At 43.6% G+C, this 576,716-nt stretch overlaps 1 long non-coding RNA gene across 2 annotated transcripts; it reads right to left on the bottom strand.

Moving 5' to 3' along the window:
* Positions 1–101,194: 101,194 nt before the first annotated feature.
* On the bottom strand, positions 101,195–477,059 carry LOC146812127 (uncharacterized). Of its 2 annotated transcripts, XR_014965869.1 has the most exons (5): positions 476,943–477,059; positions 353,469–353,536; positions 111,575–111,712; positions 101,909–102,001; positions 101,195–101,435 (listed from the first exon to the last, which is right to left on the bottom strand). It is a non-coding gene; the product is annotated as an uncharacterized LOC146812127 (long non-coding RNA). The 2 variants fall into 2 exon arrangements; XR_014965870.1 differs by lacking the exons at positions 353,469–353,536; positions 476,943–477,059 and adding an exon at positions 124,931–125,065.
* Between the last annotated feature and the right edge of the window lie 99,657 nt (positions 477,060–576,716).

Below are 576,716 nucleotides of genomic sequence, written 5' to 3'. Positions count from 1 at the left end.
CACTCATTAACATTCAGCCCTGGGCACTTTAGGGCTTTAAAATGAAGCACCCAGGTCTGAGGCAATCAGTGATGTCCCCCTCGTCACGAGGGGGGAGGGACTCAAGTCACTTTTTCCAGATTGAGGAGGTCACGCCCACAGAGATGTGAAATCCTCAGCCTAGCAAAGATCAGATCAGCAGCCAGGAACCTGCTCATTTAGTGCATGTCTAGGCCCTGGCTGCCTGAACATGAACAAGAAGTGTGCCTGTCATGCTGACTATTGTTCAGCCTGATAGACACTCTTCTTGTCTGGGAGGGGGTGGAGGTTGTGATCCCTCTGCCTGTACGGATGGGCTACGGCGGCAGGGAAGATGACAGTGTTATTTAAATCACACTCACAAGATCTAGCCTGCAGAACTTAGCTATATGTATTTCCCGGAAGCCCTTTTCTTTTTTGTAAACTAGTGGCTTCACATTGCCATTTCACAAGTCTTTAACAATTCCTTGGGCTTCTTAAGTCAATTGAGATTCCTGCTACAGATTTATCTGCAAAATGTTGAATCTCAGCCTATTTGTTGTGCCTTGTTTATTTTTAAGCACCAAAACAATAGAAGTTGTCCATGTATTTCTTTGGAACTATGACAAAAGATACATAAAAGGAGAAACAGCCCTGCCAAGAGAATATTTGTTGTTGGATTCTAGGCAGGGAACTGGATTTTAAACTGCCCTCCAATGGCCTTAATTCCATTCCATCCTTAAAGATTTATTATGAATAATTTTACTATACCATTTGTACCAATATTCAAACAACAAGTCAGGCTTCATTTTAAATAGCAGAGTAAAGGGCTATATTTTGCCTTTACATTATGAATGTGCAAAGCCAGCATTTCCTATATTTGTCTTTTGACCTTAATGCACCCCCCCCCCCCCAGCCTTCATATGGCAGGGGTTTTCTCTTAGGAGCAACCACTGACATCAGCCAACATCCATAGCTCAGAAAGTTCCATCATTAATTCAGAATATTTTTAAAGAGCGTCCTCTTGTTCCCATGATAGAATGATCTACACCTGATGATGCACATGTTGGCACATTTCGACAAGTAGTCCATAAAATGCCTTCTTCAAGACCAAAAAAGAGGGGCCCTATAACAATAAATGCTAGCTACCCTTCATTTGTTTAATTAGAGAAATGTACCCTATGTGATTACAAGTGAACCTGTCACCAGAAATAGACTAAAACGTTACCTCTAAAAAGTTGGAGTACTTGACTTTCTTTTCAATACATAAATATATAAATAAGCAAATTGTTTCCAGAAACTTAAGACAACCCAATTATGGCCAACGCGTGTAAGCAACTACATCAGTTATTTACCAGATTGAATTGAACTTTGCTGTCAGGGCCTATCACCACTCAATGTAAATCAAAAACGAGTACAGCATTTTAATAATAAATGCCTATTCTACACCTATCTGATAGACCTCGATACCTCTGAAGTTTATATAAGGCCAGACTGCCTCCACTTAGTTGTGGCGAATTTCAATTTCACCAGGACATGTCTTTTTTAACTCGTAAGATTTAGAGCCAACTCATGTGCAAACTCATCCTGGATTTTCTATCTTCTAAATCAAATGCAAAGCTGAAATTCAGTTGGATATCTTATTAGTATTCTTTTATTTGCCTACCCCAAGTCAAAAACTGCGTGTCAAATTTTTCACATATGTGGAAAACATTCAGAACATGATGGCCCGTTAATACAGGTAGACTCTGCAATCAGGCAGGAGATTTCTGCATGGTAAAGCGTATGAGGCGAGATGTACAATGGCCTTTTGCATTTCTTAAAGCACCAAATTGCAGTTCCGGCCCATGAAGAAATACAAAACAGCCTTTCCCTGTGTACAAATGTCTTTAGGGAATCGCAAAATGCGATTTCTACCCAGTTGAAATCTCATTTTGCTATTTCCTAACTAGGAAATCGTAAATATGGACTTCATGTTTGCGATTTCTTAGCACATGTACAAAGCATTTCCTAAACGCAAAATGAGCATTTAGCAAATGCAATTACCATCGAATCAAAGTTGATGGTAACCATGTGCAATTTTAAAAAAGCAACCCTGATGCTTTTTAGGTCTCGCCTGAGCCAGCACTTTAGCGCTGCCCTCGCGAGAGCTTTTGTAAAAGGGGGATTTGGAAGTGCAAACCAGTGCTTTCAGGCCGCCAACTACAGTGCTTGTGCGCCGGGCGCGCGCACCATTTGGCAGCCTGCGTGATCATTTTGCGGCCGCTTTGATGTTTTCAGTGAGCCGCGCGGCCACTGAGAACATCAAAGCGGCCGCGAAAGTGCACACCATTTTCCACCCCCTCCCTTATCCCACTTCCAGCTTGTATGCGTGGGGTTGTTTGTCTTTTTTATTTTGTATGCATGGGGCCGTTTGTCTATAATGCTCGCCCGCTTTTATGTTTCTTCTTTATTTTCTCTCCGTTTAAACAAAGCAAAACTGTTTAATGTGTGAAAACCTTTTGTTATGCACCATGGCGTTGCACGGACAAGACCATTTTTTGTACGACTAATATCTTACGCATCTTACGCAGAACTACCTTAGTAATAGGAGGACACATGAGGTCACGCTCTTAACACTACTGGCCGGTGCCTTGCAGTTATGTCCACATTATGTACTGCCCGTCAGTGCCAGATTCTGTCGTTGTCAATTAACTCACCGCCCTCAGTGACTGCTCGTCACACTATCTACCAGTGTAGGTTTCCCACACAACTGCACATCTCAAACTAGACACGTGAGCTTTTCACTCAAAGTGCCAGCATTTTCACACTGCCCTTCAGTGACACTTCTCACAATGTTCACCTTTGCCTGCACACTTTGCACTGCCCAAAGAGCTAGTTTCTCACACTTCCCTGCACTGTCTGTCAACACCTTCGACTCTCACACTGTCCACCTGGGCCAGCTGTAGAACCTCACCCAAGCTGACCAATGACGCGTGCTGTTACTTCTCTCTACTCAAATCACACTCCCTCCGACGGCACTCCCCACACGCTGCCCCCTTCCCTCCTCCCCAGCTTCATTTTAAAGTACAGTGTGTCTGCGTTCACTGCTGGCTCCGACAGGCGTCTGAAAGCAGAATGATGGCTTTCCCTGAGTGGATGGTGATTTATTGAGAAATTCGGTCTTGAATCACTCAGCATTAATCTGTGTGCGTCATGTGCCTTACCTGCCAGTCTGTGTGCGTACGGTGCCTGTTGTTGACTATATTTGCAGCGTGTGATGGGCATGCAGAGTTTGATGAAGGCATGGCTGATGGTGTTTGATGTTGTGATCAAGGGCAGTGTAAGCTTTTTACACCGACCACCTCTCTCAGCCTATAGATCTCTAAACTGGCACCAGCCATTTGCAGAGCAGGGTCAGTTTATCACGCTGACACTGTCCAGCAATGCCCACTTTTTATACTGCTCACTTGGCACAGATTGTAACACTGCAAGTAGTCTCCTCTTCCACTGATCACCAGTGCCAGGATGTCACACTGCTACCAGCCCGAGAGCGAATAATACTTGCTCCTTTAGTCTATGACCCTTTCCTGGAACTGCACCAGGAGTTTCGGGTTTGCTTTGATTAAAGATGGTGTAGTGCACTAAGATAGATGACTGAGGCCCAGTGTAAATGATAATGCCTTTTATTTATCTGTTTTAAAAACAACACATAAATAAAAGGCATTGCCATGTACAATGCCAATAGCTCAAACTCTAATAAATGCGAGACCTACTGCATTGCAAATGCTTGTTTAAAGTGCAATTGAGCGCACACATTCCCCTAGGACATATGTGTGCTCTACATGTGCACCACTATTTTTGGGGTTCATTCCAAGGGGCTTTATGCCCATAGCTATCCATGGTTAAGCATTTCTAAAATAGCGATTTCCTAAAAGAAAATCGCTATTTTGGAAATGCAAAACCGGTCTATTGGTACGAATGGCATGGGATTTCCTAATTGCTATTTCGTAATAGTAATTCCTACTTTGTAGGAATCGCTAATAGGAAATCAGTATTTTCATATCATACATATAGTTTTGCATTTCTAAATAGTGATTCCTATGGAGTCACTATTTACTAAATGCAAAATTGCATTTTCATACATCTGACTCTTGGAAACGTAAAAAAATGTAGTAAACAAAAAAATCAATATATTTTTAGGACAAATATTAATATCAAATAATTTTATATATTTATTTTAAATATAGAACTATGTAAAAAATGCTACTGCATAATTTTGAATTACATCTTTAATTAATGAAAATATAATAAATTAAAGTAAATAAATTTTATAAGCCGACAAGAGGAATTTACAATCTCCCCATTGACACCTACTTGTCTCGTTAATAAAAACACAGTCACCTCGAACCCGATCCTTTGGGCTACAGAGAAAATGGGGGCAAAATGAAAAAAGATCTAGTTATATGATGCAGAAAATATAGACAAGGCACGAACAGTTGTAGAAACTAATTTGCAATTTGACAACACAGTATACAAAGATTCATTTTTTCACTGCACAAGCAGAATTCGTCCTTTAGAGAATCAAATTAAAGCATATGAGCATGAAGAGAAGATAGACAGGCTTCTGTCACTACATCTCCATCAGAGAATTATCTTAATCTTAAAATAGGGAATTCTTATCTTAATCTTAAATTAATTCTTAAAAGATACCTACTTTTCTGGTGCATATGTCCTGAATTCAATATGACCCCATCATGTTACTTCCAAAACCTGGGATTAATTCCCACTTGGGCTGGAGTTAACAACCTGTCTCTTTGCTTAAGTTCTGGTCAATAGACTGGGGAAGCTGGCCCTACCGTAAGACACTTCTCCCAAGTCAGATTTATGCTGGAATACTTCTCTAATGACATTATGAGAACTCTCTCACATATACTGTAGCAGGTATGTAGTGACCAAGATGAGAAAATTGACCTCTCCTTGGATACAGAAAAAATATGATTATGAGTGGAGTTGCTTGTTCCACACCATGGAGAGGGCAAGTATAGGTTATGGCTTTAAATGGCTTCATACAAATCCTGCAGAAAGAATCAGCTTGATGGTTCCTATCCGAAGCATTCAAAATAGAACAAAGCATGAGAAGGCATTGCACCCTTTCACCTCCCTTATTTTTGCTTGTGCTTGTACTTCAAGTTGCAGCCATAAGACAATCTATAGTAGTGGAGGGTATTATGATGTAATTACACCAATGGGCATTCAGTCCCATCCTCTTACCTACCACATGAAAATGGACTTCTCATCAAGCACACAGACTCACACCCCTTGTAAACATGTTTAGCATGCTGGGTAATCCACCGGCATAGGCAGAGATAAAAAAAACTATTCTACCAGCACTGAGATAATCCAATGTGCTCTACAGAGTAGGTAGCAAGACCACAGGAGCTCTCAATCTTATTACAGTCCCTACACGACAAGCATGGAGAACAACACAAAATCCCACTACAATATGTCCACACTTGCATATGGAACCACCTGTCTGGAGGAATGTAGGGCTTCAGATTGGACTGGGTCTCCCTTCGATTAGGGTGATTGCTCTGCGATAGGTATTCAAAAGACTGAAGACTTGGTGACTTATGGGTGTTCCAAATTATTTTCTGAGCTACAAATTGAATTTGGGCTACAGTTCTTCTAACAAGCATTGTGCGAGAGCGATTGGCTTTGCCAATGTCTTTTAACCATGTTATAGAGCAGCGCGGCTGGTGTGCAGCATGGCTAAATGTTCATACAAAAAGCTATGACATGGCCAGCGTTTGCCACATCATGGCATTTTTTTTCCTTGTTGGGTTTGGGCATGGACAACGACAATGGATGGGAGGGTGGCAGGGAACGGGCAACATAGGAGAGAGGGTGGGAGGCAACTGGCAATGAGATGGTAAAAAAAAGCACTATGACGCAGCCAACACTGGATGTGTCATAGCTCTTTTTTCTTATGGTGGGAGGGAGGGCAACACAAACAGCAGTAGGGTGAGCCTGGGAGGGAAGAGTCAACATGCACAATGGGTGTGGGAGGGAAAAAAGCAATACAGACATGGTGTAGTGGGAGGGGAAGGAGCAACATGGATAGGGGTGGTTGGAAGGGTAAGAAGTAACATAGACAAGGGAGTGGAAAGAAGTAAGAAGCAACGTGGACAACTGGGTTTGGAAGGGGAGAAGCAACATGGGCAATGGCGGGTGTGGGAGAGGAAGAAGCAACACAGACAATGGGGATGGGAAGGGATAAAATCAACACAGACAAGGGGGATGGGAGGGGTAGGAGCAAACACAAACAATGGAGTAGCAGGAGAACATGGACAGCAGGTGGTGTGAGGGGGAAGAAGCAACAAGGACAATAATGGTGGGAGGCAAAGAAGCAACACAGACAACTGGTGATGTGAGGAAAAAGGTAAAAAAGACAATGAGGGTGGGAGGGAATAAGCAACAAAGACAAGGACGAAAGGGGAAAAGGAAGAAAAATAGCACCTCAATCAGAGCGCGAGCCAGTGCAAGGGCACTAATCAAGATGAAGCAATCAGTACTTGGTCCATGCTTCAGACACAGGAAAAGAGGTAAGCCAGCATACCCTGGCCAATTAGGTGGCAGCAAATGAAAGTGACGGTGAACTCTAGGAATGGCCCATGCCCCATGTAGTATACAATTTCTCTTGCTAGCTTTGGCAAACTGAAAATGGAATGCCTTACAGTATATACATTGTATCCAAGTGGTACTAGGACCCCCTCCTTATGTTACACTCTCCTCACCAATTTTGGCACAGTTAGGTAGAGGGGGAAAATATAGGGGAGTAGTATCAGTGCTTTATAGAACAATTGTGTCAACATTCTGTAACACCACAGTAATGGTTCTTAGAACAAGATGCAGGAAAAGAACCTACATGACTTTATTAATGAAAAATGGTCCACTAACCTTCTCTGTCAGGGAGGAAGTTTAAGGGAACCAAGATTTAAACCATGGCCACAGGAATAATGCAATCCTGCGGCCGCTGCATGTTTCGCATAATTATGGGTTTGGCACCTTTGCCATAGATTCCTTCCTCTTCTGTATAATCTGCACCTTTTAACACAAAAATTGTTTCTAGCTCAAAAGATCAGAAGCTATTAAAAACATGATGCCACATATTCCTGTACAGTGGAAGGTCTTTCGCAAAGATTGACTGGTCACCTTTCAGTTGCTTATTGGTTTATTTGGGTGTTAAACTGATACTGATACGGTGAAACCCTTTCCCAGAAAGTGTTATCACATGTAAGAATGACAAAATAATGAAGTAATGTTAACACAAAATGTGCCGTATAACTGCCATTTCGAGATACATAATGTAGTCAATCCTGCTGTATAATGTGATGCTAATACTAGTGGCGCTGATTAAAACTTTGCTTCTTTAAGATCATTAGCTGTGTGCTACCTCCGACTGTTGAGATATAGACTGATATACTGCACTATAGTTCACATCTTATGGACATGCCCTCTCCTCTAACAATTTAGTTGCAAGTACATAAAGCAATCAAACAACCTATGGTCGAGATTTCCAGCTGTCAGGACATTTGTTTATGCTACATTATTTCTCCATAATAGTTGGGATGACTACACATTGGACATGGTGTTTTCAGTGGTATACCTAGACCTTTTGATGCCCGTAGCGGTCCCTGCGTTTGCCACCCCGCGACGGATGCAGATAAGAGCAGGGAGGGGGTCCGTTGCTGCCAAAACTCGTGCTGACCGGGGCGGACTGCCCCCACCTGCTACTCCACTGGGTATTTTGCAACATCTCTGGCTTTTGCAGAGATGTGAATACTGAGGAGGTAGAGGACTGCATACATATTTTCTGACGAGGAATGGGTTGGGGAGATTATAGTCGTGGCAGGGCATAAAAGACAGATTAGGAGGATAAATGATCAATCTGATGTATTTGTCAACATGTCATGTGACTTCTCTCTGACTGATGAGTTGGCCTAATCACTGGGATAAATGCAGACCAATGAGTATCTGACAGTGACATTTTGTGTAGACAACCAGTCCAAAATAGGCCTCATTAAGAGACAATATGTGATGAGTGTATCTTACATAAGGTGATAGTATAGTGGACGAATGGTGTCTCCCTAGCATATTACATCTGTATATGCAAATATGACATGGTTCCTCTGTGAGGAAAAGTATGTTATGAAAAATAACTACGTTTAAAGTAATGAGTATTAAGGAAATCAGATGTACAACTGATGGATTGGCGTTCTTCAGGATGGACAAGGTATAATGCACGTTTGCTGACATTTGGGCTGCATTGTACCACTTTAGTTTTAGTGCTGTAAGTTCAAGCTACCACCCTTTTCTCACCCTGCCCCTTCTTACAACCCCCTTGATTGTACTTAAGCATAGCATTAGCATAATATTATGACCAATGGTACAATTTGTGACTTTAAGCTCGAACTGTGTCACTGTTTGAAGTCCCTTTTCACTTTCTTATATGTATTTAAAATTCAAATGAATCTGACCACGGTACTTATTCATGTGAACAAGACTTGCTATAGGTTGAAACACGTTATGAAATCACCATGGAATGTCCACTGAAATAAAGATATCTCTGTGCATGAGTTGGATGGTGTGGCCTGGTTTGCGCACTTTGAAGGATGGGTGCATTTTCTTTTGGGAAATATATGCGGCGACACCCACAGCACAGGTCGAACCCATTGGGAGGGCATTTTATTAGCGTTGCATTGCTGATGGGAAAAAACAATATATATATATATCTATATATTTGTGTTCACTGAAAAAAACAAAGGTTACAGGGACGTTATAGTTAGGCTTAGATCTCACACGTCATGAGTGATGTAATATGTGAAGTCATAGCAGTGCATTGTGGGGGTGTAAGTTAGAGTTAACTTAGGTAACTATAACTGCTTCATTTCACTGGTTTGGTATGAGTGAAATATGAGCCTAGCTATAATGTCCCGGTAACCTTTGTTTTTGTTCAGTGAATTTCTAAGGTTTTTCAATTTTATTTACTAACTATATCATTCCTGGAACGTTTGTTTTTTTCAGTGAATTTCTCTGTTTTTTTTTAACATTAAGTAAGATGCACATCGCAATGCACAATGGGTGGGGGGGGTTAAACGCAGGGCCTGGCCGGGCATTGTGCTGCCCCCATCCAAGCCTGCAGCTCCTGCCACCGCCATCTTTTGCTCAAGTCCATGACCCTGCTCTCTCATTACAGCAGTGTGTGGCGGTTGTTCTGCCACTGCCCTTCCTGCTTGCCCTAAACAGTTAGCTTGCTGCCCCATCCACCTCCTCCCTACCCTCTGTTGTCCAACTCCACACACCTGCCCCATTCCTCCTGCCCTCCATAGTCTGATGTGCTGCCACTGCCCTTCATTTAGCTTGATGTTCCTGCCCACTCCTCCTGCCCTATGTGCCCCAAATCTGTGCCCCATCATTGCCCTCCTGCATAGTCGCTCTGCTTTGCTTTCTGCCCCTTCTCTCCTTTGCCCTGCCCTCCAATGTCTGTGTGCGTGGCCCTGCTCCTTCCTTTCTGCCCACCATATTCCATGGACCTGCCACCCTCCTATCTACTCTGCCCTGCCCATCTGCCTAGCATACTCAGATGGCTGCCACCTGTCCCTGCCACCTCCACCTTGCCTGGTCAAGTTCCAGGCCCCTCCCCCCTCTCCTTCATGGTCTATTTTGCTGCCACTTCCTTCTGCCTTCATTGCTCTATTGTGCTGCAACTACTCCTCCTGTCTGCTCTGAATGGTCTGTTGTGATGCCCCTTCCACTGCCCTCTTTTATCTGTGTCCAGACCGACCCCTCTGCTGTCCTCCATGGTCCTTTGTGCATGCCCCGCCCTCTCCCTACTGCCCACCATGGTGGTTGTGCTGCCACTAACCCTCCTACTTGCCCTGCATGGTCTTCTGTGCTGCCACAGCCCCTCCTATCTGCCCTGTGTGGCCAGCTTGCTGCCCCTGACCACCCCACACCTTCCCTCAGTTGTCTGTGTCTATGACATTCTAGTCTCACTGCTGCCTTCCATGGTGTGTTGTGCCTCCAGTGCCTATCCCACCTACCCTCCATGGTCAGCTTGCTTCTCCTGCCCCCCTTGCCCTCTGCCCACCGTTTTCATGTGCAGACCCCTATCCCCTCCCTCCTGCCCTCTTCCCATTTGGTAGCACGGCTGGGCTCCGGAGTTGGGGTCTCTGGGTTGAAAACAGCCAGGGGAGGGGGGACACGCACCTCCCCTTCCCGTTGTTTTGCATGGCTAGGGCGGAGGGAGGCACTACTCAAATCCGAAATCAGCCAGGGAAGGGCCTCCCTCACCTTCATTGTTTTGGCTGTGTCCCCGGGGTGGTAGTCCACTAAATCAGCCCAGGAGGGGGCTACATGCCCCCACCCCTTCATTGTGTTGGCCGGGCCCCAGGGAATGGCATTCCTGTGACCAAAATCGACCCAGGAGATGGGTTACACCGCCCCCCCTTCAAAATATCGTCCAGACCCTGGCGTACTCGGAGCCAAAGGTGGCCCGGGATGAGAGTCACTTGGGCCCCCTCCCCAAATTTTGCTTGGATTCATAGATCCTCAGTAAATTCACAGATTTTTTAAAAACGTTTATGGCCCCCTATGCGATCCCACCACCAGCCTTTAGGGACAAGGTGTTCCTACCCTGCCCCCTTTTGAATTTTGTGTGTGATTTTTGGGGGACTCAGGCTGAGTCTCGATTCCCAAGAAGGCAACACTTCCTGGTTGAAGTGTTGGCAAGCAATCAGAAATCATGACATCTGTCAGATTTGCAGACCCTCCATGCCCCTAGACATCTATAAATCATTTTTCTTTAATAATTCCAAAACTACTGATATTCATGAAAGACCAATAAAAACTCCAATCATTGCTCATGTTAGCTGGGCTTTGCAGGGAACAGCATAAAAAAGCTCTCCATTTTACAGACAGAATGTGTTTTTAAATAACACAGAGGGTATTGGTATAAAAATCAGCATTCTTAACCATATGATTAAGTATCCTGCTCTTCTTTTTACTACAGACAACTAAATGGTATAGTCCAGTATTTCAATTACTGTTTTCCATAAACATTTCCATATTTGAATAAAACACATTTGTCAAGCTAACTGCTCCAAAATCAACATGTAATGTTTAATATGGTCCTTCCTATATTATTATCTAGTGATATTTCCAAACCACTTGGGCTTCATCACTGGCGTTAATGTTGTCACCACAACATCTTGATTGCAACAAAATTGCATATTTGGGGCCAGATTTACGACCGTGGAAATAGCGCCCTGCAAATTGAGAGTTTTTTGCGACTCGCAATATGCGAGGCGCTATTTCCAATGTACAACAGTGTATTTCACACTGTTAGCAATTCCTAATGGGGTCGCAAATTGAGAGGTTCATGAATATTAATGAGTCTCTTGAAATTTGCGACCCCATTGGGAATGGCAGGCCCTCCCAGGTATGGTGGCCTGCTGGGCTCAGCAGACCACCATGTTTAGGACTGCTTTTAAATAAAGCATTTTTTTTTAATGCATCCCATTTTGTTTAAAGGAAAACGGTATGCATTTAAAAAAATAAAAATTGAAACGTTTTTGTTTCATTTTTTAAGGGCAGGCAGTGGTCCCTGGGACCACTGCCTGCCCTTTAAAAATATTTTCCCCTGCATATGCAAAGGGGAAGGGGTCCCCTGGGGACTCCTTCCCTCTTGCGAGTGCATTACCACCCTCTTGAAGAGGGTGGTAATTTGCGAGTGTTTTGCTCCCGCAATTGCGTATGCAAAACATTCTTACATAGGGTTGTGCTCGCTATTAGGAAGGGAACGCCCCTTCCTAATAGCGAGTCGCAAAACCCTATTTTGTGAGTCGCAAAAAATAGCGATTCGCAAAATAGGATTTGTACATTCCCCATGCTGTTTTTGCATGCACAAACGGGTTCCCAGACCCGTTTGCGCATGCAAAAATGGTCGTACATCGGGCCTTTATAATCCTCGCTATATAAATAAATATTTAATACGTTGTATATTATCACATACACAAATAAATTAACTATTTGATTTCAAAGCTTCTTCGCTGTATCTCAATCCTTGGTCTACCAAACCACTGTTTTTTTTTAAGTGTGAGATTGCTGTTAAATGTGTATTTTCATCGTGCAGTGGATTCTTTCCTTTGTGCTAGTACATTATCCCCCGGGTCAAAGGGAATGTTTGACCTCGGCACACAAAGCTGACCGCTCCATTCATATCTAGTTAATGCGCATAAGTAAAGAAAAAAAACGCACTCCGGCAAGACCTTCGCATGAACTTTGCTGAGCTGAATGTGTTAAACTAGCAGAAACACACGCGTGGCTCCTAGAACTAACATATATTCAGTTACAGAAATATAACAAGATTAAATAACATCCGAATTTGGATTTAAAAGCCGATGCTGCCTATAGTTCCAAAGTTTTAAAAGACATTTCCGAGGGCACCAATCAGAAACGAAGAATGCTCGGTATGTGGGATTGGTAGATAAACAAACATGTGCATGGCTGTTTGTTAAAATGTCCGAACGTTTCATGCAGAGCCCTGAAAAGCCCATCAAAGACAGCCTTGGAGACCTCCCAGGGCAAGAGGGGGTTACAGGAAAACAACAGCTGCCCCTTCCTAATGTACACCGAAAATTAGAACAAAAAAGCGAAATTAAAACCCACTTGTTTCCGAAGACTTATTTGCTACAGACAGCTAGCGTTTAAGACCTTGCACTTTCGGCCATTCTCTATGCTGTGTGTTTTTTTTAAAGGTGAATTCTTACATTAATTAAGAGATATTGGATCTCTTTTGGTTATTATCTCTGCCTAAACAAACTTGTAAAAGTGAACTCACGTGACAAATGGACCCTTTCAACAGTAACTTAATTTTGATCCAAAGCAATAGAAGGAGAAAAAAGACTGCTATTCAATCGAAGCGTTGCTGCCATATGCAGAGTGGAGGTCAATTGTTTGCAATATTCCTAATGTGTGGAAAACGAGGCTTAATCTAGAACACCCAGTGTCAAAATGCTTGCAACAATGCAAAGCTGTCTGTAACCAACCTTGTTTGAACTGCATAATTCTGCTTTTCAAATTGTTGAAACCTTAGTGAGTCACAATGTGATAGTGATACATTGTGCTCCACAGTGGCTCGTGATTAATTGGGGTTCTAAACCACATTTCAATGAAATGCAATGGGGTGTGCTATGACCAATACCTTCCAGGAACTGGTGCAAACCACTTTCATAGAGACAGAGGCCCTGATTAACTACCTTTTTGTGTGGGCACTTGTGCGCCTCATTAGAGGTGTTTTGTGGCACATAGAGCAGTGCTGGTCAACATTCTCAAGCGGAAAGCTGTCAAAAGCACTGCACCAAAACCTCTTTTCACCACAGAACACCATTCCATCTGAAATCTGCAGAGAGCATAGTGGGAGACGAACAGTGCAGAATCCTTAAGTTTTCACTCAAACACATAGCCAATGAAATAGTACGACCTGGCCTTGCATAACACCCTGATAAGAAAAGGCACCAGGAGACAAAAAGGGGCAAGTGAAATATGTCATGATATCTCAGTTTGTAAGATTTGTAATTGTTGGAAAATTAAACATCTTACATGGGGTCTACTATCACTGGGGGACAGAACTAGTGCAAAGTACAAATTTCACACAGGGTACCGCTGGGTCGCAATTGCACTGTCGCACAACACTGACCATGACGTTAAACCTAATTGGCGTTCAATTCTGTAGATTTGAGCTGACCATTCCTCATCTGTTAGGTTATGAGTAGTCTACAGTCTGATTTTTCCTCTGTTCCCCCTCCCTTCTCTGCCGCAGGTCATTGATTTCCTACCCCGGGGAGCGCGTCCTGCTGTTCACACTGCCTATTGCCTTGTTTGTGTGTAATGTTTATTAGTTTTAAAATTGAAAACTGAAACCGTATTTAATATTGTCACTCAACTATTGCTTCTGCCTTCACTGGGAGTGCTGATGGACTGCCGGGATCCTCGGATTGACCAATCTGTATAACGGTGGAATGATACGTCTCATGCTAATTAGTGGCCGGCCCAAGGGGTTGTAGGCCCATGTCTGTAACTCTTTGAAGTCAAATAAAGGTTTCTTTTTAAAAAAAATATTTTAAAATTAAAAAATTCTGTAGATTTGGCACTGCACAATTGTACCTCATTCTACTGTGCAGCCCTGCAATTTTTCACGCCGTGCTCCATTAGGTGAGCAATAGTAAGTCTAGACAAGAAAGCCTACACTTTGAGAATACATTGGGAGAACAGGGAGATCAACAATCTCAACAATGTTATCAAGTAGCTAATGAATGCCATAAATAACTATATAAGGATTTAAAATCAAAATATCAGACAAGAAATCATGACAATATTCATGGTTTTGGGAATCGATGTTGGGGCAGCACTCTTGGGTAAAGTGAGGATCTTACGCTGAAACAGATCACCAGTATCAACATTTCACAAAACAAAACTTGACTAAATGAATGGAACAGTTTATGGTGCAGTAAAAGTAGTTTTAAATAAACAACAGTAAACTGGCTAAATAGTGGTAGCCAGTTTTATGAACAACTACAATTTAGAGAAAGAATGGAGAGACAGGCTCAGGAAAAAGTCACTGAGACAAATGAGCAATAACTAAGTTCATAATTGGAATATCATACGCTGGCCAGCCAATCATCTGGTTTCTGAGGGTTCTGCATACGATTGTTGCTGAAGATGCTAGACTAGCTTGCGGTGGTTGTGTGAACTTGAGTCATAATAGATGCTGATTTGTTCAAGCTTTTCTTGCTGCTCCATTTTTTAGGGTGGTTAAAGAAAATTTGCAAACAATAAGGACACATTTGAGTTATTTAAACCAACACTGGATATATCTCAAAGCAACTGGGAAAATAAAAGACAGGTAAGGTATATCCCACAGAACCAATGGGAGATCAAGTCACAATGAATATACGGAAGGGGTGAATACGGAAATACATTTTGACTAAGGAGACCCAGTTGGATGAAGCCTCGAGTTGCCAATTATCATTGGCCATCCCTGGGAAATATAACTTTCATAGCACAGATAAAGCCACTGTCAAAGCCATGATATTGTCTCCAACAATACCACCAAGCTTTTTCTTCAATTAAATCGAAGAAGTTGAGGACTTTCTGAAAATTGAAGTATGGGTGGAGGATGTTATTTATCTACCTCAAGTTGGAAAAAAAAGTGTGATCCAAGAAAAGGAAGGAACGAAATCTAAAAGGAAATCTGGCTAAACAGTATGGGTAAGCATAAGATGCTTGTCTTTTCTTCCATCTCAACTGTGTTTTATCTATCTCCCTAAATTCACAGGTACGACCAATTTACATATGTGAAGCTATTTTGCATTGTATAGCACCAACTAATGTTATTATGGCATTGCAATGTATTCTTTAGTTTGGCCCCTTTTAGTTTGGATCTTTGAAGGCTATCCATTGAAGTCGAGAAAATGTAGCTTGCAAATGTATGTTGTTTTTGTCAGTGTTAGGTTTCAAAATGGTGTGAATAGTCTTGAAACAGAAATCAGAATGCCACAGCAGCCTATTAAAATCATTCTATTCCAGAGAAACTGAGACAATTTGAACTGGAAAACTTTGAGCTTAGCGCGTGCTTCACCGTGAAGGCATTCTACGCTTTGCATAGGATTCTCAAAAGCCATTATGAACAAGAAGAGAAAGCTGGCCATCTTCTCACTGCACAAATTAGGCACTGGGAGGCACAGACTACTACCCCTAAGATTGTGAAAGATTCCGGTACCTTAATCTCTGTCACAGTACCCTCTCAAGACAAATGGTGCACGGAACTCTTGCTTCTGACAGAACATGAGCAAATCATATAGAGAATATGAGGACCTTTTGTGGAAAAATGTACTGAAGGTATAGTAGAATAATCAAGCCAATACATTTACAAGTCCTTGCATTTCCCGCCCCCCACACCCATCATGTATTACACACTCTTTTTATCTTTCAAATTTTTTTGATTCCATCCACTCTTCTTGCCTCCAATCACCCAGTTTTCTCTCAGGACACTCATTACAACTGATGTGAACTGCGAGTCCAGCCGCTCCTCCACACTTTTTATTTAGGGATTCAGGAGTTGACACACTTGAGGCCATTCGACTCAGAAGGTACAGGGAATGCTTTAGGTATCAACTGGTCTATGACTGGAGTACAAATTGGCCAGACACATGTCATGCAATTGCTGTTTATTATATTTTTAAATAGTATAAGATAACTTTATGTATAGTTTTACTGATTTTGCCCCGTTAATTAGAGCTGCATCCAGGATTTGTCCTTGGGAGAACATTCACATATATTAAGGCTAATTGCGTGGGATGTCACTCTACATACCACTAGTGTACCTAGGCTAAAACTAGGTTTATGTGATTTTGTAATAAAAACCAACATAAAATAAATGTTTGAAAAAATCCAAAATGGTTTGTTTGACTTAATGTTAAAGAAAGGTGAGCGTGATCCTGGAAGATCTTTGTGGTATTTTATCTGCATTATGGTTGTGCTGAAGGGCATTTCTATTTTTCTATTTTTTTCATTCACCGGGAGGTCGACCGTCCATTGCTTAGCTCAGACATTGTGTTTTCTATATGCACATCACAATCCACATCAATATCTTAGGATGCATTATTGCTTGCATGATGGTATAATACATTAATTTTATCGGAATGTTTCTAGGATGTATGTATGTGTGGTGCATGACAGCACTGTTAATTTGACCACACCATGCTAATTTTCTTGGCTTTGGAGCCTTGTGTGCATAATAGTGAGAGGGTTTGGTTTAGCATTGTGCTCTATGGCTGTGACCACTGGAGGTGAAATTGGAACAATGGTTTGAGGTATTTTCGGTTATAGCATGGTGTTTGATTTCTGATAAACAGCAAATGTGGTATACTGGAGTGGAGGGGTGTTGGATGCTTATGGAAATGACTGTCAATACTATACTGATTGACATGATGTGTGATGGGTCTTGGGTTGGGTGACAGGGAGAAATAGCTAAGATGTAAACCAGAGCTACTGTTTCTGCATATGTGAAATTATGCATAAACTCCTGAAGGAGCATCCAGATCAGCCTTGCTAAAGTACTGGTTCACTACCATCTTTACTAAGCACTTGATAATTAATTAATTGACATTGTTGCTTCATATACAACGGTTTCAGAGATGTAGGGTCTAGATCCCTCACCACTTACCACTGTGTAGGTAAATTCTGTGTCACCTGAGTGACTCATCAGCACTTAGGCTACTCTTGTACCGAGTATTGCTGTTGTAATTGAACACGCGGGATCCAGATACTACGACCTGACCTGATTGCCATACCCCTTCTTTTTTAGTCCTTGGCTTTCAGATGGAACTAGGGTCAAGCAGTCAAGTCTTACTCTACAAGGGTGGTGTAGGATAGATTGATTAGTTTGTACACCACATGTATCATCTGCAATAAACATATGGTCCACATGGTGTCAATATTTTTTTTAATGATTGGGTACTGTCATAAACTAAAGATGTTCAAAAACTAGAAAAAGTTTTCCTGCAAGTATGCTGAAACTGTCAAAATTATTTAAAGCTAATATACCCCTGCTTATATCAATGTGGATTTAGCACCCAGCTACATCCCGGGTGCTGATGTAATCATTTGGGTCAGTGGATTTGAATTGGTTTTTGACTACTCATAATTCTAAGTGATGCTCAATTGAGCAGATTATGGAGAGTGAGTAATGATGCTAAGCAAGACTTGATCGACAACAACAGAGACAAGTATGAATCTGTGAACAATGCTTTGGTCAGGAGATTTGATTTCAATACTAGTTTAGGAATGCTGCAAAATCGTTGAATATTAATTGAGAAAATGCCTGGCAATCTCTTGTTAGTTGACAAACATTTGAGCATTTGTCCAACAGAGATGCATATTTAATAGATTCCTCGGTTGCTGATCCTAATGAACTTGCAGCACATGCTGACAAGTGGAAAGTGAACCGAGTAGGTCCAAGTGTCTGGGCAGTCAGATGCTTTAAGGCCTTGGTGATAGGGGAATCTCGTACCATAATCCTTCTCTGCACCCTTAGTGTACACATACACAAATAGCAGACTCCACATACATGCTTAGACCAGTCACTCTGAGATGCACATATTCTTTTGCATTCTCAATTTCCTTTTGCATACACTCTCATAGATATAATAACTCAGGCTTCCTCTCACCCAATCACATTTGCTCATATTCTTTCCTTTGACATGCATTCACACTTCTTACAACAGCACTCCCCGCTACTCACATCCACATTCTTCCAACCACACTTCCATTCCTTACACTCAGTCTCCCCACACTGCTCTTCCTCAAATCCGCTCTCTTAACACCCACACTCCCATTCTTCACACTGTTTTCCAATAATTCTTACACATCTCCCGGTGTGTACCACAAGCGCCCCTAGAGAACCAAGCTATTGACTAGCCCCTATTCCTAACTGCAGTCCACAGGCTAATGTTGGTTCCCTGGTGCCAGTGAGTGAGCCATCTGTGCCTAGTAGCAGCTCTGGAGCAGGTCCATGTCCTACATCTATCATGCTGTAATTTCTCCACCCAGACCCTGTCCAAGCCTGTGTGTTATGTGCTGCATCCATTCTGTCGCTAGCTATCACCATTTACCACTAGGTCAAAAGTATGCAGATTCATAATGATGAAAATTAGCATGGATGACTGCATATTTGAATTGTAACTGAAATGTACTGGTTGCGCACATATATGAATTTGTACAATAGGAAGGATTTTACGATAGCTTTGTTGAAGAAAAAAATCATAAGATCAAAATTCCTCCTACAGTTTGACTGTTTGAAATCAATTGGAATAGCAAAGATTTACTTTGTATATAAAATGTATGGGGGAGATAAAGAATGAAATGTGTGCACTTTCAGATGTAAAATAGTCCCTTGTGTATTGTAATTGAGGAAAAAGGACACACAATTAGCTAATACAAAGAAAGTAAGACTAAAAGACTCCTATGAGCAGATCCAAGATGTGATTGACAATGTCTCAAACTAGTGACTGATGTTTCCTAAGCCGCAGGAGCCAGTGGATAAAGGAGGCTGGTTCAAATCAGCATGGAGTATGTAATAAACATAACTTATGGCCAGGAATGATGCAAGCGCCATTACAGGTCAAGCCCAAAAATGGAACAATTGAAGGCAATCAAGGACACAGCATTCATGACAAGAGATGGCGAAAAGGTAAATTGATATCCATTTTTACAGAGAACGAAATGTAGAGCTAACAGACTAATAGACTGACAAGTTTGATGGTAGATGTGAAGTAGCGGAATCAGTCAAGGTCATAGCAATGTGGCAACAGAGGAAGACAAGAGGATGCTTTTTTTTTGTTACAGAAATACAGATGAGTGGGCATGTCATACGTTGTATATCCTGCTAGAAAACAGCCAGCAGTGATCCGTGCAGGTAAGAGCGGTGGGGCCAGGTGGGGGGAATTTCGACAGACGATGACGAGGGAAAATGAATTATTTATTTCATTTTCCCTCGTGGTCGTCTGTCGAATTCCCCCCCAACCCGGCCCACCAGTCCAACACTCTTACCTGCATGGGCCGCTCCTGAAAATAGCATTGATCAATTTCATCTTCTGATATTCATCTTCTGTGTCATTGTTCCCCAGAAGGAAATGGTTAAAATAGGGTACTCTTATGCCCTGATTACGTGTTGAGCGGAGCAGAATTCCTGGGTGTAATTATACTCTGTTGAATTTTCAGTGGGCTGGAGTTCCTGCACCTGGATATTATGACTGTGGCAACGCTAGACTCAATTTTTATCAGCTGTCCTGCGTGACTCTCCATTATAGCACAAGGTAGAATGTAATGCTTCCCCAGCAGGGAACATCCTTCCCTGACACTCTCCTCATGCCCCTCCACTTCAGTGTCAACTCACACCACAAACCCCACACCTTCCCCCGCAAACAGATACCAGGTCAGAGCAGATATTAAATGTGTGTATTAAACCCCACAGAATGGAGAAACCAGTGCAGAATTATTCCCGGTATATCTGGGTCCACATAGTTATTCCCCATTCTGTGGGTTTAATTCATATTAGGTGGATATTTATTCGGGGATTCCGGCTGGAAACAGATATTCCCGCAACCTGAAATCCCTGCACGTATACCCACATGACTCATTATCTGCACCATACTAGGGTAATACCGCTCCCACTTCTCCAGTGCCTTAAGACAGTTTGCTCTCTAATTGTATTTTACAACAAGTGGTAAGCACACCCCAGTTAATATGAGCCTCTGTAAAGTACTTATTGCCCTTAATAAACATTACGCATGGCAATGATAGACTGATTAATGTTTAAAATATGGATTCCTCCTATACCCAGTCTTCCCTTTCCAAGCAAAGGGTTTCAATGTATTAATAATTAACAGTAGAAATAGCCAAAACAGAAATGCTTCTCCCCAATTAAATGGAGACGGTACTCATCCATGTGATAAAAAGGTGAGGCTGACATTTTCTTCTATGTGTATCTCTTTGCTTGGAAAGCCTGTGGAGTGCGTGGTGCAGTATCCATCATTCTTATCGTAGTTATTCTGAGGATGGGTCTTGGATTAAATCATTTTGAATAATGTTATGTTATGAGTTCTATATAGCGCACAGCTGCCCCAGCAAATGGGCGTCCCAGCGCTGACAGCAGGAATTAGGAGGCTAGTAGCAGAATGCTGGGCCTAGAGTGGAGGGAAAAGGTACATTTTAATTTTCCTTACGGAATGCCAGGTAGTTATTCATGGTGCGGATGTGCATAGCAAGAGAGTTCCAGAGTTTAGCTGCCAGGGTGCTGAAAGAGCCCCCACCAGCACGCACCCTCTTCACCCAAGGAACAACCGCCAGATGCTGACCCATAGAGCGAAGTTGGCGAGTGGGTGTATAAGGTAAGAACAGGTTGGCCAGGATACCTGGAGAGGAGAGATTCATAATTTTGAAGGCAATGCAGAGGGACTAGAACTTGACGCGCCTAGCCACCGGCAGCCATTGTAGTCGGCGGATGGCGTTAGTCGTAGAGCAGGTTCTAGGAAGGCCAAAGAGAGGTCTAGCAGACGCATTTTGAACCCTCTGCAGTTGCAGGATTTCTGCCTTGTTTGTCCCCAGGTAGAGAGCTGGCATAGTCCAATCTAGATATAATGGAGGCCTGGATGATAACTTGCCGGATTGAAGGATCAAAGAAACCCAGCAGAGGTCTGAGCCCCCACAGGAGTCCAAAGCAGGTCCCCACCACTTTTTTGGTTTGGACCTGAAAACTGAGGGCCATGTCAACCCAAACACCCAGATTTTTAACGACCTGTTTGGGGGCGGGTGCACAAACCAGGGTTGCAGGCCACTAGCGCTCGCTCCACAGCTCTGAGTCTCTCCCTACCAGCAGAACCTCAGATTTGCTTGCGTTGAGCTGGAGGCAGTTGGCAGTCATCCACTCCGCAACAGCTGCAAGATCGCTCTGAAACTTGCAAGTTTCCTGCGTGGAATCGTGAGAGAGTGCTACTACCAACTGAGTATCATCAGCACTTAATACTACTGTTAGACCTCTGCTCCTGGCCACAGTTAGGCATACAGGTTGAATAGCGTCGGGCTCAATGCTGAGCCCTGTGGCACCTCTTGTTTGATAGTATGAATCAGGGAGGCAAAAGGGGGGCCGTCACCTGGAAGGTTCTCTCTGAAAAAAAAGAGACAAACCAATCCAGGGCAGAGCCCTCGATGCCAGCCTCCTCCAACCATTGCACCAGGATCTGGTGGGAAACTGTGTCGAATGCGGCACTAAGATCTAATAAAATCAGCGCTGAAGTTCGTCCAGCATCTAATGCTACCCTCAGATATTCGGTCACAGCTAGGAGAGCAGACTTCGTGCTGTGGCCCGGGTGGAAGCCATTCTGAGAGGGGTCTGATGTGCTATTATTTTCCTGGAATCCTGTCAGAATGGAATTAATGTAGGCCTCAGAGATCATGGACACCCACGGCAAGAGAGATATGGGGAGAAAATTCTCCGGTTTGGCGGTGTCCAAAGTGTTTTGTTTTTAAAGAGGGACCACCCACGCTTGCTTCCAAGCCCTAGGGACGACCACCATGGACAGGGATATGTTGATCAACTGACACAGAGGTGTAAGGAGCACAGGCAGAGATTTCATAAATTGTTCAGGCTTAAGGAGGTCTGCAGGAGAGCCTGATTTAACCCTGCTACATAACATGTGCAGCTCATCCTGGGAGATCGATGGGAAGGCAGCGAGAGTGCAGGTAGAAAGGAGTCTATGAACAGTACCTGGACACGTCGAAGATGGAGGAAAGGTTCTATAAATGTTTTCTACCTTCTTAATAAAAAAGGTGGCGAGATCCTCACATTGCTGATCCGATGAAATCAAAGGCGCTATAGATGCCCCCGTCAATTTAAAATCTTTTAGTATAGAAAAAATACTTCTAGTGGGATTACTACTACTCCTGATTTTGTTAGCAAAATAGGCTGCCCATTCCATTTGGATAGCCCTGTGATAGTTCTTGATGGCTGCCTGATAGCACCCCTCCAAGTCCGGGTCGTAATCCCGTCTCCTTGCCTGCTCCAACCTTTTACATGCTTTATGCATAATAGCGAGCTTGTCATTAAATCAAGGACTGGATTTAGTATTACGGTTCTTAGACTACTTAGCATAGATAAGTGTGTCCAGAGGCCGAAGAATACAGTCAGATAGAGCTTTGTCGGCTGCATCGGGGTCATCAGGCATGCTGAAGGTATTCATAGAGAGGAGGGCATGAAATTAATCAATATTTAATTTATGCAGGTATGCTTAAAAGAGGATTTCTGAAACACCCTCCAAAAGGGCTCTACCCCCAAAAGTGTCATGGGTATCAGATTGCAATCGGACCAGCACACTGGGATAGGAGTGTTAACTGTGAAGATGGGGAGGTTCGGATGAACTGGGTCAAGCAAGTGACCAGTGGAATGGATGTGGCCTAGAATAAGCTTACTAATTATTATGTTGTCAGGTGGGATCACCATCAGTAAAGCTCACAATAAGAAGTAAGCTTTGGCAAAGCCAGTAGTTCTTACTTTTGGGACCTATTGGCATTACCAATACTTATTAACAATGCTGTACAGCATCCCAGATACTGTAATTTTGCAGGTGTGATGCTGTGCAGTTTTTCTAAATTTAAAAAGAAAAAAGCCTTTGATGCAGCTACGCGTGCCATGTTGTAGATGCATGCACCATACATTCACGCACCAACAAACTGATGTGGGTACTGTTTTTCTTTTTCTTTTAAGTGACCGATCCAAGATGGGTTGGTAATTAAAAAGTAATGAAGATGTGCAAAAGCATTTTTTTTTAAAAAAAAGAAGGTAGGGGAGTGGAGGCAAAACGAGGGAGGGTGGGAAAATGGTGAGGCAACATTGGGTGGGGGGCGTACTGCGAAGCAATAGGGGGAAGTGGGAAGGAGCAGAAGCACATGGGGAGGGTGCGGGAAAGATGAAGCAGCATGACAATCTGGGAGGGGAATATCGAAGCAATATGGGAGGGGGATGCAAAAGGGGGAGGTATAGAGCAAATGTTGAAGCAATAGTGGGGAGGGCAGGAGCGAAACAACACAGGGGTCAGTGGAAAGCAAAACATAAGGTGCAGATGCTAGGAAGCAATAGGGAAAGTACAAGGGCAAGTGCAAGAAGGAGGTGGGTATGGAGAATCAGTGGGGCAATGGAGATAAACTCAGAGTGCAGGGGAGAGACTTACACGTGGGAAATGACTTCAAAATACACAAACTCTAATCAGGGCTCAAGTCGGAGGTACACGCAGGTACACGGCGTCCCCACACTCTTTTCACAGGGTGGACACAGTCCCCCCTGTCAAGAAGCTGGGCCCCACAGAAATATGCTGAACGTGTCTCGGTGTAATTTTCAGACACCGGGACACGTTCAGCATGTGACATCATGAGATCGTTTGCATATTGTCTTACTTGGTCAGTCCCCCCACTTCTTTTTATAGGAGTTTTGCCCTGAATCTAATGGAGTGCTTCACACAAAAAGAACTCATACTGCTTGAAAAGCAAGCAGTGGAAACAACAATGCCAGCCAATCAAAGAGATTGTAAAGAGTCAATGTCCCATGTGAGGAACCAACACAAGATTGACTACAGTTATATTCTGTATTTTAGAGTAATGAAGAACCTGCTCAACCTTCTCCAAATAGTGCAGAATGCAGCGCCAAGGCTTCTACTTCATCCCCTTAAGTTCCATTCTACTGTTAGCCTGCTCCGTGAACTGCATTGGCTCCCAATTGAATGTTGTGTTCAGTTTAAGGCGCTGTGTTATGATCACAAATGTCTTGGAACTCTGGTCCCTCCTACCTAAGATCCTTGGTGTTACTATGCACTCCCAGGCAGTCCTTACGCTCAAGCAACTTGGATCTTGCAGTAGTCCCCAGAATTAAGAGATCGACGCAAGGAGGTAGAGCCTTCGCATTCTGAGGCCCAAAGCTATGGAACGCTCTCCCTGGTGAGTTGAAATCCTGTCGCTCACATTCAGTCTTTCGCAAGAAACTCAAAACCTGACTCTTTTAAACGCTGTTACTATATGCAGTCTCTTCTGTGTTTTGGGTACCTTTGTTGTAGCGTAGCACTGGGAAACCCTTGGTTGGGTAGCCATGCACTGTACAAATAATAATAATACTAATAATAATATCAATAATAATAATAATAATACAATAACCTGTCACACAAAATAAAATTAGGCAAATGAGAGTGACAAGGAAAGCCAACCAATGGAAAGCAAGGAACAGGCTCAAAGCCCCTCTATGTTCTTGGTAAGCCACAATATTCTTTGCAGCAGATGATGCATGTGCCGTCTAGTAGGCTTGACCCAAAAGAAGAGGATATTACAGAAGCGGTACACAATTAGAAAAAATTCAAGCAAGAACAGGACATAAAAGAAGCAATCAACTTATGGAACAATAAGTTAGAAAGAGACCCTACCTACCCTCCAGGGAGAGAGGACAACTAAATTACTATAAAGAGCTGCAGCCTTGGTGGAATTTGGAAAACGCAGAATTGTTATTCCAAGTAGACAGTATTAGAAATAAATATTGAAAAAACTAGTGTAATTCCATGTTCATCAGACCTTCCTCCTTCCCAACCCCCTTCTTCATCCATCCTTCCACTAAAGATTTCATCTACAAAGGCAGGTTATGCCTACAAATGTTTTCATTTGAAGAGGGCCTGATTTAGAGTTTGGGATAGTGCCACAATGCATAATGCTCTTGCGATAAGGCGGACAGGATATTTGTCACATTTGAGATGGAGTAACATCTGTCCAACTCTAAATCAGACCCTACATTGTTGGCATGCTCCTTGCATAATGGAGACTATAGGTTACTGTTGATATAGATTGTACTTTGAGAAGAATGTGTTTCTATTTTGGTGTTCTCTTAGGGTGGCAGACGCATAAGCAACTATGTCATTTGAATTCTTCCTGTGCAACGCGTTTCAAGACCATCTCACAACAATACAACAAGTCAGATAGGTAATATTTATGTCTACACTCTTATCTTACACTCCACCTGAAACACTAGCCTTATCATATCACTGCTTTAACCAAGTGTAAAGTTTCTCATTCTTGCCTTACACATTCCTGTAGAATGGCGCAGACATTTGCATTACAAGCCAAGAAATTAAGATCCCCTTCCAAGTTTTATTAAGCCCAGAGGGACCCAATCTATGGGTCATTTCATAAAAATGGGGAGGGGAGCCACACAGACCCCTCTTCTAGCCTTATTATGGCATTGGACCCATTCCCCTGTGGCCAAATTCCATAAAAAGGGGAGGGGGGCCATGCTGCACCTATACCTGAATCTTATTAGCCCCCAGAACCCCATCCCCTGGGGCTGTATCTCATTTAAAATTGAAGGAGACCTGTGGCCCTTCACCCAATGCCATCCTCGGCCCCAGGGACCCCTTCCTTGGGGCCAAATTCGTTAAGAAAGTGTTGGGATACCACACGGACCCCTCCTCTAGCCGTATTTGGCCAGGGGAAACCATCCCCTAGGGCACAATTCCATAAAAAGGGGGAAGGTCCATGCTGCTCCCGAGCCTCATTTGCCCCGAGTACCCAATCCCTCGGGGCTGTATCTTATTTAAGAGGGGAGAGGAGCCATGTGCCCCCTTCCCAATCTTTCATAGGCCCCAGGGACCCCCTCCCGAAGCCAAATTCCACAAAAAGAGGAGGCGGCATGTGGATCCCTTCCCTAGCCTCATGAGGCCCGGGGACCCCATCCCTGGAGTCAAATCTTATCAAAAATGAAGGGTCATGCTACCCCCTTCCTGAGACTTATTAGGTCCTGGGGACCCCTTCCCCCGAGTCCATATCTTATTTAAAAGGGGAGGGATCCATGGGCCACCCCTCCCCAAGTCTTCCTAGGCCATGGGACACCAACCTTCAGAGCCAAATACAATTTAAAAAGGGAAGAGAGCTGCACATCCTCCCTTCCTGAGCCTCATTAGTCCCCAGGGATTCATTCCCCTGAGGCCAAATTCAATTAAAAATTGAAGGGGGCCATGGGCCTCACTCTCTGAGCCTTCTTGGGCCTCAGTGACCCCACCCACCAGGACATCTCTTTTTTATACGTGGGTGGCCCAGTGCCCACCCGGGGCACTCTCCAAGCCACATATTGGGGTCCTCGGGGAGAGCCCAAGGGACCCTGTGGCCCCTGCCACCTCCCCATGTTGAGTGGGAGCCGGCATTGCCCCTGTCCAGATGGAGCACCTATCTATGTTTGCTCCCTCCAGGCAAGATCAATATGTCTCCTGTTTCCCTGCCCGCATGAGTGCAGGTAAGAAAACAGAATAGAAGTCTGCTATCAACTGGCAAGGACATGTTTAAATCTTCAGCCTGCTAGGAGCAGACTGGCCTTCTCTGTTCGAACTCCTGCAGGCATTGAAGGCATGTTTGCTCCCTTTTGGCGGGAGATTTAAAAATGCTCCCACCAGATGGGAGCAACACATGTTTTTCCGACTGCAATAGTGCGGGCAAGAAAACAACTATGTCCTGATGGGTGGGTTTCCCGAGATACAGTATGTGAGCCGGCACTGGTGGATGTGGTACCTAGGGCCTTGACAGGCACACAGAGGGGGACTGCACGACCCCCTCCCTATAAACTTATTTGCGGTTCCTGAGCTTGAGATTTATGGTACACAGCCTCCTCTGCTTTTTATTGAATTTGCCCTAGGGGATGGGGTCCTCGGGCCCTCTTTAGACTCGGGGATGGGGTCCCTGGGGCCTAACAAGGCTCAGAAATGTAGGCCGCACGCCACCTCCCCTTAATAAATGCATTGGGCCCTTGGGGAGGAGGGCCTCAGTCATGCCCCCTTCCCAAATATTTACATTTTAAAATGGCAGCCACCATTTTCTTCTTTTTTTGTTGCAGCCATTTATATTTTGGGCACGGGGTCCCTCTGGGTCCACCCTGCAGGGCCTAGGGTCAGGATATGCCTACCTTGACCCCTTATTATTATTATTTTTTAACTTGAGTCCCAACGTCCTGTAATGGCGTTCAGCAAAATTCTTCTCATGTTGCTGGCAGCCAATCAGAGTGCTCAATCCCACAGGAATCTGACTCCAGAGGGAACCAATTGGCTGAAGGGAAAAAAACTCCCTGGACCAATTACAACCCTTTATTTTTAAAAATAGAGTTAAATGGACTCAAATATTTTTAAACCTTAATTTCTCAAAAACTACTTAATGGATTTACAGCAAATCACAAAAAATACAATCTGCGAAACAAAATCTAGCTTCCTGCCAAATTAGGTGTAATTCTGTTGAGCAGTTTTCCGGGGCCCAAACTAGTTATTAACAGGAGGGGGCCATGCACTTTCCTCCCTAAGGCGAATTCGTCCCTGGGGACCACATCCCCCGGGTCCAAAGATATTTAATAATGGTGTCCCCCTTCTCCAGGCCGGCTCACTTGCTGTGTCCAGGAGAGCCCACCCCAGGAATACTGTGGTTTCCCTCTCTGCACCGGTGCAGGCATGGAAACATGCCTGCCGTCTGGCAGTAGCATTTTCAAATCTCTTGTCAAACGGAAGAAAACACAAAGTCTGATTCCAGCAGATCTATTTCCCTACCTGCACAGATGAGGTCAGGGAAACACAAAAACAGATTGCTCCCATCCAGAGGGAGCAGTGTAGACAGCTGCTCCCTCCTGGCGGGAGCAATTCCAGCTCCTGCAGCAGGCGGGGAGCCAGCGGGGGCTGCGGGGGCCCTGGGGCTGCCTCTGTGGCCCCCAACATTATGCTTGATGGGTGATCCAGGTGGGCACCAGAGTACCCACCTTTAAATTATGGAAGCTAAGGGGTATGGGTCCCCAGAGCCAAATTAGACTCAGGGAGGGGGGACGCATGCCCCTCCTCCTTGATTAATTACTCGCCCCCTCCCATTAAATAAGAAACAGCCCAGGTGGGTGGGGTACTTGAGACCTAATAAAGCTTGAGGAGGGTGGCTTAAGCCCCTAACCTTTTCTATTAAATTTGGAACCAGGGAATGGGGTCCCAAAAAGGCTCAGGCTGCACGCACCTCTCCCTTTTTTTTAATTGGCTTTGGCGATGGGAGATGGGATCCCCATGGCCTGTTACAGTTTGGGGAAAGGGCCCAGCCTCTTTTAAATGCAAACGGCACCCAGAGAGGTGGCCCGGGGCCTATGAAAGCTTGGGGAGAGGAGGCCACATGGCTCCTCCCCTTTTCCTAATATATTTGGGCAAGTGGAGACAGGGTCCAGGGGGCCTAATAAGGTTCGGGGAGGGGGGCTGCACATCATCCTCCACTGTTTCGTTTTATTTGGCCCTGGAAATATTACCCCAAACCCAAAAAGAATTAAAGAGCATACTTGTCACAATGTTTAGGTGCATTTGAAATAGAAAAAATGTGGATTGGATAGCCAGATTCTCTAATCAAAAAATATGGAGTGAATGGATGGCCACCTAAGGGAAACCTTTAAACCTTGTTTGCAAAGCTATGTACAGGTTTCGTCAGAATTGAGTTCCGAGAGAAAATTTTACTTAGACAGGATTTATTTGTTCCCCCACTTTGCAGAGAGGCCAGGCCTAACTGTATCTATAAAGTATCAATAAGCTCCAAATGGAGTGAAAATGTGAGATCAAGTCATGCATCGGCTAAATCAAATTGAGGATATGCTGACTTAAGATCAAATATAGAAAGATTCTTTGCACCATTGATAGCAACTAGTAAACCGTGTATCTTAGGTAATGGATGACAGTCCACAACAATATTTTTGTTCAAAGACCTTAAGTCAGTACAAAAATGTATGTCACCAGAGGTTTTCAAAGCAATGACCATGGCAGAAATCGATTCAGAGCTGTCTGTTGGCTCAATAATACCCTCATGACACAACGTATTGACATGTTTCTTTAACTGTTCATGAACACCAAGTGGTACCAATCTAACTTTATGTTGTACTTTAACGGCACATTTTTTCAATTTGATTTTGTGTTCGAAACCTTTTATCTCCCCAACTTTTGAAGAAAAAACGTGTTTATGTTTATCAATCACATCTTGAACATTAGCACAGTTATTATTAATTTAGTTAATAGGGATGTCTCTCAATGAAATAAGGCAATCAGTCCCATGATTCAACATATTTTCAAGCCTTCTCAAATCATGCCACCCCACAAGGTCCCTACCATTTATAGCCACATAAGTCTTAGTACGTATTACCTGTCCCTGATAATCAAGACTGGATTAAAGAACCGCAACATTTCATTATTAAAATTACCAAGCGCTTTGGGATTAATATCAGTTTCATTAAGAGCTCTTCCTTTTCATTTTTCCTTCAAAGTATTTTCTGAAAAAAATAGTGATTGTGAACTGGAATCAGCAATAAAATTTACAGAAACATGTCCAATATTAACCAGACCAAAAGGTGCTTTAAAACTAGAATGAATAGCATAAACATCAAAATTGGCATGCGGCTCAACAAGTGTAAGCACCATTTCGTCAAATCATTCTTCCACATTTTTCACAGAATTAACGTTTAGGGTACTATTCTGCTTAATAGTTTTACAGACATTCCACAAATGACCATCCTTGTTTCAACTGTAACATTTCCTATTTATTGCAGGGCAATTTAGATAATTACTTAGGTGTGTTTTGACACACATCTAAACCAACTAAATAGTTTTTTTTACCACTTTTAGCTGGAATCACCTTATTTTGAACTGCACATACAGATGCAGTTGACACCACATTGTCTTTTGCTAAAACTTTTACTGACGTAATTGATCTCTCTATTCCTTTAGCACTATCCAATACTTCTGCAAGTGTAGGGTTGCGACAAGCCAACAGTCACTTTCTTGCATTTTCTTCGACAATTTATGACAAACTGGTCTCTGATGTAGGTATCAACCAGTGATAGCCGGTGTAGGTAAGAGCGGTGGGGCGGGGTGGGAGGTAAGTTGACAGATGACGACGAGGGAAAATAAAATTAACAAAAAATAAAAACGCTTACCTTGCGCTTGCCGCATCACCGAGTTGCCCTCAAGGTGCAATCACTATGATTTGCAATGGGCAAAGAGGCCGGCGGACTATGTCAGCGGGAAATGTGACTTTTTCTAGGAACAAACATAGAAGAGATGACAAAGAAAGTGACTGACATTGCATGGGCCTGCATCTGATGGCAGAATGGTAATGAGTATTGGAGATTTTCAACCGTTGGTGCTTATCTTGGGGCTTAGTCACACAATTTCTATTCTCTGGATTGAACCTATTCAGTTCACCATTTTTCCTTTTCCATCACTAATGGCCAGTGGGCTCTTGGGCCAGTCTATGACCTTACCTTCCAAACGCCTTTTGGTAACCTCTTTCAAGTCAACACCAGTGAACTCATTCAAATAGTTGTAATGAGAGAGAAGAATGGTAGAAAATAGAAGAAGATTAAGTCACTAATCAAAGGTAGTCAGAACAGAAAATAGAAATCTCTACATTTCAGGAATCCAGTTGCAGAGTTGGGTCTGATCCTCCGACAGCAGAGGTCTTTATAACAAATGACCTATAATCTATGGCGCATAAAGTCTTGTTGAAGCAGCAGTTGCACTTGGCAGCTCATTTCCACATATTCTTGCCTACAATTGGAAGGACCTTGTATCTGTTTGAGAATTAAATTATTGACCCATCGAGGGGTGCATCCGTCATAAATTGACTTGTGTAATCAGATAGTAGGTTCTATTCTACACCTGTAATTTTGGTAGTTCCCAGGATTCAAAATGTATTGATCCACATCAAAGCATAGTGAGGTTTTTCTATTGTAAAATAATGTTACTTAAAGAATTTATTTAAAGGCCTTAAAGATAGTATCAGATTTATTGATTCATGAACAGTTGCAGGGTTATCTAAGCCTCTTTCTTTTATTTCAACTTATGTAACATGGTCTACCTCTCCCTGGTAAAAATTAAGCATAGTTTTGGAGATTTGCCCTATTATTTTACATGTAGAAATTTTGTGTAAGATATTTCTAGCCAACTAATATAAACACATATTACCAGAGTTCTTTAAATGATATTGCATAGCAGATTTCAATATCAACAGACATGACACAGATGTTTGTCTGGGTGATGATGCCTCAAGGAAGAGTTTTAATGGCATTGTGTTTTCCTTGACAATTCTCTGATAAATGACACTTTCATTTTGACTGCACCTTTCTATCCTACACTATTTGGCAAGTGAAAAAGTCGACATCTAAATCAAGAACATTCAAAATATCTAAAAAGCACCATTTTACTCATCAGTACAGTCACTCCAATCGGTTAACCTCCTTCTTGAACTGTGATTTTAGCTCCCTCACCTATTTTTTCAGGAAAAATTACTTTGGGAGGGATGAGGGTGTACAATTTCACAATCACTGAATGCAAGTAACCCGCTATACTTACTTTCAGAGCAGTTATAATCTTTAGCTCTTGTATACACCCCTTCATCTTCACAATGACCTCAAGCATACTCACCGGAACCACTATAAACATAACAGCTATCTTCTGAAATGTTAGATAAACTGGGCCTAACACTGAAGAATCCAGCGGATAAAGATTTCTCCCAGTCCCAAAATAAATACTGGATTACCAAATACTACAATGGAGCTTTTACAATATAATTTTAATTGAAGGGTCCATGACATGAATGGTGTCACAATAGGTCTCAAAATTGAAGGAAACATCATGAATGAAATATTCCAGAAAGTGTACATTGATTGTTAGTGAGTCAGTACTGGGCAATGAGAACTGTTCTTTTCTCTTCATTTTATGTCTCCTTTAAGGACCCACCTGTTATAGAAGTCCACTTACACCACCAAGGAAACCATGGCTTTTATAATCTGGACAGTTAACTATGTTACATTCAATGCCTCAAAAAACACAATTGAGCATTTGACTATTTTGGACAGTATGATGAATTTGAATTTATTCAGCAAATAACCTAAATGGATATTGGAACTCTCAGAAAATTGTGTTTACTTGGCATGACTCTACACATTGCCTGCTATAAAGATGTTTAAGAAATAAAGGAATACCCGGCAATCTTTCGAATTTGAATTAGTTCCAGCTTGATGGATGTAAAGAGGCTGCATGTTAAACTAGATCCTGAAAAAATAATTTTGACAAGGAACTGCACATCCGCTGCCGAGTCATTTTATCTGACTCAAAAAGAAAGTAATTCTGAGGCAATGGGTTACAGGATCAACGTTTTGGACATGGATTTGTGTGAAAAAAAAGATAATCAGTCTTGGAAATTATGACATTTTTTTAAAGGACTGGTTAGAGTTCACAAAAAGATATTCTTACTGATTGCATGTGGTACAAATTGTATTTTTTCTTCTATTTGATTTTTGTGTTTCAGAAGTGCTTGGTAGGCTTTGCTTGAGGTCATATTTCCAAAGTCCTGATCCTTAGACATTGGTCAAAATGGTGTAATGTGAGTTTGCTGTCCTGTGATTCCCAGGAGCTGGTTCATAGATGGAAAGGAAGAATCACAATAAACCTCTGAGCACAAAGGCAATATTCTTGTCTACCTATATAACAGAGCCATCATATTCTATCTCATCAGCCAGGAAAACATTACCCTTAATACCTCTGAAGTTGCTGGGTGCAAACATTTGGTAGTTTGGAGCTCACAGCATTCTCCTTGATACATACAATTTACCAGGAGGGAAAAATGGGAAGAAACAAGCCTCCAAAAGCAACACAGAATCAGAATGAACACTTAGCAGCTGGGGTCTTTCCCAGATTAACTTCTACACCATGAAAGATAACCACAATTTCCAGTAACAGGAAGGCGTCATGCATTAGTAGGGACTGGAGCTACCCCTCTGCCTTCCTAATGAACTATTTGGTGAGGTTCTTCTAAACGTTTCCTACATCCTATGCATTTTATTTCTTTTTTTGCTAAATTTCAAATAGAAAAAGGGCAAGCCATGAAATAAAACAGTATCAGCCAAAATTTAAATGAATAACAGTAACTTCAAATCCCTCTTTCAAGGCAATGGGCAAGCCCACGAAAGGCTTTACAACCAATATGTGTCTGCTTAAACCATAAAATGATGAGCTGCCTCTAACATCATGAACAAAGTAGCCTTGAGTGATTTGAATACCCAACAACAAGAAGTCTAGATGGAGAAGCCAGCCCACAGTTGAAATAGGCTGTTAGGCACAGAGCTTAGAACTTAATCCTTCGACAAGAAGCCATTACAGTGACTATCTAGATGCTAAGAAATTATTCTATTTGTCAAGTCTTCATGTTAACCTTACTGACATGCTCTGCCACATTGAAGCCTCTGAATGCCACACTCAGGAAGTCACCTCAGAGAACATTGCCATAATCCAAATGTACCAGAACATTCATGGTATACACACAGCTCAACATTTACCAAGACATATCCCTCAGTGCTGTCTGACATTCCAAGGCTAGGGTGACCACATCGGGTATTTTGGTCTCCACATGTTGGTCAAATATGGAATAGTGTACCTACTCAGCATCTCATTAGGGGCATTTGGCAATACCTAAATGCTACTACAGTACAATTAAGTACTTTTATCAGAACCTTACTACAAATGACCACGTCATTTAATTAGTGGGCTTGACAATATAGTTCTCAATAATGTATAAGTCTATTATCTGACCCTTCCAATATGGTGGTCATGCAGGCAATAGGAAGCATCTGACCAGGGCGCAGTGTGAGAAAAAGAGGCACTTGATCTGCAAACTTAAAGATGAATATAACTTTTCTGTGTTATTGACATCTATTTAAGCAATATAAATGACTTTTTCCGATCAAGCCTTACCATTTCACGATGTTTTAAAATTGTTTACCTCATGTGAACTCTATTTAGCGTACAAATCCTCAGTGGAAGATGAACAGTGGTTGTTTAAATATGACCAGTGACCAATCCCCCTTTTGAGGATATGATATCCAGTTATTAGAAGCTTTAAACCTGATTCTTGGAAAATGGCTCCCTAAGGGCCACCACTTTGGCCAATAGATTAATTGAAATCAATGGCTTTTAAAATTGTGAATCATGAATCTATTTTCACACATTTAACATCAAGGCAATTGTTATAAAGCAGGGATTTCAAATGAAGGACTGGTAGGGCCGCACCCATCCCTCATTTTGGGATAGCCACATAAATACATTTACATATAACCATATACATACTAAATTGAAACAATATATAAAGACACTAGGTATCCTGAAAATCTGGTATGGATTAAACCTTCCAGTATCCATATATTATGAATTACCACTTAAATCAACTCATTAAAAGAAGAGAGGTTCTGTATTTGCTGGCTTTTTAAATATGGTGTGTGCATGTACCACACTTAAAAGGTACTGGCAAGATGTATTTGACACGATAGCCGAGGTTCTGGAGTTTCCTACTAGACATCGCTCCCCAAATGGCCTAATTGAGGGACACTACGGACTTACCCACTGGACAACTACGGCTTGCCTCCATCCAGCTGATGCTAGCTAGAAGACAGATTGCTATGGTTTGGATGTAAAGGCATGTACCGACGTGTGAACAATGGCTTCATGATGGAAACTACTGCCAAGATATGTCTGAAGAACACGCTGACACTATACACCTTACTGCCCGCAACAAAGACATTTGGGCCCTCTTTCCGCGATATCTTAATGGTGATGAAGATATATCAACCCCACTGCAGCGTTCCCTTGATTCCTTTGTTGTTGCCCCCAGATCCGTGAGTGGCCATCTGCAATGTTTACATCTCCTAACTGGTATATTATTATTTATTGGTCTCCCTCCTATTACTTACCTGTCCTTGCTGTTTGATGGGCTGTATGTTGTATGTTTACTTTGCTGGCAGTTGTTTTAATGTGAAAATACAATAAATAATTGTTGGGGGAAAAAGGAAGAGAGGGTTGCAATGTAGAGGCCTAAAACCAGATGAAAAGAGCCTGTGGGTGATGGAGGACACATGATTCAAAACTGAATCATAGATGGAACTGAAGACTAAGAGTAGCACCTATGATGATAACAATTTTAGTGCCAGCATATCAGTCACTGTTTCAGCAACAGTTATGATGATATGTGACTTTGTGAATCAATTTGATTAGTCTACACAGCATTATAACACTATTGAGTTGTTCACTGTCTAAGAGTTGAACATCTCAGAGTTTTTACTGTTTATTTTTCTGTGTCACAGGAGTCTATGCGTACTGTTGTGCAGGATATTCTAGTACAATCCTATGCTGAAGTGGATATGATGTCATCATTCAAATGTTGCAACTGGTGCTGATGAAAACTGGTATGTATGATTGTGTTGGCAGAAGGAGTAGGAGTTGGATGTTGACTAGAGGGTTGTGGCAGCTAAAAGATCCTGTTGATGTTGGTAACCCCGAGTGGAACCTTCGGAAAAGTAGCCACAAGGGTAACTCATATTTTGAGTTAAACAGTGCCTCACTTAGTTTTATCCTGATATATGTCTTAGCTGCCTAAAGACACGTATGTTTTTCAGTAAATCAACCTCCCTTCCTTAGTAATAAGGCTGCTGGGTGAGAGGCAGACTTTCAGGTAAATAGTGTATGAGGTGAAGTGCCAATATTCAAAGTTTTTGCAGCATTAAGGCAGTAAAGTTTCTATCCTTTCGTGTCGAAAATTGTAGAGAAATATCAAGTGGTACTGCCAAAAAGTGATGTTTGGTTGTAGTAGTTACATTATAGATGAGATGTTTGTTTACAGGATCTAACTGTGTCTCAAATAAAGAAAGGTATAATGGAACTACAGCAAAGAATACTTGGTATTTGCATTTGAAACCAGAGTTACTACAGTTAGTGCAATAGGGTTCAGTTCAAATCAAGTAGTATGTTCTCACCTATTGTGGCAGAGTATGTGTTGCAGAGTTGGGGATCCGGGTTCGAGTCTCAGCATCAACACCACATCCAGTGATTCTGGGCAAATCAACATACTCCCAGTGCCCATGAACAGCACCTGAATACCCCACACAGGTGATAAGCTGTGCTATATAAATCTAAATACTAACTATTAAGTATTACAAAGTTATAATTTTGAGTTTTTATTCAACAAAAGTTATTTTCATATTGCCTAAGCCTTTTTAAAGTCACAGCCTAAACTGAGTCACATGTAAGGATATGTCAAGCAAGAAAAACATGTACATATTGTTTGGCCTAGCAGAGATTGTGACCTGTATAAGTTTTAGGTTCATGTTAAAAAAAACTGAATAACATCATAGGCTCTCTGCAGAGGATGTGGAGAGTTGTTTATTATATATATGGCAGTGTTCACCTTATGGTCAGCCTTTGCCTATCTTGAATGTTACCATTACAAAAATGGGGTAACACAAGGAAAAGGACCTGGGTGGATTAATGATACCAAAAACAGTGGTCCTTAACCAATGATTAATAAATCTGAGACATATATTTCGCTTAGTCAATTATTTAGCTAATCCTGAGCCTAAACGGAATTTTCTTTAAGAACAAAGGCTCGCAATATTCAATAAGTAATTCAATCCAACAGAGGACAACATCCAAAACACTGTTGGCTGGTATACATACGTTTATTTTTGGCAATTTTTTGCAATATTCATAGGACAGAACGAGGTTGCTCCAAGGAGAGACGTGCATCAAAGGAAAGTGATTGAAAAGTGCGTGAATAGGACAAGGAATGAAAGATACATAGTGGTAAGAGTATTTAATCAATTTCAGACAGTGTGGATCGGTTGTAATTCACCGTCCAGAGTCTAAGTAACCTGGTCACATTCATTGGATACAAAATTAGTATAATTCAAAAAATGACCCCATTGATGGTCTTGCACGAAAGACTGTAAATGTGTCCCAGGTAGTAAAGGGTGGGCGTCGACGTTTCGACCCGTCTTGATGGCCTTGGGGGATTTTAAGCCTTGGCCTTGCGGGTCTTCATCAGGACCAAATAGGGGGCAACCTGACTGGAAGGTGATCTTAACTGAAACACCTAGTGGATTAAATTCACTGGGAGAATACCCGGATTCAATAATTGGAGGGCTTGCTATGACAGGTCAGACAATTCGTGTCGCATCAAGAAATCAATAGAGACTGATAGCGATGTATCCGCTGTCTGTTCAGGGATAGCCGATGCGTGGAATTCAATCAAGGCATGCGAACACAATAGATGTGCAGGAAAAACCGGAGCGTCCGTCTCCGTTCAAGCCCCAGCGCCGTGTGAGCTCGTCCGCGGCTCCGGCATCTTGAATGTTAGTGAGTGAGAACATTCTATAGAAATTGAATTTGATAGGCAAATTGGTAACATGAGGTAAAGTCTGCAGAGAAAACCGAATTAACACAAAAGAAGTAATGCTTACGTAAGAGTAGGTTTCAAATAATTCAGATTGACTTAGCCTCAGACATAATTTTGAAAGCATGAGATCTCAAATCCTGATATACCACATTGTGGCAAAATATAAGATTGCAGTGAATCTTGTGTTTTAGCTAGTCTTCTCTATTTTTTCATGATTGAAAACTAAAGGTCTGATTTAGAATTTGGTAGATGGGTACTCTGTCACAAATGTGACAGATATCCTGTCTGCCTTATTAACAGTTCATAATATCCCAATGCACTTTTTAATTAAAATTTATTATCATGAATTTGGAACTTTAAAGAGATCCATGAGTACAAAACCATAAACACAAAATAGTCTACTCTTTTTTGCAATCGAAGTTTAGAAAACCTTTTTTTTTTAATTAAAAGGTCTGAAACATAATTTAATTTCAAGGTACATTAGAAATTGAGGAGCACTTGCCACAGCTTTAAGATTTGACAATGCAAAAGTGCAGTGCTGTACAAGTAATAACCACACGGTCAAAATCTTGAACCATATTATCATATAAATATCAGAGCCTATCGTTAGTAATTACTTTCTGCCAAACCCCTATGACAATTTTTTGTGGTAATATATTCATTCTAATTAATAAAAACAATGGACGTACTCTTTGTCTATATTCAACATCAATCATTGTTGTGGATTTTTGTTAACACGAGAATAGACAATAACTTCTTAATTTCCCCTTTTAACATGATATTCAGCATCAATGTTTTTGTTGATATTAGGTGCTAACATTTTTATATAGGCTTTTAGCGGTGGCATTCTCATAGCGTCCAGTTTCTTTTTTTGCTGAATATCAAATTGGGCCAGGGCAAAGAAAAAGTTTCTGTGGAAAGCGCTGTTTTCTAGCTCCTCAGCAAAGATCTCTTAATGCAGTAGTCCCCATAGTAAATTCTCCCTGCAGTGAATTAATCTATACCCCCACCACCTTAGGACTACGCATGGCCCAGCACAAAGATTCTAGACAGACTAAGCTCCAGGCATGTGGTTTGGGTCGTTGCTAAAATATTTAAATTGCATAGTTTACGCTGAATTTTTCCCTCAGTAGTATTCATAAATCACCATTTTTTATATTGATATTTTAAACTGCATACAAAGAGTTAGAGGTGATTTTCAGTCTGTATTACTGTAAATGATGCAAAAAATGTCTACACAAATGTGCAGTGAAGAAAGATCTCAGACCATTTGCATGTGATGAGGTATTACCAAACACATGTTCAATATCCTCTTTTTCATGTAGGTAAGAAACAAACTATTTCCCTAAGGATAAATAGGACTTCAGTGTTTCACAGAATCCTAATATATATATTTATTTGTTTCTGCTATTTTTCCCTCCCGTTCAAATCTGAGAAATATACTTTATGACACATTTATCTTTAAAAACTGCCCTTCAGAATATTGATGAAACAGTACACGTGCTTTTGGAGGACCCTTAGAAGTAGATCTAATGTTAATATGTCATCTGCAAAAACTAAACTCAACAACTTGGGGCATCTCCATCTGATCTAGAGACAAACTTAGGTGAATCATAAATATAGACTGAAAAAATAAAGGTGCCAATAGACACCTCTGTGTTAATCTGTTGTTAATACCAATTTTAGATTTTAAACAAAAGACCTTAGTTTCCTCCCAGTAAAATGTGATACTATGTAGAAGTGTGAAGAACTACATTTAATCTCAATAAATTGAGTGGAACTCCCAGGCTTTGCAACTTCTTCCAGAGTATAGATCTTGCTACTCGATCAAAGGCAGCAGTAAAATCTTTAAATACCATATACACAAATGTGACTCTAGTAAGTACATACTTTTCATTAATCAGTTTAAGTATGGCAATATTATCTAACGTAGGCTTATTAACTGTAAATCCTATGTGTTCAGCTGAACGTTTTGCTTTAACTATCACCGTCTATTGCAGATGTTTTATTATACTTTTATTAAAGATTTTCCCACTGAATCTAGTAAGGCTATTTGTTGACAACTATTTGGAAGACAGCTGATCACTTTTTGTATCTCCGTCTCTAGGATCTTGGAATTTCTCCAAGTTGGTAGCACTGTTTAAAAATTGCAGATAGAAAATTGAACCGAGTGGATGCTTCCTTTTTCTATCACAGTGATTAGATTTCTTCTTGGCTCATGGCACCAGAAGATCTTGCTTTATAGATGAACTCCTAATTTGTTCCACAGAAAAGTAAATATTAATTTTTAGTGTGAGGGCAGAGATGTTCAAAAGACATGTTAAAAGCATGATCAGCTGGTTTATGGGCTGATAAAACGTGGAGGATTATGTGTAGGTCTAGCTACCCACCATGTAAAAATATCCTAGTTACAGAAACGCCAACTAAAAGACCAAGGGCCTCATGTAGGTAGCCAAATACCGGTCGGTAACGGCCGATTTTCGGTAATTATACCGTTACCGACCGGTATTTTGGCTTTTGGTATGTAGGGGTTGAATTTCTGTATTCGGTAATTTACCGAATCGGTAAAATTACCGAATCGGTAGTTTTACCGATTCGGTAAATTCCGAATACAGAAATGAGATGTAGGGGGAGTGTGTGGGTGTTGTTTGGAGTCGGTATTTACCACCAACTAATAGTTGGTGGTAAATAAAGAATGGATGTGGAAAAGCATTACATAGCGCTTAGAAGTGTGCAATGTGGCAGACATACATGCCCTTAGGGCATGTATGTGTGCCACATGTGCACACATGGCCGAATCAGGGGTGCAACAGGGTGTCAATGTGACACCCTGCCACCCTTGCATGTGTTCCCCCCATTACCGAATCGGTATTTACCGATTCGGTAATGAGGCATACCTTCCCATCAATGGGAAGGTATGCCTCATTACCGAATCGGTAAATACCGATTCGGTAATTACCGAATTTTACCGAATCGGTAATAATTACCGACTCATTACCTACATAGCATTTACCACTTCATAAATACCAAATCGGTATGATTCGGTATTTATGAAGTGGTAAATGCAAGCCCACCTACATAAGGCCCCAAATGACATGCTGGTCTTCAGGGCCGGCTCTAGAGTGGTGCAACCGGTGCTACCGCACTGGGTGCTGACTCTTAGCGGGGGTGCAGTGTTTTTTAAAGTATTTTATGGTTTTAAAAGCACCTGCTGCTGCATTGCTGGCCTCCGGCAATTTTCAGACAACAATAAAAATGTCACGATAACTCCGGTGATTAAAGTTCTTCCTGGAGAGAGAAGGAGTTTTGTATAGTGGAAGTTTTAACTCATTTTTTATGGTAGCACAGAGGGTTAATATCCCAGCTGCAAAGAATGTGTACCATATAGATCACGAAGTACACATAGTTTAAATAGGTCAGTGTTTTTGTCAGAGAGATCCTTTTGTTACTAGCAGTGTAGATGGTAAGATCCTAACATGGAACAGTGAACTAATAACTGTCATCAAAGAGCTGCATGCAAACTACATAGATAGATTATATCCTGTATAGATTAGAGCATTATGATTTTTTCCTCCGTCTTTCATTATTCTAATGTTTCAAAAAGGGTTCATTTTGGTTAAAAGAAAATCCTTATTATTAAATGTAACCCCCCAACTATGGGGTTATGTTTTAAATCCTGAGTCTGTACTTCTCCAGACCAAGCACTCTTAAACTATACTGTCTACCAGTATGGATGACATATGACTCAGCTTCTAGTTCTGGCTTATATAACATTTCCTATTCACTCACTGATTTACACACATATGATTGACTGTCTCTGTGTAATGTGTGTGATGTAAAGTGCTTTGACACCCTAAACTGGTATAGGTGGAGCTATATAACTAATCAAATACATCTGAGAGAGAGTGGTTATGGAGACTTGAGGGGGCACCGTTAAAGGGTGGTTGTCAGGGAGTCCGTGGGGGCGCCAACAAACATTGTCACACAGGGCGCCACCAGCGCTCAAGCCAGCCCTGCCAGTCTTGGAGAGAGAGGAATCTCCTTCACGTAGAGCTATGACTCCTTGTGGTTAAAGTCAGAGATCCCGGAAGCCACAAAGCTGATCCACCTGCTTTTGACCAATGCCATCAACCTCTGGACATGAAACATGAGGACGATGTAGAAAACAGCCAAGACAGCCCAAGTGGCAGCAGATATTTATAAAATGCAACCTTGCCCTACTTGGCATCAGAGAGACCAAATGGGCACAGTCCGGACAGAAATGACTGGCTCCAGGAGAAATGCTGTTGTATTCTGGGCGCGAGTAAGAGAACACCCCACATACATACATAAGGTAGCAGCACCGATGCTTACACCAGCACCCAACAGAGCTCTGATTGGATGGGAAGCCCACGGTTCCAGAATCATCGCAGCGACCTTCTGCACAAAGAAAAAGCGGATCAACATGAATGTTATCCAGTGCTTTACCGACAAATGACAACAAAGAGGAAAAGAACCATTTTTTATAACAGACTCCAGTCTATCCTGTAGAAATGCCTTGAGAGAGACATTCCACCCCAAAACCTATACCCACCCCAAACGCTAAAAATCCCATAACACCCAAAAAACCATACCCGCCCTAAATCCTAAAAAACCCTTAGCATCCAAAAACCCATACCCACCCGAAACCTTCAAAAAACCATTAGTACCCAAAAGCCCATACCCACCCTAAACTCCCCCACCACCCTAAACCCTATACCCCTCCTAAATCCCAATAGTTCCCATACCACCCAAAAACCCATACCCACCATAAACCCAAAAAAACCTGACCATCAAAAAACCCATACCCACCCTAAACTCTAAAAAATAACCTTGCCACTCAAAAACCTTTACATAGCCTAAACTCTAAAAATACCCTTACCACCCAAAAATCCATACCCACTCTAATCCCTAAAAATGACCTTGCAACCCAAACCGCCATACCCACCCTAAACCGGAAAAACCCCATAGCACCTAAAAATCCATACACACCCTAAACCTTAAAAATACCCTTGCCACTGATAAAACCCATATCCACCCTAAACCATAAAATTACCCTTGTACCCCAAAACCCATACCCACCCTAAACCCTAAAAACCCTTTAGCACCCAAAAGCCCATCCCCACCCTAAACTCTAAAATTACCCATGCCACTCAAAATCCCAGTCCCATCCTCAACCCTAAAAAATTCACTTACCATCCAAAACTCCAAACCCACTCTAAACCCTCAAAATTCCTACAACCCAAAAGCCCATACACCATTACCCACCCTAAACCAAATACACACACACAATTAAAACCTTTAATACATACATATACTTACATTTAACACTTTTAATTTATACAACGAATATGTCTTTACCAATCATGCCTTTACAACGATATTCGTTGTGATGGCATGCGTGGTAACGTGATTATATTTTTTGTATTTGCAGTTTTTATACAGCGCTTTACGTGAGCACCAGTCATATTACACAAAGACACATTCATTTTTTTATTTTATATATATATATTTGGTTTTAGGCAGGAGATTAACTGATTTGGCCAAAATATATTTATTTTGTTTTTCTCATCAAAAGAACTCGGGAGAAAACTACATAGGATCTTTCCTTGCGTGAGGGATTCTGTCCGCCCATTAAAGCAGGTGGCGTTGTCTCCTTTCTGGGATTTATTTTACTGTGTTTATGGCCTCAGGACTCCTAGAGAGGTAAAGAAAACATGGACACAAATGTTTCCACTCAGACTAGAACACCCTCAAAACGTTGGGGATAAAAACTCCTATCTCCAGCCGTTCAACAACAATGGCCGAATCCTGGAATCGTCTTTAAGGTGTAGTTTGACCGGACAAGCCTCAAATAAATAAAAGTCCGCATTGTTCAGGCCCAGCTTAGGCCTGCTGGTAAGGCCCTCCGAGGGTGACTAATCAGCATTTTTTCTCATGTGTGGCTAAACTATGTCGCAGTTAAACCTATCAGTTCCAAAGTGATTTTGTTATCCGGCGAATTGTCTGGAAATCTCTTTTTTAATCCTCACAGGAGCCACGGAGGCATGTTTAACAGCTTTCTTTGTTTGTTGTTTATGACTTATAGTCCGGGATTTTTGCCCTCTCCGCATTTGAAAGGATTTCTCGATGGCTCCCGCCCCAAGAACAATAACTGCTGGTGTCACCGAGAGCCGCGAATTCCTGTGCAAGATGCCTCTGTTTTCGCCAATTTAAATGCAAAAACAGTCACCCAGTTAAGCAATTAGCATGTCAATGCCGAAGCATGTACGGAGCTTAACCCCGGATTTGTTCACGTGGAGAGAAAAGCCCACATTTTTCATACAGTATTCTGTCTCTGACCATTTGTGTCGGCAGGTGTGGGGTGACTCACTCCTCTGATAATCAGCCTGCAGCTACACTGGCGACGTTAAGTATGTGACACTTTAGCCGGCGCTCTCAGCTGTTTCCCCCTGGAAGGGACAGGCCTCAGTGTGGGGCAGAAATGGCCGGCTCATGTTTTTATAGCACTTAAAACCCCTTCGTAGTTCGCGTTCAACATATCTTTGTGGGCCTTGATAATTAACATTTGCCAAAAAGGATTTTTTGGACGTAAACTGCTGACGTATGTGATCGTTGTTAAATTACTTAGGATATCTGTTAGCAAATATGCGCCTTTTATTCCAAAGTGACCCATGATGCACTTTGAATGCACTATTGGAGCGCAGCCATCCCACTCTTTTCCAGAGATCCAGAGCTGTCAAGTTTCCAATGTCCGTGGTCAAGAGATCACAAAGTCCAGGTTTTGGCTTTGCATTCTGGGATTTGTAGTCCTATGTAACACATTATAAAATCAGGACTACAAGTACCAGAATGGTCATTAAAAACTGATAGCTACTGAAGCAGGGGGCTAGGAATCTCTAACTACCCCATATCCACAAATCCTCCAGGGGACCAAACCTCCTCCACTCTCTCTCTCTCTCTCTCTCTCTCTCTCTCTCTCTCTCTCTCTCTATATATATATATATATATATATATATATATATATATATATATATATATATTAAAATTGGTGAGCAAGCCTGCTGGGCAAAGGCATCCTCATCCTTGGTGTTCGAGGTATTTGAAATATATATATATATATATTTATGCTTAGCACTTGCTGTACGAATGTAGCTGAATAAGGATGCAATAAATCTGCACTGGAAACGCACGCTGTGGTCCGTACCTGTTTCTCTGCTGATAAGGAGCGAGTCAGGAACGCTTATCTTTATATATATATATATATATATATATATATATATATATATATATATAAAGATAAGCGTTCCTGACTCGCTCCTTATCAGCAGAGAAACAGGTACGGACCACAGCGTGCGTTTCCAGTGCAGATTTATTGCATCCTTATTCAGCTACATTCGTACAGCAAGTGCCCAGCATAAATATATATATATATATATATATATATATATATATATATATATATATATATATATATATATATATATATATAAGCAACCTCCAACTTGTGAAAGTCTCGAAGTAAACTGAAGCTTTCAAGCAGGAAACGGACACCCATTCATTAGTGATGTTGCTGTTTATTTAGTGCAAAATGCCGCCAGATATATATATATATTTTTAAATAGTTTAGAGATGTCAGGTTTCCCAGTTCCATGCGTGAGTAGGTAATCCATTCCAGGCTTTTTTATTTTTGCATTCTCAGATTTGTATTCTCGTTTATTCCATTATAAATTCAAGTGTCACAGAACATGGACTGGAACAGCTACTTGTGCACAGGTCTGAGGTACTTTAAGCTCTGGATGACCTACGAATGCTGGCGTGGGGTGACTTGAGAGCTCGATGGTAATATCTCTCTGCTTTGCTTTGTCCTTCAAAGACACCTGACACAGCTCGCGTTTTTTTTTTTTACTGTTTTAGATCATACACATCTACTTTTACAGATCCGGTTCGTGACGTAATCGGCCAAGATGAGGAGACTGAGCACTGGAGAGAGTGTAAGAAATATGCTCACGACGTTCAACCTTTTGTTTTTTTTATACATCTGCTACTGCAAACGTGGAACACAAATGAGATGCTTGATTCTGAATATAACAAGGGGGCTGACCGAGAGGAACAGCTGCGGAGTTCCACATATGGATGGGACTTTGCAATGCTAAAGTCCCGGCCTCAAACTCTACTTGTTGTGTGTTTTCTAAATAAAATCCCTCCAACATGTCATGACATAAATCGGATTCTTCCTGTCTTATGTTTTTTCCGACAATATACTAACAACAAAAAGAAGGCCAGTCAATTAGCACACCGGCGATGTTAATGTTTATCTGCTTGATTTGCATTTTCCTCAATTCCTCCTCTAGAAATAGCCGGCTCTGTTTACTCATAGTTGGTGTGCCTGGATGTTCTCACGGGGGAGGAGGTGTTAAAGCAGCTGTGAAAAGCTGATCTAATAAGGGAAATTGGTCTGTGGAGCATCCTGCGTTGCTGCAGACCAGGTTATAAAAGCAGGAATGTGAACAACCCCCTCTGATATAGTAGCGACAGCCCAGAAGGATAACACCAAAACTAAAATGGGCCCCTTAAGACAAAATGGCGTCCTGCTGTGGTAAAGCTCCTCTGACTCTGCTTATCCGTTATTCATTCTGCTCGGAGCTCCCTTCCTTAAGTAATGCATTTTTCCTTCACATTCGTAGCTTGCAGCCAACAAGGGACTATTTGTTTTGCTAACTAGCACCTGATTGGTTAAAGCGGATACACGTTCCTTTCGTCTCCATTTTGTCTAAAAGATGTTCACCTTGACATTAACACGGTCCTTTTTCCAAATCATGTGCCTGGGCCAGGTATCCAGGGGTTTAGCTCTAAGGGCCTTGTGCTTGGCCTTACAGATCGCAGTTGATTGGTTAATTGAGGAACTCGAAGCACTCTGATGAGGAGACTGGGAACCAAAAGCTGTCATGGCAAAAATGTTCAAACCAGCCCTGCTCCATTCCTTCTCTCTCTTTCTTCTTTCTTATTCCTCTCTTGAATTAACACATTATGTGGCAGTGTTATACATATTATTTGGCAAGAGGTGGCACATTAGTTAGCACAATTGTTCTCCTTCGTTTCAGCTAGAAACTGTTTTGGTGAAATTCTGCAAATAATGTGGCAAATGCAATAAATCCATAATTTTGTGATAAACGCTGCAGCCACAGAATTGCACAATTCTGATGGCTTAATCAATGCCTAATATCTAATTCTAATTAGTGCCATCCATTGTCAGCTGCACTTTGAAGAAAACACCCTTTTCAAGCTAATTGCCCCAAAATAAACATGTAATATATAAAAATACATATCGGGTGACTGACTCTGTAAAAAGGTAATATGGTCCTATACTGCCGCCTTGGGGTTCTTGTGACATTTTAAACTACTCGTGACATTCCAAACTACTCGTCCTTCGACATCATGGCTTATAATGTCACCAGAACCACTCTATGGCTATATTGGACCATATTGCACAGTTGTCTGTTATATTTTACATTATTTTCCTTGAGATGTTAGTGTTATAGCCTACCTCCATAGATTTGTAGCATACAAGTATACACAACATATTTGAGTAATACATCACTTGAAAAAAAAAAATGCCATATTACCCACTGGCGGTCGCCACTGGGTAGTTATAGTTAGGATCTTGTTTCTGTTCAAAACTCGTTTTTTCTTTTGCGAATATCTTTGGCACAGTCTGACAAATCTTTGCAAATTTTTCAAAACAAATGGCCTATTCACTTTACCTGCTGTCTTGAAAATGTGGGGTGATCCGTCAAGCAGGGGCCGAGAAAAAGGGGGTTCCCAAAACGCTTTTTCTCCTTGGTAATTTCCATAGGAAACTGTTGATGCAGCTGCAGCCTGAACTGCTGAACAGAATTAGACCAAATTTGGCAGAAAGGTAGCTCTTCATCCAGAGTGCACTCTTTTGTTAAATGGTGTTTAATTTAAAGATTTCCCAGATATACAAGTATGGCCGCGGAGGATCCGCGAACCCTCCCGATCTCATCCCTGAGATCTGATTGGCTGCCAACACTTCAAACCAGATGATGTAGTCAGACACCCAATCAATCACCATATAGCCATTCTTGTACCCACTATCACACTCATACACCCACATAGACATCATGATTACACTGTGAGGATGACTGCCCAGAGGCTCCTGCAAGGCAGTAGAGGAGGAGTGGGAGCCCTGGAGTTGTGGAACTGTGGGCCTGAGACCTGCCCCTGCATATGAGACCTACCGTGCACATGAGACCTACTTGTGGGAGAGTCACAGGCCTGAACCCTGTTGGCAACCAGCCTGAGGCCTCCCATGCGGATGAAAGGTAGAAGTGTGGCGTGACTGTAGACCTGAGACCATTGATGGCTGCTGTTTGGGGATAAGACGACCCGGACACCCTGGGCTGTGCATTTAAAACCTAGCAGCTCCTTAGAGGAAACAGAGACTTTTGCAGTGGAGAACTGGGGGTCCCTGGTGCCAGTGCGGTGGATGCACCAGGGAATCTGGGGACTCACTAGTGTTGTGGGCTGTTTGTTTACCCCAGAGGGGACAGACTGCTGAATTGATCTGGAGTCTTCTAGATGCCGCACCATGGGAAAACCTGATATAGCAATGGGGAAAGAGAAAAATGAACTACACACATGTGTTGCATCAGTTAGTGGCAGCAGCCTGACCTGAAGCCCAGAGGAATGCGGTGAACACCCCGTCCCCCACCATGGCAGATCTCCTGGCTGAAATCAAGGGCTCACTGGAAGAAGTAGTGATAAAGATCGACTCAGTGGCCATAGAGGTAAATCCACCAAGGGTGCACCTTTGAATAGTGGCAGAGAGTCACCCTTGTGGAAGAAATTGTGACAGCACTAAAGCAGATGATCTCTGCTCTGTGACAAGTGATGGACCGGAGGGCAGGTCCCGATGAAATAATCATCAGTTCTTTGTACTCCAAGAGAGAGCATAGGGGCAATTGACTAAACTCTTCCTGGAAGATTGAATTACTATTGTGTTGCGGCCAAAAAGCTGCTCCAGGTTTTTTACAGTTGAAAGAGCTCACTGCAGCCTGGCTCCGTGGTGGTTCCCTGTGTAGGAGAGTAGGATCTGCTTCTTATAGTTACCCCTACTTTATGCTGATGTTTCACTGTTTTTTTACTTTTGTCTGGCTGGGGCCCTGTTAACCAAGACCCCAGCCTAGCTGCTTCCTCTCTAAATTGATTACCAGTACTTTAGGTACACTCCAGATTGGATTCTGGGGTACCCTTATAAGTCCCTAGTATATGGTATACTATGTACCCAGGGCATAGGTACCCCAGAGGCCTACCAGGAGCTGCAGCATGTATTGTGCCACCCCTGGAAAGCCTTCCAAAATGACACCACAGGTCTGCTACTGCAGCCTGGGTAAGGTGGTGTATGCACTCCTTACTAAGATATAGGTTACTTATATCTCTCCATATCACTGCACATGTAAGCCTATCAGTCACCCCTATGGCAGGCCTAAACAATCCTGAAGGCAGGGTGCTGGGTTTCATGCGAGAGGGTTCCCATGCATGAGCAGAGCCCCTCTGCAGCTTTCGGAACCTTTATCCCATGGTTGTTTGTGATGCAGCCAAACCATATACTCTTAAGTGCATTATAACCTCGCGGTAAATGCGAACTTTGGGATGGCTGCATGGAAACATGTCATGTTTGATGTCAAACACCTTGGAATCATACCCCCACACCAGTAACTGGTGTGGGAGTATGATTCCACCCTTCTATAGAGAGAGACATGACAGCACTGGTATACCCGTTACCAGCTAGCAGAGCCCTGGCATCACAAAATAGATGCTGCCAGCCACAGACACGAGTCTGCCCTCCTGCTGCAGGACGAAACTCGAGCAGGGGAGGCCTAGACAATAGGTTTCCGGTCACAGGGAGGTGTCACCACATCCCAGACAGGCTTTAGTGTATTGGGGATGGGTGGGTGCAATCCAAGAGTGTTTTGAAGTCTGCACTGGGGACACATTTTGTGTCCCTGTGCATAGTCCAGCTCAAACCGGTTACAGGGGCTACCAGCCCCTACTCTGGCATGAAACTGGACATAGGTAGGTCCTTAGAGTTTGCCCCACCCCTTCCTTGGGTATAAGATAGGAACCCCTGGCTACAGGACTTTAGATTTACCTGGAAGAAACTCTGATACAGAATCCTGGAACTTCGACGATCTACATTGAACTAGATTACTGAAGAATCTCCCTTGGAGTAAAGGAGTTACTCCCCTGCAAGGCAGACACCAAAGATGCATATGACCGGTTTGCACCTCCGAAGCTCCTGAGGACTCCGAAGAACTTTGCATCACAGTAGGTGGGTTTCCACGGTCTTAGAGGTTAATCAGTGCCCAGAACAAGTCTGAGGCCTGTATCCCTCTTGGCGACCGTGCATCCCGAACCCCTGGACATCGCGTCACTTTGCAGAAGCATCAGGTTTCCAGTGACTCCTGCAGATGAGATTTGGGATACTTGTAGCCCTGCCCCAAGCAGCAATTCCACCGAAGATTGCCCGCCTACACTCCACAAGTGTTCTGTGAGCTGGCCCTTTGTGTTTTCTCTCAAGGTCCCTTCATGATCCCTGGTCAATCGACTGGTGGGTCGCTGTGAAGGCAACTTTAATATTGATTGGGCATCCCTGATTGCTCCAGATGTGCCCTGAGTCTCCATCAATTGGGGAGTCCCCAGGTCCTTGCTGGTCCGCACCGAAGCATCTTCTCTCTTCCTGCATGGGTTGTTGTTGCCAAGGCTTGTTGTGTTCAATCCGAGCACCGACACCGCAGCACTCAACAACCTTTGTGGGACAACTTGAATCCAGCTCCTGGTTGTTGTCGACACCTCCTGGTCCTCGTGGTTGCAGAGTCAAGCTTCACCTCTTCGCACCTGAAACACCCGACATCGGTGGGCATTCGTCTATCATGCCCCTGGTCACTGGCAAGTGACCCAGACTCTGTCCCCTCTGCTTTCAGGTTTTTCTGATCTTCTATCCAGGCTTGGATCACACCGGACACTTTTCTTCTTCCCGGCAGCAGCACTTTGCAGCAGATCGACATTGAAATCAGCGACGATTCCCGACACCATTTGACACATATGCACCCGGCTTCCCTGGGTGAGGTACCTTGAGTACTCCAGTGCTCCCATGGGTGGTGGCTCTAGAGCCCCCTAAGTCTAAAGGGATTTGCTCAAAGTCCTCCCCTAAGTGTCCTTAACTTCTAAAATTCAAACCGCGACTTTCCCATGAATAGTACAGGGCTCGTGGCTGTGTTCTCACACTGCACTCGTCCCCCATGGGTCTCCTGTGTCACTACCATGGGTGGTTCCTTGGAGTCCCAGTGATTCTATGTGCTCTAGGCACTGTGTCAAGTCAAGTCGTGGTTCTTATACCACTTTCTTAATATATGGTTTGGTCCGCCCCTAGGGCCTATTGTATATTGTGCTATTTACTGTCGTTTTAGAACTGTATTATTGTGCATCTTGTACTCTAATCTCATAAAGAGATTAGTAGTGAGTGTTTAGAAATAAATACATATATTTTATATATACCTTGTGTGGTTTTCCTTTCATTTAGTAATTCAAGAGGTTATAATCTGGTAAACCAAGCTGCTTTACACTCCTTCAAGACTTAGCCTAAAGGCTGCTCTCCATAGCTACCACTAGGATAGCTTTCAATAAAGGTTGTCTTTAAACCTATCATCAATAAGGGTTGTTTGGACTTGTACAAGGTGCCCAATATAACTAGTGGACAGCATATGCCAGGCCAACTTCTCACACCCAGGGGCACTTCCCAGGGCCATTATTGTACACCTGTTGAATTTCAGAGACCATGACGCAATCCTAAAGCATATCTGGGTGAGGGAACCACTCCAGTTCCATTTTCCCAGACTATACCAAAAAAGTGCAGGACCTCCACAAGAACTATCAGTGAAAAAATTATTGCGAGACCTGAACTTGAAATATAGATTCATGTACCCTGCTAAATTTCGAATCCTGCATGAGGGAAAGGCATTATTTTTCTTAACACCCGAAGAGACTGATGCCTGGGTGGACACAATGGAAATGGCCTCATAAGAATGCCATGAACAGGAAATGGTTGACACCGAGGAAGATGAGACAATCTACCTGCTTGGGCAGCAGTAACCTAAGATCAGCCAGCCTGGACGACCCGTGGGGGGCAAGAATAATTATGGTATTTTCTGATTGTACACTCATGGATCCAGACATTGTACCGGACTCACAGGAATCCTTCTTGCCGCAGATGAGTGCCCCACCCAATCTATCATAGCATGATACATCACTCAATTGGGAATAGAGTTCTTGGTCATAATGAGAGCGGCTCATGAACACGATATTGACCCTTTTCTCTACTTCCTCTGCTTCCCCCTATTATGAGGTTATCATTACATTGCAATAGTTTAAGGGTAGCACATTACCCAGGGCTGAGATTATATATTCCTCTGCCCTGTTTCAACAAAATTCTCTTATTCCATCTATCTAGATCCCCACACACCAATTCATGAAATAATTCTATATTGTTGACGCTTTTCAGTTGGGTGTCCAACATGACTTATTTTTAAGTCCGCTGTCGACAGTGGAGTCAGTCCTTACATCTAAATTCTCGAGAACCCTGGCAATTGTGACCAGGTCTTCTTCAAGGTCAGAGATTGATAACAATGCCACTGTGTCATGAAAATCTTGTACTGACAGTTCACTAGACACTGTACTTGTTTCATGAATATCAGATCCTTTATTTACCTGAGCATTTATTTTCAAAACTTTCGTGAGTTGTAATCGTCTTACATATTTGAACAAATCAATTTTAAAATTGTAGATGTCAATTGCATATATAAGCTCTCTGTTCTATTAGACAGATTAATAATTGATATATTTTGATTCAACCTCATATTGTTTGAGTATGGTGCCATCCCACCACTTTGACATTTCACACCTTTTCAATTTCTCTAGTCTAATAAATGTATCCCTTAGTCCTTCCTTTCTATGTAGGTTTCCACTACTCACTGCTTGCCCCACTGTTATGTCTGTACAAAGTTTCTGAACAGTTCCTCTGCCATATTATCTCTATCCATTGTAGTGCTTGTCATGATTTTAGGTATGTAATGTGTGTAAGGAGCCACCTTCCCAATTATATGGGTACAAAGGAGAGGGTGATTTAGGAGTCCTGGCGCTCACTTATACAGTACTCAAATATCTGTGGAGGTAACCACGTTAGTACTGTGCTTAAAACGGAGGATGTCAACCCAACATCTCCAAAGAGACCCTGAGGTTTCATAAACAATAACATGGCCTTAAGCACATGCACATTATATACACAGTTGTGAAATTAATTCTGTGATGTCAGATTTTCATTATTGATACGTGTTCAGTCTTTATTGGTCCTTCTCTCACTGCCAATATGTATTTCGTCGATCGAGCATCTTGCTCTATGACTTCATCAGGGCTAAAATGAAACAAAAGCCTCTATTTTACATAGGTCAAACATATGTTCTCAGCATGAAAAGATAATCACCCTGTGACATAATATACATCCTTAAGTCGGGTTTGGAATTGCAGCATAGTAGTGAATTAGCCGAATTCTATGTTCTAGATCTGCGCTGGAACCTCAGGTCGATGGTACTTTTTATCAGCATGAAAGTGTGGAGGGGAGAAAATCATTAGCAGATGAAACATTTCAGTTACAATTTACTAAGACGCCTAAGAATCACAGACTCCCAATTACATTTTAGTTAATTTATTACAAAGCCAAAAGAAATAACTGGACGTACAGGCAAATCAAATTGAGGGTGTAAAAATACATAGGTACCAATACAAAGCCAAATCTACGGATGAAGTTAAGGAGGTGCAATACGCACAGAATGATTAGTTTGAGAACCAGGACACAAAAGATGATCGCACAAATATCGAGATTCCCCTTCATTGGAAGTTCTTGGGTATAGAGCATTAGTTTGCCCCTTCACTAACACTAACGTGACATCCCTACATAGCATTCCCCAAAGGCAATAACCATTAAGGTGTCAGCGTGTGAAGACTTCCTAAGAAGTCTCTTCACATCAGTTGGGACAAGTAGTACAAAGCTACAGAGCTCGTTCTACGATGTTCTCTCTTGCAAGGCAAGGCAGAAGTCCCCCAGACACTTTCCCCAGTTACGATACATCAATACCATAGATAATATCCTAAGATGATCTGCAACATCACGCCATCCAGCCAGGCCACCTCATCCTAGGTAACTTTCCACCAGGCAGCGATGTGCCCAAGCTTTGGCGAGCTGACCTTGATACCCAGGCTTGTTCCGATGAGAAAGTACAACAGTTCTCCATGATCATTATCAACGCTGAATTATCATCTTCTCCAAAAAGTCTAACTTCTAAAAAAAGACATTATTCTAACTAATAAAAATGAATCTTCCACCTGCAACAGAAACGTGAGAAAGAGCAAATCCAACGTGCACATGAAAGTTAACTATTAAATCTATTTAGAGAGCTTCCAGTGAAAATGCAATTCAGGCCACAGAAACTGGCCAACATAACAAAATGGCACACAGGCCATACAAAATGACATATGAATCAATCCTATTTACTGAGCGCTTCTAAAATAACTCGTTATATAAGCACATCAAATACGTGAATAATTGTCAGCAGCATGTACAAATTCTACACGTTAGTGTTTTCAGCTAAACACGTGTATTCAACGTCAACCTTTATGCGTTTACATGAAAATACCCCTAAAACACCACAATTCATGTTATTAGAGTTCACATTCTAAAGTCACACGTTATTACAACAACGGAATATATACTGGTGCGTACTACTCATGATTATGATACGCCCCTACACCCGAAAAATGAATCTTGCGCCACATCGTTGGAAACTCATGCCCCAGTGAAATGCTGAGATTATGAAGCAGGAAATAGTCTAGACATCTGTGGGCCCTTAGTTCATAAATTATCTAGGGGAACATAAGAGACATACAATATTGATTCATACACTAATAGTGCAAGTGGTCATATAATGCATACATCTAATCAGACACTATTTGCATAGATGCACAATGATAGCCTCTTGTGTCGCATGTCCATTGCCCCTCCATCTCAAAAAAAACTTTAAGTGCTCATATCTAAAGCCCAATTCACACCAACACAGATACACCAATACCCTATATATTCAGGCACTTATCTAAAAATTAAAAGGCAAACAGTAATGTACACACCACTGTTGCAAGTACCTAATAATCACCAAGAATTCCAATACATGAGTATTGTGTGCACTACCCTTTGTCACAAATCCGATGAAATGCCCAGTCAGTTTGTCTAATTGTAAATATGTATCTATCTGTAATTTTTGAAAAAGATGTCAAATACACTTGTCCAATTGCCTTCCTTTTTTGCAGAACATGCTCCCCGTCTCTGAATCCCTGTATTAGTGACCTCTTTCCTTACCAAAAGTCAAACCACACTATAACTATGGGGGAGGAATTTCAGCGCATCCACTCAACCCTCAAACAATATTGATTCCAAGTTAAAAACACCTTAAGAAGGCTCGACATAAACACTTCAAATCACACCATAAAAATGTGTCAGGATTCCTGAAGGAAGGATGGTTTACCCCACTCGGCAAAGTCTCCATGCCCTTAGAGTCTCCCAATTAGGGGTCAAAAAGGGACTGGGCAAGCTTACAGTTTGTTGGTGAAATGAATGATCATTATACTAGCAGTGCTTATTTGCAATGTAGACTGGATGGCAAGGTAGACCAGCCTGTGGCTCCCGGTGGGAATTGCTGGAGTAGATACTATTTGGCCGTGTACGAATCACCTGTCTCTTCCCAGACACATCCCATAATTGTAGCAAGAACATGAGAGTGTCGAAAGCTTGAGGAAAGAAGCAACAGAAGTGCATTGTTCATCTATGAAAGTGGTTTTAAAGGACACCCAGGGCCCTCTCAGAAATCACATAAAAGGCTCCTCCTGTGATCGTGTCATCATCCTGAGTGGAAGCAAAACTCCATCCAGTCAACACTATGGCCTTGGAGAAACTCTCATGGAAATAGACCACTGGAGACTGCACAGGTACCTGATAATTCAACCCCCCCCCCCCAAAACAAAAACAGAACAGAAATCCTCACTTGTGGATCATGGTAAAATTCATATCCAGTCTTCTGATGCCAAAAGGACTGCCCTCAACCACCACAATGGAAGTGAAAAAGCACTATGGCTGATCCAAAACCTCAATCTCTCACTCCAAACCCAAGTTAACCAAAGGGTCTTTTTACTGGATGAGACCATTACAATGCACCTGTCATCATGTGGGCCTTTCCACCATGATGAAGGCTTTAGCAGTTCTAGTGCTGTTATTTTGTGATTATGCCAATGACTTCTACATTGGGCTAGCTAGAGATGTAATCTACAAACTGCAGCCATTCCAGAATGTTGCTGCCACACACGCCCTAAAACTGAACAGATGAGAGAATACTTGGGAACCCCCCCACTTTCCCCTTCCCTGCTTATCAGTATCAATAAGACGTCCCTTCAAATCCTTTTGCATTGCTCACCAGGTGAACTATGGAATGGGAACAATCTTTGTACAATTGAATCTCACACTGTACAATCAAAGAAGACGCCTTAAATCCAGAATGACCTCCCTTAGTGTCATTCTCCTATTCAAAAACGTGTATTTGTGGCCCCTTGTTCCGTGAACAGATTTGCACCACTCGAAAAGTGTCCCAAAGAGAAAACAGTTCATTAGAAGGTCATACTGCAAACAACACTCTTTCAACAATACATAACACATGGTCATCTACTTATTTGATCAACTAGACTGCTCCTTGGTTCCATGTAAAGGGGTATGTAGGCGTAATATAAATCAAAGCAAATCATTTAATGCTGCAATAAAGAGTCTATCATAGTCCAGGACTAGTTGCATTAGATGTTTGATTCTCGGCTGCCTTACTTTGACTGCCTCCTCTTTTTTAGTTCCTGAATTTCCTCCTTGCACCAGACATTCTCTGCATTATTGTAGTTATGGGATGGGGTTCTTCATGTGACGCCAGTGGTGCCACTAAGGTAAGACATAACAATTGGGTATTGTTATCAATTGTTTCCATGGCAAATATAATAGTGATAAAAGTTACCTAGTGAGGATAGAACAGAGACCCTCATATGTTGATGAAGTGATGTTTGATGTGCCTAAAATTGACTCACGTGGGATGTGGGGGGGAAGGGTTTCATAGATACTCTAGTGCTAAGTGGGTACTCTGTTACCAAGGTCTGGGAGCTATTGGTCAGAGACAATTAGAATATGTCGAGTATAATAGGATGTGTCTCTTCTCTGCTAGGTGCATTCTCCAGGGAGATTCAGCAGGTAAAGCTGATGTTACAGTTGGATTTTTAAGTAACGTCTGCAGATTACATTATTTGGCAGGACTGGCAATGTGGCAGTATTGAGTGCTCAAGAGTTAACCTACAGATATGATAACCAATGTTGCGATAAGCAACTTTCCATGTCTTTTCGAAGTTTGCAAATGAGTGTTGGCTCACACTTGTATTTCAAATGTTAAGCCTCTGGCATTAGTAGCTGTATATTTGAGGACAATAACTTCAAGCGTGCCCCCAAGTGCATCCTTCTAAAATTGAAAGTTGCCTCAACTAGCCCATGTCTATTTCCTGGTACATTCCAACAGCTCTCTAATGTCCTATGATCTGAACAGTTTTTTATTTATATTTTCCGCTAAACTGCAGTGTCCATTGTTTACTATCATAATTGGGACCAGACTCTTTGGATTTCTGATGAGTTTCACCATTCTCCATGCACCTCACCCGAAAAAACCTTTTTTATATACCACCCAAACTGCTCACATTCTTAGGTCCAGTGGTTCTGTAATTTTTTACAGAATTCTTGCTGAAATTTTCACTTATTGCTCATTAAATAAGTATATAAAAATGGTTGGTGGGTGGCTCCCCCCCGGCGTGACCAGAAACGATCTTGAGTACATATAACACCGAAAAAATACTATTAGCAAAAATGAGGGTAGGAGTCACTCTTTTAGGATTTTAAAAGCAATTCCTTAGATCATGGTCTTTGACAGTTGCATGACTGTCCCTTATACCTTCTGTAGATATGGTCTAGTACATTCTAATTGCATGTATGATTCATGTTGAAAGTACCCAACTTGCATTACTTCTTTTTCTTAACTGCATCCTCTACAGCCATGTTGACTCAATATGTCTGAGCATTACTAGGTTGCGATTCATCTTTCAGCCTTTCCTGTAATCAGTATATGATAACTTTATTGTTTTTTCTATTTTCTACACACAGGGGTCGTAGATAATTCTCCTTAAATTCATTATGTCTGTAACTATTTCAATTAGTGTTGATGTCAACATTGACTAAGAAGTGGACTGCCTGACAGCAGGGTCAACAGCTGAATGAAAAATTGCTGTCAATGACTTTAATGTCTGTAGACAATGGAAACTGCAGTAAATCTATTCAATGGGTAATTATGGTCAATAACTTCAGGACTTCAAAGGACCACTCTGCTGCACTTTGCATGAACTCCGTTTTCCATAAAACCCCTGAAGATGCCTAGGATTAAGACTGTTGTACCTACCTACCTAGAGGGTAACTGGTGTCTCAATTGGTTGATATTTCATGCACATTTGAGAGAAATTTCAGCAAATTGTGAGCTCTTCAAGCAGTAGGTAGATATACAAAATACATGAAATATATTGCTTTTCTGCTGTAGTAATTTGTGAAATATTCCTGCTGGCATCTCCCCAAGTATGATGACCACATTTTTAAAACAGAAAATCCACATAGTACCACCTGACCAGAAATGAGGTGGCTTCTGATATGCGAGGTGGCTGGAAGGGGCCGGGGCATGACTGGGGTGGGGGGGAGTTAAGGAAGTCCCCTTTTCTGCGGAGGATGGACAATCTTAAATGGAGAGTGGGAGGAACAAGTTGTTGTCCTCAAGAAGCTGATTGCTCATTGATCCCTTTCAAGGCTCAGAATGTCAATATTGGCTATACTTATACTGGCATTGATCAACAGCCTAATTGAACTGAACTTTTATATGGCACTCCTTTGATGGATGATGTATGCAATTTATGTGAAATTTTCAATAAACTGACAGAAAGACTAGATGAAACAACACACTTTTAGTTGTAGAGCATCACAATTTGTAGGAAACCTATGCCATTTCCCTTCAAAAAATAAATTCTACGTAGTGGTTGCCTGAATGTGGTAAAACCCATTTCTGATAAATAATGATGCTGATGTGTTTATCTTACCTATAAATGTAGACGTGAGATTCATGGGCCGATCTGTCCTCAGGGAAGTGCTCTGATAGCAGACGTCTATTGGAAAGTCTATGAGGCTGGTTTACTCTAATGTGGTATCACAATGGCATTACTCATGTCACAGAGATACACTAAAATAGTCAATGAAGCAAGCTTGTTGATGTTATGGCACAAACTGAGGATCCTTGATGTAGACGTCTTCTTTCACTAAACTCCATCACTAAAATTAAGCCAACAAATCATTCCAAAAATAACAAAGGCGTGGCTCTCCAGAATGCATTACTATTGTGCCCTATACAACACTCAAGAGCCAAACCCTTCAACTTTGGGGATAACTATATCAGACTTGAAATCCAGTGCCCAAAGTAAGCAACAACTGATCTAAGAAAAGGTCTGTTGCTTTGGTCATGACCAAGTATAGGAACATCAACTTTAAAGGAAGTCTTCACAAACTGCTAGGAGAATCCACAAATGCAGTAAATCAGCCCTTTTATTAGGAGCATTAAAGCTTACTAAGCATCACAACAGCATGCTTTAGTCACTTAAAAGAACAACATATTTTATTAAATGACTATGGAGATCAGCCATATGGAATTACAATATCTTGCAAACAACCCCTGTTTAGTAGGAACTTCTAGAAGCCACAGAGCCTATAGCTAAATGAGCTCCAGAAACAGATACAATAATGTTGCATAAGTCAAAAAATCAACCTGGCTAGGGTCTGCAAATATTCTGTCAACCCAGGCTTTTTTTAAATTGTTAACAGCTAATGACACACAATGTGTATATTGTTAGAAATGGCAAAAAATTAATTGAAAAATACAATGGCTTTATTTTTGAATATGTTAGAAAACAAAAGAGAGGGTGATTTAGGAGTCCTGGTGCTCACTTATACAGTACACACAATATCTATTAAAGTAACCACATTAGTTTGGTGCTTAAAAGGGAGGATATCCCCAGAGTGACCCCGGGGTTCTGTAAACAATAACATGGCCGTAAGCACTCACTGATTAAATACACAATTATGAAAATATTTCTCTGATGTCAGATTTTTGTTATTGATACATGTTCAGTCTTTATTGGTCCTTTGCCCACTGCCAACGTGTGTTTTGTCAATTGGGCATCTTGCCCGACGATTTCATCAGGGCTAAAATAAAATACCCAACAGCCATAGAGGACACCATCCACCCCTCCCAAGAACACTGTGACACCCTCCCCGACTACTTCCACAGCAAGATCACCAACATCTACAACAACTTCAACCTCTAACCTGCCACCCTCAACCCTAATGACCTCTACTAACTAACGATCATCAGACAAACCATTACCACCTGGTCTCCACTCAACGCCCGGACCACCTCATCCACCATGTCTTCCATCCGCTGACCCCCTGCCCCAACCACCTCTACAACCTCACAATAAACTCCAGCAGCACAGAACTCACCAGCATCCTCAATACCTATATCTCCACAGCAACCTTCCCGGACAGATGGAAACACAGGGCGTCAGACCCCTCCTAAAGAAAGCCTCTGCCAACCCCAGTGAGCTTAAATATTACCGGCTGATCTCCCTGCTCCTACCCGTCCAAAGTACTCAAGAAAGCCATCAACCAGCAGCTCACCCAATTCCTTGAACAAAAACACCTACTGGACAATCAGGATTCCGTGCCAACCACACCACTGAGACCGCACGATTGCTGCCACAGATGACATCAGAGCACTCCTCAAATGTGGAGAACTGTGGCACTAATCCTCCTCGACCTCTATGTGGTGTTCAATACAGTCTCCCACAAGCCCTCATCAAGAGGCACTACAACATACACATTTAAGCAAGACGCCCTCAAGGGTATCACCTCTTTCCTTACAGGATGCACACAGAGCATCCAACTGTCTCCCTTCACCTCCGCACCCAAAGACATCATATGCAGCGTACCACAAGGATCATCCCTCAGCCCCACCGTGTTTAACATCTACATGACCCCCTCGCAGACATTGTTAGATCCCATGGACTCAACATAATCTGCTACGCAGATGATCGTAAACTGATACTCTCGCTCACCGAAGACCCCTCTAATACATAAACCAACTTCTGCAATGCCATGACCAACATAGCCAAATGGATGACAGACAACTGCCTCCAACTGAACTCTGAAAAACTTGACGTTCTGAACTTTGGGAAAAACACCTATACTTGGGACCACAGCTGGTGGCCTGCAGAACTCGGACCTACACCCACACCGACCGACCATGCACGCAACCTCTGCATCATCCTCGCCAGCCAACTGGCCATGAAACGACAAGTCAATGCAGTCACCTCCTCCTGCTCCAGACCCTCGGAAGACTCCAGACCATACAGAGCACTGCAGTCAGACTCATTTTGGACCTCCCCAAATGTATCCACTTTGCCCCCCACCTGAGAGACCTCCACTGACTCCAAATCCAGAAGAGATGCCAGTTTAAGATCCTCATGCACACCTACAAAGTCCTCCATGAACTTGGACCTACCTGCATCAACCCCAGACTGAACTTCCACCATCTAGACACCCGCACTCCTCTTCACTCACCCTCACACACACCGCCAGCATCCATTGTTGCTGCAGCAGTGGCCGCTCCTTCTCCTACATTACTGCCAAGACCTAGAACAACCTTCCCTTCCAGCTACGTTCCGCCACCTCGCTGGCAGGCTTCAGAAAGAGACTCGAGACTTGGTTCTTCGACAGAGACACATCGCCCAGATACTCCTAAGGATGACAGTGTTGTGCTTTACAAATGCTGATTGATTGATTGACTGATTGATTAAGCCACCCACGATTGTTAAAGGGTTTGCAGACTTTCCTTTTCAATTGGCGGTGGTAGGTTTTCTGAGAGATTTACTAGAATGTGGGGTAATATTTGTTGATGCTACAAAAATAACACTTTTCTTTTTTAAGAGCACTGTGCTGAAAGGGCCAGTGTCTTCGAGGCCAAATACACAAAGAAATTAGAAAATTCGACAAAATGTGAAGTTACCACAGCGTGGTCGTGTTCAGGAGGGTATCACCTGCCTCTTTCACCCGAGTAACAGCATATTTGTCAAGTGGCTTTCCTGAAACTTTTTTTTTACTTAGAATTTTGCTCTAAACCTAATATGATGACTTCGTTGGATAGTATTTCTCAAGAAGAGAGTTTTGTTATTAATGTGATTGACTGACGCCACTTCTTGACCTCTGGTCAAGGGGAGCCCTTGCATACAGGGCTGCTTTAGATGTCCCTATAGCTCTGCTGTGCGGCCTCAGTGACTTTCATGGTACTGTATTTCGTTTGGATTTAATTTGGTCAATTCCTGCTTTGTACTACCCGTTTCTAAAGGTCACAGCTGAAGCCTAGAGGTCATTGAGTAACTTGGAAGTTTGATCCTCTGTGACGTCTCCTGTTTCCAAAGTCCCCTCTGCAATATTGAGAGGTTATTGGAATACCCCGGATTAACTGACTTAGATTGCAAAATTATCCTCCATTTTAATGTAAAAATGTTTCTGCAAGGTAAGACCTCCCACCATCTGCCCTTAATAAAAATGCCTGCCCAACCAACCAGAAAGTAGCAATAGGGATTCACGTGTTCTACTTGTTGTCAGAACACAATTCAGCTTTAAAGGCAAATTCTTTTTCATGTTATTTTATATTTTTTTAATTGACTTTTAAAATGAAAGCCTATTCGACTATCTTCTGAAAACAATGGGACTTTTGACAGAATGCCAAGTGAATTTATAGGTGTTTTGCAGTCTTAAAGATACGTCTGCAATATCCGAAGCTACCAGTTTCTAAACGTGTATGGTCGGTCCCTTTCATCTTTCCGAGGCAGATAAAATTAATTAGTGTTTGCTCAGTAATAGTGAAGGGCTCTGTTGTCTTCGGATCACAGTTATAAAGACATATAATTAAGCTGTGGGTTGGACGTGCTGTCGACAGCCAAAGCTGGGCTTCAGCGTCCATGGTTGCAAATAGGAAAACAATACAATGTGTATTCTCCGAGAGAGCATATTTTAGATCACACTGTTTGTAAACAGATGTTCGTCAAATATGCAGAACCAAATTAAAATCTCCCTAGCGGTATTTACACCTAGAGTATGTTAACGTATTTGTGACAACTAAGTGACATCAGAGGCTCAGCTGTTTTAGGTCGAGTCTACTAGACAGCCAGGGCACAAGTCCTAAAAAAACAGAAGTGGGGGGACGCTGACGTCACGACAGGAAGTGACGTCATGAAAGGTGGCTTGCACCATCAGACTCATTGCCTCCCCTCGCTCACCCCTTAGATGCGGTTGCATCAGAGAAGCCAGTGCGTGAGCAGCGTTCTGAATGAGCTCCGATCTCGCCCCAGAGAGGCCAAAGAGTGAATGTGTTGCTCCATTTGCTCCAGTTATCGAGCTCCCGGTAAAATAAGTGGGGGAACGCTGTCCACCCGCGTGGTACCCCGACTCGAGCCCTGTAGACAGCGGAGCGGAGCGGAATGCGAGAGGAGAGCCCACCAGACATACACTGCACTATCCTCCTTGGGTACCTTGCATTATTTTATTGACAGCGCTTTTTAACTAAAACGTGGATTCATTTTAAACCAGGCATATCTTGAATTTTAAACTTGTACTTGCAATTTTGCACAGTTGCTGATCGGTCGTCTCTCAGGAAAACTCACCACATATCCCTCGTACTGTTGGTCTCCGCTTCTGCGGTCCGACGCCGGCGTTTTGCCGTTCAATTGGAGGGAAGCGGACATACCCCCACATTGGGCCGACCTGTCTTCCGGACTGCTTAGACTTCCGGTTAAGAGGGCGGAGCTTAGCACATTCGCACGCCCGGCCAGCTATTTAATCCTATGCTGGGCCGGACGCGCAGCAGACGCGCGCAGCGGGCGCGCCGAAGGCGCGCCAAAGGGAAGCCCTTTTGCGCCCGTCTGTGCCAAGGCCGTGACAAGGGCAGGAAATGCTGCCCAAATCCACACATGAATTGCCTACACATCTGAGGCACTGAAGAACCTCAATAGTAGGGGATACTGCAAGTGCCGGTTTCCCCATGACAAAATAATGGGGGCCTGTTCCTGCTACTTTTGCAGAACTGATCTTCCCACGGGTCTTCCCATCCCAGTCAACAGACTTAGCCCAACAACTGCAACTCACAATATTCAACTTAAAGGGAGATTAATCAATGCCAGATCACTGAGTAAACATTGCCAAGACGTCAGGGATCTAATCATAGATCAACATTTTTACCTTCTATTTGTTACCCAGTGGCGTAACGAAAGTTTAATGTACACGGAGGGGCCCCTGCTCCGGATTTAATCCGGAGCGCCTAGTACCGAGTACTCTGCTGAGGGGGACCCCTGCAGCTGGGGCCCCCCTGCACCGCTGGGGATGCGGGGGCCTGTGTTACGCCCCTGTTGTCACTGAGGCATGGTTGAAGGATTGGTGTAACCCCAATGTTGCGGTCGCTCTCCCACCCGGCTATACAATCCACAGGAAAGATAGAAGGGATGGCAGAGGAGGAGGTTTGGATATTATTTTACGTGACACACTACACTGTACTAACTTTGATCTCGACACAATTAAGGGAGCGGAGAGCCTCGGCTTTTGCCTCTCCCTAAATGCCTCCTTGTCCTTCTCAGGAGCTCTAATTTACCGTCCTCCGGATCAGAGCTCCACCTTCATAGACTCACTTGGGGATGTCTTGAGTCATCTCCTGCTCAATTACCCCAATTTCACTTTGTTAGGAGATTTTAACCTCCATTTGGAAGGTAGAACCGAACCAGGAGTAGACAACTTTCTTCAAATCATTGAGCTATTCACATTGCTCCAACTAGTGGAGGGTGATGGAGCAGGGTTTTTTTCTTTAAAACCGAATACCTGTTTCATTTTCGCATGTTATAATTAAAAGTACTACTGATTAATTATTAACTACTAAAGATATGTTAAAGTTGTGACTAATCAACCTTATTAACAGAAGAATTACACGTGGGAACGCTATTGCATGGCTAAAATAATAAGTGAACTAAATTGGTGAGCCATTGACGAATTAGAAGTTGCTTATGTGCTGTTATTGTGTTTTGCGCTTATAATTAATATGCATTAATGGCTTTTGATGTCGCAAATGGCTAGATAAATACATACACATAAGGGTATTAGCAGGGGAATAACACTGTATAATCATTTCTGTGCAGTAATTCTATTTTATGCTCTATTTTTACTTAAGTTGACCAATGTGGCCTACCGGAAAAATGGCTACCATCCGCAGCCTGCATTCGAGTTGATGGAAATTTTTGCAAGGAAGCTTCGCGCTGCCTGTGACCTTGCCCTCTCGACAAAACTGAAAAGCCATGATCATGACGACAAATCCAGGACGGATGCCAAGAGCCCCTGAACATGAAATTTGTTACAAACCTGAATACTGAACTTATGAACTGATGATCCCACAACTGGGATACAAATTATCTAAAAGAGACATCCGTAGAAGTATCGAATTAGACATGGACATCTTATTTTTCTATTCATTATTTGGAACGATCTAAGAGTGAGAAAGTCTCGCACAGTATCTTAAATGTACCAAGATGACATTATTTCCGCCATTCATCCGTTTGGAATAAAGATTGTAACATTTCAGGAATGTAAATTTTAGTATAAATATTAGTAGACTAGAGAGGTCTAGTGCCACTTCTTCCCGAACTGATGATCAGAGGTCCCGACGCTGACGGAGAGGACGGTGACTCTACATGACGGCTAGATACTCTATCTATTTTGCTGAGGACCGGTTCTGACTTAGGATCTGACTTTTAGCCAGAATAGGTAAATATGAAAAAAATGAATTTGCATTTAATTGGCTTTTCATACAATTTTAGCTAAACGATTATTCTGTTTGAATCACTGAGTCAGGTGGTTATTTCTGTCTTGTTTATTGAATTTATTTGCATATAATTTGAAATGTTTTTCGTCAGATTTATAAGCAACTAGTAGATGCCATTGACCTCAGGGTACATGCAGATTGGTTAGGTATCGAAAGTGTTTCTCCTTATACAGGGCACGGATAGAGTGGTAGTATGAATGTTGGTGTAATGGGCCCCACCAGCGCGTGATGTGTGTGTGCGTGTGTGACTGTGAGACCACTCCGTCCGTGGAAGTAGACGGGATTCGGAAGCTCCGATCTGCACCAAGGGCCCAACACACCAAGCGGGCCATACTTTGGATGGGGTCTGTTCCAACTTTGCCACGTTATCAGTCGACACCCCCATACCTCAGATTTGGTCTGACCATCTCTTTGTCCCCCTTACACTTAAGGTCCCACATATGAGACACCCATATAAGTCACTTCCTGAACTCCGAAGTGGGCGCAAATGGGTACAATTAGCTGACAACCCTAGGCTAGAAACCGCTGCCCCAGCTCTAACTCCCATTCTAACAGGGAACACTGGGTTGGACTCACGCCTCTTCCACTCCTGGCTCACCACGGTATGCAATGAACTTACCCCATGAGAGACCTGATAAGTACAAGAAACCAAAAATTCAGAAAGTCCCCTGATTCACGCCCGCCCTGGCTCAAGCACATCTTCTATGTAAGCAGCACGAGCGTTAGTGGAGAAGATCGTACAACGCTGAAGAAAGAATAGCTTATAAAAATAGTAGAAAGCTCTACCACCACCAGATCAAATACGCCAAAAAAAGAGCACTTCTCAAAGAAAATTCAGGAGGCTAACCAAGACCAAAAAATCATCTTCTCGGTCGTAAAGTCCTTCACAAACCCTGAAATGCTACAGAAAGAATTACCCCCTCACAAAAACTCTGTGATAAAATTTCAGTGTTCTTTGAAGAAAAAAATCCCCCAAATCCAAAAGGACTTCTTAATAGCTACTCCCCAGGACCCGGAGGCCAGCCCCGAGCCATCCCCGTGGCCTCTGCTCACTCATTTCGAACTTTTGAACGAGTTTCACTAGAACAGACTCACAAGACCATAAGAGCATGCAAATCAGGCTCACCCTTGGACGCCTGTCCCCCCCATGATTCTCCACAAAATCATAGATACAGTCAATCCAATGATAAATCCGACAGTTAACTCTTCCCTAAGCTCAGGCATAGTTCCAGATGAATGGAAGCTTGCACTGGTAAAACCCCTGAAAAAGAAACAAAACATCAACCCCTCTGTGCTCTCAAACCTCCGCCCTAGTTCCCTACTCCCACTGCTAGGCAAAGTCACAGAAAAATTTGTTCATCAAGAACTAACCAAATTCATTGAAGACAATAATATCCTTCACCCCGAACAATCCAGCTTTCGCCCCAAGCATTCTACGGAATCGGCTCTCCTGGAAATAACTGACACACTAAAAACTATAGCCAACAACGGCAAGAAAGCGGTTCTGATCCTACTCGACTTGTCGGCCGCGTTCGATACCATCTCGCACAGTATCCTCCAGAAGTGACTCGAACGCGGCGGCATCTCTGGCACTGCCCTGGATAGGATAAAATAATTCCTCACCAACCGCAGACAAGCGGTTACCCTTGGTACTTTCCTCTCAGCAGAAAGCAACATAACAACAGGAGTTCCACAGGGCTCATCCTTGAGCCCACTGTTGTTTAACTTTTATATGACCCCACTCATTTCCCTAATAGGATCCTTTGGGATTGAAGTTACGTCCTACACAGACAATAACCAATTGATCCTTTCTCTGGATAACAATTCCATAGAGACCGAACTTAACTTTATACACTGCCTAGCCGCAGTCATCCAGTGGATGAGGGACAACCATCTTAGATGCAACACCGACAAAACTGAAATCCTCCCCATAGGGAAAGATGTCCTATTCCAGCCCTGTAAATGGTGACCTGAGGGAACATCACCCCTGCCTGACACAGTCAAGGTAGCCAAAAATTTAGGAGTACAATTTGACACTGCACTCTCCTTCCTTCCACACGCAACGGCCGTAGCAGGGACTTGCTTTAGCCTTATTAAATCACTAAAAAAATTCTTTGATCTAATTCCACTTGCTGCAAGGAAATCAGTGGCTGTAGCCTTGATTCTCTTGCGTCTAGACTATTGCAACAGCCTCTTGGCAGGAGCCAACAAATCATCATTAAAGAAACTACATGTTGTCCAACATGTTGCGGCTCATTTACTTCTTAAACTCCCACGATGATCTTTGGCATCAGCGGCATTAAAAGCCCTTCACTGGCTTCCGGTGCACAAAATAATTCTTTTTAAATACCTCCTAATCACCTACAGAGCCAGGCATAAATTGGGCCCCAAGTATCTCTCGGCATGGTTCACTCCCTACATCACAACCAGGACTCTCAGGTCCTCATCTGCCAACCTCCTCAAACCACCCACTTTTCAATGTAAAACTAAAGGAGGAAAAACAGTGGCTGTTTTGGGAACCAAAGCTTGGAACCTGCTACCACCTCATTTGAGACTGCTGAATACAGAAACGCAGTTCAGGAGGGCCCTGAAAACTTGGGTATTCAGCACCCCAGATGAATTGTGTCTTTCTCTTATTTAGGAGTCTCAGGGCCCCCTCTCGCCTTCGACCAACCTCTCGCCTTCGAGCAACCAGCGCCAGGATGCTCCTTTCGGAGTGGCAGGCTGCGCTCTATAAATACCACTTTACATTACATTACAGTTGTAACTGTCTGGTTGCTAAAGACGTAATGTGGGCTTACGAAGAACATAGAGTGGCTTGCAGCCCTCCCATTGCTTCAGTTTACTGTCACTCTCACTTGCTTTCAATGGCTTGTTGTTGGAAATGGCCCTTTCTTTAGGGTTATCCTCAGACCTTTAGCCTTCCTCTTCCTATTATTGCAAAATTAATTTTTGTTGGGTTTAGGACTCTGTGCACTACCACTGCTAGCCAGTGCTGACTTGCTTGTGCTCTATCCTTAAAACATGGTAGAATCGGCTCATATCCAATTGGCTTATTCAAATGTACTTATAAGTCTCTAGTACAGTGCACTACATGTGCTCAGGGCCTGTATATAAAATGCTACTGGTGGGCATGCAGAACTGCTTGTGCAACCCACTTAAGTAGCCCTCTAACCATGTCTCGGGCCTGTCACTGAAGAGCCTGTGTATGCAGTGTGCACTGCCATTTCGACCTGGCAAAATAAACCTGAAGCCATGTCCAAACCTTCCTTTTTAATGTACATAAGTCACCCTGGGTTAGGGCCTGGACAACCCAGAGGGCAGGACATGTCTTTTTTAAGTTTTACATGTCCTGGTAGTAAAAAACTCCTAAATTAATATTTCTCTTCTGCAAGGCCTAGATCTCCCATAAGATAACATTGGGATTACCTTATTACATTTTTTAAGTGGAATTACAAATGGGAAGGGCTATGTGTAGGAAGCTGGCTTTGTATATACTATACCAACATAAGGTATAGTGTGCACATAGTCCAGTGGATCCCCAAAGGCTTACAGAGGTAAAAGCAGATAATACCTTACTCTCTATTTGTGGTAGTGTGGGTGAGCAGTAAGGCTGCATCAGAGGGTAGTGTTAAGCATTTATTGTGCACACTCAGGCAAGAAATGATGTAAAACACACTCAAAGACTGAACTCAGACCAATTGTTGGTGTCAAAAATATTTCTTTGTTGTATTTTATTTATAGAGCAAAGCAGGACTTGGTACCGGTAAAATATTATTGTACTTTTCAAGACAGATTGTTAAAAAGAAAGCTGGATGAATAATTACTTTTTTTTTTTTACAGATTTGTAAAAATGTGCAAATCCAGTTGTAATTACTTTTCAATTACTCTTGATTAATTTTCAGGATTACTTTTTCAGGATTACTTTTTCTACTCAGTGTGATATACCTAGATATCACACTGAGACTTTTCCTGGATGAAAGATAAGTACGTCAGTTTTTCTTAAAACACAGTTTCTTAGGTTTTCATACAATTTTCAACTCCTCACTTAGAACTTTTTCCACAGAAAAACAGTCAATGCACTCCTATGGGAGAAAATCAGGTTATTAGTTTAAAGGTGAGTAATCTATCTAAGGTGTTAGGTTTTATGAGGTTAGAACCAGGGTCAAGGATGGACTCAAAATGCACCCTCAGCGGCACTATAGCGGCCGGGTGAAGAGTGCTGAGGCCTAATGTTATTCATTGGGGGATAGGGGGCCTCCAGTTGGTTGCTGCACACTGGCATGCCACTTGGATGTGGGAGCAAAGCTCCTATTGTTTAGCTCAGGGCAAAGGGGGATTTAAGTTAGCACACAAGGTACACCCACAGCGACACAGGGGTGGCTGGGTGCAGGGTGCTGTTTTGGCATCGGGTGCCCGGTTGTTTTCAATGGGAGTTGCCTGTTTTGGATTTTGGCTGCAGGCTCAGTCCAGGAAGTCTTCCGGGAGGAACCAACTGCTGGGCAGGTAAGTTGGAGGGCTCGGAGACGTAGGTGCACCTCAGATCTCCTTCTCAGGGCGGCTGGATGCAGTGGTGCCTTTTGAGGTTCTATTTCACCTTCCTGGACCACTTGTGTTTGGGGGGGTCTTCGTGCAGAGGCTGCAGGCAACCTGGAGGGGTCAACCCATGGTGGACGCAGACTCTGGATCACTATGGGACCTCCCTGGGATCGGTGGGTCACTCGGACTCGGGCCGTAGGTTATGGGTGCAGTGGTGGTTCCAGGCGTCGGGTTTCTTTGTCTTCAGCAGGCTTGGAGTCTTGCTTTGGAGATTCTTTTGAACAGAGCTGCTGTTCACAAGAGGTACGGTCTTTGTTGAAGGCAGTCAGTCCTTCCAGGGGTTCTGGAGGTCGCTGTCTGCAGGACAAGGAGACTTTTGCCACAGAATCTCTGAAATCTGCAGACGGGACGGTAGGTCTAGGGCCAAGTCAGTTCTTCTCTGCAGTCTCCTCTGCTGGGCATCTTCTTTCACCCTTCTTCTTCTTAGGTTGTGGGAATCTACCTTCTGGGTTCAGGGCTGTCCCCTAAATACTGTACTTAGGGGACGTTTTAGAGGTCTTGAGGTCAGTAGCCAATGGGCTACTGACCTTAGGGTGACTACACCCTTGGTGTGCTCACTCCATGTGAGGGAGTGGGCACAATCCCTAACACTGATTTGAGAAAGCTTGCCATCTACAAGATGGCGGGCACTGAAGGTTGGGCTTCACCTCGCCTTCCCCACCTGAGGTGTGGGGTTGGCAGAGGTGGGCACAACTTCTGGGCTGTTCTAATCTGTCCCACCTGTACTCCCGCCGAAAAAGTGGTGAGACAAGAAGGGGGCCTGCCCCTGATAGCAGGAGCACCTGGGGTTCATGTTACAAAGGCGGAAAAGGCCTTTAAAACTCCCCGCCACAGAAGGCTCTTCCTGCCCTGGGGGGAGGTGTGACCACATCTGCCCAGGAAAGGTTTTGTTTCTGGGCCCAGGACGTGAAGGCTCCCACCCCAGGGGTCCAGAAGCATGTCTTGTTGTGGTGGCAGGCTGGTGTTTTCCCAGTCAGAGAACCCACCAGAGAATCGTTGTTTTTCAGGGGGCATCTCTAAGATTCCTTCTGAGTGCATGGTATAATAAATCCCACACTGGCATCAGTGTGGGATTATTATGCTGAGAAGTTTGCTACCAAATATCCCAGAATTCAGTAAAGCCATTATGGTGATGTGGAGTTCATAATGACAAACTCCCAGACCATATACTCTTTATGGCTTTACTGCACTTACAATGTCTAAGAATGGACTTAGACACTGTAGGGGTACAGTACTCATGCAACTGTACCCTCACCAGTGGTTTAGTGCACCCACCTAGAGGGGTGTCTCATCTATACTGTAGGCAGTGGGTTGCAGTCATGGCACACAGATAGTGTGCCATGTCATCTCTTCACTTTTCTCTGCACCAAAACATGCATCTTGCAATATCAGTGTGTGTGTGTGTTAAGGTACAGCACCTCCAAGGGTGGCACAATATGTGCTGCAGCCCTTTCGAGACCTTCCCTGGTCACAGTGCCCTTGGTACCCATGGTACCTTTTACAAGGGACTTACATGTGGCCAGAGAGGTGCCAATTGGGGTACAAAGGTACAGTTTTGGGAAAGAACACAGAGCCTGGGAACCTGATTGGCGGGGACCCAGGGCACATCAAGTCACAGTGCATCAGAAATCTGGCAACATGTTGGGGGTTACTGTAACAGAAACCCACTTTCCTACAATATGTGATTCAGGTTTTGTGTCTCTGGAATCCTAATTTAAAATCCTAATTTATGGTGAAGTCATATTTTAAATTACAAAGCCGAAAATGCCACTTTTAGAAAGTTGGCATTTTCTTGCTATAGTCGTAACAACAAAAGAGTGTGCCTTTAAACAAGGAATGTAGAGCACGACAGAAGAAACCAAATTTGGTTCTTTATAAAGCCCTCACTCACCAACCTGGTTGGTGACATGCTTCATCATTGGGCCCCACCAGGAGAGGCCGAATGCCACCCTGGTGTGCTACGATGCCAGATTTACTGTGGAGCTGGTTATTCGTGTGTGGTGAATTGTGAAGAAGTGAAAGTTAAAAGTGTCACGGTTGTATCCAAAAATGGTTTTTTATTAAAGGCCAATCGGACACAGTAAAAACAAAGTGTGGGACGACTAGATGAGTAAATTGTTCAGCAGAGTCCGCTTAGAGGGTGGTCAACATGTTTCTGCCTATGTGTTGTAAATTTAACGGGCATTTAGCGGGCGGTATGGGCGCGCTAAGGCCCACCCTGACCTGAGGTTATAAGTGTTAAAAAGATAAAAACTTTTATACGTGTATCCCTCGTGCGTGGGAGGAACAGAGTTTATTCTGGTTGTTACAGGACATACACAGACAAACATACAAAGAAAAAGACAGTCATAATCATTAGCCGTAATTCATTCCATATAGTCTAGTTGCATATACAGATACTGATGCTCTACGCAGTGCACAAATAAGCAGTAACACTTAGCAGGACGTGCTGCTTATGGGTGATAGTGTGCACTGAACAGGACACACCAAAATCAAGTTGGTGGAGGGATCTCACAACAGATTCAAATAATCTATATGCCCATCGTGAATTGTATCAATAGACGAGAATTGGAGTGAAAAAAGGCTATGCGTAAAGCTTTAAAATATAGCGCAATTGGGCATAAAATATTTAGTAGGAGAAATCTCAATTAGGAAGCAGCCATTAACTGCATCATGGGTCTCGGGAGGGGGGTGATAGCAACAATGGCACACCCTAGAGTATTGGGAGGGAACAAGAAATAGAAAACAAACAGTTACAAGAAAGCAACCAGAATGTCGCGTTACTTATCTTAAATGGCGAAAAAAGGGACTCACGCCCGCAGTGCATCACACCCGCTTGGTGCCTGCAAAAGCCCTCTAGAAATGTCTCCCACAATCCTATCTCCAGTTGTGCCGACTGTGGAGACATTTAGCAGCAGGATCATTTTTCTGTCTTTAATGTGACCGTCATGGTTTCCAACCTAGGAAATGTCTTCCACAATCCTAATTTCAGTTGTGCCGACTGTGGAGACATTTAGCAGCAGGATCATTTTTCTGTCTTTAATGTGACCGTCATGGTTTCCAACCTAGGAAATGTCTTCCACAATCCTAATTTCAGTTGTGCCGACTGTGGAGACATTTAGCAGCAGGATCTTTTTTCTGTCTTTAATGTGACCGTCATGGTATAATAAAGTTCACGGTTTTGAAGCCCACACAAACTTACTTCCACCATACGCTTCTGAAGCGCTCTATTACTATGACTACCAAATGCACTATCACACTAACGTTGATTCGCTCAGTCGTGGATCTCCAGAGTCACACTATCTCTAATTCGCTCAGCCTTGGACCTCTAGAGTCTCCTGACTCTCGATTGGCAGATAACATATGATGCCTTTGGGCGGACACTTGATCACGCCTCTCAGGACGTGACTCCGCCCCCGGCTAGCCCCCTGGAAATTTGTCTTTATATACATGCCGGTCTTCCTTTCTCCCCGTCTTCGGGGTCCGGTACAAGAGGGCTTTTGCAGGCACCAAGTGGGTGTGATGCACTGCGGGCATGAGTCCCTTTTATCACCATTTAAGATAAGTAACGTGACATTCTGGTCGCTTTCTTGTAACTGTTTGTTTTCTATTTCTCGTTCCCTCCCAATACTCTAGGATGTGCCATTGTTGCTATCACCCCCCTCCCGAGACCCATGATGCAGTTAATGGCTGCTTCCTAAGTGAGATTTCTCCTCATTTCTTTTACTAAATATTTTATGCCCAATTGCGCTATGTTTTAAGCTTTAAGCATAGCCTTTTTTCACTCCAATTCTCGTCTATTGATACAATTCACGATGGGCATATAGATTATTTGAATCTGTTGTGAGATCCCTCCACCAACTTGATTTTGGTTTGTCCTGTTCAGTGCACACTATCACCCATAAGCAGCACGTCCTGCTAAGTGTTACTGCTTATTTGTGCACTGCGTAGAGCATCAGTATCTGTATATGCAACTAGACTATATGGAATGAAGTACGGCTAACGATTATGTCTGTCTTTTTCTTTGTATGTTTGTCTGTGTATGTCCTGTAACAACCAGAATAAACTCTGTTCCTCCCACGCACGAGGGATACACGTATAAAAGTTTTTATCTTTTTAACACTTATAACCTCAGGTCAGGGTGGGCCTTAGCGCGCCCATACCGCCGGGGTTCACACTTCTTGGTCCTGAAGAATGCCCGTTAAATTTACAACACATAGGCAGAAACATGTTGACCACCCTCTAAGCGGACTCCGCTGAACAATTCACTCAGCTAGTCGTCCCACACTTTGTTTTTACTGTGTCCGATTGACCTTTAACAAAAACCATTTTTGGATACAACCGTGACACTTTTAACTTTCACTTCTTCACTATTCACCACAAACGAATAACCAGCTCCGCAGTAAATCTGGCGTCGTAGCACACCAGGGTGGCATTCGGCCTCTCCTGGTGGGGCCCAAGGATGAAGCATGTCACCTACCAGGTTGGTGAGTGAGGGCTTTATAAAGAACCAAATTTGGTTTCTTCTGTCGTGCTCTACATTCCTTGTTTAAAGGCACACTCTTTTGTTGTTACGACTAGATTTACCCTGGGGGACTAAGAGTGTTTCCTGATCCTTTTTCCCTCCCTCTCTTGTTGTTTACCATATTTTCTTGCCATAGCCATTTGGTGCCATCATCCTGTCTCTGGTCACATAACTGGGTGTAGTTGACATTTGGGTTTTGTGTATTCCTCCTAGACAGCTACACACAGTGGATGCTCAGATGTGACTTGGTAGGCCATCCTGGCAGGATGGGAGGGAGGAGCTGGGCAAGGCCTCACTTACACCTAAATAGGCTATGCCCTGTCAACACCCAAACGGCTGCATACCCCCTGTAGTGAGTCTGGAGCAGGGCAGGAAGGGAGAACATTGGTGCACTTCAAAGGTATGTCTTTGAAGTCTCCCCCCCTCAAAGACACATCTGGGTATAAGTACTGGACCTCAGTCAGACACCACCACTGTAGTACACTTCTGGACCTGTGGATACTCTGCCATGAAGAATGACTGCTGTGCTGCTGAAAGGACTGCCACTATGCTGCTGTGGTACTCTGCTGGACTCCTATTTTGCTGTTGTGACCTGCTGCTCTCTTGCCTAGGTTAGAAGGACTGGACCTGCATCTCTTTAACACAGAACCCAGAGTGAAACCAAGGACTAGTTGACTGGCCTCCAGATTTGAAGCCACAGGACATAACAGGCTTCCAACAACCTTGCATATGCACCTGGACTCTGCCATCAGTGAGTCCATCCTGCCATGTGGTGTCATCCAAATCCTGGACCCTTGGGAGTTGGTCTAAGGTGCTTACCAGAGGACCTGATGCATCTTCTCTGCTCAGCGGAGCATCCCTGAATGGACGCATCTTCTCTGCTGAGCGGCGCATTCTAGAGCAGAAGGCACAGCATTGTCACTGCTATGTGAATTGGACCCGGTGCAGAAGTCTCACATCGTCCTTGCACCTCTTCAGAAATGATGCATCGCCAACTGCGCACCACATCGCTGACGCCAGCACTTCGCATCGCAAGCCCCGTCAATGGGATCCTCAATGACAGAGCCAAAGGACCGTGCACTGCAGCCTCATTAAATCTCTGCACCAACATCGCCTTGGCTGCATGGCGCTTCTTTGACCCAGATCCATGCGACGCTCCACAATCAAGATTTAAGGTACTTTGTTCAGCGGGCCTAACTGGGTCCTTGTAGCTACCCCACACTCTATTGTGGTCAGCTTGAACTTGTGGCTTTGTCCCAGTCCAGCACAACCAGATATCATTTGTTGGCGCTTTGTGCTTTTTGTCACAATCTCAACCTAAAACTTTATTATCTATGGTTTTACTGATTAGATTTTTGTCATCTTGGTCTTGTTTTATTTGTTAAAAATCCCTCTATTTGTGTGTGGCTTTTCACTGTTTTGCTGTTTGAAGTGTTGCACAAATACTTAACATATTGCCTTTAAGTTATGCTTGACTACTCTGTGACACTCTGCCAGGCACAGGTTAATTTGGGGTTTGCTTGTCCCTTACCCTGACTAGGGTTGTGGTTGCTGCTTGACCAGGGCTCACAACAGGTCAACCAGAAACCCAATTACTAACACTTGTATTGTCCATTTTGTTTCTGTTCCGCCCCTGTAGCATTTCCAATTTATTTGTATCCTTCCTCAGCTCACTTTTACGAACTACTTTTTCTTTTGTCTTAAGGACACCATAAGAGTGCATGGGTTTCCCAACTGTCTTTCAAGTGTGCTTCTGTTCCCCTTTTGCATTCCCTATGCTCTCTCTCGCATGTGTGCTTCTCCTCATTCTTCTTCGTTATTTGTTCTCCCTCGTGTGCTTCTCATGCATCATTGCTTTCCTGCCCATGTGTCTCTACCCTAGCTCATGTTGCTCACCCTAGCCCATTTACTTTTCTACCCCTAAGCTCCACATTGCTCTCCCAACCATTTGCTTTCCCTCCATGCTGCTTTCCCCATCCATGCCCCTGTGCTGCTTCCTCCAACCATGCCACTATGTTTCTTCTGCCACCCTAGCCCCTTGTGTTGCTTCCGCCCACTCATGCTGCTTCTCCACCCAGTTTGGGGAAAAAAAGCTTGCGCACATTTTTTTCTTTTTTTTAAACATTTTAACTCAGTTAAGTAAATGAAAAGAAAAAAAACATCCGAGTTATTTTATAGCACTGATCCGGACATTAATCAAGCACTTCCCCCCGGATACCTCATTAAAACCCTTAATAGACCGAAGGGTATTGGAGGGGGTATTGCAATCATCTATCGTGACAAATTCTTATGCCAGTTTAAAGATAGTCCCATTGCAGATAGTGAAAATGTTCTGTTCTCCCTTCACTTGCCGCCATCTACAACACTTTCTGGGGCCCTAATTTACCGACCTCCGGGACAGGTAGGGGGTTTCATAGACTCACTCATGGACGCCATCGCTTCTTATGCCTGTGTGACCCCAAACTTCACTATTCTCGGAGACTTAAATCTCCACTTCAATGATCAAAGCAACAAACTCGCCACTGACTTACAAGCCGATTTGGCTTCCTTTAATCTTCAACTACTTAACAATGAACCAACCCATATGAAAGGACGGCTACTGGACCCCATCTTTTCCAACCTTTCCAAACTCTCCGTACAAACCCCTCTTCCCCTGCCCTGGTCAGACCACTTTATGGTCCCTTTCAAACTTCAACTTCCAGGTAAACCGTCTGACACCCCCCTTCCTCGAGTCCCCTCTCGTCCCTGGAAAAAATTGGACACTATCCTATGGAATCACGCGCTGACTTCCACTTTGCCTATAGTAGACCCTAACCCCTCGTCAGCTGAAATCCAACTTCACAACTGGATAAATGACTCCCTCGACTCAGTCTTACCATTTAAAATACTTCCATCCAGCAGGAAATCGTCCAAATTACCTTGGTTCTCTGAAGAGTTACGCAAAATAAGAAGGAAGGGAAAAAGGCTTGAACGCCAATGGAGAAAGAACTGGAACACAGCCAACAAAAGCGACTATAGAACCCATATTAGGCTTTATAAAAACGCATTAAAAACCGCGCAGGCCTCCTACTTTGAGGAGCAAATAGCCTCAGCTGCTAATTCCGCGAAAGAGACCTACCGAATAGTGAAACTCCTCACCAAAATACAAGACCCTCCATCATCCTCAGACTTGGATGGGGTAAAAAGCAATCAAATGGCAGATTTCTTTTCGGCTAAAATTGCTAAAATCCTGAGTTCCCTTCCAGCTCCTTCTACCGTACAATCAGCCCTTGGTTCCTCTCCCACTCAAGACACCCTGAGATGAACCTTTTTCTCCCAAATCTCCATTGAAACGTTTCTCAACGTTCTTCAGAAAATCAAAAGTGGCTCCCCATCCGATCCAGCTCCCATTAGTAAACTGAAGCTAGTCGCTCCCACTATCGCCCCCCTTTTTACCAATCTGATTAACGCTTCCCTCAAAACTGGTATAGTCCCGGCGAACTGGAAAAAAGCCACAGTCAAGGCTCTCATTAAAAAACCGCACTTAGATCCCACAGATCCTTCTAATTTTAGACCGATCTCATTGCTACCGGCTATGAGTAAAATAGCCGAACGGGTAGCAAATCAACAACTCTCGGCATATTTAGAGACCAATCATCTTCTCCGCATGTCCCAGACGGGCTTTAGACCCGGACAAGGGACTGACACCGCTTTGTTAGCCGTGGTCGAAGAAGCAAGGGGCATAATGGACGCAGGAGGATCAGTGGCAGTGATCCTCCTCGACCTGAGTGCCGCCTTCGACACGGTCGACCATGCAACCCTTGTCCAGCGCCTTGGTCTGATGGGAGTGGCGGACTCCGCTTTGGCCTGGATCTCATCCTTTCTTGAAGACAGGTCCTTTCAAGTTGTTGACGGGCATTCCGTTTCTAATGCTCAGTCTCTCAAGTGTGGTGTGCCTCAGGGATCTTCCCTGAGCCCCACACTTTTTAATGTCTACATGGCTCCCCTTGAGGATGTTGTCAAGCCATTCGGCATTAAAACAATAATGTATGCGGACGACACTCAGCTCGTCGTTTCGCTTAACCAACTTGACAACGCCTTGTCTAATCTGAGCAGCTGCCTGGAGAAGGTGCATCAATGGATGTGCGAATCCAGGTTAAAACTGAATGGGGAGAAATCTGAAATTCTCCTCCTGGGAACCTCTAACAAAATCCCCATATCCCTCCCTTGGCCTCCATGTATGGGAACGCCACCTATACCCAAATCCGAAGTCAAGAGCTTAGGGATATGGCTTGACCAGGACCTAAGTTTTAAAACTCAGGCTAGGAAAACGGCGGGAACTTGTTTCGGCCTGATAAAGATGGCTCGAAAGATTTTACATCTACTCCCGCTCCAGTCTAGGAAACTCCTGATGCAGGGGCTTGTGAACTCCAGACTGGACTATGGAAATGTCCTGTATCTGGGGGCCCCAGTCTCGGTTGTCCAAAGACTTCAACGCGCACAGAATGCGGCGGCTAGAATCCTCACAGGAACCCCAGCGAGGAATTCGGCCAAACCAGCTCTCAAAAGCCTGCACTGGTTGCCAGTAAAGGAGAGGGTCAAATTTAAGACCCTGTGCATTACGCATAGAATGTTGCACAACGAAGGCCCTCCCATTCTGAGGACACTCGTGACCCAACAACATTCAAGCCGACAACTAAGATCTAACTCTCTTTCCCTCGCCAATGTCCCTAGAATTAGGAAGGCCAGAACAGGCGGTCGCCTGTTCTCCTATAATGCTCCTAGACTGTGGAACGTTCTTCCTCTCTCCCTGAGGCAAGAACACAACCACCTCAGGTTCAGGAAACGTCTAAAAACCCTACTCTTCCCTTGAGCTCATCTTCCTGACCTTTCTTTCCCTCAGTACCGTGGTCTTTTCTTGTTAGCGCCGGGATGCCCTAGGGTAGCTGTGCGCTCTATAAAACCTAAAATCAAATCAAATCAAATCAAATCAGGTGTGTGCGAGGTGTGCTGGCCTACAAAAGGGACCCAGGCAGCTGTGTCTCAGGCTTTTTTTTTTTTTATTTGAAGCCATGCTCCACAACTTTCCTGATGTTGTACAATATCACTGAAAAACATTGGCAAAAGTAATAGGTCCCAAAGATTAGACCTATTTGCTTTGCCAATGCCTGTTCAATTTTCTTGTACCAAGATCCATTTCAACACAATACATATAGACACACACAAAACAGAGGACCTCTGTATCCAGAATCAAGACATTCCTGAAACCAAGCACTGAAAAATGTAATATCAGAAAGGCATTTGAAAGCTGGATTGAGATCCAGATCATAGCTGCATACATTTAGAAGGCCTGTGTCCTTCTTTTGTCTTTCTTGCAATTATTGACTTTGAGCCTGGGGAGATCATGGCTTATCGTGTTCTGGTGGCCTCCTGAGATGGTATGTTTTCTGTAGTTATAGAGTATAAAAAGGATGTAGACAGTTTTAAATATAATGCACACATGGAGGGCTGGGCATGACCATTGTAGAGCAATTAGGACATGGATTATGAGATTAAGTTTATTTAGTATGCAGTGTGCAGAACAATTTGTAATGCAGCCATTATTGAGTCAGTAATCCAGAGAGTCCTTCATTGTCAGAGTTCAAATGCTTGAGTACCTGAGCTTGAACCTCTATTCTCAATTCTGCTTCAAGGATCTTTAGTTTAATTTTGCAGATAAGTGCTAGAAATTACTGTGCTATATATGCCTATTTAGTGGTATAAGTGTTGAAGTTAAAATTGCTTTGAAAGAGGATCTGAGGCGGTGGCACTTTTTGAGAGTTTGCTTATTACGACTATAAGAAATTAGATTATTATTTGGGGTTGGTGACTCCCCACACATACATCCCAACACTGCACACTATCCAGTGCAGGACAACGGTGTGTTAATCTCACAGCAGCAGAACTTTGTCAGTGGCCAGGAGGCACCACTCTCATGACACAGGTACAAAGGCCTGAGCACTCTATTGATCACTAAACCTTAAAATACAGTATAGTGTCACCATCATGCTCGTTCTACATAACTCGCGTGGAAGGCAGAAGTCTGCCTTCCCCTCCCAGTAAAAGCAGGCTGCAGTCCATGACACAGGCCAAAGTCATAGTGCATATGCATGATCTGTGCTCGCTCATGACCAAAAATTCATGCCAAGATGCAGATATCACCGCAGCTGAAGCATTTTATGTATTTGTGAGTTTTAGGCATCACACCCATGCCATGACCCTTCTCACTTTTGACTACTTCAGACTGCTTTAAGTCGATTGCAGCCCTCACACCCATTTAGGGCGGGCGACTATCATTTATTTTTGTTCTTATTGCTTAATTTGTGTTTTGCCCAGCACCCTCAGCTTTGGCTCACATTTCCCGCCCCCATTTAAAAAGATTGATGCATAAATGTGTATTTTAATTTGTTGTTGGTTTACTTTTGCTGACAAGGTGTTATTGTCATTTGCTCCTGAAAATGTTTCTTCTTGAGAAGGCAGAGAATAATCCCATACTAAGAAAACAGATCACTGCCCCTCTGACCGCATCATAGCACTTTTTTTTCTAACTAGCTACGCTGCTGTACAACATGGCTAAAAGACCTAGACAAAGCCAATAACTCTCGCATAAGCGAGTCCTAATGGCTTTGTCGCTGCTTATTAACTTCCCTGAATTTTTTCTGCTGAAGTGTTCCCTATATAAAACTTTCGTTGTGCTCACTGATTAGGCAAACTTGGATAAAGTTGCAGATTTATAGTCACCTCGTGTACTCTACACACGAACCAAAGAAAAAAATAGCAATTTCCTTTATTTGCTAATCTTGCTTCATTCTCTATTTGTGTGTGACTTGGCAATGATGTATTGATTTTGTGGACTTGTCTTTCCCCATCCCACTCCCCCGCACACACAGATCCAAGACAGACGAAAATTACTAAGAGAGATGAGCAACATTGGGTTTGTGTTAAGAAAATACAATCCGCTTTTGAAAGAAAGTAGTAGAGCATAAAACTAGACAGAAGGATCAATACAGCAAACGAAAAAGAAAAATAATTTGTTTTTTGGAGATAAACATGGCCGAAACACAAATGACGCGACTCTAAACGGTGTCATCATCCTGGTCACTGGGTACAATCGGGAGACAAGGAATACTGCCAAATGTTCAGCACAATTGGAAATGAAACAAACATGTGGATAAATAACATTTTTTCTACCATGCCATGCTCTAAGGCTCTTCAGAAGGTTGCACAGCCTCACAATAAAAAGTATGCTTTCCCTATGACCTAGATGTGATTTCTATGAAGATGCCATCATGCTTTGCTATAAGTGTCACTCTTCTGAAACAAACAATATGGAAAAACTGGCTTATGATTTTCACATTTTGCAACATCATATTTTACCTTATAGATATAATGTATCAGACTGGTGGGAATACAAATAACAAGGAATAACATGTATATGGAGACTTATATTGGTTGCATTTTTTCTAAAAAAGAAACAAAAACAGCTGATTCAGTAACAAAAAGATATGTTCTTCTGCTCTAATACATCCTGAGCTGCACTATTAAAATGTGCAGTGGTATTACCAATCAATCAATCAATCAAAGCTTTATTTCGACATGTGATGTCATAAAAGCACAGTAGTACATAAAACACAATTTCATAAAAAATACATTTTAAAAACATGTCATAAAAGGATCTAATTGCCTTATATACAATAAATATTTAAAAATGTATTAAACTTAGCAGCTTTGGAGATAAAAGTGGAAATTAACTGGAGCAGTGGTATTACAGCATGGGAGTCAGTATGTCATTGGGCTCAGATGTCACTCTGATAAGTGGCCAAAGTAGCACAAAGTTCGATTCGCTACTGATTGCAGATGTCTGAGTCAGAACACCAATGTGCTAGGACACAGTGTTGCTTTTTGTCCCATGAAATTTTCTGCGGTCTGTTTCCGTTCCGCACAGGAAGCCATGTCCTAAAAGATTTTTATAAGCTGTTTTTTCCCAGTTCTTCTATCATCTATCTTCTTGCTGTGCAACGACGGAGGGAGAGGGGGAGGGGGAGGAGGGATTTCCAAACAGGAAAGAAAATTCAATTACTAAATCAGCATAACTGCAAACAGATACAGGATGTCGTCCATTCAACTTTCTTCTGTAAAAGGCAAAATCCACATCCATTGTTTGTACAACACATGGCTCAGTGTGAGTTCTTTTTCCCTCACTTGATAGAGTGAGCAGGCGGTACTGTTTGACATACTGTTGGTGTAGTGCTTTGTGTGTGGCTTTCATTCTATGTATCTTTGCCTGCCAATCTGCACAAATGCTTCTGAAATGGGGTCAAATCAACCAACCCCAATAGCACTTGGGCCCTCGTTGCAAGTTGGAGGTGGAGTCCTAAGGTAAAATACAGTGGGAAAAGTGAAGAAAAACCTGGGAAATCAGGAATTGGAATGACAGATTCCCCTAGTGGTGCCTAATTTCTAAGGGGACCTTCGGGTTCCCACATGTATTATCCTTCAACTCCATTCCCCCAGAGGTGCTGATACCAGGGACAGTCATAACTCCTTGGAGGTTGAGGTGCCAGATATTTGAGATGAACCACTGGTGGGAAGGGAGGGGGCGACAAAGTTACCAGCCCAAACTCTAGGGAGCTTGGAAGGAAGCTATGATTGTGAGAGTTACTGGAGTATTGAAAAAGAGGAGCGTACACGAGAAGTACGTTACTAACAGCTGAGGAGACATAACAGGTGTAACGATGGAAGCATCTGGCCCAGTTGACGGCTTCCTAAAGCCAAACTCTGCTGCACAATCATGCTCAGTGGAACACCAATGAGCAGCAGTAGATAAGGATGTGTGGGGATCTGGGGGCTTATTAGAGAAGGGAGTATGTTCAGTGTTCAGATTCTAACCACTTGCAGAAGGGTTTAAAAGGCCCACAGGAGATTGCCAATAAATGTGGATACTGCTGCTCAGTTCTTTTGGAGGCCACGAGGCGTATGGTGCTAAATGGAGGTTGATCATAAGTAAGGTTCTTTATTTTTCTTGATTTAGAGTTTTATATAGTGCTGACTAGATAGATCCAATGGTTTTAGTGCAAAATAACAAAAGTAGTTATTTACAACATTGCATCAAATCAAATAATAGATGACCTAATAATGAAGAGGTGGGAAAGGATACATGTCAAAAGGGTAGTTGCAGTCTTATTACTGATCTATCAATTTCTTCTTGCCCATCCAGCAGTCTGTGAAGTATAAATGAGGTGCAAGCAAAAGAAATGACTTTCTCGATCCTTTCCGAAAGATGGAATGTTCGTCACAGTCCTCCACAGATATTTGGAAAGAGCATTCCACAGCTTGGGGCCATGCCTGAGAAAGAGTTGTTCTTGACTTAGCCGGTTTTGAATTTTGGTGATTAGATGTGAAAAGAGTCCATGCTTCTTAAATCTTCCAGAGAGAGTGCAACATTTCCATTGGTGTGGATATTTATCCAGGTAAATTGATTTGAACGTGAGGCACCATAGTTAAAATTTTAACCTTGGATCTTATGTTAGCCAATGAAGGTATTTTACTATAGGTGTTATGAGGTCATATTTTTTCTTTGAGGAGTTCAACCTAGCCATAGAGTTTAATATTTCTTTTAATGGATCAATGGATGTGTGGGCTAAACCTCGTAGTAGGGCATTGCCTTACTCCAGTTGCGAGATCTCTCATATGTGAGCTGCTGATGACGGTTATTGTGTGAGGTAGTGCTTTGTTTCTTTGAGGGAGTGGGATAAATAGTTTTCTGATTTGCTGATTGTGTTTACATCAGAAGAAGAGGGATGATCAGTTGCCCACATTGAAATGTAATGAGTTCATGTCAGGAAATAGAATTGTAGATAAACCTTACAGTGAATAACAATGTTGTTTTGGAGATATCAGGAGAAATTTGGTCTTGAGGACTTAACATCATTTAATTGTTCAACATCTATTGTTATATAATCATGAGACAAGACAATAGTAATTGGCCAACTTCCACAAATGATGAACTTAGATATAGCTAGTATCGTCAGCCCTGTTGCTGCATCTTTACTTTTGGTTTGTCAGTGATGAGGTAAGCAATTTCACAAAATAGTTTAAATAATGTTGGGGCTAGAATAAAGTCTTGTTGTGGGATACAACATACAGTTTGAGATGCTTCAGATGTGTAATGGCCCAGCATTACTATTTGCTTTCGATCAGAGATGAATGACGCAAACCTGATTTGTAAAACCCATTCTGCATTCAAAGACATTTTTAAGCTTGGTATGGTCATGGTGTCAAAGGGTGCTGGGAGGTCTAAATCAACCAGTAGACAAGTGTTTCCTTAATCAAATATGCTCTAGGTGTCATTAATGACTTTTAGTGATTGTTGATTCTTTGTTCAAATCAAGTTTTGATTGATAGTCAGCCAGTATATTATTTGCTTTGGTGTAGGTATGTAGTTGAACAGAGACATAGCAGTAATTGGCTTCCATAAACTTGGTCTGCAGTCATCCAGATCACTTGGGTCATGGGAGGATTTCTTCTAAAGAGGACTTATGTCTTTGATTTGTAAATAGTTTAGGACAAAACTCTGGGACTCATTTATGAGCCCCTGCGTCACTTTTGCGCCACCGGTGCGTCACTTTTTGTGATGCACCAGTGGCGTAAAGCATGCACCATGTTGCGCCATATTCACGAAGTGAAGCATCTAGGTAGATGCGTCACTTCGTAAACCCCTGCGCTACATTATACCTGCGCCAGGTATAATGTATGCAGGGTGGGCGTACCCCCGGAAGAAAGGGTCGTAGGAGTGGCGCAGCGAAATCTATGAGATTTCGCTGCGCCACTTCTAGGACGCTAATGCATCAAAACCTTACGCCTGCCTCATGGCAGGCGTAAGGGTGACGCAGGCCTTTTCACATGGGGCTTGCCCCATGTGAAAGGAACATTGCTGGAGTTACGTCAGGCTTCCGACACAACTCCAGCAAAGCGCCACTTTTTGTGCCGACAGATACGTCAGTTATACTGACATATCTGTCCTTCCTTGCGACATGATGCGTCATATTATAAATATGACGCATCATTGGTGTCGCAAGGAGGGCGCACTGAGAAGTGACGCATTGCTGCTTTCACGCAGCGATGCGTCACTTCTCATAAATGAGGCCCACAGTTTCTATGCATTTATCATTTGGCACCAGGATTTTTGAATAGCTGAACATTCTGTTTGAATATATTTGCTGGGAGAGCATCTTGAAAGCTGTTTGTTTGTTTTTGGAGTTTCATCACTTCTGCCAGACCCTCTGTGGAGCAAGGATTTCACTTTGTGAGAGGCAATACACAAGTCAGACTAAAATGTAAGAGTGACAGTGAATGCTGGTGCTCAGGAATCGCAGAGCTGTGCCTGGGTGTCTCATCATGCCCAAGCACTGAAACAGTCTGAGTAGTGCATCTAGGAGAACAGAGTCTCTCTGGGCTGTGAACAATGCTTGATTACATCTCCATCAGCAACATGCAGGATACTGACCCCAGGCATAGGTGTGATCCTGACTATGCCATGCAGGTGGTGGTCTTCTATAATGCATACCAGTAACATTGTGATTTAGAAAAAAACGTAATAACACTCAAGAGACCCATTTGGAATGTATCTCATGCAAAATGTATTTATGCTGGAACCTTCAATCACCATCAATCACCCATGCTCAATCAATCAATCAGGGGCTGGTAAAGCACAACTACTTGCCGCAAGGGTCTCAAGGTGCTGGGCGAGGGGGTGAGTCTGTTGAGTGCTGGGGTCTTTAGTTCTTACTGAACTGGAGCAGTGTGGGAGCTCGCTGGAGGTGGAGAGGGAGGTTGTTCCAGGCCTTGGCTGCAAGGTAGGAGAGGGACCTTCCTCCATTCTGGTCTTGTAGATGCATAGAATGGTGGCCAGAGAGTGGTCAGCTGATCGGAGGTGTCTTTTGGGTGTGTGGAAGGAGAGGTGGTTGATCAGGTACAGAACTCCAAAGTCCCCTGTACACGCTAGTGGTACATAGATTTAAGTTAGTACAGTAATGAGTGCAGGAAAGAAACACTGTCTGTCAGAGAAATGCCATCCCTCTCACATGCAGGAGACTTCACCAGCTGCTTCACCGGATCGGGTGACCAGCGGCAACACAATCACAGCTGGCTGACAGCCATAACCCTACGAATAGGATCTCACAAGAATTAGTAGTTGCATATTCTGAATACTCGTCTGCATCACAGAATATAGAATTTGCTTCATGAGGAAACTAGTTACCTTCGGGACAGAAGTACAACCGACAATAAGGACTGTAATCATAGGAATTTAGCCCTGAAGAAGTTGCTGTGTACTTCATGGTAGCAATGAAACACGTGTTGGCTAGGCTAAGACTCTGCCAAGGAACGCACAACAAGGACAATAAATCCTGGAACCACACAGAGTAGTGGATGAACAGTGTTTCTTTCTTTCCTGCACTCATTACTGTACTATCTTAAATCTATGTACCACTAGCCTGTGCAGGGGACCTTGGAGTTCTTTGTCTGTGGTTTACCACAATCTAGGGAGAGTGGTGGTTCTCACTACCCTTTTGCACCGCACCTATGCCTAAGTTCACCCTATGATATTTGCGTACTGCTTTAGAGCGTCATCACCCCACTAGACCAACCTCAGGTTGGTCAGGTATGTTGGTCCGGTTCTGTGGAGGGCCGTGTATGAATGAGTGAGGAGTTTGAGGGTTATTATTTTTTCATTTGGGAGCCAGTGGAGATCACAGCAGTGTTGGGTGATGTGGCTACAATGGGGGATGTCTAGGATCAGTCTGGTTGCGGCGTTCTGTATGGTCTGGAGTTTGAGAAGTAGTTTCCTGTTGATTCTGGCATTGAGAGCATTGCCATTGGCCAGTCTGCTACTGATATGAGCGTACACCACAGTTTTTCTGGATTCAGATGGGATACATCTGGATGTCTTTCGGGGGGGGGGGCGTACGTGGAGGGTGTTGAAGAAGGCCATGGATATGGCATTGTTCTGGCAGTTACAGACAGCTGTTCTTCATCCAGGTGGCGACGGCTTTCATTCCTTTTTGGAAGTTGTGTTTGGTGATATTGTGTTAGTTGATGAGGGAGAGGATAAGCTGGGTGTCGTTGGCTTAGGAGAATAATGATCGTGTGGGTGGCCATGTAGTTGTTGAAGAGGGTGGGGCTGAGGGAGGATCCCTGGCGCACTTCACAGTTGGTCTGTGTTGGTTCCGAGAGGCAGGGCTGGAGTCTGACTCACTGAGATATGCCAGTGAGAAATTAGCATATCCAGTTGAGGGCCTTTCCGTGGATGCTGGTGTCGTGGTGTCTGGTGGCTAGTGTGCAGTGGGAGACAGTGTTGAAGGCAGCCGAGAGGTCCAGGATAATTAGGGCTGCCATTTGGCCCTGGTCAAGGAGGAAGCGGATGTTGTGGTGGTGAGTAGGGCGGTCTCAGTGCTGTGGTTGCTGCGGAATCCAGATTGGGAAATGTCTAGGACGTTGTTAGCTTCAATAAAGTTTGCTAGCTGGGTGTTGACGGCTGGTCTAAGAGCACTCAGGACTACTATGCTGATCTATTTTGCCACCTTAGGTATTTGTACCTTTGTTACACAAACCTAAGCTTAAGAGCTCTGGATGTTCACCTACCTTTGCAGAATTCACATCCATCAATGTGATTCAGTATAACCAGGGTACCTATTAAAATCTTCAAGAGTCTCAACAAATGTGATCACCAAGAAATATAATCATCAAGAAATACCAATAACATGTGAATGGTTTACTCCTGTGCGGAATCCTAGACCAGAAGAAAAACTGTGTCATAATTTCTCTAGAGTTAATTGATTCTGAGCATTTTTTATCTGCTATGCACTGATTTTTAGATGCATTAAATAAATTATGCTTTACTTCAGCTAGCAAGGCAACAGTTTGATCAATTGAATATCCTTGGTAGCTGTACAATGATTATCCCCATCAGCCCACTGTGATCTTTTCCAATTGACTGAGCAGCTGCCTTGATAAATGAACTCAGCCTACAGGAATGCAGATATTAAGGAGATATTAAGAACTAATTTAGTACACTGTGCTCATAGGTGATCCATGTGCTCTGTGTTTAATTTTTCAGCTAGTCTGCGTACCAAAAGATATCTGTTCTGATAAAGACCATGGAAAATAACTTACATAGGAGAAACATAATTGACATGATGACAAACAGGCAGTGTCTCAGTTTGTTTGTTGAAAACATAGCTGTGTTATTTAAATAAACGGTATGTGCAGCAAAATCCCATTGACCTTAGGTATCTGTTATTGTATACACCCACACGCACACTCACTTCTATTTGGTTTTCTTGTGGTGTGATCAATGGGGAAGCTTTCCATTATTGGTATTGTGTCAGTGTTGCTTTTGATAAATTCATTTAAATACTCATGCTTGTAGTCTAGTCCTTTTCCTTTTGTTTTAATGCTTCATTGGATGTGATGAGTTATCTCTTTTTTTTCAAATGTATGGCATCAATTTTTGGGAAAGGAGTCACTGGTGAATCATTGTGCATGAAACAATATCATCTACAACAAGTATGTCCCATAAATAAACAACATTCTATGGGTACTTGCTTCTCATTTCAACCTCACTCTCCATTACAGGGTGAAAGTGCTAGCTCCAGGTACATCCCTCCGTCACCCTTCACAGAGGACTAATTTTATGTGACAGCATCCTCTTTCCTTTTCCCAAGTGAAACTCACAGAGTGTACCTTCCAAGCAGACTACAAAAATCCTCATTAACATAGTAGGTTTATTGAACCAAATGTGTTAGGTCACCAAACTATCCTCACCCTCAGTTTCAGCAAACATGCATCCACAATCCCAAGACTCTGCTCCCCTCATTTTTCTCCTTGCAGCGTTCTGTGCACCACACAGCCTCACCATCTCTCCTCTCATCCCATCACAACTATCTAATCCTAAATGCCTAGCCCATTCGCTCACATCCTATACTTCTCTAACACAGCTCATCCTCCCACCAGCTCATCTTTCTTTTCTCTTTCCTGTAGTTGTTCTGGACCACCCCTGTACCCAGATATGCTGCACTGTCATAACTCACCCTGCTTCTACCTCCTCCCTTTCACATATCTCCTCCCATAAACAGCTTCCTCACAGCTTTATACTACTTTACCCCTGTACCCTGTTCGTCCTCCAACATCAATCCCGCAGACACAAACTCTTTCATCCTCACCTCCAATTACCCCATTTCCAGAAAGACTAGACAAAAGTAAGCCTGTTTGAGCAGGACAATGAATGCCAGGTAAATCACATCAAGACACAGCTCATCAGCCCTACCAACATACTCACATACTCACTTTCCAATACTCAATAGGACGTTTTTTTGTTAGCAATAATGAAAGATCAATGAAGAATGCAAAGGATGACAATAACACCTTTGTACAGATAACATATTCCTTCCACAAACGTAAGCTACTCCCTCTTAATTGTGCCATGCTGAAGGAGTAAGCGCAAATGCAATATCTTTGAACAGTTATCAGACACAGAACTGGGCTTACAATTCCTTACAGAACAAGTTAGGAGAGGACGTGGTACCAATAATTCAGGAAATTACCCTATTTGAATGACAAAACATTAACCATGATCAACTAGGAGAGGAAGGAGAGGAATTGGCAACATCCTTTAAGGACACACATGCAGATGTTCACTTACAGTGAAGAAAGCAACAAAACTATTTTCCAGAAAAACACCTTGCCCCATGCATGGTAAACGATCAGTACAACTTGAAAGATAGTCTACTCCTTTAAATCTTCACTGAGATTGCATGGATATTACTTCAGCGGAATCTAATGAAAGAACGCAACACAACTCCATTGACAATCAGACCTAAAAAACCTCAAGCATGCAACGGTCATGCATCCTTTAAGACTGGACATTAAAAGGAGCATAATTTGGACCATCAAATATTCTCATGTCCCTCCCTGCCTCTACTCACCAGCTCTTCTCTTCTTACTCACTCTTGCTATATCACATGGCTTTCCCTTTCGGACCCATATGCATCACTCCTTAGATCTTAATCAAGGCTTTTCATCTCTAACCCATCTGCCAACTCTTCAAATAATCTGTATGAATACACTAATCTCTTATTAGCAATAGCACCCCAACTTCTCAAAATTAACTAATTAATTAATCTTTTAAGCATTGTATACCACTCATCTAATTTTTACCTAATTAATTAAAAATGTACGAGTCTATTTTATCCACCGAATCACGAACCCAACCAATAGAAAAATATATATTTTCAGTCAAAAAGAACCTCAAATGCAACGTATGACCTGGTTCATTCATCAAGAGTGCACAGGGCTAAAAATATTCATTTCAACCAAGAATCATATTCTAATGTTTGGTATGGTTTGTTCTCTGAAAGAATATAAACAGAAAAACTGATTAAATAAAGGACTAATTATTAAACTTATGCTCCTGGAGTAACTTGCTACTCACCTAAAAATGTGCTAAATAAATGCAATTACAATACAATACAATGTGATGTGTTCATTAGATATTTAAATGACTTTAAAAGAGCACTGTTAATTATTAATGGTTAATTGGTTAATTATTACATTCTGTAAAACTGTACATGACCAGTAGGCGGTTGCCTTAACTTTCCATGTCTACTATTTACTTCTCTGATTTTTCTTAAGCTTCTGAAAGAAGTGAGGGCCTGATATACTTATAGCCCTTAGACAAGCACTGGGTCTAAATTTTGTGATGCAACCTATACACATTATTTCATTTTGTAGAGGATCACATAACAGCCTGCCTATGGAATTTTAATTAGACAGATCTCAATTTGAGAACTCTTGTGATTGACTTGGAAGGCAGTGATGGAGGCCTGCAAGGGACTGCAGATCTCCATCCCTGCATTTACCTTCCCAAAGGAGTAACATTGTCATTAAAAGCATGCTCATTAAATAGAAGCGTCTGCATATCGTAATGGTCATATGCGGTCATAACCCTATGATTTTGATTATTAAAGGGATTAAGGCCGTGAAAGGGCTTTGTGCTTCCGGCCCTAAACTCCCACCCTCTATTGGTGTGATTTTGAAATCGTGTTAATTTTTGTGCCCAGTCACCTGACAATGTGAGCGCAGTAGTCAATGAATAAATTGAAGCAAATAAGGATACTTAATGGTTGGTTACTGATTGTCTGGCGATTAATTCTGTGTTAGAGGAAAGTTAGATAAATGTTTCGAATAGCACCGTGTAAAAAATCCTTCAAAGTTCGTGAACTCTGTCCCAAATGTGAAAAATAGAAGTGTTTCCTGTGGCCACCTACATAATAAATAAACAACTTGCATCTATGAAACAATTACTAATATTAGCAGCAAACACTACTTTTACTATGATGTCCTTTCTTGCATGTATTCAAACACAAATTCACAAAACAATCATATAGCCTTCTTCACAAAAGTGGTTTGAAAGCTGACACTTGATATGACTTTGTGTTCTCATTGTTGGCCCTAAGTGCAGACTCAAATAAATGTATGTGCTACATTAAAAGTGTTTCTTGTCGTAAACGTTAAGACCCTTTCAAATAATAAGTGCATGTGTAGGTGATCCAGAGACTTTCAATGACACAAAAGTGCTGATGGGTAGCTTTTTGAGCCCTTATTATTGTAATTTTTTACAACATTTAAGATCAAAGGATGTGAACATTCATGAGATTAGTCTCTAAGTATCGGTATGGAACTATCTTACTAATAAGACTTAAAACCATGCTATCACTACTTGTTTGAAATACTATGCACTTAGCATAAGCGAATGACTGCACTACCTATATATGAACATGGACAATATGTACCCATATTATACTTCACATGGGACAAGCCAACTGTTTCAAATGACTTCTCGAAGAAATAGTATCGGACTAAATGCTGTTGTGCTCCTTGAAGTGGTACATTCTAGCTGAGACTACAGATCCTCCTTCTCAAACAGATACACAAGCAATAAAATAATCAATACCCCTAGGATCATAAATTAAAACATATATTAAGAAGATGTCTTTATAGTCTCCTTAGCCTTCATGTCATATCTTCCTTTGGATCCTGTACCTCTTGCAAATATAACCTATTTTTTCTACAAACACTTCCAGTCAACCTCAACTTCTTCTTCACTAGAGACCTATTAAAGACAGTGTTGTTTCTTCCCCAGCCTGGGTACCAGCCAATGACTATGCCACATACAGAGCTTAGTAGTACATGTCTTTATTCTGCAACATGTAACTGTGAACCCAACATTCTAAAGCTCTACGGAGTCCGTTAGGAGCCAAAGCTGTTCTGTTATAAAATATCAGAAGATGCTACATCTCCCCACTGTTAAAAATAAATGTACATTTTTTTACAAATCAGCGTATATATAAATATATATATTCTGCTCCAAAGTTGTCCACCTGTAAGTAGCACTCGACCAGCAGCTTGATTTATGTGTAGGTAGGGACGGGGATCCGCTTGTAGGAGCCGCTCCGTAGTGGATTTGCCTGACGTGTTTCGAAGCTCCATATGCTTCTCTTCAGAGGCTTTAACGGAAACGGTGTGCACAACCGCTAACCAACTTCTCCATTTAACATATGACACACCCACCAATGGGAGGCTCAAATGAGGCTGTGCATTATGGGAAGTGTAGTGCGGAAAGCACATAATCAAGTCCTATATGGACCCTGCAAGTGGGCCCGTCCTCGATCCTATGTACGGCTGCTGTTCCACTTTCGTGGCCCCCAAGACTTCCGGGGTGCTGCATACTCCGCGGTTGGACGGCTGCGTGTTATATTCTGCTCCAAAGTTGTCCACCTGTAAGTAGCACTCGACCAGCAGCTTGATTTATGTGTAGGTAGGGATGGGGATCCGCTTGTAGGAGCCGCTCCATTGTGGATTTGCCTGACGCGTTTCGAAGCTCCATATGCTTCTCTTCAGAGGCTTTAACGGAAACGGTGTGCACAACCGCTAACCAACTTCGCCATTTAACATATGACACACCCACCAATGGGAGGCTCAAATGAGACTGTGCATTATGGGAAGTGTAGTGCGGAAAGCACATAATCAAGTCCTATATGGACCCTGCAAGTGGGCCCGTCCTCGATCCTATGTACGGCTGCTGTTCCACTTTCGTGGCCCCCAAGACTTTCGGGGTGGTGCATACTCCACGGCTGGACGGCCGCATGTTATATTCTGCTCCAAAGTTGTCCACCTGTAAGTAGCACTCGACCAGCAGCTTGATTTATGTGTAGGTAGGGACGGGGATCCGCTTGTAGGAGCCGCTCCGTAGTGGATTTGCCTGACGTGTTTCGAAGCTCCATATGCTTCTCTTCAGAGGCTTTAACGGAAACGGTGTGCACAACCGCTAACCAACTTCGTCATTTAACATATGACACACCCACCAATTGGAGGCTCAAATGAGACTGTGCATTATGGGAAGTGTAGTGCTGAAAGCACATAATCAAGTCCTATATGGACCCTGCAAGTGGGCCCGTCCTCGATCCTATGTACGGCTGCTGTTCCACTTTCATTTGAGCCTTCCATTGGTGGGTGTGTCATATGTTAAATGGCGAAGTTGGTTAGCGGTTGTGCACACCGTTTCCGTTAAAGCCTCTAAAGAGAAGCATATGGAGCTTCGAAACGCGTCAGGCAAATCCACTACGGAGCGGCTCCTACAAGCGGCTCCTACAAGCGGATCCCCGTCCCTACCTACACATAAATCAAGCTGCTGGTCGAGTGCTACTTACAGGTGGACAACTTTGGAGTAGAATATAACACGCGGCCGTCCAGCCGCGGAGTATGCACCACCCCGGAAGTCTTGGGGGCCACGAAAGTGGAACAGCAGCCGTACATAGGATCGAGGACGGGCCCACTTGCAGGGTCCATATAGGACTTGATTATGTGCTTTCCGCACTACACTTCCCATAATGCACAGTCTCATTTGAGCCTCCCATTGGTGGGTGTGTCATATGTTAAATGGCGAAGTTGGTTAGCGGTTGTGCACACCGTTTCCGTTAAAGCCTCTGAAGAGAAGCATATGGAGCTTCGAAACGCGTCAGGCAAATCCACTACGGAGCGGCTCCTATAAGCGGATCCCCGTCCCTACGTACAAATAAATCAAGCTGCTGGTCGAGTGATACTTACAGGTGGACAACTTTGGAGCAGAATAAATATATATATTTATACATATAAAATAACATCTCTTCAATCAGCCTTCTTGGTCCTTTTATCACTGGACTTGATATGGTTACTGGAGGCTGGGACCTGTCATATTCACTGTCAGAGATTTTCGAAGACGATGAGAAGTAACAATAGTCACTGAGTTTTCAGGTTCAGTATTTCCGTCACCATCTCGATCAGAAGACCGGTGACCCAAATGTCAAAAGTGAGAAGAGTTCCCGGTAACAGACTTTCCAGGGCGCTGAGCAGTCACTATATGCACCATGGTCGACACAATGAAGAAAGGTTCAGCATCATATGGAGCATCACATTTCCTCCTTCACATTTGTCGGGCGATCAATAGATCTCCTGTTTTAAATTCAATGTTCTTTGCATGTTGCCTCTTCTGAGCTTAGGCTTTCATTTTTTTCTTGTTAACCAAATCCTTTGTAAAAGTTTTACTCTCATTCACTGCTTTTTTGTTGATCCATTTAGGTAACTTGTTTGCCATTTCTCTACCGAACATTATCAGACTTCAAAGTTGTTGGAACTCCCTTTGTCACAAAGATGCCATCTAGTCTCTAATTGACTCACTCATGAGTTCTCTATTAATGGAAAACATGAGTACTCATCCACAATTACCATCAGAAGATTTCCGTTATTGAGTGGACCAAAGAAATCAATGTCTGTTCTCTCCTATGCACGCTTATGGAGTTCTGACATAGCAAGAGTATGTCGAGTAAGACAGTTCATCTTTAACGTTTTTCTACTTTTGGAATTCACCATCATTAGTGAGAGGGCGAGTGTGTCGATTCCATGACTGATGTGTAATTATATCTTTCAACTTCAGCATGCCATTTTCAGGGCTCGTGGCAGTGATGATCTACTCTAACGATATGGCAGCTGACATATTTGATTTTACAATGAAATTAATGTAGGCTTCAGCCTTCTCGGATGGAGCACCCTGACCCTGTATAGGCACTATTGCTCCTTCCCTAGAGAATGCCCAATGGTATAATCATACTCTTGTAATTGTAGTCCCCACCATTCAATGTGAGGAGGTATCTCGGCTTTTGGATTCCCAAAGATAAAAAAGCTTGATGATCAGTTACCAGCATGGAAGGCTTTCCATTCAGGAATACATGGGAATGTTCACAAGCCCATAACATGGTCAAACCATCTTTCTTGGGTTGTGAGTAAGCACTTGTACTGGCATAAGCCACAATATGCCCTTGAGCATGTGGGTGACCTTTTTGCTGTGCAAGGATTGCACAGAACCCGACTGGGCTAGCTTCAACAACAACCTCAGTATGAAGCTTTGGATTGAAGTAGGCCATTTCAGCAGCATTTCAAATAGCTTGTTTGATTTTCCAGAAGCTTCTCTCAAAATCTTGTAACCACTTGAATGAAACATTTTTCTTTCATAACTCTTGTAAGGGAGCACTTATAGCAGCAAAGTCTTGTAGGTATCTTGAACAGTAACTGGCCATGCCAAGAAATTAATGTTATCATAGAAACATCTCATGGAGATTAGCAGTTAACATGGCAGGACCAGGTGTCATACCCCCATCTAAATAGATATGGCCAAAGAACTTTAACATTGTTTTGATAAACTCACACATGTTGCATTTAAAGTCATGTCTGCATTAGTAAGTAAGCGACATACAAGTTGAGAGCTTATCATACCCCTTCTGTGTAGCTCTGAAAATCAATATGTCATCGCTATAATTGAATGCATTCACAATAGGCTGTATGGCTCGTGAAGAAATCTTGGAAAGTTCTGCAGCCGACGACAAACTAAAACGTAGACTCTTATATTGAAACAGACTATCATATTTTGAAAATGTTTTTAATTTAGTAGATTGTATAATAATCTGCATGTTTTTGTGGTAGTTTATGTATTTATTCTGTATGTTAAGCACTGACTTATTTTGTGCTTTTATGGTTAAATAAATTAATAAAGCTGATGATGATGCTGAGGAGGAAAGGTTGTAATATGCCTGCAATCTTCTTTGAGTTTCAACTGATGATAACCTTTATTTAAATCAAGACAAGAAAAGACTGTTACACTATATAATTGTGCTATCATGTCAGCAATGTGTGGATCTGTATGTGCGGCCGCTGGCGGCTGTCGCCAAGCAGTGGGGCCTGACTATGGTTTCCTATGCTGACGACACGCAACTGGCGGTCGCACTAAATGGGGTCTCCGACTCTGAGGCCTCTGGGTTCAGAGAGGGATTAACAGCAGTGGCAGGCTGGATGACGGCCAATTGCTTACAACTTAACGCTAAAAAGACCGAAGTCTTGATCATTGGGAAACAATGTGGTCTCTGGGGTGATCAGTGGTGGCCCCCTGAGTTGGGCCCAGCCCCTATCCCGGTCCCTGTGGTCAAAAACCTGGGTGTCTGGCTAGACTCTGCCCTTAGCTTCCGCGGCCACACTAAAAAAGTGGCGGCAGCCTGCTTTGGGGTTCTGCGGGGACTGAGGCCAACCCTGAAGTTCTTTGACTCCCCCCACTAGGCAGCTAATTATCCAGGCTACCATACTTTCTCGGCTCGATTACGCGAGTTCCCTTCTGGTGGGAGCCAATCAGGCCGAAGTCATCCGCATGCAGCGAGTTCAGAACGCGGCAGCCAGAGCCCTGGTGGGTCTACCTAGATTTTGCTCGGTGAAGGAAACCATCTTGAAACTTCACTGGCTGCCCATGGCCCAAAGGATTGAGTTTAAGACCTTATGTCTCTCCTTTAAGATTCTTAAGTCATCCACCCCCCCGATTCTGAAGCACCTTCTCACTTCCTACGTTCCTCCGCGTTGTCTGAGGTCGTTGGGCCAAAATCTTGCAGTAGTTCCACGCTTTAAACGCTGCAGAGCGGGAGGGCGGTCCTTCCGCGTCCTGGCGGCCAGGCTTTGGAACTCGCTTCCTGCCCATATCCGTGCCCTTGAAGACCTGCTCTCGTTTAGGAGGGCCATTAAAACATAGCTTTTCCCCTCTGGTTCTATGACCACGGCATAGGTCTCTTTTCCTTTCTTTTCTGCATCCTTCTTTCTCTGCTACTTTTCTGACTCTAGATTTCCTTCTCTCTGCTTGACGGAGCGCCGGGACGCCCCTTCGCTGGGGCAGCTGTTGCGCTATACAAGAACATATAACATAACATAACATAACATCTGGATGTCGTTCTTCCTCAATGGCCCTGTTTGCTTGACGCATATTAATGCATATGCGTACATCTCCTTCACTGTCCTTTTTGGACACTACCACTATGGGAGATACCATGGCGTCAGACGAGTTGAACGCTCAATAACGTCATGCTTATGTAATGATTCATGTTCTTTTTCAACAGCTTCTTGTAAATGAAAAGCAACTCATCTGTGTCTCTGAGCAAAAGGACGGACATCTTCATTAATATGCAACTTCACTTTCATTGTCTTAAACTTTCCCAAACCATGAAACAATGAAGGACATTTACTTAATAATTTGTGAAGAGCATTCATGTTGTAAGTCACAGAAATCAATCCCATGTCAGCAGCATTATTGAAACTGAGCAGACAAGCACTTGCGGCTGTATCTTGAAGCGCATGTATAGGTGCATTAACATTTGTTTTCTCGTGTTTCGTGGTCGCAACAAATGAACCTTGACTTTTCATGGGGGTAAATGTAACCCATGTGTACACGTTGGTTTTCGATTGCGCACATTGGAGCAATGGAGACAATTCATTGCATTTCTCTTCAGGCATTATGTGTATCGATGGACCACTGTCGATGATCAAAGGTATGAGCTATCATTTATTTTCAATGTAATTTTTGGACAGTGTTGGTATGAATTTTGTGCCTTGGCATGTCGACTTTTCTTTCACTGCCATTTTTCTCACATGCAGCTAGTCAAACATGCACACCTTTCTCTGAGGTAAACATCGACATGGCGCAACCATCTTCCTCACTTTCACTTTATATTGAGCCAGATGAACTCTTTGATGAGGATTTAGATGACGATCGACTGGGTTCGGTGTCGATCTGCCTCATTTGATGTTGCCTCTTGGCCTTATAGGTGTGTGTGTGTGTCGGACGTTTCTTCTAGAATGTTCTGGTGACCATTTTGTCTTCGCGTCATGATGCACTTACTTTTTCTTCACTTTATAAACTGTCACAAAATGGTTCTCTTTCCCATAGTTTTTATATATCTGCCCAATGGCGGGACATTTACCTTTGTGTGGAAACGAAAATCCACATCTAAAACATAACTTTTTTTTATGTGTAGACATCACTTTGTGCCCTTCAGTCTCTTGCTTTGGCTTACTTATTATACACATGACTGATTCAGTCTGGGCACCTGCAGCCTCCATGTCAGCATCGTGTCTTTCAGCATGCTCCTGAGCTCTGGTAGCCATCAACTCTCACTCCAGACTAAGAGTTTCTTTCAGCATTCGGTGTCTGAATGAATCTGACAAGCATCCATCAACCCCAATTAGTTGCATACCTTCCTCATCATTAAATTGATTGAACTTACAGTGTTTCATTAGCACATTGAATCTCTCTACTAATTCATCAATGGTTCCACATATTTTTTGGCATTCTTGATTGAAAATGTATCTTTAGTAATCAATGTTTGGTACTGGATTGACTTTGAGATTCAGTTTGTATTTAATCTAACAATATGTCATTTTTTTGTCAGTTTGCAGCATTTTCTTTATGACTTCTTTCACACCATCACCAGCAAGATTTTTGAGATGCTTGATAATCTTTTTATCAGTCTCTTCGAGTGCATCAATGAAATTATCAAATGTCTGTATCCAAGCAGTCCATCTATCGCCAATATTTTGCTTTTTGGCAGTATCAAATGGTGTTGGTGGATTCAGGAATGCAGCAGCATTGTAGACGAGTGTGGAACTTATTGATGCCACAGGTGGATTCATGTGACTTGGCCGGCACCTCATCTGTAAGAACCTGCAACGTGCTGGCCACTGACTCATCTTTAGTGATAGCTGGAAACATTACTTTCTTCGCAGCCATCTGAAAAATGTCACTATTCCAAGAGTTGCTCTCAGCTTCTTATTTTCTGAAGACCTGTGAAGATGTTCTGAGCCCCACTCTGCAACTTTGTGAACGCACCACTTCGGGTATGGACGGCTCCGTAAGCAAAAACCTGAACGCTTCTCCTTGAGCCAACTTCACAGAGTGTTATAGTATGATGACTCTCTTTAGTGTATTCAGTAAGTCATGTATTTCCTTTCTTCGAAATATCAATTTGAATTTTCTAACAGCTGGTTGATCTCCACCTTGCAGAATTTCTGTTAGCAGCGTTATTTTGCAAGTTAAGATTATCAGCAGCTGTGTTTTGAAAACCAGGTGGAATCTGCTTTCATTGTTAACTCTCTGTATAATGTACAACTTTATCTTGCATGACAGCACAGTACCTTTATTTCTGGCCTGGCCAACAGATTCTCGACCATCGATGTGCAGATTCTATGCAACTCTTCCATTGTCTTCACCTGCTTTACAGTGGCTGGAGTTGTGCTTTGACTCCACATGCATGAAGTATCGATTCCATTCTTTGACAGCGACACACATGGCAAGCACAAGCAATTTGCTTGGACCACAGTAAACTCTCCGGGAGAGCATGGCCATTCTTCTGGCTACTTTTCCCCTATCTGGTTGCCATTTGCAGCCTCTCCCACAGACTGGGTACTCACCAATGACTACGCGACACACAGGGCTTAGTATTACACGTCTTTATTCTGCTGCGTGTAACAGCACACCCAACATTCTAAAACAAGCTTTCATGGCAGTGCCGTCTGACACCTATGTCACAGTTCTACGGAGTCCGTTAGGAGCCAAAAGGGTTCAGTCATAAAATATCACACTACAGACAGGACATAGAGAAGGTCTGTTGGGTCTCCTTCTTGATTTCTTGAGGAACGTGCAGCTCCACACAGCAGTCCATGTGCCACTCCGCACTTAATAGTACATGTGAAAAATGTCAAACCTCTTCTAAGGAGGGTACCAACTGTGAAGGAAGTAAAACAAAGGGTGAAAAGCCTCCTTAGCCATCTAGTAGTTCTTGACTGACGATAAATATTCAAACAGAAGTTAACAGTAAGGCATCTGACATCAGGGAAGAGAAAGGAGCCAGGCAAGGATATTCAGAAGTGCATTCAGAAGACATTCTAGCTGTAAGAACCAAATGTCAGGGCAAAAAATGCTGCAAAAGGGGCAATGAACATTACAAACAAAGGGGAACAAACGCATTTTGATGCATCTGTCACTTTTGAATGCTTTCTTATATATGATTCAAACAGGAACTGACATCATAGATAAAGACTAGTTCTGAACAGGACACTATTATTAAAAGATTGTTCATAAGACTTGTCAATGCTCTTTTCCTGATTCTCATGGCGTTGGTTTGCCACAGGAAGAAGTCTAAGTTTAACATGCTTTGCCCAGTGCTGACCTCCACTGTCATGCTGCAGCCTTTCTTACCTGACACTCTGCACGACCCATCGAACATCTCTTCGGGTGACTGCGAGTGAGGAAACAATAGTTGTGTCTAGGCAGAGAGGATGCTTAAACAATCTGTGGGTGCAACAAACAATCTGTGAGTGCAGCATTTAGCAACATGTTACCTGACTCTGCAACAAGTGTACTGGCTTCAACTGTATGCATGTAATCTCTGATAGGTACAGATATAGCAATACCTGAACATTGCTCCCTTTTTCACCAAACACTAAATTATCTTGTAGCCACTCTACATTTGCTATCTGTCCACCTCCCACATCCTTAACACCCTCTGTCTTCTAATCCCCCTATCCTCCCTAAACCAGAGGCATAGCTAGACCCTATGCCGCCTGTGGTGGCCCCTACTTTTGCCGCCCAGCGGATGCAGGTTAAAAGCAGGGGCGGGGTGCGCTGGCAATTCCTGCAATTGTTTGCAACCTGAGTTGACTGCGGGTATGAGCGGGGGTCAGGGGTGCTGCCCCCAAAACTCATGTGCCCGGCGCGGACTGCTCCCCCTTGCTATGCCACTGCCCTAAACACCTCTTCAACACACCCTGTAACATTTTGTAATCTAAATCAACAAACACGCTCTTCCTTATTTTATCATTCATATTTATGTACAGAGCTTCCCTAATGAACATTTACGCTCTTCCAACAATTAGATCGATTGATTCACTTCCAGTTTCCACCATTTCAAAAGGATCAGAGAATTCAGAACCTTTTTCAACTTCCTTGATCCCCTACATCAATTTAACTCAACCTCCTACAATCACATTGCTCTCCTTAACTTTAATCTTAACATCATGATACCACCAGGACTTTGGACCTCATTTGCAATAGTTTGATGAACAGCAACGCAGCAAGCCTTCCTGCTACGCTGCCTTGTGTCAAAATAAAAGGGTAAGAATGTGCCGTATCTTCAAGATACAGTGCATTCCTGTCCTTCTCCCGGGCACCAGCACACAAACAGCACTGTGCACCAGCGGAGACACCCTTGCGTCATTTTGCAAAGGTGCCTGTGCTGAGGGGATGATTCTTTTTGTGCCGGAAGGGACATCTTCCTGCACAAAAACGACCATTAAAGGCATTTTCCTCTTTCTATGCATGTTCTGCAGCAATCATAGAAAGAGGAAAACACAAGGAGAAATAAAAGTATTTCTCCTTGTTGCGCCTCCTTACGCCTCCCCTGTGGAGGCATAGGATTCTGACATATTTCCATGTTTACAGAATGTTGTACATCTGGAAATGCGTCAAGTTCAATGGATGTTGGGTGGGAACACCCACAGCAACACTCATGAAAGCCCCTTTCACGCAGAGTTATGCATGAAAGGGAAACATATTTTACAAGGCCATGAAAAGTCAAGCAGGGTGACTTTACATGGCCTTGTAAATATTGGGAAGCCATTGCGTTGCCGGTGCGACAATAAAAGTGACGCTCCGGCAGTGCCATGAGCTTGTAAATAAGCCCCTTTGTTTGCACCACTGCACTTTCTACTTAATTGGTTTCAATACCAACTCCATGCTCTCAAATTCCTTTACCATTTAGAACTTCAAATTCATCATACCACTGCTCATTAATATGAACCACACTGATGTACAGCAAGCCCAAAGCATTTAATTGTTTAGTAATAGAGCACATATTAATTAAGCATGATCAAAACACTGAATAGAACCAACCATGTGAAAACAAGAAAAGATGAACAGAAGAGCAATAATGGAGAGAAGTCTAGCAGCAGAGAGAAAATAGGGGTGTTTTAATGGAATTTTTTTTAAAACAGGATTGTTGGGCAATTTTCACAAATTGAGGGGCAGGTTATTCCAGAGTTTTGGTCCCTGATGGTGGAGAGAGCAACTTCCTATGTATGAAAGTTCGAACTTCAGACTGAAGCACAGCAGTGGAGAATTTGATCGGATCAATGAAATGTGACATGTCTAAGGAATCTGTCTTGAAAACAAATGTTATCAAGGCCATAGAAAATCTTGTGTGTAATGCAAAGTGTATTAAACTCCACCCTCTGAAAGGATAGTGTTTCATAAGCTCCTCTTTCCATGTTAACTGATTTTTTATAGTAAATTGTAAAGAGCACTTTAACACTCAACCATTCCAAAAATGGTCTGAATTTAGGATCATTTCTTAAACTATGACGCAACTCTTTCATAGTTTCATATAAACCGAGCCCTATTTTCGTCCAGTGTTTTTCGAGACTTCTTTCCTCTAAAATACGATGCTCCTCTCATTGTTCACCTTCTCAACCACATGCTCCTCAGGCCTCTAACCTAGGTGACCCATAAGCACTAAAATCTACCTTTCTGAACCCACCTTATGCTTAAAATATCCCATTACATTTATAGCAATCTTATCCCAGGCAAGTTTCGAGAAGGATATTTCCCCTCAAAGGGACATTAATTTCTTTGTTGACTTGAATGTAGACTCTCACTCAAGTACAGGGCATATCGATGTATGTTTGTTTCTGCTTGGCCCACAGCTACTGCTAAAGACCTAATGTACACAATGTACATGCAAGTTTCAGTTGTGCCCTGAAATGCTTAACACAACATAACAATTTTCAAACATAGGTCATTCAAGATCTCCAGGACAAAACACAGATTCTAATTATCGCATTTGCACACATAAATCTTCAATTGTATTACAAAACATTTATTGTACTAACTGATGACAGTGCATATGAAAACAAGATTCACCTTGTGGCAGATTTAATCAAATAATAAGCAAAGTTACAGAGGTTCCAAAAGTATATTGTATGCTGTTGAATCGCATTTAATTTACAGGCTGATTTGTTGTCCTGCCAGTGCATTGTATGTGAGTTTTTGGCTGAGACAGTTTTGGCTACCTTGGGCCCCTGTTTTCAGCTCTATCTAGCAGGAGCTAAACTCCAGTTTGAGCTATAGCCGGAATGTAACATACCAATCCATATCTGTTGGACTTGTCATCTTTTGGCGTGTTTCCCCTGAGTTTTTGCTTTCTGACCTCCCGGTTTTGACTCTGTTTTTGCTGGCGTAGTGTTTCTGCGCACCTTTCTCACTGCTGATTAGTGGTAAAGTGGAAGTGCTCCTGTGGTAAATTGTGTTATGGAACGGTGTTTCCATGATTGGATATTTCATTTACTTGTTAGCCCCTAGTAAAGTGCACTGAGTGTGCCAAGGTCTGGGAATCAAATGCTACTAGTGGGCCTGCAGCACTGATTCTGCCAACCACGTGAGAAGCCCTGAAAAGGTAACTCAGACCCGCCATTGCGAAGTCTGCGCGCAGTTTGTAACTGCCATGCCGACTTGGCCAGTGCGCACACTTGCCAGTCCCTCACCTTCCCTTTTCTTACATGTCAGCCACCCCTAAGGTAGGCCAAAGGTACCCCTGTGGGCCGGGTGAAGTGTATGTGAAAGGTAGGACAGGCCCTGGTGTGTGTGGCATGATCAGATAGCGAATTACGGCCAATTTCGTTTTTCGCTATTACAAGGCTACCTGTTCCCCATAGAACAGAATGGAAAGTTTGTTTATAACATCTTATAAACATAACTGGCCCGGGGAATTAGGTAGGAAAATAAAGTTTAGTATGCCTGAACTCAGCATCTAAAGATGCATCTTTTAGTGAAGGTGATTTTTACATTCTGTGTTTGAAAATACCACTTTTAGAAAATAGGTATTTTCTTGCTCAGTCATCCCGTGTGCCTCTGTTGGAATGTGGATTCCCTGTCTGGGTTTTGGATGACAGAAGGCTGGGGAGCAGGAGTGGCTCCAGATAGTCTAGGTGGGCCGGGAAAGGGGTGACTAGACCTGGGCTGCAATTGGGGAAGGGAAAGGAGATTTCCTTGCACCTCAAAGGGCCTGGTCTGCCTCTGACCATGCTGTCTCCACCTCCTGCCAGGACGTCACACCAGAGAAGGCAGAACTAGTTCTGGCTGGGCACAGACACTCTCTGCCTAAGAGATCAAAGGATTTTGGGATATAAATATTGGGGCCCAGACCCCTGAACGTTAGATCTCTTTTGGACCAAGAAGACTGCCAAGAAGAAGAGCTGGAGAAGCTGTGAGGAGGAACTACCACATTGCTGTGTGCTTTGCTGTGTTGGCCTGCAGTGGCTGCTTCTGTCTTGGGCAGTGAAAGGACTGGACTGAACTTTCTGCAATCTACTTTGTGAGTTTCTCCAAGGGCTTGAGGTAGAGCTTGCCCCCTGTTCAAGAAGTTTCAGGAACAGCAAAGACTTCAAGCTCTTCTGCCCTCAGCACAGGGGACTGTGTGTTTTGTGCTGCAACAGAAGAAAAGCAACCCGACGATGTCGACGACACCACTGCTGACTCCGTGTCTTGAAGGCACCGCCACAATGCTGCACCGCGACACTGGTCTCACAGACGATGCCTGCTGACGCTGCTGCTCGCACTGCGACCTGTGGTCACCGCACTCAGCACTGCCAAGTTTCACGACGACGCCTTGGTATCCCCGACGACGATGCTCCATGCCGAAATCTACGCCCCTGTTCGCACCGTGGTTCGAGGGCACCACTCGTAAAGTTTCACGAAGCACCGCCCTCATCCCGCATTGCAGCCTTGGCCTACCAACACCGGCGCCAATGACTCCAGTTCGACAGCCGATGACAGTGCTTCAGTGCGAACACCGCCGCTGCTTGCTCCGTGATCTGCCAGCACCGCAACGAGCACCACATTCACCTTGCACCACGACCCTGGTCTTACCGACGACACCATCTGACGCCGCCACCGAGCCACTGCTCGCAGCACGACCTGAGGACACCGCACGCGGCACTGCTGCCCTTCGCACCACAGTACCCGACGCCTGCGGACGCCAGCGCTCCTGACTGCAACTGAGAGGAGTTCAATCTGCAATGCATGTGACTTCGAGGGCCCCGACGACTCCTACACCAACCTCCGGAACCGACGCCTGCGGACGCCGTGCTTTCGGAAGCTCAACGAGACGTCGCCGACGCCCTGCATTTCTAAAAGGTACTGTTTGCGGGTCTTCCCGACATTGCAGCTGGCCTGTGACACCACAGTCAGCCAGAACTGTTCTGATTTGTTTGCTCACGACGCCGTCATAGCCCCGGACGGAGCTATTGACATTAAGGAACTGTTTTTCAAGCATATTTTGATAACCTCAGATTTTTAGGTACTGTATTATATTTTTTTTTATTGTTTTTGGTCTTGTCTTAAGTATATAAAAATATTGGATATTTTTCTTTTTTTTTATGTTTGAAAGCTTTATTAAAAAGCTGATGACAAAAGAGAGATATCAGCATAAATTGCAATACAGAAACCATTGAGAAACTTAACATTGCTAATATCAGTATTAGAAACCACAAAGCATTTTTTAAGAGAATTTTTAACATTGAGGGAGGTAATGGGAGGGGAGGATAAGGGAGGAAGGGAGGGAGAGAGGGAGAGGAAAATATAAAGATAATAAAATAGACCATACCATATCTAAAAATTACGACACATATTCAAATTGTAAAAGTCGTAAAAAAGTCAGCGATGCAAGTTACCATCATAAAACAAGCAGTAATATTAAACAAAACTTATAGTGAATAGCAAAAGGAGAGAGTTCGAGACGTTCAAGGAGGTTTAAAATTTTCTGCACTGAGACATATAGGTTTCTTTAGGGCCAAGCAGTCCAAATACGTGGTGAGAGGCAACCAGAAAAAATCAACATTACGAGTAGGTTTACAAGTGGAGGCAAAGGAAACGTCCAATCTGTGAAAGTGGCATAATGAATTCCACCAGCCTTGTAAGGAGATGGAAGCTAGAGATTTCCAGTTGGAAGAAATATGTTGGAAGGCAAGCGCAAGCGTGAGGTCAAAGAGACCGTGTAGATGAGCAGGGAGATTCAAGGAGTCAGAAAGGCTACCCAAAAAGAGAAATGAGTGTATAAAAGAGGAAGGAAGAGGGAAGATACGGGAGAGGCATGACCACACTTTCCCCCAAAAAGTAGAGACAACAGGGCACAGAAAAAACATATGGAAAAGGTCAGCCTCAGAAGATGAACAAGTCCAGCATTTAGAATCGGAGGAGGCAGAAAAGCGGGATAAAGAAAGAGGAGAAAGGTAAAGCCTGTGGTACAGATAAAATAAGGATTGAGTAAGAGAAGCAGAGCGGGAAATTTTTAAAGATCTGGACCACAACTTATCCCACAGAGCAATCGGCCAGGTACAACAAAAATCCGATTCCCAAGAAAGCTCCACTTTAGATTTGACACGATTAGGATTAGGAGATACAAAAGATTTATAGATGAGAGATGCTTTAGGGAGTGTAGCAAGAATATTAAGAAGAGAAGGAGGAGGTGACGATGATGATGAGGAGGGAAGAGAATAATAACGATCAAGGATAATTGCCATGAGGGTTGTGAATTTCCGCAGAAAGGAACGAGGGCACCGAAATAAAAGTTGAAATTGGGGAAAAGAGCAAGGGGATACACCGTCAAAAAGTTGGTTGACCCACATTATGCCCTTTACCCTCCATGCTTTCCAAAAAATAGGTCTATTTCTAAAAAGGATAAGAGAGTTATACCAAATAGTAGAATTTAAGAAGGAAGTACGTGTGACCTCAGAGGGGAGAACCAAAGGACTTAAAAGAGAAGAGGTATGTTTAAATAGGGGGCAAAGAGAAAAAGGATTCCTGGAAGAGAATCGCATCACCTCGGCAAAGGAGAAGGGTAATAGTAAAGATTGCTCAATAAGATGCCAGAGGGGCGTGAAAGGAGAGAGAGTTGATGAGATCCATCTCGAGGCCTGACGTAGAGAAAAGGATCTATGATAAAGACGGAAATCAGGAAAGTTAACCCCACCATTGGATTTAGGCTTACGGAGGAAGGCAATGGAAATTCTGGATTTCTTACCTTTCCAGAGAAAACGAGAAAGAAGAGAATCAATTTTTTAAAAGTAAGATGCAGGGATGTGAACCGGTAGCATAGAGAGGGTGTAAATTAAAATAGGGGCGATCATCATTTTGATTGAATCCAAACGACCCCACCAGGAGAGATAGAGGGGATTCCAGGCTGAGAGCGACTGATCAATCCTGGAAATAACTGCCGACAAATTCAATTTAACCGAGGATGAGATGGAATTGGAAAACAGAATACCAAGGTACTTAATCTTGGAGCTACTCCAGGCAAAACCAGTAGCAGAGAAAAGATGGGGAAGACAGGATGAGGTGAGAGGAAGAATTTCGGTTTTGTCCGAATTGATCTTATAACCGGAAACCAAAGAAAAGGAATGAAACTCGGATAATAAAGGGGGGACGGAGGATTCAGGGTCAGAAATAAATAGTAAGATGTCATCCGCATAGGCAGAAAGTTTCAATTGATTAGAGCCATATGGGAAACCAGAAATGGAAGTGTTATTGCGAATGGAGGATAAGAAGGGTTCGAGAGATAAAACAAAAAGGAGTGGGGAAAGAGGGCAACCTTGGCGAACACCTCTCTGAAGATTAAAAGATGGAGAGAGTTGTCCATTCACAAGTACCGAGGCCTTGGGGGCAGAATATAGGAGAGAGACAAGGGATATAAATTTGGGACCAAAACCATGCCACCGCAATGAAGCGAACAAAAAAGACCAGTCAACCCTGTCAAAGGCCTTCTCTGCGTCAACAGAGATAGCAGCAAGAGGGGTTGAAAGTGAGGGAGCTTTATTTAGAACGTTAAGAAGAAGGCGAGAGTTGTCCGAAGTAAGCCTGCCCTTAACGAATCCGCATTGCTCTTTGCCAATGAGGTGAGGCATAAGGGGGTCTAGGCGCATTGCAAGTAATTTGGCAAAGATTTTGTAGTCTACATTGACTAACGAAATCGGTCGGTAATTTTGACAAAACTGGTGGTCGCGACCTTCTTTGGGGATCAAACAGATGGAGGCATCTTGAAAAGTGCCTTCAGCCTTGCCAGAAGAGGAAAATGATTGAAAGAGGGCTAAAAGTTTAGGTAGTAGGATGTCTGAAAAATGCAAATAGAATTCCACAGGAAAGCCGTCAGGGCCAGGGGTCTTCCCTTTAGTAAGGGCTGACAAGGCTGCAGAGAGTTCCTGAAGAGAGAGATCGAGATCAAGATCCGGAAAATTCAGGTGAGAGTTAGACGGTACAGGGAGCTTCTCAAAATAACTCTGAATAAGGGAAGGAGTGGGAGGACACTCTGGGGTATAGAGATTCTGATAGAACAATTAAAATTGCTCAAGGATTTCTTTGTCTTTGTGGAGAAGAGTGCCAGCAGAAGAATATATTGAGTCTATAAGAGTGCGCTCCTTACGGGACTTGAGATAATTGGCCAAGAGCTTACCAGATTTATTGCGACCTCCGTAATACCGTGCACTACTGCGAAGGAGAATCGAAGAAGCGTTGTCTGTAGTTAATTTGTTGAACTCTAACTTAGCTCGCAGGAGATCCGGTGACATAAATTTATCAGAAGAAGTGTAAAACTGGTGCTCTAGAGTTTTAATATGAGCCAGGGAGGATTTCCGCTTTTGAATAAACTGTTTCTTCCTCCGAGAGACAAAGTCAATAATGAAACCCCTCGCGGAGGCTTTAAAGGAGTCCCACAGAGTGTGAAGGGAAATACTAGGGTCTGAGTTGAGAGAGAAAAATTCCTCAACGAAAGAGCGAAAAGAAGAAGAAAAATTGGGATCAGTGAGGAGTGTACTGTTAAAGCGCCAACGGGAAGGTTTAGGCTGTGGTGGGAGTAGGTCAAAATCTGTCACGATGGGAGCGTGGTCCGAAATGACAATAGGTTCAATGGAAGAAGACAGAACATTCTGAGATAAAGAATTAGAGAGGAAAATATAGTCAAGACGAGAGAAGGATGAGTGAGGAGGAGAGAAAAAGGAATAGTCCAGCGTGTCAGGGTGTGAAAGGCGCCAAGAGTCAATAAGATGTGATTGTGAAATAGTATTAAGAAATTGTTTGTGGGGTTTATGTGGTGTGAAGCGGACTGTGGATTTGCGGTCGAGGAAAGGGTCAACAATCTGGTTGCAGTCACCACCAAAAACAAATGATACATCCTTATATTGAACACATTTCTCTGTAATCAAAGGCCAAAAAGAACAATCTGCTTGTACAGGCCCATAGACATTAAAGACAGTCAAAGGAATCGAATTTATCAATAATTTAGCTAGTACCCAACGACCTTCAGAGTCCGTCTCCTGGGACACAACCGTACATTTAAGCCTCTTGTGACAAAGGATAGCAACTCCATTCTTTTTGTTGTCAGAGGCCGAAAATAAGACTGTACCCACCCAACTTCTTTTTAACTTCAGGGATTCAACATCATTAAGGTGAGTTTCTTGCAAGAGAGCAATATCTGGGTTGTAGGAGGCCAAATGGGACAAAACTCTCTGCCGCTTAATGGGGTTAATAAAACCTTTTACATTCCATGTAATAACTTTGAATTAACAAATAACATAGAATCAAGTAGGACAGAAGAAGTAAAGAAGAAGAGGCATACGCAAAAGACAAGTCGTAAAGGAGAAAACTTTGAGAAATATCGATGAAAAAGGTTGAGAAGAGAGGAAAAGAGGTGAATGGAAACAAAGGAAAATCGGAATTGATCAACCCGTACAGGGAAGAGAAAAGGATAAAGGAAACGGGAAAGGAAAATAAGTACAAGGAGAGACAGCACATATCCCAAAGGGACGACTGAGGAGAACATACCTGAGGGGAATACGAAATAGGACAACGGGGAAATGGCGACACTCAACGAGACAGATCCCCCAAGACGGGAGACCAGGCCGGACCGCACCGGAACATAGAACATAACCGAAGAGCCAGGTTGAGGGGAAGTCGGTCCATCTAGATAAATGAATAAAGAAAAAGTAACATTTGAAAACATGAAAACAAACTATGACGAACCAAGGATGAAAATGCAAATGTTGAAGGACAAAAACTGGACACAATTCTTATATAAAGGTATGAGGGAGTTTGAAGTTAGAAACATGTGAGTAAGAAAAACATATTTATAATCTAATACGTAGAATTAATAAACAGAGACAGAGGCAGGGACAGAAATGGATGACCTGTAAGGGAAGCAAAAGTTAGACATTTCAAGTAATCAAAAAGTGTAAAACAATTAAACAATCAGCCACAAGAAGATGAGGAGGTCTCCATAGCAGAATTAGAACGGGTATGAATGAAATTTTTGAGTTCAGCAGGATCCTGAAAGGTCCAAGTCTGATTCTGTAACGTAACTTTGAAAGTGCACGGGTGAAATAAACCAAATCTAGCACCAAGGGACCTCAGCGGAGCTCGTAGGGACAAAAATTCCTTCCGACGAGAGGCAGTAGCATTTGAAACATCTTGGGAAAGATATACTCTCTGACCCAACCAGGAGATCTGACGCTTGGCTCTGGACGCTGAAAGGACAGAGAGAAGATCTGTGAATTTCAGAAAAAGGATAATGACTCCCCTTGGCCTGGTTGACGTGGATGAACGAGGACCAAGTCTATGCGCTCTCTGAATATTGAGGGAGGTGGTGGATGGCATGTCCAGAAGCTTCGGGAGAAAGGAGGAGAAAAAGAGCACAGGGTCGTCCCCTTCTAAAGCTTCCGGCAAACCATAAATACGGAGGTTGTTCCTCCTGTTCCTATTTTCCAACTCCTCCGTGTGTTGCTGAAGCGCCAGAACAGATTTTTCTAAGGAGGAAACTCTCAGGGAGGTAGAATGAAGGTCCGAAACCTGTTGCTCCACAACTGTAACTCTGTTGTCGATAGATGACCATTTCTCCTCAAGAAACTGCATCTTACTATTGGTCTCCTCAACAAAAGGCCGAAGGGCACGAATTTCCTCAAAGAGCATCTCCATGGAAATGGGGGATGGTGGCTTCTCTGATGAAGACGCATCTTGTTTAAGGCGCTTAGAAGATGAAGCTGATGGGGGAGAGGATTTGTTTGAAGGAGACTGTGTTGAGGAGGAGCGGGGGAGGGTTACTCCCGCCATTGGTGCTACCTTGATAGGAGAGTCCATCGGTATATGAGGTGAAGAGGTTACCACAGGAGAGTTCCTCGAAGGGGTAAAGACGAACTTTGGATTACGTAGCTTGCCCATAGAAGCCAGTCAGAAGTGACAAGCAGCAAACAAGAGGGCGACCGTGAGGAAAAGCCAAAAAAGTGAAGGGGTTCAGTCACTTAGAAGTGAAGCAGTAATCCTAGGAGATCTTGTGAAGTAAATAAAGAAATGTTCCAGAGTAAGCAGAGACAAGCCAGTGCCAAACTAAGCAAAAATGAAGAGTGCAGGGTCAGTAACCAACCAGGTCATGGACGTCCCCCGTCAGAAGCAGTGATGAGCGCAATCAAAAGGGTGACAGGAACATAGCAAAGAAAAAGTCATTTATCAGAAACTACCTCATTCCATCCACGTGAGGCAGCCCAGGTTAGAAGATATCCAAGTGGCATGGCAGCGCCCAGAAAGGATGACACAGCAATCAGGAGGCGTAGAACCCCACAAAAAGAGCAATGTGGGGCAAATGCAGCCAAGCCGGCAGAAAGACGAGCATCGCGCCACAGACAAAATGGCGGCCGCTCTCTGAGGAGAGAACGAATGTGGTGAGAAAAGGGGCACCCCGGCTCTAAAAATGTGTCAAAAAGCGCTTACCAGAAGCGCGCTGCATTCCGACATAAGAATCCAGTGTCTGTGGCGGAAAAAATGCTCTCCGGAGGGGAAACGGGATGACTGACAAGCTCCGGTGCGTCGGAGGTCCCGCGTCAGGCGGCCATCTTGGTCGGCGTCGTGGCCACGCCCCTATTGGATATTTTTCTAAACTGGTATGGTGTCCTTTTGTAGTGCTTACACTGTATCACTGTTGGTTAGGTACAAATGCTTTACACACTGCCTCTAAGATAAGCCTGACTGCTCGTGCCAAGCTACCAAGGGGGTGAGCAGGGGTCATTTTAGGAGTGTAACTCCCTTATCCTGATTAGAGTGGTGGTTTCTACCTGCACTAGCCTACCAAAAATCCCATTTCTAACAATATCTTTTGTGTCATTTGGTCCCGCCTATTCCATCAATGCAGGAATAATAGCAAAATAGTTGTGACATTGTGCTCCTCCGTAGTTGGCTGCAGGTAGAGATTTTAAAAGGTTTCAAACCTTTCAATATTTTCTGCCTTCCTGCCATGTAAGTCATTATTGCCACAGTCAGTGCTTCATATTTGAATTGGCTTAAGAAGAAGCTATGCGGTGCATGGTCAAAGGAGATGCACTAGGAACAGTATTCAAGTTGCTCTTCGACTGAAGCCTCGGAAGAGGCCTACATCCAGGGGAGTAGCTACAGGGGGGTTGTTTGGGGTGTTACACTCCACTAATAAATGCATTTTATGATAAATAGTTGGATGCTGGATCTTTCAGTCGTGTATGGTGAGGTATCTGTTGGATTTCACTTGAAATATTTACATACACACAGACAAAAATGCACACACTCTCTATTTTGAAAGTCTTCAAAAATTTTAATCTTACAAAATATTGGGGTTTCTCTTTCTTAGGACCACTACCATCCTCATTCCTCTCCCTTTCCACTGCTCCTTAAGCCCCTCCCATTCACCCTGCTTGTCTTAAAATGTATTTAACATTATATGATTGTTGGAAAATCTAAAGCCCCTCCCCCCAAGCTTACTGATCAACATCCCTGATCAACATCCCTGCGTACATCCAGTAAAGAAGGATGTGCTGCTGTCCCCTTGGTTAAAGAAGATGAGTTCTATGACACAGAGCTACAGGAGCCTCACCTCTTGCCCAGGACCAGACTATGGGCCAGGTGATGGACACCAACATGAGGACAACTGTAGGGCACAACCTGCCCAAGAGTCGTGAGAACATTTCATCCATCGGGATCAGGAATTTCTGGCACAGCAGCTCCAGGAGATGGGCAACGACAAGCAGGAAACTCCAAAGGACTGTGCTACCAGTGATCTTACACTGGCCATTAAACTGTCCCGTAAACATCCCAGTTTCCTGATTGATATTAAGCACCGTGGCCCATGGACCATTTGTTAATGGAAACATAGCCTCATGTAAGTTTCTGAAGCATCATTGACTTTGTTGGAACCTCGAAATCAGTGTTTCTTAACCTTTTGACTTCTGTGGACCCCACATAATCATTACTGCAACCCAGGCACCCTCACTGAATCGTTATTGGAGACTGGAAAGCCCAACTGAGCCATCACTGGAAGTCATAGGCCCCAGCCTAGAAAAAAATTTAAGATTTGAACCACAAAACAAAACACAAATATACAGAAACAAGCATTCATCAAACAAATACACACATGAAGAAATATTTGTTTCCATTAAAAAAAAATATAAAACATCAAATTGTAATTTGAATGGAAAATGTTGAGCTTTTATAAATGTAATTGATGCAGCCATTATCCATACTATATTCCGTTTGATGCCCTTGCAGTGCTCTCACAAATAAATCTGAGGATGCCAATTAAATTTTTAGCCTCCAATTTCAAATTACTTCTCATTTACAGAATGTTTAAAAATTGTATTTTACATTTTGCTTCTTTACCTATATACTCTTAATGAATTTGTTAATAGTATTTAATTTTCTAAGCAGTCACTAATCCTCTGAGTAGACAATGTGGGCCCCCAGGGGTCCCCGGGTCATGGGTTAATAACTGACTCTTAATATTTTTCTAAGCCCCCCTTCCCCACTAAAAAACAGTTATCTGCCCCCTCAAAGAGACATAACCTGCCTAACAGTCATATGGGAAATGCTCAATAATACCTCTTTTTTTTATTTGTTGAGTTTTTATAAAGAGTTACAAATTACAGTTTGGCATCTTCCGAGCACCTTCTGGTAGGGTTACATACAGAACAGTGTTATGATATCAATCAGTAGTCTGGTTAAAATGTTGATGTGTACTGTTAGACTACACAGGCTTTATTCACAAAGGTCAATATGGTCGTAAACATGGGTTTATGACCAAATGTACCATTTTATGTGTGCCAGGAATCAAAAAAAGGATTTCTGGTGGACCTAAAAGATTTTTATTTGTATCAATTTTCCTGTGATTAGTATGCAGAAATCTGCATTTGTAAACCCACAGAATGGGCGGAGAGTGAGTATTTCAAGGTTTTAATCGGAAAAGTTTTCCTCATGAGAAAAAACACAAACTTAATGCACAGGAGGCTCCTTTGCCCCTCTGTAGAGTTGAAAACAAAGGCGAGCAACGGTGGACCAGGTAACCGCACTTCCCTGCTATGTTCCCTTTGTAATTATATCCACAGGTAGTCCAAATCAGTGTTCACATGCAACTCCTGCACCTGCCATCGTTGGGTGCCAGTTCCAGGCAGAGAAAGAACTAAAACAAAGTTGAAGTGGTGCACTACTCAGGTGAAAGTTCTCAATAAGTCACGTAGACTTGTTTTGTTGTGTCAATAAATCCTTTATTCTCAATGTCATCCGACAGTAAAAAGTTCCAGCCAACGCGTTTCGTTCATTTGAAAATGAACTTCTTCAGGGCAATGGATGGTGTGTGATCGGTGGGGAGAGATGGTCCTTATATCCCCATATGTTATCTCAAGAGCGAAAAACGAGCTTGTTAAGGTGTGCTCGTGGTGTTAATTGCCAAACAATGTTTGTTGGAGACACGCAAATTGATGCAATATCGAAGGCCTCCCTGATAAGGGCCAGCAAATAGTGGTTCTGAGGTGCAGAACGCTTATGTCAGTCCTGCACGAATCCGAGCTTGTTTTTCGCTATTGAGATAACATATGGGGATCTAAGGAGCATCTCTCCTCATCAATGGGTCGTTGGGAGCGAAGCTTACTGTTTTGTTATAGGGCTAGCACCATAAAATATCTTTTGTGTTTTCCACTAGGTTTTAATGCTAATCTTGATTATTTGCCCTGCCCTTGTAACAGGAAGTGTGGACACTCAATGCTGCATTTTAAAAAGAAATGTGTTTATTATTCTATGTATTCAAGACATTTTTTGCTTCATCTTGTTAAAAGGCTTAATATTATCAACTTTAGGATAGTTCACAGTATTTTCTGTTAATTTATAGATGAGGAGATGATCGCCTGTGTTGGCTCTTTTTTGAGAGTAGCAGTACGAGCTCGTGGAACCATGAATACTGAATAAGCTCACAGAGAAGATTATTGTTTTGCACATTTTGTTATGTGATTTGAATTTTAGTTCACTGTTTCTATCGAATTGTGTTTTTATCAATCACCACATGTAATTTATTGTATGTTTTGTACTTTTATGGATACTTCTGGTATTCAAATAAAGTTATTGAACTAAATTGAACTGCACCAGTCGCAGTTTTCAAGGCATGGAAATGTTAGCAAACAGAACAAAAAATATATATATATATTTTAGCAGAGTTGTGAATTTCTGTCGTCCACACAGTTACATCTTTTTTCATGAATGGGGCCCCTATGTATTGCCGACCTATGTGAAAGCCTTTGCTGTGGAAGAACTGCTGAGTTCTATCAAGTAGCCTAGCAAATCGTTATTTATTCATCTGATCAGCAAGGTAAGTAATATCATTCAGGGGTCACCTGGCTGAAGACACAGATTTTAGTGGAGCAATCAAGCCACTGGCTTTGGTGAAAAGGTGTGCTTCTGAGCTCCTCTGGAATTTGGGATATTTATTTCCAAGATTATATAAAGCTTCAGGTGTGCCACAGTGAGAACCCTTGTGTATAGAGAGCTCTTCTGCTAAATTTGCATATGGTCAGTTGTATGGAGATTATGTTGAAGTATGCTGCTGTGTGACTAACAAGGAACACAGAACTTTTCAAGTCATCCCATTCAGGAACCAGGTAATCCCTTATGAACAAGAAAAACGTTGTCAGGACATCAATTTGTGTCCAGCGTTCAGAGAACGCCCGTCTCGTCACCTACCCTGCCGCCGGTTCCGGAGACGGGCGTTCACTAAACGCTGGACACAAATTGGTGTCCTGACAACTGCCGGATACTGTTGCAGGCTACTTTAGACAACAGTTGTGGTTATTTACCTAATTACGTGATATGTCGTTTTCCCTTATCACGTTGTGTAGATAGCGTCTTCCTGATCCTGAAGAAGTGCCTTGATCCTCCTGACATCCAGGGCACGAAACATGTGGACTGACTGAGAGTAGAGCGTACACAGCTAGATACATAGCCTCTAGTTCACCGCCACTCTCTCTGTTTTTAATCAGGCAGTTTACCTTCCTGAATAAATTACTGGTAGGGCTAACTGACCTGTTTTAATCCACTCCCTTCACATCTAAACATACTAGGCCTCTTACCCCCACTGCACCCAATGGCAGAAACAAAAGATACCCGCTAAAGCTCCCCGTACTGGGTGCCCGTCGGGTATTGTAGCGCCAACCTGACGAGGTGCAGGCTCATATGATGAAGCATGACACCTAGCTTGCTAGGTGTGTGTGAGCCCTAGTTCCGAAAGGGGAATTCCTCCCCCTTATTGTGAATATTGTGGGACCACCATCCCTGACCTTCATCCCACCAATTGTATCTCACTGTTCATTCACTTTGACTCAGAGGAACTTCATACCCCTTTTTGCTCACGGTGAATGATGGTACTCACTGCACACACTGAACAGAGTCACCACTGACTACCCCAGTACCCACTAAAAAGGACTCACAATGGGGCTTTTGCTTTTATTGCATTTTTGAATCCTCTTGCTGTACTGTGATCAGGCACCCTTTATGGTCTAGTTCAGTTTTTTAGAGGTTTTTGTCAGATATAGGAAACATATGTAATACACCATTCATCTCATACTGAAATATGTGACAGGCCTTCAATCAAACCTTAAATCTTTTTGATTATTAAACCCATAAAAGATAGATCCACACTTAAATAATATAAAAGTAAACATGCATAATGATAAAAACCCATTCGTGAAATGTTTTATGACAAATACAGTTTTGCTTCGTTCAATGGTATTGACACACTTTTCAGGGATTTTCGTTGTGTTTCACAGTTATAGTTCTCATCACAAAGCCACTGGAAATCTGGCATCTGAGGAGTTGCTAAAGTATTTTAGTGCCCAAACCTCTAGATGAAAAGAGAGCAAAGTTCGATATGTTAACTGTTGCCCTACTGTTAATTAATATTTTTTTAAACTACCAAAATACTCTCCCACCTAAAAGCTCCTTAAATTGTTACGGTATTGAAATAAACTCTCAGTTACATGATACTCTTTCTGCATTTCGCTGGGACGCAAACACTTAATAAAGTGCATTCTCGTGTCATACCGCATAGATAGCCGCATGTTTATTTACCTGTTTGTACCAAAGGGACAATGGATTTGGACATTATGTTTATTTTTTCTTCTCACATTGAAAATTGGATTTGCTTGATAAGTGGCAATGCATCACTTTCTCAGCCGACAGATGTCATTGCGGCCTGATCCAGAACGCTTCCCACAGATGCTGGCCAGACTCAGTCAACATTCTCATGGAGGTAATTAAAAGTCTTCCCAGGGGTGGAAGATAAAAAGAAGCTATTTTTTGAAGAACACATTTAATCCAACACCAAACCTACACGAACAACATAATAGTTAAAAACACTTCGGGAAATAAGTAAGTGTCAAAGGGACAAGTGGGATAAAGTACTTCACAATTCATATTTCACACTTGGGGGCCTATGTATCAACATCACCATTTGCGATTCTCAAATAGCGATTTTTAAAGAATCGCTATTTTAGAATTGCAAAACGGGATGTATTTAAAAAAGTGCAAACTTTTTGCGATTTCTTAAAATTCCTTAATTGCGATTAGCAAATTGCGAAATCGCAATTAAGGAATACCTGCCCATTCATTTCTATGGGCCAGGAGACCCATAGGAATGAATGGGAAGTAATTCTCAAATAGCGAATCGCAATTTGCTAATCGCAATTTGAGAATAATTTCAAAGGTGCAAGGGTGTCATGATGACACCCTGATGCACCCCTGAAATGAGCATGTGTGTGCATATGGCGCACATACATGCCCTAAGGGCATGTATGAGCGCCACGTGGCACTTTGTAAAATTCAAAAAAGTGCATTTTGAAAGGAAATCGCAAATTACCACCAACTGGAAGTTGGTGGTAATTTGCAATTTCTTAAGGATAATTCGCACAACTTGGGTGCTTTTTACATATCATTTAAGAAATCGCAATTTGCGATTTCTTAAATGCTTACGCAAAATTAAGAAATCGCTAAATTAGCAATTCCTTAATTTTGCGATGGGATTTGGCTCATACATCCCGATTACCGATTTTTTAATCGCAAACGCTGTTATTTTGCGAATCGCAGCGTTTGCGATTAAAAAATCGTTTGATACATATGCCCCTTGGATCCTATAGTTACAAGTGTGTGCTCTGGTATGGTAAAGGATTCGGAAAAATACTGTCCATGACAAATAGGACATGCTGTGCCTTGCACGCACTTTTATTCTATATGTTTGGGTTGCCAAATATGATGTTTACATCTTTAAAATTGTAATTTATGAGGGTGGTTGGAGTAAGCAAAACACTCCTCTTTGCTTGGGGAGATGTCTCTCACTTTTCCATGACTCGTTAACACTTACTATCAATAGTGAGAAATTCGTGGTCACCCAGCTAAGGGCATCACACGATATATCACAAAAAGTTTTGTTTGCCTAGGTCTTGTCACAGTTCATAAATCTAGATATTAAAGATATAGGCATGACAAAATCACCAAGGGTGTTAATAATAGTGAAATGTAGTGACAGTGAAGGGCTGAAATCCTGGAAGAAAAGCGTAAGTGCAAAAGAGAAGGGTGTATATGTTTCAACTGAAACAATATTTTTCATATATAGCACAATTGAAGCTTTGATCTTAGTTTTAATACGGATTAACAACGAGAAAAAGTGTAAATGAAATGTATTGGTTTTTTCGAATCCCTTATGAGCCAATTCGGGGCTCTTCATCAAGATAGTATGTAGACGACAATTAGGGATATCCTTATTTATTTTTTTATAGAATTTTATACAGCGTGAACTTGACCCGAATCAGGTATCAGAGCACTTTACATAGCATCAGTTGCGTTACATTAGGACATATTCCTTTTTGTTAGGCATGGGGAGATTAAGTGATTTGCCCAGAATCACAGGATGTTCAGTGTCATTGCCGAGATTTGAACCCAGTTCCCCAGATTCGAGGTCGACGGCCCTAGCTGTTAGGCCAACTCCTTATTAAGCAAGAATAAGTAAGCATGGTCGAATAATGTTCGGTTCTAATAAATCCGTATCATAAGCAAGTAGACCTGAATGATGCCCCACTTGGGGGCCAACTAATTGGGCCGGGGACCAATGCCAACATAGCAGGGCACCGTCCGTCTTTTGCATGCGTGCTCTGCCCATATAATATTAGCCATACTCTAAGTAGTGGTAATGCTGTGGGAATATTGCCTACTAGATGTGCACATTGAAATCATATTTTACACACTTTCATCGCTTCAGTAAATTTCATGGTAAATACTATGTCAACGTATGCCTCTTCAGTGGTGGAAGAAAAGAGGCCAGGTGAAGTATTGTTATTTTCATTGCAATTGTAAATTATATTGACATAGCACGCACTAACCCTGCTGAGGTATTGAAGCGCTTTGCGGATAATAGCACTCTTCTCCAGAAACCAAGATTAGTGGTAAAAAGGTAGTAGGATAGTAAAAGTGGTTTATTTATCTATTTTGTTAACTTGTGGATTAGTTGTGGTAAATGTATTAAGTTTCTGCTCTTGGGATCTCATACATTTACTGTATTATTTTGAAAGAGAAAGATTGATTGAAGTGGATGAGTAAGGGGAATATGTGGGGTGTTATTGGGAGTGGTGGGTGGGCACATGCGCCTTTTATTTGGATGTATTTGGTAAAGAAGGGAGGTAGTTAGAAGATTTGTGAATGAATGGCTTTCCTTAGTTCACCAGCGCCCTGAGACGGTGTAAGATGAATGTGGCTGCTCTTATGTGCAAGGGAACTTGTGGGCATCTCTGGAAAGGAAGGTCAGTCCATTCTCCCATATGCCTGCTGCTCTAGCCCTTCCCTTGTAAATTGGTTTAATTGTTCCACCTTATGGATCCAGTTGTGGAAAGCCATTGAGGCCCTCACTCTGAGTGTGTCCGTAACCACTTTGGTGCTGGTAACAGTAGATTGCTAGCTGTGTCACGATTCCGAGATGTGGTGATCCACCTGGTGACTTTGGCTGCTAAAACCAGCCAAGATATCCACGTGAAATTATGGGAAACTGCTGGGATAGGGGTTTGTGGACCTTAGCTGGAGTCTGTGAACCCATGTGGTCTGATCGGGGGGCAGTTTGATGATGAAAATGTGTCATTGCCAATCCTCAGTGGGAATCTTGGTTTCCTTGTTGGCAGAAAATTGAAAGGTTGAACAAATGAGGGCTGGGGAGACATCCCCTGGTCACAAGACAGTGTGTGTAGGGAGGCAAATGGATACGGAAGCCCCTCACCTCCAATAAAGGGACATTTTATAAATAGTGTCTGGGCCCCCGGCCATGCTCACAGACTCCAGGACTCAAAGAAGAGCAGTAGACTATGACACATCCAGTGGTCACAGTCCATAAAACGAGGTCATGGGCCCAAACAGATTCAAAACCTTTTAAATGTCATACAGTGTTGTTGCGGTACTCCTGCATAGACTGCACTATGCAACCAACCCACTCACACACAGCTGAAGGCCCTGCTCACCTGATATTAGTCACAAAGGCAGCTGGATACAAAGCTTGGCCATAGGACAGTCACCCCCCCCCCTGCTGTACAGAGCCAAAGGGCCTGTGCAGCATGGGCAGGCACACAACCTGATCGGCAGAGGGCTTGGAAGAAAGTCAAGACCTTACAGCCAACTCAAGCTGTGCTTACCTGAAGGATATGTAGGGCGGGTGTTGGATGGGGTGTGAATGGGCATTGGGCATGTCAGGCCAGTCTCAACCGGGAACTACGGGCCTCTGGCAGAGGTAAACATATATTATCCATGATCCTTCAGCTATTAGCTACTGATGTCATTGATATGCCGGCTTTTAGAAATGTAGGTTTTTGGGCAGCGACGGCCCGTATAGGGCGTGTTACCGGGGCGGTGACGTGGGGCAGAGGAGGGGCAGGATGGGGGGTTGCAAAATGCGGCATACGGCTGATTGCAGGTAAGCTACGAAAAAAATACATAAAACGAATTTTGTTGCGCGTGCAGCATCACCAAATGCAAAGCAACCTTTTATAACATAAAAAATAACTTTTTAAATTTTATAATGTATTTGAAAATTTGAAAGCCATATTCAGAATTAAATTTCCTGTGGTGGTCATACACCAAATGCATTTCAATTCTGTTTTATTTCAGCTTCAGTTATGCACAGTGAGGATTGTCCTGTGTGAAGGCAAAACTCACTGTGCATGGCTGTATGAGTTTGAGCCTCAATCATTCCCTGGCACTGTACCCCCATGAGGACACAACTGTCTGACTATGGCATTCAACTTTGCATAATGGACATAGTGCCCTTGTACAGCTATAACCCACTGCCGCTAACATTTGAAGAATGCGCCTTGAGTGAACAGAACCATGTGCAGTACAAATTGGACGTGGGGATTAATATAGCACACATAGAAAGAGGAAAATGCCTCAGGGGATTGTTTTCAGGGCCGGATTTAGGGCAGTGTGACTGGTGCGGCAGCACTGGGCGCTAACCTGTGTAGGGGGCACTGACCTTATAGGGGGCACTGTGTTTAGAAATAACTTATGACTGGAGAGATATGGGGCACTTTTGCCGGGTGGTAGTGAGAGAATCTCAGGAGACGGGCATAGGGTGTGGGCCCTGATTATTTTTATGCGGCAAGGTGTCCCTCCCTGCTCAAAAACAATCCTGCTTACAACGCAGGCACCCTTGCTTCACAGTGCAAGGGTGCCTGCATTGGCGCTAGGCAGCACATTATGTGCCAGCACTGTGAAATGACAAGAATGCACCTTATATTGTTAAGTATGGCGCATTCCTGCCCTTTCCTTATCACGCAGCGCAGCAAGGTGACTCGCTGCGCTGCGTGATCAGCTTGCTGCGCTGCATGATTATTTGTTAAATATGCCCATCAATTATGCCTTTTCTTACAAGTCTAATACACACATTCATCAGAATTATATTGGTCGCACTAATAGTTTATTCCCGTAACACATACCACTACCTTAAACATAATATGTGCATGCTGAATATTCAAATAATATTTTAAAGTAAATCAAATCTTGTCAGTTTCCTCATGTAAAACATAATCAAGACATGTGCAACATATATATATATAATTCTATGGTCTTTCAAATTAAACACAGAACCTGTATGTACATCAAACTATTTAAATTTGTTTCCAAACATAATTTAGGGCTAGATTACTAAACACTAGTTGCAAAATATTGGTCTCAATTTGTGACCAGTATTTTTGCGATCAGTGTGGTATTTTGCACACTGACCTATGTGCCCATAGTAATGAGTGAGTTTTCAAAGGCCATAAAAATATTTCATGCTTTTAGCCAGTCTTTTAAACTTTTTTATGTCAGCGATTACTCAGCAGCTTTTCCAACAATAACGTTTTACAGTAACCATAACAAAACAAAATAAGCATTGACAAAGCCAAAAAGCAGGCAGCTAGCACCAGACCTATTGATTTTGCCGATAATGGTTTCTAACTTATTTTAAGTTTCAGCTATTAAGGCATACAATTGTATTTATACTATATTTAGGATCAATCCCTTCTACCACAAATATTTTATGTGAACAAGACTGTGATTCACTCAAACTAAAAACATAACTTCCATTTCAAGCCCGAACGCAGAGGTTTGTGGCTCCAGGCACATCTTGTTATTTTTGTTTGGTTTTGTTTAAAAACATGAGGAAATTAGCGGGAAACACTTCATAGGACACTTAGGGGTTGTAATGTTTCTCAGGAAGGACTAGGCACGACGTTTTTTTTGTTTCTGAATAAATGAATGCCTATAAAAAAAATAGAATTAAAAATACAAAACCAGGTTTTTAGAATTTGTATGTAAGCCAGCCTAATTATATATATTTACCCGAAAATGTGTCCCATGCAAAGTCACTTTTAAATACAGGAACACAACAGGCTGTGGCATTCATTCTATTTTCTTCTTTAAAAAGCACAGTTGGTGATGTTGAGGCTGTTCTTTCTGTTCCTTGGTGACAACAGATAAGATATCTACCCTGGGGCGCTTCAATGCCACGGGTTAAAGTCAAATAAGGGAGGCAATTTAAATAGCAAATAACACTGGCGTCCAGTCGGCCATTTTGTGCTAGAATGTCTGAGTGACCCCGGTTTTAATACATTTGACGGTAACTGTTAAACGAAAATCGTCCCCATACGAGAAAACGGCTAAAACTATTCCCGAATATTCGCATGCTTTTAAAAATCAATCATTGTGGGTAAAAATCCCACAACGTATTGCACGCCACCGACTGTCTGTCCCCATCTATACATCCCAGATGCTCATTGTGAGCTGTAAAATGATACAGGCTTTTCCTATCTATACCACGCATATACAGTGGGCAGAAAGATAAACAGTAAAACAAAGGGGCCTGGGACAGGGGATTAGCAAAGCGGCCAATTTAATTTAACATACAATGGAAGACTTTGGAAGGCATGCAATTTTTACGCAACTCTGCCGAGCGTTCTGGTCTTTCAATGAGATGTTATCAGCAGTTCTTCGGTTACAAAGTTAGATATCAACTAAATATTTGAAATGCTGACAGGGACTCTGGTATCACGGAACTGGCTCGACGTGTATCCATTATTGAAAACGTGACAGGTTCCCTAAGACAGATAGGCCCACGCCCAGCTCTGCAGAGGCGGGTGGGTATGCCACGAGCTGATTACATGGTATTTTCTCTGTTTGCAGGAAAACTAAGATGTTTGCACCCCAGGGTATTTCTGCTCGCCGGAGATGCCTTGATTAATAAAACGTGAGCGTGCACTCTGTAATTCCAAGTATCTCCTGCCGCCCCTCCCCCAGCTACTGATTGCACAAGGCTGTTTATCCAATTAACTCGGTGTTTGTTTGATTTGAAGGCAGCAAATGAATGTCGAACTTCGACGCCATTTCAGGTCCGATAAAAAAAATTAAATAAATTGTGAAATGAGACTTGTGGTTATGGGGTGACTTTAAAGAAAAAGAAAATACCCAACTTGAAAAAGAATTCCGGTTGTAAAACTGCAATGTATAAAAAAAAAATAAGGTAAATAAAAGCTAATCATTTAAGGATTCTGACAGCAGCTTGTCAGTTTTACTGAATGCGATAAAGTAGGGGTGTGTGAAGTTGCTCTCAATTTGACGATTTTTTTTTTTAACTTTGCTTCCCACAGTGTGAACCATGCGAACCGCAGTTTTTGTGTCCGCTTTTGACAAAGAGAAATTGACAGCTGTTGCAAGAGACCTGGTCATAGGTGGACTGCCTCTGCTCGCCGGCTGTCCCCCATCCTGCCTTGCCCCTTGCTCCCACCAATGTGCAGGACTAAGCATGCCGCCTGCCCCCACCGCTCTGCACATATTCCTAGAGGCAATTCTTAAATGTGCCAATGGGCCAATTCTCTTGCACATACTCCAAGGACCAAACCGCAGAGTTGCACATGGGACAACACCCTTGACTTCCCCTGTGCTTGTTCCTCAGAAATTGCTCCATACCCACACTCTTCACCACCATGTATGGAAATCCAGTGCTTTTCTTCTCCATTTACAAAATGGCCGCACTTTCACGTGCAGAACATCCATCAAATGGAAAACAGTCCAGTTGAGCAGGCCTGTCTGTGGGGACATTTTGCTTTTTAGAAGTTTTTTTTAATTTTCCTGCAGATTTATATAACACGAACTCGACCCAAAGGTATTGGAGCACTTTAAATAAGCACCAGTTACGTTACACAAAACACATTCATTTTTTTGGTAGGCACGGGAGATTAAGTGATTTGCCCAGAATCACAGGATGTGGAGTCAACCCTGAGGCTCGGCCCTTGGTTTCCCAGCTCCAAAGTCGGCAGTCTAGCCGTGAGACCTCATCCTCTCCAGAAAGTTGGCCAATTTTGCCTGGCAGGTCAAGGCTATGTTCTCAAATTCACCCGATTTATGGATGAAAGTCCAACTCCAGTGATAAGCAGTGAAGACCAGACATACAAATGGTATACACAGAACCAAAAAAGCAAGCTAACAGGTTTATTTAGTCCCTATCATTATGATCATATGTGAAACCATCACAATTACATTTCCACAGGATGTTTAAACAACTTTACCATCCATCCCATGTTGAGGAAAGAACTGGTGTGGGAAAGGGTAAGTAGGCCATCCCAATGTAAAATGTTATTTTATTTCTGTTTATTCCTGTTTAGCATTTTAACAGAAACATATTTACAGAAACAATTGTTCAACCATCACCCAGGAACATTTAAGGAACTGAGTTGCATTAGACCTATATATAATTTATTTAATGCATTATTAATTAAAACCATTCAGCATTGAGATAAAGGGGTTAACAATGTAATACATTATAAATAGTAAGGAACAATAGAAATATATTCATCATCGTAACGATACTATCTAGGTCATAGTAAATACTAAATAGGTGAAACCCTACAATAATATAAAAAAAGATTATAATTTACAAAACAAGAATAAAACCTTTGCTGTTTTTTCCAAAACAGTGTGTGCTTGCCCAGAATATCAATCAAGTTTATATAGGCCGCATTGCATGTGTTGTGTGATGCATTCTTAATTTAGACTAATGCATAAAAAAAGATTATCTCTAGTACATCCAAAGAAAGGTACAAATATGATTTTGAGGTTGGCAAACGTGAAGTACAGAAAACATAGTCCATACATTTTTAAAAACACCCTTAAAGCTGCAGATGATCACTGTTCTGATAAGTGCAAACTAGTTCAGCACATCTCCGAATTCCCAACAGCACTAAACATGCAGACATATGGAGGCACCTACTAGAACAAGTAAAGTCTCAACATGCTATGAAGTAAATAGCAGGTGACCGAGAGATGTGATGTCAGCCGAGGCCTTCAAACTTCAGTAGGGAATTTTGAGGGGTATGTGTAAGACTTTCAGGAAGTGAAGATCCCTGAGTTCGAGCAATGGGACGCTTCAGTGAAGTGAAGTCAGAAAAAAACATTATCTGGACATGGTGATTTGGATGTAGTGAGCTAATTTGACCTTGCCGAAGCAGCTTGGGCCGGGGGAATAGTGGGAATCCACTTAGTGACATGGGGCGAGTCATGGGGGATGAATGTGTGGAATATTGAGAGATAGCATGATTAGTGTCTGTAAGGATCTTGAACGGGGGGGGGTCAAGAAAAGGTGGAGACAAATTGATGACTTTCTGTAGGATTAGAAACTCTCTAATGAGTGCATAAAATCAATCTAAATCTATAAGTTCAATGTAAAAGGACTTTTAAATTGAAATAAACTACTATTACAGGCAAACAATACCAGAGAGTGAAAAACAAGATGGTCAGTAAAATCAAAGGTGAACAACAAAAATATTCAATACACAATGATGTTGCTTAAACGTAACCATCATATACCCATGTTTCGACCCAGCAAGCAGAGGTGAAGGCAACAATAACATCTGCCAATAACTAACACAATATGATCATCCCTGACTTTTTACTAGCCAGAGAGACAACTCAGACAGTGGTCATAGAGGGTAAAGTGCACCTAGCAGAATCTTTTATTGGGTTGCTAGAAGAAACATTCTGCATCAGAACCCAGGTCATTATAAATATTCCAGTCTCTAAACCGAAAACCTAAATAGGCCAAAATATACCCACCATATTTTGTTTGCACCACTTAAATTTTTTCTCCCAATGACAGATCTGGCACGAGTTACCCTGTCGGGAGAACTGCTATACCCTGACCTCAATGAGGAGGAAGGTCAGAGAAGTTAGCATAAGGGACATCTGACAATTGTTTGTGGGTGCATTGTTACCGCTATCCTTTAGTCTTTGCAACATCTGATGAAGACTGCAGTTTACATCATGGAATGGATAATTTCCATGGAGCACTTACCATCGAAACAGACCTCCAGATGACATCACTGCTCCAATACTAGCATCAAATGTCATGCCCCAGTCATGCCTCATGTTACAGTTCCAACAGGGGGCATTGCCTTTAAACGTTATTGTATATACAAGTGATAAAAACGTGGGAGAAATACTAAAACACACAGATAATCTACCACTACAAATAACGTTTAAAGGCAATACCCCCTGTTGGAACTGTAACAATTGCAATAACCTAATGAGAGGACCATACAATCATGATGCGCTATTCGGCAAATGCTAATAAGTACACTTCCGGGTCACCGACGCGTGTCACTTGCAGCCCGCGAGAGGAATGAGAGTCAGACTAACCCGTTAATACACACGATTATGGTAAGAGCAACCCACGATTGGGATTGGGGAGATTTATGTGGGTATACAGTATGCGATAATGCGCAGAGAACCACAGTGAGACACGCAATATTTGTAGTGGTAGATTATCTGTGTGTTTTAGTATTTCTCCCACGTTTTTATTCCTTGTATATACAATAACGTTTAAAGGCAATACCCCCTGTTGGAACTGTAACAATTGCAATAACCTAATGAGAGGACCATACATCAACCATCCTATGAAAAGCCATAAAATCAAATTAAGAGTAAATGCCACATGTGATTCATCAAACGTAATTTACATGCTTTAATGTCCATGTGGAAAACCTTACATTGGACAAACAGAACGAAAAATCAAAATACGTGTGAATAAACATAAAAGCAACTTAAGAACAAAACAGATCAAGTCCACAGTGGTACAACACTTCATCGAAGTTGGCCACAATATTAGCCAACTAAAGTTTTGCGTCTTGGAGCTGGTAGTAAGGAAAGAAGGAAGAGACAATCATGATGCGCTATTACAACGTGAAAATCATTGGATTAGCTATTTGAACTTGCTGAAACCTAATGGGATGAACGAGCGCATGGAATTCCAATGTTAATTGTGAGACTGTAAAAAACGAACCTGAATTTTGCACCTTCATTATCAGTACGGTTTGTCTGTTTGACACTTGCAACATTAACACCATTCTTGTTGAACTCAAGAATTACACCTGAGCCCGAGATATCCCTTTTAAACACACACAGTAGCAGCACACTAGGGAAACCCGTTTTGGACTACATGGACAGATTAATGTGGTACTCATATGGTGTTTGAGATTGTTTAATCATATTCGCATCCTTACCAGGATTACATTATAAATGAAACACTGGGCAGCGTTACATAGTCATATTAGCTACGACGTTCATATGTTGAACTCATTGTATGTGTAACGATTATGCATTTCACTCTCCCCACTAGTGCTGTTAATGTTTTTACTTAGTCCCTTCTCATTTAGTCCGTTTTCTATGTACACTTCTTCGGCAAACGGTAATAAGCACACTTCCGGGTCACCGACGCGTGTCATTTGCAGCCCGCGAGAGGAATGAGAGTCAGACTAACCTGTTAATACACACGATTATGGTAAGAGCAACCCACGATTGGGATTGGGGAGATTTATGTGGGTATACAGTATGCGATAATGCGCAGAGAACCACAGTGAGACACGCGATTCTCTAAGCTCGCGTACGCGCGTCTTACCTTTTTGTAATTAGCCGGTCACCCAGCCGTCACTAAACATGCACGTTGTTTGCGTTTAAAAACACCAAACATTAACAAACCACCTGGGTTCTTTTTCACCTATGGGCGGTGTGGAGATTTGAAGCTATCACGGTTAACACTGTTCAGGCACTGGAATGACAAAAACCATTGGGCGTTTCACCTTGTACGCACGGTCTACATTGCTGACCATTCTAATATCATTAACTCACTAAAATCTCTCGGAGACTCAGAAGGTTTACTAATCACCACGAAGTTCTAATCAGTACGTGTGTACATCACGGGAGCACCCAATTAACATACAGTACTTTTCTTGTAAGGCATAGACCTAAAAACTATCATATGTATTCACAGCAAATCCCCTGACGAAGGCACAATGCCGAAAGGCATTGGGATTGAGCATGATCCAATGCTGGACATGAAGTAACAACCTTTGTGATCACTGAGCATTGTGGGATTTGAAGTTTCTTAGTAATATTGTGATGAGACAACAATATTAAACAGATCAACTACAACGGACTTGGAAATTTACAGTTACCAAGGTTTTTATCATTCCTTCCATTAAATGCCCAAAGCTCTAAGAACCATATCTGTCTTTTTAAAAGGAATGTATTGTTCTTCGGGCATACATGTCAAGATTAATCATAAAATATTAGCATGCAAACTATCTGGTTCTCAGTTGATTTAACTTTCACAAAACCAATGGTCCTTGTCACTAAAGACTCCATATAAGGAATACAAAAACCCCAAGTGCAAAAATTGAAAAAGCAATTCCTTTTTTTTTTTTATTATTCTTGAAAAATCCTCAAAATAGTCCCACCAACATTTGCAAATCTATGCAGCCATTTATGTTTTACTGTTAGCATCTTGCCTCAAAAATTCAACTATTGGTATTTATTTGGAATTTTAAAAACAAGTGCATGTCTGTTCAAACTTTATGGCATTCCATCTGCTTTTTCCAGAATGCAATAAAGAGAGAAAGAGATGTCTGTCTATCTATCTATCTATCTATCTATCTATCTATCTATCTATCTATCTATCTATCTATCTATCTATCTATCTATCTATCTATCTATCTATCTATCTATCTATCCATCCATCCATCCATCCATCCATCCATCCATCCATCCATCCATCCATCCATCCATCCATCCATCCATCCATCCATCCATCCATCCATCCATCCATCCATCTATCTATCTATCTATCTATCTATCTATCTATCTAGCTATCTATCTATCTATCTATCTATCTATCTATCTATCTATCTATCTATCTATCTATCTTTCATAGAGAGAGAGAGAGAGAGAGAGAGAGAGAGGGTAGATGTACATATATATAATCTACAAATACATTACCCAATGGCGGTCGCCACTGTGTAGTTATAGTTAGGACCATGTTTCCATAGGAAATTGACTTTTTGATTTTCTAATAACTTTGGCCTCATTTGACACATTTTTACAACATTTTTCAAAACAAAGTCTCGTCCACCTCTGTTTTTTCCTGGAAATTTCAGGTGATCCTTCAAGCAGGGGCAGAGAAAAAGGGAGGGGTGTCAAAACACATTTTACCCATGAAATATTGCATAGGAAAATTAGACACAGCTCCTCACACCAAATTTGGCAGACACTTTGATGTTGATACTGAAAACTTACTTTTTGTGATTTGGTGCAAAGCCATTGAGTAGTTTTTGAGAAATTAAGATTCAACGTTTATGCATGTTTCACTCCACTGGAGGCTCCATGTACCTGGCAGATCAAAATATAATAAGTGATTGGCTGCCACAATTTCAACATAGATGTTGTAGCAGCCATTTAAGTACTTAGGGACTCAGTCTCCTTTCCAGATAAAAGATCCCCAAGGGCCGAAAAACATATATTTTTTTTATCTGTACCACAGATCTGCGGAGGATCTGCAGCAAAAGAACTTTAAAGTGAACTCCTGGCCAGGGCTGGAGTTTATTTATATGTGGAGGGCGGCATACTGGCCCAACTCCTTGAGCCATTTGAAGACCCTGGGGATCCCATCAGTTGGGGTCAACTGTATGTGTTTTTTGGGGAGAGGAACATGGGACCTCCCTCCTCAAGTCATGGCATGGCCCGGGGAACCCGCTCCTTGGGGCCAGCTCAATTCTTAGAGTCCCAAGGAGCCAGAGCCCCAGGACACTGTTCCTTGCCGCCTGGAGCAAAAAGGCTGCAACCAGATAGGAGCTGACATTTTCAGGGAGCTGGTGGGGCTTCAAGGTCCCTGGTGGTACCCCGCAACTCCCAAGAAAAAAGCCAACTGTGGGTGTCCCGGGTGGGACCGGGATACCCACAAAAAAAAGAAAAGGTAGAGAATAATAAATGAGCAGCCAGAGCCGCTCATTTATGGTTCACTGGTCCTGGCAAGGAGTGCCCAATAAATGTAATTGTAATTGTATTCTTATCGTGCTTACCACCCCTGAAGTTACATCAAAGAGCTTTTCGGCAGGTATCACATCACGCTACTCTGGAACCCAAAAATGATTAGTGGTAGATTAGTATAGGGAAATATTTAAAAACGTGTTGCTGGTTGACAGAGTTATGCACCTTGTACAAACAGGAACCATAATCCTAGTCGTGATAACTCACAACACACCCTGAATTATCCTGTGCTCACTTGGTTCATACAAGGCCAATTGGTCCAGGTAAAGATAAATATTTTAAATATTTAAATATTTTCAAGGAGAGCTTTTTTAATCATTCAGTACTTCTTTGACACAAGTTAGTTTTGAAGAAACTATGTATAGGACGGGACGCAGGGGAACATTGTAAAGTGGTTCATTTATTAACAATATTCACTATATCATTACATGCGGATTGTAGATCTGTGCTCACAGTTTAGTGAAAAAGAATGTGATGTAGTGAGAGAAGAAAGATTTTAAAAACATACATCGCATGGCAAGAGGAAAGCAGGCAGCAGGCCAGCACAACAAAGCAGTTCAGCAGAGTGGCAGTCCCTCCAGCAGTCCTCCTTCCTGGTAGAATGTCCACAGTCCAGAAGATTTCTGAGTTGGTGGTGTAAGAGGTACAGTACTTATACCCAGTTGGGACTTTGAACTAGGGGAGACTTCAAAGAGATGTCTTTGAAGTGCACAAGTCCCTGCCTTTCCTGTCCTTGCTCCAGACTCACTACAGGGGGTTATGCCACCCTTTGTGTGGGGACAGGGCACATCCCTTTCAGGTGTACGGTCCAGCTCTTCCCTTCAATCCTGCCCAGGATGGCCCATCAGGAAGTGGAGCGCCCATCAGTCACACCTAAGCTCCCTTTGTGTTTGGCTGTCTAGAGCGAATGCACAAAGCCGGTTGTCACCCATCCCAGACGTGTATTAAGAGACAGGCAGAAGGCACAAAATAGTTACAGTGAGAAAATGTCAACTTTCTAGGAAGTGGCATATTCAGAATTACAATTTAAAATTCAACTTCATCATACGTTGTGTTTTTAAAGTGTGATCCCGGAGACACCAAATTTGGGGGTCCCATCTCTTCCCAATTGGAAATGACATTTATAAAAATGTAATAAGGAAATCCCTTTGTTGTCCTATTGGAGAGATAAGTTTTAAAGTAGTTAAAAATGAGTTTAAGAGTATTTCACTACCAGGACATGGAAACCTAAAAGGTACATGCCCTACTTTTTAAATACACTGCACCCTGCTCATGGGCTGTCCAGGGCTTACCTTAGGAGTGACCTATGTGTAATAAAAATAAAGGTTTGGACCCGACAAGTGGGTTAAATTGCTAGGTTGACATGGGAGTTCAAAACTGCATACTCAAACTCTGCAATGGCAAGCCTGAGACATGTTTAAAGGGCTACTTATGTGGGTGGCACAATCATTGCTGCAGGCCCACTAGTAGCATTTATTTTACAGGCCCTGGGTACATGTAGTGCACTTTACTATGGACTTGTAAGTTAACGAAATATGTCAACTGTGGATAAACCAATGTTACTATGTTTTTAAGTATAGAGCACATGCACTTAACTGTTGATTAGCAGTGGTAGAGTGCTCAAATTACTAAAGCCAATAGAACAAATGATGGACGGAATGCTGATCAATGTGAAACTTTCACCCCCAGTACCGAGATCTGGGCCTAAATCAATTGTTTTATTGCCCACTATGCTATTCCAGTTTAATGGAATAGAGGTTGACCTCTTTACAGAGCAGGAACAACCATCTCCCTTTACAACAATGGGAGTATCCTTATCCAATCATCAGACCTCAACCTTGACATTTTTGACAATATTTTCCCCATCATCAAAAACACAGTGACTCCTACTGAATACGCCCCCTCCCAAAGACGTTCTAGTTCCTCAGGCAACCTCCAGGAACTTCACATATTGTCCTCTCATAGCCTAGACATCTCAATTGACCCTTCCCTTTTTCTTCCTTGCTCCTCCATAGGGACCATCATACACAATACCAACTCTTTAACTCCACTTGGTTGGTCTGAGTCCCTCTCCAGTAATGACCAAACTAGTCAGCATGCTCACCACTCCTCGACAGCTGCTAGCTCAGAGTTACAAAGCTTCAGAAGTCACACCATCACCCGTCTATACCCTAGACCTTCAAGTACCCTATTGTGGTGGCTACTAGTGTGCCTAACACAGTCCCCATAGCCAAATCGATGTCACGTCCAAAATCTGAACTCCCAAACCTGGCTAGCAACATGACAGCTATGACCCCAGCACTTCATATCAGCCAGCTGTTGTACTTCTGAACTGCTCCCAGCAAGACTTACTCCTTTCATAACCCTAATTAGCATCTACAGGTTCTCCCAGGCCAGTATTTTTCTAACACACTATTCCTGAACACCCCCCCCCAAACTAGCCCCCAGCTCCAAGTCTCAGAAACCCACTTCTATACCTCACTCTGATCCAGACTTGACAAGATCTCACTAGTCCTCCAACAACTCAAGGCAGATCTTCAAAGCCTATTGCACCACACCTCCGAGTGGGCCGATAATCGGAGGTTAAGTAGTTCTCTGAAGACAAATAGTCATAACCACACCCATACCGCTAACTACTGCACCAGGCTTCCAGTAACCCCCACACACTGTCATCTAAACAATATCGGTCTCTCCTCAACCTAGATGGAAAACATCCTCCCACTCTAACTACCCCTCTCGACCCATTAGACTAAATGATCCTCTGTCTGACAATGATATTCAGTCCCTCATACTCTCATATGATTCAACGTACTCTGCTTACCTAGATAACATGTGTCAAATCGAGACAATCCATGCAGACCCGCACAGAGAACCTAGGGTCAACTCCAGATCCTTGAAAAAGAACAACATCACACGAGTCACCACTGTACAAACTACCATAGCTGACACAACCCTAAGCTTAAATGTATACCTCTTAACTGCAGATCAGCAGTAAGACACACAGCAGACATTGCTGTCTTTATCCTCACACATGATCCTGACCTGACTGAAACCTGGCTAAATGACTCATCTGCACCTATCCTTGACTTACTAGTCCCTCCTAACTACGGCATCATTAGATTAAACAGATCTAGTGGACAAGGTGGAGGTATCACTTCTATACACCATAACAATCTATCAGTCAAACAGTCACAATTCCTGCCCTATCATCATGTTAATACCTATGCATCGAGGCTGTATGTAACAGCAGGCAAGTAGTCATATTCCACGCGCTCTACGAGACAACCTTTCCTTCATAGAACAAATCATGTAAATCATCTCAACCAACTCTGATCTTCATGGCATTCAGCTCTTCCTCAGATATTTTAACCTCCACTGGAATTACATGAATGACCCTGCAGTCAATAGCTTTAAAACCTTCCTAGTGGACCTCAACCGAATCCAAATATGCAACAGTCCTACTGACATCAAGGGAGCAGCCTTAGATTGAGATATCGGTACTCCATTCAGCTTGAATCTATCATCCCTTGCAACTGGACAGACCACCACTGCATCACCTTCCTCATCACAGAATCTATGAGAACTAATAAAGTTCAGCTAAATAATCCCATACACTGGCAAAGAAGCCAGCGAAACTTTAACTTAAATGATCTGACATCACTCAGTAATTACATCCTGCCCCTTCCTGCTGACGTGTCCGATGCCCATGACCTTACAGACCACTACAATCACTCCATGACAAACAGTTTAGACTTGATTACGCCTTTACAGCTAAAAAGAATGTCCTCCAAAGTCTCCAAACCTTGGAACAATCGTACTTTGAATGCAGAAAGACGAAATCTCAGACTAGCAGAATGATTGTGGAGATCCTCTCCGTCCCTCAAACATCTCAAACATCTGAGATCATAGAGGAACAACTAAAACAAATGCATTAGAAGTTCTAAAGCTAATTACTTCAGAAACTAACTAGACCAAGTTACAAATCAAACAGACATACTGTTTGAACTCTTCATGCTTCAATAAAATAGCCAACCTAACCTTTCCCCAGTGGGATCCTATTTGCACACAATCTGCGAGGAATTTCCCATCTTCTTCCTTGAAAAGACAACAAAGATGGAATATATTTTGTGGTCTGCATTGGAGCACCTGCCAATCACACCACCTATCAGCTTCCATGCTCCTCAATTGTTGTGCCTCGTCTCGCTCTGGTTCTCACCCCCAAAAACAATGCTTCTTGAAGCTTATTCAAAACTTTGGATGAATTCTCAAAACTCTTGCAGCACTGAGACCCTCAAACCACTTCAGTGACCCTCTGCCATCGAATTTCTTCAGTTAGATCAAATCATCCAACTTTGGACCAAGATAGTCAATGCCTCACTACTTCAAGGCTCTATTCCTGACTGCCTAAAGACTGGTCAGGTTACCCCATTTCTAAAAAATGTACTGCAGATCACACTGACCTACACAACTTCCGTCCAATTTCGAACTTTCCAACTCTGGTGAAGCTCCTTGAGAAATGTATCCATGTCCAACTATGTAACCACAAAGATCAATTGTGACTATTAGACCAATTCCAATCCAGCTTCCGTCAGAGTCACAGCACCGAATCCGCTCCTACTCACACTGTGCGCTAAGTATGCTGGATCAGAACTAATCCTGCCGTTTGATCCTACTCGACCTATCGGCAGCATTTGATACGGTTAAACCCTAATCAACTTATTGAAGCACAGGATGGGGCTTTCAGGGCCTGTCCTAAATTGGTTTGTCTCATTTCTCCACAATAGGACTCAAAGATTCAAGGTGAAACAGTCCCTGTGCAATCCCTCACCAATCACTCTAGCGGTACCACAGAGGTCCATGCTCTCACCCACTCTCTTCAACTTGTTCATGGAGCCTTTAACTGACATTTTGAAACCATCCAGCATTCATTATCACATGTATGCAGATGACAACCAACTGTACCTGAAAGTCTCCTCCCCTGAGGACATCAGATCCCTCAACACAACTGTACAGAAAACACAAAATTGGCTTACTCTCAATCACCTTAAATTAAACGCTCTTAAAATGGAATTCTTCTGAATCATCCCGTATTAAAAGTCACCAGCCTTCAAAGAATGGATGAATCAACAAACAGCTCTTAATTGCATACGCACATCATTGACTCCACAAGCTCACTGGGTATGATGCTAGATATGAGTTTGAACATGCAGAACCACATCAGTGCTCTCAATGAAGGAGAAAACTTCCAAACGAGCATCATCCTCCCCAATGACTTCAAGTCTGCTTTGCAAGCCCTAATGATTCCAAGTTGCATTATGGAGGTGCAACCCTCTGCGGTTTTCCTAGATCTAAGATGGCTCCACTAAGGGCCTCTCTTAACTCTGCTGCAAGGCTCATCACAGGTTTTAAAAGAAACAACCATATCACACCTGAGCTGAAATCCCTAAACTGGCTCCCATATGAAGCAAGAATACAACTAAAATTGTCTGCAGGACCCATAAAGCCTTACACGTCAACACCCTGATATGCCTCACACAAAAACTTAAGCTCTTTGGTGGCTCCAGATCCTCTAGAAGTGCCTGCACCTTACTACTGAAGCCACAGAAACGCTATAACAAGAAAAGTTACAATTGAGCTTTCTTGGGTATCGCTCTGAGAATCTGGAATTCCCTGCCCCCTGAAATCAGACTGAACCCCTTCAACTGCATCTTTCAAAAAAGAAGTTAAAGTGCTACTGATTAACACATTTCTGCCTAGATCCCCGCTTTTCAGTCACTCTAGGACATGCTCTCCTCACCCTTGTTTACTATTTGACTGTTATGATTGTATTTTGAGCTGTTGATTTAGTGTTACTATCTCCTGTACATTTCGTGTTTACCTTGTCGCTGGCTCCTAAGGCTTACTCTTTCTTGTTCAATTGTAAAGCACTATGTTACCCCAGAGTCTGCTATCTTTAGGCCCGCTATGACACATTTCTCTCACCCTTGTGTATTATTTGACTGTTACAATTGTATTTTGTTCTGTTGGCAGAGAGTGACTCCTTCTTGCACCTTCTCATTTACCTTGTTGTCTGCTCTACATGCCTCCTCTTTCTTGCTCAATTATAAAGGACTCTGATACCCCAAGGGGTTATGTTCATGCTATATACATTTTTCTAAATAAAATAAAATAAACCCAGCCATATGCAAATCAGTCTTGACCCTGCTTGCCATGGGAACAGTCCAACCTGAACTGCCAGGCCAGGTCCTCCCTGGACCAAAAACAAGCATCCTGGGACCGGATTTGGGGCATCACCCCATATCACCAGGCTCGCTTAAATCTAGTGCCATGGTGAGCATGGGTCTCACATCTAGGCATACCCGTCCCACTTGGGGTGACAAATGCAAAAAGAAAATTGATGGACTCAATGTTATCATTCGCATCTGAATCATCGACAGGCCTTCTGGAAAGGCAATCTGCCCTGAAATTATTTCCACCAGGTATGTATTTTGCAGGAAAGTTGTACTCTTGAAGTTTAGACGACAACCTGACTAATCTTGATGATGCCTTCCCCGTACCCTTAACATTCAACATGTACATTAAGGGTTTGTGGTCTGTGATCAGATCAAAATGTGTGCCCAGTAGGAATTTTTCTGAATCGTTCTACTGCCCAGCAACAAGCCAGTGCTTCACGTTCAATAGTACTGTTACTACTTTCTGACTTCTTCAAAGTGTGGGAGGCGAAAGCAATCGTGTGTTCTTTAGTACCTGACATCTGAGATAGAACAGCTCCTAAGCCCACTTGGCTAGCATCGACCATCACAACACATTTCTTACCTTCTAAAAAAGGCAGTAAAGCAGGTTCTCATACTCTTTTCCGAAGGCGTCACCGGCAGCCATCCTTAGCCTGGTCCTACTTGAAGCCTCCTTTTATCAGATAAGTCCTTTACTGTGTATGCTTATTGAGCTACATATTTGGAACACTATCACATATCCAGTGCTTGTTCCAGTTTCTTCGTTAAATTTCTTCTATTGCAAGAGGCTTTCCAGAATATAATTTCACTGATTTTAACATTAAGTAGGACCAGACCGCTTTTCCAATATACCTATACGAAGCTTGTTTGACAACCAGACATCAGACCTTTTCGTGAAACTGTTGATTTTAAAATTAATAAGACATCGTTGCACATCCGGTGCATTGCATTTTAATCAGCCATTTATTAGAATTAAAGACATCCACCAACTATGGAGATGCAAGTTTTAATCCCTAGGAACTCATCACCTTGAAACGGGATCTATAATTGTGTGGCTTTCCTGAAGAAGGTGTTGAATACGCCGAAACGCGCGTCGAGTTAATAAAGATATTGCCACTTTTTAACTTTTTATTTATACATATTGATTAAATGTAATGTGTTAAATATTGTTTCAATTTTTAGATGTTTTGTATAAATATATATTTTTTAAATAATATGAGAAGAAATTATTAAAATAATAATAAATTTGAACATATTTTTTCTGTCTTCCTTGGTCATCTTATTGTCATAGATATTGTGTAATTTGTTTACTTTATTGATATTTCCTAGGAGTTTTTGTCATTACTAGTAAAACAGGTTCTGCCACTATGAGACATTTTATCATTTCAAATGCTTCATTGACATCATCAGACCAAATATTTATTTTGCCATTCTTGAGTAAATTACATAGGGGTTGGACAATAAATGAGTATCCCTGCACAAAGTGAGAGTAACATTCACTCAAGCCCAGGAAAGAGGGAAGAGTATCTTTATCTCTGGGTCATCTGCATTCCGAATGGCTTGAATTAATGCATACTTTGGACTGATACCTTCAGGACTGATAGTATGACACAAGTAGTTGATTTCCAGTGACATACATTTACACTTGTCACATCGCAGGGTGATACCATACTCTCTGAAAAACGTCAGCGCCATTCTCAAAATCAATTTGTGTTCCTGGATATTTCTAGCAAAAACCAAGACATCATCCTGAAATGCCTAAACCCCTGCAATGTCTGCCAGCATGGTATCCATTAGCTTCTAAAAGCACTAGTGGCAGATACTAGACCAAATGGAAATCTGCAATACTTGTAAGCCCCAAAAGGTGTAATGAATGTTTTTACATCTTGTAATTCTGGATTGAGGGGAAGCTGATGGTAAGCAGTTTGAAGGTTAGGTATGGAAATGCATTTTACTTGACCTATGTTTGCTAATAACTCTTGAATTTTGGGAAGGAGATGACAGTCTGCCTGTATGTTTATGTTAAGTGTGCGAAGAATGTCACCAGATCTTTTGCGTATAATAACTACTGGACTGACCCATTTGGAAGAGTCTGTGGGTACAATGATGACTTCTGTGACCTTGTGGAAAATTGGTATGGCATCTTTGTTGAGTTTGATTTTGTGAACACAAAAATGCTGGAAGCCTATCTGTAATGTGTGAAACTGTTTCAGAATTGACATCCTCAACTAAGGGAATTATAGACCCCTGCAGGAACAACAGGAAGATCTTCCCCAAGGGTCTAGCATAACGCCTAGTTTGGCAAAATCCCGCCATCCACTATATTTCTACCTTTCCTTGAGACGTGCATTTTAGTGGTGGCCTGCCTACCTAAAGACATCACAGTGTCTACAAAGTTCCCAAGCATATTGATATCCTGATCCCCATATGTTTCGGGATGTACATCAGGTTTATTGAGTGAATAGTCTTGACCTCACTGTTTATGGAATAAAGTATCAGAAATAATGGTGATAGGGACACTTGAGTCAGCCATTATGTTTAATGTGAGTACTGAACCCAAAGTAATCTTGTACACGGGATTGTTTGATTTTTGCAGTAGAATCAGTATACATCCAACATAAATACCAGATAAGACATATCTATATTACAGTCATACTGACCAAGATCAACACTACTAACTTTGATTGCTATTTTGCCACTTTTGCGGAAATGATGAAAAAGTCCTAGTTTCTTGCATTTGTTGCAGCGTTTCCCTTGTGCAGGCAATTGGGACTATTCCTGAGATCGGTTTTATACCTTCATCTGAAACAAAGTGTTATTTCTACATTGCCCATTTTTTAACCTTTTCTCCCTATCAGACATTGCATCAATAGTGTCCACATCATTCATAACCACATTAACAGAAGATGATGTAGACCCAATGATATGTTATTTTTGAGACATGAGCTGACTTTAAATGCCTTTGACAATATCTATAACCTCAGGTAGTGATGGCTCCCTGCAACTCAATAGCCTTTTTTGGATTTTCCAGGAATAACAACTGTAAACAAATTGATCACGAATATAGGTGTCAAAGGAAGCTCCAAAATTGCATGTAGGAGACCAACCCTTGCAAAGAAGAAATAAATTCCTCTACACTTTCATCTGAATTTTGTATTCTTTTAAAGAAATTGAAACTTTCCAAAAATACACTGGGTGCCTCCAAGAACTTCATGGTAAGTCTCGCAACTGCCTCAGCATATTGATCCAAGTCCCCAGATTGACCAGGTGGAGCACTGACATTAGGTAAATGGTCAAAGATTTGCTACCCTTCAATCCCAAGTTGTCCAACCAATAAAGTTGCCTTCCTTTTTGGTTCGAAATTTTCCGCATCTAATGCAACCAAGTAATTCAAAAAAATGTGAAAGCAGGACTTCCAAGGAATGTCTGGTTTCCCTGGATGTTACAAAACAGGCGTAATTTGGATCAAAGATTCGAGGCCCTAGTGAAAACAGGGAATTCATGATGGTACAGTACCTGTTTACAATTGAGATGCAGGAAACAATCAAAGTACCTTGCTGGTGTAGAACTGTCCTGGTTGTTGTAATTTGCTCCCAATACTTGGTTGTGGTAATTTGCTCCCAATAATGTTATGTGATTGCCGAGGAGTCCTTGACAAACTAATAAGCATAATCTAAGATGGCTGCCCTACGCACATCATGTATACATAGTGATGTCGCACGCCAGTAGCACCTCTGCTTTGATAATGCGCCAGCCTAGGGTGTAATTACAGGGTGAAAACTTTGGCTGAAGTGTCAGCACTCATGTCGACTGTGCAGGCAAAAACCAAAGGAAATGATGGACGGAGTGTTGAACATTGCAAGCACTCACCCCCAGTCAACTGATCTGGGTTTAATCCATCACCGTTCTTTAGCCCACTCTGCCACCCCAGTTCAGACATGGCCATATGCAAATCAGTCTGACCCTGTGCCTCATGGGAACAGTCCAGCCCGAACTGCCAAGCCATGTCTTCCATGGACCGGAAACAAGCTTCCTAGGACCGGTTTCTGGCATTTCAGCCGTCTTCAGCCAGGCTTGCTTGAATCCAGTGGCAAAGTGAGCAAGGGACTCACGTCTGAGCATACCCTGCCAACTTATGGCGAACAAAGCAAAAACCAAAGGAAATGATGGACGGAGTGTTGAACATTGCAAGCACTCACCCCCAGTCAACTGATCTGGGTTTAATCCATCACCGTTCTTTAGCCCACTCTGCCACCCCAGTTCAGACATGGCCATATGCAAATCAGTCTGACCCTGTGCCTCATGGGAACAGTCCAGCCCGAACTGCCAAGCCATGTCTTCCCTGGACCGGAAACAAGCTTCCTAGGACCGGTTTCAGGCAAGGCAGATAAACGCAGAGGATACCACACGGGAGGTGCTGGCAGGGCAGGCCGAAGGCAGGCCGCAAGTCGACACCAGTCAGGTCTGGACGCAGTGTTGATGAATGTGGGTTCCTGAATATAGGCTTCTTCACTTGTCCCCAATATGTAGAGAAAGACTCAGGCAGAGGTAAGGTAACATGCACAGATTTATTGAGACACAGCACAAGGAGTCCACAGCTGGTTCACTCTCTTCGCAAACACCTGTGTCACTGACATGTAAGTTGAACAGGCTTTCTCAAGTCGGCTTAGTCTACTCGCTCTGTGTAGCACCTCCCACTTCCGCCCTCACATCCGCCCTCACCTCGCCTGGAAGTTGCGAGCAACGCTGTCGCAGCAACGTCGCCTGAACGCTCCGGATTCCGAATTACCGGATAAACATTGAACGCGGGAGCCGCGAGTCGAGAGTCGCAAGCCCGGTCACGGGAGGCACGGGCCGTGAGCTTGTTGCTTAGACAAACGGAAACCCGCGAAATTAGGGTCACAAGCAGCACGAGTCGAGCTACGAGCCGTGAAGGCTCAATAAGTACCTTTATCCATCTTAAGGGGCATTTTTATTTCGGAAGCGAGAGAAGAGAGCCGCGAGTGTCGCGAGGGGCCAAGACTGTGTATTGATGACTCCACGCAGAAGCATAAGTACAACACTGAAATAAGGCTCAGGTGGAGAGGTGATTAATTTTTGGGAGTTAGCCCTAAGAACGGAATAGAGAAGCAGGGGCTGAGAAGTGTGGAGGTGAGAGCGTATGACCACTGAACAGAGGTAAGTGGAGCAATGTTATATAGTCCATGTAAAACATTTTTGTAAAAGAAGTAAGGGGAAGAATAGTAGGCATATGGGGAGTTGGGCTTAAGAGTACCCATAGCCCATCTGAAAATTTAAAGGAACCAAAGGAGAAGAATATATATATATATATTTTTTTTCCCTCTACATTTGAAGGAAGGAGCACAGGGATGAAGGGACCCAAAGAGGAGGAAAAGGAAAAGCGATGGCCTTAGGGAAATCTAAATCCCGGAAAGTCCCCAAAAACTCCAAGAAATCAGGAAATAAAAGCCCTGTGATGGAGGACTTGATTGGAATTCCGTAAGGAATGAGTGGGGAAAATGGTGGAATGGTAGCACCTACAGGAAGCAAAAAACTAGCGAAGGGAAATACTCAATCACTGAACTCAACCCCACAGTCAGCAAGGACGACTATAAAAACAGTAGGCGTAAAAAGCAGTTCAGTAGTATCAAAGTTGATCAAGGACTTCTTAGGGAAACATTTTAAAGGGAAGGAGACGCCTGATAAGGAGCAGAGTGCGTTAGAGACTCCACTAATCTCATAGGACCCGGTAGCCCTAAGCCTGGAATCTCTGAATCAAATAAATTTTAACATGGCCGAAAGCTCTATAGAACCACGCTTATCCTCCTCGCCAAGGTTATTTCAGTCACTGTTTGTTCATGAGATAGAGGCAGAGGTGGCGGAGGAAGAAGGAGCCGCTCTAAGTAAATCCTTGTGTGAGGACGTCTCTAACCAGAGGATATACAGTCTCAATGCGAAAGAAAGACTGGAAAATTCTTTTGTTGCTCGAACTGATTTATCATGTCCATCATTGCATAGCCTGGAGGTTACGGGATCCTCCAGTGTATCTATGCTAGAGGTTATGCTGATGCTCCAGAAAACCCTGCAGGGTATTTTAGAGATTTCAGTTTTAAATAATGAAATTTTAAAAACACAAAGCAAGCAGTTTAAGAATATGACCGTGGAGCTGACACAAATTAAAGGTCTGATGCCCTCGCTAGTAAGACCAGTAGAAGCCCACCAGGAAGCAAAGGTTGATGGGGAGGAAGAAGCTGTAGGGAATAGCCGATTACAGAAGGAAGAACCAACAGTATATATATCACGTTGCCCTATGATCATAAAAAGATGTGGGGAAAGGAGGTATAAAAAACAATACATCCCGCGGCCAAGTAAGGGGAGAAAAGGTCCACCCAAAGGCCAATCCTTAAGACAACAGGTTAACGGGAAAGGGGTAACGCCAGAACAAAGGTCAGCTGGCAGGGTAGTGACCCCAGAATCTAAAAAGATAAGCTTGGCAGGTACAGGAGTAACTACCCGATGTTCTGAATCACAACTTAGGTGGACAAAGGGAAAAAGAACCGTAAAAAGTGCCAATGGTTCCTTGAGGAAATACTCCGGGGAAAATAAAGAGGTAGTCGTAGAAAGACGGTTGGGTATGTCCCCAGGTGTAGGACCTAGCAACCCCAACCCCGGGAGAGGCCTCAAGAAGAGAGATATCGAAGAAGTACACAGGCAAAGAAGGGAAAATATGATAGATGGACACCCACCAGGATTACAGTCAGAAAGACCTGCGGACCTCTGGCTCTTTGTGGAGCCTATAGGACAGGGAAAATGTGGGAAAAGAGTTAAGAAACTAAACCCCCTAAATCGCTCCCAACGCCTCTCCTCATTTTCGAAATGTCCAAGCCTACGATACGTTAGCTCAGAAGACATAAAACAAGTAGGGTTTGTAGTAAACACCAAAGGAGAAGAAGTAACAAAGGTTCTACTTTATTCTGTATTAGTAAAAGTAGCATTGGAAAAAGCAGAAACCGAGATGTTAAAAGAAGGAATTAGAATAATAAAAAGGGAGGAAATGCTGATGGATAAACAGGGGGAACCTTTTCTCAGGAACCATGCTGGGCTGGGAGATTGACAAATAAGAATGATTAACTCCGAATGGGGTAAGAAGGAAGATCTTGAAATTACAATAACCCCCAAGGACCTAGGGTGGGTTGATAAAGACGTGTTGGTTGAGAACAGATATAGAGAGCTTGCATATATGGAATGTGAAGAAAATTGGTACTTGAGCGATATTGATTAGGAGCTAGGATCGTCGCACAGCCTGTCTATATTATCGTGGAACGTCAAAGGTTATAAAAGAATAGTGCGCCAGGAAATCTTTAAAAACATTCTTAAGAATACTGACATTATATGTTTACAGGAGACTTGGCTATGCCATGAAACCCTAGTCACAGAAGGATTTACCCATCATGTAAAGCCAGCAAGAAAGAATATATTAGGCAGACCATCAGGAGGACAACTAACGCTGGTTTCCACAAAGATTGCTAGGAATATAGAATCCCTTGAATTTAAATATAATTTGGTGCTAGGTAGTAGAGTGTTGACGTTGAATAACAACTTAGGCTATGAAGGTATATGTATTGCCAATGTGTATATTCAGAAAGTAAAAGGAAACGATTATAAGGTGGACCTGGAATGTTTTAAAAAGGATCTGGAGGGCTTATGTGATATCTACCCCAGAGATGTGCTTTTAATATTGGGTGATTTCAATCATAGATTAAACCATTTAAAAATGGATTTATGGTGTAGAGACTTGCTAAGGGCCTACAATATAGAGACTGCTAAGTTCCCCAGCGGTGACACCTCACCCCAAGATGTGGTGCTTGGACAATTGTTGGGTTCTATGGGCCTGGTCTGCATAAATGGAAGGAAGGATGCAGATCGGCCTGCAAAGCGCACATTTACAATAGGGCAGCAAATGTGTCCGATAGATTATGTGTTTATACAGGCTTGGAGTTTTGATCTAATCAAACATTTTGAAGTAGTAAGGGTTGAAGGTAGTGACCACTACCCATTGTTGATGAAACTTTATGTAAAAAGGGTTCCTCAGAGACAAAGAGCCTTACAAGTACAGGTAGATTATCTAAAGCGACTTACAACTCGTATTACAGAAGAATATGTAAAAAAACGAAGTGCATTCCAGCTGACATTCACATTAAAAAATGTATTACCAGAGGAGGGTATTATTAAGGCAATTGGTAGAATGCCTCAGGATAAAAACTAAATGTGGTAAACTTAAGTTAGCAAGTAAGGAAAAATTGCACAGTAATAATAAGCCATGGTTTGACGAGGATTGTCGCAAAGCAAAAGCCAGCATTAGGCAAAAGGAAAGAAGTCTTAGAGGGAGATACAATGATGAACTGTTACTTAACCTTCAGGAACTAAGGTCAAAATATAAAACAATCATTAGAGATAAAAAAAGAACCTATAAGGATAGATGCTGGGTGAAGTTACTAGAGGCAATTGAAGAAAAAAATGTGAAAGGCTTTTGGAAACGAATCCAAGAAAGCACTGGTAAAGTTGTAAGGTCCTTGCAGTGCTCCGTACCGGAGGACAAGTGGGTCGATTATCTAGAGGAAATATATGGGAAGTGGCCAAGGATGGTGGAAATAAACACCATCATATGGCCAGGCATAAGGGAAGAAGTAAAAGAGCACTTCTCCCCTAGTTACATTAGAAGTATAATAGCCAGGCTAAACCTAACTCGAGCCGCTGGCCCAGATAACTTGCCGGCTGTAATTATAAAAATGAATCCTGAGTGGTGGTCAGAGTTTTTTTCGAACATGTTCAAGGGGATACTTAACACAGGGGTCATGCCAGACAGTTGGAAAGGGGCAATTGTAAGACCAATACATAAAAAGGTGATGTAAATTCCCCTAAAAACTATCGGCTAATAAATCTCTTGGACATAGGTGAAAAAGTATTTGCTAAAGTAATTCTGGGATTACTCAAGGATTGGACAGATGGAAAACAGATAGTCCCCCCAGAACAGGGAGGGTTTAAAGAGGGACACTCGACGGTTGATCACTGTTTTGCTCTCTGGTCCATCGTGCGGAAGTCGATCGAGCAAAGGGGCAATTTGTTCTGCTGCTTTGTGGAATTCCATGCAGCATTCGATCTTGTGAACAGGGAGCAGCTGTGGTCAACTTTGGTAGGGTACAATATTCAAGGCAATTTATTGGCCTTGATCCAAGCCCTGCATACAGGAAACTGGGCCCAGATAATATTGGATGAGGATGGAGGATTGTCTGGGAGGATCCAGATTGGTAATGGGCTGAGACAAGGGTGCGTACTTGCCCCCTTACTTTTTTCCCTGTTTATAGCTGACCTGCCCTCAAAATTAAGAAAGTTTAGAGTAGGCCTGGGCAAAAATTTCGTTCCGTTCGCGGAAATTGCGATAATTTGACATTTTTGCGTTCCGCGGAGAGCGCGAAAATGTCAAAAATTCCGGTTTCCGCAGCTTGGCGATAATTTGTTTCTTGCTCGCGCTGTAAAATAATACATTCTCGCGCGCGCGCGATCGCCTTACCTGAATCCCTGCGTTCGCCGACAAGTTTTCTTGATCCGGTCGCGTTCTCCATGAGATGTTGTATTGTTTTTAGCCATTTGCGCTGTCTCGCGACAGTTCGCGCCCGCAGTGACGTCATGCGTCGCGCGATCACGTCTTTCTTCTCGCGATCATGCACCGCGAGAACAACTCAAAACAAGATGGCCGCGCCCGCAAGCAACCACATGGGTAAGTTGGCGACCCGCAACCATGCAGAAAATCTCGCGAACATGCCGGAAAAAAACTTCCGCATCTTCGCGATATTTCTGCTTGTTTGCGATAATTTTAAACATTCTCGCGATAATTTGCGAAGGTTAATTCCGCAAATTCCGCCCACCCCTAGTTTAGAGGGGCTAGCCCGAAACTAGAAGGAAACCATATCTCCTGTTTATTATATGCAGATGTTCTGGTAATTATGGACCAGACGGAAATTGGTCTACAAAGAATATTAAACATGTTTAATGAATATTGTCAAATTAAAAAATTAGTTGTGAACATGGAGAAGACCAAAATCCTATGCTTTGGAAGAAGAAAAACAAAGTTCTCCTGGTATCTGGGCACAGGGACGCTGGAAAAAATAACAGAATATAGATATCTGGGGATGTGGTTTGCAAGTAGCCTGCAATGGTATACCCACCTTGATACATTAAAAATAAGGGCATCGGCCTCCGTGAAGGGTCTAAAAAGATTTGTCCGACAGGCCGGTTTTAAAGGCCTATCTAGCAATGGTTCCTCCACAATTCCTGTCTGGCGCAGAGGTCCTCTATTTAAGTGGCAAAAATGGATGGGACAAAGAGGAGGGAAATATTCTTAAAAGTTTGTTCTCGCTGCCTAGATCATCTATGGTACAAGTGGCAAGACTAGAATTGGGAATCACCTCTTGGGCTATAACAGCTTGCATGGCTTTATTACGCTTCTGGCAGCATTTAGGATCAGGTGAGGACCACAAAATGTCACAGTGGTGTAAAAATGAAATATCCAACAGTGAGTTGACCTGGGCAAAAGAGACAAGAGCCTCAATAAACGAAGCGCATGGTGTGTTAAAGCAAAAATTGTGCCCTCAGTCCCCCCATTTAAAGATAGATAAGAAAGAACTTAGGTCACTGGGAATGGAAGTGTCTCGAACACATGATCAGGAGTATCTCTCATGGAAAAACTCAGTTTCCTATATGGCCTCGGCATGGGAAAATGATTTACACTACCCTTATATAGACAGATTACCTAGTTGTATGTTACGGCGTGAAGTGCTAAGATTGAGAATTGGGATAAACCCCTGTTACGCGACTAAAGGGGTTAAAAACGTAATGATAGATAGCAATGGAAAATGCACTTGTACTTTGGGTACTTCCTGTGATATTTTTCATATTTTATTATATTGCTTGAAAATTTTAGATATACGAAAAGAGATTTTAGGTCTGATTTAAAAAAAAATACGATATTAAAAACAGGAAGCAAGCTGTAAATCTCTTAGTGGGAATGATGAACTTGGATATAGCCTGTGCCATTGGGAAATATATAAAGAAAGTTAAAGTGTTCCTCAAATGTAAAAAGTACTGATGAAATCTAGATCTTTTAAGCTATCAGGAGAATGAGTTATTAAAGGATAGAAGTATTGGGCGACACATACCTGAAGGTTTATGTGCCTTAAAAATTGAATAGTTGGTTTTAACATATTTTAAGATGATATTTATTTCCTATTTTAAAGAAAATGTGTTTTATAGGCTTGCAGAAGATGTATTACATATGTTATGATATTGACTTGTTTATATTTAATTAAATGAGATGCTGCTTATTGTATACTTTTATGGTTCTAAAAAACTGAATAAAGTTTTATTGACTGACTGAGCTTGATCAGAACATGGGTCACATACAAGCAAAAACACAGCTCATGAATATATGCAACTGATAACATGGCTCGTTAGCATGGCTAGTGAACCTACACAAATAGAAATATTTGACTGCAGACACTTGGACCGCACTCCAATCTATGAAATTGACAGAGCAAGCCCTCTTCAATGGTTTCAGGAGCACCAATACTGATATCCCATATTCTCCCTAACATGGGATAAAATATCTGGCAACATATCCTTAGTGACGTGTTTTTCATTTTTTTCGCAGAGGAGCTACATCATTTCTATCACTGAAAATTGCTAAGTATTCCAAATGTTCATCTAGAGCCCTTTCACCTAAAGAGCCGTCCTTCTTATGAAAGGATACAAACATTTCCAGGATGAAGCTCATAATACCTTCTTCATTGTCACTCTCTCTGCCATACCTTGATGTTTGGGCGATGGAGATTCAAAAATACCAGAAGCAGGGGAGGCATATTTCCTAATAGCAGAATGCTTGCCCATCATGAAAGGAAAAATCAATATCCAGAATTATAATGCACAACATTGCAAACAAAGAGTTTTAATTCTGTCAAGGGGACTCACCATCATACAACCACTCCACCTGTTATTTGTCTCCCATAAAGAGTTTGCCTTGGAGAACTGTTTTCTCTCTGGGCTTGTGGGCCAAAAGTGAAACCCAGCGCAGGCATGGTGCAGGTTTCCTACAGCACATGACCTAATTGGAAACTTTGGGGCATATTATCGCCAATTCCAATTGAAGCCCATGTTAGATGTGAAGGACATCTAACCTGAGCTTCAATTGAAATTCCATAGAGCATATTATCAAGCCCATTATCGCCGTTTTAGCGGCAGTTTTCTGCCGCTAAACCGGCGATAATTTTATCGCCTGGCTTGATAATATGCCCCTCTGTTCCATCCAAGAGTAAGCATGCACCACACCATATGGGTAGCTTCTGCCAATGACACAGCAAGAGGTGCTATCGCTTCAAATTTTGTCCACTATGCCAGGCATCCTTTCCATACTGTTCCCCATGGCTGCAGCTCTCAAGTGGACTGCTGTCTCCTTCTAAACTTAGCAGGGAAGAAGTGTGCAATGGTCAGGCTGAGATCTGAGCTCAGTGTCCCATCATTCTTATTAGTGCCAAGATAGGAAAAATAGGAGCATTTATAGCACCCAGTCTAGAATGGACAGGGTTCCCTGTCTCTGAAGGCGGGATTGGACAAGGATGAGGGAGTACATCCCCTGCCACCACTTTAGTCCACCCGTCATGCAATTCCGCTATAGATCCAGCAAAAGCAATCTATGGCTGTGCTCTCTATGAGCAAACCCCAAACTCCAACCAAACTTTGGGCCAGATGTAGGTAAAGTCAATTTTGCGAGTCCTTAATAGGGATTTTCACCGGATCGCTATTAAGGACTCGCAAAACGGAATGTTTAAAGGAATCGCAAAAATAATTGTGATTCTTTAATATTCCTTAATTGCGAATCGCAAATTGAGATTCGCAATCAAGGAATACCTTCCCATTCATTCCTATTGGCCAAGAGGCCCATAGAAATGAATGGGATTTGCGCACGCAATTTGCGAGTAACCAAGAGGTACTCGCAAATTGCGTGCACAATTTCAAGGGTGCAAGGGTTCCAAAAGGACACCCTGTTGCACCCCTGAAATGTGCATGTGTGCACAAGTGGCGCACGTACATGCCCTAAGGGCATGTATGTGTGCCACATGGCACTTTGAAAAGAGCAAAAAAGTGCTTTTTTAAAGGAAATCGCAAAATACCACCAACTTGAAGTTGGTGGTAATTTGCGATTCCTTAAGGCAATACCGCAATATTCTGCGAATTTCATCATTTGCGATCGCAATTTGGCTTCCTACATCTGGCCCTAGGAGCCTGCACTACATACAGCATGCCTGTAGTGGCACTGAGAAGCAATCATTGTGGTTGCTACTTTCAGCATGTACAAAATGCATTTGAGTGATAGTGTTCCAAGTGCCAGACTGTGTACCAACCTTTGCCTCAGGGATCTGCTGCACCTCCGGGCTGAGACTCCTCGGTCTCCTTCTGTTTGGTTGCTTGATGAAGGCGACTGGGTGGAAGCTTAAGAACTCATATTTCGAAAGAATGCTTGTGGGCACCGAGGGTGATCAAGAGTTAGGGCTTATTGCTTGTGGGCAGATGACTTTTGGAGGTGAAGAAGCACCAGAATAATTTGCACATCTCTTGGTATTGGGAGTTTAGAGGTGTAGTATCTGAGATGTGAGGTAGATTTGAAAGTGAGAGCTGCTGGGACATAGACTCCATTCTTGCATTGATAATGGATTTCATGAAGCCTTGCTACTGAATGTAGCAAAAAGGTCAGTTTGCTTGAGAGCCTGATTTCTCCCAGAAATGCTAAAGGCATCTGTCAAACGATTGTAAACCATATGTTGAGCAAGGTTTTTTTTCGCTTTGGACCTTTCACGCCTGGTAGGAGTGAAGGGGTTGAATGTTCGGATAGTTTAGGGAAATGTATTTTTTTTTAAAAGCCAAGCATCTAGAAACTTGATTCACGTGTCAAAGGGCGCCAGTTTCCTGAGTGACACAGTTTGAGCTTAAACTTTTCCACTAAAACTCGGACTCTGCTTCTAAGCATAAACTGCCCCCCTCTTGAGTAAAAACTATGCCCACAACCAGTGAATTTAGATAGATTAATTCCCAGTACTAGAGGTAATTCCTCAAGCAGGGATCACTCACTTTGATAAATGTGCCACTCAAAGTGTGATGCATAAGCTGTAAAATGTCACACATGTACGCTATAACTTGAACATGTATACCAACACACATGCCAAGCAACTGCACTCACATGGGGAAGATGTGCCTAAAAAGATGGCCTACAATACATAATCTTTTGGTCTTCAAATAGTAACCCACTACAATCCAGAAATCATCCATGATATCGGTGTTGCTGAGATGTCCATCTGAGCGATATAGTTGCTTGCAATATCAGTGTAGTGTGGCACATGACACACTTGTTATGTTATGTTGTTATGTCATTTTAATTTATTCAGCGCACAGCAACTCGGAAGTGTCCCAGCGCTATAGACCGCTGGGGAACCCGTCCTGGCTATCCCTGTGAGATGGTCCCTTTCTGGGTATCTCCAAGGTGAAACCAGGCATCCCTGGCGTCTGTGGGGGGCCGTTGTAGAGATGAGGCAAGCTTAATGCCCAGAGTTGCCAAGTGTGTTCCTGGTTAGAGTAGGTACCGAGGCGAGAATTATCGAGTCCGTTTTTTGACCCTGGTCCACGACCCTGCCGCGTGGGGAATTGAACCCTGGTCCCTGGCCAATTCTCTGCTTACGGGTCTGCCGCCTCTAACCAGTGAGCCACACCTCTCCACACACTTGGGATGTAAGCAAGCATACATGCATGCCTGACATTCAGACACCGGGCTTGACGTCAAGAATTATTAAAGAGCTGAGAAATGCAGTGCACAGGTATCTTTCCCCCAATTTGCCTGTGTCAGTCTCATTTCAGGGCCACGGGCCAGCCTCGGGGCAATGATACCACATTAGCAACATGGATGACTACATAGCACCGCTTGCGAGAACCAAGCCAGAGCACCCGCTATCTTAACTAACAATGCATGCTTACCACCAAAGCTCGTGCAGGCACGTTCAATGCAGTTTGAGTGAGCCAAATTGCCCGACACAAGAACAGAAGGGCAGCAGCAATACTAAGTGTTCAGGAACACCGGACCGTCTACCTGCTGTCCTGACCATGAAGGTGTGCAGCAGAGTGCCGACAGTGTTCGGCAGAACCAGCCTGCTAATGCTCAGCAGTGTGGTAGAACCCTCACACCATAAGAGCGCAATGCACATCCGCAACTGTCTGCAACGACAACCCAAGTACCTAGCCTTCAGGGACCACCTACACCCCACAAAGGAGACCCACACTGCCATAGAGACACTTGCAGATGAACATTCCCAGTACAGAACCACGCCCAGGGGCACACACATATCAGTCACACACCCATGTTGGCTCTGCGTACGATGTCACAGTCCACTCCCCTTGCAAATTGAGTGGGTGACGACAAAGCTACATGTCCAAGTTCTAACCCGCTGCCTGCGGTGACATGTCTGCGTCCGCTGTACACAGCACAATGTAATGTCATAGGGCCCAGGGCCGCCATGCATACAAGACCACAGGGACACACGCATATATCATGTTGAACTGGCTACGAGCATGTGCGCCTGGTCCCCTTTATTGGCAGGGCCACATGTACAGTGACGCCTGTGCTGGATGTGTGTGGGGTGAGTATAAGCCAGCCCGCACGGTGTGCTTGGTGCTGGCAACAACTTGAACAGTGGACACCAGTGCAATGGAAACAGAAAACACCAACACAACAGAGTCAACTGCAGAGCAACATGGAGGAAGCCGGAGCAAGGACAGACGTCACCCAATATTCAGTCAGGAGGTTCTGTGAGTTGCAGTGCACTGAGGTAGGGGCACTAGAGATGAGCGCGCTCATGTGAAGAAATTGCTACGATTGAGTCCCAATGGGTAAGTCCTGATGCAGATGCAGTGGGGGGTGTTACACCTGCATCAACTTCCTCATTAACGTCCCAGGTCTCCCACACTGTCTGAGGTGACAGTTGCGTCCGCAGTCAACAGCGCTATACCCAGTAATAGATCCGGGTGTGTAGCTTGACTTCCACCTCCAGTCTGCATTCCTGCCTTGGGGTTGTTGCCTCCTGCCCTCCCATTGTCTGTGCCTTCTCCCGTCCGCACACTTGACACATCTTCCTCATCATAGTCCCAGGTCTTCCCCACTCCATGAAGTAACATTGTTGCGTGCGCTGTCCACAGCACAGTACTCAATCAGAACAGGTCCATGAGTTGTGGTTCACAGAGTTAGTGGCCCAGGATGCATTGTGGCCGGCACAGGCACACCGCCATGGGACAGTGACTTGCGGTGCAGTGTGATAGGGACACAAGAGCTGAGCGGGTCCCCGTCGTTGTCCAAGGTGAATGACGCAGAGTGTTTCAGGGGACAGTGGAAGGTGGAAGGTCTCAGGCTCTGGAAGGTGTTCTTCCAGGGGGCAGAGGGCAGAACCAAGCAGACACAGGCAATATGTATTAGATAATGCTACAGACACCTACTTGACAGCAAATCAGTATCAGCTACATGACGATGATGACAACACCCAGGCCATAGTCTCATACACCACCAAAGTTCAAACAGGGAGTGTACATGGATCATGGGGCACAGAGTCAGTGGCACCAGTGCTGAAAGGGGATGCAGTCTGCGATAATGCGTGTACAATGGCATAGAATGTGCCATAGATGAATCATGTCTCAGTCCCACATGTGTGACCTACTTATCCACAGTGCAGAGCAGAGCCATGGCTCAGCAGGGGCCCACAGCCACGTGTCGTTGGCTTGCGATGTACAGAGTTAGTGACACCAGGGCGGTTGTCGGTAGTGTTTGATCACCTCCGTAACGATGATCCTATTCCCTCCAGACTGCAACGCGTCATCCTCTAACGCCTCGCCTTGCATGCGATTACATGTATTCTGCCTTTGAATAATTGATGTCCAGTTCCAATTCTGTGACCTACTTGTGCGCAGCGTAGGCCGAGGGCAGTTGTCCGCGTAGGCCCACAGACACGTGTGGTTGTAATGCTATGCACAGACTTGGTGGCACTACATCGAAGGGAGTATAATGACATGAACTCTGCCTTAAATGATGTTCCCTGCCATGGTGTAATCAAGACTCAGTTCCAAATGTGTGACCTACTTATCCGTAGTGTAGGCCGGATGCAGCAGTAGAGTACGTAAACGAGAAAGGAGTAAAGCGGGCCTGTGTCGTGGAGGCCATGATGGTCTGAGGAGGCTGCCAAGGTCGTGGGCATCGGGCTTGGAGCTTGCGCCGGCACATGGTGGGCCCTCTTTGACACATGCCGGTGTCAGAAGGTGGGCAGTATGGCCTGGCTGCGCAGGGGCAGGCCTGACGGGTTAGGGTCCTGCGGGCCAGTGTACGGCAGGCGTACAGGATCGCAGGCAACTCCACTCACGAGGACGGCGTCTGCCTCGTGTCGGGGTGAGAGGCGCCACCCTGGCAGGGACGTTGGGCATTCCGGAAGAGCACCATGCCCAGGGCTATGTGCTTTTTATTCACACCCCTACGCTGGCCTGGCGGATGTCGGGCCATCCCACTCTGCTCAGCTTACGGGGGGGACGTAACAAGCAACATTTCCGCATACTCCCCACTGGCTGGGGTGACATGGTTGCGTCCACTGTCCACTACACTCCATAAACCAGTGGTGTATGTCGCCATGGATATGGGTGTGTTCTGCATACTGGGGTCTGTCCAGCACATCGCCGCCTCTCTTGGCATTGTGTACTTTCCCAATCGTTGTTCTCCTGCCTCCTTCACACATGCCTGGTTGCCACCTCTCCACACATTCACCTATTGTGTGGCTGAGGTGCGATGCCGTTTATGGCTCATGCTCACGGCTTGCCCAGGCTAACATTGTGAGTAGTTCTATCGTATATGGTGGGTGGGCATGTTGTTTTGAATGTTGTATGTGATTTTGTGACGTGTGCATTGCCAGGGTTGTGGAGTTGAGGTGTGTGGGGTGTTCATTTGGTACTTGACAACGGGCAGTGCATTCCCATTGGTGCCATCCTGTAAGCGCTGGTTGATGATGGACTGTCGGAGAATGAGGGAATCATGCACACTGGCTGGGTATTTGGAGGTGTGATTGGTGGAGGTTCCACGGTGTTCGGTTGTTGTCTGCACATTGCTGTGAGACGTGTGGTTTCTGTTGCGGTGATTGTGTGCTGTGTCGGCAGGGGGCACAGGTATGATATGTGTGCTGTGGATTGCCCCCGACACGTGCGTGCATCCAGCTATGGCGTATGGTCCTTGCTTGGTGTCCAGCGGATCCTGCGCATTGTGTTGGACGTATAGGGACTGGGGTGACAGGCTGATGGTGTTGTCCACATCAGGTGTGAGGGACTTGGATGTGGCTGGCTGTGTGACTCCTCCGACTGTGGCGGGTGTTGGTTGGTGGGTACCAGGGGCCAACAGGTGCAGCACAGCCAGCAGCTTTGTGTGGGGTGGAATGTTGGTTGTCCGCTGTGTTGGTGCCGTCGGCCTGTTGGGCGTTGTTGGTCAGGATGTGTACGATGGTTGTCCTTTTGGGCCTGTAGTGGGCAATGACATTGTCAGGTGTTGGGTCTGTGAGGCTGGTGCATTTCCTGGGGGTCCGCTGTCTTTGTCTGCGCTGCCTCTGAGGTAATCCGGGGGGGTGTTCCGGGTGGTGTTTGGGGTCCTGGGGTGGTGGCGGTGGATGTTGTGGCCCTCTTGGGTGTCCGGCCCGCATGCCCGGTGTCTCCATGGCATCTGTTGCCCTTCCGGTGTGGCTGTGGGCTGGTCTCCCTTTCGTGGTGCAGGCTGTAGTCCGACTTTGCACCAGGTCAGAGCAGGTGTTATTTTCCTGCTGCTAACGCACCTTATCGCCTGTTTTGTGTTCTTATCGCAGTTCTGGCTGTTCGTTGTGAATGTTGTGGAGTGGTGTTGTAGTGGCTTTTGGCATGGGGACGCCTACTCTGCATCTCATTAGCGATAGTTGCGGGGGTCATCCGTGGCGATGTTTTTTGGCGGCTGCTATCACGGGAAAACTGGTGCTGTGGGCTGTTAACACCAGCTTGTGATTGGGGCAATATGTTTATCACAACTTTGGCTGCAATAAAGTGGCGTTAAGTCGGCGATAGTTCCTTTTGAATATGCCCCTATGTTGGGGAAGAAATATTGAAATTCTTCAAGCCCCTGCCCCACATAGGTAATGATGATGACTATGATGGTGCAATCACAGCCCTAAATATGAATTTTGACCCCCTCCCCCAAGTAATCCAGACTTTCAGTGCTTCTAGCTTCTCTAACAATACCTACAAAAATGGGAGTCTATTGATGAGTTCCTTGTTACACCTTGTGTAATACCTAGCACCAGCACAGATGACGGTCCCCAAAATGAAATGCTTCACAAGTAATACAGGGTTGCAGATTGGTTGCTCTCAATCAACACATCCTCAGAAATGCTGGCATGACCCTAGGTGAAATTGTCACACAAGCTCACATGAACTGTCAAACAACCAAGTGAAGCAAATGGAGCTAGCCTTTATCAACCAAACCACAAAGCATGAAGTGGGTGACTCAAAGTCAACTGAGACAGACGTCGTCTCCACTGTTACAGGGGGACAGGTACCACGTGCACCACCCAGACTGATGACCACCGACACTCTTACAGGAAAGTCATGCTGGTACTGTGGGTTATCAACATACACCCCGTAGAAATGCTTCACACAGGACAATATGAGCTCCAATTGTCAGCATAGGTATCATTTTGCAAAGCACAGATAATGGGACCGCTTCTCGACTACACCAAGCGCAAGAGGTGCTACCCTGTGCCATGAAGTACATGTGCTCATGACTACCATCGGCACCAGCATGGGACCCTCACTAGACACCAACATAGGCAATGAAGAGAAGATATTTCTCATCTTCTGCATGGTAGAGAATCAAAAACAATTTAAGAAATCATGATCAACATGCTGAACCTAGATAGCCAGGACAACAACAACAGTAACATCGGGGAACAACCTTTACAACGCAACTTTTACAACGCACTACCTTTACAACGCATTTTTTACAACGCATAATCCATTACAACGCATGACATTACAACGCATGACACTACAACGCATTTTTAAAAACTACCTTTACAACGCATTCCATTACAACGCATACTACCATTACAACGCATACCATTACAACGCATAATATTACACTACACTATCCAACACTTACCCTACTGTTGCACCCCCTGGAGTTAGAATAGTAATTTTTACCCCTATACTATCCAACACTTACCCTACTGTTGCACCCCCTGGAGTTAGAATAGTAATTTTTACCCCTATACTATCCAACACTTACCCTACTGTTGCACCCCCTGGAGTTAGAATAGTAATTTTTACCCCTATACTATCCAACACTTACCCTACTGTTGCACCCCCTGGAGTTAGAATAGTAATTTTTACCCCTATACTATCCAACACTTACCCTACTGTTGCACCCCCTGGAGTTAGAATAGTAATTTTTACCCCTATACTATCCAACACTTACCCTACTGATGCACCCCCTGGAGTTAGAATAGTAATTTTTACCCCTATACTATCCAACACTTACCCTACTGATGCACCCCCTGGAGTTAGAATAGTAATTTTTACCCCTATACTATCCAACACTTACCCCACTGTTGCACCCCCTGGAGTTAGAATAGTAATTTTTACCCCTATACTATCCAACACTTACCCTACTGTTGCACCCCCTGGAGTTAGAATAGTAATTTTTACCCCTATACTATCCAACACTTACCCTACTGTTGCACCCCCTGGAGTTAGAAAAGTAACTTTTACCCCTATACTATCTAATACTTACCTTAAATGCAATTTAATATTATGCGTTGTAATGGTATGCGTTGTAAAGGTATTATGCGTTGTAATGGAAATGCGTTGTAAAGGTAGTTGTTAAAAATGCGTTGTAGTGTCATGCGTTGTAATGTCATGCGTTGTAATGGATTATGCGTTGTAAAAAATGCGTTGTAAGTGCATGCGTTGTAAAAGTGTGCGTTGTAACGTCATACATCCGTAACATCACTAGTTGTATCTGTTGCCTCACTCAACATACTCAGCAAGCAGTAGTTTGAGGCACTGCAGCCTCAGTGAGCACTACTACCCACTAAAATCAAAATGTTTGTGTATGGAGGGTTTGCACCCCTTTCCTTAGAAGACATCTTGAAATGCTTGAATCTCAGGCTGATACAATGTGCAATGCTATGTGAGGGAAAGAAACCTTACTCAGTTGGTCCACCGCAGAGAATCCCAAACTTGTTCACTCTGGCACTGCCACACACGAGAGAAGCGTAGATGAAGTAATAATGAAATTCCAACATCTCATTGAGGGTCTTGGCAGACTGTGAACACCTCCTGTGTCACTCCACTTTGAAAGGGCAATCCAACCTGCTGACCTTCGACATTGCAGGATCCCTTTACACCTTCATCCAGGAGTGGAAGCAGGAAAGCAAAGAATCGATATATTATCAAAAAAATCTCTGGCTTCTCCCCCTGGGTCTCCCACATGGTAGTCAGTAGAAAGTCCAAGCAACCTTCAACATCAGAATCTGCATTGATATGCATCTACCCAACAGAGCAATTATGGGGAGCAGCACATTTCTCTGACAGTAGACGATTTCACTGATCTCAACAGAGCTTGCTGGTTCTCCAAACTTGATCTACCACAAGCTAGAGGTCTGTGAAGACTGCCACTACCTAACCATCTTCTACAACCATGTTGGCCTGTGATCTTGCTGTGTCCATTTTTGCCATCTCATCAGCTGCAAAAGTATTTTAAAATGCAAGGCTAGAAGGTGTCATAAATGTCAGTGACAACATCCTGTTTTATTCGCCCACCATCTTGGCTTGTAGAAAAAGACTTAAAGCCATCCTCCAGAGAATTGGTGACATGGACCTCATCCTCACCAAGTCCAAATCACAATTTCTGCACCAGGAAGTAGAATTTGATGGCTAAATTTTCTCTGGAAAAGGGATTAGGGTGGATCCAACAAAAGGGGTGGAGATTAAAGATGCTAAAACCCCTCAATCCCCCACAGAAGTCAGAAACTTCTTTGACCTAGCCACAAACTATATTTATCCCCAACCTGGCGACACCAGGTGGCCCACTCTGAGACCTCACAAAAGCATTAACACTTTGGGCTTGGGGAAAGCAGGAAGAAGACCCCACTAAGGGTATAAAACATGTCCTCCAGCACTATACCATAATTACATACTTTATACCAGCCTAGGAGTTGGAACTTATCTTTGACACCAATCCTATTGGGCCTGGAGCCATCCTAATGCAATGCACAGGAACAGACAAGAGGCTACCGATTGCCTGCACAAGTATTGCCCTCATATATGCAGAAAATCAATTTGCCCACATAGAAACCACTAGCAGTTTTGTGGAGCTGACACCATGTTCATCTCTACCTGCACCGGCAGTCTTTTAAGGTCACGACAGATCACAAACTGCTAATTCCTCTGTTCTCAGGGACATCACCACATTCCCTAATACAAACTGAGAGGGGGTCCTTCAATTGCTAAAACATCAATTCACACTTGGTTACAAACAAGGTTGCACCAATCCCTTTATCTCTCCACACATCCTAAGATGCCGGTTTCTAGGGCGCTGGAGCTGACGAATACATGGAGTGGATTACCTTGATAAACTGCTCTAGAACAATCAGAGTAGCTGAAATTGCAGAGTCAATGAGGAAAAACATATGTCTTCAGTGGCCTTGAAGCGGTCATTGGTTCAGTGGGCTTCAACCAATGAAAAGACTTTCGGTGCAGTGCAGGCGAGTTTAACGAAGAAAGTAACTGAGAACAGAAGACACTATGGCTTGTGCTCAACAAACTCAGCTCCACAGACAATGGTGTTCTCCTGAGCGGACACCAGCTAGTCATCCCCACACTCTTTGACAATAAATAATAAGCCTAGCTCACATCAGGCCTCAAGGTGCGACCAAAACCAAAGCCTGCCACAGAGATTAAGTGTGGTTCCTGGCCATGGAAGTCTATGTGGACGAAGTAGTTGGAAGATGTCATTAGTGTCAAAGAAAAAGTGCATTTGATAGGTCTGCACTTGTCATCACTGAAGTTTCCTGAGGCAGTGCATGGCACGATTTCAGCTCGGACTTTGTGTTTACGTGACCGGTGCCACATGTTAATAGCATCAGCTCTATACTCCAAGTTCTCAGTCATATAAGATAATAGTCAGCACCAACCAAACTAATAGTCGGGGCTGGACAAGATCTTTGCCATATTCAGACTCCCAAGAACGCTGAAGATAGTCAATAACTCCCCATTTCAGGGAAGTGATTTCACAGAATACCTGGGTATCACACATCAGAGAATCACACTCAGGTGACCCCAGGCCAATGGGGAAGTTGAGAGACTCATGAGAACATTAATCAGCGCTACCAAGATTGGTGTTCAACAGCAGGAGGCCGTCGAGGAACTGCTTCATATATTTCTAGGAATTTGCAGGTGAACATCACACAGCACCCCCCATCGAGCACTTGCTGAAGTCATTTTTGAATGAGCAAACACCACAGGGTGTGCTTGCCAGCCAACAACAGGGCAAGGAACAATACCTGTGTGAACCAGGCCCATCTCGTGCGTGAATCTAACATTGCTGTTGGTGACTGGGTATTAGTTCTCAATGGACTCAGAGGTGGCATGTTTTGCATCCCTTTTGAGATACACCCACTCCTAATGATCAAAATACAGTGGACAATGATTAGTGTAAAAAGGGTAATATACATATCTGACATTCGGAAATGGTGAGACGACCACGGGGGAAGAAATGATGATCGAACTCCGACCATCATGGAGAACGAGTGGGCAAGCAACCTGGATCACACTTGGAACACTGATTCCCTGGCATGCCCAGAAATGGCCCACCTAAGGACCCACCGAGTCCAGATGTACCCAGAGAGAGCTCGGGTGCAAGTTGAACAAGCCTTCACATCCGGGGGCATCTATATCATCTGAGACCACAAATTTGGCAAACAAACATGTTGAAAGACTGTGTGTGCTAACTTTCACAAAGTTCTGAGGCTTGAACTATAGTGCTAGATGCTGACTATGTGTTTGTTAAAAAACATATGAGTTGAGAAATGTGTGGAGGAATGCATTGTATCACGATACACTGGTGATGTAAGCACCCACAAACTCGGCACCAGGGGATTATTAATGAGGTGAGTGACGCAGGGCATGGATGCCTCTAGCTCTAGTCCCCTATTTGCTTGAGTCCATCTTATTTCAGGGCCCCAGCTCAGCTTGAAGTGCCAATACCACATTGCGGACACAAGTAAGGATCCAGCTCCTCCCTGCTGTGACGACAACCTAGGCTCTGACCCACAAGACACCAAGGACCTGACTTCTGTGGGGCCCCAGGCATGGCAGCTGCTGTGGCCAGGGAGCAGAAGACCTGTGGTAAGATAAGCTACAGACTTCTTGTAAGGAAGAGTGAGAGGCAACTCCATGCCTGCCCCTGACACAGACTGCTGCCAGCAAGACAATGCCGACTGCCCTGTACCTGTCCCTTTACTTCTCCATGCCTGCCTTTGAGATGAGTACCTGATGGCCTGCCTCTTGGTACCAGCAATGGTTGGGCTCAGGAGAAGAGGCATGGCATAGAAGAACACTGGGGCTCTACAGTGAAGCGGCTGTGGGACCACCATGGGGCTGATGACTTAGGGGTGGAGGCACCGATTTACAGAAGATGTGAAGAACTGAGTGCTTTCTGAAGGTGAGGGAGCAGTGACTGAAGAGCTGATAGACTGAGTGGAGAGGCTCAATAGTTTTATGCACACGTAGACCTATCACCACACTGATATAGATCATTGACAGCTGGGAAGCAATAATTGCCTGGTGCTAAGACAACATCTGTTGCATCTGCATGCTAAGGGTAGGGAGGTGTGGGCACACCCAACTGAGTCTGACTGCACAGAGATAACCAAGCGCTACATCTACCATCACTAATCGAGGTGTTGTGAAGTGTAAGTTTTATAAAGACCAATCCATCAAACTGGAATGATCCACATTGGTCATACATGTTGCCTAAATTGGTGAGTGGGTTTGCAAAGCACAATGAGAAGACAGGTAGGCTCTCCCCACACTGGGGAGACATTGTCCTCCTATGCATGGATCACAGAAAGCTGTCACTTTGGCAATGGTAGTTAAAATGAGTGTGGTGGAGCCTGAAGTTACTGACCTCACCAGAGAACTGGAAGACCTATTAGAAAGGACCCACCACGTGGAATACAACACTAACAATGGGTAGAGCAACGTATGCCTCACTGGACTGCTGTAGTGAAGAGAAGATTCAAACATGTAATGCAAGATTCAAACATAGGCACACTGGCCTCCGGTCCCTCCGCTGCCTCCAGGTACCTCTCCAAAGACCATGATTACGAAACTGCTAAATTGTTGTTTCAAGGTGCAAGTATATCAATAATCCAGGATTACACAGCAGCAGTGCAACAAAAGAGGAGGACATTTACAGAATTAAATTGTAAGCTACACAATCACCACCTCAAAAACATGGTCTGCAAGTACTTAAGAATGGTAAATCCTACATCTTCATAGACCTATGGAAGTATTGGACTGGAACAAGACTATAAAACCTGCAGAAGATTAACTTTGTCGGGATTATCCTCCTGTACGGGGACATTGCCCTTACCAGTAGAAGGAACGGAGACACCAATAGTCCCTACAGAGAGCAAAGCATGGTGGAATGAATGGGAGTGGTGGCAGTAACTTCAGCAGCAAAGATCAAATACCTTATTTTATCTTTATTTATTTATTTTATGCAATTTATAAAGCGCGCAAATACCCATGGGTGTCTCGGCGCTGAGGACTGTAACCAGGGAGGTAAACACGACAGTTTATTGATTAAAGAGCCAAGTCTTTAGTTGCTTCCTGAAGGTAAGCAGGGAAGGGCTGGTCTTTATGTGGGGGGGAGCTTGTTCCAGAGTTTAGTGGTGGCGAACAGAAAGGATCTGTCGCCCCAAGATGCTTTTTTTTTGTGTGGGTGCGATGAGAAGATTAGCCGTGGAGGAACGTAATAGTCTAGGGGGGTTGTCTGGGCAAAGTGATTGCCTGAGGAAGTTGGGTCCGATGGAATGGATAGCCTTATAAGCGAGGCAAAGAGCCTTGAACTTGGTTCTGCTTCTGACAGGGAGACAGTGGAGTTGACGGACCACGTTAGAGATAGGTTTAAATTTGGGAGTGCAAGTCAGAAGCCTAGCCGCTGCGTTTTGTACCAGTTGGAGTTTATTAAGAACTGTTTCTTGGGCATTAATAAGTAGGCTATTGCAATAGTCTACTTTGGACATGATTAGTGTGCTGATTAGGGTCTTAGTGGTTGTGGTTGTAAGGTATGGGAGAAGTTTCTTTATGATTTTGATGGTGTAGAAGGCTGAGGAAACTACTGCATTTGTGTGGTGCATAAACTACAACTTGGTGTCGAAGATGACTCCAAAATTTCTCACTTTTGTGACTGGTAACGGAGGTGATCCTAAGTCTGCTGGCCACCAGAGAGGGGACCATGCGGGTGAAAGATTGCCAAAGATCATCACCTCCGTCTTGCTGGAATTCAGTTTGAGGCAGTTATTTGCCATCCAAGAGCTCATGGCAAGCATTCCCTGCTGGAAGTTGGCTGCCACTTTAGCTCCGTCATTGTGTACCGCCAGCACAAGTTGGGTATCGTCGGCGTAGGATGTTAGGCCCAGGTTATGGTATTTAATGACCCTCGCCAGGTCTGACACATAAATATTGACCAAGGTCGGGCTTAGCGAGGATCCCTGTGACACACCGCAAGGGAGGGTGAAAGGGGGGGGGAGGTGAAATTGCCAAGCGTGAATGATTGTGATCGGTCGGCTAGGAATGATGCGAGGAGGGCCCTGGCCATATGACAAATGCCCAAGGCAGCGACACGGTCGATCAAGGTGGCATGGTCGACCGTGTCGAATGCCGCAGAAAGATCAAGCAGGACGAGAACCGCAGCATCTCCTGCATCAAGAATCTTTTTAATTTCGTAGGATGCTTTAATGAGGGCGGTTTCCATCCCGTGTCCCTTTCTGAAGCCAAACTGGGTGTCATCTAGTAAGTGATTTTCATAGGTGAAGTGTGTTAATTGGGTGTTCATAACTTTCTCGGCGATTTTTGCCGGTAGAGGCAGACATGCGATAGGTCTATAGCTAGTTGTATCGGCTGGGTCGAGGTTGATCTTTTTAATCAGGGGTTTAACGACCGTCTTTTTCCAAATGGAGGGGTATACACCAGTTTTGAACATAGAGTTCAATATGTTGGCTAAATTGGAGCCTATGATGTCAGGGATTAGTTTAAGGGTGGCCGGGGGGCATGGATCGTCTGCTGATCCTGATTTAATTGAGGAGAGGAGATGTGAGATGTGATCAGGGGAGATTTGGTTAAATTCCTCAAAGGAGGGGGGGATGAGGTGTTTTAATGGGGATAGCTTCCCGAGGGACGGGGGGGCCTGTTAGTTGGCTGGTTTCTACTGTGTTTGTATTGGATGAGTTGTTTGATGTAAAATTGTCGTAAATGGTAGTGAGTTTTTCTTGGAAGTATAAAGCCAACGTGTTGCAGATTGTCTGGGAAGCGGTAATGGGAGGGGTTGCTCCTTGACCTGATAGCTTGGAGACTACCTGAAACAGTTGCTTGACAGAGTCTTGTGCGGATTCGATTTGATTACGGTAGAAATTGCTTTTTGCCGTGATCAGAAGGTGTTTGTAGTTGGCTAGTGTCTGTTTGTAAAGGGTTTTTTGGGTAGGATCATAATTTAAATGCAAGCGACGTTCTACATTTTTGTTTCTTGCGCCTGAGGGTTTCACTGAAGCAGGGGGCGGAGACAGTATTCCTGTTATTAGACCTTTGTTTGATGGGGACTGCTAAATTGACCGCATCATTAATCCAATGTGTATACTGAATGGCAGCTAGATCGGGGTCGTCGGGTGGGAGGTCAGGCTGAGAGGCGAGTAAAGATGAGTGAAACTCGAGGGGGTCAATGTTGCTCCAAGCTTTGAACTGTCTGGCTGGTGTGGGGTTGGAATGTGAGGGGGGGTGGTTTTAGTTTGAATATCAAACAGGACTGCATGATAGTCAGTCCATGGCACAGGGAGGATATTTCCTAGGACAAGGTGTTGATGGTTGGAAAATATTCCATCTAATGTATGTCCAGCGGAATGTGTGGGGGAGGTGGCAATTTGTGTGAGGCCTACCTCATCGAATTCGGCTAGAAGTGCTGAGGTGCCTTGGTCGTCGTGTGCTTCGAGATGAAAATTAAAATCTCCTAAAATGGAGAAGTTGTTTTCACCTGCTACTAATTCTAGTAAACAGCCCATGGAGGCCAGGAATTCTGATCGTGATCCAGGGGGACGGTATAATAAGATGCCTTTGAAAGGGGGGAAATGGGTGACTGTGATCGTGAAGCTACAGGCTTCGCAAATGTTGGTGGGGATTGAGGCCGTCCTAATAGAGTAGTTTTCCTGGTGGATGAGTGCAAGGCCTCCACCCTTTTTACAAGATCTATTGAATCTGCAGAAGGAATAGCCTTCTGGTGTGGCTGTGCAGAAATTGGGTCCACAGGCAGGGTCACCCCAGGTTTCGGTTATAAAGAGAAGGTCCAAGTTGTGATTTTCCAGCAGGTTCCGAATTTCGTATGTATGTTTTGGGAGGGACCGGGCATTGATCAGGGTGGAGTGAATGTTTGTATGTAATAAGGGGGAGAGAGTGGAGAGGGTCTAATGAGAAGAGGCAGTTGGGCCAGCAGGTGATGGGATGAGGGACTGAACTCTCAAGTTCGAGGGTGGGGCAGTTCTGCGGGTGATTACCAGTGGGGAGTATGGTTTTAAGCTGTTCAGATGTGTAGGTCAATAGCTTGTTGTGGGGACTTCTGTTAGGTGGCCCGGGGGGGGGTGGTCCTGGGCCCGGTCCAGGCACGGACGGGCGCAGACAGGCTTGCCTTTGGCGCGCCTTTGGTGCACCGGCGCACGCCCACTGCGCGTGTCCGCTGCGCGAAAGAAAAGACATGCTTTTATAGTCTGACGGGGGCAGAACAACTGGCCTGCTGACTGGTGCGCTGTTTGCAGGAGGAAGTAGTAATCACTTCCGGTGCGCGTTTAATTTCGATCTTCCCTCCACAACAATCTGAATAATTCAGTGGTGGACCGGGGAAGTGAGAGCTTTAAGGTGAGAGGAAGGATTTTAAAATACAGGTAAAAACAGTGAAATTGGCAGTGTTTCAGCAAATGTCGGTGGGGTGAGCATAGGCTAAGCAGTTTAGTGAGGTGATGATCGCGGGAGCCCTTTGCCAGGCGCTCCAAGGAGGATAGAGCTTAGCGTGATTACCGTTAGTCAGTGCGTCCGCTGCGCGAAAGAAAAGGCATGCTTTTTATAGTCTGATGGGGGCAGAACAACTGGCCTGCTGACCTGTGCACTGTTTGCAGAAGGAAGTAGTAATCAATTCTGGTGCGCGTTTAATTTCGAGCTTCCCTCCGCAACAATCTGAATAATTCTTTGGTGGACAGGGGAAGTGAGAGCCTTAAGGTGAGAGCAAGGATTTTAAAATACACGCAAAAACAGTGAAATTGGCAGTGTTTCAGCAAATTGCGGTGCGTTGAGCATATGCTAAGCAGTTTAGTGAGGTGATGATCGCGGGAGCCCTTTGCCAGGTGCTTCACGGACGATAGAGCTTAGCGTGATTACCTTTAGTCAGTGCGTCCACTGCGCGAAAGAAAAGGCATGCTTTTTATAGCCTGACGGGGGCAGAACAACTGGCCTGGTGACCTGTGCGCTGTTTGCAGGAGGAAGTAGTAATCAATTCTGGTGCGCATTTAATTTCGATCTTCCCTCCGCAACAATCTGAATAATTCAGTGGTGGACCGGGTAAGTGAGAGCCTTAAGGTGAGAGCAAGGATGTGTGAAGATGCCTAGGGCACACACTATGTGGCGTGGCTGGAAGCCACAAGTTCTGCTTGAGTGTACTCTGGAAACAGTTGTTGCTGTTTATGGATGGGAAGTTTCAACATGAGCATGAAATCAGAGTACATCAATGTGAGTTATAGTGTTTTCCTGGAGGTTGTTACAATTGAGTGTGAAAGAAGTTCTGTCTGATGTTTGAGCAGCTCACAGAGGATGCAGTGCTGGGTGCAGATTGTGGTGCTTTCTTCAATCTAGCATGTGGTCATGTTGGTTTGGCCAGCTGGAGTGACAATTGTGGCCATGGTGGAATGCTGACTGAACTTTTCTGTGAGCAAGAGAGATTGATGGAGTGTACTGTCCTTGTAAGCATGTGACTGTTGCTTGTATAAGGTGGAAGAGGGGTGTGAGTTTTTGTTACTGGCTCAGAATCCTTTTTGCATTGGTTTGACATTTGTCCTGTGTGTAAGCACAGAGGATTATGCAGTAACCTGCAATGCCTGCTTTGTCCTGTGAATAAGGAATTGGGAAATGTAGATATGTGATGTTTGTGTATGTGAGGGTAAGTAGGTATGCTGTATAATGTTAAGTGTGTATGCTGTGAGAATGTGATGATGCATGGAATCTTAAGGTCTGTGCTAGCTGAAGCCTGTGTGTAGGCGACAGCTGGAAAGAGAATAGAGCCCTAAGAGGACTTAGCAGGCTGTGGCTGTAACCTAAAGTCCTTTCAAGAAAAAACTTACCTTCTATCTGGAAGACTCCAGACTGTTGTATGAAAACCCTGCCCTCAAAATACATGACTCCCTTTTGTCTACAGTAATGACTTATTAGATCAAGAAAGTTTGTGTTAGAAGGTTTAAGAAATACTGGATTTAATAACACTTATGTTTCTACATGCTTCGAGCATTGTCCCTGCACTGTGGTCGCAGCTACCGTTAGAAGCAAATGCACCACTCCTGTGTGGAAGAGCCTTCAATTGTGTGATTAAACAGACCCAGACAGATCCTATAACCTACTCGCTGGAGAAGCCAGGTCTATTGAATATGCGGAGAGACGCTCTTCCTAGAAGATCAGGAAGAATTCCTACTACTACCCTCTGTACACATTCCACACCAGACTCAACATGGTCATTGTCTCTCAACTATTCACGGGGCTGACCTTGAACACAGAATATCTAACTAGGACACTATCATATCACTAACTGCAACTTTAAACATTCACTTGGGGGTGGTCACCTCCTGCCTTACCCACATAGCACCTGCAACTGCAAGCGCTTCTTGAGCCACTGTTTCGTACCTCCCTACAGGAAACGATAATACACTATTTTTTAAATAAATCTGTGCACTACAACAGTCGAGTACTCTAGGTGGCCTTAAAGGGGGTATTAAGGGGAATGTGCATAATGATAGAATGCTCTATGATGTCAGGGGCATAATTAAAATAGGGATTTGGGCGCACTGGAGACTACCCTAAGAAAAGAGGAAAATCAGATGCCACCTGTAATACAAATCTGTTTATAACTAAGGAAAACATGCACAGACATTAGGGGGACTGCAAAGTATTGACTTTTGTGAGCCCACACTTACAATACACTTGGAAGATGAAAGGTCACATTCTAGCGGTAATATGGAAAGTCAACCTGAATAAACACCACGTCGCCCCCCACCCCCTCCCACCATCAGCAATACTCAATGCATTGGAAGGAATATAATATAACAAATGGTCAATGGGATCTTTAGTGACTATTACTCACTGTTATACTCTTCCTAACTACTTAGAAGGGCTGAAGAAATAAAAAGATTAATTGAGAGTGTCCTGCTCCCGACCCTCACAGCAGCTGACAGAGTCACTGGAGAACCCTCTCTCAGTGGACAAAATCAAAAACATCATTGGATAGTTGACATGGGGTAAGACACCTGGCAAAGATGGTCTACTAAGTTTTATGTTGTATGCACAACCCTATTAGTGCCACAGATGCTACATCCACATAACACCTTCAAAGTAAAGAGTGTACTTTCCTCATGATCAAGGAGACACTTATAGTGTTCCTTCCCAAACCAGATACGGAGAAATTGGACATTATATCTCCCGCCGGCTTTCACTGTGGAACACAGATTATAGAATACTAGGAAAAATACTGATGGTCATTCTGGAACTGGTACACTTCGACTAGTCAGGATCTATCACCAACAGAAGCATTCCTCTTAACCGTGGTAGGCCTTTCCATATCTTTAGAGATATTCCTGACAATGTACGGGAACCCACAGAGATAGCTGTGGACACAGAAAAGAGCTTCAACACCATAAGTTGGGGCTTCATTTAGAACACATTGCAACACATAAAACTTGTGTTGTAGTTCTTGACATTGCTGAATTTACTTTGCACTCTCCAGATGGCAAAGGTAAAAATAAAAAAGCACTAGCTGGTCCATTCAGTGTGTCAAGCAACATGGATGCCTCTTGCCACCACTGACATTTGTGCTGGCTGTGGAGTCTATTGTATCTTAGGTCTTGTGGGTTGCACAAGACTGCTGCAACAGTGGCCGTGTCGAGCATTATTGTCTGTGAGCAGTCTGTAATGTTGGAATGTTTGGGTTTTGAATGGGGACGACAGTTTACTCATGAGCTGTTGACAGCTGTTACCGCTCTGTGGGTGTCGTGAAATACATTTCATTATCTAAAGTTCGTGTCTCTGGGAGTTTATTGTCTCAACATTCTGATTGCGAGTGCCCAGAGTCACTGACGCTACGATGACTGAAAATTATTTCAACATCTTTTTGACAGTACTCCGTGACCTGAACGTGCTGTTCATTCGCTGCTTTTGTCTGAGGGAGGACCAACATTTACTCTCCAAGTCATCCCTCAACCTCGTGTCATTCAGTCTCCTTCACGCCTACCATTCTGTTGAACCACCCTCCCGTCACCAATTTCATGCAGATCCTATTCTTCCTTTTCTTCTACTTCCGTGGGACAACTGTTTCAGCCCACTGCCTCTTCATTTAAAATATACCTCCTTCTACAAATGAACCAAATGCCCTTTATGGACTAATTTACATATATTTGACTGCATGGTGGTGCTCCAATCTGGGCCTGGCACCACCAGCAAGTTTTAAGTGTTGTAGGGGGAGACAGGGAGGACAGCAGCCCCCCAGAAATACTTAAAAAACAACCCTTTGTATTCTGCGGTCTATTGAACCTAATCCTCGGAAACGTTTATGATATTTTTAAGCATTCCCAGAGCTGGAGCTTTTGCTCATCAGCTTGGGAAAGCAGGAATTACTTGTGGTTTTTCTTCTGGGTGATTATGTGCTTTGAGAAGTGTAAAAGGAGAGCTCTAACACATACTCTAACGCATGTTTAATGTTGTTTTGACTATAAATGCCTTATTTAAATGTTTAGTGATAGACATTCCAATGGGTTTGCTTTATATATTGATACAGTCACTCCTTGACAAAACCAATAAGCCCGCCTTTCCTATATTTACAGTGACTTACATTTAAAAAAACATAGAAATTGACTGAAAAATCAAAGATTAAAATGACGTTATAGTTAGGTGAAAATGTCAGTTACAACATAAGATTTTAAACAAAAAGATACTGAAATTCACCAGTTGTAGGTAAGTGAAATAACTATAACTGTCACTCTGAAGAACTGTAACTCGCTCTCTCGCAATGCACTGCTTATACCCTCACATGCTACATCACTCATGAATTGTTCGATGACAGCATCGATAACATCACTGATGATGTATGAAATGACATAATTTCAGGCAACAACCTGCATGGTTTGGACACAAGTTATAGCTACTTCTGGGTGTGAGTGAAAGTTGCATATACAGAGAGAGAGAAAGAGAGAGAGAGAGAGAGAGAGAGCGAGAGAGAGAGAGAGAGAGAGAGAGAGGGACAAAGGGGTGTAGATCTATCTAAGGTCTACATCTACTATGTCATTGAATTTTCCACAAGTAACCAACCAGTTGGCACTCAGCAGAATATAGGAAATAGGTGTAAGCCTACTGTTGAGAGTTTAAATGCATATATGACTGTCAGGGGGGTTGTGTAACTGCGAGAGGAATAGACAGGAGTGTGGCTTCTCTCCACACTTTCAAGAGGCTGGGGCATTTTCAGACTGCATTTGTGAAATGGAGGTGCAGTGCTGTACTGCATGCTGGGCGTGTCCTGCACCTAACAAGTGTACTCATATGCTTAGGTTGCATATCAAATTATACAGGATAAAAATATTCAACCTACACATTTATTTACCCTAAAATATTGAGTGCCACTATATGATCAACATTAGCATGCATAGGCATGTATAGGTTTACTATTCTAACCCCACATCTACTTACCTTAATTGTATCGTGCAGATCAATATTTTGAAGTTGATGTGTAGTTCAAAAGCAAAAATTCAATAATTGAGTATTACACCATGTAGGAGGTTAAGGGGCACCTGGTCCAGAGGTTTGAGAGGCCCATTGAGTACCACATAAGCCCTTGTTTTGATACTCAGCCTAAATACAGCGGAGGCAGTTTCTTTTTCATTGTATTTTTTAGGCCCCATTGCACCCCTGCTACACCAACCTGTGAACTGCATGCTAAATGTTCGCTATACAGCTATAGGAAATTGTTTTTGTCAACCCTGTGCAATCTTTAAACCTTACATATATTTGACCAATGTTAATGGCCTAATGTGCTTAAAAATTCCCTTTTTGTAATTACATTTTTTGAAGATTTCCATTCGGAGAACACTGCCCTCGTCAAAATGTCCTTTAAATCCAACAACATTTGGACCAGTGTTACAAGTGCATAATTGTGTAATTTCCTCCTGTATAGCTTCTAGCTGACAAGGATCTCCACACTGATCTGTTAGATCAGTGGTTTTCAGTCTTTGAACTTCTGTGGGTCCCCACTGAATCATTACTGGAATCTGGGCACCCCTGCGGAGCCATTATTGGAAGCCGGGTACCCCCAGCCTAAGAAATTTCAATGATTTGACCTTTAAACAATTCACACAAATACAATAACAAATATATGCCAAACAAATGCTCAAATATTCAAAAACTTTGTTTAATTTGCTATCAAATGTCGAAAAAGTTTTCACATTATCAATGTTTTTTCTTTATTTGTCTAAACTTTATTAATTTTCATTTATTCATGTTAATATTATTTAATTTTGCTAAATACTTGTGGATCCCCTCAGTTGGCCTTGGGTACACCCAGAGTTCTCGTCCACAGTTTAAGAACCACTGTTTTGTATATTTACCTTGACCTATCTCCTCCCAACCCAAGCCATTTTGGGGCGCAATACCATTGGTCTAAGGTAGCAAATGCTTGCTGCTGTACGTGTATTTGTGTCGTGCCAACAGCCACGGAATTTGTGTCTCTTAACGTTTACTCGGTGCGACAATCACCTACATTCTTCTTTGAACATATTTTTCCATAGATTGACGCACTTGAGAAAAAAAAAACGTGCTGGCACCATGTGTGTTGTTTAACGTCTCCAATGGGTTAATTCTGACGTATTACAAAACTCCACGATTTGGCGGCCTGTAAAGTGGTTGCGTATTTGTCATTACCATGAATAACTGCGAGTCCCCAGATGAATCGGGATTTACAAAGGAATACCTCACATCAACAGTGATAGGGTTTACTGCCCAAATGACTCACTTATAAATCAAGCTCTCTGTAAGTGCAATAAAACTATTGTTTAGTCTGAACGTATCATACCACAAACCCCAGCCTTCCGTGTTTTTTTTTCTCTTATGGCGGCCATAAACTGTCTAGACACCAATTAGCAAACCCGTGTTCTACTTCACATGTTTGCTGTGCCATCCCAGCCCAATCTGCAGGAAGGGACACAGGGCCTCTCTTTACTACTGTGAGCAGGAGGGGTATGAACACTCTTTCATAATAAGTTAAGACACTCATGGTAAAAAATACGCGTGAATAACAAGTTTATTAAGAATGAGAGCTCAGTAAATGTATAAAAAGGAATTACCTATTCTTAGTCAACTATATGTTGGGGGTCACCAAATATAATAAAATGCCAAGGTCTGTATTCGAGATATATGCAAGTGTGTCAAGAAGTCTCGGTGTTTTTTCTTAGTAGAAAATGTATACTGTTTAATATCATTTGACTATCACATTGATGTCTGTGTACTGAGATAGCCCAGTGAAATAAGCAGTTGCTGCTGACACCTTGAGCAACAAAGTTAAAGTTTGTAGATATATGTCGCGCAGCGTATCAACCGTGAGGGTATTCAGGCGCTGTCCATGGGCACGGGGAGATTAGGTGATTTGCCCAGAATCACAGGATGTTTTACCGATGCCGACCGAGACTCAAATTCGTGTCTCCAGCTCCCGAATCGGCAGCTCTGACCGCTCCGCCACATCCTCTCTACCACAGGTCACACATCAGACCCCTGCACGGTCAGCTACATCTTTCATTCTTCCAAAGTCAATGCATTGAGAACTCATAAATTAGGTATATATTACACCTGCTATTTGTAACACTTAGAAGTGGCAAATGCCAGAGTAAGTGCTACATAAACAAGCAATGGCAAAGCCAATAGGTTTCACCTTTTGACAAATTGACTCTGCCAATGCTTTTTGGCAAAGCCATACATCATGGGGTAAAAAAAGGAGCAACGATGCAAACACATGCATATGCCTCATGATGAAAAAAATGTTTTTGTATTAAGGACCAAGCGTTGTGGGACAGCATTGGAGGAGTGTTTGGAGGAAAACAATGGACAATGAGGAGTGGATGAAGGCAGGGAGCAACGGACGAGCTTGAGACGGGAGGGGGGTGGTCGAGCTTGGGGGGGGGGGGGGTGAGTGAAGCAATGGCTGTGGTGGGGCAGGAGGGGACAACATGGAGTTTGTGGAGTAGAGGGCTGCAGTACTGGACATCAAAAGCAAATGATGAAAGCAAGGAAAACTGTGGGTGGAGGGTGGAGGGTGAAGGGAGGAGTGAGCAACACGGAGTGTGAGGGGCGAGTATCTTGGGGGAGCATCCCATGGGGAGAGAGCAAGAAAACAAATGTATTCTCAGGGGGTGCTTAACAAAAAAGAATAAAGTAGTTCCCTGAAAGTAAGCACTGGAAGTAGTCAAGTCATCCAATCACAAGGATGGCAAAGAAGCTATTCTACAGGGATGGACACGCACAAGAAGAACAAGCATTGGAAACGCAATAGGTCTCGCCTTTGTTAAAGTGAAAGCAATTTTATTGGGAATGGTATTGTTTTTTGTTTTGTATTTATAGTGTATGTTTTGTATCGGTTGAGATTTTATGTCACTAGAATGGTGTTTGTTAATTGTGTAGTAGTATGAAGCATAATTTATTATTAGAGTAGCAGTGTACCCAGGCGAGCCATCATGTTGTAAAATTCCGAACATGCATTTTCATACCCAGTCATGCTATATTGAATTTATTTGTATCTTTTCGATGGCAGTTTTTATATTATATTGTTTAGTTTTTCTTGTAAATTAGAGAAAATATGTCTTATTGGCACTTTTCAGTGTTTTCTTCTCTTTTCATCACACAATACCCGTACTGCAGTGATGCAATGATTATGTCCTATGTCTATTTATATGCGTTAAGACCATGAGTGCCAGGAACCGATAGACTGGTCCCAACCTGACGTGTTATAACAAGATGTAGGTGGCCTTGAATGCAGAATACGAATTGTGATGTAACACTGCGCATAAGGAATAGCACACAGTGATCCAAGAGCAAATATTCTTTAGAGAAGCATGTATATGTAACTGTAGTTAGTATCCTAACTATCGTACCACAATGTTGAACTCTATAATGCTATTCTATATTTGTATCTTACATGCCTGAATATTATACTCAATTCTCCTGTAATGTAATGTTATATAAGAAATGATAAAATCAGAAAACACCAATAAAGATATTTAAACAAAAAATTAGAGTAGCAGTGTTTAAGATTTTGGAAGGAGAGTGATTTGAAGAATTGCATTAGGGTGAATGGCGTATAGATCGTAGTATAATAGTATGATGCTGAAGAAAGTTTTTTGGAGTAGAGTTAATACAGTGAAGGTATAATGAAGTTGAGAAGTGCCAAATAGCACTGTAAGGGATATTGTTGTAGTGGGTGTAGTATAAGACTAGTGTTATGCAGAAGTATTGTTAGTGATGTGGTTTGGAGTAGTGAGTTTGTTGTTGTGTTGTTGTTGGTAGAGTAATATGTGCTGTAATTAGTACAGTGTAAATATACATATTGTAATACTTAAGCATGCATTTTTTAAATATGGTTAAATATTTGCATATGTTTTATTGCAGAAATAATTATATGTATATGTATTTGTATAGATATATATGTATGTATCAAAAGTAGTTGTGTTTAATATATATGCGTGCATCTATATGTATATATATATTTAGGCATATATGTATGTGTTTGCATACATATATATGTATATTAATTGTATACGTATGTAGACCTCTGAGAGGACACTTGTGGGACAGGGATAACAAGGTGCTACGGTGGCAGCAGAACAAAGGGACACTTACAACAGAGCAACAATGGGTGGTGGAAAAACACAGGGACGGTGCACCCACAAAAAACACAAATAGTAGAAAAGATAGAGGGAAGGGTTGGGTCCAATCAGGTCCAACTACAAGACCAGAGGAACACAAGATTCCTGGATGGCATGTTTTCACAAGTGTAAGCTGACCAGGCGAGCTGGATTTGCCGGGACTGTTGCTGTTTTTCCACCAGCTGTCCTGACTGATTTCGGGAAATGGAACTCAAATCCCGGTTTTTAGAGATGGCCGACTGAAAACTGTGTGAGGTGCGTTTTCATTATTTCCAGAGCAGGAATAGTTAGCAGCCGTCTTAACAAAGCAATTTAATTGACAGGTATGATACTGGCTTTAAAAGTTGCAGTTTATTTATTTTCTTAGTGACTCTTCTGCAGTTCTCTGCTGATAAGCGCCGGCTTTCTGTGCGCTCGATTGATGTACAATTGCAGTCCTCCTTCCATTTATTGCTAAATATCCTGGTTTTGGGTTTTAAAAATGTTGTCACTCCACACTAGGGCACTGGGCAACAACAGCACATCACAGATGAGAAACCCAAGATCCACCAACTGCTGCAAAAAAAAGATAATAACCGAGGTCGTTTGGAAGAGGTTACAGTCATTGGTGTATTTTAATTTTATTTATTTTATTTGTACACATCAATACTAAAGACATGACACGTTAGACAGACGGCCTCAAGATCCGGACTGCTATTGTAAAGCAGCATGAGACACATTCCACACACCTGACAATGACAGGGCAGGTTGGAAGGTTCTGCCCACTGCCTTTACAAAAGACATCTGTGAAGGAAATGCATTGTGCGAGAATCTTTGCTAAATGGATTACAACTGCAGGATGACGTCTGAAAAAATAGCCAAAAGGCGAAGTAATTGGTGAACGTTGTACTATACAGATACATCGTCACACAATTTAATAGTAGCTAGAAGCTGTTCAAGGACGAATAGAGTGAGTTTAACATTCAACAGTTACTATTTTCACTTCTGGTCGGATTACTTTTTTCAATTCGAAGGCAATGTTTGGATGCGATAACATTCGTCAGTTTATCCGTCCATCCCCGTGTGACACCCGATCCAGAGCGTTTTGGTTTCTTTCTGATCGCGAGTCAGAGCTTCTTAAAAGCTCTTCTGTGTACACACCTGAGCTCTTCGTAAACTTCAGTAAACAAGAAAAGGGCGGCGCGTGCACACAAAATATTACTACAAGCAAGGAAAGCAGCTGTGAATAGGGCTCGTCTTGCCCATATCTAAGCTGATAAGCCATCCCCTGCCGGACAGTGGAGGGCTTGAGAGAGAAGCACACGTCTGGGAGAAAACACGAGAAGTCTGGGCAGGGAGGGCACCGGGGAGCACAATTCATGGCCCTGGCTACGTCTCCCGGTGACGGCAGCCTCGCTTGGTGACCGGAAGAGAGGGTACTTCCGAGGGCATGCTGTTTTCGCAAACAGTGGCAATGCAGGTCTGGGGGCACCATGTGACGGTTGTTTTTGAGTCTGGAGCTCGGTCACGTGGCACCGTGAGAGCCCGCCGTCCGTCGTGCATCCCAAACCTCCCCACCCTTCCCTCCCACCACACAATACAACAATGACCTACTGAAGAAACAAATCAGTGGAGGCTGCGGCCATGGACCTGGCTCTGCACAACCAAGGGCTTTCATTCACAGCCATTCCTTCCTTCTCTCACTGCTCTTTTTACGTACCATTTCCAAAAGTATGGGTAGCACGAGCAGAACAAAAGGCATAACCTGTAGACCATTTCCAGAATAAGAAAAGTAAGTGCCAGGAAAAGGATCCAAGTTCCGCACAGCTCAAAGACTGAGCTCTGGCTTTAATGTACAACAGTCCACAAACAGCATGTGTACATGCCTGAGTTATTACATTATAGGCAGACCTATGGACCTTACAAATAGTGCTTGTTTCTTTGTTTTAAGTAGCCGACCAATGCATGCATGCCTGTGTAAACCTGCACGTGTATGTGTGATGCGCACCAAATTCCGGACATCGAAAAAGTCAGCTGCCTTTGGAAAACAAGCTCTGGCGCATTGCAGACGCTTGTTTACATTGCGCTTTCTCCGTACTGAAAAAATAAGTGCCTACATGGAGTAATGAAGGACAGAGTGTCACGCCGCCAGTAAAAGATCCAGCCCTGGTGGGCGGGGCTAAAAGCCGACAGAGCGGCAACAAGGAGGGATTCAAAAGCCTCCTTCACAATAGAAAGGCTGCGTTTAGCATAAGCCATGACGCAAGCTAATGGAAAGAAGGGGCGGGGCTTCAAGTCCCCTTCGGAAACCGTATTGATTCGAAGAGGCCCTCGCATGGCGAAGGCAGCGCATGCATGCTGCTAACGCCAGGCGAGACCAAAAAAGGAAAGCCTTTAAATAAGAAGTAAGCAAATGAGAGAGACAACAGAGCCAAGCAATTGTGGGCGAAGGGCTGACTGTAGGCCCATGGTAACTTTTTGCTGTGGTCCACAAGAGGCCTTTCAAAAACAGGCTGATAAAAGTTACCTGGAGGCAAGAGCTAAAACAAGTATTTGTAATGCAATAGGTGTCGCATTTGCGAGAGTTGGAACTTTTGGCATTGCAAATGACAATGCCTTTTATTTATGTGTTTTGAAAACTTGCAAGCGATGCATAAATACGCACTTTGTACTCATAGTCCTTGCTTACGATAAAGCAAGGTTGGCAGTAAAAGAGGCGCAGTTACTGCCAGCCTTACTTCCCGTAAGCAATGACTATAAGTACAAAGTGTGTGTTTACGCACCGCTTGCAGGTTTTCAAAACACCAAAAAAATGCATTGTGATTTACAATGCCAATCATCCGATAGAGGTGGTGGAGGTAACTGTTGAGTAATAGTACAATACAGAGACACTGTTAAATATTGATGCATTTAATAATTTTTGATTGCACAGTTAAGGGAATATGAAATTGATTACGGTTAATGAATTTTAGAAAATTGGAAAAATTCCAAGAGAGAGCTCCTTTTGATGACAGAAGTAATTGAAGAAGAAGTATACTAAAAAGGATGGATAGAATGCTTGAATTAATCTCTGCCTCTGGTAATTACTCAGGGTGGCATCCCAGTCCATCGTTATTTTGCACACCATGCCACCTCAGTTTGCACCCAATCATATACTAATCAGCTATTGACTTTGCTCCAATAGGACAGTCCAGACTGAAAAGCCAGGCAGGTCCGCCCTCCACCAGAAGACAAGCAACCCAAAACCAATTTTGGACTGACTGTGGCTCGATAGTCAGATGCAGCTTTGTCCCACTATTACAGTGAGCACGGGATCCATGTCTGGGCACCGTGCGCACTGCAGAATACAAAGCAAGTGGTGGAAGGAACGCTTGAATTAATCTTAGTCACTGGTAATTACTTGGGGCCACATTTCAATCAATCTTTATTTTGAGCACTGCTACCTCACTTTGGACCCAATCCATATGCAAATCAGTCTTGACCCTGGTCCAAATTGATGCAGTCCAGCTGGAACTGCCAGGCCACAAAATTTAAGAACTTTTTACATAATACAAAGACACCAAATTACATGAATTTAGATTGCATATATAGGTTTCAGGCGAGGGGGTGGGAGTGGGAGGGGGTGGATGTAGCATAATTTGCCCAGATTGACTAAAAGCCTCATTACTTTGAACCAAGTTCTCTAGGTGCCAAAATCAGCAGCTTAGTCGGTAAACACACCTCCTCCACAGTCCTGAGCTGTGGTTTAGCCTCATGCATTCTGGGAATTGTAGTCTTGGCCCACGTAAAACTAGACATTACATAAGTTTTCCCTTTCCAGGGTAGAATAGTTCCCTGATGCCCTCATTCCAAGTGTCTTAAGGTTATAAGATCCACAGAAACAATTTTCATTCAGTGTTTTCTGCCACACATTTCTCCTCCTGAAAGGAGATGAAGTGTCCAAGTGACACACATCGGAAAATGGCAAAAAAACATGTATGAATCGGTGTGATTCCAGGGTATTCTCCAACATCATGTAATCAGGAGTCGTTTTCCACCTGGAATGACTAATGTCTGCGGTACTGGTGATTAATTCCTAGGGGAGCATCTGCCTTTTTTATGGGCACTCTTGAGGGAACCTCAAGTTCTGTCTTCTTTGCATTCTGGGACTGGTAATTTTATGACGTCCATCAGAAATAAAAGTCTACCAGAACTTCAGATCTCTGTAATAGTAGTTCAGCTGCTAGATAAAACACACCACATTACGGTGAACAAAGCAAGTAAATCTTATTACAGAGATCCAATGTTTCTCAGATCCCATATATGAGTCATTGGTTCTTCTAGCCCAGGCTTTCTATTTCTTTGCATTCTGGTAATGTTGGGGGGCGATGACTCAGCGATATAACACTCACGTCACACATTTGAAGGGCAGAGCAGCAGAGTTTGAACCGTGGCAAGGCAAACCCCTTTTCTGAGGTTGGTAACGTGAGTACCATTAAACTATTATCTAGGTTCTAGAACTAGCAGACAGAGAGGTTTGGAATAAACACAAACATTAGTCAGGAGTTTTGAAAACATGCCCCCCCCTAAAGTGATACTCGAAAAAGAGAGAATTGTTGAAAACATGCTCCTCCCCTATAAAATGCCACTTAAGGAGAATGCTGAGTTACCTTATGTACGTAAATAGAGACTGTCATCTCAGGCAGAGGAGAGAATAAAAGTGTAATTGACTCTCTCACTTGCTAAATGGTATGATTAAAAAAAACAAGCATTGGCATAGCCAATAAGTCTCGCCTTTGGGACCTTATAAGTGTTTAGCCATGCAACAGTTGCATAACTAAATACTTATAAGGCCCCAACAGCGAGACCTATTGACTATGCCAAGCGGCCGTGCGGCCGCGAAAGTGATCGCGATCAAACATCAAAGCGGCCGTGCGGCCGCGAAACTGAAAGTAAACAACTTTACCCTGTAATAGTCCTATTATTCCACTGCCCAAAGGCAATAGAGGGCATACAAAATTTAAGCTACAAATAAAAAACATGTGGTTCCGTTGGGGCCTGTTATGCCTGACATCAATACTATATTCTCTTCTATACTTGTAGAGGCAGAGTATTTTTCTCTCCTCAGTGTTTTTCAGCATTAAAGTCCATCCAAAAGGTGAGGACCCATTTGCCTTCACCCTAAAAGATTTCTAGTACACTTCCCTCACCGCCTGCAACAGGAAGGTGGTAGTGTCGTCTTGTAGTACACTGATGACCTTCTTGTGGTATCTACATCACTTGAGACCTGTGAAAAAGACACAGTAGCTCTACTGAACAACCTACAGGGGAGAGAACACATAGCCTCTTTGTCAAAATTCAACTACTGCAAAAAAAATAAAGAGGTGACTTACCTGGGTTATGTGATTTCCCAAGGTACAACCCGCATATCACCTGACAGTAAAAAATGTATTCAGGCATGCAACCCACTCCATCAAGAATGGAATAATATCCTTCCTGGGGATTATGAACTACTATCGCCAGTGGACCCTGAGTACAGATCCTATGAGGCCATATTGATACTATGTATGCTAAAAGATGCCCAGAACAACATTGTATGGACTAATGAACTTGTAAACTGTTTCAAGAAACTGAGACATTGTGTACTGCCCCAGCTTGGAGGCTGCCTGACTACAAACTGTGCTTCTATCTCTATGTATCAGAGCAAAATGGCATTATAAATGGTGTGCTGAACAAAGCTGGAAAAAGATCTGTGACATATAAAAATGTGACTTCTGGGCGTCAGCAGATGTGATGGTAGAGAAGACTGCTTCCATTGTGTTGGACTATACTTGTATTGTTTATGTGTCACATTTGGTCCAGTTGTTGTCATCTGCAGCAACACACAACTTTGTGGCTGCCAGGCGCACAAGTTATGAGGCCAGCTTGTTGTCTAACACTAATATTACAATTAAACGAAGCCCACCTGTTAAATTGGCAACATTATTACCTGCAGTAGGTGATTCTGATGAGACCCTAAGCATGACTGTGATGACACTGTAGAAAATTGCACCACACCAAAACCAGATTTACTGCAGACACCATTAGAAAAGGCAGACTGTGAGTGGTACACTGATGTTTCCTCCAGCAGATTTATAGGCACTAATTACAGAGCAGGGTATGCTATTGCAGTAGCTGACACCATAGTTAAAAGTCTGCTCCAAATGTCAAACATTGTAAAGGTCACCACAGGGTACTTTTACTAACCTGTAGATAGATTTTGATTCCCAGTGAATGGTTTGAAATATTTTTGGGTGCGTGGATCAGTTTTCAAAATTAGTTGAGGTGTTTCCCACAAGGAAGAATGATGCAGAAACGGTTACCCAATGTTTGATGAAAGGCATCATACCCAGGTTTGGGGTCCCTCAGGGCATAAATAGCAATGGCGGGGTGATTTTGTGGCTGCAGTTATGCAAATGATGTGTGAGTGCTTGGGAATAGAGTGGAGACTGCATGGCCCCTAATACCCCAAAGTTTAGGCCAGGTGGAGAGGATGAACTCCACAATAAAAATAGGTTAGTAAATTCACCTGATGCAGCAGGCCTGAACTGGCCTGATGCTATGCCTTTAGTGCTGCATGCCATGAGGACAACACCATCTAAAACAACTCTTTTGCCCCCTCCCCTTCAGATATTGATGGGGCTGCCTGTGCCAGTTGGGTTTAGGTTGCCTCTCACAGTGTTCCAAACAGCACTAACATTTCTAAGTATGCTGTACAGTTGTCAGCAGTCTTGAGGTATCACCGTCTCCGGTGAAGGAAGATTTGCCCCATCCGTACTCAGAGCTCACATACCCTTTTAAAGCTAGAGACATGGTCATTGTGAGAAAAAAAAAATGTTTCTCTTAGTTTTAGGTGGACTGGACCCTACATCATGCTCCTGGTATCGCGGACACTCCTGAGTGGATTCATGGGGCAAGATGCAGAGCTACCCCACCTAAACCTCAGACAGAGGTACCAGAAGTTGGTGAACATCCATTACCAGAGGAGCAGCACAACACACCAAGCTGAGAAGCAGATGCCAGCACAGTGCGTGCCCTTACATTATTGACACTTAGAGAAAGTGCGCTGGAACTGAGTGACTGATGAACACTGTAGCAATATGCATTGAATAATGCAAACAATATTTATTTGACATTTTATTATGAGTGTAAAGTCTGTATCACGACCACAAGCTGATATCATAATACAATAGGAAGTAGAGGAAGCACATAAATAAATGTTTGAATTAATGGCTATTGACCTATAGCATATAAATGCACTGAATACTAAAATATCATTTTGTCTATGTTTCAATAATGATTATCGCACTGGTGTGTATGCATTTCATCTAAGCTCTGTGTAATGCTATACAAAGATATGTAACTATATATATATATATACTAGTGTAGGATACAAATATCCTAAAGAGAGGATTGTTGGGAAACAAATATATATATATCCATATGTCTGCACTACATTGATATCATAGTTAGTTATAGTTCTCACCCGCACTATCTCAAACTTACTGAACTACCTCACTTCTCCCTGTAGCAAGCTGTTTCAAACTGCAGAGTCTTCCAATCTCACCTTGCCTGGACAAGCTTCTTAAGCTGTTCAGAACCCACGGGGAGCAGCACTTTGCTTTTCCTGACTTCCACTTTTGTTTGCTCATCAGGTTGTTCATTTCTGGATTGCATCACTGTATTATATATATGGCTCAAAGACCAGTCACTCGGGGAAGAAGCAGACTGAGATCACCATTGTATGCACTGACTCCTTCCTTGCTGATCAGCAAACATTGATACCTACAAACACATTTAATTTTGTTCTTGAGCAACTGCTGTGTATTGTGTGTTTCTTTCTTTGCTCATGGGAGGGTGCAAACATTTTTCCCCGACACTAGTTCCACAACCTCTCAGTTAAACAGTGCTGTTGGACCAGCGGGTTATGTGCATGCTGCAGAGAGTTGTGTATCACTATGCTAATCTCCCAGCAATTCTAATGACGTAATGTATCCATGTGAAACTGATAATAGGAGCGCCATTAAATTGGGCAAAAAACACAGTTTGTGGTGTGTGCAAGGATATTAGAAATCGCCACACAACTGTTAAAACTTCAATCACAGTATGAAGGCTTACTCTCAGTTTGAGCACTATTTTATCAGTCTAAAATCTTCTCTTAAAATAATAAAGTGCACACGTTTGCGACAACACTTACATTAAAAACAAACCCCACTGTGCTGCTGTAACCCAGTGGAGAGGTGTGGTGCAGCGGCCAAGGCAGCTGACTTCGGAGCTCAGGGTGCACGGTTCAATCCCCGGCTCTTGGGGCAGCTCAGCTCAGCACCATGTGACTCTGGGCAATAGCTCACTTAATTTCCACAATGGCTCCAGCGCCTTGAGACCCGTAAGGGTGAGTAGTACGCGCTTTACAAGCACGGATTTACATTTTAACCCCAGACAGCAGACATACACATACCTGTGCAAATATACTCTGCATGGATACCTGTGCTTCTGGGCGCCAAGTGAAAAGGTGGGGCATTCGGAGGATGCCCATCTTGCTAGGCAAGGAAAGGAAGGGTACAAGCATAGGTTGGCATGTTGTATATGTCGGTGTTGAGAACAACACCATCCTATAGGATACTAATTTGTGCTAAGGGGCAGGAGTATATCAGAGACTTGCACAATATGGAAGAGGCTAACAGGCCTATTTACAGTCTTACTTGCTGCCATTGATGTCGCAGATAAGAAATGTACGTTTGTCTATTTACAGGATGACAAGAGCCTTGTTGAGGTCATAAACTTGAATGTATAAATCATCTCTGTTTACTTAAGTATAAGCTGCCTTTCAAAGAAACAAAAGTATAAGCCAGTCCTGCTTACACAATTACAGTCAGCCTTTGCGGCCATAGATAGGGAATGTATGAGTCCGGGCTGTTTACAGGATGGTAAGCACCCTGTGAAATCATAGACTCAAATGCATAAATCATCAGTTTTTACACTGTTATAAACTGCATGTGATGCCATAGAAATGGAGGTATAAACTTGAAGTGCAGGTCCTACTTAACACATTGACAAGAATCATACTCTGCACTATATGATGATTCCCTCCCTCCCGACATGTTTGTAATATTAGTAGGCATGTAGACAACTTACATGTGTGAGTAGTTAAGTGGCCAGTTATGGTGATGGTTTCTGAGGTTTAGTGGAATGAAGTTTCTAAAATAACCTCTTGTCAACCCTAGAAAGACATTTCAAAATCTTAACACTGGACAATGAATTTGTGTTGAAGAGTTTTGCTTACTTGAGCAAGAGAGGAATTCTGAGTTATTGGTTAATGGATCATGAGGTAAAACACAAACAAGAGGTGCTGACAGAGAGTTGTGGGATAGGATAGATTCTTCTCAATGTGTTGAGAAGGACCTTCACTTCAGGTCTTTATATGAAGATTCTAGTTCTAAATCCAATAGCCAGACTTAACCAGAACCCTTCTATTGCCTTACAGTGTGAACAAACCACCAACTAGTGTAACCCGTTGGATCCACTTGCTACTAAAAGCAGTGGACATGTGCAATAACACATTTAAGTGGCAAATGTCCATTCACTGAGTGGTAGACACTACACCGGGTGTTAATATTCTAGTCCGTAGCTTGGTTGTTTACAGCTTTTCCTCAATTTCAAAAAGAGTAAAGGAGATTTGGAGGAGATATAATAATCTGGTAATACACAGCAACTAAACTGCAGTACCAATAGGCAGGGCCCTGCCTATTGCTGAAGTTCTGAAGACACTTAAATGGCCACAGTTTAGATAGGGAAGAGCAGCCTTCTAGATTCATTGCATACATTAGTAACTATGCTCCATACGTAAACGCATCTCACTAAAATAAGAATCAGCACCTGAAATGATCATATCTGTTTTGATAGTTGAAAAGTTGCCCTTGAAGTACAATGAGCGGATTATGTGAAATGTGCTGCTTTTCTGTCAAAGTACTTGCTGCGCTTGAGTGAAGCTCATTTAGGTCATAATAAGACTATAAATTTGGACTGTTTGAACCATGGAAATCAAAAACTTCTCAATAAATTATGAAACTAATGAAATTCATTTTTCCCTAAGAGCAAGCTTAAACCATTCCAAACCAATTGCCATCTGATTCCAGTCTGAAAATTACATTCTGCAGACGACCAATCTGAAGACCTCCGCTATATACCTTGGGCTGGTTAATTTGTTTGCTTTATCTGGGTGTTTTCTTTTTTATATCATCCATATTTTATATATATTTGTAGGTCTCAGCTCGGCAGCGCTTGCTCTGTTTCTTCGAGATAAACTGTATTCACTCTGTGGGCTTACAATACACCCATAAGCTTCCCATTTGCTGGCTCCATCAGTCTTATCCCCCATTTGCCCATGGCATGCATTTGTCATGCCTCTTCTTGGGTTTAGCTGTCCCCGAGAGCAGGGACTAAGTACTAGTATCCATCCACACCTCCCATCTAATGACCATTTCAGGAACTTCTTTTTTCTTTCTGTGAGAGTCCTACTCAGAAGCACTTGCGTTTTCAGTGGCTCCTAGGCTGCAAGAGCTGTTTCAGAAAACAGGGATGTAAATAATTTTTTTATCTTGGCACATTGCTGAGTATTCAAAGACTGATATCAAATGTCAGATGCTGAGAGCCTGTTTACTTTTGTTTGTCTAACATCAAGGTGAGCCACGGAGAAGGGAATCTCGTGTCACAGGCCCACCAGTCCCAAACACAGGCCCCCACTTCTCCCCTGACCATGGCAGCCTATTACAACTAGCAACTGATCAATGGAACCCCGTTGATTCAATACAATTTAGCTGGCGGCATTCCTGCAGGCTGTCCGTGTTGAAGAAACGTGAAGCCATGCCCTGCAACTCTAATGCATTGCTTGTTTTTGGTATTTTTACTCCATCAGCTGGCTGCTTTTGCCAAAGATTAGATAACTGTGTCATAACTGGGCAGATTTCACAGCAGAATAATGGAGGGAATGTTCACAGCAGTTCCCTGGTGATGAAGGAGGCTCATTTTCTTTAGGCTTGGCCCGTTGTGCTGACAAGCTGAGGTTTTCAAGCTTCAGAGATGAGGGCATGGCGCACTCTGTGCATGTCTGCTCTTGGATCTCGAAAACCTATTCCCACATTCATAGTGTGAAATATACCCACATAGAATCATCAAAAAAGTGTATGCATTCCAAATGGTTGCACTTTAAGTAAAATGCAGTTCTTAGAACAAAATATGCTCTGACAAATATTAACACCTTTAATCTACTTTAATGCACAGTTCTTATACTTAATATTTAAATCCAATCCTAATAGAAGCCCTTTAAAAAGGCATCTGCTCTTTTTCTGCCGCTTAAGATACTGCATACCTACCCCAGGCTATGCCTCCCCATTTCAGCAATTTTAACTGGATTTTTGTTTTGAAAAGTCCCCATTGTGCCTACTGGCTCTGCACAATGATTTCTAGCCATACTGTACGGCATCCCTGATGCTGTGCAGCATGTCTGAAGAAATCGACTTTAAAAAAGATGCTATTATGGGGCGGTCGCATCATTTGTAGGTGTATGCACCATATGTACAAAATGATGCTAGATTGTATGAAATGTAATAACAAATGGCTTTCCACAATACAGATCAACATTGATCATACCTTGTGATGTCAAAATTGGGTGCATACCCTGGTGACTAGATATAACACAGTTCAGGTTGGTAGAGTTGTGTGGCAAATAATATCAAGAAACAGAAAAGGACAAATAGAAGCACTTTTGTTACATGTAAATTAAGCTGTGACAACACCCAGTAAATAGGGCTTTTTATGGGCATGTTACAGCAATGGCATATTTTCAGAGGACTAACAGATAGACAAACATGCACAGTTTAATAATAGTATTTTTGGCAAAGGCATATCATAAATTTGGGGATATCATTAATATTGGTGTCAGTCTGGTACGCCAAGCTCATAGCAGTTTGCTTTTCTGAAGTTGTGCCTCTGTAGACCTCCATGTGGTCTTTTTTGTTGATTATTTGGGTCAGAGTGGCTTAAGACTATATTGTCAGTGCTTCTTGTTCAACATAGTGAAGCCCATCAGGTGTGAGCTGAGATCTTTTTTCCCAAGTGGTTTGTAAAGGCTTTAGAACCATTGTCAAAAGTAAGCTCAAGAGGAGGCAGTCACTTTTTCAAAGTTGGCCAAGTTATGAAAGGAAAATGGTCTTAAACAGATTTATGTGGACTTGAGTATGATGCCAACTTGCATGACTTCTTCAGTGGCTTTGGATACCTTTGTACAAATGGTTGGAGCATTTTGTAGTTGAATATCAGGTCCAGTAAATTCTCATTTTTATCTTATTAATGGAAGCATGTATTAAAGGGGAAAGTTCTAACTTGTATAGCTTCCCGAGGGTTCCAAAAATCCTAGGAATCCCTTTTGTGCCATATTAGAAGAGGCCTTTTTTTGGGTTATTTATTTTAGACTGTATATTAAGTAAGATGTTCTTAAACGTCACAGATCAGGTGGCCCTGAAAAGCGGCTTTCTGGAGAATTCTAGTTATGTTGGTTTGGGAGATACACACAAGACAAGTTATTGAGGCTTTCCTTTTTAAGAGTTTGCAGAAGTCCACATTTTCTAAATTACATTTTAGAATCCTGCAGAGGTGAGAAGGGAGCTGCAGGTCCCCACTAGATTGCAGAAGTTTGTAATTTGTCCCATAATATATTGTTCCTCCCTATTGTAATCATTTCACTATTCAATAAGAACAATAAGGCAGAGAGCAACATTTAATTAATTTGTTAGTTAACCTTTTGTCTAGTTGCAGAAATGCACTTGCAATACCTAGAAAGTTACCTTTGAGGTCCACAATCTTAGCTTTGGTATTAGTTATGATGGATTCTATATAATCTTGTCAAAGGAGGAATCTTTGAATATTTAGCCACATTGGGATGGTTTCAGTTTTCTCGTAGAAAGAGTAATGCACCTTGTCTAATTAGGGAGACTTGAAGTAAGAAAATAGCTTACTAGGTCAGCCCCATTCATCCTGTTCATAAACCTCAGTTGCGGAGTGAGAAATTCGTTTTTATACTTATACAAATGAATTTGGAGATTTATCAGTGTTTTTAAAGAAACTATTAGGTAAGCAGATTGAGAGCATACTGAGGAGGCAATTGATGATTAAGGTAACAATTATCTTTATCTTTTTCATTCTTTGCCACAAAAATAGATATTTAAGTGTTCAAGAGTACATTGATTTTGGAAATAATTTATTTGAATGATTTGAGGCATATTCTTGCACATCATCATTAAACCAGATGCCAAGATATTTCAAGTAGGAAGGACAGACGTGTATGGTACCCAGCATGTTTGGGACGCGAATGGGATTTTTGGCAGGAATCTCAGATTTGTCTCTATTTAGAGTATGTCTGAAGACAATGAAATACTCCTTGATGTCTAGTAGCGCTGTGTTGGGAATATTCCGATTTAGCTTTAAATACCAAAGTGTCATCAACAAAGGCCATTGTCTTTTACGTCTCAATTCCAAATTCGATGCCTTTGAAAGACTGAGCATTTCTAATCGTGACTATTATGGGTTGATTTGAGGCTATTATATGTCAGCAGAAACAACATCCACTAACAACCACATGGAAATAAATATATTTTTACCTTTACAATAATCTGGGGTACCAGGCTAAGGTGCAATGTGGCTTCACTATCTCAATGGGGAGGAAGGGTGCAGCCTTTTTCTTCTTGCTGGGTTGGAGTATGCAACCTCATGCTGGAGGTGCATTAGCATCTCCCACTAAGGTAGGCAGCAACGCAGTTCCTTAGCGCTGGAGGGGACAATGGGAAATCTCTGGGCTGGAATGGGCAGCTCCTCTCAGTGCTGGAGTGGGAGGAGCATTAACACCTTTCAGCACTGGGGGTAAGTGGGGATTCTGTTGGTTCTTGAAGAGGCGGTGTGCTTTATCTTCGTGCTGGGCCTGAGGGGCAATGCAGTACTTCATTTGTAAAAGAATAAGTGCTGGAGCGCAAAGATTTCCTCAGAGGCCCCTGAATGGCGATATCGGATGTCAGTGGTGCTGAATACTATGGCTGCCTACTCTTGAACCCACCTCGTGCCTCTTTCATCCATCACCAGAAACTTCCTAGCTCTTTATCGCACACTTGCAGGTTCATTTTAGGACTCGCTTCATACACAGCAAGCACTGTCAGTTGTTAGGTGTCGCATGAGACAACATATGCGCTGAAACTTGCAAGACAGTTTGTTGACTGAAAGGGGACCTGGAGTCCGCCCATTACTTACCATTTATTTGGCTTCATTATCACTCTATTTTGCTGGCTTATGATTGGTCAGTGTGTGCCGGGTTCACTTTCTCTTCGTTTATTCGGTTTGTAGAGTTTGATTCATGTCCTACTGCTGCTCGCACTGGGATTGAGGTACTTTTCATGACCTTCTTCCCCCATCATCAATGTTGTTGCTTGTTTCCCGTTCCCCATCATTCTCTGACATTGTTGCTGCCCCTCCGGCATCATTGCTTTCTTATTCATTGCTTGCCTGTTGTGGGCTGCACCATTTTAGTTGCTTCCCCGTCTCACCCACCTCCCGTTGTTACTTACCCCATGACACCCACCTCCACTACCGCCACTCCCTTTCCATCCATTGTTGCTTGCCCTGTCCCAGCCACTCCCTTCCACCTCCCACCATTTCTTGTTTGCCCCATCCCATACATACCACTCTTGCAATACACAAAAAGTGACAAAGTCAAATAGCTCAAGCGTAGCTTTATCAATTTGTTTTTAGCTATGTTGTAAAGCAGCGCAAATGCTGTGTAGCATCACTGAGAGTAAAAAACAAAAAGCGCGTTGACCAAAACATAGTAGTTTTTTTTCCAAAGTTTAAGCCATGTTGCACAGCACCAATGCTGTAATTCACCTTCTTCCCTTCTTGGTATGTTTTTTTATTCTATGCAGGTAAGTGCGTATTCTGTTTTGGATGTCTACAATGTATTTAATTTTTGCTTTTTCTTAATCAGTATTTTCAGTGTCTTGGTCTGTGGTAAATTATTAGAAGTCTGTGTAAACTGCTCTCCCTCTCATTCCACTCAGGTCTGTACTTCCGTAGCTTTGCACTTAATGAGTGTTGAGTCCCTCATCTCGATGCACTTGACACATGCTTTTCCTGCTGCCCATGGAGTTTCTGCAGTGGAGACTCATCCCTTGTTATTTTGCAGATAAGCCACTAGAAAGGAGCTTTGTTGTTTTTTCTCTTGGGGTAACTCGTTGGTGGCCTAGTCAGTTCTACAGATAGTTGTAATCTGGTTAAGTTATGGTACGATACACTGTTCTGGAGTATCTGTCAATCTATCCAGATATTTGCTTGATATCAGGAAATAATTCAGCGTGATCTAGTGCTGTATAAAATGGTTATGAATGTGTACTCTTGTTCCGTCACATGTACTACTTCAGAGGTACCATCCTTGTGATTGTTGCCAATCACAAAGTGTGACCTGTGTAATCATATTAATTAGGCAGGCCATTCTGTGACCCCCTGCGAGTCCCTTTTATGTGAACCAACCCATTAGTACATAGGTCACTTTGCAAAATCTTACTTGAATCTCAAAAAGTCAAAGCATGCTTTGCAACCTCTATTGGAGAATCACATTTTATTTTTGTAATGCAATTCATTGTTGAACTCCATGTCTATAATTCCTGCATTTAAAAATCAATAAGTTACAAATAATACAGCCAGTAGATTGGAGGTAAGTGCATTCCCCATATTCCCTAATATTCAGGTTATATTATTAGTTTCTGAACCAATAATTATCCATTAACTCATCTCTCCCCATTTCTTATCCCTTTCTCTTTCCACCCCTCTCTCCCACAGCCACTATCCTCTTTCAGGCCCATCTTAAAGTCTCTTATAGCGAGTCACCCAATAAGAAGTGTCAGCATATTTTGTTTAATTTTATCATCTGCTCATTTAGCCTGTAAATTAGCTCTTCATCGCTTGCCATAGCATGTATATCTTTCAGCCAACATTATAAGGCAATAACTTTGAAGTTATCGATAGTCTTGGTATTCAAAGTTTAGCTGTGGCAAGTCATCTTTGTCTGTTACAACCAGGCCCACTGGAATTATGTGATTGTGTGGCTACAGCATTTTTCACATAATTATAGACCTGCCATATTTGCCACATAATCAACCATCTGCTTCATAATCTGCAGATTTCAACGAAACAAATGTTGCTTCTAGCTCCAAAGGTTAAAAAATTACTTAAAGTGCAGCAACACGTATTGCCGCCCAGTTAAAGGCTCTTTCCAAAGGTTGAATGTTCACCTTTCTGGTTGCTTATTGCTATATTTGAGTTTTAAACTGGAACACATAGGGGGCAACCAATGCCCAGATAGTGTTAACAAGTCTAAAAATGACAAAATAAGGACATGATAATATTGTAAAATGTGCTGGATTATGCCACATAATTAGGCTTTTCTTGCCACATAATTTGCTCAACCCTGTCACATGATTTGGCCTTCCCCTGCCATATAATTCCAGTGGCCCTGGTTATAATTGACTATGAGTAGAGAAGTGTTGTTTAATAGTGCAATCTGCACTATTAAGGCTTCTGCTTTTAATATGTCCCATATCTCTGATAAATAATTGCCATTCTATACCAAGCATCTCCAACAGTGTGATGGGTTGATCATTTTTGCAATGTATAGTTCATATGGAGACCAGTGCTACCTGTGCAAGATCTTAGAGTAACAATATTTTAGTTGTGCCTCCTTCAAACCCTTACCATGCATACACAACAATTTGTCTCAGTCTTCTTGTGTAGATTCTACTGATATGCTTTTCCATCAATTCCTAATGTCTCATGACAAGCGTATTCAGAATGCACAGTCTATTAATATTTTGCATAAGAATGATAGTGTTTGTATGTATGTTAGGATTGGTGATATTGTAAGTCTGATTGTGTGCTTCCCAATGAATGTGTTGTACAATGTAGAAGTTGTCAGTATCTCCACCATTGTTTTTGTGGTAAATGGAATTCATGACAGATCTGTAAGGTTTTTTGTATTCACCCCTTTGGTTAAATCGGTAAGGCTACATATTCCTTTACTCTTCTACATTTCCAATGTTATTACATCAATCAGTATGCACCATTTTCCCAAATCAGGGCTCCGCTACATAGCCTGCTGTTTACTCTTATGAGCCCTGTACCATGCCTGAATTTGTTCTTGTATAGTAGGGTTCCTATTACTTTTACCTTTTTTAGTTTGCACTTCTACCTGATTTAAGCTCTATGTTGATCGGGTCAATTCTTGCTCGATGCATGTCCAGAGTGGTATATTGGCTTGTTTAGCAATAAGTATTTTATTTGTGGTAGCTGATTTGCAATCCAGTATGTCTCTGTGTGATAGTCTCAGGCAATCGCCAGTGTCTCAGCATTCAGATTTATATAGAGTACTACATATTTTTTCAAATGTATTTGTAATGTCTCTTGAATTAGTGAGAAATCTGCCTCTATTGTCTTTAAGGGCTAGGATTGTGTTCAGTGTTTTAAATTGGATTAATTGTGGCATTAAAAGTTGGCCGGCCTTCTCCCCTTTTCGGTCAATTTTTTAGGTCTCAGCTAGACAGCGCAAGCGCTGTCTCGAAGAGACACATTGTATTCAATATGTGGGCTTCAGCCTGTCCATAGGTTTACCATTTGCTGCCTCCATCATCGCTCTTATATTCTTTCTCTCCATTTGTCTATGGCACGCATGCATCATGCCTCTTTCTGTGTTTAGCACTCACCAAGAGCATGGACCAATTAATGCTATCCAGCCACTGCTCCTGTTTTATGTAATATTGTTTTCTTTGTTTTCAAGCACTTCACAGGAGCGCTCAATATTTCACTCGCTCTGTTTCCGTAAATAAGCCTGTAAATCTTGTTCTTATCTCACCATATTTGCTGTGTATTCAAAGACCAAGATCAAATGTCAGACGCTGTTTTCCGAACTTTCTTTGCTTCATGCATACTTCCTAAAGTTTAACTTTCTAAAACCAAAAAGTTTCAAACACGTTTCTTTTGCTACCTTAGGCGAGGCATAATTTACATAAATAAACAGTGCACATACTTGTACTGTGTGTTATATTTTGTTTTGTACCTTCCATGCAACTGCTGAACTTAAAGTAAACAAGTACACATCTCAGATGGAACTTAATTGACTTCCCATTTTCCCGACCAGAGGTGCTTCAAGACTCAGTTTGAGACAAACATTTATGTGAGTCAAGCCTCCTTTTCAGACAGCTTATGAGCGTCAGACTTCGTTATGTTTCCATGCCTATTGGTGAACCATAAACAGATGTAGCAGTGGCGTTAAGGAATTTGAATGTTGCTAGTTATTTCATTACTTGCACATACACCCACCCTCTTCCCTTTTTTTTATTGTTGCTTCCCCAAACATCGGGTTCCCCTCCCCCTCTCGTTTTGCTACAGTGTTTTCTTCACCACTATACAGATTGACAGATACTTAATTCATGCAACACACAGAGTACTTTGAGGGCCCTGCAAAGAACAATGATGTTGTCTTGTTTCTGTTTCCACTCTCGAAGGAGTGTACTCCAAGTGGCACGTTGAGGTTAACAAACAGACCAGAACTCCTAGTCCCATGATGCTTCAGCGAAAGTCTATTCTGTGTACAGAGTATTCCAGGAATTGTTATGTTTTGTAATGTACCCCAATATAGGCCTGGGTAGTCACCGAACCTTTCACCATCATTTTCCCTGCCTGGCCATTGTACTACGTAATGTTTTTTTGATATTGACCTTTTACCTAGTTAAGGTGCTGCATAAATGTCGTGTGGTTTTCCCAGAAAACTAGCCTCATTTATTATGCATGAGGATTCTTGGAATCACAGCAGGACTACCATCTTCTTCATAAAATCTATGTATAAGGGTCATCCCTTTCGTCATCCTCGGCCGACATGACACAGCAAGGTAGAACCCCTGAGGGTACCTTTTGGGTGTATATATATATATATATATACCATATCTTTGCTGAGGCAGGCAGAGGAGAAAGACTTTCATGCTGACACACTGATGCGAGATGCTGAGGTTCCTGAATCAGACACTCCAGCACGCAGTGGTCTGACATCCCTCATGGGGTGTCCATCTCGAGACCAAGACGGGGTCCTTCTCACACCAGGTAATGGGGTTGGCTTCAGCCTAGGGGGATTCTTGGCTTTACACCTGCATACATGCTAGGTGCATTTGGTAGATCTAATTAGGGTTGCATCGTAGGAGTACGCATTATCATTGTCATGTGTTCATATACCTGCCTATATTAATTGTTTTAGCACTATGGTAGGAATCTACCATCCATTTACTCTATTGGTGCTTATAATCATTTATATCTGTTTCTGTCTTATGGTCGTTTAAGCACATCTATTTTACACTAGAATGACGCTGGCTCAATAAATGCTTATGGAAACCTTCCACACCATTTATTCTGTGTATCTCTCTGATACAAAGTGAGCATGAGTGACTGAGCGAAAAGTACTGTACTATTTCCATGACCTCTCATGGGACAGGGTTGTCATGTTCGATAGTTGCCAAGAACTATTTCTCTCCTTGGTAAGAGGAGTTTACAGTGGCACTGTGAGCTAGCTGGTACACAAGTGAACATACCCGGTGGGGGTGTTTGGGATCAGTCTGGACACCAATCCCACAGTCTATGCTGTCTAAACACGCATATCCTATATAGGTTTATAGGAACTACATGACAGAACCTGCAGGTAGTGGAATGCGGTGTGTGTGTATTTCTAATTTACCTCATAGAGCTCTTGTTTGCTTGTTATTTTCTGACATTTATTTTTATTAGTTTGTGGTTTGCCATAGCACGAACACGATCCGATGGTACTAAAGCGCTTTAAGGCTCATCAATTTAATTGTACAATGGCACATACATTTTTTGCACTACCCTGCTTCAACCAAGGTATTTGAAAAAAAAATTCCCCTTCATTGTTGCTTCCTCTTGCCCTATCCCATCGTTGCTTGCCCTTCTCCCCCATCTCCTCCTGCTTCTCTACTTGACCTGTCCCCCACTACCTCCCTCATCGCTGCTGCTTTTATTTTTATTTTGTTTTGTCTTTGCAGTTTTCCATATCACACACCCACCCCTCCTCACACACAAAAACGCATTATGACGTGGCCTGTGCTGGTCGCATCATTCTGCATTTTTCAGAGACTTTCATCCATTCTGAACAGCAGATGTGCTGCTAGACAACATGGCTAAAAGACATTTACATTCACAAGGCCAATAACTCGGGCATTGCCTACACCTATTCGCTTTGTCAAGGTTTGTCTCCCTGAACATTGCTTGTAATTACTTCAACCAAAAGCAATTTGTGATAATAAGATTGGGTTGGAAGCCACAGAACGTTGATTAGTAAAGAACTTGAAAACTGCTTTCGATGTAGTCACAAACCTTTATTTCTGCAGAGGTTTCAAAGAGGCCTGTAATTGGTTGCAGAACAAAACAAATCGAACAGTGCACCAGTCATATGTGCACAATTCTTAAGAGGTATTGATTTATTGATTGAGCAACAAAAAACACAAGTGGGTTCAACACACGTGACTGCTCTTTGTTTATCATTGCTTTGAATCCTTAGGGAGAACTAGTTTTAGACAAGACCTTTTGTTGTCAATAAAAATATATATATATGCTACAGATGCTTACAGGAGTTTTTAGTGATCGCTCTTCATCCATTGGCCAAGTATAGTGTCATTCACGTTTCCCCCCGCCCACCACAGCATACAGCTTGTTACAAATGGTCTGTCTACTTCAGCAATTCAGCTAGCGGACTGCGAGTGACGGCAATCTGCTTTTGCACAATGTGCACATCTGCACAATATGTAGCACTCTTGAGGGACAGGGTCTACTGGTGAAATGTGTGCTTCTACATACGATATATATGACAATATATTGGCAATTAAACAATTTTATTTTTATACCGTGGATGTCAAAATACAAAAACATTGGCAAAGCCAAAAGGTGAGCAGCCAAGGACATACCTATTGGCTTTGCCAGTGCTTGTTTTGTGTAATGAGGTTCTGTGGTGGAACACTATTACCATAGCTGGTAAAACACAGTGGGGCAGATTTATGTTGCACTTGCGCCACTTTTGCGCCGCCGTTGCGTCACTTTTGTGACGCAGCAGCGGCGCAAATCCTGCGCCATGGTGCGGGGTATTTACAACGTGACGCATCTGGGAGATGCGTCACGTTGTAAAGCCCTGCGCCACATGTAGGCGTTCCAGGGCAGGTGGGGGCGTTCCGGCGCAGGAACGCCTCCTAAAAGTGGCTGAGTGAAATCTACAAGATTTCACTCAGTCACTTTTAGGCCCATGCTGCGTCAAAACCCTGCGCCTGCTTGAAGCAGGCGTAAGGATTGACGCATCATTGTACAGATAGGGCCCCCCAGAACATTGCTGGAGCTGCGTCGCGCTTGCGACGCAACTCCAGCAATGCGCCACTTTTACGGCACAGATGCGTCACGCATCTGTGCCGTTTTTGCCCCATGGTGCGCCGCATTATAAATGCGGCGCATCCATGGTGGCGCAGCTGTGGCACATAATAATTGGCGCATCCCTGCTGATATGCAGGGATGCACCAGTTAACATAAATCTGCCCCAGTGTGTTTACCTGTGCTCTGGGGCAATGGTTTCAATCACTTATAAAAATAGCATGCTATCATAGCTTCATGATACCCACGTGTCATGGGAAACCCCTGTTTAACCAACCTCACTTCTCATGCTTGGTCATTTGAGTATATGCTTACAAGTTAAAAGAGAAACTACAAGCTCCAGAATGCAACATTCTAAAAAAATACAATGCTGGATGAAGGTTTCAAATGACATGGTGCCACTTGACAGCTTCATTAAGTACATGAACATTTTATTTATTTTGGTCGAGTCACAAGTTATGAGCATCAGAACAGGACGAAGTATTGAGATGCTGGAGGCAACATTTCCCTTTCAACTAACTGCTTCAGACAGACTGGAGGAGGCCTGCTTTTAATCACAATCCGTCTCTCTACATGAATCATAGGTAAAAGCTGGCCTCAGTGCTGAATTCTCTGCCAACAACACTAAAGATCTGAATGGAAATGGGTGACATGGAGGAGAGGAATTTATTGCACCCAATAAATATTGACACCCTGGATGCAGCGCTTACCAGGCATGGCAAATAGCTCCAAGATTGTCTGAGGAATGAAATGCAGAATTGGTAATTTCCATGTCTTGAAATTTACCTTGGAAAATTGCAAGGGTTGTGAATTGCCACACAATTTATAAATCTCAAACCTGCGCAAACAATGCATGCATATAACAAGCTGGAGGGTCAGTGCAGACATTTAAGGGCATATTTATGCGAGACTTCATCACGTTTGCACCACGCAAAGTGGTACATGCATGATGCAAGCCTCTAAATCAGATTTATGAAGCCACGCAAAGCCACATTGCTTTGATTTCAATGGCTTCATAAATCTGGAATAAGGCAACGCAGCGCAAATCGCTGCCTTGCCTTACTATGCTCAATGCTCTGCTCATTCCATAGGCATTACGGTGGGTTTTCCCATGCAAATCCCATGGTTTTTTACTCATTCCCATTCCCAGATTTACCAAACCTGGTAAACCTGGTAATTCGCCCAAAAATATGCCCCCTCAGGCGAGGGGTAACATGGAGCCAGATCTTTATTTTTCCTCATTTTCCCTCTTTCTATGTGTGCTGCAGCACACATAGAAAGAGACACATTCCTCTGTGGATTGTTTTTGTGCTGTAAGGTTCCCTTCCTGCACAAAAACAATCCTGCCTACAACACAGCAGCCTTTCACTATGGTGCAAGGGTGCCGGCATTGGCACTAGGCTGACAAAACTGTGCCAGTAAAGGTAGAAAGACAGGAATGTGTTATATTGCTTAAATATGGCCCTTTCCTGCCTTTTCCTTCTGACGTAGCGTAGCGCAGCAAGGTGACTTGGTGCGCAGCGCTGCGTCCCAATCCCGTAAATATGCCCCCCCTCTGTGCTTCCTCCTATATCATGAAAAAACGGCTATAGTGATTCTTTTTGCGAAACCCCAGAGGATTCAATAAGAACTTCAAATACATCATATCGAGCAGCAGCAAAAAACTTTAACCTTTTTCTCAATATTAAAAGGATTAAAACACAAGATTTACAGATAATGAGAACTCTAAAACCTGCCCTGTATGGAGCTGCAGGTGATTCACTCAGAGCCCTATTGCAGTTCTAATTGTTCCTGCCTAGCTTTCATGACTGAGAACAGACAATTTATTTCTAAAAGATATTGGCCTCCATTAGGAGTCCCCCATTAATTTCTTGGGGAGGATCCAGGCCTGTAATTAATTATTTCAGCTGGGATCTCCATGTGATATACAAAGAATCATGAGTTAAACTCCCAGCAATAGGAACTAACCTGTTGGACCTGTTAATATTGGGTTCTCTTGTACATTTTTTCTCTGATTCCAGGGAGTTTAATACAGATATTTAACACCTGACTTGAGGAGGTGGAAAATGTCTGTGGTGGTCCTGTGTGTGCTGTCAAGGATGGGGAGGCTGTGAACTCTCTGGGGCGAACATTATCTGCTGCCTTCCACATAGTCCTGGAGCAGATGGCTAGGGGCCAGGCTGAGCCTCTGCTGCGATCACTGCCCCATGCCCATACCTGTTTTGGAATTTAATAGGCAACCAGTATAACTGGTCTGATGTTTCTGGACTCTGGAATTATGGGTCTGGAACTACCGAACTACTCAGAGCTGCCTGACATGGTACCCTCTTCAGGAGTACCATTCCAAACAGCACATCATGGAGGCTATTGAGTCTGTTCTTGTTTTAGTATAAATGTCACTTATTGTTGGTGTCTAAGAATTAAGTATGAATGATCTTCAATACCTTGTTAATAGTCAATAAATATGAATTTAACTCTACTTTGGAGATATGTATATGTTAGTTTGTTCAGCATTCATTGTGCTCTTGTTCAAGGTTAAGGCATGCCCATAGAGTGCATAGTAGCCCAATAGACATCAGCATACTGCAACATGTCGGGGAATTTGCCAGTGCACATAGCAGAGAGGCAATTATACACCTTCCATGTACATTCTGTTATGTGGCTGACTTGTTTGCATGCACAAATGAATTCATGAGGTAGCCGCCTGTTGCGACATTTTGTCACAGCCCAGTCTGCACTTAATCCACACTGAATGAGGCATCTCATATAATATATTCAAATTGATGTCGGTGGACCCACTAAATTACTATAATGATATATCCGCTATCCTTCTGAATCCACATAACTGACTAACCTATCCACCACTCAAATTACTTTCTTATTTCACTATACTGATTCAACACTAATCCTTTATGGGTTCTGGAGTAGCGTGCTATTCACTTAAAAAGTGCTTTGAAGCCTCGCCACGGGTATGAAGCGCTATTTAAATGCAATTACAATACAATCATGAATATCCACCTTGATGGCACTAAACCGTTACATGCCCTATGATGTACTATGGGCCTTATTTATGAGACCCTTACGCCGCAGTTGCCTCACTTTTTGTGATGCTGCGACCGCGTGAAAAAGCGACACACTGTGTAATATGTATAAAGTGATGCATCCAGGCAGATGGGTCCCTTTGTAAACCTCTGTGCTACATTATACCTGCATTAGGTATAATGTATACAGGGTGGACATTCCGTCGCAGCAAAGCCACGTAGAAGTGATGCAGCAAAACCTATGAGATTTCACTGCCCCACCTCTAGGGTGTCACTATGTCAAATCCTTACGCCAGCTTGAAGCAGGCTTAAAGCGTGACGCAGGGCTTTTCAGACACATTGCTGGAGTTCCCTCTGTTTTCAGACACACTCCAGCAAAATGCCAATTTTATGCCTACAGATACGTCAGGAATACTGACGGATCTGTAAACCTTGCAACATGGAGTGCCATACAGTAAATATGGCGCATCCATGGAGTCGCAAGGAGAGCGCACTGAAAAGTGTTGCATCGCTGTTTTACCACAGCAATGTGACACTTTTCATAAATGAGGGCCCTATATCTTTATCATCACACAGTGCTGCTCATGGCTGCAAGCTTATGATGTGACACTGTGAAACATAATTTTGCTCCAACCACAATGTCTGTAGGTACACCTCATGATCTCCCACATGCCCTTCCAGGAGACACAGCTACATTAAGCACTTATACTTGAAATGTTCTTGCATTTTTATTAACCACTGCCTGTTGAGTGTTACTAAAGAGAGAGAGGGGGAGGAAGTGAACACAAGAGAGGGCAACAACTCTTAAATTCATCAGATCGTTCTTTGTCTACAAGCTAACGAGTTTTAAATGCATGTCTTTTCGCCACCATATGAAATGAAAGGAGAATGGGCAAAAGTCTCTTTTTCTGGAAATTAACTCTATCATTTAGAGATAATGTATAGTAAAGCCTATGTAGGCATTTTGAATTTATAGAAAAGGAGAATGTTTAATAGCATGCTGGATTTAGTCCTTGTCAATTGGCGGCACCTACTGTGCTTAGTTTTCAGTGGGGATATAGTGGCAGTTCCCAAGGGAGTGCTTTGTAGATTTATGCAGAGTGCTTTTGGAGTCATCCATGCCGTATTTACCATCCAACATAGATCAATTAAATAAGGTGTAAAGTCTGCTCTTTTGGCTCCAGTTATCATCCAGGCTGCTGTTCAAACATCATCTTTGAAGGGCCAGAGAAGATTCAGAAATTTCTACAAATAAGGAATTTCGTCCATCTAGATGGCAGAGAATTACTGCTTGGAAGATATGATGGAATTCTCAATACAGAATAAAACACTATGGCGAATTTAAATCTTGGTGGAAAGGGTATCCGGTCACAAATGGCAATGGAGTTCCCTCTTCACCAACATTATGGTTCACCCACCCAGTTTAGAATTGGGTGAAACAGAGGTTTGGCGAAGGGAACTTCTCCACCTGTGCTGCGGTCAAACCCTTCTGAGGTCCCGACAGAGTAAGGGCCGTTGGTGGTATGCCTGTATATCCTTCCACTAAATTTAGCAGGCTGGACATACTGTTGTTTTTAAAATCCCATCACCTCCAGGGAAAGACTGGCAGTAAGGGGCATTGAAAAGTGCATAATACCCCCTCGCCAGAGGAGGAAACTTCCATTTCGGGAGGGCCAATGTTTTGTGTTTTTATTCTGGGATTTTCTTTTTGAAAATAAAATAGGGACCTCCATGATTTTTTTTTTTTGTAATATATTTTCATTATTTCCAAACAAGCGCATCTAAACACATTTAGGATACAAAGGCTAACAGGAGCCCATTAGTCAATAACAGTCTCTGATTGCAACCAAATGCAAGTTACATATTCGCAGATAACAGGTTTGTGCGCCATTCCCAAGCTAATAGCACCAGGTGGCAACCAATTGAATGAGGAAAGATCATCACAACAACAATCAATGAGCAATGAAAGACATAAGAGCAATGCCGTAGCCACAAGGCAGGAAAACAAAAACAAACAAAACAATCCTAAACCCCCACCCTCTTATACCTCACCCCTACCGGCATGTCACACTAAGAAATCGTTGTAATAGCATCAGGATAGGGCACAAATGTTCGCTAAGCAGGTAATATGGGATGTATAGCAAGGAGCACTGCAACTAAAAAGGTAAGTACAAGTAAGGATATGAGAGGTACAGAAAGCCAGGTATTGAATACACATTAGTCAGGGCGAAATAGTCGGGTCACCAGCCGCAGAATCCACATCTATATCAACGTCCGGGGCTTTTAGTAAGATCACCAGTGCTTCCCAGGCCCTCGTGGCTTCTAAAGCTTTGTCACTTTTTGCTCGGCTAGCTAGCTGCAATCTAACTGCCCCCTCGCACTCTGCCCATTTAAGGAGGTCAGTTCTCCACCTCTGGATGCTGGGGCCCCGCCTAGACTTCCAGTGTGCTGTAATATCTTTTTGGGCCAAAAGAAGACCCAGATCCCAAAATGTACTAGAGATCTTGGTCTTGGATGTGTGGGGAAACCAGTGCAGCAAGTAAGGGCCTATAGCGGGTTCAATCTCCCTCTCAGTTTTGTCACAGAATAGCGAAACCACCTCCTCCCAATACGTTCCAAGCTGAGGGCAGTCCCACATCATATGACGGAAATCGCACCCTCCATGTTGCACCGTGGACACCGCGCTGTGTCCGTGTTGAAGTATGTGTTAATTTTGGCCGGGGTGACCTATGCCCTATGCAGTATGAAAAAGTGCACTAGCTGGAAACAAACATTTCTAGTACTTTTCCACGCCCTCTCAACCAATTCTGCCCACACCTTCTCAGGGATTTCCTTGCCCAAATCCTCCTCCCATTTCCATGGAGGTCCGCGATTCAGACAGCGCCTTCCTCCAGTGCCTTTGGATGGCCGAGACCAGAGCCAAGTGAAGCAGAAAATCTCCCAGAGGAAGGTCATACCTGCCCTAGAATGCATCGAAGGGAAGGAGGGTACCATCCTCATATAAATCCCCTACCATATACAAACCCCTCTCCTCCCAGTCAGACAGTGAGGCCCAGTTGCCCCGATGCAGGAGTGCAGTACACATGGCTAACGGAATATCCGGTGCATAGGGTCACACAATCTGCACCCTTCAGTGGCTCCTATTCCAGCAAAGCCGAAACGTTTGTAACTCGTTAGTTAACGCCTGGAGCCATAGTGGCAGATGTAAATGAATACAAGACAACGTCTAACCTGGAACCCGTCCATCATCCCGCTCAGGCGAACCCCGAAATTCCAGCACCACTGCTTGGGTAAGCCACTGCAACTGAGCCTCCGGATAGTATGTCTCAAAGTCGGGCACCGCTAAGCCACCATCAGCCTTTGGCCTTATTAGAGTGTTCTGCGCCACCCGCTGCCTGCCAGTCACCCAGAGAAAACCCGCAATCATAGATTGAAGCTGTTTAAAAAACGATGCGGGAATCCAGACTGGTAGGATTTGAAAATAATACAGTAACCGGGGGAGAGCCACCATTTAAGAAGGGCCACACGGCCCGCTACCGAGAGAGGTAGGGTCCCCCTAAAGTCCAGGTTGCCTTTAAGCCTCCGGAGGGCCCTTCCCACATTGCCGTCCAGTGAGTCGGCCTGCGAATGATAAATTCGGGTCCCAAGGTATGTCGAACAACTATACTCCCATTGCACACCGTCAGTAAATAAGAGAACCCCTACCGATGGAGCAGTGGGGAACAGGAACCACTTCGCCCAGTTCACCTTGAGTCTCTCCACAGCCTCGAGATCTTGGAGTAAGCTCTTTGCTCCTATGAGGGCGTCAGTCGTATTTGCTAGAAACATGAGCAAGTCATCGGCGTAAAGCGCAATGTAATGAGTACAGCCATGCATGTTGAGCTCCGGATAGAGCTGCCCGTTCCGGACCTGGGCCGCGAGCGTTTCTATGGCCAGGGCAAACAGCAGGGGGCAAAGCAGACATCCCTGCCACATCCTGCAGCTCACAGCGCAAGCACCTGAAATCAGACCACCCGTCTTAACCCATGCAGTGGAAGATTTGTATAACAATGCCGTCCAAGCCACAAAAGGATCGCCCAAGCCAAAACTGCGCATGACCTGAAATAAGTAGGGCCATTCTAGGCTGTCGAACGCTTTTTCTATGTCGACAGATGAAATGGCAGCGGTCGCAGTCGGTTAGGAATCAGCTTCCAATATACGCAATTGGCGCCTCACATTGGTGGCTGTGTTCCGCATCGATATAAAACCCATCTTATCCCTGTGCACTGATTGAACCATGTTAGGGAGCAAACGAGCCGCTAGGCTTCGACTCAGAATTTTGTAATCAGTAGTAAGCATAGCTAGCGGTCAGTAAGCGGTCCTGTCTGAAGGCGACTTCCCTGGTTTCAGTAGTAGGATAATAATAGCTTATCGAGTAGTGACAGGCAGTGCACCCGCCCCCTTTGCCTCATTATAAAGAGACACTAGTTTAGGAGCTAACAGATCGAAATAGGTCAGGTAAATCTCGATCTGCAGTCCATCAGCCCCAGGGATCTTCTTACGCACCATATGCTTTATCGCCCCTCTAACTTCTCCTAATGTTATATATTGGCCTGGGATTTTGGCCTGCTCCCTATCAAGGCGTAGAAGCTCAGTCGTGGCTAAAACCTCCCCAAGGACCTCGTCAGCCAGCATCACCTTACTCTGATAAAGATCTGTATAGTAGGCCAGGAACTGATCATTAATCCCCTGCTGGGTATAGCAAATTTCCCCCGTCGGGCTACACAATTCCAAGATGACCGTTTCTCGTCGGGCGGGGTAGGCTAAGCACGCCAACAACGCATCGGATTTATCCCGTTCTGGTTGTGCGCGCGCTATATATCTTTTATAGTCAAAACAGCGCAGCCTTTCAACCTGCACAGCAACTGCCTCCCTCGCCTCCAGTAAGTCCTGCTGCCCGCTAGGTCGCCCATGCCGGACACGCACTGCTGCACGCAAGTGCTGATTGGCGGCCTCTATATCTTGTAACAATGTCTTACACAGACATCCCCCCCATGTTAGCAATACAGTGACCCCTTAGCACAGCCTTAAAGGCATTCCACTAGATGGCAGTCTAAGACGCCGTGCCTGCGTTATCGTAGAAATATTGGGCAATACCAGCCCCCACCACCTCTAGACTTACTTGATCCCATTTTTTCTAATTTACCCGATATTCAATGCCCTCCGGCCCTCCCCCTGTGCTGGTCAGATCACTTTGCTGTCAAGTTCTATTTCTCAGTCCCTGGGAAGTTACTAACTTCAGTATCTGAATCACTACTCCAACCCAGGAACTGGGGAAAAATGAACATTGATACATTTAATCGAACCTTGTTCAACAGTGCCCCTACCATGGATTCTACATCTATGTCTTCTTTAGAGACCATTTATAGTTGGATCTCTAATGCAGTTGATGAATGTCTTCTTACCTCTGTTAGAAAATCTTATAATCATGGTCCCCCTGCCCCGTGGTTTACTGAACAACTAAAAACTGAAAAACGTAAGTGCAAAGCACTGGAAAGACTTTGGAGGAAAAATTACTTACCAGAATCTAAATCATTATATAGAACCGCTTAAAAAAAATACCAGGCTTTATGTAAACTGGCTAGAGCGTAAGATGTTTCCACACCATTTCCAATGCAAAAATTGTCCTCATACATTATTTGCTATGGTTAAAAAAGTTAGCTGGCTCAGATACACAGCCCATCCCGCCTACTTTAGATGAGTTACAATGCAACAGTCTTGCTAATTTTTTATAAATAAAGTGGAGCAAATATATTTAACATTAGCTAAAACTAGGCCTCTAGTACCTATCCAGTTAGCCCCCGAGTCTGAGTCCATTTTTTCGATTGAACTGACAACTAAACTCGAAACGTGGTCCCCTCTTAATATTGATTCTCTAAGAAAGATTTTAATCAGCCTTAAGTCAGGGTCTCCTTGCGATCTTCTTCCAGCTTTTGTACTTCAACAATTTGAGTTGCCATCTTTGGAAATCATTATGAGGCTACTTAATGCTTTGCTCCAAGAGATCATGGTTCCGTCTGACTGGAAACATGCTATGGTCCTACCACTCCTGAAAAAGGTCAATGCTGATCCTTCTCAGCTTTCTAATTTTAGGCCCATCTCTTTACTCCCTACCTTTTCCAAGATTCTAGAGAAACACGTTAATCTACAGCTTACTGAGTTTGTTGAATCTTCACATTTTTTGCATTCTTCCCAGTCTGGCTTTCGCGCAGGCTTTTCGACCGAAACGACTCTTCTTGGTGTTACTGGACTGTTGCGGCAACACTTGGATAAAGGTAACACAGCAGCCCTTGTTTTGTTGGACTAGAGTGCTGCATTTGACATGGTCTCCCATACCGTGTTAATTAAATCTTTGTAGTCTCTCGGTGTTTCCGGCATGGCACTTGGTTGGTTGTCCTCTTTTCTATCTAGACGGACTTTTCAAGTCTTTTCCTCTAGAGCCACCTCAAAAATCCATTCTTCACCTTATGGTGTGCCTCAGGGGTCCATCCTTAGTCCTCTTCTGTTCAATATTTATTTGCAACCTTTGGCAACAATTGCAGAAGAGGCTGGGTTGTCTCTCTTTTCGTACGCCGACGACACCCAAATAATTTGTTCCCTCTCAGCAGATAAGCAGTCAGGCCCTTCTACTCTTCAAACTGACTTGAGTAAAATTGCATCTTGGATGCAAAGTAATCTTCTCAAGCTCAACGGCGAAAAAAACGAGGTCCTTATCTTAGGGAAAAACAAAGATCTATGGGGCCCCAACATTGGCCCACCGAAATGGGTCCTCACCCTGTGCCCTCCTCTCAAATCCGCAACCTAGGATTTATCATGGACAGTAATCTTTCCATGAAACAACATGTGGTTAAAACAGTGGCCACCTGCTTCACAATACTGAAATGGTTAAAGAAAATCATTTGGATGCTCCCTATTACTACCCAAAAGACAGTTGTCCAGGCACTGGTAACATCTAGACTGGAATACGGAAATATTCTTTTTTTGGGCGCAAATAGGGATGTTCTACGTAAGCTTCAGGTGGTTCAGAATTCGGCCGCAAGACTGCTTTGCAAACTTCCTAGAATGACTTCCACCACTATTGTCTTAAATGATCTTCATTGGCTTAGAGTGGAAAACCCGACTAAATTTAAAGCTCTGAACTATATGTTCAAGATTAAGACAGGTACTGCTCCCCACTACCTGCAAAAGTTAGTCCGTCCCTATCAACCATCTCGCTTGTTACGATCCACCACTCAGGAACAATTTGCAGTACCCAGGGTCAAGCTTGCCTGAATGGGTGGTCGTTCCTTCTCCTATCTCGGCCCTCTTATGGAACTCTCTCCCCATAACGATCCGTAGAGAAACACTACATACGAATTTTCACAAATTACTAAAAACCTGGTTATTTAATCAATAAACCTTTGACTTTTCTCTTCCTCTGACCTTAATCCTGCGCTGGGAAACCCTCTTTGGGTAGCTGTGCGCATTATAAAATTATTTTAACATAACATAACATAACATAACAGATAGACCTGATCTTCTAGGAGCTCCGGGTCTAAGCGCCAAGTTGGGATTGCAGGGCGGGCCTGTGACCACTGAAACTGGAGGAGTAGCGGATTATGATCTGACAACGTTCTTGTGAGGTATTCACTATGTTTAACCACTGCATGTATGCCAGGGAAGCACAGTATCGCATCTAGCCTAACATGGAGCTGATGTAGCGCTGAAAAGAAAGAATAATCGCACTACCCCGGATGGAGTGCCCGCCAGGTGTCAACTAATCCCCACCGAAGTTGCCAATCCCGTCTGGCCCTAGAGACCTTATGAATAGGTGTATCTGGGAGAGGTGGATGCGACCTATCTAAGGAAATGTCAGGAATAGAATTGAAATCCCCACCCATAATCACTGAACCAGTCAGGTGAGATGCCAGTTTCCCGGAGAGTTGAGTGAAAAAGGCCGGTTGTTCCGTGTTGGACGCATAAATACTACACAGCACCACATCCCTGCCATTAAGGCGACCCGCAACCACCACATATTGCCCAGTGACAAATAGAGTCCAGCCACTCCACTCTTCAGATCTCTGAGTCGCAGGGCGAGGAGCACCGCAACCAGGGCCTCCAGCAACCGGTCAGGGTGCAGGCCTCAGGGCAAGCAATCCCCGGCGTAGGGCCCTCACCCTCAGCAGGCACAGTAGTACTCACTCGACTCAGGGCACCCCTCCAGACTGTGCTCGCCAGCGGGGTCCCCCTCGCAGCTCCACCGGGATGAGGCCAGACGATTCAGCAGTGCCCCATCAATGGACCGCCACCCGCTGCAGCAGCTGGAAAATGACAGCGGTCCCGATGCCAGCTGATCCAACTGGCAGTTAGTACCTTGCGGGCCGTGAGTCCATGCGAGGGCCCCCCACCAATTCTCCACAAAGCTTCAAGGGCCTGGCACCGGCGCGGGCAGCCACCACAATCCAGCCTCCAGGGAGACCGGGATGTGCCAGTGAGTCTCGCCGCAGCACTCAAATCCCTGCACCGGGACAGTCACAGCAGGCAGCGCCCCTCTCAGCTGTCCCTCGCAGACAACGGCCAGCCAGAGGAGCCCCTGCCAGCGCCTCCGAGGCCAGGCCAACAAGTACCAAACATGGCTGGGCTCTCTCTGCAATCGACGCGGTAGTCACTTCAAGGCAGCGACCGGCACCATTTTGAGGATGTTAGGCCGGTACACTCCCATCTGTCTCAAACGGTCTGCGTGGCACTCCAGGTATGTGGATCGGCCCAAAAACTGGCCTAGGCTAGGCCAATCCCGGCGGGGTCAGATATATGCCCTCAGATCCGAGGCAGCAGCATTTGAAACAGGATGTTGAGCTGGGCAGACACGGAGCTCCGAGCTCACGCGTCCGTCGCCATCAGCTCGGTAGCCACGCCCCGACAGGGACCTCCATGATGTTGGTTCCTGTTAATTCTTGAAATGTCCGCCGGGCCAGCGTACATTTCTAAATTTGGCGGGCAGCACCTCTGTCAGGGCAGGGGAGGAATTTACTCCATTGCCCTGGCACAGAAACTGACCACCCACAAATATTTAAATAAGTCCTTTTATTTTTTTGAATACATGAATCTGGTAAATGCCCTCACTGCTGATGTTGGTTATGTAGCCCTTCTGCTCCAATTTCTCATGAATACTGAAGTGATTTGGCTGGATTTATCAGCTTAAGTAAGGATCCAGGAAGCTTTGTAAAACTTTCCAGTTTTCGAACATTTCCATATTTACAGTAGCAAGAATTCAATCTTTCTAGGACTTGGTTTTAGTGAAAGACTGCCATCCAGTTTTTGACACACAAGCTGGATTTTATCTTTATATTGTTGATTGTGGTTGTATTGTCTCCTGGTAGTAGTTCTCCCAGCTGCTGCAAATAAGTAATTGAACAATGGAGCACTAAGACATGCCACATAAGAGATAATGGGCAGTGGAACTCTAAGATTTTTTCTACTAAAATTGAGATATGCTTGTGCGAAATGCAGCAGATTCCAATCAGTACCTGCCTCACCAGCAATTTGAATGTCGAAAAACCATTCAACAACATAATGGGAAAAGCAACGTTCACTCCTCTTGAATTTTCAGTCTGAATCATGACTGATAGTCGTACAGAAGTTTATTATTAAATATATGTTCTTAAAAATTAATTCACATAGCTAATTTGGTCATTTTTTCTAATCACTATGGACATTTGTCTTTTATGGAGTGTAGACACTCTGTATTCAGATTGATTGTCCCAAGTAGATCTTAAATATACCCTCTTTTCAGTTGGGAAAGTGCCTGCCATGGGTACATTAGGAATGTGCTTGAGGGTGTGCGGACATGAGGTGGACACCAACCCACCCAGGGTATGTTAAATGATATTATGGACCTGCAATGCCTTGTGAAGTAGCATCTGGTTTCTGTAATGGACGTAGAGCACAGTTCCTTCAGTTTAAAATTATATTTGAATCCATACAGAGGCTTCCCCCAGGTGTTTGGGGGCTAGCTAGGTCACTCCGTTTATTTGAAGTCAGACTGTATAGCTCAATGCGTCTTCTCTATGGGAAATGTTTGCCAGAAGGCAGATCTTGTTTTATTTGATGTGTGAGTTTGTCAACTATTTGCCAAACCTTTTTGAAACATTTTAGATACAGTTTGACACAGCATGATATGTTTCATTGTTTATTTCTTGCCACATTTACTCAGCATTTACTATTTAACTATCAGTTAGTAATAGGAAGTGATTGTTTGTATTTTTCCTTAAGGTATGGCCTGTTTATTTGCCTAGCCTGTAGAAGACACCACCATCATTTAAATGAGCCTGGACATCAACGGCTTCTCTTTTTTTAAGTTTGAAGAAGAAAGACCTATTGAAAAGATGTGCATATACATTGGGAAATAAAATACAAAAGATACTCATTATGCATTTAATTATAAACTGTTAAATACAAAAAAATGTAAAAAGGTAAATTGAAAAGAGAAGAGAGGGGGAGCAAGAGAGAGAAAAGAGAGAGAAACAATGTATATATACAGTTGTGAAAAAAACCTTGATAATTATATAACAACAATGCAAACATCCATAAATTGAGAATGGTATCAATATACAGAATTAATAATAATAATGAAATTAAAATAATGGAGGTTTAGGGACCTTTTCAATTTGAAGATTATTAAGATATGCCTTACAAGCAGAACAATTAAAACAACACTGTTATAGGCATCCATAAGGGATCTCTTTTAATAACAAGAGTAACTGGGTTAACATATGCTCTATCTAATCTATGATTATAACAGACTCCATACCATCATGCCTGAAACGATACTTTAGAAGCAGCCCTCCATGCATTGCAATTTGCTGGAACGCAACTGCAAGAAGTAAATCAATATTTTTAGCAGTTTTAGATTGAGTTGCCCAATTGTCTGTAACACTTCTAAGAAAAATATTGATAAAAGTACATGGAATGTGTGCACAAAAAGTTGTATTGATCTGTTGCAAAAATTGTGACCAAAATGTATACATATATGGACATTCAAATAACATATGCATAAGGTCTGCCGGGGTAGCGGAACATGACCAGCATGTAAATGGGGTAGTAGGACCAATCTTATGCAGTATAGTAGGAGTGATTAAAAGTCTATTATAAATAAAAAATAAAGTCTTTGTGACGTTAGCTGCTCTAGAAGATTTCCTTATCTTATTCCAGATCTTATTGCCAATTGAAATTTAAAATGTAGTCTTTAAGTCAGTTTCCCAAGAATGTTCCACCTCTGTTTTATCTCTAATATCTGACAGAGCTATCAAATGTTTATATCATTGCAATGCAGATGGGGATGTGTACAGAATTTTGATGATACTGAATATTGGGGAAGAAGGAGTGGAAATTTGAAGAAAATTATTATATGAAGATTGGATTACTTGAATTAAGGATATGTATTTCGATGTATATGAAAGAGGGAAAGAAAACGAGATTGAGCTACCGAAAAAGGAATGTTGACCTCATTCTGAAAAAGCTGATAAACCTATTTGAGACCCTTAACATATCAATCTTTCCCAAACAATTTTTATTATAGATCTTAATAAAAGTATTGTGTCAAATTGATGACTATAAAAAATTTCCATAGGATTCCTATAGGAGATAAATATCGGTTAAAAAACCTTACACATATTCTTAAAAATTGGAAGAGATAATGATGTAGGCCTAGACGTAAAACACAAAAATTCCATAAAAGAAAAAGGATGAAAAAAAGGCGTTTTCAAGATTAGCCAATAAGGTAGGGTGGAAAGACTTGTTGTCCTGTAACAAAAAGGAAGTTTTAAGGAAAAAAGCTAAATGATATGTATTGAAATCTGAAAAATTAACCCCTCCCATATGCTTAGGCCTTTTGAGCTTTTGAAGAGACATTCAAGGTTTTTTATTGCACCATAAGAATTTAGATAAAATGTGAGGGATATTCACTGGCATATCCGAAAGATAAAATAACAGTATAGGAACTAACAACATTTTTATAGTATCCACACGACCTTACTAAAATAAAAATAAATGACTCCAGTGGGATGTAAATAAATGTATTAGCGTATGCAATGTTTTAAAATGTAAAGATATACTATCTTAATGGAATCTGTGAACCATAATCCATGAAATTTAATTTTATCAGGATTCCAATGAAAGGAAGAAGAAGCAACATTTCTGGGAAAACAATCTATTTAGAGGAAGAATTTCACACTTGTCGGCATTCAAATTATAACCAGAGACAGATACTAAATTATCAACCTCTGATAAAAAAGCTAGTAAAGATGTCTGTGGTTGAGAAATAAAAAGTAAAATATCATCAGGGTAAACAGAAAGTTTTAACTGTTTATCACCATAAAGAAGACCCATAATGTCAGAGTTTGAACAAATATTTTTTTTAAAAGGTTCTAAAACAAGAATAAATAATAAAGGGGAAGAGGACGACCTTGCCATACACCTCTAGAAAAGGGGGGAACTTGAGACATAAGACCATTGGCTAATATAGAGGAATTAGGGGAAGAATACAGCAACGAGGCAAAATTAATAAATTTTGTGCCAAAACCAAGCCAGGAAAGTGTAGAAAAAATAAAGGCCAACTGACTCTATCAAATGCCTTTTTTGCATCCTAAGACAATCTGCTAAAGGAACTTTAAAAGGTCTAGACTTACTAAGAAAGCATAAGTAAATGGGGCATCATCTTGCCACAAACTTAGACTTACTAAGGACATAAAAAATATTCTAGTGTTTTATCAGAAGGATGCAGATGCTTAATAAAAACACATTGTTCTTTCCAAATTAGCTGAGGTAAGAAAGAATCTAAATGGAAAGAAAGAATTTTCGCAAGTATTTTATAATATAAATTAATTAGGGAAATCGAACGATAATTTTGACATACTGTATGATCCTTATAAAAGGAATGCTCTAATTTCTTAATACATGAGGTGAGTGATTTATAATTAATTAAGGATGATTTGCGTTTCTGGGTGACAAATAAAATATTGAAATCTCTATAAGCAGCTTTAAAAGTATCCCAAATAGTTTGAGGGGAAATTCCAGGAGTTTCTTTTTCTAGAAAGGAGGTATTGGAAACTGCTCAAAACCTTGTGCAAATGTGGGATCTATAAGAAGAGAGTAATTAAATCTCCATCTTCTAGTACCGGGAATAGGTGGAATGAGATCTATATCCATGGTGACTGGGGCATGATCCGAGATTAATATGGATCCTATATCTGAATGTGTGAGATGTTGAGCAAGTGCTTTAGAAATAAACAGATAATCTATGCGGGATTGGGAAAAATGAGCAGGAGAAAAAAAAGAATACTCTTAAAGAGTCGGATTACATAATCTCCAAGCATCAACAAGAGATCTTTGAAGTATAGTAGATTTAAACTGGGAATGCACATGTGAAGGACTAAATCGAGCTTTCGAATGTCTAATTATAATAGAATCAAAAATTGTGTTACAATCTCCACCTACTAATAAATGATCATCATTATATACCATCAATTTAGACACTTGAGGCCAAAAATATTTGTTTGGATTAGTAGGTACATATAGATTAACAATCATTAAGGGGATTTTATAAAAAAGTAGGGCAAATAAAACCCATCTACCCTCATCATCAGTGTCCTGAGTGATGAGTTGTATATCGAGGCGTTTATGACATAAGATAGCAGCCCCATTACGTTTCCCTGAACCAGGAGATGCAAATATATGACCCACCCATTGTCTTTTGAGTTTAGTCACTTCTTTGTCTGAGATATGAATTTCTTGTAACAAAACAATGTCACCCTTTAAGCTAGAAACATGTGATAAAACTATTTGATATTTTATTGGAGAGCCTAAACCTTTAACATTCCGTGAAATAAATCTTAAAGCCATCTACAACAGATTAAAATGTTTGAAAGATTAAAGCTTTCTCTAATAACTATTAACTTGCAAAAGAGGCAGAGGTATAATAAGATAGAACCATGAAAATGTAATAACATAGAAAAATAAATAGTATACGAAAAAGAAAATAATTTTGTAGAAAAAGAAGAAGAAAGAATAAAATGAATGGGAAAGAAGAATAGAAAAAAGGTAGAATAAAGGCATACAATAGGAAAGAGGCGTGATAAAATAAATAATGTTAATAAAAGATTCTTGAGAAAAAAGACAGGGGAAAAGAGAAAAGTGACTGAGAAGAAGAATAAGGAAGAAAAAGACAAAAAACATATACAAAATAGAAAGAGAAAAATTAAAAATACAAAAAATATACACAAAAGTTGAGAGTGGTGGGGCCACACAAGGGAATAATACAACCGACAGCGGAGACTGAGGGGGAAAGCACACCATACAGATGGACGAAGAATCACATTAAGTAGCTATAAAAACAGCACCTGACAAAAGAAAACATACGTTATGCAAAAATCAACAAAAAACAATATACATTACAAGCAGCAAGAAGTATATTTAAGATTAAATAACATAAAATCAAGCAGTAGATCTAGTAACTTCCATTTTTTTGCAACTATCCAGTAAATGTAGTAAAGTAGGATCTTCATAAGTCATGGTTTTATTTTTATAAGTAACTTTTGAAAAGGCAAGTCTAAATCTGACATTCATGCAACGAAGCGCTGGTCTCATGTCCAAAAACATCTTCCTTTTATCTGCCATCGCTTTAGCGTAGTCTTGAGAAAAGAAACAAATGGAACCTTGTCAAGAAATGTTTCCCTGCTTTTGACAGCTTGCAGCACTTTCAACAGATCTGTGTATTCTAAAAAAATACCGAATAACACCTCTTGGCTTGCTAGATGAGGCTGCAGTTTGTGGACTATGGCCTAATCGATAAGCTCTTTGAATATTTAGTACTGTTGTATCCAGGAACACCAATAATCTTTGGAAGAAAGGATTGAAAAAAAGTGAGAGGAGCTGAGGCTTCAAGTCCCTCTGTCAATCCATAAATATGCAAGTTATTGGGCCTGGTACAATTTTAAAGGTTGTCAACCTGTTTCTGAAGAGGAGAGATTTGTAGTTGCATAGAAGGATCTTGACCTGCAACAGATTGAAAAGAGTTCACTCTACTCTCTATTTGTATAATTTTACTCTCCATATTAGACCATTTATCGTCCAAATTCTGAGGACGTAGATTAGTTTCTTCCATGTATGGTCGAAGTGCTCGTATTTCCTCAAGAATTAATTCCATGGAGATAGTTGGTGCAGATATAGCTGGTGAAGGCGGGTCTTTTTTAACTGTTTTTTCCGAGGAAAGCGTCACAGTAATGTCCAATTTGGTTGTGGTTTTGGAAGTAGGAAGTGAGGTGTTTAAAGAGGCAGCGTTTGTTGAAAGAGGTACCACCCCTTGTTCTGACTCTGCCATAGTTTCTTGAAAAACACTGAAAGGATTCTAATCCATCACAGATGGAGGAATAGAAGAGATGCTAGCAGCACGGTGAACCTACTTTATCCTCCCTATGAACAGCAAGCATTTGACACTGAAGAGATATGCCTCAAAAATTGTATCTTAGAAAGAATTGTTGCGGCGCCTCTTTAATAAAATAATGATTAACGCAAATTAGCTGCAGACAGATGTGGTAAAAATGAAAAACATATGACCTACAGAACCCTCTCTGGAATAAGAATAGGAGAACAAATTCTTCTCTGACCATCAATTTGCGCTTTCTTCAGGATCCTGAATAAGAGCCTTAATCTTATCTCCCAGAACCAAGAATATAACAGTGGCCTACATCCTCATCCCATCGACAGCAACACATATACGCTGAGACTATAACCACTCTGCAAACCAGGATCGCTAACAGTGACACAAGGAGATGCTGGTGCTAGAACAGGAAGACACCAACATAGACCCTAAAAAACAAATGACACCATAACTGACTAACTGCCACAAGGATGAGACACACAGACTTTGGAAATGAAACCAGCACATGCTAATCATACTCTAGCCAGGATTGTGCTCTCCAGGTAGTTCACAGTGCTTCACTGTCATTTCAATGGTAGAAGTTTCCATATAAATGAAAACAACTCAACATAACAAAGGACATCCAGGGTATTCAAGCACACATCTTCTCGGAGGCATTTCTCTTGAAATGGTCTGGGACCTTTTCTTTTCTCCTCTATGCCAGCATTTCCTTTGAAGTCTTGGGCTAGTTTGCATTGAAAAGTTGTTTGAATTATGGAGCTCGTTTTGTATCCCAATTAAAAAAAAACCTTTTAAAAAGTACTTATAAAAGAACAGTCAGGAAAAGAATGCTACTTTTTTCTCTTTTCAAATTTGTAAGCAACAGTACAAGTTTAAACACGGAGCGGCATATATTCAAAGAGTTCATGAAACACAGTGCAGCAACTGAAGTTGCTTTGCTGCATTGCATAAATGGCAGAGGGCTGAACTGCACCATATTTTCAAAGAAGTGATGCACATATGGATGTTTAGCGCCAATAAAAGCACCCTTGTGCCACAGTGCAACTGAATCTGTGTTAAGCTCACAATAGTTTTTGTGTAGAAAGTGGCTAATTCCTGCACAAAATCTAATCCTTTGAGACTATTTTCTCTTTGTATGTATGCTGCAGAACGCAACACACAGGCAAAGAGATAATAATGAGAAGAAATAGAGGGTATTCCTCCTTGTTATGTCAGTCTGCGCCAGGCCTTTGTAGATATGGATTTGCGTCAAAATCACTGTTTTTTTTTTTTAAAGCAAGGCAAATAACCATTTCCGCTGCTATGTAAAACCCACAAAGAATTGTGAATCAGGTCTGTGTCAAAAAAGTGGCACAAATCCATCACAAAACCTTTGGAAATCTGGCCCTGAGCATTAAATCAGTTTCATTTCTTCCTTTGCCCAATATCACAGGGAATCTCCCCATCTGGATTTGTTTTCTGAAGTTCTTCATATGGGTCATAACCCCTTAATTCTCTGGCATATATTACCACAGTGAGTGAATTTACTGCACAGGTTTGAACTGTAATCTCAATTAAGCAACCACCCAGATGTTTGTTGGAGAAAGAGAAATAAAACATTTATTTGTATACTAACCCGGATTGTTCATTCCAGGTATGCCTTAGGCTAGCAGTTTGACAAGTTTTTGAATACAAAATAATATTTTATGTGTCTCCACAATGTAGGAGGACTGGCACCTTAACTGTCCTCATTAACTGCCCCCATCACTCTCCCTGGTGACCCCGTTCTCACTCGATCCGCCACCCTCCACATTCTACACTTGAGCGAGAACGTGATACACCACACGGTTTTAAATCTTTTTACTTCTGTGGACCCCCACTTAATGATTACTGGAACCCAGGGAATGCCACTGAGTCATTATTGGAAGGTGGGGACCCTATCTAAGCATTTTCAATTATTTAAACCGCAAAACAATGTACAAAAAATATAGAATTAATCAAACAAATGCACAAATGATTAAATATTTTATTCAATTCACAAATATAAAAAAGATAAAGTTTTTCTGACTTCAAATGAAGCCCCTCGTTTCCCATACTATATTCTGTTTGATTCATTTGCACTGCTCGCACATATCATTCTGATGACACTAGCTTAAGTTATAGCCTCCAATTTCAAATTTCTTTACATTTACAGAAAATGTTTCATTTTTAATTTGCTTCCTTATTTATGTAGACCTTATGAATTTGTTAATATTATTTAATATTCTTAGCAATCGTGGACCCTCTGAGAAGGCTTTGCGGACCCCTAGGGTCCCAGGACCACAGGTTAAGACCCACTGCCTGAGGCCTTATAATGGATACTACCCAAAACAGAAGATATTTGAATGTGGTCAGTACCTTCATTGCGCCCCAACATCATTGCTTTGATGTTCCTAGTATTATAATGTTGCCTATGTTACCATTTAGGGCATGATTACGAGTCTTGCGATCCACAGACCGACAGACTCATGGGGGCGCGGCGGTGGCGGTCTCCAGTTTGCCCAATTACAATATGGGTGTTTGGACCGCCATTGCCCCGCCGCAGCCACCAGAGAACTGCCGTTCCCTGGCGGTTTTGCCATCAATATATTTAGCGGGAAACCACGGTCCCTCAAAGCATATTAGGAGTTTCCTCTCCGCCAATGTTTTCATGGCAGTTCCTCCTCCATGAAAACCCTGGTGGAGAGGAAACAAAGAGGCCCTACAGGGCCCTATGGTGCCTCACACACTGTGGATGCACAAAGGGGGCCACCACATGTGTTCCCCTGTGTGCATACACAGCAGTTCCTGCATGGCATGGATGTTTCAATCCATTCTGTGCAGAAACTGTTTTTGGTGTTCCCATTGCGGAGCCCATTTTCAGAGCACCGCCGTGGGAACGTAAAAAAGAAGCCCGTCAGACAGCAGGAATCTCTGACAACCACTTTGGCGGTGCAGGGCGGACCCGGCGCTGCACCGCCATTGTCATATCCAGACCCTTAATGTCACACCACCGTTTAAAGGTTGCAATAATTTTCGGTGGTGTTACAATTTTTGTCTCCAGGAACACTTCTTCAGCAAATAGAAAACTGAATCTGTCTACTCCTAAAGGGCAGTATGCTCGACCCTGAAATATACAGTAGCTTATAAACCCCCATTCAGAACAAATGGAGTAGGTAGTTACTAGAACTATTGTGCAGTGATTGCTTTAGGGCCCTGTCAATGGGTAGGAAACTGCTATAGAAATGGTACAATGCAATACCTCATTATGTATGAAATAAATAAAGATAACTTTAGGCCTATTTTTATTTTATTGGTGGCAATGGAAGATCCTTAAATTTTGAAAGAACCTGTTAGGTCAGTATGAGAGTACACTTAAGTAATGGCAGATAATGCAGTGGAGATAAGTTCGCCAGTGGGCCTGTCGACAGTATGGAACATTTCCTCCAGAAATTAGTGAATTTTCGATGACTGCTCAACTTAAAATAAGAAGTGTGAGAAATTTGTGTAATTTACTTTTGCATAATTATGCAAAAATCCACAAAAAGTTTGGAAAATTCGTAAAATTAGGCAAAATGAAAAACCGATACTTAGCCTTACATTTTAGTGCAAAATGTGGATATATTTTGAGCTATAAAAAAGCACACAAAAACAAAAGTCGTCCAAACAACAGCCATTTGCGTTGTGGTCGTTTCTTTTGTTACTCTGCTCCCGCTCTAAAGCAAATTCTACAAACATGGTGAAATTGCACCACGTGGTATACTGGCATAATTTGGGGAATTTCACGTAGCAAGCTCAACATGAACTTCACTGGACTTCACAAAATCATGAAATATTACGCCAGGCTGTGTAATAGAAATTTCGCCCTAGTCTACTTTAGATAAGTCCTTTGTTTGCTTACCAATAAGTGCCCATAGGCTAACATAATTCGTCTAAAGGGCTTCCTTGTAGTGGGGGCAGTGTAGTTGAGGCTAGTGTGTGACATAAAGGGTTGGAAATCTTTGTTTCAGTGGATCTCGAAAAACATATTCAAATATAAGATATATATGGGTGGTGAAAAAAATATTTAAATATAGCTCCTTTTTTATTAGGTCTCGTCTGAGCCAGCGCTTTAGCGCTGCTCTGGCGAGAGCTTTAGTAAATGGGGGATTTGGAAGTGCAAACTAGTGCTTTTCAGGCCTCCAAATACAGTGCATGTGCGCCGGGCTCGCACACCATTTGTCAACCTGCCTGATCACTTTCGTGGCCTCTTTGATGTTCTCAGTGAGCCGCGCGGCCACTGAGAGCATCAAAGCGGCTGCGAAAGTGATCACCATTTGCCACCCCCTCCGTTGGCAGCTCGGATTTGTAGCTCAGCACGCTTGTAATAAAGCTGTAGTGTTTTTCGGCTCTTCATGGCCCAGCGTCACGGTGGCTTGTTTAGGACTGGTGCCCTGGTTGGCTCCATGACCCCCATTGCACTTCATGTTTTGTGCGTGCCAAAGGCAGAGTTGGCTAAGAATCCACACTTAGCTACAACTTCAGCATGTGCCACCGACATAGTTCTGCCCCGTGAGCGACGTCACTGAGCGCTGGCTTCCAAGGCTGCCGTGAATAATTGGTTCGGTATTCTGGAGAGTAGTTTTGTTTTGAAGGTTCGGATGTTGTCATCTAACTTCTAACATCTATCTACATCACTTATTCAGTCAGAGTGAGTAATGATTATTAGCCTATTGACATTTCTCCAGGAGGTATTACATATCCACGGAGTGTGGTTAGAATTGAGTGCATGGATATGCGCGTGCGCGAGCATGAGTGATCTGGACGGCCTACACCCATTCATACTTTGTACGTGCAAAGCGCCTGTCGCGTCACTGACCAGCTCTTCATGAAAAACAGCGTTGACATGATTGCTTGGGCAACCATTGGGTTCCATTTGTTCTGTGAGTCTCCGGGTGACGTAGTAGGCAGGCTTTTTGAAATTAAGCTTTTCAAATAGAGCTGTATTATTCTCCCATCCAGCAGATTTCCTGCGGCAGAACATTGACAGGTGGCAACCGGAACTCGATGAAACATTCAGAGGATGGGAAAGAGGGCTCGTGCCAACGAGCCAACGGGGCTTCCTGCCACCAGATCTATGTGGCAAGCCTTGTGGGGAGGCTGCACATCACCATTGGGAACCACTGAGAATGCGTTTACCGCAGTATTGGAACAGACACGATGCTGTTGATCAGTCTAAACCCCACAGACCATCTTTCCTCAGTTTTGGTCTATAAAGTTGCGGAGTCCTCTGCAGCCTAATTCTGTCATGATTAGGGTTACCACCTGGCCGTTTATTACCGACATGACTGGTATTTTAATGTCCCTGCCGGTGCAAAAATAAGAACAAGCATTGGCATAGCCAATAGGTCTCGCCTTTGGGTCCTTATAAGTGTTTAGCCATGCAGTCGATGTTGTTGCACCAAGGATATTGTACTGGATAACTAAACACTTATAAGGTCCCAAAAGCGAGACCTATTGGCTATGCCAATGCTTGTTAAATGAAAGTGGTCATACTAATAATTTCCCTATCTGTTGTATCAATGCACTGAATCAATTAAAATGGCCAAATCCTGATTAAGTGCAAAACCAATAAAGATGCCTCAGAGTTAATTAAAAAAAACAATATGACTGACTTTTAGTGTTCATTGCATATATTCTGAGGATGCCTACTCCAGCGGCAGGTAGTTGTTTTCCAGTGAAATATAAACATATACTTAGTGGCTGGTGTGCTCTATAGCGAAGATTCTGAATAATTAATGTTCAGTTCAACCGTAAATAACCTCTAGTGCACATAAAGTGCCCCGCGGTACACGTGATGTACATTTCATTCAATATAGGCCGTACTATACATTTTAAGAACGCAATAAAAGAGTCCTGCACTATGTCACCAAGACAACAGGGGAAGCCGGGATCGTACGCGCCCACGTCTTTGAAAGAGCAGCGACGTAGACACTGAAAGTGAAAAATGCTTCTCACTTGGAAACAAGCAGTAAACAAAACGGGGCATAGTGGACAGCATTTATATAGAATGAGGCGAGAAAACGCAAGAACGAAAATTACAATCCAAATGCGGATAAATGTGTTAAATGTAGCCGAAGTTTCTAGATTTCTGTATCATAATACCCTTCTGCTGCTGTGCGTCAAGGGATCTATTTTTGTTGTTGTTGCATTTTTATATAGGTGAACTTGCCCAAAGGCATCAGATCGCTTTACATGAACATCAGATTTCTTTACACAAGGTTAGAATTACACCTTAGTGCCACCCAGGTCAAACAGGATTACTTTAGAAGCCATTCCAGAGTCATTGGATGATCATCCAACTACTGTAGAAGTCATTTTCACGTCATCAGACATCATCAAGCTCTCAAAGTCATCAGCAGAGTTTAGAAACCTGAGCCTGATGATTTGAAGATGACTTGAAAATGAGATTCTGATGACTTCACAAGATGTAATTAACCACGACGATTTCAGGATGACTTGAAAATGATTATCTGATGACTCCACAAGGTGTGACTGCTCCTGATGATTTCAGGATGACTTGAAACTGGGTACCTGATTATTTCACAAGATGCATTGCTACTGATGGTTTAAGGATTATTTGAAAATGACTGTCGGATTACCTGACTAGCACTACAGCCTTCTAATTAAAAAGGCTGGTTTGTGATGATTTTAGGATAATTTGTTGATTGCTTCGGGAACATAGACAAAATTCAGTTTATTTATTTTTAGAGATGCTCAACCTTTTCGAAGATTTCAGAATCTCCTTTTTATTGCACAATGAACATCAATTACACATTACTGCATTTTCAACTCTGCAATTAAACCTTAGCATTAGTGGAGACTTCAAAGCTAGAAGGCCTGGGTGCTATACAGTTAATAAAATCCAAATTCAGTTTATTTTCAAATAGTTGATTTTTATATATGCTGGCTCAAATTGTATGGCCACCTGAAGACATAGCTATCATTATTTCTTGGAGACCGCTGCAGCTTTTGGGCAATGCGCTCTCTGGTGCTTGCCATTAAAGTCATTTTGTAAAGTATTTGCACAACTGGTTTATAAACTTAATACAAAGGTGCATATTGGGAGCTGATATTTGCATTATTCCTTCTTTACTCAGATGAGATTGACACTGGCAACGTTTTGTGTCGCATACATTGGTCTTTTAATTTGAGCGATCTGAAAGCACCAGGGTATTGTGAGGGGTAGGTATGGTGACCAGCAAAGTATTGCAAGCCCAAATAATAACTCAAGGTGAGGTGTTCCTATTCAACTAGTCTGTCATCAATTTCACTATAATTTAGCTCACATCTTAGTTGGTTACTTTTTCTAACTCTAAACTGTTCCAGCCATTCAGGTGCCATGCTATCCTGAGAGATCCTTTTGTGGCATTGCTTATGTTAAAATTCTGCACACTTACCATTGATGACATATAAGAGAAGACATTGATGTCTGAACTATTTTAATGTCCTTCCTGTGTAGAAGTGTTCATTTACAGGCATCACAGCAAATGTTTGATGTGAGGTAGAAGACATATGCATGTGTGTTCAACCTGTGCTTGGGAGCAAGGAGCCTTGTGTTGTGTTAGTTGTGCACTATGGAATATTCTCTACCACACACTGCCTGAGATGATGTGCCGCTCAGAAGTGGAGGCTCCTGGAGGTGCTATTTACAACTGGGGTGATTTAATACACTTTGCGTTCTAAGGTGTATCTATTACAGAGCCTTAGTTTTTATATTTCCCGCGGAGGGTCCCAATAGAATATTTGTATTTGTATGGTATGTTATTTTTGTTGTTCAGCCACCTTACAAATTCTGTTATTTTACTTCGCAGAGTGAGTCATGCAATCTACAAATTGATATGACATGACTTACAGGTAGGACCACGAGGAAATTTCATGCACAAAAGAAGTTCATATTTTCGGTCACCCTGTGATCTACACTAAGTTAAACAGATAGATTAAAAACAATTTGCACCCAGCTTTTAGTTTCTTCAACATTCAGACTGAGGGCCGGCCTTTGTAAGTTGCATAGCATATCACGGACACACAACATGCCAGTCACTTCCTTTTAAACAGCAAAGTGCGAGTGTATGCACTCCTCTCAAAGACCAACGATGCCCGTGATTGTTCACGAAATTCGAGTTAACTGTTTCCATATTTTGCCTAGAGCTAGTGCAGATGGTGCTCAAGCAGCCAGCTTCGTCACTGCCTCCGGTCCCTGCCCAAAATTGTGATCTTATCTCCTTCATCTGCAATTGTTCGCCTCGTCTAGAACTGCTCCAGACTTAGCTGCACCTCTTTCTGCTTCCCCCATACCTTTCTGCTTAACGCAGGCTACCTCAAATGCAAGTCTGCTTGCCTCATACATTTCTGCCTGTGCCACCTGAAACTGCCTGCATCGGCCATGACAACTGCCTATAAACCTCAGTTCTATCTGCCCCAGACTGTGGCATCCTCTCAGAGCCCATTATACCCTAAGGTTAATTAAACTCCTTCCCCTATACAACCAGTTCCTTTAGTGTCCCTTCGCCTGCATCCAGATTGTGCTACGGCCTATTTAACACTGTGACAATCACACACAAACATCTGACGTGAACATAAAGCTACTCATGCAGATCTGCGACCCACTTTGAAATTTGGCAGGTTGTCACTTCGTGAAAAAAATGTTTGCCAATCCAGTGTATTCAGAGTATCATTTACTGGTAAGATTAGTTTTCCCACTTGTCGTTTCCAATCTGCCTGGTTATGGCTGCTTCTTGCAGCTCACCCACACCCTCCAGCATTCTCGATCCATAATTCATGCATGTACTGCAAATATTCTCTTCTTTCTACAATACCTCCGAAATCTGTTTTCTTCTTCAGAACTTCTTTTTCAAAATGTACAACTTTGCAACAATGCTCCTTTTTATTCATTTATTGTGCTATGATAATTCCAGCTCTACCCCACGTCCCTATTCGGTCATCTTTTCCATCATCAAGGCCAGGGGTGGGTCATTTGCGACTACAACCAACCATCCACCTGCACTTCCTGTCATCGCGAAGACAGCCCAAAAGCAGCAAGAACAGACATCTATTTTTATGTGAACTGATTGAGTAACTTTTTTAAATGTCATACTTGTCCAGAGCCCTTGCGCACTGATTCTGATGTATGTGGACGTGGGCTGTTTAATTTCGGAGGTCAGTCGGGAGTTCCTGGCCCAGCCCCTCCAGCCTCGAAGTAGCACTAGGGCTACCGTTGGGCTAGTTTTGGTAGGGTCCAGGCTACCATGCCGCAGCCGTCCCTGGCTTGACCGGAAGCGGAAGCCTTAGCCGAGGTGTGCTGTGCTCTGGCCGAGAGAGAAGACTACGTTGCTGCACTGGAGTTTGTGCAGATGGATCAGGCTCAGAGGGAAACAGAAAACATTGCTCGTTTCGGTGGTATTTTTTTGGTGGGGTTAGGGGTGCGAGGGAGACGCGGGAAGTGAGGTGGATGTGATTTCCCGCTTCTCCTCCACTTTGGGGTACTCTGCAAGCGCGCGCTTTTGTTTGAAAGGCGGGATTCTGCCTTTCTTTAACATATGGCGCTGTAATGTGATGCTTTATGTGAGAGAGCTAGAGGTAGGATTCCGCTCCTCACTTATTTTACCGAGTGTGTGGACTTTTCAGAAAGGTGGGAATAGGATCCCATCATTTAGGGGCATTTGGGACGCTACAGGGTACGGAATGTGGCACTTCCAATCGATGCAGTGCGTCTGAGCTCACCTCACAACATGGGCGCTTCAAGCTCCGATTAATAACGTGCTCTATTGATACAGCATAGGTGGTGGAGATTAAATGTGGGATTTTGTATCGCCGTACCAGATCATTGGCATTGCCTTACGGTCACAACTGTAGACGTTGAAACTGGGGACCCGGGTTCGAGTCCCAGCTTCGGATACACATCCTGTGATTCTGGGCAAATCACTTAATAGATGGAAACGATGTAATGCTTGAGCTGTTTTAGTCTCCTGTTAAAACTAAGACTGCTTCAGAGGATTCCTTTCAATGGGGTTTTCCTAGCTTTTAGCAGAGAATTGCTCCTCACAAACTCTCGCAAAGCATGTAAAGAGTATTTCCTTCATTAACCTCCCCATTTCACAGCCATTGCGCTGTCATTTGATATATTTTACCTTATTAGGTAAGTAGCTCTAGGAAAAAAATAAGAAAACGTCACCTGGAAAGGAAAAATAGACAGAGAGAATCTTAATTCTCCCTGCCTATTTTTCCTTTTCTGGTGATGTTTTCATATTTTTTCCCTGAGCCAGTTAACTAATGAGGTAAAACATATTCATGTCAGAAAACTCTGTCACAGTGAATGAATCACTGTTGTGTGTCTAGGCAGCAGAGCTATGCATTAGGTGAAGTCCAGCAATGATACAGGCCTGTCCTCCCTGAACGTTATATATTTTATTTTTATACATGTATATTATAAAGCAGAGGCATACAACCTTTTTCCATCCCCCGCACTATTTTCTTCTCTTGCTTCCCATTTCACCATGCTCCTTTCCTATTATCCAGTCTTCCGTGCTCTGCCGTACACTTTCTCTCAACTCTCCCCTCCGAAACTACTTTTTATCTTTCTTGCTCACTTTCCTTTCTCTCCATTTTCACGCTGTCTTCAAAGGGTCTGCCTTTTCCCTTCCAATCCCTTTCCACTTTTAATTCTCAGCATCCTCCTTTCTAACACTCCAATTTCTCCTATTACCAGTTCTCTTTACTCTTCTCGTTCCTTCTGTACCTGTCTTAGGCTACCGCTCTGATATCTCCTCCTTCCTACCTTTCCCTTTTACCTGTTTTTAGGTCTCGCTTAGGCAGCCCTTGCACTGTCCCTGCAACACATTTTGTATTCTGAATATGGGCATTAAGCTCTGCCTATTTTTAAAGACTGTCCCTATTACATGTGTAGTTCTCAGACAGTTTGTGGCACTATTTGTTTCTTTAAGCTAGATCACTCAAGTCCAGTGCTTTACAGAGCTCTTTTGTAAACAGGGCTGTAAATCTTGCTCTTATTTTGTCCCATTTGCTGTGCATTCAAAGACCTCCAATGCCGTAGATGGTTCCCTTGTCCTTATGTTAAACTAATTAATCCTGTTAAGACTCGGTGCACGCTGTGGCCAATGTTTAAAATATCTCTTCATTCTCTCTCTCTCTCTCCTGTAGTCTCTTTCTCTCTCCTTCCAACCCACCCGCCCCATCCCAATCCAGCGAGAAGGCCCTCACATCTGAACACTCTATTTCTGTAAACAGGGAACCAATTACATTGCTTTGTTACTGCTAATACTGTCTATGCACATTTTCACAGTTTTGGTATTTCTCCTTCTGCAGTTGAAGTACAAATCTTTAATGTAGTTCTGAATCTGATATTTCCTTTCAATCCAGTTGTTTCACTAAAGCCTCTCCACGCAATTCAAAATCACTCTATGCAGGTGTACTCCTACAACCTCACTTCCTCTACCCAATCTACTCCACTCTATGCCACGCCACTCCAAGCAGTGAGACTCAAGGCAAGGCCACTCTGCCCCACGCAACGCCACTGCATTCCACACAACGGACTCTAAGGCGCACCTCTCTAATCTACGTAATGTCCCTCCATGCAACGCCATCCCACTCCATGCAACGCCACTCTGTTTTATTCCATGCAACGCCACCCTGCTTTGCTCTACTCTGCTTTACTCTACTCTTCTTGTCTCCTCTCTGCTTTACTCCACACTACTCCGCTTTACTCCACGCCATTCTGCTTTTCCCCACTCCACTCTGCTTTACTCCAGTCACTATGCTTCACGCCACTCTGCTTTACTCTACTCTACACAACTCCACGCAACTGCACTCTACACAATGCTGCCCCACTCTACACAACTGCACTCCACGCCACACTACCCAAGGCAGTGCCAAACACGCAAATGCGACTTTTTTCAATGTCACTGCACGCAACCCCACTCATTTCCACACTATGCCACTCTGCTCTATGCAACTCCACACCTGCACTCCACTTTACGTCACGCTACACTACTCTAAGCAACACCACTCAATACAATGCCAATCCATACAACCACACCACGCAATATTACAATCCACATAATACCACTCACCACCACATAATTCAACTCCATCTAATGACACGCTTCTCAATACCATATAAATACCTCACATAAATCCACAATATACCACTTAACAATCCAGATAAAAACACTCCACATCATCCTACATTATTCCACTCAACATAATTTCACTCTATACCACACTTTCCATGCCACACTGTTCAACTCCACACAAATCCATTCCACACCACATAAAATTACAAAAAACAAACATTCCACCACAATTCCACTACACATCACATATCCAATTTACAACACCTAATTCAACATCATACCATACAATTCAACAGCACACCATGTAATTAAACTCCACTACATAATCCCAAACCCTCTCCACATAATTCCAGTACACTCCAACACACATAATTACTATCTACATATTACAACTGCACACCATGCCACATAATTCCATTCCATGCTACACTTAACAGTCCAAGCAACATAATTCGACTATACACCACATACATCCACTTCAATCCCTAACACATAGGTAAGAGACATTTACAATGCCACTAGCACCAACTCTTTCTCTTTTTTAACACATCTGAAGCTTACGTCCTACCTATTTCCTCTTTTTCATCACCAAACAGGTATAGCTTTCCACACAGTTCCACACCACACAATTCAACTCCACACACTTGCAATTCACACCACATAATTCAACACCAAACCACATAATACAACTCAGCAACACAATTACACAACCCACCGCATAGATCTAATCCACACCACACAATTACAAATCCTGCCACACATTTCAACAGCACACCATATAATTAAACTCCACTACATACCACAACATAAAATTCCGTTCCACACAATTAAACTCCATAACACAATCCCACTGCACATAATTGTAGTACACTCAATACCACATTTACTGTCCATATAATTCCACAGCATACCATGCTACATAATTCCACTCCACAAATCCAATCCATGCCACATCACACAATTCCATGCCACACAATTACACAGCTAACTAATCCAATCAAACACACATAATTACACTACACACTACATACATGCATTCTATAACACATAGGTAAAATACATTGCCATTTGCAATGCCAATATCTCTAACTCAAACAAATGTGAGACCTATTGCATTTTCATTGCTTGTTCAATCTTGCAACTACCTTTCATGGTTTCCACCTCCGTCTCCGTTGTTGTTCCCTACACCTCCATTTCAGAAAGTGTTTGCACGTTATAATCACATTCAGACTTGCCATCACTGCCCGACTCCCCCTCAACTGTGTGGCATGCTGATGTTTCCAGTTGTACACTGATGCCCCCCTCATTTTGATCTTTAAATATTGACATCTATTTAGCTGTCTAAGTATGTTTTGAGATATTGTCTGGGTTTGAATGTTCTAGAATATCATGGCAACAATGGCAAAGCTAATAGACCTTTTGGCTTTGTTGTTGTTTTCTCATGGGTTTTGCAAAATTTTATTTATTGGGAACCTGTAGGCCACGTATCAATGTTAAAATGTTAAGTCATATGACTTTTTGACAAAGACCGTGCTGTCGAAGCGCGTCAAGTCAATAAATACTAAACTACTCCTGAATTGCAAATCCGGACTGCAACTATTCTTGCGTTCTGGCAGTGTAAGGCGAATTAAATATTACAGCGGGTCCAGCACTTGCCTGTCGCCACCAACCCCATCTGGTGGATGAAATCGGAAACAAGGTGGGACATTTTTTGTATATATATATATATATATATATATATATATATATATATATATATATATATATATATATATATATATATAATTTCAAAAGGTCTTAGTCAGGGTTCTCAAGTCAGTCCTGGAGGGCTGGATCAACGCTAGATTTTTAAGATAAATTCATGTATCTAGATGGTGATATGCTAAAAAATATATCATGGACCGACTTTGGTGACCCCTGGTCTTGGCTATTGCCAGACTTAAAATAGAGCTGTGAATCAGGTAGGCTCCTTGCCTTGTATTGAAAACACATTTGGTGGCAGGGAGTTCTGTTAGTGTCAATGATTCTGCAGTGAAGTTAGGGTACCATATGGTGATTACTTACATTAAATGTCTATCACCAAAGTATAAATCATTTTTATACTATACTTCCTTCTTTTAAGCTCTATATCTTACAGTTACTATTACTCTCATCTTTCTCCATTTACCAATCTCAGAAGTATAGTAGGCTGAGTTTTCTCTTCAACTCTATGCCACTCCACGTCACTCTACTCTCTGCCTGTCCACCCTCTCCCCTCCACAGCATTCTATGCTTCGCCACTGTTCAACAACACCACCCTACACTTCCACTCTGATGCTTCCACTCTGACACCACCATTGTGCTACCACTGTTCTCAGTGCCCCTCTACTCACCACTTTAGGCCACTGCACTTCATGCCAATGTATTCTACACCACTCTACTATTTACCACTGCACTCTAAGACGGTCTACTCTGCAACACTGCACTTTCTGCCACTGAACTCTGCAACACTGCACTTTAAGCTGCACCACTATTCTACTCTGCGCTGCTGCACTCCACACCACTGCACTCTGATGCTCTGCAAGATTGCACTCTCCACCACTAAACTCAATGCCACGCTACTCTGCACGACTGCACTCAGTCACTGCATGCTACGCCACACTATACCCCTGCGCTTTAAGCCACTGCACTCCACAGTCGTGCCATGAATAATTAGGTGTGGGTGTAGTTGAAAGAAACATAGGGTTTCCTTTCCTATTTGATTTGCTCAAGTGTGTTATCTCATCTGTTGTGTGTGGGTGTGTTTAATTTATTTCCTAACATGCAACACCGTGGGCAATCCTTTAATTTGAGAATTAGTGAAACTCAACCACACATTCTCTGTTTATGCTTAAGAGGTTTAATTCCCAATGTTATGTGCCTATTTACAAAATACTTTTTTACATAAGTAAATCATTTATAACTGCTTGTCAATTACTACTGGCAATTACAGCTATTCATCAGATTACCCTGCTACGGGACTTAATGAGGAGCTCGAACTAATACAAGCAAAAGTAAGAAAATCTCAAGCTAAGAATGATTTCTCAAAAGGTAAGTGAAACTCCTCTTTTGAAACCAAGTGAGTAGCAGCAACTTTATGGCCACATAACCTAAAACACCGAATTCTCCTGCACTTTATACTCCTCACCTGTATATCTCAGAAATAAGTTTCTGTTCACCAAATGCTGTGCCTTAAAATAGAAATAATAATAAAAACACCTACTGAATTGTAGGCCAGCTGAAGTACGTGTGGAATTCAGTAGGCTATTTATCATTTGCAGGCATCACTGTGTGCTTTGACAAACACTATGTCCTGTGCAAAAAGAAATTGGTTCTGGAGTACATTTTTGACATGACCAATGCGTATTTCTGGCACTAATGCATCAGTTTTTGATCACTGTTACACATGGTACTTATAAATGTCAATTAGCCAGCCAGAAACAAAAACTTTTACTTTTCAAAGCATGTATATATTATGGCATATATATTAATGGTTTCTGTTGTTATCTGCAGGATGATATGCAGCAGCTGGTGAAGGTTCTGTTGGACCCTATTCATTATGGAAATTATTGTGAGCTGAGGAGAGCATTGGCAAAGGATCAACTGGAAAGTGCTGATTCATTTGGTAAGATATTCCAAATAACCTAATTGCCCTTCTGGTAAGGAACATTCAGGTTAAAGCTGCAATTTTGTGTGTGTAAAAACAGTAACTAACATTAAACATTTTGTTTTGACTGATAAAACCTTTAGGCCTAAGTGGTCCCCTAGCAGCTCACATTATTGCTGCAGTGTTCCTTTTTTGCTGTTTTGTATTGCCTATTTACGCCTTCAGTCAGTTCTCTCCAAATAAGCAGGCAATCCAGGACTTAAACCAGAAATCTTTGTGATAGAACTGAGAGCACACAGTGCTTCCAGCCTTACTTTGTCCTTTCATCTGCATCCCTGGTCCAAACACTTGCTTGTCTGCATTCATGTACTGGCCGCAAGGGAATTTGAAACTTTTTTTTGCAGACGGGCATGCTGAAAGCTTAGTTCAGTGGACCTCCTGCCAATATCCTTCTTGAAGGCAACATACGTTGAACCCAAGGTAGTTTACTCCGTTTGCACAGGCTACATCTAGTGGCTTACAGATTCTGGTAACTGGGAAAACATTCTTGCTGCTTTTAACCTTTGGACATCTGTAATTTATCCTGAATGTTAGAGGGGCAGTGATTAAAGACACAATACTGTCAAACTATGTGGTCAATGTGTGGCAGAGATTAAAACGTAAAATTCCCCCCTCTCTTGAGGATAAAAAGCAGGTTTTACAATAATATTGAAACTCTGGGACTGTTCTGAATCTAATTTGCCCCTTCACTCTTACAGTTGAGAAAGGGATATTTTCTTTCTTCACCTTCCATCTGATCAATGGCCTAAGTTCAAATGTGAACCTGAAGCATCAGCAAAGCAGTGTTAAAACCTCTCATAAGGCACCCTTTATGGTGGAGGGGAATCCAGTGATTTATGAAGGCAGCTAATCTAAAAGAAAATCTAAAGTAACTTAATTGTAGAAAGTGTACTAATATAGTCTTTTGTTATCTTTTCAGAATGTTATGAAATCTTCGTGCAAGCTGGCTACCTCTCAACAACCAAACTACGCGAAGGGCTCTTGTCGTAAGGATCTGCAATTGCAAAAGAGGACAAAATACTCTGAATCTGGCAACACACAATAGAGCTGCTTCTTTTGTTGACTTTTTAAAATTCACTTTCCTTACTTTCAATGTTATCCTGAACAGTATACTATTTCTCTTTGAGGTCATGTACATGCTTTGGCGAAATAAAAGCACACAGTGAGAAGTAATTTCAGATCCATTTATTTGAACCAATTCTTTGTTCGGTGTATTGCCACAGGTCACCATATCAAAACTTAGAGTGACTTCGTTTAGCTCAAATGAAGATCTGTCACAATTAGTATGGGGAAAGGTCATACGTTGCAAGGCTGCTACTCAATGCAAATGGTATTCTTGCCAATACCAACGCTCCTCACAAATTCATTTTATATCATTGTCCTTGTTTAAAGAAGGATCATGTTTTAAACCCATACAGTTTTCTTTTTTAAAGGGACACCATGTTTCACCCAAGTATTTCATTTCAAATTTGTTTTTAAAATAGACTTGAGTAATCCAGGATGAAGGAAAGGACATTTGGAAAGTCTGTATTTAAACATTTAGGAGTGATCTACAAGCATCGAGAACATTTTATTAAACCATTCTGAAGTAATCCCCATTTGCAATAGCCAAGAGTGCCCATCCAGTGGATACTCTTGGATGTTACGAATTGGGGTTACTCTAAATAATTCCACTGAGTACTCTTGGTTGTTTGGCAATGATGAGGGGATGTACTGTAGTGTTTTCCCAATACCCTTGTGTACATTAACTCCAATTTGAAGTTGTCATAAAATCATACTACAGTAATGCATAATAATTCTGAAGATGTTAGCAAATAATCCAGTGGTTGTAAACTAACCATTAGGTTGTCCTGAAATCATCCGGTAGTATTTCAAACTCATCCTGCACTTGTCAGTTAGTATTCCTTGAGAAGTACAAGATCATCACGCATTTTTAATTGAAGTAATCAGGACACCATCCTGGAGTAATTCACGCTCATCCTGCAGTTGTCAATTAGTATTCTTGGAGTTGTAAAGGATCATCACGCATTTTTAATTGAAGTCATCAGGACACCATCCTGGAGTAGTTTTTGTGATTACAGTAAGAGTCATCTCATTTAAATATTCTGCCCTGTGGGCAGACTTCAGGATGGCTTGGGATGACTTCCCCAGATAATTACAGGAATAGCCTGGCTGAAGTCATCGGATGACGCTAGAATGAGTCCAGGATGATCTTCCTTTTTGACTTGGGCACTTAGGCACACAAACACCCCTCTAGTCTTGGGACTCTGGGAAGGAGTCCCACAGCCCGACGCGCAGGCTGTGTCATTTACGGTGTGCAGAGGTTTGGGGGAAAGTACTTATACCCCCCTGCCTTTTGGGCACCCTCTTTGTTGCCGGTCACGCCATCTCGGGAGGTCCTGCGGGTCCATTTCGCTGTCATGGGAGTTCGTTCTGGTTACGTCACCGGAGTGGAGGTTAATGCTTGTATATCACTGCCCAACCCGGAGGCCATTACCCGGGGAGTTGCTCAACCCCCCCATCGCCCACACCCACCCCGACGGCTTTGCTCTGGGTGGTGCCGCGGCCGGGGCCATGTTGGCTTTCGGGAAGAATAGACTCCACGGCCCGTGCCAGTCCTTACCGGATGGCAGTGAGGCCTTTTGTTCAATTGCTAAGTCCTTCCTGATGCTCCCATTAACTCCCCACCTCCCCCCACATGCGGTAGGGAAACGGTTTTTGTTGGCGCTGGTCGGTTGGTGGATGTCCCACTGTGGAATCCTCCCCCCCTCACCGACTCCTGGTAGCATAAGGGGGGGGGGGGACCAAAGGCTGCTGCAAGGTGCCCCCCCCCCTCGGATGGTGTTAGCCCAATTCAGCCTGGGGCGAGCCGCATGCTTAGTCCTGGGTGTATTGCTGTAGCGATTGTGGCTGAGCGCTCTAAGCCACAGGGATATGCCCCAGCAGGGGAGGCGGCGCAGGCTAGGCAACTGCAGAGGTAGGAAACTGTCGAAGTGGCGCCGCAAGTTGCCAGCCAGCCTAGAATCTTGCACTGGGGTTGGGGGAAGTGAGAGTTAGTGATACACCAGGTACCCAAGGGTTAAGGGCTGAGAGCTCCCCTCCCTCAGGTCCTGCTGGCAAAGTGTTGTTGCCTACATCTTTGTACTGTTTTTCTATTGAATGTAGTGCCTACTAGTACAGCTCGAAAACATACAGGTTTGGGGCAGACCCTTGTAGACACATGTTAGCGCGCTGAGGCCCCATGCCTCGGGTCTAGCCCACGCTATATAAAACAAAGAGTATAACGTAGAAGTCTCTAATGTGGGGTACACATTATCTTTTCAGGTACGCAAGCCTCCCAAGCGGGAGCCTTTGGCGTTGCCCACACTGGAGCAGGCACCAACACAAAGTACAAATAAGTCTCATAACCTCCACCATTTATGTTACAGCAAGGTAGTGAGTCCCCTCAGCTACACGCGCAGGTCCCTGCGTCAACAGCAACCCAGAGTGATGAGGGTACCCAGGGTAAGTTAGGTCATTTCAAGGGGAGGATTGGAAGGCCGGGGGAAGGATCCAGGTGCCCGGATTAGCGCATACGATCCTGGCATATATGATAACTGGTGCTTATCTTTCACACCTCAGAATCAGCAGAATTTGCTTCAGCAGGCATCGTTGGTCGTGAATCAAGGAAGAAATTGAGTATTGGCAAACGTTGGGGTGCAAGGGACTTTCGCTGGGGCTGCACTAGTTTCTGGATCTTCTCAGATCAGCGGCTTAGTGGCAGTGGGGACCATCCTTTTCACATTTCTCTATCCTTGCAGGACCTGCCAAGAGGTTTCTGCACAACAGGCCAAGGGCATGGATAAAGCAAAAACCAAAGGAAAGGACATGGATAACCAAGGATCAACCCCTCTATTTTCCCAAATCTCCAGTCGATGATTCCCAACCTATAGGGGTAGTATCGGACTTGCCAGGGGCATCCCAGACAGGACCAGCAGAGGCTGGACCAACAAAGCCTAAATGGGCTCGCCGACCCATGAACAAGGAGTCCCCTGCAGAGCCCCCACACCAAAAGTCAGTCACTCCCCCACATCAAAAAGCAGTGCCTGTGGCAGTGCTGGCATGCTCTGTGAACCGGACCGCAGCTAGCGGTGATTACATTGACAAAATGGGTAAGCTAATGGACTCAATGTTGAGCATTGTGGCGGACTTCAGAACACGTTTTGTTAACCCAGGGCCATGGCTCCCTCCCGTGGCCCCTGCTCCTGTGGGGGGAGGGGCACAAGCAATTTCAAAGGTATGGGGTGATTGGGTCAGCGACACGCACACACAAAGTCTAGCTGGCTCTTCCAACACCGAGGCAGCCCCAGCGACACAGCCAGAGAAGTAGTTGCAGGGTACACAAGCACATGCCACCTTCTCCGCTACAGCAAGCAGGAGCGCCCAAACACCAATCGGGCAACCCAACACAGCACCCACCCCCCGGTCCTTCCAGCAGGTAATCCAGGCCCCAGTGCGCTAGGCGAGTTACCGATTTCCGCCACCCTCCCATGATGATTGAGGCTGCCAAAGCAACCCCTACGGCAGCAGTGCTGCCACCTTTGGTCTCTGTCACGCCCTTAGTATCGGGCCAATGCTCCTTTGCATGGCAGGTGCCCTTAGCGGCTAAAGAGGGGATCTGGAGGCGAGAATTCATAGACATTTTCACATTATTGATGCACGGGTTGGATGGGCTGGATAAAAGGAAGATGGGTGGTAAAGACGATGAGAAAAAAGTGAAATACCAGGTTTGGCCGGAGAGACCGTTGAGAACTGGTTGGAGGCTTTCTCCATACTGTCAGAGGTGGTAATGGAGAAATATCCAGATCAGGGCCCATGTTTTTTCAGTACTCCCGTTCTATCCATAATGAAGCCCTAAAGACGGGTGGTACAATTATGACAGAGCATTCAGGAACACAATGGCCATGAGTCCAGAGCTGGGATGGGACCAGAAAGAGGTACAGCTCTGGATGGAACACATGGGTAGGTTTACCCCATATCAAAAAGACAACTTGACCAAAAATCAGAAAGGGCAGGCACCTTTCAGAGGACAAGGCCAGTCAGGGAGGTGCTTCTTCAAACATCCCTTTCCGGGGACACAGGGAGGTAATGGCCAGAGACGGGGTGGAAAACGGTTTAACATTGGCACATGCAGGTTGTTCGATGCAGGGAAGGCATGCAAGTTTGCCCACAACTGCAGCAGGTGCGGGGGCCCTCATCCAGCAGTGTCTTGCAGTGTCAAGCGTGAAGCTCCACCCACACTCAACAGTAGACAGGATAGTTAGCGAGCCCTCACGTAGTAGGGCTCCCATGCCCACCCCGCCCCTTCCTCCTTGCACACCCTCATCCAACAGCTTTGTCCCACAACCAGCCCTATTTCCGAACACTTCCTCAGCTAGGGACTCTGCAGAAAGAGGTCCCTCGCCAATTATCATTGACAACCTCCTCCCCATGCTCAGGGCCTAGCCCAATACTAAAAACAGCACGCTCTTGTCTGATGGCTTTATTGAGGTATTCAGGATTCCCATATTTAGGCCAGCTGGGATTTAGGGATGCAGATAACCTCAGGTCAGCAAGGGAACTCCATAAGGTGGTACAAGAGAAGGCTATGAAGGGGGCAGCCTTGAGTAGGGTGGCAGGGCCTTTCGCTCAGCCCCCCCTTGGTAACCTTTTGGTTTCTCCCTTGGGGGTGGTCCCTAAAAAAGACTCAGAGACTTTCAGATTGATCCACCACCTGTCTTACCCTGAGGGTAATTCTGTGAACTACTGGCTGGAGGATGGAACATGTTCCGTCTCTTACTGCTCATTTGACGTAGTGGTCAACATGGTGAGGAGAGCTGGTAAAGGGGCATGGTTGGCAAAAGCGCACAATGAGACCGCTTTTCGCCTGCTGCCGGTCCACCCTGAGAGTCATCACCTGCTGGGTTTCAAGTGTGCAGGGACAGTTTTTCTACAACAGGTGTATGCCGATAAGGTGAGAAGTGTCCTGCGCATACTTTGCGGAATTCAGTTTTGTTTTCTACAATGGCCACTGACTTGGTCACATGGCATAGATGGGGTAACTCACTACTTAAATGACTTCCTATTCATTGGAGGAGCAGGGACGCAGGACTGTAGCAGGGCACTACGGTGCTTCCTGGAGCTGACTGGGCACCTAAGGGTCGCCTTGGCGCCTGGAAAGACTGAAGTTTTGGCACAGGCTCTCATTTTCTGGGCATTGAGTTGAACACAGTTGAGGGCGTGTCCAGACTTCCAGCAGAAAAAGTGCAGATGTTGTGCTAGGATATACAGGCTATCTCGGGAAAGGACAAGGCCCCCCTGGATGTCATCCAGAGCCTCTTAGGTAAACTAAATTTCGCAGCCAGGGTGATCCCAGCGGGCAGAGTTTTCGCAAGGAGACTAGCCAGGGCTACAGCCAATGTGAAGAAGAAACATCACATGGTCAGATTGAGTAAAGGCTTGAAGAAGGAACTACTAATGTGGGCCGAGTTTTTGTTGAATTTCAGTAATACAGTGATATGAGATCCCTGTGGGCGGGTAGCCAGAACTTTGCCTATTCACGGATGCGTCAGGCAGGGAGGGCTTAGGGGCAAAAATGGGCAGTGAGTGGTGTGCCAAAAAGTGGCCGAATGCCTGGCGTAGGAAGAAGATCACAGCGAATGTCACAGTACTTGAGTTGTTTCCCATAGTGGCTGCCCTGCACCTCTGGCCTGAGGCTTTAGCATCCAAGAGAGTCCTGTTCTGGTCAGACAACATGACAGTGGTACAGGCCATCAATGGGCAAACAGCTAAGTGCCCCCTGGTTCTTTGTTTGCTGAGGGAGCTAGTTAGGGCTTGTCTGTGCAACAATGTTGAGGTCATGGCGAGACACATTGAGGGAGTCAAGAACGTGGTGGCTGACGTTCTCTCTCGTTTTCAGTGGCTCAGTTTCCCGGAGGCATGGCCACGAGAGAGAGCAGAGATGACCCCCTTCCCAGCACACCTCTGGCATATTCTACGGTGGAACAGCGCTTAAGGAATATGGCCGAACTTTCCATTTCACCTGGGACCAGGATGCGGTACAGGGCCTATGTCTCCACTTTTTGGAGAGTCTCAGGGGCGCAGGGGCAGCATTCGACTCCTATGGAGAACAGGGGAAGAGCCATTCGTGGGTCACAAGCCACTTAGCAGCAGTAAGTCACAATGAAAAACTCATAGGGTTACAGGATCCATCTAAGACCTTCCTCATTCGGGATGCTCTCAAGGGGTGGGCTAGAGAAGAGATCAAGATACCAGATTCTAGGGCACCTATCGATTTCAACACACTGCAAGGCATGTTAGAGGCATTTGGCAAGGCCACAAATGCCCACTTCGAGGCCAGTCTCTTTGCAGTGGCATTCTACCTGGCACACAAACACCCCTCTAGTCTTGGGACCCAGGGGAGGAGTTCCACAGCCCGACGTGTGGGCCGTGTCATTTCCAGCTTGCAGAGGGTTGGGGGAAGGTACTTATACCTCCCCCGCCTTTTGGGCACCCTCTTTGTTGCCGGACACGCCATCTCCCGCCCTACCGCATACCCGCCGTTTTGGAGTTACAGGGCGATCCGGAGGTGGAAGGGTAAAGAAGGGTATCTCTTCAGGAGCACAATAGGGGTGTCAGTGCCAAATCCCAGGAGTCCATATGGCAGGTCCCTGGAAGAAAATCGTCGGCACCCCGCTAGTCCTTAGGGCGGTAAGTCTGAACAACCAGGGGCTGGCCTTGCAGCACTCTGCCTGAAAGAGGGGCATGAGTAAGATGGTGGACCAATGGTCCACGGGATCCAAGGGAGGGGGATCCCATCATAACTGGTAGCACTGATTGGGTTGGCCACAGTGCAATTTGGATCATCAGGCGGGCAGGACAGAGTAGGTCAGTCACTGCTGCCTGCCCTTGGATCGCCCGTAAGCTAACCCACCATGTTGCATACTTTTGTATAGAATAAACCTGCAGCAATCTTTTCCCAACAAAAATTGTGTTGTGTATTTATTCCATTCTGCATGCTAACTTTGCACAGGGTGGGGAGTGTTGCCTATATAGGCACCATACCCTGAATCGCCCGGAGGCACAGGATGTTACGGTGACACTGGACTCGGTCAGTAGCTCCTTAGGGCACATCTCTTTCCTAATTGTTTTTATGCCTTTGTATGTAAATATATGCACCATTTCAACAACTTAGCCCTCTTACAACCAGTTTTCAGACAGGCCAACATCATACCTAATTTGAAGAACAATCTCACTGTGTGAGGAGGGGGTGGGGCCTTGAAGGGGCAGGGCCTCATGCCAAGAAGTACCTTCCAGGCACTTTTGAACCCCACCCAGCCCCCAGGCCCCCCCTCCAAAAACATTAAAAAAAGCTTGCTGGGTCAAATGCTGACGTACTGGCGTGTTTTAACACCCCTCAATGGACGCAGTTTAAAGCTTCTGAAAACGAGCAGGAAAACCACTATTTACTGTAGTTTTCAGCTCGCTTTCCCTTCAACCTTGTGATATCGGCTCCTCACAGGGAGACCGTGTGATAAAAGCCGATACCGTGTGTCATACAGTGGCACCGTGGGAGTTGGCAGGTATGCAACATTTTGTAACTGGAAAGTGGTTGATTTTGAAATGAAAATTGGGTGAATGTATTTTCCCCATTGACTTACATTGTGGCAGAGGCCATTTTAGGTGGAAGGCAGTAAAAATGAAGCCATTTGGGCTGAAAAATTGGGAGTCTCCCAATTGGGTGTGTTGGCATGTATGGATTTACTTTACAAGAGCATTATAATTTGATGGCAGTGGCATAATGAAACTTGAGGGGGCCCCCTGCAAAGTACATTGAGGTGGGCATCCTTTCCCCCGGACCAAATCAGAAACTCCCAGGTCAGGGATCCGCCACCCGTGCTCAGCTGCTGGGGGGAGAACTGGAGCTGGGGGCTGCTGGGGCGAATGTCACACCACTGGTCACCCTAACACCAGAAAATATACCTTAGTGAGCACTTCATTCAGGAACACCTCAAATACTATGATTTGACAAAGAGTAAAAATATCAAAATGCAGATCAGTGGCTTGGTATAGAGTAGAGCCATGCGTGCATAACCACTATGACATAGTGTTTTACAAAAAAACTGAACAATGAAATAAACACAAATGCATAAGTATATGTAAGGTTTCAAGAAAACAGTGCAAGACGACTAAGGTAAAAGGTGCATGCATAAATCTATTTAAGGAAGAAGACAAAGGACATGAAGCAGCAAAGAATAGTGTGGGGGTCCCACAGTGTCAAGGCAGAGGTATATTATGCATTAACCAGTACACTTCTGTGACCACCGACCTCAGAAACTACAGACCCATCTCCCTGCTCCTGTTCCCAGCAAAAGTCATTGAGAAAGCCATCAACAGCCAACTCGCCACATTCATCGAAGAGCACAACATCCTCGACTCCTCCCAATCCGGCTTCAGAAAAAAACACAGTACGGAAACCGCCCTCCTCGCTGCAACAGACGACATCCGCATCCTACTGGACAAAGGAGAAACAGCAGCCCTCATCCTCTCGACCTCTGAGCGGCGTTCAGCACAGTCTCTCACCGTACCCTAATATGCAGACTCACGACACAGGGATCCAAGAAAAGGCCCTCAACTGAATCTGCTCCTTCCTCTCTGGCAGAACGCAGCGGGCCAGACACCCCCCTTTCCTCTCCGACCCTACACCTACCACCTACGGAGTCCCCCAGGGGACCTCTCTCCGCACTACACTCTTCAACGTCTACATGGCTCCGCTCGCCCTCATCGTCAGAACCTACGGACTCAACATTGTGCCATACGCATGACACCCAACTCATCCTCTCCCTATCCAACGAACCCAATACCGCCAGACACAATTTTCGAGAAGGCATGGAAGCCGTCGCCAAATGGATGAAAAACAGGTGCCTACAACTAAATACCAACTAAACAGAAGTACTCATCAAGGTCCCAAATCCCGATGCATGTAACGACACCTGGTGGCCCCCCGCCCTCAGAAGCCCGCCCACCCCCACGGACCACGCATGCAACCTGGGAATCATCCTGGACCCGAGCTCAAAATGGACCACCAGATCAACTCCGTCTCGTCCTCCTGCTTCCAAACCCTCCGCCTCCTAGGTAAGACCTTCAAATGGATCCCCCTTGAACACAGAAAGACCATCACTCACACCCTGGTCACCAGCAGAATCGACTATGGCAACGCACTCTATGCCGGAAGAAACAAAAACCTCACCCTCAAGCTACAGAACATCCAGAACGCTGCCGTAAGACTGGTCCTCGACCTGCCAAGACACTGCCACATCTCCCAGCACCTGCGCACACTCCACTGGCTCCCCATCAAAGCAAGAGTCACCTTCAAGATGCTCACTCATGCCCACAAGGCCCTCCACGACACCGGACCAGCATACCTGACCAGCTGACTCAAATTCCACGCACCCCAGAGGACCCTACGATCTGCCCAGCTCTCCTACGCTGTGGTCCCCGCACCATAAAGACCAGATCATGAGGCCGCTTCTTCTCCTCCCTCGCAGCCCGAGCATGGAATGCCCTACAGCTGCACCTCAGACAGACAAGATCGCTCCCCATCTTCGCAAGAAACCTCAAAACCGGTCTCTTCGACAGACCCCCCCCCCTTGATGGACTGGAGCCTGCTAAACCCCCACCCCGGCACCTTGAGACCCTTACGGGTGAGTAGTCGCACTTAAAAAACACCTGATTGATTTATTGATTGATTGTGACAGCATGGGAATCACTGGCAAAATCAAGTGCATACTGGAGAATGCTCTTATTCAACACTGATGTGCTTATGGTCCTGTGTATCATGCAGGCTGTCTTTCTACAAGGAGACATCAGAGCCTCACAAAAATCAACAGCTGCTGTTAAATATGCCTGGAGTTCGGGTTCACCTATAACTTGGCTGCAGGGGGTGGGCAAGCTCATAATGCAGAGGCATTAAAAAGAACAGTGTGTGCGGTCTGCCAAACAAACACGCAGCAACAGGAGCCCTGCAATATACCTCTGCCTGCAGGTTGTATTTGTGGCAAGACTGAACATTACAAACAGCACCACTTAAATACAATAAGAGCCAAAGAGAGAATATACGTATGGCCTACACACTGCAACCTTTTAGACAAAGAACACCCAGTGTGCACAACACCACCAAGCTCCTGCTCCGAGACACTTTCCACAATGCAGTAGAAAGATACACAGAGTACCTCATACAGCACCATAAATAACGTAGACAAAGCACAATGCACTTTTTGAAAGGCCAGGATGGAAAACTCAAAATCCTTCACCACCACAAAAGCATTACAAACTTTCTCAAGTTGAGCCCGTCAACGCCATCCTGAGACAGGGCCCAAGTGATGGACACCATGTTCTGCCTTAACAAGACAGGCAAGACGAAGCACAATGTCTACAGTACAACCTATCAGCACTTATGCCCCTTAAAGTAATACTCACCTTCTCCCTGATGCACCTGCTGCACATTTCAGTGCTGTGGCAACTAACTGGACCCTGCACAGGAAAAGTAGCCTGTGCTGCTATGCTTTCATTGTGTTTGATGATGGGGGTGGGTGAGGGGTGTTAACGAGGCATCAAATACCACCAGCACATTAGCATAGAACCTGAATCAGTCATTGGGTGTAGCAGCCATTGCACACAGGGTAAAATATACTGCACCTTGGTGGGTGTAGTAGTACTCACCTAACCTAATAGCAGGCTGCTTCAGTACCATGGCAGCAGTGGCAGGCACAGACGCACATGCAGTTAACACAGTGCGCATGACCCACCCTGTGCCCCACCCTAAAGATCACTTTGAGGTCACCATGCAGCAGCAGCAGCATGCAGGTGGCCCAGCATACAGTGCACCAAATGTGAACATGCTGCCCTGCGGCTCTACAGGCCGAGCCGCCGTTTCAAAGGCTGAGAGGCAATTTTATAATGGCCTATCACACATGCACAGTTCAGGCAAGTACGGCGCAGGGTGCATGGATGATAGGCAATTATGAAAATGTGCAGAGACTGTGTGGTACGTTTTGTTACACTGACTGACTGCAAAACTGCATGCTAATTTTTTAACTAATTGGTTCCAGAGTCAAAGCCAGTCTGTATTGTACTGAGAGGACCCCCTGAACCTCGACTGCCCCCCACTGCGGGAGCTGCGGGGGCCAATGTTACACCACTGCTTGATGGGCTTCTTATTTAAGAACAGAGGGCTGTATGTGTCACTGCATTTTGAGGCTGCCAAGCTGTGATTCTCAAATTCACAGGATTTCTGACTGCAAAATGCAAAGTTGCAATGTATGAAAGGCATTTTGTGAGTCTGAAATGCACTTCCGACTCACAAAATGCGACCGCAGTTGCTCACATCTTGTGATAAGATACCAGCAACAAAACTGTATGTGACTCCACAAGGGAGGATGTGCCTGTAGGACAGGTTCCTTCTGGGAACCATTCTGGGCAGCCTGAGCAATACCATGCTTGCTTCTTCCTGCCCAGATGTTTTCCCAAACAGGTAACATGTTTTTTAAGGCAGCACCTGTCCCATTAAAGGAAACGTACAGCTGTCAAAATCCAGAGCTGGCAAAGTCAATAGGCCTCCCCTATCAGAGCTATTTGCTATGTCAATGTTTTGTAGTCATGCTGTATAGCAGTGCTGAAGGTTTGCAGCGTAGCTAAAATGAATTCAAAAAGTGTAATGATGCAGCCAGGGCTAATGCTCTTTTTTACATGCATTAGTGCTGGATGCCTCTGAGTCTTTGTGTTTGGTATTATTATTTTCAGTCATGCTGCACAGCAAAGCGGCAATGCCCATGCTGTACAGCATGAACAAAAGGCAATGACAGAAGCAATAGTCTCAAAGGCTAGACCTATTGGCTTTGCCAATGCTTGTTAGGTCTAAGCACAACACCCCTGTGATTCTGAGCAAATCCGTTAATCTCCCCGTACATGAAAAAGAAACATGACATTTGGCAAAATAAATCCTATCACATAAAGAAAACCATTGCGCCCATGTTCATGCCTTACCAAAAATACACTTAGAAACAAATAACTTCTGTTGTCATAATAAAAGGAGACAATACCAGTTGTCATAATAAACAACCTTTTCAGAGTCGAATAGGACTTTTTTGAATTGTGTGCATCATAGTAAAACCTAGTAACAAATGGCAAAAGGTTCAACAAGGACAGTAGAGAAGAAGAAAAATAAAAGTAATATCTCAATCATAGCTCGTTCTGTGGAATGACAGCAATCAAGTTGAAGGAATCAGTACTTGGTCCATGCTCTAGGCGAAAAAAGAAGAGGTGAAACCAGCACTCGCTGGCAAATTAGAAGACAGCAAATAAAAGTGACAATGAAGCCAATGAATGTCAAGTAGTCGGCGACCTGCAAGCCCCTGGTTATAAACGATATCTTTCACAGCTGAAAGCATATGCAGCGCATGCGTTGTTACAGTCAAGGCCTTAAAAATGGGTTCCGCTTGGGAATGCCAATAAAGGGATGGAGGTCTGCTGTCCCTTACCAGCCACCAACCCATCATGTCACCTGGACAGACCTTGTCATCATCCACTTCACCATCACAGGTCTCCCAGTCACCACAGCCAAACCACCCATCCCCTCCAAAGCTAGAGCAAAGTATCAGAGAGCCAATAGACCGATGCCCTCAACTCCTCATGTGCAGGCACCTCAACCAACCTAGAACAAGCTGTCAAGAACCTGTCCACCTTGATCAGTGACAAAGTCACCCCCATCAAGCCCGCATTACTGATGAGACCCTCCAAACAGGCCAGCTATTACACCACAGAACTGAGAACTACAAAACACAACTGCAAGCAATTTGAAAGAAGGTGGCACACCAGCAAGGACACTAAAAACCGTACCTCCTTTAAATCATCACTCAACCAATATCACCAACTCCTGAACAAGATGAAATGCCCTCACCAACCACCTCAAGGCTAGTTCCAACTGCAGTAAGGAACTATTCAACATCATCAGAGAGTTCCCCTCTGCCTCTAAAAACATCATCACCCCCTCCCAGAAACTCTGTGACACCCTGGTGGACTTCTTCATGACAAGATCTACGACATCTACATAAACTTCGAGCCCCAACCCACTGCCACTGACAGCCTCAGCCTCATCGTCACCACAGATGCAAAAGCTGACCACCTGCTTACCACCTGGGACAAGCTCACCAGCAAAACACACGGCCATCATGAACTCCATCCACTAAGGAGCACCTATGGAGCCCTGCCCCCACCACATTTTCAACATGGGAAACAAGTCAATCAGTAACAAACACACCACCATCTTCAACGCATACATCGCCACAGCCACTTTCTCAGAAATAGAAACACACTAAAATCAAACCCCTTCTCACGAATCTGTCCACCGACTGCAGTGAACTCAAGAACTTCCATTCCATCTCTCTGCTCCCCTTTCCCGCTAAGGTGCTTGAAAAAGCCAGCAACTGCCAACTTACAGAACACCTGGAGAACATCAATCTTCTGGACACCTCCCAATCTGGATTACACACCAACCACAGCACCGAAACTGCCATCATCACTGCCACAGATGACATCAGAGCCCTTCTTGACTCAGGAGAAATGGTAACCCTGATCCTCCTAGACCTATCAGCAGCAATGAACACTGTATCCCGTTTAAGGCCATTGATTTCTTGCTGTCTTAAAGAGGAAAATCGCAGATGCTGGCTCCTGATCAGGAGATTTATCTCCCTAAAACGTCCATATGACTTTCAATAAAGTTATAGGGTCATCCCAGAAGGTGACATTAGATCTAATACATACACTTTGAATTTTAAAGCTTAGCAACTAAATATTCTTTGCTGCCCAATAGGTGCACCCATTAGACCTATTAAAACCAACCTCACTAAGTGTGGGATTTCCGGGTGATAATTCCTGAAGGTTGAAGACCACTTCCATACCCACTACACTAAGATCACTCAAGTCAGTGGAAAACAGGGAATTTTGGGCAGGCTCCAAAGATTTCATACAAAAAAACTACAACAACTATAACAACTGCTAAGCAGACAAATCACTAGCAACTTTAAACTTTTGTATTACAAAAAACAATTTAACAACATTACAAAATTACAGCAACAACAACTACAATAACAAACTATACCAACAACTCTAAAACAAACCAAGTAACTAACTTTACTAATTTATAATGCCTTCATCACATAATGATGAACAGCCTGGTGTAGTTGCAACACCTCAGCCACCCCAGTCTGGCAAAAAGACTTTGGCATGGCAGTTTTTTGTTTTGAGTGCTACTAGTAACTAATTCTCAGCAAAGTATCTCATGCCTATTGTTCTTTAAAAGAAGTTCACAAAGGCTAGCTCAGGCAGAGTTAGTTCGCGCTGCTGAACTGCAGAGCTCTTTATGTGCTTCCACATCTTTTCAACCGGGGTACACCGTGCCTGCTCAGGTACTCACAACAGAACAAGACAATAATCCTGTGTGTCTTAACAAGGCTCTTTTTTGCTGTTTATAAAACAAATAATTATTTCCTCAGAGACAAGTAGACCTATTCAGCACCAGCGTGAGCAAGATCACAACTGTCCCTATATGCAATACAAATATTATAATTTCTCCAATTACTTGTTCTTTCTCACTTTCCACTGAGATATTATTTTCTATATTTTCAAAAGTGAACAAGACTTCTTTTTCTCCTCCATATAGTTTCTCACATGATAGCCTTCTTGTTCACAAATTCTTTTTTTCATTTTACTCCTATAAAAAGAGAAAATAGCCCAAAAATTTAAAAATTACACAGTAGTCAATAAATTATAACAGTCGTTCTTCACTATATTCTTTAAGCTTTTCCACTTCTTTTAATCACAGTCACATATTTATATCTAGTGTACCACTAACTTGTTATTTTTTCTCCAGAAAAATTCCACACTCTCACCCAGTGCATTTGTTTTTCACACATAAATTAGAACATGCCATCAAAACTGATTTCTTAAAAGTTTGTATAGAAACACATTCCTATTGAGACACATTTGCTGACACTGACCAAAATGTTCGACTCTAGAAGCAGCAATAGCACCACTCAATCACCTCATAGGGTTAAAGTATATATACAGCGAGGTTAATTAAAACAGTAGGGCTTGTATTAACACATTCCACATTCTTTGTTTTATAGTTTTAGAAACACTGCTTCCTTTACTTACAACTACATACAGTTGAACACATCATTTTTTAACTCAATCTGCAATACCTGCTGATATCTCTTGACATTCTAATGTCTACCCATCAAAAATTATATTAAGGAATTTAAACCTCTACAAACAGCTTTTCACTCGGTAAAGCTTGTGTAGAATAAGTTTACCAACATTTGTCCACTTAATGACACTTCTCAACAACCTTCATAAAGTATAGTCATCAATACCTGAACTTGAAGCTCTTTCTTAAATGCACTGGAAGACACCACCTATCTCTTTCAGTCCCAAATTAAGTCACATCTGCTGAGCACAAGTGATAGAGACTTCCTTCTCCACGAAAGCACCAAGGAAAATCGGAACTATCTCTGGTTCTGCACCCAATCAAATCACAGCATTTCTTCAACCATTTAATTAGAATGTTAACTATTGGGTGAACCTTGGCCATTGTTTTCTACTTCTCCCCATAAAATCATGTGACTCTTACAGTATCGTAAAACACCTTGTGGCAGGCCCATGAATTTTCCATGCGGGTCTTGCGAGATGCTCACAGATTTAAACGAGCCTTCTCAAGCACGGTTCACTCCCTGAAGCTTGCACTCTACTCTTGCGAGACTCTCACGGGATGATGACACACAATTCTAGGGAAATAGTAGTATATGGCAGGGACTAGTCTCTTGATTGAGAGCCCTCTCTTGGATAATGGGTGTCCACCATAGGTTGTAAGACGGGTGCTCTTTTCTTTCAGATCTCTCTCTCAAATGATGAATGTGCACAATAGATGTGAGGTGTAACAGGCCTCTCATTTCTGTCATCTCTCTCATATGATGTATGTGTGTAGTAGTGAGTGGAAAGGGACTGTCCTCTCCTATCTGATTTCTTTCTCAGATGATGGGTGTGTGTAGGAGTGTGTGGGGACTAACGGGCCTTTCCTTTCAAACCTCTCTCTCAGATGACGTGTGTGTAGTAGAGTGTGTGCATGGACTTGCCTCTTCTTTCAGACCTCTATCTCAGATGATGGGTGTGCATAGTAGAGTATGGGAAGCACTGGCCACTCCTTTCAGGCCTCTCTATCAGATGATGACTGTGCATTGTAGTGTGTGAAGATGGACTGCCCTCTCTTGTCAGACGTCTCTCTCAGAGGACGTGTGTGAATAGTAGATTTGTGAATGAACTGGCCTTTCCTTTCAGACTTCTTTCTCAATGATGGGTGTGCATAGTAGGGTGTGTGGATGGACTGGCCTCTCCTTTCAGATCCCTCTCTCAAATGACAGGTGTGCGGAGTAGGGTGTATGCGGAGCGACAGGCCTCTCCTGTCAGACATCTCTCTCAGATGATGGGTGTGCATAGTATGGTGGGTGTGAGAAGAGCTTTAACTCTACTCACAACTCTTCCCTAACCAATGAGCATAAATAGTTGACTCTCTGTCCGAAATAAAAAAAAGTAGGGGGAAAAGAAGGGGGCAGGGCAGGAATAGCTGGTCCCCTGACATCCTAGCGCTGAAGCGTGAGTCCCCAGAGTACCATGCTACTGCAAAAAGCATTTAAAAAAATGTTTTGCCACAAAACTGTGAGTATTCACAGCAAAATGTTTTTTTTTTTTTAAACAAGTGCGATCTCATGTGCTTGCTATTTTTTCATCTGCCGGGTGGTTCAGATCCCAGGGGGATGGCTAAATTATTAAGAAAAGGGGAAGGGGCACAGCGGCCCCCTCCCCACGGGTAGTTTTACCCCCAGGGGACCTGCACCTCCCTGGAGTTTAATTTTTATTATTGTTGAGGGTGCACGCCCCACTCCTGAGGACTTTAAAGGCCCCAGGGTCAAACTCCTATGCATTTAAAAAGAGGGGGGTAATGCAAACTCCCCTCCAACTTGCTAATTTCCCCATGGACCGACACCTCTCAGAGGCACAGAAGAAGTGGACTAAAGGGAGGGGCCTCTGTGCCCCCCTCCTGGGCCATATTTTGCCCAGGGGGACCACCACCTCTATGAGGCATAGCCAAATGAAAAGTAGGAGGGGGGCCAGCCATTCGACCCCCTCCCAGGCCGTTTACGGCCTGAGGACCACCACCTCCCCCAGGCCAACCCTGTGCATACATAAGGAGGAGGTCTGAGAGGCCCCCTCTTGGACCTATTAATTGCCCTGGAGACCACCACCATCCAGGGCCAGCTCCTGCTATCCCCTGAGGTGCCCACCCTTTGGAGATAGCAGTTTGCATTTGGTTGGTGGGAGCTGTGATAGCTCCCAATAAGCGAGAGCAAACAGTAACTCTTTTCCCAACGGGTGGGAGCAGGAAAACTTCTCCCACTCGCTGGAAGGTGAGTTTTCATCTGTTTCCCTGCCCGCTCAGGAAAACAGATGAAAGAATTGCACCCACAAGCAGAGAGCAGCAATTGTTGCTGCTCCCTACATGTGGGAGCAATGCTGGCTCCCCTTGGAAGCGAGGAGACGGCATGGACTGTGTAGCATTGAGACTCCCCACGGTCCCCAACGTAGTACACTGGGTGCCAGGAGCAAAAGGTCTGCCTGGGGAGGAGCGCAGTGCGACCCCCCTCCCCTATTGAATTTTCACTGGGTTCCATAGGATGGGGTCCCTGGGGCCAAAAGCTGTCCGAGTATGGGGACTGTGATGCCCCCATCCCCTGTTGAATTTTGACCTGGCCCTGGTACTGAAATGGGCACTGGGAGGGGACTGCATGGCCCCCATTAGGTTTTGGGTTGGGATGGGGCCCCCATGCCTGAAATTGGCCTGGGGAGAGGTGGTCGTAAGGCCCCCATTCAGTTTTTACTGGGCTGTTCTGGCCCTGATGCTCATTTTCTAGAAATTAAACCTCAACAGGAAAGCACTTACAAATATAAACATAGCAGGTGCCCCATTTGAAACTTCACTCCTTTAAAGGACAAAGTATCCTTATTTCATAGGCTTAGTGAAGGCATAGCAAGTGTGTTTTCTATGCAATTCCACATTGAAATATGAGCTGAAATCTTTGGTGAATGTGAATGCATCATTGATTTATCAGAGTGCAATTTGTTGTGACTGTGACAAGTGGGTTCTTTCTTGTCCTCTCCTGGTGACAGAAGAGTTTATGGTTCTCTCTTTAAATAACTACCAGTATTCAAATTTGCAAAATCATCTGAAGTTCTGCCCATTTGGCCACACCCCATCCACCTCAATAGTATGCAAAGGTCTTCCCGCCTTTTACCAGGATGATGGCTACCTTACCAAAAGGTCTTTAAGCCCGATTCCTACTGATTTGGGTGATGTCTTCTTGATGCCAAAGAAAAGAAGTCCATCTCCATTAAATAAAGAAGCACTCGCTTCATACAGTTAAGACGAAGTACCCTTGCTTGGTGGAGATTCACCTCTTTGTAGGCTCATTTTTTTCGGTATAGGAGGATTCATATTAGCACAGATTTCTGGATGAAGACACACGAGGAACGGTCACATTGCTGAAATGCACACAAGGTCACTGGAGACATTTCTTCATGTTCCATTACGCAGCTGTACTCTGGAATACACACTTGACATTTACTCAATGAGGTAGCACCTACTAATTAACCAGTAGAAATTACTCCAATTGGGTAGACATTTTGTGCAAAGCTGTGGCCTCTTATTGGATAAAGAGGCAGATGAGGTTCTGTCATGGTGCAGTCCCCCACATAGCTACTGATACACTCATACAAACAGCCAGATATCTACTCACACCTATTATGGCACTCTCACAAACTTCTCACAGACCCAGTCACTCACTCACACACCCACCGACTCATACAGCCACTCACACATCCACCGACCTATACAACCACTCTCACACCCACTCTTAAAGTGTTAAAGGCTAGTTAAAGTAAGGAAACATATATATTTTTTAAAAACCTTAGAAATCCAGTAACAAAAATCCAAAGTTTACAGGGCTCATTATAGTTAGGAAATAAAATTTTTAAAAATTTAGAAATCCACTGGAAAAAGCAAACGTTGCAGGGATGTTATAGTTAAGAAATTGAATTAAAAAACCTAGAAAATAACTGGAAAAAGCCAAAGGTTACAGGAATGTTGTAGCTGTGAAATAAAATTATAGTTAGGCTCAGATTTCACATGTACAAAGCCATAGAAATTCAGCAGTTATAGTTACCTGAGTTGACTATAACTTATGCCACCACAATGCACTGCTTATGACCTCACATATTACATCACTTATTACATCACTGATGATGTCACAAAGGACATCACTGATTACATCACTGGTGACATCATCCAGTTAATGTGAGTGTTTTCTGAAGTTTTATGTGTTAATCATATATACTGAGGTACTACACAAGTTAAATTAGTATACTTTGTGTACTACTAATGAGTTATGTACATTATATGAGTGGCTGTGTGACTATATGTATCCATGTGTGAGTAGGTATGTGAGTGGATGTATGGGTGAATACATTGGTGTGTGAGTATCTGTATGGGTGAATCAGTGAGTGTGGGTAAGTGAGTGGCTGGGTGAGTGGCTCTATGAGTATGTGAGTGGGTGAGTGAGTGTCTATATGTCTATGTGACATAGTGGTTGTATGGGTGAGTGAGTAGGTATATAAGAAGCTTTATGGAGTGAGTAGCTGTTTGAGTGGGTATTTGGTTAACTGAGTGGGTGTGTGAGTGGCTGTATTGGGGAGTGAGTGTCTGTGTGAGTAGCTGTATGTGTGAGTGAGTGGACACATGAGTGCTTGTATGGATGTGTGAATGAGTATGTAAGTGGTTGTGTGGGTGTGTGAGTGGTTGTATGGTTAGTTGAGTGACTCTAATGAGAGGCTTTATGGGTGAGTGAATGAGTGTGTGAGTAGCTGTATGGGTTAATAAGTGGGTTCGTGAGTATCTGTATGGATAAGTAAGTGGCTGTTTGAGTGCCTGTACAGGTGAGTGAGTGGCTGTGTGAGTAGGTGTATGGATGAGTGGCTGTGTGAGTAGCTGTTGGATGACTGAGTGGGCATATGAGTGACCCTATGGATGAGTGAGTTGGTGTGTGTGAGTGGTTGTATGGGTGTGTGAGTGGGTGTATGAGTGGTTGTGTGGGTGCATGAGTGGTTATGTGGATGATGTCATCAGTGATATCTTCAGTGATATCACTGACCATGTCATGAGTGATGTAATATGTGAGGTCATAAGCAGTGCATCTGAGCCTAATTAGAACATCCCTGTAACCTTTGGGTTTGTCAGTGAATTTCTAAGGTTTTTGAATTCTAGTTCCTAACTTTAAAGTCCCTCTAATCTTTGGGTTTTTTAAAGTGAATTTCTATGTGATTTAAATGTTATTGCCTAACTATAATGTCCCTGTGACCTTTGGTATTCTTTAGGGAATTTCTAAGTAAAAAAACAAAAAACTCTAACTGTAACCTGTGACCTTAGAGGATGGGTATCTGAGTGGCTGTATGTGTAAGTGAGTGGGTGTGAATGTCTATATAAGTGTGTGAGTGGGTGTGTGAGTGCCTGTGTGGTTCTGTGATTGGGTTTGTGAGCATCTGTGTGGGTCTGTGAGTGGGTGTGTGAGTGTTCGTGTGGGTCTAGGTGTAGGTGTATGAGTGTGGGAGTAAATCTCTCAGTAGGTGTGTGAGTGTCTTTGTGGGTCTGTGAGTGGGTGTGTGAGTCTCTGAGTGGGTCTATGAGTGGGTGTGTGATTCTCTGAGTGGGCCTGTGAGTCAGTGTGTAAGTCTCTGAATAGGTCAGTGAGTGGGTGTGAGAGAGTATGAGTGGCTCTGTAAGTGGGTGCATGAGTGTTTGAGTAGATCTGTGAGTGGGTGTATATGTCTAAGTGGGTCTGTGAGTGGGTGCATGAGTGTCTGAATGGGTCTGTGAGACTGTCTGTGTGGTTCTGTGAATAAATACATGAGTGCCTGATTGGGTCTGTGAGTGGCTGTGAGAGTGTCTGTGTGGTTCTGTGAGTGGATGCATGAGTGCCTGAGTGGGGTTGTGAGTGGGTGTGAGGGTGTCTGAGTAGGTCTGTGAGTGGGTCTATGAGTGGGTGTATGAGTGTCTGAGTGGGTCTGTGAGTGAGTGTATAAGTGTCTGAGTGGGTCTGTCAGTGGGTGTGTGAATGCCTGAGTGTGTGCGTGGGTGTCTAAGTATCCGTGTGGGTGTGTCAATAGCTGTGTCAATGACTGGGCCTTAAAAATGGTGCTGCCCTTTATCCAACAAGAGTCCACAGTTTTGTAGTAAATATCTACCCAAGTGGAGTACTTTCTACTGGTTAATTACTAAGTGCTGCCTCCTTAGGTAAATGTCCAGTACTTATTTTACCCTACAGCTGCGTAATGGAGCATGTCACCAGTGACCTTGTGTGCGTTTTGGCAATGTGATTGTTCCTTGTGCATCTTTATCCAGAAATTTGTGATTACATGAATTTTCCTATTGAGAAGATGTTGAGAGTACAAAGAGGTAAATCTAAACCAAACAATGGTCCTTCTTCTTAACAATATGAAACAAGCATTTGCAATGCAATAGGTCTCACATTTGCGAGAGTTTGAGCTAATGGCATTGTAAATGAAAAATGACTTTTTATTTATGTGTTGGTTTTTAAAAACCGATAAATAACAGGCATTGTCAATTACAATGCCAATACCTTAAACTCTCGCAAATGCGAGACCTATTGCATTACAAATGCTTGTTTCTATTTGGGACTACAAAGCTTTTTCTCACAGATCTGAGCAGGAAAGCAATTATGTCAGAATGCCTGCCTTAATTAGTTCAGAAGGTCTTAGGTGCTGAAATCTATGGTAAGAAGTCCGGGGGGGGCGGGTCTAAGGAGTATGCCGGTGGACCAATGGTGGCTCGGCTAGTGGAAGCATGATGGTCTGCTCGCGCACATAGAGTCGGCAGACTGACAATTTAGCGAACAGGGTAACCTGCTCAATTCTAAACCACCTTCAAAATCTCCACCCTAAGGCTGAAAGAGGCTCGTCTACAAAAGCCAGTAGTTGAAAGGGGGAGACGCAAAGCACATTAAGTATACCATAAGCAACAGGTCTATTACAGTCAAAAGTGGTACCTAAAAAACATGATAACTATAAAGAAGTAATTTGAAGATGAGAAATTGAATATTACAAAGCAGTAATCTGAAAAAAACGATGGGGGGATTATATGTAAAGGAGAGATAGAGTAGAAATTGACAAAGTTGGAATTTTGTGGAGTTAGAAAAGGGCGCTGTGGAGAAGCAGCAAGGGGTAGGGGCTTAACCAGCAAAGCCACGGGCAGAAAAGTGAAAATGACAAAGAATATTAATTTGAAAAGCTATTGTGGGAAAGACGGAGAAATCAAGGACTTTTGGGGGGAAAGAAGATGGTTGTAAACCATGTTAGGTGGAACATCCACAGGGGTGGGCGTTGGGGGCGGTAGCCTCTCCATCTCAGGTCTCTGAGTTTACAGCGACACCTTCAGATTTTCATACCCCAGACCAAGGAAAATAATAAAATAAACCGAGCGCGGTCTCCCTGAAGCGGGCGCCGTGCTCGGTATTAAATTAAAAAAATAATAATAAACTGAGCGCAGTTACCCAGAAGCGGGCGCCACGCTTGGTATTAAATAAAAAAAAAAAAAAAAACTGAGCTTGGTGTCGCGCTAAAATAAATGCATACATACAGAGGAGAAGAGGGTGCATCAGCACTATGTAAACATCAAACTCCAGGACCCTGACACTACATTTAATTACAACCTTGTCCTGCAAATGGGGGGAGAAAGACTGCATTTAAACCAAGTGCGCACATGCTGATTAAACCAGATGGCCCCTGGGCGCCGCTGCTGGCTCTCGAGAGTAAAATTCTCTGGGAGTGAACATTTCCCTAAAAGCTGGGACATCCACACACCTTTGGCCAATTGCGTGCTAAAGCCAGACGCAAAGGCCAATGGCGTGTGAGCACCACATGCACAAGCTTCTCCTGAAGCTGAAGTGATTCCAAGAGGTCAATTTCCTATGCAGTGCATGGTCGCTGCCATAGGCTCAACCTAAAAAGGGCTTCTTTCTTTGTTGAAGATGTCCTCTTATTCCTCGGCATCAAGACTGTGTCACTAAAATCAGCGGGAAACATGCTGGACAGCCTCTTGTTAAGCCGTCCATCCTTATGGCAAAAGGTGGGAAGACCTTTACATGCTACTAAGGAGGGTGGGGCCAAATGGGAAAAGCATACAAGTGATTTTGACATTTCAATACTCGTAGTAATTTCAAGGGAGAACCATGGACTCTGCTCTCGCCAGGTAAGAACAAGAAAGAACCCACTTGTCACAGTGACTAGAGATTGCTCTCCAACAGCTCAATGATGCATTTACCTCCGTGAGGCATTTCAGATCATCATTCAGTGTGGAATTGCAGAGAAAACACACTCGCTTTTCCTTCGCTAAGCCCAGAAAGTCCTTTATGGAGGGAAAGGGGGGCCGCATGTTCTCTCTCCCTTGGCCGATTTCGGCCCTTGGGACCCCCTTTACCAGAGCCTGGCCAAGAATTAATTGGGGAGGGGGGCTGAGCAGCCCCCTTCCTGGGCCAATTTTCACCCCAGGAACCCCATCACCCAGGGCCCAGCCAATAATTGGAAGGGGAGGGGGACCATGCAGCCTCCCTCTCTGGGCCAATTTCAGCCCCAGGGACCCCAATGCCAGGGCCCGACCTCTTGCTCCTGGGTCCCATGGAGCCCACCCATGGCACCAGGTGTGCTAAGTTGTGGACAGCAGGGGGAGCCTCAATGCCCCTGCAGTCCCTGCAAGCTTCACACCTCCAGTGGGAGCCAGCACTGCTCCTGCACATAGAGAATAGCCAAAAATGCTGCTCCCTGCATGTAGGAGCAATTCTTTCATCTGTTTTCCTGCCCGCTTGACAGTGGGTAGGAAAACAGATGAAAAGTCCACTCTCAGTGGGCATGAGCAGTTTTCTTGCTCCTACCTGCTGTGAGCAGACTTACTGTTTGCTCTCGCTTAGCAGAAGCTGTCAAAGTTAACACCAAGCGAGAGCAAATAGCTATGTTCCAGGGGCACCCCGGGACATAGTGAACCGGCCCTGTGAGTGACAACCCCCAGGGCCATTAATGGATCCAGGAGTGGGCCCAACCAGCACCCCTTCTTTGTTCTTGTAGAACCTGCCCCGGGGAGGTGGTGGTCCTTGGGGCCAAAAACAGCCTGGGAATTGGCTGCGTGGCCCCCTTCCCTGTTTAAATTTGGCTATGTCTTGGGGAGGTGGTGATCCCTGAGTCCAAACATGGCCTGGGGGGCTGTGTGGTACCCCTGTCTTCAATTTCTCTTGTTCCGGGGAGGTGGCGGTCCCCGGGGCAATTTATAACTAAAGAGGATGGTCTGCGAGGCCCTCTCTTATTTTTCAATCAAGCCCCAGTAGGTGGCGGTCACTGGGGCCATATTAGGCCTACGGAGGGGGACCAGGCAGCCCTTGTCCTCATATTTTATCAATCATCAGACCTCAGGGAGGAAGCAGTCCCCAGGGCACATAGTGGAAATTGGGAGGGGAGATGCATGCGCCCCCCTCCCCATTATATATATTAAAATAAGCCCCCAGGACCTGGCCCACCCAGGGCTCTAATAAAAACAAGCACGCAAGAACAAGATTGTTTTTTATTTTATTATTTCCTGCAAATTTGCGGATCCCCGTGATTTTGTGCCGCAACATTTTTAAAGAATGCTTTTTTGCCCTGGCAAGGTCCCTGGGGCACACTAGTCCCAGGACCAGGGGTGTCAGGGTAATCCTACACTGCCCCCTTTTGTTTATTTATATGTTTCCTTCGGGACTCGGCTTAAGCAATGTCCCAAAATGGCTGCCACACTTCCTGGTTGAAGTGCTGGCAGCAAATCAGATTTCGGCAAGGGGACTGTCGGATCCATATCCCTAGATGTAGAAATTTGTTTTTTAGTTACTATCTCTAAAACTGGTAAATGGATGTACACCAAATCACAAAAGCACGCTTTCTGGACCAAGAGCTAACTTTCTGCCAAATTTGGTGTAATTCCGTCCAGTGGTTCAGACTGTTGAACCACTGTTGTTTTCAAAACCCTTATGGAAAATTGCATGGGGGAAACGTGTCTTGGGACCCCCCTTTTTCTTGAACCCCCGCTTTATGGATCATCCCAAAACTTTTGAGACAGCAGCTGACATGAGTGGTAAACTAGTTTTGAACATATTGCGAGGATTCGCCAAATGGCACCAAAGTTATTGGCAAAACAAAAAATGTTTTAACTATGAAAACTAGGTCCAAAATATAACTACCTACTGGTGACCGGCAGTAGGTAGTTATAATTAGGACCATGTTTCCATAGTAAAAGCATTTTTTGACTTGCCTATATCTTTTACGCTTTTTAATGAATATATATATATATATATATATATACTCCAATCCCCAATTTTTCCGAAGAGCAAACGGGGCCGACACATGCTCGGAGTTGTCACATGCTTTTATTTCAAATTCAAGCGCTCCAAATAGATGAATGAAACGCAAGGCAGACGCGTTTCAGCCTGTCGGCTTTCCTCAGTGCCACGTTCCATCAAGTGAATGTAGTAACACTTGGGGGCCGGTTAAAGTAAAGGATAGTCCGCTCTGATTGGTGTAGTGCGTTGAGCCAGCCTCCCCATAGTGCTGCTTCCACCTAGTTCATGTCGGGTTTTGATGCATACCGTAGCGAGTGAAAAAATACAGTGACTCTTCACTCGAACAGCCAAATGGCTTCCCAGTCCTGCTGGCAAGGGCTTGCACTTAGTCCCGGCATTACAAAAGTGGGTTCGATAAATCCCATCTGGCAAACTCCTAACGCAGCACACGACTGCGTCCTCTCTCCCCGTAAGGTATTCCAACTCAGGTGAGTGTCCTTGCCATACGGGGGGCCCCGCGCTGTAGTTTAATACAACACCAAAAGTTTTAGCAAGTCTGCGCGTAGCTCCAAACCGGGAGGGCGTGCCGGTTAGCGGTGCTTGCTATACCGCTTAAACATACACTCCAATCCCCAATTTTTCCGAAAAGCAAACGGGGCCGACACATGCTCGGAGTTGTCACATGCTTTTATTTCAAATTCAAGCGCTCCAAATAGATGAATGAAACGCAAGGCAGACGCGTTTCAGCCTGTCGGCTTTCCTCAGTGCCACGTTCCATCAAGTGAATGTAGTAACACTTGGGGGCCGGTTAAAGTAAAGGATAGTCCGCTCTGATTGGTGTAGTGCGTTGAGCCAGCCTCCCCATAGCGCTGCTTCCACCTAGTTCATGTCGGGTTTTGATGCATACCGTAGCGAGTGAAAAAATACAGTGACTCTTCACTCGAACAGCCAAATGGCTTCCCAGTCCTGCTGGCAAGGACTTGCACTTAGTCCCGGCATTACAAAAGTGGGTTCGATAAATCCCATCTGGCAAACTCCTAACGCAACCCTTATGGAAAATTGCATTGGGAAACGTGTTTTGGGACCCCCCCTTTTTCTTGAACCCCCGCTTTATGGATCATCCCAAAACTTTTGAGACAGCAGCTGACATGAGTGGTAAACTAGTTTTGAACATATCGCGAGGATTCGTCAAATGGCACCAAAGTTATTGGCAAAACAAAAAATGTTTTAACTATGAAAACTAGGTCCAAAATATAACTACCTACTGGTGACCGGCAGTAGGTAGTTATATGAGGACCATGTTTCCATAGTAAAAACATTTTTTGACTTGCCTATATCTTTTACGCTTTTTAATGAATATATATATATATATATATATATATATATATATTTTATACACAAAGGTTGCCCTTGAGGATTCACCACACACGTAGAGGTTACCGCTCACGTTGCCGCAGGCAGGAAGAAAACAGCATGTCTCAAGCCTTTAGTCAAGCCATACGCGTTTCGAGCAATACACGCTCTTGTTCACTGGCAATGATCGAGGAAGCAGGTAAGTTTGGAACACCAGATTTATTCAATTGTAAGTCCCGCCTCCATGGGCGCGCAGGCATTCTGGATACAGTAGTTTCCCTGGTATGCCTGAAGACTCCATTGTTCCTTATAGCAAGTGCACTGCTGCCTCGGTCACAAAAGTGTTTCATCCCGGTTGGGAAAAAGGTCCCGAAAACACCACTGGTTACTCCCCAATGTGACCCTGTGACACAGGCCCCCTACGTTCCTGCGAGTGTCCAAAATCCGAACTCTCCGGATCCGCTGAGATGGCGGCGGGGCTCATCCGCGACCTGGCCGGCCGCAATTAATTTATACACAAAGGTTGCCCTTGAGGATTCACCACACACGTAGAGGTTACCGCTCACGTTGCCGCAGGCAGGAAGAAAACAGCATGTCTCAAGCCTTTAGTCAAGCCATACGCGTTTCGAGCAATACACGCTCTTGTTCACTGGCAATGATCGAGGAAGCAGGTAAGTTTGGAACACCAGATTTATTCAATTGTAAGTCCCGCCTCCATGGGCGCGCAGGCATTCTGGATACAGTAGTTTCCCTGGTATGCCTGAAGACTCCATTGTTCCTTATAGCAAGTGCACTGCTGCCTCGGTCACAAAAGTGTTTCATCCCGGTTGGGAAAAAGGTCCCGAAAACACCACTGGTTACTCCCCAATGTGACCCTGTGACACAGGCCCCCTACGTTCCTGCGAGTGTCCAAAATCCGAACTCTCCGGATCCGCTGAGATGGCGGCGGGGCTCATCCGCGACCTGGCCGGCCGCAATTAATTTATACACAAAGGTTGCCCTTGAGGATTCACCACACACGTAGAGGTTACCGCTCACGTTGCCGCAGGCAGGAAGAAAACAGCATGTCTCAAGCCTTTAGTCAAGCCATACGCGTTTCGAGCAATACACGCTCTTGTTCACTGGCAATGATCGAGGAAGCAGGTAAGTTTGGAACACCAGATTTATTCAATTGTAAGTCCCGCCTCCATGGGCGCGCAGGCATTCTGGATACAGTAGTTTCCCTGGTATGCCTGAAGACTCCATTGTTCCTTATAGCAAGTGCACTGCTGCCTCGGTCACAAAAGTGTTTCATCCCGGTTGGGAAAAAGGTCCCGAAAACACCACTGGTTACTCCCCAATGTGACCCTGTGACACAGGCCCCCTACGTTCCTGCGAGTGTCCAAAATCCGAACTCTCCGGATCCGCTGAGATGGCGGCGGGGCTCATCCGCGACCTGGCCGGCCGCAATTAATTTATACACAAAGGTTGCCCTTGAGGATTCACCACACACGTAGAGGTTACCGCTCACGTTGCCGCAGGCAGGAAGAAAACAGCATGTCTCAAGCCTTTAGTCAAGCCATACGCGTTTCGAGCAATACACGCTCTTGTTCACTGGCAATGATCGAGGAAGCAGGTAAGTTTGGAACACCAGATTTATTCAATTGTAAGTCCCGCCTCCATGGGCGCGCAGGCATTCTGGATACAGTAGTTTCCTTGGTATGCCTGAAGACTCCATTGTTCCTTATAGCAAGTGCACTGCTGCCTCGGTCACAAAAGTGTTTCATCCCGGTTGGGAAAAAGGTCCCGAAAACACCACTGGTTACTCCCCAATGTGACCCTGTGACCCGGAGTCTTCAGGCATACCAGGGAAACTACTGTATCCAGAATGCCTGCGCGCCCATGGAGGCGGGACTTACAATTGAATAAATCTGGTGTTCCAAACTTACCTGCTTCTTCGATCATTGCCAGTGAACAAGAGCGTGTATTGCTCGAAACGCGTATGGCTTGACTAAAGGCTTGAGACATGCTGTTTTCTTCCTGCCTGCGGCAACGTGAGCGGTAACCTCTACGTGTGTGGTGAATCCTCAAGGGCAACCTTTGTGTATAAATTAATTGCGGCCGGCCAGGTCGCGGATGAGCCCCGCCGCCATCTCAGCGGATCCGGAGAGTTCGGATTTTGGACACTCGCAGGAACGTAGGGGGCCTGTGTCACAGGGTCACATTGGGGAGTAACCAGTGGTGTTTTCGGGACCTTTTTCCCAACCGGGATGAAACACTTTTGTGACCGAGGCAGCAGTGCACTTGCTATAAGGAACAATGGAGTCTTCAGGCATACCAGGGAAACTACTGTATCCAGAATGCCTGCGCGCCCATGGAGGCGGGACTTACAATTGAATAAATCTGGTGTTCCAAACTTACCTGCTTCCTCGATCATTGCCAGTGAACAAGAGCGTGTATTGCTCGAAACGCGTATGGCTTGACTAAAGGCTTGAGACATGCTGTTTTCTTCCTGCCTGCGGCAACGTGAGCGGTAACCTCTACGTGTGTGGTGAATCCTCAAGGGCAACCTTTGTGTATAAATTAATTGCGGCCGGCCAGGTCGCGGATGAGCCCCGCCGCCATCTCAGCGGATCCGGAGAGTTCGGATTTTGGACACTCGCAGGAACGTAGGGGGCCTGTGTCACAGGGTCACATTGGGGAGTAACCAGTGGTGTTTTCGGGACCTTTTTCCCAACCGGGATGAAACACTTTTGTGACCGAGGCAGCAGTGCACTTGCTATAAGGAACAATGGAGTCTTCAGGCATACCAGGGAAACTACTGTATCCAGAATGCCTGCGCGCCCATGGAGGCGGGACTTACAATTGAATAAATCTGGTGTTCCAAACTTACCTGCTTCCTCGATCATTGCCAGTGAACAAGAGCGTGTATTGCTCGAAACGCGTATGGCTTGACTAAAGGCTTGAGACATGCTGTTTTCTTCCTGCCTGCGGCACGTGAGCGGTAACCTCTACGTGTGTGGTGAATCCTCAAGGGCAACCTTTGTGTATAAATTAATTGCGGCCGGCCAGGTCGCGGATGAGCCCCGCCGCCATCTCAGCGGATCCGGAGAGTTCGGATTTTGGACACTCGCAGGAACGTAGGGGGCCTGTGTCACAGGGTCACATTGGGGAGTAACCAGTGGTGTTTTCGGGACCTTTTTCCCAACCGGGATGAAACACTTTTGTGACCGAGGCAGCAGTGCACTTGCTATAAGGAACAATGGAGTCTTCAGGCATACCAGGGAAACTACTGTATCCAGAATGCCTGCGCGCCCATGGAGGCGGGACTTACAATTGAATAAATCTGGTGTTCCAAACTTACCTGCTTCCTCGATCATTGCCAGTGAACAAGAGCGTGTATTGCTCGAAACGCGTATGGCTTGACTAAAGGCTTGAGACATGCTGTTTTCTTCCTGCCTGCGGCAACGTGAGCGGTAACCTCTACGTGTGTGGTGAATCCTCAAGGGCAACCTTTGTGTATAAATTAATTGCGGCCGGCCAGGTCGCGGATGAGCCCCGCCGCCATCTCAGCGGATCCGGAGAGTTCGGATTTTGGACACTCGCAGGAACGTAGGGGGCCTGTGTCACAGGGTCACATTGGGGAGTAACCAGTGGTGTTTTCGGGACCTTTTTCCCAACCGGGATGAAACACTTTTGTGACCGAGGCAGCAGTGCACTTGCTATAAGGAACAATGGAGTCTTCAGGCATACCAGGGAAACTACTGTATCCAGAATGCCTGCGCGCCCATGGAGGCGGGACTTACAATTGAATAAATCTGGTGTTCCAAACTTACCTGCTTCCTCGATCATTGCCAGTGAACAAGAGCGTGTATTGCTCGAAACGCGTATGGCTTGACTAAAGGCTTGAGACATGCTGTTTTCTTCCTGCCTGCGGCAACGTGAGCGGTAACCTCTACGTGTGTGGTGAATCCTCAAGGGCAACCTTTGTGTATAAATTAATTGCGGCCGGCCAGGTCGCGGATGAGCCCCGCCGCCATCTCAGCGGATCCGGAGAGTTCGGATTTTGGACACTCGCAGGAACGTAGGGGGCCTGTGTCACAGGGTCACATTGGGGAGTAACCAGTGGTGTTTTCGGGACCTTTTTCCCAACCGGGATGAAACACTTTTGTGACCGAGGCAGCAGTGCACTTGCTATAAGGAACAATGGAGTCTTCAGGCATACCAGGGAAACTACTGTATCCAGAATGCCTGCGCGCCCATGGAGGCGGGACTTACAATTGAATAAATCTGGTGTTCCAAACTTACCTGCTTCCTCGATCATTGCCAGTGAACAAGAGCGTGTATTGCTCGAAACGCGTATGGCTTGACTAAAGGCTTGAGACATGCTGTTTTCTTCCTGCCTGCGGCAACGTGAGCGGTAACCTCTACGTGTGTGGTGAATCCTCAAGGGCAACCTTTGTGTATAAATTAATTGCGGCCGGCCAGGTCGCGGATGAGCCCCGCCGCCATCTCAGCGGATCCGGAGAGTTCGGATTTTGGACACTCGCAGGAACGTAGGGGGCCTGTGTCACAGGGTCACATTGGGGAGTAACCAGTGGTGTTTTCGGGACCTTTTTCCCAACCGGGATGAAACACTTTTGTGACCGAGGCAGCAGTGCACTTGCTATAAGGAACAATGGAGTCTTCAGGCATACCAGGGAAACTACTGTATCCAGAATGCCTGCGCGCCCATGGAGGCGGGACTTACAATTGAATAAATCTGGTGTTCCAAACTTACCTGCTTCCTCGATCATTGCCAGTGAACAAGAGCGTGTATTGCTCGAAACGCGTATGGCTTGACTAAAGGCTTGAGACATGCTGTTTTCTTCCTGCCTGCGGCAACGTGAGCGGTAACCTCTACGTGTGTGGTGAATCCTCAAGGGCAACCTTTGTGTATAAATTAATTGCGGCCGGCCAGGTCGCGGATGAGCCCCGCCGCCATCTCAGCGGATCCGGAGAGTTCGGATTTTGGACACTCGCAGGAACGTAGGGGGCCTGTGTCACAGGGTCACATTGGGGAGTAACCAGTGGTGTTTTCGGGACCTTTTTCCCAACCGGGATGAAACACTTTTGTGACCGAGGCAGCAGTGCACTTGCTATAAGGAACAATGGAGTCTTCAGGCATACCAGGGAAACTACTGTATCCAGAATGCCTGCGCGCCCATGGAGGCGGGACTTACAATTGAATAAATCTGGTGTTCCAAACTTACCTGCTTCCTCGATCATTGCCAGTGAACAAGAGCGTGTATTGCTCGAAACGCGTATGGCTTGACTAAAGGCTTGAGACATGCTGTTTTCTTCCTGCCTGCGGCAACGTGAGCGGTAACCTCTACGTGTGTGGTGAATCCTCAAGGGCAACCTTTGTGTATAAATTAATTGCGGCCGGCCAGGTCGCGGATGAGCCCCGCCGCCATCTCAGCGGATCCGGAGAGTTCGGATTTTGGACACTCGCAGGAACGTAGGGGGCCTGTGTCACAGGGTCACATTGGGGAGTAACCAGTGGTGTTTTCGGGACCTTTTTCCCAACCGGGATGAAACACTTTTGTGACCGAGGCAGCAGTGCACTTGCTATAAGGAACAATGGAGTCTTCAGGCATACCAGGGAAACTACTGTATCCAGAATGCCTGCGCGCCCATGGAGGCGGGACTTACAATTGAATAAATCTGGTGTTCCAAACTTACCTGCTTCCTCGATCATTGCCAGTGAACAAGAGCGTGTATTGCTCGAAACGCGTATGGCTTGACTAAAGGCTTGAGACATGCTGTTTTCTTCCTGCCTGCGGCAACGTGAGCGGTAACCTCTACGTGTGTGGTGAATCCTCAAGGGCAACCTTTGTGTATAAATTAATTGCGGCCGGCCAGGTCGCGGATGAGCCCCGCCGCCATCTCAGCGGATCCGGAGAGTTCGGATTTTGGACACTCGCAGGAACGTAGGGGGCCTGTGTCACAGGGTCACATTGGGGAGTAACCAGTGGTGTTTTCGGGACCTTTTTCCCAACCGGGATGAAACACTTTTGTGACCGAGGCAGCAGTGCACTTGCTATAAGGAACAATGGAGTCTTCAGGCATACCAGGGAAACTACTGTATCCAGAATGCCTGCGCGCCCATGGAGGCGGGACTTACAATTGAATAAATCTGGTGTTCCAAACTTACCTGCTTCCTCGATCATTGCCAGTGAACAAGAGCGTGTATTGCTCGAAACGCGTATGGCTTGACTAAAGGCTTGAGACATGCTGTTTTCTTCCTGCCTGCGGCAACGTGAGCGGTAACCTCTACGTGTGTGGTGAATCCTCAAGGGCAACCTTTGTGTATAAATTAATTGCGGCCGGCCAGGTCGCGGATGAGCCCCGCCGCCATCTCAGCGGATCCGGAGAGTTCGGATTTTGGACACTCGCAGGAACGTAGGGGGCCTGTGTCACAGGGTCACATTGGGGAGTAACCAGTGGTGTTTTCGGGACCTTTTTCCCAACCGGGATGAAACACTTTTGTGACCGAGGCAGCAGTGCACTTGCTATAAGGAACAATGGAGTCTTCAGGCATACCAGGGAAACTACTGTATCCAGAATGCCTGCGCGCCCATGGAGGCGGGACTTACAATTGAATAAATCTGGTGTTCCAAACTTACCTGCTTCCTCGATCATTGCCAGTGAACAAGAGCGTGTATTGCTCGAAACGCGTATGGCTTGACTAAAGGCTTGAGACATGCTGTTTTCTTCCTGCCTGCGGCAACGTGAGCGGTAACCTCTACGTGTGTGGTGAATCCTCAAGGGCAACCTTTGTGTATAAATTAATTGCGGCCGGCCAGGTCGCGGATGAGCCCCGCCGCCATCTCAGCGGATCCGGAGAGTTCGGATTTTGGACACTCGCAGGAACGTAGGGGGCCTGTGTCACAGGGTCACATTGGGGAGTAACCAGTGGTGTTTTCGGGACCTTTTTCCCAACCGGGATGAAACACTTTTGTGACCGAGGCAGCAGTGCACTTGCTATAAGGAACAATGGAGTCTTCAGGCATACCAGGGAAACTACTGTATCCAGAATGCCTGCGCGCCCATGGAGGCGGGACTTACAATTGAATAAATCTGGTGTTCCAAACTTACCTGCTTCCTCGATCATTGCCAGTGAACAAGAGCGTGTATTGCTCGAAACGCGTATGGCTTGACTAAAGGCTTGAGACATGCTGTTTTCTTCCTGCCTGCGGCAACGTGAGCGGTAACCTCTACGTGTGTGGTGAATCCTCAAGGGCAACCTTTGTGTATAAATATATATATATATATATATATATATATATATATATATATATATATATATATATATATATATATATATATATATATATATATATATATATATATATATATATATATATTACCTACTGGCGGTCGCCAGTAGGTAGTTATAGTTAGGACCCTGTTTCCATAGGAAATCCGCAACATTCTATTTTGAATAACTTTGGCGCCGGTCGACGAATCCTCGCGAATTTCTCAAAATAGGTGGAGCGCTACGCTCCGCTCCTACCCTGAAAGTCTCGGGGGGATTCGTCAAGCGGGGGCTGAGATAAAAGGGGGGTCCCAAAACGCGTTTTTCCCATGCATTTTTCCATAGGACCTTTAGACAGGGCTACAGCCCGAACGGCTGAACAGAATTACTAGAAATTTGGCAGAGAGGTAGTCCTCAGGTCAAGGAAGTGCCTTTTGTAGGTTTGGTGTAAATCTGTTCAGTAGATTCTGAGAAAATAGCCTTTAAATCAATATATATATCTGAGCCAGCTTACGGTACGCTTACCGTAAGCTTACCGTACGCGTACGGTGGCGTGCGCGAGCGCGATTCTGATTGGCTGTTACATCTAAGTAATCATTCGAATCGGTCGAAACCAGGAAGCGGCGACCGCCATTTTCTCTCTCGCACTCTGAGGGGGGGGCTGTAAACAAAGGCAAAAAACATATAAAGGGGCTGTTTAGACAGCGCCCATGCACATAGCCATGTTAGTTGAGTCCTCAAAGATCCCCCAAGGCCAAAAACGGTAAATTTTTATTTTTTGAAAATTTCGCCGATTACGCTTACCGTACGCGTACGGTGCGCTTACGCTAAAAATTTTAATAAAAAAAAAAAAACACTCTCTGTGCATGGCATATTATTGTCATCACTTACAAATTAAATTTAACAGATTACCTATCACAAGGAAGCGCATAATATGTCCTCCATGTGCGCACGGTGCGTGTACGGCACTAACTGCGTAAAGTGGGCGCGCGGTGCGCGAAGCGCACCGCGTGCTCACTGTGCGCGCACGGTGCGCGAAGCGCACCGTGCGCGCACGGAACAAACTGCGTTAAGTGGGCGTGCACGCCACGAATGGCGTAAAGTAACTTAGCATTTAAAAAAACGTACAAATTCACTGAAAAAACCATAGGTTTCACACACGTTATAGTTAGGAATTAGCATTTAAAAAACCTTGCTAATTCAATGAAAAAACCATAGGTTTCACACATGTTATAGTTAGCTGGAAATTTTACTGATAAAAAACCAATGAAATTCCCCCGTTATAGTTACTGTAGGCAACTATAACTCACGCGACCGCAATCCTCTGCTGATGACATATGTGTCTTTATGAAAAAAAAATATTTGTAATATATGTATAGCTAAAATTTAATGGAAGAAGACATGGGCAAATAAGTGTCTAAATACAGTATTAGCATCAGCAGAGGATTGCGGTCGCGTGAGTTATAGTTGCCTACAGTAACTATAACGGGGGAATTTCATTGGTTTTTTATCAGTAAAATTTCCAGCTAACTATAACATGTGTGAAACCTATGGTTTTTTCATTGAATTAGCAAGGTTTTTTAAATGCTAATTCCTAACTATAACGTGTGTGAAACCTATGGTTTTTTCAGTGAATTATTACCTACTGGCGGTCGCCAGTAGGTAGTTATAGTTAGGACCACGTTTCCATAGGAAAACCTCAACATTCTATTTTGAATAACTTTGGCGCCGGTCGACGAATCCTCGCGAATTTCTCAAAATAGGTGGGGCGCTACGCTCCGCTCCTACCCTGAAAGTCTCGGGGGGATTCGTCAAGCGGGGGCTGAGATAAAAGGGGGGTCCCAAAACGCGTTTTTCCCATGCATTTTTCCATAGGACCTTTAGAACGAGCTACAGCCCGAACGGCTGAACAGAATTACTAGAAATTTGGCAGAGAGGTAGTCCGTAGGTCAAGGAAGTGCCTTTTGTAGGTTTGGTGTAAATCAGTTCAGTTGATTTTGAGAAAATAGCCTTTAAATCAATATATATATCTGAGCCAGCTTACGGTACGCTTACCGTACGCTTACGGTAAGCGTACGGTGGCGTGCGCGAGCGCGATTCTGATTGGCTCTTAGATCTTAGTAAACATTCGAATCGGCCGAAACCAGGAAGCGGCGGCCGCCATTTTGTGTATTTCACTCTGAAAAAAAAGAGTGAAAACAAGGAAAGGGGGCAATGAGGAGAGTTACAGACCCCCTAACAATTGTAAGGGGGTCAAAGAAGGACAGAAAAGTACAAAGAAAACATTTATTGATTTTAAAAAAAATCACGGGGTACGCGTACGGTAAGCTCACGGTAAGCGTACGGTAAAAAAAATAAAAATAAATAAATGAAAATCAGATTTAAGAGTTTAGAAATTAGGGAGCTCTAAAAAGAGCTGTTGTGTTTATGGAGTCATTTTTTTAGTGGTACCTACAAGTAAGTACCGATGCAGAGTCTAAGGTTCAAGAGGAAGACTCTGTTCCCTTCATCATTGAAGTGCACACCATCTCCTCTATAAATGTCTTGCATGTCGTAACGCAAGTTGTTGTGGTAAATGGCACCCATACCATAGTCACGGAGGAAAGCAGAAACAGATTTGTTGACGTGCTTTCTTGCTTTGTCAATCTGTGGACAGAAATGATTGGACCAGTTCCATTTTTGCCTTTGGCATATGTTGGAAAACACAAAGGCAGTTTTAGGGAAAAGTGAAAACAGTTGTGCAAAGGTGTCCTTCATAAGCATTTCCAGACCTACCCCAGTCAAAGTGCCTAGGTCATTGCCACCACAGTGCACTATTATGAGGTCAGGGTGTTGGATTTGCATGAAGGATTTCACCAATGGCATCAATTGGTGCCACTTTAACCCTCTCTGACCAATCCATTTAATGTCTACATTTGGCAAAGCAAGGTCTCTCACCATATCTGTTTTCTCTGCAAACTTTTCACTCCAGAAGACATAGCTGTGCCCTACAATCCACACTGTGAACATCTTCAAAGGAGAACTGGATGCACTCAGGAGGTGTCTTTCAGTAGAATGGCAATATGAAAAGAAAGACAGTTTGGAAATGGAGGCATACATATTTTTTACAAAACAAAAAGAACTGATTGGCTGTTTCATACCATTCTAGAAAAAAAACTAGGCTGTATGTGAAAATTAATAGAAGCATGTTTTGTATTGGTACAAAAAAATGTGTAACCAAAGAACAGTACTATGGATTTGCAGTTAGGTTTGAAAAGTCAAGCACTCTTGCTCTGTGGAATTGAAACATTGTGTGTCGAACTTCTGACCTAACTGCACACAGCAGTGTTCCATGAGCTGTTGCTATGGTAGCAGGCAGAAGTCAAGTTGGGGGAAGGGTACTAGGCAGAAGTCAAGTTGGGGGCAGGGTACTTTTGGAAAAGGGTTGGTTTTCAACCAATAGAAATGTGTCATTACATTTGAAAAAAAGGGGGAAGCACTGAGATTTGAAACTTACATGTATATGTGTGGAAAAATAGAGGGAAAGTTTGCCATTATCTGGTTCTGCTGAGAGGAGAGAGGTGTACAGAACAGAGATCCTGGCTCTGATAATCTGCTGTTTGAGTGACACATTTCTTTCACAACTAACTAATTTTAAAGGTGAGTTTACAGTTTGAGAGGGGATGTATGTGGTAACTTAAGAAATGAATAATAGAAATGGGAATTGTTTTTGTTGTAGTTACACATGGTGGATTCATAATGTGTCAGTCTGTAAAAGAGATTTTCACTTGGCCCGAAAAAAAAAGAGCAGTAAGTGTGCTTTCAAATTGGCAAAGAAATTTCGTTTTGGCACTAATGTGAAAACATGACTCTGTGTGCATAGAAGAATTATAGGCAGAAATGTATTGCGTCTTGCTCTGGTGATTTCACAGTTGCAGTAGATGGAAAAGAGGAGCGAATATTTGGGGGAAGAAGCAGAGGTTTAGCACACACCCATGTGCTTGCCATGTATAGTCATGCACAGTAATTAGAAGCGAGTGGGGTTTTCAGGTTTAAGTCTGTAATGCAAATACATTCAGCATCACTAAGGCTGGTTGCCCCTGCTGGAGTGTAGGCAGTCACAGAGAATACACACGGTGGTGGTCTGAAAAAAAAACAGCTTGGACATGTGCATTTAAATAAATTTAAAAAAAAGGTTTCAGAATGTGTCAGTCTGTAAAAGTGATTTCAAAGTGTAAAAAGAGATTTTCACTTGCCCCCGAAAAAAAAAGAGCAGTAAGTGTGCTTTCAAATTGGCAAAGAAATTTCGTTTTGGGACTAATGTGAAAACATGACTCTGTGTGCATAGAAGAATTATAGGCAGAAATGTATTGCGTCTTGCTCTGGTGATTTCACAGTTGCAGTAGATGGAAAAGAGGAGCGAATTTTTGGGGGAAGAAGCAGAGGTTTAGCACACACCCATGTGCTTGCCATGTATAGTCATGCACAGTAATTAGAAGCGAGTGGGGTTTTCAGGTTTAAGTCTGTAATGCAAATACATTCAGCATCACTAAGGCTGGTTGCCCCTGCTGGAGTGTAGGCAGTCACAGAGAATACACACGGTGGTGGTCTGAAAAAAAAACAGCTTGGACATGTGCATTTAAATAAATTTAAAAAAAAGGTTTCAGAATGTGTCAGTCTGTAAAAGTGATTTCAAAGTGTAAAAAGAGATTTTCACTTGGCCCGAAAAAAAAAGAGCAGTAAGTGTGCTTTCAAATTGGCAAAGAAATTTCGTTTTGGCACTAATGTGAAAACATGACTCTGTGTGCATAGAAGAATTATAGGCAGAAATGTATTGCGTCTTGCTCTGGTGATTTCACAGTTGCAGTAGATGGAAAAGAGGAGCGAATTTTTGGGGGAAGAAGCAGAGGTTTAGCACACACCCATGTGCTTGCCATGTATAGTCATGCACAGTAATTAGAAGCGAGTGGGGTTTTCAGGTTTAAGTCTGTAATGCAAATACATTCAGCATCACTAAGGCTGGTTGCCCCTGCTGGAGTGTAGGCAGTCACAGAGAATGCACACGGTGGTGGTCTGAAAAAAAAACTGCTTGGACATGTGCATTTAAATAAATTTAAAAAAAAAGGTTTCAGAATGTGTCAGTCTGTAAAAGTGATTTCAAATTGAAAAAAGAGATATACACTTGCCCCCGAAAAAAAAAGAGCAGTAAGTGTGCTTTCAAATTGGCAAAGAAATTTCGTTTTGGCACTAATGTGAAAACATGACTCTGTGTGCATAGAAGAATTATAGGCAGAAATGTATTGCGTCTTGCTCTGGTGATTTCACAGTTGCAGTAGATGGAAAAGAGGAGCGAATTTTTGGGGGAAGAAGCAGAGGTTTAGCACACACCCATGTGCTTGCCATGTATAGTCATGCACAGTAATTAGAAGCGAGTGGGGTTTTCAGGTTTAAGTCTGTAATGCAAATACATTCAGCATCACTAAGGCTGGTTGCCCCTGCTGGAGTGTAGGCAGTCACAGAGAATGCACACGGTGGTGGTCTGAAAAAAAAACAGCTTGGACATGTGCATTTAAATAAATTTAAAAAAAAAGGTTTCAGAATGTGTCAGTCTGTAAAAGTGATTTCAAAGTGTAAAAAGAGATTTTCACTTGGCCCGAAAAAAAAAGAGCAGTAAGTGTGCTTTCAAATTGGCAAAGAAATTTCGTTTTGGCACTAATGTGAAAACATGACTCTGTGTGCATAGAAGAATTATAGGCAGAAATTTATTGCGTCTTGCTCTGGTGATTTCACAGTTGCAGTAGATGGAAAAGAGGAGCGAATTTTTGGGGGAAGAAGCAGAGGCTTAGCACACACCCATGTGCTTGCCATGTATAGTCATGCACAGTAATTAGAAGCGAGTGGGGTTTTCAGGTTTAAGTCTGTAATGCAAATACATTCAGCATCACTAAGGCTGGTTGCCCCTGCTGGAGTGTAGGCAGTCACAGAGAATACACACGGTGGTGGTCTGAAAAAAAAACAGCTTGGACATGTGCATTTAAATAAATTTAAAAAAAAGGTTTCAGAATGTGTCAGTCTGTAAAAGTGATTTCAAAGTGTAAAAAGAGATTTTCACTTGGCCCGAAAAAAAAAGAGCAGTAAGTGTGCTTTCAAATTGGCAAAGAAATTTCGTTTTGGCACTAATGTGAAAACATGACTCTGTGTGCATAGAAGAATTATAGGCAGAAATGTATTGCGTCTTGCTCTGGTGATTTCACAGTTGCAGTAGATGGAAAAGAGGAGCGAATTTTTGGGGGAAGAAGCAGAGGTTTAGCACACACCCATGTGCTTGCCATGTATAGTCATGCACAGTAATTAGAAGCGAGTGGGGTTTTCAGGTTTAAGTCTGTAATGCAAATACATTCAGCATCACTAAGGCTGGTTGCCCCTGCTGGAGTGTAGGCAGTCACCGAGAATACACACGGTGGTGGTCTGAAAAAAAAACAGCTTGGACATGTGCATTTAAATAAATTTAAAAAAAAAGGTTTCAGAATGTGTCAGTCTGTAAAAGTGATTTCAAAGTGTAAAAAGAGATTTTCACTTGGCCCGAAAAAAAAAGAGCAGTAAGTGTGCTTTCAAATTGGCAAAGAAATTTCGTTTTGGCACTAATGTGAAAACATGACTCTGTGTGCATAGAAGAATTATAGGCAGAAATGTATTGCGTCTTGCTCTGGTGATTTCACAGTTGCAGTAGATGGAAAAGAGGAGCGAATTTTTGGGGGAAGAAGCAGAGGTTTAGCACACACCCATGTGCTTGCCATGTATAGTCATGCACAGTAATTAGAAGCGAGTGGGGTTTTCAGGTTTAAGTCTGTAATGCAAATACATTCAGCATCACTAAGGCTGGTTGCCCCTGCTGGAGTGTAGGCAGTCGCAGAGAATACACACGGTGGTGGTCTGAAAAAAAAACAGCTTGGACATGTGCATTTAAATAAATTTAAAAAAAAAGGTTTCAGAATGTGTCAGTCTGTAAAAGTGATTTCAAAGTGTAAAAAGAGATTTTCACTTGGCCCGAAAAAAAAAGAGCAGTAAGTGTGCTTTCAAATTGGCAAAGAAATTTCGTTTTGGCACTAATGTGAAAACATGACTCTGTGTGCATAGAAGAATTATAGGCAGAAATGTATTGCGTCTTGCTCTGGTGATTTCACAGTTGCAGTAGATGGAAAAGAGGAGCGAATTTTTGGGGGAAGAAGCAGAGGTTTAGCACACACCCATGTGCTTGCCATGTATAGTCATGCACAGTAATTAGAAGCGAGTGGGGTTTTCAGGTTTAAGTCTGTAATGCAAATACATTCAGCATCACTAAGGCTGGTTGCCCCTGCTGGAGTGTAGGCAGTCACAGAGAATGCACACGGTGGTGGTCTGAAAAAAAAACTGCTTGGACATGTGCATTTAAATAAATTTAAAAAAAAAGGTTTCAGAATGTGTCAGTCTGTAAAAGTGATTTCAAATTGAAAAAAGAGATATACACTTGCCCCCGAAAAAAAAAGAGCAGTAAGTGTGCTTTCAAATTGGCAAAGAAATTTCGTTTTGGCACTAATGTGAAAACATGACTCTGTGTGCATAGAAGAATTATAGGCAGAAATGTATTGCGTCTTGCTCTGGTGATTTCACAGTTGCAGTAGATGGAAAAGAGGAGCGAATTTTTGGGGGAAGAAGCAGAGGCTTAGCACACACCCATGTGCTTGCCATGTATAGTCATGCACAGTAATTAGAAGCGAGTGGGGTTTTCAGGTTTAAGTCTGTAATGCAAATACATTCAGCATCACTAAGGCTGGTTGCCCCTGCTGGAGTGTAGGCAGTCACAGAGAATACACACGGTGGTGGTCTGAAAAAAAAACAGCTTGGACATGTGCATTTAAATAAATTTAAAAAAAAAGGTTTCAGAATGTGTCAGTCTGTAAAAGTGATTTCAAAGTGTAAAAAGAGATTTTCACTTGGCCCGAAAAAAAAAAGAGCAGTAAGTGTGCTTTCAAATTGGCAAAGAAATTTCGTTTTGGCACTAATGTGAAAACATGACTCTGTGTGCATAGAAGAATTATAGGCAGAAATGTATTGCGTCTTGCTCTGGTGATTTCACAGTTGCAGTAGATGGAAAAGAGGAGCGAATTTTTGGGGGAAGAAGCAGAGGTTTAGCACACACCCATGTGCTTGCCATGTATAGTCATGCACAGTAATTAGAAGCGAGTGGGGTTTTCAGGTTTAAGTCTGTAATGCAAATACATTCAGCATCACTAAGGCTGGTTGCCCCTGCTGGAGTGTAGGCAGTCACAGAGAATACACACGGTGGTGGTCTGAAAAAAAAACAGCTTGGACATGTGCATTTAAATAAATTTAAAAAAAAAGGTTTCAGAATGTGTCAGTCTGTAAAAGTGATTTCAAAGTGTAAAAAGAGATTTTCACTTGGCCCGAAAAAAAAAGAGCAGTAAGTGTGCTTTCAAATTGGCAAAGAAATTTCGTTTTGGCACTAATGTGAAAACATGACTCTGTGTGCATAGAAGAATTATAGGCAGAAATGTATTGCGTCTTGCTCTGGTGATTTCACAGTTGCAGTAGATGGAAAAGAGGAGCGAATTTTTGGGGGAAGAAGCAGAGGGTTAGCACACACCCATGTGCTTGCCATGTATAGTCATGCACAGTAATTAGAAGCGAGTGGGGTTTTCAGGTTTAAGTCTGTAATGCAAATACATTCAGCATCACTAAGGCTGGTTGCCCCTGCTGGAGTGTAGGCAGTCACAGAGAATACACACGGTGGTGGTCTGAAAAAAAAACAGCTTGGACATGTGCATTTAAATAAATTTAAAAAAAAGGTTTCAGAATGTGTCAGTCTGTAAAAGTGATTTCAAAGTGTAAAAAGAGATTTTTACTTGGCCCAAAAAAAAAAGAGCAGTAAGTGTGCTTTCAAATTGGCAAAGAAATTTCGTTTTGGCACTAATGTGAAAACATGACTCTGTGTCCATAGAAGAATTATAGGCAGAAATGTATTGCGTCTTGCTCTGGTGATTTCACAGTTGCAGTAGATGGAAAAGAGGAGCGAATTTTTGGGGGAAGAAGCAGAGGCTTAGCACACACCCATGTGCTTGCCATGTATAGTCATGCACAGTAATTAGAAGCGAGTGGGGTTTTCAGGTTTAAGTCTGTAATGCAAAAACATTCAGCATCACTAAGGCTGGTTGCCCCTGCTGGAGTGTAGGCAGTCACAGAGAATACACACGGTGGTGGTCTGAAAAAAAAACAGCTTGGACATGTGCATTTAAATAAATTTAAAAAAAAAGGTTTCAGAATGTGTCAGTCTGTAAAAGTGATTTCAAAGTGTAAAAAGAGATTTTCACTTGGCCCGAAAAAAAAAGAGCAGTAAGTGTGCTTTCAAATTGGCAAAGAAATTTCGTTTTGGCACTAATGTGAAAACATGACTGTGTGTGCATAGAAGAATTATAGGCAGAAATTTATTGCGTCTTGCTCTGGTGATTTCACAGTTGCAGTAGATGGAAAAGAGGAGCGAATTTTTGGGGGAAGAAGCAGAGGTTTAGCACACACCCATGTGCTTGCCATGTATAGTCATGCACAGTAATTAGAAGCGAGTGGGGTTTTCAGGTTTAAGTCTGTAATGCAAATACATTCAGCATCACTAAGGCTGGTTGCCCCTGCTGGAGTGTAGGCAGTCACAGAGAATACACACGGTGGTGGTCTGAAAAAAAAACAGCTTGGACATGTGCATTTAAATAAATTTAAAAAAAAGGTTTCAGAATGTGTCAGTCTGTAAAAGTGATTTCAAAGTGTAAAAAGAGATTTTCACTTGGCCCAAAAAAAAAAGAGCAGTAAGTGTGCTTTCAAATTGGCAAAGAAATTTCGTTTTGGCACTTATGTGAAAACATGACTCTGTGTGCATAGAAGAATTATAGGCAGAAATTTATTGCGTCTTGCTCTGGTGATTTCACAGTTGCAGTAGATGGAAAAGAGGAGCGAATTTTTGGGGGAAGAAGCAGAGGCTTAGCACACACCCATGTGCTTGCCATGTATAGTCATGCACAGTAATTAGAAGCGAGTGGGGTTTTCAGGTTTAAGTCTGTAATGCAAATACATTCAGCATCACTAAGGCTGGTTGCCCCTGCTGGAGTGTAGGCAGTCACAGAGAATACACACGGTGGTGGTCTGAAAAAAAAACAGCTTGGACATGTGCATTTAAATAAATTTAAAAAAAAGGTTTCAGAATGTGTCAGTCTGTAAAAGTGATTTCAAAGTGTAAAAAGAGATTTTCACTTGGCCCAAAAAAAAAAGAGCAGTAAGTGTGCTTTCAAATTGGCAAAGAAATTTGAGATATAATATTGTGATTATACTCCTGAAACAAAAATATCAGACGGTATTTTAAAGAAAAAAGTATTGTTTTTAGATGATATTTTTTTAGAATAATATGCATTTCTGTAATGATAAGTTTAAGTGAGAAGAGATTCTGGGCTTTTTTAATACAATCTTTGAGATTGTTATTTTTTTTTGCCCGCTGTAAAATGATGAATGCAATTGCTTTCACAATTTATAGTGAAATGCAATATATTCTGAAAACAGCAAAAATAAGGCAAAAATATTTTTTGGTAAAAAATGTAAATATGTGTACTGTATTATAAAATGGTTTAAAGATATTAATACTTTTTTCTTTTTTTTCAGATCGATATAGAAAATTTTCGTAAACTACAACCATTTTAAAAACTATTTTTTAAAAAAACAAATGAATAAATATTTTTTTCAGTGAGTATGGTAAGTCAATAGTAATAATTGTAGTCTCTCAAGGACCTTGTAATGTGAAAAATGATTTTTAGTGTTTTTTTTAAAAAATAAAAAAAAAGGTACGCTTACCGTACGCGTACGGTAAAAAAAAAAAAAAAAAGTTTTTTAAAAAAAATGTAAAAAAAAGATGAAAGATAAGGTTGGCTCTTAAAAGAACCGTTGTGTTCATGCAGGGACAGAGGAAAGGAACCATGGGAAAATCATTCAAAGCTACAAATGTGCTGATCTATTTTGTTATTCACTAGGGAAACACTGGTCTCCCTATAACAAATTAGAGCTTTACAAAATGTGCAATGAATATCAACCTTCCGAAATCGAGGGTTCATTTCCAGAGGGCCAGCAAAAGGAGATTCTCCCCCCACAGATGAAGGGCTCACCTGAGCTGCAGAAGAAGGAGTAAGCTCTGCAGGTGATGGTCCAGGCTGAGCTGCTGTGGATGTACTGGCTCGTCTTTCTGAAGAGTTACCTCCAAAAAGTAGAGCATGTGTCCTTTTGTGTACATCCTTGAGGTGCCTCATCATGGTGTGATTCCCAAAGGAATACTTCCTGTCAGGATTACCTCTAGAAAGTACACGCTGACACAGCTTGCAAGTAACTAAGGGTGCATTCACCTTTTGCTGGCCTTCTGGAAAAGTAAAATAATCCCAAACATAAGAAGGTTTTACTTTCCTCGCTCTCTGCCTCAAGACAGTGCTGCTGGTGCTAGCCTCACTCTCAGAAGAGCTCTGCTGTTCTGCCATCGTATCCCAAAGACAAACCAGCTCCTTCTCCCAAGGGATCACAAGCAGAAATGAGGGGAATGGGTGTGGTGTAGGAGAGTTCTAGAACTGAAAGTAGTTTCAACCAATCAAAAGTTGTGTTTCAAGATCACATGACCTACCGTACGCTTACGGTACGCTTACGGTACGCTTACGGCAAAAAGTACGCGTGCGCGTAAAAAAGACACGCGCTTGCGCGCATGCGCATAACAGTCATTTCCCGGCACTTCCGCGTAACGTGCGCGTGTTGCGTAAGCGCGCACGCGTCCCACGCGCAGTACGCGCGCTACGCAAAGTACGTAACTATACGCAAGCAGCGTAGATAGATTACGGACGTTGCGTAAACCGTACGCTTACCGTGAGCTTACGGTACGCGTACTATAAAAAAAAAAAAAAAAAAAAAAAATAAAATCTGGAAATAAATTTTACTTGTTTATTTTAAAAAATTTATATAAAATAAATATTTAATGATTTTAAAAAATTAAGCATAGTCTTTATAAAAGGTAAAAAATTAAATTAAAAATATGTTTGAAAAAAATGAAGAAAAAAAAAAAAATAGCATTTAAAAAACCTTGCAAATTCACTGAAAAAAACATGGGTTTCACACACGTTATAGTTAGGAATTAGCATTTAAAAAACCTTAGAAATTCACTGAAAAAACCATAGGTTTCACACACGTTATAGTTAGGAATTAGCATTTAAAAAACCTTAGAAATTCAGTGAAAAAACCATAGGTTTCACACACGTTATAGTTAGGAATTAGCATTTAAAAAACCTTAGAAATTCAGTGAAAAAACCATAGGTTTCACACATGTTATAGTTAGCTGGACATTTTACTCGTAAAAAACCAATGAAATTGCCCCGTTATAGTTAGTTCAGCTAACTATAACTCGCGCGCCCGCAATGCACTGCTGATGACGTCACATATTACATCACTCATGACATGGTCAGTGACATCACTCATGACATCACTGATGACATCTCAAATGACATCACTGATGACATCACTGATGACATCATCCTTGTGATAGAGTGGCAGACCTCCTCTCACCTTAATATAAGCTTTGATACACACATTCAAAAATAGAGACTAAAAATTTCAAAACAATGGACATACCAATACCAGTTACAACAACCTCTTCAGTAATTCTAAGATCCACATACACATCCACTCATTCACCAACAGTCCTATACAGTCACTCATACATGTACTCACTCATCATATGTACTCATACATCTATACATCCTGTTACACAATGCCACTCATCCATAGAGTTACTCACACACATAGTCACTCATGCTAATAAAGAATAAAACATACATTTACTTGCATATACAGTAATACACACACCACCATACTTACTTCTACGGAAACTTACACATACTTAGTCTTTTAAACAATCACTTATAGAAACACATACTTATTCATACAGGAACTCTTTCAATCTCTCCCTCTCATATATACTCACATATATACACCAATACTCACATATACTAGTTTAAAACATATGTAGTTACTCCTGAAGACACTATTGAGACAGTCATTCACTCACTAACACACCCATACACACACTCATCCACCCATACAGTCCTGCACACATGCTGTCTTCAACACATACAAACAGTGAGTCACTCATTCATGCATCTATGCACTACGTAATACCCCCCACCGTACCATACAGACACTCAGACTGATACTCAAAAAAACAACTAATAACCTATATAGACACCCATGTAGCTACTCACCAACCCATGCAGCCACTTATACACAAAGTGAGAGATACACTTAATCAGTCAGTTACACAATCAATTTTTCAAAAACAAATCATTCATTTAGACACTTATATACCCATTTATTCTTCCATCGACCTTGAGATATACATATATAAAACATATTTAATTTTCAGAATAACACACATTCACTGGATGATGTCATCAGTGATGTCATCAGTGATGTCATTTGAGATGTCATCAGTGATGTCATGAGTGATGTCACTGACCATGTCATGAGTGATGTAATATGTGACGTCATCAGCAGTGCATTGCGGGCGCGCGAGTTATAGTTAGCTGAACTAACTATAACGGGGCAATTTCATTGGTTTTTTACGAGTAAAATGTCCAGCTAACTATAACATGTGTGAAACCTATGGTTTTTTCACTGATATATATATATATATATATATATTCACTTAAAAAACCATAGGTTTCACACATGTTATAGTTAGCTGGACCTTTCACTCGTGAAAAACCATTGAAATTCCCCCGTTATAGTTAGTGCAGGCAACTATAACTCACGCGACCGCAATCCTCTGCTGATGACGTCAGATATTACATCACTGTATTTAGACACTTATTTACCCATGTCTTCTTCCATTAATTTTTAGCTATACATATATTACAAATATTTTTTTTTCAGAAAGACACATATGTCATCAGTGATGTAATATCTGATGTCATCAGCAGAGGATTGCGGTCGTGTGAGTTATAGTTGCCTGCACTAACTATAACGGGAATTTCAATGGTTTTTCACGAGTGAAATGTCCAGCTAACTATAACATGTGTGAAACCTATGGTTTTTTAAGTGAATATATATATATATATATATTACCTACTGGCGGTTGGCAGTAGGTAGTTATAGTTAGCACCATGTTTCCATAGGAAAAGTATTTTTGGACTTTGCTATATCTTTGGCGCTGTTTGACGAATCTTCACAAATTTTCCCATTGAATCGTCTTCAGCATGGAAAGTTTCGGGGAGATCTGTCAAGCGTGGGCCAAGAAAAAGATCGGGGTCAAAAAAAGTGCATTTTTCTCAATGTAATTCCCATAGAAACTTTGAACACAACTACAGCCGAACCGCTAATTTTTTACACCAAATTTGTCAGAGAGGTAGATTTTGGTTTGAAGATCATGCTTTCAGTTATCCAGTGTTAATCCATTCAGCAGTTGTTTAGAAAATGAAGGGAAAAAAATAAGGATATCTGGGATTGTGACGACTTTGTGCATAATACCATGCTTGTGCAGGGAAACGCAGATCTCTGATTGGCTGCCAACACTTCAAGCAGGAAGTCCCAAACATAAACAGTAAAGAAAGGAAAAGGGGACAGGGTAGGAATAACCTGACTCCCAAGCCTTGGTCTTTAGGTCTCCCTGGGACCCCGCCACGGCACAAAAGCAATTTTTTTAAATGTTGCCGCGGATTTGCGAATTCACAACAAAAAAAGAGACAAGTCTGAATCCTGGGCTTATTTTGGAAGTAGCCCCCAGGTAGGCCAGGTCCCAGGGGCATGTGCATATATGTAAACATTAAAGGTGGGGGTGCATGGGCCCCCCTCCTTGAGCATTTTAATACCATGGGGACAACTACCTGCTGGGGCTTATGTTTGTATTACGGGTGACCACGCAGACCCCTGGGATTTGAGGACTGGCACCTTGATCAAATTGATCATAATGGAGAGCCTCGCAGATCTCCCCAGTCCCCGGGGACCACCACCTCCCCATAGCCAAATTACCATTTTAAAGCAGGCAGAGGAGCCCCTGAGCCAGCCATTTATCTATAAAGGAGGGGGGCCATGCAGCTCCCCTCCTGGAGTCATACATGGCCATGGGGACTACCACCCCCTTGACCGGCTCCTGCTGTGACCTGGGGTGCCCACCCCTGGGACATATCTGTTTCCTTTTGCTTGGCATGAGCTGACAGCTCCCACCAAGCCAAAGCAAACACTCCGGTTCCAGCGGGTGGGAACTGTCAAAGTACTCCCGCCCACTGGAAGTGGAGGTTTCATCTCTTACCCTGCCCCTGGGAAAGAAAAGAGATGAAACTATTGCTCCTGCATGCAAGGAGCTACATTTCTAGCATCTCCCTGTGTGCAGCATCAATACCGGCTCCTACAGGAGTCAGAGAGCCTGCTAGGTCCACAGAGGCCTTGAGGCTCCCCTGTGGTCCCGGTAGAATGACAGGAGGGAGCAGAAAGAGGCAGAATTAAGGTCAGAAACAAGCAGAAAGAAGCAAGATAAAGGTGAGAAACAAGAAAAAAGAGGCAGAATAAATGACAACAACAAGCAGAAAGAGGCATGATAAAGGTGAGAAATGAGCAGAAAAAGGCAGAATAAAGGTCAGCAACAAGCAGAAGGAGGCAAGATAAAGGTCAGCAATAAGCAGAAAGAGGCACAGTAAAGGTGAGAAATGAGCAGAAAGAGCAAAATAAAGGTGAGAAATTAGCAGAAAGAGGCAAAATAAAGGTGTGAAACGAGCAGGCAGAGACAGAATAAAGGTCAGAAGCGAGCAGAAAGAGGCAAAATAAAGGTAAGAAATTAGCAGAAAGAGGCAAAATAGAGGTCAGAAATGAGCAGCAAGAGGCAGCATACAGGTCAGAAACAAGCAGAAAGAGGCAAAATAAAGGTGAGAAACGATCAGAAAGAAGCAAAACATAGGTGAGAAAATAGCAGAAAGAGACAGAATAGGGGTAAGAAACTATCAGAAAGAGGCAAAATAAAGGTCAGCAATGAGCAGAAAGAGGCAGAATAAATGTCAGAAACAAGCAGAAAAAGGCAAAATAAAGGTGAGAAACGAGCAGAAGGAGGCAAAATAATGGTCAGCATACAGTAGCAAGAGGCTACATAAAGGTCATCAATGAGCAGAAAGTGGCAGAATAAAAGTCAGAAGGGAGCAGCAAGAGGCAAGATAAAGCTGGTAAACGAGCATGAAGAGGCAATATAAAGGTCAGCAATGAGCAGAAAGAGGCAAAATGAAGGTCCGCAATGAGTAGGTAGAGGCAGAATGAAGGTCAGAAGGGGGCAGAAAGAGGCAGAAGAAAGGACAGAAATGAGGATGTTTGTTTCCAGTCCAGGGAGGACCTGGCCTGGCAGTTTGGGCTGGACTGTTCCCATTGGGCGCAGGGTGAAGACTGATTTGCAGATGGCTGGGTTCAAACTGGAAGGCATGTGAGCAAAAAAACTATGGATTTTGGCCCAGATCTCTGTACTGGGGTGAATGTATGACATTGTTCTGCATTCTGTCCATCAATTGTTCTTTTTGCAGTTGTCACTCTGAGTGGTATGGGTATACCCAGACGTGGGTCCCGTGCTCTCCATGCCACTGGAGTCAAGCTATCCTGGCTGATGAGGGGTGAAACCCTGAAACCGGTCCTAGGATGCTTGTTTCCAGTCCAGGGAGGACCTGGCTCAGCAGTTCGGGGTGAACTGTTCCCATTTGGCGCAGGGTCAATACTGATTTGCATATGGCTGGGTTCAAACTGTAATGGCATGGTGATCAAAAAAATGATGGATTTAGGCCCAGATCTCTGTACTGGGGTGAATGTATGACATTTTTCTGCATTCTGTCCATCAATTGTTCTTTTTGTATTTCTCAGCTTGAACAAAGTCCAACAACATCCTTCACCATCTCCCAACACAGACACAATTCCCAAAGTAAATATAAAATTCTTTGTTCTTGGTAAGTCCTGAAGGCTTTTGACCATGGGGCCCAAATCTTTAAGGTAGAAACCTGGTGGTACAGCTATAGACACATGTGGTTCTGAAGCTGGCTCTTAAAATAACCTTTTTTCATGTGGCGCTAGCTCAATGATCAATGCACATCCTTCCTTGCCTACATACAATGCATCTTCTAGCAACTCCATTGTCCAATAAAAGTTTTTATCTGCCATGTAGGCATACGACTCAGGCACTAGTCTTGTGAAAAATGCTGCAGTACGCTAGCCCTGGTACTAATGTCAACTTCCATAAATCTGTGTGTAAATCTATTTCAATGCCAGAACTGTATTTAAGCAGCTCTTGAAACATGTCATTATAGATATCTCCCTGTAACGGAGTCCATTGGTATCATGTTGGAGAGAGAGAGACAAGGCATGGGGTGCACATAACACAGAATCATCCTTTAATTTGCAAGCAGTTAGCACTTTATTACCCATTTCTAACCTGTCCTCAGGTGCTTGTACGCAAATCCCATTTTGTGAAAAATATTATATTGCAAGCGATTTGCAGAGGAGATCTCTCCCCAGCAAATTGATGGGCGCATCTGGTGACATAAGAGACTCATGGGTCATTTTATACTCATCAACAGATATTGGTAGCTGTTGGATTAACTCTTCATGCATCAGCATTCCATTCACAGCCACAGTGGTCACTTTTTGGCCACTGCTGGGACTTAATTTGTTTCTTACTGCTGATATTGTTGACCCAATATAAATGACAAAATCAATCTTTTTACCTCCTACCCTAATTGGAAACATAGGTTTCTCCTCAAGCGTGTCTGATACCTTCATCTTAAAACAGTGGGCTTGGTTTTCTGCAATTTGGGTCACTATCTCTCTCGCGTTGTCCTGAGCTGATCCTTGTTGTTCCCGGAAAGGATTCCTCCTGGGGTGCTGTGTCTCCTGAAAGTCTCTGGGCATGGGTGAATCTGATGGTTAGACCTCACCCCTGTCAAACCTGTCGCTCCTGTCATTTCTATCATTCCTGTCATTTCTCTAATTTCTGTAATTTCCGCATCTCTCTCTCCTAATATCTCTCCCTCTCTAACTTCTGCAATTCCAGCAAAATGTGTCCTGCAAGAAAAAGATGTTAGGCAGTGGACGGAGAAAGAGGGAAAGAGAAAAATCACCAACTATCGACAACTCAGATAACACATAAAACCAGTTAATTATTCAATACAGCAATACACCACTTCACTTATGATTCAAAGAATCATCGTTCTATGCGAGAATGTAAGGAAAACACATATGCATACCACCATGAGTCAACATGTAATTCAAATAAAGTTATTGACCAATAACCAATTCCCTCTGTGCACATTGCAAAATCATTTCCCTGTATTTCGCTGCAACCTAATAATCAGATGGTCATTTTGCTCCGCCCTGTGAGATTGCGCCCGTTGCACAGGCTCTTCTGCATGGAAATTACAATTTTACATAGGGGTTTGCCACTGCCAGCCAACTTACTGGCATGGAGCAACTCATAGTTAACTCCTCAGTCCCCTGTTTAACCATACGAGTGGAGGGGAGATACTGCTCTATTCAAAGCGTTAAAGAGCCACAGCCGCAAGGTACTGACCACTCACCGGTCGTGGCACTTTACGCATCCAAGTCACTGCACCATTTGTCGGGGAATAACTTTGCAACCTCCCTGGAGTGATGAAAGATAAACAACATGGCAATGGGACACAATGTGGGAATGGAGGAAAATGATGCAGGCAGGGGTGGATTGACAGCACAGATCAATCAAGATGAAGTTCACAATTACAGAGAGAGTGAACAATGTTGCAATGAGCCCTAGAGGGAGGTGGAAATGGCACCATCAAAACCCATTCGCATTTACCCCGTTTTTAAACAGCCCTTCACTATCACAGAGCAAGTATGATTCAGGTGTAAAGTCATTACTGAAACAAGTCGGGTTCAACACAACAAATGAGAAAATGTTTCCAGTACGCCAGTAAAGAACCTGCTTCCTTTAACTTAAATAAACACAGTTTGTCGTTCTTAAAGATCTGTACAACTAAACTAAAACTAGAATCATGAGCTAGATCACAAAGACAAAACTCTGGTGGAGAAGTGCTGAGCGTGCAAAGCCATAGATGCAGTACATGATCATGCAAGATGCCAAAGATAAGAGAAACAAGCATTGGCATAGCCAATAGGTCTCGCCTTTGGACCTTATAAGTGTTTAGCTATGCAACAGTTGCATAACTAAATACTTATAAGGTCCCAAAAGAGAGACCTATTGGCTATGCAAAGCGGCCGTGCGGCCGCGAAAGTGAATGTGATTACGATCGCGATCACGATCAAACATCAAAGCGGCCGTACGGCCGCGAAAGTGAAAGTAATCGCGGTAAAGCGCGGCGCGCGCGCCCGCGCACATGCACTGTATCTCTAGGCTGGCCTGGTAGCACTTTTTGGAGCCCTCTCAATAAGACTCGCCAGACCAGCGCATGCGCTGGGTCAGGCGAGACCTAAAAAACAAGGGTTCCCCCGCCATGGTGAGTGCGCCTGGGGCGAATCCAGAGCGCAAGGCCTTCAACCTTGCCTATGAGCGCGCAGTGTGCTCTGCATCCAGCAGCCGAGTATTGTTCTAGCAGCACGAGCTCTCCTCCGAGAACAGCGAGGCACATAAAAGAGAACAAGCACGGCCAAAGCGGACCGTGCTTGTTTATTAAAATAATTAATTTTAAAAAACGTGTGTCCAAAGTGGACTGCGCTTGCGTGTTACATAATTAATTAAATACACAAGCGCGGCCGAATCGGACCGCGCTGCTGCAATTAAATATTTAATTAAATACACAAACACGGCCGAAACGGACCGCGCTTGTGCGATTAAATAATATGAAACAATGAGGGGTGGGGGGCTGAAGCAGGAGATGCTGTCTGAGCAGCCATTATGCATGTGGAAGGCGCTGCAATTGAAAAGAAAAAAGTGCTTACTGTCCATTAAAGGAGAGCATGTAAATCCACCTGTAAAAGATCCAGTCCCGGTGGGCGGGGCCAAAAGTGGACAGGGTGGTGACCAGGAGGGACTAAAAAGCCTCCTGGACAATCAGTACATCCCGTTTAGTATAATTGGTGACATCAAATGACGCACACCAATGAAAATTACGACCAGAGCCGAAAGTCAACTTCACAAACCGTATTGATTCCAAGAAGCCTCGCAAGGCGAGGGCAGCGCATGCCATACACAATACACAAATAAAGGGAGCAGGGCCATGTGGCCCCCCTCCCAGAGCCCCTGGCAACCCCATCCCCAAGGGCCAGTCTAATGCTATTTACCGGGGTGCCTACAGCCAGGGCATAGCGGTTTCTTGCTTGGCTGGAGCAATTTAAATCTGCCGCCAAGCGAGAGCAAACAGCAAGTCCGCTTCCAGTGGGTGAGAGCATGAACAATGCTCTCGCTCGCTGGGAGTTTACTTTTCATCTGTTACCCTGCTCACTGTGCAGGGGACAGAGATGAAAACAATTGTTCCCAACCGCAGGGAGCAGTATTTTCAGCTGCTCCCTGTGAGTGGGAGCAACGCTAGGTCCTCTGGAGGTAGGGAGCCGGCAAGGGCTGTGGGAGCATTGAGGCTCCTCCCATCGCTTCCAACAAATAGATAGTGGATGTCCTTGGTGGGCTTCAAAGCACCCACAATTTACTGCACAGGCTCCAGAGGATGGGGTCCCCGGGGCCAATATTGGCCCAGAGACGGGGGCTTCATACCCTCTCCCCCTTTACATCCTGGCCAGACCCTGGGTGACGGGACCCCAGGGACAATATTGGCCCAGGGAGGGTGGCTGCATGCCCCCTCCCCCTTAAGAATAAGGCTGGGCCCTGAGAGATGGCATTCCCAGGGCCATAATCAGCCCGGGGAGGGCCAGTGTACCCTCCCTTTAAAATATGAAGTGGGTGCTTTGGGTGAGCTCCATGGCACCCAACATTTGTTGAGCGGGCCCTGGGGCAAAATTGACCTGGGGAGGGAGGCTGCGTACCCACCACTCATATAGCCAGACAGTGACTGTAGCACACAGTCACACACCAATAAAATCATTCACATACACATTTACTCACCTATATGCCCAAATGTCAGTATTAGTTCACCCTTAGAGCCCTGGAGGCTAACCACAGAATGCAATCTGCACCACAGGAAGAGTTGGAAGAAGACTACTTCAGCATTCCTGAGAATGGAGAACCCTGATTGTCGTTGAGCTCTGAATCAGGGACCCAAAAGGTAGTGGCTCTGAAAAGGAGGGCGAGGAGCAGAGAAAAGACTGGGCAAAGGCTCCAGAGGAGAGATGGGATATCCCAAAAAGAGAGTTCCCTATTGGATTTGATGCTGGAAGTACTGTCTCCTCCCAAACCCAGTTCCCTGAGGACCTCAAAGACAGACAGGTTGAGTGGGACCTAAGGCTGCAGCTGCTAAGCTGGCTTTGGAGGAAAGAAAAGCTGAGGCTAAGAGAGCCTTGGAGGTGGAAAGGGTCTTTCTGGCTCATGAATTAAGTGTCAAGGAGCTGGACTTGAAGGCCAAATAGATGTTAGAGTCTGGCAACAATGGTGGAAGAACCACTACTGTGGCCAATGCAAAAGAAAGTGTTCACATACCCAGAGACTTGGTGCTTGCCTTTAATAAGGAAAGTGATATAGACAGGTGGTTTCAGGCATATGAAGTAGCTCTAGAGGTACAGAGGATCCCTGAGGAGGATTGGAGAGCTGGCCGTAGGAGTCTTATTCCTGCTGATGGGAGGATGACCTACTGGCCCTAGAGAAGGAGAAGAGATTGATGTATCCCACCATAAAGAAGGCCCTTGTCAGTAAGTATGAGTTCACCTCAGAGGAGTGCAGGTTGAAACTGTGTCACCAGTCCTGGGAGGATTATGTGGGGTACTTTTGAAATGTTTGTAAAAAGTACTGTCATTTTTTAGGAGGGTTTTTCAAACAGTTTTATACTTTTCTTTTTTTTTCAAAAAGAACTGAGAAGAAGGAACTAAGTTCAGACTATGAAAAACATGAAGGTTCAATGGGGAGCTTAAAAATAAATAAATATTTTTGCTGACAGTACTTACCACATTTGTGTGATTGAAATTGCAGCACTTGCTTATTTAGGCTTTTTTCCTCAGTGTCTTTTAGAATGCTATATGTAATATACTGTTCTATTTATTTATTTAATCAATTTGTAGACCGCACAAATACCCTTGGGTGTCTCGGCGCTGCGGACTGTGTGGAAGACCAAGCCGGGAGCAGGTGGTTATTGATTAAAAAGCCAAGTTTTCACTAGTTTCCTGAAGGCAAGCAGGAGGGGCATGATTTAATGTGATGGGGAAGGGTCTTCCACAACTTGGCTGTGGCCACAGTGAATCTTCTGTCACCCCAGGAGACTTTTTTGTTCGAGGGACCTTCAGGAGGTTGGCTACTGATGATCGCAGGGGTCTGTTGGGCTTGTAGACACACAGAGCTCTCTTAAGAAACTCAGGTCCAGTGTTGTGGATAGCTTTGATTATGATGCAGAGTGCTTTAAATTTAGCTTCTTATCGGTAGCCAGTGGAGTTCTCGAGCCACGTTTGAGATTGGTTGATACTTAGGGGTGCTTGTTAGCATTTTGGCGGCTGAGTTCTGCACCATCTGTAGTCTATTTATGACCTTCTTCTGAGCATTGAGGAGGAGGCCATTACAATCGTCTATTTTTGACATTACTAGGGTACTAATAAGGGTTTTTCCGGCACTGGGTGGAACGAATGGTAGGAGTTTTTTAATCATCCTAAGGGTATAGAAAGATGAGGAGACAACTGCATTGGCATGGAATGAAAAAGATAACTTGTTGTCGAATAAGACACCTAGATTTTTGACTTTCGAGACAGGGGGTGGTGGAGGTCCCAGATTGGCTGGCCACCGAGTAGGGGACCATGCAGGGACAAGATTACCAAAAATCAATACCTCCGTTTTATCAGAGTTCAACTTTAGGCAGTTGTTGGCCATCCAAGTACTAATAGCCAACATTCCATCTTGGAAGCTGGCTGCAATTGCTCCTCCGTCATTATGGATTGCGAGCGCCAGTTGTGTGTCATCTGCATAAGATGTCACACCCATCCCGTGGGTTTTGATGACCCTAGCCAAGCCCAACACGTAGATATTAAATAAGGTCGGACTCAAAGATGATCCTTGTGGCACACCACACGTAAGGGCAAATGGGGAGGACTTAAAGTCACCCAGACTTACTAATTGTGTGCGGTTAGAGAGAAACTAGGCCAATAGATCTTTAGCCCTATGTTTGATGCCAATGGTTGAGACACGGTCGATCAGTGTAGCATGGTCGACCGTGTCGAAGGCTGCTGATAGGTCTAACAACACTAGAACAGCAGCACCACCTTGGCCTAGTACTGTCCTGATTTCGTCTGATGCTTTAATGAGGGCAGTTTCTGTACCATGGCCTTTTCTAAAGCCGAATTGCATGTCGTCCAGAAGGTTGTTAACCTCGATGTATTGGGCCAGTTGTGAGTTCATTAATTTCTCAAAGATTTTTGATGGAAATGGAAGGCTTGCGATAGGCTGATAGTTTTTTGTTTCTGCTGGATCAAGGTTCTGCTTCTTCAGCAGCGGCTTGATGATAGCCTTTTTCCAAATAGGAGGATAGATGCCTGTTTGAAACATGGCATTACAGATATCTGTAAGGTTGGGTGCTAGAAAACCCGGGATCTGTTTTAAGACTGAAGATGGGCAGGGGTCAGTGGGGGAGCCTGATTTGATGGTATCGATTAAGTCAGAGAACTGTTTTGGTGAGACTTGATTGAATTTCGGAAAAGAAGGGGAACTTTCTTCATTGCCGAGGACATCCGTCAAAGGGTCGGCTTTTGGTAGTGCGGCAACTTTGTCGTATATGTTGCTGACCTTCGCTTGAAAGAAACTGGCCAGTGAATTGGAGATATTGGGGAATTCGTCATCAACCCTGATTGGTTTGTGACTACCTGAAAGAGCTGTTTAGTGTAATCTTGGGTGGATTCTATCTGACTAAGGGAGTATTTGCTTTTCTCCCTGATAATAAGCTGTTTGTACTTGGATAGAGCTTCCTTGTAGAGGGGTTTTTCAGTGATATTATAATCTCTACGCCAGCATCTCTCGAGGTTCCTGCATTGTTGTTTTTCAAGTCTAAGTGACTCAGAGAACCAAGGGGCCGAAGGAGCTGCTCTATTTTTAGAGGCATTTTGAAATTGTACTGGCATTGTGAAGCCATTCGGAGTAATTTGATGACGCAAGTATAGGGACTAATGTGGAGTCATAGTAGATGACAGGTGTATTTTAAGGAGATGCTGGTCAATTCAACTCCAGGCTTTAAACTGTGAAGGTGGTATTGGGCTAATGTGCGCAATGTTGTTTTTTTTTGTCTGAATGTCAAACAGGATTGCCCAATGGTCAGTCCAGACTAGAGGCCTGGTGTTATGCAAAGAGATTTGCTTATTGCTGGTGAAGATCCCGTCCAGCGTGTGACTGGCTGAGTGTGTGGGGCTGGTCACCAACTGGAGAAGATCTACCGCCTCTAGTTCGGCAATGAGGGACGAGGTGTCATTGTCATCATGGCTCTCCAAGTGGACATTGAAGTCCCCTAGTATGGTGAAGTCAGATTCTACCGCGCACAGTTCTAGTAAGCTGCCTAAGGTAGAGAGAAATGCCGCTCTAGAGCCTGGTGGACGATAGAGGAGGATTCCTTTGAAGGTTTGTGAATGACTGAGCGTTATCGAGAAAGTCAAGGCTTCACAAACCATGGAGGGAATTATCTCCGTCCTGACTAAATATTTGTCACGATGTATGATTGTCAGTACTCCTCCTTTTTTAGTAGTTCTATCGTGTCTGATTATGTAGTACCCATAAGGGGTTGCGGTGCAGAAATCAGGTCCAGCAGATAGGTCACCCCAGGTTTCTGTAATAAATAGTATATCTAACTTTTGGTCCTTTAGAAAATCCCGTATTTCATATGTATGTTTGGGAAGAGAACGAGAGTTTATAAGGGCTTGGTGAGTATATTCATGATTTATTTGCAAAGGATACATCTGCGATAGTACTGGTTTATTATAAGTATCAAGATTAAAAGAACAATTGGGGCAGCTCAAAGAGAAGTGAGTATCTAAAGAGCAAGTGTGTAGATTAGGACAGGAATGAAATTAGGTCACTAGGCGAATCTCTTTCAGCTGGTTTCTAGAGTATTTTATCCTGATGTCAGGTACTGCTGATATAGGAGAGCCAGGGTTCCTGGCCCTGGGCCCAGTCCAGGTGCAGACGGACGCAGACTGGCTTGCCTTTGGCACGCCGGTGGCGCGCCCACTGCGTGCATCCGCTGCGCTTTGCAACAGTCATGGCAGGCATCAGCTGCTGGACTGCTGACCTGCGGAAGTGGTGGATGATTCCTCACTTCCGGTGAATGCAATGCCTTCCCTCCACACAATCTGAACTTTCAGTGGTGGACCGGGGAATACGCAAATGCACACCGTGAGAGGTGAGAAGGTTAAAACAAATTAATTTCGGAGTACAGTGCAGTGAGAATAAAAAAAGTGCTGTTTAAAAAGGCAGGCATGATTCTCAGGAGCCCTTTGCCAGGCGCTTCTGAAAGTTATACATGATGCTAAGGCTGTTGTCTTCGCGCGCGTCCGCTGCGCGTTGCGACAGTCATGTGATTTTTAAAGGGCAGGTATCAGCTGCTGGACTGCTGACCTGCGGAAGTGGCAGAAGATTCCTCACTTCCGGTGAATGCGATGCTGTTCTGCCTGGGTCTTCGGATCAGATAGACCAGCTCAGCAGAGCCTCTCTAACCCAAACCAGAACGTTACCCCCTCCCTAGGGCCTATTTACACCTAAATAACCACATATATGTACCACCTAAGGACAGGGAATTCCTACTATATATACCAAGACCTACAAGTCACAGCCTCGCGGTCCCAAACGGACCCAGGACTTCCTGCCCAGACGGCAGCCACAGACTTCCTGCCCAGACGGCAGTCACAGCCTCGCGGTCCCAAATGGACCCAGGACTTCCTGCCCAGACGGCAGCCACAGCCTCGCGGTCCCAAACGGACCCAGGACTTCCTGCCCAGACGGCAGCCACAGCCTCGCGGTCCCAAACGGACCCAGGACTTCCTGCCCAGACGGCAGCCACAGCCTCGCGGTCCCAAACGGACCCAGGACTTCCTGCCCAGACGGCAGCCACAGCCTCGCGGTCCCAAACGGACCCAGGACTTCCTGCCCAGACGGCAGCCTTAGCACAGCCTCGCGGTCCCAAACGGACCCAGGACTTCCTGCCCAGACGGCAGCCTTAGCACGAGTTCATCCTATAATTACCACGACATCAGTGTTACTATATATCAGATCACACAGAGACAGCTAGTTGAGCACAACTTGTTCCCTAGTTCGAAGGGCTCCTTTCTCCCTTACTCAGTTACCACCTACCTGATCAGGATTAACATCTGTTCATGTCAAGTCACAGCTGACTAGAAGAATAGGTTACCCTCTTACACAAGAACACGTAGCACATATTGCTTTACTACAAACTGAATACTTTATTTAGTTATTACATGCACACTCATGGAACATAATACATATCACATAACCTGCAAAGAAAAGTGAAAGATTAAGTTGTACACTCTAATAGTAAGGGGTTGACATCACCTTGGTCGTATGTAGCCTGCACTCAATGGTCATCTAGGTTCCCTTCTCGTCTGCGCCTCGGCTTCGCCTGGAAGTCACACCTCCGCAATCACGGGTTTACTCCCGTCTCCCTCTCCGAGTCACTGGGACCTCTTCCTCATCGGCTACTCTCTTCTCTTTGGAATATCTATTTCTCGGTTTTTCTCCACCTCCAAGTTTGTCATCTGTCTTCCCTGGAATAGGTAGCAGCTTTACTACTAACGGCCAGGTGCCGCCTATGGACTAGAAGCAGGTGCCAGTATCTGCCTCAAACTTTCATTAATATAGACGTGTATTTCCTCATGGAAAATTCCAGCCCGTAACCTGCCGCCCACCAAATTCTTGTACCTCCCCGTGCCAAGGACACGTTCCCAGCCGGCCGGCCTGATGTAGTGTCTTCGGCATGAAGAAAAATACAATCCTTCGATAAGGGCCGGCCTGAACCGGTTCTCTCCAAGCGAATAACACCTCATAACTAAAACATAACTCTTGACCTAGAAGAATCCCAAGCTGCCGGAGCAGAAAGAAAGATGGAGTCTCTCCCGTTTGAGGCCTACCAGGCCTGCATTCAGCACGGCTCCATGAAATACCCTCACTACAGGACAGGTTATCCCTAATACTAACGAATCTATCCCCTAGGCTATATGTGCAAGCCCTGATCTATGGGGAAGAGCACAGAATCATGTCGAAGTGCCTAGTAAATAGGCTCCATTCACTACTCTAACCCTTAGACTTGAATGGAAAGAGGCTGAAGTCACCTAAATCACCCTTCAACACGATAAGACCGGAAAAATCGAGCAGTACATTTCACCCTTGACTTCAGTCTATTATACATTCATTAAATGGAGCTAACATCTGTGGAAGAATAATATGAAACAAAGCTAACTGATCTATGTCTAGTACCAAGTGTGCAGAATTGAAATAATGAAGGAATACACTGAATAAAGCAACAGATAGAAATCAAAACAGCAATAGTAATCAAAATACCACCTAATATTTGGCGTAGCAAGTGTATATCAGGTAACCAATTAAAGAGCCAGTCAAACCAGCCCTGGTCAATGTGTTTTCTAACTTCTTCTGTTAAGTCACGCAACTTGTCGATGTGAGCACGAATGGATTGTGTGTGGTCAGACAAGTTAAAACAACAGAGACCTTCAAAGTCCGAGCAATCATGTCCATGTTTAAGCAAAAGATAATCAATGGCTGCTCTATTTTGCAAAATGGCCCTACGTTCACCCTGGGCGTCTAATAGCATGTCAGACAAAATTGTAGAAGTATGATTAATAGATTTCACAATCCAGCAGGCCATTTTCCCAATAGATTTGGCATTATAAACCGCCAAAGCAGGAACACCAATAATTGAAACAGCTAAGCTAAGGTATTCAGACTTGGAATATAAATGCAAAGATGGGTCACAATCCTCCTGTAACATTACAGTATCTCGAAGCACACGAGAGTTGGCATTCGGATGCGATGCGAACATCAACAAACTGAGTCTCGTAATGGCACAAGGGCCTCCGGAAATGTTTGCAGGGACAAATGGCCAGGAAGTATTACCACATGAGAAAAGCCATCCGGCAGGTAGTAACATCGTGCGATAGTGACTGGGGGTAACTACCAAACTATTACAAGTCATATTGTTCTGAACTGAAACACATGTGGTCGGTGTCCTTTGAAAGCACAAAGTCCGTTCGTGGGTTGTAAACGAAGTGGCGCCTTTTAGTTTTAGGCGCAGACATTCAGAGATCGCACTAGGATTACACGTAAGAAAGAAGCACAAATCACCTTGTGTGATATTATAAGTAAGTATTTGGGACTGGATGGGGGTTTGCTCGTTCGGCAATTCAATACATAGGGGGCAATATACATGGGTAGCAAAATCACCCAGGAGAATATTGGGACGGGCCTTCGAGACATTAAAAATATGAGTTAAAGTTTCCAATGAGGCGGGGACAGCAACCAGGCAGGTCGCCAGAATGTCATGAACAGATCTCATCGGTGTCAAACAGAAGTGAGGGGCGTCAGTCACCCTCTTAGCCAGTGCGGTCCAAAAGTTCGATGATGAATCCCATGCAGCGAAGGAACGCAACACTCGGGTTCCCAGTTCATCCCGGGTTGATAGGATCCCTCCTTTCTCGTCGTACCAGTCCGAAAACAGTCCGGCTCCGACACATCCTGCAGCAACAATCCAAAGAATGATCTGAAAGAAAACCAAATACAGGCATTAATCATTCTCGTAAATAACATTTATCAGCCGGGACCGCTTCCCAGCTATCTTTCCCTGGTTTCATAACCAAAATGGTATTATCCTGACCGGTGGCAATGACCTCTGCTTGTTCAGGGGGATTCTTAGGCGACTGCACCCAAACTCTGGCCCCAGGATTATCCGTGGAGCCAAACCTTTCTGGCCACGTACAGTTAGCAACGTTGGAGCAGTGCCTTTCATTAATACACCACTGAAAACAGGCATTATGAGTAATTGAGCCACTCGGTCAGTGCGATGTATCAGTAAGTCAACCTCACTGCTATTCAGCAGGAGCACCTTAATCTCTCCCTGATAATCACTGTCGATAATTCCTCCAAGCACCTGAATGCCTTTTACAGCCAGCCCCGATCTAGGGGCGATCAATCCGAAATTTCCAGGTGGTATCTGAACACCAACACCTGTCTCTATGATGACTCGATCTCTACTTTTTATAACAATGTCATCCATAGCATGCAAGTCTAAACCTGCCGACCCTGGGGTCGCTCTACATGGAGCCAAAGCTCCGGGAGTAATTTCCCAATACATCACAGTTTCTCTGATTTCATTAGGCATAGCCTCAGCATTCGGGGGAAACAAACGCATAAGTGGAGATTCAGCATTTAAAAAAGGACGATTATTCAAAATCAATAGTGCTTGGGGCAAAAAGTCTCGCCAATTTTTATACTTGTCATCCGTTAACTTACGCAGCTGGTCCTTTAGCAGGCCATTCAATCTCTCCACCAGGCCCGAGGCCTGTGGGTAGTAGGGGATATGGAATATCCATTCAATATTGTTTTCCGCACAGAATTCCTGTACCAATCTTCCACGAAAATGGGATGCATTGTCAGATTGAATTTGGAATGGCACACCATAGTACATCATAATTAATTCTAATGTTTTAATGGTATTCAATTGGGTAGCTTGCTTACAGGGAAGGGCTACCAGCAGGCCACTGTATGTATCAACAATAGTGCAAACATATTGACAATTCCTACTCATGGGAAGTGGACCAATGTAATCGATCTGCCAAATTTGAGCGGGCAGTTTGCCGCGATGTAAATGACCTTTAACAATTTGGGGCACCTTACGCCGTCTGATATGCTGACAAACGGGGCAGTGTAAAATAACATTTTTGATTAAATCTAAGGGAATATAAATTCCTCGATCAGCAGCCCACCTGCTAGTGGCCTTCTCTCCAAAATGTCCTGCCTTCTGGTGTGCCCATTTCGCCAATCCCGCAATATCAGAATCTTGCCTGTCCACCACTGCCTCAGCAATTTTAGACTTCTCATCTGCAATGTTATGAAAAAATTTGTCAAGAGAATCTATCGGGGTGTGAGCGTCCACATGGAAGATTGTAACAGTACTCTGTGGGAGCATCTCCCAAATTTCTTGCCATAACTCTTTTCCCCATAATTCTTTGGAATGTAACTTCCAATTATGGGAATGCCAAGTTGGCAACCAAACAGCCAGTCCATTGGCAGTAGACCAAGAATCAGTGAAAATATGACATGTACCAGGTAACTCTTGTTTCAAAACTTGGTAAACAGCGTAAAGCTCGGCAAATTGGCTGCTTTTACCTTCACCAGTTGTGCTCAACAATTTCTGTGTGATCGGATTATAGGACACCGCCTTCCAGTGCCGTGTCATCCCTATAAACCTCGCTGAACCATCAGTGAACCAAACATGGTTTCTTTCCGCTGCGGACAAATCATCAAAAGGCTTACCCCACTTGACAGGAGACTCCTGTGCTAAAGGTACGGAACATTCACTCTCAGTCTCAGTCGATGCCGCTCGCGCCACCTGCTCATGTAAAGAAGCAACTCCTTTCGGGCCCACACGTGCCCTGTCTTGTATGTACCATTTCCATTTAATCACACTCGCCTCTTGAGCGTGTCCAATTCGGTGAGTTTTCGGCGAACTCAGGACCCACTGCATGATAGGAATTTCCGGACGCAGAACTATATCATGTTTCAAAGTCAATTGCTCGGTATCCACCAGAGCCCAATAACAAGCAAGTAACTGTTTCTCAAAGGGTGTGTAACGCTCACCAGCATCAGGTAACTTTTTGGTCCAAAAACCTAACGGTACTTTACTCCTGCCTTGTTTCTGCCACAAACTCCAATTTGCATAAAGGCCCTGTACAGACACATTCAAATCCACGTCACCATCACGTACAGGCCATAAATCCAGAGCATGTTGAATTGCCTCTTTTGCCAGACTAAACGCATCTTGCTGTGGTTTATCCCATTCAAATGCATTCTTTTTACGCGTGACCCGGTACAAGGGGGCCAATATTTGACTCAAATGAGGAATATGCTGGCGCCAAAAGCCAAACAGACCAATGAAGCTCTGGGCTTCTTTCCTATTTCTAGGAACTGCAAAATCAAGAATCTTCTGTTTAACCTGAGGGATCACTTCACGGTGCCCTTCATGCCAATTAATACCCAAAAATTTTACAGCCTGGGACGGACCTTGCAATTTATCTGGGTTGATTTCCCAACCTTTCTCACGCAGGCACTCAATGATTCTGTCTAATTGGGTCTGAACTTCCTCTTGTGTTTCGCCTTGGATCAAAACATCATCAATATAATGACATATCTGAATTTGGGGATGAACCGGTACCTCAGCCAAATGCTCTGCCACCAGCCGGTGACATATCGTAGGACTATGCACATAGCCCTGGGGAAGACTTCTAAACGTCATCTGACGCCCGTTCCACGTAAAACTGAATTGTTCCTGACACTCTGGGGCAATCGGAATTGAAAAGAAAGCATTAGCAATATCAATGGACGCGTACCATGTACCTGGATGCTTTTGGATTCTCTCAATTAGTGTAATAACATCCGGTACTGCAACAGTCAAAGAGGGTGTGTGCTTGTTCAATTCTCGATAATCAACGGTCATGCGCCAAGAGTTATCACTCTTACGCACCGGCCAAACAGGATTATTCCAAGCAGAAGTAACTGGGGTTATGACTCCTGCATCCACTAACTCCTGAATAGTGGTACTAATCTCCTCATGACCACCTGGAATACGATACTGCTTCTGACAAACCACTTTTGTCGCATGGGGAACTTGTATGGGGGGCATTCTTAAACGACCAACCCGTATAGGTCTGGACGATATATAATGCGTCGTTCCAAATTGGTAACATCTGTCATCTAGATGCAAAGTCATTCCTCTCAGAATATCAATCCCAATTATGAATTCTAGAAGTGGCACTACTAGTACAGAATACTCTTTTCTAGGAATTCTACCTATTCTCATTTCAAGCAAAGTTTGAACTGCAGGGGTTTCTTTTCCACCTAATCCGGTAATAGTAAAAGGCTGACCTGTAAACTTCTTCGGTTTTCCATGAATAAGAGTGGCCTCCGCTCCTGTATCTACCAATGCTCAGGCCCTTTGGATATTACGATGTCTCCAATAAATGTCAATATCTACATAGGGTCTATTATCTCTGTGAGCCCATCTGTGTACCGGAGCTTGACCTCTTTCCTAATCATTCTTACTGCATTCTGTATACCAGGATAAATCAGGATAAAGACTCTCACGCTTCTTAGGTATCGGTACCTCCTGTTCATATCCATTCCCAGTACGGAACGGATTCGTATCTTCTGCATTGTACTGCGGGTTACGATCGACCAAACTGTGACGATCCTCTCTCCTCCTCAACTCAGGGGATTGATCCCTATCATCTCTACGTCTGCTGTAAACATAGTCAGTTCTCCCCCTTTCTCTTTCCCCCTCTCTCTCCCCGTCTCTCTCTCGACGGGGGGACACATCACGTGCAGAACGTCGATCATCACGACGAACAGAGCGCCCACGGCGGTCGTCATCACCGCTACCGTCAGAACCACCACGATCACACTCAGTGGTCCGAACACGCCGGGCACCCTCCTTTCGATCCAAGCCACGTTTGCGAAACAACTCCCACAAACGAGCGGTAGTCTCACCATCAATGTCCTCCCTCCGCACACCATCAGCCAGAAGACCAGAAAAAATATCACGTCTAGTAAGTTTATTTTCACCAGGAGTACGAGTGTCAGGCCGGGACTGACGTTCAGGTTTAAACCACTCACCCAACTCACCGAGTTGGCGCACCAATTCCAAAACCGTAGATAACACGTTACCAGTCTGATTAATCAATAAAGTCATCATGACCTGCTTATAGGCAACAGGGGAAGATCGAATGATACGGTTCCGCACAGAAGATGTCAACGAACCATCAAGCAACCTGTCAGCAGTACCCAGAAAAATTGCCGTTTTCATCACCTCCTCTTTGAGACGTTGAGCAGCATCACGCAAAGTATACCACGGCTTGTCATTCACAGGCCAGTCAGATTCAGTAGGATATTTTACATTACAACCCTCAGTCGCCAATTGGAGTAAAGAAATCTGACCAACACCATTATAGTTACGAAAATGATCCTGCACAGTAGAATCCAAACTCAAGGAACAGAACTTTAAACAATCGCCAGTATCCAACATAATACCAGCAGCGCCCAGTTCATAAAGGCGCACCATCCATGTGAGCAAGGACTCACCAGCTCGCTGCCGAAATCGCTGCAAAATGTCACTAATTTCCTGCTGAGTAAAGTCTTCTAAACAGTCCAAAGAAATACCCTGCGGAGCATTGGGAGACTGCTGCAACTTCCGACGGAAAACTGGATGCGCAGAAACCGCGGGACGAGCATCACAAGGAGCCCGATCAGTACTCGTAGAGGGACAATCAGTGTAAGAAGCATTGATCCCACTCGAAGAACGAGCGTAATCACGGGGTGCACCATCAAAGGTGCGAGAAGCAGACTTACAATCATGGCGGGAGCGAGAAGACTCGCGCTTGGCAGACTCCTCACCCGAGGAACAAGAATCAGTCGAGTTCCAGATATTACCATCCCATTCATCAGGATTCCAATCCAGCCCGGCTGTCGCCACGACCAGACGCACCTTTCGCATCGAAACCCGACCGCGCCTGTTCTTGGATTTATAACGAGCAATTCGCACAGCCGCCCGTTCGGCAATAGTTTGGTAAGTCTCAAGTTTATCAGCAAGCAACTTATTTTGACACCGCAACAAAGTATGAGAATTCTGAATCTCAACAAAGTGCGCTTCCACATCTTTAAGAGATATCTGTAACTTCAACAATCTCTCATGCAGAATCCTGTATGCAGACAAAAGAATCCAACCTCTGCGCCCCAAAATGGGAATCTCCTCACCCTTCGATACGGGTGCCTTCTGCAAACAAGCAATCACATTAGCCGGCTCTGCCAGCTCCAAAGAAGAATTCCAATTCTCACTCAAACCAGTAGAATCAGCCCACTCACGGGCCAAGGCTTCATAAGGCGTTGAATCCCATCCGGGAATATCAACGGGCAACTTAAAAGTAGACTTAGACCTTCTAGAAAACATCGTGAAAAAGAAAAAAAAGAAAAGAAGAAAAAGAAAAGAAGGAAGAAAAATAAAAACTATACACAGAAATATACAAAAATAAAATGCAAACAAAACCACGCACACGCCGAAAGCAAACACAAGACAACTACAACGCACATAGGTTTCATAAACGGTTCGTGACGCCAAATGTTCTGCTTGGGTCTTCGGATCAGATAGAACCCGCTCAGCAGAGCCTCTCTAACCCAAACCAGAACGTTACCCCCTCCCTAGGGCCTATTTACACCTAAATAACCACATATATGTACCACCTAAGGACAGGGAATTCCTACTATATATACCAAGACCTACAAGTCACAGCCTCGCGGTCCCAAACGGACCCAGGACTTCCTGCCCAGACGGCAGCCACAGACTTCCTGCCCAGACGGCAGTCACAGCCTCGCGGTCCCAAATGGACCCATGACTTCCTGCCCAGACGGCAGCCACAGCCTCGCGGTCCCAAACGGATCCAGGACTTCCTGCCCAGACGGCAGCCACAGCCTGGCGGTCCCAAACGGACCCAGGACTTCCTGCCCAGACGGCAGCCACAGCCTCGCGGTCCCAAACGGACCCAGGACTTCCTGCCCAGACGGCAGCCACAGCCTCGCGGTCCCAAACGGACCCAGGACTTCCTGCCCAGACGGCAGCCTTAGCACAGCCTCGCGGTCCCAAACGGACCCAGGACTTCCTGCCCAGACGGCAGCCACAGACTTCCTGCCCAGACGGCAGTCACAGCCTCGCGGTCCCAAACGGACCCAGGACTTCCTGCCCAGACGGCAGCCTTAGCACGAGTTCATCCTATAATTACCACGACATCAGTGTTACTATATATCAGATCACACAGAGACAGCTAGTTGAGCACAACTTGTTCCCTAGTTCGAAGGGCTCCTTTCTCCCTTACTCAGTTACCACCTACCTGATCAGGATTAACATCTGTTCATGTCAAGTCACAGCTGACTAGAAGAATAGGTTACCCTCTTACACAAGAACACGTAGCACATATTGCTTTACTACAAACTGAATACTTTATTTAGTTATTACATGCACACTCACGGAACATAATACATATCACATAACCTGCAAAGAAAAGTGAAAGATTAAGTTGTACACTCTAATAGTAAGGAGTTGACATCACCTTGGTCGTATGTAGCCTGCACTCAATGGTCATCTAGGTTCCCTTCTCGTCTGCGCCTCGGCTTCGCCTGGAAGTCACACCTCCGCAATCACGGGTTTACTCCCGTCTCCCTCTCCGAGTCACTGGGACCTCTTCCTCATCGGCTACTCTCTTCTCTTTGGAATATCTATTTCTCGGTTTTTCTCCACCTCCAAGTTTGTCATCTGTCTTCCCTGGAATAGGTAGCAGCTTTACTACTAACGGCCAGGTGCCGCCTATGGACTAGAAGCAAGTGCCAGTATCTGCCTCAAACTTTCACTAATATAGACGTGTATTTCCTCATGGAAAATTCCAGCCCGTAACCTGCCGCCCACCAAATTCTTGTACCTCCCCGTGCCAAGGACACGTTCCCAGCCGGCCGGCCTGATGTAGTGTCTTCGGCATGAAGAAAAATACAATCCTTCGATAAGGGCCGGCCTGAACCGGTTCTCTCCAAGCGAATAACACCTCATAACTAAAACATAACTCTTGACCTAGAAGAATCCCAAGCTGCCGGAGCAGAAAGAAAGATGGAGTCTCTCCCGTTTGAGGCCTACCAGGCCTGCATTCAGCACGGCTCCATGAAATACCCTCACTACAGGACAGGTTATCCCTAATACTAACGAATCTATCCCCTAGGCTATATGTGCAAGCCCTGATCTATGGGGAAGAGCACAGAATCATGTCGAAGTGCCTAGTAAATAGGCTCCATTCACTACTCTAACCCTTAGACTTGAATGGAAAGAGACTGAAGTCACCTAAATCACCCTTCAACACGATAAGACCGGAAAAATCGAGCAGTACAGATGCCTTCTCCCCACACAATATAAATAACTTACAAACTCATCTGTGTCTGTTCCAAATTTAGGTCAATCTTTTACCCACAGCAGCATATGAATATGAGGAGCACCTTTGCTTGGTACTCTTTTTGCAAAAATAATCAGTAATTTCTCCAAGAGGTGGATTTGTTTGTTGCAGATGAAGGACAGCATTATTTTAAAATTCTGCTTAAAGTACCTGCAAACATTATCCAGATCCAAGGTTCAATGGAGAGCTAAAAAATAATTAAGTTATGTTATGTTAATTGTTTGGCTTAAATTGTAATGTAATGTGTTAATAAAATGCATTTGTAAACTAATAAAAATGTATATTACTAATTTAACTTATGGGTCACAAACACACTCATACAGGTATTCATACATAAACTCACACACCTCTAGTGTCTTTCACACAGGTACTGGCACACCCACAGATACACTCATACACCTAGTGAACCACTCATACAGTTAGTCACACAACCATTTACACATGCAAACATCTACTTACAACCACTCACACACCAAGCCACAGACTAATACAGTGACTCATTCACCCAGTTATACACTGTTACATTCACTAACACACCCACACACATATACCAATACACCTACTCACACACCATGCCATACACTGATAAAACCATACAGAGACTGCCACATCCATGCACACACCAATGCAGACACTGACATACCCAGGCACTCACTGATACATCAACTGACAGACCCACGCTCACACTGATAAAACCTCTGACACCCCCAGGGACACACAAATACAACCACTGGCATATCCAGACACACACTGATACAGCCACTGATATACCCAGCCACACTCCAATACATAAACGGACATACCCAGGCACATACTTATACAGCCAATGACACTCAGTCACATATTGATACAGCCACATAAACGTGTAGCTAAACACTAATACAGAATCTCAAAAAACCTACAACATACTGACACAGCCAGTTAAACACCCAACCACACACTAATACAGACACTAACACAGCCATCCAAACAATAATGCATCCAATAATACACACAGGCACACGCTGATGTATACACTGACACAACCTGGGATACACAAATGCAGAAACTGACACAGTCAGGCATATACCAAAGTAGACACTGACACCCGGAGCCAAATACTTGGGTGTGTCAGTGTGTGCATCAGTGTGTGCCTGGGTGTGTTATTGAATGCATTAGTGTTTGGCTGAGTGTCAATGTCTGTATTGCGGTATGCCTAGGTGTGTTCACCCAGTATAAAACAATTGAAATTCAGCAGTATATATATATTACCTACTGGCAACCGCCAGTAGGTAGTTCTAGTTAGGACCAAAGTTTCCATAGGAAAAGCATTTTTTGTGTTGCCAATAACTTTGCGCCGCTTGAGGAAACTCAACAAAATGTTCACAGAACCTCCCCTCTGTGGCTCAGTTGCTGTGTTGAAAGTTGCGGGGTAATCAGTAAAATTGGGGCTGCTGAATAGAATGACACCAAATTTGGCAGAAAGCTAGATGTTGTTCCAGAAAGTGTGCTTTTTGTGATTTGGTGTAAATCTGTACAGTAGCTTTTTAGATATCTAACTTAAAGAAATATCTAGGGACGCAAGTTCTTGCAGTGGACTTATGGATCCTACTAAAATTTGATTTGCTGCCAACACTTCAACCAGGAAGTGTTGGCAGGCATCTTGGGACTCTGCTTGAAGCTGAGTCCCATAAAAAAGTGATGTTATGAGTGATGTCACTGACCATGTCATGAGTGATATTCACAGGTGGGGTGGTTTTGTGTGTAGGAACTGGCGCATCTCGAGTATGCGTAAATTGCTATTTTCAATCAGTGTGGTGCAAAAAGTTGAGGGAAATACACACCCTGAACCCTCCTTCTGGACCGTTAACACGACACACAATTTATCTATATCGCTAGTCCTATGCACACGCTAGTGTTCTCCAGATAAATATCTGTATATGTCTCTTATGTTTTCCTCATGATCATATCAAACACAAGAAAAAAAAAGTGTGATCAATTGTTATCAAAAAGCTTTTCCAATAATTAGTCGTTGGGTGTTCTGATGTTCCTTTATTTCATATGGAAATGCCCAGCCAACACATGTTTTGTTGTGGGAAATATCCCACACGACTTCTTCAGGGCTACAAGAAAAATAATTTTTTTTGGGTAAAGGATCAGCCGATCCCATACTTTCATCTATACAAAACATTATTGTCGTAGTGCACACCCAGTGACTTATTCAGGTGAGTACGTCATATGACAATGTGACCATTCTAAATGTAATGAAGTCACTCATACCTCAGAATGCATTATGAAGGACATTAGTAATGCCTTCTATTGTTTTTTGCACTAGTTGAACTCGCACAGACCAGATGCAAATTCATGTCAAAGACCCTAATGTTTATTTTAATGTTCTGTACTGATAACATGTGATATTTTTCTAAAAACGACATTTTAAGTGTCACAATTGTCTGACTAATAAGAGATGACCTACAAGTAAACAGTGCGGCACTCCCATCCGCTCATTCCGCTTAAGACCTGCCAACCTTTTGCTGCAATTGACTTTTTCTAAGAATTTGAACTCCCCGTTTACAAGAGACATTCATGCGTATAACGGCAATACAACCCATTATGTATTTGCCCACCATGTCACCTCAGTTTAATCCTAGCCATATGTAAATCATTGTTGATTGTGCTCCTATAGGAACAGTCCAGCCCGATGCCAGATGAGGTCCTTGCTGAACTGGAACTCAAGCAACCCAAGACTGGTTTTCACTTGATTGTAGCTCTTCAGTTATGTGTTGCTTGGTTCCAAGGGCACAATGAGTACAGCACCCATGCCTGGGCATAACCCTTGGTCCCTTATGGCTTGACATCAAACACACAGAAGGTGATGGGAGGAATACTTACAATAAGTCTAACAATTGCCAATCACTTGGGGTAGCAATCCAATCTATTGTTATTTTGCCCACCATACCTTAGACTAGAGAAAGATTCTCTGGCTGCCTATAGCTAGCTGCTCAGTGTTTAAAGCACTTTGCATCATCCAAAGAGCCTCCCAAAGAAATGGATCTCTATATCTAAACATGTAATTTAAACTATGCAAGGAAAATGTAACACTGCACTCCAGTTTATCACCACAAAGTTGTCATAGCACCTTTAAATAAGAAATTCATAGGAGGCTCGGCTTTCTTAGTACATCTCTGGAACTCATTGTCTGCTAAGATTCAAACCATCCATAAGCATTTACATTTCAGAAGAGGTGTGAAAACATGGTTGTTCCGAGGATAATTACATCAACTGCTAACTTTGGGAAAGAACCCAGAACCAATATAAGCTCAGTCTAGAGATTTCAAACAGTATGGCCCAGAACACCACAGCAAGAGCACTGACACCAGCACTCAACCCAAACTGGAGAGCTCCACTCAGCACAACCTCACAATGACCACGGAATATGGATGGAATATTATTACTACACCACTCCAATCAACACTAGAAGTACAAACTGCCTCTCTACACTGAATACCCGCAGCATGCTATCTACCCTACCCTCTATCTCTAACATCAAGATGGAAGACAAGTCTTTATGACTGTCCTCCTAGTATCAATTTGATATAATCAATGTCGCCATGTCTTTTTACATACCAGTTCATTACCTGATGTTTCATTGTTAACTGAACAGGCGTATAATGTATGAAATGACCTGTCGGACCTTGCTGACAAATTGATGGTACCACTCATTACCAACTAGACTGGACTGCTGAGGCCAAAGAGACCTGTCACAAATTACTGGTCCACAAATGACGCTAACATAGTCTAAAGCTCATGTCTCAAATAGTCACATACACTGAGCATTGACATCATATAATGACAAAAAAGATGTCCCTCATGTAGTCCATCTTAGCAATTGACATCTCACAATGACAAGCATATGAAGTAGGACTGTAACACAGTCTATCCAGGCAGATCTCTATTCCCCCTACATGCAGTGCTTAATTTGAGCCGTTAGTTGCAAGTGGGACCCACAAGCACTCACCTTTTAGGACTGGCACTTATGTTTCCTCAAGTAAAAGACACAAAAGGGGGAAAGAAGGAGGAAGAGGAAGAAGAAAGGCACAAAAGCACTGATAAAAAGAGAAAGCAGGGATGACAAAGAATATGTAAGAGTGAGATAAAGAGGATAGGAGCGTCTGGTGGCCAATTAAATAGACTTGAGTTGGACTCAAGGCTACTCTGCCTTAGTATTTGGCATCTCTGTCATTCAGTAGGCCCAGATGCGGGATTCTTAATAAAACTTTGGATCCGGACACTTATTTGTTTCCAAATGAACCACTGTCCGCCCTCCTTAAGCTCAGAGAGTGGATAAACTTGTGTCACAGCTAGCATAGGAAGTTTGATTGCGTAGATAAAAGGTAAACTATCAACAGAGTAAAGGGACATGAAGAGCTAAGCAGAGTTGCCGGCACAACACATATTATAAAAATGAGTGTGTACCTTCACGTTTCCTCATCCATCACATCATTATGTGCAACAACCCATTACAAGATAGCTGCACCACGGTAGTCATCACACATGACATGGGGACACTTCCCATTTAGGGTCACAACAAAGACAAAACTCTATCAACCACACTCCCACATGGTGTAGTGTGTTATCTATATGGACAGGCATTTTAGTGCCCCACATGGGGTAATAAGCGTGATCCAAATACCCTAGTACAGTGCAATACCATGGCTTATTATTAGGTCTCACCTACGGATAGCTTTGAGCTGTCTATTGTCAAAAAGACCTTTTGTGGATAGCACTAAAATTTACAGTTGTCTTTTGGCCAGCCATATGATTATCATTGGTTGGTTTTCTTGTCAAATTTATTTTGCTTTCTTCTTCTATGAAGGTTTTCTTTAGGGTTGTTCGCTCCCCTAAAGCATAGCTTCTTTGGAAACCTTTTGATTGGATGACTTGCATTCTTCTGTTTTTTTCTTTAAATTCACTTTTGTGGACATTCCAATTTATATCTTTTTATTTTTTGCTTCAAGATGAGCACTTGCCATTTTGGAACCTTAAATTAAAAAAAATCATAAACAAAATGGTGGTTATGTCATGCTGTATGTGTACACCTATGTGGTGCTGCATGCATGCGCATACAACATCACACTGGGTTGCTGTAGTGTTCTGACACATACACATACATGCGTTTTATGACACACGCACACATACAAAACAGCACGCTTTTTTCTTTTTTTGTTGATGTTGGACAGGATCTGCACAAGAAATTTCTATTTGATGATGCTGAACAAACTTGTCAAAAATCACAAGCAAAACACAAAACGAATATGTTGAAAAAGAGAGATATATTCACTTTACAAATGATCGTCTGCATTGGTGCTGTCTCCATGATACAGAAATTGTGTTCAACTTTTATAAGTGGTGCAAGAAGGTTCCCATGAGTCCTACTGCAAACAAAAATAATGTAACCCCAATCCCATGAAACAGATATAATTGGGTGTCCTGGGACCCTCAACTATGTGGGCCCCCGGTTCCATTCTGTCTGAGGCACTATAGATTTCTATACCACTGACCTTTGTATCAATAATGTAGCTAGTTACAGATTCAAAGATAAGCAGATTTTGCAGTAATTGGTGCATTGTATATATTTCGTTTGACTAAATTCAATTTCTTTCCTAAGCCACCCATTGTTGTTGTGGTCAAAGTGTTCCAGGCTTCTTGTAAGAAAGACTAGAGGGTGATTGCAGATAATAAGATCAGGCATCTTGAAAGAGCAATAAGTGTAGACTCAGTTTGTTGACTTCAGGTCTTTAATTATACAGGACGTGACCAAGATCACACAAAATACTAAGTGGAAAACAAAACGATTCTCAGACCTGGAAGGGTGACACAGAGTGATAACTTTTCTCTTCTGCCTGTGGCACTAATGTGATAAATGTTTTACTGACGTGTAAGTGGACATAGATCAAAACTGCTGTTCACCAGATGTTGGACAGTAAATACACATAAAAGATCAGGCGAAATTGGGTCCTGAAATCCCATGGTTCACAAGTATCTTGTTTGTAAAATTATGTTACAGCCAAAAGGGAGGACAATCTTTGTGAATGGCGTTTCATGACGCTTTCCACTGGAGAAGCTTGAAGTAAGTGCTCTGAAGGGTGTATGTCATCCCACAGTATATGTATATGCGATTAGTGTTTTTTCATTTGTAGTTCGTTGCACCAGCATGGGCTGGAATTTGGTCTAAAATCCTAGTGCAGGGTACCAGAGGTCAAGGAATATATTTTTAGGTTTTGCTTGAGACAGTGCACATGCACTATCAATCGTTTGTTAACAAACAAAAGTTTAACAAGCATTGGCATAGCCAATAGGTCTCACCTTTGGGACCTTAGAAGTGCTTAGCCATGCAACAGTTGATGTCGTTGCACCAAGGATATTGTGCTGCATATCTAGGCCGCCAAGCTTAGTTGCATGGTCCGTCAGTGATTGGCCATAACCTCCCTCTTGTTCAAGGGGGTATGCCAGACTTAGCGGGACCAATCAGATTCTCATGCTAGATTTCCACCTCTGCACAGACAATATACAACTAAACATTCAGTTTGAGGCGGGAAACAAGTCTAGGACCACTCTCAGCGCCTGTAAACAAAATGTATCACTGGATGCAAGAAGGCCTGCTTGCTGTCATTGGAGGCACAATAGAGATAGTGTATCTAATGGTGGCCAACACTTCTCCACTGACATTTTCCTGTCCGGAGGCCCCACGATAAACAGCTCTTACATACAAGTATGTGCATCAAGAATCTATTTCCCCAAAAGCAACTATGGTTGGAGTTTAAGACTATCTGCACAGCCACACGGAAGCCCTCAGCAGCCTAGAAAGATTTCCAGCAGTTACCAATGCATATGAATCCGCCTAATTCACTTAAATTCCCTTAAGTCTACTCATAAGCACTTCTCTGGCTTTCCAGGGTGTTCTGCTGTTGATTTCTCTGCTTCTTCCATCCAGGTTATTGAAAATCAACTTAGTTTTAGAAGACAGTGAAAACTTGGCTATTCGAGACTGCTCAAAGCTAGATACTCTGTTGTTGGAGGATCTTTGCTGCCATACCCCGTGTGGTAAAGTGCTCTTTCCACTGCATACGTTGCAGCTTGTAGGTGAGTAATTACACAACAGGGTGCACCTGTGGGAGTATTAGAACAGATTCTTGTCGAAGGGGTCTCGACCTCCTTGGGAAAGGCCTGAGAAAGAGCGCTTTGCAGCTCTCAGAGTGTTTTCATGATGCAGCATAGGTGTTCCAAGGTAAGGCCTTTGTGTATTCTTCACTTAGGTCCACTGTGTGCTTGGAGGAGTGATCCTCTAGAAAGGGGTCAGAGTATGCGGAGTTCCTCATTCTAGGGTAGTTGGGGGCACAAAACACTGCTTGGAAGAGGTGAAGCTAATCTGAAGATTGTGTGGTGCAAGTTTATATAGTAATCTAGGTATCCATTGTGGACGTGTTGTAGAATGTGGCGTGTGTGTGTTTTGGATGTGAAGGGCATCAGCAGAATGGCAGACTATGGCGGAGTGGATGGCGCTCCTGCAGTAACTGCACTTGCACAGGTAAGGGACCCTGATAGCCTCTTGGATATAAACTATCACAATGACAACACGGTTTCCTTTTGTCCATCAGAGGTAACCGCAGAACTGGCAGTACCACTGGTTGCACATGGTCTGTACGCACATTTTTCAGAGAGGTGACGAAGAGTGCTGGTAACCAGGACATGCCTTCCAGAACAGTGTCTTACACATGTACCACCAGTTTGGTGACCAGTCTATGCTGCACGTTAAAAGAGTCAATATTTGGTGGAACCACTGAATCAGGCCACTCTAGAATGTATTCGATTTTTCAGACAAAGCGGAAATGGTCAAAGTGTCTGATGCTGGCATGGTAGTCATCCAAGGCTATCATTTCGTTAAAAAAGTGAACACTTCAACAACAGTGGAATTCTGTGAGCTGATGTATCTTGTCAGAGCTTATATAGAGGCTGAATTATCGGTAGTCCTACTAGCATTCAAGTATGAAATATTCTGGACCTTGTTTCGGATATTGCCACTCCCTTACTCAAATGCATTTGCACCACCTAATTATTTTCACACATAGATGAGCAGGTACCAATATGCTGCGTCCCTACCATGCCCTGTTGTACGTTTGGCTATGTTTGTACTTTATACATGCCAGTTCACAATCCACACACTTGCCAGCAAGCTCAAATAACTGATGTATTACAGAGGGCAACAAACAGTCTAACACTGTAACAAACACATTTTAGATTTGCCCTCACCATGCAGTCTCAAAACCATCACAGTGCAAGGTACCCTAAAGATATCTAAGTGTGGCTTAGCAATTAAGCCTTAGACATAGTAGGTAAGTCCTCCAGCGCGACATATCTCACACAACTGTACACCATTAATCCGGTTTTGGTCTACCATCCACGAGCAAACCACCCAGAGTATTGCAAGGCCATAACCAAGCACTAAGACATACAGCCAATTGACATATTAATGGCTGATGTTCCCATGAGGAATCCAGACTCCTGAAAATTCAACGAAGATGGTGGGTTTTGGGGGATAGGTCTTCATAAAATCTGAGTATTTGTGCCAGCATCACAGAGTTTAATGTCTGGAGATTTCCAGTTTAGCTAACAGTTAGCTTCAGGCAGGGCAAGGAAAAAGATGCAAAAGAATGCACCTTAGAAATATTGTTTAAATTCACGGTGTTACAAATTTAAAAGAAAGTGACAAAAAATTGGGAGATTGAAGGATACAACTGCGGTGACAAAAAGAGGAACCATATAAAGAAAGAACTGTAGAGAAGTGTGCCTGATCAAAGAAGAAAATGAAAACACGATTAAAAGAAACCAATGTTGGTAAAAGGAAAGAGAAACCTAGCGAAAGTAGAAAGATGAAGAGAGTGAGGAAAGGAAGAGTAAGAAGGGAAAGAGATGAGGAACGAGAGAAAGAAAATAAAGAGAAGAATAAAGAGAAACATGAAAGATAGATAAAGAAACGAGACAGTAGTGAGACAGAGGAAAGAGAAAGATGTGGATGGACGAGAAAGGATAATAGGAAAAACACAAAGAGAGACAGAAAACAGTCAAGAGAACTGAGAGGCAGATGAAGGAAGAGAAAAAAAGAGGAAGGAGAGATGAAGGAAAAAGAAAGGCAGGAGAAAAAGGGGAGAAGGAGGAGAGAAGACGAAACAAAGAGGGAAATAAATACATGAAAGGGAGACAAATGAAAAAGACAGGAGATAAAAGAGGAAAGAGAATCGGAGAAGGAGATAGATAGCAAGAGGAGGGAGAACTAGAAAGTAAGAAAAGGAAAGAAAGAAAGTGATAAAAAAAGATAAAGACAAAAGGAATGTCACATGCAGAGGAGGAAGAGAAAAAGAGCGAAGAGAAAAGATAAAATGAGATAACAATAGAAAGGAGAAAAAAAGAGAAAGACAAAAAGGTGGCACGGAGGAAAAAGGAAGGAAGTAAAGAGGGGGTGTGTGAGGAAAGAAACGTGGAGGACGAGAGAAGAGAGAGTGACTAAAACAACGGTGGCGAGATCAGAGACTATATGTAGGGAGATAACGTTGTGGCTAATGGAGAAATATTGACTGCCGATTTTAAGAGACCTATAAAGTAAGAGATTGGAGAAAAATAGAAATATTGGAATAGGGAGACTATAATTGAGAGAAGGAGAGAGCGAAGTTTAAAAGAAGGAGAAAGAATGAAAAATTTAGAGTAAGAGCTTTGGGAAAGAGACACGCATTTAAAGGGACTGAGAATGTACAAGACAGCCATGTTAAATATAACGAGGACGCATTAGAGAAAGCTGGAGAGGAGAGGTCTATAGAGAGGGGGAGGGCACAAGACAGACAACGACCTGAAAAGAAAGTTTGGGAGGAAGAGGGATATAGAGTTTTAGTCAGAGAGGTATAAAGAAAAAGACGCTGCTATCGCGAGAGAACTTCAGAGAGACAATGCTACAACTTCAGAAAGGTTGGGTGAAAGAAGAACGTTGAGACTTTTAGAGAGAGCGAGAAAATGGGAGCGAGCGGGAAAGTACATATAATAAACGGAAAAAGGAGAACACACAATCCAGACGTTTAGTAGAATAGCTGTGTCAGAATTTGGCCTCTTGCCACCTCCGAGTTCTTCCCCCTCGAGCTGGATAATGTATCCCTGGCGAAAAGTCAAATAAATTAAACCCGAGCACCCCCTAATTTCCTCCCGACTATCTTTTATTTTACATGCATGTATATAATTTATTATCTGATCTGGGGAAAAAAACGCCGTTGGCTCCCGAACTGCGTGCACTCCACCTCATCAGGAGAAAAGCAAGCAATGGCCGTGAAAGTGAAAGTAATTAAGGCAGCGATGCGGAGGAAGAGATAAGAAAGGCAGAAGGCGGCATGCACGTGAGCGTGCACGCAAGCTTTATGCCAGGAAAAGCTTGTGAGTAGCACTTTGAAAAGCCCCTTACTAAAAGTCGAGCAGCAGCGCATGCGCTGCTCTAGGCTCGACCTAAAAATGGGCTTTGAACCCGCCCATTATCTACCATTAGTTATCATTGATAGGCTTCGATGTCACTCTTGTTTCAGTGTTTCCCATTGGTCACCGCCTCCTGCTCGCCTCGACTTCCTGATGGATCTTCAAGGGATCGTCCCTGCTGTGAGGCATGGCCAAGTACAGTTTCCTGTCTGAGGCCATTGTCCTTCCACTGGCCTCACGCTTCTGCAGGTACTTCTTAAAAAAATGTTTTACATGTATCTCCATTGCCTCCCTCCTCCCACCGTCTGTGCTCTTTCCCCGCCCCCTCTCCATTGTGTTGGTGTTCCCTCCCTTCTCCCCCACACCTCCCTCGATTTGCTTGACACATAGTTGTTATGTTGCTAACCCACCCCCTCATGGTTACCCCTGCCTCCTCCAACCCTCCTGTGCCCCACAAAAAACATTAGGCAAAACCAAATAGTTCTCTCAGATGCAAGTTTTATTTTCCTTTGTTTAATGATTTTAGACACAATGCACCGCAACCTGGGATTCTGTGCAACCTGGCTTAAAGAAAAAAAAAGTGCTATGATGTGTTCAGCGCTGACCAGTCATACCGATTGTTTCTTAACTTTAAGCTATGTTGTACAGCAGCCCACTCTTCTGTGCACCATGGCTACAAAAACATTGATAAAGCCAATAGATCAGGCATAGATGAAACCTATTAGCTGCTTTTATCAGCTGTTCCAATGGATCCAGGAAGATAAATGAGCCAAATTCAAAAAACGTATTGTAAGCGGTAGGACTAGGTGTACCATACTCCGGGAAACTTACAGCTGAGTCATTATTTTGTCAGGACTCAGTTAAGAGTAGCTCACACCAACTCACGGAAAAAAAAATGTGAATTGGGGTCTACTCATTTTCAGCTAATGAACAAAGAAAGGCATACTGAAAGTCACTTTCTACATTTGCTACAGCACATTTTGTACCTAGAGGTTTTCCCTATTTTTAAGACATCCTGCTATATTTTCCAAATTTACCACAGTGAATAATTGACAGGATAACCAAAACTATGCAGTTATATATAACTTTTGGGGAAAAATCGTAAACATTCAAGTGAAACAAGCATTGGCATAGCCAATAGGTCTCGCTTTTGGGACCTTATAAGTGTTTAACCATGCAACACTTGATGTTGTTTAATCAAGGATACTGTGCTGGATAACTAAGCACTTATAATGTCCCAAAGGTGAGACCTATGGGCTATGCATTGGGGGGGGGGCCTTATAAGTGTTTAGGTAGAGCTATTGACTTTGCCAATGTTTCTAAGCTGTGCAGTAGAGAAGTGTGGCTGCTGTGCAGCATGGTGAGAAGTTGTAATTAAAAAGTGTAAGAAGCACTGGGTGATGCTGTGGTGTCATTGAGTGATGTTGTGCTGGCCCTGAGTTATGCTGTGGTGGCGTTGAGTGATGCTGTACTGGCCCTGGGTGATGCTGTGGTGGTCCTGATTGATGCTGTGGTGGTGCTGACTGATGCTGTGGTGATGCTGATTGATGCTGTGGTGCTGCAGATAGATGCTGTGGTAGTATATAGTGATGCTGTGGTCGTACTGAGTGATGCTGTGGTGGTGCTGAGTGATGATGTGGTGGTGCTGACTGATGCTGTGGTGGTGCTGAGTGATGCTGTGGTGGCCCTGAGTGATACTGTGGTAGTGTTGAGTGACGCTGTGGTGGTGCTGACTGATGCTGTAGTGGCATTGAGAGATTCTGTGCTGGCCCTGAGTGATGCTGTGGTGGCCCTGAGTGATGCTGTGGTGGTGCTGACTGATGCTGTGTTGATGCTGATTGATGCTGTTGCTCTTTAGAGTGATGCTGTGGTGGTACTGAGTGATGTTGTGGTGTTCCTGAGTGATGCTGTGGTGGTGCTGAGTGTTGTTGTGGTGAAGGTGAGGGATGCTGTGGTGACCCTGAGTGATGCTGTGGTGGTGCTGAGTAATGATGTGGTGGTGCTGAGTGATGCTGTGGTGGTGCTGAGTGACGCTGCTGTGGTTCTGACTGATGCTGTGGTAGCGCTGAGTGATATTGTTGTGTCCCTGAGTGATGCTGTGGTGGTGCTGAGTGATGCTGTGGTGGTGCTGAGTGATCCTGTGGTGTTGTTGAGTGATGCAGTGTTGGCCCTGAGTGATAATGTGGTGTCGCTGAGTGATGCTGTGGTGGTCCTGAGTGATGCTGTGTTGGTGCTGAGTGTTGCTGTGGTTGCGTAGAGCGATGCTGTGGTGGCGCTGAGTGATGCTGTTGTGGCCCTGAGCGATATTGTTGTGGGCTTGAGTGATGCTGTGTAGGTGCTTAGTGTTGCTGTAGTTGCGCTGAGTGATGTTGTTGTGGAGCTGATTGATGTTGTGGTGCCCCTGAGTGATGCTGTGGTGATGCTGAGTGATGCCGTGGTGCTGCTGAGTGATCCTGTGGTGGTGCTGAGTGATGTTGTGGTGGTGCTGAGTGATGCTGTGGTGGCGCTGAGTGATGCTGTGGTAGCGCATAGTGATGCTGTGGTGTTCCTGAGTGATGTTGTGGTGGTGCTGAGTGATGCTGTGGTGTTCCTGAGTGATGTTGTGGTGGTGCTGACTGATGCTGTGGTGATGCTGATTGATGCTGTGGTGCTGCAGATAGATGCTGTGGTAGTATATAGTGATGCTGTGGTCGTACTGAGTGATGCTGTGGTGGTGCTGAGTGATGATGTGGTGGTGCTGACTGATGCTGTGGTGGTGCTGAGTGATGCTGTGGTGGCCCTGAGTGATACTGTGGTGGTGTTGAGTGACGCTGTGGTGGTGCTGACTGATGCTGTAGTGGCATTGAGAGATTCTGTGCTGGCCCTGAGTGATGCTGTGGTGGCCCTGAGTGATGCTGTGGTGGTGCTGACTGATGCTGTGTTGATGCTGATTGATGCTGTTGCTCTTTAGAGTGATGCTGTGGTGGTACTGAGTGATGTTGTGGTGTTCCTGAGTGATGCTGTGGTGGTGCTGAGTGTTGTTGTGGTGAAGGTGAGGGATGCTGTGGTGACCCTGAGTGATGCTGTGGTGGTGCTGAGTAATGATGTGGTGGTGCTGAGTGATGCTGTGGTGGTGCTGAGTGACGCTGCTGTGGTTCTGACTGATGCTGTGGTGGCGCTGAGTGATATTGTTGTGTCCCTGAGTGATGCTGTGGTGGTGCTGAGTGATGCTGTGGTGGTGCTGAGTGATCCTGTGGTTTTGTTGAGTGATGCAGTGTTGGCCCTGAGTGATAATGTGGTGTCGCTGAGTGATGCTGTGGTGGTCCTGAGTGATGCTGTGTTGGTGCTGAGTGTTGCTGTGGTTGCGTAGAGCGATGCTGTGGTGGCGCTGAGTGATGCTGTTGTGGCCCTGAGCGATATTGTTGTGGGCTTGAGTGATGCTGTGTAGGTGCTTAGTGTTGCTGTAGTTGCGCTGAGTGATGTTGTTGTGGAGCTGATTGATGTTGTGGTGCCCCTGAGTGATGCTGTGGTGATGCTGAGTGATGCCGTGGTGCTGCTGAGTGATCCTGTGGTGGTGCTGAGTGATGTTGTGGTGGTGCTGAGTGATGCTGTGGTGGCGCTGAGTGATGCTGTGGTAGCGCATAGTGATGCTGTGGTGTTCCTGAGTGATGTTGTGGTGGTGCTGAGTGATGCTGTGGTGTTCCTGAGTGATGTTGTGGTGGTGCTGAGTGATGCTGTGGTGTTCCTGAGTGTGATTTAATTGTTTCTGAGTGTTGAGTGGTATAGGTGAGGTGCAAAGCAGAAAGAGTTCGCTGGTAGGTTGGAGACCGTGTAGGGAGTTACTGGGTTACTGTTGTTGGGGAGCGGGGGGCGTACTTGGACCAGGACGACTGGCGAGTGGCATGCTAATTTAATACAATATGGAGTTTTTTGCAATGTGTGAATTTGAACTGACTTAGAGTTCATGCGCAAACAGCCTATGGCTCTGAGTTTTGACGCAGTGTTTTCACTCTTCCTCAGGAAAGTACCCCCACCCGCAAATAAATGATTTAAGATCAAAAATGTTGCTTAATATATGACTGCAAGGAAGACAGACACATTCTTTAAGACTGCACTTTCATAGCTAACGGTAGAGTAATTCATCACAGGGAGGAGGGGCTCTGACGAGATGAATAGGCCTCATCAGCTGTAAGCAACTGGAGGACACAAGCATATGGCACCTCAAAGTCAGAAAGCATGTTGTTTATGTACAAAAGGTCACCATGCGTTATGAGTACACCAATAACAACTCATGCAAAAAATCATATTTGTTTCTTGGTGTCTGGTTCCCGCGCACATTAGATAATGACATACCAGACAATGACAGAAATATTTTTCCGGCCTCAAGTTATAAAATATTTTGCATCTCAGACGAGCGAAAGTATGAATGGCATATTTATCAACATAAAAAGGTAAGAAAGTGCTAGATAAAGTTGACGGTGGACAGAATTTTTGATTAAGTACCCATGCCAATGAATTTTCATAGTGCTCTCCAAGTGCGCTTTACTCTGATGTCAAAAGTTGTGCTCAGCTTTGCGATTGCTAGAGGTATTTCCACTGCTGATATTTTTCATGTAAATCGCAGGACAAACCACTATTCAAATTATGCAGCAATCACACCTCCTAGGCGGGGCCATTAGATCTATCAAGCAGAGTGCAGCAGATTTACTGACATGTAAAGGTACTCTAGCGCCTCGATTTCTGAGGATGCTTGTCTGGGCGCTTGCAGGGAGTTGTATGCTCTCAAAAAAGGTACTGAACTGCTCAGATAAACAAACGTGGAAAGATGGGGGAAACAGGGTCCCCAACACGGAGAAATGCTGGGCGGGAGGGGATTCGAAAAGCAGCACGCTGGAAAAGGGGAGAGGGTGTGGCATAACGGCCAGAGCAGCCGCCTTTGGATCTGAGGAACTGCTTTCGAGTCTCGGTGTCAACTCAACGTGCTGTGACTCTGGGCAAATCACATTATCGTGCCTAAAAATCCAAAAATGAATGTCTTGTGTAATGTAATTGAATAGTGTCACTGGTGCTCATGTAAAGCGCGCTAATACCTTCGTGCCGAGTACTCGCTTTAAACAACTGCAAAAAAATAAAGTGTTGGTGTGAGTGGAAATAAGCAACAAAGTGAAAACATACACTGATGAAGGTTGGATAATAACAAGCTTAAATCAAAAGAAGCAAAACACCGAAAGAAAACAAACCTTGAGGCTTGAAGTCCGCGAGCGATGCGCTTGAATACTTCGCTCAATGAGGAAGAGATAGGAAAGGCAGATGGCGGCTGAGCGCGTGCCCGTGCGCATAACCGCAAGCCTTAGGCCACAAGCAAAAGTTTGTGGTTGGATTTCTAAAGCCCACTCACTAAATGTCTCACCAGGCCAGCGCATGAGCCGGCTCAGGCGAGACCTAAAAATGTCTTTGATGCACTTGTGAAAGAGAGAACACACTTGCAGCTATTATTTCTTCTCTGTAGCACAGCTTTGAGATTATTCATTTAAAAATACCTGTTGTAGCTATTTGATACTTTGGAACGAATTTGATGTTGTGTCACACCATAAACACTGTTGTCCCTTCCTCACTCAACAGTCTATGTTGTTCAGTGAGTGTCATTTTGTCTGGCTGCTCACGCTTGTCCAGTCCCATCTGCCCTATTCCTTTTGTCACAATTCATGTTCTTTGGCCTTCAAGTGATATATTTGCCCCATCAAGAAGTTCTTGCTTGGTTATTGCTTGGTCTGACCCCTGCCTAGGAATGTTTTATAATGTGTTCTTAATACTCCCGTCTGACTGCCAACTCACACATGTGGGTGTCCATGTACAAATACCATACACAGGGCCACTGGAATTATGCGATTGTGCGGCCACAGCGGTTTTCGTAAGATTGTAGATTTGCTGCTATCTGCTGCATAACTTGTAGATTTTAACAAAAAATGTTGTTTCTAGCTCAAACAGTTCAAATGTTAGTAAAAATGCAGCAACACATGTTGCTGTGCAGTTGAAGACCCTTTGCAAAGGTTGACTGCTCATCTTTCTGTGGCTTACTGCTATATTTGGGGGTTAAGCTGGTACTACTGAGTTACAACTAATACCCAGATAGTGTTAACAAGTTTAAAAATGACCAAATCATGAAGTAATACTATCACAAAATGTGCCACATAATGCTGCATAATTTCCCTTTTCGTGTCACATAATTTACTAAACCCTGCCACATTATTTGACCTTCCCCTGCAACATAATTCCAGTGGCCCTGACCATACCCTACAAGCCCAGGTAATAAAGCTCTTCATCCATCACTTCATTGTCTTAAAACTGAACCTTACTTTGGGGGTCGGTTTGCGCATTGATGTTCCTAATACAGGCACAATGATACATTTGTGCAAGTGTTTTCAGTGGTGGGCACTGGTAATCATTTTTGGGCTTATATTTTATCATCAAATTGACTTAAAGCAAGAAAAAGAAAGGCAAATCGTGGAGAAATGAGCAAGTTGAGATAAGAAAATAGTGAAAAGTGACGGCAAATAACTTGTAAAAGTGAGATCAAAGGTAGGGAGAATATGATGGTGGATGAAAATGGCATGAGGATGACTCAAGCCTACACAACCTTGATATTGGCAGTACCGGCATTATGCAACACCTGTGGTGGGGTCTAGGAATAAATTTGGTCACTTGCACTTATTTTCTTACGAATGAAGCACTACCTGAATGATTCACACATCTTTTTTATCACAACTGAACCTAAAGGGGTTTTCCAGATGACTTTGCGCTTTGACATTCCTACTACATACCAGAAACGAATGCTGTCTGAGTCCATGCACTCTCTCGCCCTATATAATGCATCCTTGAATTATTTGGTACCTGTGCACCAGTCACTTAGAGGAAACTGTTTAATCACCGACTCTTGTTCTATTTAGTTCAATGATTAGGTATCAGGCATAAGAGCTGATCCAGTAAACACATTAAAAGGGTTTGAATGCATAGAAGCGAGACAAAAAGCCTAAGATCCTGATTACGAGTGCGGCAGCCGGTGGTGCAGCAGTTGCGGTCCACCGTCTACCGGATTACGGCTTTCAAAGTTGTGCAGGTGGTGGACCACCGACTTTGCCAGGGAACAGTCATTCCGTGGCAGTGGCAGAACTGTGCAACAATGTAAAATGTTTAGCTGGACTGCACCAGTCCCGCTGAGCATATTATGAGTTCCTGCACCGCCAGGCATTTCATGGCGCCCTGCCATGAAAAGGCTGGTGGTGCAGGAAATGCCCCCCGCCATAGGGATACATTCAGAGGGGCACAACAGGTGCCCCCTGTCTGTATTTCCCCAAAGTTCCAGCACAGAATGGACGACACCGTCCATGCCGTGCTGAAACTTTTTTTGCCGTTCCCATTGCGATGCCTGTTTTCCACGCACCACCCTTAGAAAGGCAAAGGACCATCCGACTTACGCAAGCTCAACTCGTAATAAGGCAGGAGGTCCTTGCACGGCATTGCCGCAGCTGTGCTGGCGGAGGGACGGCGCAACTGCGCCAACATTGTAATCGGGCCCATAAACTACAAAAAGGTTGCAAGTTCAGCAAATTATAAGAAAACGATAAAAATTAAAACATGCAGCAATTAAAAATGCTGTAATCTAGGGAGTAACAGTATGACATGAATGTAGTATGCACAACGTTTCCTTTCCTACACGTTCTGTGTGGGTTTTTGTAAGAGCTCCATTAAAACGTTAGTGTTTGTACCCCCGCTTTAGAAAACCCAGCTTCATGGCAAAAATGACAAGCATTGGCATAGCCAATAGGTCTCGCCTTTGGGATCTTATAAGTGTTTAGCCATAACTATTGGCACTTGTGGAGGATGGTTGCACTTGAGGCAAAGGCGCACGTAAAGCATCAGGCATGGGAAGCTGGGTACTTGTGGAGGAGTGTTACACGTAACTCACATAAGACCAGCTTTATAGATCTCATAAAGGGTGTTATGCAGCTGCAGCAAGGAGTTCCAGAACCAGTGTGTTTTCATAAGATAATTGTAGGACAGAAAAGAGGTGTGTTCCTGAAGAGTTTCCCGAGAAAGGTCTGTGCAAGGTGTACTTTTTGAAAAGTGGGGTGCAGGGCTTTTTTTTATTTTTAGGATTACGTGTTTTGAGAACTTTCAGTCATGGATCACTACTGAGGACAGTACATGGGAGTGTTGACATGTATCCAGATTTCTCCTTAAACCACAATGTAAATTTGTGGGTACGTCGAGGTGCTGGGCTGCAAAGAGGTGGCGCTATATAAAACGTAAACATAACACGTTAGCCCTTTGCATTGAATGAGCATATTAGCGCACATTGTTATTAATCAGTTGTGCCAGCACTGTGAACACGCATCTAGGGCGGCTATGTAGCGCTACCCACTCTCATGGAAATATGCACTTTTAGGATCTTCAACATGAAGCCCGTTATGGTGCCCACATTTGGGTCTCGAGATGCAGGCCGTGTGAGGCTAAACATCAAAGCGCTTCGCTTCTATGAAAATGTCTGCACAGAGACTCTGAACCGATCCTGGGGAAGGCCAGTTAGAAAAAAAAAGATGACAACGAATTGCGGGCATCAAAGGCCAAAGGGTGGTTAAAAGTAGTGACGGGGGAGGGAATGATTTGTGGACAGTGCAGGCATAGACGGTAGGGAGGAGGTGGGTAAATCCTTTAAACGTGCACACAAGCTATCTTGCCCTTTTCCAACGTAAAGTATTTAAATATAAAGGAGAAGCACAATGTCTTTTAGCAGCCACAAAAGCATAAGGGGAAACACTCTGCTGTTCAAATGCCACAAAAGAACGAGGAGCAAAAAAAAAATACGAAGCTTGCACAAATACTAGCAGGAAACAAGAAATGCGAGTGGTGCGCACGGGCGCGCGAAAAGTGAAAGTAGGCTGCGCGCGCAAGTGAAAGTGATCGCGGCTGGCTGTACATATTGCAAAGGTGCCAGCTGCGCGCATGCACGCTCGCGTGAACGCAAGCGCTAGGCCAGCCAGCAGCACTTTGAAAACTCATCTACAAAAGTCTCTCCGAGCAGCACATGCGCGCTGACTCAGTGAGACCTAAAAAACAGAAGGAAGTTATTTCAAACTAAACAAGGGACACCTGCGATATGGTTCTGTGGCAATTTTCAAATAGAATGACATTTATAGGGTATTTTTTATCAGTGGTGTAGTCGAAGGCAACACCAACAAGCGCGTGTGTAAATTCCATTGTTTATGACAGCCTGTCTCTTTTTTCTTTCTTTTTTTTATAGCTTTTGTGCGGTTTTGAGGATTTTGTTCCCGTAACTACTATATGCACACTGTTCACGTTTTGTTATTGCGCCTGTTTTTAAGCATCCATGTTTCAGCCTTTGTAATGTTATCTCAGCCGAAACATTACTTAACAGCCACGTAGACCATGGGTCCCACGCTGCACCCTTTCACAGAGCGTCATCATCCCTGCATCTGTTGATGCCAAAAATACACGCAGTAGACAAACATTCCGCCCGCGTGCAATGAGAGGCTTGCACGATGGATTAAATGCTTCGGAATATGTAAATGCTTCTAAATATTTGTACTTGTTTTACTAAATGCTGCCCAGACGCGAAGGCCGCTGGACTTCCTTGAAATAAACATCCTCTGACTCCGGGGCTGTGTCTCAGGAAAGGATCGCTTTAGACACCATAAATTGTACTTGCTGCCCCCCCCCCATACATTTAGCAGGCCCCCACACGGCGGCTGCAACAATGGCAGGGGGGCGCCTCTCAACACATCATTAAGTCTGTTTTACCAAATGCAAATACAGCAGAGGCGCCTCAAAGACCGTCTCATCTCTATGTAGAATAGCTCAGTATGGCATAGAAATAGGTGCCATAAAATGCAAATGTCGCCAAAAGCCCCTTTTCGCCATCTTTGTTCAGCTTCTTATTACGAGCTGCCAAGTTCGAAAAACCCAAGATCGCAGAAGATGGATGGCAGAATTATTTTAACATATCTAAAGAAACCTTTGGCACTGGAAAGAGTTAAAATTTCAATTGCTGGGCTGCTTTCCGTTGATTTATGTGTGTATGTGTGTCACAAGCTGCTGCTCACACACACAAACAGAGAGGTAGATAGATAGATTGATCTCTTTCTCTCTTCAATTTTAAATTACACTGTTTACCTTTATCCATAGTGACGAGTTAGGACAAGGGCGGGTGATGACAGGATAGCGTGGAGGCCGGAAGAAGCGGGCAGGATGCCATAAACCTTGAGCAGACGTGCCATTTTTTTCAAAGCTAGACTTTAGTATTCCAAATAAGGCCAATAGTTTAATTAGCGATGCAGGATGCTAGCAGTAAACCAGAAACGGCTACTTAGATATGCAGATGTTGGAAAGAGTATCTCGAGAATGTTTTTTTTTTTAAAAACAAAGGATTTTCTTCTAGTTCAGTTTTGTTTTTTACATTCATTATATACAGTCAACTAACAACAATCAAATAAATAAACTGACAATTATCAGAAAGTTCATGTGTTAAGATGTTATGATTAAACTTGACATACATGCCAGAAGAATTAACATATGATTTGCTTTCATTTTCTTTATTATAGGATGTCCCCTTGTCATACAAAGTCATACAAAATTACAAATCATACACTATATGATGTAATTCCATATGATTTGCATATTTCCAGGTAGCATGCAAAATAATAAAGCGGACAGCCTATCCTAAATTCACCTAGACTCCCACCAGCAAACACACACACGCATAAGTATGTAAAGATATGCATAAAACAGAGTAGGTGAAGAGCAGCTTTGTACTTCCACTTGCGTTCTTTAGTCCACTGAAAACAATGTTTGTTTGCTAATAACGTTAGCCCTGTTTGAGGCATCTGCACAACACTTTATTTTATTTGAATTTTGTTTTTTGCAGTTTTATATAGCGATAACTCGACCCGAATGTATCAGAGGGCTTTACATAACAAAAAATTACCTGACAAGTAAGAATGGTCCTTTAAAATTTCCTGCACATAATTCAAGAGGGACAAAGTTATATAAAGGTGGTTATAAAAATACAAAAATATTTAATTTCCCAATCATATCGCATGAGAATTTTCACTCCCACTACAGCAAGAACTGCTGGAGATAATTACAAACATCTTGGTATGAAGATAAAGCTGGAAACAGACTAGGTCTGGGTTTATTTGGTGCAAATTAGTTCAGTATTTTTACTAAGAAAACTGAAAAATCAAAAATGTACAGGTCTATCGACAGTTGGTTTTTCCATACTGAATATTTAAATGAAAAATTAAATGTAATTGGCCAACAAGTTCTTTTTTCAGTAGGGGCTCTTCATGTTTTGTGAAGTGTTAGAAGTGGTTCTTGAATCGCCACACTCTCATTGGCAGAAGAAGTCTGGAAATATTTGCCCCATCTTTCAGTGTGGAAGGTTAGAGGTTCACCAAACCCAGGGCATTTTGTGCAGTGGAATTCCAAAAATAGATGCTTGGTAGTATGTGTGGGCAGGGGGATATCCTAAAAGGTAACCCATACCCAAAGTCCACAGAGTATCACTGACGGTGTAAGGGCATGCCCTGCTTCACAAGCACCTCACACATGCGACATGGCATTTCTGCATGCATCGTATGCCTGTCACAAGCTCTTTTACCACAGCTTCTCCTTTCCTTGTGTGATTCATTCATGGAAGTTGATATTGGCATACTACTCATGTTAATGCATGACCTGCCTGGCAGGATTTCCACCATCATACGATACATATGCTTTTCACTGGCACGGTATGGATGGCCTGAGTAAAGGGACCATATACAGCATGCCCGTATGCACACTTCCATATGTGTGCATGTTTCCAAGTATCTTGTTACACACCTCGCTAGAGAATTTTAAATGGAGCGTTAATCCCCCTTGACTGATTCCATGGGTTTTCCTTTATTCCCATAGAAAGAAATATTAGCGGGATTATCTTTGACTTGAAATTGTCCCTGATTTATCGACTAGGTAAAACAACTTCTCTTTTGTCCGCTTCTTGCCCTGTCACCAACTTCCCCATGTGCAGGGAGAGATGGGGGCAGGATTTTGCCAGAGCCAGTCCCTGTGGCCATAAACAGCAGGAAGTTGAACAGCTGCACACAACCAAAGGCAGCCCATGGTGTTTTTTGGTGCAGAATCCGGCCGGAAGCCAGGCCCTGTGGCTCACCTCTACTGCACATGGTCAGAGACTGTGCAAAGCGAGTGATTTGGCTGATTATGGTCAAAACAATCCAGAAATTATCTAAAAAAAGGATGGTTAAGAATACGTTATAGTTTGATATCCTAAAAAGATATTCCCTCACATAAAAAAAAAGAAATTCATAAAAAAAATTAAAGCCATATTCTAGATAGATATGGTGATAAGATCTTAGTGTATGTTAAAAAAAACTAGAAATTCACTGAATTATTCAGAAGTTTAAGTGATGTTATAGTTTGTTGTTGAAATGTGATACAAGCAAATGTTTTAAGTAAAAATAAAACAGAAATTCACAAGGTATACCATACTAAGCTAACTATAACACGCGCCCCACCATGCACTAGTTATGACTTCAAATATTGCATAACTCATGTGTGTTAAATGACAACATTGATGAAATCGCTAATGGCGTTTCAAATTAAATCATTGATGACACCACTGATAACATCATCCAGTGTTTCGACTCATGATCTACACCCATGATTATTTCTCGATTGTTGGACAACGTTTATTGTCTTGTCGACTTGTCCTATGGAGGTAACTTGCCTCCATTTTTGAACTTACACAGTGTGCACCTCTCTTGGTTATGTTGTTGTTTGCTTTCTTGTTTTTTATTTCCAATCATCTGAAAATCTCTCTGGTACCCTCATGGGTCATGTTCATACTATTTAAAACTTTATAAATAAAAAATAAAAAAGTCTGACAGTGTCCTACAGGGTTGGTGGACTTGAAGCAATTTAATAAAAGTACATTTATGGCCAATTTTTATATCACCAATCAAAACATAATCTACATAACCTTTGACAATATGCTAGACACATAATATATCTGTCAAGTCCACAGTTAGTGGATGTTATCTCATTTTTACTTGTATTCACTAAGCTAACAAACAAATCGTCTCTATAGACATGAATGTTTTAATTGTTGAACACTGCAGAAAGAGTTTGTACGTTGACAGTGATACCTTTGCCATTGAAAATATATCTTTTCCCAGGCCCTTTGGACAACTCTCCATGGCTTGGTAAAATGCACCATGTACATTTTTGAGTTGTCCACAATGTCCTATAACTTTAAAACCATGTTTAAAAACACAGTGCGAGATGAACCACCTGTAAGTGAGACCCCCTGATTTCTACTTTATTGAATAATGTGAACTGCATCACAATTTTCTTTGAGATTACTCTCAGATTTTTTGCCATAGGCTATGGCGTTAAGAATTTTCTACTTTGAAACACTGCTTTGTAACCCACATCACACGCACTCAGCCTTTACCTTGTTGAACATGGAGTGGTAATTTCACTCCAAATTATAGTGTTTTGCAAACTTTGTATGATATAACTTAGCTCAGTAAACTCTAACTGTCGAATTTTAGTTTTTTTTTGTTTGTTTTCTAAACATTAGTCTGTATCACATTTGAACACCTAATAATAATGTCTCTCCAACTATTCCTTATTTCTGTGAAATTCAGTTTTTTAAATCATATTCTAAACTGGCCCAGAACTGCGCAGCAGGTTCGGCCACTGTGGCTAGCCCTGTGCCCAACCATGTGAGTACTTAACTCTCCATATGTGGCTCACCTTGCAGCTGCACCAAAACCTATTTGGGCACCCAACCCCCAATGTGTACAGCCATCTGTCCACAAAAATTGCACAGTGAGAGTTACCTGCAGAGCCAGGCCCTTAGGCCAACCCTGTGTGGGCAGCAAAACTCTCGCTGTGCACAAAGTGGACAATGGTGATCGACTGCTGCCCTTCATTTTTAATAAATGTTGAGGAGCCCCAGTGTGACCAGAACATGTACAGAGGGTACAAGCATAGGTTCCATAGATCCACAGAGCATCAATCAATCCCAATAAGCATTGATATAGAGCAGCACTATCACCCCTAGGGGTATCTGGGTGTTGAATGTGTTGTGTCTCTGTCGAAGAACCAGGTCTTGAGATTCTTCCTAAAGTCCGCCAGGGAGGGTGCTGTGCGGAGGTGGAGTGGCAAGTTGTTCCATGTCTTGGTGGCAACGTAGGACAAAGAACAGCCCACGCCGCAGCTGCGACGGATGTGGGGTGTGTGTGGGAGGGTCAGAGAGGCGGGACGCAGGTGTCTTGTGAGCAGATGGCGGCTCAGTCACTGGATTATGTAGGAAGGTCCTTGATCATGTGGGGATTTGTAGGCAAAGGTGAGGATCTTGAAATGGCATCTTTTCTGGATGGGGAGCCAGTGGAGGTTTCTGAGGCAGGGGGTAGTGTGGGTCCTTATGGAGAGGTCCAGGATGAGTCTGGCTGTGGCATTTTGTGTGGTTTGGAGTCATCTGAGGAGCTGGGTGGAGATGCCAGCGTAGAGCGTGTTACCGTAGTCAAGACAGATGGTGATGCGGGATAGTGTGACAGTCTTTCAGGTGTCTACTGGGATCCATCTGAAGATTCTGCAGCGCATGCAGAGAATGTGGAAACAGGAGGAGGTGACGTGGTTGACTTGTCATTTCATGGTCAGTTCGCTGTTGAGGAAGATGTCTAGGTTGCGTGCATGGTCTGTTGGTGTGAGTCAGAGCTCTGCAGGCCACCAGCTGTGGTCCAAAATGGCAGTGTTCTTTCCGAAGATCAGTACTTCTGTCTTGTCAGAGTTGTGTTTGAGGCAGTTATCTCTCATCCAGTCGACTATGTCACGGTGTTGCAGAAGTTGGTTTTGGCATTGGAGGGGTCCTCCGAGAGCGAGAGGATTAGTTGAGTGTCATCTGCAAAGGAGATTATGTTGAGGCCGTTGGATCTGACTACATCTGTGAGGGGGCTCATGCAGTATCGGAACAGGGTGGGGCCTGGGGTACGCCACATATGATGTCCTTGGATTCAGAGGTTAAGGTGGGAACCGAATGCTCTGTGTGCATCCTGTGAGGAAAGAGGTGGTCCATTTGAGGGCATTTTGCAGAATGCCCATGTTGTGGAGTCTGTCGATCAGGCTGTGGTGGGAGACGGTATTAAATGCAGCAGGGAGGTTGAGAAGGATCAGGGCCACTGTTAAGGAGGATTCTGATGTCATCTGTGGCTGCGATCAGCACAGTCTCAGTGCTGTGGTTAGCATTGAATCCTGATTGTTAGGCATCGAGGAGGGGGTTCTGTTCCAGGAAATTGGTGAGTTGTAGGTTGATGGCTTTTTTGAGTACTTTGGCCTGGTAGAGGAGCAGGGAGATTGGTCGATAATTTTTCAGGTCAGTGGAGAGTTTCTTCAGGAGGGGTCTGACCTCTGCAGTTTACATTCGACCTGGAAGGTTGCTGTGGAGATGGTTGTGTTGATGATGCTGGTGAGTTTCATGCTGATATGGTTCTGAGGTAGGACAGAGGATGGGGGCAGGGGTAGGTGGGCACTCCAGAGTGTACTGAAGACATGATGGCCCTGGTGGTCTGCGTGGTGAGAGGAAACTAGGTGGTAGACATGCGGCTGATGTGTGCTGGGTGGTCAAGATTGTTGAGGTTGAGAGCGGTGGGTTGGGTGTTGAAATTGTTGTAGATGGTGGTGATCTTGCTGTGAAAGTAGCCTGAGAGGGTGTCGCAGAGTTTTTGGGAGGAGTGGAGGGTGTTCTCGGTGGCTCCTGGCTTGGGCATGGGGTCCTCGCTGGATCCCGCAACAGCCATAATGAACCTGTGGGTCAATGACATTTTCAGAACATTTTTTAAATGTTGTTTTTAATGGGAGGTCCTTTGGGACCTCTAAACATGCCCCATGGAGGGGCAGGGTGGGCTCACCATGTCCCTTTATACATTTTTTCTTACATTTCTGGGTCAGGGACCTCCTCCAGGACTCCTGTAAAGGCTGTCTCAGTTCAAAGGGGTCCAAGGTCTACTCCGCATAGACAGTGTGGGCTAGTACCCCAGTCTGCTGGCACAAAACAAATAACACTCCGTAAATCATTGTCCAGCCAGTGCTCTTGCTTATAAAAGAGGAAAGTACTTTATTATACACACACTACTAAATGCTTTGAATGAATTTACAAATATATACATTTAGGCAGGTGGAAATACCTATGGTGACACCAGCTAACCGATCATAACCCTATGCATAAACACAGTACATTTGGGGGAATATGTAAAAAGTCAGGTCTACTGGCTTGCCATGGTGTCACAGCATTCATATATATGAGGGCATGGCAATACGATCCAATGAAAGCAATGTTAAAACCTTTCATAATTGTACCTCCATACCGTCATCAATATGTAACATTTGATTACTCACATGATTACTGTTATTAAGAACTTCATTATTTAAATCCATACGAGCATATCTTTTTTCATTTTTAAACTGCTGCTAAAACAGTTCCAAAACATGCCAACTGGGGCCACACACCTGAAAACCAGAACATCCTGGAGTGCTATAATCTAATGAAGCAACCTCACCAGGTCAAGTCTGCAAAGGCATAGGAGACGTTGGGTGCCATTCTCAAAATGTTGGTAAGGGCTACTGTGGGGTCTGCCGCACTACTTGCAGTCTACAAAATGTATAGCTCATCATTAATGGTGACCTTGCCATTCCTGGGGCATCACAACCAGCAATATGAACAATTTAATAAACTTTCACAAAGGATAATGAGGCATTTTTGAATCCTAGGCCTTTCAGGGCTGCACGACCTATGGAGGATCATGATGATCCCACTCTTCGAAACCATTCAATACAGAATGCGATGTTCGACTATTCAGATCTTTGATATTAATAAATCATGGCATTATTAAAGATAAAGCTTACACACATTTTTTTCTATTTTTGCAATGCTGCTCAAACAGTTTCAAGACCCACCATCTAAAGATCTTGCACTGCAGTGCCCACTGAACAAAAGTCTAGGCTCCAGGAAACTTTGCACAAATTAAGTAGCCTCCCATAGCATGTCTGCAATGACCTCGGAGACATTCCAAAAGTGATGTTGGGGGTTCTTTTGAAGGCTGCTGCACTTATTGCAGCTCTCAAAATACATTTAACAATGATGGTGGCCCGTGCCCATTCTGATGGAACCAAAACTGGAATATTCAAATTTCTGAGCCCTCATTGGAGTTTTTGGCAAATTTCTTGCAGGGTCCGAAGCAATCTCTTTGTTGCAACAGTGGGCCACTGCAACTTTCAAATTTTAAACTCTTTGGTTTGGAGACGGCCTTGTGTGTTAACTTCATTTTAATTCCACAATATTTACACAGATAACTACTGACACATAAAAGCACCAGTTAATTAAATACCTACACATACTCAAATTATAAGGGTAATATGATGTGCATTCTCATCTGTAAGATTGTCTACATCATTTGTAATTACATTGGTTACATCAAGTGTGAGGTCATAAGCATTGCATTTGGTGTGTGAGTTATAGTTTACTTATTCCTGGCCCAACCTGTTGTAAGTGGCCAACCCCACTGTGCATGGTCTTTGACTGTGTGCACTTGGCCATGCTCTGTGGCAAGGCTTATGCCAAGCCACTGGGTGTCCAATCAGCGGCTGACCTCCTTTTTTAGGTCTCGCTGAGTCAGCGCGCATGCGCTGCTCGGAGAGACATTTAGAAGGTGAGTTTTCTAAGTGCTGCTGGTTGGCCTAGCGCTTGCGTTCACATGAGCGTGCACGCGCGCAGCCGGCAGCTTTGCTCTATGTACAGCTGCGATCATTTTCAATTTCGCGCGCGCAGCCTACTTTCACTTTTCCCATCGCGCGCGCACCACTCGCGTCCACTTTTTGCTCCCACTTCTTGAGGACCTGGGCAAAATCACTGTTATTAGTGTGCTTCATAACTTCATCCGAAAAGAACTGGTCTCTTTTAAACTGTGATAAGCCATATAAAACATTTTTAAAAATCCCCCTTGCCTTTGAGTTGCACTTGAGTAATATTATTAACTGCTTTTACAGCGTACAAAACAGCTCGGCCCACATTCTTAAATTTCCTCAGTGATGTATGAATTGTAGTGTTTTCCTAAATATAAAAAGGTGTACAGGCTAAACTGTGCAGTTTGAAAGTAATTAAAGTAACAATGACACAATTTGAGCTTCATAATCTGTACACTTGATGGTAACATTTTATTCCGTCCACTTGTGTCATATGACGCACCTACACAGGGGGTAGGCTTTCGGACCATCATCCATTTGCCTTTTTTTGCGCCCGAATCTTTGTACTGTAGAAAGTTTTCAATCTGTTAAGTAAATAGTCTACAGTTTTTTTTAAAATGCTCCAATAATGTAATTGATCTATTTTATCCAGCGTTCACATTACTTGGAAACTCACTTCAGTGTGCTTGATGTTGGAAAAAAGATTTTAGGATTAGTGTACTTCTTTGGCGATGCCCTAGGGAAGGGCCCAGATGTGGGCTTTTCCACCACGTGCATTACATGGCTTGGAAGGAAGGCTGTGGAGATGGCCGGCGACTTGGCCCCGACATTGCAGGTGCTGTGATGCGGCCAGAGCTAGCCGTGTCATTGCGCATTTGTACCGTCCCTTTGGTGTTACGTACCACCCTCCACTTGTCCTTGTCGCCCATTATGACCCACTCTCCCATTGTCGGTGTTGCCCGCCCCGGCCAGATATAACAAAAACCAAGCATTGGCATAGCCAATAGGTCTCGCCTTTGGGACCTTATAAATGTTTAGACATGCAACACTTGATGTTGTTGCACCAAGGATATTGTAATGCATAACTAAATGCTTATAAGGTTCCAAAGGCGAGACCTATTGGCTATGCCAATGCTTGTTTATTGTTGTGGCCCCAGTGTGGATTCACTGGAGTTGCAAGTCTGCAGACCCAAGCCAGGTCTGCGAATACTGCTCACAGTCCATCCTGGATGTTTTATCATTTTCCTCACCTCAAATCTGCAATTGCGAAACATTTGGGGCGTTTTTTCTCTACTGTATAGTCCAACTTAACATTTTCTGCCAGACATATTGTTACCAATTCTTTACGTAAAATACACCGACACTGAACTATGACTCCAGTCAGAGGAGTAATTCTCTCTCACAAAATTGGCTGTCTGGTGTGTCATTCCGCATCCTATGAATTCTTGACTTGTAATGAGTAAGAACCAAATACAAGCAAAGTGAAAAGGTCTGACTTTAATATGGCAACTCAGGCATGCACAAATGTTGTTTGCTTATTTTAACACGTGAAAAGCCAGAGCTATTGGTTTTGCCAATGTTTGTTCGCTAAACTGTGCCTGTTTACTTTTCCACCAATGATTTCTGACAATACAACCAAGGCTACGAGAAGACTAATCAACCCTGCTGCAAGTTAAGTATTTCAACATGAAAGCGGAGGGACACCCCCACCCTCTTCCGTTGCTTGTAAAAAATGAAATCCTCCCTCCAAGAGGCACAGGAATCAGATTCCAAGCACAGTCGGCTCTCCCCGCGGGGAAGAGGGAGGGATGCAAAATGGCACTTTGGAACTTCCAGTGTCATTGAAAATCCGCTCATCATGGGTGTTAATGCTTCGCTTTGCATTATGGGTAAAGCCAAGTAACGTGATGCAAATATGTTGATGGCGCACGCTGGGATTAATCGAAATGTTAATTCGGCCTAAGAAAACCGTCCATGCAACAGCGTCCACTGTCTGATCTCGCTGTCTCACGCCCTTCCACGGACAGCATTTTTAACTCGAGGTGGTATAGCAATATGAATTCATTAAATGCATTGCTCTCTATGGTGCCCTGCCCCAGAATTAAATTCAAGAAGGAAGATTTGAGGGTGGTGGGGGGAGTGAAAGCCGAAGCGCCCCTTAGTTTTGGGAAACCGCTGAGCCTCACCATATGGGATGCTACATGGCAAGAAATATGCTTTATGGCCCCCGCTTGAAGGTTTACAAGCAATCTTCTTGAAGTTTTAATGGTTGCTTCGGTGATTAATCCTGTCCCCGAGAGCCATTGCTGACGGAGGCACCGAGTTCGAGAGCTTTTCCTTTCTTTTATTGCCCCGGGCTTTAATCTTTCCTGCAATGCGCCCCCCACCTCCCATCTATGACCTCATTATGGCCAACACAAAGAAATTATAGCCGTTCTCTTGTCTCTACTATAAGAACGCAAACAATGTGTCAAACTTTGCATCTAGACAATAAGACGAGTTTGGAAAGGTTACAGGAAAATCAGAACCTATGCTTTCTTTGTGCCCCATTAACTATATGTGAGAAAAGTAGTTGCAATTTACCATCCACGCGGTATAATCACGTAACCGTGTTACATTTGGGTATGTTTGAAGTTATTTATTCCCTATGTAAATTACTGACGCATAATTCACCCTTTTGCTATTGACATCCGTTGTTTCCATTCAGGCTGGCCGCTGGTCTAAAATGTAAGGTGACGTTCTTTTTCAGAAATAAGTGTAGTAACAGTGTAAAAAAGTGGACACCTTTACCAGATTTTGTAGTTTATATATCTGAGCGTTTTAGAAGAATAAAAGTGCCGAGTTCAGTGCTTTTCGGATTCACGTACTTTTAATTTTGATTTGCAAACAATTACAGAATAAAAAAAATAGTGCCTCATTTACTTTTAGTGACGATCCGGCTGCGCACACTTCAGGGCCATATCTACAGTGCCAGGTAAAGTCACATTTCCTGGCTTTTCATGGCCTAGTAGATATGGACTGATGCAACACAGTGCATGTCGCTTTGCGACAGGGAGGCATGCCATGGGCATTACGGTAGGTGTCCCAGTAACGTGTAGTAAAGTACTTGTCAGCTATTCTCCACTGTACTGCTCAGTTAGAATGTTGCATGACATCATAGAATGCCTGGGTGCCTCTCTGGGTGAGATTGTCAGTTGGTCTACTCAGGCTGAGCTGAAAGGAGCTTGCTCCTGGTGGGGCTATCTTTGTACCATCTACCTTATCCTACTATCCTGACCACTTATGCTGGAACCAAGTTACCAATAAAGAAGTAACCTACATGTACAGATGGACTCTGTATCTTCCTTTACAACATAACACCCATGGCCTTTGACATATTTCCAGATTTAGAAGACTCGTAAACCTGGGAATGGGTCGTAGGTGGCGTAGGGCAGGCGCAAAGAGGGAAAATAACAACATTTCTCCTCGTTTTGTCCTCTTTCTACCTGTGTTGCATTCTGCAGCACACATAGAAAGTGGTCATCACCTTCGTCAATTGTTTTTGTGCAGGAAGGTGTGTCGTACTGCACCAAAACAATCATCCCTAAAAGGCAGACGCGCTTACACCGTGGCACAAGTGAGTTGGCGCCTGGCAGCCATTTGTGCGCCATTGCAAAGGGAATGGACAGGAATGGGCCACATCGATAGATGGGGTGCATTCCTGCCCTTTTCTTTTGACGCAGGGCAGTGCAGCAGGAAGGTTTGCTGTGCTGCCCTGCGTCAAAGATTGTAAATGAGGCCCTGAGTTTTTAAAGTGCCCAAATGTATTAAAACTGTGGATGTTGTAGGGCTCGGTTTGTCGTAGGATGACTGACTGGTGCCAAAGTTGTGGTCAGTTGATACAAATGCCCCAATTATTAAATGCTCATTTTATTTACTCTTACGTTACAACGTTGCATTACATTTGTACCAGTCAGCCAGCCAGAGCATAAAGGAAATTACTTCTTAGTCCAGTCTTTCCGATCACAGCCACTATAGCATGAGGGTGAAAACCCATGAGGCAGGCAATCCAATGCCCCTTAACAACATAGTGAATTCTTGTGGAAGTCTAGCCTTGAAAGGTCCAGTGCTTGGTCCCTCTTCTATAGCTGCTCCTCTCTCTATCCTGAACAGGCGGCCCCCACGACTAGGGGAGGGGCGCCCTTAGTTGCGCCGCAGAGCTGAGCCTCCTCTGTGGATGAGAGAAGGAGGTGGGGCTGGCTGGATAATGAAGGGCTGGCGGTGTGGAAAAATAAAACTTATCAGAAACTAAACTTAGCAGAGATATTTAAGATTGTGCTCCAGGGGTTTTATTCTCTTTGTCTCCCTGGACCACAGCCTGGCTCCAGGAGCGTCGTCCACCCACCCACCCGGGAGAAGGCCAAGGCATCATGTGGCGGTGCACTAACAGTATACAACAAAGGGGGATGCACAACAATGGAGATACAGCCATTCGATGGACCCCTGGAAGGGGTAGATTCCACGAGTGCAGTGGGTAGGCGGGGAGGACGGACTGGCCTGCCGGTAGTCCTGGGCTCTACTGCCCTAACCCTCCACGTATAGAATCTTGGGGAGGATGCCTGTGTTCAGGTGCCCCGGTGGGCTAGTGCGGTATGCGGTGCCCTGGATGTCAAGTAAGGTAACTGTTGGCTGTAGCGCATTGGGGCCTGCCGGCGCAATACGCGCAGCCGAGTTGGGGATTGTGGGGAAGATGCCTGTGTTCAGGTACCCCAGTGGACCGGTGCGGTATGCGGTGCCCTGGATGTCAAGTAATGTAACTGTTGGCTGTAGCGCGTTGGGGCCTGCCGGCGCAATGTGCGCAGCCGAGTGGGAGATTGGCGGCCTAGACGGCCATGTTAAAATGTATGGCCAAGATCTTGTGTACGGCCGAGGTAAAAGTTAAAGTATAAGTTAGAAATGTACGGCCAAGTTGTTGTAGTGTACGGCCGAGATAAATGTTAAAGTGTAATGTCGTACCTAAATTCCTTACTGCCGTTGACATGTTGATGCAGATAAAGTGTGATGCTGTGAATAGTTCTTATATATCCAAGAAGGATACTTTTATTTGGTAATGGTCTATGATGATTCACTTTGATTGATGTGAGTAAAAGGCTACACCGTAGACAACATGTCCTGATTCCGAGTGTTCTTGGGCGTAGCAGGCGGTAAGGGGAAGGAATTTGGGGAGGAGGAAATGTCCCGTTGTGTGCATACTATTAAAATTCCCAACCCATCTTGCAAAGTCTGGGAATATCCGCCTTGGAAACGACAGGAGACAAGGTAAATTGAAAGGGCAGGTCATTGGACTGGGGTAAAGAAGACCTGGACTTGGAGTAATGTTATCAGAAGTGATAAAAGCGGCTGGGATCTGAGGGGCACAATGTGCCCATACTTTTTTAATTTAAGAAAAACAGTTCCCCTGCTTTTTGTGGAAAGACAACCACCATGGGACGGTTCTGACAGTTTGAATGCTTTAGCTGAAGTGTAAGGCAGGGAGTTTTTTTTTTTTGCAGAACTTTATGCGCAAACTTGATCTGAAGGTATTGGAGCGCTTTACATGAGCACCAGTTACATTACACAACGACACATTCCTTTTTGGTAGGCACGGGGAGATGAAGTGAATTGCTCAGAAACACAGGATGCTGAGCTGACGCCAAGGCTGAAACCTGGTTCCCCAGCACCAGAGTCAACAGCTCTGACCGTTAGGCCACATCCTCTCCCTTCCCTGTGTTTCCTGTGCTGTGATTCTGAGGGAGGGGCAGACAGCTAAACAAGCCTTGCAAGGGTGCCTGCTTGCCTGAAAGAAATGTAAATGTGTGCAACTGGTCAATCTGCAAATATAAAGACTGTTTGGAAGCCAAATCACTTGAAGCTTCCTGATGACAAAGATGAATTCTTTTTGAGTGGTATTGCAAGGGAGTTACCATCTAAGCAGTGAAGTGTGTGCTGTTAAAAGACAGTCATACAAAAATTGTACTACATACAGTCTGAGTATTTTAATTATTTTTTATTTTGGAAGCACTTTATCTTAAACTTTTTACACATTTTGTAGCAGCTTATCTTATAATGTGTGTAAAACAAGTTTAAAATAATGACTTAAGTATTCACAGTGCTTTCTGTCACAGACTGGGATCTTGTAGCACTAAAAATACACAAGCTACTATTCTACAACCAGGTTTCATTTCTGTGACTCTCTGGTCACACACAGACCTCTGCAGTGCTTTCCCTAATAAAAGTTTCAAAATGTACAATATGATAGTTCATTACTTTATTTGTAGTTATGTGAAAATGTGAAAGAATTAAAAAAGTAGCAGAATATTTAGGTGTTTAGTCATGCCTTTGACCCCGCCCATTGTGCGAAGCATCACAGCTCCCTTACTATTGTTAATGCACTTGTACAAAAATTTCAAAAGGAAGGAGGATCAAGGCTAAAGATCCTGCACCAGTTAAAATACCCTATCTAGGCAAAGTCTATGACTTCATTGATTGGTGTAAAGGGGCCTGGAACATGATCTTCATATGTCCCAGAAAAATGGCACAGATGCCATTTGGACAGATTAAGCAAAGGGTGGCCCAGCACTAAAGCATGTAAATTATGTATGAATGCAGCGTACTTATTATCCACAAATGCAATAAAACAGATAAACAATATGTCAAGATCTTCCCCAAAAGACACTGATAGATTTTGATTGTAGGTGAGTAAATTCTTTATTCTTTTTTCAAAATCTTAAAACTCAAGATCGCCGACGCGTTTCATCCTTATGCGCACTTCTTCAGGGCTTTGCTGTACTCAAAACCTTTGCTTGACATGAAATTTCTTATGCACGATCAGATCAAATAGCATACCAAGACAGTATAAAACGAGTCACACAAATATGTGTGTCGAAGTCACTCCTCTTGATCCGAGGAGATTGTATTTTGCTTGAATTTCTATAGCAATGGTAATGTCCCTCAACAGGTGAAACTTGGTAGCCCCCGAGGCAGCGAGCCATGCCCGGATGAGGCCCCTCCCGCCCGGGTGGGAGAGTGTTTTCAAAAATACTCTCGGATCAAGAGGAGTGACATCGACACACATATTTGTGTGACTCATTTTATACTGTCTTGATTATATATATATATACACTGATGGGTTTAATTACAATACACACAAACAAAATACATTAGCCTGTTGGCTGCTACCCTTTCCCCACAGTGCTAAACCATTTTTTGGATGGGTGACGTCATTTGCTGTTAAACCGTCCTAATTTTTTTCTACAAAAGGTAATCATGCCAAATTAGCGTCTGTTTTTTCCAACATCATGGGTATTTTGAAGGTACCCAGTGTTTGAAGATTCTTCTGGAGGGAACCGAGAAAATATCCAAAATAAACCTACATTTTGTGTGTTTAGGGTTTTAGATTTGTTTATTGCACAGTTAATAAAAACTCACAACATTTAATAGCATAGTTTCATTGTTAAAAAGTTTAGATTTAAAACAACCGATTAAAAGGAGAATATCAGCGTATTTGAGGTCTTTAAAAGATTTTTTAAAAGTCTTAGTTTGAGTCTATTGGTGTCCGGTTTTTTCTTTGAGTCTGTCCGCAACTATTTCAAAAAATTTTGTTGTTCTGCAATTTAATTGAGTTTCCGTGGGGTTAAAACAGAGCAACACGGCCTGTCTGCAGCTGGTTATCCTCCTCTGGTTCCAAAGGGTCCGGAGCAGGGAACGCCTTATGTCCAAAAGGTTTTTACAAATACAGATAATGTGTATTAGGTCCTCCTTGCCAGAGAGGCATAGTCTGCAAAGAATTTTTGTTTTATCCCTCTTCCAGGGTGCTAAGTGTGGCATAATGGGTATGTTTCCTAGGCGGAGGTTAAGGAACTTGTTTTTTGTTTTGTGTGTGAGACCCGTTATTAGGTACTGTTGTGGTTTTAGAGTTGTGTAATCTTTCAAAACTCCCCATCCATGCTCTCTCTTGGCTAAAGTTGCCTTGTCCTCTTTCAGTGAGATCGCCTTGGTAACTTTGGTTACCACTCTTTTGAAGGTACCGGCATCGGTTGGAGATTCCCACAGTTCTGTTAGACCCAAGATGGCCAGTGATTCCGTTAAATAGGTCCTTGCTGGGGATTTGTCTCGTTTTATCAGTTCAATCCAGAGATGTGCATTTAGTGTTCCTTGTTCAGCTTTTCTAATTTTCCACCAGCTTTTTATGTATGCGCCTCTTCTCTCCACTGTTTGTTTTTGTAGGCCGAACTCTAGGCGAATTTGAGCTGGTGACGAGTAAGTTGTAAGGTGGAATATTACCCTATATGCACGGCTGATGATGTTATCCAATGTTGTTGCGTCTTTGCCTTGCATTGATTCGAAGCCATAGGTAAGCATTGGTTGTAAGCGAGCTTTTATTACCTGCAAGAGAGGGCCGAGGGACCGGTCTGGAAGGGCTTTCTGGAGTGGCTTTATCGACATGGAGAAGGTTGTGCCCTTCCGACGAATGGCTTCTAATTGCTGTTTAAAGGATCCATTGCAGTCTAATATGATGCCTAAATATTTGTAGGTTAGTACCTGCTCTAGTTTCTGACTATCCAAACGCCATAGGCATTTCCTTTTTTTATGATAATTTATTGACATTATTTTGGTTTTGTTTAGGTTGATTGTTAATGAATTGACTTTGGAGAATTCGTTTGTTTTGTCTAGAAGATGTTGAAGGCCAATAGGGGACCGGCTGATGAGGACCAAGTCATCGGCGTAAAGGAGGTTAGACAATAATATGTCGCCTAACCGTGGTGCATGAGATGTAATTGTTGTAAGCTCTCTTGGAAGATCTGCTAGAAAAAGATTAAATAACATTGGGGCCAAGACGCAGCCTTGTTTCAGCCCCTTGTTGGTCTGTATTTTTCTGGAAAGAAGCCTCCCAGAACCTAGTTTGATCCTGACCCAAGTATTGGTGTGGAGCTCTACCAACTGCTGTAAAAGCGGTCCTGGAAGTCCCCATTTATCCAGTTTCTGCCAAAGCTTGTGCCGGTCTACGTTATCGAAGGCGGCGGAGTAATCGATGAAGCTTAGAAATAGGGAGGTTTTGGTGGTTTTCGCCGCTTCTATCAAAAGGGTTAGCGCCATGATGTTTGTTGTAGTTCCATGGCCACTTCGGAACCCGGTTTGGGTTACTGTGATGATGTTTTTTCCAGTTGCCCAAGCTGTTAAGTCCTCCAGAATTAGGCCCGCGTAGTATTTCGCCTCGGTGTCGATAAGTGCTATCAGGCGATAGCTTCTAGGATCATTCCTGGCCCCCTTTTTGTAGATCGGGCTTATGATTGATCCTTTCCAAGATGGTGGAATTATAGTTGTTGTTCTAATTTCACAGAAGACTGGTGCTAGAATTTTGCTCCAAAATGCTGCATCGTTTTTGTACAATATTGGCGGTATCCCGTTTGGACCGGGGGCTCCCTCTGTTTTACCTTTAGATATTTGGGATATGATTCTGTCTGCTATTTCTGGATAATGGGTATCCTCCTTATACTCTATTAGATCAGATGGTGATGGTTGTTCTCTGAACTCCTTTTGTGCTGGTTGGTGAGTTGACTTATTCATGTAAAGTGAATTTTCTACTTTAGTGGATGTGCTAACCTTTTCTAGGTTCAGATACGTATCGTCAGGCCGATCATCGCCGATGGAAGTCTCCTCTTCCAGAGCAACTGTATTGAAGTGAGCTTCTAGAAAATTGGCCCAGTCAGATTCTGATATATTAGAGTCTATTCCTTTGTGGCCCGGGTGCTGAAGATTATGGATTATTTTCCAGAAATTAGAGCTGTTCTTTTGTTTAGAACTGTAGGCGATTTTTACCCAGAGGTCCTCGTTCAGTTGTCTTTTCCTTGCCCAAATTTTCTTTTTTAGTTGAGCTTTTTGAGTACGAAGCTCCTGTTGTAGGGTATCGGTGTTGGGGTCTTTCCGGAGTCGCTTGAGGATCTTTGTTATACCTCGTTTTATGTTTTTTATCTCTGGCGTTGTTATTTTTCCGAGGATTGACCGTGTGTTGTGTCCTTTGTGGGTTTTTAGTTCAGTCCCATGTTTAGCTCCCAATGTCTGTGTAAAATTTGCCCAGGTGTTGGTTAAATTAAAATGTGGGCTGGGTGTTAGGTGTATGATGGCTTTTGCGCTGGCCGCTAACTTCTCAATCTCTGACGTTTTACACCTTATTCGTCTGTAGTTTACTGTGTAATCTATGCCAGTTTGGCTTTTTTGCACCTCTGCTTTGTTTTCACAAGTCAAGCTCAGATTGGCTTCCAAAGGAAGGTGGTCGCTTTGAGAGCCTTCTCCTATTCTAAATTTACTTATTTTCTCGTAAAGTGGAAGAGTCACCAACATATAGTCTAGGTATGAGGTGATTGTTGAGGAGAAGAATGTTGGTGCCGGTGGAATGTCCTCTTCGTGGCGACCGTTGAGTACTCTCAAGTTTAATTGCTCTAGCTCTTTCAACAGTTGGGAAGCTGTTTTTGTAGGTTTGCTTCGGGTCGGGAAAGATTGACTTGGAATATCCCAAGCTTTGTCCATTTCCTTGGTCATATCGTCTGTTGTTTTGTCGCCAAAGAGATGAAGGTTAAAGTCGCCTGCTATAAACGTCTTTTCCATATCCCTGTCTTCCATTAATTTTGTTAGTACTTTGACGAATTCCGTTGAACCGGGGTGTCTGTGCTTTGGATGTATATATAGATTGACGATGTATAGCTCTTTGGTGGTTGAGTTGGATGTAAGTGTTAATGATAATACCTGTATCGCGTTTGGTGGAGTTAGGTTTACTGTAATTGTTTTTATTGTACCTATTGTTGTTATTGAAGCGAATATTGCCAATCCTCCTGACCTGTGTCCAAATGGGGAGCTACTGGTTGCCGGGTGTGATTGACTTGTATAGCCTTGTAGTGATATTTCGTTTGTCTCCCATGTTTCCTGTAGGAGTATCAAGTCGAAGGTGTTAAAATAATTTATTATTTCGGGGTCCTCTAGTTTGTCCATGAGACCGTTTATGTTCCAGCTACAAATTTTAAGATTTGATCTTGAGGTATCTCCTAAATTGGTAGTTGGTGCTGGTGCTATATGTCAATTTACGGTCCGTGTTATAGTTGTTCTGCATAGAGCTGGTTGATTAGAGCTTAGTCGTTGAAGATTAGTTTGGTGGTTTCCTGCTCCCGGCGATCGACTGAGAGCACCTTTCAAAATCGATTTGACATTTTGATGGCGTTCCCGGTGGCTTTCTTCGAGTAGCGGAGTAGGATATGCTAGCCTTTTTACTGCTTGGAGTTTGATTCCCCAATGGGAGAATCTGCTTGTTTCCTGCATTATTTGGTTAACAACATTGTTAGTTGTCCAGAAGGTCTTCGTTGTTTCATTTCCATTGGGCGATTGGGCTGGATGGAATTCGATGGCGAGCAAGTCGAGGGTGTTTATACTTTTTAATTTGTCGATTGAATTAATTAACTTCAGTATATTACCCCTATTTAGGGTATCTGCTCTTCCCCTAGATTTAAATTCGGGTATAAAAAGTATTATATCAGATTCAGATTCACTTGGGGGCCGCGATTCCTGGTGTGATTGTTGATTAGTTGTGTGGTTCTCTTGTAAACTCTGGGTTTTAGGTAATTTTGAGCTATGGATTGTTCTTGTGCTATGTTTTGATTCTTTGGTTGTGCTGCTATCTTCTACTATTGTGATGTCTGCTTGCAAGTTGCCTTTCAGTTCTTTGGTTTTTGACTGTGTAGTGAGATGTGTACTGTTTGTTGGGTGAGCGATTACTGTGGCCGATGTTCTAGAGATTTCAGATTCCTCTTGGGTATATTTGCCGGCTTCTGGGTCCGCTGGTGGTTCCTCTGCTTGGCGTGCGCTATAGCCCTTATTGGTCTTGTGGGATGGAGATCTTGGGTGGCACTGTAACTCCTGCCCTGCTTGTTCCCTGGTTTCGTTGTTTGTAATGGTCAAAATTCCTATTCTTGTTTTGGATGGAGACTCTTTAACTGATTGATTTATCTGTTGAGGTGAGGGATTTTTGTATTCCATAAGTTGGGATGTAGCTCCCGGCTGATCCTGCACCTTTGGTGGGGTTACCGGGTCGATCTCTTGTGTGGGCGGTTGGTTAGCTGGTTTATTATACCTACCCTTCCTTATTTGTTTTCTTCGGGTGCGCGCGTTTTTTAGATCCTGCACTAGGTCTACTTGACATTTTGCAGAGTTGTTGTCTGAGGTCGCTTCTGTTGTTTTTGCGAGGTTTGGCTGCTGGAGCCGTTGCTGTGTGGCGCCGACTAAGTCGTTTTCTTGTACAGTTAGAATTATGTCTAATGGGCTTTCCAACCTTGCATTGTTTGTTGATGGCTTTGTTGTTGTTGATTTTATATCCTCCAAGAGATTTCCTAGCATCGTTGGTAATGAAGATAGTTTGTCGATTATCGGTGAGCATACGCAATTAGTTCTTTCAATTTGAGTCAGTTTTGCTGACTCTTGTCCTCTTTTGATAAGGCCGTTAAGATCGGCGAGTTTTCTTTCGATCCCCGTTGTAGCCTCCGCCAGCTTGTGTAAAACTATCAGTTGTAAGTCTAATTTGTCTGATTGATACTGGAGGGCTGTGGATGATAGTTGTATTGTATTAAGTAAAGTTGTCCAGAAGATGTCAGTGGGATCTCTTGTCCCTTCTGGGGACTGGTGTAAGCTCTCAGTACTTGAACGGTTCGCGGGTTGTTTTGCGTTATAAGCGGCCACTAGATCGTTCCATTCTTGTGTTACCAGGAAGGTCATATCTTTTTCCGAGAAGAATGAGTCCCTTGTTGCTTTGATGGGGGAGGAATTTTTTGGGCGTGTTACTTTTTCCTCAGGAACTTGACCCTTGTTGTCAAAGGGGTAATTTAATTCTGACTCAAAACAAACTTCGTGGGCGCTGGAGGGATTGGTTTCTGAGTCTTTTTTTGCATACAGCTTGGCCGTTATCTCTGTAGGTGCGGAGCTGAGAGTTGGAAGTTGAGTTGGGGAGATCTCTCTATTTGGGGTTCGGTTGCCAGGAGGTCCTGGTGAGTCGTCCAGCTCTGAAACAAGTTTGCCTGGTGTGGCATCTTTTTGCGTTTTACGGGGTGCAATTGGTTCCTGGATTTGACCTTCCGTTAACGGGGCTGGATTGAAGTCACCTGGTATAGTTACGCCTTCGTTCGGCGATAGGTTAATGTCGTCTGGTTCCAGTTCTTCTCTCACCCCGGTTTTGTCAATAATTTGATCTTTATTCTCCCTTAGACTTGGAGGCTTATGTAGTTCGACTACAGTTTGATTATAGGCTTGGGGCAAAGGTTTACTTGCGTCAGCGGGTTGCAATGGGGTTTGCAAACCTGTTGCGGTATAGTTTGATGAGTAAATCTCATTTCCCGGGTTCTTTAGAAAGGTGAATTTGGTGTAAATTTTTGGTTGGAAATCATATTTAGTTGTTGAATGCTGACCTGCAAAGTTGATTAGATCCTGTCTCTTTCTCGTTTTTTTTGTTAGTGGTAGATCGGAAGTTAAGGTCTTGGTTTGGTCTGTCTCTATTGATTGTTTTTCATCTGTGAAGGAGTCAATTTTAGTGTTAAGACTCCCTTGTAAGTCTATGTCGTTGGAGCTATTGGATAGACGTTTGTTTTTTGTTAATGGTCCTACGCTTGAGGATGTGTTTTTCCTTTTGTTCTTTGCTGTTTGCTTAGTTGGGGGTTTTCTTTCTCTTCCTGACCTCATGTTGTCCTATTGTATGCGTTGTCCTGTTCAGTCAACTAATAATCTGCGCCGGTGCTTCTGTTGTCCTTTACCCTTGCTTTTGTGCCTTGTTGGGCTCCTTTTCGACTCTTGGCGCTCCTTCCCTGTGGCTTGTGTTACTTTTGATTGCTACTGGTGGACTGTCCACGTTTTTACTGCTCTGCTGACCTGCCTTCTGCGGTCGCCGCTTATGCTTTCCTGTGCTCTTATTATTTGGCGACTCAAAGCTATCCGTTCCCTGTGGGGGCCTCTGTGGGCTGAATTGCTCAACTGCTCAACCTCAGCCCGGGTCCTGGGTCCTGGTCCGGGGACTGGTCCTCTCTCCCCCGATGCCTCCCCTCACAGCTCTCAGTTCACGATTCGCGGCTTACCTGCTGTCCTGCTACCCCTTTCCGGGCTATCCCGGCTGTTCCTGCTAGCTCGCTGGATCGCTGCTGGTGGCTCTCTGTGGTTCTCTGCAGTTTTCCTAGATTGCCTGCCTGCCGTACATCGCGTCGCGTCTTCGGGGTCTCCAACCTGCTCTAGCTCCCCCCTAGGTTTCCTGGGGGGGACTAGGGTCAGGGGAGCGTTGGCTGGGTCAGAACCAGTGAATTAGTAGGTATCAGCTCTGCTCCTCTCCTCACCTCTTGCTGCTGCTGGGCGGGCTGGCTGTACTTACTGGAGGGCAGTGGGTGCAGTGGGTGCAATCCCGATGCGCGGATCACAAGTCGCCGGGTCCTAGCTCAGGACTCAGTGACTCAGTGACTCAGTGAGTCGGGCAGATACCTTGCGCTTGGCTCTTTTTTTATGAGACAATAGGCTTGTGCCTGATCCTGGCAATCCACCGAGACTCCCTTGATGCCGTCAGGGGTCAGGGTTCAGTGCGGGTGCTGGCGGGCAGGCAGGTAGCCAGGTAGCCGCAGAGATTCTTCCGATGATGCGGCTGATCCGGGGCCAGAGCTTCAGAGCAACAGAGCTCCCGTACACTGTCTCCGCCCCTACGTAGCTTCAGGTGCGAGCTCGGTGGAGGTTGAGCTTGCTCACGTCTAGAGCTGTTTTCGTTCGGATGCTGCGCCGCCTCGGGGGTTCGAGGTCCGGGGGGGTCAGGCACCCGGTCGGGATAGGTCTGCAGCTCGACCGGGCTCTGCTCTCTCACCGCTTCGACTTCCGCGGCTCTCAGGTGCTCTGGTGCTCTGACACTCGCTCGCTCACTCGCTCGCCGCTTCTGCGGTTCTCTGCTGCTCTCTGCTGGACAATTGTGTTTAGGGGGAAATGAGAAGAAGGTAATTTGCTAGAATTTAGTTTTTTCTTACTTTGCTAGGATTTTCACCTTGCTAGCTTTCATGAACAAGCAGAGTTGCATAAAGAAAAAGCTCACCATTTTTGCATTTTTCTAAGAGACAGTCAATTTTGTGGTAGAAACAGGTGTGAAGCTCATGGGTGAGCCCAAAAAGCTATGTATTTCTGAAAAGCAGAAATAATTCTGAATTGAGCTTGGGGTAATTTGTGTTGATCCCCCAAGGGTTTCCCAAATAAATTAATTGTTGAAATAAGAAAATGATGAAAATTAGTAAGAAGAAACAGACATTTGGGACCACGTACTCATATAGAATTTTTTGGTCACACTGGCTGATTCACAAAACCAATATACCGGTCACAGGGCTATATAGGGTTTGTAGGTTCTCCAAAAACATGCAATACCCAGAGCCAACAACTGAGCTGCATCTTGTATTGATTTTTCATTGTGCACTGATGCACCGAATATATGGCAGTTTATATGATAAAATAATTAATGAAAAATGGGTATGAAGGAAATCTATGTATTTCTGAAATATACACAAGATACCGAGAGTACAAACAATGGTTATTTGTACACTGCTGAATTTGTGGTTACCTAGGTAATCATGTGAATCAGAGGGCTTTTTTGATAAATGTTTTCTTTCTTGCACTCTGGCTTACATTTGGAAGCCACTAATGTAGAGAAGTCCAGGTTGTAGTTGAACAATGTTCTACTATTCGCTTAATAAAAACGGTACTCTACTTGTGTGGCTGGGCCTGACATCCGCAACAGGAAAGTGCCCAAAGTGCAACATGGACAGATCAAACCTTTCCACTCAAACCAACCATTTTTTGCAATGTGGGTAGGTGTGAATTGTGGGCATGGAACCGCCCATCACCCATGAAAACATATAAAACCCAACATTTCTGAAAACTACATACTCAGGTGAGTCCAGAGTGGTGTGACTTACATTGATTTTATGTGGGTTGTTTACCTAGAGGACCTAGCAAACATCAAACTTTAGTTAAAATACACATTTTCCTCTCATTTCCATGAGGGAGAGTTCTGAAAGTTGCAGGGATCCACAAATGTCCTGCCACCCATTGTTTCCACATGTCTTCCAATAGAAATAGTAGACCACTTGCGTGTGTAGACCTAGTGCCCTCAACAGGAAAGGGCCCAAAATTCAACATGACTGATCAATTTTTCCATTCAGAACCACCCCTTTTTTGTGGGTAGATAGCTGTTGATTTTGGGCCTTGGTTTGGCCTCCACTGAAGGATTCAGGAGCTGTCTTTCACAGAAATGGTGACAAAATTAGTACTTTTAGCAAAAGTTCAGGTTTGAATGGCTTTGTTGGTAAAAAAAAATGTCATGGGATCCATGCAAGCCACAGTACCCTGACCTCTCCAGGCTGTCCAGTTTTCAGAAATGTCTGATTTGGTCGGTTTTCTCAGAGGACATCCACTACTCAAGTACAGTCTCATACGGGTTGGTTTTAACACCTTCAGTACTGCTAGGGTAAAAGTGCAAATACTAATAACAGCATCAAAATATTAAAGCCCTGACCACTGGAGGTGAGCCATAGAGCCTTAAGGCACCAGGCATTTTACAGTCCATTTATATGCCTTTCTCATGCCATAAACAGTCCCATTTATACCACCAGGCATTGGTCACACACAACAATCATATCAACATATCACCACCATTCAAGGGCCGATCACATTCATAAGCCACATGACCAAAGCACCAACCACACTGACACTCTTCCAGTCACCATCAGCTTGTATAAACACACCCCCAGTAAACCTCTACACACAAAACTATATAGCTTTCAACAATTGTTCACAAGAAAATCATTCTTAAGAGAATTAAACTTGAGCAAGTATATGTTCTCGCAAGGCTTCAATCCTAAAACGAAGAGATAAGTATAGGATAACAAAATCTATTCTGAATTTTTAGTTGGCTCCCCATCAGGGAAAGGGTAACTTTCAAGGCCCTTTGTCTGGCCCACAAGGTACTTCACAACTCGGGCCCCCCAATCCTAAATAACTGGATCAAACCCTATAGACCCACGAGAGCTCTTCGTTCCGAACATGGAAACTTCATCACGATCCCCAAGGTAAAGAAAGCCCGTGTAGGTGGCCGCCGTTTCTCGGTCAACACGGGAAAAAAATGGAACGCACTCCCCCTGAGCATCAGAGCAGAACCAAATCTCCTGAGATTCAGAAAATCTCTCAAAACCCTACTCTTTCCCTGAGCTATTTTCTCTTTTCTCTCCCGACTCTCCCCCCTGTGAGTAAGAGGTTCAGCGCTGGGATACCTTTTGGGTGACTACGCGCTTTAGAAAACCTAAATAATAATAATAATAATAGTTTCATTCGATATTCACAAAATCAGAACAATAGTAGCCACAAGGTTTAAGTGGTTTCACTCACTTCAGCTGAAACGAGTAACATATTTATCCGTTTATTAACAGAAATGTTTGCAAAAAGGAGTTATTTTTAGTATATTTAAAAAAAAGAGAAGGTACACACACCATGTATATATACAGTAAATAATTTGGCATATATTTGTGACATATGTGACCAAAGTGAAGTGACCATAACCAAAATGTTATTTCATTTTTTTAACTTTATTTACAAAGGGTTATTGGAAGGAAAGGATGTATTTAGATACTGATTCAGTTTCCAGATTCGTTTTCTAGTGCTTAAAGACTATCCTTATTTATTGTCGCAGACGTTTCGACCCACTATAGGATAATAGGGTCTCTTCAGGACAAGGAATACCTGGGGATTCAAGACGATCAGTTAATGTGTCTGGCGTAGGATCAATGTTCAAAGTCTTACTAATTGGCAAGAGAAGGACCTGAATGTCGATTCATATCAGGGTGGGTGTCAAAGAAGGATCAGTATTCTTGTGGGAACCTGTAATCTATTATCTCCATGGTAGAAGTGGTACCTAATCAGCTGACTACAATAGTAATTCAATTCGCAGTTAATTAAACAGCAGCTTTCCTTTGTATGACAGCAAAGACACATCCACAGCTTTGTCTTTTTCCTGATGTTTAAATTTCTTTGAAACACCTATCAAATTGATCTAGCACAAGATTAACTTTGTATAGCCAATCAAAGTAAGGATGGTCTCTGGGAAGGCCCTGAGTTTTATCACTGAAATGTTGCATGTGCTGCAGAAGCAAAAAACAATCTCTAATTATGGCAGTTGAGAACAGTAGCGTGCACCACACAGGGTGTTGAGACTAGTAAGAGGACACTATTTGCTTGGTCATAATGCCCATCAGAAGAGTGAGACTCTCAAACTTCTTCAATTCTTTAACATTCATTGAAGTCTACTATTGTTCACGTGAATGGGGCTAAGGCCTGTCCTCCCTCAAATATTGTTCAGACTAGCATTTGAACAACCATCTTGTAGAGAAATCCATCATCTGTGAAGATATTAAAATAATCAGTTGAAGTGAAGCTATCTGTAGTTACAAAACAACCAGCAACTCCAGTAAAAGGAGGTAGAACAGGTTGAACCCCACCCAAAGCAAGCCACATCAGCTCCTCCTCCACCCTGGACCCAGCAGGTACCAGAGTTAAGGACTGTGGGTACACTTGAGGTACATTTTACCAGTGGAGCTTCCACATCTTGCTCAATAGTCAAATACCTTGACTCTGTGACAACAGATGTGTCACCATCATCTGAATAGTTAGATTCCTCTTACAATTCCTTTCTGACAGAGAAATCTCTGCCAGATCAACTTCACACTTAACATCCGATGCACATTGGTCCTGGCTTGTGCTATGTAAACTTCCATAATTAAATACATACATAAATAAACCATTTGCGTATTACTTGAATGATATACCAGTACAAAAATGCATTTAAACAGCATTACCTCTGTGCCTTATCCTCTTAATGCAGCCATGCCCCTGCTCTATAACGAGAGAGAGGTGTGTTGGTGCTTATAACTTATGGTATGTCAATCATTTTTCGTACTCCACTGCACACATATTGACCCCCAGTGCAGTGTCTGTTAAGAAGTTTAGTTATTATGTTGTTGCTGACCTCCTCCATTTGTAGGCATAGTTTTATCCTCTAGTCGGAGACTAGGGTTAATTGATCTCCACTGGCATGATTTCTAAATTTAAAGATTTTGAGAGGTAGAATTGATGATGTTTTCATTCTGTCTTCTCATTGGTTTACGAGTTCACTCAGGTATTACCGGAATAAGAGATAGTTAAAAAATGTAGAGGAAAAAGCTATTGTCAATGAGATAAACCGCCCAAGAGGTGTGTAATGTCATGTTTTGGGGTCCCAATTTCCGTACATAGAGTCACAGTAAAATAAGAGATTAAAAGCAATTCCAATGGAAGAACAAACCTAATGTGTCATTGTAATTTTGCGTTGTTCTTGTCATGTCTCACACTGCCTGCGGTGTATGTTCCCTGCCTTTTCATACACAACCCTATGCACATTGACACACACCATAGAGTTTTCTGCCGGGGCTCTGGGCTCTGCTATACGCATTGCTCCTGACTACTTTGTTGCATTTGATACACAACCCTTAGGCTCCCCCAGGGCTCTGGGCCCTGCTATATGCACTGCTCGTGATCACTATGTTGCACTTGATACACAACCCTAAGGGTACCTCGGGGCTCCTGGGATCCAAGTACATTAGATTTAGGCCTATGAGTTATGATTCCCCTAGGGCCCACTGTTAAGAACATTCATCACCTGTTTCCCATGGGGCCTGCTGCACAAGGGGTCCCTGGGAACACTGTTCCTGTATTCTCTACTATTTAGAAAGGCCGCCTTCAAGGAGAGACACGCCCTCCCGAACCTTCGCGAGAGTTCAGGAATGATGGCCATCTTGGGCACGGTCCTTTAAATTCTATGCTGAAGCCCCAAAGCCTTGCTTGGCTTTCACCCTTCAGAAAGAGAAGAGGTTACGCACCACTGACTCCAAGCACAAAACTTACCTGCATTCTTCCGGACATGCTTCACTTTTCCTGACGCTGGATCCAGGGACGTCTGTTTCTTCTGGCACCTGAAAAGACAAGAAAGGCATAAGTTACTTGATAAACCTTTCAGAACATAGGGGCACAGTGGCACAACCGCGCGTTGAACAATAAAGATAGTGAAAGACAACTAAAAGCTCATTGGAAAGTGGTGAGACAAGGGAGCGGCCATGCAACCCAGTGGTAGCAAAGGCCATAAAGGTTAGTGAAGGCAACTAGCAATGCACATGAGAGACTTGTGATGGACAGCGTGGTCCTTGAGATTTAAACACATAGTAGTGTGGTGGAGCTGTCCAGAATAGACAAGTTTGATTCAGGTACCCCTGCGAAAAGGACAAATATTGGGTTTAATGTGTGGTAGAGAAAGGAGATACCCCAGTAACATCTAACCATCATCCTACCCTCTGTTCTAGGCAATAGGCATCGGCTGTATCTGCCTTCTGCCCAAGAAACACCCACTAGACTCGGGCTCTTACCCACAGCTTACAGAATTAGAATGCTAGTAAGTTGTGCATGAGATACCAAACGAATGTAACATTGTATGTGAGAAACAAGTTGATCATATTCTCAAGTCTAATACTGTAACCCTTCTATTTCTTAGAGTGATCCCGGTAGCAGATCCATCCAGAGCTTGCACACCTAACCCCACACACAGAAAAGTCCAGGGCAGCCAAAAAGACATTTGCTAAGAATCCGAGACCAGGTCCAGGTCTGGAAGAAGCTGCGGGAGTTCTTTCTCTTCTCTCTTTCATCCCACTTACTGTTCAGGACAAGTCCTTGACTTGGGTGGACATGCAGACTTATTCGAGAACTTATCTCAGGGAGCATGGGCGGACTTCCTTCACTTTCACAGAGACCTTCAGTTCAAGCGAGTGGATTTTTGGCCTTGACAGAAAGTCAAGCCCACGAAATTTAGCTCTACCTAAGCGAAGATATATCCCAGTCAAGTGACAGGGCCCCAAACCATGACAGATGATGCCCCGACAGTAGGGATCTAGCTCGAGACTTAGCTAGTCTGCAATTTAAGGTGCTCACCTTATGGCAGGAAAAACAATCCCTACAGAGGGTAGTGCACGATATAAGCCATGAGAGGCCACTTGGGAAAGGACCCCAAAGACCACTAAACCCTTAATTCACCCCACCAGGTTTCCCACTATAGTTGGGTAAACACCAACTGGGGGAACAACTTCCTCACCTCTCCAAGGTTTTTGGGGAGTTCCAGTAAACATAACTGTGATGACTTCCACTCCGGTGCCTTTAGCGGTGCCCAAGCGCTTCTCAGGTGAGAGTTTGTGATAAGCAATATTTAGAAATCATTGCCAGCTTAAATTCTTGTGCCCGCCGGCAGTTTTCACTGATGATGCCTCGAGAGTTATCTCTTATTTGGTTTCCCAGTGGTCCGTTCTCCTTTTAGAAAGGAATGACCTGTTTTTGCACGACTTTAACACTTTCAAGGAATACATGAGAAGAATTTTCACTAAGCCTAGTTATATGCAGGGAAGTGAGGATGAGTTACTCAATCTAAGACAGGGGAATAAAGATCTCCTTACATACATCTCAAATTTCAATCGCTTAATTTCCGATACCAACCACCGGAGGATAAAAGGCCTTTCTCTTTTCTATAGGGGGCTCAGGAACTATTTAAAGGATGTTCTTACTCAGATAGTTGATCACCCCCAAAGATTGCTCTCAATTTATTGATTTGTTGGTCAAAATTGATCATCGACTAGGTAAATGTAAGCGGGTAAAGTCCCCAACTGACAGTAAAGTTATTATGGTTTGGGGAGACAAGACAGACTCGGACAATAGGGCGTCCGATGGGGTAGAACCGATGTAAATAAGGGTAGTTCTGGGCCTCTTGATGAAGGAAGAAAAAAGACAAAAGAAAGAAATTGAATCTATGTTTGTACTGTGGAAAAGAGGTTAACTTTGCTGAATACTGTCCCGCAAAACCAAAGACCTTGGAATTACGAAAAGTGGGTGCAGTCTGATCTGAGTCTCCTACATCTGATTCAGAAAACCACAAGGCTTGAAGAACCCTGATACCAACCTTTCGAGCTGTCCTGTTAATCAGGTCTCTCACACTCTTACCAATCAGGTCACACAATTGCCCACAAAATTACTATTGAAGTAAACTTGATTTGCCTAATCAGTTGAGTAAGACCCTACCTATCATATGAATCAAACACGCCAGTGTATGCAGTGCCGTGGGTTAAAGTTCACCTATGTTGACATAATTGACAGTGTTGAATGGAAGGAAAGAAGGAGGGAGGGAGAAAAAGAACGCGAGACAGAGGGAGGGAGAAGATTTGTATTCTTCGGGGTAAGACAAACTCATAAAGAGAGATATTCAAACAAGGAGAAAAGAAAAACATTTATCAAAGAAAATAAAATTGCCATTATTTTTGAATGGGAACTCACAAACAATAAAACATAAGGATATGAACATATAACCTTTGTAGTAAGAGTCTGCGACCTTAACCACTAGGCCTAAGCGACTCATGAGAAGTTTGCACAAAAACATATAACTGACATTTGAATTAAACACTTCAGTGTCTGCAGTGCCGTGGGTTAGAGTACACCAATTTTGACACCATTGACAATGTTGAATGGAAGGAGGGAGGGAAAGAGAGAGAAAAAGAAAGCGGGGCAGAGGTATGGAGAAGATTTGCATTCTTTGCGGTAAGACATACGTGTAAAGAGAGATATTCAAAGAAGGAGAAATGAAAAATATTTTCTTACATATATCATAGAAAGTACCATTGCCTACAATTTTAGTTCATAAACCACAACCATTGAAAAACAAGGATTTGAACACATAACCTTTAGAATAAGCGTCAGGGATCTTAATCACCAGGCCACAAGAACTCATGAGGAGGGTGAATGAAAAAGTATGTATGACATTGTAATGAAACACTCCACTGTATGCAGTGCCGGGGGTTAGAGTTCAGCTATGTTTACATCATTGACAGTGTTGAATGGAAGGATAGAGAGAGAGAGAGAGAGAGAGAGAGAGAAAGAAAGAAAGCGAGACAGAGGGAGAGAGAAGATTTGTATTCTTTGGGGTAAGACAAGCTCACATAGAGAGATTTTCATATAAGGTGAAAAGAAAAACATTTCTCAAAGAAAATTGAAGTCTCTTTAATTTTGACTGATAACTCACAACCAGTCAAACACCAGGAGTTGAACACATAACCTTTGATGTAAGAGCCTGTGACCTACAACACTAGGCTCAGTGACTCATGATTAGTCTGCTCAAAAACATTTATATGACATTTGAATCAAACACTCCACTGTATGCAATGCCATGAGTTAGAGTTCACCTATATTGACATCATTGACAGTCTTGAATGGAAAGAAAGAGGGAGAAAGAGAGAAAAAGAAAGTGAGACAGAGGGTGAGAGAAGATTTGTAGTCTTTGGGGTAAGACATACTTGTAAAGAGAGAAGAAGGTAAAACGAAAAATATTTACCTACATTTATCAGAGAAATTATCATTGCCTATCATTTTAACTCAGAAACTACAACCATTGAAACACAAGGATTTGAACACATAACCCTTGGAATAAGAGTCAGAGCCCTTACCCACTAGGCCACAGTGACTCATGGTTAGTTGGCACAAAAACGCTTACATGACATGTGAATCAAACACTCCAGTGTATACAGTGCTGTGGGTTAGAGTTCAAGGGGCTTATTTATGAGCACTTGCGTCACTTTTGCGCCGCCGGTGCGTCACTTTTTGTGACGCACCAGCGGCATAAAAAATGCACCTTATTGCACCATATTTATAAAGTGACGCATCTAGGTAGATGCATCACTTTGTAAACCCCTGCGCCACATCATACCTGCGCCAGGTATAATGTATGCAGGGGGGGCGTTCTAACGCAAGAAAGGGTAATATAAGTGACACAGTGAAATCTATAAGATTTCACTGTGCCACTTCTAGGACGCAAATGCTTCAATAACTTACGCCTGCCTCATGGCAGGTGTAAGACTGATGCAGGCACGTTTCACATGGGACTTGCCCTTGAGTAATGACCCATTGCTGGAGTTGCGTCACTGTTGTGACACACTCCAGCAATGCGTCATTTTTGCGCCTACAGATACGTCAGAAATACTTATGTATCTGTAACTCCTTGCGACATGATGCGTCATATTGTAAATATGATGCATCATTAGTGTCGCAAGGAGGGTGCATTGAAAAGTGACGCATCGCTGTTTTCTCGCAGCGATGCGTCACTTTTCATAAATGAGGCCCCAAGTATGTTGACGTCATTGACAGTGTTGAATGGAAGAGAGAGAAAAAAGAAAGCGAGAAAGAGGAAGAGAGAAGATTTGTATTCTTAGAGGTATGACAAACTCATAAAGAGAGATATTCAAACAAGGAGAAATGAAAAATATTTTCCAACATTTATCAGAGAAAGAATCATTGTCTATAATCTTACCTGAGAAACCACAACCATGGTTCGAAATTTCAAGAATATATTCTCACAATTTATCTGGTCATATTCAAAACCAAGAAGAGCTGTAAAGTTCCTAATACTTCCACTAGAGCATGGAGGCTTGCCCTTCTCAACTTGAGGTTATATTATTGGGCCACATGTCTTGTGCATTATTCAATATTACTTAGTGATCATCCTGGGGGGGGACGCAAGGCTGCCCCTCTACATATGAATTACTGATTGGGGCAGAGGCTTGGGGATGTCTATGGTGCCGACTGGAGCTAGGATATTATAAAATGGTTAGGATTAAGACTATTTTGACTGCTTTCTAAACCTGAGCCCCTATCCGATGATTGTTAGGGTTGGAAAATTACATTTTTATTCGCCTCTTAAGGGGAATGTGAACCTTCCTGGGATCTTTGATGACTACTGTATGACAAACTGGTGGCTGAGTGGGATTGATAAAATAGGCTGTTTTTACACACCCCTGGGTTTTATATCTTTTGAAGAGCTTAAAGGGAAGTTTAGCCTCACTTACAGAGAATTTTTTAAGTTTCTCCAAATAAGGGATTTTCTTTTGAAAAAGGGGAAAGGGGGAGGCAGAGTGACCAAGAATGAGCTAATAGAAAAATGAATGCAGGAAACTCTCCCTGTATTGGTACTGTATACAATCTTTTAAATATAAAAGATAGAAGATCTGGCCAAAATCTCAGAAAAATGACAAGTCAAGCTAGTTATTACAGATAATGTATTTCAACAAGCTGTTTTAGATTCTCAGGATGTCTTGATGTCCGCCAAACGACAGGTCCAGTTTTATAAAACGTGTTTCTTCCTATATTACATACCAGACCAAATTGCAAAGTGAGGAACAGGAAAGGGGACCCAATGCCACCGCTGCTCCCTATATAAGGCCGATATAGTTCACGTATTTGCAACATGTAAAGCCGTTACTGGGGTAATAGGCCAGATTGAAGAATTTCTACGGGACAAACTGAAGCTAGAAGTAAACATGTCTATGGCCCTAATCCTACTGGGAATCCAAGAGAGTGGCAGGTCCGAGGAAAGAAGGGGGTTGATGAGTATTGCTATGACCATCTTTAGGTTATGTATTTCCTCAGCATGGCTAGATCCTAATGCCCCCTCTTTCCAGCAGTGACTGGCTCGACTGCTAGCAGCCTAAAATCTAGAAAAATGCATATATGCACACAAAGGTCATAGGGCCAAAACGAAAGGTGCAAAATTGTGGAAGGCCCTCGCTACTTCGGTAGAACAAAAAGAAGGGTGAAAAGGCACATGCACTTTATCTGTTTGCATTATCTAACAGAATTACAAGAAGCTTTTATTAACAGATTTTGAAAGATATCGGTATAATTATAGTATTTAGTGACCATTTTTTTCCATATAAGAAGAGAACAAGAAAATGGAATATGCACTGTGTTTAAGTGATTTATGTGACCCATAGTAAGAAATTGAGAGTCGAAGTGATTTGGTAAAAATTCTCTGTTTTAGTCCAACCTCTTCACTGCTTTCATATTCTATTGTATTGTATAGTTATGGTCTTTGTGGCGTGGGGTGGGGGGTGCCAGAGGAGGGAGTAAAACTGTAAAAAATTTAATAAGATATTGAAAAAAGAAAAGAAACTACAACCATTGAAACACCTAGCTTCGAACACATAACCTTTGGATAAAAAGTCTATGACCATAAACACTAGGCCACAGCGACTGATGCTTAATTTTCACGAAAACGTATATATGACATTCGAATTAAACACTTCAGCATATGCAGTGCCGTAGGTTAGAATTCACCTATGTTGACATCATTGACAGTGTTAAATGGAAGGAATGAGAGAGAGTGAAAAAGAAAGTGAGAAAGAGGGAAAGAGAAGATTTGTATTCTCTGGGGCAAGACATACTTTTAAAGAGAGATATTAAAAGAAGGAGAAATGAAAAATTATTTTCAACATTTATCAGAGATAGTACCATTGCCTATAATTGTACCTCAGAAACCATAACCATTGAAACACCAGAAATGTAACACACAACCTTTGGAGTAAGAGTCCAAGAACTTAACCACTAGGCCACAGCAACTCATGAGTAGTGTGCATGAAAAAGTATATATGACATTCGAATCAAACACTCCACTGTACGCAGTGCAGTAGGTTACAGTTCACCTATATTGACATCAAAGACAGTGTTGAATGGAAGGAAAGAGAAAGAGAGAAAGAGAAAAAGTAAGAAAGCCATAGGGAGAGGGAAGATTATTATTCTTTGGGGTAATACATACTTGTAAAGAGAGATATTCAAACAAGGTCAAAAGAAAAACATTTATCAAAGAAAGTAACATTGCCTTTATTTTTGACTGAGAGCTCCCAACCATTAAAACACCACAATTTGAACACATAAACTTTGAAGTAATAGTCCGTGACCTTAACCACTAGAACACTGTGGGGTATATTCACAAGAACGTGTAATAACTACCTCAAGAGTAGCGTAACCCAACTTTTAATATCGGAGGCCATCTCGGGAAAATAACCCCGTGTCAACGTGGAATTTACAACACGGTGACGTCATGCGATAGCCACCAGATAACGCGTCAAATGTCAGCGTCAAAATCAACGCCACGCCGCAAAATGCAAAACGCGAACGCGAAAAATCATGTGATGAGGCCAATCACGGTACACAAATCAGCGAAGACCAGCCACAGGCCTGCAAATCCCCCGCGTCTGGCGGGAAAAAGCATCATAAAAGCAAGAAAAGAAAAGCCAAAAAACAATTCAAGGTGCGTAGCAACATGGATGCACCAGGACCGAATGCAGAGGACAAGCCAAACACCCCAAGCCCCATGGAGGACCAGCCAGGAACCCTGCGTTCGAGGAAGGGCAAGGACAAGAGAAATAGGAAGACAGGGTTCAGTCTGTAGGAAGACCGGATCCTCGTCATGGAGGTGACCGAACACCAACAACATCTGTTCGCCACCTCCACTGCGGCACTGGCAACCCAAACCGAAATATGCCATCCCATCGTTGCCAACGTCAATGCAGTCAGAGTGTCGAGAAGGTCACTGGAGGAGGTCAAGAGGTGCTGGCATGATCTGAAAAGGCAGACCAAACATAAGCTCGCCACCAACAGGGAGGTAGCAATGGCGACTGGAGGTGGGCCTCCTGCGACACAGGAGGAGCTGGATGAGTTGGAGCAAATGGTGGCCACAGTCAGCAGTGAGGAGACGGTGGCAGGATTGGGGGGCCAGGACACAGCACGATATGATCTGACCCAACAGCAACAGAGTGAATAACGACCAGGGACGGGGGGGACGAGGGGGAGATGGGCACAATGGCACACATGCACAAGTATGCGTAGCACACTGCACACCCACAATGACTGTTGAACATGTCCCTGATTGCCTTGGCACACTGCAGCACAAATAGAAACGCCAAGTAGGCCCCCATCCACAATGTGCACAGAGAGGCCCCCCCATCACCAATATCACAACCAAACCATGCACATGTGCTGAATCCAGCAAAGCAGCGGCTCTGTGACCCACACTGAATATGCAAGTAACACTGCATGTCCGATAGCATGGCAGCAGCCCAATAAAATGACATGGCCCACGAATCGACAAGGAGGTAGCCCAGTGCAGATCACTTCCATAAAGGAGCAGGTTACACTCTGACATGTCCACGTGCATCCACAACCCATGCCGTACAATACACGCAGCAGACGAACAATGCACCAGGCCACAAAATCTATTCGAGAGCACATATGACCCAAGTCAAAAGCAAATTAGGCTCCGAAAAGCACACTCTGCCTCAAAGGGAGAAGGCCACACCAAATCAGAGCTGCAGGGGCAACTCCCCCACAATGCAGCACACACACAGAGCAATCACAGGACATCATCAACAAAGGCAATGTGGTACAATGTGCAACACCAACACCACAGGACAGGGCTCACAACAGGTTCCGCTCGTGCGTAGTAACTGTCCACTCACATCTGGCATTTCCTGACACAGTGTGATGATAATGAACGGATACTACCACACATCTGTCATGTATTTGGAGAACACACTGACTGCCATCAAATAGCCAGCTCCCCCAAAACAGTCACAATGTACATTGCCATGCAGTCTGAATGTAAACATCTGTAAATCTATGACATACATGTGTAACTCTGGTAACCTGCATCTCCCCTTTACATTGCAGAGGGACAAACAACTCCTGCAGAGCACACTACACTTCCCATCACTGATGATGAAGAGGACAACCTGCACATATGTCAAGACACCCTCCAATGGATAATGGACAGCCTCCGCACCCCATCCCCAGGAGCAGGGCAGGCCAGCTGCCTCGAGGTGACCCCACCACCTTCACAGACCACACAGCAGGAAACACACACCACCACGGTTGTCTCCCAGAAGCCCCCGACCAATACATGGAGCACATACAACGTGTGTGATCTTCCCAGGTGGAGTTGGCTGAACAGCTGCGGGTGAGTTTTGAGCTCATGGCAGCCAAACTCAATGCCTTATGTGGGTGTCTGAGTCCCATCAGGGACCATGTACAGTCCCTTACGGACACCCCCTGTCCGCACCATGCTCTGCCACAGACCTTGGCTGACCTCGCAGGTGCCATGAATCATACACAAGAAATGTGTGGGCAGAAAGGCCCCAGCCATGACAGCACAGAGTTGGGACAGATGTGGAGGTCAATGGAGACCATTGAACAGATGCAGGCTGGATGGATGCCTAATCCACTATGTTTGGTACAGATTCACTAAACATAACAGCATGCTGGAGACAAATTGGGGATGTTTGCTTACATAATGGCTGCAGTTGGTGTCCGATGAGTTCGCTACACTAACATATGCCCTTTTGTTGTCTTCGCCCCCTCTATTTTTCATTTACAGATGGAATAACGTCATTTAAAATAAGAATGATTGAAAAGGAGCAGTTACCTGCCCTTTATTATAATTTGGATAGGGCAATTCCCATCTCCTAAATACACCAGGGGACGACATAGCCCTGAAGAAAGTCCAAGCACCACAACAGTGGGCGTACGAGGACCGAAACATGTTGGCCCTAGGGTCTTAGGACCATAACATTCCATTGGACCCTACTGTCTTTATTTTTAATATTCCTGTTGAACCCAAGAATAAAGGGAAACTGGGGTTTAACTATGAACTTTTAATCTTTATCCCCTGGCCTATGATATGACCTAAGAGCTCCCTGGAATATTGGTTGAGCCCACCGCGACTTGTTGGGGTCGCGGTGTCCCGATGATGAAGCATGACATCACTAGGGTGTGTGAGGGAAAATAAATAAAAACAAAGAGTTTTCCTACTTTATTTCCACCAATGAGAGCTTCACATTGAAATCTTCCAACAACTGTCTCTAGCGTCATGATAAAAATAATTAGTGAAGTACTATAAATTGTATTTGGATGGATGTCTGACACGGATGAACACCAGCGAGTAGTAGCTGGGGACTTCAATGCCCTGCAGTACTTCAACTTGTCATTGCTGCCAATGAGCCATTCCCAGATGACTGCAGTGGGAACATCGACACACACAGCTCCGACCCCTGATGTGTCCGTGGCGCACAGTGATGCTGCCCCATCACCTTCTCAGTCTGATGTGTCAGTGGAACACAGTGATGCAGCCATCACCCCGCCACACACACCGGACACACCAGACACAAAACCCATATCAGGGGAGTAAGAAGGGGATGTGAACTACTGTGTGAGGAAGGAGGCAGTAGCAGCCATCGCCGCCGTATGGCCTGTCACTGCCTGGTCATGACCTATGCATCATGGCCTGGGAAACACCTCATAGTGACCCCCGGAACACTCTGCGACTTTTACCCGGACCACAACACGGACTGTCATTTCTTCACCGCTGGCCAATTACACAGCTATCCTGCTGTGGACTGCACTCTCCCTCTTCCCAATCACTGTATGTGAATACAACATTCTAAATCACACAGATGTGTCATCACTATGTTCACTCACGTATGGAGGTATAGCTGGATGTAGGTACAATGATTGCACTTTAAGGTGCACCCTGGTAACTGACATCAATGTGCATGTGTATCCCTGAGACACACGGTCAATTGGATAACTGTGAAGGTGAGTACTAGCTGTGTCCCCATTGCACATCAACAACAATCTCACAACCCCCAACATAGGCACACGTCCATGTATTAAATAGGGCTGTGTGTAGGACTGACCCAAAGGAAAGCAGGCCAGGAGTGGTGTCCTACAGTACAAGTGACACCAGAGGTTCACGTTGCATACCTACTCACACACATCTGTGTGGACTCATTCTGTTGTGATATATGACATTGCTCCACATGGTCAGAGGTTGGATACCATACTCACATTGCTGAAGTCACGTAAGTGCACATGGCGTCCAGCACCACCTATCCAAAAACAATGTCTGGCTCACAGAGGTGGAGCTTGCCAAAGGGACACACCCCCATTGGACATGCGTCAGTCAGTTCCTCCCTGTGTAGGGATGATGCGCATTGTGGCACACGATTGGACAATCCAAACAACACACCTCACAGTTAGACACCAGTGGAGTTGCATAGACTTTATTGGCATGTGCATGTCAGTACGGATGAGGCAACGGCCACAACAGGCAAGGACATGCTTAAGACACTTACACGCAGTATGGGTACATGTTGAGGTTCAGAAAATGTTGGGGCTAAAATGGGCAACATTCATCAGGGATGACAACGCTCTCAGCCCACCTTGCCTTGCTGGATGAGGCATGTGTTGTTTAGCGTCTGCCCATTGCCCCGTGTGAGAGGGCACGACTTACTGAACATGGGATCTACATAGTGCTCTGCCTCCGGAGTGTGCTGATTGTCTGCTCTGCTGACAGTGATCAGGTGTGAGGGTCCGACAGGTTCACATGTCGTGCTACATTGCCATGTGTGTGCTCTCCCCCAGCAGTGTGTCCGAATTGGCAATGTTGCCAAGCGATGCTGTATTGCACCGAGCATGGACCTGCATCACCTTGCACAGGTGAGTGTACACACGCGTTGTTCCACACACAAGCATCCAGAGCCCGGACGAAGGCAAACGTGTCCTCTGTTGTGGGATGTGTGAGCAATCTTCTCGATGCAACAAGTTGTTAGGACATGTGCTGTGCGTGACAATCGGATGTGGCTGCAGGAACGTAGTTACTCGTCCATGTATGCCCGTGCAGCTTCATGTGCAATGTGTTCCAATAATACGTCGTTGTCGTGTTCAAGGAACCCCAGGGTGAGCCAATCCATTAAGTGGTCCGGGCAAGTGTGCTCAGCCCACGCCGTTTCACCAATCCGCAACACAGCCAATAGAGGAGCGCCTCAATGTGGTCACTGCACACGAGGAATTGTGCAATCTCCCATGCACAACTGCCAATAAATACGCAGTATGTCAATGAATCCCATGCACGGCTGTCTCGGTTACACTCCTCTTTGTGATCCAACAGGGGGCGCAGACACAAGTCATAGTCCAATTCATCAACAGTTGTGTTGGATAAGCAGACATCCATTAGACACTCAAATGTGCATGTTCGACAGTGGAACCAGGGCTGGACGCAGGTGATGTAGGCAATGCGGAAGCTGAGGCGGTAACTGATCTGCAGCACTGCAAGTGGCACTGCGCCCAGTAAATGCAGCATACGTGCACTGTACTGTTCACGTGACAGGGGTTGTGCATGTGCCCGGTATGGCCTGCCATTGCGTTGGTGTGTCTCGTGGAACCGACACTCTTCTGAACTGCGGCGGTTGTGTGGAGGATATGCCATAGCTCTGAGCAATGATTCGAATGTGTGGGAAACATTGGGGAGAGTGGGTTGCTGTTTCCGTGAGTGTCAGGGGCATCCCATGTGTGGGTACCACAGGCAGGGGCTTCTGTGTGTGGGGTATGGATGAGTCTGATAGTTCATTGGCGGAATGCATGGTGTGGGAGTCTTCCTCTCTGCCATGGCATCTCTCTCAGGGTGTTCCAGGCGCGTTCTGGACCAAGGTCAGAGGTGCAGGTGTCCTCCCGCCTTCTGCATTGGAACAATGGAGCTTCCATCCCTGATGTTTGTCTGACTACTACTTGCGTTTTCGGAATGTGATGTGGCTTTGGTGCTGAGATTGGGAGACGGCCTTGGGCTCATGGTGTATGGATGGCGATAAACACACACATGTTGGCATATGGAGCCAGGTGCCTGAGAGGCCTTGTGCTGCTTGTGCAATCTCACTCCATCTCTCTCCCTCGCTCTCTCACTCTCTTTCCTTTGTTGGGCGCATGGCACACCTTCTTCTCTTGGATTTGGTCTTCCAGACTGTGTGCTATGGATTGTCCAGTGAGGAGCCGCTAGGACTCATCCTAAGGGTTGTCTCGGCTTTTGTTTGTATGGTGTTTTGTGTTGGTGATTGCATTGCTGTTTGACTGAGTCTTCATTTCCTCGCCACGCATGTCTGTTGATTTTCCTGCTTGTGCGACTTCAGGCAACATGTTGGTGTTGGTGTGCAGTTTCTAAGTCCGGGTTTGGGGGTGGTCCGGGGGGGGTAGTTTGGGCCTGGGTGTGGTGTCCGAGGATGTTGTGGCTCTCTTGGGTGTCCGGGCCACATGATGGGTGGCTCCAGGGCTTCTGTTGCCCTTCCGTTGTGGCCCTGGGCTGGTCTCCCTTTTGTGGTGCAGGCTGCCATCTGACTTTACACCAGGTCAGAGCAGGTGTAGATTTCCTTGTGCTAACGCACCTTATCGCCTGTTTTGTGTTTTTATCGCCAATGTGGCTGGTGGTTGAGAATGTTGTGGTGTGATGTTGTCGCGGATATTGGCACAGGCACGGCCACTCTGCATCTCATTAGCGATAGTTGCGAGGGGCCTCTGTGGCGATGTTTTTTGCGGCTGCTATCACGGGTAAACTGTTGCTGTGGGCCGTGTACACCAGCTTGTGAATGCGGAGGTATTTTTATCACGACTTTGGCTGCGATAAAGTTCTGTTGGTTCGGCAATAGCTCCTTGTGAATCTGCCCCTGTGACTCTTGAGAAGTCTGCACAAAAAAGTATATATGACACACAAATCAAAAACTCCAGTGTATGTAGTGCCTTTATTGACAGTGTTAATTGGAAGGTAAGAGAGAGAGAGAGAGAAAAAGAAAGCAAGACAGAGGAAAGAGATTTGTATTCGTTGGGGTAAGATACTTTTAAAGAGAGATATTCAAACAAGGAGAAATGGAAAATATTTTACAACATTTATCAGCGAAAGTACCATTGCCTATAATTTAACCTCAGACACCACAACCATTGAAACACAAGGTTTTGAGCACATAACCATTGAAGTAAGAGTTGGAGATGTTAACCATTAAGCTACAGTGAATCATGAGTACTCTGCATGAAAACTTATATATGACATTCGAATCAAACACTCCAGTGTGTGTAGTGCAGTAGGTTAGAGTTCAACTATGTTGACATCATTGACAGTGTTAAATGGAAGGAAAGAGACGGAGAGACAGAAAAGGAAAGTGAAGATTTGTACTCTTTGGGGCAAGACATTCTTTAAAGAGAGAAACTCAAACAATGAGAAATGAATAGTATTTTCTAACACTTATCAGAGAAAGTGCCATTACATTTAATGTTGACTCGGAAACTACAACCATTGAAACACGAGGATTTGTACACATAAACTGTGAAGTAAGAATCTGAGACCTTAACCATTAGGCCACAGCAACTCATGAGGAGTCTCCAAGAAAACACAGATATGACATTCAAATCAAAGACCCCAGTGTATGCAGTGCCGTCGGTTAGAGTTCAACTATGTTGACATCATTGACAGTGTTTTATGGAAGGAAAGAGCGGGAGAGAGAGTTGACATCATTGACAGTGTTTTATGGAAGGAAAGAGCGGGAGAGAGAGAAATGAAAGTGAGACAGAGGGAGAGAGAAGATTTGTAATCTTTGGGGTAAGACATACTTTTAAAGAGAGATATTCAACCAAGGAGAAATTAAAAATATTTTCCTACATTTATCAGAAACAATACCATTGCCTATAATGTTGTCTCATAGACCACAACCATCAAAGTACTAGTATTTCAACACATATCCCTCGGAGTAAGAGTTAGTGACCTTAAACAGTAGGCCACAGCAACTCATGAGTAATTTGTAAGAAAACTTATATATGACAATCGAATCAAACACTCCAGTGTCTGCAGTGCCCTATGAAAGAGTTCAACTATGTTGACATCATTGACAGTGTTAAATGGAAGGAAAGAGAGAGAGAGAGAGAGAGAGAATAAGAAAGTGAGACAAAGGGAGAGAGAAGATTTGCATTCTTTGGGGTAAGACATACTTTTAAAGAGAGATATTCAAACAATGAGAAATGAAAAATATTTTCAAACATTTACCAGAGAAAGTACCATTGCCTATAATTTTCATTCAGAAACAACAAACATTAAACCACCAGTATTTGAACACATAATCTTTGGAATAAGAGTCATAGACATTAAACACTAGGCCACGGTGACTCAGAATAGTCAGTACGAAAACCTATATATGACATTCGAATCAAACACTCCAGTGTATGCAGTGCCATTGGATAGATTACAACTATGTTTACATCATTGACAGTGTTAAATGAAAAGAGAGAGAGAGAGAGAGAGAGAGAGAGAGAGAGAGAGAGAGAAAGCGAGACAGAGGGAGAGAGAATATTTGTATTCTTTGGGGTAAGACGAACTCATAAAAAGAGATATACAAACACGGAGAAAAGAAATACATTTTTCAAAGAGAGTAACATTACCTTTAATTTTGACTAAGAGCCAATAACCGGTGAAACACCAGGATTTGAATACATAACTTTTAGAGCAAAAGTTACAGGTTACAGTATCCCATGAGTAACCTGCACAAAAAATTATATATGACATTCGAATCAAACACTCCAGTGTATGCAGTGCCGTGGGTTAGAGTACACCTATATTGACATCATTGACAGTGTTGAATGGGAGGAAAGAGAGGGAGAGAGAAGAAAAGAAAGTGAGACAGAGGGAGAGGGAATATTTGTTTTGTTTGGAGCAAGACATACTTTTAAAGAGAGATATTAAAAGAATGAGAAATGAAAAATAATTTTCAAAGTTTTTCAGAGATAGTACTATTGCCTATAATTTGACCTCATAAACCATTGAAACACAAGAATTTGAAGACATAGATAACTCTCCCTCAACCGACTCCACGCGACCCAACGCCAAATCTCAAGTCTTTGATAGAAAACATAACGAAGGATGGCTTGACTTCCGGATTCCTCAGCCAACCTGAACATGATTTTCTTAATAAAAAAGAACCTCGGATCCCAACTATTTATACACTACCTAAAGTGCACAAGCGAATAACCAAACCACCGGGCAGGCCGATTGTGTCCGGTTGTGGATCTATACTTGAGCCATTGAACCAATTCATTGACCATTTCCTCCAACCATGGGTCCCAAAAACAAAATCCTTCGTACGGGACTCGATGCATATCATACAGCTTCTGGAGGGACAGGCGTTTAATGTACAGACACAACTGCTAGTAACGCTCGATGTATCATCGCTGTATACATCAATTCCCCAGGATAAGGCACTGACTGTGATCAGAAATACACTTGAGGGGAGACAGAGACCCCATTGGATCCCGACTGATTTCCTGATTTCTATCTTGGAGATCGCCATGAAGAAGAATTATTTTGTCTTCAGGAAACAATTCTATTATCAATGCAAAGGTGTGGCGATGGGGGCTACCTATGCGCCGAGTCTGGCCAATATTTTCATGGATCATTATGAGGAAGAGCATCTGTACAGTAATGATAATCCATATCTGAACCAGATTACAGTCTGGAAACGATACATCGATGATGTAATAATGGTTTGGACAGGCGATGTGCAGGAGCTGAATGCGTTCCATGCCTGGCTCAATGCCAGATCTGATGACATCCAATTTACAATGACGAATAACAATGAATCAATAGACTTTTTGGATCTCACGTTTTGTGTTGAAGACGGTCTCCTGTACTGTGACCTTTTCCGGAAACCAATGGAACGAAACACATTGTTGATGTACAATTCACACCATCCCCGTAACCTGAGGGATAACCTGCCCTATGGGCAATTCCTCCGGCTCAGAAGGAATTGCACCAGGCGAACTGATTTTTTCAAGGAGGCGGATACCCTCGTGAGTCGCTTGAGAGAAAGAGGCTATCCGAAAGGACTTCTAAAACGCGCTAAGAAACGCGCCTGGTATTGCCCCCGCGACCAACTGTTGGAAGTCAAGACCAAAGATGCCAAATCAGACAATATTGTCTGTGTCACGACATTCAACACCCGGAGCAATGACATCAAAAGAATCATCAAGAAGTATTGGAATCTGGTGTCCAGTGAACTCATGACCAAACAAGACCCGATCTTTGCCTTCAAGAGAGGCAAAAACATCAAGAACACTGTTGTCAGAGCATTTCTTGAACCACCTAAACCACCGGATCTAAGGAACTACTTTGGATTACCGGCACTCAGTGGACATCACAAATGTGGACAGTGTAAAGCCTGTGAGCTATGCCGAGAAGGAATGACTTTCACGTACAACAGTAAAACATATAAGCAAACACACTTTACAAATTGTAATAGCTCCCATGTCATTTATGCTATCCTTTGCCCCTGTGACCTGATATATGTGGGTCAAACCACTCAGAAAGCCAAAGTCAGAATCCTCCAGCATATGAGTAGGATAAGGTGTAAGGTACAGGGCGCACCCATGGTTGATCACTTTCTGACACACGGTCACCCCCCAGACAGCTTAAAATGGTGGATTATTGAAAAGATCTGTCCAAACCCAAGGGGAGGTGCAATCTCTGGGATCCTTAACTATAAGGAGTGCAGATGGATTAATTCCCTTAACTCAATACAGAATGGGTTGAACGAGATGGAAGAGACGACAAGACAGATGGGACAACTCTGAATTTCTCACGCCCCTGCACTAGCTAGGAATTCCACACATCTGGGACCCGCATCTCTGTGTCCGATGGGGTCTAATCTAACCTAGCCAACTCTGGTCTTCCCACTAACTTCAATAACCTAGGAGAGTTATGACTAAATGTCTTGGGTAATCTGTATTCTGATTTCGCGTATATTAGACTACGACCTCTCCGTGTTCTGAATATATGTATGTCACTTTTACCCATTGTAATCCACGAGAATTTGTATGACTCAACCCAATGTTTAGTGTAATCTGCACTTTGATCTCGCATTTATTATACTGCAATCAATCAGTGTTCTGATGATATAACATGTATTTCACTGTAATCCACTGCAATCCACCTTGGATACATACTACCAATACCCTATAGAATGTATGTCTCAACCCAATGTTTAGTTTATTCTGCACTTTGGTCTTGCGATAATTTTAAGTTCCGACTATATGTAATTTGTTGTAATTCATTTTGATACACATTTGTGAATTTCGTGGGTTCATAAAGAAAACTACCCAATTGACAATTAAGGATGTTCTGAATGGGTAGATCCATGCGAATGTGGCCTCGAATTTTTAGAAATGATCCGATACTGTGCCACTCTTCACTTAGCCCGTCACATAGTCTCTTAGCAACCGAAACGCTACGTAACACACATGCGCCTTCTAATGTTACAGAGCGCGCGCCCGATACTTTACGCGTTGCCTAGCAACTATCTTCAAAGATGCCACGTAGCCCGCCACATAGTCTCTTAGCAACCGAAACGCTACGTAACACACATGCGCCTTCTAATGTTACAGAACGCGCGCCCGATACTTTACGCGTTGCCTAGCAACTATCCTCCAAGATGCCACGTAACGCACGTAGACTCTCCATGACAGAGCACGCTAAAGATAATTTGCGTTACCTAGCAACCAGTCTCACAGACGCCACGCAACGTACACGCGTCTATGTTCTTAACTACAGTCGAGTGGCATTGCCGCGACTTCTACGGACGTAACAGGACGCTTGCCTGTACCGCTCCGCTTGGCCCCCCGGTTCTATGAAAGGAATTTAGACCAAAAGGTAAGCATGCGTTTGAGGCAGATTCTCCACGAGCACAGATGCCTTTTGCGCAGGAACTGATTTTCCGTTTGTAACCTTTAATTTAGAAACACGCAATCGACTGCATTAGAGATGCAAGGACAGGCTGCCTCTCAATTCGCCGGTTAATGTTTACCAGTGGTAACTGTGGATGACTGATCCATCCTAGGGTAAGCCCACATTACACAATTCTATTGCTCCTGCTTACACCCAACTAAGCGCCTTTTATTAATCAATTGTAGCGCTTGGGTTCCCTAAACATGCTTCATTTCATTAATAGGGCCCCCCCCTTTTTGGATTAATCCTGGAAGTACAGTACAACTTGGAAACTGTTTGAATTCTTGAAGATACACACGCCCTTTGTTTGAAATTGGGCTTTTTAGGTGAGTTTCCCGCCTATTGCCGAAATTAGTTATATTAATCACCTTCACAACACACTTGACCATTACCCTCATTTTCCATAGGCTGTCCGCCACTTGTCCTGATGAAGACCCGCATTGACTGACTTAGTAATGCCCCCTGGGTTGAAACGTCGACATATTCCCTGGACCAGTTGAAAGTCTCTGTTTCAAGACTTATTCATTCAACCTACAGAGCTATTCAAACATTGTTGTTCTTTTTCTGGCCTTTTAATAACAGTTTAGGAGAATTCACTCTGTATATATTGCACCCTCACTACGTCACTGAGCACTATATTCACCTTGTCACAGATTACAAATGCCCTGTATGTTTTGTTTCTGACAGCCACACAAATCAATGTGGGTATTTATAAATGAGGTAATTTATAAAACTTTTGAATACCCTGGATGGTCGTTATATGTGTGTTGCTTTTTGATATTCTCATGTAAGTAAACAAATGACTGGACTAGCAATTTAAAGAGATAATTTATGTCTTTCTACAAGGCCTGCTGCTTCAGGATGTCGTACACAATGGAACTTCCAGGTATACCCTAACAGAAGGGACACTTGTTTCATGAGTTCAGAAGAGAAAGGCTGACCGTTGTCGGAATATACGACACGCGGTAATCCATAACGTGGGAAAAATTCTCGCACCAGTTGTCTGGCGGTAGTCACAGCAGTATAATCAGGAACTGGATAGGCCTCTGTCCATCTTGATAGGGAACATACTACTACTAGGACATATTTGTAACCTCTACATCTGTCCATTTGGATATAATCCATTTGAAGGACTTCGAAAGGATGGTCAGGTGGATGGAAACCACCTTGTTCCATCGGAATGCCTTTACCTGGATTGAATTGGCAACAGATCATACATGTTCTGACTTTTTGTTTCGCTGCTGCACGCAGGTGCTTGTTGAACCATATATTCTGTAAGCTGTCTAGCATTGCTCTCTCTCCTAAGTGTGCAGGACTATGTGCGGTATTTATGATCACTTGTACCATTGAATCAGGAAGAAACCATGTTTCTTTGCCCTTAGTCATCCAACCCTGATCAGTCAGTACCCCTCCTTGTTCCGACCATTTCTTTAATTCGTCTAGAGTAGCATGTGTCTGTATGTCTTGTACATCCTTGGAAGGATCCCTAACTGTCATGGCTTTGGACCTTAATGGTACCTGTGATTTCGTTATGTCTAGTGGGGTCTGAGCTGTCTGTTTAGCTGTTCGGTCTGCCAGATCATTGCCTTGAGAAATGGTATCTGTGGCTTTAGTATGTGCTTTGCATTTCAGGATAGCTATGGCTGTTGGTAAATGTATCGCTTCCAGAAGGGCATGAATAAGGGGGCCATGCTGTATCTTGGCCCCGTGAGAAGTCAAGAACCCTCTTTCCCTCCATAGGACGCCGAAGTCATGAACTACCCCATATGCGTATTGTGAATCAGTGTAAATATTTACTCTCAGGTGCTTAGCTCTTATGCACGCTTGAGTCAGAGCGATGAGCTCTGCTGCTTGTGCTGACAGTATGTCTATTCTTTTAGTCTCTATGATTTCAGTAGCAGTGGTCACTGCATATGCTGCCACTAATTCTCCCGCCCCCGTCCTCATGCATGAGCCGTCAACATAGAGTGTTAGGTCAGGGTCTGGGAGTGCAACATCTGTCAAGTCTTGTCTTGGTTTCGTCACGGTATGTATTACTTCAACACAGTCATGTGGGGAAACGTTTTCTGTACTGGAGGGCAAAAGAGTAGCAGGATTCAATATGTTGCATCGTCTGATCTCTATGTGTGGTTGAAATAGCGTCAGCTCATAACCTGTCAGTCTCGCTACAGTCAGGTGTTGTGTTTGTGTTCGGTTCAAGAGAACCTCTACTGCGTGTGGTACTTGTACTGTCAGGGGGTGGCCCAGCACTATCGAGTCACTTTGTCTTATGGCTAGGGCTGTTGCTGCAACAGATTTTAGGCACGCAGGCAAAGCCTGTGCTACTGGGTCCAATGTACTAGAAAAATAAGCGCAGGGCTTGTGTTTTCCTGCATGATCTTGTGTGAGGACAGATAGTGCTGTTCCATCCCGCTCTGTCACAAAAAGCATAAAAGATTTGTTGTAATCAGGGATTGCTAAAACTGGTGCTTGACATAAAGCTCTTTTTAATTCTTCAAATGCCACAGTGTGTTCTTGTGTCCAAGGGAGGACTTTAGTAGAAGCTACCTCCTGTGTCGTCAATTGTATTAGGGGCTTGGCTATGTGAGCATACTGGGGAATCCACTGCCTGCAATATGAAGTGAGGCCAATGAATGCACGTACCTCCTTTTGTGTCTTGGGCTGTGAAAGACCAGAAATCAATTGAATACGTTCTGGTGTTAGTCGCCTACCCTCCTTGGATAGCACGTGCCCAAGGTACGCCACTTGCTGTTCACAGAATTGTAACTTCGAAGGGGACACTTTGTGCCCCTTGTCAGCCAGGAAATGTAAAACAGTGAGTGATGCGCTTTCACAGTCAGTTTCCGATCGTGCGGTAATGAGAATGTCATCTACATACTGTATCAGTGCTGTAGTGGTAGGCATATGAATACTGTCTAATTGTCTTTTGAGCGCCTGACTGTAGATGCTAGGGCTTTCCGTGAAGCCCTGTGGTGCTCTTGTGAATCTGAAGCTGCGGCCTTTTAAACTGAAACCGAAAAGATATTGGCTGTCCGGATGTATTGGGATACTGAAAAAGGCGTTCTTTAGATCAATAACTGTAAAGAACGTAGCCTTCGCATCAATGGCAGTCAATAATGAAGAAATGTCCGGGACCACAGGGTACTGTGGCACCACACATTTGTTTAATTCTCGCAGGTCCACAACTAATCTATAGACAGGTGATGCATTGGGATCAGTTCTCTTAAGAATAGGAAGAACAGGTGAATTGCATATGTTTGACTCTGTCTCTATCACCACCCCTTGTGCAATGAGTTCATCGATAATTTTCAGCAACCCTACTTCAGCTTCAGGTGGAATTTTATATTGTCGAATCCGCGGCAGCACCACTCCTTCCTTGAGGGTGACCTGGTATGGTGTAATGTTCATGAAACCTACGTCAGTCGGGCCTTGTGCCCATAGGTGCTGCGGTACATTTTGAAGCCTGATGTCAACGTCTTTCATAACAAAATGTCCCTTGAAATCACGTAAATACAGTCGCACTCCTTCTGGCGAGCAACAGATAACTGCTCCCAGTTCCTTTAATGTTTTTATGCCAAGTAAGTTTTCTGGACATGATTTAGTAAGCAGTAAGTCTGTTGTATGTATTAGTGGACCGACTCCTAAAGAGACTGGTTCTGAAACCTCATTGATAATAGGCCTTCCTGAAAAGCCCAGGGATATACTTTTTGAGCCAGAGAGGGGTGCCCCTGGAACCTCAGAATGACTGATGGTAGTTCTACTTGCCCCGGTGTCAATCAAAAACTTTTTATTCTGTCCTAGTAAACGTGCATGCACATAGGGACCCGCTTGGTCCACAGGAACTGGAATAAGGGGCAAGTCGAATTCCCTCTCTGGGCTTTTTCACGAATATGCTTGGTATTCTGGATAGTTAGTCTGAGCGTGCTCATACATTTGTGCTGTGGCGTGGGCTGGTGCAGGTGCATGGACAGGCGGCGGCGGTGGTGGAAAGGTGTCTGATGTCTGATGTGTGTTATTTTCTTTGGGAGGATAAGATCGTGGCTTAGTTTTACCTATCGCTATATTGTGTTTCAGGACCGTACATTCATTTACGAAGTGACCTGGCTTCTTGCAATAATTACAGGTCCCAGTATTTTGTTTCGTGCTATACTTGTTCGTGTTTGTGTTTGCCGGTGTTGATTGGGCCACCAGCATCTTCATCTTTGTGTCTCTCATGCGTCTCTTATCCTGTTCGTGTTCCTCTCTAATTCTGTTCTGGTTGTATTGTAACATCTGTAACATTTGTGAAGGGCTGTTTGCTTGCCAAGTACTCTCAACCTTTAGTACCCTATACTTCACTTCTGGTAGGGAATTTTCTACTAGTTTGCTCACGAAAAGATGGGGATATGAATCACTACCGGGCTTAAGACCACTATTGATAGTGAAACATTTCTCGAACCTAGAGTAAAAATCGCTAGTGTCTTCGTCTGGTTTCTGTTTACAGGCCGAAATAGCATTCCAGTCTTCCTTCTTGGTGATTAGTAATCTGGGCAAAACTTGTACAAGGAGTTCAGGTAGGTCTTTAGCTTGAGGACCCAGACCAACCCCCGGGCCTCTTCCTGCCTCCTCTCTTTCCAGTATATCCCAACTGAGTCTTTTGTCTCCTACCTCCCAGTCTTGTCCTTTCAATTTCTCGTAAATACCAGCGGGCAATAGTACTTTTAATAACTTCAGAATGTCAGCATATGTATATTCTCCTAGGCGAAGAATGTCCTTTAGTTCTCGGTGAAAACCCCCCGGGTCTTTATCATGGGATGGTAACATTTTCTTCATTTCCAGTATCTCTAATTTTGACAAGGGGGTGTAGACATACACCCGCTGCAGTTCATTGTTTGCATCCTTTACAGGATGAACCTCTCGTAGGGGGTTCAGCTTGTCGTACGACTGTTCCTTAACCTGAGGTGGAGCGGGAAGCAGGGATCTAGTCACGTATACTATATACTTGTGTCGCTGATCCAGAATGACATTAATCAGTTCAGTACCCATGTTCATCCACCTGTCTAGTATTATGTCGTCCAGCAATTTATACAACAGACCAGGACCAGAATATTGACTCTCATATAGCGTGATCAAATGTTGGACCATGAAAAACACCAGCTATGCGCTGTTCGTTTGGTGGGAGGCTCAGGAACGTTTGGGCTACGATATCATTATTGTATGTATCATATTGGGATATCCACAGGGTAGCTGATCGTGCTAATTCATTTTCGGTCGGGGTGAGGGGCTGAACATTACCCAGCCATTTATTCACCGCTTTTTCGGTGATCTGGAACAAACTTTCAAGGGAATATCTTTCTTTTATGGCAGTTCCCTGTTTACGGTGATTGAGGCCCTTGGGCCTTTCGAATCGCCGGGCACGGCCCACATAATGTATTCTGTCTGTGTCCCCTGCTTCGTCATCAGAAGATAACTCAGCTGTTTCGTGCGGGCTTCCTACATGTGATGCTATTATCGCCTTCCGGATTTTGGTCAACATGTTGTCTGTTTGGCCTGATTTATCATGCTGACCGGCATCTATGTGATCACTCCAACCAGTATAACAACGGTCTACATCACCATCACCTTCGTCTTTTTCTCTGATCAGACAATTAATTAGGAAGCGAAGGATATAGTTCTTAATAATTACCTTTCTATTTTCTGCTATACATTCAGGACCTTCCCCTGTTCTTATGAACGTGTACATTTTCTTTAGATGTCTATCCATATCTGGTAATTTTTCCAAATGTGCGACTGCTCGTCTAAGCCGTAATGAAAACACGAGCATTCTGCCCTTTCCTGGATCTGGGTCATATATACATTCGGAGATTGCCACTTTTACTGTCGGTCCCCCTCCTGATGTTGCCCCGGATCCTCCCTCCCCGCCGTCCTCGAGCTCCTGGAGCTGTTCTTGTGTTGGGGGTGCAGGGAAAATTCCGTCCACGTATGATGGTGGGGGTTCCTCTAGGTAGTTGTTAATGAACGTGTCGGATGCTGTTTGTTTTATTTTTCGGGGTACTGGCGGTGGCACTCTAACTAATTTTTCTACTGGGGCCACTTTTGCTAGTTCCTCTGAAAGGACGGGATAAATACCAGCAACGGCAGTATTTCTTTCTCTTTCAGCCTGCTCTCTTTTTACCCGCTCCCCTTCTTCCTGTAATCTTTCTTCCTTTGCTTTTTCGGACTCCTGTCTACTTCTCTCTGCTTTGTGGAACTCTTTCTCTGTTCTTCTATGAGATTCCTTGCGCCATAACTCAATGGCATCCTTCTGAGCAGGTCTAGATTTTCTCTTCCATATCTCTTCCTCTACCTTCATGATGCATTCCGCATACCACGTTCCCGTAATGGGCCATTTATACTTTGTCTCTAAATCCTTCGAGTAATCCACCCAAAGTTCTAAAAACAACACGGCATCTAAACCATGCTTACAGTACATGAAATGTCCAGGTATGTCTCTAGGCGGAATGTTAACTGGTTCCTCTAGTACACCTTTCCTGGTACCTATCTTACGCAGTTTTGAAAATAACGGCATGTTGGAATGTAACCGAAAACAAAAATCACAATGAACAAAAAAACCTAAAAATCACAATGCAACGAACTTACACACAAACCTGACACATTCAAACCTAACTGACTAAGATAATAACATTCATACAGTTATATCGGTGCACCTGAAAACTTGGCCTCTAAATCTGGAAACATTAATTCTTGAACGCATGCTCTTGAACATACCGGTCTCACAAGTGAGACACGTCTTTACCGTGTTCATTAAATGAACCCGTCATGATTGCAACCCCCATGAGAAACTCACCGGGAAGCAGAACTTGTACTTGAACTTGAAGGCCTCGGAAACTTGACGCTGCGCAGGGAATGGCGTATCTTAGGTGGATCTCTTGAAACCTCGGACACAGCTCTCTCGCAGGTGGGCTCTGGGTCGGGACGATCTGCAATCCTCACCGCCTCGTATGGATGCCTGGTCGCAGTCCGTCTCCTTCGTTGGCCTGAGGGAGTTGGTGGGAAAACCTGCGTCGTGTACACTCGAAGTCCGTCACGGCTGTGGAAGGGGGCAAAACTGGACCTTCATCTCCGGCGCATGGGGAAGGAGATGCGTCCCTATTCGGGCGCCATTTTGTCGTAAATAAATTATTACGAGTTTCCGAATTTCTAGATATCAATACAATTATACATGAAGCAAAAGGCTGAGTCCGTGGTATCAGGTTCAAAAGGGCTTTATTCAAATAACTCGAGTTATAGGGAGAATAGTTCCATCACCACAAGGGATCAGGACCAGGGTTCTCAAAAAGGTATTCTCAAACTTTATTCACAGAGTACAGTATATATATGTTTGTAATAATATACGTAAGCAAGAGCGCTTCAGGCGGAGCAAGAGAGAATGAGATAAGAGCATGTGGGCGTGTAAGTAGGCGTGAAGGTGGGCGTCCACTTGATGATAAGAGGTAAGTGTCATAGGTGGGTGGATGCCTAGAGGGGGTTGCGTGATCAGCTGGAACTTTACTGGAACTTTGCCTTACTTGTGCTCAACTCGAGCATGACGTGTAACTGACGTGTGAAAGGGTTGCTATGCAACCGGGAGTCTAGAAGTGAGACCTTCAGTGTCAGGGTGACCAGCACATCTCGTATTATCTGATATCTAAAGTTTGGAGCAGGGACTGATTTGTGACATAGGTTGCCCATCACCAAGGGCCAATGTGGCATTTATTTCTTCGTTTACTGCTGAAGTCTTGCACGGGGGCTATGGGCTTTTCACTGACGTGAGCTTTGTAATCACATAAAAAGAGACAGAAAGGCTAGGCTTTCTCCTTTGCAGATGTCATGTTTATCCCTCCTTCTCCAGGCAGGAATGTGGTTTCGGTAGGAGTAAGCAGATAACCGTGCTCAATACTGTCTCGGACAGGGCCCCTTTGGCTGAGGCCCAAGTGTGCAAGGCCAAGGATACGCAGCTACAGCTTTCAGAGCGTTCTGAGGCCTGAAGCCTCTTTTCGGCTCTGGCTGGGCCACAATAATGGAAATGTGGGAAAACATGATGCAAAACGTGTAGGCCTCAGAGCAGATTTGTCGTTTCTCTCATGGGAGACTGGATTATGGCAGGCCACGTTATAGCATGAACATCATGATAGACAGGCCATGGAGGGGAAATACGTAGGTGACATGTATGTGCACATGAGTGTGGGGGAACACACGGGGACACATAGGCCTCATGATATTTTATTTTCCTCAAAAGAATCAATACAGATTAACTATATACTGATTTATCCATGTATAATACACTGTATTTTAGAGCTCATTTTGATGTGCATTTGAAAAGAAGAGTAATTGGATCTTACATTTTGTGTCTGTCTCCATGTTATGCTGGTCATAATTGGGTAATACTGTTTCATGTGATTGAGATCGAATTGATATGTACTGTATGAGGTTTTTAATAATTCTGATTTGATGTATTATGAAATGCTTTGCGATTGTGTATGTTTTATAATGAGAAACATGTTTTTTTAATAAAAAATTCTTACATTGAACCCCCCTTTCTGATATAATACTTTATGCTCTTCAAATTGTTGAATCAAGGGAATTTTCTCTTTTCTCTGGTTTAAAGTACCCTACTTCCCGTGAGTATCAAGGGGTCCCTCTCAAATTTTTTATAACACATCAGACCAGTACAAAGGCTTGACTATCTATTACTGATGAGGTCAGGAGGGGTGACTCCCTTTCGTCTTGGTGCCTGGGAGTGTAGACACGGCGCTTCCAGGAATGCGCTTATCGCCCCCAAAGCCAGATGCAACCTTGAGTCTTAAGCAGTCGAGTAAATAGCCTGCCTTCAGCTGCTACCAGTAACTCAGATGAACTGGGGCCTGACAACTGCACGTGATCAACGCGTGATCATGGCCCATGCTCGAGCATATGATCAGAAGATGGCGTCTGTATGGTTCTCGGCCTACTCTTTTAGCAATAGATATACAGGGAGGAAATAAACGAGTTTACTCCAAGCAAAAGCATATATATCAAACAGGGAGTGTACGTATAGATGCATCATGCTAACATAATATAGGTCCGATACTCCTTATATATGGGGAATCTACTTTTTATCCCTCAACACCCCTCACCGGACTCTGCGCTCTAGCTCTAAATCGCTCCTCAAAATCCCCAGGATAAAAAAAGCAAGAACGGGAGGAAAATCTTTCTCTTACCAAGCCCCTCTCATCTGGAATCAACTTCTCTCGCCTTAAGACAATGCCCAGACCACTGGAAGTTCAGGAAAATCCTGAAAACTGCCCTGTTCTAGCCTGAAACCCCCTGTCACTGCTTCCGCTGCATATCCAGAGTGCTGAGATACCCTCCCGAGGGTGATTCAAGCGCTATACAAGACAATAAATCAAATCAAATCAAATGCTAACGTGCCTAATAAAAAAGAAGTTTGATTTAAAAAAACTTACACTTGTAGTTACCAAATCGTGCACCTAGATACATTCTGAAAATCAAATGCTGTATGTGTACTATGCAGTGCAGGACATATGGAAACTGTGGACCGACTGTGCCCTCACGGCCGGTCACTCCTTACCTCTGCTCTGCTCCGCTGACGACGACGCCTGCTGCCTGCAACTGCCTGCTGCCTGCCGCCGCCCGCTGCCTGTTGCCGCTGCCTCTCTCCCTCAGGTGGGGGTCTACTCCTGCTCCCCGCCGGACGCGTAGCTTCTTTTGGTGCCTTTTCCCGCCACCGCTGCCCCTGGTGAGTCGCTTCTCCCGCCGCTGACCCCAGACCCGCCTCCCCTCGCCTCCCATTGGTCGCCCAGCCTCCCGCCTCCCAGCGGACCCTCCCACACGGCTACCTACTTAAGGGGACCACGGGGGACCGGTCAGTGTGACCCACGGTGCCCTCACGGCCGGTCACTCCTTACCTCTGCTCTGCTCCGCTGACGCCGCCGCCTGCTGCCTGCCACTGCCTGCTGCCTGCCGCCGCCCGCTGCCTGCTGCCGCTGCCTCTCTCCCTCAGGTGGGGGTCTACTCCTGCTCCCCGCCGGACGCGTAGCTTCTTTTGGCGCCTTTTCCCGCCACCGCTGCCCCTGGTGAGTCGCTTCTCCCGCCGCTGACCCCAGACCCGCCTCCCCTCGCCTCCCATTGGTCGCCCAGCCTCCCGCCTCCCAGCGGACCCTCCCACACGGCTACCTACTTAAGGGGACCACGGGGGACCGGTCAGTGTGACCCACGGTGCCCTCACAGCCGGTCACTCCTTACCTCTGCTCTGCTCCGCTGACGACGACGCCTGCTGCCTGCCACTGCCTGCTGCCTGCCGCCGCCCGCTGCCTGCTGCCGCTGCCTCTCTCCCTCAGGTGGGGGTCTACTCCTGCTCCCCGCCGGACGCGTAGCTTCTTTTGGCGCCTTTTCCCGCCACCACTGCCCCTGGTGAGTCGCTTCTCCCGCCGCTGACCCCAGACCCGCCTCCCCTCACCTCCCATTGGTCGCCCAGCCTCCCGCCTCCCAGCCGACCCTCCCACACGGCTACCTACTTACGATGCCCCCTCAGCGACCGCGCAGCGGACGCACGCAGCGGGAGCGCCGACTGAGCGCCGAAGGTGCGCCAAAGGTAAGCCCGTCTGCGCCCGTCCGCGCCTGGACCGCGCCCAGCACCAGAGCCCCTGGCCCCCGTGCCCGCCAACCCCCCCGCAGGACCTACGATGCCGCCACACTCATCGCACTCAAAACCGCCCGAGCACCCGGGTGCTACCGAGCGTCCCCGCGACGCACCCATGGACCCTTCGCCTGCCGATCCTGCAACTTCTCCTGCCTCCAAACAAGCACCACGCCCACCAAGACGGACAACAGCAACCACCTCAAGTGCATCCTGCTCAACACCCGCTCCGTCCACAGACACGCCGTGGAACTCTGGAACCTCCTCGACACAGTATCTCCAGACGTCGCCTTCCTCACAGAAACCTGGATGAATGACTCTTCAGCCCCCGACATCGCCATAGCCATCCCAGACGGCTACAAGATCATCAGGAAGGATCGCGTCAACCAGACCGGAGGGGGCATCGCCATCGTACACAAGAGCACCATTCGCATCTCGACTGACGCCATCGACGTATTCAACGCCGCCGAATACCTGCACTTCCAGATCCACACCGACCCCAAGACTACCCTCAGAGGCACCCTCGTCTACAGACCCCCGGGACCACGCGCACAATTCTGCGAGGACATCGCAGACTTCATCAGCCCTCACGCCCTCCCCTCCGCCGACTACATCCTCCTCGGGGACCTCAACTTCCACCTGGAGAACAACAATGACCGCAACACCACCGCCCTGCTGGATAACCTCGCCAACCTCGGACTTCAGCAACTGGTCAACACCCCCACCCACTACGCCGGCCACACGCTCGACCCACTCTTCTCATCCAGCAAGCACGTCACCTTCAGCCACTCCACCGGACTTCACTGGACTGACCACAGCTGCGTCCACTTCAACTTCAGAAAGAACACGGTCCACCATCACCCGAAGCAGGCTCCCCACAGAAACTGGAGCAAGATCACCGCCGACCAGCTCGCCACCTCCCTCAGCCAGAGCCCACCTGTCAGGACTACGGACCCTAACACAGCAGCCCTCGACCTCACGCAGTGGCTGACCTCCTGTGCCGACGACCTCGCCCCACTGAAGAACCCCCTCACCAGGCCCAGAAGCAAGAAGGCCCCCTGGTTCACCGACGAACTTAAGGACTCCAAGAAGGCCTGCCGCACCCTCGAGAAGGCCTGGCTCCTCAACAAGACCGCCGACAACAGAACAGCACTCAAACTCGCCACTCGCAGACATCACCAGCTCATCCGCACCACCAAGAAGAAATCTCTGAGGGAACGACTGGACAAGAACGCCCATGACAGCAAGGAGCTCTTCAACATCGTCAGGGAGTTCTCCAACCCCAGCACCGGCAACAACGACATCACTCCCTCACAGGACCTCTGCGACTCCCTCGCCTCGTACTTCCACCGCAAGATCGCTGACATCCACAACAGCTTCGACATTTCACCCCCGCACCCATCGGTCGAACCTTCGCACCCCGCCGCCACCCTCCAGACATGGACCGAGGTGACCCCCGAAGACACGTCACGCATGATGAACACCATCCACCCCGGATCTCCGACCGACCCGTGCCCCATCATGTCTTCAACAAGGCAGCCTCTACCATCGCACCCCACCTCCGAGACATCATCAACACCTCCTTCAACACAGCAACCTTCCCGGAGAGCTGGAAGCACGCCGAACTCAGCGCTCTGCTGAAGAAACCAACAGCGGACCCGACCGACCTCAAGAACTTCCGCCCCATCTCGCTCCTTCCTTTCCCTGCCAAAGTCATCGAGAAGGTCGTCAACAAGCAACTGGCAGCCTTCCTCGAGGCGAACGGATCCCTCGACCCATCGCAGTCCGGATTCAGAGCCAACCACAGCACCGAGACCGCCCTCATCGCAGCCACCGACGACATCCGAACCCTGCTCGACAACGACGAAACAGCGGCACTCATCCTCCTAGACCTATCCGCAGCATTTGACACTGTCTGCCACCGCACACTAGTCCAACGCCTCAACGACACCGGCATCCAAGGGAAGGCTCTGGAATGGATCATCTCATACCTCTCCGGCAGAACACAGAGAGTACGCCTCCCTCCGTTCCGCTCCGTGGCCACCGAAGTCATCTGCGGCGTCCCGCAAGGATCGTCGCTCAGCCCCACTCTCTTCAACATCTACAAGAAACCCCTCGCTGCCATCGCACGCCAACACAACCTCAACATCATTTCCTACGCCGATGACACCCAGCTGATTCTCTCCCTCTCCAGAGACCCCGACACCGCCAAAGCCAGCCTGCACGAAGGGATGACAGACGTCGCTGAATGGATGAACATCAGCCGCCTGAAACTGAACACGGACAAGACAGAAGTCCTCATCATGGGACCATCACCCTCCACATGGGACGACTCCTGGTGGCCTCCGGCACTAGGCACCGCACCTGAACCGACGGACCACGCACGCAACTTGGGCGTCATACTGGACTCCTCCCTATCGATGACCAGACAAGTCAACGCCGTCTCCTCAGCTTGCTTCCACAACCTCCGCATGCTCCGAAAGATCTTCCGATGGATCCCGACCGAGACCAGGAAGACGGTCACCCAGGCTCTCGTCACCAGCAGACTAGACTACGGAAACACCCTCTACGCCGGTACTACAGCCAAGCTTCAGAAAAGACTTCAGCGTATCCAGAACGCCTCCGCCCGACTCATTCTGGACGTCCCCCGACGCAGCCACATCTCGTGCCACCTGAGAGACCTGCACTGGCTCCCTGTCAACAAGAGGATCACATTCAGACTCCTCACCCACGCACACAAATCCCTCCACGACCTAGGCCCAGGGTACCTCAACAGCCGCCTCACCTTCTACACGCCCACCCGCCAGCTACGTTCCGCTAACCTCGCCGTCGTCCCTCGCATCCAGAGAGCCACCGCCGGAGGAAGGTCATTCTCCTACCTGGCAGCTAAGACTTGGAACTCCCTACCCGTCCACCTGCGGATGACCCAGGACCACCTGGCCTTCAGGAAACAGCTCAAGACCTGGCTGTTCGAGCAGTAGCAGACCCCCTTCCCCAAGCGCCTTGAGACCCTTACGGGTGAGTAGTGCGCGATATAAGTTCCATGATTGATTGATTGATTGGAATGTCTGCAAATTAATAATTACCTCATGTTAAAGCTTGTATCAAGAAGGCATTGAATTGTGATTCAAAGCTTGTATGGTGATCTGTGTTGATTGGAATTTGCATCAAGAACTTTGGATGCTTGGGCACATCAAGGACAGGAAACACATATGGGACAACTGTCAATGTGAGATGGAGCCAGAGAGGGAGAACAAAGGGATGTAGGAGGAAAAAGGGTGGTATTAAGAAGGAGAGAGCATATAATGCACATGGATTGCTGTATCCTGAAGAGCCAATAAGGTATGAGACACATTCCTGGTGTGTCTGACATCCCCTCCATACAGTTACAAACCATAACTACAGGAGACAAAGGGGAGAAGCCTACCCCAGGAAAGTGTGACACCACCCCCATCTGCAGCCACAGTGATTACTCGTCACAAGAGGCTAACACGACCCTGTGCATATATCAAAGGAAGTCCAGAGAACACATTACGTAGAAAACAGGGCAATCTTTATGCACCCAACACAGAATGTGTAACGCCAAGTGCAGACTCAACCTAGATTTCCAATGGGACCCTGGTTTGTGGCATAAACAAGCCCCAGAAACCGACAGTAGCGAGAAAACCTTATACAACCACATCTAAGGGTGCACAACATCCCAGACAGTGGAGAAGTGTGGCTCAATGATTAGAGCGGCAGACCCAGATGCAGAGATCTAGCCCGGGACCAGGGTTCAATTCCCCGCCTCAGTGGGTCTTGGGCTCAAAAAATTCCACGGACCTGATAATTCTCGCCTTGGTGCCATTCCAATCATGGAGTCCCACTCTGCAACTCTGGGCAATAGCTTGCTTAATCTCCACAACGGCCCCCACAACGCTAAGGATGCCTGGCCTCCACCTTGGGGGTGCCCAGGAGTGGACGCCTCACAGGGAAAGCCAGGATGGGTTCCACAGCGGTATTCGTACAAGCGCCTTGAGACCCTTGCGGGTGAGTAGTGCGCTATACAAGTATCAATTTACATTTACATAAGACAGAAAGAGACCCAAGTAGCAGCATGCACAGGATCTGACCACTGGACATGCCTTAAGAGAGCTGAGGCTCTCAAGGAATAGAGGGAGTGCAGCCATCTCAATAACCAGCAAGGGAAGAGGACAAATGTGCAACAGCCATCTTGCCAAGATAAGCCAAACTAAGTCAAAGAAGAAAGACTAGGGCACCACAAAGGCAGCGACCATCTTGAGGAGAGGCAGCTTGCCAATAAATGCAAGCAAACCCAAGACACAAAGAAGAGACAAGTGCAACGTAAAAGCAGCAGTCATTTTGAAGTCAAGCAGCCTGCTTCATACAGAAATAACCACAAGAAACCAAGAGACCCAATCTGGGAATTGAAAAATCTGGGAATACAAAGAAATATAAGAAACAAAGATAGTGAATAAAATCATTGAAACAAAACCAACAATGTCCACTGAGGGAAAACTGTTCAAAGGCTTCAAATCATTAGTCAGACCTTAGTAGCAGTTCATGATAATTCCAGGACGTGTAATAGTCTCAAAGGGTCTAAATGCCTGGATGACTTTGATGACGTCATATAAGCATCCAGAGAAAAAACAGAAAGAGCAACACATGTAACTCATTCTCAAAATCCTAGTCCCCAAAGACATATGATGAGTTATTAAAAGACTGCTGCCAATACAGGACATCATGTATCAAAATGTATGCAATGCACTAAACCCAAAATTCCCAAAATGTGGTGTACGAGTGATACAACTTCAACCTTGCAGAAAGATGAGTCGATGAGTGATTTCATAACCCTACTTTGTGGCCTAGTCGTATACTGCCAATTTGACAAATTCTCAAACAAAGTAGCGATTTGCCTGAGAATCATTGAACAATGCTAATCAGAACTACTCTATGCCCATCTACCCACAAAAATATCCACCTTAGACAAATTTGCAAAGAGGACATGATTTTTTTTGTTTTTTTTGTCCTCATCTGCCACACAGGTCACAGTATGCAAGCTTATAGGTTTACACACATTGCGCTGCCTCAGTTAGTGTAACTGGATGGGGCAGTAATGGAACGGAAAGCTCACCCCTCAGCAACAGCGTTTCAACCAACAGTGATCGCAATTGTAAAACCAAGACAGGGGTAGCTAGAATCCAACCAAGGTACCAATAAAAGCACCTGAAAAGCGGCTATCCCACCAAACTGGGGTAAATGGCATAATCATTGGACCTGGGGAAAAAAAAGAAAGAAAAAAAAAAACCCAGTTATTCAGTGGACCCAGTCAAGAAGATGCCAAAAAGATCTCATATCTGGGTTACCGGATCTAGCCAGGTCCAACTTAGAGACAATCAGAGCAGAGGCGTACCAGTCATTAATAGAAGAAGATGAAGTGTCCTTCCACTTCCTGCATATTTCTCTCCTGGCAAGCAATATGGCGTAAAAAATAAGCTTTTTTGCCAAGGAAGGAACCCCTTGATAACAGCCAAATATTACTGATGTAAGATCCAGGGAAATATTCACACCAACAGAGTTTGAGAGGGTCTTGCTAATGGCTTCCCAAAATGGGGACAAATGTGAATGTCAGAAGCTGCCACCAAACCGCATTTTGTGCAAGCCACACTACTCCCCACAGTAAATTTGGAGAGACGAAGGGGGGAATAATATGCACGGTAAATAGTGAAGAGATGGTTCCTGCGTAACCAAGCTGGTTTGACAATGTCCCACATCAACGTACAAGACGAAATCCAAAGATGTTGTATGTCAGGATTGGTGACATGTAAAGACCAAAGCTCCTCTGGCAATGAAAATACTCCATCTTTTTCCTCCAAGATTAGATTATACCATAGTGAAATTTCCTTCTTGGCAGGCAGTTTATCTGTCAAAAGCGTTGTAAGATGACTATACGCACCCAAGGGGTATTTACCACCATGTGGAGGATGAACAGAATATGCACGAGACCAACTCAAAATTTGAAGGTATTTAAGCCTGGAGAAGTTTGGGCCAATTTTAGTGTAAAGATGTTCCCAGGGTAACAAGACCCCACTCCTCCAGTCCAGCTTCTCTCATAGACATAGCTAGTGCATCCCCTAACCAAGATGGACCGTCAGGGAGATCCCAGAGCGGCGTCCTGCTACCATAGTACCCAACTTTAATGGCCTTAGACAACTGAGCCCATAATCTAGCCATACCCCTTAAAATGTTCAATTTGATTTTTTTGAAGAACTTAGGGTTACCAAATTTGAAAAGAAACCCTGACTGGTTTACTCCTTATGCATCCAATACCATAGAATAGATGCGCCCCACACCATAAGCTGCTGGACATTTTATTAGGATCCTAGCGTGAGATAGCTGGAAAGCCCAGGCATAAGCCTGGAGGTCAGGGGCAGCAAGCCCTCCTTTTTCCCTACGCCTCCTGATTTTTATCCAGGAGAATCTTGGAAGGTGTTTATTCCAAATAAAAGTACTAATATCAGACTGCAATTTTCTAATAGAGGCAGGGTCAAAATATAAGGGTATTGTATTAAACAAAAAATAAATTTTAGGCAAAATGGACATTTTAACAAGGTTGACCCTACCCAGCAGGGAGAGCGGAAGATGGGCCCAAGTTTGGAGCAGCTTATGACATTGTTTTGCAATTTTTGAGAAATTAATAGAAGCGATCTGATCGAGGTCAGCTACAATATCCAAACCCAGATACCTCATCTGATTCCTCGGCCGGATACCAGAATTAAAAGTACTTTGGTCAATATTCCAGGTCATCATCTCAGTCTTTAAAGTATTAATTTCATAGCCGGAGACCTTCCCGAATTCTGAAGCCAAATTAAGTATTACTGGAAGGGCCTCATGTGGTTCAGAGGTAAATATAAGAATATCGTCGGCATAGAGGGCCACCTTTCTCTCCCAACCCCTGTATGCGAATGGCATGATGTTAACGCAATCCCTCAGATTCTGAGCGAAAGGTTCAGCATACAGATCAAAAAGGAGCGGGGAGAGAGGGCAGCCCTGTCTTGTGCCCCTCGAGATGTCAAATGGGTCAGATAAAATACCGTTGACCAATACACGGGCACTAGGATTCCGATAAAGAAGACCAATCGCCTGACGAAATCTACCTCCCATGCCGAATTTCGCCAAGGTCTCCGACAAGTACAATTAACTCTGTCAAAGGCCTTGGCGGCATCCAACGTGAGAACCGCCAAGGGCAAAGATTTCAAACATGCCATATCTATTGATCCTATCAAATCAAAGGTCAGTTCAAAGAGCTGACGCCCCTTAATAAATCCTTTCTGATCAGTATGTAATATAGTGGGCGCGACCAGGGCCAATCTCTTTGCAAGAATGGAGGCAAAGATCTTATAATCTCCATTCAAAATAGAGATTGGCCTATAAGAACTGCAGGCTGTTGGGGGCTTCCCTGGTTTCAAGATAACAGTTATGGATGCATTATCCCATGAGACGGGTGGTGGCACACCATCCAGCAAGATCTGATTAAACAGAACAGCCAGGAAAGGAACGAGTTCCTGCTCCAAAGTTCTATATATTTCAGCAGGCAGGCCATCAGGCCCAGACGCCTTACCCTTCTTGGCTTCCTGAATGGCTTTCCTTACCTCTTCTTCAGAAATTTTACTATCTAGCATTACTGATTGTTCGGTAGAAAGACTTGGAAGATCTATTTTCATAAGCCAATCATTGATAGAGACAGTATCCAATTTCATATCTTCATGATAAATAGCTTGATAGTAGTCTCTAAATGCTACTCTAATATATACGTCTGAAGAAAGAGGAACATTATTGACATTGATCTGGTTGATGTTATTACGGACCTGATCGGTTTTAGCTTTCCATGCCAATAATTTACCAGCGCCCTCTCCATACTGGAAATGTGCAATTTTACTGGCCTCCCATCTTTCCTGTAGCTGCTGATTAAGGATCGAGGTCAATTGGCCCCTTAGAGTAAGTAACTTAGCCCGCAGAGGTGTCAAAACATCATCTGTGGACTCTAAGTTGGCATCAATATCATCCTGCGCCTTAGACAAGCTCGCCTCCACAGAGGCAATGGCCTCTCTGTATTCCCTCCTTCTATACGACACCTTACCCGTGATAAGGCCTCTTAAAAAGGCTTTTAGTGAGTCAAAGACCACACCGGGCCCTGCAGAACCCACATTTACCTCTAAGAAGGACCCCACCTCAGTTTTTAAGAAGGTGACATCTTCAGGATGGGATAGAAAAGTGCGGTCAAAAGACCAGGTCCTTACTACAGCAGAAGTTGGTGCCTTAAGTTCCAGGAATACAGCTGAGTGGTCGGATAGGTGTAAGGGAAGATATCGAATGTCCTTAACAGCGTGAGTTAAGCTATGATGGATTAGTATAAAATCTATCCTGGACTGGTGATTATATTTGTAATTTCTAAAAGAGACCCCTTGCTGCTGCCCGGCCCTTAATCTCCAAATGTCCACCTATCCGTACTGTTTCATTGCATTCAACAAGAATGATCTTGATTTCGAAGGGACACGAGATCTACTATTATGAGATTTGTCCAGGATTGGATCTAAGACGATGTTGAAATCGCCAGCTAGTATCACTGGTTCCGGGAAGGACAAAAGATGCGAGAAAATCACTTCCAAGGATGTAAAATCGTCAAGATTGGGGCCATAATAACCAACCAGTGTGAAATAAGCACCCAAAATTGCCACGGAGGCAATAACCCATCTCCCCATAGGGTCAACCTTAAAATCTAATACCCTGGCACCAAGGTGCTTTTTGAAAATCAATGTCACACCTCGGGAGGTCATGGATTGAGAGGTCGATATTGTGAAATCAATCCATTTATTCCTTTTAACCAAAATATCAATTTCAGACTGAATCAAATGTGTCTCCTGGAGAATGATGACCTGAACATCTGAATCCCGAAGGTACTGCAACAATGTTCTAGCTCTAGGTTTAGTACGAAGCCCATTGAAGTTCCAAGACATAATCTTTAAACTAGCCATCCCCGCTGAACCAGAGCACAACCAACCTTGCCTTTGTAAAATAATCAGATATAAACCGACCCGCCTCTATAGGAAATCTGCAGTACAATATGAGAATCAGACTAACAAAAATAGTAAACAAATAAGAAAATTGGCTGATGAGGAATTTTATAGAGTTTTTACCCGTGAACCCCCCCCACCCTCCCACCCTTCAACCCACCCATGGAGAACCCGTGATGTACCTAACCGGATCAAGTCCAGTGAATGGCACCCCTACTTCAGACTCCCGTTGCTCCCCCGCCCGAAACCAACAGCTAAGAAGAAAAAAAAATATTTCCCGCCGTAAATATGTATATTATATGTATTGTATAAGTAATAATATTATATGGGTGTTTTTTTTTTTTCCTTTCCTTTCCTTTCTCTTTTTTTTTTACTTTTCTCTCCTCTTCCTCCCCCCCTCCTTCCCTCTTCATAATCAGCCTTTGAAAAAAAAATTCTTTCCTTTTTTCTTTTGCTGGGACAAAAGATATACTACAATAGCTACAAACGAGCACAGCAGGTATAGAACGACCAAGAAAATTAGGCGCTATTTACCAGATGACTTGTTACCTATGTCCAACAGGAATTCATCGGCTGCTTGAATTGACCTAATGTTCACCATCTTATTATTATACATGACCCTCAGAGAGGCCGGGAACACCAATTGAGCAGAAGCGCCCAACTTCCTAAAGGCCTCCAGCCGCCTCCCAAACTCCCATTGCCTCTCGAGTGTAACCCTAGATAGATCAGACCTGATAAGGAAAGTAAACCCCTTACCAGGTAGGGACTTCTGTTTAAGAGCTGCATTGAGGATCTGCTCTTTGAGAGTGTACGTAAGAAAATTAACACGGATTTTACGCGGTTTTTGCCTTTGAGGGTTCTGTCTAAGGGTTCCTTATGGACCCTCTGAATATCGATTGCCAGCTGCTCCAAGGATTGATCCAAACATGATCCTTCTTTTAGCAGGCAGACAATAAACTGCTTAACGTCAGCCCCCTCAGATCCCTCTGGAACGTTAAGAATACGAATGTTACATCTTCTTGCGTTGTTTTCCAAAACCTCCATCCTGTCTAACAAGGCCTGGTCGTCTCTTTTAAGTTTAGTAATGTCCTCTTCTGCCTTATCTAGATGTACCGACATTATAGCTAGCTTTTCCTCCAAGACTTCTGTCCTTGTTGATAGCCCATCGATCTTATTATCCAAGGACTGGCAATAATCGCGAATCTCCTTCTGCATAACTGAGGATTGCTCGAACCCTCCTTTTATGTCCCAAGACAAGGCAGTAAGCATAGCAAATAAAGTGGCTGCCGAAATGTTTTCTGGTATTTCTTCTTCACAAGATGGGGTGGAAGGCACAGGGACAGAGACAGACACTGCCATGGATAGCTCGACAGATGACTCCAATACACTAGCCCCCCCGAGTCCTGCGTGATAAAATCAGGAGCACAGGAAGCGGAGTGACTAAGGCCCCCCTCCCTAGCTTCTGCTAAGTCGCCCCTCACATCGGAACTAATAGGTATTGCCCAGCCTCCCACCACATCACTAGAAACAACTCCATTCTTGGGTATAATTGTAAGTGAGGAAGGTACTGAGACTACAGAAGCAACTGAGACAGCTGGTGCTAAATCTCTTACAGTCATCCCGGAATCACCAAGAGCCGAAAGGGCTGGCACAACAACTAAAGGGGGGGGGGATTGTAAGAGGTGGAGGTAAAGTAGGGGAAATCACTTGAACAGAGTCCTTTAGTGTGGTCATTGCCTTAGATTCCACAAGGCGCAGGACCTGTGGGACGACTTTGAAATACGAGCGAAGAGATGGTGTAATTTTAGAAGCAGCCTCGGCTCCTGCAATGAGATTGCGTGTTGCTTTCCCTCTGGCTCCTTTAGATTTCACCTCATTAGATAAATAGGAAGAGGTTTTCTTACCATTTTGGGGTGAAATAACGGCGCCAGATGAATTGGAACCGGTAACAAGCCCCCTCGTAGGCACTCTAGCCTGCACCTTACCTCGTCCTCGACCAGATTTCCCACCTCTCCGCTTACCTCTGGGCGCATGATAGTATTGGTGCTGTTGAAAGTGCAAACCTTCTGAATCTTTTAGTACCCCACACCGTGGTAAATCTGAGGCTAACTCCTGTGCCTTCGTGCCACTGTGTCCGTCTGTTTCCGTCGTGACAGCCTCTGTATTCTCAGCTGTACCCTGAGCAGACCCTCCCCAATGGTGAGCGAGGGTGTCTCCAACACATACAGCGCGCACCAAACTGCATGCTCTCCTGCCGCGCCGCAGCTCCAGGGCGGCTGAAAACCACGACCACCGAATCAGTGGACATCCGATGGAAATGGGAGAACCGAGGCAAACAGGAGTATCAACTGTGCCTCCAGGAACACCAAGGACGCCACCGGCAAGGATACTGCCGCCGAAACAGCAAATCATAGAGAGGGAAAACAGACCCAAACCGAAGGGAAGAAGGAGGAAGGAGCTCCCACCGCACGGACGACAGCCAGCCAGCAACCCGCAGTCCGCTGCATGCCGAGGGAACCGGGGAGGCTCAAAAGAAACCGCCAAACGTCCAAACCTCCCAAAAAACAGCAAACCGAAGGCTCAAGCACAAAACAATGGTAAAAAGCTAAAAAGCTGAATTAGAATCCGCCATCAGTGGCTCAGACGGGGGAACAGGAGCCCAACTCATGGAGCACCACGGCAGATCAGCCGTCTGCCGCCATGTTCTCCCGCTCAAAGAGGACATGATTACATGACCAGGTCAAAGCAATGAAAGCCAAAGCAGGGAAGGCAGAAAAAGAGAACAAGCATTCTGGTTATGGGACAAGATGAAGAAGAGACTGTCAACCACTGATTGGAGGTAACCTCAATCAAGAAAGCATACCACAACCAAAAGCAAACACAAGCACAAAACAAAACAAAATACAACAAATGTGTATGTTATATATGTGGTCAAGAATACCCATATGAAGAAAAATGTCCTGAGATGGGCAAGAAGTGTGGGAAATGCCAAGAGGAAAACCACTTTGACAAAATGTGCAACGGCACAAGAAATGGTGAAAGAAGAACATGAATTGACCATAAATCATGTCACCATACATAAGCAGTAGGAGACAAAAGTCACAGTTCATCATGATCCCCCACATGATCAAATTGGACGACATCTGAACCGTCTTGAACAGCGCATCATCATAATACTCATGAAAAAGCAATGAATGCCTGGTTATAATTATGGATGAACAACCCTTAGACAAGAAATACTCGTCAAAATGGGAAATTACGTAACTCCAGGCATCACTGACAGTGGGGGTCTTGTTGAACTCCACTGGGGCGTGAGCACAAGCAGATGAAACCAAGATCCAAATTAGAATAGGAAGGCAAAAGTCTACATGTTGATGAACAGCAAGTCACAGAACTGTCCTGGGAAACTCATGGCCAACCTTACTTACACAGGTCACTCTGTAGAAGCTCCTATCCACATTATGGACCGAGTAACAGCTTTAGATGGCTTGAGGAGTCTGCCTATCATGTAACAGCTCAAGCTTGTTGCACCCTATGTTTAATCTCATGGACCCATACCACAGTTCCCACCATTAATGATAGTCCAGAAGAAAAGCACAGGTGGAAAGGTCTGCCTTTAAATTGATATGAGGATCCCAAAAACAGCCATAGGGAAAAAAAGACATCTTGGCCCTCACATGACTGACGTGATCGCCTTACTAAAAGGAGCTACACCTTTCTCCAAACCAGATCTAAACCAAGGAGACCACCAGCTGGAACAATAAAGGACTCTAGCCACATCACCACATTCACCATTTACCATGGGCTGTACCAATACAAAAGACTGAACTATCTTCATCAATAGAGATCTTCCAAGAACTAGTCAGGAGTGTAATCAGATTAGTGAACAACACCCATAACTACAGTGATGAAATCATCATATTCAGGACATCTAGAAAAGAGTATGAAAAGGCATTACACAGCGCCTGCCATGCGCGGGCAAAAAGCCAACCTAGCTCTCAATTAAAAAAATCTGCATTTCTCAAGAGCCAGCTCAATCTCTTCAGGCACATCTGCTCATAAAAAGATATGCACCCGACCTGAGAAAGCTAAAGTCCTGAGTGACACGTCTACACTTAAAACATCAGAAATATGCAATCCTTCATCGGGATTGCAATCTAATGCTCCATATACATCAAAGTTTATGCCACCATCACCTGCTCCACACAAGAATTCACAAAACAAGGAGGGCTATTCCAGTGGATGTGGGAATGTGAACAAACATTCTATGGCATTAAACAAGAGGTTACCAATAACACCAAGTCATATTTTGATCCCAAACTGTGCACGGAATGGATATTCGACCAGTGGGGCTAGGTGACATTCCAGCCAAACACAAGAACGGAACTGAGCATAGACATTTCATAGCATATGCCAGTTGGAGCCTCATAGACACAAAAAGCAGAGCCTAGCCATCACAACCTGAAAATCAGGCCCTGGCAATCACAAATCCTGCAAATACATATTTATCATCATGGATGAGTACTCACGTTTCCCACTGGTCAAAACACTGTCATCAATTAGCACACAGGCAACCATCTCTGCACTGGAAGAGATGTTTGCAGCCTGAGGAATTTCTTAAGTCATGAAAACAGATAATGAACCCCTGTTTAACAGTCAAGAATTTGCATAATTTGCAAAGCATCTAAGTTTCAGTCACAACCAGATCACACCCTTGGGATCAAGCAAATGGGATGGTCGAGCGCTTCAAGATGCCAATGAAGTGCTGCAAGCAGTGGAACTGAACTACAGGTGTGTCCAGGTGACCAATGTAAATCATATCCTGGAAGGGAACAATGGTAATTGGGAAGGTGAAGTGCAGAGAAATAACCCAAAACATCTTCTGCTTTAAGTCATACCAGCAGATTACCTAACGGATCACATATGAATTCAAATTTGAGGATGTACATCTCAACGAGGACTACCACGTCCCAGAGGACAGCACAAATCCACCACAGCAACTATGGCAGAATGTCAAAAATCCCACAAGACTCATTAAACAAATTTGATCCACTAGGAGGAAGAAATGTCATTTTCCAGTGAGAGGGGAGAAATATTGGAGTCACCTGAAGGAGAGTGGCCTTGCTGGTAAGCAGTCCAGCTGACCAGTGGACATCATAAGGCTTTTCTGGATGCTCTTCACAGCCTAATGAGTTATGAAATTTAAGCTCATAAGACATAAAATGTGCCAGATTCATCACACCCCTCCCAGGAGAAAGCCAAGAGAATACTGTTGTCACCAGGGCAAATCCAAGAGATGCTAAACTTGTTTTTACTCATGGTCATGTGTTAGCAGATTAGAGCACTGGTTTCTGAATATAAAGTCTATTTTTAATAAATATATTTAAAGGACAGCGAAAGGTCATTTACGGTATGCATACAAGGAAAGATGTGGGATAGCGGTTATCCGGAGGGAAGCCAAGACATGTACAGGGAGAACAGCTCCAGATACAGACTGATAATGGCAGTCTGAGTCTTACATTCAGATCAATTTGTGTTGCATAACCATGCTCCCTACTAAATTGCTAGCATGGGTAGGAGTAGACTACTACAAACAAGCTCTTCCATTTTCAGCAACTGTTTTTTCATCTGTTCATTGACCATAAGGACCTAGGAAATGCTACAGAATGACTGATTTCATCTTTGTATTTCTCATGCCAAAGTCTGCCTTCTAGAAGAATGGTGCTTGAACATCCTACTTACTCTGGGATTAGAATTGATTTCCATCCATGCAATTAAACAATCACAAAAAGGCAGCACATCAAACCTCATACAGAATACATCTTCCCAGAGTTTGTTGTAATGGATGATCCTCCTAAACCTCAGTCACAGCAATCTGGAGGAAGAAGAGGTGATTGCTTAAAGTCTATATTGGGATATTGCACAAAATTAAAACCCACCAAGGCAAAGATAAACTCAGCAGTTGACAGTTGGTCTTCGAGCATTATGGCTTGTTCCATTAAAATTATACAATTCAGTACACCTATGAGTCAGCACAGGCCCTCATTACGAGATGGCCAGATTTTGGTGCAGAGATATTGAGTTGCTGGAATCTATGATACCTGCTGATATTGCGGCACCAAAATCTGGCCTTTATGAGTTTTCTCCCTGAAATGGGGAATAACTGCTCATATGTGGAGTAACTTGGTGGTCTGCCAGGCAGTTTGTCCTGATTTTGTCAAAAAACCTGATATTTCTGCCAGCACTGAGCAGGAAGTGTCAGTGGGATGTGTGGCCACAAGTAGGTAGAAGGTGCCAGGCACCCTTCTGTCTGTCCGGAAGGAGTATTGTCTACTCCTGCCGACTGCTGCAGGTAGTGGTCAAGGGCTGGGCAATGCTGCTGCCTGCAGTCCCATCTTCAGCACCCTTGACCGGCCTGGAGTCTCTGGCCCTGGAAATATTTGGTCTGGATTTTTCAGACCCAATAATTCCAGGTCTGGACACACTGCAATTGTGATTTGAAGGATTTCACTTGAAGTTATCACTCCGGGTGAAATACTTTAACCCACAAGGTGGAGAGAGAGGCCATTCCAGTTTTTTGCAGTCAGGTAGGAGCAGGCACGGCCATGGCCACCGCTCCTGCTTCTGTGGATGAGGGGCGTGTGGGCTAAGGAGAGGGAGCAGAGCACCGTTGTCTGGAGGGTGGGTGGAAATTAAGGTAGACCGGTCCTTTGTTGTGCAGGGCCTTGTAGGCGTGGGTTAACAGTTTGATCAGACACTGTTTGCTGATGGGGAGCCAGAGTAGTGAGTGATAGAGCAGCTGCCTAGGAATGCAAACTAGTATCATTGGCATTGTTCTCTTGATGATGAGAATTTAAATTCAGTGATAGCCTGGAAAGTGGCCACTCTCTGTAAAAGTGTTTTCCAGAAACCTTAGCCTCTCAGACTAATGTGGCACCTGAGTCCAGCTGGACCGTCGGTCTTCAGAAGGTGAAGCATTTAAGATGTAAAATGTCTGAGAGTGTAACATTCACACTGTGAAATAATCTGTGCTCAACAGTGAAGTAACACTTATTCTTTTCATTAGCCATTGATCACAATAAAGGGACACTCTGGACCTTAGTAATCAATTAGAATAAAAAAATACTGTATTTAGATATACATATCTGGAGTTGTTGCTCCATGATAGAGGGAGTCATGTGATCTTACTGTAACCTAAGGTGGAGTCATTAGCATCTACCTTTCCAAAGAATTAGGTTACCTTTGGGGTAAACGTCATTAAAATCATGCTTACTCTAGTGCACACATTGGCAATGCCAATAGGTCTGGCTTATAAATACACTGTCAAGTCAGACCTAAAACAACACAGACAATAGTGATTGCCTCCTCCCATCTATGCTGCAACCAGAGAAAACCACCATAAATTATCAAGTTATCTAAGACACTTTAATAGCATTATAATATTATATGAGTGCCCTTATGCCATTTAAAGTCCAAGCTCAGGCAGCTGGATAAATAAACAAAATGATCATAGCTGTGTTGATGGTGAGCACAATTTTGTGGAAGCACACAACTTCTGTCAAATCAAAACATTTACTCTTGGCCCCCAACATGTGGGTAGATCCAAAGCCCCTCTCCTGGTAGTTGTCACATCATTGCCTGATGACAGCTGACAGACCATGAGAAGGGTGTGTAGTTTATATTTGCAAATTATATGGTTGGCTTGAAATCATATAATACAATTTACGTGGGAATTACTTAACTATGTCTGTTGTGACATCCAGTTAGAACTTTGCAATTGTTGGCCCAACAAGCTAGCCTGCTGCTCTTCTGGCATTGCTGCAGAGAATGATAGTGCAACTACTCAAAAGCTTCCCTTTGGAAAGAATTACAATTTTCTGACAAACCAATGATTTAAGTCTTTCCATGGCCATGGAAGTGCAAAGAGGCATATTGCCTTGATACTCATTAGCCCTTTAAAATCCTTTGAACTAGATTATGTGATATGTGTAACCAACAATCAATCACACATTCCCAGGTCCACATGTAAGACTGCGGTCAGACTATTTGTTGCAGGAGAATTCAGTAAAAAATGGAAATATTATTCAAGATCTCTCGAGAAATCTAGGAAGCCTATGGACAGTATTAAATGGTGCTGCACAGTATTCCAATATGGAAGAATGCATTATTTAACAGCGTCTTCCAGGAAATGAAGGGGCAAATTTAAAACAATTCACGCAACACACTGCAGCACCTAAAGTTCTTGTGTTGCATGAAAGGTAGAGAGAAGGAAAGCACAATATTTGTTTCCCTCTCCCTGTGCTGGCGCAGTTTACACTCAGCCGCGGCCCGTGGAGGGAGTTCCCGTGGGGCGGAAAGGCGGGGTGGGGGAGGGATTGGGTGGGGGTTTCTAAACACCGGAATAGGGATAATTGCAGGTAAGTAATCAATTAAATAAATAAAACGAATTTCGTAGCGCGTGCTGCATCGCATTTTGCGATACAGGGCGCGCAACGAAATTCGTTTTATTTATTTAATTGTTTACTTACCTGCAATTATCCATATGCCGGTGTTTAGAACCCCCCACTCTGCCCCTCCCCCGCCCCGCCTTTCCGCCCCACGGAACTCCCTCCACGGGCCGCGGCTGTTTACGCTGACCTGAGCCTATGCACCATAGTGCAACAGTGTATGCATGAAGGCTAGCCAGCAGCGGCCTGTGCAGGTAAGAGCGGTGGGCCAGGTGGGGGAGGGGGATCTTGACAGATGACGACGAGGGAAAATTGATTATTTATTTAATTTTCCCTCGTGGTTTTCTGTCGAATCCCCCCCTAACCAGGTCCCACCGCCTCACCGCTCTTACCTGCACTGGCCGCTCCTGTGTCCAGCATGGGTTTTGTACTAGAAGGCTAAACCTTCAGTACAAAATACTGTGCTTTGATATCGTTTACCACTTTTTAAAACTTTGTATGTATGCTGTACAGTACAGAAGAGATGCAAAGTTAAAAAAAGTTTTGAGAAAAGAAAACCTTTCTCTAACATTTTACGTTCCTCAAGGTGAAAAAAATGTTTGGGACTAATCCTTGTCTACCAATGTTAGTAGATAGTCATTCGCATAAAAAAACATTGGTTGCTTTTTAGGAAGACCCTTCTACCACCCAGTTATGACCCCTAGGCACAATGTAGCGCAAAGTGTTACTTTGCTTTACTTTGGAGTTACTTTCCAGCACAAAACATGATTTGCGCACCAACGTACATCCCAAAATCAACATTTGTGCCTTGTTTGCATCTCTTTCTGACACAAACCTGGCGCAAAGTGTTGCTAGATTCAGCCCTAGGTGTTTGTTGTGCATATTGGTACAATTCTGGGGCTTATTTATGAGCCCTTGTGCCATTTTTGCACCGCTGGTGCGTCACTTTTTGTGAGGCACCAGCGCCGTAAAAAATGCGCCATGTTGCGTCATATTTACAAAGTGACGCGTCTAGGTGGATGCGTCACTTAGTAAACCCCTGCGCCACATTATACCTGCGCCAGGTATAATGTATGCAGGATGGGCGTTCTGACGCAAGTAAGCCTTGTAGAAGTGACGCAGTGAAATCGCGCCACTTCTAGGGCGCAAATACGTCAATATCTTACGCCTGCCTCACAGCAGGCGTAAGACTGGCGCAGGCACATTTGAAATGGGACTTGCCCATTTGAAATGACCCATTGCTGGAGTTGCGTCACTTTTGTGACACACTCCAGCAATGCGTCAATTTTGCGCCTACAGAAATACTGACGTATCTGTAACTCCTTGCAACATGATGCGTCATACTGTAAAGATGACGCATCCAGCATGTCGCAAGGAGGACGCAATGAAAAGTGACGCATCGCTGTTTTCACGCAGGGATGCGTCACTTTTCACGAATGAGGCCCTCTGTGTTTTGACAGGTCAGACATGCAACTAACTAGTGGTTTTATCAAGTATATGAAAGCAGTATGCAATAAGTTGGAAACAGTACATTTCCAGACATAAGACCTAGTTCAGCTTTCATCTGCTGTAAGGCCTCACTCATCTCGATTTACCTCTTTTAATTTCTGTATTAAAGGCAATTGGTGAGACCATTCGTTTTTATAAACCTTCTTAATTATAATGTTTTTATGCCAACCTGGCGTCGGCTTGCATTTTAATTAATTGTTGCAGTCATTTTTCAGTAATCTACCAATAAAATCTATTCTTTAATTCATCCATTCCTTTTCTATTTTCCACCAATTGAGATGCGGACTCACCTTCTCATATTAAACGGAGGACGACATTACTAAAGAACCCCTAATGGGACTTATCGAAATACTGAGAATTCCCTTTTCTTGAGAAAATGTAACTAATATCCTCTTACCAATGAGGCAGAGATATAGGGTGTAAGTAATAATTTGTGACAGATATGATAAAAGAAAAGAGCCAGATGACGTATTTAAAGGACAGACCTCAGTGGTATAGATATTGTAAATACTGTGAGTTGTTTTGGCAACAAGGAGCAATCCTGTATAATGCTTTAATGGCTTCGTCTTCTGAATCTTTGCTATTGAACTAGTTGAAGAATTAACCGCCTGCTTTATAGTTTGGGGGCTGGCAGGCCATCTGGGACTGATAGTATCTAAAGATTGCTGCCAGAGGTGATCTCTGTGCCTTCACCACACTCCCCATGAAGGAACTGCAAATTTGGTGCTCAGGTGCCTTCATGAAGGTGGCCGCGCCCACAAGAGTTTGTTATTGGAAAACAAATAAGTCATGAGCCCACAACCTCGGAGTTGTCTTTGAGGGCGGGCCTTTTTCTTTGTATTGCTGCTTGGTACTTCTGCGTTCTTGCTGCCTGCGACAGACACCAAAAAAAACCATGGGGGCATATTACCAAGATCCGGCGTTAAATTTATCGCCGCTTTAGCGGCCGAAAACTACCGCTAAAGCGGCGATAATGGACTTGATAATATGCCGCAGAGAATTCCAATGGAAGCCCATGTTCACACCAGAACATGGACTTCTATGGGAATTCTCAAGGGCATATTATCAAGCCCATTATCGCCGCTTTAGCGGCAGTTTTCTGCCTATAAAGCGGCGATAATTTTAACGCCGTGCTTGATAATATGCCCCAAAGGGGGATATTCACAATGACGGGCGATAACTATCGCCATCGTCAATCATCGTCAGAAAAGTTAACGCCACCTAACCCTGAATATTATCGCCATGTTAGCGGGATATTATCAAGCCCATGCTACATGGCCATAGTAACAGGGAAGGAATATTAAAACCCACGTGAAAATCATCGCGATGGTGATATTAAATCCTGCAATAGCCGGCGATGCGTGGCGGTCGGCCAATTATCGCCAGAAAAGTCCCATCATAACTCCCGGCGATATTGCCATGTGGATATGCCCCTCAATGTACACTTCAATCGAGGACATGAGGCCACTCTGGTTTCATAACTATTTTAATACATTTTAGTGTCCAGTTATGTAGTGTTTGTACCTAAGACTATGCGAGAGAATGGTGAGTTCACCTGGCTATGTGTGGCTTATTGTTCTGTGTTTTATTGAGTCACAATAGCTTGCAGAAAGAAGGGAGGAAAAAGCATTTCTTACTCCAATTTGTCTCTTATTGTTAAGAAGTTTCTGTATCCCATTAGGCTGTTACAATGTGTCTTTACTTCTCATCTTGCTGTATGTCCAATAACCCCAAAGGTGCATGTCTGGATTTTTAAACTGACTTTATTTGACACGGCTCGCCCCGTTTCAACATCACACAGCAGTTTATTTCAGATGTTCAGATCCAGACCATCTACAAATGGTCCATTGGATGTTTTCCTAGTGCACTTCAAAATCACTCACTATACTATCACGTGGGGGATTATCATGTTAGCCAGACAAAAGCTGAAAATATCATGTGGGATATTCACAATGATGGGCGATAACTATCGCCAACATCAGTTATCGGCAGAAATGTTAGCTATGCCTAACCCTTAATATTAATGCCATGTTAGCGGCGTATTAACAAGCCGTCGGTACATCGAAATAGTAGCAGGGAGCGCTGGTGAAAACTCACGCCAAAATCAGTGCGATGACAATAGGAATTCCTGCGTTAGCGGCCGACAACTAGTGATAGGCTCATTAGCGGCAATGAAAATCTAGTTAGTCAGTCCAACTTTTTTTTTCTTGCCTCTAATGCAAACATTTCCTAACAGTCAACATCCAATTGTAAATAGGCATAACATACAATAACATGCAGAATGTAGCAGACAGGGACAAGTGCAGCACACATCAACAACCCCTGCAAGCCATCCAACATCCAGGATGACCAGGATGAAAACCATGATGCCTCGCTGTACCTTCGTCTGGATCCTTGATACCTTGCTGGACCTGCGTCTGGAGTCTGGAGTGGGATGTGGAGGAGCTGTGGAGTCGATGATCCGTGGCAGTAAACATTGATGCGCAAACGAATGCCCGTACCTGGTGGTGAAGCCTGGCAGGACGCATGGAGACATGTTGCTGACCTGTGTCAGAAGACCGCCTTGCGACCTTTGGAGCTGTTGATGGTAGTGGCGCTCATGCGCACCAACAAAGTGAGGTATGCATCGCACACTACGATCCAACACTACACCGGGGGTGCACGGAGGGGATTAACAATGGTGTGTGCCGTCTCCCTGCATCACATGCCGGATGATGTTGGGCTGGCTGTACGCTGTGGAGGGTGATTCACCTGTGCTACGCCGAACTTGTGTTGCGTGAGCGCTGCAACGTCATGCCCTGCTGCATCAACTGCATCTGGAGGCCCACCAGCAGACTAGCCGGCGACTGCTGTACCCAGCCTTGTGAAATCACACCTGGTTGATGCTCCTTCTGGCTGAATCACAGATTTGAAGAGAGTGCAGTGGATTGCGCCACGTTGTCAATGTCCAGGTAAGGAGAAGGTGGGACGCGTAGCGCCGTGGGTCAAGTTGCTCAAGCCTATCACACATAGTTGACGCCCCCCCCAGTGGCGTCTCTTCCACTATGGCAGTGCTGAAGAGGGACAATCTCCACATGAAGATTATTTACTGATGTTATCATGCTATGTATCCTTAGGGGGTGGGAGGGTGGGTAGTGCTGCGGCAGGGCAGGGGCGGAGTGGCATGCCCACTCAAGTGTGCAATGACTGTGTGCTCGGCCCACTCAGGCCACACAAAGCAGTCATGCGCACTTTCCTGTTCGCAGTGCAGACTGCATAACAGCCTGCATGTCAAAAATGCCCACTCCTCCGAACCCTGGCTGCAAGACTTGTCACACTGCAAAATCGCAGCGTTGTGATTGACTCAGGGTAGGGAGCCTGGATGCTGAATTCCTGTTCCTGGAAGCAGATGCAGGGGAGCAGGAGCTATGAAGACACGGGGCACGGCTTTGAGGTAAGACTTCCCTCATTACAATATTAACGACACATGCTCACACACATACCAGCGTCCAGGCACCATCCAGTATTATTTAGGTGTTTACCACCTCACAGCTGTCCAGCCCCCCCGAACTTTTCAATGGTGGCCACTGTGCGCACATGCACAGCGGGATTAACACTTGTGTGTCAAAGGCACATACGTAGTTACTGTGTAAACCAACGAAGTCAGTGTAAATCTCAAAGAATGCACTTACCATCCGTAGAAGCACCAGTCTCCAAGGTCAGAGCCTACCCAATCAATTACAGGGAGGAAAACAGACCTGCGGAGGTAATACAGATTTTGTATGAAAAGCCCTCACTCACCAACCTGGTTGGTGACATGCTTCATCATCGGGCCCCACCGGGCATGGCCGAGTGCCATCCCAGTGTGCTGCAACGCCAGGTTACTGCGGAGCGGGATTGTGTGTGGTGATAGTGAATTTAAAATTCCCAATTGAGTCAAAAAAAGTATTTTATTCGTTTTGCTAATTGGAAAATTAAAACATAATAAAAAGGAGTGATGGTCAAAAAAATAACAGACCGGATTCACTCCGTGGCGGTCAACATGTTTCTGCCTTTATGTGTAGTTTACAGGCTTTCTTCAGGACCAGAGTGGAAGTGTGGGTGCCCCGGTGGTGTGAACGCACTAAGGTTCACCCTCCCGTGGGCTGCTGTGTGAAAAATAATATAAAACACAGGGAAAAATCCGCCAAAAACTATAATGGTGGAGAGAAACGAGTTTATTTGTGAGGCTAGACTGTTCGTCGCCTCAGGGATCCCGGGGGAGAGGTGCGAGCAAATATGGCACACCGCCCTCGCTGCTCGGCACCCGTTAGGAACCTACACCGCCTCAAGCCACCGGGTCCGGGGCTTGAGGCGGTGTAGGTTCCTAACGGGTGCCGAGCAGCGAGGGCGGTGTGCCATATTTGCTCGCACCTCTCCCCCGGGATCCCTGAGGCGACGAACAGTCTAGCCTCACAAATAAACTCGTTTCTCTCCACCATTATAGTTTTTGGCGGATTTTTCCCTGTGTTTTATATTATTTTTCACACAGCAGCCCACGGGAGGGTGAACCTTAGTGCGTTCACACCACCGGGGCACCCACACTTCCACTCTGGTCCTGAAGAAAGCCTGTAAACTACACATAAAGGCAGAAACATGTTGACCGCCACGGAGTGAATCCGGTCTGTTATTTTTTTGACCATCACTCCTTTTTATTATGTTTTAATTTTCCAATTAGCAAAACGAATAAAATACTTTTTTTGACTCAATTGGGAATTTTAAATTCACTATCACCACACACAATCCCGCTCCGCAGTAACCTGGCGTTGCAGCACACTGGGATGGCACTCGGCCATGCCCGGTGGGGCCCGATGATGAAGCATGTCACCAACCAGGTTGGTGAGTGAGGGCTTTTCATACAAAATCTGTATTACCTCCGCAGGTCTGTTTTCCTCCCTGTAATTGATTGGGTAGGCTCTGACCTTGGAGACTGGTGCTTCTACGGATGGTAAGTGCATTCTTTGAGATTTACACTGACTTCGTTGGTTTACACAATTTCCCTCGAGGGGATCAGTCGTGTTATTGCCCTTCCTCTTTCGTTGTTACTTTACATACGTAGTTACAACGCATAACATGACATTGCATTCCATTTCAATGCATACTAATACTAGGCACATTGCAACAGTAGGTTAGGCGTTGCATTGCGGAGACATGAACATCACTATTTCCACTCCAGTGAGTACAACCCTAAACTAACCTTTGCACCTCAATCCCAATTGTGAACCCAGGAATTCCTTTTTGAGCCCCCAATACACACCCAAAACTCAAAATTTACCCAATTTCACACCCCAAATTTCATATTTTACCCCAAATCACACCCCAAAATTTATATTTTATCCCAAACCACACCACAAAATTCATATTTTACCCCAAATAACACACCAAAATTCATATTTTACACCAATTGCACACAGATAATTTCAAATCCGACATCCGATACCCATACCCTCACAAAATAATTTAAATTACTCCATTACTGCCTCACAATGTGTTGTACTCAAATGCGATGTAAAGGCACCTGTGTTGTCGGAGTTGCGTAGTTAATGATGTACTGCCTGGGTTGTATTGGACGACTCCCATGAAAAAGGCAAACCATAGGCTGGCCCGTCTGCGTCCATCTGCCCCTGGACTGCGCTCAGCACCAAGGAGCCTTACTCTTGGACACTCCAGCGGACACTCCAGAGCTATGACACCAGCACCCTCCTTGCCATCAACCCTTGATGCCACCTCGCCTGCCAGGACCAACCTCTGCTCCGGACCGGACATCGCCATTGCCATCACTGGCAGCTGCAGTATCACCCGCAAGGAGCAGCCCAACCTTCAAGGGCAAGGCATTGCCATCACCTACAGGGGCACACTCCGACTGACCATGCACTCCAATGATTCTATGGTGACCATGGACCTCCTCAACTCCCAGATCCGGACAAAGCACAAGCACATCCTCTGCGGCATCCTCATATGCAGGCCCACGGGGCCATGGCCCCCCATTCTCCAATACCATTGTAGACATAATTGCACCACATGGTCTCCCATCCACCAACGACATCCTACTCGGTGTACTCAAGTTCCACATGGATAACCCCAGTGACAAGTACACCACCCACTCCTGTGGAAGGTCATCTACGTCAAACGTAAGCAGCAAGTCACCGCAACAAGCCACATAGCAGGACACACGGTCGAGCGCGTCACCTCCACTAGCGGGGACTTCAACTACAGCCACAACACCGGACTCTACTGGACCGACCATCATTGGTAACCTCACGTCTTCACTTTGCCCACAGGATGCCACTGCCATCATCGCACACCCTCACAGCTGGATCAAGGACAACGAAGAACGTCTCATCATCTCCCTCTGCACCAACACTCCACCAATGCTTGCAAACGATGACACAGCAGCGCACAAACAACACCGATGGATCTCCAACAGCGCAGACATTCGGGCACCCCTCATGAACTGCACTGGGTCAGTACCTTCCACCTGCCTGATGGCACGCGTGAGGGTGACGCAGTGCCACAGGGATAGGCTGGCCCCATGCATTGCTGGAGTTGCGTCATGGTTGTGACACAACTGCAGCAATGCGTGACTTTAGCGCATAAAGATACGTCAGGATTCCCGAAGTAACTGTAATTACTTGGGTCATGGAGCGTTGTCCAGTGAGTACAGCACATACATGCTGTTGCAAGAAGGGCGTAGTGAAAAGTGTTGCAACGCTGTCTTGTCGCAGCGCTGCAACACTTTTCATGACTGGGGCACAGCAATGCGCACTATCTTATTGATGGTGCGTAGTCCTGCCCTGTAATTTTGTAGCAGGGCAGCGCAGCAACATTGCTTGTAGCGCGGCCCAGCTAAAAAACCTGCTGAAATGAGGCCCCATTGGTTATCTCAATTTTAAGACCAGATATTTTCTGGGCTTAAATAACTGCCTCTAGTTGCAATTAGCTCCACTTTTTTTCTTCCTCTGGAATTAAGGATTCCCCTTGTGAATAGGGAAATCTTGGTTTAACGTCAGATTTTGCAAGGGAACACTTCCCTTGCATATAATTAGCGATAATTATCGCTGACAGAAGTTGTGATGTTGAAAATGGTCCATCTCGCCTAAAAGCTGTCGCTAACAGCTGTTAGCAACAGCTTGTGAATATTGCGATAAAAATATTGCCGCTTTATCGGCAGAGAAGTGTCGCTGAAGCTGCAATATTGCCTTGAGAATATGCCCCATAGATTGTAATGTATGCTTCAAATAGGGCCTGTGGTCTGATATTCTTACTCCTTATTAAGGGGAGCAAAATACAAAATACAAAAACCTTCAATTACCTAGGAATCCAGCTGTCCTCTAACGGGGGCTGGAAGCATCATAGGTAAATCAGCATATCCAATATGACAAGAAACAATGAAGGCCTTTTTAGGTTCGCCTCTAAATTAGGCTTCAAACCTATTAGAGAGCTGCTCCTTTTATACAATGCCAAAACAATTTAAGCTGCATAATATGGTGCAGGAGTCTGGGGGGTGGAGAAAAATGGAATGAGACAAATACAAGAAACCAAGGGGCATATTAGCAAGGGCTGGCAATAATATTATCGCCGCTTTAGTGTCCATTTTCGGGTGAAAAGCGGCGATAATATTATCGCACTATCTACAAGGACACGCTAGAGCGTGTTTCCTTGCATTGCGCCTGGTTTCTTGCCACCTCGCCTCACATCCCTAATGAGATGCAAGGTGGGCGTGCCTCGTGAAACTTCATTGGAAATATCGCTAACGGAGCTTCGCGATATTTACAACGCAGCCCTGTCCGGCGTAGCGATATTTGTTTCAGCACGAACTAGCTCTTAACGCTGCTTCCAGACGTCTGCAAAAAACATGAGTTATGTATGATTTACATTGGTGGTGGATTATGGGGATACGACCACAGGGTCGTATCAGCAAGGTTATCGCCGTATTCAGGAGATCAACGCTGGTTTTCCAGCGATGTTTTTGCCATTTCCACCCTATCGCTGGAATTTTATCGCCCTGGAGAAACGTGTTGTTAATAACACGGTAACCGGGCGATAAATTCCAGCGATAGACGGCGATAAATAAAAAAGCACTAAGCGTGCTTTGCGATATTTATCGCCGTCTATTATTGATTGGCCCCCAAGTCCCTAAGAAGAGTCCTAGGACTACCCCAATCCACATCAGAAACTATCCCAGACAGTGAACTGGGTGTTGGGTTTGTTTCTGACTTATTAAAAACCAAACTGCTATTATTATGGTATTCTGTCTTGTCTAAAGAAAAGACACACTTTACCAGATCTGTTATTAAAGATTGTATGGGTTTCGATCAGGCAAGTAAAATCCCCTAGCTGAAGCACATAAAGCATATTCTGGGAGGGCTTTATCAGACAGAGGGGGATCTTTGGGCCCACCCGAAGGATATCATTGGCTATCCTAAAAAGTGCCTTAGAAGTACATCCTTACAATTTTCAAGGAAATAGCTCAGTCGGATAATTCAAAGGTCTTATTGGGAAGATACTTAAATATGAATGTCCAGCCCGGGTGCAATCAATATCTCATGCTAACTCACAATACTTAACACTGATTTCTTTTATCGCGATTCCAACTTCTCATTTTCCACCGAATGGTCTCTTTTCCAAAGAATGAAGGGTGGGGACCTTTAAACCAAAAAAGCCCCTGTGATAACACAACAGAACAATTGACCTTGCACACTTCATTTTTTTTGTAAATTTTATCAGCCATATAGAAGCAATATCTTAAACCGCTTTTTATGAGTGAAATAATTTCTTATTATCAGGAGGCCTTTCAGCATTTATATGAGCTCAAGTATGTTTCAGTCTGTCATCGGGGACCACGTTTCTCTCCACGGTGCTGCGTAATAGGGACACACTATATGGTACAGAAAGTGATATGTCTCAGCTTACCACATCATGGCTCGCATTTGAGGATGATTTGTGATTGCGTAATTTTATTTAAAAAGGTTTTATTGTTTACATGGTAATAGTTTAGTGTCAGTATCCTGAATATGGCAGGTTCCTTTTTAAATTCAGACAGGATTATGGCTGTTTCTAACATAGATTTGTGTTATAAATTTCTCATAATTTTATAAACTGTCAATTTTACATGAAATGTTATTAATTCCTACAGTCTAATATTGTTTAACTGTCATGTCGCTTTTATGCTTTTCACATGGTATAAACCGAATAAAGTGTATAGAAGCGAATCAAATTCATTTCTCTTGAAAAAAGAATCCCTAGTGATCCTGCTTGTTTTATTGTTATATAGTCTGTGCTGTGGCTTGTTGGGTTAAATGGCGAATCTCTCTCTTTAGTAACAAGTTCCCCTGTACTGTATTCCATTGTATTTTGACTGACTTCTTTCAAAGAAGGGAGTTACGAAGGCACCACTGAAGCAAATAGGGAAACCGAAAAAGCCTCCAATCTCTGGTCATCTAGTATTGCCACAAAGCCCTATGTATCATGCAAAATTGCGATCACAAATGCCGAAATTCGCAGAATTTCGGCGTATGCGATCGCAATTAGGCTTAATGGTATGTAAAACTGACTCGCAAAATAAGAAATCGCAAAATTTGCGATTCCTTATTTTGCGAATGCATTTAAGGAATCGCAAATTGCTATTCCTTAAATGCAATGTAAGAAGCACAGAAAAAGTGCAATTTGTCCTTAAGGAATCGCAAATTACCACCAACTTCAAGTTGGTGGTAATTTGCGATTTCTCAGAAAAATTCACTTTTTTGCATTTTTGAAAGTGCCATGTGGCACACATACATGCCCTTAGGGCATGTATGTGTGCCACAATTTCAGGGGTGCAACAGGGTGTCCTTTTGACACCCTTGAAATTGCATTATCAATTTGTGATTCTCTAATTGAGAATCGCAAATTGAGAATGTCTTCCCATTCATTCCTATGGGCCTCTAAACCCATAGGAATGAATGGTAAGGTATTCCTTAATTGCGAATCGCAATTTGCAATTCGCAATTAAGGAATATGTAGGATTCGCAAAATTATTTGCAAATCCTACATGCATAGCATTTTGCGATTCTCAAATAGCAATTCGCAAAAAAATCGCTATTTGAGAATCGCAAAAATGTATTTTCATACATATGGCCCAAGTCATTGAGGTGCTGCAAGACAGGTAGAGGAGCTATCAGGGGCCTTTGTTTCATGCATTCTGCAGGAAGAGAATAAACAAAAGGTAACCGTACTCCTGCCTTTGGATGTGCTCACTGCAATCTGCCATAGTTTACATTTCACAAGTGAATGCCATTAACTCTGTGAGTTTGTCATTGCCAATACCAGCACCTACAGGGATGATGCAGAAGTACACCTACTGTGCCTTCCTTATTCCAGCGTGGATCCTGTTTCTAACATCTATGCAATTTTCACTTTACTTACCTAGGATTCACTACTGTTATGCGTATCAGTTACATTGCGCTCCACTGCATATGTATAAAATGAAATTGATGAACGGCCACAGTTGCATGATGTGTGGCTCAGGTGTTGGGGTCAGGTAGCATATGGTTTGAGTCAGGCCAAATTTACAGGCCTTTTGGGAAATAATGTTTCATTAGATGTTAAAACTGAGAGGTTCCAAAGTGGATCTAGATAGATCAATGGCAATGAAAGGAGGGGACTGTGGAGCCCTGGGCATACCAACAGGCGACAGTTTTATCCTATTTGTTTGCACTTTGACCATACAGGCATTAATAGCAAGGCTTTGAAAGGTAATGTAAAAAACAGCTGCCTTGGAGTGGATGGAGAGCGTATATTACTAAGTTAGAACATTTTTAGAAAGATACCTATCTGCAGAATAGTTCGGTGAGTAACATGCCCTTCGTCCTAAATAATGCCACACATACAGACATTTAAAACAAGCATTTGCAATGCAATAGGTCTCGCATTTATGCGAGTTTAAGCTACTGGCATTGTAAATGACAATGCGTTTTATTTATGTTTTAAAAACCAATACATAAGTAAAAGGCATTGTGATTTAAAATGCCAATCACTCAAACTTGCGTAAATGTGAGACCTATTGCATTGCAAATGGTAGGCATCACGGACAACGGGAGGGGATGGGAGGGGGTAAAGAAGGCACAGACAACAGGAGGGAGGGGGTAAATAAGGCACGGAGGGGGGTAAAAAAGGCACGCAGGGGGTAAAGAAGGAACCAACAACTTGTTGTAAAGTGCTGCACACATAGTGTGCTGGGAGGAAGTGCTGCACACACAGGGTACCGGGAGGAACTGCTGCACACACAGGGTACCGGGAGGAAGTGCTGCATACGCAGGGTACCGCAAGGAAGAGCTGTAGACAGGGTAACAGCCAACAGGGAGATTCATACAGAGCATAGGCAAAGAGAGAGCTGCACACGCAGAGTACCGGAAGTGCACGCACACAGGCGGTGAAGTGAACAAGTGATCTACACCTACAATGCACAGAAAGAAAGAGTTGCAGACATAGTGCACAGGCTGGAACCAGGAGAGCTGCACACACGGCACGAGGAGGAAGAGGTGCAGAGTGGGCAACAAAGAGCATAGGCAAAGAGCGAGAGCTGCACATGCAGGGTAAGCCAGACAGCGCTGCATACAGATGCTGACAGCGCCGCACACAGATGCCGACAGCGCCGCACACAGATGCCGACAGTGCCGCACACATACGGCACAGGCCGTTGCCGTGAGATCTACACAGAGAACAGGCAGGAGGAGCTACAGCAACAAGAAAAGGTGCAGAGCATGGGAGCTGTAAAAATGCATAGAAAAAGACAGCTGCACACAAGCAGCACAGGGTGGAACAGCTGAACAAGCAAGGCGCATAAAAACCGTGGAGAACCAGCATGAAAGGGGCACAAGCCGACATGGGCAGCGCCTTTATACACAGACACAGAGCTGCACTCATTAGGTGCTATCAGAGACAGTCGATGTGATGCACACACACAGAACACAGGTGGGGAGGGAGTGGCAGTGCTACCCTTCCAGGGTACAGACGGGGATTGAGAGCGAATCGTTTAAAAAACAAGCCAGTTAACTGAAATAAATAAAAAAGAAAAATACGAGGGAAAAAGCTCTTAAAACAAGCAGGGGGAAGGAGCATTCAGGCGGAGCCTGAGGAGAGGGTGTGAAAGGGAATACCAGGGGAGCCCGCAAGACCAGGGGGAGGAGACCCAGCTTCCGTTAAATGGCAGGGGCCGCGCTGAGCCAGGGAAACTCTTGTACTAACGCCGAAGCGGGAGATAAGTGTGCGGACACCATGAATACAAAGCTTGGCGTGCCGCACATTATAAATACTCATAAATTTGAAAAGTAAATCATTAAAGGCCAGCTCCGGGAATGAAAATTTGAAAAGTAAAGCCTTAAAGGCCAACTCCGGGATTGAGAACCGATCGGAGCTTCTCATTCTGTGCCCTAGAACACGGGCTCACACCAGCGAGGAAGCACCATGTCTGCTCCTCCCCTCCGCCGCCTTCCGTTTGTGCTGGAGGCAGGGCGCTTGTTCACAGGTCAAAAAAACAAAACACAACCTCAACTAAGGCGGGAAAGGGGTGTAGATCTGAAAGGAACGATGTTTAGAAGCGGACAGAGATGGTGAGCGAGGAGCAAAGATAAGGACATGCAGAGGAAACGGAGAATGAGGAATATATGTTTGACGAGATTGGTAGAAAATGTGGCAAACAGTCAGAGTGGAGAAGTAAGAGGAAAAGAGGATGGTTAGTGCAGTCACCATTGTCCCTATCAGTGTCCAGTTTAAAAATAGTACTCACCCACCAGATAAAGCCCGCTGTGTAGCGCCGCAAGTAAAGGATCCAGTCCAGATGGGCGGGGCCAAAAGGAGACAGGGTGGTAACAAGGAGGAACTAAGAAGCCTCATTTACAATTGAAATCCAGGGTTTAGCATGCACGACGATGCAAGCCAAGGGAAAGAAGGGGCAGACTCCACTTCTGAAATTGGCTTGATTACAAGAAGCCTCGCCGAGGGAGCAGCGCATGCGTGCTGCAATGCGAGGCGAGACCTAAAAACTGGCAGTCAAGTGGATGGGAAATGTGTGTAGCAACTAAATGGACTTGACCAGTATTAAAGAGGGAGAGAATGGAAGAGGTGATGACTCAGTACTGCCTTAATATGAATGATGACACTGATTTTCATTTTGCTATACGGTTTCTCCCTCCACCTAAATATATTTTCAATTTGTCTAATATTTTATTTGAATATATTTTCTTTTATTTGACTTTATTTATTGAACTAGCATGTGTGTATTGTAGATTGCCTCATTTTTCCTACAGTTCTTTTGGCCTGAAATAAAAAAAATTTTCAATTTACTTATTTCATTAGTTTTTTGGAGTTGCGCTGCACCTGGTGTACAACATTAAAAAAGCCAAACACCACAACAACACTGTGACTTGACCAGATGTTACATAATATATTTCTGAAACGTCTATATAAAAAACATGGACTTTGATATTCTTGGCTGCAGTGTTCCTCTATAAAAGAATATTTGCTTAGAGCAGCATATAAGCACAATTGCCTAATAAAAATACAGCTTCTCCATAAAGGTTTCAGAGATTTTGATTCAATCAATTTGCTCCACTTTGTCTGCCAAGACTACACCATACATCTTGCATTTATATACACAACTGTCATATATTCATTTATTAAATGTCATGGCTGTAACTCACACTTTGTCTTAGGCTACAAACTGCATTATTACACTAGATGCTGATGACATCATCCATGAGTACTGCATCTCTCCTCACTATATAACTACAAAACAAACTAGCTAGAAACAGTTGAACTCATTTTAGTGTTTGCAGCTCATTATTTTTCTGCCCTTGTTCTATCAGCTAGGACTGCGTGGCACCCAACCCACTGCATTGGATTCTAATGTATGTATGAATATATATATATATTCACAGAAAAAAACACAGGTTTCAGGGATGTTATAATTAGTTGGACATTTCACTCATACAAAACCAGAGAAATTTGGCAGTTATAGATTGTTGGGCTACCTACAACTCGTGCCCCCGCAATGCACTGCTGATGACGTCACATATTACATCACTCATGACATGGTCAGTGACATCATGGAGGACATCACTGATGACATCTCAAATGACATCACTGATGACATCACTGATGACATCATCCACGTGATCATCTGATGCATCTCCTCACACCCTAATATAACCTTTGATACAGCCCCTCTGATATACAGACTACCATTCTCGAAACCATAGACACACCAATACCAGTTAGTATATACCCAATCACTGATTCATAGGTCTACACACACATCCACTCACCCATACAGTCACTCATACACGTAGTCACTCATCAATATAGCCACTGACATATGCACTCATACACCTATACAGATACTCACACACTGCCACTCGCCCATAGAATTACTCACACACCTAGTCAGTCTTGCAAAAAAATCGATCACACGCCCATTTTCTCACCTATACACTTATAAACACACCACCTCACTTATTCATACAGATACTAACACATAATTACTTTCTTATACAATCACTGACACAAGCACACACTCACCCATACAGCCACTCTCACAATCACTCACTCTCACATGTAGTCATTTATATAGTCCAACACTCACATATACTGCCTTTCACACATGTAGTTACTCACACATGTACCACTGAGATATCCATTCACTCACCAACACACCCATACACACACTCACCTACCCATACAGCCCTTCACACATGCACTCTTGAACCCATACACCCAGTTAATCACCCACTCACACATCTATGCACAGAGTCACACCCCCCACCCACCCACAAAAACACTCAGTCACCCATACAGATACTCAGACAACCAATCAATAACCCATATAGACACTCATGTAGCTACTCACCAACCCACGCAGCCGCTTACACACCAACTGACAAACTGATACAGACATTCACACAGTTTAGTCACTAACCCATGCATTCAGTAAGACACGTTTAATTACTCACTTATACAGTCAGTCACACACCTACTAAATCATCCATTCAGACACTCAAACAGTCCCTCATTCTTCAAAACACCCTGGCATATATATTTTTAAATATATATATATATTACCTATTGACGGTCGCCAGTAGGGAGTTATAGTTAGGACCTATTTTCCATAGGAAATCCGAAACATTCTATTCCTAATAAGTCTGGCGCCGAATGACGAATCTTAACAAAATTTTCCAAACTTTTGGCCAGCACAGGTCCGCTCCTATCCTGAAATTTTCGTGGAGATTCGTCAAGCGGGGGCTGAGAAAAAAGGGGGGTTCCAAAACGCGTTTTCCCCATGCAATTTCCCATAGGACCTGTTGACGCAGCTACAGCCCGAACTGCTGAATGGAATTACACCAAATTTGGCAGAAAGGTAGGCCTTGGTTCAGAGTCGTGCCTTTTGGTTAAATGGTGTAAATCCGTTCAGTAGTTCCTGGGAAAATCAAAAGTAAAATCACATATATATCTGGGCGGAGCCTAACCACACATCTCATCGTGAGATCTGATTGGCTGTCAGTACTTCATCCAAGAAGTGTTGGCAGCCATCTTGGGACCGATATACATGATAGCACCTCATTAAAAAGCATTGCAGTTAATAGAAGGTTTTAAGACTTTAGTTACATTATAAATCATTTGTTGATGGTACCATACTCATTTTAGGAATTGTGGTATGTTCTAAGGTGATTTTACCATGTGAAAAAGCCTTCTGCTGGGATATCATGAATCATGTTTGAGAGAAAACTATTTTCACATGCTTTTGCCACAGAGGTTTGGAAGGTGATCTATAAGCTAAACTGAGAGCATATTTTCTGTAAATTCACATTATCTTTCTAAGTCATGTGAGAATGAAGTCTGACATTCTCAGTAAAACATGTACATCCAACAAGGGCAGAGACTGTCAGTTGATTCCTTTGTGTTCTACTGCAGCTTCCCAGAGTTTTCCAAAGAACAACTAGAGCGCTAACACTCCTACTTATGATAAACGTATGGTACACCTGAAGCCATCTTGATTGGAATAAAGTGGTAACTCTTAAAACATTTAATTTAAAAAGGAACAAAATGAGGGGGTTCATTTTGCCATAGAATGTATGATTAGTGCTGCAGAAAGAAAAATTAGGGCACATTTTGAGTGACTTCTCAAATCCTCTTCTATTTCATTAAAGAATTCTGACATGCAGACTGAAACATGCACTTTCAATACCAGCAGCAGACTTCCCTGGTGAGCAGTAGCTTTACTACAGTGATCTAATGAGCAACTAGAGTGCTAACATTCTTAATTTATGGCAAATGTGTGACACATCTGAATGCCTTCCTCATTGAATCAAAGTAAAAAACTGACAGTATGCCTACTGAGGAGACTGTAGTAAATGAGGAAATTAGGAAACTTCATAACAAGTCTCCCAAGATGGCCACCAGAGACAAAAGAGCCCAAATGTAGCACAAATATCACCGAGATGTAGCCCAAGAATAGCCCAATGACAGAAATCCCAGAGTGTTTTAAAGAACAACTAGAGCGCTAACAGTCTTACTTATGACAAAAGTATGGCACACCTGAAACCATCTTGATTGGAATAAAGTGGTAACACTTAAAACATTTAATTTGCAAAGGAACAAAATGAGGGGTTTCATTTTGCCATAGAAATTATGATTAGTGCTGCAGAAAGAAAAATTAGGGCACATTTTGACTTCTCAAATCCTCTTCTATTTCATTAAAAAGTTCTGACATGCAGACTGAAACATGCACTTTGAATACCAGCAGCAGACTTCCCTGGTGAGCAGTAGCTTTACTACAGTGATCTAATGAGGAACTTGAGTGCTACCATTCAGAACTTATGGCAAATGTGTCACATCTGAATGCCTTCTTGATGGAGCCAAAGTAAACAAGCATTAAAAATGCAATAGGTCTCGCCCTCGTTTAAGTGAAAGCAATTCTGTTTGTAATTAGGTGGCTATTTAGCTTTGCTTTTATTAGTGTTTTTCAAAATTTCATGTACATTACATGCATATATGTATATGTATGCATGCATTTATATTTGTATTTATATAGATATGCAGATTATATATATGTTTATATATGTATGTATATATATATATACACATACATATATATAAATGCCTATGCATATATGTGCATATGTGTGCGTGTAGAGAGTGGTAGAGAGAGTTAGAGAGGTAGAGGTGTAGAGGTAGAGACGTAGAGGTAGAGAGGTAGAGGTAGAGAGTAGTAGAGAGAGAGGTAGAGAGGTAGAGAGTAGAGGATGAGTAATAGAGAGTAGAGAGTAGAGAGAGAGTAGTAGAGAGTAGTAGAGAGAGTAGCAGAGAGTGAGTAGGAGAGAGTAGTAGAGTGAGTAGTAGAGAGTGAGTAGTAGAGATTACTAGAGAGTGAGAAGTTGAGAGTAGTAGAGAGTAGTAAAGAGTGAGTAGTAGAGCGAGTAGTAGAGAGTGAGTAGTAGAGAGTAGTAGAGAGAGAGTATTAGAGAGTGAGTAGTAGAGAGTAGTAGAGAGTGAGTAGTGGAGACTGAGTAGCAGAGAGAGAGTAGTAGAGAATGAGTAGTAGAGTATGAGTAGTAGAGTGAGTAGTAGAGAGTAGTAGAGAGAGAGAGTAGTAGAGAATGAGTAGTAGAGAGTGAGTAGTAGAGAGTAGTAGAGAGTAATAGAGAGAGAGTAGTAGAGAGTGAGTAGTAGAGAGTAGTAGAGAGAGAGAGTGTAGTAGAGAGTGAGTAGTAGAGAGTAGTACAGAGTGAGTAGTAGAGAGTGATTAGTAGAGAGTAGTGGAGTACTAGAGAGTGAGTAGTAGAGAGTAGTAGAGAGTGAGTAGTAGAGTGAGTAGTAGGGAGTAGTAGAGAGTGAGTAGTAGAGTGAGTAGTAGAGAGCAAGTAGTAGAGCATGTGTGGTAAAGAGAGTAGTAGAGTAGTAGAGAGTGAGTAGTAGAGAGTAGTAGAGTAGTAGAGTGTGAGTAGTAGAGAGTGAGTAGTAGAGAGTAGTAGAGAGTGAGTAGCAGAGAGAGTATTAGAGAGTAGTAGAGTAGTAGAGAGTGAGTAGTAGAGTGTGTAGTGGAGAGTAGTAGAGAGCGAGTAGTAGAGAGTGAGTAGTGGAGAGTGAGTAGTAGAGTAGTAGAGAGTGAGTATTAGAGAGTGAGTAGTAGAGAGAGAGTAGTAGAGAGCAGTAGAGTGAGTAGTAGAGAGTGAGTAGTAGAGAGAGAGTAGTAGAGAGTAATAGAGAGTGAGTAGTAGAGTAGTAGAGAGTGAGTGGTAGAGAGTAGTAGAGAGTAGTAGAGTGAGTAGTAGAGAGTAGTAGAGAGTGAGTAGTAGAGAGAGTAGTAGAGACTGAGTAGTTGAGAGTGAGTAGTAGAGAGTGAGTAGCAGAGAGTAGTAGAGAGTAGTAGAGTAGTAGAGAGTGAGTAGTAGAGAGTGAGTAGTAGAGAGTAGTAGAGTGAGTAGAAGAGAGAGAGTAGTAGAGAGTAGTAGAGAGTGAGTAGTAGAGTAGTAGAGAGTGAGTGGTAGAGAGTAGTAGAGAGCAGTAGAGTGAGTAGTAGAGAGTAGTAGAGAGTGAGTAGTAGAGAGTGAGTAGTAGAGAGTAGTAGTAGAGAGTAGTAGAGAGTAGTAGAGAGAGAGTAGTAGAGAGTGAGTAGTAGAAAGTAGTAGCGAGTGAGTAGTAGAGAGTGAGTAGTTTAATTTAAAAGGAACAATATGAGGAGGTTCATTTTGCCATAGAAATTATGATTAGTGCGGAAAAATGAAAATTAGGGCACATTTTGAGTGACTTCTCAAATTCTCTTCTATTTCATAAAAAAATTCTGACATGCAGACTGAAACATGCACTTTCAATACCAGCAGCAGACTCCCCTGGTGAGCAGTAGCTTTACTACAGTGATCTAATAAGCAACTAGAGTGCTAACATTCCGAATTTATGGCAAATGTGTGACACATCTGTATGCCTTCTTGATGGAATCAAAGTAAAAAACTGAAAGTATTTCCTACTGAGGAGACTGTAGTAAATGAGGAAATTAGGAAACTTCATAACAAATAAGTCTCCCAAGATGGCCACCAGAGACAAAAGAGCCCAAATGTAGGACAAATATCACCCAGGTGTAGCCCAAGTATAGCCCAATGACAAAATGTCCCAGAGTGTTCTAAATAACAACTAGAGCGCTAACAGTCTTACTTATGACAAAAGTAGGGCACACCTGAAGCCATCTTGATTGGAATAAAGTGGTAACACATAAAACATTTAATTTGCAAAGGAACAAAATAAGGGGGTTCATTTTGCCATCAAAATTATGATTAATGCTGCAGAAAGAAAAATTAGGGCACATTTTGACTTCTCAAATCCTCTTCTATTTCATTAAAAAATTCTGACATGCAGACTGAAACATGCACTTTGAATACCAGCAGCAGACTTCCCTGGTGAGCAGTAGCTTTCCTACAGTGATCTAATGAGCAACTAGAGTGCTACCATTCAAAATGTATGGCAAATGTGTGATACATCTGAATGCCTGCTTGCATATCTATGCGCATATGTATGCATATATATATATATATAGTATATCAAAAGGGGGGAGGGAAAAAGAAGCAGAGGTCCATTCGGCTTCCAGAGGTTAGTACAAAAATATCAGGGTGGGGAAATGGACCACTTGTCCTGTGTACCAGGGTCTTTCAGTTTATGTGGTTGGGCATCCTTAAAAAACCCTCATATACGTACACTGGCGTAAGGCGGTATATCTTGATTCTCCGCCGTAGTGTATCGTTATAGCATGATCATTGGGCTTTTTATTGTCCAAATGCTAACCTCCCCATGGAGGAAGACCAACTGGTTGTGCAGTAGTGGTCAGAAATAACGGAACGAGGGCGTGCTCGTGCTCTGTGAACTGTGATGTTAAAATTCCTGAAGTCAAATCCCGTGTCCTTTATTCTTGGGGTACTTGACAAAGGGAAATTAAAAATGGTGTTCGTGCATGTGAATAAACTTAATTATTAGTTTAATGCACTGGTATGAATCTAGTGTTATCTGGTCAACATGTTTCAGCCCCATGCAGGGTCTAGAGGCTTTCGTCAGGACCAAAGGGTGAAATAGGGGGGCTTTAGGAGGCTCTCCACAAGTATTCCGGAGGTGGAGATTAGTACTCACCACCTTCGATTTAAGGAGGTCAGACCGATTGTATCTGCTCCTGTAAAGACAATCATGAATTATATGACAGCCTAACGTGATACTATACAATGCTAAAACGATATTCAAGTGCTCTTTAACCTGTTGACATCAATATCATTAATCGATGGTCTGCGATGCTGTCGCGCTTTTATTCACTCACTCCAGGGTGCACGCTTGATTAAAAAAGGGGGGGGCTAACTACAGAAGGGTTTTGTGAACGTTATCTCGGTTCTCTTAATGGTGTGGTTCTTAGTTGTGTTGAAAGAGGCCGCTGAAGTAGTGCGGTAAGTCTATCGTTATTGTTCTCATAACAACTCGTTGTCCTATGATAAAGCGAGCCGTGGTTGTTAACTAAGCAGTCTAGCGTATTGTGTCTCAATATAAGCTTGTCGGGTGATAATAACAAACTGAAGGTTCAATGCAATGAAAGCGTAAAACTATGTGGACTTACGGCGTTGCCGTTTGCTGATACAGCGTTAAGAAACCAGAACTAAGAAACAAAGTGTCATGGTCATTTACCTTGTTTCGCAAGTTGGACATCTTCATTCAGGGTGTCAGTCAGTTAGGTGAGTGCCATTTGCTGCATGGAAGGGGAAAATATTAGGTTACTTTACTCACAGGTTACCGCGATGTGGAGAGCTCGCCTCGCCGTTGCTTACCGGCTACTCAGGCAGAATTGCTTGTTCTGACTCTGACGTTCCCCTGGATTGACGTGCTCCCGGTTGGGCTCATTTTTCATAGACCGGTTCTATTGAAATTAAAGTAGGACTAGTTGGTCTTGGTTGGCCTTCGTGAGGGCACTTACGGTTGGCATAATAGTCTATGGGGGATAAATATATGAGTGGTATGCGTATGTGAAGAATGGGAGGATTACATTCACTTTATTTTGTTCGCATCTTAAGTGGCGCCAATAGGACAGTGATAATGGTGGTAAAGTGTTTTTGGTAATTCCGTATGTTGATGCTCCCTTTTCACTGAATATATTGAGCAGTGTGCGTAGTTGACAAGATGGGCATTTTTTACATCTTGATTACCATCGTTACTCAGGGTGATGGTGCCTCGGGGTTGTCGAGAGTCTTTTCATTGGGTCTTTGTATACGGAGATCACATCAGAGTATAGTTGACAAAATGGGCATTTTTACATCTTGATTACCATTGTTGCTCAGGGTGATGGTGGTGTCTCGGGGTTGTCAGGAATCTTTTCATTGGGTCTTCTGTATATGAAGATCACATCAGAGTATTTTTGATGGGTAGGTCACTTCTTTAGGGCGTGCCAAGGTATGGTATCGTTCAGACCTTCTTTATCTGTCTTAAGGCGATGGACCCAGCGCTGTTCCTTTTCAAAGAGGACGCGCTCAACATTGTGGCCTTTGAACAGTTGGGTTTCTAAGACAACCCAATTCAGGTCTTCTGCGGTATGTTTGGCTTCAATATAGTGTTTACTCATTTGTGTTGTTGCTCTTTTGCATGTGACGTTACTTCGATGCTCAATGATCCGTTGTTTGATTTTCCTGCACGTCATTCCTATGTATCTCAATCCACTCGGGCAGACAATCATGTACACCACATGGGTGGTGTTGCAGTTAGTGTGGTGACGTAGTTCCCATTTTAGGTTCGGCAGTAGTTGTAAGATCTTGGTCACTTTTGTAAGTTTACAAACCGAGCAGGTTCCACATGGGTAGTGTCCCACTATAGGATTCAGATTCCATACTGTAGTTAGGGTTTCTTTTGGACTGATGTCTCTAGGTCTGGTGTGGACCAAAATATCTTTGATGTTTTTGGTTCTCCTGTGGGCAAATCTCGGTTTAGGCCATTTCAATGTGTTTGAAGTCAAGATTCCCCAGTTTTTATTAATGATTTTCTTCACTGCGTTTGATTCGGTGTTGTAGGTTGTGACGCATGTGAGGAGATCTTTTGGTTCTTCTCTCTGTACAGTGGATAGTAGGTTCTCTCTGGGCTGAGTGCGGGCTCTTTTCTGGCATCTTTTTATGATCTTGGTTGGGTAGTCTCTCTTCCTGAGTTGATCCTCTAGACCTCTTGCTTGTTCTTTATAGTCATCTAGGTTACTGCAGTTACGTTTTAAACGTAGAAACTGACTGTAAGGTAGATTGTCTCTGAGGGGTCGGGGGTGGAAACTGTTATAGGAAAAAAAGCTGTTCCTTGCCGTCGGTTTATAGTAGGTTTTGGTGTGCAGTGTGCCGTTTTTGGAAAAGATGGTTACATCCAGGAAATCCAGTTGTTTCTTGTCTGCTGTGGATGTAAATTTGAGACATTCGTCTCTGGTGTTTATCCATGTTAGGAAATTATTAAGAGCTGATTGACTATCTTCCCATATCATGAATACATCGTCTATGTAGCGGCGCCAAAACTTGATGCCCTGGTGTAATGGATTAATGGCGGTTAGTATGTGCTCTTGTTCAAAATTACTCACATACAACCCTGCTACACTGGGAGCGAATGTACTATCCATCGAAGTTCCATGGCATTGTCCAAAAAGGGTTCCTTCGAATTCAAAATAATTTTCTGTAAGCGCTAGTCTGCAGCATTCCAAAACGAAATGTCTTGGTGTTTTGTAGGTCCAGTTATCTGTGAAAAGAATATCCTCAAGAGTATCCAGAGTTTTCTGTTGGGGTAGGCTAGTGTAGAGACTCTCTACATCTAGACCTACCAAGAGCATAGTGTGCTCATTATAGACCTGTCCCTCAAGTAGATTTAGGAGATCACGGGTAATCTTTAGATAAGTGGGTGTCCTTTGTACCAGAGGTTTCAGGAATTGATCCGCAAACTGAGAAAGTGGTTCTAACACAGAACCAATGCCAGACACTATTGGGCGTCCTGGTGGTGGAGTCTTGTTCTTGTGAATCTTTGGGAGAGAATAAAAATACGGGATTCTTGGTGATTTAGTTTTTAAGAAAGCAGCTTCTTGGCTCGAAATCCATTGATTAATCTCTGCTTCATCTACCATTAATTCAATGGTTCTTTGCAGTCCCTTTGTGGGATCATCAGGTAGTTTGACATAAAATCTTTCATTAGAGAGAAGATCTGTACATTGTTGTTGGTAACCTTGTCTGGTTAGTAGAACAATGGCTCCTCCTTTGTCCGCTGGTTTGATTATAAGGTTGTCATTTTTGCGTAGATCGTCCATCGCTCTTTGTTCCCTCTTCGGAAGATTAATATAAGGTCTCTTGTTCGTGGAACCTAGATTGTCTGCTTGCTGCATTATGGCTTGTTCAAAAGCTTGTATCTCAACCGGAATTAGGTGCATGGGAGGGTTGAAAGTAGACTTGGGTCTCAAGTGTGTATCTCCTTCTTTAGGTTGTGTTTCCTTTTCCTTGAAAAAAGCCCTGAGTTTTATTTTTCTGCAGAATTCTGCTAGTTCACATTTCAAATTGAAAATGTCGAGTGTCGGAGTTGGAACAAAGCCCAGGCCTTTATTAAGAACATTTTCTTGGTCTTGTGTCAGTGTAACTTCAGTCAGATTGACTACCAGTGATTGGTCGTGCTGGTTCCTGGTTGGTCCTTGGTCATGCTCCGGGTATGCATTTGTCTTTCTGGTTCGTTCCAGGTGACTGTTTTTCTTCTTCCTCTCTGGCGTCCCGGGCCTCTCCCTAAAAAAGAGGAGGGCTGTGGTTGCATATTCATCATCGGGCCCATGTGTGGTGGGCCTTGAAAATAGGGGTTCATCCATCCTTGGTAATTAGGTACGTAGGGTTGGTAGAGTGGTGGTGGATGTTCATAGTACCTGGGCATTTGCCAATTGTTTCCTCTCTGGCGGCGGTTCCTCCTATTTTGGCCTCTTCCTCTCCTTGAGGTTGCTCCTTCGTCGCTACTCCAGTCAGAGTTGTTGTTGGAACTCTCTACTGAGGAATCATCGTCTTCCCTGTCTTCAGGGGTAATGTAGTCTTCTCTTGAGTAGGGGTGCATCTTCTCTGTTGAGAATTTTTTTAAATCTTTATTCAGTTTTTGAATTTTGTTTTGAGTGATGTACTCCTTTGTTTCATTCATTTCTTTATTTATTTCCTCAAGTTTTTTCTTGAAGACTGAGATATGCACTGTTGTCTTGAGTTTGGCTTCACTGGTTTGTATGCTGATCGTTAGAGCTTCTACTAATCGTGTTGCTGTTTTTATGATTAAGACTAAATAGTCTCTGGTACACTTCCATGAAATGGATGACCAGTCTTTACGGAAGAGTATATCCTTCAAAAAAATTCTCAACAGAGACGATGCACCCCTACTCAAGAGAAGACTACATTACCCCTGAAGACAGGGAAGACGATGATTCCTCAGTAGAGAGTTCCAACAACAACTCTGACTGGAGTAGCGACGAAGGAACAACCTCAAGGAGAGGAAGAGGCCAAAATAGGAGGAACCGCCGCCAGAGAGGAAACAATTGGCAAATGCCCAGGTACTATGAACATCCACCACCACTCTACCAACCCTACGTACCTAATTACCAAGGATGGATGAACCCCTATTTTCAAGGCCCACCACACATGGGCCCGATGATGAATATGCAACCACAGCCCTCCTCTTTTTTAGGGAGAGGCCCGGGACGCCAGAGAGGAAGAAGAAAAACAGTCACCTGGAACGAACCAGAAAGACAAATGCATACCCGGAGCATGACCAAGGACCAACCAGGAACCAGCACGACCAATCACTGGTAGTCAATCTGACTGAAGTTACACTGACACAAGACCAAGAAAATGTTCTTAATAAAGGCCTGGGCTTTGTTCCAACTCCGACACTCGACATTTTCAATTTGAAATGTGAACTAGCAGAATTCTGCAGAAAAATAAAACTCAAGGCTTTTTTCAAGGAAAAGGAAACACAACCTAAAGAAGGAGATACACACTTGAGACCCAAGTCTACTTTCAACCCTCCCATGCACCTAATTCCGGTTGAGATACAAGCTTTTGAACAAGCCATAATGCAGCAAGCAGACAATCTAGGTTCCACGAACAAGAGACCTTATATTAATCTTCCGAAGAGGGAACAAAGAGCGATGGACGATCTACGCAAAAATGACAACCTTATAATCAAACCAGTGGACAAAGGAGGAGCCATTGTTCTACTAACCAGACAAGGTTACCAACAACAATGTACAGATCTTCTCTCTAATGAAAGATTTTATGTCAAACTACCTGATGATCCCACAAAGAGACTGCAAAGAACCATTGAATTAATGGTAGATGAAGCAGAGATTAATCAATGGATTTCGAGCCAAGAAGCTGCTTTCTTAAAAACTAAATCACCAAGAATCCCGTATTTTTATTCTCTCCCAAAGATTCACAAGAACAAGACTCCACCACCAGGACGCCCAATAGTGTCTGGCATTGGTTCTGTGTTAGAACCACTTTCTCAGTTTGCGGATCAATTCCTGAAACCTCTGGTACAAAGGACACCCACTTATCTAAAGGATACCCGTGATCTCCTTAATCTACTTGAGGGACAGGTCTATAATGAGCACACTATGCTCTTGGTAGGTCTAGATGTAGAGAGTCTCTACACTAGCCTACCCCAACAGAAAACTCTGGATACTCTTGAGGATATTCTTTTCACAGATAACTGGACCTAAAAAACACCAAGACATTTCGTTTTGGAATGCTGCAGACTAGCGCTTACAGAAAATTATTTTGAATTCGAAGGAACCCTTTTTGGACAATGCCATGGAACTTCGATGGGTAGTACATTCGCTCCCAGTGTAGCAGGGTTGTATGTGAGTAATTTTGAACAAGAGCACATACTAACCGCCATTAATCCATTCCACCAGGGCATCAAGTTTTGGCGCCGCTACATAGACGATGTATTCATGATATGGGAAGATAGTCAATCAGCTCTTAATAATTTCCTAACATGGATAAACACCAGAGACGAATGTCTCAAATTTACATCCACAGCAGACAAGAAACAACTGGATTTCCTGGATGTAACCATCTTTTCCAAAAACGGCACACTGCACACCAAAACCTACTATAAACCGACGGCAAGGAACAGCTTTCTTTCCTATAACAGTTTCCACCCCGACCCCTCAGAGACAATCTACCTTACAGTCAGTTTCTACGTTTAAAACGTAACTGCAGTAACCTAGATGACTATAAAGAACAAGCAAGAGGTCTAGAGGATCAACTCAGGAAGAGAGACTACCCAACCAAGATCATAAAAAGATGCCAGAAAAGAGCCCGCAATCAGCCCAGAGAGAACCTACTATCCACTGTACAGAGAGAAGAACCAAAAGATCTCCTCACATGCGTCACAACCTACAACACCGAATCAAACGCAGTGAAGAAAATCATTAATAAAAACTGGGGAATCTTGACTTCAAACACATTGAAATGGCCTAAACCGAGATTTGCCCACAGGAGAACCAAAAACATCAAAGATATTTTGGTACACACCAGACCTAGAGACATCAGTCCAAAAGAATCCCTAACTACAGTATGGAATCTGAATCCTATAGTGGGACACTACCCATGTGGAACCTGCTCGGTTTGTAAACTTACAAAAGTGACCAAGACCTTACAACTACTGCCGAACCTAAAATGGGAACTACGTCACCACACTAACTGCAACACCACCCATGTGGTGTACATGATTGTCTGCCCGTGTGGATTGAGATACATAGGAATGACGTGCAGGAAAATCAAACAACGGATCATTGAGCATCGAAGTAACGTCACATGCAAAAGAGCAACAACACAAATGAGTAAACACTATATTGAAGCCAAACATACCGCAGAAGACCTGAATTGGGTTGTCTTAGAAACCCAACTGTTCAAAGGCCACAATGTTGAGCGCGTCCTCTTTGAAAAGGAACAGCGCTGGGTCCATCGCCTTAAGACAGACAAAGAAGGTCTGAACGATACCATACCTTGGCACGCCCTAAAGAAGTGACCTACCCATCAAAAATACTCTGATGTGATCTTCATATACAGAAGACCCAATGAAAAGATTCCTGACAACCCCGAGACACCACCATCACCCTGAGCAACGATGGTAATCAAGATGTAAAAATGCCCATTTTGTCAACTATACTCTGATGTGATCTCCGTATACAAAGACCCAATGAAAAGACTCTCGACAACCCCGAGGCACCATCACCCTGAGTAACGATGGTAATCAAGATGTAAAAAATGCCCATCTTGTCAACTACGCACACTGCTCAATATATTCCGTGAAAAGGGAGCATCAACATACGGAATTGCCAAAAACACTTTACCACCATTATCACTGTCCTATTGGCGCCACTTAAGATGCGAACAAAATAAAGTGAATGTAATCCTCCCATTCTTCACATACGCATACCACTCATATATTTATCCCCCATAGACTATTATGCCAACCGTAAGTGCCCTCACGAAGGCCAACCAAGACCGACTAGTCCTACTTTAATTTCAATAGAACCGGTCTATGAAAAATGAGCCCAACCGGGAGCACGTCAATCCAGGGGAACGTCAGAGTCAGAACAAGCAATTCTGCCTGAGTAGCCGGTAAGCAACGGCGAGGCGAGCTCTCCACATCGCGGTAACCTGTGAGTAAAGTAACCTAATATTTTCCCCTTCCATGCAGCAAATGGCACTCACCTAACTGACTGACACCCTGAATGAAGATGTCCAACTTGCGAAACAAGGTAAATGACCATGACACTTTGTTTCTTAGTTCTGGTTTCTTAACGCTGTATCAGCAAACGGCAACGCCGTAAGTCCACATAGTTTTACGCTTTCATTGCATTGAACCTTCAGTTTGTTATTATCACCCGACAAGCTTATATTGAGACACAATACGCTAGACTGCTTAGTTAACAACCACGGCTCGCTTTATCATAGGACAACGAGTTGTTATGAGAACAATAACGATAGACTTACCGCACTACTTCAGCGGCCTCTTTCAACACAACTAAGAACCACACCATTAAGAGAACCGAGATAACGTTCACAAAACCCTTCTGTAGTTAGCCCCCCCCTTTTTTAATTAAGCGTGCACCCTGGAGTGAGTGAATAAAAGCGCGACAGCATCGCAGACCATCGATTAATGATATTGATGTCAACAGGTTAAAGAGCACTTGAATATCGTTTTAGCATTGTATAGTATCACGTTAGGCTGTCATATAATTCATGATTGTCTTTACAGGAGCAGATACAATCGGTCTGACCTCCTTAAATCGAAGGTGGTGAGTACTAATCTCCACCTCCGGAATACTTGTGGAGAGCCTACTAAAGCCCCCCTATTTCACCCTTTGGTCCTGACGAAAGCCTCTAGACCCTGTTTTGGGCTGAAACATGTTGACCAGATAACACTAGATTCATACCAGTGCATTAAACTAATAATTAAGTTTATTCACATGCACGAACACCATTTTTAATTTCCCTTTGTCAAGTACCCCAAGAATAAAGGACACGGGATTTGACTTCAGGAATTTTAACATCACAGTTCACAGAGCACGAGCACGCCCTCGTTCCGTTATTTCTGACCACTACTGCACAACCAGTTGGTCTTCCTCCATGGGGAGGTTAGCATTTGGACAATAAAAAGCCCAATGATCATGCTATAACGATACACTACGGCGGAGAATCAAGATATACCGCCTTACGCCAGTGTACGTATATGAGGGTTTTTTAAGGATGCCCAACCACATAAACTGAAAGACCCTGGTACACAGGACAAGTGGTCCATTTCCCCACCCTGATATTTTTATATATATATATATTCACTGAAAAAAACATAGGTTTCAGGGGCGTTAAAGTTAGCTGGACATTTCCCTCGTACAAAACCCTAGAAATTCCCCTGTTATAGTTAGTTCAGCTAACTATAACTCGCGCCCCCGCAATGCACTGCTGATGACGTCACATATTACATCACTCATGACATGGTCAGTGACATCACTGATGACATTTCAAATGACATCACTGATGACATCACTGATGACGTCATCCATGTGATAAATTACCGCATCTTCTCACACCCTAATATAACCTTTGATACACGACTCAAAATTTCAGACGGCCATTCTCAAAACCATAGATACTCCAATACCAATAACTACATACCCACTTATTAACTCTTAGGTCTACATACACCTCCACTCATTCACCTGTACAGTCACTCATACTTACAGTCACTCCATACAAGACTATCATATGCATTTATACACCTATATAGACACTCACACACCACCAATCATCCATAGAGGTACTCTCACACCTAGTCAGTAATGCAAATGATCACACTCCCATTTACTCACCTATGCAATTATACAACTCAAGTTCATTTACTCATAAAAATAGTACCACATTCTTACGCTCTTATACAATCATTGATACAAGCACACACTCATCCATACAGTGACTCTCACAATTCCACACTATCACATATACCCACTTATATACTCTTACACGCATATATACTGCCTTTCACATATGTAGTTTGTCACAAATGTACCACTGAGATATACATTCAATCCCTAACACACCCATACATACACTCACTCAACCATACAGTTCATCACAGATGCACTCTTAAAACCATGCACCCACTGAATCACCCACTCACACATCTAGTCACACAGTCACACACACCCTACCCACACAAACACTCAGGCACCCATACAGATACTCAGACAACCAATCAATAACCCATATAGACACTCATATAGCTATTCACAAAACCATGCAGCCACTTATACACCAACACACAGACACATACAGACATTCACACAGTTTAGTCACTAGTCTGCAGTAAGATAAATTTAATGACTCACTTATAGAGTCAGTTATGCACCTAGAAAATCATCCATTCACACACTTGTACACCCACTTATTCTTCAACAGGCCTTTCCCTATATATATTAAACATATTAAAACTGTTCAGAAACACATACTCAATGGATGACGTCATCAGTGATGTCATCAGTGATGTAATTTGAGATGTCATCAGTGATGTCATCAGTGATGTCACTAACTATGTCATGAGTGATGTAATATGTGACGTCATCAGCAGTGCATTGCGGGGGCGCGAGTTATAGTTAGCTGAACTAACTATAACAGGGGAATTTCTAGGGTTTTGTACGAGGGAAATGTCCAGCTAACTATAACGCCCCTGAAACCTATGGTTTTTTCAGTGAATTTCTAAGGTTTTTTAAATGCCAATTCCTAACTATAACGCCCCTGAAACCTATGTTTTTTTCAGTGAATTTCAAAGGTTTTTTAAATGCTAATTCCTATCTATAACTTATCTCTAAAGATATCATGAAAAGCATTCTTTTTTAAAAGTAGGGTGCGCATTAGTTTTGTGGAAAAGCATCTTTGTGATTGGTTAAGAAAAAGCAGTTTCAACGTGGAGTACATATCAAAGGATAAAATTTGCTCAGATCAACCACACCTGCTACTTGCATTTGGAAGGCACTGTTCGAACTTAAAACAATCGTCAACTTTTAACCTGCACATGTCGTTAAATTTTCAAGAAAATGTTACAAAAAAATATCGTTAGGTTTTAAAAAATTGATGAACTTTTAACCTGCATGTGTTGTAGAATGTTCTAGAAAGTGTGTTGATAGAATACGTTGCACTTCTGACTTCTATGTGTTGTTGAATATTTAAAAAACGGTTCATATGGAAAATTAAAAAGAAACCAATAGAGAAGTTTTGAAACCTAAAATAATCAAGGAACTATTCTAATTTATTCTTTACATGTATTTATGTGTGCAGCAACAAAATTATAGACACAACAGCACTAGGAAGAGGAAGAAGCAGGGAGTGGGGAGAGGGGGGGAGATGGGCAGAATGGCACACATGCACAATTAAGTACAACACACATATAGACTAACAATGGCCAAAATGAAACACACCAACAAGGAGCACAAGTCACACAACCAGCCAACATCACACCACTGAACGAGCATAGAAGTGAAAACCACGCTACATTCATACAAGATGTGTACAAAGGCCAGTCATTGGTGTTGTGGGATGTCTGCAACCGTGGTCATCATGGATGAGATGCCCAGTATGTGGCACATGGTCGAGTTCACTGTGTGTTATGTTGCCAAACGGCTGCTCCTCCCTCCCATGAGCCCCCACACTTTTGTACAGTGAACTGTTGCATCTCGTGCACTCTTACGGCACGCCATTGTAATGCCTATTTGTGCATGTCCTGCTACATTCCAACTACAACATCACAGTGCCGTTTGGAGGTGGTGCATGGCACTTTACAACATCGACTGCTGCGGCTCTTGCAACAGGCCACACCAGAACACAGAGACACACTTACCGCACTTCCAGTACATGGACATGTCCGAGACACCCCGTTCCCCTTGCCGGATAGGCACACCCCTGCACTGACCTGTGAACCCCAGACCAGCGCACGCCAGTTGTGCATGCAGGAGGATGCGTATGTAGCTACACATCCAGGCTCACTGCCAACGCTGAGGTGACAGCACACTATGATGTTGCAGGGCTCGTGCCAATCATGCTAAGACAATGACCACAGGGACACACTTACTAAGATATGGGTTTGGGGGGCATTGGCGGTCCTGGAGTTGTTGCGATGAGTCTTCTGGCCCTCATGGGTATCCCTGTATCATTCTCATTGACTCTATGGCACCTGTGGGTGTTCTGGTGTGGCTCTTGGCTGTGTTCCCTTTCATGCTGCAGGTACTTGTCCTGCTTAACACCAGCAGAAAGCAGGTGTAAAATCCCTGGTGCTAACGTGTCTTATCACCGGAATTTGTTTCGCATTGCAATTGGTGTGAAAGTTGTGATGTGATTTTTTTCGTGTGCAGAACAATATACGAACTAAGCAGTGTATCTCATCAAGATCCAGCACCTGACGCACTATTCCCAATCAATATAAATACAATGAGATTTCTTAATAGATTTCGTGTGTACACTGTAAGTGCAGCCAATACCTCAGTGCAATACAATACAGGATTTTAGTATTTAGAATAAATCGCAAAGGTGCACCTCATGTCTTTTTGCACGGGAACGGCTACTCTCTATTTCATTATCAGCACTTTAACGGAAGTAAAGTTGAGATAAATTTAACACACTATTCAGAAGTTGGTGCAAACTGCAGATATCACTAGTATTCCAGTGATAAGTGCCCCAAAATTTAACACCATGGTGGACTCCATCAAATAACAGTAATAAGAACAAGAAAGAGTCACACAGCAGTTAAGAGAACAACCAAAAACATTATACATTTTTTCTTCAAACTTTATTTTTTATAATAAGAAATTTATAAACGATAAACTATTTTCAAACTTTATTTTTTTATTAACATAAATATAAACAATAAACTAATAAACAAAATGTAACAAAAATAATACAAAACAACAAGGCGGAACACTCCTGTGGGAACCATGGATGTCGACGACAGACCTGGAAAATCAGAAAGATTGTTAAAAAAAAATCAACATGGTATTCTTAACAAAATACCACAAGAAACAAATCACAGATATATAAAATGTATACAGCTAACAAAATTTGATACGTTTAACTTACAAAACTGTAAATATTGCTGCTTTAAAATATTTACTGAATCTGAGGAATTTTTTTTGCAGAAGGCACCACGCCCACAACGTTTTTCTTCAGTGGTGAAGAAATTTTGAACTTTTTCCAAGGGGCAAACAAAGACCAATGCCACCTTTTTCATTCGCAAGATTTGCCAAAGAGTTCTGTTACGAGGGGATCCTAACAAAAAATACTCGTGCGTGCACAGCAAGTATGATGAAACACCTAAGGACCCTTCATCCAAACAATCTTGCACGAGAAGAGTGCAAACAGATGAGAAACAATCCTGTTCTGTATCTGTAAAAAAGAATCACAAATAAATGTATATGAATAACTTTCAAATTTATACTATTCCATTACTGTACAAACACATTTTATATAAAAACTGACTAAGAAACTATAGCCCTGAACCACAAGTGTGATGATCGTTAAAACACTACATGCATAGTGCATACTACTTTGAAGCAGTTCATGCCCTAAAGCCTACCTCACTAAAAGACTACATGCTAACTGACTAAATGATTACAGTACTATAAGGAGACACACTGGGTGAGTGACAGGGTGTTTGCTAGAAGAGTATGAATACTAACTAGGGAATTGAAGGTGTGAAACACAACTGTGTAGGTGATCAGAGGACTGCATCAATACTGCATAGGCATTTAAAGCAGTCCATGTGCTAAGGCCTGGCTCACTGCATGACTACTTGGGTACTGACTGAATGATTAGAGTACAGCAAGGAGAGTGCCTAGGTGAATTTATTAGTGCTAAGATTTTCGCACAGGGAATGGATTAGTACTTGGTACTGAATGAGTCACTAGAGGAGTGCAAAGGCAGTCACAAGTGCTGGACTGTATGGATACTGACTAGGAAATTGAAAGTGTGAAAGACAAGTATCTAGGTGGTTAGAAGACTGCATGCATAGTGCATAGGTGTTTGAAGCAGTCCATGTGCTAAGGCCTGGCTCAGTGTATGAATACTTAGGCACTGACTGAAAGATTAGAGTACTGCAAAGATAGTATCTTGGTGAATTTATAAGTGTTTGGGTTTTAGCACAGTGAATGGATTAGTACATGGTGCTGAATGGGTCACTAGAGGACTGCAAAGGGAGTGACAGGGTATTTCCTGAAAGTGTATGGATACTGACTAGGGAATTGAAGGTGAGAAAGACAATTGTGTGGGTGGTTAGAGGACTGCATGCATAGTGGATAAGGGTTTGAAGCAGTCCATATACTAAGGCCTTGGTCACTGGATGAGTACTTGGGTACTGACTGAATGATTAGAGTACTGCAAGGAGAGTGCCTGGGTGAATTTATTAGGGTTTGGCCCAGTGAATGGATTAGTACATTATGCTGAATGGGTCACTAGAGGAGTGCAGATGGAGTGACAGGGTGTTTGCTGGAAGTGAACGGATACTGACTGGGGAATTGAAGGAGTGAAAGACAAGTGTGTAGGTGCTTAGAGGACTGCATGCATAGTGGACAGGGGTTTGAAGAAGTCCATATGCAAAGACCTGGCTCTGTGCATGAATACTTAGGCAGTGACTGAATCATTAGAGTACTGGAAAGAGAGTGTCTTGGTGAATTTATAAGTGTTTGGGTTTTGGCACAGTGAATGGATTAGTACATGCTGTTGAATGGGTCTCTAGAGGACTGCAAAGGAAGTGACAGGATATTTCCTGGAAGTGTATGGATACTGACTAGGGAATTGAAGGTGTAAAAGAAAGTGTATAGTATGTTAGAACACTACATGAATACTGCATAGACATTTGAAGCAGTCTATTTGGTACTTAGAAACTGACAAAATAATCAGACTACTTCTAGGACAGTGCTTAGGTAAAACTTTTAAATTTTCAGTTCTGCCACAGTGAACAGAATAGTACATGGTACTGCACCTTAGTGTCAAACCCTGACTCATTTTATCAATGCATAAGCAAAGACTGGCTTCTAATGCTACTAAAACTTGACAACATGAGAGGTTTTAAATTAGTTATCTGTCAGCAAATTCACGATGTTACCAAATGCTTCTCTAACAATCCTTACCCAAATGCACACAGACTCACAGTGTGATTTTAGACAAGCAACACTATCCTAGGAGTTTACCAAAACTCATTCACTACTCTGGAAGAGTTAATGGTACTGCACACAATCTACATATTTAAGTACACCACATCAGTGTCAAACCATGACTCATTTAATCAACGCATAAGCAAAGACTGGATTCTAATCCTACTAAAACTTCACAACATGACAGTTTTTAAAACAGTTATCTGTCAGCAAATACATGATGTTACCAAATGCTTCTCTCACAGTGATCCCAAATACACACTAACTCACAGTGTGATTCTAGACAAGCACCACTATCCCTATGAGTTTGCCAAAACTCATTCACTACAATGCAACTGGTAAGGGAACTGCACACAATCTACATATTTCACAACTGCAATTTACTGTCAATGCCTGACTCATATAATGAAAGCATAAGCCATAACTGTCTTCTAATGCTACTAAAACTTGACAACATGACATGTTTTACAACACTTATCTGTCAGCAAATACACGATGTTACCAAATGCTTCTCTCACAGTGGTTCCCAAATGCACACAGACTCACAGTGTGATTCTAAACAAACAACACTATCCCTAGGAGTTTACCAAAACTCATTCACTACAGTAGAAGTGGTAAAGGAACTGCATAAAATCTACATATTTCACGACTACACTTTAATGTCAATGCCTGACTAATTTAATCAACGCATAAGCAAAGACTGGCTTCTAATGCTACTAAAACTTGACAACATGACAGGTTTTAAAACAGTTATCTGTCAGTAAATACACGGTGTTACCAAATGCTTCTCTCACAATCCTTACCCAAATGGACACAGACTCTTCAGCCTGAATGCCAGGTCTCTGGTGCTGCATTATCAGGCCGTGTTTGACCTGATACAGGAAGAGGCCCCGGACATCGTAGCCATCACCGAGACGTGGTTGAAGGATGACGATGTGGCCATTATCAACTTGGCATTTCCCTCTGATTTTTCGGTTTTTACCCTTAACCGATCTACTAGGGGAGGGGGTATTGCGTTGGCCATGCGACCTGGCCTCACTGGTAGTTGGTCTGGTTTGACCATTGCGGGATGTGAAAGTGCGGTGTTTAAGATCTCGGTCACCCCACATTTCACACTCTCGGGGATGGTGGTTTATCGCCCCCCTGGGAGTGATGTGGCGTTTAGAGCGGCCTTCCCCGACGTGGTTAGTTCCTTGGTGGTAGGCTGCTCCAATTTCTCGATTTTGGGAGACCTCAACTTACATTTTGAGAACCTTACCTCCCCCTCGGTTAGCGGTATTCTTGCTGACCTGGAGGCCCTTCAACTGGTGCAAATGGTTCGACAGCCTACCCATACAGGCGGCCATACCTTAGATCCTTTTTTCACCAATTTGGCAGACGCTGCTGTCTCCGCCGTCACACCTCTTGGCTGGACGGACCACTCTTTGGTCACCATCTGTACCCCTTTGCCGGGAATGATTACTGTTCCCCCGGCAAAGCTGGTTACAAGGCGGCAATGGAGTAAATTACGGCTGGAGGACTTACATCGTGTCCTCGCCGAGGAGCCTTTAGAACCTCCGATGCTGGTTGACTCGGGTTACGAGAAGTTCTGCTCCTGGATCTCCAAGGCGCTTGACGCCCTTATCCCAATTACCGCTTGTAAAGTCAGCTCCAGGGACTCCAGTCCGTGGTACGATGGCGCCTTACGTACTCTCAAGGGTAGTTGTAGGCGAGCAGAGAGGGCTTGGCGGAAGGCGTACGATAGCGGGAAGAAAGCTATTTATCTCGCCTCCGTCAAAGTATACCATCGGGCTGTTTGCCAAGCTCGGGCAGCTTAATACACTACTGAATTCGGCAACAGCTCCAACCCCTCTAAAACCATCTTTAAAGTGATGAAGGATCTTTTGGCAAAGCGTGCCTGTATCACGACGACTGGTTCCACCACTCACTGTGAGGCTCTCGCTCGTTTTTTTTTGGAAAAGGTCCAAAACATCTATCGGACGTTCCCTTGTACAGGGCCTCCGGTTGAGCCCCCGATCAACATCTATGGTGTTTCCACCTTGCACGTGCTGCCCCCGCTGACATCAGAGGGGTTTGACCTCCTGGCTCTGCAGGTCAAATCAGGGTCCCCCGCTGATCCGCTTACAGCGACTCTTTTTAGAGAGCAGTCGTTTGTGGGACGGGCCGTGGTTCACTCCTTGATTAACATCTCGTTGGAATCAAGCACGGTACCCGCTAGCTGGAAGCGGGCAGTGGTTTCTCCCATTTTGAAGAAGCCGTCCCTGGATCCAGATAAACCTGAAAACTACCGGCCCATCTCCTTACTTCCGTGGCCGACCAAAGTGTTGGAGGCCCATGTCAACAAAGTTCTTTCTGCTCACCTTATCCATGCTAACATCGTGGATCCCACCCAGAATGGGTTCCGTGCTGGACACAGCACGGAGACCGCCCTCCTCTCCATGGCTGAAAACCTTCGCACGGTGATGGATGCGGGACAGACAGCAGCGCTCGTCTTATTGGACTTGAGCGCCGCGTTTGATACTGTTTCGCATCCTATCCTGTTGCATCGCCTGGAGGAGATTGGGCTGGGTGGACCTGCCCTCCAGTGGTTCCGGTCTTTTCTAGACGATCGTTTCTTTAGCGTTGCCGTCCCACCGTTCCAGTCCCAATTCCATCCTTTGAAACAGGGGGTGCCGCAAGGATCCTCGCTGAGCCCCACGTTGTTTAATCTCTACGTGAGACCGCTGGCTGAGGTCGTCAAGCAATGGGGCATGACTATGGTCTCATATGCTGACGACACTCAGCTAGCGGTTACGATCAGCGGGGATGCGGACCGGGATGCCCCCAGGTTTCAGAGTGGACTTAGGGCGGTGGCGAGCTGGATGAAGAACAACTGTCTCCAGCTCAACGCCAAGAAAACAGAGATCATGATCGTAGGCAAGAGATCGGAGCTATGGGGGGACAGGTGGTGGCCTATGGAGCTGGGGCCGGCCCCCCTTCCGGTCACGGAATTAAAGAACTTAGGAGTATGGATGGATCCCTCCCTCAGCTACGTTGGCCACACGAAGAAAATCGCGGCCTGTTGCTTTGGTATCTTACGGTCGCTTCGCCCTGTTTTGAAGTTCTTTGACCATCGCACCAGGCAGCTGATAGTCCAGGCTACAGTGTTATCTCGCCTGGACTATGCCAGCTCTCTTCTGGTAGGGTCCAATGTGGCTGAGGTTACCCGCCTCCAACGTGTCCAGAACGCTGCGGCGAGAGCTATTGTTGGCCTACCCCGTACTTGTTCTGCCTCCAGCACATTGAGATCACTGCACTGGCTGCCTATCAGGGCCAGAATTCAGTTTAAAGTGCTGTGTATGGCGTTCAAGATTCTGAGGGGGGTAGGTCCCCCTATTCTTGCGGACCTTTTGTCTTGGTATGTGCCTACTCGGCCCCTGAGATCCATGGGTCATGCACTCACTGTGATTCCCCGATACAGGCTGTGTCGGGTCGGTGGCCGTTCTTTCCGGGTCAGAGCAGCCGAGCTCTGGAACTCCCTTCCTGTAGAGTTGCGACTGCTAGATGATCTTTTAGTCTTTCGTAAAGCCTTAAAAACCTTTTTGTTTTAATAAATTCACTTTCCTCCTTTCTGTTGTGTTTCCTGTGGTGTTGCATTTTTACCTGCCATGCGCCTGGACGCCCCTTAGCTGGGGCAGCAGTGCGCATTACAAATGTATGTAACATAACATAACATAACTCACAGTGTGATTTTAGACAATCACTCACTACTGTGGAAGAGGTAAGGGGACTGCACACAATCTACATATTTAAGTACAGCACATCAGTGTCAAGGCATGACTCATTTAATCAACATATAAGCACAGACTGGATTCTAATGCTACTACAACTTCACAACATGATAGATTTTAAAACAGTTATCTGTCAGCAAATACATGATTTTACCAAATGATTCTCTCACACTGACCCCAAATACACACTAACTCACAGTGTGATTCTAGACAAGCACCACTATCCCTATGAGTTTACCAAAACTCATTCACTACAGTGCAAGTGGTAAGGGAACTGCACACAATCTACATATTTCAGGACTGCACTTTTATGTCAAAGCCTGACTCATTTAATGAAAACATAAGCCATAACTGTCTTCTAATGCTACTAAAAATTGACAACATAACATGTTTTAAAACAGTTATCTGTCAGCAAATACACGATGTTACCAAATGCTTCTCTCACAGTGGTTCCCAAATGCACACAGACTCACTATGTGATTCTAGACAAACAACACTATCCCTTGCACTATATCAAAACACATTTCTTCAACTAGAAGTAGTACTACATTTTAGTATAGAAATATAACATAACTCATTTCACAAATTCATAAACAATGACTGGTTTCTAATTCTACCAAAATATAAAAACTGCACAGTTATTTGTCTACAAACACATGAAAAACACAAAAGCCTATCACAGAATGGTTTCTACATGCACACACATTGTAGAGAAAAAAAGTACTCCCTACACTATAGCAGGAAAAATACATTAATCCGATTAAAATAGTCTACATACATCCCCTCACAATTAAATAACTCATCTTTCAAGTTCTTTTGTAGATTAAGGAGTATAACAATCACTCACCATATTTTCTTTTACAGAATCTCTGCACTGTGCACCTCTCAGCAAAGCAAAGAATGAAAAAGTTTCCCTTTCATTTTCCACACATATACATGTAAACATCAAATCACAATCCTTCGGACATAAACTCAAAAGCAAACACACATTTCTATTGGTTAAACTTTCCAACCCTTTCCAACTGAAATACATTTCAACCCTTCCCCCACTCTGCCTTCTGCCTGTTACCATAGAAACAGGTCATGGAACACTGCACTGAGCTCACAGGTCACAAGTTCAGCACACAATGTTCCTACACAAGACAGGAAGTGTGCTTGACTTTTCAACATATCAGCTTATCATATATAATGTTCCTTACAATCTGTTCTTATTAACCAATAACAATCATACCTTTAAAAAACAGAAATATACACCCTACCTTTCAGTGTAGAAAGTTGTTATACAACCAATGATTTCTTGTCGTTTTTCAAAAAACTTTGCCGTGGATCCGCGAATCCACCGCAAGAGGATCCGTGCATCCACCGCGATAGGATGCGCGCACCGTGCGCACATTTCGCCGCTTTTTTGTTTTTTTTAAAAGGGGGGCCCCAGGGGGTCCTTCTGGGAGCCCCTAAGCACCTCTAGAGGGTCAGAGTATTTCCACTCTGGCCCCTTTATATGTTTTACGCACTTATTCCCCTTGCTTCTTCATCCTCGCTTCTACCGAGGCAGAAAATGGCCGCCAACAATTCCTGGTTTCGAATGTAGAGAGACGCTCGACAGCCAATTAGCATTCAGCGCGCGATCAGGAGGGTGCGCGCTCGGTTTGGAGAGGGTTCGCTTACGGTGCGGGTAGGGTCCGCAGATCCTCCCCGGCCATAGATATCACTAACTTTTTTACCCTAATTTTCTCAGGAACTACTGAACAGATTCACACCAAATATGCAAAAGGCACGAGTCCGAACTAGTGACTACCTCTTTGCCAAATTTGGTGTCATTCCGTTCAGCGGTTCGGGCTGTAGCTGCGACAACAGATCCTATGGGAAATTGCATGGGGAAAACGCATTTTGGGACCCCCTTTTTTTCAGCCCCCGCTTGACGAATCACCCTGAGACTTTCAGGGTAGGAGCTGAGCGGAGCGCCCCATTAGTTTTGAAAATTTCGCGAGGATTCGTCAACCGGCGCCAAAGTTATTCAAAATAGAATTTTCAGATTTCCTATGGAAACACGGTCCTAACTATAACTATCTACTGGCGACCGCCAGTAGATAATACACACATACATATATATAAATGCATATGCATATATATGCATATATATATGTGCATAAGTGTGCGTGTAGAGAGAGGTAGAGGTGAAGAGGTAGAGGTAGAGAGGTAGAGAGGTAGAGAGGGGAGAGTGAGTAATAGAGAGTAGAGAGTGAGTAGCAGAGAGTAGTAGAGAGAGTAGTAGAGTGAGTAGTAGAGAGTGAGTAGTAGAGAGTGAGTAGTAGAGAGTAGTAGAGAGTGAATAGTAGAGTGAGTAGTAGAGAGTAGTAGAGAGTAGTAGAGTGAGGAGTAGAGAGTAGAAGAGAGAGAGAGTAGTAGAGTGAGTAGTAGAGAGTAGTAGAGAGAGAGTAGTAGAGAGTGAGTAGTAGAGAGTAGTAGAGAGTGAGTAGTAGAGAGTAGTATAGTGAGTAGTAGAGAGTGAGTAGTAGAGAGTGAGCAGTAGAGAGTGAGTAGTAGAGTAGTAAAGAGTGAGTGGTAAAGAGTAATAGAGAGTAGTAGAGAGAGTAGTAGAGAGTAGTAGAGAGTGAGTAGTAGAGAGTGAGTAGTAGAGAGTAGTAGAGAGCGAGTAGTAGAGAGTGAGTAGCAGAGAGTAGTAGAGAGCGAGTAGTAGAGAGTGAATAGTAGTGAGTGAGTAGTAGAGAGTGAGTAGTAGACAGTAGTAGAGAGTGAGTAGTAGAGAAAGAGTAGTAGAGAGCGAGTAGTAGAGAGTGAGTAGTAGAGAGTGAGTAGTAGAGAGTGAATAGCAGAGAGTGAATAGTAGAGAGTGAATAGTAGAGAGTGAGTAGTAGAGGATGAGTAATAGAGAGTAGTAGAGTCAGTAGTAGAGAGAGAGTAGTAGAGAGTAGTAGAGAGTGAGTAGTAGAGTAGTAGAGAGTGAGTGGTAGAGAGTAGTAGAGAGTAGTAGAGTGAGTAGTAGAGAGTATTAGAGAGTGAGTACTAGAGAGTGAGTAGTAGAGAGTAATAGTAGAGAGTAGTAGTGAGTAGTAGAGAGTAGTAGAGAGTGAATAGTAGAGAGTGAGTAGTAGAGAGTAGTGGTGAGTGAGTAGTAGAGAGTGAGTAGTAGAGAGAGAGAAGTAGAGAGTGAGTAGTAGAGAGTAGTAGAGAGAGAGTAGTAGAGAGTGAGTAGTAGAGTAGTAGAGAGTAGTCAGTCAGTGTCAGTCAGTCAGTGTCAGTCAGTGTCAGTCAGTGTCAGTCAGTGTCAGTCAGTCAGTGTCAGTCAATCAGTGTCAGTGTCAGTCAGTGTCAGTCAGTCAGTCAGTCAGTGTCAGTCAGTCAGTCAGCCAGCGTCAGTCAGTCAGTGTCAGTCAATCAATGTCAGTCATTGTCAGTCAGTCAGTGTCAGTCAATCAGTGTCAGTCAGTGTCAGTCTGTGTCAGTGTCAGTCAATCAATCAGTGTCAGTCAGTGTCGATCTGTCAGTGTCAGTCAGTCAGTGTCAGTCAGTCAGTGTCAGCTAGAGCAGCTCTGCTGACCTGGTTCTCTGGTTCTAAAGCAGCTCTGCTGACCTTGTTCTCTCCCTCTGAAGCAGCTCTGCTGACCTAGTTTCTCTGGCTCTACAGCAGGTCTGCTGACCTGGTTCTCTGGCTCTAGAACAGCTCTGCTGACCTAGTTCTTAGGCTACAGAGCAGCTCTGCTGATCTGGTTCTCTGGCTCTACAACAGCTCTGCCGACCTGGTTCTCTGGCTCTAAAACAGCTCAGCTGACCCGGTTCTATGGCTCTAAAGCAGTTCTGCTGACATGGTTCTCTGGCTCTAGAGCAGCTCTGCTGACCTGGGGGCATATTATCAAGCCAGGCGATAACATTATCGCCGCTTTAGCGGCAGAAAACTTCTGCTAAAACGGTGATAATGGGCTTGATAATATGGTCTATGGAATTCCAATTGAAGCTCAGTTTAGATGTCCTTCACATCTAACATGGGCTTCAATTGGAATTCCATAGAGCATATTATCAAGCCCATTATCGCGGTTTTAGCGGCAGTTTTCTGCCGATAAAGCGGCGATAATGTTATCGCCTGGCTTGATAATGTGCCCCCCTGGTTCTCTCCCTCTGGAGCAGCTCTGCTGACCTGGTTCTCTCCCTCCAAAGCAGCTCTACTGACCTGGTTTCTCTTGCTCTACAGCGGCTCTGCTGACCTGGTTCTCTGGCTCTAGAGCAGCTCTGCTGACCTGGTTCACTGGCTCTAAAGCAGCTCTGCTGACCTGGTTCTATGGCTCTAAACAGCTCTGCTGACTTAGTTCTCTGGCTCTAGAGCAGTTCTGCTGACCTGGTTCTCTGGCTCTAATGCAGCTCTGCTGACCTGGTTCTCTGGCTCTAAAGCAGCTCTTCTGGCCTAGTTCTCTGGCTCTAAAGCAGCTCTGCTGGCCTAGTTCTCTGGCTCTAAAGCAGCTCTGCTGACCTGGTTTCTCTGGCTCTACAGCAGCTCTGCTGACCTGGTTCTCTGGCTCTAGAGCAGCTCTGTTGACCTAGTTCTTAGGCTCTAGAGCAGCTTTGCTGACCTGGTTCTCTGGCTCTAAAGCAGCTCTGCTTACCCGGTTCCATGGCTCTACAGCAGCTCTGCTGACCTGGTTCTCTCCCTCTAAAGCAGCTCTGCTGACCTGGTTCTCTCGCTCTAAAGCAGCTCTGCTGACCTGGTTCTCTGGCTCTAGAGCAGCTCTGCTGACCTGGTTTCTCTGGCTCTACAGCAGCTCTGCTGACCAGGTTCTCGGCCTCTAGAGCAGCTCTGCTGATCTGGGTCTCTGGCTCTAAAGCATCTCTGCTGACCTGGTTCTCTGGCTCTGCAGCAGCTTTGCTGACCTGGTTCTCTGGTTTTAAAGCAGATCTGCTGACCTGGTTCTCTCCCTCTAAATCAGCTCTGCTGACCTGGTTCTCTGGCTCTAGAGCAGCTCTGCTGACCTGGTTCTCTGCCTCTAGAGCAGCTCTGCTGACCTGGTTCTCTTCTTTTAGCGCAGCTCTGCTGACCTGGTTCTCTGCCTCTAGAGCAGCTCTGCTGACCTGGTTCTCTGGCTCTAAAGCAGCTCTGATGACCTGGTTCTATGGCTCTAGAGCAGCTCTACTGACCTGGTTCTCTGGCTCTAAGGCAGCTCTGCTGACCTGGTTATCTCCATCTAAAGAGCTCTGCTGACCTGATTCTATGACTCTAAAGCAGCTCTGCTGACCTGGTTCTCTGGCTCTAGAGCAGCTCTGCTGACCTGGTTCTCTGGCTCTAAAGCAGTTCTGCTGACCTGGTTCTCTCCCTCTAAAGCAGCTCTGCTGACCTGGTTTCTCTGGCTCTACAGCAGCTCTGCTGACCTGGTTCTCGGCCTCTAGAGCAGCTCTGTTGACCTAGTTCTTAGGCTCTAGAGCAGCTTTGCTGACCTGGTTCTCTGGCTCTAAAGCAGCTAAGCTGACCCAGTTCCATGGCTGTACAGCAGCTCTGCTGACCTGGTTCTCTCCCTCTAAAGCAGCTCTGCTGACCTGGTTCTCTCGCTCTAAAGCAGCTCTGCTGACCTGGTTCTCTGGCTCTAGAGCAGCTCTGCTGACCTTGTTTCTCTGGCTCTACAGCAGCTCTGCTGACCTGGTTCTCGGCCTCTAGAGCAGCTCTGCTGACCTGGGTCTCTGGCTCTAAAGCATCTCTGCTGACCTGGTTCTCTGGCTCTAGAGCATCTCTGCTGACCTGGTTCTCTGGTTTTAAAGCAGATCTGCTGACCTGGTTCTCTCCCTCTAAATCAGCTCTGCTGACCTGGTTCTCTGGCTCTAGAGCAGCTCTGCTGACCTGGTTCTCTGCCTCTAGAGCAGCTCTGCTGACCTGGTTGTCTTCTTCTAGCGCAGCTCTGCTGACCTGGTTCTCTGCCTCTAGAGCAGCTCTGCTGACCTGGTGCTCTGGCTCTAAAGCAGCTCTGATGACCTGGTTCTATGGCTCTAGAGCAGCTCTACTGACCTGGTTCTCTGGCTCTAAAGCAGCTCTGCTGACCTGGTTCTCTCCATCTAAAGAGCTTTGCTGACCTGGTTCTATGGCTCTAAAGCAGCTCTGCTGACCTGGTTCTCTGGCTCTAGAGCAGCTCTGCTGACCTGGTTCTCTGGCTCTAAAGCAGTTCTGCTGACCTGGTTCTCTCCCTCTAAAGCAGCTCTGCTGACCTGGTTTCTCTGGCTCTACAGCAGCTCTGCTGACCTGGTTCTCGGCCTCTAGAGCAGCTCTGCTGACCTGGGTGTCTTGCTCTAGAGCAGCTTTGCTGATCTGGGTCTCTGGTTCTAGAGCAGCTCTGCTGACCTGCTTCTTATCCTCTAGAGCAGCTCTGCTGACCTGGTTCTCTGGCTCTACAGCACCTCTGCTGACCTGGTTTCTCTGGCTCTACAGCACCTCTGCTGACCTGGTTCTCTGCACTCACGATGCACGCACTCGACTTCGCGAAAAAATATTTAAAAATAATAGAAGTTTATTATAAGTACATATATGTTATTTTTATGACTATCTTAGATAATCTCTTGCCCTAATATGTATATTAAAGATACATACATATCATTTTGGAACATACATTTTTTTTGCCGGAGTTGCGCACCCTGCGCGCCCCAGCACGTATACGACATCATGCGGGACCCGCCACCGCGCAAGCATCTCGTACCGTAATGCGCATGTGTCACGAATGCGCAGGAGCAGGAGTCACTGACTGGTCACATACCAATCATGCACATCACGTAATATTAAATGTATAAGATGTAACTGAAAAACACGCAGCTGTCTCACACCGTACGCGGATCCTTCACGACTTTTCTAAAATAGCAGCTAGAATTCGCGCACCCACCGTGATGTGTACGCTTTGAGTGCGCGACTCCGAATTTTTTGGGGAAATTTTTTTTTAAAGAAAATAATATAAATATATTAAAATAATTTTTTTATATTTTTTTGCAATTTTCAGAAAAATATATAATGTTATTTAATGAATAAAATATTTATAAATGAACAGTTAAAAAACTGTAGAAAATCAGTAAAAAAAATAGGTATAACTACTATCGAACTTAAAAATTAGCATTTATAAAACCTTTGAAATTCACTGAAAAAAACATAGGTTTCAGAGACGTTATAGATAGAAATTAGCATTTAAAAAAGCTTTGACATTCACTGAAAAAACCATAGGTTTCAGAGACGTTATAGTTAGAAATTAGCATTTGAAAAACCTTAGCAATTCACAGAAAAAACCATAGGTTTCAGGGGTGTTATAGTTAGCTGGCCATTTCACTCGTACAAAACCATAGAAATTCCTCGGTTATAGTTAGTTCTGCTAACTATAACACGCGCTCCCGAAATGCACTGCTGATGATGTCACATATTGCATCATTCATGACATGGTCAGTGACATCACTGATGACATCACTGATGACATCTCAAATGACATCACTGATGACATCACTGATGACATCATCCACGTGACAATCTGATACACCTCATCATACACTAGTATAACCTTTCATCACTCACTGTAAAATACAGAGTACCATATTTGAAACCATTGACACACCAATAGCAGTTACTACATACCCACTCACTGATTCCTAAGTCTACACACACAACTACCCCTACAACAACAGAATCATTTATACATGCAGTCACTAATTAATAGAACACTACCAAATGCACTTATACACATATATAGACATTGACACATCAGCAGTCATCTTAGTCGGTTATGCAGTCATCCTACTCACTCATGAAAAAAACTTAATCACACTTACATTTACTCACTTACACAATTATCCAACAACACCTCATTTATTCAAACACATAGCAACTCATAGTTAATATGTTAAAAAATCACCATTACAATTATACACACATTCATATAGTTACTCTCACAATCACTGACTCTTACACATACTTATTTATATACACTAACTCTCACATACAATGCCTTTTATTTTTTACTTTGTTGAAGATGTATAACTAAAACATATATTCTCTCACCAACACACAAATAAGTACACTCAGTCACCCAAACAACTGTTTCCACATGCACTCTTAAACCTATACACCTAGTCAATCAACCATTCACACATCTATGCAGAGAGTAACACACACCCCACCCAACCACACACAAACTCAGTGTCCCATACAAATACTCACCCAACTAATCATTAACTAATATACACACTCATGTAGTTAGTGACCAACTGATGCAGCATGTTATACAACAACAGAGACAGTGATGCACACATTCACATAGTTTAGTTACTAACCCATGTATTAAGTGAGACACTTTTAATTACTCACTTAAACAGACAGTCAGACAGCTACTAAATCCTCCATCCAGACAGTTATATATCCACTCAATCTTCAATACAGATTGGTATATATATCTATAATACATATTTAAATTTCAAACTAAACTACATTCACTGGATGATGTCATCAGTGATGTCATTTGAGATGTCATCAGTGATGTCATCAGTGATGTCACTGACCATGTCATGAATGATGCAATATGTGACATCATCAGCAGTGCATTGCGGGCGCTTGAGTTATAGTTAGCAGAACTAACTATAACGGAGGAATGTCTATGGTTTTGTACGAGTGAAATGGCCAGCTGACTATAACACCCCCGAAACCTATGTTTTTTTCTGTGAATATATATATAGATATAGATATATACACACACACAAAAGAAATGTTACAGGAACTTTATAGTTAGTCTCACATTTGACTCATAAAGACCATAGAACTTCATCAGTTACAGTTACCTGAGATAACTATAACTTACACCCCAACAGTGCTCTGCTTATGACCTCACATATTACATCACTCTTGATATGGTCAGTGACATCACTGATGTCACTATGCACCTACTGGCACACTACTGTTTGGTGATGGAGTCCCCTTAGCTACTGATGGTCCTTGGGTGCCAACTACCCCTCCTGTTATATTCAGTAAGTCCCACTCAATGGGATTGCTGAGTGGTTGTTGAAGGCCACGTCCCATTTCTCCACCACTCTGCCAATGCACCTTCTGGCGCACTGCTGGTTGGGGGATGAAGTGCTGTTGGATCCAGAGGGTCCTTGGGGACCAACTACCCCTCCTGTTACCTCCAATAAGTCCCACAGAGTGTGACTGCTGAGAGGACGTCGTTCTTTCAGCAATCTTGCTATGTGGAACTTGCTGGAGGTAACAGGAGGCGTTTTTGGCCCCCAAGGACCCTCAGGAGCCAAGGGGACATCAAGCCCCAACTCGTAGTGCACCAGGAGGCGCATTTGCAGAGTGGTGGCGAAAGGAGTGGTGCCTCCCACATGCTCTCATCAATCCCGCTGTGTGGGACGTACAGGAGGTAACAGAAGGGGTTGTTGGCCCCCAAAGATCCTCAGCCTCTAAGGGGACTTCATACCCCAAACAGTAGTGTGCCAGGAGGCACATTTGCATAGTGGTGGAGAAAGGGGGTGACCTTTGATCACCTCTCAGCAATCCTGCTATGTGGGAATTACTGAAGGTAACAGGAGGCGCTGTTGGCTGCAAGGGCCCTCACCAGCCAAGGGGTGTTCATCCCTCAACAAGTTGTGCCCCAGGAGGCCCCTTTGCAGAGTGGTTGAAAATGGGGATGGGGCATACAGTGACTCAGACACTCACACACTCACTCACAGTCCCACTCAGACACTCACTCACTCACTCACTCACCCACTCACAGACCCACTCAGAGACTCATACATCCACACATAGACCCACTCAGAAATGTATACATCTACTCAGACCTGCTCAGACACTCATGCACCCACTCACTGACCCACTCAGACACTCATGCACTCACTCTCAGACCCACCCAGATACTAATTCACCCATAGTAAACAGTGGGAACAATTTTTCAAGAGCTGTAGGTTCATTACTCAGCCTGCCACACCCTAAGAAAGGAAATGTCTTAATTCCCTCACTACAGATCTATAGATCACAGTGTCTACCGTCCGTGACTTATGGGGCTGAGGTTTGAGGAACTGAGAGTTGCCATCCAGTGCAACTAGAGGAAAACAGATTCTGTAGAAAGATGCTGAGGGTCCCGATCTCTAGCTCTAGTTTCATCCTCCTCAACGAGCTGCTTCTTACCTTTGTTGAAGATTATATTAGCGCCCGCCCGCTGTTCTTTTGGCATGCAATTTGGCAAAACACAGAGGGAGCACTCATAAAAGATATCATAAAAGATAGCCTTGCATGCGATAATGGCAGGAAAATCCCTTGGCTAAAGTATATTGAATCCTGTCTGTGCATGATTGGTCTCAACCAGCTATTTGAAAACCCAGAGGGACCATGTCCTATCACCAAGAAAAAGTTGCAGGCATGTTGGTACTAACATGCGCAGGCGGAGACAATAAAGAGGGAGTCAGCGAAATTGAGATTATTGGGCTATTTAAGTAGAAATCAGGGGCGGACTTGTTCACCCCATAGATACTTGATTGGCCGCACAAACCACCGGGAGCGTAGTCTACTTTCCCGTTTTAGGGAAGGTATCATAAAATATTCATTGAGCTCTCCATTAGGCTTTCAAGCTAGCCTAGATACCTGTCCTTGTCCCTGTGATGGGAAATCAGGTCAATCAATGCAGCACTTTTTATTTTTCTGGAGTTTCTATTCAATATACACCAAAACCAGGATGTATGACGTTACAACGCACACTTTTACAACGCATGCACTTACAACGCATTTTTTACAACGCATAATCCATTACAACGCATGACATTACAACGCATGACACTACAACGCATTTTTAAAAAAGACCTTTACAACGCATTTCCATTACAACGCATACTACCTTTACAACGCATACCATTACAACGCATAATATTAAATTACATTTAAGGTAAGTATTAGATAGTATAGGGGTAAAAGTTACTTTTCTAACTCCAGGGGGTGCAACAGTAGGGTAAGTGTTGGATAGTATAGGGGTAAAAATTACTATTCTAACTCCAGGGGGTGCAACAGTGGGGTAAGTGTTGGATAGTGTAGGGGTAAAAATTACTATTCTAACTCCAGGGGGTGCAACAGTAGGGTAAGTGTTGGATAGTGTAGGGGTAAAAATTACTATTCTAACTCCAGGGGGTGCAACAGTAGGGTAAGTGTTGGATAGTGTAGGGGTAAAAATTACTATTCTAACTCCAGGGGGTGCAACAGTAGGGTAAGTGTTGGATAGTATAGGGGTAAAAATTACTATTTTAACTCCAGGGGGTGCAACAGTAGGGTAAGTGTTGGATAGTATAGGGGTAAAAATTACTATTCTAACTCTAGGGGGTGCAACAGTAGGGTAAGTGTTGGATAGTATAGGGGTAAAAATTACTATTCTAACTCCAGGGGGTGCAACAGTAGGGTAAGTGTTGGATAGTATAGGGGTAAAAATTACTATTCTAACTCCAGGGGGTGCAACAGTAGGGTAAGTGTTGGATAGTATAGGGGTAAAAATTACTATTCTAACTCCAGGGGGTGCAACAGTAGGGTAAGTGTTGGATAGTATAGGGGTAAAAATTACTATTCTAACTCCAGGGGGTGCATCAGTAGGGTAAGTGTTGGATAGTATAGGGGTAAAAATTACTATTCTAACTCCAGGGGGTGCAACAGTAGGGTAAGTGTTGGATAGTGTAGTGTAATATTATGCGTTGTAATGGTATGCGTTGTAATGGTAGTATGCGTTGTAATGGAATGCGTTGTAAAGGTAGTTTTTAAAAATGCGTTGTAGTGTCATGCGTTGTAATGTCATGCGTTGTAATGGATTATGCGTTGTAAAAAATGCGTTGTAAAGGTAGTGCGTTGTAAAAGTTGCGTTGTAAAGGTTGTTCCCCCCAAAACCATCTTGCTTCCTGTGATGAAGAAGCTACACATTAGTAATTTAAGAGAAACCAACAATGTTATACTCGGTTTGGATGATGAGATCATCATAAATTGTTTCACTTTGTTTTTAAAAGTCACAGTGCAGTCACGCAAATCAATGTCTGCACTAGAATTCTAGGTCGTCATTTGAGCTTATATCTGTATTTTGTAAATGAATGTTCTATGCTTGATATAAATTTTCACTATATTAACTTTTTTATGGCGATGGTGGCCCTGATTTAAAAAATGTATAATGTATATTATGTTGTTTTTATCTTGCATTTTTATCTTGTACTTTTATGTACTTGTTTTAAAATGTTTAAACCGAATAAAGAATCTATTGATTGATGATACTCAAGAGGACATTGATGCCTTCAAGGTCCCCCACGCCCTGGTGAGTGCCTTAGTCCATGTATGTTTGATCCCTACAGAAGTGTTTGTGATGACTAGTCCTGTGGAGTGTTGATCCCACACTGTGTGTGCATAACATGGATTTTACCTCACCCACAAAGGGACAAATTCATGAGACGATGATGGAGCGTGGAGCTTCAGCAAATTTCGCAGCTCGGCACTCCAACATTTTCAGAACACAGGGATGCCCCGTATGTACATTGCTATGGGGCACCCCTGAGTTTTCCTAATCACCAGTGTCATATTTAGCTCTATAGCACCAACGCAGGCACCCTTGCAAAATGGTGCAATGGTGCCTGCGTTGGCGCTAGGCAACTGAATATGGCACCGATGTTTGGGAAAATGAAGGGGTGCCCCGTAGCAATGTACATGCAGGGCATCCATACATTTTCCAAATGTGGGAGTGCAGCATTATCAATTTTGGTTTGCCACCACGTTCCGCAATTCTGCTAAAAATATGCCCCTGTATATGCTTGCACACAGGTAGTCTATGTCACCCATGGGCCCCTTCCTTCCACATGACAAATGATGCTGTAACATGATGGTGAAGCTACAAGTCTTGTTCTGTGTTCACTTGTTGCACCATCTACCTGCAATGGGTGTAGCGTTATGAAGTCAACAACAACATCCATTGATAACCTCTAGGTAAAAATACCTGCTTGGTAGTGTAGCATGTGTACATGGTAGCATTTATCCACAGTGTCTGGCTACACATTACTTTCTACACATGGTGAATCCATTGCGACTCAGGGAGTATGTTAACCTAGTGAAGGTCCTGTAGCACTATTACCTTGTCCATATGTGCTACAGGTCTATTTGGCATCTGCCTCTGCATCTGTGTCTCACAGTGTACATTCAGGCAACAAAATCTAATAAGGGAAGTTGTTGGTGTGTATGACCGGACAGGGGTGCCCTGTACCCACTGGCAGGAAATGGGGATCACTGAGTATCAGAGTATTACAGCTACGCATGTCAGTGACAGTGATTGATACAATGAGCATGTATTCACAACATGTTGGGACCTGTCGGATATCTGATGGTTGGATGACTGGTCCCCCCAGACCTACAACAGGCTGGAATTGAGTTTATCTTGTACATTGTGATGTTCCCAACTCCCCTTCCCACATTTGCACCCTGTATTACTTCCCATGTGAATAGTTTTGTCAGCAATGTGGGACGCCAAGCTGCCTTGTGACATACAGATACTCCCATGCCTCGAGTGGATGAGTACAGGATGAACCATGGATGTGTAGCTGTGGAGACAAGTCAGACTATGTAGTGCATTGTAGTTGGCAGATGAGTGAGTTTTGTACAGTTGAAACACTTTGGGGCTTTGTTTTATGCCCCTACAACACACAGTGCGTATTACATGTATGGGTGAATGGGGAACAAGGGGTCTGTAAATCAGTGTTCTTGTGTATGTTCCCCTGGTAGACTATGTCTAAGTTTATTTTTGAGTCATTATTACACTTAGGAGACGACACACTGATGCTGCAGAGCTCTGCCATTGCTATGTGCAATTCAATTCAATTACTTTATTATGATTTGGAGCTTCAGGGATATCCACATAAAAACATATAAAAACAACCACAATTTAACCAATCAATCAACACTTAACCCCTTCAGCGCGGCGCGGATTACCGCGCCGTGCTGAAGGTTACGTGCGCGGGCGGGGCTGTGACGGAGCGGTTCCGTCATGCGCACAGCGCAACCGACGCGCATGACGGAACCGCTCCGTCACTCGCATCGAAGGGGTTAAAAACAAACTTATAAAAGACATAAACATCAGAGATTACAGTTTTAAAAAAAAATACAAGAATCATAGTTCCATTAGGATTACATGGAGGGTAGGATATGATCGCAAAATCAATTTCAGGGTCCTTTCAATTACAAGACTAACAAGGGCAGGGCAAAGCTTCTTGGACGACTTCGGCTGTACATTATGAGGATGCTAAAAGGAAAAAAAATGTGTTTGATTCAACAAAGAATAGAATACAAAGGGGTATATTCACAAGAACATGTGATAACTACCGCAAGAGTAGCGTAACTCAACTTTCAATATCGCAGCCTATCACGGCAAAATAACCCTGTGCCAACGTGGAATTCACAACAAGGCGGTAGCATGTGATAGTCACCAGATAACCCACCAAATCTCCGCGTGAAAATCAACGCCAAGGCGCAAAAAATGCGATACGCGAACGCAAAAAACATGCGATGAGGCCAACCGCAGTACAAAAAGTAGCGAAAACCAGCTACAGGCCTGCAAATCCCACGCATCTGGTGGAACAATGCACCATAGAAACCACAGAAAAAATACATCAAAAACAATCCAAAGCGCGTAGCAACATGGATGCACCCTGACACAGCGCAGGGGCCAACTCGAACCCCACAACCCCCACAGACTAAAAGCAAGGAACAACGGGGTTGGGGAAGGCCAAGAGGTGAGGAAGACGGGGTGCAGACCGCAGGAAAACAAGACCAGCATCACGGAGGTGACAGAACACTACCAGCAACTGACCCAATAGCAGACCACCTGGATTGCAGTCGGAGTGCCCATAAAGCCAATCCAGGAGGCCAATAGGCACCGGCATGACGTGACTACCTAAACCAGGCACAAACCCGCTGCCAAAAGGAAGGCAGCAACAGCGACAGGAGGTGGCAGTCCAGCGCCACTGGAGGAGCTGAAGGAAACCCAGGCCACAGTTATCAGTGTGGAGACGGTGCAAGGAGTAGGGAGTACGGACACAGCTCTAAAGGACCAGACACAACATCAACAGGGAGTGCAACGAACAGGGACTGGGGGGACGGGGGAGTGGGCACAATGGCATACATGAACAACGAAGTGTAGCACATTGCACACCCATAATCACCCAGGTTCATGGGCTCGATCCCCTTGGCACACTGCAGCACACACGCATAGCACGAACAGCACACCCACTTTGACGACAACGAGGAACAACGCGCATAGCCGACACTGCAGAACAGAGGACATAACTGGCTCCGCACATGCACAGAATCATGCCTACTACATCCGACGAAGCCGGAAACTGTGAAATGGAAATGTACACGTACGACATTCCATCCGACATGTAGACCAGATGTATTCTGTCCCGCAGTAGAATCCAGCACCCCCAAACAGTCACAATGTACATTGTCATACAGTCTGCATGCAAACCTGCACAATGCGCCAACATATATGTCAACGCAAAGTCAATATGCACCTCCCCTTCACATCGCAGAGGGGCACACAACACCTTCAGCAGAGCACAGAATACAACACATCAGTGATGCCGGAGAGGACCACCACACTGTCGACACCAACACCCTGCAACAGCACATGGATATCCCAAGCAACCCCCCACCAGGACCCGGACAGCCAAGCTACTCAGAGGAGAACACCCAGCCTGCAACAGCCCACACAGCATGAAGCACCCGCAAGCACAGCTGGCTCACGACACTTCACCCACCCACACATCGCACCCCAATGCCATGTTCCTGCACGCCAAAAGGAGGTAGCCCAACAGGTGTGGGTGGGGGCCGAACCCATGGAATGCGAACCAGGACACATACATAGGTGTCCATCACCCTTCAGGAGCCACCAACACCCCACTAAGGAGACCCACACTGCCATAGAGACACATGCAGTTACACATTCACAGTACAGAACCACAGGCAGGGGTGCTCAAATTGCAGTCACACACCCATGTTGGCTCTGTGTACGACGGCCCTGGCCACTCCCCTTACGAATTGAGTGGGTGACGACAAAGCTACATGTCCAAGCTCCAACCCACTGCCTGTGGTGACACGTCTGCATCCAATGTACACAGCACAATGTAATGGCATCTGGCCCAGGGCCCTCATGCATACAACATAACCACAGGGACACACGCAGATATCATGCTGAACTGGCTATGGGCACATGCGCCCGGCTTCTTTATTGGCAGGGCCACATGTACAGTGACGCCTGTGCTGGATTTGTGTGGAATGAGTGTAAGCCATTCCGCACGGAATGTCTGGTGCTGGCAACCATTTGAACATTAGACACCAGTGCAACGGAAACAGAAAACACATGCATAAAAGAGTCAACTGCTGAGCAACATGGAGGGAGCCGGAGAAAGTCCAGAGGACAGCCAACATGCAAACAGAAGTGTCCGTGAGTTGCAGTGCACTGGGGATGGTACACTAGAGATGAATGCGCCCATGTGAAGAAAAAATCTCGGATTGTGTCCCTCCGACAGACACCTGATGCAGATGCAGTGGGCTGTGTCATACCTGCATCATCTTCCCCATCAACGTCTCAGGGCCCCCACACTGTTTGAGGTGACATAGCTGCGCAACCTCTCCACAGCTCAAAACTCAATCAGTAACGGACAATGGTTTACAGTGCACTGAGTCACTGGCACCTGGAGTGCTGAGCAGGGTATCAGGCCGATGATGGCATCCACGACAGGTCTGAGCAACTCCGTACGTCTGTCAGGACCACCGTTTTGACTCTGGCAGATGGCTGTTGGAGGTGGTCCTTGTGGTGGTGGCGTGTGGCTCCTGCGGTGATGCCACGTCCGGGCCGGTCAGGACTCGATTTGGTGTGTGAGCCCTGGTGGGACGCTGTTGGGCCCAGAGGCTGCGTACAGCACAGGGCCACAGAGAAATGGCGTTGATGACCCCAAGGCCAATTCTTTAGGGGCCAGACAATATCTCAGAAGAAGGGGTCCCGGACCTGACCAGCACAGAGTTAGTGGCTCCGGATGTACAGGGAACAGACTTAGTGGCACCAGGGGCTGAGAGGGGATGCTGTCTGCGATTATGCCGGTACGCTGATATGAACTCAGCCATTGCAAAATGAAGAGTCTGTGACCTACTGGACCACAGTGTAGGCCGGAGACAGCGGTCAGCAGTGGCCCATAGCCATGTGTCGTTGGCTGGAGAGGGTATGCTCAGACGTGAGTCCCTTGCTCATTGCACCATCAGGATTCAGGCAAGCCGGGCCGACGAAGGCTGTGATGCCAGAAACCGGTCCCCGGAAGCTTGTTTCCTTCCCAGTATAAGAATTGGCTTGGTAGTTTGGTTTGCCCTGTTCCCATCATGCACTGGGACAGGTACAGACTAATTTGCATGTAGCCAGGTTCTGAGCTGGGATGGTGCAGTGAGCTAAAAAACGGTGATGGATTAAAACCATGATCTCTTGACTTGGTAAGAGTATTCTGCATCATTCAGAAACTCTGTCCATCACCACCCCCTTTTTCCCAAATCGTTTTTATCCACACTCAGTGTGGGAGGGTATGCTCAGACGTGAGTCCCTTGCTCATTGCACCATCAGGATTCAGGCAAGCCGGGCCGACGAAGGCTGTGATGCCAGAAACCGGTCCCCGGAAGCTTGTTTCCTTCCCAGTATAAGAATTGGCTTGGTAGTTTGGTTTGCCCTGTTCCCATCATGCACTGGGACAGGTACAGACTAATTTGCATGTAGCCAGGTTCTGAGCTGGGATGGTGCAGTGAGCTAAAAAACGGTGATGGATTAAAACCATGATCTCTTGACTTGGTAAGAGTATTCTGCATCATTCAGAAACTCTGTCCATCACCACCCCATTTTTCCCAAATCGAGGCACAGAGTTAGTGACACAAGGGCAGTTGTCTGTAGTGTTCGATCACCTCCGTAAAGATGACCTTGTTCCCTCTGGACTGCAACACATCACACTCTTACGCCTCTTCGTGCGTGCGATGACATGTATTCTGCCTTTTGAATAACCAATGTTCAGTTCCAAATCTGTGACCCACTTGTGCGCAGCGTAGGCTGAGGGCAGTAGGCCGCATAGGGCCACAGACACGTATGGTTGTGATGCCATGCACAGACTTGTTGGCACCACATCGAAGTGAGTATAGTGACTTTTCCTATGCCTTAAATGGTGTTCACTGCCATGGTGTAATCAAGACTCAGTTCCAAATGTGTGACCTACATGACCGTGGTGTAGGCATGAGGCAGCGGTCAGCACGGCCCATTCACTGAGTGTCGCCGGCTTAGGTTGGATGGCCCACCGGCCTGCATAGTTCAGGTTCAGTGGCACCACGTGTTGGGACACCTCCGTGTATGTGACCCGGGTTTCATCCGGACTGAGTCGCATCTTCCTCTTACTCCTCTCCGTGCAACCACTGGTGTGGACTCTGCCATTCATGATTTGCGCCTAGGTGCTGGATGTGGGACCTACTGGTCCGCAGGGCAGTCCTCGTCCCTCATCCACGTATCGCCAGCTGGCGTTGAACAGGTTTAGTGGCACCACGTATCTCCGGCTGGCGTTGAACAGGGTTAGTGGCACCACGTGTCGCCTGCTGGCATTGAACAGGGTTAGTGGCACCACGTGTTGAAAGAAGCCCATATGGAACTATGCCTCACTGATCGAAGGGAGTCTTGTGCTGTTGCTAGCGGCACGGATTTTGGGTCACTGCCATTCATGACTCAGGGCACAGTTTCACACATGGGAACTACTGGGCCGAGGAGTAGGCCTGAGTCGGCAGTAGAGTACGTCAACGAAAAAGGACTAAAGCGGGTCCGTGTCGTGGAAGCTGTGATGGTCTAAGGAGGCTGCCAAGGTCACGGGACTCTGGCCTGGAGCTTGAGCCGGAACGTGGTGGGCCCTCCTTGACACACGCCTGTGTCGGTAGGTGACTAGTGAGGCCTGGCTGCGCAGGTGTGGGCCTGACGGGTTAGTTGTCCACCAGGCGCACAGCGTCGCAGGCAACTCCGCTCATGAGGACGGTGTCAGACTCGTGGCGTGGTTAGAGGCGCCCCCCTGGCACAGATGTTGGGCTTTCCAGAAGAGGACCACGCCCAGGGCTACGTGCTACTTATTCACACCCCTACGCTGGTGTGGTGTACGCCGGGCCATCCCACTCCAGCCACGTTTAGGGGGCGTAACAGGCAAGATTTCCATAAAGTCCCCCACTGGGTTTAGTGACATGGTTGCATCCACTGTCCACTACACTCCATACACCAGAGGTGTATGTCGCCATGGATATGAGTGTGTGCTGCATACTGCGGTCTGTCCAGCACATCTCCGCTACTCTTGGCATTGTGCACTTTCCCAATCATGGTACTACTGCATCCTTCACACATGCCTGTTTGCCACCTCTCCCCACATTCGGCTGTTGTGTGGCTGAGGTGCCATGCCGTTGACGGCTCATGTTCACTGCTTGGCCAGGTGACCATTGTGAGTCGTGTCTGGTGGGTGGGCATGTTGTTGTGCATGTTGCTTGTGATTTTGTGATGTGTGCATTGCCAGAGTTGTGATTTGCATGGTTGGGGAGTTGAGGTGAGTGGGGTGTTCATTTGGAACTTGCCAAGGGGCTGTGCATTTCCCTTGGTGCCAACCTGGGAACGCTGGTTGCTGATGGACTGTCGTAGGATGGAGGACTCATGCACACTGGCTGTGTATTTGAAGGTGATATTGTTGGAGGTTCCACGGTGTTCTGTTGTTGCCTGCACATTGGGGTGGGACGTGTGCTTTCTGTTGTAGTGATTCTGTGCTGTGTCACCAGGGAGCACAGGTGGGACATGTGTGCTGTGGATTGCCCCCAACATGTGCGTGCATCCTGCAATGGCGTATGATCCTTGCTTGGTCTCCAGCATGACCTGCGCATTGTGTTGGACGTATGGGGACTGGGGTACCAGGGTGTTGGTGATGTCCAGGACAGGTGTGAGGGACTTGGATGTGGCTGGCAGTGGGACTCCTCCGACTCTTGCGGGTGTTGGTTGGGGGGTGCCAGGGGCCAATAGTTGCAGCCAAGCCAGCCGCTTGGTGTGGGGTGGGATGTTGGTTGTCCACTGTGTTAATGCCGTAGGCCTGTTGGCGATGATGGTCGGGATGCGTGGGGTGGTTGTCCCTTTCAGTCTGTGGTGGACGGTGACATTGTCAGAGGTTGGGTCAGTGCGGCTGGTACGCTTCTTGAGGGTCCGCTGTCTTTGCCTGCACTGTGTCTGTGGTGGTCTGGGAGGGGATGTTCCGGGTGTGGGTTGTGGTCCTGGGGTGGTGTCGGTGGGTGTTGTGGCCCTCTTGGGTGTCCGGGCCGCATGATGGGTGGCTCCATGGCATCTGTTGCCCTTCCGATGTGGCCCTGGGCTGGTCTCCCTTTTGTGGTGCAGGCTGCCGTCCGACTTTACACCAGGTCAGAGCAGGTGTAGATTTCCTGGTGCTAGCGCGCCTTATCTCCTGTTTTGTGTATTTATCGCAGTTCTGTGTGGTCGTTGAGAATGTTGAGATGTGATGTTGTCGCGGCTTTTGACACGGGAACGCCCACTCTGCATCTCATTAGCGATAGTTGCGGGGGGCCTCTGTGGCGATGTTTTTTGTGGCTGCTATCGCGGGTAAACTGGTGCTGTGGGCTGTTTACACAGGCTTGTGAATGGGGAGGTATTTGTATCGCAACTTTGGCTGCGATAAAGTGCGATAGTTTCTTCTGATTATGCCCCAAAGAGTTAAAAAAATTAAAAATTGCTATATACAGTACACCATAAGTAGCAACATAAAGGATGGCAGAAAGTCCAAGTGCTCGACAAAGATAACAAATTCAATAAACCTTGGAAAGTACTAATCAATATTCCGTTTACATGCAAAAAGCCTAACAGATAAAATATTTATGACTAAATGGTATTCAGTTGTACATGACAGTATTCATAGCAGCAGACGAGGAGATGGAAGTGGAAAATTGCAACTACACTACCAAGTTCATAAACCCTTTAGTGTAAAACCATAACCATAACAGTGTGAGACATGTCATATCATTAAATACCATTTCATGCGTCTGATAAAAATGACCCGATGATACTACTTATTCTATTAATTAGATATTGCCCAGAGAGAAACCTAAGCAACCAACTTCAACTAAGCGGGGCAACATAGGCCTTCTCTAAAATATATTTTTAAATTGTTTAAAAAAAACTGAAGATTTTGAAGCAAACTGGGTCACCCAATAGACAATTTCGGGCCTCCTCTGCTGTAACAATGTTATACTTTAGGAACAAAGGTCTTAAAAAGCGACGTCATGAAGGTTGTAGTAGGGAACAGACAAACAAGACATGGATACATGGATTAGATCCTGCACCCAGGTACCACATAAATGACAAAGTCTATCCTGTCTAAGAAGACCCTCCCATGCTCCAGTTACTATTCGCAAGGGAAGCAAATTCAGCCGTATCAGCAAGATGGTTCTATGCACTCCATGGGCGGGATTCCAAATAACTTAAGGTTGGGGCTGTTTATAAATACTACTCCTTACTATGATGTCATTATTGGACTGCATTGCGCACAGTGCGGTATCTCTTTTGCGAGAGACTTCGTAAATTGTTTTTTTAATTTGAGTTTTCAAAACTTGTTCAGGAAGAGAGCCTGTGCCACAATTCTCAAAATCAAACACGTTTACAGCTTTCTCGTGATTAATAAAAAGGGCACTTTTTCCCTCGGGGAGGAAAAGATTTCCTCACGCAGTGCTGCCCGTAAGGGGTTCTCAACACTGTTCAGTAGTGCATCGCAGCCATAGCAAACACATATGTGGAAAGCAGCCCAAATTTGAGCTGAATCGCTGCTATAGGGGCTGCATGTCTCAGATTACACATTCAGTGCCAAATACACCCCTCTACTTTCTCAAAATTATCCCACTGCTGTTTATCTACTGATTCACTGGCATAACTTAGCGCTGGAGGAATTTTAATTTTATAGACTGATAGAACATGTGCAAAATGTCTTTTCCCACAATATCTATAGTCTTCCCACTGCAGAAGACTGAGAGATTGCCTTACTTCTGAATTGGTCAATGCGATCACTACTGAAGCAATTGCTTGTAAACATTTAACCTAAGTATGGGTACAACTTCACCATAGCAAGTTTGTCTTTCCCCAAGAACCAGTGCGTATTATTCTTAACTAGGCATCCTCCATATCAAAAAAAACATAATTTTACTTTTCGAGCTATTTATTTTTACAAAAATACTCATCTGAGTAAAGTCCTAACTCAGTAAGTGGTCTTTGTAATCCAATTGGAGTTAGATCTAGCAGGATGGCATCGTCCACGTATAATAGGCAGCTCAATTTCATTGTTCGTAGTTTCGGAAAGTCCCCTTTACAAAGCGGGAAAGGAGCCAGTAGGCACTCTTGTTTCAGCCCATTATGAGTCTCTACTTTTCTTGACAAGCCCTGGGTACCTCCCATCAGGACCCGAGTTCAGATGGAGGAATGCAATGCGATGATTAATCTGAGCAGGTGCATGGGAATCCCGAATGCGGACAGTTTTCTCCACAGTGTCCCCCGGTCAACCCGGTTGAAAGCCGTGAACAAATCTATAAACGCCGCATATCAGGCCATACCCTTACTCATTGGGTATTTTTAAATTAGAGTTTGCAGAGCGGTAATGATGTCTGGGGAACGACTATGTTTGCGGAACCTCGCTGGGACAAAGCCGTTTCCAAAAGCCCAATCCTGGAGGTGGAGAAGTATGCTCTAGGCAAACAATTTTCCAGTTGCATCCAATAATGCGATCTGTCTAAAGCTAGCAGTGGACTTTTTGGGACCCTTTTTAGGTCTCGCCTACGCAGCGCGCTTGCGCTGCGTAGGAGGGCCTTTAGCCGTCGCTCTTCACTTTTTCAGGCACTGCACTCGTGCTTGTCGCGGCATCCATCTTGTGGGAGCGAGCAGCGGTGTGCCACAAGCACAAGTGCAGTGCTTGAAAAGTGAAGAATGCTTGTGGATGTGCCCATACGCACGCACCACTACCGACTTGTTTTTTCTATCGTTTGCTCTGCCCGTCTCCTTTGAATGGTGCTGAACTGGGGCAGTGTCAGGGATGCACACGCACGCACGCACCATTCCCGACTTGTTTTTTTCTATCGTTTGCTCTGCCCGTCTCCTTTGAATGGCGCTGAACTGGGGCAGTGTCAGGGATGCGCGCGCACGCACGCACGCACCACTCCCGACTTGTTATTTCTATCGTTTACTCTGCCCGTCTTCTTTGAATGGCGCTGAACTGGGGCAGTGTCAGGGCTGCCGAGCTGCTTTCCCACCGATCCGCCTGAAACTATCCTGGCAACACGCGGATCTGGCACGCAGACATGAATAGAGACCTTACTGGGCTCAAGTGCTGTGCCCCCCCCCCCTCACGGCCCCCTCCCCTGCTGCCTGAACCATCCAACTACAATTACAAGGAAACAATTAATGCTTCTCTTGCTTCCAGCCACTGCGCCAACAAATTTTACTCTTTCTATGCCTTGTGTTGAAATTTTTATTTCTTTTTTTGGAATTATGCCGACCCCTCTGAATTTGTATCTTGTGCGGACAACATGCACTCCCCTCGTGGGTGAAGTGAAAGTGCTGGATACATTTTAATACTGTTTTAATAATGCCACCGATTCTATTATGCATACTTACTGAAAAGTTCTGCTGATCGCTGTTTCCCTAGGTTCACTTCCGATGCGTGTGAGAATAACTAGTTTGGTGTTGAAAGAGGGGAGGTGGCACATATGCTCACACTCCCATTTAAGTGGAAGACTCCCGATTTTTTAAGCTAGAAATTATAGCTTTCTTCTCCTTAAAACATCCATCATTCTAAAGCAAGGTAATGAGTGAAGTGACTTCTTAATCTCTCTCCTATTGTTCCTAATGTCGGCATGTATGAGGTGAAAAGCGAGTTTTCTTGAAAGGGCGGAGCCCTTATTCCTGTACCCCGGAAGCATCCCTGTAAGGTTATTTCAGTCTCTACAGGTTTCTTGAATCGCAGGTGGTTGGTTGTACCTCTTATTAAATTTAGGTTGCTCTTCTGTAGGCGATGCATCAGAACAGTGACTACAAAGGCAACTGGGACACATTTCTCACTTCAATGTCCTTATCTTAAGGGCAAATGCTGAATAGCAGGAAAATGCCCACACCATACATGGTTGCACATTAATGCCCTGAAACATGGATAAAGTCTCGATTTGCCAAAATAGCAGCCAAGGTTTTGACAGAATTAAATGTGCAGAATCAGTAAAAGGCATTAAATAGAACCGAATTAGTGGTGTATTCTTGCACCCACTAATTCAATAGGTCACTGTCCAACTTGAGATGTATTTGAACTTCCCCCCCTGTTCTTCAGAGTAACTGCTATTCACCCCTACCTGGAAGTGCCCAGGTACATGACAAAGAGCACGAGGGAATGCCAAGGTAGCAAATGATTTTGTGCAAACCACACATTGAATTGTACACCTTGCTACAATACATTCCATGTCCCTCCAATTACATGATTGTTTATCTCTCTAATATACAATTCGTACTGTAAAACATGGTTCTTCCCACTTCGCAATGCAAACATAGTTGCCAAGGGCATCACTGCATGTATAGCATATTCAACTGGTCATGATTACCAACATATGACTGTAGGGTTGGCCTACTGGCCTACATTTAGCATGCACAATTATAAAACCACAGGTCCCAGAATTCACAGTGCTACTGGAAAAAGCCAAGCCTCCACACAAGCATTGGCATAGCCAATAGGTCTCACCTTTGGGACCTTATAAGTGTTTAGCCATGCAACAGTTAATGTTGTTGCACCGAGGATATTGTGCTGCATAGCTAAATACCCATGAGGTCCCAAAGCGCGACCTATTGGCTATGGCAATGCTTGTTATATAATGGGGCCACAATACTTCCCTTACAAGACCCTTCCAGGACGGTGGAATAGTCCCATGTAGCAGTAAGAAAATACTGGACAAAGCAATCGTGCCCATGCTGAACTATCTTGTTTGACTATAGCTATTGTAAGTCATCTGGGCCCATCACACCTGAATACCTTTCCCCTTTAATATAGCACTCTATTTCCCTGCATGAGGAGGGGCCGTAATTGCTCTCCACGGGGGAATCAAAGGCTAATTCTGGATTCAACCCCGCCATGGGATTTAATGCATACAACTGAGAAATGTATGAGATCCATTCTGCATTGGATATTTAAATGGCACTTGCCTTAGTTCTACCATTGCAGTATTTGGCTATTAAAGCCCAGTATTTACGGGAATCACCTGACTGCACAGCCTCTCTTAATCTTATCCAATTAGCATCTTCCACCCCTCTGCTCTCCAATGCCAGCTTTCATTTCCTTGCCTGCTTTAATAGATTAATTTCCCTTCAAAGACTGATTAAAGTGTTCCCTTATAAGGGAATTGATCTCATGATATAAATATTTTAGCATCATGATTTAGCCACTGGGGGCCTAGTGCCGCTAACTTGCTTTTTGCTTTCACATGATCTAATTAGGGCCAAAATCTTCTCTAGCTAGAAAATGGGAATTTCCTGACAAGGGCCAAGGCTCATGTTTTCAATAATCCTCCCAAGACATGGGAGGTTTTTTAGACCAAAAAGTGTGCCTGTTTCTTCTGTTATACAAAATGCTATCTTCCCTTCGATTTTAAGATTCCAGCAACTCAGGCTCCAGGCTGACATTCACTGACAGAACACTGTGATCGCTCAAACTTGTTTTTAGTACCTTGAATTGTGTACATGCACCAAAGAGCTGATACAATACCACCATATAATCAATCAGTGACTGCCCACGTGGAGCGTGAAAGGTAAGAGAGGCTGGACAATCATCTGGGAATCTGTCATTTAATATAACAAAATCACTCATTCTCAAATTATGCAAGAAAGACAAGCCCAGCCTGTCAGGAACAGTTTGAAATTTTTGCATTAAAGTCACCCACCATCAATATCAAGGTGCAATCCTCTGAAACACTCATCTTATGCACAAAGGAAAAAATAGAGTCAACCAGAGAGCCGGTTGCTCTCCTAGGCGGAATATATATATTTACCAAAAGAAGAGATGAGTGCTGTCCTAGTGTCCACTTACCCAACCTGAATTTCCAAAACATGAAAAGCTTAGATGGATGAAGAAAAACCACAGGATTCCAATTTATAGTAGACCTCCATTAGCGTGACCTTTTGTTGAGGGTTTTGCTGCACAACAGAAGACCAAAAAATTCTCAAAGTCAAAATCCACACAGCTCCATGTTTCCTGAAGACAAATTATTTTAGGATCATGCACTAGTAAGGAATTTAACTTAGAGTTGTGATTTCCAACACCTGCTAGGTTCCAGGACAAGATTTTTTCCAGGGGGCTACCTCCGCAACATGGGGAGTTTTGCATTTTCTTTTAAGCCATTCAGAGAGCCAGCCACCCAGCACCAATGGGCCATCTCTTCATCCCCTCTATGTTTGATGGCCCTTTGGACCCCAGGACCTATAATATTATTCTCTCTTTTCCCCGTGGACCTACCCTCCAAAATGTTAATATCTTTCGGGTTAATGGCACCCCTTATGTTAGATAACATACTACCTAGCTCCTGTCAGTCTTTCCTATAGGATTCAAGCGGGCCAAAGAAGGCACCTCGTATAGGAATACGTCGATCCCTTTTTTTTCATGAAGTGATCAGCGTTAGCCAGAACTAGCATTGCGATTATCCCTGAACTGAATGCGACTCGAGAGTTTAGAGACCCACTACTAAGGTCTAGGTAAACCCGCTCAATGTCTTTACTAATTACGAATCGCATGTCCTCTATTTCTGATTGTAACTGCAACAGGGAGCTTTTGTTTAGTGGAGCTGATTCTTTATCAAACAAGGAGGCTAAATTCAGAATATTAGATGCTTGCCCTGATCTATATCCTACACACATGTATTATAGCTTAACCTTAAGTCAATCCACGACTCTTATGTTTGCCCTGTGTGAGAAGCATGGACAGAACCCCCTTCATAAAACCTCCCTTGGCTAGGGTCAATCCGTACTGGTAGAGTACCCCCGCCCGGAAGGACAGGAAGGACATTATCCACGGTCTGCTCTACATCTAGCACAGCATCATGTGTTTTTACTGCTAGGCTCACTGAATCCTGGTCTTTCCTGATTCCACGGGGTGCTAAAGCCGGATCAATGTTTACTTTAAAATTCTCCCATGTTGCCCCCCCATTAAATCTGGGTATCCCTATATCTTCCTACCCTTCTGTCCCCTCTAATCCCTCCCATAAGGGGTAATCTATCATAGTGGGGGGAAGGGGAGGATTTATCTCTGAATGCCCCAACTTCTGGCCATCGTCTAAGATGGTAGGCCAGGGTTCAATCCTACTTTGGAGCGGAATCGGGGTGTCTGGCTCCTCGGATGCCATAGGGAACCACAGTTTTTTAGGCTTACGCCTTGAAATATGCCGAATCCTGTTCTTCTTCTCCCTCCGACATTTTGATCTATCACTTTCTTTGAGTGAGGCACCCTCCCCAGGGGGAGCAACATCTAAATTATCCATGGGCCATTTGATGAGGATTGAGTCTATTGATGATCCAGTGGTGCAGGACATAGTGATGTTACCTTTTTTGAAAATAGGATAAACCTGCAACGGATTCGTGTATGCAGTTACTTTAGTGCTTCCCCCAGGACTGACGTTCAAATGAACCTCTAGCACAAGTTTATCGTGGGCAATACATAACGTGGGACTATCTCTAGACAGTGGTGTGGGAGAGACCCCCTTGTCTTCCCAAGCCTCCACCTGGATTCCCAACTCTGATACACCTATGTGTGTCTGGCTTGCCTGAGATTTTACTTCGATACCCTTTTCTGCCTTACATATACAGGGACTGGCAGAATTGAGCTTCTGGACCCCCAATAAAATCAGTGAAAGAACATCCAGCATGTGATCACAATTGACAGTGGTTTTCTCCAGTAGGGATAAAATGGATGAAAGAATCTTCTCTAATGCATAAAGTATGTCAAAACTGCCCTCCTCCCCCAATCTGTTTTCCACTACGTTTAATAGTTGCCAAAAATCTAATACCCCTTTATTTTGAGACGCCTCTGACACCTCAGATTTTGACAGACCTAATGATTACACACAGAACACACTAGAGGGGGTGCTACTAAACAAAGTTGGGATAGGGGGGCAACTAGCATGATTGTCCAAAGACAGTCTCAATGCTAACTCCTCTGGCTTTTTCAAGTTAGCGTCCATTACTTTGTTTTTTTCCATCGGTATGGCGATGTCCGGCATGGTACAATCCACTAAGTCCACTACGTCCACAGGTTCGAGGCTGCGGTCTACAATCTGCTCTATTTGGGGGGTCATTTTAAGGGAAAGATGACCAGGTGGTGGCTCTGCGGCATTTAAATGGCCAGTTTTATCGACCGAGGCCCCTGGCCCCACAGATACGGTCAAAGACTTGTCTGCAAAATGAATTTCAGTTCTACCATTGACATCTTCAATTACCAAGTCCATTTCCATCTCACTATCTTCAGCCACTATCATTAAAGCACTCTCATCAGTGGCTTGAGTTAGTGGAGTTACACCCCCTGTATTCTGATAGGTGAACTTAAGGTAATGTGGGACAGTCTGCTCAGAAAGAACAGAGCAAACACCGCCTCATCCTCATTAACTACACCAGAGGCCACTCCCAGGTCCTTATCCTTTAGCACTATGCCCTTCATGCCCTTTGAGAACATTGACAACACAGTGGGATCAGATTTCAGGTGTGTAAGGTGACCCCATTTTTTTTCTCCACCTGATGGTTGAGGGGGCTGGTGTGATCGGAGGGACAACTAGCTGGCCCTGATGCGGACCCTGGCGACCCTGCAGGGAATCCTGAAGGAGTGGTTGAGCACCCTGAACGTCCTAAATGCCCTAACCGCTGGTACTTGCTAGACTGGATTATTGTAATGGACTTTTTCTCAATGCTCAATGTAGGGCATTGAGTAAACTCCAGATCCTTCAGAATGCCGCAGTCCGTCTTCTCGCGGGCAACTCCAGATTTACGTCTGCATCCCAGGGAAGAAAAACACTGCACTGGCTCCCGGTCAAGAGCCGAATCCGGTTTAAGGCGTTAACCTTGACCTTTAAGGCTCTGCATGGTTTAGGTCCAGAATTTCTGAAGAACAGATTACACTGGTATGTGCCAGGGAGATGTCTTCGTTCGAAATCTGCCAACCTGGCTCATGTCCCACGCATTAGGAAAGCGCGTTGGGGAGGCAGGAGCTTCATCTACGGGGCTGCCAAAGCCTGGAATGATCTTCCATCATACCTTAGGACTATGACGGATCTCCTATTATTCAGAAGGGAACTAAAGACCTGGCTGTTCCGGAATGAATAGGTCCAGGTATTCATATTGTTGCTCCTAACCCAAATCCTCCCAGTTCATGACAGCGCCAGGACACCTCCGGGTATTTGCCGCGCTATACAAAATTCAATAACATAACATAACATAACATAGAGGGCATCACTGACGAATGTTGATAATTCGTGGGCTCGCAGACAATGGCTAGCCTCGTTACCAGTCCTCGCTACTGGTCCACAGATATTCACAGCTGGAGTCACTGGGGCCCCCAGGGAAGGGGAAAAAATGGCCGGACACAAGTATCACTAGTGAGCCCTAATAGTCACTGAGGATCGTAATAGCATGTAATAGCACGTAAATATGGCACCTTTAACAGGGGGAATTTATATAGCCCAATGAACAGTCCAAAAAAGTCCATTCAGAGAATGCAAGTAAACTCGATTGAGATGACGGCACCAATTGCCAAAAAAGGATATAAGAATAGACTGAAAGGTGATTAAGAAGTAAGCAGATAAGCAGTTCAGCAGGTAAACAGGAGAACAAATGTGCCAAAAAGCAAGCAAAGCGCGAACCTGAGACTGAGCGGAGCTCACTGGGCCATCCCACATTCCGCCCTGTTCTAGATGAGCTGTCTCTACGGGGGGCTGGCTTTGCTCTTTACAGAGGGACACTACACCCTCCACACTCAGCCTGCTCACCTTCCCCTTCTTAAAGGCTGATCCCTTGTTCCCTTGATCCTTTGGCTAGAAAGCTTGAAAGTGCAGAAATCACAGCTTTGTTTGAAGCTCGACCTGATGATCCTGGATCCTAAATCGAGCCGGATCCAGCCGATCCGACCGGCGGGCGAGGGGACTGGGGGAGCCAGGGGGAAAGGAACTCCCCTACCTGCACACTGTAGTACACCAGGTGCCACCTAGGTCTACGGCCAACAGCTGCTGGGAACAGAAGAGCAGCAGAGTGGAACAGACGGCTATGGGCATGGCTGTGGGCTATAATAACGGGCCTGCACCAACAAGCAAGCCCTCGATACCTCGCTGTGTCTCTTGGCAGTGGCAGGGGAAAGGCAGGGGAAAGGCTGTAATAGAGACTGTGGGAATGGGCAGCAACGGCGATGATGTCTGCATCTGCATCTGTGTTGGCAAAACGGCAAAACAGCATCCCAGTCTCTTCGCCCGGCCAGCCGCCCGACCGACCGACCAGCTGCTCTCTGCTCCCTGCTCGACTCCTCCCCTCACATCCTCGTGTCCTCATATTACACATCTGTCTAGATTTAGACACTCTATGTGCAATTCCGTTCATTACCCAAAGGTTCTGAACTTGATGTGAGTTGGCATAGCCTGCACATGTGAGTGGTCCCACCAACCTTCAAGCTGAAAAGGTTGTGACAAACTGTTACCTTCCTATTGGTGTAAACTTGTGATGTGATGGCCTTGTTACCCATTGTTGTTTGTCCAGTCTCCTACATCTTATCATGTGATGTTTTGTCTTACAGACAACATGACACCTGATGAGACCACAGCATTCAAACTCAAAAAGAACAGGTATCTCCATGTCCGGTGGGTAGCCAAGGGGTACCGTGCAATGCAAAGACGTTATGAAGAGGAAAAGGCAGCTGGCACAGTTACCCTCAAGCTACCCCAAGAGCTGCCACAGCCACAACAAGTGAGTCTCACACTGCAGGCCAGCACGCTTTTACAGACCCTAAGCAAAGCTCCTCCGGAACCCAACACCCTGCACCACCTGTCACTCCTGCCGCAGCTGCCACACCAGCTGCATCTGCAACACCTGCCACACCTGAACCAGCTGCCCCACCTGCTCCACCTGCCCCACCTGCTGCTCCTGCCCCACCTGCTGGACCAGCCCATCCTGTCCCACCAGCACAGCCATCAGCTTTAAGCAGGGAGGACAGGAGAGAACTTTCCAATTTGCAGTTGTGGATTGCAACACTGGAACATAAACTAGACCAGGTCCTCACCCATTTGGAGGACATTAAGGGAGCACGGGCTATTCAGAATGGAGGCCTTAACCCATCCCCAAATCATGTTTTTATAAACCTATAGTTGTACAGTGGGTTTTAATGTTGTGTGGTGTTATAGTTAGGGTAGGCTAAGATTAGTGTTAGATGTAAATAGTGATTTTAGGTAGGGTAGATTGTTGGTAGTTTAATGGTTTAAGTTTATTTTTCGTTTGGGTGGGGAGTTGATGTTTTAGTAGCTGTTAAGGATAAAACAAAACAAAATTGCTAAAAAACACAAAAAATATATTTGTTCAGCTTAGATGTGTAGTTTATGTTTAGATATAGTACATGTTGTCTATGTGTTTTGATGTTACATAAAGGGGATGGGGGTTTGATGTTTAATAGTTGTTGTCAAGTGTGTAGGATAAGATAAAGTTTGTTAGGGTAGTGTTAAGTTTAATTACGATAAGGTACTTGTAGACAGGTTAAGTTAGAACTTCAGCATATGGTAGAGAGGCTCAGATTTAGGTAGTTTCATTTTAAAATAAACTTACACCATTTTCAACCTTGTGGTGTCAGTAATGTTTAATGTGCATCAGAGATGTATTGAGCTAGGATTTATCTGCTTTTAATCTGTTATCCCAGCTTGAATTGTTGCACAACATGTGTGAGTGGCTTCAGGATCTAGCGACAGGGTACTGATGTACAGCCTATTGATTGACATTATCAAACATGCAAACAATGTATATTTCAATATGTGCCTTTCACATTGCATGGGGATAGGATGCTAAATAAGTTGTCCTATACAAGATTATTGTGTGTTACAAAAGCAATAGTTCTTGGAGGAATGGTGCACCCTCTGACTTCTGTAAGCGATGTTGTTATGTTGGGTGGTTCCCTGTTTGCTGCCTCGTGACCTATGGAAATCACTACATTTGCTTGTCACCCCATAAGGTATTTTTCACTGGTTACCATGGCTGGACATGACACTTGTAGATAGAATGTTTTTAACCTACACTTTGAGGGCACGTTACCAGTTAAACATTATTGTGGACAACTTGATTTCCCACTCAATGTATCCCAGAGTCTTCAGACACCAAAGTTTCAAATTTACTGGTATTTGATATAGTTGCTACACAGATTAGCCATTGTTGAAACTTGTCCTGTTTCATGGTGACAGACAACACACATCTGGCAAATCATGGTGCATTTATTTACATGTGCAAATTGAATTGGTTCACACAGGGACAGCTCATAGGATAACAACCTCAAAGGATGTTTCAAGTCAGTTGATTTCCAGACAGAGTCCTCGTGGGGAACATGTCATGAGACATGTTGAAGATTAGGAAATGATCAGTCAGGAGGATGATTGCAGTGTCATTGGGGACGATGGGCCGCATTGGCAATCCACAAATGTCCTAGGTGAACATGGCAAAGTCAAGATGAGGGCAGTGATAGATGATGTTTCCAGGCATGTTGGTGTGCACAGGGCTAAGCAGAAATTGGACATTTGACACAGATGAATGCTACCGCAGACTTTTCCTTTGGGAAAGATGTACCATCTACATCTTCCTCCTCTGATGTGTGCCGTGTTGCCTGTGAGGGTGGTGATGTGCATGTGGCAGCCGAGGGAGACACAAACACATCTGGGGCAGAAGATGTGTATGCCGTGGCTGCAGCTGCATTCATCTGTGCCAACACATGAGGCATCACTGTAGTGAGGAGGATCTGCTGGTTTTGCAACACAGCAGCAATGTTGCGGTGGTAGGCAGCCATGGCAGCCATGTGGGAGTCCGGCTTCAGCTCCATGGTCTTTAAGAAATTTGGGATTGCCCCCAGCTCTTTGGCCACCTTGCTGGTGCTATTTTGGCAGGGCAGTTGTTGATGCCTCTGCCTCAAAACACCAGCAATGTTAGCCAGGGACTGCTGGAGGCCACGGAATGGAGAGTAGGTGCCTCTGATGGCAACTGAGGTGTCCCTATTGGGACTGAGGCACTCACCGACACCCACTACTGTGGCTGCCAGGGTATCCAACCCCACCTGTACCTGATCTGCCAACTCCTGCTGAACTCCTACTGCATTATAAACTAATGGGGTAACCAAAGAAGGCCTTAATACCTGGGTAGCATATAGTACAAATACAAATGTGGTCCTAAAGGCAATTACAATACCCAATTTTTGTAATACAGTAGAGCGGGAGAAGAAAATTTACACAGAACACACTTAATGCTGTTTTAGTTGATCCAAACTGAATTTTATATTTTATCTTTCAAGCTCATCTTTAACATATACATTATTCAACATTCGAGTTGCTCCAAAATAGGTGGGAAAAGAAGTGTTTACAGAGGTGCTCATGTGTGTGCTGATTAGAGAAAGGGAAAAGATACAGTAAAAAATAGTCCACATAATCCTTCTTAGATAACATCCATGGCTATGAGAGAGACATTAACGTTATCCAAATTCAAAACAGCCTGTCTGAGAAGTTCTTTAAACAACTATCATCCTTCTTGTTTGGAGGTGTGATGACCAAATCGAAGTTCACCACTCATAGGGAAAAATAAACATTCAATCCAGGCTTTTATTGTTGTTGACGTTTCGACCCGACTGTTGCATGATGTAAGTTAAACCCTCAGATGCAGGTCTTCATCAGGACAGTGATGGGGGGTGATGTGTATAGGGCATCCTAAAAAAGACACACTAAATAAATATAGAGTGAGTCTTGTTAAAACATTTGCATCACCAGGAATATGATGCCAGCCTTTTTGCCCTCTGGTCTCTGTCCGATCCCTCTGGGGTTCCATGGCTGAGATTTCTTCCAGCCGTGTGCTACTTGCAGGCTCGTGGTCACCGCAGCCCCTTCGGGGGTGTTCTCATCTTCTTCTTGGCCATCCAAGGGGGCCCCTGTATGGGGGATGTGGACAGTAGCATGCCCAATCTAGGCCCAGAGATTTTTACCATGTGGCAGGTGGGGACATATCCTTGGGGTGTTGCTCCGCCAGTTAGGTATGCAGGGATTTCTCTAGAGGTCACATTTCCAGGTAGCGCATTTGGTAACAAGTACAGGGACCCTAGTTTAGGGGATGCACCACTGGGCATGTGGCCACATTGTCTGTGCCGCTTCGATACTTTGGGCATTGCTGGTGTGGTGACATAGCCTGAACCAGTTAACCTCGGGATGTGCATGGTCTGGTTGCTACTGCCATTTTCTCTATAAGCCTTGAGCTGGCTCAGGGATGCAATGGACACGTGTGTGTCATGAACCTGGGTCAACAGCTCTCTGCACACCCTACATGCTATCGTTTTGACCACCTCTACCAAGAGGTGTACACGGCCTGTCCACTGCTGGGCCATTCCGTACAACTCTAAGAGGCTTCCCGTATAGTCCATGACTACCATCTTGAAGGGGGCTCAACAGACCGGGATCACACTGGCTGGTGTCCTCGTGGTGTGGGAGAGGTTTGCTGGTTTGTACTCTAGGGGGAGGCTTCAGGGGAAGAGCAGGCTATAGTCCCATTCTCGGTGAACTGGATGGACATTCTTAGCTTGGACTTCAGGTCCCGTCCTGGTATATTGGTCGGGGAGGAAGGATAGTACAATAATTGTTCCCTTATCCTATTCTCCACAATTTCCAGTGTGAGGGGTTCCATGAGGGGGACCTCGGCCATGGAACCCAAGATTCCCTGTATTTTGGCAGGGGACTTTGATATGGGGGCTGCTCCTCCCCGCAAGTATGCCCTTGCCACCCCTGTATCCAGCAGAAAGTGGTACGGTCTCTCGCCTATTAGCATTGTGACCATAGGGCCCTCCTCAGGGCTCCCCGGTGCTGTTAGTGGTGTTGAGCGTATTTTTAAGTACCTTTGTGGTTTCTGGCATGCGCTCCCTGCCTTCCCCATGGGTCGGCAGGCCCGCTATGTGCTTTTGCCCTTGCTGTCGGATTATGAGGAGCTGGAGCATTCTCCCCCAATGTTGCTAGCTCGTTAGTAGTGTATGTTGCTAGTTGGGGCCACCCTGGGGTCGGCCCACAGTCCTAACAGAGCCCTTCTCACAGCCCTCCGGTCAGAATGTAAGTTCTTGTGTGTTCTATGTTGTTGGTATTGAATGCTCCCCCCTCAGGCCAGAGGAATGCGTACATTTTGGCATGGGCATGCCACTCGAGGCAGTGGTTCTCTAGTTTCCGAGCTTGTGTGGGGAACCTAGCTTGCATGTGGTCTAGTGGTGTCTCCATGTTGGATCAGGAAACTCGTATAAGGATTTTACCACCTTTTGATAGTCTCGAGGTTTTTAAATAATTACAAATTCTACTCTGACCGTGGGGAAACTATATGCATGGGATTGAACAGAAAACAGTCTACAGGTTATGAGCTCTATAAAAATTGATGCTTCAAAAACTTTTAACAATTTGATAAAGACACATGCAATGAAATAATAACAACCTGTAACAAAGTGCAATTGTTAGTTCAGAACAGTATGAGTTAATTTTTAGCACTGAAAAAGCAAATATGGAATTCTGATCTGTATCATAGTTATTATTTCATAAATGCATAAACTCATAAACATGACATAACATTTAAACATGAAGCATGATTGCAAAATTTTAACAGCACCACAACATCAACAATGCATAAATGGAAAATCTAAAAGAAACTAGAAGAGAAAAGGTCCACAGAAAAAAATATTATTTTGTCAAAAAATCCTTAGCCCCCTCCTAGCACCTACAGCTTGAGGAGAGGCGATGCTCTGTGTAATACATGGAGTTAAGTGAACCCGATAGTTTATCAATATTGGCTCGGTAGACAATAAAAAGCAACAATTTGTGCATAGAAAAAAGTAATAACCTGAAAATGATCAGCCCTCTGTGGCCTGACACAATCTACACCTTATTCTCCAAGGTCCGAATTTTACCTAACATCTGAATTACACCCTATATCACACCCAAGGGTAGTGCGTACCGTCTGCCTGAAGCCTAGCGGTTCAAGCAAAAAAATGCACCTCCTCACTTCTTTCTGACACTGTCAGTATTAAGAAACTGACAGTCCTTAAGAAAACTCTTTGAACTAAAAAATAAGATCAGGGTGGTGGCCCTATTTAAAGCACCAAGGGCCTCCGATGCGCCAGTTGTGTATCGCTCAGCGGTTCAAGCAAAATAAATAAGTGACCCTATATAACACACCAAGTGTCTGGGGTGTGCCAGTTGTGTAACACTCAATGGTTCAAGTGAAAAAACATGCAAACTACCTTGACCGTCTCCAGTGTGCTGACTAGGGAAAAAGTGATCTACGCACTTTGCCACATGCCACATGCTGGGACTAAGGATCAGATGTAGTCTCTTACCCTGTGGAGGCGGCCAGCGGAGGGACCTTTTCACCCATGGATTCAGCAGAACTTTTAATCAATTATGGCATCTGCTCACTGATCTCGTAGTGCAGATGTGAATCGGCTTAGGCAGAGGTCCTTGCCCTTCAGCAGTTGTTGGGTGTAATAAACCAATCTCTCCTATCTAGCTTGCCAAAATGTTGCTTGGATATGAATTTACCTTAAACAATGAAAAGACAAGAGGCACTTGGTAAAACAGTAACAAGTTGGTTTATTTAAATGCAGTGGCCGTGACTGTATCAACAGAGTAGCATCTGAAGAAAGCCTCTCATTGTGCAAAAGGTCTGGCAGACCATTTATACCTTTCGTGAGGTACAATAAACCGATCTGGCATTCTTGTCCTAGTCATAAACAGCAAGTACAACCATCTGATAAGGGGACACAGGGGGTTCTCGACCTTGGGGAGAGCTAGGGCCAGTGCGTATGTGTTCAGATGTCCGGTGTGGGGAGTGTGTGATCACTATGGGCCTCATGTAGGTAAATAAATTTTACCGGTTCGTAAATACCGAGCCGTACCGAATCGGTAAATTAGAATCGGTAAGTTATATGTAGGTAAAAATTCGGTAACAGTTACCGATTCGGTAACATTCGGTAATTACGAATCGGAATACACCGAATCGGTAAATACCGAGGTGGAATCCACCGATTCGGTAAATACCGAGGTGGAATCCACCGATTCGGTAAATACCGAGGTGGTATTTAGCGAATCGGAAAATACCGAGGATACTACCACCTACCCTTAACCAAGTAGCCAATATCACAATCATGCCATCATAGAAGGTCTCTCAGGCTTGAATAGGGGACCCCATCCCTCAAAGATCAGCTCAGTGAAATCACATCACAGGAGCATCAGGAGTCTCCTCGCAGGAAGGCTCGCCTTCGGTCTGAATAATAAACATGATGTCTGTGATATTAAAAGCACCAACTTTCAGGTATGTGCAGCTGCGCGTGTGCCATGGCTAAATCGTGGGTCGAACAACCCAGAGTGGAAAACATGCATTGTGTAAAATTCCAGACTGTGTGTCACAGCATGTACAGACCAAGGTCGCTGCGCAGTGCTTGGGATGGGAACAACATAATGCACTCGTCTGAAGGAATTTTCGAGTCATCAGTTTATTCAAGAAAGAACATGTAAACGCAGTGTCGTGTGCAAAGACACAAATATGGCTACATAACATTCAACGCGGTCATGCCAACTGAACAATGCATGTTCGTATGCAGGGAGAACTCACTACACGCCCCCTTGAGCGAAGCAATATGTAATAGGCAAGAAAAGAGAGAAAGCAGAGTTCAGTTTGGTCAGAGCAGGACAGGGCATAACCAATGCAGCGCCAAAGTCCTACAGTCCAATTAATTGCAGCATACAATTGTAAAAAACACAATGCATATATAGTAAACAACTCAAGCAGACCATCAGGAAGAGAAAAACGAGAAATAAAAGAAATGAATGTCGCGCCAGGGTGCTGTCCAGTAGCACAGGCGCAATGGACGACTATCCAGTCAATCCATGAATGTATAGGCAGCATATGTGGCCACGGCTTCCAACAGCCAATCGTTTTCAGGGCCACTAAAAGTCTCAGCCATCCAATTGAGTAAAGAAAAGGAACATACGTGTGCTCCAACCAACGGAGCCTCTAGCACAATCTGAGGGCACCCGGAATGTTCCTCCAAATAGCTCATGGACAAGAAGTCGTAGGCTGCCGCTGAGATGTCCCAATTACCCAGGATACCAAGCGCCGCTCCACACTCCATGATCCGGACACCATAACAGGACAACTCGTGAGACACTAAGGGCCGCATCAGTCGATCGAAATCCGGCACCGGAGACAGCATGTTGGTCAAGCACAAATCCAGAGGCCATTCAAAGGGACAATCCAGGCAGTGCAATACAGGTTGTACGCAGGTGAAGTAGGAATACCTGAAGGATAATCCATAAGCCAGGCTCAAAGTCGCCAATGGCAAAGTACCAAAGAAGTCAAGCATCCTATCACGAAGAAGATGCAGACGGGACAGGCGCTCGTGTGGCACAGTAGGAGCAGCCATTCCGTAGTATGAAAAGTAAAAGCAGCACACCTTCCACCAGCGCCAGATGCAGCGGAACACCTCCAAAGATGCTCGGGAACAGTGAATGTGAAATGCCGAAATTACACAAATAATAGTGTGGAAGGAGGTCACGAGACCCGAGCCCCACATGTTCACACAAATTGAGCCAGGCCGGTCGTGGACGAGGCATTGATAATACATTGGATCAAAGAGCCGAAATGCAGGGGGAGGTCAGTATTCAGAAGCGCCTGTTCCTCAGTGCGCGTAGTAGCAACGTGAAGGACAAATATTTCACGAGGGAAGTCAAAGGCACCTGTTTGTGGGACAATGGCGCTCTATTCTGCTCAACTAGTTGGACTCTGCTTTCAAGGTTGGAATCGAAGGTCAGATGGAAACATCCCGCCGCCCATGCGGGGGTGGAATAAGAACAGTATTGCAGCAGACAACTTCATGCGAGACAGTTATGTACGGGATTACCACTCACATCCCGCAGCAAACATCATTTATCATATTTAAATGAATACCGTTTGCAAGCACAGTGAAAGAAGGTGTAATCACAGGCACTGGGATACCTCGTAGGACGCACGCCGAAATCGGGCCTTGTACATTGCATGCGCCGTGTACTTGCATGTGCCCATTGTCTCATGCATGAATCCTAGGAGTGAGAGTGCTAGTGCTAATATCTATAACGGCTTAGGCCTTCTCCATGTTCGCTTGGTCAATGGCTCTCAGTCTGGAGGCCGCCTCACTGTGCGACAACTTGCAGACCTCGTTGTAAATAGCATACGCGCACCTTTTGGTTCTGCCACCCACGGGACCTTTCACAATAACATTCCATTCGGTATGCACATTGATGGAGTGGGTGGACTTCCTGATCCTGTAGATGTGCTCTGTGTCAGCTGGTGGACAGAGTGGGATGTGTGTCCCATCAATGCAGCCAATGTAATGGGGGAATGAATTCCTGAAGGAACGGGACAGGCAACTCTGGGATACACCACCCACCGCAGCTGTCACCACCTGCGAAATGCCGGATGCCAGCAGATGTGGGCTGCAGAGCACCTGCACATGTGGGGGTATGGCGTGCGCCCTTCTTATTGGCTGGTCCAGGAGTGGGTGTAGGTCCCTGCTTCAGTCCATGATGGTTTCGGGGTGTAGCCTGTACCTCTCATGTATCTCTGCATCAGTCAGCTGGAATAGTGTGATGCGCTGTCTGTGGATGCGTTCCTTCCGTCGCCAAACCCTCAGTCCTGCTGCCTGTAGACGTAGGCGCATTGCAATGACGTGCATGGCTGCCAGGCTGTCCACGCTGTTGCATTTTGGGATTGCTGAGCTGCACTGCTGTTGGTTACCACCTGCTTTCAATCCGTGTTAATTACCGACTCTTATTTACCGATTTTCCGGGATTTCTTATTTACCGAGTGCTCCTACATGTCATTTTAATTATTTCCACTTCATATTTACCACTTCATGTTTACCGATTCGTTAATTATGTATTCGGTAACTATGAATCGGTATTTACCGCCTCATATTTACCGAAAAGTGGTTTTTGGACTCCTACATCTCACTTGTCTGTATACCGGTCGGTAATGGCATATTTACCGAAATTCGGCCGTTACCGACCGGTATTTCGCTACCTACATGAGGCCCTATGTGTGGTGTGTATGCTGTGTCCTGATTGGCTGAGTGTTCCTAACTTTATGTGGCAACAATCTTTGTGGTATTATGGAAATTCATGCCTTTGGCCTAACGTGTTTTATTGCGGCCAATTTCCTCAGACAAACGTGTTTTATTAACGCCAATTTCCGCAGACCTGTTTGTGGTGTAACTGCCTATCGATGGGATCGATCAGGGTTTTCCCGGGGTGGGCGTTTGTCTTTGGGCTAAGTGTAACCCACGTGTAACCTGTCAATTGATAGGCTCAGGTTTGGGTCGCAGGGCCTGTCTTACCACATATCTCTGACTGGGTGGATGGGGAGGTCACCTTGGGTGAATCTGACAGCAGTGTTATAAGTTAGTTAAAATGTGTACAATTAACATGGAGGTCAGTGACATAATTTTTCCCGACATCCTCAGCATTGTGCGTATAGTTGTCATAGCGTACATCGATATTGTCTTTACCGATATCATGCATAGATTATGGCATACATTTACATTGTTTCTACTGGTATCAACATTTTTATGCATGCACAGATTATGGCATAAATTTGAATTGTTTCTACTGGTATCAACTTTGTTATGCAAGCACATTTTATGTTGTGCATCGACATTGCATTTATTGGTATTGCCGTAGTCGGGCCTGCATAAATCATGGTGTGTAATGACATTGGATACACGGATATTAAAACAGGCACCCTTGAGTGTTGGCTCTAGGATGCCAAAAGGGTGCCAGTGCAGGGGAAAAGGCAGAAGTGAGACTTATTGCCTTAAATACAGCGCATTCCTGCCCCTTCCTTGTCATGCAGTGCAGCGCAGCTAGTCACCTTGCTGCAGTGCGCTGCAAGACATTTTTGTAAACAGGCCCCTCAGATTTAATCATGGTATTTGATGTAATGTCACTGACAAATAGCAAGGACACTGACACAAAATTGCCATAAACACTTCGTAAAATAACTTGACCAGATGCAGTACTGCCCGAAAAACCAGCGCAAAAATTTCACAGCAATGGAAGAATTAACATGATTTGGACTTTATTGTACCCCATTGTGAACAGTCACTGAGCACTTGGTGCTTATGATGTCAGCGGTGTGATCATGTACATTTATGTGGCGGTAACTACATATTGTCTATAGTACCTTTGTATTTACATTTTGGTTGAAATCAAACTTTTCTGTCTTTTGAACTTCTGTTGTTAGATCCACACATAACACTGAAAAGACAATTATTTTTTTTAGATCGAACGCTTTGGAACCATTGCAAGGATAACAGTCCCAGCTGCTCAGATTTTATAATGAGATATGTTTTCCACCAATGCCAATACCATACTGGACACAAAAAAACTCCAGAACATCAACGTTCAGAGTGGCAATATCACACGGTTGTCTGAAGTTTGCTAAAACAGTACTTCCGGGTTTTTGGTGTAAGTGGAGAGTTGCTATTCAACCATCCTGAGATGTAGGTTCTATGGTTTATCTCACTCAGGGGCACATTTTGTGGACAATAAGGCCCCAGTGGTTTCTGCTACGCTTTTTTGTTTGGTTTAGAGGAAGGTATGGTGATTAATAAATCAGAACGAGATTTGAGGGAAAAAATGAAAAATGTTTCTTCCTTTCACCCTCCCTACCCCACAAAAACGTTTTCCAAACCAATTCTAAAACGACAAACCTGACTGAAATTATGTGTTTGCTTTGTTCCTTGCACATATTGGGTCGTGTGCGTTATAGTTAAAAATTAATGAAATTGTAAATGAAGCATTACTACCAGAAACGATTTACAGAGTGATAAGGAATATATTACATCACTGGTGGTAGAACTGTTACATAGGTCAAGGGTGCATGTAATTGGTGATGAATAAAAAAATGCAATGAATGTACTTTACATATAATTTACAATTCACGTATTCCAAGTTTAAAAAAGAATTGATATTGCACATGTTTTGAAAATGAGTCACAGAGAAATGAAGCACCCGGATTAAAATCCGGATATACAGCTTCCATTGTAAACTGTATACTCCTTTGAACTGCTATATACTGTCATACAATTCCGAGATTAAAATACACAGGGGCTTATATACAAGCCACTTGCGCTGCCAGTGTGTCACATTTTATCACATAAAAAGTGATGCATCGACTGCGCAAGGGGCTTGTAAATAAGCCTAACACGGTCCATTGAGGCGCACTCTAATAAACACCATTGGTCTAAAAAGAAGCTTTTGCTTTTAAACTTCGGAATCAAATATGGGCCTGATTACAAGTTTGGCAGTCCTACAGTGGCGGCGGTCCTCCCCCGTCTGTAGCAGGACCGCCAAACCCATGTTGCCATCCCCGCCAGATCAGATGTTAAATCCTGGTCTGGTTGGCGGTGTTTCGGCAGTCTGACTGCGGTGGTCTGCAAGGCTCATAGAAAAGTCTATTAAGCAGACCGCAGCAGTCAGACCGCCGACTGCATGTTCCTGCAAGGTGTGGCATACATGCCACACCGTGCAGGAAGTAAGGTGTAAATACAGGGGGCACTACATGTGTCCCCTGCATGCACCCCCAGGTCCAAATCCGGCAGGGGGCCATATTAGGGCCCCCTTTGTTGCCTTTCTGCTACCCGTTTGATGGTGAGATCAACGCCATGAAAAGGACGATGAAAATGCGACTCGTACTATGCTCTGTAGTGCTGGCAGTGGCACCTCCAGCATATTACAGCCGGTTGCATACTGCCAGCCCAGCGAGATCCTTGATCCAGGCGGTGCCGGCGGTCTCGTGGTGGTCCGACTACTGCAGTCCTAATACTGCGGGCTGACCCACAGTGCGGCAGTGGTTAGACCGCCACTACGGGCTCGAACTAGTAATCAGACCTAATTACTTTTTGTAAGTGGAAAACAGCACACAATAAGCAGAGACACAAAGGACACACTTATTGGGGTACGCATGCAGACATACAGGCACACACTCACTCACTCACTCACTCACTCTGCTTATTCTGTCCCTCTCTAATACATCATTTTAAACTGCTATATCACACCATTTTTTTCAAAGTTAGCATTATTTGAAGGATGCTGTGGGTGGAGACCGCACTTCCATTTAATTTTGCTATTTTTGCTGGTAACAAATATCAGATTGAAAGCTTCAATAATACATGTGAAGGCACCAACTCTTTCAACTAATGTTCTCTAGGGCCATTTTTTCACTTGATCTAAAGTTGGGTCTGGCAACAAGCGTTTGGAACTTTTACCCCCCTGGACCCAATCATGGAAACGTATACAGTACAGGAGTGGTTTCCAATTAGTGAAGATATAGTATTCTCTAGCCCTAATTAATAAAGTTGTATCCATAAGTAAATTAAACTTCAACACACACACAAATGGCATTATATAACAGTATGAGGAAATAACAAAAAGTGAATTTGCACTCATAAACCCTTCTACCAATGTGTAATATTACCCCAGTATGTTGTAACGTTCCCAATGGGTAAATCTACTACTGGTGTTGGAGCATTAGGTGTTTTCTGATTGAGATGTTCTGAAAAGACTTGGAACAGTCAGAGATTTGCCTCTGTAAAGTGCAAGGGTAAAACCAGTTACAGGATCGAAATAGGAAGGAGCTCCCTTAAAAACAAATTGGAGTGTGGGGGCAGGGTGTTAGGAGGGTCTAGAAAGTATTTTTTGCATAGGGATCAATATTTTCCCCCATGTAGAAAGAAATAAAATAAGGTTGGCCATCCTCCAATAGGAAGGCATTTCCTCAAGTGCAATGTTGCGCTATATACAATTATGCATATATTACTGCCTCTGCATTGACATTTGAGAAATTCACAAAAGTTTAGCAAGAGTACTCCAAGAAACCTGCAACTGTTACTCGTGTTCACAACTCTGGAACACCTGTGGTACTCTTCCAAGTAAAAACAAGAAATCTCTTGATCGTGTGGAAATGGGTAGAAACTCTAAGGTTGAATAAAGGGAATAGGAATATGTGTTTTTATCTCTCCTAGCAGTCCCTTGATTGCACATAAATTGGCTAACTAAATTGACACACTGCAGTTATTATATACACAAATCGGTTAAAATGATTTCTTTACATTTATTTAATAAACACATACAATACATATATTTAAAAACTGTAATAATCCATGGTCCCTATTTTACTCTTAATAACATATTAAATCACAATATGCATTGCAACAAAGAAAGCTTCAAATTTATATTACACAATGACATAAACAAAATTTCTTACTAAAAAAAGTAAAAACAAGCATTCAAATATATTGCATCATTCTGTTATGAACCTGCATGACAGAGAGAATACAGAGAACAATAAAAAGACACTACACTTTGTCATTCAGTACACATCCACTTTTAACTATTTCAAGGATTATACACTTGTGGGATCTGACTCAAATTATCACTACAAGTGAGTGCCCGGTGCTTTGGATTGTGTCAATTCCTGTGCGTCGACGCGTTTCGATAGGCTGTATTTATGCCACTATCTTTATCAAGACCAGTGATAGATTTTTCTCTCTTAGTTCACAAATGGATAGAGGTTCCAGCTGAATATCTGCTTGTTGCTCTACTATATAGTAGGTGTCCACTAAAATAGACGGACAGTTCTCATGGAAAGCACACGATAAATTGTGGTCCTACATGGAATCTCAGTGTTCTGATCTTATCATTCATGCCGATTGTAAGTTCTTGATATAATATGCTGTTTCTGTAGGATTGGCCCCACTGATGTTATCCTTCGTTTATACCTGATTATAGTTGCTGATAAATATCCTGCATGTAGAGTGGCCTCTTGGTTCTTTAATTGGTCTCAAATTCTTAAAAAGGACCCGTAGTCGGTGGAGTGTCCTCGGGGTTTCTCAAATGCCCTCACACACTGCAGGCTTTTGCGTCCATGCAGGAAGACTTCCGTGGTGCGGTTTCTGGTACCAGAAGAGAGAAAAATCTATCACTGGTCTTGATAAAGATAGTGGCATAAATACAGCCTATCGAAACGCGTCGACGCACAGGAATTGACACAATCCAAAGCACCGGGCACTCACTTGTAGTGATAATTTGAGTCAGATCCCACAAGTGTATAATCCTTGAAATAGTTAAAAGTGGATGTGTACTGAATGACAAAGTGTAGTGTCTTTTTATTGTTCTCTGTATTCTCTCTGTCATGCAGGTTCATAACAGAATGATGCAATATATTTGAATGCTTGTTTTTACTTTTTTTAGTAAGAAATTTTGTTTATGTCATTGTGTAATTTAAATTTGAAGCTTTCTTTGTTGCAATGCATATTGTGATTTAATATGTTATTAAGAGTAAAATAGGGACCATGGATTATTACAGTTTTTAAATATATGTATTGTATGTGTTTATTAAATAAATGTAAAGAAATCATTTTAACCGATTTGTGTATATAATAACTGCAGTGTGTCAATTTAGTTAGCCAATTTATGTGCAATCAAGGGACTGCTAGGAGAGATAAAAACACATATTCCTATTCCCTTTATTCAACCTTAGAGTTTCTACCCATTTCCACACGATCAAGAGATTTCTTGTTTTTACTTGGAAGAGTACCCTATTCCCTTGATCTTTACAAGGGGTCTCTCTCTTTTGACTACACCTGTGGTACTGCCAAAAATTTGAAAATATGCACTTGTGCAGGGTAATAAACCTTCTAGTGATGCTTTTTAAAGTTCTTTCTGAATGGGATGCTCAATATTGAAGATTGATTTGCTCTTTCATTTCTGGCATTTATTCTGAGCTCCTTGGGCTTGCTTACATTTCACTGGTGACCAGAGTCCATGTCATATACATGAAGCAGTAAAACAACAGTCTCTACTGCAATTTTCATAGTCCTGTTTCTTAAAGGATAGTGGAGCCCAAGTGCTTAATTCCTTCATGAAGATGGGCACCATTCTCATCAATGATATCTGATTGCCCTCTTGAGCCTATTTGACTCTTAGACAAGGAAGCCCCCCATATATTTCAATACCCACCTCACTTGTGGTAATTATTATGAAGCGTCACGTGTCATTTGGATGACACCAATATATGGTGCACAGCATGATTCAACCATTGAGCCCGTCCAGTCATGAGAGCAGATTTCTGAGTCAAAACAAGGACAACGCCCATCTCTGTAGCATGCACTCAGGGCAAAAAGTCAAGAAATACTTTTTTCAACAATTCGATAGCAAGGAAATACTAAGAGAGCTGGAAAGCAATCTTCAAGATATAATGCAGGTGTTTTAAACTGGCTGGCCATTCTCTACTTCGTGGGGGGGGGGGGAGCAAAACGTGCAAGGGCCAGGGGTGCTGAGTTCTGAGGCTAAAGTACCATACCTGCCTACATAGGATATGGAATAATCCATGACATTATAGACAGAAAGACAGAAAGTACACTTTTATGAAACATTGTATTCTTCCACTCGAGAAGGTTTTAAACCTTGCATCTCGAATTATTTAGAAGGCAAATTTGTAAGAAAATAGAAAGACACAGTTACAAGAAACACAGATCCTGCTCTCTTAATCATATCAGAATGTCACCTATTGTTGGGAGTTGTGGCTACATTGAGAACATTTTTAATTGTAGCTCTTCTAAAAATATTTCATTTGGTGAATAACATCCGGACGAAAATACCTTCTAGAATAAACTTGGGCAACATGGTTAAAACCTATCCCCGAGATAGATAAAGAAGTCAATATTCTCATGAAAACAAGTCATCAACATTTTAATAGTATGGAGCATGAGACTTTGTTGTGGGGCCAAATAGAATTATGGGATGTGGGGCCTAATAGAATTATGGGATGGGACATGTTGCAAAGAGTCATCCCACTCATGATGGTCAGGGACTACCATTTCATATCAGTGCGTTTTTTAATACTGGTCTTTAGAACTCTATAAGGAAATAATCGAAGCTTTAAATCCAGGGAGTATTTCTTAGGTTTGAGTGGGTGCTTCAGTGGCACAAAGTGATGCAAAGCATTTCTTTGATTTACTAATCATTATAAAAGCCCACCCAGTGCAAAACTCATTAAATCTATGCCAGCTTGACCTGTGTATGAAGCAAGACCACTGGTGCTATCACCTCAGATCTGGTCAGTCCTGTTGAATTATTGACTGGAACCAAATTATTTAGAGCACAATTCAAGCAAGATTGATGACTATCATATACTTTGAAAGGTTTTTGAACCTTTACAGCAGGAAATGCAGACTGCCATTAAATATTTCTGTACAGAAACTTCTATTGACCCTGTTGTGCAACCTTAGTTCAATTTAAAACCATAGTATTAGAATGGGCACTATAAGTAACCATGGGGTTATGAACATCCGACTACCAACAGTAGCCTTCCATGCGCTCATAGAGTGCAGAATGCAACGGCTTGAATCCTGCAATGAGATTCTTGCTGCAAACATACAGCCATGTTTGTAACAAATTCACCACCCCCGCTGCAGGTTGCAGTGAGAGCGGAGCAGTGTGAGGATAAAACAAACAGCCCTGGGACTGTGAAAGAGAACGCTTCACATTCTAGTGGTTGCGAGCTGCTCTTCCATGTCTGGTTCACTCACCTCTCTTCCTTCTGTGTTGTTTCGGGCTCACGCTGTAGTGCGCGTTCCTTAGTCGGTCTGATGAGGTGGTGCTTCCAGGCTCCTGCTGTCGTTTTCTGTGTCGGGGCTTCGGTGTTTCTCCTAGAAAACTCCTGCAATTACAAGAAAAAGGGAAATCCTTTTAAGTATCACAAGACATCTAAATGCGGTAACGCGCTGCGCTGGCATGCTAATGAGATGTATACAGTATTTATCTGATTATAGTCCCTACTGCCTTGGAGATTTCGTTTTCTCTCTGTGCATGCTGTGTAAAGCTGTGAAATAGAAACAGCACATTAGTGTTTCCTGAAGTTAAGGAGAAATATATATATATATATATATATATATATATATATATATATATATATAGCCTGCATATTTTTGTCATTCCTTTTTAGGTCGAGCTTGAGCCAGCGCACCAGAGAGAAGCTTTGCCCACTCCCTCGCCCTTATTTTTCATTGGCTTGTGTGTTTGGCCTTTGTAAATTCTGTCTTCTGATTCATTATGAGGCTTGTTAGTCCCTCCTTAGTACAGCCATGCTGTCATTTATATCCTCCCATGGCTACTGGCTCCTTTACCTGGTTCTTACACGGGGTGTGTACTATTTCCTTTATTGAGTTTTTCTAGTAGGCAGGACGACGTGCTTTGCTTACATTTAGTGGGCTATGCCTGCTTTCACTTTTGAAACAGCGGGGATAATGGCGGCCGTTTGCTTGAGTGACGGGTGGCTGCTGTTCCATACCCTTCAGCGAAGCCCGTGCGCCGCTGCAGCAGGGGTGGCTGGTGTGCAGAATGCCAGTGCTGGACAGCTTCCTCTCCTCGGCCGAGCTGGGATGGAGTTGGGGGACTGCCGACAAGGAGCCACCGCTTTCCCCAGTGGGTAGCCTGGCCGCCTAGTCCTGGGAGCTGCCGGAGATCGTCCAGGTGGTGCGGTTCCTCTGGTAGTCCATGGGTGTGCTGCAGGGTCTGAGGCCTAGGGAGCAGCTGGAGTCGAACCCGCTGTCGGAAATGGACCAGGTAAATGTGGAGTGTATAGAGGGGCACACGTAGCGTCACGCAGCTTATCAAACAGCATGGGGGGATGCGGGGTCCAGAATTCGCAACACTACATGTTTTTTATTTTGTTAAAGCGCTAACTGTTCTCAGGATACCGATGCGCTGTGGCAGCAGGTTTACCAGATTGTTTCTTGTACCGATCCCGCTTGCTTTACAAACCATGATAGCCAGGCGCTTTAGTTCAAGTAACAGAATTGATGCAAACAATCTGGGTGCTCGACTATGAAGCAATTAAAATGACAGTGCAACAGTAGACAATATACTACTGTAAAATATATTGCAGTTTAACCCAGCGTTAACCACTGTTTTATGGGAGGAGGGGGAGGGCATAGAGGCACAAACAAGAGGAAAGAATCTCACCAAAACCAGACAAAACCCACAAGTGTATGTATCTTTTTGATGAAATAGATCTGTGGGTAGTCCCAGGTTACCGGGTTCGCAGAACAGAGGCGTTAACTCCAACTGTCTTCCTTCCCCAGTTGATAACATGGCTTTCCTTGACTATCGTATCATCAAACTATTTTATACACTTTTCATTGTGTGAGAATGGCCCTTTCTAGGATTTGTCAGGGTGAACTACAAAAGTCACTAAATTAATATGTCCATAACTCTTGGCAGCTTGGCACAACAAGCATTTACAATGCAACAGGTCTTGCATTTACGCGAGTTTCAGCTATTGGCAGTGTAAATGACAATGCCTTTCATTTACGTTTTAGTTTTTGAAACATAAATAAAACCCATTGTCATTTACAATGCCAATATCTTAAACGTGCATAAATGCGAGACCTATTGCATTGCAAATGCTTTATTTAAATGCAACTCTTCATGTTGTAAATTACTCCGTTAACAGTTGCTTATGAATATATGAACTTTTGGGCTATACTTAACTCGCTGCTACTTCTTAATAGCAGGTATGTGTTTTTTGTTATCTGTAAATATCATTTCAGAGTTGTTCTACTAAAGTGGGAATACAATATCTGTCTCTGTTCTCTTTTCATATAGATTGCACCATTGTTCCTGTGTGGGCTCTGATTGAGTTATAGTCGAAGAGGAGAGTTAAGCAGGTATGGAAGACCTTTTACGTAACAGATACACTTACATAGATTTGCAAAGTAATGGAATAAATCAAATACATACATTAATCATTCTTGTTTGCTCTTTGCAGACAGGGAACACATCCAACTTTAAACCTTACCTGATTTACTGGGTACGCCGTGGGACACTTCTTTATTTTTCTTCCCCTGTTTACCCGCTTCCCCCATTACACCAATTTTGCTTTGACATTGTTGGGCAGGCTTGGTGGGTAAGGGAAGTTGGGGCCTTTTCTGCTGAACTTGCATATCGTTCCTGCAGAAACAGCAGGTGACTGTTTGCATGTTAGGTATGGTGGTTACCTGGAAATAGTTTACATTATACTCAAGTAGGCCATATTTATGTTTAATGGCTTCACTTCTGTTGTATAGCCAGTCTTGTTTGGTGAGTCACAATTCTAATGGTTATGGCTTAAGATTTCCCAAGGATGTGAGTGTGGCAAAAATTAACTACTAGCCTCCAAGAGGGTGCGCTTTCTTGAGAGCACTGCCAGAGTTACTTACGCAAAGCTCAGGTGATATCACCAGTAGTCCTTGCTCATGCACAGGACAAAAGGGCCTAGATTTACTAACAATTGTGCCGGCACTCCTGTGGCACAGCAAACGTTTGTGCTGAGCCCGAGGTCTTTTATAGTGGCTAATAAGTTGGCCAGACGTCATACATTCCAAAGCTTTCTCTTTGCAGGTCTCAGAACAGCACCCATTTTCTCATTTCACTTTTCCTTTGTAATAGCTCAGTATCGTTCATCAAACGTGTGTTTTTGTGCCCTAAATACGTTTTTTATTTATGTGTATTATTATTTCCGTCATAAATGAAAACCCTAAACACTCCTTAATATATCTTTTAATTTTTTTAAACTTTCTTTTCTTGTTGTAGAAAAGGAAATATTTAGCTGTAGTATATAATGGCGCATGTGACACATTCAGTCTACTATTTCATGTCCATGCTGTTTTTCTAATTCGATCTAATTTTTTTTTTTATTATTGTTAGATTGATATATTGCTATTAGAAGAATGATTATTGCACTCACTTTCGCATTTTCTTAGTTTTCCATTCTGCTTGCTACCATGACTTTCCATGGCAATTATCCAGGTTTGCATTTAAAGTGGCGATTCATTATAATTTTGATATAAATAACAAGCATTGGTCCACTAACTGCATGAGTAAACTGCATACATTAGCAATTTGTGAGTCAGATCTTGGAGGTAAGCCACTTGTTAAAAGATATTATAAAATTAGGGTTTGTGAATGTTTTAAAGTAAAAACAAAGTGCTGCAATATAGTGTATCAGTGTGTTGAAATATCATTATATACTGCCTCTCTATCTTGGCTGTGGACCTGGCATTGACTGTCATAAATCAACACAAATAAAAACCAATAAACAACAAAGAAATAGTGGCATGTTTTGAGCAGTCGTACAGAGCGTCCATTTCTGTCATCTATATGAACCTCTAGATTTCCTAAGGACAAATTAGCGCAGCTCTGGGCTTCCCCACTGGATGGAAAAAGTAAGACATGCTCTGCAAGAACTGTTCAATGTGGCTTAGTCCAGTGCTTAGCGATGATTTCGGTTGTTTAAGGGGAGTAGCTTCATGTGAACCTGTTGTGTCTGCATTTGTACAGTTTTTGTGCTGTGTTTTTGCATCTGAGTGAGTGAGCCACAGGACTTCCTTTATCCCACTGTATCATGGGCTTGTTATCCGTTGTCTGGAAGGTTAGTATGAGGCATCAGGGGCCGTATTATGCACTGTGATTGTTTTCACCCGGCGCACCTTTTAAAAGGTGCACCGGGCGCAAACAATCACAGTGTGCCCCATTGTGGCTAATGCGCTGCTCCCAGGCCAGCGGCGAACTTGCGCTGCCCTGAAGGCAGCACATTCATGGAAAGCACCCGCTTGTACTTTTAGAGGGGAATAGGGATCCCCTTGCAGGTGGGTGCCATCAGTGACTGTACCCGCCTGCAAGGGGATGTCTGGGGGGGGGGTCCTAACCCCTGCAGAGGGCTGCCCTCAGGGGGCGCACTGACAGTGTGCCACCTTTTGAATGGCACACTGTCAGTGCGCCTCCTGAGGGCTTCTTTGACTCTGTGCCTGCGTCTGTAATATGGCCCAGGCACAAAGTCAAAGGAATAACCTCATTTGCATAGGGCACGCCCCTATGCAAATGAGTAATCGCCCTCTGGAGGTAGTGCTGGCGCATTAAGTGCACCAGCGCTATCGGTATTAAAGAAGGGGACGCACAAGCGTCTGCATCCCCATCTATAATACCAAAGTGCCCCGGGGACATGCAAAGCAGGCGCAAACACCAGCAGCGCCCCCGGGGCAATTTATGTAATACGGCCCCATATTGTCAACTAAATGGCTTTGATGCTGTGTGTGTACTTAAGGGCACAGGCTGACTGTGCAATGATTTCTGTTTTGTCTGTCAGCATTGGGATGTATAAAGAGTGCGTTGTTCTGTTCTTTGACCCCATTTTGCTTTTGGATGTTTAATAATCATTAAACTACATCTTTGTAGTATGTTTAAGAATGACAGACCGACATGTCTCAAATATGTCTAACAGTCACCTACTGATATCTCTCAATTGTATTTAACAATCATAAACAGACATATTTTACAAATAATCAGCAATTCCCAAAAATGCTAGCATCGCTATGAATTGTCTGTAGAGAGGTAACAAGTGTGGAAGGAAGAGAGTTGGAAGAGAGAGAAACAGAGAACAGCAGAGAGAAGGAATTAAGGTTAAAGGGGTAACAGGAATTAGGGCAGATAGAGTATTGGAAAAACTGGGCTACATAAAGACTTGGGCAGTCGAGTGGGACCCCCGGACCTTAGGAGCCTATCTTTTATTCCCATAATAAGCGTGTATTAGAGGAAACACTAGGCCACCTCCCCGTCGTCTCGCCACAATGTAAATACCTCTTGCCAGCCTCTTCGTAATATTTCTCATACACATCTGCCTCACAATGGTGGCCAAGAATCATAGATCGACATATCTGAGTCCTGTTTAACAAATACTGACATACATTTCCCAAAAATGTCCAGAAGCCCTGGGTTAACATCTCTCAAGCATGTTTAAAACCTGCAACTGGACATCACTCAAAATTGCCGTACAAGCACAGATCATCATGTCATAAAGATATCCCATAAACACAGATGAGCATCTCTTAATCCTTTTGTATTATCAGCATTTACACAGCACAGTAAATAGTTGTGGAGCTATCAACAATACATGGAACATCTGACAAAAATGTGTTTTTCGTTCCAGGATTGTAACACTTCAGACCAGTGTGCACAGTGACTAAATTTGTAAGGAATGTAGAGGGTAGAGCTGACATTTCCACATTTTGAATCTTCATGGGGCTTTTATTTAGATTGAGCTATGATGGAGGATGTTGCAAAAAGAGGCTGATCGTTTATCAGTGCGTGATCAGTCCTCTCTTTAGTTCTATGACTCACATATTGCCACCAGAGGAAAACTGTATAATTTATTGAGTGTACAAGAGTTTGATGGAAACTTTGGGCCAGATGTACGACCCTTTTTGTGGCCGCAAATGGGAGATCTCCAGTTTGCGACTGCAAAAAAGGTTAATGGCATGTACAAATGCTATTTTGCGAATCACTGACTCGCAAAATAGCATTTGCGACTCTCGCTATTAGGAAGGGGCGTCCCTTCCTAATAGCGAGTAGCGAGTCACCATGCCATGTACTATTGTTTTGTGACCACATTTGCGGCAGCAAAACACTCGCAGTTTACCACCTACTTCAAGTAGGTGGTAAACCACTTGCAAACAGGAAGGGGTCTCCTTTGTGAGTATGTGAGAAAATATTTTTTAAGAGAAGTCAGTGGTCCCAGGGACACTGCCTGCCCTTAAAAAAATGAATCTGAAAAGTTTCATTTTTCTTTTTTAAATGCAGCCCGTTTTCCTCTAAGGAAAATGGGCTGCATTTCTAAAAAAAACCTGTTTTATTCAAAAAGCAGTCACAGGCATGGTGGTCTGTTGATCCCAGCAGGCCACCATCCCTGTGAGTGCTAGCCATTCCTAATGGGGCTGCAAATTGCGCCTGCCTCATCAATATTAATGAGGCATGCAATTTGTGACCCCATTAGGAATCGCAAACAGTGTCTGAGACACTGTTGTGCATCCCAATTTGCGAGTCGCAAATGTGACGCACTTTGCGAGTCGCCAATTGGTGCGTCGTACATCTGGTCCCTCTTGTGAAATTTCAGTGAAAATAGTCTCCCAGGATATGGTCACTGAATTGACACACTGTATGGTGGACGAATGTCAGCACAATAGCATAAGGGAAATGGGGACACACTTTCACCACAGATAAGTGTAGTGTCCCTCATATTCTGGGAAATTCTGTAAGCATGTAGGTGCTGACAAAGTACCCCTGCTTTGGAGGTAAGTTTACAGTTTCAAAATTGATGGCCGAAAAGGAACAGTATTCCCCATGTACATATGTAAGATGTTATACCCCTTGACTATAAAGAGCTGTTTTCAAAAAAACACTTTTTGCATACACACCTAAGAAACCTGGAAGCTATTTTAATTAAGATTCAAAAGGATTAAATAAACGTATACACCTTAGGAATGGAAGCAAAGGATACTAATTCAAATTGTAAAAACATTCATCAATGAGGATAACATTTTATATCCATACACAGGGTAGGTTATACATATTTGGAGATACTATACATGTGATAGTTCATATTCTATAAATGTACTAAAGCGTCCATGTGGTCTATGTTACATGTTCCAGACTAATTAGCAACCACCTGTGAGACAGAAAGAGCAAAGATCAAATATATGGACTAAAATTGAAACATCTACTGTAGCTAATCATTTTGAAACACATACCACATTGTAGCACAAACGAAGTTGTGTATAGTGGCTATGGTACCTCGCTGCAATGGGGAATACATCTTAAGTCAAGTGGAATGTACATAATAAACTGACTTGACACACTAAGTCAATAAGGACAACATTAAAATTATATTTGTTTGTATTTTTTAAAATATAAACCAATTTTAAATTGAGAAATATTAAGATACTTTTCTTTATAAGGAATGATGTAGAATTTCAGAAAGGATGTTTTGTTCTATTATTAAATGTTATAGTTCAAGATAATGAGAGTACTTTAAAGGAGTTAATTCAGTTTTGTAAACCAGAAAAGATGTTTAAATAAAGTAGGAATATTAAGTAAAGAAAAATACTTTTATGAGCAAATACAGTTGAATGAATTGAAAAATAAAGACGATTAGAGCTTTGCCGTCATCATAGTTTTGTATATAGGTGGGTGAGCCAACAAATTATAAGGGAGAGCCAAGCCAGAGCTGACCCAAGGTTCTGGCTCTGGGGAAGACCTATAGGGCCCAGATTTACAATCCTGTCTCTCAATGCAGTGCAGCACCCAAGATTGCTGTGCTGATTTGCATGACTGGAAGAAAACAGGAAAGCGCCATACCTACAGAATTATGTAACTATCCTGCTCTGTCCCTGGCGCTGCCGCAGAATTATGGTGCAGAGCGCCAAGCACACACCTTTCCACCATAGTGCAAGGGTGTCTGCATTGTTCAAGTATAGGTTTCATACTGGAAAGGTACCCTTACAGAACAAAATACAATGCTTAGACTGACTTTAAAAGATTTTTCCACTGTGGATGTGTGCTGTACAGTGCAGCATGCATGCAAAGTAGGAAACTTTAGGACAAATAAAAGTGTTTCTCCTTTTTAACCCCTGCATTGAAAAGGCATTTATTAATGGCGCAATACACTACTATTGCTGGTAGATATGTTTTTGCATTAAAAACAATGGGTGGTTGAACAGGAAAGCCCATGTACCCTATGGTACTCTAACTTGACGCAGATTAACGTAAAGCAATGCTTTGCTTTGCGTTACTTTTTCTTACAAACCAACTCAAATATGAATTTGTATTGATTTGTAAATCCCCAAAATGATTTTGCATTAGGTCTGCATTAAAAAAGTGATCCAACCTCAATGCAAAACCTTCGAAAATATCTAGAGCACCAGGATGTTGCGGAAGTGGGTTACCAGCTGATAAAACTTGTCCCTGAACTGAATTAAGGTATTTGCGGTAGGGTAAGTAAGAGAGGTGATGGGGAAACAAGAGTGGAGCACATTAAGATGTGCAGTGCAGTAGACATAAGAAAAATGATATGTCTGCTGGTATTTTCTTTTTTTAAAGGAAGTTTCCAAAGGTGGTTTTGGGTGAGAGGATGGATAAGAAGGGATGGTTCCTGCACATTAAACTACTCAGAGTTTGGAGGAAAGCAAAAAGATTACCAAGCATCTAGGAAGGGGCTCATACACCATACAATGTGCCCCACAAAATGCTAATAATTAGGTATTTAAAAGTTGTTTCATTTATGTCAGAGGATTGAAGGAACCGTTGAAATCTTCGTCTTCTTACACACCTACAAAACATTGAGGGCCTCATTTATGAAAACTGTCACATCGCTGCGTGAAAACAGTGATGCAATAGTTTTCACTGTGCCCTCCTTGCAACACGATGGTGGCACCGTATTTAATGTACGGCGCTCCATGTCGCAAGGAGTTACAGATACGTCAGTATTTCTGACGTATCCGTAGGCACAGTAATGACGCATTGCTGGAGTGTCGCAAAAGTGAGGCAACTCCAGCAATGTGTCATTATACATGGGCAAGTCCCATGTCAATATGCCTGCATCAGTTTTACGCCTGCTAGATTTCACTGCGCCACTTCTACAAGGCTTTTTACGGGGGGACACCCACCCTGCATGCATTATACCTGATGCATGTATAATGTAGCTCAGGGCTTTACAATGGGGTGCATGTGCTTAGATGCGTCAATATGTAAATAGGGCGCAACATGGCGCATATTTTACGCCACCAGTGCATCACAAAAAGTGACCCAACGATGGCGCAAAAGTGTCACAAGCCCTCATAAATAAGGCCATGAGGAGGTACATTTGCCCAATTCCAGAGATGCATCTACTAACTAAAGACACATGGAGAATGCAAAAAAAGTTGTTCCTCACAACATTCTTTGCAGTGATTAAACCCAAGAAGACATTAGTAGTGGTCCTCTTCACCAAGTGCATAGAGTTTACACTGGCAAAAATGCATACGGACAACGAGGGTTGACATATACTATTGATAGGCTATTTAACAGGGAGGATATATCATTTGTCTCCGTTTTTGTGCCTAACTTAGGGCAGAAACGCTTTTTTTGGAGCTGCACTTCAAAAACTGCTGTCATTGACTGGGGTTCAATAGAGTTGGGGGGCTGCCTGGATCTGGTTAACGATGGGAAACCAGGCGAGATCGGTCCAAAATATGGAGGCATGGGTACATTTGCTCGAGAAGGAAAGCAATGGCTATAAGGAAATGGGCTTAGTAGACATAAGGAGGAGGAAACCCCCACCCTAGGAGACTACTCAATTTACCCTTTGGCACATAATTCATATGCATGGTTAGACATGCTTCTCCTTGACCCCATGTTCTTACACTGGACTTTGAAGATAGAACATGGGTACGTGTATTTTTTGGACCATGCTACTGTGATGTGCTTGATTAAGTGGGGAATGCAAGTAGCAAAATAGTCACAAAACTGGTGAGTGAACAATGTAAGCTGCTGTGACCCAGCTGCAAAATTGGTGATCACTGAACAAATAACTTAGTACCTGCAGTTCAATTACAAAGGAGCCACAGATCTAGGCATGACTGGAACTAACTAAAGGAACTGCTGGGAGTGCATTTCATAGAAAGTCTGATGTGATGGTTTAACTGCTAAGAGATCTGAAGGCGACAGAAGACTCCCATAAGCACACCTGATCATAAAAACAACTTCTACAACACAATCTCAATAAAGCAGAATACACCTAATCCTGAACTGATTAAACACCCACTTTATCCTCAGGAACACAGAGAGAATTCAAAGAAACGTGGTTTAGTCTCCCAAACATTCTTGCCAAGGTAACTGGCCGTTTGACTAGCCCTGGGACCCTGATAGCCCTATAGATTATGCTATGGGGACGTTCAACTGAAAGGAACGTTGAGAAGACGGAAAATAAAGTTCACACCCACAGCGCGGCCGGCACAAGTGAGCGCAGTGGGGTGGGGTACAGCCGGGGGGGAGTAGTCGACATACGACGGAATAGGTATTATTTATTTATTTAATTAAACCTATTCCTTCATCTGTCGACTTATTACCATACCACCCCACTGCCCCACAGCGCCTAAATGTGCTGGCCGCCGCTGCACCCCTATTGTTCAGAATCAAGATGACCTTAAGGCTTGCACTACACTTTCACAATATGGTGTGACACGGAATTACCAGGTGGTGTGTATGAGGAGTGGAATTGGAGTTTCCTCTTCATTAAAGTTATCCCTTTGTAACTGTCAGCCCTTGACGAAATTGAATAAAAGTTACCGAACCATAAATTCCCTCATACATTCAGACTAGTAATAGCTGTACCGTACATGCACAAGAGCGTACAATGCTGAGGAACCTTGCCAATGCTGAATATAATTATTATAATTATTATTTTTTACTTTCCAATATAAAAATTGGAACATATGGATCTTGATATGTGCTATTTACGTATCTTGTTTTTGAACAATCATCAGAAAATGGTATTACAAATTAGGCCTTAACAAGTCTAAACTTATGCAATATTTCTTAAAATGGTATATACCGGGAAAGTGAAAAATGCATTGGTAATTGGTATGCACAATAGAAAAACTTTAGCTCATATTTGTTTAATAGCTTTTAGGGCGAATGTTTTACGAAATTGTTTAAATTCGAATACTTAGGGCAAAACCCTGAGAAAGAATCTTGCATTTCAGAAAATTCATATTTAAGGAAACCAATGCCATTCACACAATACCTATTTTATGTTTTGTTTGCAGTCCCTACCATTTAAAAAGAGCAGGCATTCTGCAGATGCTGGAAAGAAGGTCTTCTGTCCCTTGCAGGCCTCCATATTTGCCTTCAAATACCCTTTCAGTGGGATTCACAAACAGAGCCCTACTTCATTATTGTTAATGGGGCAAGATTCTGCACATCCTACTGAATGGTCATTTTGGAATGGAATGAAGTAGTACTATCATTGAAGCTCAAACAGAGAACTGGTCAGAAAGCAGTGAGTGAGTAAAAACACCTGATGGTTAAATACACTTCATTGCCTTATGCAGTCTGTGATATTTGAGGCACATCCTGGATAGGGTAGGCTGTTGGATGCCCCTGCCTCAGTACTGGCCCATGTCAAGGACAGGACAATGTGAGAGCCTGTAAATTTCCTTCTTGATTGCATGAGGAATGATATCTCTCAGTAGCACAGTGCCACCTTGCACATAATAGTAAATGAGAAAAGTCTCAAGTGTCTTGTTAAGAGAGTCCCAGTTACACTGAAAGATCCACAAGCGCCGAAATCCTGTTTGGCAATTTTACAGCCCCTGATTGAAGATGAAGAATAATGCAGAAGTACACAAGCAAGGGACAAAACTACCCCTGGCATCAGGGCAGAGAGATGAGCCAAGTCAGGACATCCAAAAGAAGAGCCAAAGGTAATTCCCACTGCTAGGAGCAAAATTAAGGGAGAAAATGGCAGAAAGTGTGTAACAAAAAATAAGGGAAAGAATGCCTTGCAATTCATCCATTAGTTGTTAGTGCCTCTTTTATACATGATTCATATGGGACGTGATATCACTAGAAAATATTAAACTTGAATTTGAATGCGGAAGCTCACATGGTAATACCTGGATAGATCACCATCTTGGAAAGGGGTGTTCATAGGACATAGTCACACCCCTTTCTTCCACAAATGGAGTTCGTAAGGCACACAAAGAAGACCAGGGGGCATATTTACAAGAGTTTATCACCACAGGAACATCACTTTTTATGACGTTCCCATGGCGATAAACCCTTCACCTTATTTACAAGGTGGCGTTAAGCGTTTTTCGGCAAGTAGCATGCTACTCCGTGACCCATAGAGGATTAGTGTTGAATTAGTATAGTGAAACATGCAAGTACATTTTAAGTGGTGGATAGGTTAGTTAGTTATTTGGATTCGGAAGGATAGCAGAAGGATAGAAGAAGAAATTTATTTATATAGCGCTTGTTACCCCTGATGGGGTGTTGAAGCACGCTACTCCGGAAACCCATAAAGGATTAGTGCTGATTTACTATGGTGAAATATGAATGTAATTTGAGTGGTGGATATTAGTCAGTTATTTGGAGTGGGAAGGGTAGCGGAGGGATAAAAGGGAAGAAAGGTTTGTATTCATGTAGCACCTGTTACCCCTGATGGGTGTTGAAGCACTTTTCAGGCAAAAGACACACAATTGATGGATGGAATGCAGAACAAATCAAAACATTCACCCCCAGTCAAGCAATCTGGGTTAAATCCATCATTCTTTTGCTCACCATGCCACCCCAGTTTAGACCTGGCCATTTGCACATCAGTCTTGACACTGTGCCTCATGGGAACAGTCCAGCCCGAACTGCTAAGCCAGAACCGCCCTGGACCGGAAACAAGCATCCTAGGACCGGTTTCAGGGTTTCACCCCTCTATAGCCAGGATAGCTTGAATCCAGGCGCACAGTGAGCCCGGGACCCACGTCTGGGCATACCCGGCGCACTTAGGGCGAGGAAACAAAAGACACACAATTGATGGACGGAATGCAGAACAAATCAAAACATTCACCCCAGTCAAGCAATCTGGGTTAAATCCATCATTCTTTTGCTCACCATGCAACCCCAGTTTAGACCTGGCCATATGCATATCAGTCTTGACCCTGTGCCTTATGGAAACAGTCCAGCCCGACTGGCGAGTAGGACGCTACTCCGGAACCCATAAAGGATTAGTGTTGAAAATTAGTATAGTGAAGTATGAAGTAATTTGAGTGGTGGATATGTTATTCAGTTGTTTGGATAGAGAAGGGTAGCTTACGGGATAGAAGAGGGAAAGAGGTTTGTATTTATATAGCGCTTGCTACCCCTTGATGGTGTTTTGAAGCGCTTTATTGGCAAGTAGCACGCTACTCTGGAACCCATAAGGATTACTGTTGAATTAGTATGGCGAAACATGAAAGTAATTTGAGTGGTGGATATGTTAGTCAGTTTTTTGGATTGAGAGGGGTTGGGGAGGAGGAGAAAAGGGAAAAAGGTTTGCATTTATATAGAGTTGGTAACCCTGATGGGGTGTTGAAACGCTTCATTGGCGAGTAGCACACTACGCTGGAACCCATAAAGGATTAGTGGTGAATTAGTATAGTGGAGTATGGAATTTGAGAAGTGAACATGTTAGTCTCTTATTTTGAGTGAAAAGGATAATGGAGGGGCAGAAGAGTGAGATTTTATTTTTTGGGGGAGTCATAACAGTAGGAGGAGACTTTTGGATGAGTAAAAAGGGGTGTTTGAGGGGAAGAGTCAGAGGGAAGAGTTTAGAAAGGTTTGTTTTAGGGGATCCGTATAGTAAAAAGAGGTGTCAGACGATGCAAGGAGGGGTAGAGTAGGAGAGAGTCTTAAAAGGGTTATTTTGGGGATCATAGAAGTGGTATGGGATTTGGGATAAATGAGAGAGTGGATGTAGAGGATATATTGATAGATGTATAGGGTGAGAGATAGGGTAGTGCATTGGAAAGAGTAATAGAAAGAAGTTTGAGATGAGTCAGAAGGTTGGGCCAGAGGATATATTGAGAGAGGTACAGGTTGAGAAATAGGGTAGTGCATTTGAAATGCTAAATTAGAAGAAAGTGATAAATATATAGATCCATAAGTACATTGAAAGTATATAGATGCATAAACGAGATAAGTATATATAGATTAAAGATATTGATAGAGGTACAGGCTGAGAAATAGGGTAGTGTATTGGATATGCTTTTTCAGGAGAAAAGTAACAGACACACAGATCCAAGTACATGGAAGGTACATTGATGCACAATGGAAGTAAGTACATGTAGACCAAAGATGATTTTTATTTATTTATTTATTGATTTACAACAACATAATTATTCTACATGTTTATACAAAGCAATACACAAAGATAGGTACATGTCTATAGTGAAAATAAATGCTTATATACAGAGGAGTATGCTGTAAATTTGTTTGCTTATGGTGCTTATGTGGTGTAGAACCAATTCTTGAGTAGTTTTCTGAAGATAAGGTGGATCTTATGTTGGGGGGGGTAAAGAGTTCCATAGTTTACCTGCTTGAACAGAGAAGGATGTGCCACCCATTTTTTTTTTCTTGTATCTTGGGATTTTGAGGCGAGATGCCCCTTTAGAGCGTAGGTTCTTTTGTTGAATGTGTTTGGTGATTTTATTCCTGATAAAGAGTGGTCCCATTCCATGTATTGCTTTGTGGGTGATACAAAGTAGCTTAAACGTGGATCTTCTGGCAACCGGTCACCAATGCAGGGCTTTCAAGGCAGGTGAGATGTGGTCTCGCGGTTTGATATGCAAGAGCAGTCTGGCAGTCGAGTTCTGAATCCGTTGTAGTCTTTTCATGGTCGTTAAAGATGATCCGTGGTAGAGGCTATTGGTGTAATCGAGTTTGGACAGAACAATGGAGATGGTAGCTTGGACCTTGTGTGGAATTCCCAAATAAGGGAGAATTAATCGCAGCGTTTTTATAGTGACAAAGCTTGATCTTGCTAGTTTGTCCACTTGGGCATGCATTGACAGCTTGGAGTCCATGGTCATTCCAAGGTTCCTCACATTACCAATTACATTACAGGCCATTTTTTAAGACAATATATAATATCTGAAAAAATAGGATGACATATTGAGCATAGTGCCAACAGGGATGTTTGATAAAAGACATACAGCTACCCACTTAATAATAAATAAATAAATACATAAATAAGACCATTATGCAAAAAGGAAGACACTTGACTTACCAACTTGCACCATTCAAATGATGGGTGGTGCAAGTCTGTGCTTTGGTGCCCTGGTGTGAGCAGAAGTTGATGTTGTGGCAATAGGTGAATGGGACAACAATACGGGACCTTAAAGAGTGTTAAAATAAAAGTATGAGTATATAATAGCTTAGCAGCATAAATGACAAGGTTTTGTTTGACTACAGTTAAAAGACATTGCAAAACACATATTGATATATAGTATTAGGATTCAACAAAACAAGAGATAAAAATCCTTTACAGCATGCACATGTTAGCAAGACTACCCACCTGCATATCTAAGTGGGTTAAATTGCAAGACCTGTTGCAGGGATTCTGCTCATGCACAGAACTATGCGCAGGAAACCAGGACCTCAGTGAATTGCGGTGTACCAAAAACTCACCTCAGTACCCAGAACCCCTATCCGACTAGCATCAGTGTCTAATTCGCTCTCCGTATCATCTCGAAGCTACCAATGATTAGACAACCCAGAACATGCGATTTAGAGTACTCTCAGGAATGGTGGGAATCAGAAATACCTGTTCGTTATTATTCTCATATCAGTCCACAACAAGAGTAATCAGAGACACAGTAAAGTTTAAAATGTTTATTTTATAAACTACGTGTCCTAAGATGCAGTAGTTTGGCTAACATAAGCAGACAAATGATTAAAACTTAAACCATCAGCATTGTTACAATACCATAAAAAATGAAGGGAGAAATCATGTTACAAATGAAAGTGGAATACAACCACCCTTCCTTCAATAGTAAGCTAGTATTATTAGACTAATAGAAGGTCTCTAGGTTTGAATGGGGAACCCCATACCGTAAATATCAGCTTAGGTGAATCACATCACAGGATCAGCTTTGCTCTGTGTCTGGAAAAAGTCTTCTCCAAAGTGTGTGTCTCATGCATGCAAACTGCAATATTATAGGCGCTCAAATTTCAGATATTTGCAGCTGTGTGCGTGTTATGGCTAGAGAGTGGGCTGATCAACCTGAATTCAAAAGCATACATTGTTTGTTAGCCCTGACGGTGTCTGCACACAATGTTCAGACCAAGGTCGTGGTGCACGTCTAGAAATGTGAACAACAGACCGTTCCCATGTGAAGAAAAGGCAAGCAAGCATTCTTCATATAATAACATCTATCAGCAGTGTCGTGTGCAAAAGCAGCAAAAGTGGCAAGATGGCGTTTTAACTTCTAAGACACTTATGCTAACATAGCAATGTGTGTACCTAAGCCTCCGTCTCCACTACAGACTTACCCTGTTTTGCTCTTTTGCAGTTGCAATGACTTCTGCCCCAGCTGAAGCAACCAATCTACTCCAAAGAGTTGCTTTATGAGAGTATTAAAATCAACATTAATACAACATGTATGATATGGTAGGGCTTGTGTTGCAGGGTGTTTAGGAGGGGTATATATTTGATGTGTGTAGGAAAGGGCTCTTTTTGTATGTTCACCCTCCCTACACTTTTTGCTCCAATGCAGATGGGTATGACTATGAAAGTGCACTGGAGTCTGCTGCCCAGGACCAGTAATCTCTCCTTAAAACTGATATGTGTGAATTGGTAACTACAATTGGCAAATTACTTTAACCCCCTCATAAGTCCCTTGTTTATTGTACCAGTGGTTCCCAGGGCATGGGTGTTAAAGGGGACCACGTGATTGGGACGTACACCTTCCGATGCCTTCACTTATGGCAGACAACGCGGATCAACTTCACCTTCGCCGGGACTCCTGAGAGGCCTGAAACATCCCTTCACAGGGAAGAACGGGTTTGTGAGACCCTCCGTGCATTTGACGCAAAGCGCTCGGCCCTGACATGCCATTATTGTGTTTCCAGCTCGAGATGAGCAGGGTTTTACCTTAAATAGGGTTTCTCTTGTTCTGTAACTTTTCTGAGATGCTAGATATTACGCTAGCGCAAATATGTTGGGTGCATAGATATGTGGCCAGTCATTTCCTGATTTACCCCAGGGAGGTGTATACCATTTTCAAGTCTTTGTGAGTATGACTCACTTCACGGGCAACTCTTATTTGGGCAGGTCAGCCGTATTCTTTTTGCACAGTGATCATCGTGAACATCAAGTTCGGTTTTTTCTCTAAGGGACACTAGGTATTACTAAGAGGAGCAGGTTCAGCCTCAATATCTAGACATGTTGTATCCCCCACCAAGACGCTAGATAATATGCTAGCCCACACATGTTGTGGCCACGACCAGTGGATGAGACGCTTCATAATGGAGCTCAAAGAGTTGTTTAATAAACCCTTGTGAGAACTAACCCTTCACGGGTAACCACAGTATGGGGAGGGCAGGCGCAGTATTTCACCACCTTGAGGACTGTTGTGTATCTTTATGCTATAACAAGCAGCTTAAGTGTTTATTGATAGACACAGGGTAAATGATCGGATCATCATGCTAACTGTCATGTATTTGCACTAACTGGTGGTGGTTATCCTTTGCCACACATAAACTTCAAAGTGTATATTCCGGGTCCTTCTGTTTGTTATGGTTTCCTTTTCAGTGGGGCGCTCCTGGATGTACCAAGTGGCTTGAGGGTGGATATCACTCACTCCTTGAGGAGGTAAGGTATCCATCATAAAACATAGGCTATGATTGCAAAGGTAAACCCCCGTTAATGAGTAGTTTTGTGGTTGCTAAACATTGCTAGATTTTGAGCACATGTTATTGACAACGGTCAGTATCTCTACACACATAGTTAAGCACCCTTTTAACTGAGGGAACGCTGTGTGATCATTACATTTTCACTTCTTGTTTTCTCTTTTCTCTTTTACTTTTCTACACATTCGGGCCAGCACTGTGGCCATTTTGATCCTTGCCTGGCCAGTATAGATCATTTTTTTGCATTATACAAGTATTTTTTTACAGAGTGACTAATCAATTAAGGTCCTGTTGAATGCCCTGGAACACCTTTGGGGGCCTGCTAATGGGCAGAAGCATGTTGACCATTGAGAGGGGTATATTTGGTTAAAAAACTAAACAGTCGTCTTTTTAACTCTATCCCTTTGGACCTACAGAATAAAGATATTTTGGCCCTCTGGAGGTAGTTTTAACAAACACCACATATTATATTTTCACAAGCACACTGACCCTCACTGACTCTATTTCCCTTGCTCATCAAAACACCTCTGCTCATCCCCCCTTTTGGGAGTTGTAGCCCACACCATAGACATTGAAGTCTGGGAGTGAGGAGGGGACCCAATGATGAAGCATGTCACCCTTGGGTGAGTGAGGTTTCTCATCCTTAAAAAGGATTCCTTCCATATAAACAAGGTCATTGCATCACACACTTACTGGTTATTTTGATAGGGTATAGTTTTAGGCAATGTACTAGCATCTAGCCCTCTTTGTATCAGAATACCAGGCATACTTGAGTGTGAATTAATGTTAAAGGGGTCACCAGGGCCTGAAGCACTGTTTGTGCCACCCCGAGTGATGCAAGTAAACTACTGAAAGCAGGTCTGCCATTGCAGACTGTAGGTGCAGTGCAAAATGCTCAAACTCAACTTTGCCCTCACCATGTGTGGCAAAGTCAATGAACTATTTTTAATATATGCCAGTCACCCTTAAGGAAGACATCCTGAGTCAGGAGGCAGGGTGCATTATATTAAAGGTGTGGACATGTAAGCTTATCTGTCCCTATAGTGGCCTTTACCATTAACAACACTATAAGTGATAAACGGTCATAGGATAACATAGGCTGGCACCTGTGCAAACCAAAGTTTGGCAGCTCCATAATGGTACTGCCTCAATATGTCATGTTTGGTATCAAACAATATGCCTCACCACCACTGACACAAATCTTATGTTCCAGGACGATGTGCCATGCAGCCAGATGGCTACCTCAGAGGTTGCCCACCTGGTTGCCTCAGTTTTTCCTGTGCTCTGGTTGCCAGCCCACAGCTGCTGCTACCGAGACAGGTACCTGACCCCTTCCAGAGGTGTGAACTCTCCCAGGAGCCAGAAGCGATGACCGGGATGGAAAGAGGTCCCACCACCCTCTCTGACAGGATAGCGAGTGAAGTGGCACATAAAGCAGTGAGTTTCAAAGATTGCACTGCTTGTGATATGCAACCAGGCTGCCTCCCAAAGGTGGAATCAGCTGTACCTACAGGCACATTTGCACCCAGGCAGGTGGGAAAAGAAGGTATTCAGGAGGTGTACTCTCTCAGAAGACTAACCAAACCTAAAAGGTGGGCTACCTTGTCTTTACAGCTAAGAAACACTACTGCTAAGTAGCAGAATAGTGGGTTCTGGGTAGAAAAGGTGACCTACACCCCCGAATGTGGTCACCTCAGGGACGGATTAGCCGCTGGGGCTAGTAACCCATTGGGCACTTACACCCACACCTCTAATGCCACTAAATCTCGGATTTAAGGGCTACCCATGACACCAGAACCTCAGTTCTGATCCGACTTCTAACAAGGACACAAGAAGAGACCCAAATTTGCGATAACAGGAGCTGCACAAACCAAAAGCGTGATACTTTGTACCTGTGGCAATCTCCCTGGAACTGCATGACTGCAACTTTCCCTGGGCCAAACCTCAGCTCCCCCACACAGAGGGACCCCTTTAAGTGCCAAAGGCATCACCAGACTCCCTCAGCTGGACTAGTGGCAGTTGACCCCTGGAGCCGCAGGTAAAAACAACATACCGGAACCAAAGAATCGCCAGCCATCAGGCCCTCCGAGGGATCGCCCAGAAGCAGATGGTCCAGTGCATTGTGGGAAATGTAGTCTTGACTTCTACAAGGTTTCAGGTGGCTACCATATCCCCCAGACATACAGATGCCAAATTAACTTTCTGCCAAGTGTACTGCAGCCAAAGCTTGTTTGTCGCCAGTCTGGCAATCACCCCCTTTACTCGACGCTTCAGCTTGAGGGAACTCCGGAAAATCTTCACCCGATGTCAGCAGAAGCTTTGTTGTTGACTTTTTGCACCCTGTTCCTCACTAGCACCACTAAAGTGGTAAAACCAGCTCTCATGCGGCTCCCACTTCAGTGCTAAGAACAGCCAGGAGATCTCTGCACCCGGGCTACTTGGGCCAAGTAAAATTAAAATGACTGTTGTGGCTTGGTCCTGGGACCCACATCACCTTTACCTCCCTTAGGTTCCATGCAACTGGACACGCAAGTGACCGATTGTGAGTGGTGCTTTTCCCATTGACCTCAATGATATATTTTTGCAGTGCTGTTTTGTGCTGATTTAATTTTGTTTCTAAAATCCATAACTCCACTTAAGCTCATGTGATTTACTTCATTTTGGTGTCTAAAATTATATAAACATGTGCCTTGTTTTTATAAATTAGTGTTAGATTTCTTTTTTGTCATGTCAATTACTTATCGTCCATGTTGATACTCTAAAAATGCTTAACACATGTTCCTCTAGCAAAGTCTGACTGCTCTTTGCTACTCTGCCAGGATTAAGCTAAGTATTTATTATAGTGAATACAAGAAACATCTTTGGGGTACTGTGAGAGTATTTCATGGTGAACAAAAACCAGCATCACCACATAATACTCCACCTTCCTACAATGTATGACTAACAATAAAGCTGACTGCAGGACAGGTGTGGATGAGTGCATGTAGGTTTGGTTTTAGAGCGACAGAGACAGGCGGGGGGGTTATAATCTCAAATGTCACCATATTAGTGTTGGTGGTGTCAGGAAGAGGCAGCATATATAGCAGGTGGGGTGCACTGTGGAGAGGACAGCCTTCTCAAGACGGTGAGATGCAGATGGGATCACGTTGGCACCAAAGGACTTCAGCAAACAAAATCCTGGAGCACTTCTCCTTCACCACCTCCTCTCATCTTACCATTTCTTTTTAATAGACCTCACAGTACGGGCCTCCTCCCCCAATGCACTCAAAGATCCTGTGTCCCCCTGCCATAAGGCTGCCTCTTGGATTCCACTGAGGGTGAATGGAGGCAGCTCATGTAGCTGTTTGAAGTATTTTACCCCAATTTCCACAACAAGGGCTGTCTCCTCCCCAGTGAAATGTACCTTCCTTTTAAAGTGAGTGGTGGTATGCGTGGTTACGCCTGAAGGTGTGAGCTGCAGGTTCCAGATAATAAAGAGGAAAAAAGTAGATCCTATGGTGCGGGCCATATTTATGTTGTTGTTAGGGAATGTGTGTCAAGTGTGTCTGAATTCACTTCGGTGTATATAATTCTCCTATTCACTTTTATGCTGATAATTGTTATTTCCTATCATGTGGAGATTGCTGCCCCAAGTGAGGATGTTCTACCCCGAGGCAAGAGGTTTCCCGTTCACGATCATGAGGAGATTTCCACCCCAAGTGCGGAGGTTCTACCACAAGTGTGAAAATCCCACCAGACATAAATACAGACAAAAAATTACTTTTAGTAACTATACAGTCATAAATTGTGGTTATTTTGACTCCACCCCCTAAACTGAGGGAGTTGGAGACATTTATTTTTACACACTTGAGCAACTTTACACTGAGAAATGGTGAAATGCCAAAAATAGTAATGTTACACAAAAGTGTAAGTGCAAAGTTAGAATTTACTTACAGGTGTAATTTACATTTGTGATTAACCTCTTTAATGTTCAAAGTAGAATGAGGGGTAAAACATTTTCAAACATTGAATATTTATTTATTTATTTATTACTATTGAGTTTTGTAGAGTTCTGGGTGTCTCATTTTGGTTACCACACAGTGCTGAAAATTTTGAAGAAGTGACATGATAGCCCAATGTAGAATATAAATGTTAGTTACAAAAAGATAAAGTTGATGGCCGAAAAATTGTGGAAGAGTGAGGGAAAAGGTGCTGGTCTTATACATGGCTAACATACAAGACCAGAAAAAACAGAAAGGCCATTCATTGGAACGTATAAGTCAATTAGCTGAGAAATGGCCGAGGAACTATTCACCTCAGTCCATATCAAATATAGGCCTTACTGACTGTTTAAAAATTCGGGTACTTATGTTTGACCGAATCTGAGTTAATCATATAGGCATTTAGAGAAAGGTTCGAAATGTGCTGCAATGTTTTAATTTCTACAGAGACTCAGGAATAGGGCACCTGGGTTTCATAGAGTTGCTAAGCTTATAGAAGAGTTTGTAACCTGGTTTATTGCTTTATACCGTGATAAATAACTTAAGGGGGGATCCCCTATGGCCCTATTTATGAGTAGACAATGAAATGGGAAGATTTTTCCCCAGCCCCATATTTTATATTTTGGGGCAATTTTGCATAACGCGAACTCGACCCAAAGGTATTGGAGTGCTGTACAGGGGCACCAGTTTCATTACACAAAGTCACATTCATTTTCTAGGCACTGGGAGATTCAGTGATTTGCCCAGAATCACTGGATCTTGAACCAACGCTGAGACTCCAGCCTGGTTCCCCGTTCCAAAGTTGGCAGTTCTAGGCATTACGTCCAATTCTGTACTGATACCAGGAGGTCCCGCTTTTTTGAGGGCAAAGAAAATCTGAATCCTTACGAATTGGACCCTGAAGGTTCTCTATGGAATGAGCAATTAGTGGGGAATCAGTCATTCTGGATCTGATTCCTTCAGAAAATCCTCATTTGACCTGATATGTTCTCCCATTTTGTGACAGTCTTTCAACAGCCTACATTTCTGGGGAAAAGTAAACAGATCAGCAATGTTCCAGCGCATCTCATAATTCTCATGGTGTCGGTAACTTCTGGTACCAGACCCATCAGAATTAAGTGGCACTTGGAATGAGGGCCACATTAAGGTGATGTAACTATATTTAATTCAGGAAACACCTGAAAATGGATCAGGAACATTCTAGAATCTGCTACACCATGTAGAGTGATCAAAGATATTCATGTGGGACATACCCCATCTTTTAAAAAGCCTTTGGCTTATTCAACGTCTCTTGCGAGTCCCTCAAGTGTTCTGAAGTAACCTAATTAATGTGTTAATTTATTGGAGTTGGTTTACTTGGATGCCACAAATTGAATGTGTTTTTGAAGAAGGGGATATAATTACCAACAGAGAATGTTGTAACTCAGGTTGACTTATTTACAGTTGTAGTGGCATGGACTTGAACTGATTTATGTTTCTGACATCCAATGCACTAGACTACTTGGTCCTGAGAAGACCCTTTCACACAAAAGTGGTCGAAAAGTTGACATTTATCTCCCTTGGTTCCCTGAGTATTTGTTATCCACCTTATGCTATATTGTAGGCACATGTATGTTAAGACTACTTGATTATGAACCAGGGAGCACTGATGGGGTCCTTTTTATATATTTTATGTATTTATGCTCATACTTGAGCAATGCATTGTCTACACTTTTTAAAAAAATTAGTTGCGCTGTGATTTGCATATATACTGGAGGAGAATATATGATTGTGCTTTTGTATATGCAACCCAGGTTTGTACTTACCACTGGGTTGTCAGAGTAATAGATTGTTTGTTGGTCTTTCCAGACTAGTACAAGAGGGTGCCTACTTCATGACAAGAGACCCACGGTGGACTCTGTGTGTGTATATATATATATATATTCACTTGAAAAAACATAGGTTTCAGGCCTGTTATAGTTAGAAATTAGCACTTAAAAAAACTTAGAAATTCACTGAAAAAACCATAGGTTTCAGGGACGTTATAGTTAGTTGGACATTTCACTCGTACAAAACCATAGAAATTCCCCCGTTATACTTAGTTCAGCTAACTATAACTTGCGCTCCCGCAATGCACTGCTGATGAAATCACATATTACATCATTTATCACATGGTCAGTGATATCACTGATGACATCACTGATGACATCTCAAATGACATCACTGATGACATCACTGATGACATCATCCAGTAACTGTGTTTCTGTAAAGTTTAAATATCTTTTATATATGTTAATGCCAAGGTGTATTGAAGGATGAGTTGGTGTATAGGTGTGTGGGTGGAGGATTTAATAGGTATGTGACTTACTGTATAAGTTAGTGATTAAATGTGCCTTACTGAATATATGGTTAGTGACTAAACTGTCAGAATGTCTGCATCAGTATATCTGTTGTTCCGTATGCTGCTGCATGAGTTGGTCAGTAGCTACAAGAGTGTCTATATGGGTTATTGATTGGTTGCCTGAGTATTTGTATGGGAGACTGAGTGTGTGGGTGCGTGGGTGGGAGGTGTGTGACTCTGTGCATACATATGTGAGTGGTTGATTCACTGGGTGTATGGGTTCAAGACTGCATGTGGAAACAGCTGTATGGGTGGATGAGTGTGTGCATGGGTTTGTTGGGGAGTGAATGGATGTCTCAGTGGTACATGTGCAAGTAACTACATATATAAAAGGCAGTATATGTGAGTGATGGTGTATATAAATAACTATATGTGAGAGTGAGTGATTGTGAGAGTGGCTGTATGGATGAGTGTGTACTTGTATCAGTGATTGTATAAGAGAGTAAGTATGCATTAGTATCTGTATGAATAAGTGAGGTAGTATGTGTTTAACTGTATAGGTGAGTAAATAGTGTGATTGATTCGCTGCATGACTGACGAGGTGTGTGAGTAACTCTGCATGAGTGGCGGTGTGCGAGTGTCTGTATAAGTGTATAAGTGCATATGATAGTGTTGTATTGATGAGTGACTGCATGTATGAGTGACTGTATGGGTGAATGAGTGTATGTGTGTGTAGACCTAGGAATCAGTGAGTGCATATGTAGTAACTGGTATTGGTGTGTCAATGGTTTCGAAAATGGTAGTGTGTATTTTAGAGTGGGTGTATCAAAGGTTATATTAGGGTATGAGGAGGTGCATCAGATTTTCACGTGGATGATGTCATCAGTGATGTCATTTGAGATGTCATCAGTGATGTCACTGACCATGTCATGAATGATGTAATATGTGACGTCATCAGCAGTGCATTGCGGGAGCGCAAGTTATAGTTAGCTGAACTAACTATAACAGGGGAATTTCTATGGTTTTGTATGAGTGAAATGTCCAACTAACTATAACGTCCCTGAAACCTATGGTTTTTTCAGTGAATTTCAAAGGTTTTTTAAATGCTAATTTCTAACTATAACGTCCTTGAAACCTATGTTTTTTTTTAGTGAATTTCATTGTTCTTTTAAATGCTAATTCTTAAGTATAATGGTCCTATACCTATGGTTTTTTCACTGTATTTCTAGAGTTTTTTAACTGCTAATTTGTAAATGTAATATTTATTATACAATCTTATATGCTTTGATGACATTTTTATTTTGAAACTGTAATATTGTATAATTATTTTCTTTTCTTTTTTTATTTTAATATGATTACATAATGGCCTTTGTCTTTTAAAATAGATATATATATTTTTTTCCCCAAAAAATATTGGAGTCGCGTACCCAACGCACACCGAACGCGGTGGGTATGCGCATTCCAGCCGCCATATTGGAAAAGGCATGAAGGAGCCGCGTAATGTTTGCAACGGGTGCGTGGCCCCGCGTTGCCTCATGTACGTATGACATCACGGCATGTGCGCGATTGGTATGCGATAGGTGCGCGACACCTGGTCCTGCGTAACGTCATATATAGATGAGTTTGCGTCATGTGCGTGTTTTTGTATGCGACGTGTGCGCGGTGGCTGGACCCGCGTGATGTCATACACGTGCTGGGTTGCGCCGAGAGCGCGTATCCCGTAAAACTTTTTATGTTGTAAAACTATATGTATGTAACTTTAATGTACATATCAGGGCAAGAGATTATCTAAACTATTTATACAAATGATATATTTGTCCTCAACTTATATTATTGTTAAATATATTTTCGCGAAGTTGCGTCGGGTGCGCTCGCTTAGCGCGCTGGGTGCGCGACTCTCATGTGACCTTAAAAAAAACATTTGATTAATTCATAGCATTTCCCATTGTAACAGTTGAAGGACCCCACCCATTTTAATCATTCTGTTTGGAGCATCTTATGAGAGACATCTCTTCTGCTTGCAGAACTTCTTTGGACTTTTTTGGGTGTTTAAAAACTTCTCTGGAGCAATGGCATCTGGACAGCAACAAGTTCCTGTTTCTTCAGATGAAGAAGTGTTGAAGGAGGAACCACGAAAAAAGAGACCTGAATCTGTTGTTTGGAAATTTTTTACCTTTCCTGCTCGAGAAAAAAAGGTGAATGCTAGGAAAGAGGCCTGCTTGCTGTGTGAGGGGGTCCTGTCGCGAGGCAGTGACAAAAAATATTCATGTGGTACAGCAAGTATGTACAAACATCTGTGCACCATTCACCCCCAGAATCTAGCATAGGAAGAGCTGAAACGTACATCAAAAGATCCAGCACCAGGTGTTGCAAGCACTTCAGGAGCGTCAACATCATTACCTCCTATGGACATTAGGCCTGAATTTGCTTTCCTGCAGCAGCACTGCATTAAGTGCAAAAAAGTGATTTGCTATGGCGAGCAGTCGGTGGATGCTGGTTGTGCAGCACAGCGAAACCCCCATTGTTAATTTTTTTTGTTTGTTTTTGGAACAACATTTAATTCCAAACGTTAACTGTTTACTCTGTTCCTTTTTTTCAGTTTTTTAAAAAACACCCAAAAAAATTCAAAATTATCAAAAAAATACAAAAAATATATAAAAGAAAAAAAAGAGTTCTTTTCAGAAGTACCTTATCTGGTTAAAAAAATAAAAATAATTGCATGCTAATGTCTGAAAGATTCCTTGAGTATATGTGTAGAGCTTGATTGATTGAAAGAATGCATTAGTAGTGCATGGTGATTATATGAATGCATCAGTAGAGCCTGCATGAATGCACAAGTGGATTTCTAACGCATGAGGAGCATGTTAGATTGGAGGTGGTTAGGGGACTGCATAGATGGTGCACATTTGATTGGAGCACTGCATGCCTTAATGCTTGAGTCATTGTACAAAAACATGGATAGTGACTGGATACTTACTGTGCTGCAAGTTGAGAGCAGGGTGAGTTTACAAGTGCTTGTGTTTTGGCACAGTGATTAGATAAGGACATGGTTCTGTTAGATTGATTGCAGAAATGGACGGAGAGTGACAGTGTGATTGCTGGACTGCATGGCTACTACCTGGGTAATTGCAGGAGTGAATCAGTAGTATGGAGAGGGTTAGTTGACTGCATAGATTGTGCACATTTGATTGTAGCACTGCAAGTCTTAATGCTTGAGTCATTGTAAAAATACAAGGATAGTGATTGGATACTTACAGTGCTGCAAGTGGAGAGTAGGGTGATTTTATAAGTTCTTGTGTTTTGGCACAGTAATTAGATAAGGACATGTTTCTGTCAGGATGATTGCAGAAATGGACAGAGAGTGACAGTGTGATTGCTGGACTGCATGGCTACTACCTGGGTAATTGCAGGAGTGAATCAGTAGTATAGGGAGTGTTAGATGGCTGCATAGATTGTGCACCTTTGATTGTAGCACTGCATGTCTTAATGCCTGAGTCATTGTACAAGTACATAGATATTGACTACATACTTAGAGTGCTGCAAGTTGACAGCAGGGTGAGTTTATAGATGCTTGTGTTTTGGCACAGTGATTATATAAGGACATGGTTCTGTCAGGATGATTGGAGAAATGGACGGAGAGTGACAGTGTGATTGCTGAACTGCATGGCTACTACCTGGGTAATTGAAGGAGTGAATCGGTAGTATGGAGAGGGTTAGATGACTGCATAGATTGTGCACATTTGATTGTAGCACTGCATGGCTTAATGCCTGAGTCATTGTACAAGTACATGGATAGTAACTACATACTTAGAGTGCTGCAAGTTGACAGCAGGGTGAGTTTATACGTGCTTGTGTTTTTGCACAGTGATTAGATAAGGACATGGTTCTGTCAGGATGATTGGAGGAATGGACAGAGAGTGACAGTGTGATTGTTGGACTGTATGGCTACTACTTGGGTAATTGCAGAAGTGAATCAGTAGTGTGGAGGGGGTTAGGAGACAGCATAGATTGTGCATCTTTGATTGTAGCACTGCATGTCTTAATGCCTGAGTCATTGTACAAGTTCATGGATAGTGACTGGATACGTAGAGATCTGCAAGTTTACAGCAGGGTGAGTTTATAAGTGCTTGTGTTTTTGTACAGTGATTAGATAAGGACATGGTTATGTCAGGATGATTGGAGGAGTGAATGGAGAGTGACAGTGTGATCGCTGGACTGCATAGCTACTACTTGGGTAATTGCAGAAGTGAATCAGTAGTATGGAGAGGGTTAGATGACTGCATAGATTGTGCACCTTTGATTGTAGCACTGCATGTCTTAATGCTTGAGCCATTGTACAAATACATGGATAGTGTCTGGATACTTAGAATGCTGCAAGTTGACAGCAGGGTGAGTTTATAAGTGCTTGTGTTTTGGCACAGTGATTAGATAAGATCATGGTTCTGTCAGGATGATTGGAGGAGTGGACGGAGAGTGACAGTGTGATTGCTGGACTGCATGGCTGCTACCTGGGTAATTGCAGGAGTGAATCAGTAGTATGGAGAGGGTTAGATGACTGCATAGATTGTGCACCTTTGATTGTAGCACTGCATGTCTTAATGCCTGAGTCATTGTACAAGTACATGGATAGTGACTACATACTTAGAGTGCTGCAAGTTGACAGCAGGGTGAGTTTATAAATGTTTGTGTTTTGAAACAGTGATTATATAAGGACATGGTTCTGTCAGGATGACTGGAGAAATTGACGGAGAGTGACAGTGTGATTGCCGGACTGCATGGCTACTACCTGGGTAATTGCAGGAGTGAATTAGTAGTATGGAGAGGGTTAGATGACTGCATAGATTGTGCACATTTGATTGTAGCACTGCATGTCTTAATCAGACCCCCTCAGGATATTGCGGCATGGAATAGGAAAATTAGCGGCACAAATATGGAAATTTAGGGCACAAATATGGGAATTTAGCGGCATTTTTGCAGCACTTTATTTTACTTATAATTTTGTTTTAGCAGAGTATTCCACTTTGAAATAGGTATGTTTAAAGTGTCTGCGGCTCTACGGAAGCACAGCTTATGTTTTACAGTCTACACTATGCAGTTTCTGGGCCACAGGTCAAAGAAATTAGCATTCTGAAGATCGTATGGGTGTAAATTTACTCATCTCCGGAATTCACCCAAAAAATAATTTCCAACTGCAGTGGGACACCTGACTTAGCTTTGCAAGCATTACCCATGAAAACATTTGTCGATTCCATTTTCTCGTGCAAAAATGTACACACTTTTCTCATGAGAGAACCTGCAGAAGCAGTGAAAACGCACTTGCTAATCATGGAAAACTGCTCTCCCTCCAATGCACCCTACTAATCTTCTTCACTATTCCATTTTTTTTGCAATTTTATATAGCGTGAGCGCGACTCGAAGACTTTTGAGTGCTCTACATGGGCATCAGTTACATTACAGAAGGTGATATATATAAATAATTTGCCCAGAATCACATGACGTTGTGCCGACGCCGAGACTTGAACTTGGTTCCCAGTTCCAAAATTGGCAGCTTTCGCCCTAATGCCACGTCCTCTCCCCCACTATGAAAAGGGAACACCTTTCCCATTGACGTAAGCAATTCACCAATAAGGAGTGGGTTTACCAAAATGGAAATTTCAGGGAGAGTATATGAGAGGAAAACCAGTATTCTTTCAAAATACATATGAGCATTTGCATGTGTAAGTCTGTCCTACGCACACATGTGGTTCTCAGATAAATGACATATGTTTTCACGTGCTACGTTAGGCTGCCCACAACAACTTCTAGGGGTAAGTAAAATGTATTCTGCTAAGTAATCTCCCATTACAGTCCAAGTGGAACAATTCTCTCTTCAAGGCGCTAGAATTGTTGGATTTCCAGTAAGCATGCCGTCTCGCCACTAGTCTGTTCACTGACTTTGTCTTGTCATGATGTTATTCTGGTCGGAAGCAGGTCCAATGATTCACTGAAGGCTGTTCTTTTATCAGTCTTGTGTATTGCTGCCGTGCAATTGTGTTCTGACGCTGCATCCAGACTGCAGTCACCCGGCAGAGTTGCTCTCCGTTTACATCAGCTCACAGGCAATTTGTGAACCGCACAACTCAGAGTAGGAGTTTTCATTAGAGAGCTGAAAGCAAGAGAACGGCACACTCTGCACGCTCCCCTCCTTCAGGTACATGTCTTTATTTAACTTACTTATCTTGTTGCAGGGATTCTGCTTATACACAGAACTATGCGTAGAACCCTGGGACCTCAGTGAATTGTGGTGTACCAGAAACTCACCTCAGAACCCAGAACCCAGTATCTGGCTAGCATAAGTGTCCCATTCGTTATCCGAGATTTAGCTCGGCGGTCCCAATGAAAAGACAACCCAGAACAAGCGACTCAGTATACTCTCAGGAATGGTGGGAATCGGAAATACCTGTTCGTATATTATTCTCACATCAGTCCACAACAATAATCAACAGAGACACGGTGTAAATAAAAAGAGTTTATTTTTATAGACCACGTGTCCTAAGATGCAGTACTTTGGCTAATACAAGCAGACAAATGATTAAAATCAAAACCATCAACATAGTTACAATACCATAGAATATAAAAGGGGTGATCATATTATAATGACAGTGGATACTACCACCTTCCCTTTACTAAGAAGCTAATATTATTATTAGGCTAATAGAAGGTCTCTTAGGCTTGAATAGGGGACCCCATACCTCAAAGATCAGCTTAGTGAAATCACATCACAGGAGCATCAGGAGTCTTCTCGCAGGAAGGCTCGTCTTCGGTCTGAATAATAAACATGATGTCTGTGATATTAAAAGCACCAACTTTCAGGTATTTGCAGCTGCGCGTGTGTTATGGCTAAATAGTGGGTCGATCAACCTAGAGTGGAAAACATGCATTGTGTAATAATCCAGACTGTTTGTCACACCATGTACAGACCAAGGTCGCTGCGCAGAGCTTGGGATGGTAACAACAGATTGCTCTCGTGTGAAGCAAGTCTCGAGTCAGCAGTTTGTTTAAGAAATAACATGTAAACGCAGTGTCGTGTGCAAAAGCAGAAAGATGGCTTTCTAACCTCTAACGTGGTTATGCTAACTTAACAATGTATGTGCGTATTCAGGGAGAACTCACTACATGCCCCCTTGATCGAAGCACTATTTAATAGGCGAGAAAATAGAGAACGCAGAGTTCAGGTTCGACAGAGCAGAACAAGGCGCAACCAATCCAAAGTTTCAGAATGCGCTAAAGACTGAAACGACGAAAAAATAACCAGTGGTAAAAAATGCAAGTAAAAAAAAACTCAAAACGACCATCAGGAAGAGAAAAAAGAGGAAGAAAAAAATCAATGCTGCGCTATGTTGCTGTCCAGTAGCACAGGCGCAAAGGACGACAGGCCAGTTAATCCATAAATGTATAGGCAGCATACGTGGCAACTGCTTCCAACAAAAAATCGTTTGCAGGGCCACTAAAAGTCTCAGCCATCCAATCAAGTAAAGAAAAGGAACATACGTGTTCTTCAACCATCGGAGCCTCTAGCACAATCAGAGGGCAACCGGAATGTTCCTCCAAATAGCTCATAGCCAAGAAGTCGTAGACAGCCGCTGAGATGTCCCAATTACCCAGGATACCATGCGCCGCACCACAGGCCATAATCCGGACACCAGAACAGGCCAACTCGTGAGACACTAAGGGTCTCATTAGTCGATCGAAATCCGGCACAGGAGACACCGTGTTGGTCAAGCACAAATCCAGAGGCCATTCAAAGGGACAATCCAGGCAGTGAAATACAGGTTGCACGCAGGTGAAGTAGGAATACCTGAAGGATAATCCATATGCCAGGCTCAAAGTCGCCAATGGCAGAGTACCATAAAAGTCAAGCATCCTATCACGAAGAAGATGCAGACGGGACAGGTGCTCGTGGGGCACAGAAAGAGCAGCCATTCCGCAGCACGAAAAGTAAAAGCAGCACACCTGCCACCAGCGCCAGAAGCAGCGGAACACCACCAAAGATGCTCGAGAAAATCGAATGAAAAAATGCCGGAATCACACCAAAAACAGTTTGAAAAGAGGTCACGAGGCCTGAGCCCACAAGTTTAAAAAAATGAGCCAGGCCCGTTGTGGACGAGGCATTGAAAATAGTTTGGATCAAAGCTCCGAAATGGAGGGGGAGGTCAGTATTCAAAAGCGCCTGTACCTCAGTGCGCGTATTAGCAACGTGAAGGACAAATGTTTCACGAGAGGAAGTCAATGGCACCTCTTTTTGGGACAATAGAGCTCTTATTCTGCTCAACTTGTTGAACTCTGCTTTCAAGGTTGGAATCGAAGGCCAGATGGAAACATCCAGCCGCCCATGCGGGGGTGGAAAGAGAACATTATTGCAGCAGACAACTTTCTGCGATACAGTTACTATGTATGGGATTCCCACTAACAGGCCCACTAGCAGGCCAAATTCGGGGCTTGTACATTGCATGCACCGTGTAATTGAATGTGCCTACATACCAAGGAATGATCCGGTGTCGTGGTACATTCCTCACCCTTCAGATAAACCTCAGTTCCGTCCCTAGTACATCTATACGTAAAGGGGAGGGACCAAACCTCATGTATGAAAGCGGTGCCCAGCTGTTCATATCTACCCAGAGCATAATGTTTCATACAGGACGTAAACTTAAAAAGTGCGAACGGCAGAGTTATCAATCCGTGTACAAGCCACGTGGCCGAATTGATTTCCGCCACAGAGAAAGGTAACGGTTCTAATTTTTCAATATGTAACAATGAATATGTAGCATCTTTCATGGACATAAATCGCTGCTTATCAGTAAGGTTAAAGGGAAGGAATAACGATGTACTGTTCAGATAGTCCCAAGGGACCCTCCCTGCCTTTAACGTCTGCAATGTCCACGCAAACTGCATAACAGAACGCAACTGGTTTTGACCATGATATAACACAGACATATCATCATGCACAATATCAACAACTGACGAAACAATATTATCTAATGTATAAATTCTGGAAGAGAGAGTGCTAATGCTATTATCTATAACGGCTAAAACCTTTTCCATGTTTTCTTGGTCAATAGCTCTCAATCTGGAAGCCGCCTCAATTTGCGACAATTTCCACACTTCGTTGTAAATAGCATACGCCCACCTTTTGGTTCTGCCACCCACAGGACCTTTAACAAAATCATTCAAATCTATTTTGTCATGTAATTGTGATAAATGAACTTTGACAGATGCCAAGGTGGAATGTCGCAGCCAAGATTGACATAACTTACCCACAGAGTATGTAGTTACAGTATGTGACGACTCAAACCGAGGGTCTACTCGTTCCTGAGTATACCCCGGTTTCAGTCCCAGAAAACGATGTTGACAGGTGTCTGAACTGCTTTGCCAAACCAACCAACCCTCATTATTAAATTTCAAAATATTGAAAGATGTATTTGAAACTAATGATTGCAAAGCAGCAAGGGACAGATCTGTGTGGTTATCCCAATTGGGGTAAGCGCCCAGATCCGGTACAGAAGGTGACTTTAATTGTTTAGAAGTAGCCAATCCAAAACAGGTGGTTTGGAAGATGGATGAATTTAAAAATAAAATATGATTTGGTATAAGACAGGCACGATGCAAAGCCTCTGTACCCTGAACCTGCCACGGTTTGGAACCCCAAACCGACTTAAGATCAATAGTAGCCTTCCATAGATCATAACCTTTGATTGACAACTCGTCCATAAAGGACTTGGAATAAAGTAACTTCGTGTGTGTCAGTCGAACCTTTGCGGCAGACTCAGGCAGTACCTTAAAATAAAATGCTGCCGGGTTGGAAACACTGAAATCGGTAAAATAAGTATACTTATTAACTAGGGTATGTGAACTTCCGAAAGAGGGAGTAGGACAGTGTTCCCATTGGGTAAAATTTACAAAATTTCTAAATGTATTTGCTTTATGCAGGAAGTGATTGCCATAATGTTGAAAACAATACTGTTCCGCATAATTAGCCGCATTTTCATATAAATCTTCAGCATCAAAAGCGGCATAATATTTCAAATCTGAAAACAATGATTCAATGGCGTGTACATCCCAATCATCAGAACGTATGTTCTGCCTAACCACATCACCCATCGAAATACGAAATACATTAGGTACATTAATGACCTCTGTAGGCCCATGAATTTGGAATTTAACAGCATCCCATGCGATTCCATCCAAGACGGGCCAGGCAGTAATATTCACAAAAGTCTGGTCCCTTTTCATGATGTGGGATGAGGAGTGGGGGGCCAAAGTTCCATTGATAAGTCTAATCGTCGATCTTTCTTTGAGATAGTGGCCATCCACCAAACGGAAAAAAACTATCACAAATCCAATTGACATAAACAAAAAAATAGTAAAAAGCATCAACCAGATGTATGTCCAAGGGGCAATCAAAAAATGTCTCTTAAACCAGCTGAAAAAAACAGCAATGTTCGATGGGGGAGTTGAGGGCAATGAGTTAGTGTCAAAGGAGAAACGGGACTGGCCAAGCGCTGTAGATTGTAAAACAGGCGAGGGACCACGTGTAGGATAAGCATACTCAGTCTCTTCGGGCAAACCACCAGCCGGTGGTATTAACAAGGGATCAGTAACTGATTGCATCTCGATGGCAACATCAGACAAGGTGTTACAAGCAGGAACCAACATTGAATTTCTTTGCATCGTCTGGCATGACACTGCTGGAGTCATACTAAGAAGTATCGGCCACTCGCTGAAGTTTGACATTGTCAATAGAGATGTACCTGTTTTCTTTGCGACCAGGAAGTGGAGGTAAAATGACTGTTCTTGTACCCTGCACTCCAAGCACTGGAACTGGTGCACGATAAGAGGGGCCGAACTCCTTCTTGTTCTCCACCTTCTCACGGACCAGGTCTCCAACTCGGGGTAGCCAGCCGACTACCGGAATCTGAACTTCAGCTTCAGATGTGGAGGGCAAGTGTTCCTTCGATAGAGTGTCTCTGGCTTCTTGTAGAGTCTGTAAAACAGCACAGTGATCATCTACGTCAAAGGGTGCGGTCGACGCCGCCATGTCTAGACCATCAAGGTCTGGGACAAACATTCTGATTCCGAAGAGCATCATGTACGGGGTCCGCCCACCCAGAGACCTTCTAGGGAGATTATTAAGTGCACGTTGGACGTTATACAAATGGGCTAGCCAGTTCCGGCCTGTGCCTAAAACACGTGCTGTCAATGATTGCTTTAAGTCACGGTTCATTCGATCCACCACACTATTACCCTCAGGTCGGTAGGGGGACGAAAATTTGACAAGGACCCCCAAATTTCTCATAGCCTCCTTGTAAGCCTTAGAGGCGAACGCAGGGCCCTGATCAGAATGGAAGGTACCACACGCAAAAGTTCCCACAAAGACACGCAAATCCCTGATGACAGTCCCCGAGTCAGCACTCCTTTGTGGCCATACCCATAGAAAACGTGTGCACGAATCCACTGCAACCAAGATGTACTTGTACGCAGTATCAGAAGAAAAAGGACCGCAGTGATCCAAATAAACACAACCAAATTGTTTATTAGATATGTACAACTGTGTTTGTGGTGGGCGCGCAACAGTAGAAGGTTTAATCTGTTGGCAAATGTCACAATCAAGAACATAAGCGCGCGCTTGTTTATATAAACCAAACCACCAGTAACGTTGTTGTAGCAGAGATATTGTAGCTGACACACCGGCGTGGGCTGACGCCAACCCCTCGTGCGCAGCCAAGATCAGTGCTGGTCTGCAGTCCGCGTTGGGAATAATTCTGTCACCAACGTCGTTAATCCTCACTAATGGGACGTTATCAGGACTTAAATGATAAACGTAACGAGAAGGAAAACCCTTCGGGTAATCACTTCCCTTCTCTGTAGCAGCAATAGCTGCCAAGATGTCATCATCAATCTTACTTTTGGATCTTGTAACTGCTGCCACTAAGTATGTAGCCACTGCTGTTTTTGCTGCCTCGTCAGCCAAGCTGTTGCCGACAGCATGGACACCAAGTCGCTGGTGACCAAGAGTGTGAATAACATTCACGAGAGGGAGACGTTCTTTAAAGTCTGCCACTCGAACCCAAAGCGTTTTATGCTTAATTGTGCTACCTTTCGTGTCTCGATAATCATTCTGAGACCAGAAATGTAAATTGTCATTGTAGGACTGGACACAGTAGAAGGAGTCACTCACTATAAGAGTAGTGACTCGGGGATCAGCAAACTCTAGTGCAAGCACTAGAGCCCGAAGCTCCGCCAATTGCGCGGTACAATCACCCAATGACTGCGTATGCACTGCATCAGATTGGAATTCACCATTTCCGAATGTACCTACGACAATTGCGCAAGCCGCTGAATAAGCGTGCTTCGATCCAATCGCGGGCTGCGCAGACCCGTCAGTGTATATGACACAATGGTATTCTTCGAGCGGGCGCAAAGACAGAGGTGCCGGATGAACGAATTCATACTGCAAGAACTCTTGAGTCTGTAATGAGGCATCAAAGATGTAAGTGACATCTGGCGACGTCAGTGTTGTGGCCCATTGTATCCACCGTGGATGCAAAGCTTTAGAATTTGGTACACTTGCCTTTGTCACTGCTTCCAAGGCAGGATAGGGTGTTACAACCAGAATCTGTTTCCCATGTGACAGTGCGCGTTCTTTAAGGATCGCCATCTGTACAGCAGTCAGAACTTTTTCGACCGCGGAAAAACGTAATTCAGCAGAGGTGTACAAGTGGGATTTGTACGCAATGGGGACTGTATCGCCCTCATTAAACGTCAAATACGTGAAACCCACGGCGCCTGGCACTATTCTTATTACCAGGTTAGTGCGGTTATCACGTGTCAGCAAATATTGTGAAGCAAGAAGGTCAGCCTGTAAAGACTGCAAAATTTTAGAATGTTCCAGCTGCCAGCTAGACTTCGAAAATGTGGGCTGTACCAAGGCGTAAAGCGGCTTGATACGCTGTGCATAATCAGGAATGTACGTACGGCCGAAATTCAGAAAGCCCAGCAGAGATTGTAATTTCTTCAGTGTCGTTGGTGCACTCAAGCATGCGCACTTCTCCAGAAAGTGGGGAGCTAACCCCTTCCCTTCATTATTGAGCTCGTAGCCCAAAAACAACACCGTATATTCCGCGATGTGAGACTTCGCAAAATTAAATTTGTAGCCATAGTCAGCAAAACTCACTACAATATTGTCGACTCGAGACAGATGCGGCAGCAGCTCATCATCCGTGAGGTAGATATCGTCAACATAGGAGTATGCCTCGGGGTCTATTCTTTCTAAGAGAGAAACCACGCGAGCGGAAAAGACGCCAGGGCTATTTTTGTAGCCCATGGCTAATCTCGTAAACTGTTTTTGTTTGCCGCCCGATGTAAACGCTGTCCACTGGCTACTCAGTGTGGACAGGTTGTGGCTAAAAAAGCCATTGGAAATGTCAAGTGTCGTTTTAAACCTCTTACGCACGAGACTGTCGACAAGAGCCGAGCTATGTGTATTTTGTACCGCGCAGGTCCGGCAATGGGAGTTTAGGTGCCGGTAATCCAAAACTAAACGGTACGAGCCGTCAGGCTTCGTTACAGTGAATAAAGGGTTATTCATAGGGGACACACAAGTTTCAATAACACCCTGATATTCCAATTGTTCAAGGATCGCCGCGACGTGGGGTCTAGCTTCACGACGCATGGGATATTGGGGCTGAGGCTGGGGCATAGACCGCAATGGAATCTCATGGCAGGGGGACAATCGGTCCCAACCCACCTGAGTACGATACACCGCTGGCGCAAGCGCCAGCGCCCACTCCCCAGCGTACACTTCAGCCTGGTCCTTAGGCACTGTGTGCGCAAAGGACGGGAGGATTACCTCCTCCCCTCTAGGAGCTTCCAAAATGAAGGCTGGGGGCCAATCTGCCTCCGCTAGGAGGATATCATAGGTGGTGGTCAGATTATCCCAAAAGATCCCTTTTATAGTACGTTGTATGTCACCCTCAATTAATAAGACTATCTCATAAAGTCTGTCAGGGGGAGCCACTCTGGTGTCAGCTGTTTCAACAGTAACCAATATATCAGTTGCTGTCACCGCCAGAAATGGACGCAGAGCTTGACGGACTATGGTAATTTCCGCCGCGCTGTCCAGTAGCGTCAGCGCCCATATCCGGTTCCGAAGCTGTGTCCGCACTATCTGAGGCATACCTTGCCGTCAGAGCCGCCACTTTCTTCTTCTGAAACGGGGGTCTTTGTCGAGCAAATTCGTCCTGCTTGCCTTTACCCTCAGTCTGTCGGGGTTGGTCACGCTGTTGTGGAGCACCCCGACCTTTGCCACCGCCTCCGCCACCGGACTGTGTAGCCGATGTTTCCTGTGAAGAACGAGGAGAACGCTGTTCAGAAACCTGAAATCTATCAGGAGACTTAATAGTAGCACGATCTCGCAGATCATAAGTGCGTTCACTACTTGACTGTACGGGAGAGGCAGGCCGAGAGCCCTGTTCCTGCTGCTGCTTTCCCTGTTGTTTAGACCGCCAATTTTGTTTCGGAAAATTTGGCCGGTCATCCTTACCAGAAGTTTCTGCCTTACCCTGCTGCTTAAAATCGGGAGTTTTGATCACAGGCTTAACTCCTAAAGAGCTACGACCTAAATCCCGGTATGCACCAGAGATTATTTTCGCAAATTCCTGCGGTTTGTCCTCTTCAGCAACTTTCTTCAGTTCATTACGAACCTGAAAGTGCAACGCATCACCCTTAAGGTTTCCCATTATCATGGTAGCCACCAGGCCAAAATCTCCGAGGAGCCGCATCCCTAACTCTATCGCAGACTCCGCTCCATGGTTCTCTTGAACACGTTTTATAACGGAGGGCAGCTGCAACATAGACGGAGTGCCAAAGCACTGCGCGTACGTTGCAGCAAAAACCTTACCCCAGGAAACACAATCATCCATATGGGGAACTAAGTCTTTAGGCAAACTAATGGTGAGGATCCTGTGTTTCTCCACAGGAGTTGTATGCGGATAAACCGCCTCTATTTGGTCAAATTTTTCAGCAAGCCAAAAGGGATAATCATCCCTTGTGAGGGGGCGCTTGCCCATAACAGAATTAACCATAACAGGGCTAATGACCACCGCGTGACGATCATTAGGTTGTCCCGCACTAGCAGGCGCCCCCGCCTGCACAGTGCGCGACACATACTGCACTAACGCCCTATATACTGTTATAAGGGCAGTGTGTAGTACACGCAATTCAGCCACCGTCACCATGAGGTAACGGGGATGAGGCATAAATCCGGCTAGTACCGGCCAAGTGGCCCCCGCAATTGATAAAGGGCCCATTCTCGGCGGTATAACCACATGGGGGAGGGCGCCATTAAACCAAATCTGATGTTGCCAAGCAGATATTGGTATTTCCTGTGTCCTTTACGGCGCATAGTTAGCTGGCACGGCAGTGGCAGTGTAAGAATGAAAGGTATCGTCATCCCCACTGACTGCCGGAATCGTCACCCAAGAGTAGAATAACTCAAAAGGATGAGCCGCATCGGCTCCCACCACAAAGATGACGTCCATGCCCGCGTCCGGCACCCCATACTGCGTCAAATGACGTTTCAGTGCCGCACGGCTATGCGCCGCAATGTCTACTGCCATAAGGACAAGCTACACTTCAAGTATTCAGTAGCACAAGGGTTCAATAACCTTTTTTATGATCAAGCTTGAAGGAACCTATACCAATAGAATAGGTAGGTTTAAATCCGTCAGACTTGTTATCCGGAAACAAGAATGAGGGTGCTGTGGACTAAATGTAAGCACTACTAAGGCGTTTCAACTCATAGACCAAACGTTAGGTGCGCCATGTTGCAGGGATTCTGCTTATACACAGAACTATGCGTAGAACCCCGGGACCTCAGTGAATTGTGGTGTACCAGAAACTCACCTCAGAACCCAGAACCCAGTATCCGGCTAGCATAAGTGTCCCATTCGTTATCCGAGATTTAGCTCGGCAGTCCCAATGAAAAGACAACCCAGAACAAGCGGCTCAGTATACTCTCAGGAATGGTGGGAATCGGAAATACCTGTTCGTATATTATTCTCACATCAGTCCACAACAATAATCAACAGAGACACGGTGTAAATAAAAAGAGTTTATTTTTATAGACCACGTGTCCTAAGATGCAGTACTTTGGCTAATACAAGCAGACAAATGATTAAAATCAAAACCATCAACATAGTTACAATACCATAGAATATAAAAGGGGTGATCATATTATAATGACAGTGGATACTACCACCTTCCCTTTACTAAGAAGCTAATATTATTATTAGGCTAATAGAAGGTCTCTTAGGCTTGAATAGGGGACCCCATACCTCAAAGATCAGCTTAGTGAAATCACATCACAGGAGCATCAGGAGTCTTCTCGCAGGAAGGCTCGTCTTCGGTCTGAATAATAAACATGATGTCTGTGATATTAAAAGCACCAACTTTCAGGTATTTGCAGCTGCGCGTGTGTTATGGCTAAATAGTGGGTCGATCAACCTAGAGTGGAAAACATGCATTGTGTAATAATCCAGACTGTTTGTCACACCATGTACAGACCAAGGTTGCTGCGCAGAGCTTGGGATGGTAACAACAGATTGCTCTCGTGTGAAGCAAGTCTCGAGTCAGCAGTTTGTTTAAGAAATAACATGCAAACGCAGTGTCGTGTGCAAAAGCAGAAAGATGGCTTTCTAACCTCTAACGTGGTTATGCTAACTTAACAATGTATGTGCGTATTCAGGGAGAACTCACTACAATCTACTATTGTAAACGTGCTGAAAATGAAACAAACCAGTCCTGTCTCATATTACAAAATGACATTTTAGAAAGCTGCGTTCTGAGCCGAAGTGCGCTGAGCACCCATCGGGCAGGAAGTTCAATTCACTTCTTCGACTTTTTAGGCTCAACAGAATCCAAATAATGGGCACGTGCACATATTCACTACCGGCACAGTACTAAGCACACCTCTCGGGATCACATTTTCGAAATTTCGCGGGCAGTTTTGTAAAAATCGCGGCATTTTTACAAAACTGCCGATTTCGCGATTTTTTTGCAAATCGCGAAATCCTGGAGGGTCTGCTTAATGCTTGAGTCATTGTACAAATACATGGATATTGTCTGGATACTTAGAGTGCTGCAAGTTGACAGCAGGGTGAGATTATAAGTGCTTGTGTTTTGGCACAGTGATTAGATAACAACATGGTTCTGTCAGAATGATTGGAGGAGTGGAAGGAGAGTGACAGTGTGATTGCTGGACTGCATGGCTACTACCTGGTAATTGCAGGAGTGAATCAGTAGTATGGAGAGGGTTACATAACTACATAGATTGTGCACATTTGATTCTAGCACTGCTTGTCTTAATGCTTCAGTCATTGTACAAATACATGTATAGTTGTGAGAAGTTGGCCTGGTATATGATGTTCACTAGTTAAAGTGACCACCTTGTACCATGCCAAGCAACCCTTATGGTGTGGTTGTAAGTCAACCTTTTCGGGCTAGCTGCCCTAGTGGTAGCGTAGGCTAAGCAGTCTTTGAGGCTAAACTCGTTAAAGCGTGTTAAGCAGGCTGTTTTACCAAATGTAACCCCCTTTTATGCCAATGAAAGGACACCACACAGATATATATTCAAAATATATATGTATTTATTACTCAAAGTATCCCCTAGACTCTTTATGAGCACAGGAGCACAAATCGTTAAACAAGAAAGTATTACAATATACAGAAGTTGCACTTTATATGGATGGGCCCTGGTGGCCACTCAAACCATATACTAAAATAGTGGTATAAGTACCACGACTAGGAAAGGGAAAAGGCCTAGGGCCTCTATAATCGCTGGGCCTACAAGGAGCTAACTTCAGTTAGTGACCAGGAGGTCCACGGGTCGCGTGTGCAGTGAGGAAAGTTACACACGGGCTCCCATAGGTTTTCAATGGGTGCGTAAAAGTTTACAAGTTACTGCAGAAAGGGTCTTCTGGATGGACTACGAACTTAAGATTCAAAACACAGACACTAGAGATGTTTCTCTACACTTGGGCACCGAAGTGCCAGCTTTACCTCACCCACAGGAAGCGGGTGCATAGGTCTCGAAGTGCGTCGGGTTTCTTCTATCGATTCAATGGAGCCTGATGACAAAGATGCTGCAGGCGGTCGGTCCAGAAGAGTTGTGTTGGATCCAAGGGTGGATCGGAGTTGTAGAAGACCTGAAAGCAGAGGGGACAGTGTTCACAGTCACTAGCCAGTGACGAGCGTGGCACCAGGTAGGTACCAGGCGATGTCGAGTGCAAACAGGAGATGAGGTGTAGCTTGTCTCCGCAGCCACGTGGTTCCTGAAGGTCGACGACGTCCAGGAGTCGATTCACGAGCTGTCCTATGCAGGCTCTCGCTGTCGGCGGTGTCGGGGACTCTAAAGAGGCAAACAAGCCTTGGCAAAGGCAGGAGTTGTGGAAAGTCAAGAAAGCTGATTGTTCTGAACAGCAAGGTCAGAGGGGCTGCTCCTTTGGAGAGCAGCTGGAGCCAGTCTGGAGCAACCAGACCAGCATTGTTGATTTCAAGTTAGGTCGCCAAAATGGCCACTAGCCAACGGGCCAGGGACCGGGCAGGCGCGTCAAGATGCAAAGTGCAGAGGGGCCCCACGCAGATCGTGGAGATGCTGGAGGGCTCACCTTTGGTGCAGATGCTGCTCGGTGGTTGGGCTTCTCAGGACCCAAAGCACAACTCGGAGGGAGCCTCTGTTGTTGCGCTTGCAGCTTGTCGTCGGTCTTCCAAGATGGCTGGCTCCACGTGTCTCGGTGCCTCCACGGGTTCCTTCTTTTCAGGGACTGTGGATCGGGCTGTGAGAGGTCTGGAGGTCCAGGTCTTGTTGGGCTCTGGGCTCGGGCTCCAGCAGGAGGCGGCGGCAAAGCAGATGTCGAATAGCTGGTTGGTGCTTGCGTTAGCAAGATGGTCACTCCCTGACCATAGGGGAGATTTCCTTCTGTCCTCTGTGCAGCAGAGCGTCGAAGTTCCCGTCTTCTTCTTGTGGTTAAGTTGATTCCAGGATGTCTGAAGTCTTAGGACACAGCTCCTACCTTTAAGCGGATTCTAGGGGCCGGACTACCTGCTAGGTCCCTCCCTAAGGGTGGGACCAGGAAGGGGGGTGGTTACACCCCCAATCCTTTGTCCAGCTCGCCCCAGGTCCGGGGCTGGTGTGCCCCAGGACCGGTTTAAACTAGCATATGCACCGAGGCTCCTTGTGAGCCTCAGGCATGTCTGTTTCCTTTCAAGCCCTACCTGACCAATACACAAAATCCTGTCTGGGGTGGTGCTCGCACCTCCCCTGGCAGGAAACCCTTTGTCCACGTCTCCCAAGCTGGAAGGACTCCCAGCAGCAGGAGGGAAGACTTGTGTCTGTGGTGGCAGCATCCATTTTGTGGAGCTGAGGCTATGTCTGATTTTACCCGGGTTTCAGGTACTGTACATGTCGTGTCCCTCTAGAAGGGTGGAATGCTAACCCCGTCGCCAGAATTGGCGAGGGGTTAGTATTCCAATTCGTATGACACCTTACTCGACATGTTTTGATAAAGCCAAACCAAAGATAACATTTAACGGCGAGGTTCATAATGCACTTAAGAGTATATGGTATGACGATATCTGGAAACAGTAGAAGGAAATTGTTCCGACCACTGCAGACAGGCTCAGCTCATGCCAGAGCACCATCTCACATGGAACCAATCACTCTGCCTTCAGGATTGGTAAGGCCTGCCATAGGAGTGACTTATAGGTTACCAGGTGTCCCATTTAAGGTTAGGTATAGGTATACTACACCTAAGTAAGAGGTGGTTACACCAACTTACCCCAGCTGAGTGATCAGCCAGTTGTGTCAAATTTGTTAGGCCAGTCCAGGGGTGGCGTAATACATGCTTCAGCCCCGGGTAGGCCTTGGATACACCAATGCCCTGGGTACCTAGTGTACACTGGTACAGGGGCTCACAGGGTGATCTAGTTCCAATGGGTTATGCACCTAGGGTACATGGAGTCCATTTTAAAGAGAGAGCAGACAGGCTGAGACCCTGAATGGCAGGATCTCAGGCCTACTAAGTCGAAAAACCAGCTAGACACTAGGCAAAAAATTGGGGGTAACCATAGTCAGATATCCACCTTCCTACAATAGTGACTGGATACTTTCAGTGCTGCAAGTTGAGAGAAGGGTGAGTTTATAAATGCTTGTGTTTTGGCACAGTGATTAGATAAGGACATGGTTCTGTCAGGATGATTGGAGGAATGGACGGAGAGTGACAGTGTGATTGCTGGACTGCATGGCTACTACTTGGGTAATTACAGGAGTGAATCAGTAGGTGGTTAGGGAACTGCATGGGTAGTGCACATGTGATTGTAGTACAGCTTGCTTTAGTGTCTGGGTCATTGCATGAGTACATGGGTAGTCACTAGATTATTTGAATACTGCAAGGAGACTGTTTGGTGAATTTATAAATGCCTGGGTTTTGGCAGAGTGATTGGATAAGTACATGGTGGTGACTGCGTTATTTAAGGAGTCCATTGGGAGTGACAATGTCATTGCTGGAGTGCATGGGTAGTACCTGTGAAAATGAAGATGTCAATGAGCAGTGTGTAGCTGGTTAGAGGACTGCATGGCTAGTGCACATGTTATTGCAGCAGAGCATCTGTTAGTGTCTGGCTTATTGCATGAGAACATGGGTAGGGACTGGATGATTACAGTGCTGCAAGAAAAGTGTATGGTGAATTCATAAGTGTTTCGGCTTTGGCAGTTACTGGATAAGTACATGGTGGTTGATGGCTGATAGCAGGAGTACATAGGGAGTGACAGGGTGATTGCTGAACTGTATGGATACTACGTGAGTAATTGAAGGTGTAAATAAGTAGTGTTTACATGGTTAGAGGATTGTATACATAGTGCACAGGTGATTGTAGCAGTGCATGGGTAGTGCGTGGGTGACTTAATCTTACCTGTTTTGAAGTAGATATGAAACTTATTGAAACATTTTTTCCCTTTTTTTTCTACTATAAATTTAAAATATTTGAAACTTTAGTAGTAGGGTCTGTAAAAGAGAAGAAAAAAAGTTATTGCTTATTAATTTTATAGTTTTAAGAACACAACATAGTTTTATAATTACATAACATATTCATATTGCCTTTTTTCCTGTCTTCAGAATCTATTGAATTTCACCATACACAGTGATTTCAATTTGAATCATCAGATGACAGCGGGCAAAAAAATACAATCAATAAGATTGTTAAAAAAAAAACACATGCATCTTGAAAATATCTACAACAAAGTCAATTCCCTATGTACATTTTCTCAAATGGACATCCTTATTAACATTGTTTATAATACAAAGATTAAATACATGAGCACCTTTTTTCGAACACATTTTTCAAAATGCAATATGAAAAAAACAGAATCAATTATTCAAACCGTAATTCTGAACATCTTTCCAGTAGGCCAAATGATGTTTCTGAAAACATTTGCATTGAGGATATCCAAAACAAACTTCTAAATTCATATTAACACCTTCCCAATAGGCCGAATGATTTTGTGAAATTATTTGATGTGAATATATCCAAAATATACTGATTAATTCATGTTGACATCTTCTCAGAATTTTGGCATCAGAAATGTTAGATATGAATTTGGTAATTCATAAGGTAACCGACATTTGAACTCTAAATGAGCATCATTGCACAGTGTCCATCCTTTAATGCATTTTAAATACACATTATAGTGTCCAGATGTTGAAGTAGGTCCATTGTGGAAAACAATAGCCACTGTTTAAAAAGTCCTTCCTGAAATTGACACTTGACCTGCCACAAAAATTTTAATTTTGGTTTCCAATTTTGTCCCATCTCCTCTACAACTTTGCAGCATTAAAATGATATATTGTCCACATCTTTCTATAAATAATTTTGATAACATTTCCGATTTGCACTGAGTGCATTCCATATCTTGATTAGCTGATTTCACTAATTCGTTGAAAGACACTGTTTTCAAATCTGGTATTGTCAAATATATGAATCATTCAGTGTCTATTTTAGTGGTAGATGAAAATTAACAGCTGTCACATGTATGATCCCATCTGTAACGCAGTCCAAACAGATTTTCAATTTGTATTCCTTCATCTTTTAATACTGCAAGCATAAACATAAGAAATTCCTGAGCATCTTGCTGTACATTCTGTGTAAATTGTGAAGAACCAGAACATACATCCATAAGATTTCGCACATCAGAAGCAGTATGGATTTTCGTTTTATCAGTTTTCAACTTTTCAAAAATATAATGTAACATAGAACAAAATCTTTTTTCTCGATTTTCCATAATTGCATGCTGTAGATTTTCAAAATAAAAGTCAACGTTCACGATTACATTAGCATAGCAGTTGATACCTGAACTATTTTCTAACTGATATCCTACAGTATTAGCAACCATGTTCCCTTCTATTTTCTTTCCAGACTCATCATTCTTTTCAATTATTTTCTTCTTTGCAACCTCAGTAAAATCTTTATCATATTTTCGTTTTGGACGTATTAAACGTTTTTCATAAATAGGATATTCACCTAAGCATGGAGCGTACAGTCTTCTTAACCTATTGTACTGTTTTACACAATTTACATCTGCACTAACCTTTTGCTCATCAAAATCAATCAAATACAATCCGGATAACGTTCTTACTCGAGACAATGCAACATATGCTATACCCTCTTTAAACACAGAGTTTCCTATATTTACCAAAGCACTGTCTACACTTAAACCTTGAGATTTATGAATGGTCACTGCATATGCTAAAGAAACAGGAAACTGTTTTCTACGAACATACAAATCTTTTGCAAGCAAGAAACAAACAGAACAACGTCCAATCTGTTTCACCTCTTCAATCTGATCACATTTAGTCTTAAAAAATTAATTCCCATCTTTATTTGCATAACGAACAAAGTCAACAACTTTCCCCATTGCTCCATTTACTAAACCTTTCTCAGCATCTAAATTACGCCATAAAATTAACCGGCAGTTTACAGATACATATAAAAGGTCTTTTCCAAACCAGCAGTCTTAGATATTGATTTTTCCAAAGAGTCTAATTTTAACTGTAATTTCTCTGACAAAAGAATAGTTACTCCTTCATGTTCTATTTTATCAATGGCTTCCATTTTCATTATCGGTTCATTCTCCAGTTTCAAGAGTTCTTCATTGAATGTAGAGCATTCTTTCAGTGTTGGCATAATGCAAATTATAGACTTCTTTTCTGCAATTTTTTGGTAGATTGCTTCAGGTACAATATTTTCTTTTGGAAACAAGTTTCTTAGTAGCCGACTTTCTACATCTTTTTTTCCATCCTTTGTTAAGACACCAATTCTAATATCTTGAAGAATGTTTCCATAACCTTCGTCATTTGCTTGTTGCATGTTCTTAGTAAGTTCCTTATATTCAAAATAAGTCCAAATGTTCACATTTCCAATACTTCGCAATGATGTTTTAGTGTCTTCATGAAGAAGGGTCTTAAAAACCCGTTGGCCTTTCACAGGTGTGAGTTGTAGTAGATCAATTACATGTTTTCCTCCAAATAAAACATTGTAATTTGTTTTTAAAATCTGCTGCATCCTCAAATGTACAAACACAAGCATTAAGTTTGAGACCATGCTTACTTCATCAATTAACAGAAGTTTCAATTTCTTCAGTACTCTTTAAACTTCTAAACAAGCTTCTTCAGGTAAATTGTGATATTTCAACCTATTTTCATGTTCTACTGGTAACATAAGTAAAAGATGTAATGTAATCCCTTTAATGTTGTGTACTACTAACCCAGTTGGAGCAGTTACAGCACTAGACAAATGTGAATCCGTTGTTTTCTGTAGATAACTTGACAAACATTTGATCAAGAAACTTTTCCCCATTCCAGCTTGTCCACTGATGTGCATAAGAATAGGTATAAATGATGTACATTGACAATCATTCTTTTCATGCAGTAATCCATGTTGTATCTGTTGTGTAACTTGGTGATATATTTCTTTCTGTTCAGAATTCAGTTGTTCCTCTAAAGTTTCCAAATCAATATTCTGCTGTTGTACTTGCTGCATCACCGTTTCCACTTCACTCATTGCTATTGCTGCTTCATTTTCAAGTATGGCTTCTCCTAGTGGATCTTGACTTTGTGGAGCAGAACTCTGACTAACTTGAGAACTATCTCTAGCTATTTCAGCTGCAATAGTTCTTTCTTGATTCATCTCTTGGTTCAACATTTGGAGATAATTTGGTAAAATTGTACATTCAATGCTATCTTTACATGCATTGAAAGAATCTTCATAGCAGTCACAATCTCCAAGTAATTCAATTTCGGTCCGCCATGGTTTGAAGAGTTGCAGAAGAGCTAAATAGAAAAACTCTCTTTTATTTGGAGTACCGCAACTTAGTGTCCTGGGATTAATCAAATTTTCTTTGGCATACTTTACCAAACATCCTTCAGATCCAATTACAATGTATTTTCCGTCATTTATATTTTCCATAACATTTTTTTAAAAACTATAATGTTGCAGAATTTTATATAGACATATGTTTTCCAGGTATGGACTTCTATTTGGATAGTACGTATCCAACATATTTGTTTTCAGAATATCTGTACTTTCCGGTTCATTAAGTGCCAAGTATTCAATTTCTTGTACAGATTTCAAAATTCGATTTCGTATTGCAGCAAGACCTAGAGTTATCCAGATGGTTCCTCTTGACTTTGAATATAAATTTGCATATATCAATCGATCTGAACATTCGTATGATCCAATTTCTCGATGTGAAAGCATCTTCAAGCTGAAGCTGTACAAGTTTTTGCTAAGTGTCTTCTCATTTGAAATTTCCTCCCACATTTCTTTTAATTCTATCTTCTCAGATTTGGTAATATATGACGTGACATAGCGAGCAACAGCAATTGAGTTATCTGCAACATATTGTATGTCCATATTTGCATTCCACATCTTCAAAATCACCGGATTGTAATCATTAATATACTTCGATTCTTCTGTTCTTTTGATATTATAAGTATTTTTTGGTGATTTTTGAGTGATAGTATGCCTCACTGCTGACATAAAACTGTTCACTCTTCCTTTGGAAATTACTGGACGTAGCAAGCCAAATCGACATTTTGTGTAAAATTTATCCTTTGACTTATATTTCTGTCTGCAATATTTTCCACATCGATGACTTTGAAACCGTAAAACTTGCTGTCTTAAGATATTTTCTCCTCCTGTTTTCGGAATCGCACAGGTAACATAGTCTGCAATAAAAGATAAAACAGTCTCATCGGAATCAGTTCCAAATGTGGGTGCATCCTTGATCCATAAAAGCATATATATATGAGGAGCACCTCTAGCTTGGTATTCCTTTCTCCCAAAAAAATCAGTAACTTCACCAATAGGTGGATTCTTTTTATTACAGATGAAAGACATCATAGCTTCAAATCTATAATTAAAATATCTGCAGACATTTACAGGATCCAGGCAACACAGTTCTCCAGGTGTCTTCAATTCAATATTTTCTATATTTGAATTTGCTTGTTGTAGAAAATCCAGTAAATCATCCCATGCGCACTCCACACAGCTAAGTGTAACAAACCACGTAGGGGTTCCTAAGTTCCGTAACATACATTTCAGTTCCCCATGACGTCGATACCGAAATTCCTTAGTGCCACGTTTACATGCCATCAAATTAATTAACTGTGATTCTAAATGATTGTCTCTTTCTTCATCTTTGTCCATGAATTCCTTTGCAGTAACATGTGAAAGATGAATTCTTGTTTTCAATATGTGGTTGACTGCATATGAAAGTGCAGACAGGTCACTTTCAAATAAAAGATTAAACAAATATGGAATACACTGGCAAAATCTTGGTTCTTCTGAGTATAGTGGTAAAGTACGATATTCTGAAGCTGGAATCTGAACTGGTCGTTCATCATATCATCCACCTTTTCCGGTAGGGAACAGCTGTGGAAAACAACGAGCTTCCAAACTTTTTTCCCATACACTCATGGGAGTTCCTTTTGCTTTTTTAATCTGGAACAATTCAATAGTGTCTCCTATCAGTTCTTTTGAATGTTGAGCGTGTATGGTATAATGTTCATAAATCTCTTTCTTTCTGCAGTTCTCCACTTTTTCTATTTGTCCACATGAAATGTCTGTATCATTTTCTAAACTCATTCCTTGTGATTCTACATTTACAGTTTTATAGTAGATATTGTTTTGCAGCAGATATAATGTAGCCTTTTTTAGTTTCCTCACATCTACTAACTCCATATTTTCCTACTCTTTGTAGGTACACCATTAACAAGAATGACTACAGGTTCTGTATCCTCTTTTTCTACACCAACAGTTTCAACATTTTTCTTAAAATCTAAAGGTAAATACACAACTATGCCTTTTAAACCTCTTTGTAGATCAGTTGGAGGCAGCTTACCTGTTTTAGGCTCCATACGAATTATAGCCTGAAACGGGTGCACAGATTGAATAAGGATGGACTCATCTGTAATTAAATCTTTAAGTTCTGGAGGTATAGCTACTAATTCTAGGTCATTATGGACAGCTCTAGCTGGCATTTTATTGTCTTTTTATTTATTGTAACAATATTTACAAATACATTGTTCACTATCCAATTCAAAACGACCTTCCACAAACAAATAAACAGCAAATTCCCTGCATTTATCATTGTTTTCCTTTTCACTTTTTAAAAACACATCTACATTCCTAGTTTGAATTTTATGATGAGTACGTCGGCAACAAATACAAACATAGTTGGGATTTTCACCAGAAACTACTTTAAACTTTGTTATTTCTTTTTCAAACTTCACATCAGTAGTATCTTCCACCTCTTCTTCAACACCTACACTTATCAAACTTTCACTTTCTCTACACTCCTCTTGACCAGCAAAGACACGTATCTCTAAATCATCACAAACTTTTTTTACATCCAACACTGAACCATGCGAAAGAACTGTATTCATTTCATTTAGACATAATGCAGGACTTTTCACGTAGTATAATTTTTTAACTAACTTCCGCATTTTGGAATGATGTACTGCTAACATTCTCAAATGATGAAAACGACTTTGACACACTTTCCTAGAAAGACAAGCCACAGAATGACCTTGCAACCCTGTATTTTTTCTCACTTTGCAAGGATCCAGTCCTTGCAATATCTTAATCTTTTGTTGGACAGTTTTTTTCCCATATTCTCTGAAGAAATTTAGTAAAATATCAAGAGATTCTTGACGTATACTACAAATACTACTACAATCCCATGTAAACACTGAAGCCTGTGTATGTCTCCCTTGAACTTCCTCAGCTATTACTTCTTCCAAATTTCTAGGAACCATCTTTTCTTTTTCAATTGGAGAACTATTTTTAACTTCATAACAACAACCACAGGTATCAACTGCATGAACTAAATCATTTTGTTGAAAATAGCTTTCTTCATTAAAAAAGGTTCTGTACTAGAAGTATGCTTCCATTCTCCAGAAAATATTTTACAAAAGTTAGTTCTATTTACAATTCGTTTTCTTTTACATTTGTCCTTCATAGACTGCATTATTGTATTTAAAGTTTTCAATCTTTTTAAAACTAAGATAAACAATCTTCTTTTCAATTCAAAATCTTTTTCAATAACACTTAGAACCTCCTTTTTTTGTTTGTAAAATGCTGATCCCCTTTTGTATTTTTTACATTTTTTTAACACATTGTGGAGAGCTCTACTTTTATGTAATCTTTTACGAATTTCTAAAAATTGTTTCTTCCTGCTTTCCACATTATTTTTTCTGATAAGATTTTTGTATATTTTTCATTACCTTTTCTTTCACTGTACTTGTTGTATCTCTCTGTTCTTTTTTTTTTTTTAGAATATATAAGACTCTTTAAAACTTTTTTCAAAATTCTTTACTTCTCCTACCAGAAGGCTTTTTCTTTAAGGATCCATGTTGTACTTGATCTAATTGTTCTTTTGCAATTTTCTTTACATAGGCCTCCTTTTTTCGTTGTCTTTTTCTTTGCTCTTTTTTTGTCATTGTAACTGAGTCTTAATAATTATGCAAAATATCTACAAAAAAATAAGTTTTGAAAACAATTTAATGTAATTGAAATAATTATAAATAAATATTCACATCTATAACTATACAAATACATACAACCATACTACATCAATGATTAGAGCAGTGGAACAATACTACCTGGATAATTGGACAAGTCTATGAGTAGTGTTTAGGAGATTAGAGCACAGAATTCGTACTACACATGTGATTGTAGAAGTGCATAGTTAGTACCTGCATCATTGAATAAGTACATGGCTACTGACTGAAAGATTAGAATACTTTATATCTCAGTGCTTGGCTCATTGCAAGAGTACATGAGTAGTGACTGGATGATTATAGTGCTGCAAACAGAGTATATGGTTAATTTATAACTGCTTAGGTATTGGAGGAGTGATAGGATAAGTAGAAAGTGCTAGATGGGTGATTGGAGAAGTGCATGGGACAGACAGGAGGATTCCTAGACTGCATAGGTACTAACTGGGTATTTAGAAGAGTGTATCAATAGTATGTAGCTGGTTAGAGGTCTGCATGCATAGTGCACAGAATAATGTAGCTGTACTTGTGTTAGTGGCTAGGTCATTCCATAAGTACATGAGTAGAAAGTGGAATAATTACAGTGCTGCAAACAGAGTGCATGGTGAATTTATAAGTGCTTAGGTATTGGCGGAGTGATAGGATAAGTAGATAGTGCAGGATGGATAATAGGAGAAGTGGCTGGGACAGACAGGAGGATTTCTAGACTGCATGGGTACTAACTGGGTATTTACAAGAGTGTATCAATAGTATGTAGCTGGTTAGAGGTCTGCATGCATAGTGCACAGAATATCGTACCTGTACTAATGTTAATGGCTAGGGTATTCTATAAGTACATGACTGGTAACTGGAATAATTACAGTGCTGCAAACAGAGTGCATGGTGAATTTATAAGTGCTTAGGTATTGGCGGAGTGATAGGATAAGTAGATAGTGCAGGATGGATAATAGGAGAAGTGGCTGGGACAGACAGGAGGATTTCTAGACTGCATGGGTACTAACTGGGTATTTACAAGAGTGTATCAATAGTATGTAGCTGGTTAGAGGTCTGCATGCATAGTGCACAGAATATCGTACCTGTACTAATGTTAATGGCTAGGGTATTCTATAAGTACATGACTGGTAACTGGAATAATCACATTGCTGCAAACAGAGTGCATGGTGAATTTATAAGTGCTTAGGTATTGGCGGACTGATAGGATAAGTAGATAGTGCTGGATGGGTGATTGGAGAAGTGCATGTGACAGACAGGAGGATTGTGGGACTGCATGGGTACTACCTACGGAATTGGAGGAGTGAATCAATAGTTTGTAACTGGTTAGAGATCTACATGGATAGTACACAGGGAATTGTAATTGTGCATATGTTAGTGCCTGGGTCATTCCCAGATATGTGAGCAGTGACCAGATAATTACATTGCTGCAAAGAGAGTGCGTGCTGAATTTATAAGTGCTCAGATATTGGCGGAGTGATAGCAGAAGTAGATAGTGCTGGATGGGTGATTGGAGAAATGCATAGGACTCATCGGAGGATTCCTGGACTGCAAGGGTACTAACTAGGTATTTAGAAGAGTGTATCAATAGTATGTAGATAGTAAGAGGTCTGCATGGATAGTGTACACAATATTGTAGCCGTACTTCTGTTGGTGTCTAGGCCATTCCATAAGTACATGACTAGTTACTGGAATAATTACAGTGCTGCAAACAGAGTGCATGCTGAATTTATAAGTGCTTAGGTAATGGAGGAGTAATAGGATAAGTAGATACTGATGGATGGGTGATAGAAGAAGTGCATGGGTCACACAGGAGGATTCCTAGACTGCATGGGTACTAACTGGGTATTTAGAAGAGTGTATCAATAGTATATAGCTAGTTAGAGGTCTGCATGCATAGTGCACAGAATATTGTAGGTGTACTTGTGTTAGTGGCTAGGCCAATCCATAAGTACATAACTAGTAACTAGAATGATTTCAGTGCTGCAAACAGAGTGCATGGTGAATTTATAAGGGCTTAGGTATTGGCGGAGTGATAGGATAAGTAGATAGTGCTGGATTGGTGATAGGAGAAGTACATGGGACAGACAGAAGGATTCCTAGACGGCATGGGTTAACTGGGTATTTAGAAGCCTGTACCAATAGTATATAGCTGGTTAAAGGTCTGCATTCATAGTGCACAGAATATCGTAGCTGTACTTGTGTTACTGGCTAGGCCATTCCATAAGTACATGACTAGAAACTTGAATAATTACAGTGCTGCAAACAGAGTGCATGATGAATTTATAAGTGCTTACGTTTTGGCGGTCTGATAGGATAAGAAGATGGTGCTGGATGGGTTATTGGAGAAGTACATGGGACAGAGAGGAGGATTCCTAGACTGCATAGGTACTAACTGTGTATTTATAAGAGTGTATCAATAGTATGTAGCTGGTTAGAGGTCTGCATGGATAGTGCACACAATATCGTAGCTGTACTTGTTTTACTGGCTAGAACATTCCATAAGTACATAACTAGTAACTAGAATGATTACAGTGCTACAAGCAGAGTGCATGGTGAATTCATAAGTGCTTAGGTATTGGTGGAGTGATAGGATAAGTAGATAGTGCTGGATGGGTGATAGGAAAAGTACATGGGACAGACAGGTGGCTTCCTAGACTGCATGGGTACTAACTGGGTATTTACAAGAGTGTATCAATAGTAGGTAGCTGGTTAGAGGTCTGCATGCATAGTGCACAGAATATCGTAGCTGTACTAGTGTTTGCGACTAGGGCATTCTATAAGTACATGACTGGTAACTGGAATAATTACAGTGCTGCATACAGAGTGCACAGTGAATTTATAAGTGCTTAGGTACTGGCGGACTGATAGGATAAGTAGATAGTGCTGGATGGGTAATAGAAGACGTGCATGGCACAGACAGGAGGATTCCTAGACTGCATGGGTACTAAATGGGTATTTACAAGAGTGAATCCATAGTATATAGCTGGTTAGAGGTCTGCATGCATAGTGCACAGAATATTGTAGCTGTACTTGTGTTAGTGGCTAGGCCATTCCATAAGGACATGACTGTAACTGGAATAATTACAGTGCTGCAAACAGAGTTCACTGTGAATTTATAAGTGCTTAGGTACTGGCGGACTGATAGGATAAGTAGATAGTGCTGGATGGGTGATTGGAGAAGTGCATGCGACAGACAGGAGGATTTATAAGTGCTTAGGTATTAGCGCACTGAATGAATAAGTGTATGGTGCTGGATGGGTGATTGGAGGAGTGTATCAGTAGTAACAGGGCAATACCTGCTCTGCAAGGGCAGTGCTTATGGGATTAAAGTAGGGCATACATCTCTGCTGCTACTTTACCGTTTTACAACTACTTTTAATATTACACCTAGCCAAATACAAAGCAGGAACCATTCACATTTCTCTGCTATAAGTCTCACCATATAACTGAAAAACATAAATAGATGTCGCTCTACCACAACACTATCTACATCTCATAAATTCACAGAACAAACTTCAAATTTAAACCAAACACCAAAGATTATGTCGCATATTTCAACTGTACCTCTTTAGAGACTTATAAAAATTAGTCTTATCACTATTACCTTAACTCAACATATGCATTTCCAATTTGAAATCAACACCTAAAATTATGCGATATACTACTAATGTACATATCCACACTCTGAAACAAACTGCCATAATCAACAATCCCTATTCCAAAACACACATAATACTATACAGAATTTATATTAAACAACATTTAAATACATTACAAAAAACTGCAATAACATTTCTCCATTACAAAATATATCTCAAACTTCAAATTTCATTATTTATATTTTATCTTTATAAACAAAGGCACCACATAGTACACCTCACAAATTGATAACTCACCTTTCAAATTTATTTGTAGATTATGAAGTATCAGAATCTCACACCAGATTTTTGTGTGCACACAATGAATATAATGCACTGCTCTTAGGAAAACCAATAAATGGCAAAGTTTCCCTCTCTTTCTCCACACATATACATGTAAATAAAAAATCACATTGCTTCCCAGATTAATTCAAATTCTAAAACACATTTCTATTGGTTACACATATCAACCCTTGCCAACTGACCTCTAAGTGAACCGAAATTGCTTCTGGAATTTTCTGGAGTCGCGCCGGGACCGTGCACAATAAGCGATGGAACCGCGAATCCATAAGAGAGTTCAAAATATATTACAAATAATTGTACCTTTTTTTTTTAAAAACACCACTTCTAACCATAGCACTGACTTGGGAAATCTCACTGCAATAACATATTACTTTAATATTTATAACAAATACACATTTTAATGCCACAGATAACTTTCAGCCCTACCCCCATTCTGCTTAATGCCTGTTTCCATACTAACAGTTCATGGAACACTCAACTGAACTCACAGGTCACAAGGTCAGCACACAATGTTGCAAATACAAACAGCAAGTGTGCTTAACTTTCCAGAATATCAGCTTATCCTATCCAATGTACCTTTCAAACATTTTTTACTAACCAATAAGAAAAATGCTTTTTAAAGACAGAAACATGCACCCTATTTTTCACTCTATAATGTTCTTAAACAGCCAGTAATTGCTCTTCTTTTTAGGTCTCGCCTGGCGATTGCAACGCATGCGCTGAACTCACTACCAACACATGTGCTGCACTAGCTATACGAGTGCATTTTACAATCAATTCTCCCAAAAGCATACACGCACCCGTCGGCATGGACAAAGATGGCTGCTATCGCCATTTGTCCAAAGCAAACAGAATGCGCCTGTCCGTACGGACTGTGGACAGTACGACGCCATCTTGTTTTTAATTATCATGTCAGTGCGTTCGGTTTCACTTTCACGGCCACTCGAGTCTGTTTCTGCTGTCCCCATAGCCCCGCAGCACAGTTAGGGGCCGCTCGAGTCTGGTTCTGCCGTCCCCATAGCACCGCGCACTGTTAGGGGCACAGAGAGGTCAGGTTTTTGTCTCTGGTTCCGGCCGACTACTCAACTCTGCACCAATGGCGGGGGTCATTTACGATGCCAGTAGCTCAAACTCGTGTAAATGCGAGACCTGTTGCATTGCAAATGCTTGTTTTAAAACTGCATCTTATCCATCATTTTAGATACCTCTTATTCTACCAACTGCCTACTTCAGCTACACACATCTTTTCACTGCATCCAGACTTCCCTTCAAGATTCTTAGAGTGTGGATTGTGGGACACAGCTATGTTTTCTGGTGCAAAAGGTATGCTGAACACAGAGGTATTGACAAAGATCTAGCTTTGCAAAATGTGGACATTAAATGGATTGGACAAAGAGGATTAAAGTGGCACCAATTGATGCCTTTGGTTAAAACATTTTTACATCTCCAACCCCCTGACCTCAGGATTGTGCACTGTGGTGGCAATGACCTAGGCACATTGACTGGGGTAGGTCTGGAAATGCTAATGAAGGACACCTTTGCAGAATTTATGTTGCTTTTCCCCCAAACTGCCTTTGTATACTCTAACATATGCCAAAGACAGAAATGGAACTGATCCAATCAATTTTGTCCTCAGATTGAGAAAGCTAGAAAAAATGTCAATACAGCTGTTTCTGCTTACCCTTGAGACCATAGAATGGGCTCCATATACAACAACAATCTGCATTTCAATATGGATGGCATCTACAGAAGTGATGGTGTAGATTTCACAGATAAGGGAAACAGAGTCCTTCTCAACAACCTACGGCTCTGCATCACACTTACATGTCGCTACAAAAATCTGCCAATAAGCACAAGGTCTCTTCCTAGAGCCACCTAATAACCCAACATATAATTTAGTTTTTGAAAAAATATATATAATATTGTTTCTTGCTTGGAGTCGCGCACCTAGTGCAACTTAAAGCCGCGCACCCATCGCTTTCACACAGGGGGCCGCACTGAGAGCAGCGCACCCATCGCTTCCACACAGGGGGCCGCGCTGAGAGCCGGGCACCCTTCATGTTCACACTGGGGGCCGTGCTGAGAGCCGCGCACCCATCGTGTTCACACAGGGGGCCACAGTGAGAGCCGCGCAACCATCGCGTTCACACTTGGGGCCGCGTTGAGGCCCGCGCTAGGGTTGCGACTCCGTTTTTTAAATTTATTTTTTAAATCGTTCTCTTTCGCTAATTAACATTTGCCTTGGGGTCCCCATTCCCCGAGGCATGTCCACTTCTTTTTATCCGTTGGGGACTGTGGGGGGAGCCCCAATGCCCCCACGGTCCCTCACGGCTCCCCGCATCTTGCGGGAGCCGGCATTGCATTTTCATATGGGGAGCTGCTGACATACAGCTCCCCATGTGGAAAAGCAATCTGCTTCCAAAATCCAAAGCAGTGTTTGCTATGGAAGGGTGGGAGCCACACGGCTCCCAACCTGCAATAGCAAACAGCAGTGTCCCGGAGGTGGGCACCCCGGGACACTGGAGGAGCCAGCCCTGGGGGGTGGCGGTCCCCAGGGCCATCACAGGCTCCAGGAGGGGGGGCCACATAGCCCCCCTCCCTTCAATTAGAAAGCTCCGAGAAGTTGGTAATGGACCCCCACATTTCCATTTTAGTGCCCCTGGGACATAGCGCTAGGCCTAGGGGGTCAGGGTGTTTCTACCTTGCCCCTTTTCTTTTTTTTCGCCTTTGTTTTTCTGTTTTCTTCTGACTCGGTTCTACCGAGTCACAAGATGGCTGCCAACACTTCCTGGTTTGGAGTGTTGACAGCCAATTAGAATAAAGCTCGTGGTCGGGAGGGTGCGCGGATCCACTGCACCTCTAGATATTGATATTTTTATTTTTTTAATTTCTCAGCAATTACTGAACAGATTTACACCATTTTTTTAAAAGGTTGCTTTCTGAACCAAGCGCTACCTTTTTGCAAAATTTGGTGTAATTCCGTTCAGCAGTTCGGGCTGTAGCCCTGGCTAAAGTTTCCTATGGAAATAAACATGGAGAAAACACTTTTTGAGATCCCCCTTTTTTCTCAGCCCCCACTTGACAAATCACCCCCAAACTTTCAGGATAGGAGCTGACCTGGATAGACTATTTTTGGGACAATTTCACCAAGATTCGTCCACAGTTATTAGCAAATCAAAAAATGGTTTTCCTATGGAAACTAGGTTCTAAAATATATATATGTCAAAAGAAGATGTGCCACAACCAGGGTCCGGAAAATAGCATTTATTTTCAATAGCGCGCACAGAAGGAAACGTGATGAACCTGACACGTTTCAGCAAACTGCCTTTTTCAAAGGTACGTCATCACATTGTGCGGTGTCCCAGGTGATATTAATAATGTTCAAGTCACGTGCCTGCAACCCAAACTGCAAGTCCCATAATGCACCTTCAGTAGCAGCCACAGCCAGGGTCCGGGAAATAGCATTTATTTTCAATAGCGCGCACAGAAGGAAACGTGATGAACCTGACGTGTTTCAGCAAACTGCCTTTTTCAAAGGTACATCATCACATTGTGCAGTGTCCCAGGTGATATTAATAACGTTTAAGTCACGTGCCTGCAAGCCAAACTGCAGGTGCCATAATGCACCTTCAGTATATATATATATGACATTGCTGAATAAATAATCACGCATAAGGATCTTGTGTGGCCACGGCGTGTTGTTTTTTGGCGAATTGAGGAGACAACGCTGGTTTGGATATATATATATATATGTGTATATATAAACTATTTATACAGATGTGCGGCACCTTAACTTTGGAAAATTTGTAAAGCATGCTTCCTGGCTTAAGTATGTTAGAGTTTATAATTGTAATGATGTCATACTCTCAGAATTTATAAAATCATGGAGTTGTTTCTTGCCCTGAAGAGAAGCCCCCGCTTTCACCACACAATGCCAACATTTCAAAGACACGAGGGAGTGTTTTCCAGATGTACAAATCCGCATTTGTGTTTATGGTAAAGAAAGTTCCATATGAATCACGAAGAATTACTTAACGATTTTGACAAGGTAACTGAACCTTGCGATCAAAAGGTTAATTCTGCTGAGCTGCAAGAGGAGGAAGACAGCAGACTGTGGGCAGTTGACGCAGATTAAGCAATTACCACCTCCTCCTGCAGGCTTAAAAACTCAAAAGAAAGAAAAGTTTGAAACTCAGAACTGTCCATGACAAAATCCATTGTGATTAAAGCTTGCAATTTAAGACTGCTTTGTCATTTTGTGTTACCCTCCTGACGGCTTTTGGGTCACATTTAAGAGCTTAAATTCGTTTTTATCCAAGTCTATTAGAAATTTAAAATCAATACGGCAGCCATGTTTTCTATTTTATCTGCTGACTGTGGATACATCACTCATTTTTAATTTTTTTTTATGTATAGCTTCTCATATTGGTTATTCTACTTAAAAGTATTTTTTATATCGATGGGCATTCAGGAAGAAGTTTAGAACTCAGAGGGGCATATTTACAAGGGGATTGTGCCACCGGAACGTCACTTTTTTTGACATTCCGGTGGCGCAATGCCGTGCACCTTATTTACAAAGTGGTTTTAAGGCACTTTTTGTGGCTTAACACCGCATTGTATATATGGTACCCTTTCACGCAGGTATCTACTTGAACGGGGTGTGCAATGGGTGTTGCTGTGGGCATTCCATTACAACACCCGTTGCTTTTTGACACTGCCTCAGATTTACAAGGATCTGTAAATCTGAGGCAGCGCCAAAAACGAACACCATGCAATAGCAGGAGTTAGAATGGCGCAACGATGAGAAACACTTTTATTTCTCTTCATTTTTGCTTTTTTTATGTGTACTTCATTCTGCAGCACACATTGAAAGAGCAAAATGTGAAGGTGTCCCTTCCTGCACATAAACAATATCAAATAACGGTGAATTGATACTTCTATGTGTGCTTCAGAATGCAGCACACATAGAAGTAACACATCTCCATTATTGATTGTTTATGTGCAAGAAGGCACACCTTCCTGCATAAACATTGATGACTTGCAACACAGGCACCCCTTGCACTATGGTGCAAGGGTGTCTGTGTTGGCGCCAGAGCTAGGGAAAACACAAGGCTGTGCCGTATTGTTGTAAGTATGGCGCATCCCTGTATTTTGGAAATGGCAGTGTGGCGGTACACACTTTGCTGCAGCTCCACCCTCTGTCATTTCCTTGAAAATATACCCCAATGTGTTTAACTAAAATATTTGATTAAGGTGCCATAGACCCTTAGTACCAGGTTCTATGTGGTGGTGTTTGCATGTGCAAAACAGTGCTCTTGGGGAAGGGACATGCACAACAGTGGGTGCAAACACTGTTTGTGCACTAATATCCCATTTATTTGGCAGTAAATTGTTCACAAAAAAAGCCTGTGTCCTGATGGAAATATTACTTTCACTGGGGCGGATTTACACTGGTGATTTACATATGATTGCACATACGTGCAAAAGTGTTTTTTCTGCCCATGGGGATAATAATAGTAAACATTTTTTGCATCTTTTATTGCACTGTTGTTGTGCTCAGATTTACTAACATTTTATTAAATTGAAATGAGGTAGTACATCTTGTCATCATCTTGTAACAGGTGCAAAGTGATAACATCAGCAACAAAAACATGGCATAGAGAATAATAAATTTACTCCCCTGAAGTGTCCAGCACTTTCCCCAATATGGCACCGACTGGAGTTAGGAATACTATATCTGCACCCTCACAGTGTCCCGTAACTTCCATGAGTTGACCCTGGCTGGAGTTAGGAATACTAAACCTGCCCCCCTTCAGGGTCCAGGACTTTCCCCAAATTTGCCCTCACTGGAGTTAGGATTAGAAAATCTGCAATCTCACACTGTCCAGCACCTTCCCAGAGTTTGCCCTAACTGGAGTTAGGAATAGTAAATCTGCCACCTCACAGTGTCCAGCACCTTCTCTGAGTTGGCAATGACTCAAGTTAGGAACATTAAATCTGCCCTTTACAGTGTCCAGCACCTTTAACAAATTGCCACTGACTGTAGTTAGGAATAACAAATTTGTTCCTTGAAAGTGTCCAGCCCCTTCCACAATTTGGCCGTAACTGGAGTTAGGAATAGAACATCGGCACCCTCACAGTGTCCAGCACCTTCTCCAAGTTGGGAATAGTAAATATTTCCCCTTACAGTGTCCAGAACCTACAGCCACTTAATAATAATTTAATAATTTCAGAAATATTTAGCTTTCTTTTTGGTTCAAATTTTAAAAGGTTGTGAAGTTGGTAGGTTTTCTGAAAAATTTATTTTTTCACAAATATTGTCTAAAATGTTAAAAATAATTTTAAATATTTTTTGTTTGAAATATTTATTTGTTATAATAACGTCCACTCATATAAATACTTACATTGATAGACAAGGGGCAGTATTGCAGAAACAGTCTCAGTCACATCCTCCTCCTCTCAGCAGCGCATGTGGTCAGCACACAAGTATACGTTTAGAATTTTGTTGTCCAGAGTACAGGGCAATTCTTGCTAGAAAGGGAACAACCAATGTAGTTTATTGTTACAAAGGAAAGCTGCAATTTTCACCTTTCACAGCACTAAGGGATAAGTTTACAATTTTTTCACACTCTGCACTACAGCAGCCAAAGTTACTGATCTCTTGTGCAGGAATAGTAGAGAGTAGGACAGTACCATTGTGCTAAGATATTGAGCTGCTGCTCCACTCCCAAGCACTGGTGCACTTTATGGCTGCCTAGTACTGCGTACGCCTTTGCATCACAGTGTAAAGGCGCCTGCATAAGTCTAGCATAGGTTTTGTACTGGTATGGTACCCATCTAGTACAAAATGCCACACTTAGACTTACTTTTGCCACTTTGAATGTGTGCTGTACATACAGCACACACACACATTTAGAAAAGTTTGGATAAAAAAAACGTTTTCTCCTTCTTTGCGCCTACCTTAAAGTTCTTTGGGGAAGATTTATAATAACTGGCGCATCCCTGCATATCAGCAGGGATGCGCCAGTTATTATGCGCCACAGCTGCGCCACCATGGATGCGCCGCATTTATAATGCGGCGCACCATGGGGCAAAAACGGCACAGATGCGTGACACATCTGTGCCGTAAAAGTGGCGCATTGCTGGAGTTGCGTCGCAAGCACGACGCAGCTCCAGCAATGCTCTGGGGGGCCCTATCTTTACAATGCTGCATCAATCCTTACGCCTGCTTCAAGCAGGCGCAGGGTTTTGACGCAGCATGGGCCTAAAAGTGACTGAGTGAAATCTTGTAGATTTCACTCAGCCACTTTTAGGAGGCGTTCCTGCGCCAGAACGCCCCCACCTGCCCTGGAACGCCTACATGTGGCGCAGGGCTTTACAACGTGACGCATCTCCCAGATGCGTCACGTTGTAAATACCCCGCACCATGGCGCAGGATTTGCGCCGCTGCTGCGTCACAAAAGTGACGCAACGGCGGTGCAAAAGTGGCGCAAGAGCAACATAAATCTGCCCCTTTGTGCCTACCTCAAAGAGGCATCATTTTGTGGTCCAAAGCTGGCCCACAGACATTGGGGCAGATTTATGTTGCACTTGCGCCACTTTTGCGCCGCCGTTGCGTCACTTTTGTGACGCAGCAGCGGCGCAAATCCTGCGCCATGGTGCGGGGTATTTACAACGTGACGCATCTGGGAGATGCGTCACGTTGTAAAGCCCTGCGCCACATGTAGGCGTTCCAGGGCAGGTGGGGGCGTTCTGGCGCAGGAACGCCTCCTAAAAGTGGCTGAGTGAAATCTACAAGATTTCACTCAGTCACTTTTAGACCCATGCTGCGTCAAAACCCTGCGCCTGCTTGAAGCAGGCGTAAGGATTGACGCAGCATTGTACAGATAGGGCCCCCCAGAACATTGCTGGAGCTGCGTCGCGCTTGCGACGCAACTCCAGCAATGCGCCACTTTCTACGGCACAGATGCGTCACGCATCTGTGCCGTTTTTGCCCCATGGTGCGGCGCATTATAAATGCGGCGCATCCATGGTGGCGCAGCTGTGGCGCATAATAATTGGCGCATCCCTGCTGATATGCAGGGATGCGCCAGTTAACATAAATCTGCCCCATTATTTCATAGAGTTTTGCATCAAAAAACACTGATTGTGGTGTGGTTATGGCTAGGTACCTCCCATAGGACGTCCCTTTACGCAACAGTAGCACAAAGTAGCACATAGTCTAGCATAACTCTTAGCTACTTTTTGAAAATGTTCCAGTGCAAACGTTTTGTGATGAAAAGTAAATCCCAGATTAAACTTTTACATCGGTTTGCAAAACATTGGGTGGCTTTGCACTCGCACAAATGCTTGATAACTGTAACCCTGCCTCTGGAAATTGAGGATTGGTATTGGTTTCTGAACATGCCATTTTCATAGATTTTCCTGTGCGAGGTCATATCTTGATCTTGTGGCAGCTAGAGAAAACACAGTAAAAATAAGGAAAAAAGGAAACACCAGTGACTCAGAAACAAAAAAACATAAAGTAAAGCCTTGATAACAATTAGTGAACTCCATGCAAGATAGGGAACATCTTTGGTGAGATACAAAATGGTCTCCTTTTGTGTTGATTGCTTTGTACAAGCTCTGGTGAAAAGAATAAGAGATAAATGCACTTGCAGGGGAGCATGGCATGACAAACTAACAAAGCCCCCTCCAGATTAACCAGTTTAGTTAATGGTTGTAGCAGCGCTAATTGACTACCATATTGTGATCCCTCACAGTGAGGTTAATGCAGCGTTACGGCTCGGGTCCCATTGTAAGCACGGGCCTTTTCAGGCCATTAGCATGAGGTATTGGCTGTTTCACATGTCTGATAACATATGTTCGTAGCCCAATTTATCTGATGGTCAAGCGCGGAAAATGTGCGCTTGCAGAGATGTAGATTGCAGAAAGGCGCATCCTGTGTTTCTGGAACTTTTTGCATGTTTTCAAATAGCTAGCTAGAGGCCCAGTAATCTCATTGGGCAGAGCCAAGGCAAACTGCATCATGATTAAAATAAACGCAAGATATTTTAACCCTGGAATCACTGCCTGCTCAAAGCAAACGGTCCAGAAGAAAACTGGTCTAGCAGCTGGGAAAAAACATGCGGGAATAGGCAGAGAAAATACGAATTTCTGCATTTAATGACCCACTATTGCACAGTCTGTGGAAATTCCGGGGCAGATTTACAAGCCCCTTGCGTCACTTTTGCTCCGTTGTTGCGACGCAGCGGCAGCGTAAAAGTTGCGGCCCATTTACAACATGACGCATCTAGGGAGATGCGTCACGTTGTGATGCCCTGCTCCACATTAAACCTGCGTCAGGTTTAATGTATGCAGGGTGGGCATTCCGTCGCAGGAAGCCCCATAAAAGTGACTCAGTGAAATCTACAAGATTTCACGGAGTCACTTTTACGTCCATGCTGCGTCAAAAGCCTGCGCCTGCTTGAAGCAGGCGTAAGGAGTGACGCAGCATGTTAGGCATAGGGCGCCCCTGAGCATTGCTGGAGTTGCGTCGTGCTTGCGACACGACTCCAGCAATACGTGACTTTTCCGTCAACAGATGCATCAGAATTTCTGACGCATCTGTCAATCCTTGCGCCATGGTGCGCCGTATTGTAAATACGGCGCATCCATGGTGACGCAAGGATTTGGAATGTTGGCGTCACTTTCTTGTAAATCTGCCCCTCCCTCTCCCGTAGGGCGCAAGTTGGGGTGGGTGTGGGGGGAAGGAATCCACCCAACTATTTTTAGAACGTAAACTACGTTTCCCCTACCTGAGGCCGAGAGGTGTCACCATGTCTCTCTTTACTGCAGCTGCTCACCATCTAGGAATATTGCAAGCATGTAACCCTGGCCTCGGGAGTTTTCAAACCGCCTTCCCTCTTGCAGCATCCCGTTTATGTGTGAGAGGCCAAGTGGGGTGTGGGGGGTGTTTGAATCTCTTATTTGAGGAAAATCTGGGAACCTCACAACATTAACCCCTTTACCGCCTAAAGAAAGCCTAGCTCATCTTCTTTACTCTATAAACAGGTGTAATAGCAAGTTCCAGAGCTGTCTTTACAAACAGTGTCCTTTCAGATATTTCTGAGCTCCACTATTACTTGATATGTGGAAAACCAACTCGTGATTCACCCCCTTCCCAAAAAAAACGTAAAAGTTATTTTCCCATTTCTTTGCGGTTATGCTAAATTATTGTATGGGTTCAATTGTAAGTGGGTATTCACATAAGGATTTAAGAGATGCTAATTAGTCCCCATTATATTTTTCCCAGGACTTGTACTCTCCAATCTACCCCCTGGAATTACTGCTACCCCTGGTATCACTAATTCTGAGACGAGAATTCTAGGCTGAAATGGGGAAACTAATTTATGAAGATTTTGTGGACTGTAAATCTGCATTCAGTGTCCTGCACCGCTCAGCAAGTGCAAAGTGCAATGAAGGCCTGTGCATGTCAACACACAGGCTAAGATATTTGTACGATGAGGTTTGTGGTGAGCCATTGTGAGGGAGCAGGGCGTAATGGAAGTACTGACTGAGACCCACTCCTACCCTCCCACAAAACACAAAGAAAAGCTTCTATAGGCTGATGTTGATGTCTAGGTGACAGGTACCCTGCTGGACATCAGCTTTTTCGGGTCCTCACACAGGAGCTGGAAACCCATGCAGTGTAAGGGGTTCCAACTCACTTTGTGTTCACTGTGATATTGGCTCTTCGCCGATTGACCCTGTGAGGAGAGCCCATGTTGTGTGACACAAGTTGGCCCCGTGTGTGGTGGCAGGATTGAGGTTGCAACCATTGTGAGTGGCGGTCTACTGTCACAAGGAAACCTCACGGAAAATGGAAACAGTCTTGTAATCACCTCTCTAATTGCTTTGAGGCGCCACTTAACGTCATGCCCTTTCAGTTGCCCCATAGACACGTTTAAAAGGTTTCTGTGAATACAAGGATTGTTTTTTTCCAAATTATGCAACTGTGGGACATACATATTTGAATGGAGGAGTTAGTCAGTAAATAATTGTAGAGAGTCAGCAATAATGGATTATGTCAGCCTGAGGACTGGGATTTAAATAAGTGCTTTACATGCATGTCTATCGAAACAAGAGAGCAACATTTACATAGCTAATGGGAGACCTGATCATGATTACATTATACATCGGGAAGGTGGATAGGGTCAGGTGAGTCAGAGTTGGGTATGGAAGGTGGGTGGGGTTGTGTCATTTCAGCTTTCATTACAAGTTCAGAGGGAATCCTGATTTAATTGACTTTAGGCCTATGTGAAATTCAAAATTCCCAAAATGACACAATTACACCACTTTGCGAAATAATGCATGATTTGTGTTAAACCTTTACTGTGCATGTACCATTCGTGCTCGAAATGTACTGTGGATGAATGGGAAGAACAGAACGTGAGCAGCTGTTGCTCATGGTGCTTTTGGTTTTTTTAGCAAGATTTTTTAGTGTGAATTGTATAAAACAGCACAAAATGATGGATTTGTATTTTACATACTCATGCGTCATTTTGATGAAATTTCATGTAATTAGGTGTAAGGAAATTATGTGGATTTCACCCACCCACAGTTTGTAATGGGAATTACCATTGAAATTGGGAACATGAGATATGTGAAAACAGAGCACTGATATTTTTTTCCCTACACACAATTCAGGAGAAAAGGCTAAACAAACTGTGGATGAGAAAAGTGCCTAGAATAAAGGAAAACATGGGTGACTTTGGGCCCAAACACAGATTTCTCTATTTCTTCCAGTTCCTTAGGGACAAACTGTAATGGTGCATCAGAATTACTGCTTTCCATGGTATCAGAAATGACCACATTCAGAGTTTGGAGGAACGCAGCATCATCAGTGGTCTTAGTGACAAAGAGACTTATTTAAACTTTGGCGGGTGACCATCTTTCCCACCAAAGCCAACGGATGGATTTCCTCAAATTTCACAAAGAAGACCGCCCTCTATATATAGAGATCTCTGCCAGGCAAGTGGGATCTCTGTGCTCTGCTGAAGACACTTACACTTTGCCGAGGTGCCGAAGAGGGAGTTTGGTAATGAAAAAAAAACACATATCCCTCTTACACTGGGAATTTTCACCCAGTGCAGCTGGGGGGCATTTCTTAGGTTTCCTGTTTTGTCATGGGGACGCAAACTTTACAGTAAATAATTCTATGTACTAATTAATGCTAAAGAGTCACAAATCCCTCTCTAACCTCCTTATAGGTAGAATTTAGGAATTACTTGAGGAGAAAGCTTCATGTCCTGAAAGGTACAAACCAGAGTAAGATAAAGTGACAATGGTATAAATGGAGGCAAAAGACACAAGTAATTGGTCCCATCAAGAACTGCTTTCTTGGTTTGAGACTAAGAAGTATTTCCATGAGTGTAGAAACATCAGTTAGAATAGCCGTCCATGAAGGTCAAAGTATGGGGAGGAGATATCAGCACAGGAGAAATTTCCATTGCAAATGCTGAAAAGTAGTCAAGAAACCAAACATCGGCAAAGCTGACTGTTGTAATCTTGGTATGCTCTGCCCACCCCCTTGCATTCCCTTCCTGTTGGTACATTCCCCTGTTGTTATCAACGTTCTATGCAGCCTCCCTGAGGCGATTCACTGTGATATGATATATTGGACCAGTTGGTGATGCTCAATAAAAATTGTTCTTACCTGAGTATTTTCTTCAATTTACGACACTGGCGACGAACACTGCGTGGGGGCAGTGCATCACCATCCCCAGCTTGATGCTTGAAGCTATTCTTCGTCCATCCTGTTTCTGCTATCGTGATCAGGACTCTGTCAGCTGGCGCTATTCCTGTCGTTCAGGCGCTATTCAAGTGAGTGGGGTTTGGAGTAGTGTGGCAACGTACGATTTCCAGGAGGGGTCGGTTGACATTTCTCAAGTTTTACCACACACTGTCCTTTCCACCCCTGCCACTCTCGGCTGTTCTTCAGGAACTGTCTGGTATACCTCAAGCAGGGTGATCGCTTCACGGCGCTTCACCGTGTTTTTCTGTGACGGACGGTGACTCGTCCCACGCTGGGCTCTGATTGCAGTCTGGCGCTGCCGCTGCCTTTGCGTCCCTGCTGCTGTCGACGGGTCATCGCGGCTAAGCAGTTTCGCCGCCTCAGAAGCTACAATCATCGCGGCTAAGCAGTTTCGCCGCCTCAGAAGCTACCTCAGTTTGCCTCAGCGCTCCTGAGAAGTACCTCAGCGCTTCTTTCCTCCTCAGCTAAGCTTCGTTGTGAGGGGTTTCCGTCGCGTAGAGGGTAATCGAGTGATCCTCTGCCGGCTACATCAGTCTTTGGTTCCTGAGGAGATCTGCGTCAGTGAGCGCCCCCGGTGGTCTCACTGTTCAGCTCTGCTGTTTCCATTCAGGAAATATTTAGTCAAACTCACTTCAGTTTCGGCTATGCAGATTCCACAGAGTTAGTCAACGCTGATGGGCACAGCTGTCTGCCTGTCTTCCTTCAGACTGGATAGTCATTTTTGGGGCTTATTCCACTCTGGTTTTCTTTCAAAATAATTTCTGATTCTGCATTCTCTTTTCTTCAACGCTGATGGGCACAGCATTCCGCCTGTCTTCCATCATAAGTACATTCTGGTGACTTTCTTAACACTGACTGGCCCAGTTTGGGGTCAACTATTAGGGGCACTGTGTTTTTTTTTAGCCCTTTTTGGGATTTCTCTTCTCAGGAATTTCATATTAGTCGCATTGTACGTGTTTTGAATTACTGGTTATTGCATGTACTATTGTGTTTTATGTGTCATTACTGCTTATCTAGTGTGTAAGTTTCCACCAGTGTTTTTGTATCTATTTTCTGGTGGGTTGGGGTATTGACTAGTCAGGCATGGCGGCATTAAATATGGCGTTACCTCCCTCGTTCCTAAATGAAGAGGGGGATCCTGCCATATGTTGGAGAGATTGGAGGGTCATTTTTGAGTCATACCTAGTTGCGATAGGAGGAGAAAAATTTTCCAACTTCAGAAAACAACATATTTTGCTACATAATCTAGGTATAGAGGGGAGGAAGATTTACAATAATTTGGAAGGACCTGATACAGAGGATGAAGGAGGTAGTGAAGGAGATTTCAATGTGTATTTGGCTACTATGAACAAGTTGGAGAAACAATTTGGGAAAGCTATAAATGTGGTTTTGGAAAGGCATAAATTTTTCTCAAGGGTTCAAGGCAAGAGTGAAAAGGTAAAATCGTACATTGCTGCTCTTAAGGGGTTATCCAACACGTGTGAGTTTGAAGGGTTAGCTGATTCCCTTATCAGAGACCAGTTGGTCAGATGTACAAATAACCATAAAATTCAGGAGAAGTTGTTGACAGGTAATCCTGATTTGAAACAAGCAGTAGACATAGCATTAAGTGTTGAGCACACAGCGGAGTGCATAAAAGAGATTAATGTGGGGGATGATACTAGAACTAAATGTCATGAAGTTAATGCTATTGTAAAGCAAGACAGGTCTAAAGAAAAGGAGGTTAAATTTAAGAATATGAACACCTCAAGTGGCAAATTTAAGTGTTACAGGTGTGGTAATCCTGCGCATTTAGCTAATAGTCCAACCTGCCCGGCGAGGGGTGCTACATGTCATAACTGTGGCAAGAAAGGACATATAGCCAGAGTGTGTAATAATAATTCTGTGACTGTCTCATTAGTGGATTCAGAAAATGTGCCAGAGGACGTTAAATTCACTTTTCAGGTAGTAGACAAAGACAGTACTGTAAATTTCCCGGAATGCACCATCAGAGTTGACAATAAGTTGATAAATGTCCTTGCTGATTCATGCTCCCCATATACATTGTTGGATGGTAAAGTGTTCGAAGGGTTATTTCCCAACAAAGTAGATTCTCTGGAAAAAGCTGACATAAAACTTAGAGGGTATGGGGGAGACCCCATCTCATTGTTAGGTATGACCACCATGAGGATTGAGTATAAAGGTAGGAGCACGGTGGGGAAAATTTATGTATCAGAGAAAGGATCCAACTTAATTGGATGGCGTCATCAAAAAAATCTAGGGATGAAGCTAGATCCTAACAGCACTGACCAAGTTCTCTTAGTGGATAGATCGGTGTGTGGCAAATCAGTCTGTGATGATTTCCCAGAGGTATTCACTAACAAATTGGGCCAACTCAAAAACTACCAGCATTGCATAAAATTAAAAGACAAAGCCAAAGCCATTGCACATAAAGTGAGGCCTATTCCCCATTTAATGCATGAACCTTTACAAAAAGAATTAGACAGACTGCTGGGGTTAGGGGTCATAGAGCCCATTGAATGTTCCCAATGGTTGTCTCCTATTGTTATCACGTCCAAGGCGGCCAGTAAGGACATTAGGCTTTGCATTGACCTTAGGGACTTAAACAAAGAAATTTGGGTAGATAGGCATCCGCTACCCAGAATACATGAAATTCTAACCTTAATCAAAGATGCCAGTCTGTTTAGTGTCCTGGACTTATCTTCAGCATACCACCAGGTTGAGTTACACCCGGAATGCAGACATCTGACCTCGTTTGTAACTCCGTTAGGGGCATTTCAGTACCGCCGCATGCCATTTGGGCTGGCCTCAGCAGCTGCGGCATTTCAAAGAATCATGCAGCATGTACTCAAAGAGGCCCCTGGCACGATGTGCTTTCAGGACGATATCTTGATATTTGGTAAGGATGAACTTGAACATAATGACAGGTTGAGAAGTACACTCTCCAAATTGAGCCAAGCAGGGCTTACATTAAAAAGAGAAAAATGCCAAATAGGAGTAAAGTCCGTAGAGTACTTAGGACACACCATTTCCAATGAAGGCATCAAACCCAAAATGAACTTAGTGGAGGCAATACAGGAAGCTACGGCCCCCACTAATGTTGAAGAAGTCAAGTCCTTTTTAGGGTTAGCTGAGTACTACTCTAAGTTTATTCAAAACTATGCAGAAAGGGTAGAACCGTTAAGGAATCTTCTCAAAAGTAAAGTGCCGTTTTTATGGGAGGAGAGTTGTAAGCGAGCTTTTGCTGACATAAAAGACTGCATTACCCGAGCTCCTTTTTTGGGTAGATTTGACCCTACTAAAACTACGTATCTTTCCACGGATGCCAGTAACAAAGGGTTGGGAGCCAGCCTTACCCAAAAAACAGGTAATAATGAACAAGTGATAGCATTTGCATCCAGAACTCTGAAAGGTGCAGAACAAAACTACTCGGTCATCGAGAAAGAAGCGTTAGCTTGTTACTGGGCTGCAAATCATTTCAAGTTTTTTCTGTGGGGGATACCGTTTACCATCAAAACGGATCACAAGCCACTTATGTATGTCTTCACGACCAAGGGATCCACTAGGCTAACCCCGAGGATAGCTAAGTGGATGATAGGGTTGGAAGGATTCAACTTCAGGGTGGAGTACGTACCTGGGAGAACTAATGTAATTGCTGACTTCCTGTCTCGTTCCCCTTTACAAGTCAACGACGATGGTAAGGAGGAGGAAAGTGATGTAATTGTACTAGAAGTAACTGGTTTGACTAAGGAAGAATGGGAAGACCAAAATGATCTAGACGAAACTTTGAAAACTGTAAAAGAATGCATACACAATGGTTGGCCAGAACAAAAGAGCAGTTTGTCTGACATGGTGGGGAAATTCTGGGAAGTTAGACATGAAATAGTTGAAGTCAATGGTACGATACATAGAGGGGAGAAAATTGTACCCCCTGAAGGGATGAGGAGAAAAATCATTTCCCTAGCCCATGTGGGTCATCTAGGGAGGAGTCTAACAAAAAATAGAGTAAGAGAAGGTTACTGGTGGCCCAGCATGGACAAGGAAGTAGAGGAAGTTGTTAAAAACTGTGAAGACTGTGCTAGGAGTGACAAGACTCTGTCGGCTAGGAAACCTCCTTTATCACCCGTGGAAGTTCCTGATCGCCCCTGGGCCAAACTAGCATTAGACATTATAGGACCATTAAACTTAAGACAAGCCTCGGACCGCTTTATACTGGTCCTTATAGACTATCACTCAAGATGGGTGGTAACCAAGTGGACGAATATGATTGATACTAAAGTCTTGATCCAGTTCCTAAAGGACACGTTCTTTGAAGAAGGTATTCCGGATGCCATTGTAACTGACAATGGAGTCCAGTTTACCTCAGAGTTGATGAAGGAATTTTTGGGGGGCCTACGCATCAACCATTTGAAAACAGCTTTGTATTGTCCGAGGGCAAATGGTCTTGTGGAGCGTATGAACAGAGTCATCAAGGAATGCATACAAAGAGCAGAGGCCACTGGCATTCCAGCCAAACAAGCCCTACAGGAAATGATATGGTCGTACCGGACAGCACCCAACACCATCACTCATGTGTCTCCGTTTGTATCTTTGAAAGGAAGGAAGCCTAAGACCATTCTCACACCAGGATGGTTATGTAAGACCTATGAGTGCGTGGTAGACAGGTCGAACATTGCTAGGCAAATTGAGAAACAACAGGAAAAGTACAAGTTGAGATATGATTTGAAACAAAGCGTCAAGGTACCACAAATGGTGCCAGGTGATTGGGTTCGTATAGACTTACCACCTGCCAGAAGGAGGAATGCTTCTAGGTTCTCTGAGCCTATCAAAATAGCAAGTGTTGGAAGGAACGTAGTCCTTTTGAACAATGGACAAACATGGGGCATGGACAAAGTGGTAAAGTGTGCCCCTCCAACAAAAGAAGGAGGTACTCACGCACTGGTGAGTAAGAACCACGGCATGGGTCGCAGTTCCACTAGGAAAACTACAAGTCCGGTGTGGCACAAAGACTATGTGATTACTTAGATTTCAGATCTGTATCTGGGGTTGCTATTATGGTTGCCCAGGGAGATGTGTTGTAATCTTGGTATGCTCTGCCCACCCCCTTGCATTCCCTTCCTGTTGGTACATTCCCCTGTTGTTATCAACGTTCTATGCAGCCTCCCTGAGGCGATTCACTGTGATATGATATATTGGACCAGTTGGTGATGCTCAATAAAAATTGTTCTTACCTGAGTATTTTCTTCAATTTACGACACTGACATATTCAGCTCTACCCAATAGTGTTGTGAGTTGGCTTGAAATTGCTGAATCAACACTATTTGTGCCCATGTGTGGTTGGGGGTATTGTGTGTGTGCCTGCCTGGCCTCATCTATATTTTACAAGATGTGTCCTACAACTCTAATGCATTTGAACTGGTTAGTGTTTACATCTGGTGAGAGTGTCCAGCCATGGTTTATCCTTAAAATGAATATAGGATTGTTGGGCGAGTGTTTGGAAATGTGTGAGTTCAGAATATTGATCACCAGCATAGGAAGAGACTGTCATTTTTAGTTTGTAGCTACTTGTTGCTAAAGAATGGGATGTTAGGATCAGCAAAATATTATTATTTTGAATTGAAACCTTACATATTAAGGCTACCTTGAAGAGAAGGAACATGCTAGATGAGTGTACTTGGGGCATTAATTACAAATCCTGGTACTATGGAGATAAATGATGTACATTTCCAGTGTTTCTGATGCAGAGAACCCACAGACCCATGTATTTAGATGGAAAGGAACCTAAAAATTCAGGGGGATATTCACAAGGAAGTGGCAGAGAGAGGCGTTAGCCTTCTTGGCTTCACGCCTCTCTCCGCCACTTCGGAAAAGCAAGGCTACACCATATTCAAAAGGACATGGTGCAGCCTTGCTTTTCCCCCTGCAATGGCGCTAAGTTTCATAACTTAGCGTCAATGCAGGCACCCTTGCATCAGTGTGCAAGGGTGTCTGCAAGCAGGGAGGTTTGTTTATGTACAGGAAGGTGTCCCTTCCTGCACCTAAACAAACCTAAAAGGCCAGTTTGTAACTTGCATGTGTGCTGCTTCATGCAGCACACATGTAGCAGCACACATGTAAGTTACAAAACTGATTTTTTTTAAAAAAAGAAAGGTTTGTTTATATACAGGAAGGGACACCTTCCTGTACATAAACAAACCATGGCATTTTGCATTTTCCATGTGTGCTGCACATGGCGGCACACATGGAAAATGCAAAAAAACGCAGAGAAATAAAGCATTTCTCCTTGTATAGCCAACTTAAGACCAGGGTTTTCCGGGTCTTAAGTTTGGCGTTAGCTCCTATTTACGCTGTCCTTGTGAATAGGGGGCAGCGTAAATATCAATGGGTGATGCGGTGGAACACCCACCACAACACCCACTGCATGCCCCTTTCACGCTAAACACAGCATGAAAGGGGGCCTATTAACAAGACAGCGTTAAACCATGTTAAGTGGTTTAACGCTGCCTTGTGACTAAGGGGAGGCCCCTATCGCCACCACAACATCACTGATAGGGACGTTGTGGTGGCGATTGGGGCTTGTGAATATGCCCCTCAGTGTATTAACAGATGCTTCCTCTAAATCAAACAGCCTTATCCAAGGCCATAAGAAAGATCGTAGGTTGGATTAATTACGGAAAATCTCTACTCTGTTTCCTCACCTGCTACAATCTGGAGCAATCAGTATAAATCACTATATAAAACTGAATATGTGCATTAGTTTTTGTTAACACCATATGGCCCCAGTCCATGTTCTGATACATTTCTACTTTTCAAAAAAGATGCTTTCCGCTGGTTGGAACATTATATCCTACCCGGAAAGTCCACTCATGGACATAAGATGTATGTGTCCATAGTGATTCAACATGAAGTCATATGCCGATGCCACTCAGATTATAGTATCCATCTCAGAGGACCCTCGCAGCACCATTCACAACTTTCATGCCTGTATGAGACAGGTGAGCAAATGGATGTCTGAGAACTGCCTTAAACTGAACTCCAATAAAACGGAGGTTCTTCTCTTTGGCAGAGATGTCTCCCATTGGTCTTCAGACTGGTGGCCTAGTGAACTTGGCCCTCTCCCCACTCCAGTGTCCAAGGCTAGGAACTTGGGAGTCATCTTTGACACCACTCTCTCATTCTCCTATCATGTGAATGCAATCACAACAGCTATCTGTTACATCCTAAAAATTCTGAGGAAAATCTTCTGCTTTATACCACCTGACCTACAGAAAACAGTAGTCTCAGCATTAGTGTTGTCTAGGCTGGACTACTGCAACAGCATCTTGATTGGTATTAATAAAGCCCTTCTTATCAAGATGCAAGTCTTGCAGAATTCAGCAGCCTGCCTGCTATTTAAATTAGCTAAATATGCTTCTGCAAAGACGGCCCTTAATTCCCTCCACTGGCTCTCGGTGGAAAAGAGGATTAAGTTTAAGGCCCTCTGCATCGCCTTTAGGGCACTGCACAATCAGGGTCCTGCCAATCTGGTGGACCACTTTCGTTGGTATACTCCTCCCAGAATGCTGCGTTCTGCTTCCCATCGGTTGGTGGAAACACCCATGGCACGTCTCTCCAACTGAGGTGGGAAAAGCTTTTTATATATTACCACCAGATTATGGAATCAATTGTCATGCTCATTAAAAAAATTCATCAGACCTGATATCCTTCAGGAAGAGTCTGAAGACCTGGCTTTTTCAGGCCTAAAGCTATGCAGTGATTAGCTCTTTTTCTTCCAGTCCCCCACAGCAGGCTGGAGATTGGATATCAGCTCCTAGACGCCTCCGGCTATTAGTGCGTTATATAAATATATAAACAAACAAATAAATAAAAGTCAATACCTAGACTTGTTGAATACCTTCAGCGGTGGATGGGTGGAGGGAAATGAAGTTTAAGTAAGGAGTTCTCCTATTGAGGATTCAAAGATTTCAAACCAAACTCTACTCATTGCATATATGGAAATGTTTGGAGGCTTGACACAAAAGGAACTCTGGGCTTCTAATTAAATAATTGTTTAATATAGAGGACAAGACCCAGATATGAGGTACCCCATGACCAGTGTGTTTTTTGAGAAAAAAAGTATGTTGTCAAAACCTATACTGCTTTACTTCCTCCACAAGTAGCATGCACCACCCTACACCTGGGCTATCAATGATCCTAACCCTGAAGAGTTTTTAATAGAAACAAAAAGCATCAGAACCAAACAAGGGCATCCGAACACTCAGCCTCTTCAGGTGGTTCATCTAAAGTGTGGGGGAAGGTGTTCACTGTCGCCTTTCACTTGTCTCAAACCAGTTGTGTTTTCCCCACCGTCCAATTTCATTTGTTACTGTATTAAAACTTTGTATTCACTAGGAACATATCAACCTAAGAAAACTAGAATGACATTATAGCAAGCAATATTTACTTATACCTTGTTGAAATCAGCATGTGTTTGGTCACAAAATAAATTAATATCACCAACTGATAACAATATCCATTTCTCATAATCATTGCAGATAACCTCAGTCTCAGTTCTGTAGCTCAGAGGTATAAACATGCATAAGAAAATAAATAAGATGCTATGATGTTCAGATAGTTTTCAATATCACATTTTGGAACTTAGCAAATTACTACTCTAACCTCGGCCCTGCAATGTTTAAGGGAAATTGCTTGCCACAGAATTTACACATTCTCTTAAACGTAATCCCTAACGAGTTTCCTTGGGGTTTGTTTGACCTGCCTGCAGTATTGAACACTGTTGACCGTACCACTTCCTTGATGATTCATGTGCAAAACATGGGTTTTGGTAAATGATTTCCTGTCTTCTGAGGTCAGGTAGTGCCAATGCAATTGCTATTCCACCACCCACCTCCGAATACAAAATGCTCTCTGGTGATGTCCCCCAATATCCCTATTTTCCAAGTCTATTTAATATCTAATTTTAGCAATTGGACCTCTGTATCTGATCACTGGACTTTTATTTTCACCAGTATGCTTCTGACACAGAGGATATACTTGGCAGTTAATTGGGGGATCCATGTCTGGATGGTCTGCCAAAGGCTTCAACTCAGTTCTTATAAAGCAGAGATAGCGATCATCAGCAGCAGTGAAGATCTGTGCTCATGTCCTTTAGGGTTCTACACTTAGTTAAATTGCTAGATCCCTGAAGAGTTGGAAAAACATTAGGTTTCAGAATGGGCCGCTACCTATCACTGGAACAACAAATTGCTGCTGCCGCTTCAGTTTACATTTTCCAATTGAAATATTTGTGGAAAATTGTCCTCTGGCTGGTACCATTTGATCAGTTCTCAGAAATGTCCACTTTTTGTGGCTGGAAACTAAAATACAGTAATTTTCTCTAGTTGTCACAATTATCTGTAGTGTGCAGAATGAGTGTGTAAGTCTAATTACTTAGCCAGAAGATTTAGCTGTGCAAATCCTCTTCTTTCCTTGTCCAAGCTCCTTATTGCTACCCTGTCTCTTTTAAAGTTATGTGCATTGTCTATTGGCCCATCTGTGGACATCCTTTTCTATTCCCAAAGAATTCATTCCCTCCTTAAATTCCAGCAGCATTCTGCTCTTCCAAATTGTCTTCAGATAATTCCTTTCTTTTTTGAGACATGGAAAGAATAGAAGAACTTTTCAGTCTTTTGGTTACTTCTGTTTGTAGCAAATTTCTTATTTTTGTACTCTTGAGCGCTGATTACAAAGCAAGGTGTTTTTTTATTCAGTTTCATGGCCTTTCTATGGCCTTTTTTTGAGTTTGGCGGTGTGGGAGCCGGACCGCCCCACTCCCTCACCTCCAAACCCATGTTTGACACGCCCTCCTGATCAGGAGTTTTCTCTTGTCTGGTGGGCAGTTCTTTGGCGTTCCCAGGGGGGTGCCTATGAAATAGGCACTGCACTGGGAACATTTAAGGCAATACAGGCACGGCATGGACTGCTGCAGTCCATGGCATGCAGGTACTGGTGTGCATGCACACAGGGGGGCACATGTTGTGCCCTCCTGTATGTATCCACATGGTGTGAGGCACCAGTGGACCCTGTAGGGACCCTGGAGGGACTCCTTTGTTTCATCCCTACCAGACTTTTCATGGCGGTCGCGCCACCATGAAAAGTGTGGCTGTAAGGAAACTCATAATATACTTAATGGAGCCAAGCATGTTGCAGCTTGCCACGCAACCACCAGGGAATGGCGTTTCCCTGGGGTTGCGCCGTTTGCGGTGGTCCCAGGGTGGCTCAATCACCCTAAGTCATAATAGTGTGGTCGGTAGATCGCCACCGTGAGTCTGGTGGTCCGTGGACCTCCAGATTCATAAAAGGCCCTAAGGCAGAGAATCGAAGACTATATTCAGCCCCTGAGCTCTCATTTATGGTCTAAAATGCGATGAGTACCATGCTACTGTTTACAGAAAATGCCTTTTCTTCTTGACAGGGGTATGAAGCATAAGCTAAATGTAAATTGAATCCAATGCAATGTAAGACAAGACTCTTCTCTTCCAGTAAAGCTTCTGGTTCTTTTTCTGGCCGGTGCAAAGAAACACCAGAGGAGTACAAGTGCTACAAAGATACATAAAATAAAATATTCATGTGATGGCTACTCAGAACAATCGCTGTCAAAGTCAATAGGTCTTGTCTGTCTAATGTAAATGCAAGGCTTTTGGCTTTGCTAATTAATGTTTGTCTGTAAATTATTGTTTGAAAAGAAGTAATAGGAAAAAAATTAAGAAATTGGAGAAAAAGTCCAAATGTATCTTATGGTATCTCACAACTGTACATTAAATTCAGTGTCTTCTAACTTTATAAATGGGATGATTTATTTGTCAACTACTTTTCACTTTGGAAATTTTGAGGAGAATTTAAGAAGAATAAGGTAGTGTCAAAACACTAAGGGTCAAATTACATGATTTTGGTGGAGCTGTGGCACGGCGGTGCAAATTGTCACACCACCGCCCTGCCTAACCTTGCGCTGCCTGCCCACCAGATTAAGACTCATTCGTAGTCTGGGAGGCGGGTGGCATGGCAGTTCCCCTTGTGATGCATTTTTAAAAGGCAGTGTGCCTTTTAAAAAGCCACCGCATTGGGAACGCCTCACAAGGTTCCTGCACGGCATGGACACACAACTTCAAGTCATACAGGAAACTATGTGCATGCACACATGGGGGCACATGTTATGCACGTCGTGTGCATCCACATATGTCTGATGCATAAGGTGGCCCTGTTGGGCCCCCTTTGTTTCCTCTCAGCCAGGCTTTTCATGGCAGTGGTACCGTCATAAAAAGCCTGGCTGAAAGGAAACTCATAATAGGATTGGCAGGAACGTGGCAGTCCTGCCAAGCATATTGCGGCCTCTGACCACCACTTCTGTGCCAAGGAATGGTGGCAGTCCCACCAAGCATATTGCGGCCTCTGACCGCCGCTCCTATACGAAGGAATGGCAGCCCTAGTGCGGTCTGACTGCCCGAGTCGTAATCGGGTGATCGGTCCACAGATGCGGCAGTGGCTGGATCTGCCGTGCTACCACGAGTCTTGTAGTCCAAGGACCACCAGACTCATAATCTGGCCCTTAGTGAAATGTTTGCTAAGCCCTAATTTACTTTCCACAGGATTCAGCCATTTGGTATTCCAAAGTAGCCAAGAGAGCAGATTTATGGGACTCCAAAAGTGTCAAACTAAGTGCCTTTACTACCTGAGAGTCCAGCTGAGTGAGTGCAGCAGATGGCCCAACCCCCAGCACCATAAAAGCTTTGTGTGCCAAAGCTTGTGCTTTCACACACGATGGGGAATGCAGGACTAAAGAAAATTCTGCTTTTCAGCAATACCACAGTAAAAACATCCCTTTTGCTGTGCTTTTACAGATAACCTGGGAGGGGAGAGCAATACAATTATTTGAGGGAGAACAGCACAACACGGATGTAGCTAGAAAACACATTCACTATCTTGGAGTGTTCAATGATAAAAGAATAAAGTAGTTCCTTAAATGAGAGCAGGAGAATGATACAAGTCATCCAATTATAAGAGGTTGTGCTCCACTGGAGGTACACACAGATGAAAAGGAAGGCAATCCACTGCATAAGAAACCAGCAAATGAGCATAACAATAAACGCCAACCAATGGTAAGGAATGTCCCACTGTAGGTTCACACTAGATCCTTCGCTTACGCTGTCTGGAAAGTGAGACCTAAAAATTGTGATTTTTTCCCAACATAATCCTATATCTTCAATCAGAAGGAAATACAAATAAAAATAATAATACATACCATTGGGATCGCAGTCTCTTAAAAAGCTATCAGCCTCAACTGTGTTGAGCTATGGGCAAGATGTTAAGGACAATGGTAAATAGAGAATTAAGAGTCTGCAACAAATGATAAGCTAAGGAGGTTTGTGCCTAACATGAAATGATTTACTGGATTCTAATTGGAAGTGGGGACCTGTCTTCCTTCAAACCAAGGTTTGAGGGGAGTCGACATCCCTCTGTGCCTTGCTGAAAAGGCTCTAAGAACACTGTGACTGTCATGGGGGCACATGTTATGCACGTCGTGTGCATCCACATATGTCTGATGCATAAGGTGGCCCTGTTGGGCCCCCTTTGTTTCCTCTCAGCCAGGCTTTTCATGGCAGTGGTACCGTCATAAAAAGCCTGGCTGAAAGGAAACTCTTAATAGGATTGGCAGGAACGTGGCAGTCCTGCCAAGCATATTGCGGCCTCTGACCACCACTTCTGTGCCAAGGAATGGTGGCAGTCCCACCAAGCATATTGCGGCCTCTGACCGCCGCTCCTATACGAAGGAATGGCAGCCCTAGTGCGGTCTGACTGCCCGAGTCGTAATCGGGTGATCAGTCCACAGATGCGGCAGTGGCTGGATCTGCCATGCTACCACGAGTCTTGTAGTCCAAGGACCACCAGACTCATAATCTGGCCCTTAGTGAAATGTTTGCTAAGCCCTAATTTACTTTCCACAGGATTCAGCCATTTGGTATTCCAAAGTAGCCAAGAGAGCAGATTTATGGGACTCCAAAAGTGTCAAACTAAGTGCCTTTACTACCTGAGAGTCCAGCTGAGTGAGTGCAGCAGATGGCCCAACCCCCAGCACCATAAAAGCTTTGTGTGCCAAAGCTTGTGCTTTCACACACGATGGGGAATGCAGGACTAAAGAAAATTCTGCTTTTCAGCAATACCACAGTAAAAACATCCCTTTTGCTGTGCTTTTACAGATAACCTGGGAGGGGAGAGCAATACAATTATTTGAGGGAGAACAGCACAACACGGATGTAGCTAGAAAACACATTCACTATCTTGGAGTGTTCAATGATAAAAGAATAAAGTAGTTCCTTAAATGAGAGCAGGAGAATGATACAAGTCATCCAATTATAAGAGGTTGTGCTCCACTGGAGGTACACACAGATGAAAAGGAAGGCAATCCACTTCATAAGAAACAAGCAAATGAGCGTGACAATAAACGCCAACCAATGGTAAGGAATGTCCCACTGTAGGTTCACACTAGATCTTTCGCTTACGCTGTCTGGAAGGTGAGACCTAAAAATTGTGATTTTTTTCCAAACATAATCCTATATCTTCAATCAGAAGGAAATACAAATAAAAATAATAATACATACCATTGGGATCGCAGTCTTTTAAAAATATATCAGCCTCAACTATGTTGAGCTATGGGCAAGATGTTAAGGGCAACGGTAAATAGAGCATTAAGAGTCTGCAACAAATGATAAGCTAAGGAGGTTTGTGCCTAACATGAAATGATTTACTGGATTCTAATTGGAAGTGGGGACCTGTCTTCCTTCAAACCAAGGTTTGAGGGGAGTCGACATCCCTCTGTGCCTTGCTGAAAAGGCTGTAAGAAACTGTGACTGTCATGGCAATTGTAAGTGAAGATACCTGACCACACAGAACACACCTGGCTTTGAACCATCAAAAATCTATGTTAATATAATAAAAGACTGAACTTCATGTTTTTTGGTTTAGCTCATGGAAATAGTGGCAATGCACAATTGCGTGTGATTTAAGGTTTTGACTGTCTCAGAGAGGAAAAGCCGAATAGTTTGTAAAGTCAAATCGTAAACTTTATGCATGTGTGCACAAGCGCAAACACACTCAATGAAATACACACCTGGAGAGTTTTTCCATGCTTTAGCATCAAAGAAACAGTGTGGGAGAACTATAATCTACTGCATGATTTAGCTGACTAATTCATTCCATCCTTTTATCATTAAGTCACAACACCCCCTGGCAGTTATGGGAAACTCTTCACTCGTGCACATTTCTGGGAAGTGATCCAGGCACACTCAATGCCACTCTGTGATTTTTCCAGCAGAGTAGCAAAGTGATTCAAAGGAGAAAATTATATTCGATGCAGAGTTGTAAAATTTACGATTTTGGGAAGAACCTTTGTTGCGCATTGGAACTGAAAACACAATACTTTAAAAGGCTTCTTATATTTCCGCCAATCAGAAATAAATATTATACATACATGTGTTTATACTTCTTGGTTTATATATAGAACATGGGTGTCATTTAATGGTAAATTATAGCAAAAAGGAAGATATATATCCAGACTCGGAGTTAAATTAAAGAATATCCTAGATCCCAGCCAGATGTCTACAGCTGACTACCCGCCACACAGCAGCACTCCATTTAGTAACATGCTAGTGGTTTGGGGAACAACACTCCCTCCAAAAGGCTCTTGTTTTCAATATCTTGTAATCAAACGAACTGTCACCTAGGAACTCTTTACAGTCTTTTCCAGTTCTTTAGAGTGTGGCACACAGTCCACATCAAATGGCTAACATACCATAACACAATCAGTGGTTATTTGTGCCAATGGCTGTTGGAAAAAGGCTAGACACTCATTTTCAGGGACTGAGACATCATTTTTCTGAAGAGAGAGAAAAACAGACAAAGGTGAAAGAAAAAGGAAGGGAAACCAAGGTAGGAAAACAGTTACACAGTGGAAAAGCAGAGAGGAAGTGTTTGATGGTGAAAGAAAATGGCAAGAAAGTGAATTCAAGGTTAGGTAGCTTTGTGTTTCATCAATCATAGCAATCTGCCGCGCTGACAGTGGGCTCCTACGAAAATTGTTGTGTTGTGTCACAAGTCAAGCACATAGCATAGCATAACATAACATATAACATAAGATAATATAACATAAGATAACATAGCACACTGCACTGGGATAAACTAGAATCTTCAGAAACCCGTCGCAGTTTGTGTGAGATGCGTTTTGTGCTGTGCCAGGTTGTGGAATGTGTAGATGGTTTCATGCGTCAGCTTGTGGGATGTCTCAGACACCTACTGCGACTCATGGTGGCGTGTCTTGATTGGCTAATGTGACAGATGTGGGACTTTTTTGGTAAATGTGACACCTTGTGGAACAGCAACAAAAAACAATGTCTCAACTGGAGAGTATTTAAGAGAGGACAATTTACGAGCGGTGAATTCAATCACACGTGGGGAGGGGAACAAAGGAGGGGAGACCACAGTATCGGGGTGAGGTAAGGAAAGTCAAATTTTATATTATTCTGTAAGTAGTTGGGAAGCACTACAGTACATATATTTATACAATGACCATAACACACAAGGTGGGCACTGGGCATGCTAGTGAGAAGTGGACGGCGCAGTGACACAAGGGTGCAAAAAACAGCATGAACGGCGAGATAGAAGAAAATTTAAAGTGGTCAAAAAACAATTCAAGTATAGATACAAATTGTCTGTACGAGATTATTCAGGTAATTGAATTGACCACAAGAGCGCCTGAGTTCTAGGCTGTGTAGTCGACGGCGTTTCAACCTCGATGATTTCAGGTCATCATCAGGACAATAGGTCATTAATTTGAAGGTAGTGATTATAGTAGAAAAGCAGTTGGTAGGGCGTCATGTGTGGTTGTAGCTCTTAAATGAGTAGACGGCGCTGTGTGAATCCGGTACGGAATACGAGGGGGCGCGCGCGTTCATCAATCATAGCAATCTGCAGCGCTGACAGTGGGCTCCTACGAAAATTGTTGTGTTGTGTCACAAGTCAAGCACATAGCATAGCATAACATAACATATAACATAACATAATATAACATAACATAACATATAGCATAACGTAGCACACTGCACGAGAATAGACAAGAATCTTCAGAAACCCGTCGCAGTTTGTGTGAGATGCGTTTTGTGCTGTGCCAGGTTGTGGAATGTGTAGATGCTTTCATGCGTCAGCTTGTGGGATGTCTCAGACACCTACTGTGACTCATGGTGGCATGTCTTAATTGGTTACTGTGGCAGATGTGGGACTTTTTGGGTAAATGTGACTCCTTGTGGAACAGGGCCTGACTGGGAACCGAAACTGGTTAAAATGTCTTAAAATGTTATTGGGGTAATTGGTTTTAACTTTATGGACAATGCTCATATGAGGGTTTTTTTGTATACTGATACTAGTTGGAATCTTCTTCTAGCTCTTCTAAGCAGTGAATTTCATAGTATTTATTGTAAAGACTAATAAGCGCATAAAAAGAATAGGGCTGGGGTAAATCCTGAGGTTTCGGGAGAAGTTTGATGGACATGAAAGAAAGAACTTTTTAGGTCTCAGTAGCTGTCTGTAGGAAGGAGAGTTGATTCCAGTGCATAACATATACTTGAAGTGGCTTTGGATCAAGCTTTTGCTCTGTACCAAACCGCGTTGTTGTCTATCTCAGTTCTCTGCACTTAATTTGATGGGGTTTCTCTCTTTTCTTGTGTTTGTATCACATTGTAGCATTTCGGGCCCATGGTGTTCTGATTAGATGAATTATATGATTTCACAGTATACTCGAAGGGACTCTTTTTAGGTTTTGCCTGTACATCTCTTGCACTGAGCTTGCAAAATTTCTTGTAAAGAAAAAAGAAAATCTTAAAAGGGGTTTAGAGTCCGCCCATTACTAACCTTTACTTACCATTGGTTGGCTCTCATGTTGCTCTAGATTCCTTACTTCCTGTTGGGCATCCCCTCCGCCTAAGTCTCAGGCTTCTTCCTTGGCTTCTGAGTCTTCATCCATGCCCTGGAGCTTGGACCAAGGACTGCTTCCTGTGGCCAGTGTCCTTCCACTGGTCACAGGCTCCTGCAGGTACTTTTGTTTCCACTTTTCTTTAACTAATCCCCAGCCATCTGAACTTTTTAACCCGCCTTCTGTCCATTCTTTTTACAACTCTTCTTTTTAACCTTCCCTCTTGTTGTTGCCACTTCTAACCCCACCACACTGTTTTAAGTCTTATTGCACAGCAGTGCAGGCTGCTGTGGAACATGTCTTAAAGTAAATAAAAGCAAAGCACAATCTACAACATAGCGCTTTATTTTTTTTTTTTACTTTTGCAGCGAGCGAGGGCTTGACTGCGACACTTAGCATACATGTGAGCACTCCTGTACCTGCACTGATTTCTCCACTCTGTTGCCTTCCTCTGGCATCACAATCTACTTGAAGGAGTCACTTTTCGACTCTCTGTTTCCTTTGTGCAGTGGCAGAAGCCTGCTCTTCACCTAGATGTGCTCGAGGTCAGTAACAGCAATGTAGTTGACTCTGGGTGCAGCAAACTTGTATAGTATGGTCAATACAGTCAGAGGAGTTGCAGAAGAGCTCTGCGGACATGTGTCAACCCATTTGTCTCACCCCACAGTAAAGCGTTTGAAGAAGGTACACAGCTGCAGAACTAATGACTATGCGAGTACATACTGTGGACAGAGTAGCCTCTAGGTGTCTGGGTGACTTCAAGGAATGAGTGTGTGTTCACGCAGGTCTGGATTGTCCACTCTAAAAATGAGGCTAAATGCAGTTAGAGATCCAGACTGTGCTTGTTTCTTGGATGTGGATAATAAATGGGGCAATTGTTGTTAGCCTGGATCACACTGGGGCACTTATGTCGTGAATTTCATTTCCTTGCTGAATGCGGCATTCATCGTGGAACTTAAAGCAAGGGTAATGGTCAGTCTATCAAAGTAGTGACATGAATGGAGGGAAGTATGTTTACTGTAAATGCAACCCTCTCACACGTACACACTGTGAAACTTTTGCAAGCAAATGCTCAACAATTACTTACGGTATGATATGCACCCAGACTCACACAAACACTCACCAAAACACTCAAACAGTCACTCAGCCTCAGGAACAAATGCTCAAAAACTTGCACCCACAGGCACGCTCCTCCTCACATAATCTCTGTCATAATCACACTCAGACTTCCAGCAAATCTGACTCTTATACACACTATGTTACATGCACAATGCTATCCAGATTCCACAGACTCAAACACAGACTCACAATGATCTTCAAACATACACTTCCACACACCCAAAATCGCATTGACACTCTTGCACAAACAATCTCTCTCTCGCACACACACATCTCTCAAGCCTGGTAACCAGATTCCCACAGTACGTACACAGAAGCTTGGTCATTTTCACACTCTTGTAGGCTGGAAGGCTGAAGTGGTGACACAAAACAGCAAGGCCCATTGTTGTTGGCTTAGGAAGGAAGGGTCCTACTTATTCTTTCACCATTACGTTCTACAGCAAAAACGTTATTTTTTATAACAGTTGCCAAGCAAAAACAGAACCCTTCTACAGCAACAAACATTAACTTTTTGGAACCCCGACAACAACAGCAATCTAATAAGGAAACAAGACCAATTTGTATTACCACCTTTAGCTTTGCATCAAATCTGGTAACAAAGCTTATTCAGAAACATTGGCACATACTAAATAGTAGAACCCTGATGATACCACGCCTCATTTTCTCCCCCAACGAGGAAAGAGCCTGAAGGGCATGTTAGTACATACCGCCCCGCGGAATTCAGAGGAGAATTCCTCAGAACTCTATGACACCAACTATGGGTCACTACACTTGTGGCACTTGTGGTGTATGTCATTTGACAAAAACAGTGTTTTTTAACAATAACATGACTTGGTAGCTAAGGAACCTGATGAATTTTAACACACAAAAGTAGTTTATCTGACCACTTGCCCATGCAACCTACATTATGTTGCTATGATGACAAGGAAAATAAAAACAAGAATCTGCGAGCACCGCCGTAATCTCAGGTGCGGTACTTGCACTACATATAAATACAACATACAGCACGTAACTACCAATGGGTGATCCTAGAACTGATAAGGGACACAACAAATTCAGAAAGAAGGCTATTTGAGAGAGAACAACATTGGGTGCTTAAGCCTAAAACATATGTCAATAGCCTCAACGACAACATCCCTTAAGTCAGTTTCACTTAAGAAAATAACCAGGGTAGCAAACACCTTCCTAACATAAGTCACAAACCCCAAGACCAGTCATCCCTAATTAATTTTCATTTTTAATTACATTTTTATCATCAATTCACAAGTGTTGTGTGTTTCCCTAAGTCATGGTCATGACTAGAAATGAATAGGAATGGTTAATAATGATAGAAAATATGGAGCCCTACTTTTTCAATAAGCTTTTAGAATCTGGACAATGCACTACGCCATATTATTTTTATCCAATTATTTTTCTCTGCCATCGAGAAATCCCCAAATGAAACCCAACCTGTGCCCCACGCAAGATGGTCATTTTTAGACACATTGGTCTAGTTC

This window comes from Triturus cristatus, chromosome 7 (genome assembly GCF_964204655.1).
Source record: "Triturus cristatus chromosome 7, aTriCri1.1, whole genome shotgun sequence".
NCBI classification, from domain to species: Eukaryota; Metazoa; Chordata; class Amphibia; order Caudata; family Salamandridae; genus Triturus; species Triturus cristatus.
Note: the sequence above shows the minus strand (reverse complement) of the source record. Positions and strands in the feature narration are given on the sequence as shown.